General features: G+C 37.8%; 2 protein-coding genes and 1 pseudogene across 11 annotated transcripts; 1 reads left to right on the top strand and 2 right to left on the bottom strand.

Annotated features, from left to right (window-relative positions):
- Positions 1-36,486: 36,486 nt before the first annotated feature.
- On the top strand, positions 36,487-307,853 carry JMJD1C (jumonji domain containing 1C). Of its 8 annotated transcripts, none has more exons than XM_047826344.1 (26): positions 36,511-36,883; positions 107,901-108,065; positions 220,827-220,940; positions 261,946-262,051; positions 264,623-264,747; positions 266,619-266,762; positions 266,862-267,054; positions 267,170-268,857; positions 272,276-272,448; positions 272,728-274,937; positions 279,445-279,646; positions 281,723-281,874; positions 282,837-282,989; positions 284,966-285,055; positions 285,775-285,902; positions 286,092-286,305; positions 286,830-287,044; positions 287,732-288,010; positions 290,948-291,116; positions 291,674-291,764; positions 292,766-292,896; positions 293,279-293,401; positions 296,344-296,483; positions 298,227-298,403; positions 306,497-306,628; positions 306,932-307,853. In XM_047826344.1, exons 1-26 carry the CDS (start codon positions 36,710-36,712, stop codon positions 307,019-307,021), a joined length of 7,578 nt encoding a protein of 2,525 aa, XP_047682300.1. In that variant the 5' UTR covers positions 36,511-36,709; the 3' UTR covers positions 307,022-307,853. The 8 variants fall into 8 exon arrangements, with proteins under 8 accessions (XP_047682305.1, XP_047682304.1, XP_047682300.1 ...); XM_047826343.1 differs by having other exon boundaries at positions 281,723-281,937; positions 286,146-286,305; XM_047826342.1 differs by having other exon boundaries at positions 36,512-36,883; positions 281,723-281,937.
- LOC125148340 (dynein light chain 1, cytoplasmic-like) lies at positions 152,424-152,675 on the bottom strand (annotated as a pseudogene).
- A 14,412-nt stretch (positions 307,854-322,265) lies between the features above and the next one.
- On the bottom strand, positions 322,266-359,310 carry NRBF2 (nuclear receptor binding factor 2). 3 transcript variants are annotated; one of them, XM_047826255.1, is made up of 4 exons: positions 359,094-359,310; positions 340,805-340,889; positions 335,817-335,857; positions 322,266-323,781 (listed from the first exon to the last, which is right to left on the bottom strand). In XM_047826255.1, the coding sequence occupies exons 1-4, from the start codon at positions 359,121-359,123 to the stop codon at positions 323,071-323,073; spliced, it is 867 nt and encodes a 288-aa protein (XP_047682211.1). In that variant the 5' UTR covers positions 359,124-359,310; the 3' UTR covers positions 322,266-323,070. The 3 variants fall into 3 exon arrangements, with proteins under 3 accessions (XP_047682211.1, XP_047682213.1, XP_047682214.1); XM_047826257.1 differs by lacking the exon at positions 359,094-359,310 and adding an exon at positions 336,327-336,387 and having other exon boundaries at positions 340,805-340,886; XM_047826258.1 differs by lacking the exon at positions 340,805-340,889.
- Between the last annotated feature and the right edge of the window lie 105,431 nt (positions 359,311-464,741).

The following is a 464,741-nucleotide window of genomic DNA, read 5'->3' as shown; positions in this document are numbered from 1 at the left end:
TACTATTCTTTATAAAATGATTTTTTTTGCCTTGAAAATAATCTTATATTTAGTACCTTCTAAGAGTTAAGTATAGGGAGAAAGAGCTGGAAAATGTGTGACACAGTACTGTAATTTTTTTACTTTAAAATCAGGGGCGCCTGGGTGGCGCAGTCGGTTAAGCGTCCGACTTCAGCCAGGTCACGATCTCGTGGTCCGTGAGTTCGAGCCCCGCGTCTGGCTCGGAGCCTGGAGCCTGTTTCCGATTCTGTGTCTCCCTCTCTCTGCCCCTCCCCCGTTCATGCTCTGTCTCTCTCTGTCCCAAAAATAAATAAACGTTGAAAAAAAAATTTAAAAAAATAAAAAAATAAAAAAATAAAATCAAAGCACAATTACCATTAGTACCTTTGGTTCAGTCTTTTTCAGTGAGTCACTTCTTTGTCTTATGCAATACCTTTGTAGGTAGTGTAAAATTTACTGATAGTATACAGTTAAATTTCATGCCTCTCAGATTTTTATAACTAACGTGTTATAAACATTCATAACATCCAATAAAGTGGTATTGAAGTGAGCTGATAATACGGGCTCATGTGTCCTGATTAAGCTACAGTGTCCAGCAGGTCTAGGAGCCAAGACCTCAGTTCAGACTCTGACCCTACCTCTTATTGACAGAGAATCTTGGGCAAGTTACTTAGTTTTGTTAGTCTTTTCATCTTCATGCATAAGATGAGAATTAATGAAATCTATTTCATAGGAGTGTATTGATTCATATGTGCTATAAATTCTGAAGTGCCAGCTGAGGGGAAAAGTGTTGTTTATTTTTAATATACATTACGTTGGGGCGCCTGGGTGGCGCAGTCGGTTAAGCGTCCGACTTCAGCCAGGTCACGATCTCGTGGTCCGTGAGTTCGAGCCCTGCGTCAGGCTCTGGGCTGATGGCTCAGAGCCTGGAGCCTGTTTCCAATTCTGTGTCTCCCTCTCTCTCTGCCCGTCCCCCGTTCATGCTCTGTCTCTCTCTGTCCCAAAAATAAATAAACGTTAAAAAAAACAAATTTAAAAAAGATACATTACGTTAACCAGGTTGGTGGTTCTCTACCAAGCCACTTTTGATAGTTAAATATTCATTTGTTGTGGACAGTTCCAAAATAACACATGAAATATATGCCTGGCATTTCAGTGGGTTATTTTTTTTTTATCCCTAGTTAAACCTTAAAATATGACTAAGCCTACTCTACTTAATATGTTTAAATAGTCCAAGAAGAGGACTACTAAATGTTAACTAGTAGAGTTCAAAAGGATGATAGCATTGTAATAGGTAAAAGTGATTTGTAAATATCACGTGAAACAATTTAAAATACAGGGTAGAGTTTCACCTAAGACAAATGAGTCCACTTAATAGTTATTCTGAGGTATTTTAACATGTCTCCTTCTATCTTATTAATTTGCTCTTTAAATACTTTCATAAACTATATTTCAGAAGTTTGAATTTATAAATTTTTAGTGAACAGGGCTTGAGATTTTACCCTAAATTTTTTTTGAATGGATTTGATTTTTCCATTTTCTCTTTCTTTCTTTCTTTTTTTTTTTTTTTTAGTATTTGCATGTGTAACCTGCCTTTCAGCTCGCTGAAAGGATATCCTTTAGCATTTCTGAATTGCTGTTTTTCCATGATATATTTACTATAGAGACTATTCTAAATTTAGGTCTTTTTCAGTTGACATGAAGGCCAAAATTGACATTAGTACATTGGTGTTTAATCAGTCTTGCCTATAGATTTTACGTAAGTTTGTAAGTCCTCTTGTCTACTTTTTTATAGATTAAAAATTAAAAGTTAATAGCTTAAGACTTTTAACAAACTTGAATAATAATATATCTTTTTATCTGTTTCATGCAGGTGTCTCATAATAGCTGGGCATTGTTTTTCCCAGGCGTGTGTGTTTGTGTGTGTTTATCACTCTATTTCTTAATAGTTATCTGCACTTAATACTTTTTCTTTAAACTTAAAAAAAAAAACTTTCCTTTTTAGTGTTTGTTTACTTTTGAGTGAGAGAGAGAGAGAGGGAGAGAGAGAGAAACAGTGTGCCCACACAAGCGGGGGAGGGGCAGAGAGAGAGGGAGACACAGAATCCCAAGCAGGCTCCAGGCTCTGAGCTGTCAGCACAGAACTCAACATGGGGTCAAACTCACGGACTGTGAGATCATGACCTGAACAGAAGTCGGACGCTTAACTGACTGAGCCACCCAGGCACCCCTATACTTTTATCTTTTAAAAATGTAGTTCCTTTGCTTGAATTGAGATCAAAATGAGATCTGTAGTAGTCTGTCTCTTAAAGTTTTTTGATCTCTAAATTTTGCCTCCTCCTGCCCTCTTTCCCTTTTGCTTTTTGTTGAAGAAATTAGGTTATTTATTCTGTAGAGTTTCCCTCAGTCTTGGTTTTGTTGACTGTATATCCATGGTCATTTAACACGTTCCTTTCCTCTATAAATCGGTAGTAGATTTAGAGGCTTGATCAAATTCAGGTTTGACTATTTTGGCACAACTGTCTCAAAAGTTGTATTTTGTCTTTCCATTAAGAGTGTTTAATGTCTGGTAGCAACTATTGATGGTGATTACATAGATCTGTTAATTCACTAGATATTGTAAAATGATGATGTTCTTTTTTAAATCATTTCTAACTCACATTTAATAACTAAAATATTTTTAAATAAATTTTCCCTTTTCAACAATTTATTACCCTAAAGTAAAATTTAAATGTGAAGGATAATGCTTAAGTATTTCCCTTTATTTATCAATTTTCAAATGAATGAATTTGTTCCTTTGGATCCTCCAAATATGATAAATGAATTAACTTTAGATTAATATTAAATTTAATAAAAACATACATTAATATTAATACACAAATATTAACTTGTGGATTTAAAGATATTTAATGTTTCATTCCATTACTCCACTGGTGCTCAAATTGACCAGTGAAAGTTTTTTCAATTTGGCTATTATATCCTCTTGACATGACCCTAGTATACCTTGATTGCTTTCTTGATTTTGGTGTAAGATATCCCAGGATCATCTTGTAAATGTGTTGACCCAGACCAAGATTCAGGCATTTGCTTAAAGAACTTTGGTACGTAGAGAGACCACAGTCTGGGTGCTAGGGGTGCTCATTGCTATTTGGATTTTCGATGAACAGAATTTTTTGTTTGTTTTTTATTTTTTTAGAGAGAGAGACTGCAAGAGTGGGAAAGAGGGACGGAGGGAGGCGTAGGGAGAGAGAATCTCAAGCAGGCTCCAAGTTTAGTGTTGAGCCTGACAGTCCCTCAACCCTGAGATTGTGACCTTAGCTGAAATCAGGAGTTGGACGCTCAACTGACTGAGCTACCCAGGTGCCCCACTTTGTTTTTGTTTTTGTTTTTGTTTTTTTAATGCATAGGCACTGTGCTTGGTAATTGGACAAATAGATCTAAAGCATGATCCCTGTCTTTGTTAATAATTAAGTGAGGACGTTAAAAATGCTGAAATGTTTGGCTTTTGGTATGGAAGCGTTATAGGGAAAGGGGATGTCAAGGAAGGCTTCCTTAAGGCGATAGCACTTGATCTTAGCTTTGAGGAATATAGTGAAGCAGCGATAATTTCAAGGGTTGTTTATTTAGGTCATGTATTTGATGTGCCTTGTCTTCCCACCAGTGACCTGACCAGGATGAGGCTCAGTTTCCTCTGCTATAAATTTGACACTTATCAGCATATACTTTGTCTTTTTCCAAGTTTTCTCTGTCAGCAATAATACAGTAATACTGCAAGACACTGTGTGTCTACTCTTGTGCATTTGTCATGTATTTGATAGGACAAGATTCTTAGAAGGGAAGTTACAGAATCCAAGAGTATGTACATTTTAACCTTTGTTATAGATACTGTGAAATCACAAACAGAAAATTTTATAACAATTTACAGCTTTTACCAGCAGTATACTCGTGCCCATTTCTTCACACCTATGATGGTAAAATCTTAAAACTAAATTTTTTTCATTTATTCAGTATCAGTTGTTTTGAGTCCTTCCCAGAATATCAAAGGAAGTTCACTTAAATATGTTTCCTTATAATGGAGCTTTCTAATATTTTATTATGAATTAATAACTTTTTATATTTTGTAAAGTAACTCAAAGTTAAATACCCAGTAATCATATACCTTGTTTCCCACCAGCTGCAGGAAGAAAAGGCTTCCTGATTTCTCTCATTTTTTTCTTTTGTTTTGTATTTTGGAATATGATCTGGAGATCTGGATTGGAAAGAAAACATTCTTTTTCAGTTGATTGATTGATTGATTGATTGAGTGGGAGAGAGGCAGAGAGAGAAGCAGAGAGAGAATCCCCTGCAGGCCCTTCACTGTCAGTTTAGAGCTGGAAGCGGGGCTCGATCTCACTAACCATCAGATCATGACCTGAGCCAAAATCAAGAGTTGGACGCTTAACCACCTGAGCCACCCAGATGCCCTGGAAAGAAAACCATTCTTAAAGTAGTTTGGGAGCCTTCTGATTTTATCAGCCTCTTTCTCCCTTTATGTGACTTTATTAGCTCAGTTTGTGGTGGCCACTTTTGTGGTCTGTGAAAATGGCTAACCCATAAATTAATTTACGTGTGAAAATACAACATCGGTGCTCTTTTAGGTGCTGTTGAATTTATTATCTTAATCTTTATTAATAATGTATTAATAATACATTAATAATCAAAATGTATAATTTTGTTTGTGTACTTAAAAATAGACTGTGGTTCTTACATATGTGTCAATCCAGGTTTTAATAATATTTGTTTTAATTTTTCTGCTATAAATATATAATTCTGTCAGGTCTCTATACCCAGATAATTTTTTGGAATTATGAATGATACTGAAAAAAATGAAAGATCAAGGGAGAATAAACAAAAGAAGGCAAAGAAGTTGGAGAAAGAAATCCAGAAAATTTAAAATCTTTCCCCTTTAGTCAGAACCTCACAGCTCAAAGTGAATACTTTAGGATGGGTGTCATTCAGGCAGAATGGTGGTAGGTTATTTGTCTGGTTTTCAATTGCTTTGATTCTCCCTCCCCAACTTCATTTTGGATTTCCCACTTTGAGCTTGATATGTAAAAGTATAATTTGTTTTCTTTTTCTTACATTTTTAATGATTTGTTTTTATAAATTAGCTTTTTAAAAATGATCTTTTAAGTCTTTGTCATATATTAAAAGTTTTCCTTTTCATGTTTAATTTTATCAAACTTAATTCCTATTAGAAGGAACCTTTTTATTTCGAGATTCAGCTTACCTTTCAAAGAAAAAGTGATAATTCTATGTTTTTTAAAAAATAATTTCTCTATAAGGGCAAGGAATTTCTACTAGATTGAATGTTATTTTTCTTTTTTAACTGAGAAGAATTATCTTTTGTGGTGACAACTGTTTCTGAGGCTGGCAAGAAAGCTCCCTGTTGGGACTCACAGAAGTGTTGTGGCAGCTATCTGATCCAGCTGCTTAGAAAACGCTCTCAAGGTTGCCTTATTTGTCTGGAAAGAGTCTGGAGCTCAAACTTGCTTTTTCCCCTGAGGAGGATTGTAGCTCCACGCTGTTATGGGAACAACTATGAAAGATTCTGTGGTGACAGTATAAAATAGAGCAGAACCAAGGCATAAATTCAAATTTGTATTCCAAAGCAAATTTTCAGACACAGTAATGAAGGGGCTCTTTACAGGTTGACTTGCACAATATTTATATTCATGTTCACCTTCTTAGGAGAAAGGAAAAGAGAGGAAAGAAAAGGAAGCCTCTCCTTTTCTTATTCTTTCCTATTTATTCTAACAATCCACAACCAAGGTGATTGCAGTATGAGAGTCACTGTGTAAAAAACAGGAGAGTCAAGAGTATCGGTGCAGATTCCTCCTCCTCCTCCTCCTTCTTCTTCTTCTTCTTCTTCTTCTTCTTCTTCTTCTTCTTTTAATGTTTATTTTTGAGAGAGAGCTTGTGGGAGGAGCAGGGAAAGAGGGAGACAGAGGATCCAAAGCAGGCTCTGTCTATGATGACAGCAAAGAGCCCGAAGCAGGGCTTGAACTCACAAACCGTGAGATCATGACTTGAGCTGAAATCAAATGCTTAACTGACTGAGCCACCCAGGCGCCCCAGTGCATTTTCCTTCTTATTAAAAAATAAAATTGTAGATCTTTGTATAATACTTTAGTGAATATTAATTACCTTATGTTAAAATATTCTATATTAAAGTACATCATGAAATTATTTTGTATCAGATAAGTGGAACAGAGAAAAGGGTCCGTAATTAAAAATGATTGGGGATCAGGAGGAAAAGTATTGATGACAAAAGCTAGATGAGAAAGGCAAGAGAAAGAAGGAAGTAGAGGAGTAAAGGAGAAGAACAATTCCAGTTTTCTCCATCTAATGAGTCAATTCCTCTCTGCCAACTTTGGGGCTGTTCTGTGGAGAGGCCCACACACTAAGCTGTGTGACTTTGGGGCAAAGTAACTTAATAGCTCTGTGTCTCCGTTTTCTTATCTCTAAGGTTGCTAAACTAGTACTTCATCTGTAAATTGCTCAGTAAGAGTACCTGGCAGGTGATAAGTACTCACTGAATGTTAGCTAATATTATTACCATCACTATTGTCTGTTATCTGTACCTTCTGTATTCCTGTATTCAGCAAAAATATTTATGAAGCTACCTTATTGGAAGTTGGTGATTAAACAAGAGGAGGTTCCCTGCCCAAATGAAGCTTTCATTCTTGTTAATGAGACCAATGCAAACTAGTAAATAAGTAATTACAGGTTGTGCTAAGGGCACTGAAGGAAATAAGTAGAAGGGTGAGAAACGAAGTGTAACTGGGGAGGTCACTTTAGGTGAGGGTATCTGAGAAGGTCTTCTGGAAGAGGCCTGAAGATTGACAACGAGCCCATTAGGTCAAGAGCCTGGGAAAGTGCATTCCAGCAAAGGGAGCTGCACATGCAAGCTTGAGGTTTGGAGGCACCTCTGCACATCTGAGGGTAAATGAATAAGTAAACAAGTGTGCCTGGACCACAGAAAGCAGAGAAGGGGGTCTGAGAGGGCCCGGGGCCCCATCCTGCTGTTTTTCCTCAGCAGGCTCTTGCTCAGCTGTTCAGTGCCTCTTCCTGGTGAACTCTCAGTGCTCCCTGAGGCCTCGAGGGAAGGTCACCCCTGTGGATGCACTGGAGCTTGAGTTAGAGGACCTCCAAAGCCATCTCTTTCAGCCTGGTCGGGAAGCCAGTTATGTATTAAAAGCCCTAAAATTTCAGTTCTGAGCTTCCTTAAACTCAATCAATTATTACTGGTTGTTTCAGAAAAGACATTGTTTGGTTTTAGTTTTTTTTTATTTTAATTTTTGTTCTTTTTGGTTGTGCTGTCCGTGGCTTCTCATAATTACCGTGTTAAATTTATTAAGTTTTACAAGAGCTTTAACTTAAAGTTGTATTTTGTGAAAAGAAGACATGAATAGGTAAAAACTGAAAAATAGGAGAATAGAGTAGGAGGGAGTGAATGAGTGGGTGTGGTTTTAGTTGGGAAAGACATGAGCATTTCTAAATGCCCATAGTAAGGTCATTTGAGGGGGAAACATTAAAGTTATAAGAAGAAATAGAATAAGCTAACTTGCTGCAACAACCTCTTAATTATTCTCTATCCATCTTCCATGCTGCAGTGGATTAATCATTTTATTTTTATTTATTAAAAAAAAAAATTTTTAACGTTTTATTTATTTTTGAGACAGAGAGAGACAGAGCATGAACGGGGGAGGGACAGAGAGAGAGGAAGACACAGAATCTGAAACAGGCTCCAGTCTCTGAGCCATCAGCCCAGAGCCCGACACGGGGCTCGAACTCCCGGACCGCGAGATCGTGACCTGAGCCGAAGTCGGCCGCCCAACCGACTGAGCCCCCCAGGCGCCCCGGATTAATCATTTTAAACACAAATCTGATTCTTAGACTTCCCTGCTTCAAGTCCTTAAATACCTCCCCTTGCTATTAGTCTAAAACCCACACTTCATAACGGTGCTTTATACTAGGTCATGGCCACTTGGTCGCTTCCTACGGGTCCCCCCTCAGCTCTCGCTGCCTGGTTTCTCTCAGCTTATACTTCCTCTTGCCCCTAAACATCCACTACCCCAATCCCCTACCCCTACCCCTACCCCAGGCTTTTGTCATGTTGTACAGAATTTCCCTCAGTTCCTCAAATATGCCATGGTCTCAAGCTCTGTTTTTTACATTTTGCCTGAAACACTTTACTTTTCTCCTTCTTTGGCTGACTTTCATTTATTCCTCAGGCTTCATCAATCCTATCATTTCTTTCTGCTCACTGCTCTGACTCCAGGCCCGGATTAGTTGCTCATTCTGTGTGCCGCCATTCATGTATCCATTTAATATCTTCTCTTGGATTTCTCATACCTTAATACCAAATGGTAAAGGTCTTTTTACTTGTTTGTGTCTGCTACATACAGACAAACTCTGTGAAAGTAGAGAACATGTCTTTTCCTGTTCACTTTTGGATCCCCATGCTAGTCACCAGTGCCTGGCATATGGTAGGGCCTTGACAGATGTTGTTGAATAAATTAATAGATTTAATTTTTAGTTAAAATGAGAAAAAACTTTGATCCACTTATATAACACTTCTACTTAACAGTCTGTGCCAGGCATTGTGTTAAGTGTTATGGGGGATTCAAGGGTCCCAGTCATTGTTTTCAAAACACTCTGGTCCACTTTTAGAAGTAAAGTTAGTGCACAGTGATGCTTGTCCAAATACAGGTTCTTGTAATTTGGATTTTGAGAAGTTTGTATATATTTGTAATACCACTTTGTCAATTGTGATAATTTTTTTGTAGGATAAGATGTCACTTCTCATTATTCTACATTTAACTGTCACAGGATCAAAAAGGGAAAAACATTGGCCTTGAGAAGGGGAGAGCAAATACCTTCTTTTTTTTTTCCTGCTACTATTTTGTTCCGTTTGAATAAAGATTTGTGAGGTAAGATAAGGTTGTAAGAACAACTTGCATTATTTGAGGATAACCCAAAACAAGGGAATTTTAAAAGAACAAGTACAGAGAGGGGAGAGCACAGAGGTATTTCAGGAAGGACCTTGAGCACTAGGGCCTTTATACTAGGGGTGCCTGGGTACCTCAGTGGGTTAAGTGTCCAACTCTTGATTTCAGCTCAGGTCATGTTCTTGCAGTTCATGGATTCAAGCCCTGCATCAGGCTCTGTGTTGACAGTGTGGAGCCTGCTTGGGATTCTCTCTCTCTCCCTCTCTCTCTAACCCTCCCCTGCTTGCGTTCTCTCTCTCTTAAAATAAATAAGTAAACTTTAACAAAAAGGCTTTGTACTAACATTTCCTTTTAACAACAACAAAAGTTACAAATACATATCATTTACTGAGTATTTACTCTGTGCCTGGCCCTTTGTGAGTCATTTTACATGAATGATTTCACTTAATCCTCATGGGGCTAGTGTTTTTATTGTCCCTTTAGAGAATATACTTCTGTTCCTAGAGTTTTCTTAATTTGTACAAAGAAGAGATAATTCTGAGCAGTTTTTTTTTTTGAAAAACAAACCTATCATGTTAGATCTTAACTCATCTTCCAAAGAATGAGGGTAGAGGAGGGCAGCATGAACCCTAGCTTTACCTCCGGGCCTTGTAGCAGTGGGGCCAGGAAAACGGAGGAAAAGTCGTTTCCTTTTCTTTTCCTGTATTTTTACCACGAGTCTGGGTCTTGTAGGAAATGTGTCGTTATTATCTTCAAATCAAAGGTCAATACAAATTAAGTGTATGGGGCTTTTTAGATATATAAGTTGGAATGGGTATTTTCTTTATTCTTGCCATCATATATACATTATATATATCAACATAAGTTACAAATAAATATAAAAATAAGATTGTTGTTGCTTTCATTGTTTTGATCCAGATCTTATTATTACGTTTTTCAACACAAAATCTTAAGTTCTTCCACTACAAATTCTTCTATCAGAAAGGCCACTACTGAGGCTCAAATAAGTGTTGTGCTTGTTCTGAGGAGAGGGGACTAAATACTAGGGAAAAGGTATTGTTCGTTTAGAAAAGTTGGATGCACTAAAAGTTATATATTCAAAAATTGTTGAGTGAAGAAAAGCAGTACCATGTCGAAAGATAAGAATTGATTCAGTATTTTGAAGTGATGTTTCCAAGGGTCATTTATTCCAATGTAGAGAGTGTGAACTCTGGTTTGGGAGACTTGCGATCTCATCCTGATTATGTCACTTACTAGCAGTATGACTTAGGAATGTTGTTCTTTCTTAGCCTCAGTTTTCTCATCTTAAAAATTGGCGGTAATAATATTTCTAAAGAATATTGTTATGACTAAATGAAGTGATACATATTAAATGCTTATCACAGACTTAATAGATTTCACATGCTGATAAGTCTAAGCCATTCCTTTACTGAAGTATTGTGTTCATGATTGGCAACATAATGTGTCTGGTTTAAACGGAAGCTATAATTAAAATTTGCAATCCAAATGCCTAAGGGGAAAATTTTAAATGAATCATAGTTTTAAAAAATGTATTAAGAATTACATCTTTCTGGTTTCTGCAGAGAATCAAGTAAGTGTAAAATAGACACCAGCAGCAATCTTATTTGCAAGTATTATCAAGATACTAAAATGCATTGTGGGTAGATAATTCATCTTTTTTGTGAAGTTTTCAAGGAAATAGCCCCAAAAAGGGGGGGGGGGGAGGGGAGAGAAAACCTGGCTGTTATTATAACGTTAGAATTAAAAGAACTTCTCGCATAATCTAGAGCAACTAGGGGCAATTTTGCCCCTCAGGGGTCATTCGATAATGTCTTCAGACATTGTCACAAAGGGGTAGGGGGTTAAAGAGTTGAGAGGGGAAGGTGCTGCTCACATCTAGTAGGTCAAAGCTAGGGATGCTGCTGAAACATCCTGTGAATGCCCAGGACAGCGCCTCCTCCAAAGTAAAATTAGTTGTCTCAAAATGTTAGTAAAGGCTTAGACATCAGCTTACCTGGGAGCTAACATTAGGGTGTGTTTTGTGGTGAATATTTTGTAGAAAATACTGGATTGTTTTAATGTTTCACGCTTTCTCTGTAACTGAAAATAGTGGTTTATCCTCTTTACATAGTGTTAGTTTTTATGGGGGAATTAAACTAGTATATTTCTTTTTTTATTATTTTTTTATTTAAAGAAATTTTTTTAATGTTTGTTTATTTTTGAGAGAGACAGAGACAGAATGCGAGTGAATTGGGGGCAGAGGGAGTGGGAGACACAGAATCCGAAGCAGGCTCTAGGCTCCAAGCTGTCAGCACAGAGCCTGACACGGGGCTTGAACTCACGAGCTGTGAGATCATGACCTGAGCCAAAGTCTGTCGCTTAACCAACTGAGCCACCCAGGTGCCCCTAAACTAGTAAGTTTCTTAGGTAATCACTTCATTGTTTTCATGAGGAATAATAAACAACCCAGTTGACCCATTTTAAAGATGATTTTCGTTGACTTATAGTTCTTTTATATTAGATTTTATGATTACTGTAATTTGAGTTCCTTTATGAAAATAGTTATATGGACTAGAGATGTTAAGATTTTACAAAATGATCATAGTTGGATTAGAGCAACTGTGTATGGCAATTAGGAATTTAAAAAATTTTTTTAATTGGAAGCATTTCACTAATTTCAGAGAATAAACAAATGGGCAGTTACTGACCTTTCTTGGCAATAGCCAATACTTACTGAATTCTTCCTTTGTGTCACTCTGTTCTAAGCTTGTGACATGTATTCACTCATTGGATCTTCACAACCATTTCTTTATATGCAAACTATTATCATTTCCATTTACAGATGAGAAATTGGGGCACAGAGAGATCAAGTTACTTGTACAGGGTCATACAACTAGTAAATGGTGGAGCTGGGATTAGACTTTAGACAATTTAGTTTAAGGTTGCTCACTTAACCACTATGTTACATTACACTACTGTCAACAAAGAGTATTAAAATATTTTCCGATTAATTCCATCTCTCTAGATCAGTAGAGAGAACATACAGGGGTTAGGGACTCCCACCCCTGCACATTTGAAAATCTGCTCTATATAGAGAGAGCCTGGGTAGCTCAGTTTGTTAAGCCCCTAACTCTTGATCTTGGCTCTGGTCCTAATCTCAAATTGGTGAGATCAAGCCCCGCCTGCATTGGGCTCTGCACTGACAGCACAGAGCCTGCTTGAGATTCTCCCCCCTCCCTTCTCTGCCCCTTTCTTGCTCTTGCATGTACACACACTTTCTCTCAACATAGATAAACATTAAAAAAAAAAAAAAAAAAGAAAATCCACTATAATTTTTGATTCCCAAAAAACTTAAGTACTAATAGCTTACTCTTGATTGGAAGCCTTACTAATAACATGAATAGGCAATTACCACATATTTTGTATGTTATATGTATTATATACCATACTCTTACAGTAAAGTAAGCTAAGGAAAAGAAAATGTTTTAAAGAAAATCATAAGGAAGGCAAAATACATTTACAATACTATATTTATTGAAGAAAAAAAAAAATCCGTGTGGACCTGCACGGTTCAAACCTGCATTGTTCAAAGGTCAGTTGTATAGCCAAAACTAAATTGAAAGACATAATTTAAAAATGTACTTGTGGCATTGGAATGTACTGTATCAGTTTATATGTTCTAGATTAGGATGTGAAAGAATGGAAATTTGAAGTTTTTCATCTCCATGCAGTTTCTAGTGTCTTTAATCCAAAAGACACCTCAGATTCTTTCTCTGATTTCAGTTTTTCTTTTCCACATATGTCTTTCCAGTTCCTTTTTGTATCTTCCTCTCCTATGTTTTACTAGTTTTTTAGGTTTTGTTTGTCCACTGAATTTTATCTTTGTTCTATCCTTAAAATGGTTTGATAAACCAGAAGTTAGCTACCAGTGGGAGAGTCTGCATTATGCAGATGGAGGTCTTGGTTGTTTTATTACTTCATTTTTTTTTTATAATTTTATTTTTTTAAATTTACATCCAAATTAGTTAGCATATATATTACTTCATTTTTTTTTTTTGAGTTTTGTTTGTCCACTGATTTTTACTTTTGTTCTGTCCCTAAAGTGATCTTAATAAACTAGATATTAATTTATTCTTCTTTAAATCTTTTTTTTTAATGTTTATTTATTTTTTTTTATTTTTAAACAAATTTTTTTTTAATTTTTTTTTTATTTATTTTTGGGACAGAGAGAGACAGAGCATGAACGGGGGAGGGGCAGAGAGAGAGGGAGACACAGAATCGGAAACAGGCTCCAGGCTCTGAGCCATCAGCCCAGAGCCCGACGCGGGGCTCGAACTCACGGACCGCGAGATCGTGACCTGGCTGAAGTCGGATGCTTAACCGACTGCGCCACCCAGGCGCCCCGAATGTTTATTTATTTTTGAGACAATGCAAGAGACAGAGCACAAGCAGCAGAGGGGCAGACAGAGGGAGACACAGAATCTGAAGCAGGCTCCAGGCTCTGAGCTGTCAGCCCAGAGCCCAACGTGGGGCTCGAACTCACAAACCGTGAGATCATGACCTGAGCCGAAGTCAGATGCTCAACCGACTGAGCCACTCAGGCACCCCAAGATTAATTTATTTCTAAAAGAAGTATTTATGCTACTAAGTGAGCTCTAAAAGGTCTAAAAATGTACTGATTGGCAGGAGAAAACATCAGAAATAGAGAATTAATAAAACATGAATGGATGATCTGTAATTGGCTAGTTTATTTCAGAAATGTCTTAAGTGAAACTTCTAAGTGAGCTATCAAAGCCACAGAATTAAGGACTATTTGTTCAGTTTGAGTACTCATATTTTTATTTTTAATTTTAATTTAAATTTTTAAGTTTATTTTGAGAGACAGCACAAGCGGGAAAGAGGCAGAGAGACAGGGAGAGAGAATCCCAAGCAGGCTCCGTGTTGTCAGTGTACAGCCCGATCCAGGGCTCGATCCCACAAACAGTGAGATCATGACCTGAGCTGAAATCAGGAGTCAGGTGCTTAACCGTCCAACTTTGGCTCAGGTCATGATCTCACCTTTCATGAGTTCAAGCCCTGTGCTGGGCTCTGTGCTAACAGCTCAGAGCCTGGAGTCTGCTTCGGATTCTGTGTCTTCCTCTCTTTCTGCCCGTCCCCTGCTTGCATTCTTTGTCTTTCTCTTTCTTTCACAAACAAACATTAAAAAATTTTTTTTAATCTTAATTTTTTTTCAAATCCTAAAATACGAATTACCTAAAGTAACACTGAAAACTATTCTATTCTACAGCTTTTTTAAAAAAACATTTTTTTAAATGTCTATTTTTGACAGAGAGAGCATGAGCAGGGGAGGGGCAGAGAGAGAGCGAGACACAGAAACCGAGGCAGGCACCAGGCTCCGAGCTGTCAGCACAGAGCCCCATTCGGGGCTCAGACTCACAGACCGCAAGATCATGACCTGAGCCCAAAGTTGGACCTCAACCGACTGAGCCACTCAGCCCCCCCCCCACCTTTTTTTTTTTTTTTTTAACGTTCTTTATTTTACTTTTGAGAGAGACAGAGAGTGCGAGCTGGGGAGGGGCAGAGAGAGAGGGAGACACAGAATTTAAAGCAGGCTCCAGGCTCTGAGCTGTCCCCTACGTGGGGCTCGAACCCACAAACCATGAGATCATGACCTGAGCTGAAGTTGGCTGCTTAACCGACTGAGCCACCCAGGTACCCCTACAGCTATTTTTTAATGTGTCAGCATATGAATGGCATTTGTAAAATTTATAAATGTGAGCCTCTGTTGTTCTGATGAGTCTACAGTGTGGTCATAGTAAACATAATTTATCTAACATATAATATGAATTATGGGCTGGATGATGAAAATGCTTACCATTTCCACCCCTGAAAATTAATATCCTGTGATGTATAGAATGAAAGTAAGGAAAGGACTGTTGTTAAGGCTCACAAAAAGGGACTTTTGTGTGTGTGTGTGTGTGTGTGTGTATATATATGTGTGTGTGTATACATATACGCACACATACATTGGTGCCCATGGTGGTCCTGGGCTTTCTCATTTTCCATCTATCCATTTTTTATTGTGTGATACATCAGGAATCTAGGGCAAGAAACCCACTTTGAACCAGAAACATTATCTATCAGAAATGGTGCCTCTGCATATAGGCATTCAAACTATCTGTGAGCAGTAATTATTATTGTTAGGTAATAATATTTTTAAATTGTCAATAACTGCACTGAGGGAAGCTTGAGTGCATCCATTCCATAACTCTGTGTTCACGGCTCTCAGTGCTAGTGTACTAGGTTTTGAGTGGTCCTGGCTTATAAAACTACATGTTAGGCTGTTTCTGAAGGATTCATTATTGCCCACATTGAATATACCCAGTTAGGGGCTGATCTTGCTTCAGAAGATGGGCTCTGTGTGTCTTTTACATCTTTTTTTTTTTTAATTTTTTAAAAAAAATGTTTACTTATTTTTGAGAGAGAGATAGAGGCAGAACGGGAGCAGGGGAGGGGCAGAGAGAGAGGGAGACACAGAATCTGAAGCAGGCTCCAGGCTCTGAGCTGTCAGCACAGGGCCTGATACGGGGCTCGATCTCACAGACCATGAGATCATCACTCGAGCCAAAGTCAGATGCTTAACTGACCGGGCCACCCATGTGCCCTGTGTCTTTTACTTCTTGATTAAATTTGATTCCTTCCCAACTGGATCACAACTTGCATATTGGCCATAGAAAATTGCTGAATGTTTGGACAACCTCTAGAATAAAACTAAATACTGTAGTTTAAAAAATACTATTAAAAAAAATACTCTTTGTTGAGATGATTTTTTTACTTGTCAAAGAAACAGATATTCGTTCTTCCATAGTACTTTTCCACAGTCCTGTATTTGGAAGATCCAGAAAAGTAGGAAGAAGAACGACCACAAAATCTGGTAATCCTACTACTTGAAAGAAACCATGGATCCTGTTTAGGCCTTTTTTTTTTTTTTCTTTTCAAGTTTTTATTTAAATTCTAGTTAACATATATAGAAAAATTGGCTTCAGGTATAGAATTTAGTGATTCATCACTTATATATAACACCCAGTGCTCATCACAGTAAGTGCTCTTCTTAATCCCCATCACCTATGTTGCTCATTCCCTGACAACCTCCCCTCCAGCAACCCTCAGTTTGTTCTCTGTAGTTAAGAGTCTCTTATGGTTTGCTTCCCTCTCTTTTTTTTTTTTCTCCTATGTGTTCATCTGTTTTGTTTCTTAAATTCCACATGAGTGAAGTCCTACGGTATTTGTCTTTCACTGACTGACTTATTCCACTTAGCATAATACACTCTAGCCCTATCTACTTTGTTGCAAATGGCAAGATTTCATTCGATGGCTAATACTCCATTGTGTATACATACCACATCTTTTTAAAAAATTTTAAAGTTAAAAAAATTTTTTTAGTGTTTATTTTTGAGAGATAGAGACATCGAATACAAAGCAGACTCCGGGCACTGAGCTGTCAGCACAGAGCCCAACGTGGGGCTCAAACTGATGAACTGCAAGGTGTTGACCTGAGCTGAAGTCAGACGCTTAACTGACTGAGCCACCCAGGCGCCCTTTTTAAATTTTTTTTTTTTTTTTAATGTTTATTCATTTTTGAGAGACAGAGAACGCAAGTGGGGAAGTGACACAAAGAGAGGGAAACACAGAATTTGGAGGCTCCGGGCTCTGAGCTGACAGCACAGAGCCCAACGCTGGGCTTGAACTCACGAACCACAAGATCATGACCTGAGCCAAAGTCAGACATTTAACTGACTGAACCACCTACGTGCCCCTTTATGCGTTCATCAGTCTACGGACTGTTGGGCTTTCTGTATTTTTATAGTTGATAATCCTGCTATAAACATTGAGGTGCATGTGCCCCTTTGAATCAGTATTTTTGTATCCTTTGGGTAAATACTTAGTACTGCAATTGCTGGGTCATAGGGTAGTTCTATTTTTAACATTTTAAGGAACCTCCAAACTTTTCCAGAGTGGCTGCACCAGTTTGCATTCCCACCAATGGTGTAAAAGGGTAATATCCTCCGCATCCTCACCAACATCTATTGTTTCCTGTGTTGTTAATTTTTGCTATTCTGACAAGGGTGAGGTGGTATCTCCTTGTGGCTTTGATTTCTATTTCCCTGATGATGAGTGATGTTGAGCGTCTTTTCATGTGTTTTTTAGCCATCAGAATGTCTTCTTTGGAAAAGTGTCTGTTATGTTTTCTACCCATTTCTTCACTGTTTTGTTTTTTGGGTGTTGGTTTTATAGGTTCTTTATAGATTTTGGATATTAACCCTTATCAATACATCATTTGCAAATATCTTCTCCCATTCTATGGGCTGCCTTAATGTTTTGTTGCTTGTTTCCTTCGTTGTGCAGAAGCCTTTTATTTTGATGCAGTTCCAATAGTTCATTTTTGCTTTTGTTTCTCTTTGCCTTTGTTTCTCTTGCCTTTGGAGATGAAAAAAAAAAAAATCTCTTCTTTTTTTGTTACTGGAATCCTCTTTTTCTTAATACCCCAGAGTAGAAAACTGTGGTTCATCTTTGGTTGGTTACATTTAGTAAATCCTAGTAGCTCTGTTTCTGCTCTGGCTGTTAATTTGTTCAGCCCCTCAACTCCTGATTGACTCCTTTTCGCAGTCTTTGTCTTAGGCATTAAAAGCCTTCTCTATATAGTCATTCTGTTTCTATTATCTTTCCTCTTTTATTCTTCACATTATTTGGTTTATTTCTTTAAAAACCAAGTGTGATCATGCCAGTAGACTTAAAAATATACCGTGTCTCTAAATGCTTTAAAGAGAAAGTATGGATAACATATTATAGCATATATAATGTGCTAGAAGCATAGGAAACATAGTGGCTTCATTTATAGTGGCTTCTGACTAGGTACTTTGTACGCGACTTATACAAGTTGATTATCCCCTACATGCAACCCATATTTCCAAACACCAGTGTCATCTTTTGTGCTATTTCTTCTGCCTTGAAATCTTTTTTCTTTTTACTTTCCCCCAGAAATACTTCTTTCAGAACAACTTGAATGTCATCTTCCTTGGGAAGCATTCTTAAACTGTTCCAGATACAATTCCTTATGCAGGTGTTCCAGGAGGAACTAATTATACTGCTTTATAACACTTGCCATGTCCTCTTATACTTAGTTGTATATATCATGTACATTTCTGCTCTCTCAGGCACTTAAGGGAGGTATAGATACCCTGTGTTTTGGAATCACAAGATGCTTTTGACTTTTAGAAACTAATTCTGGGGAAGTAAATTTTGTTTCTCACCTATGACTTTCTCTATTGCTTGAGATATTTTATTATGTTGCCTTTACAGTTTATCTGCTATATGCCTGTAGTATTCTCATTGTTTTCCTATATACATCCATGCTTTATGCCAAAGATATCCAAAAGATTTGCAAGACATTTTTAGGGCAGGGGTGCCTGGGTGGCTCAGTGGGTTAAGAGTCTGACTTCGGCTCAGGTCATGATCTCATGGTTTGTAAGTTTGAGCCCTGCATCGGGCTCTCTGCTGTCAGTGAGGAGCCCCCTTAAGATCCTCTGTCTCCCTCTCTTTCTGCCCCTCCCCCCTCTCACATTCTCTTTCTCTCAGAAATAAATAAACATTAAAAAAGAAATTTTTTGGGCAGTGTTTTGAAATAAAAAAAAAAAAGTCCAGGACACAACCTCCAAATTGCTTTGATTTTCTTGATGCTACTAATTGTCAGTTTCTGAAAGAAGCCCTATTTTTGTTAAAATTACTTAGTACATCTTTTCAGTGTTAAAAGTTTGCAGTACTTCACATTAGCAGTCAGGAATCTGTCCGAAGAATTCTGAATAAATATATTTCCATATATTTAAACATAACTTCCATAGAAGTCTGTTTATTTCCATAGAAGTCTGCAAGATAATACAACTTAAATGTTAGTAAGAAGGACAAAAAGAAATTGATATTAATAAATAGGTATCATAGCTTTGGAAGGTGCTAGATCACCTGTTCATTATTTTGAGAATTTATAAATGGAAAGAGTCAATAATTCATACAGTCTTTCTTGTGTAAACTGTATTGCAGGGCAACCAAATAGTTAATTAGGGAAAGTCCTTTTTATTTTTTTTTTTCAACGTTTATTTATTTTTTTGGAGACAGAGACAGAGCATGAACGGGGGAGGGGCAGAGAGAGAGGGAGACAGAATCGGAAACAGGCTCCAGGCTCCGAGCCATCAGCCCAGAGCCTGACGCGGGGCTCGAACTCACGGACCGCGAGATCGTGACCTGGCTGAAGTCGGACACTTAACCGACTGCGCCACCCAGGCGCCCCGGGAAAGTCCTTTTTAGAAGAATTTCAGGTAATAAATGCAGATGGAATTATAGAATTAGCAAATCCCCTTCAGGCAACCCCTAAGTAAATAATGGAGAATGACCACTGAGTAAATAAGACTGGCAACATTTGAATACAATATCCAATATGAATATCACTTTAAGTAGGACAACCAGACATCTTATGAGTCTTAATGTGATGGATTGGGAACATAGATGTATCACCCATGGAGTATTCTGGGCAAAAGACATGAATCATGTCCCTAGATCTTACTAAGTTTACAGGAAATATGGGGAATGGAGGAATAAGTCAACACCAGGAGGAAACAGCTAAATTAGGATGTGATAAATTCTGCAGGACAAATGACTTGTTGTTACAGATTAAATGAGATTTAAAGAGATGTATTAATCAGATACAGTGTGTAGTTCTTGCTTTTGTTCTTGGTTTAGAAAAGCCAACAGTAGAAATTTCATTTTTGAGATGATTGAAATGTGGACTTAAAGTACATATTAAATGATTTTGAGGAATTATTGCTAATTTTGTCAGATGTGATAATGGCATTGTAGTGTCAAAGTAAAATCTTTAGAGTGGCTCAGTTGGTTGAGCATCTGACTCTTGATTTCAGCTCAGGTCATGATACCAGCATTGTGGGATTGAGCCCTGTGTCGGGCTCTGAGCTGAGCTTGGAACCTGCTTGGGATTCTTTCTTTCTCTCTGCCTGTCTCTAAAAAACAAACAAACAAACAAACAAAAAGGTCTTTAAATGATAGTGATACATTCTTTACTACATATGGGTGAAATGATATGATGTCTGGGATTTGCTGTAAAAATACTCCATTCCCTGCTCCCCAAAAGAGAGAAAAGTTGTAGGATGGGAGAACTGAGATAATGAGACATTTATGGGTTGCATGGGCATTTGTTCTACAGTTATCTCCTTATGTGAATGTTTGAAAATTTTTAGACCAAAAGTTGAAAAAATCAAAAATGTGTAGCATGGTTTCTAGCAGTCTACATAGGAAGAAAACTGGGTCAGTAACGTAGTGTCTATATGATGAAAACAAACACCTGCTGGGAAAAAGCATGACTCTTCCTATTAAGACCAAAAAAAAGTTTTCCTTGATAGTGTTCTTGAGGACACCATGTAATATATTGTTAAAAGCATTTTAAATTATATTCCTTCTATAAATTGAGTTTTTGTCGTTGTTGTTGTTTTTTGGGAGCATTCCAGAATGGCTAAATGGCTAGTGGAATACAATCCATGGTTAATTCCAGTGAAACCAGCTTTATGGCAAACCATTCTGATACATTCTAGAAACCTTACTTCAAGCTGTGTAGGGTTCCCCAAGGAGAATTCATTAGAGGTCTTATTCCTGTCTTTTCAAAGCTTAGAGAAACACAGGCACTTGGCTGGCTCAGTTGGTAGAGTGTGTGGCCCTTGATCTCCTGGTCATGAGTTTGAGCCCCATGTTAGGGGTAGAGCTTACTTTTAAAAATTAAAAATAGGGGTGCCTGGGTGGCTCAGTCGGTTAAGGGTTTGACTTTGGCTCAGGTCATGATCTCACAGTTTGTGAGTTCAAGCCCCACATAGGGTTTTGTGTTGACAGCTCAGAGCCTGGAGCCTGCTTCAGATTCTGTGTCTCCCTCTCTCTCTACCCCTCCCCCTCTCGCACTCTATTGCTCTCTCTTTCTCTCAAAAATATATAAACATAAATAAAAAATAAAAACTACAAAAATAAAATAAGAGCTTAGAGAAACATAAAAACTTCCTATCCCATCATCTCTCCTTCGTTCCATTTCTGTCATGACTTTTTTATGTAACCCACCGTTGCAAAATTAGTTAATATAATAGATAAAAGGGAATTTTCCTTATGCCTGTTTCTTTCTTTCTTTTTTTAATGTTTATTTTTGAGAGAGAGACACACACAGAGTGCGAGCAGGGGAGGGCAGGAAGGGGCAGAGAGAGAGAGAGGGAGAAACTGAATCTGAAGCAGGCTCCAGGCTCTGAGCTGTCAGCGCAGAGCCCGATGTGGGGCTCAAACTCACAAATGGTGAGATCATAACCTGAGCCGAAGCTGGACGCTTAAGTGACTGTGCCACCCAGGTGCCCCATTCTTATAGCTGTTTCTGTTGGCAAAGAAAATCTTACTGAATTTTGTTTTCTCTGGTTTGTCTCAAAAACAAGTCTTTTAAAGTAAAAGTGTTATGTTAAAATAGGCATTTAAAATACCATAGCCATTTACTCCCTTAGAGATTTTGATATTAAATTCTCCTCCAGCCTCTCAGAGAATCTGTGTTAAGAGTAACTAGATGGACTGTATAAAGTATCCTGCAGACAATTCTCTATAAACATTGTTTCACATGGAGCTTTTCCTGAGTATTGAGCAACAGTGAATTTGAGATTATATTTCCTGGCAAGTGTCTGAAATACAGATTTTCTGTGTTATTGATTAAATATGAACCATTATTCACTGAAGCTCTGTTAAAGTGCACATTCTTCTCTGAAAATAGGAATGACTAACAAGAACAGTACATTAACTCTAATATGACATGAGCCAAAGGAGTACCCAGGTAAAACCAAGATTCTCCAAAGAATAATTTTAATTACTGGATTTGTTTTTTAATGCTCTGTAACAGATTGTGACAGTTAGCAGTTTCAAACAACACAGATTTATTATCTCACAATTTCCATGGATCATGAATCTGGGCACAGTTTAAGCCGAGTCCTCTTCTTAGGGCCTCACAGGCTACAAATCAAAGTGTTGGCCAGGGCTGAAGTGTCATCCAGGCTCTGGATCTTCCGAGCTCACGTGGTTATTGGCTGAATTCATTTCCTTTTAGTGGTACAACTCAGGGCAGCTTGCTTTTCCAAGGCCACAGGAAAGTCTCTTATCTCTCGACTCTCTTTAAAGGACTCAGCTTTATTAGGTAGGCATGTCCAGGAAAATCTCCTCTGATTAATTTAATGCCAATTAGGGACCTTAATTGCATTTGCAAAATTTTTTCACCTTTGCCATTTAAAATAACATAATCATGGGAGTGATACCCATTTCCTTTGCTCTGTTCCATTGGTTAGAAACAAGTTATAAGCCCCACCCACACTCAAAGAGAGAGGATTATACTTTTTTTTTTCCAACATTTTTTTTTATCTATTTTTGGGACAGAGAGAGACAGAGCATGAACAGGGGAGGGGCAGAGAGAGAGGGAGACACAGAATCGGAAACAGGCTCCAGGCTCCGGGCCATCAGCCCAGAGCCTGACGCGGGGCTCAAACTCACCGACCGCGAGATCGTGACCTGGCTGAAGTCGGACGCTTAACCGACTGCACCACCCAGGCGCCCCGAGAGAGGATTATACTTGGGCATGGGGCCTTGGGGGTTGCATTTCAGTATCCTGTCTACCAAGATTACACTATTGCCTGTTAAAAAATATTTTAAGTATCTTATTTTGTTTGTTATTACACAGATGACATTATGAAACTTAAAGGAGAACAGAAAAAAGTCACCCCATAATCCTGCCAGCCAGTGTATCAAAATGTTTTCCTTTGGCTGTGTGCATGCATAATTTTTACAAAGTATTATGGAGCAGAGATACAGTTTTCCATTGCTTTTCACTTAGCAAAGGCATTTGTCTGGTTGCTCACATAATGTTTATATGTACCATATTTAAGGGATGGGATTGCTTCAGGTGAATATATCTAGATTATTGAAATTGCTGCTGGTGAATGAATCTGTATTAGGCTAGTAAAGGTATAAGTCACAAACAGTAGAAATCATTATTCTGTGAGCTTTGATAAACACACATATTTGTGTAACTCCCATCACAATCAAGATAAAGAATATTATTGGGATGCCTGGGTGGCTCCATCGGTTAAGCATCCATCCGACTTCAGCTCAGGTCATGATCTCACCATCTGTTGAGTTCAAGCCCCGCATCAGGCTCTGTGCTGACAGCTCAGAGCCTGGAGCCTGCCTCGGATTCTGTGTCTCCCTCTCTCTCTGACCCTCCTCTGTTCATGCTCTGTCTCTCTCTGTCTCAAAAATAAATAAACATTAAAAAAAAAATTAAAAAAAAAAAGATAAAGAATATTATCTTGTGCCCTTCGGGAGACAAGCCCTCCTCCCACAGTGCAGCCTTCAGTCAATGTATTCTTACTATTTCTTCAGTGTCATATGAGTGGAATCACACACCTTGTATACCTTTGGGTTTGGTTGCTTTCACTGAATATAATGTTGTGCAGTAAAGGCATAGCATTCCTGTGACACAATAAGAAATACATATTTGGTCTGTGTCCCTGGTTCCTGGTACAGAGCTCCTAAAATCCTTGCAATTTCCTGAAAGGAACATCTTTTGTTATTCATCACAAACCTTTATACCACGTGAGTTTATGCTAACAAAGTTACTTTTGATAGGCCCCTAGACAGCTTCAGGATGGTAGTTGGTTGTCACATGGTTACTAACCCTGTGATTAGAGGGTTGGCACTTGCAGCCCCACCCCTGAACCTTCATGGAGGGGAGAATGGTTGGAAATTGAGTTCAGTCACCAGCGGCCAATGATTTAATCAGCTGTGCCCACATAAAACCCTTGAAACAATGGGGTTTGGAGAGCTTTAGAGTTGCTGAACATATCCACTTGCTGGTAGGGTGGCATAGTCCAACTCTGTGAGAGAGAAGCTCCTGTTCCTAGGACCCATTTGGACCTTCCCTGTGTACCTTCTCATCTAGGTGTTCATTTGTCTTCTTTAGTAAACTGGTAATAGTGAATGAAGTGGTCTTTGGAATATGATGAGCTGTTCTAGCAAATAACTGAAATTGAAAGAGAGATATGGTTTTGGGAACCCACCACCTTGTAGCCAGGTCAAACAGAAGTATGTGGACCTGGAGATCCAATACTTAGGACTGACATCTGAAGTGAGGGCAGTCTTGTGGGGCGGAGCCCAAAAGCCCAAGGAGTCTGATGCTGACTGAGTAGTTATTATTAGAATTAAAATGAATTGTAAGATATCTGGTGGCATCTGTAGAGTTAGAGAATTTCTTGGTGTGAGGGAGAAAACTGACACATTTTATGTCACAGAAGTGTTGTTTTGAGTAAAAATACCTTAGTTACTCAAAGAATAGGCAACCGTGAGCTGCCTAAGGTTTGGCCCTTGCCATCTCCTGGAAGGTAACCTCTAAGCCCTTGGAATATCTTGCCTGAGAAGAGTGTCTTCGTTTACTTGAGGGCCTTTGGCCACGCCACGTTGCCTGTGCTGGCAATGTGGCTGACAGTGTGGTAGGAGGCTTTGTGTGGTGTGGTATCAGCTTGACTTCTGGAGGAGTTGCAAGCTAAGGTCACCTATGCAGATGGTCAGACCTGCCTGTGCATCAGACCCCTGACAAAAATGCTTGACACCAGGCCTCGGGGGGATTTCCCTGGTTGCCAGTACTCCATGTGTGCTGTCACATTTCTTGCTGGGAGAAATAAGTGCTGTCTCTACAACTCTACTGGGAGAGGACAAGTGAAAGTTTGGTGTCTCCTGGACCCAGCCCTATACCCCTCTTCCCTTTACTGATTTTAATCTTTTTTTTTTTTTTTGCTATAATAAACTGACCATGAATAAAATGGCCCTTTTGAATTTCATGAGTCCTTCTAGTGAATCATTAAACTTGAGGGTGGCTTTGGGTTTAATGATGCTGAACTGTAGAGTTTCATCCATATTACTGCAAGCATCAATACTTAGTTGTTTTTTTTTGTTGACTAGCATTCGAAGTTTGTTCATTCTCCATTTGCGCTGGTTGTTTCCATCTATTGGCAATTATAAATAAAACTGCTATAAACATTTCAGTACAGGTTTTAAAAAAAATGTTTGTAATGTTTATTTATTTATGAGAGAGAGAGAATGCATGAGCAGGGGAGGGGCAGGGACAGAGGGAGACAGAATTTGAAGCAGGCTCCAGGCTCCGAGCTGTCCACACAGAGCCTGACTCAGGGCTTGAACTCTTGAACTGTGAGATCATGACCAAAGTCGGATGCTTAACTGAGATACCCAGGCGCTCCCAAGTACAGATTTTTGTGTGAACATAGGTTTTTATTTCACTTGGATAAATAACTAATAGATTGCTTGGTTATATTAAGGGTGTCTAACTTTATTAGAAACTACTAAATTGGCTTGCAAAGTGGTTGTACCATTTGCACTCCTCCCAGCTACCACTGTGTGAGAATTCCAGCTTCTCTTCATACTCCTCAATAGTTGGTATTGCCAGTTTTATTTTTCTTTTAATTGTAGCCATCATGATGGATGTAACAGTATCTCACACAAATAGTTGTACTTTGCATTTCCCATAATGTTAAGTGTCTTTACATGTGTTTCTTATGCCATTCACATAGCTTATTTAATGAAGTGTCTGTCTAAATCTTTTGCCCGTTAAAATTTTTTTTTAAGGTTTATTCATTTTTCAGAGACAGAGAGAGAAAAAGCGTGACTGGGGGAGGGGCAGAGAGAGAGGGAGACAAGAATCCAAAGCAGGCTCTAGGCTCCGAGCCGTCAGCACAGAGCCCAACGCCGGGCTCGAGCTCACAGACCTTGAGATCATGACCTGAGCTGAAGTCGGACACTTAACTGACTGAGCCATCCAGGTGCCCCTAAAAATTTTTTTTTATTACAGAGTTTTGAGAGCTCTTTAAATATTCTGGATACCAATCTTTTATCAAATAAGTATTTTGCAAATATTTTCTCCCAATCTATAACCTTTGGAGAGGAGTTTTTAATTTTAATAATGTTTAATTTTTAATTTTATAAATTTGTGGATGTTTAAAAATCTTAAAAAATTTTTTTATGTTTTCATCTAAAACTTTTTTAGTTTTATATTTTACATTTAGGCCTTTCATTTTGAGTTAATTCAGTAAATGCAATTTGAGTTAATAATGGTGTGAGATATGGGTCAGGGTTCATTTTGGGGGACATGGATGTCTAATTGTTCTGAAACCACTTGCTGAAAAGGCTCTTCTTTCTCCACTGAATTACATTTTTACTTTTGTTAAAAATCAATTACCCATATATGTATGGGTCTATTTCTGGACTCTATTTTGTTCTATTTATCTATTTTTTGCTGATGTCATGCTGAGTTGATTAATGTATTTTTATAAATATAGTCCTCAGATAAGATAGTATGAGTCTTCTGATTTTTTTCAAAATTGTTTTTGGCTGTTCCAGTCCCTTTGACTCACTTTGCTGATTTTATAAAAAAAAAATTTTTTTTTCATTTATTTGAGAGACCGAGCACCAGTGGGAGAGGGGCAGAGAGAATGAGACACAGAATCTGAAGCAGGCTCCAGGCTCCGAGCTGTCAGCACACAGCCCGATGCGGGGCTCAAACTCACAAACTGTGAGATCATGACCTGAGCCAAAATCGGACACTTAACCGACTGAGCCACCCAGGTACCCTTTACTTTGCTGATTTTAGAATCAACTCATTGATGTCAATATAAAAAGCTTTTGCTTTTCTTTTGATTGAAATTGCTTTGAATTTTTTAAAAAATGTTTTTATTTATTCTTGAGGGAGAGAGAGAGACAGAGCATGTGCCTGGGAGAGGGACAGAGAAAGAGGGAGACACAGAATCTGAAGCAGGCTCCAGGTTCTGAGCTGTCAGCACAGAGCCTGATGTAGGGCTCGAACTCACGAGCCGTGAGATCATGACCTGAGCTGAAGTCATAACTCTTAACTGACTGAGCCACCCAGGCACCCCTGATTGAAATTACTTTGCATTTGTAGATCAATTTGGGGAGAACAAGTCTCCAATAAATGCTCATGATATATTGCTCTGCTTATTTAGGTCTTTATTCATCTGTACTTTGTAGTTTTTCAGCATAAATATCTTGCATAAATTTTATTACATTTATACATATTTTTATGTTTTTTGGCTCTTTTGTAAATGGTATTGTTTTTAAGTTTGGATTTTCAACTTCTGTTCCTAGTATATCGAGATATAATTATTGCTTGCTTAGTGATCTTATAGTTTGCAACCTTGCTAAACTCACTTATTAGTTCCAGGAGCTTTTTTTAAAGATTCTTTGTCATTTTCTACATCCAGTCATGCCATTTGCAATCTGTATGCCTTTTATTTCTTTTATTTCTTGTCTTACTGCACTTTCTAAATCTTGAGTGTGTTATTGAATAGGAGTGGTAACAGCTGATGTCCTGAATCTTTGGGGGAAAACATTTAGTCTTTTATTATTTGATAGGATGTTAGCAGTAAGTTTTTAGTAAATGCACGTGATCAGGTTGTATAAGTGCCCTTCTATTCCTAATGTGCTGAGAACTTTGCCATGAATAAAGGTTGGATTTTCGTAAATGCTTATTTTTTTTGCATTTGTTGATGCCATCATATTTTTCTTCTTTAGTTTGCTGACCTGGTGAATTACACTGATTTCATCTTTCAGTGTTGAATCAACTTGTATTCCTGGGATAAATCCTTATTGGTTTTGGTATTTTATCTTTCTCCTAAGTTACTGAATTTGAATTTGGTTTGCTAACATTTTGTTGAGGATTTTTGCATCTGTGAGGGATAATGATCTATAGTTGCTTTTTCTTGTGATTTCTTTGTCTCATTTTGTTGTCAGGGTAATGCTGGCCTCATAAAATGAGTTGGAAACTGTTCCCTTCTATACTGTTTACGTTGATTTTTTTCCCCCACTCTTTTTCCTGGTTAGTTTCAGCTTTATGATCTCTGTTGACCTACCTTAAAGTTAATTGATTCTTTCCTCAACTGTCAAGTCTGTTGCTGAACCTGTCAAAGGCTTTTAAAAATTTTGTTACTGCATTTCTCATAGTCTTTATCATTTCAAATTGTCTCTTAATAGGTTTTTCTGTTCAACTCTTATAGTTTCTATCTCTGATGTTTGCCACCTTGCTCATACCTATGGTTTACCTGTTCCATTTGATCCATTATTATTATTAATAGTTACTTTAATTAATTGGCTGGCTGAAAGTTCCAGCATTTCAGTTACGGCTTCGTCTGCTTCTTTTGACTGTTTTGTCACCTGACAATGATTTGTTTGCTCTTGAGATTTTGTGTAGCTTATAATTTGGACAGGGAGGGGATGTTACCAAATTACTTTCCTTGAAGGAATGATGCAACTGAAAGAACTTCAGATGTTTTCATACAACTTATAGAAAAGGTAATGGTAACCTCAACATGGTAACCTCAACTGCCTTCAAGACCACGGAAATCACCCCTATGGCCAAGCTTATACTTTTTGTTTGAATGCGAGATGTCATTTGCAGGATAGTAGAGACTGAAGTATATAGTATTTATGTTAAGAAATGGGTATGACTCTTGTTATATTGAGTTGTTCCTATGCAGGGTTGAATTAGTCTTACTTGATTAGGGTTTTGTTTGTTTGTTTGTTTGTTTGTTTTTTCCTGCTCTGGTTACATTCAGTGCATCATCAATTTTAAATACTTATGGCATCACTTTGTGCTTAAGGGTGGGGGATGATTTGTTGAAAAGTTTTTACCTTTGGTCTTAGGCAGGCTTTGTTTCCCTAATAATTTCCCTTTTCCTAATAGTCCCACTTTTTCCCCACTACCAGTAGACCTCTATTGTTTGGGGCCAGGATATTTCCTGTCCCTCCATCGAAGGTGGATATTATCATCTAATTTTGAAAGAATTATAAAAATTTGAATTATAAAACTACTAGAAGAAAATACAGAAGAATACCTACATATTTTCTTTTTTTTAATAATTCTTTTTTTTTCAATGTTTTATTTATTTTTAAGAGAGAGAGAGAGAGAGAGAGAGAGAGAGAGAGAGAATGAGCAGGGGAGAGACAGGGAGACACAGAACCTGAATCAGGCTACAGGCTCTGAGCTGTCAGCACAGAGCCCAATGCGGGGCTTAAACAGATGAACAGTGAGATCCTGACCTGAGCAGAAGTCGGACGCTTGACCAATTGAGCCACCCAGGCTCCCCTACTTACATATTTTCTAAGCATGACTTAAGGTTGAAATGTAAAGCTACTAGCATGTTTGTATAAAAAATTAAAACTTGTGAATATCAAAACCAAATTACCGGGGGGGGGGGGTGATAAACATTCATGCAAATGTAGATATAGAAGCAAATGAAACAGTTAATTTTTTTTTTTAGGTTTTAGAGAGAGAGAGAGAGGGAGAGAGGGAGAGAGAGAGAGCATGAGCGAGCTCATGTGCTTGCATGTGAGCAGGGGAGGGGCTGAGAAAAAGGCAGAGGGAGAGTCCCAAGCAGGCTTCATGCTGGCAGCCACACATGGGGCTGGAACCCATGAATTGCAAGATCATGACCTGAGCTGAAACCAAGAATTGAGCTTTCAACTGACCTAGCTACCCAAGCACCCCAAGAGTTGATTTTAAGATAATTTTCAGTCATAATAGTTGAAAAGAAGGACTTTTATGTATTATAAACAAAGAATATAAAGGCATACAAGGTAAAGGTTTCACATATAAAGGTTATTTGTAATACAGAGAATCTCAGGAATTCCTCCATTTGAAGTTAGTTCTGACAGATTATTTTAATGTGATAGCTTTAAGAGCAAATTTGGAGAGCAGACAGAAGAAAGCAATGCTACAGTGTTGTTTAAAATTGTTTCATTGGGAAGTCCTTTGGCCTTTACTCTTGGTATGTATGTATTAGTGTGTATATATATATGTATATACATATATATGTGTATATATATGTATATACATATATATGTGTATATATATATGTATATACATATATATGTGTATATATATATGTATATACATATATATGTGTATATATATATGTATATACATATATATGTGTGTATATATATGTATATACATATATATGTGTATATATATATATGTATACATATGTATTTATATATCTTCTGTGAGACATTTGAGAGAGAACCTTTCTGGCTAAACATGATTGTTTTCCTGATGCCAGATTACATTCATCTGTACTTTAATATTTTTCAGCTTTGAAACTACCATGTGACAGGAGAGGATATTTGCTATTTGATGAATTATTCAGAAGTCTTAGATGTAAGCTTTTAGGAACTTTCAAGATTATATCGGCCTCTATGTGCTATATATTATTTAAAAAATTGTTTTTAATGTTTATTTATTTTTGAGACAGAGAGAGACAGAGCATGAATGGAGGAGGGGCAGAGAGAGAGGGAGACATAGAATCCGAAGCAGGCTCCAGGCTCTGAGCTGTCAGAACAGAGCCCGACGTGGGGCTTGAACTCACGGACTGTGAGATCATGACCTGAGCCGAAGTCGGATGCTTAACTGACTGAGCCACCCAGGTGCCCCTATGTGCTGTATATTATTATTCCTAGAGCAGCAAAATGGTTTGCCCAAGGTTAGTGGTAGAAGTAACCTAGACTTGTTTGACTCCTGTTCTTTGATTATACTGTGGTGTGTGATTGCTGATTTCTAATTTGATACATTTGGGGTATACATTGTAAACATCCATTTGTAAATGGCTGTATGGAATGGGAATTGACCAGTTTTAACCTAAGTATTTGTGCACTTTGTGAATAGTGAAGCTGGTTAGCCTTTTGAGTATTTCTCTTGGCCATTTGATTTTAGGTAATATAAAAATGTGCCCTGGAGTAACAGAATGTTTGGGGGGATGTTGATTTCAATTTTAAGTTTGTAGTTAAGGTCTTTTTTTGAGGTCTGTTTTTCAGTTGTGATTTTTAAGGGAGAATTTTAAGGCCTCTTCTCCTGTGAGCTCCTGTGAACATAGGCCTTGGAATTGGAACACTATTTTATACACACTCTTTAATTGAATAAATAATTTGTAGTGGTGAAGCACATGTGGAGCCAGAAGACAATATTTTCCTTTATATGGAGTAATTTATTTTTACTGCATATTTATATTTTGTAGTATGTTATAAATCTTATTATATGTAACCATGTGGCCTTTTCTAGAATGTGCCAAAGAAAAGAATGACTAAAGATTCCCCATATTTTACTGCTAAGTCTTGTTTTGTTTGGTTTCTTTGAAGCCAGATGCCATTAATTTGAGAAATGTGCCTCCGAGCTGTGTGTTCTTGATCATAGAGTTCCTTCATTATGTAGAATCTAGTTGCATCTGTGGGGAAGAGCATCGATGGAGTATAGGTAGCATGCTGAGGTTTTGAGTATTACTTTTTAGCTTAGATTTTACTTTGAATTCCCCTCATTTATAGCTTTGAATGTATGTAGAGTAGCTCTTTAACTTAATTAATTTTCATGGACATGAACAGAAGCATTCTTTAGGACTTTTAGCTCTGCTACAACTAATGTGGCAATAATGAAATCTTGTGAGACTAATAGGAACATAACCCTTTAGGAACCTACCCTGTTTATACATAAGAGCACTAATATAACAGTTGAAGAGGAAAAATGCAGACTGCCATCTAGCATGTTTTAATAGTAGTTAATAGTTGAAACATTTATGAGAGGGATGATGAACAAACAGTTCTCTGGGACACCCTGGGAAAACCTTGCTGAATGCTCAGTGGCAGCTGTCTAGTTCCCTGTTGCTTGTAGTTCCTCATTCCGCAGATTAGGAAAATTCCAATGTTATGTGTATTCTAAGTTAAAAAAATTTTTATCATTAAAAATCAGATTTCAAGGTTCATTTTTAATAGAAAATGTTGAGAAGTGGCTAGGTCCCTGTGCAGCCAGAATATAAATTGGAAACTGGGTAACAAATGTGCAGAGCATACAGTTAAAAGGCTGAGGGGAGATTGCTCTTTTCCTCTTTCCTTCCTTTACTTCTGTCTTCCTTTCTTCTTTCTCTGTCCTCCTCAGTCCACATGGGATCAAGAGGACAGTGAGGAAATTATGTTTGTATGTAGCCTTCATCAAAGACATTATTTGAGATTGTTCTCTTTAGAATACTAAGAATAGACTGGTGTTTTGGATATGTACTCATAGGATCATTTTTGGGTTTGCATCAAATTGGTAGTTTGGTAACGAAATGAATGTTTTTCTTGTCAACTGTAACTCTTTCTTTGTATGTGTTCTTTAGGAATTATCCCCAGGAACAACCTTGCTTTTCTGGGAAGCTCAAGTTTTATGAAAGCTTTACATTGTACCTCTATAATGAAATGAAATAATGTGTATAAGCCATTATTTTAAAGGCAATGAATAACTGTAGAAAGAACGTAAAGTCATATTTATGACTCTTGATATAGAGATTTGAAGTTCTGCTTAACTTGGTTGGATTTAGAAAAAGGTACATTTTGATATATTCATTACTTGATTTGATAGCGTTTACTGAGTATCTACTCTGCACAAAGTTTAGTTGATACTGGGGGTATAGTTAGGAAAAAGATACATTGTGCTTGCCCTTATTGGAGCTTATATCCTATCAAGAGACACAGATATAAAACAATCAATTATACAATTAATGGTATAAGTGCAGTTGTGGAAAGTACTAAGACAAATAGGGAATGTTTTGAAAATCCATAGTTTGCGGGGGGGGGGGGGGGGGGCGGGGATTCGACCTAGTCTGGGAATCAGAGATGGCTTTCTTTAGGAAGTGACATTTGAGTTATATTTTCATTAACATAAATATGATCAAGGAATTCAGTTTAAGTGCTTAGGGAAATACTTAAATGGAAATTATTTAAGGTTTAATAATAACCACAGTAACATAAATTTATTTCCATTCTGTTCTTGGTCTTCCACTTGTGTAATTCAGTTGTAATTCTTGGATTCCTTCATTTTATTTTTTTATTCTTATTTTTTATTTTTAGATTTATTTATTTATTTATTCATTTATTAATTATGTAGAAGAAGTACTTTATTAAACACGTTACCCTGGCTTCCTTCATCGTAATAATTGACTTTCACAGTTCGTAGATGGGCTTGTGTATAAAGTCAGCGACCCCATAATTCAATCCAGTCTTTACATTTGACAATTAATAAAAGCCTCTAAGTTATAATAGATTTGAAAATTATTTGTTAAAATACACTAAACTTATCTTGTATGCCATTCTATTGATGCTTCCTTAAATAAACAAACTGAAGCATTTCTATTGTCTGTTTTTCCACATACACTATGAGCTTCTCAGGGACACAGGACCTATCTCCAAAACTTGCACGGTGTGAGACACATAACAAGTGCTAAGTAAGTAAATAAGTTATGAATAACTTGTGTTAATAAGGAGGTAGCAATTTGTTGACTGACCTTCATGTTTCTTTTAAGTGACAATTTAGCATAATGCAGGGTGCTTTGGAATCGTAAGGCCTAGTTTTGTAAGCATCCTTACGTGTATGCTTAGATGAGTAACTAAACTTCTCTAAACCTCATTTCCTTCATCTTTAAAATAAAGTATGATTATAGATGTAAAGTACTTAGCATAATGTCTGACACATAGTGTAAGTGTTCCATAAATAGTAAATATTATTATAAGATTCATGCACTCAATTTTTTCTCTCTGTGTTTTTTTTGTTGTCACTTATAGTGACACAGAATACTGGTATTTAGGAGAGCAGATAATTGGCCTTTTCTATAATTGCACCAAATCAAAAAGTGAAAAATGTATAGCTGGTAGGCTATTTGCTTACTGAAACTAAGCTTCATGAACTACTAATTATTGATAATTAAGTGGGTAATTATGACCCTTATCATTGCAATGAATATATTTCCTTCCTTTATAAGTCAGCTTTTAAAAAAATAAAAGAAATAGTTTTTATAAATAAATTTTTATGGTTTTTTAAAAAACAAAATAATCTTGGGGCACCTGGGTGGTTCAGGTGGTTAAGCATCTAACTCTTGATTTCAACTCAGGTCATGATCTCCCGTTTTGTGAGTTCGAGCCCCACGTAGGGCTCTGTGCTGACAGCGGGGAGTCTACTTGAGATTCTTTCTCTCTCCTCCTTTCTCTCTGCCCCCTCCCCTGTTTGCATGCTCTCTCTCTTTCTCTCTCTCTCTTTCTCTGAAAATGAATAAACTTTAAAACAAAACAAAAAAAGACCAAAGTAATTTTGCAATGTATCTTTTATATAAAAATATTTGATGTATGAGGTTTGCTTGAATTGAGGGGGGTGGGTTTATTTAATGTAAACATTACATGGGGGGATGGAAAAAGTAGAAGATCAAGTTTATATTTTTGATTTTTGAGCTTTTCTAAGTAAACCTAGTCATTTTAAACACTTCTGTGTCATTCTTTACCTATATAGTGAGAGGTACTATCACTTTAAGTAAAACTGACTAATGCATTTTTTCTGAGGATCTTTATAAAAGTAAAGTGTGTAAAGTAACAAAATTCTGAGGTTTCAAATCTGACTTTAAAATTTATTTTAATTCCATATTACTTACAGTTACAAGTTGCTTGCAAAACCGTATCAACACTACCTGAAACAAAGCAAAAAATGCCAGCAAGCAAACAAAAAATCCTTTAAGGCCTTTTTATTCTATGTTAAAAAATATATACACTTCAGTCTTCTCAAAAAGCAGAATATCCACAAATTCGTGATCTTTTTTCTTATAAACCATAGACACTGGCCAGAGTCAGGGACTTCATAGAATACTATTTGGAATGTAGTACTGGGAATATAAGACATTTGATTGAAAAGGTTATGAAACATAGGGCCTTCTGCACTTGAAATCCTTTGATTGATTTGGTGGATTTACATGTTTTTCAGAGTACTTAAAAGGATAGCACTCAATATGTAATGAGGGTTCTTAGGAGTCCATTTAGAAATTTGCCTATAAAAATGAAATCAGGTGGCAGTTTTATGTAAGGCAACCTGACAATCAGTACTCCAACTACATAATTTAGTGAGTGGGATTTATGTAATAAGAATGTTATTTTCATCTCTTAAGTGACTATTTATATTTTCTCACTTGCTCCTAGAAAGTGAGATTGGGAAGCAAGCAATTTCCATTGGAACAGTTGTGTGGTGCCCAAGATGCCAAAGCAGATCATTGATAATTTGGTATCTGAATGTGATCTTAACTCTTTTTTCCTGCCATGTTAGGTAATTTTCACCAGATTATTTTACAGGCTCCTTAATTCAAGTTGAGATTTTAGAAATCTTAGTCTGTAGTTCTCAAGATGTATGTCTGAAATCGAACTGCTCGCTGACATGTATAAGATACGTTTGATTTAGAAGAACTCGAGGATTGGATCAAAGAAGGAGTAATTATTCCAAGTTTGAGATCTTTGTGTGTATAGGTTACAAAGTCTTGTGATTGGACGGGAAGTAAACATAATATATTTTCCTGAATTGTGATTGGCTAAAAACCTTTTCTTTCCACAGTATTTTCTAATAACTGAATCCGGAGCCTTTCCCAGTTTTTATTGTATGACTAGTGAGTTTGAGGTATGTGCTGGTACTGAAAGGACTCAAATTGGCACAGAGACTGTAAATATTAGGGGCAGTGACAGAAGCCCTCCATGGGGCGTTTGGCATTCTTACAACAAAGCTGTAGCGAGGTGTAAATCTCTGAATAGTTCAAACATGTAATTAGTGTCGTTGCAGACGGGAAGGATGAAAGGATGACAGTGTTTTCTTAATTTTTTGTTTAGAATTGTGGACTGTTCTGCAGTGACTGTTTTCAGTGGAAAGTGTTGCTCTGCTTTGCCGCTGTCACTACCGGACTGCTGTTTCGGGCGAAATTCGAGCTAACTCAGGCAGCAGGCGGCATGCGTTCCGAAAAACAGCGCTCTGGCGATGCGGGCATTTAACCTGGGGTTTATTTTGTGACCCAGAGTGGAACCGGCACGCCTCACTTTTGGGTCACCTACCCCCTCCATTCTGCGGGAGCGGCTATTAGAGAGGTGAACCTCAAACGTTCTTCCTAGTGCCACGGAAGGGGAGCATTCTTTCTACCTCCGCTCTCTTCACTTCTCAGACTGGCTCGTCTCGCGGCCTCCGCGCGGCAGCGTCGTGGGGCACTACTTTCCGAGTGGGGTTGTTCCTCCGACCCTCTCCCGCGGCTCCCTGCCCGCGCCGGCGGAAGGAGACGCGGCGCTCGCAGCCTGCGAGTGGAGGGGGAGGCGGAGTAGTGCTGTCCACGACGAGGTGGCGGCAGTGACCGGGGCTTCCTGACGGCGGCTGGTGTGGGGATTTCTGTCAGTTTGTGTGTGCGTGTGTGTGCGCGCGCGCGTGTATGCGCGTGTGTGTGCGCGCGTGCGCGCGCGACTACAGTCAGAGGCTGCGAGTCGGGAGTCGGGAGTCCAGGGGAGTGTTGAGGACTGCCACAGACCGAGGTCGCTGTGCCCTTCTGGGCAGAGCGTCCGGTGCGCCCCCGAATCGACGCTCGCTTGCTCGCGGGGCTGCCGCGGTCCCCCAGTCCTCTCTCCTCCTCAGCATGGGCGGCCGGTAGGATCGGGGTTTCACCGATTACCTCGCAGTGGAGGAGGCAGCAGCCGCTTCGGCAGTGATGGCTATGGCGGTGGAGACGCGGCTGGAACTGGTGGGGAAGCGGTTCTTGTGCGTGGCGGTCGGCGAAGAGGCTCGGCCAGAGCACGGGGAGAGTGGACGCTGTTGGCGGGGCTGGCGAGCAGGGGTCATCCGAGCTGTGTCACACAGGGACAGCCGAAACCCGGACCTGGCGGTAAGAGAGCGAGTGTCCCTCAGCCTCCTCGTCCACGCCTGCACCACTGGTCCCTGGCGGCAGCAGCACCTTGTGGGGTTACCTCTCGTACCTTGCGCCTCCCAGCAGGCTGGCGGTCACGCCCCTCTTTGGAGCAGTCAGCCGCTTAGCCGTCATCCCCTGCCGGGGTCTCTCTTCGCAAGTGGCTCCCCCTTGGGAGTGGTGTGTTGTCCAGTGTCCGGAGCGGGAGACCCGGGCTCCTGCCCACGCCCCGCCGGGTCCCTTGGCTGCTGTCTGGGAGGGGGGCGGGGGGGGGGTCACGGCCCGCGGTGGCCGCCGGGGAGACCTTACCGAAGGCGGGGCTGTGAGCCGGAGCCGCCGGGGCAGGTGGGGGTGGCGGACAGAACACAAGACCACTCATGGCGGTAGGGGGCCATCTTCACCAGCATCTCTTTCCTTGCAAAAGTCTTAGTAGTGCAGAGGTTGGAGACTTAAAACTTAGGCAGTAAGGTTGCTGAAGGGGAGGGAGAAAAGGAGGAAGACAGATCTTTGGTTTTTCCGGCAGTCCTGGGATTGTGTATGTTTTTGAGGCAAACGCTGTGTAGTGGCGACGTCTTGATACAACCTCTTTATACAGATGCTTGGATTTCTAACTGGAAACGATGAAAATGAAAATTTTTGATTTGACGGGTTATAGAAATTAACCCACCCCTTGTTTTCATTTGTGTTTTTTTTTTTTTCCATAGTGTTGTGGTTTTTTAGAAAGTGAATAGTGCTTTAAAAGACATCCTGGGTTTTCTACGATTTTAAATAAAGGAATATTATAAATTAAAATGCTACTCCCTGCCGAACCTGAAGTGTCCTTTGCTTGGCTTTCTTTCTTTTCCTTTCAAATGATCCTGCCAATATTTTCTTTCAGTAGTGTAGGAATGTACACCGTTTCAAGACGGGATATGCTGTGTTAGTGTTCCAAGCACGTTTTCACTTGGGGACAGGTTGGAGGTAAGGGGCGGAGTAGAGGCTAGGCATTGACTGACTAGTCTTTGCGGGGTTGATTTACGACTGCATAATCCATGAAATTTATTGGTAGTGTCCTGCGGTATTTAATTTTTTATTGATAACTTCAAACGGTAATATTTTTCCATTTGTATATCTTCGAATTTACATTTCCAAATTCACTTTAATATCTCTCTATACATGTGCATACCTATTTTAATATTTACATTGGTCTGTGTTTTTGTAAACCACTGTTTAATGACTGTAGTCAATGGTTCGGTTTTATAGGGCATGTATTAATGTTGACTTGATTTTACAAAATAGGTTTGTTTTGCCAATAGGTGTTTCTAATAGGAAATAAGCAGGATAATGGTAATTTTGAAGATTTTGGTTATTCTCATTGGAAAGAAGAAAAAGAATCTTTAAAATTTCTGATCTTAGTGATTCTACAGATTGTGTCTATTCAGTAACTTTTGTGTGTGTAAAAGGCAGATGCTAAATTTATTTTTCCTCCTCTTAACTGTGATATGATTTGGTTTTTATGTGGAAGCTAGTTGGATTATGGTTTAGCATTTTAAAATTATTTCACAGCAAACCTGGAATAATATTTTGTTTTCCACAGTATTTTGTTTAAGTAGATGCATGAAAATTAGGAAATATAGTTTTAAATTATGAATATCATTCATGACAGTCAAGTCGTCAAAGTTAAATATACTAAAAACCTTCTTATATGGAAATTTAAATGTTACAAAGAATGGATTTACAAATAATCACGTTTGTAAAAGGCCAGGTATTAAGCTGGGTATTTAAAAATGAGAAATAGAGGCACCTGGGTGGCTCAGCTGGTTAAGCATCAGGCTCTTGGTTTCAGCTCAGGTCATGACCCCATAGTTCATGAATTTGAGCCCTACATTGGGCTCTGTGCTGACAGCACAGACCCTGCTTGGGATTCTCTCTCTCCCTCTCTCTGCCCCTCCCCTGCTCATGCTGTCTCTGTCTCTCTCAAAATAACTAAAGAAACTTAAAAAAATAAAAAAAAATGTATGAATGATGGGGATCAATTACCTATTACTATTTATTAATTTTGAGTGTCTCTTTTTTTGTTGTTGTTTTTGGATTTTTTTTTTTTGTTTGTTTTTGTTTTGTGACATTGTGTACCTTGGTGGTTATTTCTGCAATATCCATTATCTATTGTGTGGTTTGGCTAAACTATGGGCCGTGGTATTCCTTAGATAATCAGGCAGTTAAACTCCTCTGGCTACACTGATGGTTGCAGGCCTTAACTAATTAGGTCCAATCAGAATGAAATCAAGTATAGTGGTGTGTGGGTATGACGCTGAAATTGCTACAGCCATTTCCCTGCTTTAAGGTCAACCAGTTTGAGGGCAAAACTGACAAACAGATCAAATTGTTTTCTAAAGCCCAAATACTACTGTTGGATTTTTCATGTATGGGATTTTTCATTTTGGGAGAGTACATTTTATTTTGTCTCTTTCTGTTGTTTTTTTCTGTGGAACTAAAAGCATTTTAACTGATTGATATACATGGTAATATTCTATTCCATTTTTTTGGAAAGCACATATAAGAAGTATTTTCATGACATTCTTGCTTTGTTTGCTATTTGATATTGAGACATTCAGACTTTTGTCATACTTCAGTGATGATTTTCTGAAATGATGATACATTCTGCTTTGTGTCTTCATGTCTTCAAAGCTTTGAAAAATTGGTTTAAATGTATGTAAGCTACACAGATATCTAGGTTCCTAAATAATGAAAAATAAGAAATAACATTTGAATATTTATGTCAGGCAGTATGCTATAAACCCCTTGTAGTTACAAAGAAATTTCAGGAAGGAGGTATTATTAATATTTCAGAAATTAACAAGAAATTAACCTTTATTTTTTAGGCTATATACCATAAATGTGGTATGTTTCTTGTTGGCCAGATAAATACCTATAGGAACACTATTCTTTATCCACAGTTCTGAAATTCAAATACTGTAGTTTTGTACCAACAAAATTTTTGTAATGATTCATCAGGAAAACCTGACCAAATGAACTTTTTAAAAAGTAAAACCTAATATGAACTGAATATTCTTATTTTGTAAGAGAAATGTTAATGTGCTTAATTTTAGGATGCTTCTCTAAACTCAACAGGTTTATGTACAACATACATACTTTTACATGTAATGTACATATGACATATGGACGGCAGTGTGTCACTATTTAGCTATCACTATATATGCCCTAGTTAACTTTATAAAATTTTGAATTCTAAAATCCATCTAGTTGGAAGGGTTTGGGATAAAGGATTGTTATTTAAAAATTAATATTGATGTTTTTTAATGGTGATTTAGTGATAACAAACATTACTAGTTTCATTTGTTTCAATTTGACATGATTCTATTTCTGCCTGATGTTCAGGTAAACAGTTGTTTTCAGTGTAGATTTTTTTTTTTTGAGTTTATTTATTTATGCTCAGAAAGAGAGAGAGAGAGAGCAAGAGAGAGAGAGAGAGCGAGAGAGAGAGCAGGGGAGGGGCAGAGAGAGAATCCCAAGCAGGATCTGTACAATCAGAGCAGAGCCCAATGCAGGGCTTGAACCCACAAACTGTGAGATCATGACCTGAGCCAAAATCAAGAGCTGGATGCTAACAGACTGAGCCACACAGGTGTCTCTTCAGTGTAGATTTTTAACAAACTTACATTTTATTTGATAAAAAATTCTTAATCTGCTAAATCTTTAAGAATTACATAATTTGCCCTTTAAGATGCTTACTAAAATATTTAAAAGTTTCAAAATGTTGAAACATTCTTTGAAATTATTTAATTGGATGGAATCTTTTCATGTAGAAAATTTTATATTCTAGCTATTTTATAAAAGTATTCTAGTAAACCATTGATGAAAATCTTTATTTTATAATGTAGAACCTATTGATTTAATAATGGAATAAGTGATTAATAAGTAGAAAACAGCTTGTTATCCTTTCACTGTTGGACACAGGGCTTAAAATTCTGAGATATAACAGTCTAGTCCCCATTTCTCAACCATTTGGGACTGGGAGTCATGTAGGAATTCATTTATTGAAATTGAGCAGGGTAGATAAATGCTTAAACCTTTTAATAAAAAGTATGAATACAGTAGAATCTGACTTTCGGGATTGATTGGTGGCAGACCCCTTTAGAATTAATAAAAGTTTTGGATTACATATTTCTTAATACATTACAAATTTCGGGTACAGTATTTCATCTGTATTTGTTCAAAACAGCCCGACAAAATAGGTCTTAATAGAACATCTTTTGAAATTAGTTTGAAGAGATAGGAATTGCTTGTAAGTATGTATAAATAAATCCATGTAACTGAACATGTAGAAGATCTTAGGTTTCATTGAAATATTTCTCCAAAGTACTGGATGTATAGTTTATACGTTTCACTTGATTTACAGTTTGGTTGTCAGTTTTCTCATTTATCCAGTGAGTGAATGAAATTAGTCTAGGGGCTCCTGGGTGGCTCAGTCAGTTGAGCATCTGACTTCAGCTCAGGTCATGATCTCACAGTCTGTGGGTTCAAGCCCCACATCGGGCTCTGTGCTGACAGCTGGGAGCCTGGAGCCTGCTTACGATTCTGGGTCTCCCTCTCTGTCTCTGCCCCTCCCCTGCTCATGCTCCATCTCTCTCTCTCTCTCTCAAAAATAAATAAAAAACATTAAAAAAAATTTGTCTAGATTCAGAGTTTTTTCTATTCTGTAATTCCAGAATTATGATATTAATAGTTTTTACCTGGAATGTCCTGGAATAAAATGTTTATTAAGCAGAAATAAATTTCAGATTCCTCCCAAAAGCACTTAATTCTGAGTCAATGGAAGTTTTCATTATGATACACTTTTTGTGTTACATTACATGGACCACAAATCTTCTGTTATAAGATAGTGTGATTTTGTGTTAAAATAATGTGATTTCTGTTGAGGATTTTTTAAAGTTTATTTTGAGAGAGAGAGAGAGAGAGAGAATGCGCACATGCAAGCAGGGGAGGGAGTGGGGCAGAGGGTGGGGGGTGGGGTGGGATGCAGAATTCCAAATAGGCTCTGTGCTGTTGTGGGGCTTGAACTGTTGGGGGCTTGATCTCACAAACTGAGATCATGACCTGAGCCAAAATCAAGAGTCAGATGCTTAAGTGATTGACCCACCCAAGTGACCCTAGTATTTCTTTTGGATGGTCAAGATGAGTTTGTAAGATTTGAATTTTTATGATTGTAGAAATTGCAGTAGAATAAATATCCCAAAGTTACAATAATAATTGTATAATTGTTCAATAATTAATTCAATAATATTTTCAATAATATGGAAATAATTCAATAATATTTTCTCATACACTTGGAATGTTTTATCAGCTTATATTTGATTTTTTGATGAAAATAGTCTATAGTTCAAATTGATTAAAAGGAGTGAAAAATTACTTCTTTAAATGATTAGTAATTCACAGACTTTCAAAGTAAAAACAACAACAAAACACAGGCCTCTTCTATTGCTATGATAAATGTTTTTCCTGGGGTGCCTGGCTGGCTCTGTCGACGGTGCATGTGAGTCTTGATTTTGGGTTGTGGGTTTGAGCCCCTCTTTGGGTGTAGAGATTACTTAAAAATAAAATCTTAATAAGATCTCCCTGAACCTTTGCTCTTTTTTAATTTTTATAGCCCCATTATTCAAGTCCTTTTGGGACTTCCTCCTTTTTTGACTAGTTTCTTCCATCTTCTTAATATAGTAGTAGAGATTCAGTTCTTTGATTACTGTTTTCTTCTGTCTTGTTTTGTTTGTTAACTCGTGTTCTCTTTAGAGAACTTATTGCTACGTCTTTGCATCATGACTCACAGGTCTGCCTGCAGCTTAAGCATTGGAGTTCAATTTGAATCCACCATTTCTGCCTTCTTCTTTGATGTCTTTACATGAATGTCCCACCTTTGAGTATGATATAATGTCTAGTGTTCATTATCTTCATGTGGAACGAGTGCCCCTTTTGAGACTTACCTTAAAGTAGTCTCATACTGGCTTTAAAACTGTCATTTACTTTCACCTTTCCACTTAGAATGTAGGTATGAGTTCTGCAAATTTCTTCCTTCAAATTGCAATCTGTTCTCCCTACTTGTTCCCTCTGTTTTTTCAATCTGTACTGCCAAAGGCTACAACTTTCACTGCCTTATGCATATAGTAAGTGATCTTTTCACTTTCAAGTTTCTTCCTTTTCCAGTGTGTTCTACGCACTGTGGACAGATTATCAGACTGAGTTTCCCATTAGCTTACTTAAGTAGTTTTTCTTTTGCTCTTCCAATAAAGTCCAAACTCCATTACCCTAGTGTTTATACCTCCTCAGTCTTGTCCCCTATCTTTTGAAATTTAAAATTCTCTAATCCCTTATGCAAACTGTTGTGGTATTTAGTAAAAGTCTTTTATTGCAATTAAAAAATTTAATAACCAACTATTTATGAAATGATAAAATGTATTTCATGTTTACTTTCAAATTTCATTTGCTGGTAAAGATTCTCATGTCAAACTGATAGGCATATTCTTTTTTTATTAAAATTGGTATTACTTTGGTATTGCATGAGCTGAATCAAATGAGAAAATAGACTCCTAATCAAATTATACATAAAGTGTTACTAGTTATTCCATTTGTTTTTTAAAGAATCCAATTTGTTACACAGTATTCATGAACTTGGAAGTACTACTTTTCTTTTATTTTAAGATATACATTTTCCACATTTTAATGTTTTTGAAATTAAGGCACAGTTTGTAGTTCATGTCAAAAGTGACTTATCACTCGTCAGGAATATCAAATGAGATTCTGGTGACTCAGTCGGTTGACCGTCTGACTCTTGATTTCAGCTCAGGTCATGATCCCAGGGTTGTGGAACCGAACCCTACCTTGGGCTCCATGCTAAGCATGGAGCCTGCTTAAGATTCTCTCTCTTTCTCCCTTTGCCCCTCCCCCTCCCCCCCCCCCCCCGCCCCGCTCTCTTTCTCTCTCTTTAAAAGAAAAAGAAAAAAGAATATTAAGTGATGATATACTGGTAGTAGTCTAACTGCAAAGTGTGTGAACTTGTTGTAGAACTTTTCAGTCTTAGTATCCCTTTAAACTCTTAAAAATTATTAAGAATCCCATAGAGTTTTGGTTTTTGTGTGTTATATCTGTTGACATTTACTGTATTAAAAATTAAATTCAGAAGTTAGGACATAGAAATAGATATTCCATTACCTATCAGAACAGTGCTATTATGCTACATGTAGCCTGGAAAAAATTGCTTGTACACTGATGAGAGAATAAAAGTGGAAAAGGCAAATAATGTCTAAGTATTATTATGAAAAGTTTTAATTTTACTAACCCCTTGAATGGGTTTAATTATAACCCTTGAAAACTTGTAATGAAGATGCCTGTTCATCTAACTGTTTCCTTAGTTAGAATTATTTACATTGGTATAATGGCAGGTGCTTAAAAGTTTTAGTTGAATTTGGCTTCTTCATCATCATTTCAGATGTCTTCTAGTATTTGCTATGTTGCTATATTGCTGTGAACATTATGTATTTTAAATGTAGAAGATTTCCTGTCACATGCCAGAGAATATAAAAACAGTAGAACATGCAGTAGAAACTCACTATTCCTAGAATAGATTTTAGAATTTTTCAAAGCTAGAAGAGGTCTGTGTGACTAATTCATGTGTTGTGAAAGACTGTCACTTACGAGCTGAAACATCTGATCCATCTGTCAAAATTATGAGTTTAAGTATGATTCAGAAAACATCTTTAGGCTCAGAGGAATGTCAGAGAAAGAAGTAGTATGGCAATGTGTGGATAAAGTTATGCATTGCCATTTAATGTAAAATGAATTTATATATATTGAATATAGAATTTATTTCCTCCCTAAATTGTCATTGCTTAGATTGAATCTTTACATCAAGGCAATGTAAGTACTTGGTAAGATATTTAATTTCGAGACAATTTGAAGTTGATAAAGTGTTCCAATATGTTATATGGCACCACTATTAATTTAGTCTGTCTTTCTTTTTCAGAGTCACATTGATGAAAATTTGTAGATCATATTTTAAAATGTTTCCCTTTTTCCCTTAAATGTGTAATTGCCTTAACTTTCAAAATCTCTTATCATGTATTACTACAAAAGTGAATGTTTTAAGGGAAAACATTTTACATTGTTCATATGAATAAAGGAATAAATAATGAATATGAACATAGACTATGTGTGTCCCATCTTTCCATAATGGTTTTGAAATCTAGAAACACACATACATTTTTTTTTTTAATTTTTTTTTCAACGTTTATTTATTTTTGGGACAGAGAGAGACAGAGCATGAACGGGGGAGGGGCAGAGAGAGAGGGAGACACAGAATCGGAAACAGGCTCCAGGCTCTGAGCCATCAGCCCAGAGCCCGACGCGGGGCTCGAACTCACGGACCGCGAGATCGTGACCTGGCTGAAGTCGGAAGCTTAACCGACTGCGCCACCCAGGCGCCCCATAGAAACACACATACATTTTTATGGAAATAAGGATTAATTCCCCTTGAAATATAAAGTTAAAGCTGCAAAAAAGGAAAAAGGTATAGATTTGCTTATAAAGAGGGCTAACATAATATTGCATAAAGTTTGCTTCTGAATTTCTTAGCTTTCAGAGCCAAAATGAGAATTGATTTTCCTTGATAGCATTGGTTTTCAAAGCAATTTTCACTAAGCCTTGCTTACTGGCTTTTTGGATTGCTTTCTGCTGTCTGTTGGAAAAGTGAATGGCCAGATGGTGCAGGAGAAAAGGAGGAAACTGAAAGGTGCTGAATTTTGGTCCTCAAGCCTTTCAATTAGAACAGCTTTGATTTTATCATTTTTATTTAATAATGACTTTCAGGTCAAAAAAATTAGGTTATGCCGTTCTTTTACCAGGGAAAAGAAAGTATGCTATTTTTAAAGAGAAACTTTTCCTCACAAACAATTCTGAAACTGGTAACTTATACAGGAGAATTAAGTAGCATACAAGTTTTGTTAAAGACAATGAATATTATTATAGCAAATAAAGAGCTCTTTTTTTTAGTAATTAAGGATCAAAGGTATAATTATAAAGTGGCACTTGATGATGATATTTCTGCAAGAGATTAATGAGGTCCAGGTCTGTAATGTTTTAGTGATCAGGGGAACCTGGAGAAGAACCTAATATTTATTTAACTTAGTATAATGTTTTTAAGGTTCATCCCTGTTTTAGCAAGAATCATAACGTCATTCATTTTTATGACTGAATAATATTTTCTTGCATGTACATACTCCTTTTTCTTATCCACTTATCTATTGATGGACATTTAACAACTCAAGTTACACCTTTTGGCTATTGTGAAAAATGCTGCTCTGAACATTGGTGTATAGATACTTGTTCAAATCCATGCTTGTTCAATTCAGAAGAGGTGTTGCTGGATCATATGGTGATTCTATGTGTAGTGCTGTGAGGAACCACCATAGTATTTTCGTCAGCAGCTGCACCATTTTTACATTACCTCCAGCAATGCATGTGAATTCCAATTTCTCAGCATCCTAGTCAGCACTTGCTCTTTTCTGAGCTGTTTTGTGTGTATTTAAATAGCTATCCTAATGGGCATAAAGTGGTATATTATTATGGTTTTGATCGGCATTTCCTTAATGATTAGTGATGTTGAGCACCTTTTCAGGTGCTTATGGCTATTTGTATATCTTCTTTGGAGAATGTTCGATTTTTTGCTCATTTTTGGATTAGGTTATTTTGCTTTGTTGTGGAGCTCCTTATGTATTGTGGATATTAATGCTTTCTCAGAAAGATGATTTGCAATTATTTTCTCTCATTCTGTGGGTTTCTTTTTTGTAGTCTTACACAAAAGGTTTAAATTTTGATGTAGTCCAGTTTATCTTTTTTCTCTTGTTGTCTGATTCTGGCCTCATATCCAAGAAGTCACTGCCAGATCCTATGCTGTGAAACTTTTGTGTGTGGTTTTTCTTTCTTTCTTTCTTTTTTTTTAAGTGTATTGTAATTTATTTATTTATTTAGAGAGTCAACACACATAAGTGGGGGAAGGAGAGCAAGGGAGAGAGAAAGAATTCCAAGCAGACTCTGTAGTGTCAGCACTGAGCCTGACATGGGGTTTGAACTTACTAACCCATGAGATCACGACCTCACCTGAAATCAAGAGTTGGATGCTCAACCGACTGAGCCATCCAGGTGCCCTGTGCTAATGTTTTCTTTATAGTTTTTTTTTAATGTTTATTTATTTTTATTTTTTTAATGTTTATTTATTTTTGACACAGAGAGAGAGAGAGAGAGAGAGAGAGAGAGCGAGCATGAATGGGGGAGGGGCAGAGAGAGAGGGAGACACAGAATCTGAAATAGGCTCCAGGCTCCCAGCTGTCAGCACAGAGCCTGACACAGGGCTTGAACTCACCGACAGTGAGATCATGACCTGAGCTGAAGTCGGATGTTCAACCGACTGAGCCACCCAGGTGCCCCAAATGTTTATTTTTGAGAGAAAGGGAGTGAGCAGGGGAGGGGCAGAAAGAGATGGAGACACAGAACTCTCGAAGCAGGCCCCAGGGTTTGCATTGTCAGCACAGAGACCAACATAGGGCTCAAACTCAGGAACTGTGAGTGAGATCATGACCTGAGCCAAAGTTGGACACTTAACTGATTGAGCTACCCAGGGACCCCATCTATTATAGTTTTAATTCTTGTGTTTAGTTCTTTGAGATATATATATATATATATATATATATATATATATATATGTGTGTGTGTATATGTGTGTGTGTGTGTGTGTATATATATATATAGTATATATACTATATATATATATATATATATATATATATATATAGTGTAAGACAAGGATCCAACTTCATTCTTCTGAATGTGGTATGGTTTTCCCAGCACTATTTGTTGAAAAGACTGTTCTTTTTTCATTGAGTGGTCTTGACACTCTTGGCAAAAAATCACTTGACAGTATATGTGAGGGTTTATTTCCAGGTTCTCTATTCTATTCCATTGGTCTGTGTGTCTATATTCCAGTACCACACTGTTTTGATTCCTTTATATTTGTAGTAAGTTTAAAATCAGGAAGTATGAGACCTCCAACTTTTGTTCTTCTTACAAGATTCCTTTGGCTCATTGAGTCCTTGAGGTTCCATATGACTTTTAGGATTGATTTTTTTTGTTACTGAGAAAAATGGCATTGGGATTTTGATATTGTATCAAATCATAGATCCTTTTGGGTAGTGTCAATATCTTAAAAGTATTACATTTTCCAATCTGTGAACACAGAATGTCTTTCCATTATGTCTTTAATTTTTTTTTTCAGCAGTATTTTGTAGTTTTCAGCGTACAAGTCTTTTGCCTCTTTAGTTAATTCTTAGTATTTTATACTTTTTGATGCTATTGTAAATGGAATTGTTTTCTTAATTTCTCTTTTGTATTCCTCATTATTAATATATAGAAATGCAGCTGATTTTTATGTGCTGATTTTTTATCCTGCAACTTTTCTGAATTTTATTCTAACAGTTTTTTGTTTGTGTGAAATTCTTAGGAGTGTTCTACATATGTGATCATGTCATCTGTAAACAGATAATCTTCTTTCCACTTTGGAGGTCTTTTTTTTCTTGTCTAATTTTCCATCTACAACTCCAGTAACACACTCAATAGAAGTGGCAAAAAGTGAGCATCCTTGTCTTATTTTTAATCTTAGAGAAAAAACTTGCAGTCTTTACTGTTGAGTATGATGTTGTGGAATGTTCATTTATGGCCTTTATTATGTTGAGGTAGTTTTCTTCTTCCATTCCTAGTTTGTTGAGTGTTTTTGTCATGAAAGGGTATTTAACTTTGTCAGATGCTTTTTCTGTATCAATTGAAATGAGCTTGTGGTTTTTCCTTCCTTCCATTTTTTTTTTCTTTTTAACTATAGTATATATTACATTGATTTTTGTATTTCAAATCATCCTTGCATTCCAGGAGTAAAACCCACTTCGTTCTGTGTATGGTAGATTTTATTGTGTTTAATTTAAAAAAAAATTAAAAAAAAATTTTTAATGTTTATTTTTGAGAGAGAGAGACAGAGTGTGAGTGGGGGAGGGGCAGAGAGAGAGAGAGAGAGAGAGAGAGAGAGAGAGAGTCACAGAATCTGAAGCAGGCTCCCAGCTCTGAGCTGTCAGCACAGACTGCGAGATCATGACCTGAGCTGAAGTTGGACGCTTAACTGACTGAACCACCCAGGCACCCCTAATTTAAAATTTTTTAATGTTTATTTTTGAGAGAGAGCACGTGCTCATGAATTGAGTAGGGGAGGAGGATACCAGTCGGGCTTCGCAGTTGTGAGGACAGAGCGCAATGTGGGGCTCAAATCCACGAACCACGAGATCATGACCTGAACCCAAATCAAGAGTTGGACGCTTAACCCGTTGAACCACCCAGATGCCCCATTGTATTTAATTTAAAAATAGTTTTGTAATTGTCATTTTCCCCTTTCTCGCATAGATACTATGGTTTAATTTTGCTTGGAATTGTATACAATTTTATTATAGACAAATTTGGGAGGAATGAATACCTTTCCATTATTGAGTCTGTAGTTCAAATGACGTGGAATATCCCTCTCCCTATTCAGGTTTTCTTTTTTTTTTTTTTTTTAAGTTTTACAGATTTTCTTCATGTAGGTCTTGTGTTTGTGTAGGTTTATTCTTAGACACTATATATTCTGATTTTTAAATGTATGTGGATATGTCCTAAGTCATTAATACATACCTTTATAAGTCATTGATTTGATTCCCCATGCACAATTTTTGGACTACAAATAGTGTCCCCTCTCTATTCCTCTGTGTATATTTTTAGCTTATGTAGAGGTATTATGTAAGAAAATGTTTTAAAAAAAAAAGTTGACATAATAATATTACTAGCATCTTAAATCTTATCTTGCCTAAGGTTTGTAATAGACTGTTGAGGTTATTTCCTTTACAGTAGTTTCATTTTATAATTGTAATCAGTGGAAATGTATAGAGTTTTCCTTTTAGATTAAGTATATAGCAGTTTATCTTTGACTAAAATTGCATCACAATTTTCTGTATTCAAAAATGTAGAAAAAAAGTACAGATATTTTGATGGTGGTTATTTACTATACAAAAGAGGTACATATCAGAATAATTTAAATTTTAATTTTTAAACTGTATTTAAATTATTTCATGAGGTATCAATTCCTTGTAGACACTACTTTTTCAAAGTTTTATATTTATGACATAAAATTACAATCTGTTAAGGATGGCATGTATATGTGTAGACTTTTTATAGGGTTTTTTCTTTAATCTCCTCTGCAATTAGACTCTATTCTCAATTGATTTCTCATATATGTTTTAGAAAACTGTTCTGTTTTTATCTCTCAAGAAATCTTGTTTAAGGAAGGTTAAAACTTAGAGAATAAGGGGTGCACCTGGGTGGCTCAGTTGGTTCAGTGTTTTACTGATTTCCACTCGGGTCATGATCTTGTGGTTCATGGGGCCGAGCCCCTTATTGGGCTCTGTACTGACAATGTGGAGCCTTTTTGGGGTTCTCTCTCTCGCCCTCTCTGTCCTTCTCCTGCTTGCACACACTCTCTCTCTCAAAATAAATAAATAAATATAAACTTAAAAAAAAGCTTAGAGAATAAGGAAACTGACTGTATGTACCCTGTAATTTTATATTTTATTTTAATCTTTATTTATTTTTGAGAGTGAGAGAATGGGGGAGGAACAGAGAGAGAGGGAGACACAGAATCCAAGGCAGGCTCCAGCCACTGAGCTGTCAGCACAGAGCTGAATACGGGGCTTGAACTCACAAACTGTAAGATCATGACCTGAGCCAAACTTGGGCGCTTAACTGACTGAGCCACCCAGGTGCCCCCTGCCCTGTAATTTTTTAATATGTTTTGTTAAGTTTTAGTATTTTGAACTCTGACAGAGTTGAGGAAATAGTAAATCAAAATGTATTCATTTTGAACAAATGTCTATATTTTCTGGATTCTTGACTGAGACAATTACTTGTGAAGTTAAAAAAAAAAATTTTTTTTTTCAGTTTATTTACTTTGAGAGAGAGAGAGCAGGGTAGGGACAGAGGGGATAGAAAGAGAATCCCAAGCAGAGTCTACACTGTTAGCCCAGAGCCGGATGCAGGGCTTGAACTCACTAACCATGAGATTATGACCTGAGCCTAAATCAAGAGTTGGACGCTTAACTGACTGAGCCACCCCGGCGCCCCTTTTTATTACTTTTTTTTTTTTAAGTTTATTTATTTTGAGAGAGAGAGAGAGAGAGAGAGAGAAGGAGAGAGGAGATCCCAAGAAGGCTTCACACTCAGCACCGAGTCCGATGCAGGGCTTGATCTCATAACTGTGATGATATGACCTGGGCTGAAATCAAGAGTCAGATGCTTAACCGACTGAGCCACCCAGGCACCCCACTTGTGAAATTTTTATATGTATGAGGAAAATGTTTAGTTTTAATAAAATCAAAAAATGCTAAAATAGTGAAGGGATCATAAGGACATTAGATACTAACTTATTGTCTAGTCTTTATTTTTTTTTAATGTTTATTGACTTTTGAGAGAGAGAGAGAGAGAGAGAGAGCGCGCATGCGTGCAAGCAGGAGATGGGCAGAGAGAGAGACACACACACAGAATCCGAAGCAGGCTCCAGGCTCTGAGCTGTCAGTACAGAGCCTGCTCGAACCCACGAACTGCAAGATCATGACCTGAGCCCAAGTTGGATGTTTAACTGAGCCACCCAGGCATCCCTAGTCTATATTATTATAATTTTTTTTATATACAAAGGTCAAAAAAAAGAGAACCCAGCTTTTTACTGTTAGTCTTATAAAAATTAAAGTTATTTTACTAGCAAAAAATGGGTTACTCAGGAATGGCAGACAGTTGCAATTTGAAACATGCAAGTTGTGGAAAAGCCATAGTCAAGTCCAACAAATGTGAGAAAAGTTATTCTGTGTAAAAGGAGGAAATTGGGAGGGGTTGTTTTGAGCTAACGTCTGTTAGAACAAGATTTCAGGGTGATGACAGTTTCTCATTGGCTGAATTGCCAGGTAGTTGATTTCTTATAGGAGGTACAATGTACATCTTTCCCTGTTGGGGCCTGTAATCAATGATTGTTTCCTCTTCAGGATTCTTCTCTTGGGGTCTGTAATTGACCTCAAATGGTATGACTCCCACCTTCTATCCTTATACTCCACTTCAGTGAGATTTTTTTTTCTCTTATTTTGTTTTAGAAAATATGCCAAAACTTTTATTCAGATTTTGTTCAGGGAAGTTTTGTATTTCTTTTAATGTTTAATATTTTTGAAAGAGAGAGAGCAAGCAAGCAGTGAGGGGCAGAGGGAGAGGGAGACACAGAATCTGAAGCAGGCTCCAGGCTCTGAGCTGTCCACGCAGAGCCTGACACGGGGCTCAATGTCACTAACCATGAGATCATGACCTGAGCCGAAGTCGGACACTTAACTGACTGAGCCACCCAGGTGCCCCTTGCATTGTTTTTTTGTTGTTTTTTTTTTTTTAAAGCAGTTTTGATCTTGACAAAATTAACAATCAATGGACACTTTTAAAAACTCTTAAATTTTTTAAATGTTTTATTTATTTGAGATAGAAAGCGCACATGTGTGCAAGTTGGGGAGGGGCAGAGGAAGAGAGAGAATCCCAAGAAGGCTCCCTACTAACAGCACAGAGCCTGACGTGGGGCTCCATCCCATGAACTGTGAGATCATGATGTGAGCCAGAATCAAGAGTCAGACACTTAACTGATAGTCACCTAGGTGCCCCCAAAACCCGTAACTTTTCTTTTTAATGGTTATTTATTTTTGAGAGAGAGAGAGAGAGAGAGAAAGTATGAGTGGAGGAGGGGCAGAGAAAAAGGGAGACAGAATCTGAAGCAGATTCCAGGCTCTGAGCTGTCAGCACAGATCCCAACGTGGGACTCAAACCCATAAAGCATGAGATCATGACCTGAGCTGAAGTTGGATGCTCAACTCATTGAGCCACCCAGGTACCCCAAAAGCCCTTAATTCTTAATATCTTCCAGGTAAGCTTTTTTCTGTTGTAATAATACAATAAGCGTAGATTTTTTTTTTCTCTTGCACCTTATCCCATGTTGACATATTAGAATTAGATGGACAGTGCACTTATACAGGTGATTCTTTTTAGTTGCAGTATTAATGCCACAGAGACACAGAAAGATTTAATCTCTTCAAATTATAATCTATTACCTTTTTATTTCTGTCCTGTAAATTAATGTGTGATATTATCACTCAGGTTAGAGTGCCCTGAAGGTTAGAAGGAAAATGTACAGGCTGGGTAAAATTTGCTCACTTAGTGCTGCAAAAGGAAATGAAAGAGGCTGGAAATATGTTCACTTTGATTACAGGGAAAAAAAGGAGAAGGGTATCGACATCAATCTTGTACCCTTTAAAATTATGTATTTTTTCTTTTTCTGTTTTGAAGTCTCCTTTTTATTCTGGTGAAAAAGAGGAGGTTTCTGAGAAGCTTTGTAGATATAATGTGGGAATGTAGGGAAAAACTGAGTTGAGGTCAGGAAAGCTATAAACCTTTGAGTGCTTTTGTGATGTGCTGTGCTCTATGGGAGAATCTGTACAAGGTCAGGCTTAAGAAACTTGCTCGTTATGAATGTGACCATTAACACTTAGAGTACCCTATTAATGTTGAGTTTTGGGGAAGATTGATTTTTATTTAAAAGTTTATTGTGTCTTGTTTTTCTATTTAAAATGCTTATAAATATTTTGTCCCTAAAGTTCTACCAATCTCTTGCAAATAACCTGGAACATAAATGTGACGAAAACTGAGAAACTTGTGTTGCAAAGGAAAGAATTTTCTGGTTTGGAAGGAAATTGGAATCCCTACTTTGTGCAAAAAGTGGTCTTTACTGTATCCTTGGCCCCTTAACCATTAAAGGTATATGGTGTTATCCAAACTGTTCCCAGTTTCTTGACTCTCATTCCTTGAATGCCTTCTAGTAAGCTTTTGGCCCCTCCCCCATTAGTCCAGGAAAACTCCTGTGATCAAGGTCACAAATTACCTGCTAACTTTCTAAATCAGATGTCATTTCTCAGTCCTCTTCTTATTTGACCATATAATATGGTTAATCACCCTCTCTTCCTTCAATATTTTGTTTATTTTGCTTCTAGGACATTATGCTCATGTCATTTTTCTCCTACCTCTTTGCCTCTCTTTAGAAGTTTTCTTTGCTTTTTTCCTCATTTCTACACTCCATTAAGGGCTCAGTTCTTAGACCATTTTTCTTTTATCTGTACACTCTTGTCCCTGTTTATCACATCTGTTCCCGTCACCTTAAATACCATGTATAGCCTGGTGATTCCCACATTTATACCCTAGTTTGGACCTTTCCCCAGACTCACGTTGGAACAATTCATTCATTGTCTCCATTTGGATGTCTAAATGAGCATCTCAATCTTAACATGTCCACAACTGAGCTTCTGATACTAGTCCCCTAAACCTGCACTCTTCTGTGTTTTCACCATGCAATGAGTGACAGCTCCATCTTTCCATTTCTGGTACCCTGAAGTCCACCTTGACTTCTTTCTCTCACATCCCATATCCAAACTGTCAGCACAGTCTTTCTGATTGTACCTTCAAAATACATTCAGAATCACAACACATTTCACCTTGCATTACTACCCCTCTGATCTAAGCCATTGTCATCTTTTGCCCAAATTTTCCAGTTGTTTCTAACTAGTTCCTATATGCTGCTGATAAAAACCAGGTACTTAATCAGCCTCCTAGTTAGTTCTCCTTACCCATGAAATTGCCTATAGCAAACAGATTATGTCAGTCATATGATCAAATGCTTCCAAAGATACTTAACTTGATTCAGAGGACAAGCTGAAGGCCTTTTAGTGGCTTGAGAGGCTCTACATTATATTCTGCCCCCATCAGCCCACTTTGACTCTTCTTTCATTACTCTCTGATTTATGTATTCTTTTCCAGCCACAGTGGCCTCCTTGCTGCTTATTGAACATTCCAGGTATTGTCCTCCCTTATGGCCTTTACACTTGTTTCTCTTTTAGCTAGTACTGTTCAGATGTCAATATGCTTGCTTATTGGGCAGAGAGAATCTCAAGCAGGCTCTGTGCTGTCAGCACAGATCCTGACAATGTGGCTTAAACTCATGAACCGTGAGATTGTGACCTGAGCTGAAACCAAGATTCAGATGTTTAACCAACTGAGTCACCCAGGCACTCCTTGATTTCTAGATATGTCAAGTTTGAAGTGTTTATGGGACATTCAAGTGAGGTAGGCAATTGGTTAAATTATCGTGTCTCTTCGTTCAAGAGAGAGGTCTGACTGGAGGGTCTGCCTGGGAGTATTCAGTATATAAACAGTATTAAAAAGTATGAGTGTGGATGAGTTGATGCAGAGAGTGAATATAGATACAGACATTTAAGGATTGAGCCCTGGAGTAATGCTTAAAGGTTGGATAGATGAGAAATAAGGGCCAAGGAGGTAAGGAAAACCAAGAGAAAGTGATGTTTAGAAAGCCAGAAAGAAAAAAAAAAAATGTTTGAAAGTGGAGGGATTGATCTGTTGTGTCAAATGATACTTAATATTTCTCAGAGGGAAAATCTGATAATGAATTATTTTAGTTCATGCACATCTGTGAAAGTACTTTCCACCATTTAAACAGTTTATTTTATTTGTTTGTTTATTTATTTATTTTTAACATTTATTTATTTTTGAGACAGAGAGAGACAGAGCATGAACGGGGGAGGGGCAGAGAGAGAGGGAGACACAGAATTGGAAGCAGGCTCCAGGCTCTGAGCCATCAGCCCAGAGCCTGATGCGGGGCTCGAACTCACGGACCGCAAGATCGTGACCTGAGCCGAAGTCGGACGCTTAACCAACTGAGCCACCCAGGCGCCCCAACAGTTTATTTATTTTAAATAGCTTATTTTTACTGGAAATAGAATTCTAAGCTGACAGGTTTTTTAAAATTTTATTTTATTGCTTTGAAGATGTTGCTCTGTTGTCGTCTTATTTTCAGTGTTTCAGAAAACAAATTACATTCCTTTGTACATAACTTGTACATATAACATGTACATATTCTTTTTTGTCTAGCTACATTTAAGATTTTCTCTCATCTCATCAGAGATTTTAAGCAGTTTGGTTATATGATTGACCTTGGTGTTGATTTCTTCATGTTTCTTGATGCTGAGTTTAAACAGCTTTTTTTTTTTTTTTTTTTTTTTTAAATTTGAGAGAGCACATGCGAGCTGGGGAGCAGGACAGAGGGGGTAAGAGAGAGTATCTTAAGCAGGCTCCATGCTCACCATGGAGCCTGACTTTGGGATCAGTCCTACAACCCTGGGATCAATGACCTGAGCCAAAACCAAGAGTTAGATACTCACCTGACTGAGCCATCTGGGTGCCCCTAATTGAGCTGTTTTGATCTACAGGTTTAGTTTCCATCAAATTTGTAAAAGCATTCATCCTTAGTTTTCAAAATTGTTTTTCTCCCTTAGTTTTCTACTTCAGGGATTGCAATTATACATACATTATTCAGCTTTTAAGTTGTGTCACACACAACTCAGTGACACTCTTTTTTCCCCCAATCTTTTTGTGTTTAATTTCATATAGTTTCTGTTGCTTCTTGTCTTCAATTTCACTAATACTTTCTTTTGTAATATCTCATGTTCTTAGATATCACAGTTATCCTTGTCCTGTATTGGGGATGTATACATGTCCCCTATTCTTGGAGAGTGTTGAGGTAATTTTAGTTAGAAATTGAGTTTGGTTTCACTTAACCACAATTCCAGGTAAGAGTGGTTAGGTACTTCGTTGTCCCCGCCATAGGAAGAAGTCTAGAAGTAGACATTCCAGGGTTGATATGGTCACTTAATAAGGATGTTGCTTTTGAAGATAGGGCAGTTTTCTCAGTCTTTTTCTCAGGGTTACAACAGAGCTGATGCTGTTGCCTTGCTCATTGTAGCTCTAAACAAGAAGGAGGAGAAAGTGGAAAAGAGCAAAAAGGTTCACATCTGTGTTTGCTCTATTTAAGAATCTTTCTAAGAATTTTCATCTCAGGTCACCTCAAATCTTACACGCTTATATCTTATTTTCCTGAAATCTGTCACATTGCCATTTCCAAGGGGCTGGGAAATGTAGGATAGGCCTTTATTGCCCCTAACAAAAACTCATGTGCTTTTCTTAGGAAAGCAGGGGTGGATGGATATTGGGTATACTACTTGAAGTTTGTGCCTCAGAAATCATGGTACTTTGGTAAAAGGCTCTTACAGCTATAGGCTGGACCATCTTATTTCTCATAATGATGCACTTCTGAAACAATAAACTCAATATATCATTCTTCTTTTCCCCCATTTTTTAAAATTCTTTTAGCCTATTCTGTAATTAATTTGGTTTTTTAGAATACAATATAATGGTAAACACTTTTAAATGCTTTGTTGAAAGGTTGAGAAGTGATTGTTGTTTGCAAATCAATATGCAGTTAACCCTTGAACAACACAAGGTTTCAACTGTACGGGTCCATGTATACATGAATTTTTTTTTTTTTATAAATACAGAACAGTATGTAAATGTATTTTTTCTTCCTTTTGATTTTCTTAACTTTTTTTTCTTTCTAGCTTAATTTATTGTAGGAATATGGTATGTAATACATATAATGTACAAACTACGTGTTAATCAAATGTTTATGTTATTGGTAAGGCTTCTGATCAGTAGTAGACTATCAGTAGTTAAGTTTTTGAGGAGTCGAAAGTTATACATGGATTTTCAACTGTGTGGGGGTTGGCACCCTCACCCTTGTGTTTTTCAAGGGTCAACTGTACAATTTATTTGAACATAATCTTTTATCTGTCTGACTGGGCTACTCTTTTAGGGTTCCCAGACCCAATTCCATTGGGGGGGTGGGGGGCTCTGCTACACACAACACCTAGCACTTCTTGGTCACCAGTGGGGTGTCTGAGAATTCAATTCAGTTCTGACACTTCTCTACTTGAATAGCATCAGATTCCACAGGTTAAGGGTTCAGTCCTCAAGATTGCTGCTCCATCCCCCCATTTTGCATGCCAGTTGCAAACCCCAGGCTGTTACCTGTGCTTCTGACAGATCAACTACAGATTGGCAGTTCCAGCTACCTCCTCCTTAGGTTTGTTTAATTTGCTAGAGCAGCTCACAGAACTAAGGGAAACACTTAAACGTTTACCAGTTTATTAAAGGATATGATAAAGGATACGAATCAACAGCCAGATGGAATACACAGGGCAAGGTCCTAACAAAGGAACTTCTGTCCTTGTGGAGTTTGGGACCTGGCTCAGTGGTACATGAAAGTATTCTGGTTTCCCAAGTCTAAAAAAAAAAAAAACAAAAGAGATGTCCTCTTGGATTTTACTGTAGGTTTCATTACATAGTGATGATTGACTGAGTCATTGGTCATTGGCTCATTTAACTTTCTGCCCCTCTTCCCTCCGGGAGGTTTGGGGACTCAGACTGAAAGGTCAGACCTTCTAGTCACATTGTTGGTCCTCCTGGCAATCAGCTCCCACCCCTTGGTGGGATCCAAAAGTCAGACCTTTATTAGTGACACACCCATTTCATTTTTATGGCTCCAAATTGTTTTCAGGAATTGTGGATAGAGACCAAATATGTTTGAGAAATGACCAACTATATATTTCTTAGAAATCATTTCTCTGCAGCTACAAATTAGAGGTTCCCATGCCTTCTTCCCTCTTTTAGGTCAATTAATTTGCTAGAGCTGCTCACAGAACTCAGGGAAAATTTGCTTATCTTTCCAGCTAGATGAAGAGTTACATAAGGTGAAGTCTGCGAGGGTCCCAAGTACAGGAGCTTTCATCCCCCTGATTGAGGTTCATCTCCCTCCCACTGTGGATGTATTTGCTAACGTGGAAGTTCTCTGAACCCTGTACTATCGGGATTTTATGGAAGTTTCCTCATATAGTCATGATCAATCATTAATGCCAATTTTAGCTCCTCTTCCATCTCTGGAGGATGATGGATGGGACTGAATATTTCAAGCTTCTAATCATGGGTTGGTTTTTCTGGTTACCAGTCCCATCCATCTAGGAACCCACTCAGAGTCATCTTAATAAAACAAAAGATGCTCCTAGTGCACTTACCATTTAGGAATTTTTTAAATTTTATTTTTATTTTTATTTTTATTTATTAAGTAGGCTCCATGCCCAGTGCAGAGCCCAACACAGGGCTTGAACTCCTGACCCCAACATCAAGTCCTGAGCTGAGATGAAGAGTCAGACACTGAACTGACTGAGCCCCATCATTTAGGAATTTAAAAGGGTTCTGGGAGAACTGTGCTAGGGATAGAGTCAAAGACAAATATTAGAACAAGAGATTGTCCTTGGTTTTTTATCCCTCAGGAAATTACAAGGGTTTCAGGAGTTCTTTGCCAGGGATCAAGGTCAGAGACTAATAATATTTTCTGTTATCTCAGTCATTTAGAAAAATTTGAGCAAGCCTCTTTAAAATGATCCTAATCTTTATATATAAAAAATTATATGAGAAATGTTATTGTGTTCTTCATTTCAAAGGTATACATGATCATTTATCTGATAGTGATTTAGTATCCAAAATATATGAAGAATTTCTTTTTTTTTTTTTCTTTCAAATTTTTACTTAAATTCTAGTTAGTTAACATACAGTGTGACACTGGTTTCAGGAGTAGAATTCAGTGATTCATCACTTACATACAACACCCAGTCCTCATCACTACAAGTGTCCTCCTTAGTACTCATCACCCATCTAGGCCTTCCCACCTCCCTCCATCAACCCTCAGTTTGTTATCTGTTAGGAGTCTCTTATGGTTTGTTTCCCTCTTTCTCCCTTACCATATGTTCATGTGTTTTGTTTCTTAAATTCCACATATGAGTGAAATCATAGGATATTTGTCTTTCTCTGACTTACTTTGCTTAGCATAATACACTCTAACTCCATGAAAATATATGAAGAATTTCTAAAACCCAATAACAGAATGACAAATGACCCAATGTAAAAATGGGCTAAAAGACTTGAATAGACATTTCTCTAAAGAAGATGGTATAGTAATAGCCAATAAGCATGTGAAAAGTCCCAATATCTTTAGTTGTTAGAGAAATGTGAGTCAAAACCACCATGTATTACCACTTCACACTTAGTAGGATGGTTATAATAAAAACAAAAAACAAAAAACAAAACACCAAAAACCACACACGACCAAAACCCAGAAAATAACAAATATTGGCAAGGATGTGGAAAAATTGGAACTTTTATATATTGTTGGTAGGAATGTAAAAAATGGTGTGGCCAATATGGAAAATTGTTTGGTGGTTCCTCAAAAATTGCTAAAACAATTACCATATGACTCAACAATTCCACTCCTAGATATATCCCAAAGAATTGAATGCTCAGACTCGAACTGACACTTGTATGCCTGTGTTCATTGGAGCATTATTTATGATAGCTATAGAGTAGAAACAAGCTAAATATCCAGCAAAAGATAGATGGATAAATAAATTGTTGTATATAGATTCGGAAAGCCATGAAAAAGGAATGATACTCTGATATACTACAACATGAATGAACCTTAAAAATATGCTACATGAAATAAGCCATACACAAAGGGACAAATATTACATGATTTTACTTATATGAAATATTTAGAATAAACAAATTTGTAGAAACAGTATATCAGAGATTACCCCGGGCCAACAGGAGAGCAAAATGGGGAGTTACTGCCTATGAATAAAGAGTTTGTTGTGATAAAGAAGTCTTGAAAATAGATAGTAATGTTGGTTGCACAACAGAGTGAAAGTAATTGTCACTGAATTATACTTAAAAATGGCTAAAGTGACAAATTTTATATTGTCTATATCTCATCACAGTAGGAAAAAAAGGCATGAATACCTTTTCACTAAACTGTCCCACTGTAGTATGCAATAGCAAAATCTTATATTTTCTATGACTGTGATTTTAATTACACTCTCAAGTTTCACTGTTTCTTTTTGTGGTTTTCACATTCAGGGGGTCTGTCGTCCATCTGCTCTCTATTTATTGTGGGAGTTGGGTACAACATTTATTCTCATTTGGCTGGTTCATCTGGAGAAAAGTGCTTAGACTAAGTGGAAAATATTTCAGGTAGAGGGAATGCTGTAAGAAAAGTGTGAAAAGGGTAAAATAAATCTATCAGTGTGTTAGGCTGGGCAATTTGCAAGTGTTTCTTTTAAAATATTGTTACAGGGGCGCCTGGGTGGCGCAGTCGGTTAAGCGTCCGACTTCAGCCAGGTCACGATCTCGCGGTCCGGGAGTTCGAGCCCCGCGTCAGGCTCTGGGCTGATGGCTCAGAGCCTGGAGCCTGTTTCTGATTCTGTGTCTCCCTCTCTCTCTGCCCCTCCCCTGTTCATGCTCTGTCTCTCTCTGTCCCAAAAATAAATAAACGTTGAAAAAAAAATTTTAAATATTGTTACAATTAAAATTATTTTACAATAAATGGCTTCTCCCTGGCGTATGGTATCCAAAATTCTATTTCATTTTTAACACCTGTCACCTTCTATTTTTTTACCTTTCAAAATGTAAAACATAACTATATTGATCTGCTAGGGCTGCCATAACAAAATGCCATAGACTGGGTGGCTTAAACAACAGAAACTTACTTTCTTATAGTTCTGGAGGTGAAAAATCCAAAATCATGGTGTTGTTAAAATTAGTTTCTCGTGTGGGCTCTCTTCCTCGATTGCAGATGTGTACCTTCTTGCTGTGTCCTCACATTGCCTTTCCTCTGTGCTGATGGTGGGTGTGGAGGGGTCTCTTGTCTCTTCCTCTTTTTAAGGACACCAGAACTGATGGATTAGAGCCCCCCCCCCAATATGACCTCATTTAATTACCTCCTTAAATACCCTGTCTCTGAATATGGTCACATTGGGGGTTAGAGCTTCTTTTTTTTTTTTTTAATTAATTAATTAATTAATTAATTTTAATATATGAAATTTATTGTCAAATTGGTTTCCATACAACAGCCAGTGCTCCTCCCAAAAGATGCCCTCTTCAATACCCATCACCCATCCTCCCCTCCCTCCCATACCCCCCATCAACCCTCAGTTTGTTCTCAGTTTTTAAGAGTCTCTTATGGTTTGGCTCTCTCCCACTGGGGGTTAGAGCTTCAGCATCATGAATTTTGGAGGACACAGTCAATTCCTAACAATGACACATAGAGGAAAGTGTACAAAGTAGAGACTGTACGGTTTAATTATGTAAAGCAAATGCCTGTGTACCTACTCTTCAGATCAAGGAATAGAACACTGCCAGGACTTCAAAAACTTCACCAGTTTCACTAGTTATCTCCACTCTTCTTTTACTGAGAGATAACTGCCATCCTGGTTTTTATGGCAATAGATTTTTCTTGCTTTTCTCTATAGTTTTGCCATCTAAGTTTGCATTTCTAAGCAGTAAGGATTTGCCACTTTGATATCTTCTTTTTCATTCTTATTTGTGTCTGCCTTATTTTCCTTATCAGAGGCTTATCAGTTTTGCTAATCTTTTAAAAATGCATGTTTTGTTTTTGTTGATCTTTATTGGATTTTTTTTTGTACTTTATAAATTTCTTCTCTTAATTTTCCTTCCTTCCATTTTCATAGAATGTTTTGTAATTCTCTTTCTAATTTCTTTTATATATGAGTGTGTGTATTTTTTTGAGTCTAAGTTAACATATAGTGTAATAATGATTTCAGGAGTAGAAGTTAGTGATCCATCAGTTATATATAATACTCAGTGCTCATCCCAACAAATGCCCTCCCTAATGCCCATCACCCATTTAGCCAATCCCCTTCTTGAAATAGATTCTTAATCATTATTTCCCAGCCTTTCTTCTTTTTCAGTATATGTATTTAGGCCTTTAAATTTTCCTCTTAGCAGCTCACTAGCTGCATTCTACAAATTTTGATATGTGGTGCATTTATTGGCATTTGTTTTCACAAGAATACTTTAATTTTCATTGTTCATTGGTTCTGCTAGTTTTTCATGTTACCTTATCTTCTCATGTGCTTGGTTATGTGTAATTGCATGCTGAGTTCTTCATTTGAAGAGTTAGTTGTAGGAATAACTTTAATGCCAGAAGATACGGTCTTTTTCCATAGAGAATTTGTATTTGATTCACTCAAGTGCCTGGTGACAGGAATAATCCAGTAAAGTGTCTTATTCTAAGTTTCATTTGAGATTTTTTGACCCATCTTTATACTCAAAGATAGCCTCCAGACCATGCAAGAAGTGATTTAATTCTGAGTCATTCTTGTCCCCAGGATATAGACCTTCAGAGTTCTAATCCATTTAGGGGAGTTACCATGGTTCTTACCTTTGGTGGGTTCTAGATGGTGGACTTTGTTAGATGTGGCCTTAGGGAGACCACCAAGTTAAGTTTGCTACTTGTATTGCTTGGACTTTGAACCTCAGGGCAAAAGTTGCTGACAGTGCTTTATCTATGGAGGGTTTTAACCTCTTCAGGTTCTTAGTTCAATAATTCTATCTTGTTAGCATTAGCAGTTTGCTTTAAAAAACCCAGACTTGAAATATATTTTATGTAGCATTTTAATTAATACAGAGATGGTGATGGTGATATGAATTATACAGGAAGCAGAAACTACTACATGGTATTTTGATTATTTGTTTACATATATGTCCTTTAGTTAGAGGTAGCTTTTACTCTTTATAACTCTGCTCCTGGCTGTGCCTGATATATAAGTACTTGGAAAATATTGAGTGATTTTAGCATGGCTTTAAAAAATATTATGTAGACAGACTTTCCTTTTAGCCATCAAAGAAAAATGAGATTAACAGTTTAATGGCTTTATTTCTTGTAACACCTTCAGTGTTAATGAATGAACTAGTCTTAATGAATTTAGATGGTATGCTGTGTGGAGTGGGAAATCATGGAGAGATTTCTGAAAAAGTATTTAGTTCTTTTCAAGTGTTGTTAAAGAGAGATTAATTTGAAAACCATGTGCCAGAAAGATGAGATAGTTTATACGGATGCATGTTAACGGGTATCCTCCAGTATGGCAGTTTTCAAAGTGTAATCCTTAGATTAGTAATATCAGCATCACTTGGGAACTTATCTTTTTATGATGATAATATTGGAAAATATTTAGCATAGACCTAATATTAGTCTTTCTTTAGAATTAGATTATAATCCTATATAAAGTAATGAAGGTTATTAGAACAAAATTATAATATAAATAGTTGAGTTCATCAAAAAATAAAAACTCGTCTGTATTAGGAAAATGATGTAGTTCTAACTTGACAACACCTGTCTTTAGTCTTTTGTTGAGATGGGATTGTTTAGGGCTCAACTTTTCCTTAACAGTAGTCTCATTAGAAGTAAGTTACCTGTTTTTCATTTTTTGGAAGGAAATAATTTATATCTATAATATGATAGAAGTTCCCTAGCATGTGGCATAATCACAGGCAGGTTTTATGATTCATCTCTTTCCTAGTAGCTTTAACATATTTTTGAATGAGAAAAGATTCCTATGTTACATAAAAATATTAACATTAAGCTTCTGAAAAAAAAAAAACTTCAAATAGTCACTTGATCATTTAAGTTTTGCTCACTAATTTTCTGAGAGTCTTTTGGCAAAGTGTTTTAATCTAAGATTTAAGACTGTCCATTTGTAATTGGGTAGGCTTATATAAAGGAGCACGTTTTTATATTTAAAAATATATTTCATTTTATGGCTATTGTGTAAAACTTTGGCGGCAATTTGAGTGTTTAATGGAGTGCATGGTACTTTGAAGGGAAAAGTACTTCAACTTTTTTTTTTTTTTTTAAGTTTATTACTTTATTCTGAGAGAGAGCAAGTGAGTGTGAGCACAAGTTGGGGAGGGGCAGAGAGAGGGAGAGAGAGAATACCAAGCAGGCTCTGTGATGCCGATGCTGGGATTCAATCCCACAAACTGGGAGATCATGACCTGAGCCAAAATCAAGAGTCAGATGCTCAACCGACTGAGCCACCCAGGTGCCCGAGTACTGTAATTTTTATTTTAGCTTTAATATTTCTGTTCTTAAAAAATAGAAAATTCAGTAAAGTAGTACCTCACCTAAATATGTACATTGACAATGCTTCTTGTAATATTTAACTATAATTCTTCGGTAACCTATTGCATTTCATTACTTTCTTTATACAATTGATCAAGTTTCCAGAGTTGTAGAGTATGGAATGTGTTCAAGGTGATTCGTATCAAAAATTTTTTCAAAGTAACTGACACCAGTCTCGGTGATCATAGAAGAATCTGAATGTTCCTATGACAAATTTGGTTTTAACAATAAAACTTCTTGTAAACTCAGTCATCTTAATGTGAATTAGTTGCAAAATCAAACACCCACTGAAATAAGTGGCCTACTATTATAATTTTCATACTTGTAAAAAAAATACCTATAAATATTTATTGTTTAAATTATCCTTAAAATTTCATTTGGATATAGAGTGCTATTTCGGAGTATAAAATTAAAAAATTGATTATGTAGTTTTTTACCAAATGGCAGGTAGTTTTATAAGCATACTTCAAGAACATAAATAAAATGCAAATAGAATTTTATAACCATGTTTTAAATGTATGAATTCTGTTCGGAGAAGCAGATAGACTTTGCTACAATTTAATACGAAGCTAGGGTTATGTTTCATTACTTATGTAAAATAGTGTTCTTTGTTTAGCTTCCTTTAGTGCTTGGAGAATTGTGTAGTTCCATTGATTGCTTCCATGCAATAGAAATCTGACCTTTAGCAGATGTTTGAGAAATTGCCAGCACAGCATGATCAGCCGACTAGACAGTTTTCCCCCTTATTTGACAGACCGTTAGTGGTGTAGTAACACCAAAGACATTTTAAACATTTTTTTGTAATATCAAAAGTTTTCTAAAATCCTAAGAACATATTAAAATATTGACAAAACAAGATAGATTATTTTTCTCAAATCATGGATTACAGTTCAGGTAATTTTACATTTTCATTTCTAAAAAATACACTAAGAAAATACTGTTGAGTGAAAGATACTGTATTTTGTTATTTAAAATATTTTTGCTTATGACATTGTCATTAAGGGTTGAAGTATGTAATTTTTTTCCTTGATCATATTTTTTTGGTGCAGTTTAAACATAGCAGGTTTTTTCTTATTTTAGTGTTCTTATCTAGTTCTTATTTAATTGTAAGTATCTTTTAAAATATGGACTCTTTTAGAGAGGTTAAATGTATCATGGAGCAGTTATCCTCTCTGCAACTCCTAGCTAGAAGCAAGATGCTGCACTGTTGTGTGTTTAAAGCCTTGTCTCTGAAGGACATTATTTTGACAGGATGTACAAGGGTCAGCTGTGTAGTTGTGGGAGTTCAGCATGAACACTCTAAGCTCTGTTTTCTTGGTTTCATCAACTGAGTGTACAGGAAGGGGGAGAAGAAGTGCCTTGATGTGTGAGAATCAAGTAATGAATTGATAGTATCAACCATTGCTAGACTGGGTCTTTTCCTGCAGGTGCTGCTGTTCCATAGGGCATTGCAGTTGCTTTTTATTGTGTCACATGAGCAAAAAAAGATTTTATTTGAAGGAAAGTTAAAGTAATATAGTCTTACATAGTTCTGTTTTATGGTTTTGTAACAATTATGTATGCCTTAGGTTTTTAAACTGAATTAGTTTTTCTAAATAGAGGTTTATGATTTGTAGTTAAGTGTTGGTATGTGCTTATATGTCACCTTAAAAAGTAAATAGGTATTATTTTAAAGTTACAGATTCAATAGAGTCAGTATCAGGAATTCCAAAATAACTATGCTAAACCAAAACTTAAAAAAATCAAACATCTGGGACACCTGGGTGGCTCAGTCAGTTAAGTGTCCGACTTCGGCTCAGGTCATGATCTCATGGTTCATGGGTTCGAGCCCCGCATCGGGCTCTGTGCTGATAGCTCAGAGCCTGGAGCCTGCTTCAGATTCTGTGTCTCCCTCTCTCTCTGCCTCTCCCTTGCTCTCTCTCTAAAAAATAAACATTAAAAAATAATAAAATATATAGATAGTTTGGCCACTAAAGTTTGTAGGCAAAATTCTAATGAAGTCTATCTCATCTGTCTCTAATACTTGTGATATTACATACTAATATTAAAGTTTTAGTTAAGTCATTTTATGTGAAGAAAAAATAGGTTCTTAAGTGAGATTTGGTAGGTAACCATATTTTTACTTATACTGTAACATTTACTTATTTTCAAAACCAGTGTAAAAGAGTTGCATTTTAAGAGGAGATTAAGTTGTAGAGTTGGCAACAGCAGGGGAAAATGCATGTAATCAAATTTACTCTTAAAACCTTTTGGGGAAGACTAACTTGTCGTTTTACACCTCATCCGACACAGCTGGCTTTTTTGTTTCAGAATGGAAATTTTTATTTTTTGTACATTAGATAAAGTGATTTTCTTACACTTACATCTTTCTTGCATCTCTAAATTCTAGACTCATCTTTTGGGCAGGGTGCTCACGTTATGAGAGCCCAGAGAAAGCGGTGAGGAAAGGAGCTCTAGCATCGGAGATCTGGTTAGCCTTGAGATCTCCAAATAGAAACTTCTAAATCAGAAATTCAGAGACTCAGAGTATGCTTCGTTTTAATTTTTTTCTTTTTTTATGTTTGTTTATTTATTTTGAGAGAGAGGGAGAGAGAGCGAGCAAGCAGGGGAGGGGCAGAGAGAGAGGGAGACAGAGAATCCCAAGCAGGCTCCGCACTGTCAGCACAGAGCCCAATGAGGGACTCGAACTCACGACCATGAGATCATGATCATGACCTGAGCTAAAATCAACAGTCAGACTCTTAACCAACTGAGCATTAAGTGTTGAGGCGCCCCTCAAATATGCTTTTAAAAAAAATTTTTTTAATGTTTATTTAGTTTTGAGACAGAGAAAGACAGCATGAACGGGGGAGAGTCAGAGAGAGGGAGACACAGAATCTGAAGCAGGCTCCAGGCTCCGAGGTGTGAGCACAGAGCCCGACGCAGGGCTCGAACTCACGGACTGTGAGATCATGACCTGAGCCGAAGTTGGATGCTTAACCGACTGAGCCACCCAAGCGCCCCCTCAAATATGCTTTTTAAAGAGAGAGGAAAAAAAAAAACTTTCCTAGTGAAGATTTTCTATTAAGTAAAGTTTTTTAATTACTAATAGTTTTGGAAGAATATGTAGTATTCAGCTCACATTTTAAGAAATCCAGTTATCTTTGTTAAAGTATATACTTTTTAGTCTTTCAGTATTTATCATTCTTTTACTCTGGTTCTCTTTCAGATATGGATAGAATCAGTCAACCTGTTTTCTTCATTGATGTGGAATTTTCATTGTGTTTGTAATTTTGAAATCCTCTGATTGCATCACAAAAATTTGTGACTGTCTTCCGTTCAGCTTTTAATTTGACTTGAGGGAAAAAAGTTTTAATGCTTGCTAAAGTTAAAAGAATTGCTTTACTTAGATTTCTTTGCACATCTTTTCTCTCTCTCTCTCTCTCTCTCTATCCAGCACATGCACAGACTTGCAAAGATCCTCTGCCATTATCTCCTGGTATCATTTTTTGTCTCCTAGCAAAGCAGGAAAAAAGGTTCAGCTTAAGGCAGCTGTGAAGGAAGGACAAGTTTAGCCAACTATTTTACTAAGTAAATGTAAGATCTCCTCCTTGTCAATAGTTGCAACTGTTTACATAAAATTTTTCTACAGTACGAGATTGTGTCTCTATTTTGTAAGTCTCTGCTCAGGAAATTCATTATTAAAAATCTGCATCTTGAACTAGAACATGTCATTTAAAAATGTTATGTAACAGACATAAACTTATTTCATCACTAATAACATATATTTAAGATGACAAAGCACAAATCAAATAACCTGTTTTGGTATTCACCGAATGCTGTCAGATTAAAATATTGAAGAGTACTTGTCTTTTACCTTACTTTCCCGTTGATCTCTTTCAGATAAATACATAAACACGTATCTTGAAAGATGAGACTAAGTATTTGGAAATTATATATCTTTCAGTGTGCCTGATTACAATGGCTTAAGTCTTAAGTTAGCTTTGAACTACTAGTAAGTCTTCAATCACATTTATTTAGCAAGTTTTTTTTTGTGATTATTATGTAGATATATGTATCTCTGTGTTGTGGTCTTTTTCTTATTTTTTAAAATTATACAGAATATACACTATTCTTTAATTTAAAAATTAATTAATTTTATCTACTTATGTACCTACCACCCAGATCAAAATACAGAATGCTTCTAACACATCATCCTGTTACCCCTTCCCATTCTGTCTATACTGCTCATTTATTCCACTAATTCTGTCACCATAAATGAGATTTGCCTATTGTTGAACTTCAAATAAATGGAATCATGCAGTGGCTTTTTATTTACTTAATTTTATTTTTTATGCAGTAGCTTTTTAAACTCTACTTATAATCTGTGAAATTCCTGGTATTAGTTTTCAAGGGCTGCCATATAACATTACCGCAAACATGGTGGCCTAAAACAGTAGAAATTTATTTTCTTGATACTGGAGGCCAGTTTATGAAATCAAGGTGTTCAGGGCCACTCTCTCTATGAAGACTCTAAAGGACAAGAATTTTTCCTTGCCTTTGAAGGGAAGCAGGACTCTGAGGACACCTGATTTCATAGTTCTCATCTCCAGAAGTGTGAGAAAATAAATTTCTGTTGTTTTAAGCTACCAGGTACTTTTGTGTTCTGTTAATACAGCCCCAGAGAAATAATATATTCATCTGTATTACTAGATTTACCAGACTTTCATTCTTTTTATTGTCATGTAATTTCCTATTATATGAGTATATCACTCTTCAGCTGTCCTTCAAATGATAGGTTTGGGGTTGTTGCCAGGTTTTGGCTTTTGAATAAGTTGGATTCACCTGGAAATTTTAGCCATTCCCATGGGTGTCTAATAGGAGCTGTTGTAATTTTAATTTGCATTTCACTGATGAGTAATTTGCTTAGTACCTTTTCATATGTTTATTGATGAGGGTGTGCATTCTCTCTAATTAAGTCTCATGGCCATTTAAAAATTTGGTTTGTCCTTTTGTTTAGTAGGAGTACTTTATGTATTCCAGTTATAAATTATTGCTAGCAGGATTTGGGACTAGAGTGAGGCAAATGAAGCACCAAGGATGCAAATTTAAGGAGTCACCTACTCTTAGGGTTGAGTTTCCTGTGTTCCCAGATTGCATTTCCTCCAAAGCATTCCTGGTGTTCCCTCTCTAATTCAAGACACTGTTAAAATGTTGCCTCATTAGAAAGGTCATTATATCTAAATTAGCACCCCACTCTTCTGCCATTCTGTCATCCTGAACACTTTGTTTTTCTTCATAGCACTTACCACCAACTGACATATACTTATATATACTTATGTATACACTTTCTTATTTTTGGTTTATTGCCCTCCAAAAGAAAATATGCTCTGAAAATTGAGGGTTTTCTTTTTATCCCCTGCTGTTTACTGGTCACTGGAGCAGTGTGTGCATGTAATGAAGCCTTAACAAATACTTCGTAGATCTTAATAAAATAGGGAACTTGAGATGAGCAAGTATCCAAACAAAACAAAACAAAACATGAGTTCCATTTTAAGCATGCTAAATATACATTGGGGGATAATACAGTTAGATTGAAGTGGTCAGCGATTGGCAAATATTTTCTGTAAAGGTCCAAATAGTAAATGTTTTATGTTTTGTGGCCCTTAAAGACTATGTCACAACTGCTCGACTCTGATATCCATATGAAAAAACATCCATGGGCAATGCAGTTAATGAGAATAGCTATGTTTCAGTAAAAGTTTGTGTGTAAAAGCAGGTGGTTGGCTTATAGGCCATATTTTGCTGACCCCTGGACTAGGTAATGGAGAGCTATAAACGTGAGACTTGGAAGCTTGATCTTGATTCAGAAGGTAGTCATGATATGTTTTACGTTAATAAAGTGAAATGACCAAAGAAATTGCTCCAAGAAAATTAGTTTGGCAGCAGTAGGTAAGCTGGAAAAAAAAGCAATTAGAGGCAGAGAAAATAATTATGAAACATTTAAGCTTATATAATGCTTACTATATGTGAGGCACTTGTCCTGAATGTTTATATATGTTAATTTATTTAATCCTTACAAAACCATGTAAGGTAGATACTGCTATTAATTCCTTTGCACAGATAAGGAAAATACAACATGGAGAAGTTAAATAGTTTATCCAAGTTCACACAAGCGTTAAGTGATAGAGCAGTATTTGAACAAAGACTTCTCCTTATCAGTGTGCTGTTTTATTACCAACTTACAAAGTAGTTAAGAATTGAACTAGAATGTTGACAGTGAAAAGGGACAGGCCAATAATGATGAATGTGAATAAACTGTGGATTGATTGTGGAGACAAACTAAAATGTAAGTGAAGGAGAATGATTAGACAAAGAAGATTAGGGGGAAAAATTCCCATACATTGCACAAAGAAGACCAGAAATACTATTACTAGTACAAAAGGAATATGAGAAAGAGCACTTACTAGCAAAGGATGATGTGTTTTGTACCTTGTGTGAGATGGGAATGAAACACTATTGCATGGAGCTGTATCACTAAAAATAAACACCTGAATGTTGGATGAAAATATGTCTAGAGATGCAAATCTTGGAGTAGCATTATTTTAACATATTTTGAGTACCTGTTTTATTCAAGACTTTGAATGGGAGATGAAAGAATAAAGATAATAGTTTAAGCAATGTGAGAAGATGATTTCTCTGAAGGACTGGATAAAGAGAACTTAAAGGGCTTGAGTAGAAATACACCTTTATTGGGGCACCTGGTGGCTCAGCCGGTTGAGTGTCTGGCTTGCGGCTCAGGTCATGATCTCACAGCTCGTGAGTTCGAGCCCCGCATTGGGCTCTGTGCTGACAGCTCAGAGCCTGGAGCCTGCTTCGGATTCTGTGTCCCCCTCTCGCTGTGCCCCTCCCTCCCTCATGTTCTGTCTCTCTTTCTCTCAAGAATAAATAAAACATTTTAAAAAATTAAAAAAAAAAGAAATACACCTTTATTAGTAGAGAGATAGGAAGTGAGATAGATAATTAAGTAGGTGGGGGAACATGCTGAATCCAAAGTTATGAAAATCTAAAAGGGGATGATTTTTAAAAATTTTTCTTTTTTAAAAGCACGCATGTGAGAGGAGAGAGGGGTAGAGGAAGAGAGAGAATCCCAAGCAGGCTCCATGCTCAGTGCAGAGCCAGATATGGAGGTTTGATGCCACAACCCTGGGATCATGACCTGAGCTGAACTCAGGAGTTGGATGCTCAACTGAGTCAGCCAGTTGCCCCTAAAAGGGGGTATTTTTTAATTAGAAAATATTCGTTACAAATATTCCTTCCAGGATTTGAAATTTAAAATTTTTTTTAATTTAAGTTTCTTAAGGAATTAACTAGATAAATTTTAGTATACCCTTGCATTGGTATTAAAATGGTTAGTTGATATGATGAAGATACATTAACCACTGAATCATATAATCTAGTGGATTTACTCAGAGAAGAAGAAAGGAGAGCAATGAGAAATCTCTCAAATCCAAAAGTTAATGGAGAGATCCACATTTCAAGGTAAGAAACTAAAATGGGCCATGACTTTGAGCAGGCATTATGAAAAACAGACAATCCATTTTATCTTGATACTTGATACTTCTTTAAATGGTACATACAATTGATTAGTGACAGGATATACTTATCTTTATCCATTGGTTATACAGTGACCAATAGTTTTTATGTTGTGATCATTGAACTATCTAGCCTATCTGGCTGAAAGTTGACTATTTAAGGACCTGAAATGTTTGGCATTGTTTCATATTGGGAAAACATGGCTCATTCTGACTCACTTTTATCCAGTAGAACTCTAGTTCTCTTGGTTCTGAAAAGGAGGAGGTCTGATCAATATACTCTGAGGCAAATATTATAAAAATTTTTAATAACCAGTGTTCTGTAATAAGAAATAAAAATTATATATAATAAAAATCTATATAAAATTACCAGATTGATTCCAGTATATTCTTTAAAATTTTTTTCATCTTATTTTATTTAAAAAAAAAATTTTACTTCCAGTGTAGTTAACATATACAGTGTTATATTAGTTTCTTGTGTACAAAATAGTGATTCAACAATTCTATATATTACTCGGTGCTCATCAAGATATGTGGACTCTTTTTTTTTTTTAATTTTTTTTTTTTCAACGTTTATTTATTTTTGGGACAGAGAGAGACAGAGCATGAACGGGGGAGGGGCAGAGAGAGAGGGAGACACAGAATCGGAAACAGGCTCCAGGCTCCGAGCCATCAGCCCAGAGCCCGACGCGGGGCTCGAACTCACGGACCGCGAGACCGTGACCTGGCTGAAGTCGGACGCTTAACCGACTGCGCCACCCAGGCGCCCCGATATGTGAACTCTTAATCTCCTTACCTACTTCACCGATCCTCCCACCCACCTCCCTTCTGGTTACCATCTGTTCTCTGTATTAAGCATCTGTTCTTTGGTTTGTCTCTTTTTCTTGTGTTCATTTGTTTTATTTCTTAAATTACATGTATGAGTGAAATCATGGTAATTTTCTTTCTCTGGCTTTTATTTCGCTTAGCATTATGCTCTCTAGATCCATACATGTTGTTTTAGATGGCAAGATTTCATTATTTTTTATGGCTGAATAATATTCCATTGTGTGTGTTTGCCCACGCATGTGTGCGTGTATACCACATCTTTATCAATTCATCAATCGATAGACTGAGCTGCTTGGCTATTGTAAATAATGCTGCAATAAGCATAGAGGTGTGTATATCCTTTCAAATTAGCGTGTTTGTATTCTTTGGGTAAATAGCCAGTTGTAGATTATTGGATCATAGTGTGGGTAGTTATATTTTTAATTTTTTGAGGAACCTCCATATTGTCTTCCATAGTGGCTGCACCAGTTTTGTATTTCCACCAACATGAGGGATGCATGAGGGTTCCTTTTTCTCCACATCCTAACCAACACTCTTGTGTTTTTTATTTTAGCCATTCTAACCAGAGTGAGGTGATACCTCATTGTTTTGATTTGTATTTCCCTGATGGTGAGTGATGTTGAGTATCTTTTAATGTGTCTGTTGACCATCTGTGTGTCTTCTTTGGAGACATGTCTATTCGTGTCCTCTGCCCATTTTTTAAATTGGATTATTTGTATGTTCTTTATACATTTCGGATACTAACTTTTTATTGGATGTGTCATTTGCAAATACCTTCTCCCATTCAGTACGTTGTCTTTTAGTTTTGTTAGTTGTTTGCTGTGCAGCAGATTTTTCTTTTTTGTAGTCCCAATAGTTTATTTTTTTAGTAATCTCTACACCCAGCATGGGCTCAAACTCACAACACCGAGAGCAGGAGCCACATGCTTTTCCAACTGAGTCAGCCAGGTGCTCCCCAATAGTTTATTTTTGCTTTTATTTCCTTTGCCTCAGGAGACATTTCTAGAAAGATGTTGTTACAGCCAGTGTCAGAGAAATCACTGCCTGTGCTCTCTTCTGGGATTTTTATGGCTTCAGGTATCACATTGAAGTCCATAATCCATTTTGAGTTTGTTTTTGTGTATGGTGTAAGAAAGTGGTCCAGTTTCATTCTTTTGCATGAAGCTCTCCAATTTTTCCAATTCCATTTGTTGAGGAGACTGTCTTTTTCCCATTGCATATTCTTGTCTCCTTTGTCAAAGATTAATTGACCATTGTAAGTGTGGGTTTATTTCTGGGCTTTCTATTGTGTCCCATTGATCTCTGGGTCTGTTTTTGTGCTAGTACCATACTGTTTTGATTACTACAGCTTTGTAATAAAATGTGAAGCCTGGAATTGTGATACTTCCAGCTTTATTTTTCTTTTTCAGGATTGCTTTGGCTATTCAGAATCTTTTGTGGTTCCCTGCAAATTTTAGGATTGTTTGTTCTAGTTCCATAGTAAATGCTGTTGGTATTTTGATAGGGATTGCATTAAATCACTAGATTGCTTTGGGTAGTATGGACATTTTAACAGTTGTTCTTTCAATTGTTGAGCATGGAATGTCTTTCCAGAGTACATCCTTCACCTCTGTTGTTAAATTTTTTCCTAGGTGTTTTATTATTTTTGGTGCAATTGTAGATGGTATTGTTTTCTTAATTTCTCTTTCTGCTGCTTCATTATTAGTATACAGAGATTCTGTACATTGGTTTTGTATCCTGTGATATTACTGAATTCATTTATCATTTCTAGTAGTTTTTTTGGTGGAGTCTTTAGGATTTGCTATATAGTGTTATATCATCTGCAAATAGTGAAAGTTTGACTTCTTCCTTACCCATTTGGATGCCTATAAATCCTTTTTCTTGTCTGATCACTGTGGCTAGGACTTCCAGTAATGTGGTGAGAGTGGATATCCTTGTCTTATTCTTGACCTTAGGAGAAAAGCTCTCAATATTTCCCCATTGAGTATGATGTTAGTTGTGGGTTTTTCATATGTGGCCTTTCCTATGTTGAGATATGTTCCTTCTAAACCTACTTTGTTGAGGGTTTTTATCCGGAGTGGATTTGTACTCTGTCAGATACTTTTTTTGCATCTATCCTTTCTCTTGTTGATGTGTTGTATCATGTTGATTGACTTGTGAATACTGAACCAGTCTTGAATCTTGGGAATAAATCCAACTTAATTGTGGTGAATGATTTTCTTTTTCTTTTTCTTTTTCTTTTTTTAAAGATTTTATTTTTAACTGATCTCTACACCCAAACGTGGGCCCAGACCCACAACCCTGAGATCAAGAGTTGCATGCTCCACTGACTGAACCAGCCAGGTGTCCCTCTGAAAGATTTTCTTAGTGTGTTGTGAGATTTGGTTTGCTAATATTTTCGCATCTATGTTCATTAGATATACTGGCCTGTAGTTCACTTTTTTTTTGTGGTAACTTTATGTGGTTTTGGTATCAGGGTAATGCTAACCTCATAGGATGAATTTGGGAGTTTTCCTTCCTCTTCTATTTTTTGGGATAGTTTGAGGAGAATAGGTATTAACCCTTCTTTAAATGTTTGGTAGCATTCACCCGTGAAACCTTCTGGTCCTAGACTTTTGTTTGTTGGGAGTTTTTGATTACTGATTCAATTTTATTGCTGGTAATCAGTCTGTTTAAATTTTCTATCTCTTGCTTCAGTTTTGGTAGGTTACATGTTTCTAGGAATTTATCCATTTCTTGTAGGTTGTCCAATTTGTTGGCGTATAAGATTTCATAATATTCTCCTACAATCTTTTGTATTTTTGTGGTTTAAGTTGTTATTTCTCCTCTTTCATTTCTGATTTTGTTTTACTGAATTTTGTCTCCTTTTTTGTGATGAGTCTAGCTAGAGGTTTATCAGTTTTGTTGATCTTTTCAAAGAACTAGCTCCTTGTTTTATTGATCTGTTCCGTTGTTGTTGTTGTTGTTGTTGTTGTTGTTGTTGTTTTAGTTTCTGTATTATTTATTTGTGCCCTAGTCTTTATTATTTCCTTCCTTGTGCTGGGTGGTTTGTTTTGTTTTGTTTTGTTTTGTTTTGTTTTGTTTTGTTTTAGCTCCCTTACATGTAAGGTTAGATTTTTATTTGGGATTTTTCTTTCTTCTTGAGATAGGCCAGTGTTGCTACAAACTTCTCTCTTAGAACCACTTTTGCTGCATCCCAAAGATTTTGGACTGGTGTGTTTTCATTTTCATTTCTTTCCATGTAATTTTTGATTTCTTCTTTGATTTCTTGGTTGACCCATTCATTGTTTAGTGGCACATTATTTAACCTCGAAATATTTGTGTTCTTTTCGTGTGTGTGTGTGTGTGTGTGTGTGTGTGTGTGTGTGTGGGGGGTTGACTTCTAGTTTCATAGCATTGTGGTCAGAAAAGATGCATGGTATGACTTTGATCTTTTTGAATTTGTTCAGTCTTGTTTTGTGGCCTAATATGTGATCTGTTCTGGAGAGTATTCCATGTGCACTTGAGAAGAATGTGTATTCTGCTGTTTTCAGATGGAATGTTCAGAATATATCTGTTAAATTCATCTGGTTCAGCCACTGTTTACTTGTTGATTTTCTGTTTGGAGGGTGGCTGGCCAGGGAAGATTCACAAAGTGTGCATGGGCGGGTCACGCAGTTTTAACAAGGTACGCACAGGTCTTTTCTGGGAAGGGTCCTCCACCACCAGATTGAGATCTCATAAAACACAGGGCTCTGGAGATGTGTTGGTAAGGTTTGGGCTAGTCTTCCAGGTGAGGGACCTGCAGCTCTGGGACTGAGGCAAGTGTAACTGTAAAGAGCAGATCCATCAAAGTTTGGGGGGTGGGGCTTGGTTTCAGCAAGTTAAGTAATTGAATGTTGGTGTGCTGATTCCTGCAGGTGGCTGTGTGTTTAATGTTGGGGGGCAGGGGAGGGAAATGGCGCCTACCAGCTCCTTTGTTCCTTGAGGCATCTCCCACTGATTTCTGCCCCTTTGGGACAGGCTTTCAGGTTAGTAAATAACTTTCCCTCCCATATGCTCTAGGCATTTTTTCAAACTACTGCTTCTATGCTATATCTCTATGGGCTGTTGTACTCTCTTTAATGGTAGGTACTCAGCTTCCTGTTGCCTTAATTGCTTTTGTGTCTTTCAGTCCTTACGGAACATGTCTCCCATTTTTTATATGGCCCTTGGTATTTGCAGTGGTTCCCAAGTTCTCAAATACCATCAATTTCTTACCTCTTCACATACTCTTCTTACCTTTAGGAACATAGAACCTTTTTATTTTCTTGGTACATTATTACTTATACAAATGTTAGCTTATATTAGACTAAGTTGAGATTAATAAAAGATGTGTTGATATAGGAAAGATTCATAGTTGTGTTGAGCTGTGGATGCTTTTTTGTTCATTACCAAGTTCATTTAACAAGTAATTTCCTGGGTACCAGAGCCATGAAGTACATGTGATAAAATTTGTGCCTGGGTGAAAGCATGTTGTTTTTATGTCATAGACTTTTGGGGTCATTCATAAATGGTTAAAACATACTAAATCAAGAATAGTTAGGCCTATTGCTCCATTGATTTCTTTGGTAGATATTTGACAGTACTTCCAGGCATTCAGAAAGGGGGTTATGAGACTTTTTACTATTTCCAGAGGGTAAGATAGTTCCTTATGTGATTCCCCCCCCCACAACCCCTGTTATTCAGACAGTATTTATTAATGACATATTGTGTGCCAGGTACTATGTTCCTAAACATCCCAGCTACAGTTCTGTCAGGCTTAGAGCATTCTGTCTGTGGTATTTTCATATGTAAGAAGATTACAAGTTACAAGCGGTTTCTCGATGGCCATTCTTTTGAAATGCTAACAATACTTATTAAACTTTAGGAATTCCTGAAATTAACATGCATGAGAGGAAACATTTAAAAAAGAAGATATAAAAGTTGTTTCCATGGGGACCTGGGTGGTTCAGTGGGTGGTTGAGCATACAACTTTTGATTTCAGGCTCAGGTCATGATCTCACAGTTCTTGGGATCCAGCACCACATCTGCTGTCAGCACAGAGCCTGCTTGGGATTCATTCTCTCTCTCTCTCTCTCTCTCTCTCTCTCTCTCTCTCTCTCTGTCTCTCTCCCTCTCCCTTCCACCCTCCCCCCTCCCCCTCCCCCTCCCCTGCTCATGCTGGCTCTCTCTCAAAATAAACATTTTTAAAAAAATAAGTAAATGAAAATTGTTTTTCTAAAATATCAAGATTAGATAAAAAATGTAAAAACGAGATAAACCTGTATCCTACCATACTTATGATAAAATTATAATTTTGATTAGATGGATACCTGATATTTATATTATCATGATGTATAAACACTGTTTTTGGTTGCCTACTTACTATATATTGACTTAATCTGGGGGGAGATATTTTATATATTACATAGTAATGGTCCTGCATTTCCTTTATTTTGTTTCCAATGTACTTGTCACTAATTTAATTACAGAGTCCTCAAATTATGTGAAATATTTTTAGTACATTCAAGTATGTATATTAGGTATCCTATCCATTTTATCTTCTTTATGTAATCTTTTCTGGTGACTTTATGTGTGGACTCTCCAGACCTCTTGTAATCTTGTTTTGCCATCATACTGGTATTTCTTTTTTTTCTTTTTCTTTTTTTTTAAATTGGATTCTTATCCTGTATTCCATGTCTTGGTTTATTCTCTAATATTGGTGGAATATATCATTCATTAATCTCTTTAAAAAGTATTGCCTGCTGGGGCACCTGGCTAGCTTAGTTGGTAGAGTGCAGAGAATGCAACTCTTGGCCTCAGGGTCATGAGTTCAAGGCCCATGTTGGGTATGTAGCCTACTTAAAAAAAGAGAAAAAAAAAAAGATTGCCTGTCTGCACATTTTTTGGTGGCCTGTTCATTTGAAAGGATCTATATTTTTTTTTTTAAGATTTTATTTTTTCAAGTAATCTCTACATTCAACATCAGGCTTGAATTTACAACCCTGAGGTGAAGAGTCACATGCTGTACCGACTGAGCCAGCCACGCTCCCCGAAAGGATCTGTGTTTTAAGCTCAAACTTGACTCATATGTGAGTGGATATAGAATTCTAGATTAGAGATTGGAAGTGACTTTTCCTCAAAATTTTGAAAGCACTCATGTATTGTCTTCCAGATTCTGTTGTTGCTTTGAGAAGTCATGCAACTTTACTTTTTAATCTTTTATATGAAAGAAGTATGTGGGATCTTCTCTTTTAATTGTGCTTTGAAATTATACAATGACAATCCTAGATGTACATCTCTTCATCTGAATGCTTATTAGCTTTTTAGGAGTTAACTTTTTAGTTTGGGAACTTTGAGTTTCAGTTCTGGGAAATCTTGAATTGTTTCTTTTTGTTTTTTTTTCCTCTCTCTCTTTTTTCCAGAACTTTTGTTTGGGATATGGGACCCCATTGGTCCCCATTTTATCATATCTTTTCTCTCCTATATTGTATTTGTTCTGGTTAGTGGGGAAATTTTTACAAGTCTGTATTCTTTTTTTTAATGTTTTTTTTTTTTTTTTTTGAGAGAGAGAGAAAGAGACAGAATATGAGTGGGGGAGGGGTAGAGAGAGAGGGAGACACAGAATCCAAAGCAGGCTTCAGGCTCTGAGCTGTAAGTACAGAGCCTGACTTAGAGCTGGAACCCACAAACTGTGAGATCATGACCTGACACAAAGTCAGATGCTTAACCAACTGAGCTACCCAGGCGCCCCTACAACTTTATATTGTAAACCTTCTATTGAGTTTTTTTTCATTTCTTCCATCACAGTTTAATTTCCTAAAATGTTTTTGTTTTCCCGCAAAGTTATTTTTGATAACTTCCTATTTCTGTATTTTGATTGTTACATTTATCTTATTGAGAATATTAATATTAAGGTTTTGTTTTCTTCTCCCTTCAGAATCTTGTCGTCTTCCAGTTACTTTTTTCTCTATGTGTAATTTAGTTCCTGTGTTTTAAATTTGACATTTTCCTCACATGAAATATATGATGATTCTTTCTGACTACTCAGATTTAGTAGTTTAACACTTAAAAAGTACATTGGGAACTCTGGGCCACATGAGCAAGTTTTGGTGACTGTATTTTATAGTTTGGAGATTATGCTGCTTTTTTAGGAAACACCTAATGTCTGTGTATTTAACTATGTTGTCTGTTAAACTGCTCAAGTTTCCCAGAGGTATCTACCAATCTTTTCCTTCTCAAAGTTTGTACCTATTGAGGTAAACAAACAAAACTAGGTGTTGCAGGAGGGGTTTGGTTCTCAGCATATTTCAGAATGTAAACTTCCACTTGATTTTCCTGTCAGTAGTAATCTCTGCCTTCAATTTGCTTTAATATATGCTCCTCTATTCAGAGACCCTGTAATAAATAACCTTTTTCTAGGAGAAAAACCTCCCTTTTCTACAAAGAGAGAAAGGAGGCAGTTGCTAGCCATGAAGAGATCTGTGTGTCTAGCTGCTGCTTAAACAGACAGTTATCATTCTTGGTAGCCCTACTTTCCTGTCAACCAATATTGAGCCATTGTCGGTTTCTGTCTTATAAATTGGAGTGTTTATCAGCTTTCCCAAATTTTGACCTTAGCTTAGCCTTCCTTTATTTCATGAAGTTGACTATCACTACTATTGCTATTATTTTAATATTAGTTGATTCTGCTCATTTTTGAAGACATTCAATCAGTTTTACTTTAGTTCTTGGTTAATACTGTAAATTATGTTTTTTTAATCCAGCTATGAGTTTATATATTTTTTCTTTCATTCAAAAGTATATTCAGGATCTTTTTCTACAATATTATAATTTAAAAAATTTAGTGTATTAGTTACACTAGCCTCCCTAAAAAGAAGAACTTTTTCAATGAAGAAAAAACTTAGGATCACTGTAGTGAAATAAAATTTGCTCTTGGTGTGACCTTTTTCTTTTTTAGTGCTTATAATCCAACTTGTAAATAATAATTTTTGTACTTTGGATATAGATCAACATAAATGGATTGTCAAGAGCCTTTTCAACTCAAGGGTCTTTCTTTGATAAATAATTTTCTTAAAAAAAAAGTTTCTCCATTTCCCAAACCAGTGCATTTTAGAACTTATTTTCCTATGATGTTTTACATATTACACACATTAGAGTTGCATGTCTAATTCAGACCTGTAGACAGCAGTGTAGGCAAAAACTAATTTAAAAAGTTAGCTAGGTATTCTCTTACTGTCTTCTTTTCTCATTTCAACTTCATTTACTTTTTAACTATGTTTCTTCTACCTTTTCCAGTTTTCTACTCAATTCTCCTTGGTGGAGAAGATGGATGCAAAAGAGGAGGTGTGAGTAGTTCTTTATTCTCTCTGCATCTGTTAACATTACATCATCTTTCCCATGCAATATTCTTGTTTCTTCTTAGTTCGTCCTCTTACATTTATACAACCAGTAGGCTTGTTTGGTTTTCCTTTGTATTACTTATAAAATTTAGTCTATTCTGCAATATTATAAATAAGGTTTATGATATTAATTCATATATATTAGTTACATTTCCCTCCTTCCATTATTTATATATGTCCTTTTAAAATCAGAAAACTCTGTAATAGCCATATTGTTTCACTCACTCATCAACTTCATTTATTCAGTACACTGACATTTATTAAATTCCCCAGGTATTTTAGGTCCTGAGAAATAAGATATTGATATTACTTTTACTAATAGAATTCATACTTTCATAGGTAATATCTCCCATTTCTTACTAGAATTATCCATATTTATACAATTAAAAACTGTAACTTTGCTTTTTGGCCTCCCATCCACATTGTTGAATACTCTCTTCCTTTTGAGCAGTGTGTGATATTGCAAAAGTAGACTCAGGTTTGAGTTCTGGCTCTGCCAAATGTTAACTGTGTGATATTGGATAAATCACTCAGTCTTTCTGGGTTTTACCTCTCTCAACTATAAAATGTATGTAACATCTACTTTGTTGGGTGAATTGAGAGAATTTAGATGTAAAAATGAATTGAAAGAATGTATATACATATATTATGTAAAAATTGAATTTAAGGATCTGTACTGTGGTATTTTTATAAGGATTACTGTCTAGATATTTATTGCAGTGCTTTTGAAATATGATTGTAAGTCTCTTTGGAAATAAGAACTATATCATATTGATCCTGATCCATTGCAACTAATAAATAGCAATGACTCATACTTTTGGATTGAATTTCCTAAAAAACAGACCTAGAACAAGTGTTAATGTAGTTGCTGTTTCTTTTCATATCTACATACTGCCTCTTGGTCACAATTCTGATATAACAATGACAAATATGTGTGCACCTGACAGTATAACTTCAAAATACATGAAGCAAAATTTTACAGAAATATATAAATTACATATAGGCAACTTTACAGCCATAGTTGGAAATTTTAACACTCTTCCCATAAGCGTTGGTAGAACAACTACATAAAAAACCAGCAAAGACATTGAAGATTTGAAAAACATCATCATTCATCTTGATTTAATTGACATTTATATAGCACTACATTTCATGCTGTAATAATACATGTTATTTTCAAGTGCGCATGGTATATTCATCAAAAGAGACCATATGCTGGGTCATGAAACAATTCTAAATAAATTTAAAAGGAAATAATACAGGACTATTTTCTTGAACCATAGTGGAGTTAAATAAGAAATTAATAACAGTATGATGGCTAGGAGAAAAATTCAAATGTTTGGGTATTAAACAGTACACTTCTAGACAATTTGTGGGTCAAAGAAGAAAACAAGGGAAATTAAACATCATTTTGAACTGAATGATAATGAAAATGCAGTATATCAGAATGTGTAGGTGCATCTTCAGGGTTGAGAGAGAAATTTATATCTTTAAATGCTTCTATTAGAAAAGAAGGAACCTGGGGCGCCTGGGTGGCTCAGTTGGTTACGCGTCCGACTTCGGCTCAGGTCATGATCTCACGGTCTGTGAGTTCAAGCCCCACATCGGGCTCTGTGCTGACAGCTCAGAGCCTGGAGCCCATTTCAGATTCTGTGTCTCCCTCTCTCTCTGCCCCTCCCCTGTTCATACTCTGTCTCTCTCTGTCTCAAAAATAAATAAACGTTAAAAAAAAAAAAAAAGGAAAGAAGGAACCTAAAAATCAGTGACCCAAGGGTTTACCTTAAGAGAGAAAAAGAAATGCAAATAAAACCCAAACTAAGAACAAGGCAGGAAATAAAAATAAGATTAGATCAATGAAATAGCATATAAATGTGAATAAAACTGCCCTTAGGTGATAATCTTCATCAGTCAGATTCTTTCTCCCCTCTCCTTTTTTTTTTTTATATAAATTTTCTTAATATCTGTGTATTTTTGAGAGAGAGCGAGTGAGTGCACAAGCTGAGGAGGGGCAGGAGTGGGGGGAGGTAGGCAGAGGATCTGAAGCTGGCTCTGCTCTGACAGCCGTGAGTCTGATGGGCTCAGACCCACAAACCGTGAGATCATGACCTGAGCTGAAGTCAGACCCCCAACTGACTGGGCTACCCAGGTGCTCCTCCCTGCACCCCCCCTTCTTTCAAATCAGCAACAAATCCATTTGCTGAGACTGGAGGAATAGGCACTCTCTCACACATTGTCTATTGGAATACAAAATATTACAACCTTGTGTATTGGGAATTTGACAACATCTAGCTAAGTTAAATACTCATTTACTCTTTGATCTAGTAAATCTCCTAGGAATATATCTCAAACATAGATTGGCATAAATACAAAATGGCATGCACAAGGCTACATTCATTGTAGCACTGTCTAAATAGCAAAAGACTGAAAGGACACGGTATTCATCAGTAGGTTTCTGACTGAATAAAGTGTGGTTCATTTACCCAATAGAGTATTGTATGGGTGTAAAAGCAAATGGGGAGCATCTTCTATGCCATGATGGCCAATACATATTATGCAGCCAAAGGAATAAGATAAAGAAAAGTTCATAAAGAATGTTACTGTGTATCTAATTAAATATATTTGTGTGTGTGTACCTTTCTACTTTTATTTATGTTTTAAGAAGTTTTTAAAATTTTATTTTAAGTTTATTTATTTGGAGGGAGAGAGAGAACCCCAAGCAGGCTTCACACTGTCAGCACAGATCCCGATGCAGGGCTTGAACTCAAAAACCATGAGATCATGACCTGAGCCAAAACCAAGAGTTGTACACTTAACCGGCTGAGCCACCCAGCCACCCTGTCTACTTTTATTTTTTAAATTTAGGAATTAATAAAAAAAACTAACCCATTTTAGGGAACAAGGATAGAGGGAATAGCTAAAGTTCTATGAATATACAGTACCTTGTTTTCTAGGTATGATTTTGAAACTATGTAAATGTACATAATTCTAAAACAAGTTTTAATCATTAAAAAAAAAACAAAAAAAAAACTAGGGGTGCCTGGGTGGCTCAGTTGGTTGAGCATCCATCTCTTGATTTTAGCTCAGGTCGTGGTCTCATGGTTCAGGAGATAGAACCCTGCATTGGAATCTGTGGGGAGTGCAGACCCTGCCTGGGATTCTCTCTCTTCTCTCTCTCTGCCCCTTCCCCCGTTTGCTCGCTCTCTCTCAAAATAAATAAACTTAAAAAACTAAAAGTGAAAGCAAAATGAAACAAAGAAGCCTAAGTGGTATAATTATAGGAAGGAACTATTTTAAATGACTTTAAAACAAGTAATTTGATTATACATGCCTGGTGGATTATACCCTGAAGATATAAGAACAATATAAAAACCTTATATGGTTTTCATTAATCATAGTGTTGGTATTATTATTCCCAAACTGTTGTATGTATATTGTACAACAAGGCAAATGAATTTGTGTTGGTGGCATTGTATAACAAGAATTACAGTATGGGAGAAGAAAGAAATAGAAATATAAGAACAACACAATTTTAAAAAAATACTATAGAATTTTTTCAGTATCAAGTCATACTAACTCTTATCACTATATAAGGTCTAGATAGATAAAATGACAAACCCAGGAGTAATGAGTACTCCTTAGAATCCAGACTGTTGTCTCTGAGTAATGCTGATTCCCGTTGAAAAGTACAATGTTCCTTGGGTATGTGGTTGGTTTCAGGTTTGGGTCAGGAGATTGATAAGATGATCCTGGAATATTTTGTTATACCAGAAGCAAGAAAGCTGTTAAAGACTACTAAGTCCATGTCTAAAAGACTCAGAAACTAATTGAAGAGTCTCTCATTGGTCAAGATGGGAAAATTTGACACTAAAGAAATAACCAACTGCAGTTAATTTGAAGCATACTACATTTATTTAAATCCAAAAGTTTGTAATGATCCCTCCCCTAAAAAATGTGTTCTCATTGTTTACCATTCTGGGAGGTTAGGATACCAACTCATTTTTTTTCAAAAACTCTTAAAAAACAAGCATTTATTCTTCCTTTTCTAAACAAACTACCTTTTGGAAACCAAAGATTTGATGAGAATTTTCACTTAATAGGCACATTACAGATAGTAAATAATGAAGGAATGATAAAAGTAGAATGTCACTTTTTTGTAGCTCTCAATGAAATGTTGTATTTAGGCATTGTTCATCATTGGCTGTTATTATCACAGATACAAGGCAATATGTGTATGCCCCTTAATGAAAAACACAGTACCGTGTATGAGGTTGTCTTCTTTATCAATTCTGAATTTGATTAAGACTCTAACTTCGACAATTACAAAAAATAATGTGGACAGAGAAACATGTTTAAAAATGTCACAGGGGTATAGTCCACAAAATACAGATGCTTGAAGACTACATGGGACAAGCGACTTCATTTCTTTAACAAAGAAGTTTCAGGAGGAAAAGAGGTAAATGAAACCTTATAGATAAAAAGAAATGTAAATTTCATGTCAATGAGTTGGAATATGTGGTACTACTATGATCTTAATTTGAACAAATGGAAAAGGAAAAAAAGGCCCATGCTGGGAAACTTGAATGCTGACTGATGGATTAATAATTTTTTTTTTTTAGTTGAAACAAGATTGACCATGAGATAAACATTGTTGAAGCTGGGTAATGGGCACATGGGAATGCATTATGTTATTGTCTCTACAAAAAAATTAGATTTTTCAAAATAGCTTTTCATATATAAGCATACCTCTCAGATATTGTGGGTTCAGTTCTAGATCACTACAATAAAGTAGATACTGCAATAAAATGAATCCAATGAAGTTTTTGGTTTCCCAGTGCATATAAAAGTTATGTTTACTTTATAGTCTAGTAAGTGTGTAATAGCATCATGTCTTAAAAAAACAACAATGTGTTGCCTTAATTTTAAAACACTTTATTGCTAAAAAAATGCTTACCATCATGTGAGCTTTTAGGTAGTTATCTTTTTGCTGGTAGAGGGTCTTGCCTTGTTGATGGGTGGTGATTCCTGAAGGTTGGGTGACTGTGGCAATTTCTTAAGGTAATGAAATTTGCTGCATTTATTGACCCTTTCAGGAATGATTTTTCTAGCATGTGATATTGTTTGATAACAGTTTACTGATTGTAGAACTTCTTTCAGAATTGAAGTCCTCTCAAACCCTGCTGTTGTTTTCTTAACTAGGTTCATGAATACCCTAAATCCTTTGTTGTCATTTCAGTAATCTTCACAGCTTCTTCACCAGGAGTATATAACAACTCAAGAAACTACTTTGCTTATCCATAAAAAGCAACCCCTCATTCATTCAGTTTTATCAGGAGATTGCAGCAATTCAGTCCCATTTTCAGGTTTCCCTTGTAAGTTCTTTTTGTTTCTGCCACATCTGCAGTTAACTTCTTCAGGTGAAGTCTTGAGCCCCTCAAAGTCATCCATGAGGGTTGGAATCAACTTCTTCTAAACTCCTGTTAATGTTGATATTTTGACCTCTTTCCATAAATCACAGATGTATTTAATGGCATCTAGAATGGTGAATCCTTTCCAGAAGGTTTTCCGTTTACTTGTTTAGATTCATGAGAGCAATCATCATCTGTGGCAGCTATAGCCTTATGAAATGTATTTCTTAAATAGTAAGACTTGAAAGTCAAAACGACTCCTGGATTTTATGTTAACAAGTATGAAAACAACATTAATCTGGCGTTTCTCCATTAGAGCTCTTGGATGACCCGGTTCATTGTCAGTGGGCAGTAACATTTTGAAGGGAAATTTTTTTCTGAGCAGTAGGTCTCAACGAGTGGGCTTAAAATACAGTAAACCATGTTGTAAACAGATGTGCTATCATCCAGGCTGTTCCATTTATAGAGCACAGGCAAAGTAGATTTAGCATAATTTTTAAGGACCCTAAGACTTTCAGAATGGTAAATGAGCATTGGCTTCAATTTAGTCACTAGCTGCATTAGCCCCTAACACGAATCAGCCTGTTCTTGGAACCTTCTGTAGCTATGAAAGTCTTAGATGGCATCTTTACCAATAGAAGGCTGTTTTGCTTTCATTGAATATCTGTTGTTTAGTGTAGCCACCTTCCTTAATTATCTTAGCTAGATCATCTTTAAACTTGCCATATTCCTCTATATTAGTTCTTGCTGCTTCCTTTATCTTGTATTTTTTTGTTATGACTACTTAAACCTCACGAACCAACCTCTGCAAGCTTCAAACTTGTCTTCTGCAGTTTCCTCACTTCTCTCAGCCTTAATTAGAATTGAAGAGAGTTAGGGCCTTGCTCTGGATTAGGCTTTGGCTTAAGGGAATGTTGTAGCTGGTTTGATTTTCTGTTCAGACCACTAAAACTTTCTTCGTATCTGCAATTAAGGAAGTTTTGCTCTATTATTAATGTGTTCACTGGAGTGGCATTTTTATTAATTTCCTTCAGGAACTTTTCCTTCGCATTCACAACATGGCTGACTGGCACAGGAGGTCTAGCTTTTGGCCTGTGTTGGTTTTCGGCTTTCTAGCTAAGCTTAATCACTTCAGACTTTTGATTTAAAGTGAGAGGTGAGGGACGCCTGGGTAGCTCAGTCGGTTAAGTGTCCGACTTCTGCTCAGGTCATGATCTCACAGTTTGTGAGTTCGAGCCCCGCGTCAGGCTCTGTGCTGACAGCTCAGAGCCTGGAGCTTGTTTCAGATTCTGTGTCTCCCTTTCTCTCTGACCTTTCCCCATTCATGCTTTGTCTCTCTCTGTCTCAAAAATAAATAAACGTTAAAAAATAAAAATAAAGTGAGAGGTGAGTGACGTCTTTTCACTTGAACAGTTAGAGGCCATTGCAGGATTATTATTTGGCCTAATTTGAGTATTATTGTGTCTCAGGGAATAAGGGGACCTGAAGAGAGGGAGAGAGATAGGGAAATGGCTGGTTGGTGGAGCACTCAGAACCTACAAGACATTTATTATGTTTGCTGTTTTATATGGTGTGAGTTTGTGGTGCCCCAAAACTGTTAATGCTAGTGACATCAAAGGTCACTTACCACAGATCTCCATAACAAATACAATATTAATGAAAAAGTTAGAAATATTGAGACAGTTACCAAAATGTGACAGAGATGTGAAGTGAGCAAATGCTGTTGGAAAAATGACATCAGTAGACTTGTTCTTGCTCAGGGTTGCCACAAACCTTCACTTTTGCTTTACAAAAAAAAAAAAAAAAAAGGCAATATCTGTGAAGTACAATAAAGTGAAGTGTAATAAAATGAGGTATATGCCTATATGTATATAAAATTGGAGGCGTTAATCCAGCATACTAAATAATTGATGAATTGTTTATGAATTTATATTTGTAGATTTCACTCTATTGTGGTAAAGACCCATTGATTAAAAGGTGAGATCAGGGGCTTTTGGGTGGCTCAGTTGGTTAAGCTTCAACTTTGACTCAGGTCATGACCTCGTGGTTCCTGGGTTTGAGCTGACAGCTCAGAGCCTGGAGCCTGCTCTGTCTCCCTTTCTCTCCCCCTCCCCCACTCATGTTCTGTTTCTCAAAAATAAACATTAATAAAAATAAGTAAATGAAAGGTGAGATCAGTAAATAGTGGTGATTTTCATTTGAAGGACTTTGTGTTGTTTATTAAATTCATGAATTACAGTTGACCTAATAAGAATTAAGAGATCAGAGCAATTCCTGTTAATAAGGTTTGATAGAAGGAAACACTCATTCCATGAATTTGCTGAAAAAATGTGTACATTTAGATCCAGTTTTGTAAAGTCTTTCTTCAACTAAGAATAGAAATTTTATGAAATGGAGATATAGTATACATTCCAGCTGTCTCCTACCCCCTCCATAACCCCCCAATCCTAGGGTAAGTCCTGAGGTATATTAGAAGACATACTTAATACTTTGTGCTTCAGTGCCCCCTTGTGCCTATTATGAAAAGTCACCATTAATTTCTCATGGAAAAATTGATATACATTCTAAGAGCTCCCTGGAAATAGAACATTTGCAAGCTTAGAGATAGGGTTCCATATTCTAAACTTTCTGGGACCCAAGATTTATGTCCTGCTTCTCTGTTAATATATTCTCTTCCCACCAAAGCTGCTTCATTAACAATTATATGGCATTTAGGGAGTGAATAGTATATGTATATTTAATCTTAGTTTTCAGTGTTTTTATTTATTGTTCAGTGATTTTATATGTCTTTCCTCACCCTTACCTCTATTCCCACATTTTCCTTTTAAAAGCAAAAAGGAGGGAAAGCTGAAAGCGGATATGTCAGAGGACTCCCTAACTGGGGTTTTTCCTTCCTTTCTCTCAAGGAAAAAATCCTGGAATCAACCTGTGCCATGATAATGTGGTATAATTATAGAAATTTTTGCCCTACCAACATACTAGGAGGTGGCCTACATTTGAGATTGCTATTTCATTCTTCTATCTTTTACCCTAAAAAGCATATGAGACTTTATAGGGGCGCCTGGGTGGCTCAGTCAGTTAAGTGTCCACCTTCAGCTCAGGTCATGATCTTACAGTCGATGGGTTCGAGCTCCACATGGGGCTCTGTGCTGACAGCTCAGAATCTGCAGCCTGCTTTGGATTCTGTGTGTCCCTCCCTTTCTTTGCCCTTCCCTTGCTCATGCTGTCTCTCTCTCTCAAAAATAAATAAACATTAAAAATTAAAAAGAAAAGAAAGAAAAGGAAGAGAGAAGGAAAAGAAAGGGAAATAAAGAAGAAAAAAAAGGTTTGGGGTGCCTGGGTGGCTCAGTCAGTTAAGTGTCCAACTTCAGCTCAGGTCATGATCTTATAGTTTGTGAGTTCAAGCTCTGCATCAGGCTCTGTGCTGACAGCTCGGAGCCTGGAGCCTGCTTCGGATTCTGTGTCTCCCTCTCTCTCAGCCTCTCCCCTGCTTACATTCTGTTCTCTCTCTTTCTCAAAAATAAATAAACATTAAAAATTTTTTTTTAATGCTCCTAGGAATTGGAATTATATTTACATTATGGGAGCTTATGCATTTGACCTCTTTTCTGTAGAAACAATATATCCTTAGCATAATCTCTAATCAGGCCTCAAAAGATCAAAATCAGAATTTGAGATTTTTTCTAAATAAATTATGTTGGGGATTTATTAACAAGCATTTGTAATATTCAGGACTTTGCATTTAACTTGGATTTTTTTTCCTCAGATTGTTTTTTGGTTGCTGTCCCACTCCTTTAAACTCTTTTCGTTGCATCCTCATGCCTTCAGATTTGTAAACTAGTCCCCAGGTATCCCTTTTTTCTTATATAGAAAAGCTCTATTTATTGATTTTACTCCCGTGCTTTAAAAGCATTCTCAGAATTTGAGATTCTGGAAGGCTCTTTCCTTCTTGTTTGGTCAGGCTGCTTCACTCCTTCACTTTTTCAAATGTCTAGAAATTACTGTTTTGTCTGTCAAGCCACCTTATGCTAAGAAAGAACTGAACTTGATGGTTTTCCTCCTCCTGAGCCATTCAGCAGTTCTTAGTTTGTTAGGTGGTGCTACTGAAAAAAGAGAAGTCTAAACTTAGGTGTTTTCATGTGTATATCATTATTTACATAATTGCCCAAAAGCTGTTAAGTTGCTTAATTTCTCTATGCCTTAGTATTCCCTTCTGTAAAACCTTGCCTGACACATTGTAAGTACTCCCAATGACAGTTTATGCTGCCATTACTGTTGTTATGGACTCAGTATTTCGTATTACAAAATTCTAACCCCCATTGTGATGGTATCTGGGATGGGTGTTTGGGAGATAATTAGGGTTAGGAGGGAGGGCCTCTCATGATTGAATTAGTGCCTTAATAAGAGACAGCAGAGAGCTTCTCTCTCTCCCCACTTCCAAGAAGAAAAGGTTATGTGAGCACAAACTGAGAAGACAACTTGTCTGCAACCTAAGGAGAAAGTCCTCTCCATGAACCCACCACGCTGGCACCTTGAATTCAGACAGCTTCTGAAACTCTGAGAAAATAAATTTCTCTTGTTTAAGCCAACCCAATATATAATGTTTTGTTATGACTGCCCAAGCCGAATAAGACAATCATCATCATCAATGATATTACATTAAATACTATATATAATTTATTCAAAAGATAGCAGTGTGTATATATATATGGATATATATACACATACATATTCATATATATGTGTATATATATGGGTATATATATACACATATATATATCCATATATGTGTGTATATATATATATTGATTTTGTAATAAAATAGGAACTTTGGTGACAGGTCAGGAATATAATTCTTTTCATTAGATGTAAAGAAGGTAATTGAAACTTAAACATCTTTGAATAGTTTGTAATTCTTGATACATCTTATTGTTCACCAAGTAGTCTTGTAAAAAGTTATTAGGCAAGTGATTCATAGAAAGGAGTTCACATTATGGATATTGAAATCAAAATTTAGTCTCTCTTTTTAATTTTGCTGCTTATATCTTCATATGACCATCACTTCCCATTTTTGCCCTTACCCCCCCCCCCCCCCCCCCAAGAATCTAACTTACAGACTCAGTATGGAAAATCTCAGGGCCATTTTAAGTGTGTGGTCTTCGACCTTTAAGCCGAAAAGGAATCACCTATTCAAACTTTATATTCAGTAATTTATCATATGCTGTGTATATGCTTTGGGGACTATGCTGCTATGACTGTTAGGCCTCTTATGAGCTATTTCAGTGTTTTCATTGACTCCATCATTTATTAGTTGCTTGGCCTTGGGCAAGTAATTTCTATATTTTGGCTTCCACATTTTGAAAAGTTGTTAATAATACCTATTTACTGGGTATATGTAATGATCAAATAGCTTAATACATGTACCTGGCATATAGTAGGCACTACTCACATGTTAGCTGGGTTTTTTTCTTTTATTGTAGTCATTGGTATTATTTTTGTTACCATTATCAACAATACTAGTTATCTTATAGGTGGTTGTGTGATGATCAAATGATTGATTATATGTGCCTGGCAAAAATTAAACACTGTTGAAATGTTAGATGTTTTTGTTGTTACTGGTATTGCCTTAATTACCATTATCAATAATAAGTTTGAATGCCCCTTGGGAGATGAAAGATTATCCCTGTGATCTCCAGACTTTACAACTTTTAGAACCTAGACTTATATGCCGTCATATGTACTTTAATTTCACTTGTTATGATTATCATTCTAGTAATATATTGGTGTGAATACATACTGGATTCCTCTATAGAATTATACTTATATTTTTATTTCACCACGACAAATTTAATATAACTACATAAAATGCAAGATTTAGTTATTAAAAGGTTAAATTACACCTGCTAGGATGACTATAATAAAAAATAAAAAAAGAGAAAATAGCAAGTGTTGGCACGGATGTGGAGAGATTGGAACTCTCATAGATTGCTGATGGGAGTGCAAAGTAGTGCAGCTACTGTGTAGAATAGTTTATTGGTTCTTCAGAAAGTTAAACATAGAATTTACCATATGATTCAACAATTCCACGTTTAGATATATACCCCCAAATAGTTGAAAACAGGAAGTCAGGGAAATATGCCAGTTTTCACTGCTACATTATTCATAACGGCCAAAATGTAAAAACAACCCAAGTGTTTATCAGCAGATCAATGAATAAAATGTGGCATATACATGTAATAGAATATTATTCAGCCATAAAAAGGAATGAAGTTCTGATATATGTTATAACATGGATGAACCTTGAAAACATTCTGCTAAGTTAAATATTCCAGACACAAAGGGACAAACAGTGTATGTTTCCATTTATATGAAATATGCAGAATAGGCAAATTCGTATATCTGAAAGTAAGATTAGAGGTTACCAAAGGACTGGGGAAGAGGGTAAGGGGATTTATTGCTTAACAGATAAAAAGTTTCTCTTTGTGATGATAAAGTTTTGGGTCTAGATTGTAGTAGGTTCTATAACATTTTGAGTGTAATATCACTGAATTGTATGGTTAAAAAAATGCCTGAAATGGCAAGTTTTATGTTATATATATTTCATCACAATAAAAATATTACTTAGTTGAACTTTAGTTTTGTTTGGATAAGCATTTCTAATTAATGATGTGAATGGCAAATAAATGTCCTTTGTTAACATGTTTGAAAGACCTTTCCTCCTCTGTACTTGGGAGTCAGAGAAAGGATGGGTGCTGCTTACCTATTTAAAGATACATAATTCTTTTTTGTTGTTATTATTTTTAAAAATGTTTTAAATTTACATCCAAGTTAGTTAGCATATAGTGCAACAATGATTTCAGGGGTAGAATCCTTAATGGCCCTTACCCATTTTGCCCGTCCCCCACCTCCCACAACTCCTCTAGTAACCCTCTGTTTGTTCTCCATATTTAAGAGTCTCTTATGTTCTGTCCCCCTCCGTTTTTATATTGTTGCTTCCCTTCCTTTGTGTTCATCTGTTCTGTGTCTTAAAGTGCTCATATGAGTGAAGTCATATATTTGTCTTTCTGTGACTAATTTCGCTTAGCATAATACCCTCTACTTCCATCCATGTAGTTGCAAATGATAAGATATCATTCTTTTTGATTGCCGAGTAATACTCCATTGTGTGTGTGTGTGTGTGTGTGTGTATACACACACACACACACATACACACACACACACACACCACATAAATATACATAATTCTTATTGCCCTAAGGTCTCTAGAGAGAATTATGGGGAGCTATGGTTTCCAGAGAGTGTGTAGCTACCTTCCTTATATTTAATGGAAACAGCCAGTAGAACAAAAATCCAGCTTTTTATATCTAGTCCCTAACCTCCTTCCCTTGCCCCACATAAAGTAGAATGAGACCTAGGTCAAGGTAAATGCTTCTTAAGCCTCCAAAGGATGTCTGTCCTTTATTCTGTTTGCTTCTTTTCATCTTTTGAGGCTTTTTCTAGATTGCTGCTGCAAGGTTTGCAGCCTTGTGCCTATTAAAGGTTTTTCTCTTCACAGACATGGATGGGATTGGGATCTTCCACTCTAGTGTTTGGATCTTTGATGTTTACTATTTAGGACTATTCAGATATGTTTGTGCTTGCTTCTGAAGTTTTGGCTATGCAGCTGATAAGTAAGTAAGTGACCTCTGGATAAATGAAGAATATGGTCCGTGCATTCCTGAAACCAGATAACTGTGAAATATATGCCAATTTATAGTACCTACGCTGTGTAGGCCCCTTCTGTATTTTGGGGCTCTCCATGTACTCATAAAGTCAAATGGTGTTGATTTTTATAACTAAAGGAGACTCTAACACCTTCTGAAAATGTTAAGAAAATATAATTTTTTTTTAATCTTTCATAGAATTATATTTCTTTTTTTTTTTTAGAAATTTATTGACAAATTGGTTTCCATACAACACCCCGTGCTCATCCCAAAAGGTGCCCTCCTCAATACCCATCACCCACCCTCTCCTCCCTCCCACCCCCCATCAACCCTCAGTTTGTTCTCAGTTTTTAACAGTCTCTTATGCTTTGGCTCTCTCCCATTCTAACCTCTTTTTTTTTTTTTTTCCTTCCCCTCCCCCATGGGTTCCTGTTAAGTTTCTCAGGATCCACATAAGAGTGAAACCATATGGTATCTGTCTTTCTCTGTATGGCTTATTTCACTTAGCATCACACTCTCCAGTTCCATCCACGTTGCTACAAAAGGCCATATTTCATTTTTTCTCATTGCCACGTAGAATTCCATTGTGTATATAAACCACAATTTCTTTATCCATTCATCAGTTGATGGACATTTAGGCTCTTTCCATAATTTGGCTATTGTTGAGAGTGCTGCTATGAACATTGGGGTACAAGTGGCCCTATGCATCAGTACTCCTGTATCCCTTGGATAAATTCCTAGCAGTGCTATTGCTGGGTCATAGGGTAGGTCTATTTTTAATTTTCTGAGGAACCTCCACACTGCTTTCCAGAGCGGCTGCACCAATTTGCATTCCCACCAACAGTGCAAGAGGGTTCCCGTTTCTCCACATCCTCTCCAGCATCTATAGTCTCCTGATTTGTTCATTTTGGCCACTCTGACTGGCGTGAGGTGATACCTGAGTGTGGTTTTGATTTGTATTTCCCTGATAAGGAGCGACGCTGAACATCTTTTCATGTGCCTGTTGACCATCCGGATGTCTTCTTTAGAGAAGTGTCTATTCATGTTTTCTGCCCATTTCTTCACTGGGTTATTTGTTTTTCGGGTGTGGAGTTTGGTGAGCTCTTTATAGATTTTGGATACTAGCCCTTTGTCCGATATGTCATTTGAGAATATCTTTTCCCATTGCGTTGGTTGCCTTTTAGTTTTGTTGGTTGTTTCCTTTGCTGTGAAGAAGCTTTTTATCTTCATAAGGTCCCAGTAATTCACTTTTGCTTTTAATTCCCTTGCCTTTGGGGATGTGTCGAGTAAGAGATTGCTACGGCTGAGGTTAGAGAGGTCTTTTCCTGCTTTCTCCTCTAAGGTTTTGATGGTTTCCTGTCTCACATTTAGGTCCTTTATCAATTTTGAGTTTATTTTTGTGAATGGTGTGAGAAAGTGGTCTAGTTTCAACCTTCTGCATGTTGCTGTCCAGATCTCCCAGCACCATTTGTTAAAGAGGCTGTCTTTTTTCCTTTGGATGTTCTTTTCTGCTTTGTCAAAGATGAGTTGACCATATGTTTGTGGGTCTAGTTCTGGAGTTTCTATTCTATTCCATTGGTCTATGTGTCTGTTTTTGTGCCAATACCATGCTGTCTTGATGATTACAGCTTTGTAGTAGAGGCTAAAGTCTGGGGTTGTGATGCCTCCTGCTTTGGGCTTCTTCTTCAAAATTCCTTTGGCTATTTGGGGCCTTTTGTGGTTCCATATGAATTTTAGGATTGCTTGTTCTAGTTTCGAGAAGAATGCTGGTGCAATTTTGATTGGGATTGCATTGAATGTGTAGATAGCTTTGGGTAGTATTGACATTTTGACAATATTTATTTTTCCAATCCATGAGCAGGGAATGTCTTTCCATTTCTTTATATCTTCTTCAATTTCCTTCATAAGCTTTCTATAGTTTTCAGCATACAGATCCTTTACATCTTTGGTTAGATTTATTCCTAGGTATTTTATACTTCTTGGTGCAATTGTGAATGGGATCAGTTTCTTTATTTGTCTTTCTGTTGCTTCATTGTTAGTGTATAAGAATGCAACTGATTTCTGTACATTGATTTTGTATCCTGCAACTTTGCTGAATTCCTGTATCAGTTCTAGCAACTTTTGGTGGAGTCTATCGGATTTTCCATGTATAATATCATGTCATCTGCAAAAAGGGAAAGCTTGACTTCATCTTTGCCAATTTGGATGCCTTTGATTTCCTTTTGTTGTCTGATTGCTGATGCTAGAACTTCCAGCACTATGTTAAACAACAGCAATGAGAGTGGGCATCCCTGTCGTGTTCCTGATCTCAGGGAAAAAGCTCTCAGTTTTTCCCCGTTGAGGATGATGTTAGCTGTGGGCTTTTCATAAATGGCTTTTATGATCTTTAAGTATGTTCCTTCTATCACGACTTTCTCAAGGGTTTTTATTAAGAAAGGGTGCTGGATTTTGTCAAAGGCCTTTTCTGCATCGATTGACAGGATCATATGGTTCTTATCTTTTTTTTTGTTGATGTGATGTATCACGTTGATTCATTTGCGAATGTTGAACCAGCCCTGCATCCCAGGAATGAATCCCACTTGATCATGGTGAATAATTTTTTTTATATGCCGTTGAATTCGATTTGCTAGTATCTTATTGAGAATTTTTGCATCCATATTCATCAGGGATATTGGCCTGTAGTTCTCTTTTTTTACTGGGTCTCTGTCTGGTTTAGGAATCAAAGTAATACTGGCTTCATAGAATGAGTCTGGAAGTTTTCCTTCCCTTTCTATTTCTTGGAATAGCTTGAGAAGGATAGGTATTATCTCTGCTTTAAACGTCTGGTAGAACTCCCCTGGGAAGCCATCTGGTCCTGGACTCTTATTTGTTGGGAGATTTTTGATAACCGATTCAATTTCTTCACTGGTTATGGGTCTGTTCAAGCTTTCTGTTTCCTCCTGATTGAGTTTTGGAAGTGTGTGGGTGTTCAGGAATTTGTCCATTTCTTCCAGGTTGTCCAGTTTGTTGGCATATAATTTTTCATAGTATTCCCTGATAATTGTTTGTATCTCTGAGGGATTGGTTGTAATGATTCCATTTTCATTCATGATTTTATCTATTTGGGTCATCTCCCTTTTCTTTTTGAGAAGCCTGGCTAGAGGTTTGTCAATTTTGTTTATTTTTTCAAAAAACCAACTCTTGGTTTCGTTGATCTGCTCTACAGTTTTTTTAGATTCTATATTGTTTATTTCTGCTCTGATCTTTATTATTTCTCTTCTTCTGCTGGGTTTAGGCTGCCTTTGCTGTTCTGCTTCTAGTTCCTTTAGGTGTGCTGTTAGAGTTTGTATTTGGGATTTCTCTTGTTTCTTGAGATAGGCCTGGATTGCAATGTATTTTCCTCTCAGGACTGCCTTTGCTGCATCCCAAAGCGTTTGGATTGTTGTATTTTCATTTTCATTTGTTTCCATATATTTTTTAATTTCTTCTCTAATTGCCTGGTTGACCCACTCATTCGTTAGTAGGGTGTTCTTTAGCCTCCATGCTTTGGGAGGTTTTCCAGACTTTTTTCTGTGGTTGATTTCAAGCTGCATAGCATTGTGGTCTGAAAGTATGGATGGTATAATTTCAATTCTTGTAAACTTATGAAGGGCTGTTTTGTGACCCAGTATATGATCTATCTTGGAGAATGTTCCATGTGCACTCGAGAAGAAAGTATATTCTGTTGCTTTGGGATGCAGAGTTCTAAATATATCTGTCAAGTCCATCTGATCCAATGTCTCATTCAGGGCCCTTGTTTCTTTATTGACCGTGTGTCTATATGATCTATCCATTTCTGTAAGTGGAGTGTTAAAGTCCCCTGCAATTACCACATTCTTATCAATAAGGTTGCTTGTGTTTATGAGTAATTGTTTTATATATTTGGGGGCTCCAGTATTCGGCGCATAGAGATTTATAATTGTTAGCTCTTCCTGATGGATAGACCCTGTAACTATTATATAATGTCCTTCTTCATCTCTTGTTACAGCCTTTAATTTAAAGTCTAGTTTGTCTGATATAAGTATGGCTACTCCAGCTTTCTTTTGGCTTCCAGTCGCATGATAAATAGTTCTCCATCCCCTCACTCTCAATCTAAAGGTGTCCTCAGGTCTAAAATGAGTCTCTTGTAGACAGCAAATAGATGGGTCTTGTTTTTTTATCCATTCTGATACCCTATGTCTTTTGGTTGGCGCATTTAATCCATTTACATTCAGTGTTATTATAGAAAGATACGGGTTTAGAGTCATTGTGATGTCTGTATGTTTAATGCTTGTAGTGATGTCTCTGGGACTTTGTCTCACCGGGTCCCCCTTAGGATCTCTTGTAGGGCTGGCTTAGTGGTGACAAATTCCTTCAGTTTTTGTTTGTTTGGGAAGACCTTTATCTCTCCTTCTATTCTAAATGACAGACTTGCTGGATAAAGGATTCTCGGCTGCATATTTTTTCTGTCTAGCACCCTGAAAATCTCGTGCCAATTCTTTCTGGCCTGCCAAGTTTCAAAAGAGAGATCAGTCACGAGTCTTATAGGTCTCCCTTTATATGTGAGGGCACGTTTACCCCTTGGTGCTTTCAGAATTTTCTCTTTATCCTTGTATTCTGGCAGTTTCACTATGATATGTCGTGCAGAAGATCGATTCAAGTTACGTCTGAAGGGAGTTCTCTGTGCCTCTTGGATTTCAATGCCTTTTTCCTTCCCCCGTTCAGGGAAGTTCTCAGCTATTATTTCTTCAAGTACCCCTTCAGCACCTTTCCCTCTCTCTTCCTCCTCTGGGATACCAATTATGCGTATATTATTTCTTTTTAGTGTATCACTTAGTTCTCTAATTTTCCCCTCATACTCCTGGATTTTTTTATCTCTCTTTTTCTCAGCTTCCTCTTTTTCCATAACTTTATCTTCTAGTTCACCTATTCTCTCCTCTGCCCCTTCAATCCGAGCCATGGTGGTTTCCATTTTGTTTTGCATTTCATTTAAAGCGTTTTTCAGCTCCTCATGACTGTTCCTTAGTTCCTTGATCTCTGTAGCAAGAGATTCTCTGCTGTCCTCTATACTGTTTTCAAGCCCAGCAATTAATTTTATGACTATTATTCTAAATTCACTTTCTGTTATATTATTTAAATCCTTTTTGATCAGCTCATTAGCTGTTGTTATTTCCTGGAGATTCTTCTGAGGGGAATTCTTCCGCTTGGTCATTTTGGATAGTCCCTGGCGTGGTGAGGACCTGCAGGGCACTTCCCCTGTGCTGTGGTGTATAACTGGAGTTGGTGGGCAGGGCCGCAGTCAGACCTGATGTCTGCCCCCAGCCCACCGCTGGGGCCACAGTCAGACTGGTGTGTGCCTTCTCTTCCCCTCTCCTAGGGGCAGGATTCATTGTGGGGTGGCGTGGCCCATCTGGGCTACTTGCACACTGCCAGGCTTGTGATGCTGGGGATCTGGCGTATTAGCCGGGGTGGGTAGGCAAGGTGCACGGGGGCAGGAGGGGCAGGCTTAGCTCGCTTCTCCTTAGGTGATCCACTTCAGGAGGGGCCCTGTGGCAGCGGGAGGGAGTCAGATCTGCTGCCGGAGGTTTGGCTCCGCAGAAGCACAGAGTTGGGTGTTTGCGCACAGCGAGCAAGTTCCCTGGCTGGAACTGGTTCCTTTTAGGATTTTGGCTGGGGGATGGGCGGGGGAGTTGGCGCTGGCGAGCGCCTTTGTTCCCCGCCAAACTGAACTCTGTCGTCCGGGGGCTCAGCAGCTCTCCCTCCCTTTGTCCTCCAGCCTTCCCACTTTCCGAGCAGAGCTGCTAACTTATGTCCTCCCAGACGCTAGGTCGCGCTTGCTGTCGGAACACAGTCCGCCCGGCCCCTCCGCTTTTGCAAGCCAGACTCGGGGGCTCCGCTAGGCCGGCGAGCCGCCCCTCCGCCCCGGCTCCCTTCCACCAGTCCGTGGAGCGCGCATTACCTCGCCGCCCTTCCTACCCTCTTCCGTGGGCCTCTCGTCTGCGCTTGGCTCCCGCGACTCCATTCTGCTAATCCTCTGGTGGTTTTCTGGGTTATTTAGGCAGGTGTAGGTGGAATCTAAGTGATCAGCAGGACACGCAGTGAGCCCAGCGTCCTCCTACGCCGCCATCTTGACTCAAATTCCTCAAGAAAATATAATTTTAAATCTTAATCTTAGGGCAGAATCATTAATTCAGAAGCCACTTCTATTGTTTCAAATTGTTTATACCTTGGATTATACCAGAATGTTTCCCAGGTTTAATTTCAAACTTTTAGTTCATTATTTTTTAAGATCAACCAATTAAAAAAAAAAGAGCAACTAGTTTCTTTAGAATAATTCTTAGAGTTGTTGATTATTGCTCAATGCATTACTTCTGCTTAAGCTTGGGGTAGTTCATATGGGTGCCTTTTATCTTTTTTTTCTTTTTTAAGTTCATTTATTTATTTTGAGAGAGAGCCGGGGAGAGGGGCAGAGGGAGAGAGGGAGAGAGAGAATCTCAGGCAGGCTGTGCACTGTCAGCACACAGCCTGATGTGGGGCTCGAACTCATGAACCATGAGATCATGACCTGAGTTGAAACCAAGAGTTTAGGGGAGCCTGGGTGGCTCAGTCGGTTGAGCATCCGACTTCAGCTCAGGTCATGATCTCACAGTTCGTGAGTTCAAGCCCCGCATCGGGCTTTGTGCTGACAGCTCAGAGCCTGGAGCCTGCTTCGGATTCTGTGTCTCCCTCTCTCTCTGCCCCTAACCCACTCACATTCTGTCTCTGTCTCTCTCAAAAATAAATAAACATTAAAAAAAAATCCAAGATTTTGATGCTCAACCAACTGAGCCACCCAGGCACCCTTTGGTGCCTATTAATTTTGACCATTTTAATTTAACAAATGATTTTAATTTTATTTAGTTTTCAGAATCTTTTCCAAACCCTGTAAAACTTAAGTATGATTCTAAGCCATTCATAATAGCATTACTTAAAGTGTGTCAATTTATCATATTTTCTCTATTTGATTACTTTTATATAAAATATCCACTTGCAGTTTGTCTTTTATAATAAATATGCTTTATTTTTTAGAGCGGGAGTTAATTTAATCTATCATTTTTTTAATTTGGTTATCTGATTTTTAACATGTATGAACTTTAGGCCATGGTTAAATGTTTCTGGTTTTGTGAAAGCATAGGACAGTGTTTATGTTCTCCGTGAAAAAGTTTTGGAGTTTACTGTACTATATTCTAAACCCCATAAATTTTGTATCGTATTTTAAATTTTTGAGTATTTGGGCAGCAATGACCAGATTTTGGACATCTCCCCCTCCCCCCCCCCCAACATTTGTTATCCACCAAATTCTTTATATAGATTTGTAGATAGGTGAATTTTCTGGAAAAACTAGTCCATTTTTTCTTATATTGCTATTTTATAGAGCAATATTCTGTTAGGTATCTCATAATGAAGATTTTATGGACAAATAAATTGGGGGAAATTTCATGGTGTAAAACTCTTATCAATAATGCACAGGGAACATTGGCATCATTAAAAGCCTTGAGACGACCGACCCCTGATAAAGTGAGACATTTGTGACTTATTAGTTCGTGATTGTTCATAGCTTGTTTGGTTTCCCTAATGTTTATTTATATACAAACAAATGACATTTCTATATTGGGGTGCCTGAGTGGCTCAGTTGGTTAAGCATCCAACTCTTGATCTGGCTCAGTTGGTAAGATTGAGCCCTGCATTGGGTTCTGTACTAACAGTGCGGAGCCTGCGATTCTCTTCCTCTCTCTCTGCCCCTCTCACACTTGTGCGCACACACACACACACACTCTCTCTTCTCTCAAAATAAATAAACTTTAAAAAGAAAAAAATGAAATGACATTTCTATAATGTAGACTATAATTTGAGGAATGCTAATACATAGTTCAGTGCTTTTATTTTTAACACAAAAGATTCTTTAGAGTCTAGAGGTTTTAGCACATGGTTGGTTGTTGCTTTTGGCAGAACCAATCCTAGGAACTCTTCACAGTTCTCACATGACATCACGTAGGTCACGCTTATTTTTAGGTGCATAAGAAGGTGTGGCTCATCATGTACCACGTTGGTATGATAATATTGATACCAACCATTTTACCAAGGTAAAAATAACTAAATTTGCTTTTATTTGATTTAACAGTGACAATAGTGTAATTTTAAATTTCTTTATAAATATAAGTGAAAAGAGCATATTGTGAGAGGATACAAGCTTTCTTAGTCATTGGTCATTGTTTTACTTATAGTTCTAGAAAAATAAGGGATTCTCCTAGGAGCTTTCAAAAATTTTGTGATAATTATTGATAAATTTTAATTCCCAAAATGTTCCATCATACCAATCTGAATATTTTTTCAAATTGGTACATTAGTAGAGTTTTATATAGCAAATATCTTTACTATTCCTGCTTTATTTCCCAAATTAAGTGTGTAATTTTGCAGATAGATTTTGGCTTATTTGGAGGCCCTAAAATAAAGTGGCAGAGCTGAAAGTACAATTTAGACAAAAATAATAACTCTGAGCTTTAATATGCTATTATTTTGATATATGTAAGTTGAATATAGGTCTCCAGACCAAGGGACCATAATCTGTTTGCTACGTTCAAGCAATCAACCCATGCAGGAGAAAAGAGACATTCTTCATTTAGATGATACTTGTGTTTGAAAAGTTTAAAGGTTACGTTATTTTTAATGGGCCATATAGCAGAAACTGCATCGCATGACTACTGCTTATACTTTTTTCATCTTGCTAGTGATCCCTTTGACAGTCTGACTGCTTTTCTTCTGTTGCCTGTTACTGTGCACATATAAAACTGAGAATTTGTGTGTGTTGAGATCTGTTGTAGAAGACATGTATTAAAAGAGATATGTGACAGTCTTTTAATTATCTAGTGACCAGTTCTTAGAAATCACTGTTTTATATCTTGGGCTAAAAACTGCATTTATCACATATTTATTATGAAGTAATTATTTTTAATGACTATTTTGCTTAGCCTCTTTCTCACATCATATTCACTCATGGTAATTACCACAATGTCCACAGCTGTTAACTCTTGATGTATGTCTCTCATTTCTGAATTCTTCGTGTTCACAATGATAGGCTCTAATATGCAATCAGAAGTGTGTACTGAGTGAAATTTTCCTTTTCTTTTTCTTCATAATTATGGATGCAGCGATTAATTAGTAAATGAAGCAACTGTATTCATATTGCATGTAGGAACTTTCCTTCCTTCCTCCCCCGCCCCCCTTTTTGCAAATTAGCCATTTAATTGTACTCATGATATGTTTTACATGGTGCTGGGTAGTCAGAAACATTTACTGAGCACTTTAGTTTGTTAGGCACCATGCTAGGTACTAGAGATGCAAAAAAAAAGGCGAACTAATCCTTGCCCTCAGGGATCTTGTAGTTTTAGTTATTAAGACAGGAAAATAAGCAGACAGAAGGACCCAATAGAGGTGAATGAGGAGGGAGTCAATATAAAGTAACATATAAGTAGAGGTGCCTGGGTGGCTCAGTCAGCCAAGCCCCTGACTCTTGATTTCGACACAGGTCAGATCTCACAGTTTGTGAGTTCCAGCCCTGCGTTGAACTGTGCGTTCACTATGTGAAGCCTGCTTCGGATCCTATGTCCCTGTCTTTCTGGCCCTCTCCCGCTCACGCACACTCTCACTCTCTCTCCCTCTCTCTCAAAAGTACACATTAAAAACATATAACATATAATTAAACAACCAAGTATGTACAGTGTTTATATAGGTTAGGTTTGCAGATTGATGGAAAGAAACTGTCTCCCCAAACCTCACCCTACATACATACCAATACATCATGAGTCTAGATTACTTATTTGGTTAGCCAAGATACAAAATCGTATCTGCATTGGTTCAGAAAATCCAATATGGGCACTGATCATCCCTGCATGTTCTTGTGAGATATACCAAGAATGGAAAAACCTGACCACTCTTTACCAGGGCCATTTCTTAGAGTTGTGAGCAGCAATGAAGGGTGAGGTAATAACTTCAACAGCAGGCTTGCTTCTACTTATTATAAAAGCTGGGGTGGGGGAGTGCCTGGGTGGCTCAATCAGTCAAACCTCAGACTCTTGATCTCAGCTCAGAACTTGATCCCAGGGTTGTGAGTCCAAGCCATGCATTGGGCACTGCATTGGGCTCCATGCTGGGTGTGAAGCCTACTTAAAAAAACTTTTCTTCCTTAGGGATGCCTGGGTGGCTCAGTTGGTTAAGCGTCTGACTCTTCATTCCAGCTCATGATCTCATGGTTTGTAAGTTCGAGCCCCATGTTGGGCCCTGCACTGACAGCACAGAGCCTGCTTGAGATTCTCTCCCTCCCTCCATCCCTCTCTCCCTCCCTCCCTCCCTCCCTCTCTCTCCCCCCTCCCTCCTTCTCCCCCTCTCCCTCCCTCCCCCTCACTCCCTCTCCCTCTCTCTCTGCCCTCCCCCCTCACATATGCATGCAACACTCTCGTCTCTCAAAATGAAAATTAAAATATAAAAGGGGGAACTCCCCCCTCCCCACACACATACACACACTCACACGATCAGCATTCCTCTCCTATGGCACAACTCTCTGTGTGCACAGGTGTTCATCCTTTGGTGCTTGGCAACCTTTCCATGGGTCTTGGGAGGCATGAGGAGCCAGCACAAGCAGCACACTGGTATTTTGCTTTAAGTAATAAGTAGGTTTTGCTTTAAGTAATAAAGTCCTAGGGGTCTCATGTATTTTGCCAGAATCCATGTAACAATAATAGGCTAGCTTATTAGTGTCTATCTATGTATGTATTGACATTCAAACGCTTCACTGTCCTGATAATATGAAGGTAAGTTTGCTACACAGCAGAGGAAAAGAATTTCATTTCCTTTTGTCCCCAGGGTCCTAGCAGATTCCCAAAAGTCTGTGATACTGTCCATGCAAGATAAACTATGAGTTTAGAAAGTTCACTCCATGCTGAAAATTTTAATTTTATATCAAAGACTTTGCATCTGGAAGAATTTACATTGAATTTATGCCCTTTAGATATGGAAATGTTTAAAACCATGGCTCTTTAGGTTTTTGATGGAAATATTTTGTCAACAAGACCATATTATTGCCCATGTGGGAAAGCAAAGATACTACTCAGGTTTCCCTGAGCATTGTTTCTGCTTCAGTTTTCTGTAGTTTTTGGCAATGTTTTTTTAATGTTTATTTATTTGAGAGAGAGAGAACAAGAGGGGGAGGGGCAGAGAGAGAGAGAATCCCAAGCAGGCTCTGCATTGTCAGTATGGAGCACAGTGCAGGTCTCAATCCCATAACCTTGAGATCTCAACCTGAGCCAGTATCAAGAGTCAGATGCTTAACTGATTGAGCCACTCAGGCGCCCCAATTTTCTGTAGTTTCCAAGAACTCATTTATACCACAATTCAGTAATTAATTACAAGACTCTTGCAAGATTTCAGGTAATAGAGATATTGGTATATAGTTTAAAACTTCTGCATAGCACCAGGTGGACCTCAGCTCAACCCCTTAGGATGTGTTTTTAGAAGAAGCCACCAGTTTTGTTGGCTTCTTTCTTGTTGGGCTCCTGCTCTGACTTGGCATAGATAACTAGGAATAGATGTTAATTCCTTGAACAGTATTCCTTTTTCCCAGTTCTAACAGGTAAGCATGTCTAACTAGCTTCCTAATGAGCAGCAACACAAAGACCTCAAAATCAAACATACACCAGTTTGTGTCCATGTTTAAAAGTCAATGATTGCAAGAGTCAGGAGATATTTAATATTATTAAGTACTTCACATGTATGCAGCACTGTTCTGGGCACTGTAACAGCTGAACCCTCAGTGAGTTTGCACCCATAATATAATAATAATCTCATTTTATTTGAATATAGGGCAGAATTTGATTATACACTAATATAAACTATATGAAAAATAAGTGCTTGTAGGAGTTCAAAAGTAAGTTTGAGTCAAAGTGGGGGTTATAAACATTCCGGAAGAACTTGGGTGAGGTCTGAAGAACAAACAGGATTTAAACGAGGAGGAAGTGAAACACTTCACATATAAGGGAGCAGAAGATGGGTGGAAGAAGGGTAAGACCAAGAATGCCTCCAACAAAACTCATAATGTGGTAGAGAAGACAGCTCTATGAAGAGATCTTCTTAGGTAGTGAATGGAAAAAGGATGAAAATGGGAGAAGAAAGAGTTGAATGAATGAGTGTAAAGAGTCTGCTTTGGTTTTCCAAATACAAACATTCATGTTTCTATTTTAGAGGAAAACCTTTCAGGCTTTCACCATTCAGTATGCTGTTAGTTGTAGGTTTTTCAATATTACCATCATTGTGTTGGAGTAGTTTTTTTCTGTTCCTAGTTGGAGTATTTTTATTATGCAAGAGTATTAAGCTTGTCAAATGCTTTTTCTGTGTCAAGCAAGATGATCATGTAGTATTTTTCCTTCATTCTGATAATGTATAGTACACTGATAGATGTCGTATGTTGAGCCATCCTTGCCCTGCTGCTTGTCTTTTTAAGTAATGTTTTATTGGAACAAAGCCAAAGTCATTTGTTTACATATTATATATGGCTTCTTTTGTACTTATAAAATCAGAGGTAAGTAGGTGTGACAGAGACCAACCATATGATTTGCAAAGCCTAAAATATTTATTATTTCCCAACCTCTGCTTCTAGAATCGTCAGTATCCACAGTCTTTTCATATGTCTTTAGTAGATGCCAGTCTGGACTGATTAATATTGTGTAATTTGCTTTTCTTAATAAACTTCTTGATATACAATAAGTAGGGAGTTCTAATGAGGTTAATGAAAATTCGTTAAATAATGATTTTAAGAGAAATGTTAATTCAAATAATGAATGTGTTGATGTCTTTCTTAATTCAACTTCATGGCTTGTATTTTAAAATATCATACTCTGTATCCACAAACTTAGGGAGTTTTATGTTTTTTTTTCTATAGGTGTATGTGGAATTTGATGATCTTGAATGGGATAAACGAGAGTGGGTTAAAGTTTATGAAGATTTTTCAACTTTCTTGGTGGAATACCACTTAATCTGGGCCAGAAGGATCGACCCTAGCCAGACTCAGGGATCAAAGAGCAAACAAATTCAGTGGCCTGCATTGGTAAGATCTATTCCTGTTTCATTAAGCATTTTCAGTTGTTTGTTTTAAAAGAACAATTATTGAATATAATTTCAGATTTATCTTGGTGATTATAGATTATTGCTGAAGAAGCTCTGTAGTATCTGGCAGAAATATCCAAATACAGCTTTTATTTTGTTAAACAATTTTATATGTCTTTTTTGTTAGTACTCTTTTAGCATATTTAGTCTACCAATAGTTTGTTCCATCCAATTAGGAGAAATCTATAAATTGCATCAAAGGTTACTAACAAATAGTTGACTAGTTTGAGTGTCATGGGGAGCAGTTTTGCTGAATGACTGTGTATGTGGACGATAAGAGGATACTTTTTATAAAGCATTCAGTAGCATGTAATATTCCTTGGTTAAATTTAGTAAAAATTGAGTGAATTCTTTGTGGACGATAGCAGATATTTAATGTGAAATTATATGTTCATGTAATAGGTAAAATTCATATCAGGATGTGTTCTATTTAATAAATAATAGGTTTCACAATATTTTCAGCTAGAGTTTGAAGAGTTTTGTAAAAGAAGCATACTAAGGATACCTGGCTGGCTCAGTCAGAAGAGCAAGTGACTCTTGATCTTGGGGTCGTGAATTTGAGCCCCATGTTGGGCGTAGCGATTACTAAAAAATACATAAATAAACTTAAAAAACAACAACAAAAAAGAAAGATACTAACTAAATAAAGTAATTTTATTAAGAAAAAAAAACATATCATGTTTAACCATTTTGCTGTATATGTTCGAATGAAATAATGTTTTTACATTGATATTGAAGACATTTTTAAAGCCATTGAAATGTTATTCTAGGTATTTGGTATAACTACCATCAGGGCAGATACTTTCATATATTTTTTGACATAAATTAAATATTTACAAGAATGGATTTTCTTGTTAATAATTGTAGTGCCTATACATTTTCTCTTTTAGTTAGACCTTATAAGTCTGAAGAGATAAGTGGTTAAAAAGAAAATGTAGGGAGAGAAAGAGAATGAAGTGAGTTGTATAATATTTTTAAGAGAAAATACTTACAATATCGAAAGATGAAAAATGATATCCATGAACTATAGTTTTCCATGAACTATAGTTTTGGCCAGATACTTTGAATACTCTAGCAAAGAAGATAATTTTGTCTATGAAAGATTTTAAGAAATACTTTTTGCATGAGTATATTGAATTGTTAACATGAAGATTTTAAAGCCATGACTAACATGTTTATTATTTTATGAATTTTTTTTTAATGTTTATTTATTTTTGAGAGACAGAGGGAGACAGAGTGTGAGCAGGGGAGGGGCAGAGAGAGAGAGAGAGAGAGAGAGAGAGAGAGAGAGAGAGAGAAAGACACAGAATCTGAAGAGGCTCCAGGCTCTGAGCTGTCAGCACAGAGCCCGTCGCAGGGGTCAGACTCACAAGCCATGAGATCGTGACCTGAGCCGAAGTCGGACGCTTAACTGACTGAGCCACCCAGGCGCCCCTATGTTTATTTTATAAACTTTAACTCAAAAATTGGTTAAGGGAAGCCTGGGTGGCTCAGTTGGTTAAGTGTCCAACTCTCGATTTCAGCTCAAGTCATGATCTCACGGTTCCTGAGATTGAGCCCTGGGCTCTATGCTGACAGTAGGGACCTGTGTGGAATTCTCTCTCTCCATCTCTCTTTGCCCTTTCCCTGCTTGCACTCTCTGTCTCTGTAAATAAATAAATAAACCTAAAAAAAAAAATTGGTTAAAACTTGACATGTGAATTTTGTATGAAAAGTCTCAAAAGTAGGAAGCAGTAAAAATAATACTAAAAAGTATGCTTCAGTATCGTAAAGAATAAACAACTTTAGGGGCGCCTGGGTGGCGCAGTCGGTTAAGCGTCCGACTTCAGCCAGGTCATGATCTCGCGGTCCGTGAGTTCGAGCCCCGCGTCAGGCTCTGGGCTGATGGCTCAGAGCCTGGAGCCTGTTTCCGATTCTGTGTCTCCCTCTCTCTCTGCCCCTCCCCCGTTCATGCTCTGTCTCTCTCTGTCCCAAAAATAAATAAACGTTGAAACAAAAAAAAGAATAAACAACTTTAGAAAACCTTTGCCATGTCTTAGAGACAGTTATTAAAATCAAGGTGAATTCCTAATGTATATTCATAAATTACTGACTTTGGAGAAAATATATCTTAGGAAATATTGTTTAATGATAATTTTTGTCAGGGGCACCTGGCTGGCTTAGTCATTTAAGTGTCTCACTGTTGATTTCGGCTTAGGTCATGATCTTGTGGTTCATGAGATCAGGCCCCATATTGAGCTCCCTGCTTGGGATTCTCTGTCTGTCTCTCTCTGCCCCTCCCCTGTTCTCATGTGCGCATGCATGCTCGCTCTCTCTCTCTCTCTCTCTCTCAAAGTAAACTTTAAAAAAATAGTTTTTGTCACTATTTTAGAAATTTCTTTTGAAAACCTTTTATTTTCTATTCTTTTTTAGTGTTTATTTATTTTTGAGAGTTTGTGCACAAGTGGGGGAGGGGCAGAAAGAGCAGGACAGAGGATCCAAAGCCGGTTCTGCTCTGACAGCAGCCAGTCCAATGCAGGGCTCGGACCCAGGAACCATGAGATTATGACCTGAGCTGAAGTCAGACACAGCCGCAGAGCCACTCAGGTGCCTCTTTTGAAAACCTTTTAACCTCACATAAGTAATTAATCATGAGGCCTCTTTTTAAAATTCAGTTCATTTTTTCTTATACAAAAAACCCTGCACATTATTTTAAAATTTGGAAAATGCTAAATGGTATAAAATAGAAAATCATAATAATCATTCTGTTTTCATTACCAAATAATAGCCAGCTTACTTCTTTGACATATTTTCTTATAAAGTATTTCCCTGTTCTTTTTGCACCATAGAATTAATGAATTTTTTAAAATTGTGGTAAAATATGCTTAATGTAAAATTTTCCACCCTAATCATTTTTAAGTATAAAAGTTCAGTGGCATTGAATACATTCACCGTGTTGTATGTACAATCATCCATCTATAGAACTTATTCCATCTTACAGAACTGAAACTCTGTACCCATTAAACAGCAACTCCCCATTCCTCCTTCTTCCCAGCTCCGGCAACTATCATCTTCGTTTCAGTCTCTATGGTTTTGAGTACTCAAAGTACCTCAGTATAACCGGAATCATACAGTATTTGTCTTTTTGTGACTGACTTATTTCACTTAGCATGATGTTTGCATGGTTCATTTATGTTGTAGCCTTTTCAGAATTTCCTTCGTTTGTAAGGCTGAATAATATTTCATTGTATGTATGTACCACATTTTATTTATTCATTTGTCTGTTGAGGGACCCTTAGGTTCCTTCCATCTCTCAGCTATTGTGAATAATGGTGCTATGCATATGGGTGTACATATATCTCATTGAGACCATGCTTTCAATTCTTTTGGAATTGCTGAAGAAGTGGAATTGCTGGATCATATGGTAATTCTGTTTTTAAAATTTTTGAGGAACTGCCATACTGTTTTCCACAGCAGCTGTACTATTTTACATTCTTGGCAATACTTGCTGGTTTTAATTTTTGATAATACCCATCCTAATGGGTGGTACCTTCTTGGGGTTTTGATTTACATTTATCTAATGATTAATGATACTGAGCATCTTTTCTTGTGCTTATATGGTATTTGTTTATCTTCCTCGGAGAAATATCTATGTAAGTCTTGCCCATTTTTGAATCAGGTTGGTTTTATGTTTAGTTTTAGGAATTCTCTGTATGTTCTGAATATTAATCCCTTGTCAGATGGGATCTGCAAACAGTTTCTTCCATTTGTGGATTGGCCTTTTACTCTGTAGACATTGTCTTTTGATGCACAGTTTTTCTTAAATAGTCATAAGGTCCAGTCAGTTTGTCTTTTTTTTTTTTTGGTCACCTCTGTCTTGGTGTCATATCTAAGAAATCATTTCCAAATCCAACATTGTGAAGCTTTTGTTGTATGTTTTCTTCTAGGAGTTTCACTATTTTAGGTTTTACCTGTAGTCCTTTGATCCATTCGGAGCTAATTTTTACTTATGGTTTTAGGTGAGTGTTCAACTTCTTTCATTTGTTTGTTGATATCCAGTTTTCCTATTATTATTTATTGAAAAGGCTTTCCTTTTTCCTTCGAATAGTCTTGGCACCTTGTGCAAAAATTATTTGATCATATATGCAAGAGTTTATTTCTGGGCTCTCTGTTGTAGTCCCATCAGTCTGTATATCTGTCTTTATGCCAGTACCGTACTGTTTTGATTACTGTATAGCTTTGTAGTAAGTTTTGAAATCAGGAATTGTGAGTATTCCACCTTTGTTTTTTTTTTTTTTTTTCAAGACTATTTTGGCTACTTGGTTTTCCTTGAGATTCCATATGAGTTTCAGGATGGATGCTTCTTCAGCCAGAAACTTTGGAATTTTGATATAGATTGTGCTGAACTTATAGATTATTTTGGGTATTATTGACATCTTAACAGCAATAAGCCTTTCAATCCATGACCACAAGATGTGTTTTCTCTGTGTTTTCTTTAAATTCTTTTAGCAGTGTTTTATAGTTTTTACTGTACGAGTCTTTGACTTACGTGGTCAATTCCTAAGTAATTTACTCTTTTTGTGATGCTGTCATAAGTGGAGTCAATTTGATAATTTTGTTTTCACATAGTTCATTATTAGAGTATGGAAACAATTCTTTTTTATGTGCCGATTTTAAATCCTTCTACTTAGCGAGCATCATACTCAATTGTGAAAGACTGCAAGCTTTTCCTCTAAGATGGGGAATAAGACCAGGATGACACTTTTCTGTTCAACATAGCATTGGAAATTCTAGCCAGAGCAGGTAGACAAGACAAAGAACAAAAAGGCATCTAACTTGGAAAGGAAAAGTAATTTGTTTGCAGATGATGTGATCTCATATACAGAAAATCCTAAATAGTAAAGATGGTATGCGCCCTCCCGCATATTAAAACTAACAAACAGCAGGATATAAAATCTCTGCTTTCTAATCATAGTTTTAGCTAAGTATGTATTAAAATTGTAGATCCTGCTTTTTTTACTTGATATTTGATTCTATACATTTCTGTCACAGGTAGTAGTTGTAACAGTTTTTAATGGCTGCATAATATTTCATTCTAAAATGATCCATTTCCCTAATGTTTGGTATTGTTCCTAATCTTTTTGTAAGTAACTGATTATAAGTAACTGATAAATATTATTGTGATAAATATGTAAATCTTTGTTTGCTTCTCTGATTATTTTAAAAATTTAGATTCATAGCAGTAGAATTACTGGTCAGAGGGTATGAACTTGAAAAAAAGATACAGAAATCTCCTGATACTCTTCACAGATTGTTTAAAAGTTGCACTTACTGCCATAGTCCCCAATGTATGAGGGTTTCATCTCACCCCAATCCTGACCCCCCCAACTCACCCCTGCATCCACAAACACTGATTACTTGCTTCAGACCATCTTGTTTTAAAAACCCAAACATTTAAAAAAGGATTTTTACAACTTGAGTGCAGAATTGAATATTGTAATTTTTATATCTACTAATTTCATATTTTAAAATACTATTTTATTATTTTAATTTGCATTTCTTTAATGGATGAATACTTTTTCATATTTATTAGCAACTTGTATTTTTGTGATTGTGTTTTTCAAATATTATCAGGATTTTGTGTCTTTCTAATATTTGTTCTAAGCTTTCTTTATATTATTAGAGATACTATAACCCTTTTTGTATTTGTTTCATGGTTTGCTCGGCTAATTTTAGCAAGTCTTTTTGAATTGTATGTTTATATTTAAAGACAGTCTATAATGAGATATCTTCCTTAATTTAGATGGTCAGGATGTGTTTTCCTTCTTTTCTTCCTGTTTTCTTTCTTTATTTCAGGAGGTTGTCAAAATTTATAGAATAAGTCATTGAAATGAGAGTGCTTGGTATACTTTAGACAGTCATTTTAAGTTTCATAGCCTTCTGCAAACACTCCTTTATGTTTTAGTACATGTAACTGAGATTATTGTTTCTCTACTGTTCACTCAAATGAGGCTTATTTAAGGATATCTATAAGCAGCAGTTATGAATTTAGAGTTTTTAAATTCATTTGGTAGAATAAAATGCTATATCTACAAATTTGAGAAATTTGAGGGATACATATGAGATAGCAGTGGAATTAAACAGCCAGAATTGTCTTTAATTCTCTACAGATTTAATGTTTCTGATTCTGTGTACATGATATTTGATTTCATGTTCTTTTGTACTGAAACATATGTTTGTATTATCTTCTTTGTAGTTGTTTCACCCCTCGTGTGGTACCTGTTAAATATTATATATTGGTTATATTATCTTGCCTACTTACTCTAAGAAATCAGTAGAAACTAGCAATGTACCTGCTGGTTCTTGAAGTCATGACATGACACAAAAAAAAAAACCTGTTGTCTTATTAGCCTTTTCTAAAGTTTATTTTAAATTTTTAAAAATTAAAAAAAAGTAAAAATTTAAAAATTAAAATCAACAAAATATGGGATAGTATGATACCAATTCTCTGGAATTGTCTCTGCATCTTTCCTCTCAGTGTATCAATAGCAAAACATGTATTGGAGTACCCACCGCCTATAAACCTGCTGAAGTGGTGTCTTTTTTTGTTTTGTTTTGGCTTGGTCCTCTATGATCAGGGTACCACCTGAGGCTATTCTGATGATGAAAGCCAAAATATCTTACATTTTTATGTAAGTTACTTAATACATTGTTAAATTTCATTTTTAAAAATAAAGTAAGATATTCATGAAATCACATTTATCTGCACCAGGGAAAGAAAGTGTTGGCATTCATAATTGAAATCAGCGAATAACCTACCTAACTGGATTAGGGCCCTGGCTCCATCTCCTTTAGGAAAACCTTCTGTGGGGAGTGGGGCTTCGACCCTAACCCAGCTGGGCTGTAACACTGCTGCATTTTCTAAGGGGCAGAGTTTTCTACTACTTTTCTTCTGGCTCAGCCTTCCAGATCACCCCAACCAGAATTAATCTCACCATCCTGTGTTCCTGTAGAACTTTGTTTGTACCTCTGTTTTAACAGCTAGCACTTCTGCTTTGTATTACCTATTTGTTTGCATGTCTGTCTTTCCCTACTAGATTGTAAGTTCTTTGAGGACAGGAATCATGTCTTAGTCATCTGTGAATCATTCCTAGACATCTAGCACAGTGCCTTATCCATCTTAGTAAGTGCTCATTTTAAAGCGATGAACTTATTCTACCCCAGCTAGTGAAAAAGAATTTTACTGGGACTTATAGCAAGTTTTCTGGCTATTACTTTATACTCAGATAAAAATTGACAGGAAAGCATAATCAGCCAGTTGTGGCAAAAATATGCAACTAACCAATTTTAAACATGGCAAGTAATCAAAGACAAATAATAAAAATGTTTATAATAGATACCCTCATTCTAATCAAATACAAGCATGAGATTTTAAATTGTTATGGAGGAGAGGAGGTGATGTAAAATTACCCAAAATAGGTTATTTTCAAGATTTAGAGGGAAAGAACTTACGTTATTTGCTTGGTGAAAGTACTTTTCAGTTGTTTTCTGTTCTGAAAGAAACCCTCTCATCGTAGAACAGAATTAACTGCTCTTTGGGACAAAATATCATTATATCTGGCTGTTACATTGCCAAACTTGGTTTTTAGATTAGGACCTCAACCAAAGTTTACTGAAATGTGAAGCTATGCCATACTCCAACTATGAATTGAACTTTGAAATAAATTCATTTAAAGAATATTTGCATATTGATAATTGAGTTTCCAGATTTAGAATGAGTAGTTTTACAGTTCTTTGTGCTTTGGTAAATGATGAAATGGTAATAAAGACCTTATACCTTCACGATTATTATTTCTCTGCAAGGTAAAGCACTTTATGAGATCAAATTAAGTGTAGTAAAGTATCACATTTTATAAATGATAAAAGCTAATGCTGAGAAAGACTGCAGTGAATGAGCACGCTTACCTTTTCTTGTGGGTCACAAATGACATTATTTTGGGGAAGAGTATATTGTAAGAACCATAAGGAAGTTCATACTCTTTGATTCATTAATTCTACTCTCAGGAAATTATTCTAACAAAAAAAATTTTTTTAAGTAAAAATTATAGATGTGCTTGGGTGGCTCAGTCAGTTAAGTATCCAACTCTTGATTTTGGCTCAGGTCGTCATGATCTTCCAGTTCGTGAGATCAAGCTCCAGGTTGGGCTCTGCACTGACAGCATAGGACCTGCTTGGGATTTTCTCTCTCCCTCTGTCTACCTCTGCACCTTCCCTGCTTGTGCGTGTACACACACGTGCGCTCTCTCTCTCTCTCTCTCTCTCTCTCTCTCTCAAAAAGAAATAAACTTAAGTAAAAATTAGGGGCGCCTGGGTGGCGCAGTCGGTTAAGCGTCCGACTTCAGCCAGGTCACGATCTCGCGGTCCGTGAGTTTGAGCCCCGCGTCAGGCTCTGGGCTGATGGCTCGGAGCCTGGAGCCTGTTTCCGATTCTGTGTCTCCCTCTCTCTCTGCCCCTCCCCCTTCACGCTCTGTCTCTCTCTGTCCCAAAAATAAAACAAACAAACAAACAAAAAAAAATGTTGGAAAAAAGTAAAAATTATATTCAATTCAGTTAATGTTTACCACTTTATGTGAGCCAGATAGTGTGCTAGGCTTGCACATACAAAACTGAAAGCCAGAATGTTACATGCAGAAAGATGTTCATTGTAGTCCTATGAAAAAAGGAGACAACTTCAGTGCCCAAAAATTAGTGAATATTTTGAAATTAATCAAATATTATGCAGCTTTTAAAAATTAGAATTATGAATACTTCAGAGAAGTGTGGACAAATAACATTCAAGTAAAAAACATCTTGATTATAGCAGTGTCAAAATCACTTATAAAATAATATAAAGTATTTAAAATAATTGTTTGAAAGAGTGGGATTATGTCTGACCTAATTTGTCTTTTCAATAGAAACAGCTATTATTTCCCAAGAAATTAGAAATTTCATATAATGACTTTATCATATATGTTTTATTGTGGAAATGATTTTCTTCAAATGAAGTCTTTCAGTAGATTTGTTTTAGTCTTCTGTTAATATACTTTGACATTTGCTTTTTAAATTTTGTTAATATAGGAGTGCCTGGGTGGCTCAGTCAGTTGAGCGTCTGACTTCGGCTCAGGTCATGATCTTGCGGTCTGTGAATTTGAGCCCCGCGTTGGGCTCTGTGCTGACAGCTCAGAGCCTGGAGCCTGCTTTGGATTCTGTGTCTCCCTCTCTCTCTCTGCCCCTCCTGAACTCATGCTCGCTCGCTCTCTCTCTCTCTCTCTCTCTCTCTGTCAAAAATAAACATTAAAAAAATAAATAAATTTTGTTAATATAGCATTTTTAATATTTTTCCTTTATTAGTACAAAGAATTAAAACTTTCTAATAAAAATAACAGTTCAAACAATGACAGAATATAATGAAGCTTATTTAAGGTTTGTTTTTAACTCTGTCTGAATTACTGCTTACTCATAGATTTACATGGCTTGATGTAACTTTAGAGATCTTCTAGTCATAGATTTAGAGAATGTAGTTGCTGAAAAAGAGAACTTTAGCAGTCATCTTAGGAAGGCAGTGTAATATACTAAGAATGCAAGTCTTCATGTTGCATTTCCTCGTTCAAATTCCTACTGTGCCATTTGTGGTTAATAACAGGATGAATTTGGGCTCCTGGGTGGCTGAGTCAGTTAAGCGTCCAACCCTTGATATCAGCTCAGGTCATGATCTCACGATTTGTGGGTTTGAGCTCCATGTCGGGCTCTGCTAATGGTGTGGAGCCTGCTTGGGATTCTCTCTCTCTGTCTCTCTCTCTCTCTCTCTCTCTCTGTCTCTCTCTCTCTCTCTCTCTCTTCTCTCTGTCTCTCTTTCTCTGCCTTCCCCTGCTCATGTTCACTCTCTCAAAATAAATAAGTAAACATATATATACACACACACACACACACACACATATATACATACACATACGTATATACACACACACATATTTGTATATATCAGGATGATCTTGAGTTATTTATTCTGTCTTCACTGTATTCATAATAGCACCTACTATATAACGTTGTTGTGAAGGTTAAGCAACAAAATACATAAATAAAAGCCTTAGTATAGCACTACAGTGAGTTTTGTCAGCTGTACAGCTTTAGGGGAATCCCCAGAAAACCACCTTCTCTTACACCAATTGTAAGTGTGAGGGTTTCCCTGTCCCACTCTCAGGGTTGATAGTTCACTAGAAGGACTCCTAGAACTCAATGAAAACTGTGATACTAGTGCCTACAGTTTATTGCAGAGAAAGGATGAAGATTAAAACCCACCAGTAGAAGAGATGCATAGGCCACAGGGAATAGGAGGGGTTCACAACGGGGGGGTTATGAAATCACAGAGAGTATTATGTCCTTCCAGCCACGATGTGCAACAATATTCTGACTTTTGCCAACCAGAGAAGCCCACCCATGCTTTTGCTGTTCACAGTTTTTAATGGAGCTTAGTTTATATACTGTCTGCATACCTGAGCTTTAGTCTCTATTTTTTCCTGGACATCGGATTGATATCTATAGTCACAACTTCCTCTGGAAGTGGAGCTGATGATACTGAAATGCCCAAAGGGCCTATCAGAAATCACATTGTTAGACTGTTTAGTAGGCAAACCAAGACTCTTACCAAGCGGGACATTCCAGGTGGCTAGAGATCACCTCTCAGTAGCTGACATCTAGTCCAGATCTCTCTTTGGGAAGGGATGCTTCTTCACCGTATAGGCTAGTCTTTGGCCTGTGCTCTCTTACAGCAAAACAATCATATTTGTCTGGATATCTATACTTATAAATATACTTATAAATAGCATTTATGTGATGGTCATAGCACTAGCAACATTATGAATATGCTCAACATTTGGAGGAGCTAGTGTGGAGTAGGGATAGATAGAAATAAATAGTTGATCTGACTTATAAAGCCATTTCATACATTTTCATATTCTTGTACTAACTTACCCATTTACTTCTGTGATTTACTGCTGTTTGTAACTTACGATAAATTTATAACTTGATAAACTTATTTAGCATAGAAATTAGCTGATGGCCAGCTAGATGTAGTTTTTCCTCAGGCCATTCTTTTTCTATCAGCATTGTATCCTGAGAAGGCTTTTACTCAATCTCCTGATACATACGATTATCATCAGTATTATTTTTAGTTTCATTAGAGAATGATTTTCAGTTTCATTACAGAATAAATTGCAGAGAAATTTGTCTCAACAAAATTGACTCTTGCCCATATACCATTGTCTTAGTTACAGTTGGCCCTTATTCCATTATTTCTGGGTCCCAAGTCAGATTGGAACAAAGCCAGTTCACAAGCTTGTACTAAGACTGGTTTTGACTGTGTGTTGTATATAGTAGGGCCCACCTCTCTCATACGGGGAGGATTCAAGTAGTGTTCAGAATAATTCCTGCCCCTGTTAGGTTATACCGAAGGGTATGCCTTATTTTGGTCGGTCATGGGGGCAAGGGCAGTCATAGTACATTTATGTATATTACAAGTACCCCAGAAGAACTTCCATAGGTTTGGAGGTCCATAAGATCCTCTTAGGTGTGCCCTTTGAGCCTTAGCAGCTAAGATGGAGGGCCATTGTCCCATGGCTACTTTAGCCCGCATCTATATTAAATCATTCCAGGGGCCCTTTTAGGTCAGAGTACACAGTTCTTTCCCAATGTTCATTCCTAGCCTTATTTGCTGAGTCTGCCTGAACCATTTCACTACAACCGCATTATCTTCATAGACTGATTCTCCTCCCTTGCTTTCGTCTTAGAAGAGAACTCCTAATCTGCTTATTCTAGTTAGTAGGTCTTTATCTTCTGAGTGCCACTCCTCATTAAAAGCAAATTTATCTTGTCCTACAATGCCTAGATCAGTAGAATACCTTCTAAAGTCCTTTTCTGTTTTGTGTGCTGTGTTGTTTAATTTACCATGCATTTCATTACCAATGGAGTAGTTAGGATACATTTTTTTTTTACTCTAAAATGTTGAGTCCCCCATACTAGGATTAGATGAGTGGTAATCACACCTAGATGTAAATTAGAGTGTGCCATAAAGCCTCCCATAGGCCTTCTTTCTTCCTTGTCTCAGGATGGAGGTGTTTCCCAGGGGGTTTCAGACCCACCATGTGATGCTTATTGCTTTAATCTCATGAGAAACCCATTGTTGTTTGTTTGTTTGTTTTTTATTTTTTGTATTCCGTGTAATAGCTTTCCACCGACAAAAACGATATGTGTTTGTGCATAGTATACTGTAGCATGTTGGATATGCCACTGCTATGTTTTCTCTGTTATAAACAGAGAACTTCTTTAGCATTTAATCAAGTTATTTTGTGGTCAGTTTGTCAGACATTGTATACCACATAATCCAATAGCCCAATAGGACCAGTACCCAGAGATTCTATTCCAAATGGTATCCTTTATAATTGATGTAGCCTGAAAAATAAGAGCCAAATGATACTGGCACTTAAGAGTCCTGTTCACAGAGCTATTGTACAAAGAATTTGTCTAACTTCTTTTCTATACTGTTTGAAATTAACTTGTGTGGTTTAGAGCATTCTCATTGATTCACACTTAACCAACTGCCCTTAAAATGGCTTTATATGCCATCTGTTTTATAGTACTAAGTAGGAGAAACCTTCCCCAGACATAATAAATAATTTTTGTAATACTTTCAGGTAAAGGAGATGCAACCACTTTACGTAAAGTCTGTTCAGACACTCCAGTTTTCATCTAAACTTTTACCTTAATCCTATCAACCTTTATATTTCTGTATCCCCTTAATCTAAATGTAGCCTCCATTAGATTTATATCCTTAGTGCTTGGGGCTCCCATAGCAAGAAGTCCCAGAATCATCTTTTTTTGGTCTTATTTTACTTACTTAATGTGCCTCTGATCTTTGGATCCCAGCTGGGGCTTAGCCAGGGGTCTCAGGCATTCTTATCTCTAATCTTGATTAGATTGTAGAAACATCAGCTCAGGAAATTTGAAGTTAAGTTTCGTATAGTCATCTTCCCCCTTTCTGGTTTTTAAGATTTTTCCAAACTTAGAGTGAATCAAGTAGATCTGTTTAGCGCTTGTTAATGTTGGGGAGACTATCAGGGCCTCCTCCCCTAAACTCTGAGAGTGCTGCAAGAAGATCTTTGTTTTGACAGTCCTCAGTGTCTGCTTCAGTCATCTCATTTCTTTAAAATGATTTAAAGATTTTCACTCAGCCAGAATGAGTCTCTTGACTCTTCTCTTTCCCTGTTCTCCTACAAATCTTTATTATCTGTTATTTCAGCATAACTTTTCTCTGCAGAAATGGATCTGTGGCTAGTGGTTATAGCTGGATCTGGCCAAAACCCAGGCTTGGCTCAGCATCAGGATCTTCCCCAACACTCTCCCTTACTTTCTCTTTAGCTATTAAATATAGCAATAATTAAGAGATTGTATAGTTAGCTCATTTTTAAAATTTTGCATTTTTTTAATGTATCTAGTGAGCTAACTCCTTAGGAGTTAGATCCACCATCTCTAAATTCCGTTGGTAAATTTCACCTCTGGTAACTGATCACAGTAGAGTTGTAGTTTCATACCATGGATTGGCCCTGTGGCCACCCAGAAATAAAAGGTTTGTCATTTCCTACCTTCTCATTCTTTTTCTTCCCAAACCACACAGATCAGCAGGTTAGCATCTGTCTTGCTGATACCAACTGCAGTGAATTTAGCAATCTGTACAATTTGAGAAAACCACCTCCACAAGACTGCCTTCACTTCTGACACCATTGCAAGTTCAAGGGTTTCCCAAAACTACCTTCAGGTTTGATAATTTGCTAGAAAAACTCACAGAGCTGACTGAAAATTGCTATGCTCACACCCACAGTTTGTTACAGACAAGGAATACAAATTTAAATCTGTCAAGAGAAGAGTCCTAGGGTACAAAGTCCAGTAGGAGTTCAAACATAAAGCTCCGGGTTCATCTCCTATTGAGTCATCGACAGTATTCCCTTTTTTTAGCCACAGTGTGTGGCAGCATGCAGAATAATGCCAACCAGGAAGGCTCAAATCAAGCCTTTTGTGTTCATTGTTTTTATTGGGGCTTGATCACATACTGTCCACATGACTGACCTTTAGTCTTCAGCCCCTCCCGGGTCAGTCTAATACCTTTAGTTATCACTTCTCTGGAGGTCACAGCTGATACCGTGTATCCCAGAGCTCCCATCAGATATCAGATTGTTAGACTGTCCAGTGGCCAAAGCCTCTAGACAGATGGACATGCCTATTAAGCAAGACATTCCAGATGCATAGAGGTCCCCTCCCAGTAGCCCAGGGTAGAGGCCAGACTCCTCTTTCGATCAGGTTAATTCTTTACCATACAAGCATATATCATATGTAAAACAGTTTATAAAAGTCTCTTGTTATGGTGTTATCATTAGTCAGTTTAATGTCCTCTATTTCCCAGCAAGAAAAAAAAGTGGGGGGGGGGGGGTAGAGTAATTATGTTAGTTGATTTGTTTACATTTATTTTCAATTTAACTAGCACAATGGAAATGGAACCCCAAACTCCTATCTCCAAGATAATGCTTTTTTTGTGTGTGTAGTAGAACATACATCCTGCTAATTATTGAATCTTACTGAGGAAAATCATGGGAAGAGCATTTATATTTTTCAAAAATTAGGCTAATTTTGGGAAAACTCTCAGAAAGAAAACAACCTAATACTCGTACTTTATTTCTGATCACGTAATTTAAAGTTTTGCAGATATAACCAAGACTAAACTGAAAGAAAACTTTGGTCAGGAAGTCCAGAGAGTAAGGAGAGAGACAGACATGGGTAGAAAATGAACCAATCAGTGATACAATCAAAGTTTATAAAAAAATGGGAGAAGTGGGAAAGCTGTCTAGCTTGGCAAGGGAGCTAAGGAAAAGCTACACAGAGGAGAGTGATCCTTGATGTGACTATATGCTGAATTGATTATTTTCTGACTAGAAAAGGGTAGAAGCCGTTTTATGGGGAAACAGGTCCTGATTGAAAAATTCCAGGGATTTATGCCAATTTGGAACATAGATTATGAAGGAATGGCAGAAGATGAAGTAAAGAAGAACGAGCAGAGACTAGATCATAAATGGTCTTGCGTTACAATGAAGATTTTGGACATTTCCTGCTGTACAGAATGTACAGTCACCGAATCACAACATGTAGGTTAAACAGTCACTTTTGTATTTTAGATAGATTATTATAGCAAGAGAGTGAAGTGATGGGAAAGAGACTAGGACTTTGTCATTTATCCCTTTGTTTAAAAAATCTAAGTGAGACTTGGATAAATGTACCTGGTGGAATATATGTTTATCTTCATTCCTCCAAAATTTCACAAAAATAACAACAAAAAATAGAAGAGGACAAAGAGAACAGGAGACGACAGTAACAAGGTATTAATAACGTTTTAGAATATACAGTGGATGAGAAGCAGTGACCCACTTAGCAAGATTCAGGAGAACTGAAACATAAATGTCAGCAGAGAATGCTATCAGATCACAGAAAGTTTCAAAAATTGGAGCACCATATGCTTTGCACAGTAGAAGTAATGGATGGGGCTGAAAATGGAGGGATTAATTGAAAGGTGGTAAGAACAGAAGTAGCCTCTCTCAGGACCTTCCCCACACTCCCATCCAGGCAGCCAACCCTTCTCACTGTATGGGAAATGGGGGTGGGAGGGTACATTATCAAGAATCTGGCTTCAAGGACATTTGCATCAGTATTTCTGGTGTGACACGAGAGGACTACATTAAAATCCTTTTACTAAGTGGTGCATCTTTTCCTTCAGCCCTTTTTCCTACATTCTGCATTTTGAACATTGTTAGCCCCTAGGGAAATGAATAGAGGATTGACTTCTTAGGGAAAGTGAAGGTCCCCAGAGAAAAAAAGCGACAAATACTATTAAGGATCCTCCAACAGAATGGTCATATTTCCACCCATTCAGTCTATGGTGAGACACACCAGAAATCCCACTAAAATTGCAGCAAACCTGCAGTGATTCTCACTAACCCAAGGTCACTCACAAAGCCTTTTCTGTATGTTTTTAGTGCCTCATGTTTAAATGGATAGTCAAGGCTCACCTTGACCAAGGCTCACATCATAGTTTTAAAATAGTATATAAATAATAGATATTAACCTAATGAGATTTATAGTTAACTTTTTGCCTGAATGCGGGCAACATTTATGCACTTAAATGTATTCAGTACAGGCACAGGACCTGATACTGTTATTGAGTAACAATGAATGAATGAATGAATGAATGATACTTTAGTGTGGTTATGAATTGAAAGGATTTTCTTGTTTTAAATGTTAAACATGTTCTTTCAAACTAGTAATGTTAATATATCAGTATTTCTAAAATCACATGAAAAAAGAAGTGAACTTATTATTCCAAGTATCCTTAAATTTTTTTCCAGAATTGAGTACCTTTGACAGACCTAAAATTTTTTTTTAAGTTTATTTATTTTGAGAGAGACACAGAGTGAGTGGGGGAGGAGCAGAGAGCGAGGGAGACAGAAAATCCGAAGCAAGCTCCTTGCTGCCAGCGCAAAGCCCGATGCAAGGGCTCGAACTCCTGAAACTTTGAGATCAGGACCTGAGCTGAAACCAAGAGTCAGACGCTTAACCGACTGAGCCACCCAGTTACCCCAGATCTAAGTTTTTTCTAATCCACAATTTGGATTTTGCTTTCCATGTTTGTTGAGTGGGATCAAATTGAGGAGCAGGATATGTTTACTGAGTCATAAATATAAGACATGCCATAAATGAAATTAGGAAGGAGCCAGCAAAGCAATTATATATCAAACCCCAGAGGCATTTCTTCTTTTATCTGTTAATTTGTTGCTCCTAACTTCAGTATGCCAAGTTCTAAGTATACAAGTACCAAGTAATAATGTTTCTTTCTTGAGACATTAAAAAAACTTATTTAATATTAAAATCAGAAAGGTTACATAAAAAGAAACAAAAAATAATTATAATTTTAAGGCAGTAGCTACTGTTAATGTTTGAAACAGTTTAACATTTAAAATCATCAAAAGCAATTTAAAAGTATTTAAAAGAAATGATTTTTTTATACAGATGTGGATTTTTTCCATTTTAAAATCTTATTTTTATGGAGACTTAAATTGGGGGGAAGTTACATATTACTGAATTTGCACAGTTTTTTTCTTTCTGCTTTTTTCCTCCTTTTCTAACCCTAATCCATGATCTGTCTTACATTTTTTTCTGTGTTTTATTTATTTTTAATTGTTTTTAATGTTTATTTATTTACTTTGAGGGGGGAGGGCAGAGAGAGAGGGAGACAAAGAATCCCAAGCAAGATCTACACCCTCATGCAGTGCCAGTTGTGGGGCTTAAACTCACAAACTGAGATCATGACCTGAGCTGAGATAGAGAGTCAGATGCTTAACCAGTTGAGCCACCCAGGCACCCCTTTGTGTTTTAGATTGTTGTCACATTTTATTGTTTAAACCAAAAATGGCAGTTAGTTGCAATTAACTAGAAATTATTTTTCAGAATGGTTAATTTTTCTCAGTAAGGGTATTCATGATGTGGTAGGGCTTTTTGTTCTTGCCATTTTCTTAAGCCACAGTGAATTATTCTTCTCAGGATATAATTTGTGAAAAATATCTATACACTGAAATTATTTTGGAATCATTTACTTGATTATTTGACCTTTCCATTTCTTATACCTATTAATTATTTCTTATATCTGTTAATCTTTTTTGTTATACTTGTTATACTTGCTATGGATTTTCATTTTGTTGCTATTATAATTTGAAGCAGCCAAAAGCAGCTAGCCATGTAAAATAAAGATGGGAGAGTGTTGATTCCATTTCCTTCCTGTCTTTCAGAAATGTAGTTGTCATGTCTACCATTTGTTCTAATTTGAAAAAAAAAATTAGCTTTTAATTTTAATTTATAAATGGTTACAAATAACTTAAAATGCAGTAACATCATATATGTGTTGCATGATAATTTCATTCATTACATATTCTTTGCCATTTACTGTGTGCTAAGTAAGGATTATGTGAGTACTGTGATCCTTGGTTTGGACATGGTTATTTAACTGCACTTGTGAAAAGTTCTATGAAAATTAAATACAGATTGGGTCACCTGGTTGGCTTGGTCGGTGGAGCATGCAATTCTTGATCTTGGGGTTATGAGTTCGAGCTCCACAACTGGGCATAAATCTTACCTGAAAATAGATAGGTAAACATCTCTTCTGTTACTGTTTTGAAGTATTTATATTTACCTTCTGAAAACATTATTTGTATTGTTTTTATTATTTCATTACATATACTAGTACCAATAATATAACATTATTCAATTTTTGAAGTCTTAATTTCCAGGCAGTTTTTTCAGTGTTTTGTATCTTTTATTTGAGGTAGATACTTTTATTATCCTTGTTTTGCAGATGAGTAAACTGAGACATGTAGTTATGTAACTTACTGAGGACAGAAGCAACTATGTATTAGAAAGTGGGGGAAGGGAGAGAGAATCCCAAGCAGGTTCAGCACTGTCAGCACAGAGCCTGACACAGGGCTCAAACTCAAGAACCGTGAGATCCCTGAGCTGAAACCAAGAGTTGGACACTTAACCAACTAAGTCACCCAGGCGCCACTGGAAAGTTTAAATAATTGTGAGTTACATAAGGTTAAAAGTGATAATTTTCTCTTATTCTCATCTATGTGTTTCTCATAGATATCTGCCGTTAACCGGTTGTTACGTGTTCTTTTAGATTTTCCTACCCCGCTTTTCTTCCTCTTTTTTTGGTAAACATGTAAATTTTTTCAAAAAATCTTTTAAAACTAAATGGAAAACTTATTATTCATGTACTACTTTATGAATTAAATGTGATTTTGAATATCTTAAGGTGATAAAGTTGAAGTGGATGTATGAAGCATGAAAGAACCTGTCAAACCATTGTAATATCTTCTAAACTGGGTAAATTCAAAGATGATTGTGCTAATCTTGGGCTCAACTACAGATCTCTAGGAATGTAATTATTAGCAAGGTTTTTTCTGTTCTTCAGGGAAGGTTTAGAGGTAAAACATATCAAAGTAATTCACTTTCAGAGTGAAAAAGGAAGCTCTCACCTTTTCTGGTGAAGAAATAATTACAGATTTGGAAATATTTTTATCATTGGAAATGGTTCTGTCTCCCACTTTTTAGTGAGTAAAGCCAGTAAATCTCTGGTATTCTGACATATGTTGTGTTTGCAGACAAATGTTGTCTTCTGTTTTGTAATCTGTGAAGTGTAGTGGTAAGGAATATGTATGTAGTGGTGGTATGTGTGGGTTTGGATAAAATCTTCTGCAACCCTTTTGTTATGATATAGCACTGCTATGCACTATAATATAGATTGTGTAAATCTGATACTATTATAACTTTAAATGTGAGATAAATGGTTTTTAAGCTTAGTTTTTTTTTTCTTATTGAAGTGCAAGGGGTCCTCATTTAAATATAGTGTATTTAAAGAACATATGAGTAATTTTGGAGTACCAGATGAGTTTTATTTTAGAAAATAGTGATGCATGTAGCCTATTTCTGCTAAATTATGGTTTTATTGGGCTTTAAATGAGCTAGTCTTGAAACTTCATCATCGTGTGGTCCAAATAAAGCTGGGTCTGCTTGCCTCTTAATGTGGTACCCATATCATTATTTAAATATGAGCATACACTATCTTTTTTAAAGAAGTTACTGGAGAAGATAGGACAGAATGTGGGACAAAACTATCAGGTCTTTGCATATCTTTGTCTCCAACTGAGAGCTACTCTCACACAGCTGTTCCTCAAAAAATCGTTTTTGCCTTTTCTTACACCTTTGATCTTTTTTATCTTTTCCACAAAGTGCAGGAATCTTTCTTTTTGCCGAGTAGCTCTATACACTTTCTTATGTAAATCAATTTAAGCTTCATTTCAAGGTTTTTGTAAAAGGTATGAGGGCAATAGGGATTCTTATGGCAATGGAACAAATTCCACATCATGGTTGTGGTGGTGGTTACATGAATATACACTAAGGATACAGTTGAATAGATTGTGTGCACATGTGCACACACATATACACACAGCTATGAGTGCATGTAAAACTGGTGAAATGGGATTTGTAGTTTGTACCGCTATCAATTTCCTGGTTTTGACATTGTCCCATAGCTATACTAATGCAACTGTTAGGGGAAACTAAGTAATTATGTACTTTTTTTCCTTTTTGCAATTTCCTGTGAATCTATGATTATTTCAAAATAAAAGGAAAAAGTAAGTAGATCAACTGGATGACAACACGTGAGAAAAATCAAAGAAACACTTGCTTTTTAATTTGTTTTTTAAATAAGATCTGCACCCTCGACAAAGTATTGAAAGGCATTTACTTTTCATTAAAGTAGATTAAGCTTTAAAAAAATAAAGATTATTGATAAATACAAACAGCTAAAAGATATAGGAAGTGATAAAAATGATAGAATAAACTAAAAATTTAAATAGAAAATACTCTGAAAAAGAAATAAATGTAAAAGATAACTAAAATAGTGGTTGTTTTTAAAACTGGATGGAAAATGAGGGGCACCTGGCTGGCTTAGTCAGTGAAATGACCAACTTTGGCTCAGGTCATGATCTCACAGTTCATAAGTTTGAACCCCACACCAGGCTACTTGCTAACAGTGTGGAACCTGCCTGGCATTCTCTGTCTCTGTCTCTCCCTCTCAGAAATAAATAAACTTTAAATTAAAAGCTAGAGGAAAAGTGACATATACAAGTTTATGTAAAAGTCAGTGTTAAACATGCTCAATTATGGGGCACCTGGGTGGCTCATTCGGTTAAGCGGCCGACTTCGGCTCAGGTCATGATCTCATGGTCCGTGGGTTCGAGCCCCACGTCAGGCTCTGTGCTGACAGCTCAGAGCCTGGAGCCTGTTTCAGGTTCTGTGTCTCCCTCTCTCTGACCCTCCCCCGTTCATGCTCTCTCTCTGTCTCAAAAATAAATACATGGTAAAAAATAAATAAATAAATAAATAAATAAATAAATAAATAAATAAATAAAAACATGCTCAATTGTAATAAAATACAATTAAATTTAGAGATCTAAAAATACATAAAAATTTAAAAAATGGTTGAAATAAAGAAATGATTAATAAGAAAGATCCAGCTAGTTAAGCACAGTAAATAATAAAATTAAAAATTTTAAAGTTAAATGGAGAAAAGATGTCAAAACAATGAAAAACAGTTTCAAAGCAAGGAAATTAAAAAGTTAAAATTTCACTGGCATAAAAGAAAATGAAAACCTTGATCACCTTTCTCTCATCTCTCAGTGACATGAGGGAAGTCTTTAATCTTTAAGCCATTTGTTGCAGTTGTGGTTGTGCAACTGATTATATTATACTTTATATTAATTATATTTATGTTTATAGTTAAGTTCCTGATTACTATAAAATGTTAATGAGGTAATAGATTTAGCAATAATTCCCGAAGTTATTTGGTTCCCAAAAGACGAACAGTCAATTATTATGAATATTTTCCAAGTGAGAATCTAATTTTTCACCTCCTTTGCTTAAATTACTTTAGCATTTTCTCATTAATCTTAATAGGAAAAAGATCAAATTTCCCCATTTATAAGATTTTATATGATCTTGCTCTTCTAGCTTTATGAACTACCCAGGTACCCCTACCCCTTGCCCCATTTGTTCTTCATTGATCATCCCTATAATTTCAGGTTCTAGGAAAATAGCATATTTTCTCCTGCCTCATGCCTTTACCTATACTGTTCTCTATGCTTAGAACACTTTTACTACTTAACTCAATTCGTACCTTAAATATTACTTCATGTCTTCATGGAAGGGCTCTCTAAACCCAGGGTTTAAATTGAGGAAGGTACTGCAAGGGGCAAAAAAAATAAATAAACTGAGTAAAGTACTTAGTAAATTTTCCTAATTTGATTTTTCACAGTATAATTTTATATATTTTATGTGACAATTTGGTGAATGTCACCCTTTCTTACTGGAATCTATATCCAGTGAAGACAGGGTCATATTTGTTTACTATCAGAATTGTAAATTCTCTCAATTAATGGAATTCTGAATTAGACTTAATGTAGACTTCATCACACTTTCCTCTCCCTATCTATAATCTTTTTTCACAGTTTGTTGATGTTTCTCAGTATTGTATTTCTCTGATCTGACTTCTAGTCTACTTATTCTTTTCAGTGGTATTTAATAAGCTTTTTTTTTCATTTATTTATTTTTGAGAAACAGAGTGAGACAAAGCGTGAGCGGGGGAGGGGCAGAGAGAAAACGAAACACAGAATCTGAAGCAGGCTCCAGGCTCTGAGCAAAGGTCAGCACAGAGCCTGATGCTGGGCTCGAACCACGAACTGTGAGATATGACCTCAGCCGAAGTTGGGTGCTCAACCGACTGAGACTCCCAGGAGTCCCTATATTTAATAAGCTTTTATCCATCCATTGTGTTTTCAGAATCTTTCAATAAATCTGGCTTTTTTATATTTAGAAGTTTTATCTGGTTCTTTTCCAATTCTGCTTGCCTTTTTAAAAAAAATTTTTTTTAATGTTTTATTTATTTTTGAGACAGGGAGAGACAGAGCATGAACAGGGGAGGGTCAGAGAGAGGGAGACACAGAATCCGAAACAGGGTCCAGGCTCTGAGCTGTCAGCACAGAGCCTGACGTGGGGCTCGAACTCACGGACCGCGAGATCATGACCTGAGCTGAAGTCGGATGCTTAACCGACTGAGTCACCCAGGTGCCCTGAAAATTTTTATTTCACTTGGGCAAATACCTAAGAAGAAGATTGCTGGGTCATAGGGTAAGATGATGTTTAATTTCATAAATAACTGCCAAACTCTTGTCCAGAGCAGTTGTTCTATGTTGAATTCCTACGCCAAGTGTTTGAGAGTTCCAGTTGCTTTTTTCTTCACTACGTATTGTCAGAGTTGGGTTTTGGTGATTTTAGAAATCCTGTCCAGTGTACAGTGGTCTATCATTGTGGTTTAATTTGTTTTTACCTTATAGTAATAATGGGTGTTGAGCTCTATTAATTGGCTTATGTACTGTCTATTTTCTTTGGAGAAGTCTCTGTTCAAATCATTTGCCCATTAAAAAATTTTTATTTGGGGGGACACATGGGTGGCTCAGTCAGTTGAGCGTCCAGTTTCAGCTCAGGTCATGATCTCATGGTTTGTGGGTTCGAGCCCCACGTTGGGCTCTGCGCTAGCAACAAGGAGCCTGCTCCAGATTCTGGGTCTTCCTCTGTCTCTCTCTACTCCTCCCCCACTTGTGCTCTCTTTCAAATATAAATAAACTTTAAAATATTTTGAGAGTTGAGAGAGTTGTTTTCTTTTAAAACCTTTGGATGGAAGTCCCTTTTCAGATATGTGACTTACAAATATTTTCTCCTGGTTTGCAGCAACAGGTTTTAATTTTTGTGAAGTCCAGTTTACCAGATTTTTGTTTTTAATTGATCAGAAATTTGGTATCATATCTAAGAACTGTGCTTAACTCGTGTCATGAAGTTTTCTTCCTTTGTTTTCCTTTAAATATTTTATAGTTTTAGATTTTCCATTCAAGAGAGAGAGAATTGAGATACTGATCGAAGTACGGCAGAGATAAAAACTATACATATTGATAAAATACTTATGCTTAATATAGTATGTATGTATGTTTATCCTCTATTAATGACAGTAGAAAAACTAGTGAAATCACCAGCCAAACTCAGCGGTACATCATTAGCCCATATATTAAGTTAAAATTTGTAATTTGTAAATATATACTCTTTTTTTCCTGCTTCAACTCCAGTCATTAAATCAGCCTAGAATGTTATTTCTTAATTCTTCTATTATCTTCTCATCCTATGTATATGCAAGTTTTATTTCTTTTAATTTTTAGTTTACTTTTATTACTTTTTTATTGACCTATAGTTGACATACAATGTTAGGAGTTTCAGGTACACAACCTAGTGATCCAACAATTTTTCACGTTATGTAATGCTTACCACAGTAAGTGTAGTTACCTTCTGTTACCATAAAGTTACATTACAATTTTTATTGACTGTATTCCCTATGTGTACTTTTCATCCCCATGACTTAGTATTTTATAACTAGAAGTTTGTACTTCTTAATCCCCCTCACCTATTTTGTCCATTACCCCACCCCCTTCTCCTCTGGCAACCACCCATTTGTTCTCTGTATTTATGAGTCTGTTTTTGTTTGTTTTGTTTTTTAGATTCCACATATGAGTGAAATAATATGGTAGTTGTCTTTATGACTTATTTCACCTAGCATAAGATCCTCTAGGTCCATCCATGTTGTCAAGATTGGCAAGGTTTTTTTTTTTTTATGGCTTAATAATATGCCTGTGCGCGCGCGCGCGCGTGTGTGTATACCACGTTTTCTTCATTCTTATATCAGTGAAAATTACCACTTAGGTAATTTTCAAATCTTGGCTGTTGTAAATAATGCTGTAAGACATAGGGATGCATATATCTTTTTTTTTTTTTTAGTGTGCTTTTTTTTTTTTTGAGGTGGTCGAAATATCCAGCAGTGGAATTAATGGATTTTATAGTATTTCTGTTTTTAATTTTTTGAGGAACCTGCATCCTGTTTTTGTTGGTGGCTGCACCAGTTTACATTACCATGTTCATATGGTCAATTTATGACAAAAGAGACAAGAATATACAATGGACAGAGGATAAGTCTCATCAATAAATGGTGTTGGGAAAACTTGGCAGCTACATGAAAAGGATGAAACTGGACCACTTTCTTACATCATACACAAAAATAAACTCAATGTATTGAAGAGCTAAATGTAAGACCTTAAGCCATAAAACTCCTGAAAGGAAACATAGGTAGTAATCTCTTTGACATTGGCCGTAGTAACATTTTTTTTGGATAGTTCCCCTCAGGCAAGGGAAACAAAAGCAAAAATAAATTACTGGGATTACATCAAACTGCAAGTGGTTTTTTTTTTGTTTTGTTTTGTTTTTGTTTTTGTGGGTTTTTTTGAGAGAAAGAACATACATGGAACAGAGGTAGAGGGAGAGAGAGAGAGAATCCCACGCAGGCTCCATGCTGTCAGCACAGAACCCAATGCGAGGCTCAGTCCCACACACTGTGAGATCATGACCTAAGCTGAAACCAAGAGTTGGATGCTTAACTGATTGAGCCACCCTGCAAGTCTTATTTCCTAATAAGTTTAGTTGGGATTCTATTTTCTGATCACTCATATTTTTTTTAATCCTTTGTCTAAGAATGAGAAAGGGTTTAGAGAAAAATACAAGGATAAAGCTGGTATATAGTTGCTTGCAGTATGCAATTTCCTAAAGTATCTGTACTTGTTTTAGTGTAATTGGCCTGCTTCACCAAATATATATTAGAACAGAGGTTGGCAAACTTTTCTTTATAGGGCTAGACCATATTAAGACACTTTGATGTGGAATTAAGTTAACAGAAACTTTGCAGACTTAAGTGTGTATTGACTCAGTTCAATTCAAATATAGATAAGCCAAATGGATCTTTGAGGGATATCCAGTACAAATTTAAAGTCTCGGTGTCTTTAATTTTATTGCCAAATCTGACTCTTTCAGTCTTTTTCTTCCTATTCAGGAAAACACAATTACAGCAGGTGTTCGTAAGATCCAGTTAACACTAGACAGTTGTATTGCTGCATCTTGTTGTTCTAGGTTAATTATTAGGCCAGAATAAAAATGGATTGATTTTAGACATGGTAGTGACCTTAAATTTAAGGCAGTAGTAAAGTGTCTAGGGAGATCAGAAAATACTGTGTTCCTTGTTTGTTTTTTTAAGTTTTGTTTTTGTTTTTGTTGAGAGAGGGAAAGAGAGAGACAGAGACAGAGTGTGAGTGGGGGAGGGGCAGAGAGATTGGGAGAGGGAGACACAGAATCCAAAGCAGGCTCCAGGCTCTGAGCTGTCAACATGGAGCCCCACATGGGGCCTGAACTCAGAAACAGTGAGATCATAAGCTGAGCTAAAGTCAGACCCTTAACCAACTGAGCCACCCAGGTGCTCCACTTTGTTATTTTTGAAATAAACTTTTTATATTTTAGTAAGTTAAAGTGGTAGAGAAGTTGTAAGTTAGGAAAAATAATGTTCTTTTTTTATTTTATTAAAAATTTTTAAATATTTATTTATTTATTTATTTATTTATTTATTTATTTATTTGTTGAGAGAGTATGTGAGCGGGTAAGGGAAGAGAGAGAGGGGGAGACACAGAATCTGAAGCAGGCTTCAGGCTCTGAACTGTCAGCACAGAACCCAACGTGGGGTCTGAACTCAGAAGCCAAGCCATGAGATTATGACCTGAGCTGAAATGTGAATGCTTAACCCACTGAACCATCCAGGCACCCCAGGAAAAATAATTATACCTTATAACCCTCACTCAATTTCCCTCATTGTTAACATCTGACAATACCATGATATGTTTGTCAAAATTAAGAAATGACTTTGAGGGGCTCCTGGGTGGCTCATTCGGTTTAGCATGCGACTTCAGCTCAGGTTATGATCTCTCATGGTTTGTAAATTAGAGCCCCGCGTGGGGCTCTGTGCTGACAGCCCAGAGCCTGGAGCCTGCTTCGGATACTGTGTGCCCCTCTCTCTCCACACCACCCCTGCTTGTGCTCTGTCTCTCCCTGTCTTTAAAAAATGAATAAACATTAAAATAACAAATAAAGATGACATTGATACATTATTGCTAACTTGACTTTGTTTAGATTTCACCAGTTTTTACATTGATGTCCTATCTGTGTTTTAGTCCAGGATACTGCATTGCATTTAGTTGTCAAGTTTCCCCAGTCTCCTCTGGTTTTTGACAGTTTTTTTCAGAGTTATGGACTAAATGTGTATATCCCCCAAGATTCATATTTTGAAATCCTGACCTCTAGAGTGATGGTAGGAGGTGGAGCCTTTCAGAGGTAATTAGGTTTTAGGTTAGCCTCCATCCTATTGACTGGGGTTAATGCTCTTATAAAAACAGCCCTGAGAAGCTCCCTTCCCCCTTCACCACATAGTAAAAAGGCACCATCTTTGAACAGGAGTAGGCCTTCACACACTGAATCTGTCCACATCTTGATCTTGGACTCTTCAGCCTCCTGAGGAGTGAGAAGTAAATTTCTGTGACTTATTTATCAATTTATTTATTTATTTTAAAAAATTTCTTTAATGTTTCTTTAGAGAGAGAGAGAGAGAGAGAACGAACTAGCAGGGGAGGGGCAGAGAAGAGAGGGAGACACAGAATCTGAAACAGGCTCCAGGCTCTGAGCTGTCAGCACAGAGCCCAACGCGGGGCTTAAACTCACAAACCATGAGATCATGACCTGAACTGAAGTCAGTCGCCTGACCAACCAAGCCACCCAGGCACCCCAATTTATCAGTTTATTTAAACTAAAAGCAAAACCAAAAACAGTTCACCCATTTTTCCCACCCTTCACTCCTACATCTATCATTCACCAATCTTTTCATTGTGTATGTGGTCTTGTTGGATTTTTTTTAGATTCCATATAAGAGAATATACAAAATTTGTCTTTTTTCTTACTTACCATAATGACCTTGAGATCTGTCCAAGTTGTTGCAAATGGCAGGATTTTATTCTTCTTTATGGCCAAATAATATTCCATTGTGTGTGTGTTTGTGTATATACACGTATATACACTACAGTTTCTTTATTCATCCATCAGTGGACACAGGTTTTTTCTGTATCTTAGCTGTTGTAAATAATGCTGCCGTGAACAAGGGTTACATATATCTTCTCAAGCTAATATTTTTCTTCAGAAAAATAACCCAAAAGTCGAATTGCTGGATCATATGGTAGTTCTATTTTTAATGTTTTGAGGAACCTCCATACTGCTTTTCGTAGTGGCTACAGAAATTACATCCCCAGAGTTGCGGCAAGATGGCGGCTTAGGAGGACGCTGGGCTCACCGCACGTCCTGCTGATCACTTAGATTCCATCTACACCTGCCTAAATAACCCAGAAAACCGCCAGAGGATTAGCAGAACAGAGTCGCCGGAGCCAAACGCAGACCACGGAAGAGGGTAGGAAGGGCTGCGAGGCGGTGCGCGCTCCACGGACTGGCGGGAGGGAGCCGGGGCGGAGGGGCGGCTCGCCGGCCAAGCAGAGCCCCCGAGTCGGGCTTGCAAAAGCGGAGGGGCCGGGCGGACTGTGTTCCGACAGCAAGCGCGACTTAGCGTCTGGGAGGTCAGAAATTAACAGCTCTGCTCGGAAAGCGGGAAGGCTGGAGGACAAAGGGAGGGAGAGCTGCTGAGCCCCCTGACAACAGAGCTCAGTTTGGTGGGGAACAAAGGCGCTCGCCAGCGCCATTTCCCCCGCCCATCCCCCAGCCGAAATCCCAAAGGGAACCGGTTCCTGCCAGGGAACTTGCTCGCTCCGCGCAAACACCCAACTCTGCGCTTCTGCGGAGCCAAACCTCCGGCAGCGGATCTGACTCCCTCCCGCTGCCACAGGGCCCCTCCTGAAGTGGATCACCTAAGGAGAAGCGATCTAAGCCTGCCCCTCCTGCCCCCGAGCACCTTGCCTACCCAACCCAGCTAATACGCCAGATCCCCAGCATCACAAGCCTGGCAGGGTGCAAGTAGCCCAGACGAGCCACACCACCCCACAGTGAATCCCGCCCCTAGGAGAGGGGAAGAGAAGGCACACACCAGTCTGACTGTGGCCCCAGCGGTGGGCTGGGGGCAGACATCAGGTCTGACTGCGGCCCTGCCCACCAACTCCAGGTATACACCACAGCACAGGGGAAGTGCCCTGCAGGTCCTCACCATGCCAGGGACTATCCAAAATGACCCAGCGGAAGAACTCCCCTCAGAAGAATCTCCAGGAAATAACAACAGCTAATGAGCTGATCAAAAAGGATTTAAATAATATAACAGAAAGTGAATTTAGAATAATAGTCATAAAATTAATCGCTGGGCTTGAAAACAGTATACAGGACAGCGGAGAATCTCTTGCTACAGAGATCAAGGGACTAAGGAACAGTCACGAGGAGCTGAAAAACGCTTTAAACGAAATGCATAACAAAATGGAAACCACCACAGCTCGGCTTGAAGAGGCAGAGGAGAGAATAGGTGAACTAGAAGATAAAGTTATGGAAAAAGAGGAAGCTGAGAAAAAGAGAGATAAAAAAATCCAGGAGTATGAGGGGAAAATTAGAGAATTAAGTGATACACTAAAAAGAAATAATATACGCATAATTGGTATCCCAGAGGAGGAAGAGAGAGGGAAAGGTGCTGAAGGGGTACTTGAAGAAATCATAGCTGAGAACTTCCCTGAACTGGGGAAGGAAAAAGGCATTGAAATCCAAGAGGCACAGAGAACTCCCTTCAGACGTAACTTGAATCGATCTTCTGCACGACATATCATAGTGAAACTGGCAAAATACAAGGATAAAGAGAAAATTCTGAAAGCAGCAAGGGGTAAACGTGCCCTCACATATAAAGGGAGACCTATAAGACTCGTGACTGATCTCTCTTTTGAAACTTGGCAGGCCAGAAAGAATTGGCAAGAGATTTTCAGGGTGCTAGACAGAAAAAATATGCAGCCAAGAATCCTTTATCCAGCAAGTCTGTCATTTAGAATAGAAGGAGAGATAAAGGTCTTCCCAAACAAACAAAAACTGAAGGAATTTGTCACCACTAAACCAGCCCTACAAGAGATCCTAAGGGGGACCCTGTGAGACAAAGTCCCAGAGACATCACTATAAGCATAAAACATACAGACATCACAATGACTCTAAACCCGTATCTTTCTATAATAACACTGAATGTAAATGGATTAAATGCGCCAACCAAAAGACATAGGGTATCAGAATGGATAAAAAAACAAGACCCATCTATTTGCTGTCTACAAGAGACTCATTTTAGACCTGAGGACACCTTTAGATTGAGAGTGAGGGGATGGAGAACTATTTATCATGCGACTGGAAGCCAAAAGAAAGCTGGAGTAGCCATACTTATATCAGACAAACTAGACTTTAAATTAAAGGCTGTAACAAGAGATGAAGAAGGACATTATATAATAGTTACAGGGTCTATCCATCAGGAAGAGCTAACAATTATCAATGTCTATGCACCGAATACCGGAGCCCCCAAATATATAAAACAATTACTCATAAACATAAGCAACCTTATTGATAAGAATGTGGTAATTGCAGGGGACTTTAATACACCACTTACAGAAATGGATAGATCAACTAGACACACGGTCAATAAAGAAACAAGGGCCCTGAATGAGACATTGGATGAGATGGACTTGACAGATATATTTAGAACTCTGCATCCCAAAGCAACAGAATATACTTTCTTCTCGAGTGCACATGGAACATTCTCCAAGATAGATCATATACTGGGTCACAAAACAGCCCTTCATAAGTTTACCAGAATTGAAATTATACCATGCTTACTTTCAGACCACAATGCCATGAAGCTTGAAATCAACCACAGGAAAAAGTCTGGAAAACCTCCAAAAGCATGGAGGTTAAAGAACATCCTACTAACGAATGAGTGGGTCAACCAGGCAATTAGAGAAGAAATTAAAAAATATATGGAAACAAACGAAAATGAAAATACAACAATCCAAACGCTTTGGGACGCAGCAAAGGCAGTCCTGAGAGGAAAATACATTGCAATCCAGGCCTATCTCAAGAAACAAGAAAAATCCCAAATACAAAATCTAACAGCACACCTAAAGGAACTAGAAGCAGAACAGCAAAGGCAGCCTAAGCCCAGCAGAAGAAGAGAAATAATAAAGATCAGAGCAGAAATAAACAATATAGAAACTAAAAAAACTGTAGAGCAGATCAACGAAACCAAGAGTTGGTTTTTTGAAAAAATAAACAAAATTGACAAACCTCTAGCCAGGCTTCTCAAAAAGAAAAGGGAGATGACCCAAATAGATAAAATCATGAATGAAAATGGAACTATTACAACCAATCCCTCAGAGATACAAACAATTATCAGGGAATACTATGAAAACTTATATGCCAACAAATTGGACAACCTGGAAGAAATGGACGAATTCCTGAACACCCACACGCTTCCAAAACTCAATCAGGAGGAAATAGAAAGCTTGAACAGACCCATAACCAGCGAAGAAATTGAATCGGTTATCAAAAATCTCCCAACAAATAAGAGTCCAGGACCAGATGGCTTCCCAGGGGAGTTCTACCAGACGTTTAAAGCAGAGATAATACCTATCCTTCTCAAGCTATTCCAAGAAATAGAAAGGGAAGGAAAACTTCCAGACTCATTCTATGAAGCCAGTATTACTTTGATTCCTAAACCAGACAGAGACCCAGTAAAAAAAGAGAACTACAGGCCAATATCCCTGATGAATATGGATGCAAAAATTCTCAATAAGATACTAGCAAATCGAATTCAACGGCATATAAAAAGAATTATTCACCATGATCAAGTGGGATTCATTCCTGGGATGCAGGGCTGGTTCAACATTCGCAAATCAATCAACGTGATACATCACATCAACAAAAAAAGAGAGAAGAACCATATGATCCTGTCAATCGATGCAGAAAAGGCCTTCGACAAAATCCAGCACCCTTTCTTAATAAAAACCCTTGAGAAAGTCGGGATAGAAGGAACATACTTAAAGATCATAAAAGCCATTTATGAAAAGCCCACAGCTAACATCATCCTCAACGGGGAAAAACTGAAAGCTTTTTCCCTGAGATCAGGAACACGACAAGGATGCCCACTCTCACCGCTGCTGTTTAACATAGTGCTGGAAGTTCTAGCATCAGCAATCAGACAACAAAAGGAAATCAAAGGCATCAAAATTGGCAAAGATGAAGTCAAGCTTTCACTTTTTGCAGATGACATGATATTATACATGGAAAATCCGATAGACTCCACCAAAAGTCTGCTAGAACTGATACAGGAATTCAGCAAAGTTGCAGGCTACAAAATCAATGTACAGAAATCAGTTGCATTCTTATACACTAACAATGAAGCAACAGAAAGACAAATAAAGAAACTGATCCCATTCACAATTGCACCAAGAAGCATAAAATACCTAGGAATAAATCTAACCAAAGATGTAAAGGATCTGTATGCTGAAAACTATAGAAAGCTTCTGAAGGAAATTGAAGAAGATTTAAAGAAATGGAAAGACATTCCCTGCTCATGGATTGGAAAAATAAATATTGTCAAAATGTCAATACTACCCAAAGCTATCTACACATTCAATGCAATCCCAATCAAAATTGCACCAGCATTCTTCTCGAAACTAGAACAAGCAATCCTAAAATTCATATGGAACCACAAAAGGCCCCGAATAGCCAAAGGAATTTTGAAGAAGAAGCCCAAAGCAGGAGGCATCACAATCCCAGACTTTAGCCTCTACTACAAAGCTGTCATCATCAAGACAGCATGGTATTGGCACCAAAACAGACACATAGACCAATGGAATAGAATAGAAACCCCAGAACTAGACCCACAAAAGTATGGCCAACTCATCTTTGACAAAGCAGGAAAGAACATCCAATGGAAAAAAGACAGCCTCTTTAACAAATGGTGCTGGGAGAACTGGACAGCAACATGCAGAAGGTTGAAACTAGACCACTTTCTCACACCATTCACAAAAATAAACTCAAAATGGATAAAGGACCTAAATGTGAGACAGGAAACCATCAAAACCTTAGAGGAGAAAGCAGGAAAAGACCTCTCTGACCTCAGCCGTAGCAATCTCTTCCTCGACACATCCCCAAAGGCAAGGGAATTAAAAGCAAAAGTGAATTACTGGGACCTTATGAAGATAAAAAGCTTCTGCACAGGAAAGGAAACAACCAACAAAACTAAAAGGCAACCAACGGAATGGGAAAAGATATTTGCAAATGACATATCGGACAAAGGGCTAGTATCCAAAATCTATAAAGAGCTCACCAAACTCCACACCCGAAAAACAAATAACCCAGTGAAGAAATGGGCAGAAAACATGAATAGACACTTCTCTAAAGAAGACATCCGGATGGCCAACAGACACATGAAAAGATGTTCAGCGTCGCTCCTTATCAGGGAAATACAAATCAAAACCACACTCAGGTATCACCTCACGCCAGTCAGAGTGGCCAAAATGAACAAATCAGGAGACTATAGATGCTGGAGAGGATGTGGAGAAACGGGAACCCTCTTGCACTGTTGGTGGGAATGCAAATTGGTGCAGCCGCTCTGGAAAGCAGTGTGGAGGTTCCTCAGAAAATTAAAAATAGACCTACCCTATGACCCAGCAATAGCACTGCTAGGAATTTATCCAAGGGATACAGGAGCACTGATGCATAGGGCCACTTGTACCCCAATGTTCATAGCAGCACTCTCAACAATAGCCAAATTATGGAAAGAGCCTAAATGTCCATCAACTGATGAATGGATAAAGAAATTGTGGTTTATATACACAATGGAATATTACATGGCAATGAGAAAAAATGAAATATGGCCTTTTGTAGCAACGTGGATGGAACTGGAGAGTGTGATGCTAAGTGAAATAAGCCATACAGAGAAAGACAGATACCATATGGTCTCACTCTTATGTGGATCCTGAGAAACTTAACAGGAACCCATGGGGGAGGGGAAGGAAAAAAAAAAAAAAAAGAGGTTAGAATGGGAGAGAGCCAAAGCATAAGAGACTGTTAAAAACTGAGAACAAACTGAGGGTTGATGGGGGGTGGGAGGGAGGAGAGGGTGGGTGATGGGTATTGAGGAGGGCACCTTTTGGGATGAGCACTGGGTGTTGTATGGAAACCAATTTGTCAATAAATTTCAGAAAAAAAAAAAAAAAAAAAAAAAAAAGAAATTACATCCCCACAAATAGTATACAATTCATGCTTTTTCTCCACATCCTCACCAACGCTTGTTATTTCTAGTCTTTTTGATAATAATCATTCTCATAGGCATGAGGTAATATCTCACTGTGGTTTTGGTTTGTGCTTCCCTGTTAATGGTGTAGGGCATCTTTTTATGTACTTTTTGGCCATCTGTTTGTCTCCTTTAGAAAAATGTCTGTTCTGATCTTGATTGGGAGTTTTTTGTTTTTTAATGTATTGGGGTTTTTTTTTGTTTTGTTTTGGTGTTTTCCTATTGAATTGTATGGGTTTTGGCTATTAGCCCCATATCAGATATATGATTTGCAGATATTTTCTCCCACATAGTATGTTGTCTTTTCATTTTGGTAATGATTGTTTTTTGCTGAACAGAAGCTTTTTACATTTTTTTTTAGCTTTATTTATTTATTTTTGAGAGAGACAGAGACAGCATGAGTGGGGGAGGAGCAGAGAGAGAAGGGAGAGAGAGAGGATGCCAAACAAGTTCTGCACTGCCAGCTCAGAGCCTGACGTGGAGCTCAAACCCATGAAACCATGAGACCATGACCTGAGCCAAAACCAAGAGTCAGATGCTTAACCAACTGAGCCACCCAGGCGCCCCCAGAAGCTTTTTAGTTTTATATAGTACCACTTGTTTGTTTTTGCTTTTGTTGCTTTTGCTTTTGATATCACACTCAAAAAATCATCTCCAAGATCTGTGTCAGGGAGATTTTTGCCTATGTTAGAAGTTATGGTTTCAGGTCTTACATTCAAGTTTTTGATCCACTTTGAGTTATTTTTGTGTATGGTAGAAAGGCATGGTCCAGTTTCATTCTTTTGCATGTGACCAATTTTCCCAACACCATTTACTGCAGAGACTGTCCTTTCCTTGTTGTATATTTTTAGCTCTTTTGTCATAAATTAATTGGTCCATATATGCATGGGTTTATTTCTGTTGCTTTAAAGCTTACCAAGAGTACAGTATTTTTGTTATAGCAGCCCAATAAACAAACGGACACTTAGCCTTACCTCGTTTTTCATGACTTGACAGTTTTGAATTACTGATTTTGCATATTTTTGTTGTTGAGTTGTCTTAACTGAGTTTGAAAAGACCTGTTAGTATTCTATGTCTATTTTGATTTTTTTAAAATTATATCCTTTTCATTTTCTTAATTTTTTGCAGAGAGCAGATGTTTTATGTTAGATGAAGTCTAATTTATTTTTTCAGAGATTTTGTTTTTAAGTAATCTCAACACTCAGCATGGGGCTCAAACTCACAACCCTGAGAGCAAGAGTCACTCACTCTACTAACCGAGCCAACTAGGTGCCCCTAATTTTGTGTATGGTACAAGAGAAACGTAGACATTTTTTCTGTTCTTGGCATATGAATGTCTAATTGCTCCAGTACCATTTATTGAAAAGACCTATCATTTTTCCATTGAATTTCTTTGGAATATTTATTGAAAATCAGTTGATACATATGGCTTGCTCTATATTTGGATTCTCAATTCTGTTCCATTAACAATAAATGTCTTGGAGCAGCTGGGTGGCTTAGTCGATTAAGTGTCCAACTCTTGGTTTCACCTCAGGTCATGATCTCATGGTTGGTTAGATTGAGCTCTGAATCAGGCTCTGTGCTGAATTGTGTGGAGTCTGCTTGGGATTCTCCCTGTCTCTCTCTGCTCCTTCCTCATTCGCACATGCTCTCTTCTCTCTCTCTCTCTCTCTCTCTCTCTCTCTCAAACTCAATAAACATTTTTAAAAAATAATGTCTTGATTTGAAGACAATAGTATGAATTCTGTACTACTCAGTAATCTTATCCTGGCATACCATATCTCCTTTTTCTGTTATGTTGTTATTTTACTCACCTCATTTTTATTTTATGGTCTTTTTTTCCCCATATTACCTATGTTCTACATAATTGAGAGTTAAAAATAGTTTATGTTTACTTTAAAAACAATAACACTCTGGGGTGCCTGGGTGGCTTAGTCAGTTAAGCCTCTGACTCTTGATTTTGGCTCAGGTCATAATCTTCTCAGGCTCTGCACTGACAGCACAGAGTCTGCTTGGGAATCTCTCTCTCCCCTCTCTGCCCCTCCCCACTGATGCATGTGTGCACGCTCTCTCTCTCTCTCAAAACAAATAAACATTAAAAAAATTACTAAAAAATATATTTTTAAAAATAACACTCCAGGACCAATTATGTACCTTATGAAGTATAATGCTTATCAGTGCGAATATAGTTTCTCCAGTAGTAGCATGTTATATAGCTGTTGTAGTATAATATCACAGTCAGCAAATTGACATTGATACAGTTGCCAACTTTTTCAAATTTCATGTGTGTGTGTGTGTGTGTATGTGTGTTAGTGTTGTATGCAATTTCATCACTTGTGTAGATTCCTATGACTACCGCCACAGTCAAGATTCAGGGAAGTACCATTGCAAGGGTCCCACGTTCATGCTTTTATAGCCATGATGACCCCTCTCCCCAACCCCTGGACAACACTAATCTATTTTCCATCTTTTTTTATTTTATTATTTTTTTTAATGTTTATTTATTTTTGAGAGAGAGAGAGAGAGACAGAGCATGAGCATGGGAGGGGCAAAGAGAGAGGGAGACACAGGATCCAAAGTAGGCTTCAGGCCCTGAGCTGTTAGCACAGAACCTGGTGTGGGGCTTGAACTCACGAACAGTGAAATCATGACTTGAACTGAAGTCAGACGCTTAACTGACTGAGCCATCCAGGCGCCCCTCTTTTTTCCATTATTATAATTTTGTCTTTTAAGATTATTGTATAAATGGAGTGATACTGTATCTTTTTGAGAATGCCTTTTTCACTCAGCATAATTCCCTTAAGTTTCATTACAGTTGTGGGCCTCAATAATTTGTTCCAATTTATTGTTGAGTAATATTCCCATGGCATAGATGTACCCAGTTTATTTAATCATTCATCTGTTGAAGGACATTTGGATGGTGTCTGGTTATTTACTCTTAGGAGTAAAGCTGCTGTGAACATTCATGTACAGATTTTTGTGTTAATATAAGTTATCTTTTTGAGGTTATCAGTGCCTGAGAATGCAGTTGGGAGTCATATGGCAAGCATATGTTTAGTTTTGTAAGAAATTACCATATTCTTACCCTGAGTGGCTATACCATTTTTTATTATCAGTAATGTATGAGTGATTTAGTTTTTTTCATCCTTGCCAGTATTTGAAGTCATCAGTGTACTTTTATATTAGCCATTCTGGTGTGTATGAAGTATCTCACTCTGTTTTAGTTTGTATTTCTCTAATGGCTAATGATGTCGAACATCTTTTAATGTGCTTATTTGCCATCTTAATGTATCATCTTCAGTAAAATGTCCATATCTTTTGCCATTGCATTGTATGGGTTTTCTTTGTTTGTTTTGCTTTTTACTGATGTACACTTGTATTCATTGTTATGGAAGTGACTGCATCTGCTGTTAGGTACTACTAAAATTTCATTTTGGTTAATCACTTGTCTCAGCAAGATGGAGTCCATTCTTTTCCTGTCAATCTTGATGCCTGCTTTTGTCATTTGTATCCATATATGTTTGGCTTTATTTGGAGGCTTTTTCTTTTTTTCCTCTGTTAGTCCCCCATATTACTATTCTTATATCATACAAACTTCATTACTGTGGTTTTGCTTGGGGTTTGGGGATTTTTTTTTTTTGGAAGTTTATTTTTTGTTTTTTTTTTTTTTTTTTAGTTCTTTGAAGGCTTTTGGGTTTATTTTAAATTTTTTTCCTTCCTTTTGTGTCTTTTTTTCTCATACTGTTTTGTTACTATGGCTTTATCACATGACTTGGTATCTGGTGGGACAAAATATTGTGCTGCTTCTTGTCCTTTTGTTCTCACATATACATTTAGAATCTTGTCAAGTAGGGAAGGTATTTTGAATCAACTCTACTATTGAAAACAACTGTAAAAGATGAATCAAAATAAAAATAAAGAGCTTATCTTATAAGATATCACAGTCTCCAAGGCTGTGAAGAATTACAGAGCCAAAGCTCTGGGGTGAAAAGAAAACCAGTCCACTGAGAAGGACATTTGAGACCTTCTTTCCCCCTGATGGTGTACAGATTCCAGAAAAGGCCACTGAGAGGTTGAGAAGCTAAGCAGTTGTTTTGACATGCTTACTGGACTAGGGAGACAAAAGTTGGAGTTCAGGACCTCTAAGGACAGAGCTGTTTGCTAAACAAACCTCTCTGGTTTTATGCTAAAACCTCAAGGAGCTGTACTCTACATCAGGGTTTCTCAGTTTTTCTACTGTTGACAGTTTGAACCAGGTAATTCTTTGTAGTCAGGAATTGTCCTCTGAACTGAAGGATGTTTGGAAGCATCGCTGGCCTGTAGACTCAATAGATGCCAGGACCCACTGTGACAATCAAAATTAACTCCATATATTGCCAAATGTCCCCTGGTTAGCGAAAATCACCGCTATTTAGGGAAGATAGCCCTAAAAGTATACTTGAATAAACTAGGCCTTACAGGGATTAAAGCCCATTTTGAATTGAAGCACCTAGTGCTCATCACAAGTGCCCTCCTTAATGCCCATCACCTATCTAACCTATCCCCCGCCCACCTCCTTAACCACAGCTTACTCTCTGTGGTAAGTGTGTCTTGTGGTTTGTTTCCCTTTCTCCCCTCCCGCCCCCCACTTCCCATATGATCATCTTATTTGTTTCTTAAATTCCACATATAAGTAAAATCATATGGTGTTTGTCTTTCTTTGTTTGACTTACCTTGCTTAGCATCATACCTTCTAGTTCTATCCACGTCATTGCAAATGGCAAGATTTCATTCTTTTTGATGGTTGAGTAATATGCCATTGTATGTGTATACTACATCTTCCTTATTCATTTGTTGATGGATATTTGGGTTCTTTCCATAGTTTGTCTATTGTTGAAAATGCTATAAACATTGAGGTGCATGAACCCCTTCAAATCTGTATTTTTGTATCCTCTGGGTAAATAGCTAATAGTGTAGTTGCTGGATTGTAGGGCAGTTCTATTTTTAGTTTTTTGAGGAATTTCCATACTGTTCTCCAAAGTAGCTATACCAGTTGGCATTCCCACCAAAAGTGCAAGAGGGTTTCCCCTTCCTCCACATCCTCGCCAACACCTGTTGCTTCTTGTGTTGTTAATTTTAGCCGTTCTGATAGGTGTGAAGTGATATCTCATCACGGTTTTGATTTGTATTTCTCTGATGATGAGTGATGTTGAGCACCTTTTCATGAGTCTGTTAGCCATCTGGATGTCTTCCTTGAAAAAGTGTCTATTCATGTCTTCTGCCCATTTTTCAACTGGGTTATTTGGTTTTTTTGGGGAAGGGGGTTGTTGAGTTTGATAAGTCCTTTGTAGATTTCAGATACTAACCCTTTATCAGATATGTCATTGGCATTTATCTATCTTCTGCCATTCCATAGGCTGCCTTTTAGTTTGGTTGATTGTTCCCTTTGCTGTGCAGAAGCTTTTTATATTGATGATTTCTAGATATTTTAATAATGCTTCTTTAAAAAGTTTTACTTTAAAAATGATTCCAAAAACTAGAAGAGGAAGGAAAGCTTCCAAACTTACTGTGCAAAGCCAGCATTACCCTGGATACCAAAACTACAAAAAAAGAGAACTACAGGCCAGTAACTCTCATGAACAAACAGAGATGCAAAAATCCTCAACAAAACGTTAGCAAACTGAATCCAATAATACATTAAAAAAAAAATCATTCACTCTGATTAAGTGGGATTTATTCCTGATGCAAGGATGGTTCATTATTTGCAAATCAATCAACATGATACAGCACATCACCAAGAGAAAGGATAAAAACCATATGATCATTTCAATAGATGCAGTAAAAGCATATGACAGAGTACAATATCTACTCATGATAAAAAACCCTCAACAAAGTAGGTTTAGAGGGAACATACCTCAATATGATAAAAGCCATATATGAAATACCCACAGCTAAGTTCATATTCAATGGCGAAAAATTGAGCTTTTCCCCTAAGGTCAGGAACAAGACACAGATGTCTACTCTGACCAGTTTTATTCAATATGTTACTGGAAGTCCTGGCTACAGCAACCAGACAAGGAATACCTTCCATATTGGTAAGGAATAAGTCAAACTTTCAACTATTTGCAGATGATATGATAATATACATAGGAAACCCTAAAGACTTCACCGAAAAACTGCTAGAACTGAACAGTGAATTCAGTAAGGTCTCAGGGTACAAAATCAATGTACAGAAATGCATTGCATGTCTATACACTACTAAGGAGAGGGCAAAAAGAGAAATTAAGCAACAGTCCCATTTATAGTTGCACTAAAAATAATAAAATGTCTAGGAATAAACTTAACAAGGAGGTGAGAGACCTGTATTCTGAAAACCGTACAACACTGATAAAAGAAATTGAAGACCGGGATGTCTGAAGGGGCTCATTTGGTTAAGCATCTGACTTCAGCTCAGATCATGATCTAATGGTTTGTGAGTTCGAGTCCCTCATTGGGCTCTCTGCTGTCAGCCCAGAGCCTACTTTGGATCCTCTCTTTCCCTGTCTCTCTGCCCCTCCACTGCTCGTGCGCGCGCTCTCTCTCTCTCTCTCTCTCTCTCTCTCTCTCTCTCTCTCTCTCTCCCCCACCTCAAAATAAATGAATAAACTAAAGAAAGAAATTGAAGTCCACACAGATGGAAAGACATTCCTTATGCTCATGAGTTGAAAGAAAAAATATTGTTAAAATGTCCATGCTATCTAAAACAATCTATAGATTTAATGTAATCCCTATCAGTATACCAATAGCATTTTTCACAGAAGTAGAAAAAACTACCCTAAACTTTTTATGGAACCACAAAAGACCCTGAATAGCCAAAGCAGTCTTGAAAAAGAAAAACAAAACTGGAGGTATCACAATTCAAAACTTCACAGAGAGAAAGCACAAGTTAGGGAGGGGCAGAGTGGGAAAGAGAGAGGATCTCAAGCAGGCTCTGCACTGCCAGCACAGAGCCTGACACGAGGTTCAGCCCCATGAACTGTGAGATCATGACCTCAGCCAAAGTCAGATGCTTAACTGACTGAGCCACCCAGGCAACACTGAACTTCACATTTTAATTACAGATCTGTATTAATCAAAAGAGTATGGTGCTGGTACAGAAATAGACATAGCAATCAATGGGACAGAAATAGGAAGCCCAGAAATAAACCCACACTTATTACGTGGTCAATTAACCCTTAACAAAGTACGCAAGAATATGCAGTGGGAAAAAGTCTCTTCAACAAATGGTATTGGAAAACCTGGAGAGCTGCATGCAAAAGAATGAAACTTGACCACTTTCTCACACCATACACAAAAATAAATTCCAAATGCATTAAGGACCTAAATATGAGACCAGAAACCATAAAATCTAAAACACAGTAATGTCTCCGACACTGGCCATAACAACATTTTTCTAGATGTGTCACCTGAAGCAAGAGAAACAAAAGCAAAAACATATTATTGGGACTACATCCAATTAAAAAACTTCTGCACAGCAAAGGATATAACTAGCAAAACTAAAAAATGGGAGAAGATATTTGCAAATGACATATTTATAAAGGGTTAATATCCAAAATATGTAAGAAATTTATACAACTCAACACCCAAAACCATATAATCCAATTAAAAAAATGGGGAGAAGACATAAACAGAGATTTTTCCAAAGAAGACATCCAGATGGCCAATAGACACATGAAAAGATGCTCAGCATCACTCATCATCAGGGAAATGCAAATCGAAACAACCATGAGATATCACTTCACACTGGTAAGAATGGCTAAAATCAAAAACACAATAAACAAGTGTTGGTTATGATGTGGAGAAAAAGGAACCCTCTTGCCCTGTTGGGAATGCAAACTGGTATAGCCACTGTGTAAGACAGTATGGAGGTCCTTCAAAAAAGTAAAAATAGAATTACCGTATGATTCAGTAATTACACTACTGGGTATTTACCCAAAGAAAACAAAAAAGATAAATTGGAAAAAGTATAGACACTCTTGTGTTTACTGCAGCATTTTTTTACAGTAGCCAAATCAGGGAAGCAGCCCAAGTTGCACTGATGGATGAATGGATAAAGAAGTGATATATGTATACAATGGAATGTTGTTCAACCATAAAAAGAATGAAATCTTGCCATTTGCAACAATATGGATGGATTTAGAGTGTATAATGCTAATCACAATAAACCAGTCAGAGAAAGACACATTCCACGTGATTTCACTCATGTATGGAATTTAAGAAACAAAAGAAACAAAGGAAAAAGAAACCAAGAGACAAACTCTTAACTATAGTGAACAAATGCATGGTTACCAGAGGGGAGTCAGGTGGTGGGATGGGTGAACTAAGTGAATGGGATTAAGAGCACACTTACCTTGATCACTGAGTAATGTATAGAATTATTGAATTTCTGTATTGTACATCTGAAACTAGTATAACACTGTATGTTTATACTGGGATTAAAAAAAAAAAAAAAAAAAAAAAAAAACCTTGGGGCTCCTGGGTGGCTCAATCAGTTGAGCATCCGACTTCAGCTCAGGTCATGACTTTGTGGTTTGTGAGGTTAAGCCCTGCATTGGACTTGTCCGTGCAGAGCCGGCTTCGGATCCTCTGTACCCCTCTTTCTCTGCCTCTCCCCTGTTCATGTTCTCTCTCTCTCAAAAATGAATAAACATTTATTTAAAAAAAAAACTTTTAGGGGCGCCTGGGTGGCTTAGTCGGTTGAGCGGCTGACTTCGGCTCGGGTCATGATCTCGCGGTCCGTGAGTTCGAGCCCCGCGTCGGGCTCTGTGCTGACAGCTCAGAGCCTGGAGCCTGTTTCAGATTCTGTGTCTCCCTCTCTCTGACCCTCCCCTGTTCATGCTCTGTCTTTCTCTGTCTCAAAAATAAATAAACGTTAAAAAAAAATTTTTAAATAAAAAATAAAAAATAAATAAAAAAAACTTTTACTTTCTAATAGATGCAATTAATTAAATGAAATTAAATTTTTACTTCTGTATCTAACAACCTGACAAAATTTTCTTAACTTTCAACATGGAGGATATATCCATCTGCAAATAATGACAGTATTTCTTTTTTAGTCTCTTGTGTTATTAATATTTCTTTTTCTCTTTTTTCTTTCAATAATTTTGGACTACCATTTTATATTGAATAGATGTGATTGTGGGCTTCTTTATCATCATTAAAGTTGGTCTTTGGGGCGCCTGGGTGGCGCAGTCGGTTAAGCGTCCGACTTCAGCCAGGTCACGATCTCACGGTCCGTGAGTTTGAGCCCCGCGTCGGGCTCTGGGCTGATGGCTCAGAGCCTGGAGCCTGTTTCCGATTCTGTGTCTCCCTCTCTCTCTGCCCCTCCCCCGTTCATGCTCTCTCTCTCTCTGTCCCAAAAATAAATAAAAGTTGAAAAAAAAAAATAAAAAAAAAAAAAATAAAAAAAAATAAAGTTGGTCTTTGCTGTAGATGTTCTTTATCAAGTTAAGGAAATTCTCTTTTCGTTTTGCTTGATTCTTTTTATCATGAGTATGTGCTGAGTCGTATGGAATACTGCATCTGTTGACTGTATTTTTCCATGTATTAAAAAAAATTATATGTAATACTGTTTTCCTCCAACAAATTTATTAATTTTTTGAAAGGAATTTATTTTTAGAAGAAAAAACATAGGGCAGAGATGAATGGAATGGAAAATAAATACAAGATATTTTGCTAATATTTTAATAGCTACAACAAATTAGTACAGAGAATGCCCTGTACAAAACAACACAAAGTTGGGGCGCCTGGGTGGCGCAGTCGGTTAAGCGTCCGACTTCAGCCAGGTCACGATCTCGCGGTCCGTGAGTTCGAGCCCCGCGTCAGGCTCTGGGCTGACGGCTCGGAGCCTGGAGCCTGTTTCCGATTCTGTGTCTCCCTCTCTCTCTGCCCCTCTCCCGTTCATGCTCTGTCTCTCTCTGTCCCCCAAAAAATAAATAAACGTTGAAAAAAAAATTTAAAAAAAAAACAAAACAACACAAAGTTTCAAAGATTGAAGTGTTCCTTTAATCAAGGTTGAAGATTTCAGGAACTGGTGTTGGGAGTTTAGGCTGTGGTCCTTGTTTTTGGATGGATCACTGGGTCTAGAATAGTCTATGCTTTTTTGTTTTAATTTTTTTTTTAATGTTTATTTATTTTTGAGACAATGCCAGAGACAGAGTGCAAGCAGCGGAGGGGCAGACAGAGGGAGACACAGAATCTGAAACAGCCTCCAGGCTCTGAGCTGTCAGCCCAGAGCCCGACGCGGGGCTCGAACTCACGAACTATGAGATCATGACCTGAGCCGAAGTTGGACGCTTAACCGACTGAGCCACTCAGGTGCCCCTAGAATAGTCTATACTTTTAACCAGTTTTAAGAAAGACTATTTGGCCTTGATAGAAGTAGATGAAGTATTGGGTTTCATGGGTGAGGTAACTACCAAAGTTCCTCCCAACAATGTAGTGCCAGGTGGGGTTGAATTCTTATTACACTATTTCTTAATAGCCATATTTCTTAATATGGGCCACAATGCCCTTTTCTATATCCTATTTCTCCAGTGTCTCAGGAGCATACCTCACAGAGTCCTGTTTCATCTCCTCCAACATATTGGCTATTTTTAATCATGGTTTTTCATTATTATGGTAGAGCAAGGACTGGCATATGCCTACAGTCCCTTGGAAGAGGGCCTGACAATGCCCAGACCATGAGACCCACTGTTGCTGTTGAAGACGTGGTGCATCTCTCACTATTGTACTATATTGAGTGACATTTATAACATTTTCTAAGAGTACTACCCCTAGATTTCTTGGGTTAACCCAAATCAGTTCTAATGAATGATCTTTTTTCATATTGTTGGCCTTAGATTGCCATTAACTTTTTTCAGGAATTTTTGCATCTGTAATCCTGAGATTGGCCGATAATTTTTCTCTTATATATGTTGTTGGCTTGCTTTTTGTCTGAAGGTTATGCATACTCAAAAGATGAGCTGAGAAATACTCTCCCCTTTTATTCTGGAAGATGTTTTAAGGATTGGAATTAAGTTTCTTGAAAGCATGGTAGAACTTAACTGTAAAGCCCTTTCAGCATTCAGGCTGAAGGAAAATCATTCCAGATAAAGGCATGTAAGTGCAGGAAGGAATGAAGAGTGTCAGAGGAGTTATAGATAAATATAAAGATATTTTATAAAATATAAAATTGAGGTAAATATGAATATAAAATGTAGGTAAATTTTAAAGTATTACCTTTAAGAAACTATTTTCTGTGATCTATAGAGTTTAAATCATAAAAGTAAAACATATGACGATAATAGCACAGTGGGTGACAAGGAAGGTTAATAGGATTCAACTGCTATAAGTTGCATTATTTTTAAAATTATTAAACTGCTAATTATGGTAGGTAAAAATAATTCAGGAATTTTTTTCAATCTATTAGAGTAAACACCAAAATAGTTATTAAAATTGTATAACTTAAAAGTGAATAAAATAGGAAGTAAAATAGGAAAAAAAGTGGAACAATAAAACATCTGTTTAATCGAAAATGCATTTAAAAACAGGTAAACTGAGGGGCGCATGGGTGGCTGAGTTGGTTTAGTGTCCAACTTCTGCTCAGGTCATGATTTCATGTCTCATGAGTTTGAGTCCCACATTGGGTTCTCTACTGTCAGCCCAGAGCCCCCTTTAGATCCTCTGTCTTAATGCTCTCTCTGCCTTTGCATTGCTTGCTCGGTCTCTCTCTTTCTCTCTCTCTCTCTCTCAAAAATAAATAAACATTAAAAAACAAGTAAACAGAGCAGATTGGACAAATAGGTAACAAATAATCAGATGGTAGACCTTCACCCATTTATACTAGTCATTGTATTACATTGAAATGGATTAAGCAGTTCAGTTAAAATCCATCGATAGGCAGACAAAATAAAAAACAAAACCCAACTCTGTGCTGTTTATTAGAGCTATACTTAAAATATAAAAGAGATTGAAAATAATACAGTGGAAAAAGGTAAACTATTCCAAGGCATCATTAAAAGTTGATATAATTATAGAACTATTCTACAAATACTCAAAGTAAGAATTATTACTAGAGATTTAGAGAAACATTACAATGTTAAAATGGTCAATTCAATAAGAAGATATAAGAACTCTAAATCTATATGCTTTCATTAAGATTAGCTTCAAATTCGCTAATACAGAGACTGAAAAACTTAAAAGGATATAGATAAAAATCCATGGTCACTCACGGCTTGTGAGTTCAAGCTCCGCATTGGGCTCTGTGCTGTCAGCTCAGAGCCTGGGGCCTATTTCCTTCTCTCTCCCCTCCCCTGCTCATGCTCGCTCTCTCTCTCTCTCAAAAATAAACATTAAAAAAATTAAAACAAAAACAAAGATTACAAGCGTTTTTAAATTATAAAATTTACTTTAGTATGAAATGATTAAATGTAGAGCCGTACAGTATTTGTGTTAAAAGGAACCAGAAGAAGTTTAAATTCAACTGCCTCTTTAGACAGATGAAGAAACTATCCTGCTATTGTATTTCCTCTGTACTCCTCTGCATTATGATTTTTCTCATATGAGAAAGTTATCATAGGTGTAAGGTAATTATCATAGGTAAGGTAATATCATATGTGTAAGGTAATTATTCTTAGGGATTTTAGAAGAGACAGAGAGGGTGCCAAAGTCACATTAGTTAAATATGGCCAAAGGCACCTTTCTTTCAGGAACATTAGGGTGGCTGGTTCTCTTACTAGTTTCTCTTGCTTATTAATTTTAAGAACTGTTAAAGCTTTTGCACAAATTAGGACATACGCATTCTAGGTTTATATGACTTTTTCTTTCTGTTTTTCTTTTTTGGAGTTGTTTTGTTTTGTTTTGTTTTTTGATTAGAGGCTGAAGTGAGTTTCCACCAAGGTGTCTCCAGGAAGCAGAGAGGCTACCCTCCCTCTACCCTTCAAAATAAACCGGGATAGCAGAAGTGATGATACTTTGAATATAAAGAGCCTGAGGGAGAGCTGTAAAAATGAGTCACAGAGGAGTCCACAGCACCACTGTGCTTGGTGTACTGTTCAGACAGGCTTTAAAGCATACTTGGCCCAACTTCCAAGAGGAAGGAGTTAAGAATAGAAGCACTAGGGAGGTAGCAGAGGATAAGTACTAATTAGCTGCCCTTTCCCTTCATTCCATCTAGTTGCAGAAAAGACAAATCTTTCCATTTAACCTTTATATCTTGTATTTTTTACATTGTCTTGTAAACTGAGACAATGGTATCTTCCTTTGCTAAAGTAGAAAAATATAGTAGAGAATGTAGTTCATCTCCTTGAAATAAGAGAGAACTAGAAATATGGTAGATAAATTTTATAATATACATGTAGTTCATCTCCTTGAAATAAGAGGGAACTAGAAATATGGTAGATAAATTTTATAATATACTTACTTTAGTGGTTTTAAATAGCAAGTGGAACTTTAAAGCATCCAAAGTTAATTCTCCCCATTATACTAGTCACCTGTTCACTGTAGATCTTCTTACCAGTTCTTTGTTAAAGTAGTGAAACCAACTAAGACAATTTTAAGCAGAAAAAGGACTTCAGTAAAGAACTTTGGAACACAGGTTCCCGGCAAGATCTGAGACCATGCTTGCAGACTGTGCAGGAACCAATATAGACAGGAAATCAGATCACGAAAGTGGTTCTGTGCTGGACAGAGGCACTATAGCAATACCATTAATGCTTATATAGCCATACATCTTGGTTTTTCTTGGTAATAATTGATGGTTCATTTCACTCTCAGAAATGTCCCAGTTTGGACAATAAATTACATAGTCACTATTCTGATGTTGGAACATTATTGCCTCTGGAAAGCAGATGAAGATACTCCTACTTCTTGGGATACCTGGGTGGCTCAGTCAGTTGAGCACCCAACTTTGGCCCAGGTCATGATCTCACAGCTCGTGAGTTCGAGCCTGTGTTGGGCTCTGTTCTGACAGCTTGGATTCTGTGTCTACCTCTCTTTCTGCCCCTCCCCTGCTCTCGCTTTCTCTCTCTCTCTCTCTCTCTCTCTCTCTCTCTCTCTCTCTCTCTGTCTCTCTCTCTCTCCCCCCCAAAATAAACAAAACAACAAAAAAAGATACTTTTACTTCCAGTACCCTTGCCAGCATTGACTTTACTTGTCCTTTGCTTCTTGCTACAGGCTTTAGATTCAAATTCTGGGGCAGATTTGTCTGAACGATAGACTTAGTTGCTAAGGAGTCTGGAAATGTATTGGCATTTTCCAGTTTCTATAGGTGAGAGACTGCCTGAAAAGGTAGGGGTTTCTCCCAAAATAAGAGTTTCATAATCTAGACATTCAAAGAATGCAGATATTGAGTGTATTATGTTTCAGTGATTGTCCCATTTTACTTTGTCCCATTTTTTACATACCTTTCCTTTGGTATGTTCATTGCTGTCCTCTTCCTGTGGGGCTGTCTAGATCTGTTAAGCAGTTATCAAAGTGAGTTATGTATCTGTTCAAAGAGAATGTTACTGAAAGTATAAACTAGTTTTTTTGTTCTTAATTTTGTTTTTCCTATAAGCAAGGAGACTCCACTGGGATGAAGGAAATAATATTTGCCCATTCTCATGTCTTAATTATGTGAAAATATAACTGGTCCCACTATAAAAGATAGAGAATTTAGCTTAATAAAAAGCTAAAACATCAAAAGATTATTTCTTCAGATTTTTTAAGTTTATGGAGTTAGTGTAGCATATGTAGTCAACTCTTAAGCATCTCTAAAATTATGCCATTACATCTGGGTCTATCTTGGCAATACATACTTAAATTGTATCTGAATAACCTTTAGAAAAACTCTAGGGGCGCCTGGGTGGTGCAGTCGGTTAAGCGTCCGACTTCAGCCAGGTCACGATCTTGCGGTCCGTGAGTTCGAGCCCCGCGTCAGGCTCTGGGCTGATGGCTCAGAGCCTGGAGCCTGTTTCAGATTCTGTGTCTCCCTCTCTCTCTGCCCCTCCCCGTTCATGCTCTGTCTCTCTCTGTCCCAAAAATAAATAAACGTTGAAAAAAAAATTTAAAAAAAAAATTTAAAAAAAAAAAGAAAAACTCTAAACTCCCAATCATATTTATATCTGTTTTAAAGAGTTCCAAATAAGCTTTTTAGAAATAGTATTTCTGGGGGCGTGTGGGTGGCTCCATTGTGACTATTCATTTTGGCTCAGGTCACGATCTCAGAGTTTGTGAGTCTGAGCCCTGCATTGGGATCTATGCTGCCAATGTGGAGCCTGCTTGGGATTCTCCTTCTCCCTCCCCCTCTCCCTCCCCCTCTCCCTCCGCCTCCCCCTCCCGTACTTCCTGTCCCCCTCTCTCCCTTCCCCTCCCCTCCCCCCTCCCCCCTCTATCTCTTTGTCCCTTCCTGGCACTGTTCATTTCTTTTGGTTTAGAATTTTTGCCTGGATAGAAAGAACACTTGGGTTAGTTGTAAGGTAACATGTACTTTATAAACCTTATGAGTTTGTATATCTTTTAAACTCTATCAGTTTGTACCAGTTTCATTGGAAGTTGTTATGATTAAGTAAAATAATGAGTGTGTAGATTTGTTTTTTAGATTATCAAATACTTTTTAAATGGGAAGTATTTCCTTACTTAGTAATAAAACCTGCAGAATGTCACTAAGTATACTTTGTGTCTAGGAAGACAGGGCAGATGCCTCTGGCTCATCTGCTTTCTGTTCCTCCTGTAGCTAAATGAATGAACCAAAGCAGGAAAGAGACTTGAATAAAGGATGGCCCAGGGAACAGCTTTGCCACTGTAAGGGGAATACTATAAGAAAGAAGGTGGGGGCACCTGACTGGCTTAATAGGTAGAGCATGTAACTCTTGATTTCAGGTTGTGAATTCACAACCCCACGCTGGCCGTAGAACTTACTAAAAAAACCAAACAAACAAACAAAAAAAGATAGTGGATTTTCTACGACTTTACAAAGCATCTCAGAAGGATATGAAAACTAAGGGGTTAGGATCTAATGCAGTGGTCACTAATTAGGAATTAGCTTTTCTAAGGTCCTCTTAGCATTCTTCTGTTGTGGGGCTCTTCTTGTGTGAATTCTCAAGGCCTCCTAACAGAGGATTTGTGTAAAACCAAGGAATCATGGTAACATCTTGATGATCACATTAAAACACATTGTGCTGAGAACTTTTATGGTATTTGTCCTTTGTATTCTAACCATTATGATTCAAATTGAATTTTTCATTCTTTTCCTTTTCCTTTTTTTTTTGTTTTTTTTTTTTTTTTGTGCCCTAGATTTTATTAAATATCCCAGGAAGTAGCTCTAGGAATAAGATTCTTTCAGATTTCTTCCTCACATACATGCCTTCTACTTCCTTCCCCCCAGCAACACATAAAGTTGTTCTTTCCTCCATGTTTCTTTACTGGGAAGAGCAGTGATTCAGAACTTTTCAGTTCTAGATGAGGTTTGAAATATAAGCAAAGTAAACATTACTGAGGTTAAAAATTTTAGAGGCAGGGTGCCTGGATAGCTCAGTCGGTTAAGCACCTGACTCTTGGTTTCTGCTCAAGTCATGATCTCAGGGTTGGTGAGTTCAAGCCCCACATTGGGCTCTGCACTGACAGCATGGACCCTGCTTGGGATTCTCTCTTTGCCTGTCTCTCTCTGTTCCTTCTTGCCTTGTGCTCTCTCTCTCTCAAGAAAAAAAAAAAAAAAATTTTTTTCAAATTTAGAAGCATATGTGCAGTACCATAATATCTTACCTGATCTTAAAAATGAAGTTGAGGGGAGCCTGGGGGGCTCAGTCAGTTAAGCATTTGAGTTCAACTCAGGTCATGATCTCATGGTCGTGAGTTTGAGTCCTGCATTGAGTGAGCTTGAGCCCCATTTGCGTGAACCCCACCTCTCTCTCTCCCTCCTTGTCTCTCTCTCTCTCTGCCCTTCACTCACTTGTGCCTTCTCTCTTGAAAGAAAGAAAGAAAGAAAGAAAGAAAGAAAGAAAGAAAGAAATCTTTAAAGAAAATCAAGTTGAAAGGCATTATATAGTAGTAACTTGTAAACTTGGTAAGTACATAGTTACGTAAACCCAGATGCCTAGATTTGATTCTACTCTTATATGCTTACTAAAGACGTTAACATGGTTTAGATATTTCTATCCATTATTTTTCCAAACAATTATAATGGTTCAAATTGCATGTCACAATCAAAATGCCAGGTTTCAAGAGGAATTGTATTTAGAATTAAGTGTCCTTTTAACTGAATATTAAGTAGAATATTTGGTTTTATACAGTACTGTAAAGGCCTTTCTTGTATTTCATTGTTCTCACAACTAGATAATCATCATTTTTGGATAAGTATCCAGTTGGTTGTCTTATAAATTTTATTTTCAAGGTTGAAGCTACCTAGAACAGCAGTCTCTGATAGCAACATTTAGAGGCACTTTCTCAGACTGCTGTACTGACCTTATCCTCTGTGAGGTAGTGTCTCCATTTTTCTGGGTCAGTTCTTTTTGTGAAGGACTAGAACTCCTTAGCCTAGGGAACAAGACTTGAAAACAAAAGAAACCACAGTTTTAAAAAAAGATCCTGGATTGTATGCTTAGCATATATAATTATAGGTTATAGTAACCTGTGTTAATTACTATTTTTATGCAGGAAATAGAAAATTGATACAATTTGATTTATTAAAGTGGTGAAAGCTAAGTTAAATTTTTTTCCTTATTCTAAAAAGAGGAAAGTCTGTCTTTTTTTTAAAAAAAAAAACAAAACTTGTTTGAACACAAATTTATATTCAGAAGGAATAGCAAAGACCATGTTTCATTTCTCCTTTATTAAAACTTTTGATGCCAATAAATCAAATTTAATGGTACTGAAAAAGTGATATATGTTTAACAGTAATGGAATATATTTATTACCTTTTATTGGGTCAGCATCTAATGTATTCTGTGGCTATACTTTTACATCAGTATTGTCTGTGAAGGCTTTTTAAGGGTGCTGTGAATCACTGAAGTTCCTTCCTTTGCTTTTTATCAGTTACAAAATAGGCTCTCATTTTCATACATTTTTTAATTAAAAGAAATTTTTTTTTAACATTTATTTATTTTTGAGAGAGAGACAGCATGCAAGTGGGGGAGGGGCAGAGAGAGAGAGGGAGACACAGAATCTGAAGCAGGCTCCAGATTCTGAGCTGTCAGCGTAAGGCCGGATGTGGAGCTCAAACTCACAAGCTGTGAGACCCTGACTGGAGCTGAAGGTGGCTGCTTAATCGACTGAGCAACCCAGGTGCCCCTTAACACATTTTTTTAGTTGTCTTGAGGAATGGCTTTGTGAGTTCATTTTGGTATTTGACTTTAGAAAATTTTGTCTATCTTTATAAATTAATTTTGCTGAAAAAAGTTGTACTTAAATATCTAAAATTCAACTGAGAAAAGACATCAAGGTGAAGTGACCTTTATACTTCATTTGCAAGAATTGAAAAACTCTGAGACAAAATTGTGAGTGCTCAAATGAAAAGATTGTCAAGAAACATTTCCTCATTTTTAGAGCAGGGTAATTGTATTCTTAATACTCTTAAGTTTCTGCCTCCTAATTGTCTGGTGATACAACTAAGTGGGAAATTTTTGCAGGGCGGATGGTAGTTGCATTTTTATTCATTGAGATTTGTCCTTAGGAGAAATTTCTAATAGCAGTATTTTGCCTTTCACATATGCAGGAAAGGGAGTACAGATACTGTGTTTTAGCTTTAAAAACTGTATAATGTGAATCATTATTTCAAAAAAATTTGTCCTACCTTTTAAGGTCAGTAGTTTATCAGTTTCTGTATAGATGGTAAATGCTAAGTTTCCTAAACCTTGTGAAATGTAATTAAAATATGTGTTTCTACATATTGTCTGTTTTTTTTTGTTTGTTTTTTTTTTGTTTTTTTTTTTAATTTTTTTTTTCAACGTTTATTTATTTTTGGGACAGAGAGAGACAGAGCATGAACGGGGGAGGGGCAGAGAGAGAGGGAGACACAGAATCTGAAACAGGCTCCAGGCTCTGAGCCATCAGCCCAGAGCCCGACGCGGGGCTCGAACTCACCGACCGCGAGATCGTGACCTGGCCGAAGTCGGACGCTTAACTGACTGCGCCACCCAGGCGCCCCTACATATTGTCTGTTTAAATTTCTTAAATGTAACCAAAATCAGTGCCTCAAATTAATTAAATTAAAACAACCTCTTTTAGCAAAGTTAAAATGTACCAAAACTGGATTAAACATTTTGATATGATTCTATTGTTTAGCCATTTATTAGATTGTGTTTCATGGTAAGCACATGTTATGTATTTGGAATAGAAAGATGCAAAAGTATGCATCCATGCCCTCAGGAGATACACCGTTTAGAAGGGAAAACATTTAGTTTTAGGTGAAAATTATTCCTATATTTATGTACTTTTGTATATATGTGTGTGTTGACTTTCAATTTTGTAAAGAAAAAATTATATCTAATATGAAACAGCCATGACATTAAGCCTTTACCAATAAAAATATAGAAATAAAGCCAACACTTAATGTTATACCTTTCCACAAATATAATATTAAGTCATTTATGAAAATGTCCATATAGGTATTTGTAATAAATTTGGAGCAGAAACTTTTCTTTTCCTATAAGTATTTCATTTTATTTTTTATTATGAAAATTTTTGAATATACACAAAAGCAAAAGCTATCAGAGTACTTTTTCCTTAAGCTCCTCAAATCTGTTTGTTTATTGGTGTTTGCCTAGATATCTCAGCATTTTCATTACTTTCTTAAAAATTTCAGAATGCTTTAAAAAAAAACAACTTGGTTTAAAGATCATGGACAGCAAAATAAAAATTGGAAACCTGGAATCTCTAGTGGATCTTTCCTTAATTTTGTGATTAAGACCAAATCATTTATCTTTTGTAAGCTTTTTGAGCTGTGTGTGTGTGTGTGTGTGTGTGTGTGTGTGTGTGTGAGCTTCTTAGAATATATAGCTAGCCCAAAATTTATTCTTGTAAGGCACTAAAAGACTTTAGGTACCTGGGGGAAAAATATATACACACATACATGTAGACATATTTATATCTGTCTGTCTTCTGGCAATGAAGTAGCTTTCCATTTGTTCCACCCTTTTACAAATTAGGTTACAGTTGATGAAACTGTAGTTATATAGGCTTATGTAAATTGGTGAAACATGGTAGTGGCATGAAGATGAAGCATCTTTTTGTAGACATGTGTCTTGGCTCTAGATATTACTGTATTCTTCTAAAGTTTGTCCTTTTTCAGGTTGGATACTCCCTGGTTCTTTTAAGGAATCACTACATAAATTAGTACAGTGATTCCTAACCAATTGCTGTCGTGTTTAGGTTTTTTTTTCTAATTTTTTTTAACCTTTATTTTTGAGAGAGATAGAGAGCGAGAAAGAGAGGGAGTGTGAGGGAGTAGGGGCAGAGAGGGAGACATAGAATCCAAAGCGGGCTCCAGGCTCTGGGTTGTCAGCACAGAGCCCAATGCAAGGGCTCAAACTCAGGAACTATGAGATCGTGACCTGAGCTGAAGTTGGACGCTTAACTGACTGAGCCATCCAGGCACCCCAGTGTTTAATTCTCTTTAAACAGAACTTTCAATGGGTTGTTACACTTCTTTGAAACCTTCAGATTTCTACCTAGTGCCTTCTCTGTCAATTACAGACTTCTTTTCTTAGTTGTCATTCATTCGTGTTACCCGTTGTTCTCTTATATGATCATTCACTATATGAAATAATGTTGCTTTAGTTGCACCAGAATGTATAATACATCTTTTCCTTCTTATATATTGCTGTTATTATTGAAAATAATTTTTTGCAATTCAGTAAATAGCTATAGTGTAACTAACTTAGCAGTTAATATGTACAAGCTACATGGGATGAGCACACTTACAGTGTGTTAATGTACATCGAATACATACTGAAGTGATGGGGACAGCTGTAATATATGGCTCTAAAAACTTGGAAATATGATAGTTCTCTGAGATGTAAACTAATATAATTCATCCTAACAAGGATTATACTTAACGGTCTCTGGAATCAGCAAAATATTTTATGTAAATTAACTTATTTGTTATGTAAATGAACTGTCAAAAAAATACTCTGGGGATTTAGGAGATAGGCCTAAAATGAAATCAGAATTTACTAAGTAGATATGTTATCTAATCAGTTGTACTTGCTCCTATTTAGAGATTGGAAGAGAAAAAACTGTTCAGCTTAGGTTATAATAGAATCAGACAGGGGAAATACAAAGAGCCAAAGTTGACATTGCCCATCCAAGTACTGTCTGCCATAAATGATACCCTATGTTACTATTGTGGCTGATTATCCCCCTATTTTACATCATTCATGTTTATCAAGTAAAAAATTTTTATTATAATTTGCTTTCTTAAGTAGCTTTTCTTTTTTTTTTATGTTTATTTATTTTACTTTGAGAGAGATAATGAGAGAGGAAGGGAGAATCAGGGCTTAATTTCACAAGGCATAAGATAATGATCTGAGCCATGATCCATCACTTAACTGACTGAGCCACCCAAACACCCTAAGCTTTTCTTTTTTTAATGTTTATTTATTTTGAGAGAGAGAGAAAATCCCAAGCAGGCTCCATGCTCAGACTGGAGCCCAATGAGCCTGACTCGGGGCTGGATCTCATGACAGTGAGATCATGACCTGAGCTGAAATCAAGAGTCAGATACTTAACCAAGTGAGCCATTCAGGCACCCCTCTTAAGTAACTTTTCTAAGGAAGAGATCATACTATTGCTTATCCATGTATTCCATAGTAACTGAGAGCTAATGTTAATCATTTTTGAATAATAAATTTACATTGTTTTATATGTAACTGTTAACAAGCTTAATTAATGTCTGCCCCTAAGTAGTCTCAGTGTGCTTATAAGAACACATTTGAGTTTGTAACACTGAGAATTATACTCTGCATTTTGGTCAGTTTGCTGGGATAAAGACCTATGAAGGCTCAGGCAGATAGCCAGCTGGTGTTACATGGTAAAAATAAGTGTTTGGTTTGCAACCCTAAAATTTGTACAGAACCACAGAAGACCCCAAATAGCAAAAGCAATCTTGAAAAAGCAAAGCAAAGCTAGAGGCATCACAATTCTGGACTTCAGGTTACATTGCAAAGCTATAGTAATAAAAACAGTATAATCCTGACACAAAAATAGACCCATAGAACAGAATAGAAAACTGAGAAATAAACCCATAATTATATGGTCAGTTAATCCTCGACAAAGCAGGAAAGAATATCTGATGGAAAAAAAGACAACCTCTTCAACAAATGGTGCTGGGAAAACTGGACTATCTTCTTATACCACATGCAACAGTAAATCCAAAATGGATTAGAGGTGCCTGGGTAGCTTAGTTGGTTAAACATCTGAGTTCAGCTCAGGTCATGATCTCATGGTTTGTTGAGTGGGTTCAAGCCCCTCATGGGACTGTCTGCTCTCTGCACAGAGCCCACTTTGGATCCTCTATCCCCCCTCTCTCACTGCCTCTCCCCCACGCATGTGTGTGCACTGTCTCCCTCCATTTCCGCCCCCCCCCCCCAAATAACATAAACATTTGAAAAAGTGGAATAAACACCTAAATGTGAGAGGTGTCTGGCTGGCCTAGTTGGAAGAGCATGTGACTCTTGATCTCAGGGTTTGAATCCCACATTGTGTGTAGAGATTACTTAAAAAAATAAATAGATAAAAATTAAAAAATAAAAAGACCAACTAAATGTGAGACATGAAACCATAGAAATCCTAGAAGAGAATATAGGAAAACTTCTTTGGCATTGACCCTAGCAACTTTTTTCTAGATATGTCTCCTGAGGAAGGGAAACAAAAGTAAAAATAAACTATTGGGACTACATCAAAATAAAAAAATTCTGCACAGTGAAGGAAACAATCAGTAAAACTAAAAAGCAACCTACAGAATGGGAGAAGGTATTTGCCAATGACATAGCCAATAAAGGCTTAGTATCCAAAATAATAAAGAACTTAAAAATCTCAACAGAAAACAAAGAATCCAGTTAAAAATGAACAGAAGACTGACTTTGGCTCAGGTCATGATCTCGCAGTTCATGAGTTCAAGCCCTGCATCGGGCTTTGTGCTGACAGCTCAGAGCCTGAAGCCTGCCTCAGATTCAGTGTCTTCCTCTTTCTCATTTCCTCCCCTACTCACCCCTTGATTTTGGCTTAGGTCATGTTCTTGTGGTTTGTGAGTTCGAGCCCCATGTTAGGCTCTGCGCTAACATCACAGAGCCTGCCTTAGCTTCTCTCTACCCCACCTCATCCCCCACCCCTCAAAAATAAACTAAAAATATTAAAAAAAAAATTTTTAATGAATATACTAGATGGTGTTATTTGAGGACATACAAGATAGTTTATTTGAAAATTGAGTATGTATAACATGGTTCATCTTATGTAGTAAGCTTAATAAAATGCAGACGTTATTGTCTAGATGATAAAAGCATTTATTCATTCCTTTTGACTAATTTATATTATTGTTTATCAAAATTTTCAAAAAGGAAAAAGGCTATTATCTCATTTTATATAACATCTAAGTATGCCAAGATATACGAGAGGTTATTTTTATTTTTTTTTTGTTCCTAACCTTTTTATACTCAGTGTGATTTCTGTTTTATGAATGAATAATATTTTTTTCCAACTTGTGCTTCAGGACACACGAGTGCAATCTCTAGGCTTAGTTTGTGTGGCCAGCATGCTTCCCTGTGTTTGGCTCTGACACCTGTCCTTCATGAGTAGGAGTACAATTTTCTGATTACCCTTTCTTTTTACTCTCATCACAACCCTACTTAGGTCTTACCCAAGTAGCCATTTCTGTCCTGTTCTTCCATCAGTATTATCTAATTTTCATATCCATTAAATTTTCATGTATATAAAATATATTTTTCAAAACCCTTTTCTCCATTAGGAATATCATACCATTTTTTTTTGACTGGGTATGGAAACACCTCATATATTCTGTTCTGGACTGTGCTGTGACAAATATAGAAATTTTTAACAGTTTCAATAAATGTAAAGGTGAGGAAACACCTAAAGTAAAAAAAAAAAAAAAAAAAAAAGGAAAGAAAAATCACAAAAAACTAAAGTATCCTGACTTTAGGTTCTTGTAATTTGTAGTTTAGAATCTAGCAACTTAAAATTTTTTTTTAAACGTTTATTCATTTTTGTGAGACAGAGACCCAGCATGAGTGGGAGAGGGGCACAGAGAGAGGGAAACACAGAATCTGAAGCAGGCTGCAGGCTGTAAGCTGTCAGCACAGAGCCCAATGCAGGCCTTGAAGTCACAAGCCCTGAGATCATGACCTGAAGTCAGACACTTAACTGACTGAGCCACCCAGGTGCCCCGAGAATCTAGCAACTTTAAAATCTTCATACGAAGTAGTGGGAGTTCCTTCCCCTATGCTATTTTCTGTGGCTTCTTCCCGGAATACTGTCGACTTTGGTATATACCTCCTAAGCAAGAGATTGGAGGGAGGTTTCTTCTTACAGAAATTACAGTTTTTCAGAGAAGAAATACTCTGACCCTTAGGAGCCCTTCACTACAACAGTCAGCATTTACCTAGTCATTTTTGGTGAGGCTGACACCCACTCATTTTCCAGCCAGAGTTTTCATTTCTCTTTAATATAAATTAATAGTGAAGAGTGCTCGATACTTGAAAAGAGCTTCCCAACATGAGGGCATACAAACAAGGGGGAAAAAATGATACCCAAGAAATTGCAAGGAATAGTTATGAAAACTTAAGGGGAAAAAATCTAATATACTCAAGAGATGAGAAAATATTTTATCATTAAAAAGAATGTTCACATTCTTACAAAGATGTTCAAGTTGTGTGACTGTTGGCTCCCTTACCCAAGATCAGCTTCAGTAGTCTTATAAAGAAAACTAAAGGTTTAGAACATATAGCGAGAAGCTTCTAAGATGGGGGAAGAGTTTTGAGTGGGTGTATGGGATGGGAGTTTTGTTTGAGGGCTAGAAGCAACTTACTTTGGCTTTGCGAAGAAAAATTGAAAATGAACTATTGGAGTTCTGCTCTTGCTTCTCCCCATTAAACCCAAATTGCCAATCATTCCATATCTGCAGTGTCTCAGAACCCTTGTCCTTGTATCCTCAGGAAATGAAATCAGGATGGTGTACTTTGCCTCTTAGGGGATGAGAGAGAGGGATGGACTGTTGCTTCCTTACCTCATGCCCACCACATTCCTAGTACTGATAAATTATAGTCTGAAGAGAATCTCCCTTGCATGACATTTTTTCCTGTGAACAAAGAGTGTAGCTCCCTTCCTAAGGAATGGGTTTTTGTTTTTTGTTTTCTTTAGATTTTATTTTTTAAGTAGTCTCTATATCCAGCGTTCAACGTAACTTGAACTTACAAAGCCAGAATCAAGAGTCACATGCATGGGGCACCTGGGTGGCTCAGTTGGTTGGGCGTCCAACTTCAGCCTAGGTCATGATATCGTTGGAGTTCTGGCCCCACTGTGGGCTCTGTGCTGACAGCTTGGAGCCTGGAGCCTGTTTCGGATTCTGTGTCTCCCTCTCTCTTTCTGCTCCTCCCCCACTCACACTCTGTCTCTCTCTCTCTCAAAAATAAATAAACATTTAAAAAAAAAAAAAGTCACATGCTCTGCAGACCAAGCCAGCCAGGTGACCCGCAAGGAATTGTTTTTTGAAAAAAAGAGGAGAGATTAACTGTAGTTTTCTGCTGCCTAAAACTCTTTACCTTAGGTGTTTGCCACTTCAACATCCTGAGCTCACTGGGGCTGACAAGTGATCTGGCATTGTCCCATATGCATTGTTTGAGTGAGTTTTCTTAGAAGAAAATGAGCACATAGGCCAAAATAATAAGATATTTCAAAGAAAAGAAAAATAGTGTACTCAGTTACAGATTCAATTCATAGTAGAAATACAAAAATAGATTGAGAATATAAAACTATCCTAATACTTATGCTAAAAAAATTGGGGAAGAAAGATTAACAATATAAAATAAGAAAATATAAGGGAGGAAAAGTTATTCAATATAAGAAACATAATAGCTGACATGAATACAAACAATAGGATAAATAACATAAATCCTTTGAAGAGCAAAAGTATTAACATCCAGATGATAGGAATCTGAGGAGGGAGAAAAAAAGTGATCAGAAAATACGTGAAGGAATAAAGGGGATAGAGTTTCTAGAATTAGAGTGGCAGGGAAGGAAGGGATGAGTATTTTCAGGTAAAAAAAAGGCCCACAAAGAGTCAAGGGAGAGAGAAGGAAAATCCCACAATACACATTAAATGTAAAACTTCCAAAGGGAAAGAAAAATCTAAAGCCTTCCAGAGATGAGAAAGAAGTCACAAAGAAATGAAAAATTGATTTATGTCACATTTTCAAACAGCAACTATGAATGCAAGCAGAAAATGCATTGGTATTTTTAAAAATTTGAAGGAAAGAGCTTGGAATTTTTTTATACATCCCAACTGTCATTCAGATATAAAGACAAATGCTGAAAAAGATAGATGAAGTAAAGGTAATAAAACACGTTGGTAAAGTTTTGTTTTCTTCCTTAAAAAAAAAAAAAGTAGCTAATACCAAAGAATAGAGAGATATGTTCATACTAATCCTAAAATAAAAGCCTAGTTAGTTCTTTTTATTTTTATTTTTTTAACGTTTATTTTTAAGACCAAGAGAGAGCATGAACGGGGGACCGGCAGAGAGAGAGGGAGACACAGAATCTGAAACAGGCTCCAGGCTCTGAGCAGTCAGCACAGAGCCCGACGCGGGGCTCGAACTCATGGACCGCGAGATCATGACCCGAGCCGAAGCCGGACGGACGCTTAACCGACTGAGCCACCCAGGCATCCCTAGTTAGTTATTTTTAAACTACATTGAAGGAATATTTAAAAATTTATTTCAGTTTCACACCTAACTTTTATATATTATAAAAAATTATGTGTTGATGTCCCAACAATATCAAAGTGGTGTAAAAATTTTTAGATGTATATTCTTAGTTCCTGTAGTTTATGGACAAGTAACAGGCTATTCGAACAGGCAAACTGTCAGCAGAAACAGATGCAAGTAATGGCAGAAACGAAGGAAGTGGCAAACCAAGACAGTAAAACACTATTATAAATTTACTCAATATTTACAAGGATTTAAAGGAAAACATGAATATAGGAGAAATCCAAGATATATAAAAAAGAACCAGGTAAACTTTTATAGATAAAAAATACAGTAATTAAAAAAATTCTTTGAGGGGCGCCTGGGTGGCTCAGTCGGTTGAGCGGCTGACTTCAGCTCAGGTCATGATCTTGCGGTCCGTGAGTTCAAGCCCCGCGTCGGGCTCTGTGCTGACAGCTCAGAGCCTGGAGCCTGTTTCAGATTCTGTGTCTCCCTCTCTCTGACCCTCCCCCGTTCATGCTCTCTCTCTCTGTCTCAAAAATAAATAAACGTTAAAAAAAATTTAAAAAAATTCTTTGGATGGGCTTTACAGCATATTAAACATAGCAAAAGAAAAGATCAATGACCTTAATGTAACAACAGAAACTATTTCATAGTATATTTACAAGAACGTTTAATGTGATATCAGTTCTTCACCAAATTCGTTTAGAGATATAATGCAATTCTGATTAAAAAACCTAGTAGAATTTTTCTTGACAGTTGATAAAGAGACTTTAGGTTTTATTTGGAAAAATGAAGACTAAGAATAATCAAGATAATTTTTGGAAGAATATCCAGATGTGGACGGTCATTTTTCCTACCAAGTATCAGGACTGCTGTGAAGCTTGAGTTATTAAAACTGTGTGGCTTTTGTCACAGGAATAGACAGATTGACCAGTGCAGTAGACTAGATTTCCCCAAAACAAAATAGGGCGTGTTGTGGAATTTTGATTTCTGCAATGTTCACTAAAGTTTGATAAAGCTGACTTTTTCATGGTTAATTTTTCTTTATCTTAATGTGCCTTTAATTTCTAGAAATTAAGTAACATACAGACAGGAAAATGGGGTGAGAAAGAAGAAGGAGAATAAATGACTAGACATTTCACAAAAATACTGCATGGCTAATAATCACATTAAGAGGTATTCAGCATCATTATTGATCAGGAAAATGCACATTAAGTGATAACTATTTTACAGAAACATTTTTGACACAGATTTTAAAATGACAATACCAAGTGTTTGGGAGAATGTAAATCCTTGGGATCTCTTTTACTTTCCTGGTGGGAGTGTAAAATGATGGAATAATTTGATAAAATAGTTTGGTATTATCTTCTAAAATTGACTATTCACATAGCTTTTGTTTTGTGAATGGTTGTTATATTAAAAATAAAATAATAAGACTAAGAGCCAGGGATAAAGCACATTATCAGAAATTTGATTTTTATATTTTTATATTGTCAGACGGGCACATTTCCTAAAATCTAATCTCCCCCCCGCTCGTCACTCCATCCCTAAAAGAATTTTGTAGTCTTTTTTTCTTTCATTTCTATAACATTCTTAGGTTTCTTTTTTAAATGCAGGACATAGCTTTTCTCTTTATCATATACTCAGTAAGTGGCAAAACTACTATTCAAATACCTTGTCAGTTTAGCACCAGAAGTTTATTTGTACTCCTTGTGGCCAAACTGTTGTTAAGAGAATGCTTATGCTAGTAAGAAAAGCACTTAGAAAGCAGTCATCATTTTTATTATACTCATTTGAGGAGAAAATATTCTTGACTTTTCTTTTCTGCAATTTGAGTTTCTAGTTTTGCAATCTTGTAAGCTATTCTGAAATGCTGCAAGATTGAAAAGTTGGTGTGAAGAAAAATAAATTATTGTTTCAGATTTTAAGTAAGTGATTAATTAGCAGGAGAAGTAAGTATAAGAATGAGAAAAGAGAAAACTCAGGAATTAACAGTATTGCTAAATACTGTATAAGGCATTTAGAAAAGTCTTCCTGCAAAATCATTTACTTCACATTTCACTTCTTACAACCTTTTTTTTTTTTTTTTTTTTTTTTTCCATAGGCTCCATGCTTGGAGCCCAACATGAAGCTAGAACTCATGTCCCTGAGATCAAGCCCTGAGCTGGGATCAAGAGTCAGATGCTTAACCAACTGAGCCACCTGAGTGCCCCGACTTCTTACAACTTTTAAAATATATATCTCATATAACACAGGTTTTTCTTTTTAAAAGCTTGTACTTTGAGTATATTCAGTTCAGTTCTTTTAAGAAGATATTTTTATTTAATTTTTTTTTTTAACGTTTATTTATTTTGGGGACAGAGAGAGACAGAGCATGAACGGGGGAGGGGCAGAGAGAGAGGAAGACACAGAATCGGAAGCAGGCTCCAGGCTCTGAGCCATCAGCACAGAGCCCAACGCGGGGCTGGAACTCACGGACCGCGAGATCGTGACCTGAGCTGAAGTCGGACGCCTAACCGACTGAGCCACCCAGGCGCCCCAGAAGATATTTTTATTTAGATTTCTTTATAGAGTTAAAAAAATGTTTTAGCTCCGATTAGGTTAATTCTTTTCTTTTTTTTTTAGGGTTAAAAATTTTAGTACATTATAACTAGATTCCATAAAACACTGACACTAAGCTAATTACAATTATACACAAGTATACAAATAAGTTGTAAAAACAATATTTAACAAAAGTCGTCAGACAAAAAGAGTACCTGCTCCATGATTCAAACACAGGCAAATTTAATTTATAGAAGTCTCGAAAGTCAGTATAGTGCTTATCTTTGCAGAAAGAGGAAAGAGAGGTAAGAGAAGATAAAGAGACACTACTGGGTTCTTTAAGCTTCTAGTAGTTCTCTATTTTTGACTGAGATTTTTATTACCTAGATTTGTTTTGTGTTAATACATCAAGCTCTACAATTATTATGTGAAGTTCTCTGTATGTATATATTAACTCAGTAAAACTTTTAAAAGTTCTAAGTTCATCAAAAAGAAAATAAAGAAAAATAAACATAGAACAAGTGGGACAAATGGAAAATTCCAAGGAAAATTATAGGGAGATGTAAATATAATATAGTAGTAATTCCATTAAATGTAACTGTACTAAATTCATCAGTTAGAACCAAGCTTGTTACACTTTATTAAGTAGTAAAACATGTTTGTACAAGACACACATCTAAAATAGCTAAGGAAAAAATATAAGTGAAAGTAAAAGAATGGAAAAATAAGTCAAAAAGTAATTTAAAAAATCTAGGATATGTTAGATCTTAAGGCAGAAAGCATTATTAGAGTGATATATACTACAAAATTACAACATTCAGTTCATGAGAAAGAAATAAATATCCTGATAAGAGTAGATTATATTTAAAGCAAATACTGCGAAAACTACAAGGAGAAATAGAAGAATCCACAATTCTTTGAGTGACAAAAGATAAAGCAATAAAATAAAAACAATATAAACAACACAAGTGACAGGTCTAAAGTACTGGATATATGTTGACAGAGCATTACACCCAAGGATTGCAGAGTATATATTCATTTAAAGCATATATAGTACCTTTATAAAAATAATCCTCATGATATTATTCAGCACAAAGTTGGGAATGATAATGGATGACCACATAGGGTAACTTTTTTTTTAACAATGCTTTTTAGAAGCTATAGATGAAATGAATATTTGTATGTTAATTTCTAGTTTATAGGACATGGTAGATATTCAATAATTGTTGAATCATTTTTTTCTTTTAATGCTGCATTTATAAATGCCTATATTTGTGTTTTCTTCTGTGCTGACAATGAGATACGAATCTTGATGTGTAATCAGTAAAATTTTTAATCTATTCAACTTGAACTTCCACTGATTATTTTATGATCTTTATGGGTTGAAGTATGTATTCTCTTCTGGACCTCAAAATCAGATTTTATATGTCTTTTATTTATGTTCACATTGTTTCAGGGTTTTGACATTACAAGGTGCACAGGATAGGCTTAATGTTTAGATTTTCTGGGGTAAATTAGTGAGAGATTGGAAATAGTCCTTAAATTTTGTTTGCTTTTTATTTTGTTAAAGAATTAAACTTAACTGGTTTTTAATAGATATATGGTTTAATTCAGATTTTTTTCTTTTTTTTTTTTTAATTTTTTTTTTTTTTCAACGTTTTATTTATTTTTGGGACAGAGAGAGACAGAGCATGAACGGGGGAGGGGCAGAGAGAGAGAGGGAGACACAGATTCTGAAACAGGCTCCAGGCTCTGAGCCATCAGCCCAGAGCCCGACGCGGGGCTCGAACTCCCGGACCGCGAGATCGTGACCTGGCTGAAGTCGGACGCTCAACCGACTGCGCCACCCAGGCGCCCCAGATTTTTTTCAAATTGAAGGAAAAATGAGGTGGATTAAAAAAAGCCTACAGCAAATAAGAATAACGTAATATGCCACTGTGTTCATACAGGGCAGCTGCGTCATCTTAATGGTTTGCCACGTCTGCTCTAGATTTTTTATGACTGAAATAAAAGTGTTCTCAGATACTTCTCCTTAATTTATTTCTCCTTTCTTTGCAGGTAATCACTATCCAAATTTGTTGTTTCTTATTGTATGTGCTTATATCCTGTGACTACATACATAGACATTCATAATAATATGTGGTATTATTTTTGCATATTTTAAACTTGACATACTAGGGGCGCCTGGGTGGCTCAGTCGGTTAAGCGGCCGACTTCGGCTCAGGTCATGATCTCAAGGTTTGTGGGTTCGAGCCCTGCCTCGGGCTCTGTGCTGACAGCTCAGAGCCTGGAGCCTGTTTCAGATTCTGTATCTCCCTCTCTCTGACCCTCCCGCATTCATGCTCTGTCTCTCTCTGTCTCAAAAATAAATAAATGTTAAAAAGAAAAATTAAAATAAATAAATAGATAAACTTGACATACTATATGTCATTTTGTAATTTGCTTTTTTCATTTAACTTTGTTTAACTTACATATAGTATTCAGTTATATGATTCTTCAAATTTATTTATCCATACCCTGACAAATAACATTTAGGTTGTTTCTTACTTCTCTATAAGAAATAATGTTGTAGTGCACGTTTTTGTGCTTCTCTCCATGACGCACAGTAAGACCTTTTTGAGGGTATATTTCTGGAAGTGTAATTGTTGAGTTTAGGGCATACTTACCTCATTAGACATTGCCAAATGGCTCTCCAGAGGCAAAGTGCTCTCCATATATTTTCCCATCAGCTCTTATTGAGAGTTCCTATTTTTTTCACTTCTTTTTAACATTTAATGTCAGTCTTTGTAATTGCTGATGTCATAAAATACCATCTTAATGTTTTCATTTGTGCTTCTTTGATAACTAAGAAAGCTTAATATCTTTTCATACATTTGTTGACCCTGTAGGCTTCTTCTTTTTGCAGTAACTTGTCCAATATTTTCGTCCATTGTTCAGTAGGAGGATGTTGCTTTTAAAAGATTGATTTGTAGGATTTCTTTATATATTCTAGATACTAATCCTTTATTGATTCTACACTACATATGTCATCTCCCAGTAGCTCATTTTTTCATATGTGATTGTAAGGTTTAGTGAATAAAAGCTTCAGATTTTAGAGTAGTAAATTTTGTGTATTTTATTAGGCAAGTATCAAAATTTTTCCATGTAGTATATTAATTTTCTAAGCAACATTTTTTTTTTCAAAACAGTGTTTATTAAGTCATCCCTTTCTACAGATATTCAGTGCAGTCTCTTTTAAATACCAAGTTTTCTTAATAAGTCTCTTTCTGATTTCTCTAATCTGTGCAAATTGTATTTCTTGGACTTATAGAAAGCATGTGCTCATATTTTGTTGTCTTTAAGTTCTATCATGGCTATTCTTGGCAGTTTGCACGTTTAGCTTGATATGTAGAAAAAAGAATTCCTTTGACATTTTTTATTGGAATCATATTAAATGTGTATATTAATTGAGGGGAGTGTTTGTTTTACCATATTGAATCATTTCCTCCATGAATGGTGTATATGTCTGTTTATCTAGGATCTTGTCTTATGCTTTTAGATAGAGTTTATAGTTTTTTTCATAAAAGTCTTGATAATCTTTTGATAACTAATTCCTGTACTCTTCTAGTAGTTACTGCTATTGCAAGTAAAATCTTTTTATGCTGTACTTTATAATAGATGCTAATATATAGAAATATGATTTTTTTAAGTTTTTAAAATTTATTTTGAGAGAGAGAGAGAACATGGGGGAGGGGCAGAGAGGAAGTGGGGGGAAAGAGAGAATCCCAGGCAGGCTCCGTGCTGTCAGTGCAGAGCTTGATGCAGGGCCTGAGCTCACAACCTGCAAGATTGTAACCTGAGCGAAAATCAAGAGTCATATGCTTAACTGACTGAGCCACCCAGGCGCCCCAGAAATATGATTAAATTTTGTGTAACCAGGAGACTTTCTGAATTCTTTCAAGTGTTACAATGGTTTGACTATAAATTATGTTGGATTTTTTGCCTAGTGATCATTTTACTCTTCTTCTCCAAGGATTATACTTTTTTCAAAACTTATTTTTCTTGTCTGCTATGTTCACTAAAACCTACAGGTCAGTGTTGGATACAAACAGTCATCACAGGCATCTTTGTGCCATTTGTAGTAGGCATTATTATATCATTCCTTTTTTTTTAATGTTTATTTATTTATTTTGAGAGAAAGAGAGCATGTGTGAGTGAGGGAGGGACAGAGAAAGGGAAAGAGAGAATCCCTTCGCTGCACTGACAGCAAAGAGCCACATGTGGGGCTTGAACCCATGAACCGCATGATCATGACCTGAGCGAAAACCAAGAGTCAGGTGTTTAACTGACTAAGCCACCCAGGCTTCCCCATCATTATATCATTCTTGATGGTAAAAGGGAATACTAACTTCTATGATGAAATGGTTTGCAGTAGCTTTTAAAACTAAAATATAGGCTGGGCACCTGGGGTGGCTCAGTCGGTTAAGCCTCCAACTTCGGCTCAGGTCATGATCTCAACATTCACGAGTTTGAGCTTCGCGTTGGGCTGAGCTGTGCAGACAGCTCAGAGCCTGGATCCTGCTTCGGGTTCTGTGTCTCCCTCTGTCTCTGCCCCTCCCTACCAATGCTCTCTCTCTTTCTCTTTCTCTCTCAAAATTAAACATTAAAAAAAAATTTTTTTTTTAAATTTTTTTTTTCAACATTTATTTATTTTTGGGACAGAGAGAGACAGAGCATGAACGGGCGAGGGGCAGAGAGAGAGGGAGACACAGAATCGGAAACAGGCTCCAGGCTCTGAGTCATCAGCCCAGAGCCCCACACGGGGCTCGAACCCACGGACCGCAAGATCGTGACCTGGCTGAAGTCGGACGCTTAACCGACTGCGCCACCCAGGCGCCCCCCAAAATTTTTTTTAATAAATTAAAATATACTGTGTCAACATTGCTTTCTCAACCTTGTTCATGTCATGGCATACATAGAAAATGTCACATTTGTATATAACACATTAAAATAAGCTAAGGCAGCTTCTTGTAATTGGGGTTCGCATTGCCTTAGGCCTCATCCACCTGCCTCAAAGGCTAAATAGAGCAAAATCAGCGCTTCTACCCTGATAGGTATTGCAGGCATTGCAGTTGGAAATCTGTCCTCTAATCTTGTACCACTAAAGTGCTGTTAGCCCTAGATTTTACGTAGATTTATTTATTAGTGTAAAACTCCTTGTTTCTTTTATTGCTTAAAAGTTGTTTTTTGTTGTTCATAAATGATTATTAAGCTTCATCAAATGCTTTTTTTAATCTAATGAGATAGTTATATAGTTTTCTCTTTTGATATATATTTTTTGAGAGAGTGTATAAGTGTGCACACTTGTGCATACCATCAGGAGAGGGGCGGAGGAAGGAGAGAGAGAATGTTAATATCTTAATATGGTGAATTACATTCATAGAATAGCCTGCCTTCTTAGGAGAAGTCTGCCTTGAGCATTTCTAGATCAATTTAACAGAAAAGTTTTTATTTATGTGACTCATCTTGTTGCTAGCTCAGGAAAATAAACATTATTTTTTTAATTGTGAAATGCACTATAAAAATAAAAACATGTATAAACATTTTTACGTAATATTTTATTTACATAAATTTATGCAATTGAATGACCAACTCTTTAATTGCCACCGAGGTTAAAAAGTAGAGCATTACCAGTGCACCTCAGTTGCATTTCTTCCTCCTTCCTCACCTCAAAGGGGGTAACTAGTATCATGACTTCTGTGTTACCATTCCTTTCCTTTTATTTATAGCTTTATAACACAAATATGTATCTATAAACAGTTATTATTTAGTTTTCAAAAGTTGAGTAAGAACACAGATTTAACTCTGTATAGAGCATATTATTGCTACCATTGGCTAAAGGCTTTCAGAAGAAGATATAAGCAGAACAGTTTCTAGGTCATTGTGTGTCTTCACAGTCTCTTTTGGGGGAGATCCTAATGACTCACTCATAAAGTGAATAGTGTTGAGTGGTGAGTCCTCTTTACCACCATTGAGGCATCTGGTGGGCCCTTACTAATACAGATACTATATAGAGTGAAATCAGAGGGAATGGGCTACTATCTGCCTCATAATTCTAAACTCACTATGGTTTACCCCAAGTTCAGAGGAGTAAGTCAAAGCAGAAGAGTTTTTAGCATGAAATGCATGTTTTCCATTGATAATATATCCAGCACAACACGGAGGAGAGAGCATGAGCTTCATTACCACATGATCTAGACATGTCAAGTATATATTAGACTTAAAACCAGGAATTCTATCCTCAGACTACAGAAAGTTATTTAGGCAGAGAGGATCTCATTGATAATAGATCTCAACAATCTATTTCTTTCTCTTTTAATGTTTATTTTTGAGAGAAAGAGCGCCCATATGCGTACCTGCACACGAGTGAGGAAGGGGCAGAGATAGAGGTGGACAGAGGGACCGGAATGGGCTCTGTACTGACAGCAGAGAGCTCAATGCGGAGCTCAAACTCCCAAACCATGAGATCATGACCTGAGCTGAAGTCAGACACTTAACTGACTTAAGTCACAGTATGTTAATGTGGATTGCTTTCTGTGTTGTTGTGTTTTTTTTGTTTGTTAAAGATTTTTTTTTTTTTTTTTTTGAGGGGAGAGTGCCTGGGTGACTCAGTCGGTTGAGCCTTCAACTTCAGCTCAGGTCATGATCTCGCAGTTTCTGGGTTTGAGCACTGCATCAGGCTCTGTGCTGTTAGCTTGGAGCCTGGAGCCTGCTTCAGATCCTGTGTCTCCCTCTCTCTCTGCCCCTCCCTCCTCACACTCTGTCTCTCTCTCTCTTTCTCTCTCTCAAAAATAAGTAAATATAAAAAAAAAATGTTTAAGTAAATAAAGATTTTATTTTTAAGTAATCTCTATACCCAACATGGGGTTTGAATTTACAACCCCGAGATTAAGTGTCGCACTCTACCTACTGAGCCAGCCAGGTATCCCCTAGATTCTTGCTATCTTTGCTCATAAAGGTTGCCTTATTCTCCTTTGTGTGCTGGCTCACTTGTTTTCTTTATTCCTGTCTTCCTTTTTCTTCATTTATTTTGTCATTTTGGTGGACATACATCCTGAATAGCTTTTTGAGTTTGGATGCTTGAGAGAGATGTTTTTTGGTCTTTCTTTTTCTTTTTTTTTTTTCTTTCTGTTTGTTGTTGTTGTTGTTGTTTGTTTTTTAAGATTTTGTTTTTAAGTAATCTACACCCAGCATGGGGCTTGAACTCATGTCCCCAAGATCCAGTTGCATGCTCTACTGATTGAACCAGCCAGACCCCCCCTGGTCTTTCTTGATAATAGTTTGTCTAGGTATTTAATTCTAGCTTCAAAATAAGTTTTCTTTCACTATTTTGAAGATACACCATTTTATTTAAAAGCTTCCATGCCAGCTGCTGAGACTATGTCCCTTTTTTTTTTTTCTTAAAAACTTTTAATATTTATTTATTTTGAGAGAGTGGGGTGGGGGGGACAGACTATGAGTGCGGGAGGGGCAGAGAGGCTGAGCCCTCAGCACAGAGCCTGAAGCAGGGCTTGAACTCATGAACTGTGAAATCATGACCGGAGTTTAAGATGAACCCTTAACAGACTGAGCCACCCAGGAGTCACCTTTTTTTTTTCTTTCTGGAAGCTCGTAGAATTTTGTCTTCTCCCCAAAGTTTCTGAAGTTATACTGCGAGGTTTCTTTTTATCTGTTTATTTTCATCCATTGTGTTTAGGCCCTTTTAATCTGGTAGTTTACTTTCTCAAATCTGGGAGATTGTTTTTGGTTTGTTTTGTTCTACCCCCTTTGATTATAGCTTTCCCTTCTTTGTTTTTGTTCCCATCTAAAATGGACATTGGCCCTTCATTTTTCTTCTGGTTCTCTAATTTTCTCTCCTGTTTTTCATTTCTCTGTTTTTATTCTACTTTCAATTTCTAATTTCCTAAGAAGTAAATTTCCTCAACTTTCCTTTCATTATGTTGTTGTTTCTTTATTTTGAAAGAGAGAACCCATGAGTGGGGGAGGGGCACAGAGAGAGAGAAAGAAAGGGAGAAAGAGAATCCCAAGCAGGCGCCATGCTCAGTGTGGAGCCCAACTTGGCACTTGATCTCATGACTCAGATCATGACCCTAGCTGAAATCATGAGTCAGACACTTAACTGACTGAGCCACCTAGGCGCTCCTCAACTTTCCTTTTAAGATTCCAACTGATTTTCTTTTACAGCATCTTGTTTTTGTTTCGTGGACGAGATATCTTATTCTGAGAATATAAATTTTGGTTTTGTTCATGTTTTAGTCTCTGTTCCTAGCTTCTATTTCTTACATGTTATGCTTTCCCTTTCATCTATTTATTTATAGACTCTGTCTTTTAGAGGCTTTCCAAAGATAACCAAATATCACTGACTGGCTGCTCGTGATTGAGAAGGAAACCAAAATGCTGATTGGAAGTTTCAAGTGCATGGATAGGGTTTGTCTGTTTTAGGCTTTATTGGATGGTGATCTGGGAAGACTGTTTATGGGCCAAATTCGTGTGGTAGGATTTTGAGTTATCATTTCTCAGATTGGTTACTTTCCCCAGGGAAGAGTCACTCTTCTGCATGCATGGTAAAGATCTGAGTGTAAGGATTCTGGGTTCCAATTGGGGAAGAAGGCTGGATTCTCTGACTTTAGATATTAATATGTATAGTCACTTAATTTTCCTGTTTTGGTTTGGACAAGATGATGAAACCCTGAACTGAGTTTGTGTTCCTTATCCAGAGACCCTCTGTTTTAAACTTCTAAGAGAAAAAACCTTTCAAGACAGCATATCTCCCTAGTCATGGAGGGGATTGAGGGATCTGATTTTTTTTTCTTCTTAAATGGCTCTCACTGACATCCTTCTTGCTTTATTAGCCCTCTACTCCCTTTATCCTCAGTTCCATTGTTACCTGATACTGCCCATTCTTGAAAATTCTATGGTGTGAAATAGATTGGTTTTCACCTTCTTTCTATCTCAGCCTGGAACTTAGCTTTCTCTAGTCATTTACCATTGGTCCATTTCCATTCTAACTTTCAAAATGTCATTGATTTTTCTACCTCTTACCTACCCTTTTTTTCCTATCCTTCTAAAGTATATTTCCTTCTAAGGGAGTTCCCTGATGTAGTTTTTAGTGAAATTTCAGGAGGGACTGAAATTAAATTCATGTATATCATTCTCCATCTTAACCCGGAAACCTAAACCTACTTTTTAATTGTCCTACTTATTTTTAGTATGTACAGTATTTATGTTGAAGCATTGAAATATCCTGTAAAGGATAATATCTAGGTGTTCCATATATCAAAAAAAATAATAAAACATTAAGATATTCTTTTTGTGACTGTCAACATTCCTACTTCCCTTTTGGAATAGGAACTAGATAAAAAGAAAGGACAGATTAGGAAAAGTCAAATGAATCTGTCAAATTATTCAATGTGAATGCCAACCACTATAAAATATTGAAATAAAAATTACATATTTTATACTTTATTTTCAGATGCAACTACTAAGAGGTAATGTCAGAAAAATGTATTTTAATTAAATTACTTATGGTGCTGTAAACTTTGATTACAAGCATAGCAGTATGCCTTTGAGAAAGACCTTCTAGTAAATTAAATTCAGTTAATTCAGGGATACATAAGCCATGAAAAATGAAGAGCAAATGATTGACCAGACTGAATAATGATCTTTACGTATGTATTGGAAAGTACTCTTGTTTTACATGGTAGTAAAACTACCCACAAAATTTATCTTATTGTGGTGCTTACTTGAAAATTTGGAAAACAGAAAAATGTCTTTCTGTTAGCTTAGCAATGCATCTGGTGTTATTAATAGGTTATTGATATTTAAAATTCTTATACTTACTTCCTCTATAGGCTTAATGATGGGAACACTTAAAAGTCATTGCTCATGAGGGGTGTCTGGCTGGCTCAGCTGGTAGACCATGCGACTATTAATCTCGAGGTTGTGAGTTTGAGCCCTATGTTGGGTAGAGATTACTTAAAATCTTAAGGGGCGCCTAGGTGGCTCAGTTGGTTGAGTGTCTGACTTCGGCTCAGATCACAGTCTCCCAGTTCTCAGTTTGTGGGTTCAAGCCCTGCATTGGGCTCTGTGCTGACAGCTCAGAGCCTGGAGCCTGCTTCGGATTCTGTGTCTCCCTCTGTCTCTGCCCCTCCCCTGCTCATGCTCTGTCTCTCTCTCAAATAAATAAACGTTAAAAAAATTTTTTTTGTAAGTTAAATCTTACAAAAAAGGTCATTGTACTTGAATATATATTTTCAAAGTATTTTGGATGTCTTTAAGATTAAAAAGAAAACATGGAGTAAGTAAGTCAAGTTCTATAGTTTTTCAAAGAGTAGTCTTATGTCACATACAACTAACTAGTCCCTATGAAGTTTGGGGATCTAAACCATAGAAAAAGATCCAAAAAATTATGTCAAAGTCAAGGCAGAACTTAGTCATTAATGCATCATGTGTACTTTTAAAATTATTTATTTTACTATTTACTGTGAAGAGACACTTAACAGTTTTTATGTACCACTATATTTGTGTTGTTCTGTTCAATTAAACTTAGAACTTATACAGTATCCATTACTTAAAAACATGTTGCTCTGCATATCAGAGCTTGAGTACTAAGATAGTCTCAGTCTTCTTGAAGAATAAAAGGGAAGAAGGAGCAAATTGTTGTGTGACCAAGTCCTTTTTTTTTCTGACATAAAACATCCTACCCAAAAGCCCTGTTTCAGTGGAGGCTAGAATTGTTTAGTGTGAGTTTTACTCAGGATATAGTGACTCACTGTGAGATTTTGCTCAGAAGAAAGAACTCTGTGGTGATAGCATATACATTGCTCACTTTTTTTCCTGAGTTCCCTGTAGTTTCACTAGAACTTTATTTTGTGAAGTATGTTAAGTGATAAAACACCTGCTATATTAGTTTGGCAGGGCTTTCATAACATAATACCAGAGACTGGGTGGCTTAAACAACAGAAATCTATATTCTCAACAGTTCTTGTGACTAGAAGTCCAGGATCAGGGTGTCAGCAGAGTTGGTTCCTTCTGAGGGCTGTGAGGAAAGGATCTGTGCCAGGCATCTCTCTTTGACTTATAAGTGGCTATCTTTTTCCTTTGTCTTCACATCATCTGCCCTCTGGACCTGTGCCCAAATTTCTTCCTCTTAATGAGGACGCTAGCCTCACTGGACTATCTCCCACCCTGATGATCTCATTTTTAACTTAATTACCTCTGTAAAAAAAAAAAAAAAAAAAAAAAAAAAAAACCCTGTCTTCGAAATGTCATAGGAATTTAAAAAATGTTTTTTAATGTTTGTTTGCTTATTTATTTATTTATTAATTAAATATTTTTAAATGTTTATTCACTTTTTAAGAGAGAGAGACAGAGTGTGAGCAGGGCAGGGGCAGAGAGAGAAGGAGACACAGAATTCGAAACAGGCTCCAGGCTCCTAGCTGTCAGCACAGAGCCTGACGCGGGGATTGAACTCACAAGCCGTGAGATCATGACCTGAGCTGAAGTCGGATGCTTACCCGACTGAGCCACCCAGGTGCCCCAAATGTTTATTTATTTTTGAGAGAGAGACGAAACACAAGCAGGGGAGGGCAGGGAGAGAGGGAGACAGAATCCAAAGCAGGCTCTAGGCTCCAAACTGTCAGCACAGAGCCCAATATAGGGCTCAAACTCACAAACCATGAAATCATGACCTGAGCCAAAGTCGGATGCTTAACTGGCTAAACCACCCAGGCACCCCTAAACATATGAATTTTTTAGAGGGGATACAATTCAGTCCATAACACATGCTATTATAAAAATGTCTCTTCAAAATAGAGGATATATCTGAGAAGTGAAATAATTTATTAAAATGTACTTGGATATTATTATAATCAATGAGAGCTTAGTTTGCCTATTATCAGAAACCTGTTTTTTGTTTTTGTTTTTGTTTTTTTTGATAAAATCTATTCATTTATTTTGAGAGAGAGAATCCCAAGCAGGCTGACAGCATGGAGCCAGATGCAGGGCTCCCAACTCAAGAACTGAAGTGAACAACCATGAAACCACGACCTGAGCCAAAATCAAGAGTCAGGCGCTCAACCAACTAAGCCACGCAGAAGCCCCTACAAGCATGGTTTTGAAAGGGAAGCAGCAATGAAATCTCAGCACCAGTTCTGGGAAGAGCCAACTCCCCGTTAGATAGATCCTCTTAGAGGCAGCTTGATAATCACTTTTTTGTTACAGGAACTCAAGCCAAGTACTAGATTCACTCAATAATAGTCCCAATACTAAACACTTTACAAATGCTTAAATAGATGGTATTTTGCACTTATCTTTACCTAGATACCTTTCTTTATAGGATACTGAAATCTTTCTTGTTTTAAGATTTTATTTTTAAGTAATCTCTATACCCAGTGTGGGGCTCAAACCCACAACCCCGAGATCAAGAGTTCTATGCTCCACTGACTAAGTGGCGCCCCCCCTGCCCCCAGTCTTTCTTTAGTTAGGTATGCTGAGCTGCTAAGGTTAATTGTTAATTGGAGTATAAGAAAAGCTATTATTTGAGAATTTGAATAGATTTCTTACCATGTTTGAGTCCTAACTGTGGCTTAGCTTTCTGTGTAAATTTTTTTTAACATTTATTTATTTTTGACAGAGAACATGTGTGGGCACACAAGCGAGTGGGGGAGAGACAGAATCTACAACAGGCTGCATACTTTCAGCACAGAGCCCAATGTAGGGCTCAAATTCACGAACCTTGAGATCATGTCCTGAGCTGAAATCAAGAGTCAGATGCTTAACTGACTGAGCCACCCAGGCACCTCTTGATAGCATCTTTTTGAAAAAGGTGTGGTAAACGGCCACTCATTCATTGATGGAATAAGATATAGAGATACAGCTTTTATGGAGAACAGTTGTAGTTATATACTCAACTCATTTTTTTTCCCTAGGAATTTGTTCTACAGCATACATGGGTTTGTAGGAAATGACTTATGTGGGGGCTTCTTCTTGTGTTTATAATAGCAAGAGATTGGGAGCAGCCTAAATATCTATTAAATAAATTATGAGGAGTGCCTGGTTAATCAGTTGGCTCTTGACTTTGGCTCAGGTCATGATCTCATGGTTCATGAGTTTGAGCCCCATGTCAGGCTCTTTGCTGACAGTGCACAGCCTGCTTGGGATTCTCCCTCTCTCTCTGCCCTTCCCTCTCTGGCACTCTCTCTCTCTCTCTGTCTCTCTCTCTCTCTTTCTCTCTTTCTCTCTCTCGTTCAAAAAATAAATAAATAAACTTAAAAAAAATTATGATCCATCCATCTAGAGGAATGGAATGCAGCCAGCCATTAAAAAGAATGAAGTCGCTCGGTATATACCGATAGGGAACAGGATGACTTCCAGAACTTTTTAATTTTATTTCATTTTTTATTGTTTTTTATTTGAATTCCAGTATAGTTAACATACAGTGTTATAATGGTTTCAGGTATACAATATAGTGATTCAAGTATTCTGTATATTACTAGTGCTCATCATAAGTGTACTGAGAGTAGCTTTTTAAAAAATGCAGTACAAGGTATATAGAGTTTTTTAAACCATTTGTTTTATATATGGTCTCTATATTGTGTATACATGTATGCATGCCTGAATATACATACAGTATCTATGAAAGAATTTGTGATAAAACTTGTTGCATCTGAGCTAAAGAAATTGGATGTGCTTACCTGGACTGAAAGGGTAACTGGTGTTTCCCTGCATATTTTTTAATATTGTGTACCCTGTGTGTTTCTGAGAGATAGTGATTCTCAAGCATTTTCCTTTATTACTCTCCTATAAATTTATGCTTTAGTGGCTATTAAGGAAATTTGCTGAGGTCTTTAAATTGAATATGCAGCCCTTGTAGATGGTACTTTCTTAATGTTTTTTTTTCTTAGGTCTCAGTTTTCACCCTGAAAGCAGTGCTGTGCTGTTTAAATGATCTACCTTTAACATTTATTAAAGAAAATTAGTTGACCAAAGGTTTTGTGCATGTAAGAGGGATGGTTCTGTAAAATTCCCTTCCTGTGATGAAACATTTTCCTCTTTTCAAATTCTCCAAACTATTATCATTTCCTAAAGTAGTAAATTTAAAAGATGTACAAAGTTGTTTTATGTCTAGACAAAGAAGGATAGCCTCCCATTCCCTGTGGCACAAATATTTCATCAGTAATTTTGTTGTGCTTTTAATCACAGTGCTGACCTATTATTTTAGGAGGTAGTTTGTGGCTCTGAAACCAAACATCTATTTGAGATAGAGTCCCTAACCTTGGCCTCATTAGTAATATAATTACCATAGCTTTCCAACTATATTGAATTAGCATATTACCTTAGATATTTGATTGGATGTTATAGTCACTGAAGTGTGATAAGGCCTAGTAGAGTAGACATTTAAGAAATACATTTGTTTAATGTATACTTCTCTGTTTCTATAGACAATGCAGTTTATCAGCAATTCTAATAATACATACCCATTAATTCAGACATTCCACTTCTAGGAATTTATTGTACAGTCTACATGTATTTGTTAGAAATAAAGGATCATCATTGTTACTGTAAGTGACATAATTCAGAGGCTTAATCATCCACAGAAAACTGAAAATTCAAGAAGACTGGGTTCTTTGAGAGGCTTTCTCTGTGTTTCTTAGGGAGATGACTTTTGGGATGGTCTTGAAGTTTGACCACAAAGATAAGGGCATTCATGCAGAGCCTCTTGGAATTCATAGGAATTGACCTTATCTTGTTATCTGCAAATCATTTTATTTTTATATTTTTATAAAGATTGTAAATTAATATTTTATTTAAAAATTATGGGCAGCAGTAACAGAGTAGGTATGTATTTATAGGGTATTTGAAACAGGTGAGTTATTTATTTTAAAGCGGACTTACCAATATACTGTAATACAAAATCCAGTTTTAGTGTTTGAGGTACAATAATTGAAATATCTTAAGTTCTAAACTTTTTCCAAATTGCACATTTTCTAGAATGGTTCTTGACATTATAGGCTGTCTGTAATGTTTATTTAATCTGTAAATCATTGATTTATGATTTTGAAAGATTATAACAAATACAGCATTCTGTCTTTTTTTGTTATAATGTGTGGAGAGAACACTTCAAATATGTAAATATTTGGAAATAATATGTTTCAGGTGAAAATGTATTCACCAAAAGATATTTTGAAGCCCTAACCCCTGGTACTTACAAATGTGCCCTAGTTGAAAATTGAGTCTTTGCAGATGTAGTCAAGTTAAGGGGAGGTTATTAGGGTGGGCCTAAATCCTCTACAGCTAGCATTCCTTTAAGGGAGAAAGGGAGGCAGATACACAGACAGAGATTGGAGTGATGCAGCTGTATGGCAAACCACACAAAATTGCCAGCAAACCACCTACACAGAGAGAGACGAGGAAGAAACTCCCTCACAGGTTTCAGAGGGAGCAGTAACCCTGCAGACACCTTGCTTTCAGATGTCTTCCTTCCTTCTTTCTTTCTTTCTTTCTTTCTTTCTTTCTTTCTTTCTTTCTCTTTTCTTTTCTTTTCTTTTCTTTTCTTTTCTTTTCTTTCTTTTCTTTTCTTTCTTTCTTTCTTTTTTAATGTTTTTATTTTTGAGAGAGAGCGAGCGAGTACAAGCAGGGGAGGAGCAGAGAGAGGACACAGAGGATACTAAGCAGGCTCTGTGCTGACAGCAGAGACTGATGCGGGGGCTTGAGCTCATAAACCATGAGATCATGACCTGAGCCGAAAAGTCAGACACTTCTTACTTCTGACTTCTTACTTCTAGAACTATGAGCCAGTAAAGTTCTGTTGTTTTAAGCCACCCACAGTACTTGATTGCAGCAGTCCTAAGAAACGATAAAACACAAGTTTAAAATAATTTTGTTTTTCTACTTTATATCATATATTCTAATGTCTCATTTTTAACCTTTCCTTGTTTCTTGTTTTCTCACCTTGTCATATTTCCTTATTTCCTTTGCCTTTTTTGGTCATATACAGTTGACCCTTGAACAGTTTGAGAGTTGGGGCACTGACACCTTCCCGTGCACACAGTCAAAAATCTGCATGTAACCTTGGATTCCCCCAGAACCTGACTTCTAATAGCTGACTGTTGACCAGAAGCCTTAATAACATAAACAGTTGATTAATACATATTTTCTATGTTATATGATATAAACTGTATTTTTATGATAAAGTAGGCTAGAGAAAATACTATTTAAAAATTTAGAAAGGAAGAGAAAAATTTAGAAGGAAGAGAAAGTACATTTATAATACTGTACTGTATTTATTGAAAAAAATCCATGTATAAGTGGACTCATGCAGTTCAAACCCATGTTGTTCAAGGGTCAGGTATAATCTCATTCTCTTCTCTAGCTGAGGTTGTAATTGAAGTCCTTTTATCCAAGCTTATCTATCAGGGCTATAAATTGAACCTTTTTTTTCTTCAGACACTGAAGTCTGTAATACCTGGGCATGATGAAACCCTGAATCAGTCACCAAAGATATTGCAGAGTGTGCCTTTATGGTCTGGTCCCTAATGGTCTTAGTGAGAACCTTAGACTATGTAGTTGTAGAGCAGTATAATGGACTTTCAAAAGTCATCTTGTCCAACTTTTTCATTTTGTGAATAGGAGAAAATTTTAACTGTCTCATTTCTTTCTTTATTGTGCTCTCATTTTCTTTTTTTTTTTTTAATGTTTATTTATTTTTGAGAGAGAGAGGGGCACAGAGTGTGAGCAGGGGAGGGGCAGAGAGAAAGGGCGACACAGAATCTGAAGCAGGCTCCAGGCTCTGAGCACAGAACCCGACGCGGGGCTCGAACCCACGAGCTGTGAGATCATGACCTGAGCCGAAGTCAGACACCCAAACGCCCCAATTGTGCTGTCATTTTCTAAAATGGCCTGGCTAAATAAGTTCTTGGTGTTAATATAATTTTTCTTCTGGGCTTTTGAAAATCAAAATGTTAATGAAGAGACAGGTGTCTGTGAAGTTGATGCATTTAAAAGTTAACATTATTTGTTGTATGTAAAAGTGTACTTTGTACATAGTATACACAATTTGTTCAAAATTACTAATCTGGCTTTAATGTTTCTGTGAGGATAACTTTGTGCTCTATTTATAGCTGAAATACTAGCTCTAACCAACCAAACTTTTTTTTCCCCCACTAAACCCAGGAATGACTTAAACCCAGTAATAGTTGAATTTTTATACCAGAAGCATATTATTTCATAGGTGAGAAAATTAAATAAGCTTCATTTAGACGTGAGTTGTAGTGCTGTTGGCCTTGATTTCAATATCAGTGATTTATTAAGGTGTCTTGAAGCAGACAAACACATAAAAGAAGGTTGTGTATTGATAGGTTGATACAGATGTGACTCAGCGACTTGCAGGAAGCTACTCATACTTCTTCATTAGGAGCTGTGTGGCTCAATATTTGGTAATTCAGGGTTTATGGTAACTTTATAGAACATAACTACTACAACTATACTTATCAATTGTACTTATTGACTAAAATATTACAAAATTTGTCCTCTGACACTTGGAGCTAAATTGTAAATTTTTGCATGTAAGGAATCTTGGTCATAAAAGTTAACTCAGAATTAAGTTCCTATTTTCTTACAGCTGATCTTTTTTAATGTTTATTTATTTTGGAGTGCCTGGGTGGCTCAGTCAGTTAAGCATCCAACTTAGGCTCAGGTCATGATCTCATGGTTCATGACTTCAAGCCATGGTTCAAGTTGGGCTCTGTGCTGACAGCTTGGACCCTAGAGCTTGTTTCAGATTCAGTGTCTCCCTCTCTCTCTGCCCCTCCTCTGCTTATGCTCTGTTTCTCTCTGCCTCAAAAATAAACATTAAAAAATTTTTTTAAAATAAATGTTTATTTATTTTTGAGAGAGAGAGTGCATGCTCAAATGGGGGAGGGGGACAGAGGATCTGAAGCTGGTTCTGCTCTGACAGCAGAGTGGGGCTCGAACCCACAAACTGCAAGATCATGACCTGAGCCAAAGTCAGCTACTTAACCGACTGAACCACCAGGGCAACCCTAAAGCTCATTTTTTCTTGATCAACAGGCTAACTAGTGAGCCTGTATGCATTCAGAGCAAGAAAAGAATCTATGAAAAGACAGCTCATGAGCTTGAAACGGTTGATTTCTTTTTTTTTTTTAGTTTTTTTTTTAATGTTTATTTTTGAGAAAGAGAGACAGAGACAGAGACAGAGTGTGAACGGGGGATGGGCAGAGAGGGAGGGAGACAGAGAATCCAAAGCAGGCTCCAGGTTCTGAGATGTCAGCACAGAGCCCAACGTGAGGCTCAAACTCACTAACCACGAGATCATGACCTGAGTGGAAGTTGCCCTTAATTGACTAAGCCACCCAGGCAATGCTTAATTTCTTTTTTTTTTTAAGTTTATTTATTTTGAGAAAGAGAGGATGCGCTCAAGTGGGGGAAGGGGCAGAGAGAGAGACAGAGACAGAGACAGAATCCTAAGCAGGCCCTCTCTACACCACCAATACAGAGTCCAGTGCAGGGCTGGAACTCATGAACTGAGAGATCATGACCTGAGCCAAAGTCAGATGCTTAACTGACTGAGCTACCCAGGCGCCCTGAAACACTTAATTTCTTATTCAAGTTTTCATTTTATAGGGGCCCCTCAGTGGCTCAGTCGGTTAAGCATCCATCTCTTGATTTTGGCTCAGGTCATGGTCCCATGGTTCTTAAGATCAAGCCCCACATCAGGCTCTGTGCTGACAGTGTGGAGCCTGCTTGGGATTCTCTCTCTCCCTCTCTTTGTCTCTCTGCCTCTTCCCCACTCATGCTCTCTTTCTCTTTTTCTCAAAATAAGTAAGCTTAAAAAAATAAACAAGTTTTTATTTTATAATACTTATAGGTACCCTCAGAATTCTTCTAAATGCTAACCAACTAAATACTAACTAGTGTACTAACTTCATAAGATTTTTTTTTTTACTGTTTGAGGGAGAATTCCTTAACTGCTATTTCCCCTTTTTAATTTAGTGGTCTCAAGATGATTGTGACACTACTTTACATAGTAGGCTCATATAATAAAACAACATGCTGGCTATAACAGTTTAGATCTACATTTTCTTTTTCTTTCTTTTTTGATTTTAAGTTTATTTATTTTGAGAGATAGAGTGTGTGCGCAGTCAGGGATGGGCAGAGAGAGGGAGAGAGAGAATCCCAAGCAGGCTTCAGAGTCAAGGAAAGAATAAGTTTCTAAGAACATTAATGTGAAATGCTTATGAGTTAAGTAGAATTGAATACTGAAAAGAGACAGGGATTTGGCAATAAATGGGACATTACTTTGAGAGCAGTTTGAAGAGAATGCAGAAATAGAAAGGTAGATTATATTGGTTTATCAAACTAGCATAACTTGAAGATTTTATTTTGAGGCCCTATTTTAATGTCAAGGAGTGTGTTATGTAAAGTGTTTTCCATAAAGGATGACAAGTAAATGTTACATATTGCCAGCTATGTTGTAGCCCTGTGAGAGTGGTAGCAGTAACCATAAAAAAAAAAAAAAAAAAAAAAAAGACCTGAAAGAAACAGCAGAGGTCTTCACTTTGGAATATGGCTAGGAAAGTAGTGATTATTGTATATTCACCCCCACTTGGAATGAAAGCTCTGTGAGAGTTGGAGATGTTAGTTTGGTTCTACACAGTGCTTATCCCCTAGATATTTGTGGTCAAAAGATTTAAAAAAATGAAAGATTAAAAAAAAATTTTAAGTAACAATAGTGGAAATGATTATGGTTGGGGTTAGAATACATGATCCTGCTGGAAAAGAGAACTTGGCTAAGGGGCGCCTGGGTGGCTCAGTGGGTTAGGCATCAGGTCATGATCTTACGGTTTGTGAGTTTGAGCCCTGCATCAGACTCTGCACTGACAGTGCAGGGCCTGCTTGGGATTCTCTCTTTCCCCCTCTTGCGGTTCCTCCCCCACTTGTGCTGCCTCTCTCTCTCTCTCTCTCAAAATAAATAAATTAAAAAAAAATTTTTAATAAAATAAGACAATTTGACTAGGTTGGCGGTATGACTCTGCAGAAGAGAGTAAGAATGGTGGCTGATCTTATATTATCATGTTAATAATGAGGGACTATAAAGTGGATTTGGCATTAGAATGTAGGATATTAGTATGACATGATGATGTTTGTCCTGTCTTAATTACTCCCACAGATTTAAATAGATCCTAGGGTCATTCAGTCTGTGGGAATGACCAGTAAGATGACTTTTAAACAGTTTCTTAAAACAAGTTTGTAGGAGTCCTGGGGCACCTGGCTGGCTAAGTTGGAAGAACATGCGACTCTTAATCTAGGGGTTGTGAGTTCAAGCCCCACAATGAGTGTAGAGATTACTTAAATAAACTTAAAAAATAAAACAAGCTAGTAGGAGTGCAATTAAAATATAGAATGGAAATGTAAATATTTTATGTCTATACATATTTTCCCTTCGATTTCATCTTTTCCCCTCTCCCACAAAAAAAGAAAGAAAAGTAATGTTAAGTTAAAAGATTAGTCTTTAAAAGTAGGCTTTATTCTAAGAAAAGAGTAACATACAACATGCAAAAGTTGTAATTCTGATTTGGTTTTTCTTAATAAATAGCTACGAGTATTTGGAAAAGATCCTACAGATATATAACTGATATATTTAATACTCTTCTCAACACTGCCTCCAAAAAAAGCACACATTATACTGATTCTTCACCTTGTTAATATTCTTTTTATGAGTTCATCACATATATTTCTACAGGCATTCCTCATTTTTCATTTTTGTCTTTTTGTTGTAAAATGAATTCCAACCCTGAATATAAATGATTTTATATTAACATCAAAGTTGCAAGAATTTTGTAATAGTGTATATGTTAATCTTTTTCATAAATAAGTATCAGGGAAATCATGCACATTACAGATGTATTAAGTCATTTTGTTTGTGTCTTGCCAGTAGGATACAGTATTTCCCAGTAGTATAACCTCAGGAGCTTTTGTTCAGTTTTAAGTGTTTTCTGAAATTTCATAAATCTTCAGAGTTCCCTTAACATTCTAATTCATACCTGTATTCCTTCCTTTAAGGATATTTTGTCATTGTTGGCCTAAAAATGCTTGTATTACTTCCTAGAACATTTATATAATTTATGTAATTTTAGAGTATTATCCTGTTTGTCATCTCTTTGTTTGAAAAAGGCTATATTATATATGTTTGATTTTGTGCATCTACTGTTAATCTTCCTTCTAGATATTTTTCTGTGATTTTTATACTCATGTTTTTTATAATTTTTTAAAATTTTGTAAGTAACAAGGGCATGTGGGTGGCTCACTCACTTGAGCATCCAACTCTTGATTTGGGCTCAGGTCATGATCCCAGGGTCATGGGATTGAGCCCAGTGTCAGGCTCTGTGAAGAGCATTGAGCTAAGATTCTCTCTCTCCCCCCACCTCTGCTCCTCTCCCCTACTTGTTCACACTGTCTCTCCCTCTAAAATAAAATAATAAAATAAAATAAAAAATGTTATAAGTAACAGAGACAGTCATCTTAGAATTTTGCTCTGGGGGCACCTGGGTGGCTCAGTTGGCTGAGCAGCTAACTCTTGGTTTTGGCTCAGATCCCAGGGTCATGGGATCAAACTCTGCATTGGGTTCTTTGCTATGCATGGAGCCCACTCAGGATTCTCTCTCTTTCTCTCTCTCTGCCCCTCTGCCTCACTTGTGCTCTCTGTAATGTAAAAAAATGTTAAAGAAAAAAAGAATGCTCTGTAATCAGGTTCTTGAATAATAAATGACATTTTGAAAATGCCATAATTTTAAAATATTTGTGACATCTGATTTTATATTTAGGTAATATTATAGTAAGTCTTGCTATATTGAAAGCTATGTTAAATTTTTTTAAAGATTTTATTTCATTTTTTAATTTTTAATATGAAATTTATTGTCAGATTGGTTTCCATGCAACACCCAGTGCTCATCCCAACAGGTGCCCTCCTCAATAACCACCACCCACCCTACCCTCCCTTCTACCCCCCACCCTCCCCCCCACCCCCCCATCAACCCTCAGTTTGTTCTCAGTTTTTTTAAGTCTCTTATGTTATGCCTCCCTCCCTCTCTAACCTTTTTTTTTTTTTTCCTTCCCTTCCCCCATGATCTTCTGTTAAGTTTCTCAGGATCCACATAAAAGTGAAAATGTATGGTATCTGTCTTTCTCTGTATGACTTATTTCACTTAGCATAACACTGTCCAGCTCCACCCACGTCGCTACGAAAGGCCATATTTCATTCTTTCTCATTGCCAAGTAGTATTCCATTGTGTATATAAACCACAGTTTCTTTATCCATTCATCAGTTGGTGGATATTTAGGCTCTTTCCATAATTTGGCTATTGTTGAAAGTGCTGCTGCCATAAACATTGGGGTACAAGTGCCCCTATGCATCAGCACTCCTGTATCCCTTGGGTAGATTCCTAGCAGTGCTATTGCTGGGTCATACAGTAGATCTATTTTTAATTTTTTGAGGAACCACCACACTGTTTTCCAGAGCGGCTACACCAGTTTGCATTCCCACCAACAGTGCAAGAGGGTTCCCGTTTCTCCACATCTTCACGAGCATCTATAGTGTCCTGATTTGTTCATTTTAGCCACTCTGACTGGCGTGAGGTGATATCTCAGTGTGGTTTTGATTTGTATTTCCCTGATGAGGAGCTATGTTGAGCATCTTTTTATGTGCCTATTGGCCATCTGGATGTCTTCTTTAGAGAAGTGTCTATTCGTGTTTTCTGCCCATTTCTTCACTGGATTATTTGTTTTTCGGGTGTAGAGTTTGGTGAGTTCTTTATAGATTTTGGAAACTAGCCCTTTGTCTGATATGTCATTTGCAAATATCCTTTCCCATTCTGTTGGTTGCCTTTTAGTTTTGTTGATTGTTTCCTTTGCGGTACAGAAGCTTTTTATCTTCATGAGGTCCCAATAGTTCATTTTTGCTTTTAATTACCTTGCCTTTGGGGATGTGTCAAATAAGAAATTGCTGCGGCTGAGGTCAGAGAGGTTTTTTCCTGCTTTCTCCTCTAGGGCTTTGACGGTTTCCTGTCTCATATTCAGGTCCTTTATCCATTTTGAGTTTATCTTTGTGAATGGTGTAAGAAAGTGGTCTAGTTTCATCCTTCTGCATGTTGCTGTCCAGTTCTCCCAGCACCATTTGTTAAAGAGACTGTCTTTTTTCCATTGGATAGTCTTTGCTGCTTTGTCAAAGATTAGTTGGCCATGTGGGCCCAATTCTGGAGTCTCTATAATATTCCATTGGTGTATGTGTCTGTTTTTATGCCAATACTATGCTGTCTTGATGATTACAGCTTGGTAGTAGAGGCTAAAGTCTGGGGTTGTGATGCCTCCTGCTTTGGGCTTCTTCTTCAAAATTACTTTGGCTATTCAGGGCCTTTTGTGGTTCCATATGAATTTTAGGATTGCTTGTTCTAGTTTCGAGAAGAATGCTGGTGCGATTTTGATTGGGATTGCATTGAATGTGTAGATAGCTTTGGGTAGTATTGACATTTTGACAATATTTATTCTTCCAGTCCATGAGCATGGAATGTTTTTCCATTTCTTTATATCTTCTTCAATTTCCTTCATAAGCTTTCTATAGTTTTCAGCATACTGATCTTTTACATCTTTGGTTAGGTTTATTCCTAGGTATTTTATGCTTCTTGGTGCAATTGTGAATGGGATCAGTTTCTTTATTTGTCTTTCTGTTGTTTCATTATTAGTGTATAAGAATGCAACTGATTTCTGTACATTGATTTTGTATCCTGCGACTTTGCTGAATTCATGTGTCAGTTCTAGCAGACTTTTGGTGGAGTCTGTTGGGTTTTCCATGTATAATATCATGTCATCTGCAAAAAGGGAAAGCTTGACTTCATCTTTGCCAATTTTGATGCCTTTGATTTCCTTTTGTTGTCTGATTGCTGATTCTAGCACTTCCAACACTATGTTAAACAACAGCGGTGAGAGTGGACATCCCAATTGTGTTCCTGATCTCAGAGGGAAAGCTCTCAGTTTTTCCGCATTGAGGATGATATTAGCTGTGGACTTTTCGTAAATGGCTTTTATGATGTTTAAGTATGTTCCTTCTATCCTGACTTTCTTGAGGGTTTTTATTAAGAAAAGATGCACATTTATTTATTTTTGAGAGACAGATTGTGGGTGGGGAGGGGCAGAGAGAGGGAGACACAGAATCTGAAGCAGCCTTCAGGCTCTGAGCTGTCAGCACAGAGCCTGTTGTGAGGCTCGAACTCATGAAATGTAAGATCATGACCCGAGCCGAAGTCAGATGCTTAACCGACTGAGCCACCCAGGCGCCCTAAGATTTTATTTTTAAGTAGTATTCTACACCCAACATAGGGCTCGAACTCAGCAATCCTCAGATCAAGATTTGCATACTCTTCCAACAGAATGGGCCAGGCACCCCCTAAAAATTTTGTTTCTAAAAGATTCAGCCAGTAGCCTACGAACTTTAATATCAGCTGCAATAATATTTACTTTAGAATTAAGGAATTTGTACAGTCTCTTTATTATGACAAGATTTAATTTATAAATACATACATTTAAGCTATAAATAAATATGCAAATACCATCCATCAAGTAGCTTTAGTCATGAAAAGCAGGTCACTGCTCATTGTCTTAATTTATAAGCCAGAGCACTCCTGCTATTGCTACAAGAGAAAAGAAATGCTTATTTCTAAAAGTTGTTACTATCTATCAGTTGTTTTTTCTGTTTTAATTAACATTTCTAGCCATGAGTTTACATCCGTGGGTTTTGTTTCTTCAGGTCATAAATAATTTTTATCATGTGCCTACAAAATGGATATTAGAAAGTAAATTGTTCTCCAGGAGAACAAATAGTTTTCTCTTATGACATTCTTCCATGAATAAACCAAATGAAAGCCTTTTGACATGACTATCAAAAAAATGAACTGAGAAGAAGTACAGTGATTTAAACGTAAGTAATTGTGAAGTTTTGATAGGTGAGCTGAAGTTTACTAGTGTTGTATAAGAAATTACCCTGGTATAATGTACTTTTTATGCACACTAACTGGCAAAGTCTCTAAGAAGCTCTGCAACAAAAAGACCCACAGATCATATTAAGATACTGGAATTACAGAACTGTTAAATTAGTTTTAAAATATATAGCAACAAGTAAGGGGACTAAGAGAATGAGAAGACAGGCCACAGACTGGAAGAAAGTATTTTCAGAAGTACATGTCTGATTAAAGACTATCATCAAAGTCTATCAAAGTCATTAAAGACTATCATCAAAAATATACAAAGAGTTCTTTTTTTTAATGTTTATTTATTTTGGGGGGAGAGAGAGAGCGCGCTCTGGTGTGATCACGGGGGGGGGGGGGGGGGGGAGGCGGGAGGGGGCGGGGAGGGGGGGGGGGGAAGGACAGAGAGAGAGGAGAGGAGACACAGAATCCGAAGCAGGCTCCAGGCTCTGAGTTGTCAGCACAGAGTTCAATGTGGGGGCAGGCCCATGAACTGTGAGATCATGACCTGAGCCAAAGTCGGAAACTTAAAAGACTTAAGCCATCCAGGCACCCCTACAAAGTGCTCTTAAAACTCAACAATAAGAAAACAAACAGTTGATCAAAAAAATTGGCCTGAACAGAACCTTTCTCCAAAGAAGATTTATAAATGGCAAACATGCACGTGAAAAGATGTTCAACATCAGATTCACTGGAGAATTGCAAATTTAAATAAGGAAATACCACTACACACCTCCTAGAATGGGAAACACCGAAACTACTAACACCACCAAATGCTGACAAGGATATGGAGCAAAAGAAACTCTGATTCATTGCTGGTGGGAATGTACGGTGGGTATAGACACTTTGAGAGACAGTGTGGCAGTTTCGTACAAAATTTGAACATACTCTTACCATTTAATGCAGCAGTTGTGCTCCTTGGTATTTACTCACATGAGCTGAAAACTTATGTTCATACAAAAACCTGCGTGAGAAGTTTACAGCAGTTCTATTTACAGTTACCAAAACTTGGAAGCATTCAAGATGTCCTTCAGTTAGGTGAATGTATAAATAAACTGGGATACATCCAGATGATGGAATATTATTGAGCACTAGTAACAGATGAACTATGAAGCCATGAAAAGACATAAAGGAACCTTAAATGCATGTTACTAAATGAAAGAAGCCAATCTGAAAAGGCTATATACTATATGATTCTAGCTATGTAACTTTCTGGCATCAGCAAAAGTATGGAGACAGTAAGAAGATTGGGGGGAGGGGGGGAGAGATGAATAGGAGAACGCAAAGAATTTTTAGGGCGGTAAGACTATTCTGTGATACTCTAATATGATTATGAATCATACATTTGTCAAAACCCATACATTTTTAGAATATACCACACCAAGAGTGAACCCTAATATGCCGTGGACTTTGGGTGATAATGATGTGTCAATATAGGGTTCACTAGTTGTAATAATAAATTCACTCTGTTTCAGGATATTGATAATGGCGAAATTTGTACATGTGCAGCAGTAGGGGCTATATGGGAACTCTCTAGTTTTCTGCTCAGTTTTGCTATGAACCTAAAACTGCTCCTATAAATAAGATCTATTAAAATTTTTGAAAACAGGGGCACCTGGCTGGCTTAGTTGGTAGAGCATGCCACTCTTGACCTTGGGGTCATGAGTTCAGGCCCCCATGTTGGGTATAGAGTTTACTTAAAATATGTATGCATATGTATAAAATTTTGAAAAGAAAGAAGGAGAAAGATACGAGGTTGAGGAACACATTGAGAATAGGGTGCAGATGAGATGAAAGGATCATAATTCTGAGTCTTAACCAAGTGTTTTTGTCCTGTATATGCCACACAGCCTTCCCAGCTGATAACATAACTAAAGATCAGAGTTAGATATGAGCCTGGAACTCAGCCAAGGGAAGGGGCCTGGAATCAATACATGCTTATTTTTGCAGGAGTAAGTAAGCCTGGCTGCAAGTATTACTCACCAAAGCCTTGCTGAGCAGCCATTCCTTAAATCTTTTACATATTTGGCAGAAGACATGTAAGGCCATAATGAGAATTACCAATGAATGAGCATTTAGGGGTGACATAGCTATCATTATATAGGTGACATCTGAGTTTAATGATTAGAATTACTTGCTGTTTCTGTGTGTTCTCTTTCTGTCTGTTCTCTTTCTGTGTCTACTGTGCAACACAGAGTGCTTGCTGTCTATACCAACCACATCTTATGAGTTTCATCCTTCCCATTTTTATTGTTGTTAGCTAGATCAGAATTGGATTTTATCCCAAAAACACAACATATTTTTACAGCCATTTATTATATCATATACCTCCTACCCATAAATAAAATTTTTACATAATAATGATTTTAGCCTCTAAAATTCTTTTGATAAATGTTGAAAACTTATCATTTTCTTAAAGTATGTCTGCAATTTTTTATACCATGGTGTCCTATATAAACAAACACCTTCTGCATAAGTGCTTTCTTTTTGAGATATTACGGCTGTTATAAAGTAGCTCATTACTACTGGGCACCTAAAATTGTTATAAAGCTTTTTCTAACTTTTTTTTTCTTTTTTCTTTTGTTTTTTTTTTTGTTTTGTTTTGTTTTGTTTTGTTTTGTTTTGTTTTGTTGAGAGAAAGAAGAGAGACAGAGTGTGAGCATGGGAGGGGCAGAGAGAGAGGGAGACAGGATCTGAAGCAGGCTCCAGGCTCCAAGCTGTCAGCACAGAGCCTGACATGGGGCTCGAACTCATGAATTGTGAGATCATGACCTGAGCCAGAGTTGGACACCCAACTGACTGAGCCACCCAGACGCCCCAGCTTTTTCTAACATTGGACCAAAATCTGGTTATATGTTATATTTACATTTGTTGTATCTAGTTAACGTTGCCTCCATTAGTGGACCTCATTTATCTTTTTTTTTTTTTTTAATTTTTTTTTCAACGTTTATTTATTTTTTGGGACAGAGAGAGACAGAGCATGAACGGGGGAGGGGCAGAGAGAGGGAGACACAGAATGGGAAACAGGCTCCAGGCTCCGAGCCATCAACCCAGAGCCTGACGCGGGGCTCGAACTCACGGGCCGCGAGATCGTGACCTGGCTGAAGTCGGACGCTTAACCGACTGCGCCACCCAGGCGCCCCTCATTTATCTTATAGGCACCATTTCTTAGATCTGTTGGATCAGAGGCTCATTTGAAAACCTTACAGAAACTATCAACTAACCCTTTTTTCTAGGAAGAAAATGCTTATATGCATAAATTTTTATAAATAATTTCAAGGATTTTCTGGACTCCTTGAAGGTCTTTACTTGTCTTTCTTTTCCTTCTTTTCTTTCTTTCTCTTCTTTCTATGTTCTAAACCCAGGTTAAGATCCTCTACTCTAGAACAAGTTATGTTATGGGGCTGACTCAGTCAGTAGAGCATGCGACTCTTGATCTCAGGGTCGTGAGTTCAAACCCTGCATTGGGTGTGGAGCCTACTTAAAAAAAATCTTGGGGTGTCTGGGTGGCTTGGTCAATTAAGCGTCCTACTTCGCCTCAGATCATTATCTCATGGTTCGTGAGTTTGAGCCCCACATTGGACTCTCTGCTGTGAACACAGAGGCTGCTTTGGATCCTCTGTCCCCCTCTCTGTCCATCCCTCCCCCCACTTGCACTATTTCTCTCTCTCTCTCTCTCTCTCTCTCTCTCTCTCTCTCAAAAATAAACATTAAAAAAAAGTTTTTTTTAAAAAAAGAACAAGATATGTTAAGTTTTTCCTATATATTAAAGTATAGTAAAGACCTCAGGTTAAACATTCCCAGTTCCTTTAACCAGTATTAGTATGACTTGATTATAGACAGAGCTTCACTATGCAGATTTCCTGCTTTTGTTTATATTCTAATGTCAATGTTTTTCTGAATGGGATGCTTTTCATTTTCATGTGAAGTGATCTCAATATACTGGGACTGTTACTTAACATATTTGGAACACTCTATAACAGCATTTTTAGCATTCACACCACAGTACATTCTTGCCTCATAATGAGTTTCTGTTTAGCCTCATCTTTGCATCATCCAAAACCTGTGGGACAGTGCTTAACACATTGTAGATGTTCCCCTGAATATTTGTTGAATGAATAAAACTTCCTAATCCTTTTTTGCATCAAAAGCTGCCAAGCAGGTTTTACCACATATTATACTAATGTGTGCTTGTGAGGGATGGGGTGGGAGTATATGTTGCACCATACTTAAGTAGTAGCTTTTTGGAACCTAAACCTGGAGATTTAACATTTACTCTTATTAAACTTCATTGTGTAAGAGCAGTTCCTTTGTTATCTAGATAGATGCCAGGGAAAATAAAATATTGATAATTTTACTTCCCTGTGTATAATACCATGCTCTGTGGTATAGGTAGCACATTATAGGTGCTTCACAGACATTTGCTAACTAAATGAATAATGAATGGCCATGAACTTATAGTTATCAAAGCTTGTTACTTTGAGAGCTTGATTCACTAGTAGTAAATGTTTTATGCTTTTATATGTCAAAATGAACATTTTGAATGTGTTTTTTCACAGACGAGCATCTTAATTATAACTTCATGTATACTTTCTAGATGTCAGGGTAGGACACTTAACCTTAGTTTCCACCCTTACTCCATCCCCTAAAATAGCTACAATCATTATATGTGATAGAAAGTTTATGGTTCAATTTTGGTCCTTCAACTCCTTGGGCCACAGTCTTGAGCCAACTCATTCTGAGTTCATAGTTCATGTGACCTGGGAAATTTTTTTTGCTGCTTCACAGGCAGTTTTAATCAGCTTTGAAATCTTTTGTTGAATGATTAACCACACTTCTGGCTCTTCATATCTTCTCTGGAGGAACTTCCTCTTTGTTCCTCCTATGAGTAGAAAGTAGGGAACAATGATTGGAAACCTCATCTTTTTTAAGCATCAAGAAGAAACTACCTTTGTGGTTATATTGTTTACTATTTGGACAGTGTTTTCTCTTTCTGTGTAATCTAGGGAAGCAGCAGTGCCACTTTCTAAGCCTGCTGCTTTAACTGCTTGATATTTTTAGGAAGCGAAGACATCTTTAAATAGTTATCTCTCTGCATAAGAGGAATGAGCTTAGCCTCTGCTAGCCCTAGGTTATTTGATTTTGAAAACCTGATGAGTGAAATTGATCTCTACGTGGCTCAAATATCCCCACATTGAGAATGAACAGCTTTCCAATGTAAGCTATTTAAAGATCCTGTGCTTCCTGAGAAGGTAGGAGGTTAAGTTAGCAAAGTGACAAGGAAACTGATCTGTCAAGAGAATGTCTAAGACCTGACTGGGGCATTCTGTCCTGAGATATAGTCACAGTAGGCCAGGTGTTTTCAACCAAGATTCATGGCCTCCCAAAGCTGACTGAACCTCAGATAGCATTTTAAAACTAAGGATTCCTGGGCCTGTTCTGTGTTCTTTGTGATGTTCAGTCAGGTGCAGCCACAAGAGAAGACACAGGAGAGGCACAGGGAAACAAAGTTTATTACACTTATAGGTCATAGAGAAACAAAGTCACTGCATGCCAGAAGGGAGTAGGTTCAACCAAGTAGGTGTGGAGCCAAGAGGGAGTACAAAGATCTGTGGGTTAGTACCTTTGTTGGTGGTCTGCATGAATAAACAAAAAAGAGCAAGGGTATTTTATTGGTATATTTGAATGTTCTTACTAGGTCAGAGGCGAGGGCAACAAGGGGATCTTGTGGGCCAGGGGCACCTGGTCACCTGGGCAGGGTACTTAGAGCTTGTTTGTGGGAATGTTGAGGCAGCAGGGGAAAGATTTGAAAAATATTTTTAAAAGTATTTTAAAAGTATAGTACCCGGGGCGCCTGGGTGGCGCAGTCGGTTAAGCGTCCGACTTCAGCCAGGTCACGATCTCGCGGTCCGTGAGTTCGAGCCCCGCGTCAGGCTCTGGGTTGATGGCTCGGAGCCTGGAGCCTGTTTCCGATTCTGTGTCTCCCTCTCTCTCTGCCCCTCCCCCGTTCATGCTCTGTCTCTCTCTGTCCCAAAAATAAATAAACGTTGAAAAAAAAAAATTAAAAAGTATAGTACCCCATTTTCAGAGTTTTTGATTCAGTAGGTCATCAGGGTTAAAACTTAGGAATATATATTCTTAGGTTCCAGATGATCTTGGAAACCCCTGAAATTGTGATGCAAAATTAAGTATTTTCATGTTTCTGGGTAAACTGTAGCTTTCTTCAGACTCTTAAGAGTTCCTCAACTCCAGAAAGGTTAAGGACACATGCTTTAAGTCACTGGTTCTCAAATTACACAGTGCTTCAGAATTACTCAAAGACTTGTCACAACAGATTGCTAGACCCCACCCCTAGAATTTCTGGTTCAAGTAGTGTGGGTTGGAGCCTGATAATGTGCATTTTTAGCTAATTGTTTGTTATTGCTGATGCTGTTGGACAGGGAGCTACCCATTGAGAACCTCTATCCTAGAACTTGGCTGACACCACTCCGTGCCTTCAACATCAAGCTCTGGGAGGAAAGTGTACCTTTCAGAATTTCTCACCAATTAAAATAGTAACAAACATAATGAAGCATAAGAAAGCTCAATCCAGTTCACCACCATAAGAGAATAGTAAAGAAAACTCTTTCCTGGCAAAGGAAGCAGCAGTGGAAAGTACACAGGCATTTTTAGTTGACCTATTAATTGATAAACTGGTTTCATAAACAATTGCTTTACTTTTTTTCTTTTTTATTTTTTAATGTTTATTTTTGAGAGAGAGAGAGAGAGAGAGAGAGAGTGTGTGTGTGTGTGTGTGTGTGTGTGTGTGTGTGTGTGAAAGTAGGGGAGGAGCAGAGAGAGGAAGACCTAAGGTCTGAAGCAGGCTCTGTGCTGACAGCAGAGAGCCAGATGCAGGATTCCAACTCAGGAACCCTGAGGTATGGACCTGACCCAAGTTGGATGCTTAACCAACTGAGCCACCCAGGCACCCCAACAATTGCTTTTCTGTGTGGCATTTTTTCTACGAGAGTAGAAAACTGCATAGTTCCATGATCACTTAAAATATTTTTTTTCCTTTAAGTAATGTAGCTTTTAAAGTATGCTTATGTTCTCCAAGGCCAAGTAGAATAGAACTCAAAGTTAAAACATTAAAATATAAATTGACCTGTGATAGGAAGCAGGAAATATAATCCTAAGGATTCCTGAAAGTAGGAAAACTTGTTCTATTTTAAAAATCTCCTGTAGCAGGTGGTCCAAGTTGTCAATGTAGGGAAGCTTTCAAATCCCCAAGGAAAAAGCAACTGTTTGAAAAGCTATAAAGCACTATTAAATCCACAGGAGTCCAAAAGAAGTTTATTTGAGTAGACTGCTTCCAGGCTATCTGAAACTTTGAAGAAAACTAAGGCCCTGGAAGGAATCTTTATTATCCATGAAGAGTCTAATTTTGAAACTTTCCTCTCTCTACAGAGATAAACTTAAGCCAGGCTTCTGGGCATCATTAATGAGTCTCAACTTTTTCATTTCCCAGTTTTTCTTGGGATTTTTGTTGCCTCATCCTTTAGAGGGAAGGAAAGTCCTTAGTGAAACAGGAACTGACCTGAATTAAGAAAACTTAGAGCTTTAGAGGGGAGGGTCTTTGTTTAAAGGAAGTGTATAGAAATTACATTAGTAATTGACCTGAAATTACATTAGAAATTGACCTGATATTACATTATGGGTTTTCATTTTCTTTGTATTCATTTGCAATATAACTTTCATTCCAGTTTTAGTGTATGTGCTGTTAAAATGAGCACGCAATATAACTTTAAATTGTACTATAACACAACATAAAAGAAGAAAAGTTCATTTTAAAGTTTATTTTTATTTATTTTCAAAGAGAGATAGAAAGCAAGCCAGGGAGGGGCAGAGAGAGAGGGAGACAGAATCTCAAGCAGGCTCTGTGCTGTCGGCCCAGAGCCTGATGTGGGGCTCAAACACATGAACTGTGAGATCATGACCTGAGCCCAAGAGTCGGACACTTAACCAACTGAGCCACCAATGCACCCCAGAGTAAAAGTTCATTTTGTCTTATTTATTTTTATTTATTTTTTTAATGTTTATTTTTGAGACAGAGAGAGACAGAACATGAACAGGGGAGGGTCAGAGAGAGAGGGAGACACAGAATCCGAAGCAGGCTCCAGGCTCTGAGCTGTCAGCACAGAACTCAACATGGGGTTGAACTCACGGACCGTGAGATCATGACCTGAGCCAAAGTCGGACGCTCAACCAACTGAGCCACCCAGGCGCCCCTATTTTTATTTTTTTAATGTTTATTTATTTTGGAAAGGGAGGCAGAGCACAAGTGGGGGAGGGGAAGAAAGAGAGGGAGACACAGAATCTGAAGCAAGCTCCAGGCTCTGAGCTGTCTGCACAGAGCCCGATGCGGGGCTCCAACCCACCAACTATGAGATCATGACCTGAGACAAAGTCAGAAGCCCAACCAACTGAGCCACCCAGGTGCCCCAAGAAAAGTTCATTTTAAATGAATCATTAATTTGTTGGTAATTGAAAGAAACCACTTCAGTACAAAAGTCTTTATGTCAACTTTTCTCTTCCATTTTAGTTTTAAAAATTTTTTTAAATAGTATTTTTTTAAGTTTTTTAACATTTGTTTATTTTTGAGAGACAGAGTGAGACACAGCACGAGTGGGAGAAGGGCAGAGCGAAGGAGGCATATAGAATCCAAAGCAGGCTCCAGGCTTTGAGCTGTCAGCACAGAGCTCAGCGTGGGGCTTGAACTCACAGACCGTGAGATCATGACCTGGGCCGAAGTCGGACACTCAGCCAACTGAGCCACCCAGGTGCCCCTAGTTTTTCAAATTTACATAGCAGTATTTTGATATATTATGACGGTCTAAATGTTGGCATAAGTTATCAATAGTTAAAGAAACATGATTGAAACTTTGGTAATTTTTGTATTAACCATATTTTGAATCTAAATGGTACTTAGTATACATGATCATCACCACCTAAAATGCATTACTTTAAAAAAATTTTTTTTAATGTTAATTAATGTTTGAGAGACAGCGGGAGCAGGGGAGGGACACAGAGAAAAGGAGACACAGAATCTGAAGGAGGCTGCACGTTCTGAACTGTCAGCACAGAGCCCAACATGGGGCTTGAACTCATCAATGGCAAGATCATGACCTGAGGCAAAGTCTGACACTTCACCTACTGAGCCACCCAGGTGCCTCCTAAAATGCATTAATTTTTTAAATAAGTAAAATAATTACAATATCATACTTACTGGAAATTGTGAATCCCCCTTATTAGTTGAAAAATCCAGCTTCCAGATTGTTGCTGACATCATCAGATGATGTTTTTGACAAACAAGGAGGTAATGGGGAAATAATTGTAGAGCCTTGTTGACTTGTGCTGCACAAGAAACAGATGTTTGCCAGATGGAAATGAACAAAACTAGTAAAGAGATAGATATTCTATTCAAGTTTCCAAGAGTACAAACAGTGAAATGATTAAGAAAAATCGGAAAATACATTTTAAATTCGTTTTTGAACAAAAAATGGCCAGGTAATCAGACATATGCAAACATAAGTGCATATGTACTACTTTCTGAAGATGGTATGTATGACAGGACTGAAGACTATAAGTCATATTTTATTTTAACTTAACTTTTAATTTCTTCTGTGATTTTGTGATTATTAACCATTTTAACACATACTTTGCATTAATGGTTGGGTTGATTTAATTTTGTAATATTTTAATTCCCACAAAATTACATTTGCTTTTTTATCATAAGAGATAAAGGGTCTGTGGATTACAGAAATTCCATGTCACAGAAGTCTCCCATGGAGTTTTATATCTGCCCAGTGGTACAAACCTTGGTTATTAATTTATTCTGAAATAGCAGAAGTTACTATTTACTTTTAATTCTGCCACCTTTTCTGAATACATGAACATTCAGCAGTATTTGTTTTATGCTTTTATATATGCAAAAGTAGCAGTGTTTATGAAAAGTTTGACTTAATCTTACCTTCACTTTGCTCATAAACATGAAGTGGCTTAAATAACATAGTACTAGAATTTTAGAATTGGAGAGAATCTTTAGTGTTTTATAAATCACTCTTTGCCAAAGCCATAAAGCGGATCCTTCAGTGATAGACTTGTCAAGTGTTTGTCCCAGATTTTTCTTAACTGCTTCTAGTTTTTAGAAGCTTACTACTTCGTAAGTAAGTCTGTTTTGGTATGGTAATATTTATTTATTTATTTTTTTCAACGTTTACTTATTTTTGGGACAGAGAGAGACAGAGCATGAACGGGGGAGGGGCAGAGAGAGAGGGAGACACAGAATCGGAAACAGGCTCCAGGCTCTGAGCCATCAGCCCAGAGCCTGACGCGGGGCTCGAACTCACGGACCGCGAGATCGTGACCTGGCTGAAGTCGGACGCTTAACCGACTGCGCCACCCAGGCGCCCCGGTATGGTAATATTTAATTATTGGAAACTTTTTTATTCTTTGTGCTGAGCTAGCATTGGCTTTCAAAATTTTACTTATAAGGTCCTTCCTTTCCAGATTGCCTAGCCCTTTATTTTATTTTATTTTATTTTATTTTATTTTATTTTTATTTTTCAGTTATTTATTTATTTACAGAGAGACAGACAATGCAAGTGGGGGAGGGGGAAGAGAGAGGGAGAGAGAGAATCCCAAGCAGGCTCTGAGCTGCTGGTGGAAAGCTAGACTTGGGGCTCAAACCCATGAAACCATGAGATCATAACCTGAGCTGAAACCAAGAGTCAGACACTTAACCGACTGAGCCACCCAGGTGCTCCTAGCCCTTTAAATAATTGTAAATAATTATTATTTGTCCTTCTCCTTTTCTCCAAGCAAGACATTCTCCATTCCTTTCAATGATCCTAATAATCCATGATTTTTTTTATTTATTTAAAAAAAATTTTTTAAATATTTGTTTATTTTTGAGAGAGAGGCAGGGACAGAGTGTGAGCAGGGGAGGGGCAGAGAGAGAGAGGGAGACACAGAATCCGAAGCAGGCTCCAGGCTCTGACCTGTCAGCACACAGCCCGACTTGGGGCTCGAACTCATGGACCGCGAGATCATGACCTAAGCTGAGCTAAGACACTTAACCGTTACGACTGACCCACCCAGGCACCCCCTAATAATCCATGATTTTTAAATGTCTTTGACACATCTCAGTTTGTAATTGTTTCTCTTATATTGTGATGCCCAAACTGAACAAGATATTCAGAGATAGTATGACCAATGCAAGATTTAAGGGATTATTGTGTCTCTTTTTGAATCATTCTGTCATTTGTTAATTTGCTAATAAAGATAGTCAGCATGTGATAGTGTGCAACACAAAAGATGAAAGTTAGACAGAGTACAGGTACAGGTTAAACATTCAGGTTAGAAACAGTACTATTATTTAGTATTTCTTTAACCAGTTTCAGATGCATCAAAAACTGTCATCCAGCCCATATTTCATTGACTTTACCTTGATGAAAGTAGCCTTTGTTTTTATTAGAAGACAAATTATTCTCAGTGAGTATATTTGGCTTTTAGTAATCACTGTGTATTAGTTTTTTTCATGATTCTAATTTTCCATCTTGGAATTTTGCTGGAGTTGCTAGTATGTAGTTTGTTCCTGAATTGCCCCCTCTTTTATAAATATCAATAGATGCCTATGTCCATACTATCTTGATAATGCCTTGATTTATTTTCAGAGACTCCCAGTAACAGCTCTGAGTTTATATCCATCAAGTCAGTATGCTAACATGTAATTTATTTGAACCCATCTAAACTTGGATTGTTAATGAAAGCCCGATGATGTTTCTATTCTTTGTAATAATAGAAGAGTGAAAAAAAGGACTTAATATCCAACACTAAGAAAATGCATAATAAAATTAAATGTTCATTTACTTGATTAAGTTTTTATTAGGTAGCTATTTAAAATAATGTCAATGTAGTAAAATGAAAAGAGTTTCAAGATACAATTTATAAGCTGCTCCTTTTAAATTGTATCTTGGGGGTGCCTGGGTGGCTCAGTCGGTTAAGCATCCAACTTTGGCTCAGTTCATGATCTCACAGGTCATGGGTTCAAGCCCCATGTCAGGCTGTGCTGACAGCTCAGAGCCTGGAGCCTGCTTTGGATTCTGTGTCTCCCTCTCTCTCTGCCCCTCCCTCCCTTGCCCTCTCTCTCTGTCTCAAAAATAAATTAAAAAAATTTTTTAATTATATCTTAAAACTTGGTAACAAATATACTTGTGAAAAAAGGGCTGAAAGTGCAATTACTTTTGAACTGGCTGAGAAGAATTGTTAAAACCAGGGGATCCTTTTTACCCATTTATTTTGTTTTCCAAATTATCTCTAATGTAATTATGTGATTTACTAATTCAGTTTCTTTTTTTTTTTTTAATGGTTTTTTTTTTTTTTTTTTTTTGAGACAGAGAGAGACAGAGCACGAGCAGGGAAGGGGCAGAGAGAGAGGGAGACATAGAGTCGGAAGCAGGCTCCAGGCTCTGAGCCATCAGCACAGAGCCCGATGCGGGGCTTGAACTCACAGACTGTGAGATCATGACCTGAGCCGAAGTCGGACACTCAACCGACTGAGCCACCCAGGTGCCCCACCAAATCAGTTTCTTAAAAAGAATCCTCTACTATCCTTTATGGCTTAGTTTATTTTTAATCTCCAGTTTATACTTGACATATTGAAAATCATTTTCTTGACAGAAAGTAGAGTAACAAAATAGGAATTAAATTAAACTTTCCTTTTATTTTTAACCATTAATGGTTTATGATCTTCCCAAGTATTCTTTTTATTTATTTAAACCTCTTCATGTTGAGTTGCTTTTTTTTCTTAATCCTGCTTATTTCTCCTTTCTGAAAGGTGGCATATGTGTTATTAAGGCATATTAGAAATATGTAAATTCTTTTTTTTTTTTTTAATTTTTAAAAAATTTTTTTTAACGTTTATTTATTTTTTGAGACAGAGAGAGACAGAGCATGAACAGGGGAGGGGCAGAGAGAGAGGGAGACACAGAATCTGAAACAGGCTCCAGGCTCTGAGCTGTCAGCACAGAGCCCGACGCGGGGCTTGAACTCACGGACCGTGAGATCATGGCCTGGGCTGAAGTCGGACGCATAACCGACCAAGCCACCCAGGCGCCCCTGAAATATGTAAATTCTTAATGCTCTACCCTTGGGTGGCATATGATTTTGTAGTTTGTTATAGACTGGTTTCATTTTCCTCCATTTTATGTTCAAAGTTTAAAGTTTTATTAAGCAGATAGCAAAACACCTTCCTCTGTGCTGCTTCATGCCAACAAGCATGAAAACAGTACAGTTTTTACACCATCTTAGAAAGTAAAAATCATTCAGCTATGAATTAGGAAATCCACGTTCTAGTCCCAGGGCTTCTATAAACAAGGTTGGTTGGCTTTTTGTGAGAGAAAGAGTGCATGTGTATGTGCATGCAAGTGGGGGAGAGGGGCAGAGAGAGAGGTGAAAGAGAATCCCAAGCAGGCTCCATGCTGTCAGTGCAAAGCCCAGAGCCTGATGCAGGGCTTGATGTTAGGAGCCGTGAGGTCATGACCTGAGCCAAAACCAGAGTACAACACTTAACTGACTGAGCCACCCAGGTACTCCAGACACTTGAATGTCCATTTCTTCATCTGTAAAAATTAGATTATTACTCTCAGGGCACCTGGGTGGCTCAGTTGGTTAAGCATCCAACTCTTGATTTCGGCTCAGGTCATGATCTTACAGTTTTTGGGTTTAAGCCCCATGTCAGGCTCTGCACTGGTAGCAGAGAGCCTGCTCGGAATTCTCTTTCTCCTCTCTGCCCCTCCCCTATCATGTGGACATGCTCACTCCCTCTCTCTCAAATTAAACTTTCAAAAATTAGACTGTTATTCTCTCAAGTTCCATTTCCCTTTTTAAAAGCCCCCCCCAATTATTCAGTTTTCTAGTTCACTTTTTCTCCGCCTATGACGTGAAAATCCATCTTTATCTTACACAAAATTCTCCTACTTAACTGATCTTATTTAGGGATTTTCTAAACTATCCACTGATACTGTTTATTCATGCTCCAGTTTCACACTGTTGTATTAGAGCATTCAAATATGGTATGTTATTAGGGATAGTTCCCTGTCATTGATTTTTTTTTCTCTTCTTTCTCTCTTTTTACAACTTTTCTGATTATATTTCCTTTTCCAGAAAATTGATTTTTTAGTTCCAAATCTTATTGGTACTTTTATTGAGTTCATATTAAAGTTATAGAAGAATGTATAGAAAAATTACATTTTCGTTACAGAGTTTTAAAGGAAAATATCAGGTAGACAGAATAGTATATGAGCAAAGGAAACAAACTAAATTATCAAACAGGATCATTTTATTAATTAATTTTGAGGTATCGACATCTCAATTAAGTAGTGATAGTACTTACACTGGTTTGGAAAGAAGTATGAATAACTTAGGAATGGTTAAGCATTTATTTCTACTCATATTTGGCTTTATGTGGTGACAGGATATAAGTATGACAGTGTCCTAACAACAGTATGAAATACAAGTCTAAAAATACAGTCTGGAATTACTCACTTATTTGTAGAACGAAAAATTGATTGATTATCTTAATGGCACATACCTGCAAAGTTACAGAGACAGAAGAGGAAATGGAACCTCATAATACTGGGAGGAAAGAAGTCTGTCTAATCAGGGAGATTCTGAAAGAGAAAACCTAGAAATGACAAACTCAAAACTACTGTAGAGTGTATGGCTTATTAGTATTCAGAAAGCTTAGAAGGATAAAAACAAAACAAAGGAAACTGAATTCAGCCATATGCATATTGAAAAATATATAGACTATTTGTGTAGACTTTTTATGTTTTAGTATCCTCAACAGTGAGTTTTCTTTGTTCAACTATATGTGATTAAAATTTACCAAGGTTTAAAGAATGGACACATTTTAAAAAAATTTTTTTTAAATATTTTTATTTATTTTTGAAGGAGAGAGAGAGCCTGAGTGGGGGAGGAGCAGAGAGAGAGGGAGACATAGAATTTGAAGCAGGCTCTAGGCTCTGAGCTGTCAGCACAGAGCCCGACGCGGGGCTCGAACTCCCGAACTATGAGATCATGGTCTGAGCCGAAGTCGGGCGCTCAACCCACTGAGCCACCCAGGTGCCCCAAGAATGGACACATTTTGTTGCACTCCCCTCCTCTCATGACTGGGTCCATTATGAAAGATATGCTGAAGAAAGGAGGAAAAGTTGCACTAATTCTCCAATTATTAATTAAGTTCTTAACAAGGCTGTAATATTTTATTTCTATGATAATTATCTGTTTCCTACCAGAAGTGTGGAATATGGGGCGTCTGGGTGGCTCAGTTGGTTAAGCATTGGACTTAGGCTCATGTCATGATCTCACAGTTCCTGGGTTTGAGCCCTGCGCCAGGCTCTGTGCTGACCAGCTTGGAGCCTGGAGCCTGCCTCAGATTCTGTCTCTCTGCCCCTCCCCTGCACGTGCTTGGTGTCTGTCTCTCTTTCTCTCTTTCTCTCTCTCTCTCTCTCTCTCTCTCTCTCAAAAATAAATAATCATTAAAAAAATTTTTTTGAAAAAGTGTGAAATGTGCGCTAGGGTAGGAATTTGTTTGTCTTTTCCTCACCATTGTTTCCTTGGGGTCAAGCATAGTGCTTGGTAAGCAAAAGATACCCCATACCTGTTGGTTGAATGACTGCGCTGCATGATTGAAGGAGAGAAAAGAGTTTAAAAAATCAGCAAGAGTAGGCCAGTATCATCTGGAAATCGTTGTAGAACTCACAGTCTGTTGAAAGGAGGAAACAGTGCTACATAATCTTTGCAGTCCCAGGAAGTTCTGCATGGATTCATTTTTGTAAAGAAGTTAATCCTTTGAACATTACCACAATGCAGTAGTTATGTGTTTGATTATATATTTTCATATATTACAGGACAATAGGGCATATTGAAAGATATTTTCCTGAATCTAGTCAGCCTTCATGTAAGGCCATATCATGTTGAAATTCTCTGAACTACTATTATTCATCTTTCTTACCTTTATGTGTACAAAAATATTTACAATGCTAGGCTATTGAACTTAGAGGCTCTTGGTTTTTTTGAAAATCTATACTTAGAGAAATCCACTTGTTTCCTTAGACTTCTACATCTATAAAGATGAGGGATTTATTTCTTTCATGACCCAAGATAAATGGAACCAAAATGCTCATTTATTTTAACTCTTAATTGCACATGTAATTAAGGTTCTTACATTATTGGAAAGAACAGATTTTCTTTAGCTAGCCATACCGTGTTGCTTTCCTTTTAGCTTCTGTTTACTTTCTCACCTCTGTTGATTTATTCAGCTTGTAACCTAGAAACCAGCTAAAAAGGAAGGAAGTCAGACATGTGTATTTCTGGGCAGTAACTGGAGTAGTTTCCTCTTCCTCTAGCCTGGTTTAGCTGCCAGAGGAAACTTTTTGCCCCCCACCTTCACCCAACCAAAAAAAAAAAAAAGGCAGGTGGGGAGGGGGAGAAATGAAAGAAAAGAAAAATTAGCAATAACTATTCAGCTTACTACCTTAATCCATTAAGATATAACCCATAAGAACAACCAATCTAAAGGCCCAAAATGCTGCTCTCCTCAAAATGGTGCTTTTTGCTGTCTGAAAGGTGGCATCTACCATCCCTAAGGAATTCTAAGAACAAGAGAAAAATTAAGGAGATTTGATGTAAAAGCTGAGCAATTTATTATATGCTTGCTACCAAGTATGTTCTCTATATTGTTATTTCACTGTTTTTATTTGTGTTAGAAATACTAATGCTCTGTTACCAGAGTACCAGACCAAACTCACATTCATATGTTTTTAAAAATATTTAAAAACATTTTTTAAACTGTATGTCAAGCCCAATTTATTAAAAAGATATTTATGGCTTTCAACTAGTTGCATCTTTGTGCCCCACTCATTTGCATTGGAAGTTGACTTATAGTATTTCTTTATTCTAATGGAGAAGTATTTAATTCAGCCATGATATAGTATGAAATAAAAATGAATGGTTTTTCTTTACTAATGTTACTTATTTTTATTTTTAAAAAATTACTGCATTTGGGGCACCAGGGTGGCTCAGTTGGTTAAGCTTACGACTTCAGCTCAGGTCATGGATCTCACTGCTTGTGAGTTCAAGTCCCATGTCGGGCTCTGGGCTGACAGCTCAGAGCCTGGAGCTTACTTTGCATTCTGTGTCTCCCTCTCTTTCTGTCCCTCCGTTGCTTGCACTCTGACACTCTCTCTCTGTCTCTCAAAAATAAATAAACATTTAAAAAAATATTGCATTTTATGTCACTAGGAATATATAAATATCGTGGCAGGTGGATTGTTAGCTAACTGTAGTTCTATGTGCTGTTTGATTCTGTAGGGGGACGGATAGTACTTGAGGAGTAAAGACAGCTGTTTCTAAGTATACGTTATATATAGTCAAACCTGAATTTACGTGAGCTGGTAAGATGAATCCTATGAAGTATTAAACTCATTCTCTAATGAACAAGAAATTGTAGAAATGTAGTGTGAAATGTATTTAAAATGTGATGTTTTATAATATAATAGCCTGAATTAAACATTTGATGTTTCTGTGTTATTGGAGGGTCAGAATAAAACTGTCATATTTATCCAGTTGTTGTGGGCTTTTTTGTAAATGACATTGTGAATTCTTTTCATGTATGTTTTATATTCATGTGTGAAGTGATTATGAATGAATTATTGGAATGGTGTGTATGATGTAATATGCAGTTGATTTATTTAAAAAAAAAAAAACTGTTCTAGGGGCACCTGCATGGCTCAGTAGGTTAAGCATCTGACTTCAGCTCAGGTCATGATCTCACTGTTTGAGCCCTGCGTTGGGCTCTGTGCTGACAGCTCAGAGCCTGGAGCCTGCTTTGGATTCTGTGTCTCATTCTCTCTGCCCCTCCCCAACTTGCACTCTGTCTCTTAAAAATAAATAAATGTAAAAAACAAAACAAAACTTTGTTCTAAAGTTGTATTTTAGTACTATTAGTCTCTTAAAGTTGTATCTTACTAATATTTTTAGAATAATCATTATCCATCTCTTTTATCCTTAAAACAACAAAAAAAAGTTGAGAGTTTTGTAGGTACAGTCAGTCATATACCATATACTAAATTGAAAATATCTTTTCAGTAGTGAACCTGATGTTTTCTGTGAAATGAAACTGGTACATCTGGAATAGGTGTAGAGAGTCAGTAGAGAGTCAGGGCATTGGCTGGTGGTGGGAAGTTTTTCTTTCTCTCTCTCTCTCTCTCTCTCTCTCTCTCTCTTTAATTTATTTTGAGAGAGAGATAGTGCATGCCAACTCTCATCGGCTAGGAGTGGCAGAGAAAGAGGGGGAGAGAATTCCAAGTAGGTTTTGCACTGTCAGCATAGAGCCTGACTTCAGGCTCGAACCCAGGACCTGAGCCCAGATCAAGAGTTGGATGCTCAATCCAACTGACTGAGCCACCTAGGCGCCCTGGGAAGTTTTTCTCTTAATATGATTTGATGAACTGGTTGGATATGCTGTATGAAAAAAAAATGTCAATTTTTAGGTTTATTAAAATTGAGGGTGCCTGGCTGATTCACTCATTGTAGCATGTGGCTCTTGGTTGTTAAGTTCAAGCCCCATGTTGAGTGTGAAGATTACTTAAAAATAAAATTTTTTTAACTTCTTTTTTAAATGTTTATTTTTGAGAGAGAGAGAGAGCAGGGGAGGGGCAGAGAGGCAGGGAGGCAGTGGGGACGGAGGTTCAGAAGCAGGCTCTGTGCTGATAGCAGAGAGCCCTATGCGGGGTTTAAACTCACTAACTGAGATCCTGACCTAAGCTGAAGTTGGACGCTTAACCGACTGAGCCATACAGATGCCCCCAAAATAAAATCTTTAAATAAAATTGGGAGATATCTGTCTTTGATATCTACAAGATATCAAATTTATAATAAAAGAACATTCACATCATTTAAAAATAAGTGACTGTCTTCTTATACTTACAGATATTTAACTCTTTTTTCAAATTCAGTGTGTATATTATACCTACAGCACAATTCTGAATCTAGGCTTACCTCATTTCTGGTGCTGAGTAGCCATGTGTATCTAGTGGCCACCATATTGGACAATATAATTCGAGATTAGAAAGAAGTTAAAAGCATATGTTAGGTAACACATCAGAAAAATATATTTTATGCTTTCAACTTACAGACTTATAACTGTGAATTGTCTAGATTAAATTGTTTTTCTAAAGAAAAAAATGTTACAGGAGTATCTTTTTAAATCTGCTAAAATAAATATTACCAGTTTTTCTTTCAAGTGTTGTTGTCATTTGATTTCATTTAGACTGTTAATCCAAAAATGTTTATAACTCTTTTTCCTGAGAATTTTTTATGGCAGTATATATTTAAGGACAAATGATTAAACTAAAAATAGGTACTCTAAAACAAAGTATTTTCAGTGGTTTAATGTTATACTTCATTTTTGCCAACTTGAGAGGTGTTTACATATTATTTGTTTTCTGCACTTTCTCACCTTGGTAAATCTGGAAAGCAAAAACTTTGTATTTGCATTTGCTTTACTGAAAGAGACAGTAAACTTGAGGTCTCCGTCTCACCACTAGTCTGTCTTTGTCTGTTGTTAAAATTATGAGCCAGTCTCTATGGCCGCAGCCAAATGAGTAATCACCAGTAATGTGACTCGTGCTGGAAGTGACTCCATCAGCACCTGTGACGGGGGATTAGTTACAGTTTACAGAGCACCGCCCCTTCCCTTCTCTCAGTGTGCCCTAAGCCAAGTAGTCTTTCTCATTTGGGTGTCTGCACTGTTGGAAGCTACTGCAGTGTGTTTCCACGCAGACAGAGTACAGTGGGAAAGGCTTTCTCTAGCTGATGGATGGCTGTTCTCTCTATTTGGAGTATCTCACTGGTTATGTAAGCGACCTCGGGAGAAATTATCCTGACCCAGATCGGAGGATGCAGTAGTGCTTCAGCTGCAGGATTTCTTAGTCGTTAACACCACAGTGCTGATGACAAAGAGCGAGTTGTAATCCTCATCGCTGCCAGGGCTGAGCCAGAGCAGACAGAAAATCGTCATTTGCTCGTCGGAGACTTGTTAGGTTACAGCTCTGCTTCGTTCTGTGGTCTTGGCTTTTCTTCCTATACAATGACGACGCTGCAAGTGAGCTCAGAAATGCTTGGTTTGAGAGCCATTTGCCTGTGATTTTTGAAGACTAAAGAAGTATTTAGGCTAGATAAAAAATCCTGCTCAAGAGTGAAATGGAAATGTCAGCTACTTCTTGACCTTTAAAGGGGTGTCGTGGATTTCTGAGATTTAAAGATACTTAAAAATTTTAAAGAACAAAGTACGGTTTGTATTTTTCTGCTTCCTTTTTTCTTTTGTCTTAATTTACATTTGGTTTTACTTCTCAGCCTTAGGAATTAAGGTCACTGCCTTTTATTGATCGAGCCTTAGTGTTCTTAGTTTTAAGAAATTTTAACTATCTCGTTTGTTTAGAAGGAATTACTGTGTGTGTAGTAATTTCATAACACTGTAAAAAGATTAAAAACTAGAGTTTGTTTAAAGTATTAGAGCAGAAATGTTTCAGATTAGCATTTTTAGAATGTAGTGTTTTAAGGGAAGTGAGGGTGTTTGTTTTGTGAGGGTTTTTTGTGTGGTGTATTCCAGTCCCCACCCCCAACTTGTTTTCTAACAGTATCGTGTTTTTCAATAGACCTGCTTGGGTGGGAATTTGGACTTTGTTCTTTCAAGTCACTCCAGTCTTTGTGTGTGTGTGTGTGTGTGTGTGTGTGTGTGTGTGTAGTCTAAACCTTGACTTCTAAAATGTTGCTTAGTTTTCTGCTTCCTTATTTTCCCTTAGTAAAGCTTATATCAGATTTTTGTAGTTAATGAGCATGATTTTTTTTTTAACTTGGAAAAGGAATTGTTAAATGTTAACTGGAGGTTGTTAGAAACTCAGACTGCAGACATAAACTCCATGAATTTCTAGTTAAACGTTAAATGTGAGCTTTAACGTGGTTTGTTTGAGCAGCTGAGTTATGTTTCTGAGCTGTAGCTGATTTATTTTAAAAATGTTTTTTTGAGGAGGGCTCATCTGTTCTCCTCTTCCTCATGTGAATGGAATGTGGTGCAGCATGGAGCCCCAAACAGGATACAGTTGTTCTAAGCATTCTTCCTATAGCGTGGTGTAGGCCCTACTAGAAATGCAGGCTCTCAACTATTTATTTTAGCTTTAGACTATTTTTAAAGTATCGTTAACACAGACAAAGGGACCTTAAAGGAACTCTTAATCCATTAATAAAATTGCAAAAGTTTTTTTTAAATTATGATTATTCAATTTTAAATTAGTAATTTTTATTTAAATTTTGAAAGGCTTTTTTCAGCATTCGAATAATAGTCTTTTTGTGATTAGGGCCATATTCTGTGACTTTCATCAGATGGTAGCTCATTGCTTCCCCTTAGGCTGTGGAAGTTCCTCATAGAATGATATATCTTTAGAGTCTTGAATTAGTTATGTATGAGTTCTAGTTTCTTTACATTCCAGTACACCTAGACCCATGAAATATTTACTACAGAATCATCTTAAAAGCTGTAGGATCCATTCACTTTATTTAAATATTTTTTTATTTTTTAAACTAACATGTCTTTGAAATGTGTTTGACTTGGATACAAATACTAATAATGGTTACATCGTTGATTTCCACTTCAAAAAAATCAGTGTTTTTTAACTACTTAATTACATATGTCGTTTGTCTTTAATTTTTCCATAAAGTAGTAAAAATCACACATTTTCAGGGCTGTTTATTTAGTACATATTGGAACATTTCTTTCAAAGTACTGTAAAAGTGTTTATCAGCACTTGCTTGGAACATATTTGTAGCTTAAATATAATTTGTACATTTTAAAATTTGCAAGTTGTGGCCCTATTTAATACTATTTTAAGAAGCATGTATACTCTTGACCTCCATTTGTACATGATTATTATCAGAAATAGACCTTTATAAACTAATTTTTTTAACATTTCTGGTAGCTAAATTCTCCCAATGGCTTTCAATTAGTTACCTTAAGAGAATTTTATTTTAGCCTAGAAACTAAACTTAGTAATTTAAATCATGATTAGTTGGCCTGTTAAAATTTACCCTTAGCACTCTGACCTACCTTAAATAGCTGAGTTCTGAGAGATTTTCTTCACAAGAATGTTTTTCATATTATAAAATGACTAGGTCTCATAGGAAATGCAAACCACCTGTATTATTTGCGTAAGAAAGAGGCACTCAGACAGGAGTTTACTTCTTTTTCAAATCCTACTTAATTGAATTGTACCTTTAGCCACTTAGATAATAGCTTTTGTGGACCTTTTTGTTAACCTTCCCGAGTTGACCTGACATGGTACTGTTTGAAAAGAAATAGAGCATTTGAATAAAGTTCAAGGATTAAATCAAGTCTTGAAAAGGTGCCAATGTTTTCTAGTTTACTAAAAACTAAACCAAGATGTAATATGAAAAATATTACGTATTTCATGTCAATCACATAGTGGTAGGCATTTTAAAGTCTAAATAAGATAAATGCTCTTGGATTGCTTACAAAACTTTAGTCACTTGTTAGGTAAAATAATAGGATTTTATGAAATAATCTTAGGAATTTAGTCTTGGTAAATGGAAACTTGCTAGATGGCAACAGTAGCAGGAGATAGCTAAATAATGGGAGAATGTCTGTTTTGAAATGTAATTTCTCAACCCAGATAAGAATACTCCTGATACATATGTAGTACTTAAAAGGTTAGCCTTAGGACTGACTGGGGAGGAAAGAACTTATTACTGTGGTTCGATTTTCTAATTATAAATACTGAAAATAAGTGGGAATGTAAGAGGATTTTTTTCATGTTATTTTAATTTTGGAAGGAAGATATTATTTCTAAGTTCATGGTGTCGTGTAGAAATTAAGTTTTCTTTAAAATGCTTATTTTTCCCCCATGTGTTTAACAGTTACAGACTCCTCAATGAATCAAATCGAAAGCTTTAAAAGGAATTTCTTAAATACAGAAATTAACTCCTTAAGAGCCACTCTGAACTTGAAAACTTTTTCCCCAGAGTGCATATTAGTTGTGATTAGCAGGATGTTAGATTTCTTTAAGACCTAATAAGAGAAGGGGAAACACAATGGCTTTGAATCTCCTGGGCATTTTTACTGTCTGTGCCAAAAGCTTTGGTCTGCATCCAAACCAAAGTTGGCTTGTAACAAGAAAGATTTCTCCATGTTCTATAGGTAATTTATAAACTAAGTTGGTTAATTCCATTTTCCAAACTTTGATTCTTTTATAATAGTAAAGCCATTATATGTTAAGTTTTTAGAAAAGTACCGACGATATGACACTTGGGTTTTTATTCAAGCTGCTTCTGCTTGGAAAGTGTGACAGTAATTAAAAAAATGCATACATAGTGCGTTTGTTTCCTTCTTCCGCCTCCCTCACTCCCACCCTACCCCAAGATATAGGTAAAAACTCCTTTATGTAAAAGATGAGCCAGTGTTCTTTAAAATAATCAAATCACCATGGATCCTCTATTTTTGGTTTGTTTGTGCCTTCGTTTGATTTTTAAAGTAGTAGAGTCTGGACTGAGAGGTGGATTTTGTGTAATACTTCTTACCTCCCTCTTTTCCTGCTTCCCTTCCCCCACGCTGCTCTCACTGAAGCAGCTGGATTTTTATTTGTGCTTGGGGCAGGGGCAGGGGCGGGGGTGGGTAGTACACGGGGTGGAGTTAAAAGACCAGATGCATCCTGATCATTTAAAATCCTTGATGTGAATGAGCTAGGAAAAAAATAACTATAAACTATTCCTGCTCTGTTTTTATAAAGATTAATACTTAATACTTTTTTAAAAGAGAGTTGGAGTAGAATGCTCTCCTACCAAGTTTATTATTTCAGAAGCAATTTCTTTTTTTATCTTAGAAATTTTTATACACCATATATATTTGATTTTTAAAATAAACAGCCTCTACATCTACTTCATTCCTTTCAAATACAAAATATTGTATGGATAAAAGCATTTAGATTATAATATAAAAACTAATGTTAATTGGTATCCTAAAACCATTATAATAATGACATTTATACATTGTATTCATATATACCCTTCGTATTTGAATATAAAACCGAGAAAATAACCATTATAAATTTTTTTTCTTTTACCAGACTTTCAAACCCCTGGTTGAAAAAAGTATACCCAGTTCAATCACTGCGGTAGAATTCCTTGTAGATAAACAACTGGATTTTTTAACTGAAGATAGTGCCTTTCAACCCTACCAGGTAAGAAATTTTAGGTTGCTTTTAAAAGTTAGCTAATCTTTAAACTTAACTGGTAATGTAGATATTCTTTTAAATAGTTCGAACTAACATGTAGTGTGCAAGAAACCCAGTGCTTTCAATAAATTTTAATTATAGGATAAATGGTTAATTTATCCAGTCAACAGATTTATATACCGAGAACTTACTATGAGCCAGGCAGCATTCTGTCGCTGGGAATACACAAGTGAGCAAAATTAAGTCCCTACCATTATAAATAATGTTCATTGTTAGAAAATAACTGGTTAGATATTAGTATAAATTACCTTTTCTCCAAGCTCTAAAGATTAAGAATTGGGTCAATTAATGTAATTAAATGAGATTAATGTTTATGCATATAGTAATAGTAGTTCTTTTTCTTTTTAAGTGAGAAGTTTCCATTAGACTGTCATTAATTGTTCATTTTCTAAATTTTAGTTCCCAGTTACAGTCTGAATACAAATACATTTAATTGGAAAAATATTTTCTAGTAGACCTTAAGATAGAAATCATGTGAAGAAACTCCTATCAAAAATAGACTAAGTGAGTTTTAAAATTTCTAGTGAAGTTGTCGGTTAGTTTCTTAAGGTATAAGTAAAAATGAACAGAAGTTTGTTTTCTTTATATATTTGGATTTCAGATTGAATTAAATCTCTTTCATGCATTTTTTACTTAAGTGATTAAAATAATATAATTGCATTGAAAGAAAGGATGAGTGAACTAGCTTGACTTTTTTTTTAATGGAGCTGAAAGTCAGTACTCCTATTTCATTTCAGAATAGTTACTGTTTTCCGAAAATAAAATATAGAGGCATCGTTTCCATGGAAAGAACAAGAGCTGAGTTAACGAGCAGTGATTTGTTGTGTGTGGAGTTATAATACTTAGGGAATTAGAGTAGTTATATGCATCTTCTGTTAGATCTACCAGAATGGGATGATAGTTCCTGAGTTAGATGTTATTTTGAAGTCTACAAAGATATTCTTTGTCCTTTCACATTATTTTTCTTATTTCATTAAATGACATAGTTTTTGTACTGTTAGCTTTTTTGTTCTTTGTGTACAGTATTTATAGCTAAAAATTCACAGCAAGTTCCGGTATAATATTGGAGGTGTTGAGCTTTTCCCTTGGGTTTTATTTTGTTTTGTTTATAATTGTGAATGCCATTTAGCTTAACTCTAGGCCTTATTATAATTTCATTTCTAACAGTCTTTTAGTGGGAATTAGACTGGATGAGTCTAGTAAAATCAAAGGAACCTTCCAGCCCTTAATGTTTGAATTTTGTGGTTGCTGATTAGCAGCACTTTGGAAGTTTCAGCTTGGATTTGATTTAGAGAAGTGAAATCATTATGTAGAAATTACTTTTAAAAATAAACTCTTTTGCCAGGTGGCCTAAAACTCCACAACATGTTTATTAAAATTATAATCATTGAAAGAATGTGCTAACATTTTATAGGGGTTTTGGGGTGACTTTTTGTTTTTTACATGTTAAGCTTTCAGATTCTGATTAATTACATAATTTTATTTAAAAAACAAAGCACAAGAGTCTTATTTGATTTGGTGAACTGTATGATTGTCTTTGTTAGTAAGCTGTTTATATTGCTCTGCTGGTATAGGCCAGTTGATCTCTAACCTAGAAGAATACTGTGTCTTCTAAAGGTGAAGTGATTTCTCTTGACCTTTTAACCATTTGTCTTTCACAAATCTGAGTTCTCAGTTTTAAAAAATCAGAAGGAATTATACTAACAGCACTTGATTCAGGGATCCAGCATACCTTAATTTTAGAATTTCTTAGGAGTTTTAAACGTAATAGATGATCTATAATAGAGCTATTTTATGTGTATTTTAATAGATTTAGTGTCTTATTAAATCTGGTTAAAAAACATGTAAGGATATTTTCTCTAATATGTAAATGATAGACACCTATTGTAACATTTTGAATGAAAATGTACTCCACATACCTAAGATGGCTCAGTCTAGTTTTTCAAATTTATTTATTTAGATGAGTTTGTGAAATATAGCTAGCTACATTCACAATAAAGGAAACAATTTTAGAGTTCATGTAATTAGAGTGGCTTTATCCCAGAATGCTTTTCTCTAACCACTTGTCCAAACAGTACATTAAATTCCTTGGCATCTTAAACATGGCAGCTGTTACTGGCATAGATTTTGTAAATAGTGTCTTGACATATCTTAACTTTAGGGTAACCTTATATAAGTCAAAGGGAGTTTGGGGGAAAATTGAACATGTTTTTTAAATGTTCTCCTTATTTTTTTCTCATTTCTTTAAATTGCATGAGGCAATTTCTTCTGAATCTAGATGTTAATTACCCTTTATAGACTTCTTAAGTGTGATGGAGGAAAACCTTCCTTAGAAATGGCCTTTGTGTATGGAGTGATGAGTACACATAACTTTTGTTCTAAAAATTCTCACAAATGTTTTCATAGTGGGAATTCCCACCTACCATCTTTCTCCTTGCATTCTCAGCATTTTATTCTGTAGTAGTATGCTCCCTTTAATTTCCTGTATATAGTTGTACAGCCCTATTTTTTGATATATCAGGAAAGTAACATTGTTTAAGGTGTAGTGGTTAGGAAACCAAGATGAATATAGATCATTTCACTTTTAGGTCACTGGTTTGAATCCTACACTTAACCTCTGATTTCAGTGCATTGAGTATCACATGCCGCGTATTAAAGTTGATCTGGTCACTTTTTTAGGTGGCATGTAGTTGGGGAATTGGGGTACAATCACTGTTGTAGTTTTCACTCTTTTGGAAAGAAACTTGAATGAGGAGAAAAACCAAACCAATATCTTCTAAATAATATAATCTATGCATATTAATTAGGTCACTGTAGCAGCATGGTATTGTTAATTCTGTTTTTTTTCCTTCCTTATGCACACAAATGAGTTTCTGCTTCCTCCTTTCAGATTTCCTGATCATGCCTGGCTGCAGTTAACTTTCTTTGAAGTAGAGGGGGAAGGGAAAAGAGAGGAAGTAGGAGGGAACTCTGCACATTCTACTCTGTCTTTCAACTGGCTGGGAAGAAGGAGGAAAAAATCAAATTATTGATTCTGAAAGATGCCTTTCATAGTTTGGGGTTTTGTTTTTGTTTCGTTAATTGCTATTATTTTCGTGTGGTATGGTTGCTTTTCTTTGGAGGTTGATTACAGAAAATTTTAAAAAACATTAAAATTTGAAGTTTTTTATCAAGTTCATTGAAAAAAGTTTGATAATGAAATATGAACATTGAACTCTTAGCATGATTTTGAAATCATCTTGTTCAGAATTTTGGCTTCTGGCCATGCACACACCTGCAGTTTTCAGGTTGGTTGCTTCATAGAGGATATAGAAGAGATTATTTCTTACCTGAAAATTGTACATGACTCATCTCAACAAATCTGGGTTGGTCTGGCTTGTTAGTCCAGTATTTTCTAGGGATCTCAATTCTCTTTGTTTTTAAATGTAATAAAGGGGATAATACCAAGGGCACTGCTTTAAAACTATTAGAGATTTGAAGCAGAATGTGCTTGTTCAACTTTATACCCTATGTTTGTCTTCTTGTGTATTAAAATTCATTGTAGTAATGAGGTATTTTTCCTACTATAAGGTAGATTCATCACAGACCTGAAGGAAAGATCCTTTTTGAAGTTCTGGGTCATAATAAAGTGATAAAAGTTTAGGGATAGGACTATTAATGCTGCAGTTTCTGTCATCATAGAATGTGCACATTGAATTGCTTTACTAAATATTAGATATAGTACTATGTGCTGTGAATTACTGGTTGAAGAAAAAGGGAACAGGTGGAGCAAACCTCAGTATTTTCTTAGTACCTGGACTAAAAATTGCTTAAAGACTTGAACAGAGAAGAGTCTTAAAATACTTAGTTAACGAATGTGTCTGGACTGTGTCACATCTGTGTATCTGTCATTTCTGTATTGCTCAGTGAAAAGGTTGTTATCCCTGCTTGAGTCCATTTTGACCCATAAGTTTTACATCATTGATGATACAAATTTATTGGCTCTGGTTTCAGAATATCCCTAAGGTAGCTGTTGCCCAACACATCTGGTTTACTAAAAATAGCTCAAATGATTGCCTAGGATAAATTACCAGTAGTTTGAGAGTGGAATGTAGCAGAGACCTGTATTTTTTCCTTATAAACTTTTGTTATTGTCCTATGGACTTTGGAACTGCTTTACAACCAAGATGAGATATTAGTGAGGTAAAATTTAGTCCTCAGTCAGCTAAGGTGAACAATTAACTGCTGGTTTAGTTGTTACTAGCTAGGTGTTATATTTTGTTGAATTAAACACTTGACATAAATGAGCTACTGACAAAATTTTGAAAATCTTGTTGGTAGTAGTTCATTTCATGAGCAGATTTATTCCCCAGGGTACTGTGGTGGTACTAATAGTTTACAGAAGGAAGTAAACAGAACTTCATGTTAGTATTACTTTGGTGGGTAGAGAAAAAAAATATTTTTTAAACTTTTCTTTACCCTCACATCAATTTATAGTGTAGGTCTATCATTTTAAGACTAACATCCCTATAGAGGAAATGGGATTTTTGCCGGGTACAGGATTTATTAGCATAGTTATATAAATGTTTCTTTCCCAGAATTCCTCTCCGATTTGTTCTCTTCCTGGTATCAAATTACTGCTTCCCATTAATTTAATTAACTAAAAGAAAAAAAAATAAATGGACTTCCAGATACTGCCCAACAAACTGTTGTTGTTGTTGTTACTGTTTTAAAGAAAGAAATTAGGTTTTTTCATGATAACTGAACTTTCTATTAAGAGATATGTTTTATAGAAATTTATAAGAAACACTGGAAGCATGCCTTTTAGAATATGGGAGTGGAACACACACATACGCACCCGGCCCCCAAGAATGAGAGCATCTACAGTGTAGTTGAGAGAGGGAGAAACCAGCCCAGAGCAGAGAGAGAGGCTAAAACTCTTTATTTTGTGTTCCACTGACTATTGACTCACTTGATACTTCCCCAGAAAGGAGTCTTTAAATGGAAATTTTATGCTTAGACTCTACTTCCCTTTGACTTACCCTTAAAATTTTTTGATGTCTGATCTTGGAAACATCCCAGCTGACTTCATTCATTTAACAGTTATTTAAATTCTGTGGTTTCCCTGTGCACAGCATCCTGCTAGGTGCTTAATGGTTTAAAAAATTGATATACTAAGTCCTAGTACTTTTTTTCAAGGTGTTTATAATTCACAGCAAGAACTTATATTAAAAATAGACTGGATTTAAGGAGCCAAAAATACATAGTAAAGACTAGGAAAACAAAGAAAAGAGAAATCAGTAGAGCTTGAAATGGTTAAAGTCTCATGAAGGAAGTAGAATTTGAGTGGGATTCATTTGAAGGGAGATGGAAGTGAAAAATAAGGACAGTAAGGCCAGACATTTGGCAGGATGGATAGCATGATCCATCAGTAAGGAAAGGAGGTAGATGCAGAAGACTGTAGAGGATCAGTCCAGCTGGAGAAGAGCATTTGACTTTGAATAGTAGACCTCACACTACATTAATAAGTATTGTGGGGTCAGATAAAAGAGGAAAAGGGTTGTTAAGTACAGTTATTAGTGAATTTTATCTTGTAGGCCAAATGAGTCATTGGAAGCTTTGAAGCAAGAGAGTAACAAAATTTTCTACATTAACAGTGGCATCTGGTTATTATACACATCAGAAGCAGCTAATTGATTGGGTCTTCATTTAGAGTCTTTTGTCCTAGACAGTCAGTATAGCATAATGGTTAAGAAAGAGTTTTGAAGTCAGTTCATGCAGACATGGTTTCAAATCCTAGCTTTGCCATTTGCTAGCTATGTGACATTGGGAAAGTCTAAAGCATTCTAAATAAATGGTTTCTTCATGTATAAGATAAAGCTGTTCTCTACCTCAGAGTTGTTAGAAAGATTAAATGAAATGACATATTTAGGAGTTATTACTACATACAAATTGCTCAGGAGAAGGTACCTATTTAGACATGTTCTTTATTTCTCTTTATAGATGGTATCTAGATATTTGAAACTCCTTTCTCTTCCTATGATACATAACCATTGGATATTTGTCTTCCACCATCTGCACCTCTTTTAACAATCTGTCTTATTTGTTGTCTCTGGATCTCTTACCGTTTCTTTCTACATCTGATTGTAGATAAACTTGTTAGCTGTCTGTACAAGCCATGGTCAGCTTGTAACAACATATCTTTGTAGTAGTGTTTCTTCTCTATGCCCCCCCACACCTTTTAGATAAGATTCTATGGTGACTTCTTAAAGTATTATTTTAAGAAAATGGTTTTAGAAAAGATACAGAACCCTCGTGTGATACTACCCTCCAAAAAACTCTCTTACCTTTTTTTTTTTTTTTCCCACAGGGAAAGTCTTAAGCTCCATTTGCTGCTGATAGTTATTTTTATCTCAAAAAGCATAAGTGTTATTCAGGAAGTTACAGAATTGTTTTTCTTTATTTGGCTCTGGTGAGAAGCCATGTGGACACAGTACTATGTTTTGGGAGCCCTCTAAGCATTGAATAAGTTGTTGGACTATATGACCTTTGAAGTCCCTTCTCAACACTAACAGTTCTGTGAACTTGCTCAAGGTGAAAAAACAACCATTTCTGACCAATATTAACCTAAACAAGTTTATCGCTGACTCATTATTTTAGTTTCAGGGGTAGGAGACATTCGACTTAACTCCAGGTTTATCTCAAAAGAGAAAACTAATGAGTCAGACAGTGCCAGATGCAAATCAAAATTATACAGGATTAGAATAACAGAATTGTGTGTATTAATGGTACTTATTGAGAGAACTTTTAGCCTATATTTTTCTATATCTGTTTCTGATTTATATTTCGACAGAAAGAAGTTGAGCACATTCTCAATTAGTCCCTGAGTTTTTTTATGCATCTCCCTTTTCACTCCCTTTGCATTCATATTAACATTTCATTGAAATTTAGAGGTGCTTTGTTGCCATAAAGTCAGTGAAAACGAGAACTGTGAGATTGTGGAATATATATTCTGCCAAGAGTGTAAAAAAAAAAAAAATACAGGATCATAGCCCTAGCTGTGAACTGACTGTTGGTGGATTTTTGGCGTGGTAGGATCAGCATCTGTGGGCAGGCATTGGCCTGGGGGTGGTCTAGAAGACGAGGCCAAAGCAGGAAGCTGCTATTGTGTAGTACTTGGCTTTATTCCATTTCTAGGCAAAAGTGACAGCTTGCAATAGTGGAGCCAAGCTGAAGCCTAGAAAGTAGGATGGACTACAAGAAAAGGGGAACCAGTAGCTAAAACAGTCCACTGAACTTCCTCATTTAAGTAGGCTTTTTTAAAATTTAAAGTTGGTACATAATGTTTTAATATTCAGTAGTTTTTCACTACATTCTGTTTAAAAGTACTTTTATGTCCCACCTACCTGATTTTTATATCACCATAATTTCAAAAGTAGTTATAAAATATGCTTCTTAAAGTCCCACAAATCAGGTATGTTGACTTATCTAAATGCATTTCTGCTGCCATTAAAAAGGGAGTTCTTCATTTGTGAAAATTGGTTGCAAAACTTGGTGTGTTGAAAATGTATCCATGGAGTCCAGGAACATGTTATTTTGACTGAAATTTGGCACAAGTATGAGCTGTTCTGCAATATTCAGATTAAAAACATTTATAAGTCACAGTCTGCAATAGTTCTCTCTTAGTCCCAAATCTGCTATGATCATATGCTGAAAAATCTGCCAGTCTCTTTGTAATTTTTTTGTGACTGCTGTTATGAATTTAAAGTATGTAAAATTATGCTTCTAGACACCAGATTCAAAGGATCCTAAGCCGTCACTAGTTACCATTGAGAAAGATTTTCTAGTTTCTTTCTGCCAGTCAAAATAGGTTGATATTATTTATTCCTTTTACCCAGTTGCAAATTCTTACTAAGGCATAGCCATATTATTTTAAAATCTCAAAATTTTGGGGCGCCTGGGTGGCGCAGTCGTTAAGCGTCTGACTTCAGCCAGGTCACGATCTCGCGGTCCCTGAGTTCGAGCCCCGCGTCGGGCTCTGGGCTGATGGCTCAGAGCCTGGAGCCTGTTTCCGATTCTGTGTCTCCCTCTCTCTCTGCCCCTCCCCCATTCATGCTCTGTCTCTCTCTGTCCCAAAAATAAATAAACGTTGAAAAAAAAAAAAATTTTAAATCTCAAAATTTTATTTTAGTGTGTTAATATTTTACATTTGTAAAGTTCAAAAATTTGCAAAATGTTTCCATGTGCATTATTTTTGTAAGTCCTTATGTTATCTTTATGAGGAAAACATTGTATTATCTTAATTGTGTGTAATGTTTTCAGGGTACATATATTAATTTAATTCATAACAAGTCTATGAGAAGCCTAACTTACAAATGCATAGGTGGCAAAGTAGAATCCCACTTAAACTAGCTCAAATAAAAAGGGGGTGGGGGTGTTAAAAAGATACAACAGGCAGTGTCATGGATATCTGTAGCAGGAAAGTACAGCTGAACCTTATTTGGAATGGAATTAGGAACTAGAAAGTCAGGAACTCAAGTCACATATTCCTTCTTCCCCTCTTCCTCAGTGTCCTTTCTGCAGACAGGTTTCTTCTGCTTACTCATAGGTTTTGCTTCTCATAATAGTAGTTTCCATGTGACTTGTGTGTGTCATTGTCAATTTGCCCACCTGCCCCCCCACCCCCAAGACCTTTTAGAACTAATATTTGTGTTTCTTTGTAAAAGTAGAGATAGAGTGTAGGAGAATGAAAGTCTGAAAGGGGAAGGTGGAAGGATTATGAGAAAGGGAGAGAATATATGATAGCAATTTTTATAGGCAAAGAAAGTGAGGTTTAAGGAAGTTGTGACTTGGCATCTCAGTTCACCCAGTAGCTAGCATCATTGTCACTTTGTTATTTTTCTTAGAGTTGACATCCTTCCTAAATACAAGATTAAATTTTTTCTTAATTTTATTGTCTGCACAATTTCCCTAGACTTTTCAAACACTGGCATCTAGCTGTACTCCAGATCTGTGCATCATTTTCAGACTCGCTTCTTCCATAGATAGAGAATCCAAACAGCTATTCAAGATATTTTGCACTCTCCCTATTTTCTCAGCTGCTCAGTTTTCTCTCTTGTGCATAAAGGTGTCCTGAAGTCCTAGATTTACTCAAGATTAAAATTGGAAAGTAATGGAGTCCTTGGGGCACCTGCCTGGCTCAGTGATTACAGCATGTGACTCTTGATCTTGGGGTTGTGATTTTGAGCCCCATCTTTGGTGTAGAGATTACTTTTTATTTTTTTAATTTTTTAAAGTATATTTATTTATTTTGAGAGAGAGACGGAAACAGAGAATCCCAAGCAGGCTCTGCGCTAACAGTACCCTGATGTGGGACTCGAACTCCTGAACTGGGAGGTCATGACCTCAGCTGGAGTCAGATTCTTAAAGACTGAACCACCCACGTGGCCCTCTTAATAGCTATCCTAGTGGGTATGAAGTTCTTTGCCTATTTTTTGAATTGAGTTGTTGGTTTGTTGAGGCCAGGAGTTTTATCAGTCCCTTATCAGATATGGATTGTTTGCAAACATTTTCTCCCATTCTTGTGTTGTCTTTTCTCTCTCAAAAGTGTTTTTTGATGTACAAAGTTTTTAATTTTGATGAAGCCCAACTTGCCTATTTTTTTCCTGTTGCCTGTACTTTTACTATTCTATCCAAGAAATGTTTACCAACTCCAACATCATAACAAATTTCTCCTAAGAATTTTGAGGTTTTAGTTGTTACATTTAGGTCTTTGACTCCTTCTTAATTAATTTTTTATAGGACATAAGGTAAATGTCCAACTTAGTTCTTTTGCATGTGGATATCTAAGTTTCCCAGAACCATTTACTGAAAAGAATGGTCTTTTTCCCATTGGATGGTCTTGGCACCCTTGTTGAAAATCAGTTGACCATTGATTCTAAAATTTTATTTCTGGGCTCTCTGTTCTATTTCCTTAGTCTATATGTCTGTCCTTACACTGTTGATAACTTGAGGTACACACTGTTGATTACTTGAGGTACCACTTTTTTTCACTTTTCTACAACTGCTTAATTTGTCCAAGTGATTGTTTAACCCTAAAGATAAATTATAATTAAAGTATATTATTCTGCTGAACTGGTGAAATTTTCTGACACACCCTAATCAGTCTTAAGATATAGTCATTCATTTATTGCTGTTTGCCAGTCACTTGGCTAGTACTAGGAATTTAAGACAGATAAAATACTTTGTTCTCTTTCAAGTCAGGGGGAGAGACATAATTATAGCTACATGCTGAAGGTTCTAAAATTGAGGCATATTCATAGTGTCTGTGCTGTGGAATCAACTGATGCAGTAATACCAGAGTTTTGCCTGTTTCTTTTTCTTGGTTTTATTTTATTTATTTTTTTCAGAAGGCAAGGGTTTAGAAGATGGGAAAGAGATATGTAAAGCTAATAGTATTTCTCAATAGAGTACTGTATTAGGATTCTCTAGCAAAACAAAACCAATAGAGAGTGTGTGTGTGTGTGTGTGTGTGTGTGTGTGTGTGTGTGTGTACACGTACGTGCACACACCCCAAACATGTGTAGAGAGAAAGGAAGTAGAGGGAGGAGTTCTAAGGAATTGATTCATGTAATTGTGGGGGCTGGCAAGTCTGAAATCCACAGGGCAGGCCAGCAGTCTGGAAATTCTGGCAAGATTGATTTTGAATCTAAAGGCAGTATGGAGGCAGAATTCTTTCCTCTTTAAAAAACCTCCTTCTTGCTTTCTTATAAGGCTTTCAACTGATTGGATTGGGCCGACACATATTTTGGAGGGCAATATGCTTAACTCAAATTCTACTGATTGAAACGTTAATCACATTTGAAAAATACCTTCACAGCAACATGTAGACTGTGGCATCATAGCCTAGCCAAAGTAACACACAATATTAACTGTCACAGGTATTACTGATACTTGATTCTTTGCTTTGTAATGAATTGTAGGATGGTAGGCATCTTTGGCTTTGGTACAGTTAAGTGTCTTTAGCATCTCTGTTATGCTAATAGAAAAAAAAACTTCCTCACACATCCTTTCCTCTTTATTTCAAGCTATTAGGTTGTAGATTAAGAAAACTGGAAAGGTTAGAAACCTTCAAAACAGTCTTGTCAAATCAGCTTAGAAGTGGTCTGCAGACAGTGGCCTACCAGCCACTGCCAACACCCTAAAATGTGAGAAGAAAGTATCTGTCAGTCCTTTTTTTTTTTTTTAAGAGTATCCATTTTTTTTTAATGTTTATTTATTTTTGAAAGACAGAGCACGAGCAGGGGCGGGGTAGAGAGAAGGAAACACAATCTGAAGCGGGCCCTGGGCTCTGAGCTGTCAGCACAGAGCCTGACGTGGGGCTAAACTCACGAGCCGTGAGATCATGACCTGAGCTGAAGTCGGACGCTTAACCAACTGAGCCACCCTGGCACCCTCTGTCATTCCTTTCTGAATGTTACCATAGTTTTGCTTCTTGAGTCTCAACAGTGTGATGTTTTCTCATGGCTATCAGTGGTTCCCCTACCAACCCATTTTCATTCTAGATCAAATTCTTATATCACTCACATTCTCTTGAGATCTTTATACCTAGTCGTTTGATAGAGGTTATGAATCATAAATGGGTCCTGATTTTCCATCAGATTTGCACTTAAATAGGGATACCTATAGTAACAGATCTTAAAAATCCAATGTTTTCCTAGATGTTCTTTGCCTGTGTGTCAGGTACCCTACAAGGGAATAACATGATATTATTACCAATTAATAACTCCTCTCCCCACTGCCATTCATGGAATAGCCATGTCTGGAAATAGAAAAATTCTGTATAAAGGGGTGAATAAAAAATCTGAATAGGTAAAGCCTCCTCATGTATGTAATAGACCTCAAACTTACAGGTCTTTAAGGCATTATCCAGTATGTAGACTTTAAAACCACAATACCTAGAGCACCTTGGAAGGATAGTTTTTTAATCTTGTTTTTCCCACATCCACTTCTGTTTTCAAGGAATTAAGTTCTATCACATATTAATGATTCCTTCCAATACTTAACAAAGTTCATTGTTGAGAATTTTTCTTAATGTTTATTGCATACACATTGTGTCAGTCGAGCAAACTTGGCATTAGTTGGTATCATCTAAATAGCATGTTGTTTATGTTATGAAGGATTATGAGACTCTGCTCTGGCCAAGGGTGTAGTTAATTAATGATGTTCACTACCAGTGCTGTAAAGGAGTAGACAGTACTACTGGTTTGTTTTTATTGGTCTTGATCACTTCCTCTTTCCCATTCTGTCTTATTCAACACATAGGCATATGTATACATATTTGTACCAGAATTTTTTATGAATTCAATGTCGATCATGGTACAACTTGGGTAACTCTGCCTTTTGCCCCTAAACTCCATGGACATTACTGTATCTGATTTAGTGCCAATATATATATATTTTTTGAGAGAGAGACAGAGACAGAAGGGCAGAAGGAGAGAGACACAAGATTCCAAGTGGGCTCTGTGCTGATAGCAGAGAGCCCAATGCAGGACTTGAACTCATGAACTGTTAGATCATGCCCTGAGCTGAAGTCAGAGGCTTAACTGACTGAGCCACCCAGGCACTCCTAGTGCCAGTAATAGTTTACAGTGAATCAAATTTAAAAATAAAGAGGGGAAAATCAGCATACATCAATTAAATAATAAGCTGCCAAAGTTTTGAAATTTTGTTTTTAAGATTACAATGTAGTCGTTTGCATATATATACATATCTAAAATGTATCTTATTAGGGAATTTTGGCCCTTTGGTGTGGAAGAAAAAATTTACATCTATTAAAGTATCAGAATTTGGTAGTAGAACAACAGGCGAATTTGGACTCAGATCCCAACTCTGCTTCTAATTATGAAATGTTGGGCAAAGCATGCAGCCACTTAAGAATTTATTTTTCATATATGAAATTAGATATGTAATACCTGCCTCATGATAGTGTTGCCATTGTCTATGAGATAGTGTATATGGAAGTACATTATGCCCTATAGAATTGGGGATAAAGAGAATAAATATGCTAGAAGTTCAAAAATAAATAGGTCTGGTTGGGTAAATCTCAGTTCATGATATGTGTACTTTCAAGAGACTCATTAGAAGAAGTAACTTTTTGGGTCACCTCTGTGGCGGAGTTGGATAAGTGCCTACTTTGGCTCATGGCTCAGGTCATGATCTCGTGGTTTGTGAGTTCAAGTCCTGCATTGGGCTCTGTGCTGACAGCTCAGAACCTGGAGCCTGCTTCAGATTCTGTGTCTCCCTCTCTCTCTGCCCCTTCCCCTGCTCGCACTCTGTCTGTCTCCCTCTCTGACAAATAAATAAACTTTAAAAAAATTGGGGGGGAAGAAGTAGCAACTTCTTAAAACCCTAAGCAGACAAAATAAATCTCATTCACAGACTTTACAACTTTACCGGTGGGTCATATATTTGGAGAATTTCCTGTATTTTCCCAGTTTTCGTTTCTTTTCTTTTCTTTTTTTAATATCTAATTTATTTTGAGAGAGCACGAGCAGGGAAGGGGCAGAAAGAGAGGGAGAAGGAGAATCCCAGGTAGGCTCCAACACATGACTCGATCCCATGACTTTGGGATACCATGACCTGAACCGAAATCAAGAGTCCAACGCTTAACTAAGTCACCCAGCGCCCCTTCGAGTTTTCTTTTCATTTTTTTCCAGCCAAGATATTTCTGTGGTATATTATTTTACCCATTCTTACCAACACTTTAACTCCCTTATGCCTTTGTCTTTCTGCCACATCTGCCTTTTAATTTCTGATCCTAGAATAGTCCTCTACCATTTATTTTCTTCATTTTTACACCCTAAAAATGCACTACCCATTATTGATAGCCACTAGTCACATGTGACTATTTAAATTTAAATTAAGTAAAAGTAAACTTAAAATTTTGTCTGTTAGACCAGCCACTTTTCAAGTACTCAAATAGCCATATGTGGGACAATACAAATATATAACATTTCCATTATTACAGAAAATCCTGTTGGAAAGCCTTGCCCTAAATGCTTAAAAGCTTTAAGACTTAAGCAGGAGAAAAATACCCCCATGTATTTTGGTGTCATTATATTGTGTCTGATCTCAGCTGATCCTTTGGTACCAGTTGGCATCCTTTTCTATGTTCCTTGAGTTTGCATTTCCTAAAGTAGTTATTTTAAATTATCACTGTTCTACTTAGCTTCCTCCTTTTCTCTTAATAGAAGACCTTTCTCGTGCAGCACAGTGGAAATGTAGGTTACAAGCAGGAACCCCCTTAACTTCCTGCCCTCAAACCTGTTTTTGCACCTTGCCTTACCTCCGTTTTTCTCCTATCAGAAATGTGTTCCCCTTTTCTATAACTGATTCAGTTTTACAAATATTTATTGGGCACCTGCTGTGTCCCAGGCACTATTTCTGATAGTTAAAGTACAACCATGAGCAAAACAAAAAAATTTTCCTGCTTTCATATAGCTTACCTTGTAGTGAGAAGAAATAGCAAGCAAAGTAACTATTTTAGTGTATTAGAAGACTGTAAGTGCTATAGAGGAAAATAAAACCTGATAGGAAGTATTAGCTGGAACAGAAAAATAGAAGGATTCTAAAATGAAAGCATTCATAGAATAACAAGAAGACAACTATATAGAGATGAGTAGGAAATGAAATAAGAAAGATAGATTAGGGTTTTTTAGGCTATTATACTTTGGTTTTTGTTCTTATTAAAACTGAAGTGGAAGCTTTTGAAGGGTATTTAGCAGAAGTGTGAGATGATAAAACTTTTTTCTCAGATAATTTAAAACATACAGACATAGAAGAGTAAAATGAATTCCCATGTACCTGTCATCCACTTTTAACAATTACCAATAAATGGCCAAAATTGTTTCCTCTTACTGTTCCTCATGTATTTTTTTTTTAATTTTTTTTTAACGTTTTATTTATTTTTGAGACAGAGAGAGACAGAGCATGAACAGGGGAGGGACAGAGAAAGAGGGAGACACAGAATTGGAAACAGGCTCCAGGCCCTGAGCCATCAGCCCAGAGCCTGATGCGGAGCTCGAACTCACAGACCGCAAGATCATGACCTGAGCTGAAGTCGGACGCCTAACCGACTGAGCCACCCAGGCGCCCCGTTTTTGTTTTTTTTTTTTAATTTTTTTTTTTAACGTTTTATTTATTTTTGAGACAGAGAGAGACAGAGCATGAACGGGGGAGGGGCAGAGAGAGAGTATTTTTTTTTTTTTTTTTTAAGATTTTATTTTGGGGCATGCCTGAGTGCCTCAGTCTGTTAAGTGTCTGACTCTTGATTTCGGCTCAGGTCATGATCCCAGCCAGGCTCATGGGATCCAGCCCACATTTGGCTCCATGCTGAGTATGGAGCCTGTTTAAGATTCTCTCTTCCCTCCCTCCCTCTCTCACTCACGCAGTCATTAAATAAATGAATGAATGAATGAATGAATGAATAAGATTTTATTTCTTTAACTAATCTTTACATTCAACATGGGGCTCAAACTTAACAACCCTGAGATCAAGAGTCATGCCCTATTGACCGAGCAAGCCAGGCACCTCCTCATGTATTATTTTATTTGTTATTTTTTTCTTATGTATTATTTTAAAGAAAATTCCATATATCATATTATTTTCATCCCTAAATGCGTATACATATATAAACAAGAAAGTTTTATATATATAGTTGATTCTAATTCACAGTTGACATTCTAAATTGTTACAAGTTCTCAACATCAGGAATGATAGACTATCGTGATGCATATATATAAAATAATTTTTATTAAATCAATTGTATTTAATGTTAATATTAAAATAATTATTTATAAATAAGACTTATTTATAAATAAATAGTCGTCTCAGTAGATGTCATTGAGCAGGTAAAACCCATATATTCTACTCTCTGCTGTGCTAAGTTTCAGCACTCAGACTTTGTCATTCTTTCCAGTCCTTCTGTATCCTGGCTAAATGGCATGACATATCTACCCTGTTTTGTCACTCAAAAAGACACCTGGGAATGTTTTATGTTCTGCATTTGCCCTTATTTATTGGCCTTCAAATATTTTTGATTCTGCCGTAGCATCACTATGTCCATGCTATCCTCATCTTAATTGTCAGGCTTTCATTCTCATCTTGCTAGTCTATTACAGAGCTCTCCTACTCACCTAATCCTTAGTCTTCCTACTCACCTAATCCCTTGTCCTCACTCAGTTCATACCAGTGTACTTACACGTCTCCACATCGTCCATACTGTGTCATGTGTATGTGCCTGCACCTACATTTCCTTCTTTTTGAAAGTCTTTTTCTGATCTCCCAGAGCCTGGCAGGTATCCTTGAATTTTTAAAGTTCCAAAGTTCTAGGTGTCCATGCTTTTCTCAAGTCCCAACTCAAATATCTCCTCTTCTGTGATACCTTTCCCAATACACCTAGCTAGATTCTTCCCCACTATCTTTGTCTCTCCTCTGTAGCATATGTAAAATTCTGTTTAATCTGTATTGCAGTGAATTGTGTTAGTCCCTGTTCCTACAGACTTGTTAAAATCATCAAGGGCCTAAACTCTTATATGTGTTGCCAGTTTCTTCACATAGTAATTAATAGACACCTGGTGCTCAAAATCTTACCGAATGAAATCTATTCCTAAAAATTTTGCTCATAGGGAGCCTCTTAGTCCCACCATAATTCCAACAAGCTGTCTAATCTGATTTCCTCTACCACAGAACAGGAGAAGCCAAAAGGAGAATTTTTAACGTGGGATGATGGTAGTAGATTGGGAACCTGAGAGCACAAGAGGGTACAAAAGAAACTAAAAAATAGTTACAACTCAAATTTTGTTTTTTTGGAATGCTTTGATAGAGAGGGAACAACACTTTACATCAATTAAGAATTATGAGTGAGTCAGTCAGAATAATCAATGATGGTGATAACCATGAATACTGATGAAAAGCTTAAATTGTATTTAGTATGCTATTTGGTGAAGGAACTATAGAAATAACTTTCAGAATTAGTATTTTTGATAAATTTTCTTATTTCTGTCAGGTACCTTTTTAAAACTTCCCTTTTTGTAGACAAACCATATTGTTTAACACACTTTATGTTCTCATCCCTTTTTTCTTTTTTTTTTTTAATGTTTTTGTTTATTTTTGAAAGAAAGAGACACAGAGAGTGGGAGAGGGGCAGAGTCTGAAGCAGGCTCCAGGCTCTGAGCTGTCAGCACAGAGCCTGATGTGGGGCTCAAACTCACAAACTGAGATCATGACCTGAACCGCAGTCAGATATTCAACCGACTGAGTCACCCAGGTGCCCCCCTTGCCTTTTCTGATTAGATTTTTAGATGAGCTAAACTTCTCCTTTTAGGAATAGCAAAACAATGATTACTAATCATTGTGAAGTACATGGTGCCATACTGTCTTCCTTAGCAGTACTAGGTAATTAAGATGTTCTGTGTTATGATCCCTAAGAGTTGTAGTTTTAACTCCTTCCTTTTTTCTGAATAACTTAACACATTTCTCATATATTTGCATTTACTCTACCAGATCCTAATGAAGAGAACAGATAGATTTAAATAGGGGTCATATGATAAAAGATAAGTCACTTGGCAGATCTAAGTCTGTTAAGGTATAAGATTTGTTGATTTTACCAGTTTGCACTGGATTTCTGAGAAGTATAGTACACTAGTTCTCCAAAATCATACTTTTATCATCTCCATAGCTGGAAATGGTGGAAATTGGAAATAGTGAAAGTCAGCCCCAAGTAGTACGTGGTGTGATACTAATTTTGAAATTATACTTTCATTTTATACTTTTTAAATATTTAATTAAAGTTAATGTTCACCATGTACAATCAGGATAGTTATTGGCACAATTGTATATATACTCCAGCTCAGTATTGGTACCTAGGAATTATTTTTAGTAGAATACTACTTATTTAAAAATATTAAACCAGCATATAATTTTATGTCCTCCTTAGGTTGAACTCCCTCTCCTACCAGGAAGGGGGAATACAAGGTAGAGTGAGACTGCCATAGGGGAGTACTCATTCAGAGCAAGGAAGTTGGTGGTTTTTTGGTCTCATTTTTTTTTAAACAGGGGCTGTTCTGAACTAGCATTTTCAGTTGCTACTTTGGAAAACATTAAACAGTTCCTAGGCCTTACTGAGTTTGTTCAGTTGTAAGTTTGAGGAAGCTGCAGTTAGTAAATTGTGGTTGGCAGATGCTGTAAGCAGGTGACTCAGTAGGTTGAACTCATGATGACTCAACTGTGTTAAAACCATGCTGATAAATAGCTTGAAAGAAAAATCGCCTTCCAAACTTTTGAACTGCCATAAAAAGTTCAAAACTATTATTAAAGGTATCACAAAGAATATTAACATGTGGCTTTAGAAGGAAACACCTTTTCCTTCAAGTGGTTTTAAAAGTTTAATTGTTCTGATTTTTGCTCTGTAGTAATTCTGAGCAGACTTTACACCAGTGACACTTAGCAAGTTGTAGTTAAAAATGCAGAAGTATTCCAGGTATGCATAAAATTTAAGCAAGAGAATATTTCTTTGAAAGCTTGATTTCAGCTGGGAGATTAGCAGAGAAACCCAAATGGTGTTTATTTTTTTAGGTTTTAGGTTTAAGTAATCCACACCTAATGTGGGGCTTGAGACCATAACCCTGAGATCTAACGTCACATGCTCCACCGACTGAGCCAGCCAGGCACACCCTTTAATTAATATAATAAAAATAATTTAGTTAGCTTTTTATTTAACATTGATATAATTGAACAAAATGAGGCAAGATATGTAGTCATTTTCTTATGATTTGTTGTAATAGGACATGTATGTTAATATAGTATGTCCCATTCTAAAATCCTTTTTGATGGTTTAATAAATTAATTATATCTGATAAATCATATTCTATATTTTGCTGTTTATGATATCCATCCCAAATCTTACAATACCATATTCCTGTGAACTGATCCTTTTTTTTAAATTTTTTTAATATTTATTTTTATAAATATTTAATAATAAATATTTAATATTTATTTTTGAGACAGAGAGAGACAGAGTGTGAGCCGGGGAGGGGCAGAGAGAGAGAGGGAGACACAGAATCTGAAACAGGCTCCAGGCTCTGAGCAGTCAGCACAGACGCGGGGCTCGAACTCACAGACTGCGAGATCATGAGCTGAAGTCAGACGCTTACCCGACTGAGTCACCCAGGCGTCCCTATTTTTTTTTTTAATGTTTATTTATTTTTGAGAGACAGACAGACAGTGTGAGTGAGGGAGGGATGGAGAGAGGGAGAAATAAAACATGAAGCAGGCTCCAGACTCTGAGCTGTCAGTACAGAGCCCAGTGGTGTTCAAACCCACAAACCACGATATCATGACCTGAGCTGAAGTTATACGCTTAACCAACTAAGCCACCCAGGCACCCCTGAACTGATCTGTATTTAAAATAAATAATTTGGTTTGTTGTGGTTTCTTTCACTTTTTGTGAGTATATTACTAATAAATTTACTGGAAACCCAGCAGAGAGCATTCAAAATTTTGATTCTACAAGTAGATGGTTTAGGAAAAGTTTGAGCGGGAGGAGCTTTGACATTAGTCAGACCCTTGCAGAATTTGCCTTCAGCCATGTGATTAAGGGCAAATTACCTAGTCTTTGAGTATGTTTCCTCATCTGTAAAATGGAGAGCATGTCGGACTAGCAAAGGGTTTGTTACATTTAAATGAAATTAACATTTCTATCAGTTCTGTCAGTTACAAAATGTTTTTGTTGATTTTACTGATGAGTATAAATAAGCTTACACTTAAATAGTTATTTTTTAAAGGTTGAAAATAGATTTGTCCCATAAATCATACACAGTTAATTTGCATATAGTTAAGTTATATTGAACCTAAGGATGCTACTCAGCTAGGATGATTGAAGACTGGTAATGCCAACAGTCCACAGAGTCTTTAAATTTTGATTTTGTAATGTTTTGACAGGTAACAGTTGTGAGTGTCATACTGTCTTCATTTTGCTTAAATTTGAGTTAAGTTGCAAAACCTATCATTGGAGGTGCTTTTTTTCAGGAGTGGCCATATAGAGATAAACTTTGTATGGCCCAGGGTACATAAAATAAGTAATTTTTCTATGAATAATTGAGAACTGAAGAAATTTAGTTTTTTCTTCATTATATGGGTTTTCTTAAATTGATATGTTGTCTAAATACTTAAAATAGGCATTTAATTCTCTGGCACAGGATCTGAAATGCCACATCCAGTTTTTTACGATGAATATAAAATATTTTATTTTACATGGGTACTGTCTAAATTACCTTATTTAAAAAGTCATTTATTTGCATGTGTTCTTGTTTTTTCCCCCTGAACACTCACCAAATGCATTGTAAAGTGTTTCTTTTTGTACCACAGCCTCTCAATTATTGAGGGAAAAAAACTATTTACTCTAGCTTAGTGAAATTTAAATTTTATGACTTAATATTTATCAAAAATGTATTATAAAATTAAAGATTTTTATTTTTATAAATATCTTTTGTAAGACATTCAGATGAACCTATTTGGTATAATCAGTGACTTGTTAATAGAATTGCTTTTATTTTTTTTTTTTTATTTATTTTTTTTTTTTAATTTTTTTTTTCAACGTTTATTTATTTTTGGGACAGAGAGAGACAGAGCATGAACGGGGGAGGGGCAGAGAGAGAGGGAGACACAGAATCGGAAACAGGCTCCAGGCTCTGAGCCATCAGCCCAGAGCCTGACGCGGGGCTCGAACTCCCGGACCGCGAGATCGTGACCTGGCTGAAGTCGGACGCTTAACCGACTGCGCCACCCAGGCGCCCCAATAGAATTGCTTTTAAAATAACCCATTCTTTTTGTAGGCCTTTAACTATTTTTAGAAACAAATTATATTTTATTTTATTTTAAAATTTATTTATTTATTTTGAAAGGCAGTACAAGCAGGGGAGGGGCAGAGAGAGAGGGAGAGAGAGAATCCCAAGCAGGCTCCACACTGACAATGCAGAGCTGCACACGGGGCTTGAACCCACAAGCCATGAGATCATAACCTGAGCTGAAGTCAGATGCTCTATCAGCTGAGCCACCCAGGAGCCCCAGTAACAGATTTTAAATAGCAGTGTTTTTAAGTTTCTGATTTTAGTAATTTTAAAAAATTATCTAAGGAGTTTTATCTTAATCGGGAGATTAAGAGAATGCAAAGAGTATTTTCAAGTATATCAATATCAACAAAATGTCTGAGCTAGCTAAGTTTCTATGGAATGTACTCATTGTCCTTAACTATCAGATTGTATTGTATTTGTTATTGAAACTAAGTTTCTTCAGTTGGAACCTTAATGTATAACAAAGGAAATTATTAATATGAACAAATTGTTGACATTCTTCTGCATTTTAAAATTAATTTCTTTTATGATACATATATACTTATTTTATTTTTTATATGAAATTTGTCAATTGGTTTCCATATAACACCCAGTGCTCATCCCAACAGGTGTGTCCTCCTCAATGCCCATCACCCACTTTCCCCTCCTCCCCACCCCCCCATCAACCCTCAGTTTATTCTCATTGTTTAAGAGTCTCTTATGGTTTGCCTCCTTCCCCCTCTGTAACTTTTTTTTTTTTTCCTCCGTCTCCTCCCCCTTGGTCTTCTGTTGAGTTTCTCAGGATCCACATATGAGTGAAAATATATGGTATCTGTTTTTCTCTGCCTGACTTATTTCACTTAGCATAACACTCTCCAGTTCCACCCACGTTGCTACAAATGGCCAGATTTCATTCTTTCTGATTGCCAAGTAGTATTCCTTTGTGTATATAAACTACATTTTCTTTATTCATTTGTCAGCTGATGGACATTTAGGCTCTTTCCATCATTTGGCTATTGTTGAAAGTGCTGCTATAAACATTGGGGTACAAGTGCCCGTATGCATCAGCATTCCTGTATCCCTTGGGTAAATTCCTAGCAGTGCTATTGCTGGGTCATAGGGTAGATCTAGTTTTAATTTTTTGAGGAACCTCCACACTGTTTTCCAGAATGGCTGCACCAGTTTGCATTCCCACCAACAGTGCAAGAGGGTTCCTATTTCTCCACATCCTCTCCAGCATCTATATAGTCTGATTTATTCATTTTAGCCACTATGACCGGCGTGAGGTGGTATCTGAGTGCAGTTTTGATATGTATTTCCCTGATGAGGAGTGACGTTGAACATCTTTTCTCGTGCCTGTTGGCCATCTGCTTTTCTTTAGAAAAGTGTCTAATCATGTCTTCTGCCCATTTCTTCACTGGATTATTTGTTTTTCGGGTGTGGAGTTTGGTGAGTTCTTCATAGATTTTGGATACTAGCCCTTTGTCCGGTATGTCATTTGCAAATATCTTTTCCCATTCCGTTGGTTGCCTTTTAGTTTTGTTGATTGTTTCCTTTGCAGTGCAGAAGCTTTTTATCTTGATGAAGTCCAAATAGTTCGTTTTTACTTTTAATTCCCTTGCCTTTGGAGATGTGTCAAGTAAAAAATTGCTTCGGCTGAGGTCAGAGAGGTTTTTTCCTGTTTTCTCTTCTAGGGTTTTGATGGTTTCCTGTCTCACATTTAGGTCTTCCATCCATTTTGAGTTTATTTTTGTGTATGGTGTAAGAAGTGGTCTAATTTCATTCTTCTGCATGTTGCTGTCCAGTTCTCCCAGCACCATTTGTTAAAGAGACTGTCTTTTTTTCCATTGGATACTCTTTCCTGCTTTGTCAAAGATTAGTTGGCCATACTTTTGTGGGCCCAGTTCTGGAGTCTCTATTCTATTCCATTGGTCTATGTGTCTGTTTTTGTGCCAGTACATGCTGTCGTGATGATTACAGCTTGGTAGTAGAGGCTAAAGTCTGGGGTTGTGAAGCCTCCTGCTTTGGTCTTCTTCAAAATTACTTTGGCTATTCGGGGTCTTTTGTGGTTCCATACAAATTTTAGGATTGCTGGGGCACCTGGGTGGCTCAGTCGGTTGAGCGTCAGACTTTGGCTCAGGTCATGATCTCGGTGTCCGTGAGTTTGAGCTCCTCATCGGGCTCTGTGCTGACAGCTCAGAGCCTGGAGCCTGCTTCGGATTCTGTGTGTGTGTGTGTGTGTGTGTGTGTGTGTGTGTGTGTGTCTCTCTCTCTCTCTCTCTCTCTCAAAAATGAATAAACTTTAAAAATTAAAAACAAATTTTAGGATTGCTTGTTCTAGCTTTGAGAAGAATGCTGGTGCAATTTTGATTGGGATTGCATTGAATGTGTAGTTTGCTTTGGGTAGTATTGACATTTTAACAATACTTATTCTTCCAATCCATGAGCACGGAATGTTTTCCATTTCTCTGTATCTTCTTCAGTTTCCTTCATAAGCTTTCTGTAGTTTTCAGCATACAGATCTTTTACATCTTTGGATAGGTTTATTCCTAGGTATTATATTTGTTACTCAAAGTTTCTTCAGTTGGAACTTTAATGTATAACAAAGGGAGTTATTAATATGAGCAAATTGTTGACATTCTTTTGCATTTTAAAATTAATTTTATTTTTAATAAACAATTTAATAAATTAATTGTCTTTTTATTATACATACATTTTTTTTTAATTTTATTTTTAAGCACTCTCTATACCCAGTGTGGGGCTCGAACTCACAACCATGAAATCAAGAGTCTTATAATAGGGGCACCTGGGTCGCTCAGTCAGTTAAGCAATCTCTTGATTTTGGCTCAGGTCATAATCTCTCAGTTTGTGGGTTCAAGCCCCACATCAGGGTCTGCACTTACTGAACAGGACCTGCTTAGAATTCTGACTCCCTCTCTGTCTGCCCCTCCTCACTTGCTCTTTATCTCTCTCTCAAAATAAATTAAAAAAAAGAGTCTTATAATAGATTTTGATAGTAATGAAACATATGACACTAATTCTGTAATGTTTTATTTTTATACTTATATATATTATATATTTTATAATATATATTATATTTATATTTATTTTAAAACGTAGACTCTTCTTGTCCATGTGTTATTGTTATTTGTTCATTTATTTTCTTAGATTCCTCTAAAGTTAATTGTGTGGAAGAGTATGTATGAATGATCTCATGTTTTACAAAATCTCAAACTATAATGACAAGGATTGGGGGGAAATGGTGTTCACAGAATAGGTTGTTTAAACCTTATGCAGATGAGGACAAACCTAAGTAATAATCTTATAACATTTTATTTCTTTCTTTTTAAATGTTTATTTATTTATTTTGAGAGAGAAAGAGTGTGTGAGCGCCAGCAGGGAAGGGGCAGAGAGAGAGAATCCCAAGCAGGCTCCTCACTGTCAGCGCAGAGCCTGACAGGGCACTTGACCTCACAAACCATGAGATCATGACCTGAGCTGAAATCAGAGTTGGACACTTACCTGACTGAGCTATCCAGCAGTCTTGTAACAGTTTATTTCTAATAAAGTTAGTTAAATATAGTACTTTGCATTTAAGAAAAAGGGGAAAGTTGCTTGAAAAATAAGAATGTGTAAGGAAGAATTGAGATTGCTGAATTGAGGAATCAAAGCAAAAGAAGATTGGGGCAGTCTAATCAATATGAACTTACAAGTCAGCATGTGGTCACATTAGAAACTAAAAGAAGAAAGTGAAATGGATGAGTATTGTATCTAGTACGATGTTCAGCTTTATTCGTGTACGTAGCATTCAACTACTTCATAGTGGGTAGTGCAAAAAAAAAAAAAAAAAAGACATGTGAACAGCATTACTTCTATGTTATATACTAACATCATTCACCTATGTTTCCAAGTCCCTTCAAGCCTATTTGAGTTATAGAAAACAATATTGTTTCAGAATAGGATGTGTAGTCAAACTGCCTTTCAGAAAAGGCAGGTTTTTTTTCTCTTACGATTAGTGTTTATGTATGTCTTAATTTTGCTTTGTTAACCCCAGTGTCATAATTTTTTTTTAACTTTAACAATATGATCAACCAAAATATTAGAATATATTTAAATTTTGTGTTTCCTGAATAATAGTGAAATAGAACTTTTTTCAGAGTTTTTCTCATATATATATTTTTAAACAAATTTGTTAATGTTATTTTTGAGAAGGAGCAAGCAGGGGAGGGGCAGAGAGAGGGAGACACAGAATCTGAAGCAGGCTCCAGGCTCAGAGCTGTCAGCACAGAGCCCAATGTGAGACTCAAACCCATGAACCATGAGGTCGTGACCTTAGCTGAAGTCACATACTCAACCGACTGAGCCTCCTGGCAGGTGCCCCTCTGCAATTAATTAATCTTGAATAATTTAGGAAAGTAATGGTTCTTGAAGATGTTGTATTACTTCCTTTCTGGTTGGAAAAGTAGTGAGAAAAAAGAATGTTATTGTGATTGTATTTGTAATCTTTTAATCCAAGATACAATATTTTTAAAGCAGTATCCATTTACCTAAGTGAGTATTCTTTGGGGAAATATTTTAATTCCAAGTTATAAATTCAAACCAATAATGATAGAAAATTATATTAAAGTACTTATTTTCATGAATTTTGTTTCCCTGGTGTGTTTATTGTGATTTGAGATGTGTCTTTTGGTTAGACATGAAGTCTGAAGCTTGGTTCTATTTTATTTAGTCTGTTTTTATCAGTATTAATATTATAAGCAGTGTTTTTGTCAGGGAAAATGATTTTACTCTTTACCCAGAGAAATATATTTGATAAATAACATAAATTATCATTATGCCGTGAAGAGTTTGAAAACAGTAGTAATGCTCAGGGTACCTGGCTGGCTCAGTCAGTAAGGTATGGAACTCTTGATTTTGGGGTTGTGAGTTCGAACCCCATGTTGGGCATAGAGTTTAATAAAGAAAAAGTAAAATAAAAAAAAATTTTTTAAGAAAGAGAAACAGTAATGCTCAGTTCAGCATATTTTATTTATACAGATTAATTGGATACATTTTTAACTATAAAGAATTAACCAAAACTATGGCAACCTTTTCTGAATTGGGGTTCTGTTAAGTGTTCAGTTTAGGTTTTACTTTTTTTCTTTTGTATTGATAATTTTTGGTGAAAGCCTTCAGACCAAAGTCAGTTTTGCAAATCAGAATGTGTCAAAATTAGCTAATGAAGGGCATAATTTAAAATATTCAGTGGAACACTGAAGTTAGAACATTCACTGTAGTTAGAACATTTCTCACTTTAAATGATATTTATAGTAACATTTGAGTTCCCCAGAATTATGGATTGTCATATATTTGAACAGAGGTGATATTTTTTAAGTAAACAGTAAATGAACTTTGAAATTCATTCAGTGATGAAGATCTATATAATGAAAATAATATTAGAATGTTGTTTCACATTATCATATTTCAGTTGGTACAAAACTGGGAAGTCATTAAGACCACAGAAACATCATAGAACTATAACTATACATGAAATTAAAATGTCTTAAGACTTTTTTAAAATTTAGAATGTTTTCACTGCTTTATAGTTTCTGGCAATATATACTTCTCTTAAATTAATTTTAACCATTTCCTTTGTAGTTACTAATGAATTAAATAATGGTAAATAGTACCAAGTGGAAGGTTCAAGGGGAGATTCCTAAACTTTTGGATTGGTCTGTAATGACTCTGCTTACAGTGGCAGAAAGCTTCAAGGTAGATTTTTGAGGATGATTCTTCTCTCCCCTATCCCCCACCCTCTCTCAGTTAAAACTCAAAGATCAAGCTACATAAAGGTTGTTGTTTTTTTTTTTTCCCCAAGTGTAATTTGGGAGAGAGTAAGAGCAGTAGAGGGTTAGGGGTAAAGAGAGAGGGGGGAAGAGAGAATATCCCAAGCAGGTTCCATGCTGTGAATGTGGAATCCAACCTGGTTGCCAGTTCCACAATCTGTGAGATTAGGACCTGAGCCACCGAAACCAAGAGTTGGACACTTAACTGACTGAGCCACCCAGGTGCCCAGGGATTAGTTTGTTGTTGTTGTTGTTTTTAATGTTTATTTATTTATTTATTTTGAGAGAAAGTGAGAATGATGGGGGGAGGAGCAGAGAGAGAGGGAAAGAGAGAATCCCAATCAGGCTCGGTGCTGTCAGTGCAGATCCCTGCAGGCTGAGTCCCACGAATCCTGAGATCATTGACCTGAGCTGAAATCAAGAGTAGGAAGCTTAATCAACTGAGCCACCCAGGTGCCCCATACGGGTTTTATAGATAAAGGTAAATTATGTTATTGTTGCAGAAGTCCAAATATAGTTGTTGTATTTTTTTTTTTAACATTCATTCACTTCATAAAATTGCTTTTCTGAAACAAGGAGCCATGAGATGTGGTGAATACAGGCACACATCAGAGATATTGCAGGTTCAGTTCCAGACCACTGCAATAAACTGAATATTACAATAAAGCAAGTCAAGTGATTTTTATGGTTTCCCAGTGCATATAAAAGTTATGTTTACACTATACTGTAATCTGTTTAAAGTGTGTAATAGCATTATGTCTAAAAAAAGCCAACATACATAGCTTAATTAAAAAATATTTTGCTAAAAATTGCTAGCCATCATGTTCACTTCTGGCTGGTTGTCATCTTTTTGCTTGTGGAAGGTCTAGCCCCAGTTTTGTTGGCTGCTGACTGAGCACAGTGGTAGCTGTTGAAGGTTGGGGTGGCTGTGGCAATTTCTTTAAATAAGACAACAGTGACTTTTGCCATATTGATTGGCTGTGTTTTATCACTAATTTCTCTGTAGCATGTAATGCTATTGGATAGTATTTTACCCGACTGTGTTTTATCACTATTTTCTCCGTAGCATGTAATGCTGTTGGATAGTATTTTACCCACAGTAAAACTTCTTTCAAAATTGGAATCAGTCCTCTCAAACCCTGCAGCTGCTTTATCAATTAAGTTTATATAATATTCTGAATCCTTTTTTGTCATTTCAACAGTCGTCAGAGCTTCTTTACCAAAAGTAGATCCCTCTCAAGAAATCTCCTCATTCATTCAAGTTTTATCATGAAATCACAGTAATTCAGTCACATCTTCAAGTTTCACTTCTAATTCTAGTTTTCTTGGTATTTCTGCCACATCCGTAGTTACTTCTGTCACCGAAGTCTTGAACCCCTCAAATTTATCCATGAGAATTAGGATCAGCTTCTTTTGAATTTCTGTGGATGTTGATATTTTGACCTCTTGCCATAAATCACGAATGTTCTTCATGGCATCTAGAAAGGTGAATGCTTTCCAGAAGGTTTTCCATTTACTTTGTCTAGATTCACCAAAGCAATCACTACCTATGGCAGCTATAGCCTTACAAGATCTATTTCTCAAAGAATAAGATTTCAAAGCTGAAATGACTCCTTGATCTATGTGTTGCAGAATAGACGTTGTATTCGCAAGCATGAAAACAACATTAACGTATATCTCCATCAGATCTCTTGGGTAGCCAGGTGCATTATCAGGGAGCAGTAATATTTTGAAAGAAATCTTTTTTCTCAGCCATAGTTTTCAACAGTGCACTTAAAATAACAGTAGACCGTGTAAACCTGTGTGCTGTCATCCAGGCTTTGTCCCATTTATGGAACATAAGTATGGTAGATTTAATGTAATCCTTAAGGACCTAGAATTTTCAGAATGGTAAATGAGCATTGGCTTTAATTTAAAGTCATCAGCAAGCCGCCTGGGTGGCTCAGTTGGTTAAGTGTCTGACTTAGCTCAGGTCATGATCTTGAGGTTTGTGAGTTCAAGCCCTGTGTCGGGCTCTGTGCTGACAGCTTGGAACCTGGAAGCCTGCCTGCTTCAGATTCTGTCTCCCTCTCTCTCTGTACCTCCTCTGTTCTCTCTCTCTCTCTCTCTCTCTCTCTCTCTCTCTCTCAAGAATAAATAAATATTTATTTATTTATTTTTTCAACTTTTTTTAATTTATTTTTTGGGACAGAGAGAGACAGAGCATGAACGGGCAAGGGGCAGAGAGAGAGGGAGACACAGAATCGGAAACAGGCTCCAGGCTCTGAGCCATCAGCCCAGAGCCCGATGCGGGGCTCGAACTCACGGACCGCGAGATCGTGACCTGGCTGAAGTCGGATGCTTAACCGACTGCGCCACCCAGGCGCCCCATTACATATTTAAAATAAATACATAAAGTCACCAGCTGCATTAGCCCCTAACAAGAGTCAGCCCATTCTTGGAACATTTGAAGTCAGGCATTGACTTCTCTCTAGCTATGGAAGTTCTAGATGGGATCTCCAATAGAAGGCTGTTTCACCTACATTGAAAATCTGTTGTTTATTGTTTATTGTAGCACCTTCATTCATTATCTTTTAACAAATTCTTCTGGATAACTTGCTGCAGCTTCTACATCAGCACTTGTTGCTTCACCTTGCACGGTTATGTTATGGAGAGGGTTTCTCCCCTTAAAGCTCATGAACCATCCTCTGCTAGCTTTAAACTTTTATTCTGCAACTTCCTCACCTCTCTCAGCCTTCAGGGAATTGAAGAGAGTTAGGACCATGCCCTGGATTAGGTTTTAGTTGAAGAGAATGTTGTGGCTGGTTTGACCTTCTGTCCAAACTACTAAAACTTTTCCCATATCAGCAATAAGACTATTTTGCTGTCTTAATCATTCGTGTTTTCACTGGAGCAGCACTTTTTTTAAAAGTTTATTTATTTTGAGGAGGGGAGGGGGGAGCAGGGGAGGGGCAGAGGGAGAGAGAGAGAATCCCAAGCAGCCTCTGTGCTATGAGCACAGAGCCTGACACAGGGCTCAATTCCATGAACTGTGAGATCATGACCTGACCTGCAATCAAGAGTTGGACGCTTAATGGACTGAGCCACTGAGGCCCCCCTAGAGTAGCACTTTAAATTTCCTTCAGAATTTATCCTTTGCATTCACAACTTGGCTAATTGTTTGGCATAAGAGGCTACCTTTCAGCCTGTCTCAGTTTTCGTCATGCCTTCCTCACTAAGCTTAATCATTTCTGGCTTTTGATTTGAAGTGAGAGATGTGTGACCTCTTTTCACTTGAACCTTAGAGGCCATTGTAGGGTTATTAATTGGCCTGATTTCAATATCGTTGTGTCTTGGGGAATATGGAGGCCAGAGGAGAAGGAAAGAAAAAGGGAGTGGCTGGTTGGTGGAACAGTCAGAACACACGCATTTATCAATTGCATTCGCTGTCAAAATGGGCATGGTTCATGGTGCCATAAAAGTTACAATAGTAACATCAAAGATCACTGAACACAGATCACCATAACAAATATAATATTAATGAAAAATAAATATTCTGAGAATTACCAAAGTGTTTTGCAGAGACACGAGGTGAGCAAATGCTGTTGGAAAATTACATCAGTGTGGACTTAGTCAAGACAGGGCTATCACAGATCTTCAATTAAAAAAAAAAAAGCAGTATTCCTGAAGCACAATAAAATGAGGCATGCATGTAAAACAATCTAGAAAGATTAGTAGGTTATTTTAACCTGGACAATGTCAGAAAGGAGGTTTTCTAGAAGGGTGATACGTTTATTTTCATAGTAATATATTGACAAGATTGTTAAGACTATGGCAAAAAGACTTTAGAAGAAAGAAACAGTATAAACGTAAGCCCTTAAGATAAGTAGAAGAAAGGGTCTATTTTTTGTTTTATGTGCTTGTAATCATAACCTAAGCCCCACTTACGGATTCATTGCTGACCTCAGGTTTGCTCACTGATTTCTACAAGAAGTCAATGCCTTTGATTGTGTTTGGCAAGAATTTATTAAGGCCACCCAAGCTATTTGCAACAGGTCATTGCTTCTAATGCTTGCTTTTTTAGAAGTGAGGCTTAATTTTCATTGAAGTCTGTTTCCTAAAAAAAGAAATCACACAAATTAAGGATCAGTGTTCAGTGAATTATATATTTCTGATTCATGTACTAGCTTATTTCTAATTCATGTACATTGTGATCTTGCATAGTGTTTCTGTTATTTTGTTTTTGTTTTTTGTTTGTTTTTGGTTTTTTCGTGTTGATATATGTCTCCAACATTCTTGACTCTAAAATATTGATATTTTAGGGCACCTGGGTGGCCGAACATCCGACTCAGCTCAGGTCATGATCTCCTGGTTTGTGAGTTCAAGCCCCACATCAGGCTTACTGCTGTCAGTGCACAGAGACAGTTCAGATCCTCTGTCCCCTTCTCTCTGCCCCTCCCCCACTTGCACTCACTCTCAAAACTAAATATTTAAAATATTGATGTTTTATTTATATACAGGTAATCAGGTAGCTCCTAAATTATTATAATTTAAACTTCTGCCTAAAACTTATAATTTTAGTAATGATAATAAATCCCAAAGACTTAACGTCTTATCATATAATGTGTTGTAAAGAGTTTAGTCACCAAAATTGATTCACATTTATGTTTTGGAAACATTTTAGAAGTAACAGCATTATTTTTATTCAGCAGAAAATACCAGGTAAACTATTTGAAAGCAATTGATCATTTCTCTCAGAAGTATATGGAGACAATTTTGTGGCAAGATGAAGTAACATTTTCTTCCTCTTCAGCCCTAATGGTTTTCTTTTTCAGAGTATCCTATAGTTAGTGCTTGGAGGACATAAAAGAAACAAAGAATTTTTCTCCATATATGTATCCCTCTTTGGGTCCTCCCCTCCTCTGTGTTTAGTTTTGTTTTGTTTTGTTTTTCAGTGAGTATCTGTGTTCCTTATAAATAAGACCATATAAATAAGATTAAGTTAATCTCCCCATACAGAAACAGTTATATTACCTCCTCATTGAGAAAACACTCAGTTTTCAATGTTTATTTTTTTTTAACGTTTCCTCATTTTTGAGAAACAGAGACAGAGCGCAGTTGTTGGGGGGCAGTGCAGAGAGAGAGCGGGAGACACAGAATCCAAAGCAGGCTCCAGGTTCTGAGGTGTTAGCCCAAAGCCTGATGCAGGGCTCGAACCCAGAAACCGCGAGATCATGACCTGAGTCCAAGACAGATGCTTAACTGACTGAGCCACCCAGGCACCCTCAATCTTTTTTTTTTTTAATAAATATTTTTTCCTTTATTTTGAGAGAGACAGAGACAGCACGAGTGGGGGAGGGACAAAGAGGGAGGGAGAGAGAATCCCAAGCACACTCTGTGCTGTCAGCACAGAGCCTGACGTGGGACTTGAACTCAAAAAATTGTGAGATCATGACCTGAGCTGAAACCAAGAGTTGGATGCTTAACCAACTGAGCCACCAAAGTGCCCCCAATCTTTTCTCTTTTTTAATGCATATTTATTTTTGAAAGAGAGAGAGAACAGGGAATGTGTGCTGCACACACAAGCAGGGGAGAAGCAGAGAGAGAGGGAGACAGAGGATCTGAAGCAGGCTGTGTGCTACTAACCTGAGTTGGATGCTTAATCCAACTGAGCCACCCAGGCACATCTCAGTTTTCAATCTTAACTTCTAACCAGAGATTTAAAAAATGTATACCTCATACGTTTATAGTCCTGTAAACTACCATTGTGATTACAATTTCTTATTTTATGAAAAGGATGAAACATTTAGCTCTAGGATCCTATGCAGTTAGTAGAACCTTCTGGATATTAGATAATTTGTTATTCTCTTGTGATTAAGTGATGATGCTGTGAAATGGATGGAATTGAAAACATGAAAAATGTGGGGGAAACCACAGTGGTGTTTTCATTTTATGCCTGGACAAACTTAAAATGACTTCCTATTGACATGCTGGATATCGTCTTAAATGACTAGAAGGCATCACTTACCTTTAGGCCACAATGTCTGATGAAGATACTTATAGAAAAGTTAGTTTCGAGAAGAAACATAATACACCAAAATATTTCTAATTTTCTGTAAGTTGTTGACTGAAATTGGTTTGTTTGGATCAGTGTAGGGTGAAAGCCGTTCATCATTTTTTTTTTGTTTTTGTTTCTAAATAAAAATAAAACTAATGCTGAGAATATTGTTTAAAAAACATATATTTAAGGGCCGCCTGGGTGGCGCAGTTGGTTAAGCGTCCAACTTCAGCCAGGTCACGATCTCGCGGTCCGGGAGTTCGAGCCCCGCGTCAGGCTCTGGGCTGATGGCTCAGAGCCTGGAGCCTGTTTCCGATTCTGTGTCTCCCTCTGTCTCTCTCTGTCCCAAAAAAAAATAAATAAACGTTGAAAAAAAAAAAAAGTTAAAAAAAAAAACATATATTTAAAAGTTATCAAATATTGAAATGTTGGGGACTGCTGTTTGTCTTGATACAACAGAATCATTTATAACCAATAAAAATACACCTAAATGTCACTTAAACTTTCTGAACGTTACTCCCATTTGCAGAACTGTTTTCCCATTGGTGGTATTAATTGAAAATAGAATTTAGGAGTGCTTGGGTGGCTCAGTCAGTTAAGCATTAGACTTTGGCTGAGGTCATGATCTCCCAGTCAGTGGGTTTGAGGCCTGTGTCTGGCTCAGAGCCTAGAGCCTGCTTAAGATTCTGTGTCTCCCTCTCTGTCTGCCCTTCCCCCACTCATGCTCTGTATCTCTCTCTCAAAAATAAACATTTATTTTTAAATTAAAAAAGAAAAGGAACTAGAAGTTAATTGTAGTAACGGTTTACCTCATTTTTTTGAGAAATTAATAGAAATTAGATTTTTTAATTTCAGGACATAATTTAGAATGAACGTATCACATTATTTCCTTGATTATATGAGTGAAGAAAGAATTGTGTGGATAATAGAAAACATTAGTCCATTCTCTCTGTCATTTGAATCTTTATGATTTTAGTTTTTTTAATGTTTATTTATTTTTGAGAGAGCGTGTGCAAGCTCACAAGCGGGGGAGGGGCAGAGAGAGAGGAAAACACAGAATTGGAAGCCTGATGTGGGGCTTGAACCTTGAACTGTGAGATCATGACCTGAGCCAAAGTCAGACACTCAACCAACTGAGCCACCCCGGCTCCCCTATGATTTTGTTTTTGAAAGATAGATATTATGTTTATTTGATTTAAATCATAGTCTAGATTCTAGGCTTCTGAATTAACCAAAATCAACCAGGAATTATGAAAATATGTATACACAGGACTTAATTATCTATGGATTTTAATTATGTAAAACTTTTAAATCTGTATGTCTTAACATATATGTACAGAAATTTAAAAATCTCTGGTATTCTTAACAAATCAGACATGTGAAGCATAGGATTAATGTTGGAACACTATCTTTAGGAAAATTTTCTCTTTTCAATGCACATACCTGTTTTTACCCTCCTGTGAAATCCACAGATGTGGATGGTACCAATCTTTGTATTCAATGAGTATAATTCTCATTGTCCTAAAAGAATTAAACTTTATCTTTCAAAGTAGGTGATTTTTCTACTCTGAAACCAGATATGTTATTATATTTGGAACACTAAACATGGCACAGGAATATATCAGGGAAACTTCATTTATTTGTGAAAGCCTTAAAAAATGACTTACCTCAGTATATTTTTTCTTTAATTATTAATGAGAAGGATTTGGTCATTGAGTTATTTTCCTGTGCTCGTGTGTGTGTGTGTGTGTGTGTGTGTGTGTGTGTGTGTAAAATGCAGCCATTTATGGAAATAGAGTTTACAGTCAATTTACCATCAAATTGCATTGCCTTGATTAGAAGTTTCTAATCTTGCTTTGTACCAGTAATTTATTCTTATTTTAAATCCTGGGTAGGCAGACTACTACCACATGCCAAATCCATCCAGACACCTGTTTCTATAAGGCCTTTTCTTTCCTTTTCTTTTCTTTTCTTTTTTTGCTGGTAAAATATTTAGGTCTTTTACATTTTTAAACAGGAAACGAGTGAAAGGAAGAATAATATGTCATGGCACGTGAATGTTCTGTGACATTCAAGCTTCACAGAATGTCAGTAAATAAAGGTATTAGAAAACAGCCTTACTCTTTCATTTGTGTATTGTTTATGGTATTGTTTGGCTGTTTGTGGTGCTACAGTAGTAGAGTGGAGTCCTTGCATTGGAGATAGTATGACCCTCAAAGCCTAATCTACTTTTACTCTCTGGCCAAGTTAGGAAAAGTTTGCCAACCCTTGGTTTAAATCATGAAAATATGTGGAAGCTTTCATTGATAGATGTAGTTAAACTGCAGATGGTTTAGGCAACTCTGCTTTTTCTTTTTTAAGATTTTTGTAGTAGTTCTCAGACTAAGTAGATTTCCTGTTCCAGTAAATCCTTACTAACAAAGTGGATTCTTTTATAAGTTATACAAGAATTGTTGCGATAGCAGTGGATGTCACTCTTGACCTATGTGGACTTAACATTCATGTTTTTTAACTGTTGGCTAGCAACCCCAGGGATCTAAGGACTGGCAATTATTTGTAGTTTTGCTGAAGCATGAATTTAAATGATGACTGTGGGAAAATGGCGTGGCAATGAATGTTCAGTTACTTTACCTGACATTCAACATACAGGTAGTTGCTTTTATGAATAACTCTTATAAAATACAATCAAGTGTCATTTTTTTTTTTATGGGAAGTGTGTGTAATATGGGATTTAAGAGGTTACAAAGGTCAAGGATTTTATTGTAGGGGAAAAAATCATTCCATTACTAAGCCACATATCAGTATCAGTTTGAAAGCAGGTATTAGGTCATTCTGTAACAGAAATTGTCCAAAGGGAGAGAAACTTAGTTTCGTGATATTGTATTCTAAAATGAAAGTGCTATTCTAGACATCAGTTAGGACTTTAGAGCAAATCTGTTATAATTAAGCCAATCCGCTCAGTCACCTAGATAGAAACTAACAGCTGGTATATTCTCTGATTCAAGCCTCTGTTGGCTGTTCTGTCAGTAGTTCCATCCAGAGTGTATGTGACATAAAGAAAATATTTGTTGAATCAGTAAGGAGCACTGTGTTATGGTAAGATAAATCATTTCCTTATTATCTTAGAAAATTTGTTAACATATATTTTGAACACTGTCATAATATTCCTGTTCTTAAACCTAGTCAGGCATATCTGAATATCTTAGTCCTGTGATCTTATTTTTTATGCTATTATAATTATAATTATAACAATATAAATTAAATATAAATTATAATTTTTTTCCTTTGAACTGGAATGAAGTAGAGAATTGGTTCAAAAATAAGGGTAGTACAGTAGTCTTAATGTCAAAGTACAGATTCTAACCTGATTTTAAAATTTTTCATATTTTGAGGAATGCTTTTTTTAAAAAAAATATTCCATCATATTCTTCTCTACACAAGAAAAAAAAAATCTGTTTTTTTTTATTACCTCAAATAGTAATTTAGGGCAGTGTTTACCTAGAAATATACCATTTCAGAGTCTGTAGGTCATGATGAAGTCATATTGCCAAAATATTCTCTTTTATGCTTTCTGATTATAAGACTGCATCAGTTTGGGGCACCTGGGTGGCTCAGTCGGTTAAGCGTCCGACTTCAGCTCAGGTCATGATCTTACACTCCGTGAGTTCACACCCCGCATCGGGCTCTGTGCTGACAGCTCGGAGCCTGGAGCCTGCTTCGGATTCTGTGACTCCTTCTCTCTCTGCTCCTCCGCCTCTCACTCTCTGTCTCTCTCTCAAAAATAAATAAACATTAAAAAAAAAATTAAAAAAAAAAAAGACTACATCAGTTTAACATCCAAAGTCTCCCCTCTTAGATAAGTGTTAGACTGTTGCTACCTATGAATTTCACATAACTAATTTGAGGGGGGTTACAGAAAGATAACTTCCACCTGACTCTGTTTCTGACTTCATAAGATAAAGTTGCCTTTTACTTCTTACATATAATGTGAAGAAATATATCAAATTTTGAAACGCAGTTATAGTAAACAGTCTTATTCATTCCTTTTCATTGTACTAACTCAGGGGAGAAAGAGTAGGTGAAAAGAGCCTGAGCTCTCTAGAGTTACAGAAGTCGATTAAAATGCTATATCTCTCCATCATATCCTGATTATATGACCATGGATCTCTCTGGGTATATAACATGTAAATGGGCATAATAATTTAGACCTCAGAAAAGTGTTGTAAAAGTTGATTTGTATGGAAAGCACCTAGTATGGTAGCATGGTATCTGCCATGGTAAACATGCAATCATGTTAGCTGTTGTTATTTATAGTAAGGTACCCCACTGATGTTTAATTAGAGCAAGCTTCTGCTCTCTTTGCAAACAGAGGAACAGCACACAAATGAACCGTAAAGGTCCAGAACCTAATCACTTAAGGCATTGTTTAGAACTTTCCTATGTTTTCTATATAAGCTTCTAGTTAAAACAAATCTTGTTGACCTGGTTAAGTCATTTGCTGGAGGTTATAATTCGTAGAATAATATATTGGATAGAATTTATGGAGGAGAGGAGATTCACAGAGGGTGCTGTTGCTTCACTCTCTGGGTGATTTGTTTTGGGGAAATTAAAGAATACATATTATTTTAGTTAGTCAATATAAAAATTATGTGTATAGGTAACTTAATTACTAAAAAGTGAAGTACTGTGTAATTTTTTAAAATCTCATACCAACTCAGGGCACAGCTGAAGTTCTTTATTAATCAGTTGTATTCCAAAAGATTCTGAATAGTCATATTAATAATTAATACTAATTACAGATCCTTAGTTTCAGTTCTCTGCAAGTTTGCCTTATAGACTGTATCTGATTTTTAGCACTTTGACAAAATTGTTCAAGTCAATAAATGGAAAAAAAAAAAAACACCTTGTTTGACTACCTGGTAGTGGCTCTTGTAAGATTTGATTCTTTATCCTTTAAAACGGGAATGATGACTACAACAGAAATAGGTATTTCATGACCTACAATAGAAATAGGTAACTTAGCACAATTCAAAAAGGAGCACTCCAGCAACAATAGGACTGTCATAACTGGACAGTATGTTGGGATAATTTTCTTGGATTTTAACTAATTTAGTAATACATGTCATCCAATACCATGGATAATTAAGAATTAGATGTCTTAAGAAAGCTAATTGTAGTTATTTTTTAAAAAATCTTATTGTAAAAACACATTCATTAAGATGGAAGAGGCAGATATTAGTGACTGCTTTATAGATGAGGAAATTGGTCCATAGAAATTTGATCTATAAGGTCATTTCAGTAAATAGATTCAAGTTATCAGTTTTTAATGGTGTGTTTTTCTCACTAGAAATGGGTCATTGTTGAGATATTTGTATGTTTAATGATCCTGGAAATATAGCCTGTTATCTTAATGTTTTAAATAAAATATAAATAAATGTTGAGCAAATTATATATCCCAGTAGGTGTTTGTTTTTTGTTTTTTTTTTTTTTAAGTAAATGCTACACCTAATGTGGGGCTTGAACTCATGACCCCGAGATCAAGAGTCGCATGCTGTACTGACTGAGCCAGCCTGGCCCCCCTATGCCTAGTAGTTTTAAACTGTGAAGTTTCATGGGTTTCTTTCTTTTTTTTTTTTAAATGTTTCTTTATTTTTGAAAGAGAGAGAGAGAGAGACAGCATGAGCAGGGGAAGGAAGGACAGAGAGAGAGGGAGACACAGAATCAGAAGCGACACAGAATCAGAAGCAGGCTTGAGGCTCTGAGCTGTCAGCACAGAGCCTGACTGGGTGGGGTGAGGGGGCTCGAACTCACAAACTGCCAGATCATGACCTGAGCCAAAGTCAGATGCTCAACCGACTGAGCCACCCAGGCACCCCTCTTTTCTTTTTAAATGTTTATTTACTTATTTTTGAGAGAGAGAAAGAGAGGGAGACACAGAATCCTTAGTAGTCTTCAGGTTCTGAGCTGTCAGCACAGAGCCCAACACGGGGCTGAAACTCATGAACTGTGAGATCATCACCTAAGCCGAAGTCAGATGCTTAACTAAGCCACCCCAGCGCCCAAAACCGTGAAGTTTCAATACAGGAAACTGGTTTTTTAGACCACCCATGACTGTCTGTGAAGTATTGCCAGTGTTGCTTTAACAGCAGTTTATACCCCTTCTACCCCAAAGTATGAAAGATTGGAAGTAGTAGACCATAGTAAACTTAAAATAAGTCAGCAGTGGGGCATCTGAGTGGCTCAGTTGGTTACGCGTCTGACCGGCTCAGGTCAAGATCTTACGGTTCATGAGTTTAAGCCCCACGTCAGGCTCCGTGCTGACAGCTCAGAGCCTGGAGCCTCCTTCAGATTCTGTGTCTCCTTCTGTCTGAACCTCCCCTGCTTGCACTCTGTCTCTTGTTCTGTCTCAAAAATAAATAAACATTAAAAATTAAAAAAGAAGTCAGCAGTGACACCCAGGTGATTGTGTAGTGTTTTTCTAGACAAGTGCCCATCTTTTTTCCAATTAAATGTCTAGAATAAGGGAAGAGTGGTTATAATAAAGACAGGTGTTTAGAGAAGATTCATAGCTGTGGAAACAAAACCAGAATGCACATGTTTGAAGAACTATAAGGTAGGGAAGTGATTAGACTTGTTTGTTGACTTCGAAGACTTAGGCTTGGATCTGTGAGTGGAAGTTAAAGTAAGGAAGACTTTGAAAGAACTTGATAGTTGTCAGAGCTATCTGGAAATGGTAATGGTTTTCCTTGGGAGATAGAATGTTTCCTTTGTTTTGTTGTCATAGAATAGACTGTCACCTGGTGTGCATTAAGAGGTTTAGAGTCTGAACTTTTCCATGGTATTTTCTGTTCCTCAAATAAAGAGGGTAAGTAAGTGTTCAGTGTATTATTAAAGGAGTGTGGAAAAAAGGGATTGCTAGAAAGTTTCTTTACAAAAAAGACCTGTCATGGACATTCCACCCCCTCCCCCAAAATGACAGATTTTATCTACATTTTGTATGATACTTTTCCACTCTAGTATTTCCTTCTGTAAAGTAGCATTTCAGTTTATTTGTGAAGGAATATAGTTGATAACTTTGAAGGCCTGTATTTCTTCCTCTTGGTTGGTATTCACTAGGTATAAATGAAATATCAGAGTATTTGCCACACTATTATTGCAAAAATACATACATGATAGCCCCTTAAGGTCATGAGGAGATGAGAAGAAAAAGCTTTATTTAGATAAACTTTAGACTAGAAGGCTGAAGTATGACCTGCTTGATTAGGGGTCCTTCTTTGTACTCTTCAGCTACTTTTTGACTTTTCCAAATTGCCACATTATTTTTATTCACCAGATAGAATTCCCTTCACTCTGCTCCCTTCTGTTCACTGGTTTCCATGATCTGCCAGTCCACTTGTATAAGGGCCGCCAATTGACAGTGCTGCTTTGTTGTTCTTCCCAGCTCTACTCTAGGGCTCCTGCCGCTGACCTCAAATGCAGGAGCAGCAGAGGTGCTTTGAGAGAGAGAGAACAGAATGTCAAAGAGTCCAGCGGGGGACCAACAGATTGTGGGAAACCATGTGACTGTGTGATTCACATCTCCAAGGAGAGAGAACCGGTTGTTTCTGTGTCTAGATCCACCCTGTTATGAGGATAATACCATCAATAATGTAATTTTAATTGCCTGGATGCTTTGACACTGGGTTGAAAAAATAAAACTTTTAGCAGTGAAGTTACTGGTCAGATGAGTTTGAGTAGAACTGAATTTGATGGCATTTAAATCAAGAGAGTGGATAATGACTTTTGTAGTTTAAAACATTTTAGGCATTATGGGAAGAGGGTAATTCATCTATGTATATATGTATTGTCACTAAAATATTCAACTCGATTCTTTTGCTACCAGCCTTAGATGACCTGATGCTATTTGGTTTGTATATTGCTTCTCATCCTGAAACCCTTAAAAATGTGACTTATCTAAGGCCACACTTAAAGTTAGAAAACACATTAGTAAATTTCAAATTTTGTCTAGGATTGTTGTCAAGGATCAAATCTTACATAGGTTAATTTCTTATGCTCTGCTGTTAGTAATTGCTAATGAACTATAACTGATGAATTTGTGTTTTTACATACATTTAGATGAAGGAATTTTCTTCAATCCTTAGAAAATATAGGAGGGAGAGTTCATAATATTAACGTTAGGACAGCGTAACATGGACCTTTCTTTTAATCTGTAATTCTAGGACGACATAGACAGCCTAAACCCAGTTCTCAGGGACAACCCGCAACTTCAGGAAGAAGTGAAAGTCTGGGTAAAGGAACAAAAGGTTCAGGAGATTTTTATGCAAGGTAACTATTTTGAAGTTCTGCATTAATTTTTTTTGGAACTGGGCAGTTTTTCATGTTTGGTTTTGGTTGTTCAATTACATGCAATATAAATAGAAGACCCAGTTTAATATTTTGAGTTCTGTCCAGTCGAGGGAAAATAGCAAAATCATAATTTCAGTAGAAAGCTCATAACTTCACCAGCTTACTAGCTCATCTGAGTTAAATGACTGGCATGAAATTATAACCACACAGGTGTTTTGTTGATAGGAAAATTTCCATATTACAGAATACAGTTAGGTGTGTCCTTCCTGGAGAAGGAAGCATTGTTTGAGTAAAGGATTGCCCAAAGCCACAAATGATTTCCTTTGAAGAATGCTGTTAGTATCTGATAAAAGTGGCCTATTTCAGTTCACCTTCCTCAGCAATGACCATCATACTAGTTTTAGTTTTGTTTCTTTTTTTAGTAAGTTATAAATTTGTCTATAACATGTGACTTTCAAACCAGTGGGGTTTTATAATTCTTAGTGATTTGTTTTTCTATTTGTAAAATCATATAAGCTTTTTGTGACATTGAATTGAAACTAGGACAGTATGGCATGAAGTATTGATATTTTGTTGAATGGTTTTAAAAAGGAATTTTGTCTTTAAATACCCATATTTATCTCAACCCTCAACTTCCATGTCATTTAACTTCAGTTATAGTAGAGATCATCTCTAAGGTGTGGCTACTCTGCTTTGTATGGGTACTTATAGAGCAGATCATCTATGTATTAAATTCTTCTTAGGCTAAATATTCTTTAAAACTTACTATAGAGAATATGAAAAATGCATAGAAATAGTATATTTCAGCGAACTTCCATGTGCCTATCTTCCAGCCCTAACAGCTATAAAACCGGTTGGTCCTGCCCCATCCACGCTCCTGTTTCCTTCCATCAAATTCAGTCATCGCCGAATTTTTTAAACAAAGCCAGCATACCATTATTATGCCCCCCCCAAATTAATAGTTCTTTAATACTAAATACTAGATACTCAAGTTCAAATTTTCACTTATTTCGTAAATGTCTCAAATGACTTTTAACAGGTTTGATTGATTTTTATTGTTATTTTATTTATTTATGTATTTTAAATCAGGGGATTCAAAAAAATGTCCACAATTTAATGGGTTGATGTGTCCGATCTCTTTTCCTCTTTTCCTTGCAATTTATTGAAGATGCCAGGCTAATATATTTTAGCAACTTTTGTTTTCTTACCCTATTTATAGAGGTGAAAAATTGAGGCAGTATAGTCCCTGTTCAACCTAAGCAGAATTATTTGAGGCTGACTCTAAATTGTGTTTTGTGGTAGGAATAAGACAGTTAAAAATTGAAAATTGTGCTAATAGAAATTGAAAATTGATCATACTTATTCTGTAAGCTGTTGCTATATTACATTCTTAGAGTCTTATTCTTCCACAGTTAGAAAAGACTAGAGTTTGTATAATCGATTATCATGGCTCCGAATATATTTAATTTATAGGTCAAGTGGAACATTTTCTATACATTTGTTAATTGACTTATATTTCAGGCCAACAGCATAGTTTTGTTTTGAAACTGGCAAATAAATATTAAACCATTAATTGATATGTTAAATGGCTTATAACTGTATGCCCAGGAATTAAAAATCAATTCATTCCTAGATCTCTCACCTAAAAGTTTTATTTGACCTGTCAACTTCATATTCTTAATTTTTATAAGAGGCAAAATAATGAGAATTAAAGAAGATTAAGCACTTACACATTTTGAAAGCGTTTGTAAATTGTCCATGTATAATGCTGTCATCAAGGTGTTTCAGTTTCCATCCGATCCCTCACAGTTCTTGTTAAACTTTTAAATATTTGATACCATTTTAGTACCTGAATTGAAGAAATTTTTATCTCCCATTATTCTCTTCTGTGGACTGACTTTTGTTTTAATAGGTAAATGTGAATATATGCAGATATATATTATTATTATTTAATCCTTCCCTTTAAAAAGTGAGTTTAATCTAAAAGTACACCATAGTTCTTTATTTAGAATGCCTTTTAGTGCCATATTTATAATTCACTTAATAATCTCTGTATGTTGCAAGACTTTGGCAGCTTTTTCTAGCTGTCAACAGAAGAATTAAAATTTGTAGTTGTTATGTAGAGTTTTGGCAACTAGAAAACTCAAGATAATGGAATCCCAAATTACCTTTTCATTTCAGCCACGTAGTCCTGTACCCCACACCTATTAAGTAGCTTTGTAGCCTTATGACTTTCTAGTCGACTATAACTTTACATTTTATATTGTCCTTTTATTAACTCATGATGCCAAAATACTTTAAGTATTTTATTTCCATTGAGTTAGAACATATATGTGTAGCAGAGTGTGTTTAATGATAACTTCACAGTGATCTGGCGCTAAGGTATATGTAGTCACTTCTAATACATTTTTAAAAAAACCAATATTTGAAAATGATATTACTCATCCATCACAAAGCTCTTGTTTCTCCTAAAAGGTATTCTTCAATGAAAATGTCTCCATTTAAAATACCCCTATTTCTTGTGTGTGTGTGTGTGTGTGTGTTTTTAAGGTCCTTATTCCTTAAATGGATACAGAGTGAGAGTATATAGACAAGACTCTGCCACCCAGTGGTTTACTGGCATAATTACTCATCATGATCTCTTCACTCGCACCATGATCGTTATGAATGATCAGGTAACTAGTCCAGTTAATAATACTTTCGAAGAGAGCTACTTACAATTCAGATAGTCCATGCCTCCCAAAAAATGGTTCAATAAGTTTGCAGTAAATAATTTTCATCTCTTAAGTTTTTTCTGTAGTAATATACTTCTAATAAGTTTAAGTGTATCTGATGTTTATTAGAGGTCACTTTAGGTCATAGTGAGATAGTGATACCAAATTTATTTCAACACTGATCAAATAAGTCTCTGAAATAGAAGCATCAAACCCTTTTGAGTATTCTTTTTTTTTTTAATCCTTTCATCAGCTAATATTTTCTTAATTAAAATCTGTTTTTCTATCTCCAGTAATAAATGTATTTCCCAAATGATTGCTTTTCACTAATGAAAACTAATGCACACCATTGTAGTTCTTTTCAAGTCAAGTTTCATAGTTGGTATGCTCCCTTAAGTATTAAGGATATAAATTTCATATGAAGTTTTTAAAATTTTTTTATCTTATTATTTTTTTAATGTTTATTTATTTTTAAGAGAGAGAGAGAGGCAGTGCAAGCGGGAGATGGGCAGAGAGAGAGGGAGACATAGAAACAGAAGCAGGTTCCAGGCTCTGAGCTGTCAGCACGGAGCCTGACGCGGGACTCAAACCCACGGACCGCGAGATCATGACCTGAGCCAAAGTCGGACACTTAACCGACTGAGCCACCCAGGCACCCCTCATATGAAGTTTTAAAGAACAGTCTGAAAGTCTTGATTTCAAATCTTTCAAAGCTGTAGCTAAAAAAAAAAAAATATTTACACCTTGCAACCTGAGTGGATTGTGGAGGGTTTCTGAATAATTGAGTACCCCTTTAGAAACAGTTCAAATGCTTTGCTTAAAATTTTAGCCAAATTGCTGAATAAATTATATTGGTTAATTGTATTTATTTGTTTTTCCTAAAATGGTGGCTAACTTTCATTTCTTAATGGAACATAGAATTGCCTTTAGTTTTTAAAATAGTTACTTCAACATGTCTTTTTAAAAAATTATTACCATTTGTATTCATTTACACAATTTTTGTCATTTTCTTCTTAAGTTCTACTTTCCTAGTTTTATTTTATAGCTGCTTTTTGGAAATTCCTTTTTTTTTTTCATTAAAAAAATTTATTTTAATGTTTGTTTATTTTTGAGAGAGAGAGAGTGCGAGCAGGGGAGGGGCAGGGAGAAGGGGAGACACAGAATCTGAAGCAGGCTCTAGGCTCCTAGCTGTCAGTGCAGAGCCCGATGTGAGGCTCAAACTCACAGACTGAGATCATGACCTGAGCTGAAGTCAGACGCTTAACCGATTGAGCCACTCAGGTACCCCTTAACTTTTAAATTTTTTAAAAGTTTATTTATTTATTTTGAGAGCAACAGAGGGAGTGGGGGAGGGGTAGAGAAAGAGGGAGACAGAGAAATTCTAAGCAGGCTCCGCGCTGACAACACAGAGCCCAGTGCAGGGCTTGAACCCATAAAACCATGAGATGGTGACCTGAGATGAAACCAAGAGGCAGATGCCCAACCAACTGAGCTATCCAGGCGCCCCTAGAAATTCCTATTTTTAAAATACATTTTATGACTTGGCATTATACTCCTAATTGATTCTTAGCCTTGCTTTTTTAAAGATATACTTGCAATAAATATATTTGCTTTTAAATTTTTGGTTAGCAGAAGAAACAGTAGGTTTCAGAATGTTAAACAAGCTAATATGTTTGATGACTAAAACTGATTTATTGCAAGTCTGACAGTATCTTATGAATTAAGTATCCCAAACTGATTTTTAAACATTTTCTACTCAGTAGTTATACCTAATATTATATCGACTAGCTGATTGGATTTAATTTTTGTTCTTGTTTTGTGTTGTGGATTAGGTACTAGAACCACAGAATGTCGATCCTTCTATGGTTCAAATGACCTTTCTAGATGATGTTGTTCACTCTTTGTTAAAAGGTGAAAATATTGGCATCACATCACGGCGAAGGTCTCGCTGCAGTCAAAATAGCAACGCTGTTCACGTATGTATGTTGTTAATGATGTATTATTATATACATATTTTTCCTTAGATTACTTAGGATCAGGTAATAAATAATCATTGTTCAATCGGTTATTTTTAGGGTCATTATACACGTGCCCAAGCAAATAGTCCCAGACCAGCAATGAACTCCCAAGCTGCTGTACCAAAACAGAATACACACCAGCAACAGCAACAAAGAAATATTCGTCCAAGTAAGAGGAAGGGCTCAGATAGCAGTATACCAGATGAAGAGAAGATGAAGGAGGAAAAGTATGAGTATATAGCACGAGGAGGTAGGACTCAATTTTTTTAAGGGAATGAGAACAAATAAAACAAAAATACACTTAAAAGGTACTTATTTAATACTTTAGTTATGCAAAATAAAACTGTTCATTTTTTATCTTACAGAAAATGCTAAAGGGAAAAACAAACAGTTGATGAATAAAAGAAGGAAACCTGAGGAAGATGAAAAGAAACTAAATATGAAAAGACTACGAACCGACAATGTTTCAGACTTTTCTGAGAGCAGTGACTCAGAAAATTCAAATAAGAGAATAATAAATAATTCCTCAGAGCAGAAGCCAGAGAATGAGTTGAAAAATAAAAACACTTCAAAGGTAAATGGAGAAGAAGGAAAATCCCAGAATAATGAGAAGGTAGGAGAAGAGACACTAATAATAGACAGCCAGCCTCCCTGGGATCAAATACAGGAAGATAAAAAACATGAAGAAGCAGAGAAGCAGAAGTCTGTTGACACTCAGCTTCAAGACAAAATGATTATTCGTTCATCAGAGCAGGCCACACTTTCTGATCATAATCCTAACGATTTACTTCTTCAAGAATGCAATATGGAAAAAACACATACAGTGGAATCATTACCAAAGGAGAAATTTGTGTCCAGACCACCCACACCAAAATGTGTAATTGATATTACGAATGACACTAATTCAGAAAAGGTGGCTCAGGAAACCTCCAGTACCTTTGGCCTTCAAACACTTCAGAAAATGGATCCTAATGTTAGTGATTCAAAACATTCTATTGCAAATGCAAAATACTTGGAAACAGCAAAACAAGATTCCGACCAGAGCTGGGTCAGTGATGTAGTTAAAGTAGATTTAACCCAATCAAATGTTAGGAGTGCTTCCTCAGGAAATGATCACCTGAATATGGAAAAAGAGAAAAACCAGTATGTCTCTTATATGTCTTCTCTGAGTGCAGTTTCTGTCACAGAAGATAAGCTGCATAAGCGAAGCCCACCCCCAGAGACAGTAAAATCTAAACTTAATACTTCAGTAGATATTCACAAGACAAAGTCAAATCCCTCACCTGAAGTTCTTAAACCTAAAATTACCCATTCTCCTGATTCTGTAAAGTCTAAGGCCAATTATGTGAACAGCCAAGCTGCTGGTGAGAGAAGACTGGCAAACAAGATAGAACATGAGTTATCAAGATGCAATTTTCATTCAGTTCCTACTCGAGGCAGTACCTTAGAAGCTACAAAGAGCCCTCTTATCATTGATAAAAATGAGCATTTCACAGTTTACAGAGATCCTGCACTTGTTGGGTCAGAAACAGGAACTAATCACATTTCACCTTTCTTAAACCAGCATCCCTTTCCTCTTCATTCTTCATCCCATAGAACCTGTTTAAATCCAGGTACCCATCACCCTGCCTTAACTCCTGCACCTCACTTACTTGCAGGATCATCTAGTCAAACTCCAATACCTACCATTAACACTCACCCTCTGACTAGTGGTCCACACCATTCTGTTCATCACCCTCATTTACTTCCTACTGTGTTACCTGGAGTGCCTGCTGCCTCCTTACTTGGTGGCCACCCACGACTAGAGACTGCTCACGCCAGCAGCTTGAGCCACTTAGCATTAGCACACCAGCAACAGCAACAGTTATTACAGCATCAGTCCCCTCATCTTCTTGGACAAGCCCATCCTTCTGCTTCATATAATCAGCTTGGACTTTATCCAATTATTTGGCAATATCCAAATGGAACACATGCATACTCAGGACTTGGTCTACCTTCTTCTAAGTGGGTTCACCCAGAAAATGCAGTTAATGCTGAATCTTCTTTAAGGAGGGTAAGTTACATTGTGGTTTGGCACACATCAATGTATGTGTATTAATCAACATGTATACAGGTGCGTTTCCAATATCCCATTAATTTTTTGTCTTATTATAAAATATGTTAGAACCTTTCAAGCACTAATTTTTCCAATCATAGTGAAACTTTTGATACTTAGTAACTTTGGAACCATGGAAGCTGATATCTCAGAAAAGCCTACATACTTTTAAAAGCCAATTTAAAGAAGTAAAACTTCTAGATTGGTTCTGACATATCTATTATGAAGAATGAATGTCTTGATAACTTATTATGGTACACATCTATAATTATGCTCAGCTAAATTACAAGTACAATTTGTGGATTAAAATTTATGTAAAGTTATATATAAATATATATATATTTATATATATATATAATATAAATTGGATATATATCTTAAATTATTCTCAAGACAAATTTTTATGTTTCCCAGCTAGATATAATATTGATGGTATGTTACAGGCTGTGACTCTCTGAGGCTCTTATTCTCAGAAGGGTGCCTAAGTTGGAGACTTCTGGTATTTGGGAGTAAAGTTGGGACTGAAGTCCTGCCAACATCAAATGTGAGGAGTTTTGCTGAAGGTGGTGGTATAGAGAGCTCCTATTCCCTCATGGGCGAATGTGGTTTCTCTAGCCACATTTATTTTCATGCTAAGAAGTGATTGTTGAGGGCATTACCATCCACAGTATCAAAAAGAATGAGAATGGGTGTCTTAAACTCCACCAGACAACTTAGTCCTTGTCCTTGGTGCAGCTCAAGTTGCTCTTCAGCTGTCTCCCCAGAATATTTCTAAAACTTGATTGATTGATGGATTGATTGATTAAAATCAATTAACATTAAATTTACCATCCTAATCATTTTTAAGTGTACAGTTCAATGGTGTTAACTTTATTCACATTGTTGTGCAACAGATCTCTAGAACATTTTCATCTTGCAAAACTGAAACTTTATACCCATTAAACACTAATTCCCTTTCCTCTTCCCCCTATTCTTTGGCCAACCACCTTTCTACTTTGTTTCTATGATTCTGACTGCTTTAGATACTCCATTTGATGCAGTCATACAGTATTTGTCCTCTTGTGGCTTCTTTCATGTAGCATATCTTTGAAGTTCATCCATGTTGTAGCATGTAACATGATTTTCTTTTTTTATGCTGTGTAATATTCCATTATATGTATATTCCACATTTTCTCTATGCATTTGTCAGTGGACTTATGGGTAACTTCTACCCCTTGACTATAATGGATAGTGCTGCAATGAACGTCTGTATTTTTGACATCTTTCACAAGTTAGGCAAGAGGGGGTGACGATTTGGAAGGTAATGCTAGTGAGCTTCTCACTTAGGGATAATACTGCTTATGTAGAGCCTTGGTAATAAATGCAAGGGTGGTGGTCCTCATGCCAAGTCTGTCAGAGGAATTGTTACATTCTGGGTAGCAGTGGTGACATAGATTATGGTAGTAAGTCCTTCCTTGATTCCTAAGTTGTGATTGTTTACCTTGTTGGTAAAGGGACATCAGCTAGCAGTTAGAGTTCTGACAGTTTTAAAGGATGTTTCTTGTGGTTTAATCCCATAATAAATAATCAACTTCTTTGGACTCCATTTCTGTGTGAGTTTTGGTCTTCTTTAATGAAGTCACTAGTGAACTCCACAATTTATTCTGCACCAACATCCCCACATTTGATGTTGGCAGGATCTCAATTCTAGAAGAATTTTGCTTATGTTGATCTGATCCATAAGCTTCCCATTTCCATTCTTGATGGTGCTATTGAACTTGTGGCAGGTAGAATCTTACTGGAATGTATAAATTAAGTAGTTGAAGTCAATGAAGAATCACTAATTACTACAGTATCCTCTTTACCATTATTGAAAGCAGGCCTGGTGACCCTAGTGCCTAATGCACCCACATTTTACTCTGACCGTTCACTCTCTTGTGTCACAAATGTAGCTGCAGCTGATACTGGACAAAGACAGACTAGAACACATGGGAACTGAGAGCTGGCAAATCGTTTTGAGTCTTCCATAATTTCCCAACCCTGAAAAATCAGTCTAAGTAACTGTTAGAAGTGGCTTGGGTAGTATTTTTCTCTCAGTTGTGTCAATCTAGCCTCCATATATATATATATATATATATATATATATATATATATATAAAAGGGCATAAAATGTCTTCTTAACTGGTCACAAACTTGTTAAACTAAAAACAAGCATATCACATTTTCATTTGTTATGTAAAGTTATAAAGCAGTGAATTTAAGTAACATTTTGAACAAAAATGAAGATCTCTTAATCCTAATATTGTGAGTAGAAGTGAAGAAACAATTAGGAAATAATTTTTGTTGGTATTTTATAGTAAAAAATTTAACATTGCCATAAGTGATTGTAGCTTAAAATTTCTGGATAGTGTAAAACTGAGGCCTTTTAAACATATCTGCATGATCTTTATGCATATGTGCATGTGTGTCTAATGTGTATATATGTATTTTTTCTGTTATGTGAGGTTTATGCTTTATAATGTATATTTTTAATCCAAGTAATTTTACAGCAGCATGTTTTTGTTAAGATATCATACTGCTTTTGCATTATCACTTTGAGATGTAAAATATACTCTCTTTGTTAAAACCAAAGGGGATTTTCCCAATATCTCAGTGAGGTATAACTCCACAAAGTATGTTCTGGAAGAATGTCAGTGTGTATGTGTGTATGAATGTCAGTATAGAACGAATTCTTACCCATGTAATTAGAGAGTTTTAAGTATCAACATAGAGATCAGTATCACCAAATATTCAGTATGAGAAAGGCAGCATATTGATATATAAAAGATTAATTTTGTTGTACTTCCACACTTCCAAGTTTAATGGTCCAACAGTGCTTATAGCTTGTAGTGGAAACAAAGTACAAGTGGCTTTCAAAATGTAATATTCTGCCAATTCTAAGTAAATTGATGCATTGAAAAAGTTTGTTATTTTTGACAACAGAAATTCTATTTCTGGTGACATGTACTTCAGTAATAACAAATTCTGTTTTTTGTATTAGCAGTACATATTTTTATGGTATTAGAATGTTAGGAAATCTGATGAACTAGGTTCTGTACATTTAGAAGTTAAAAGACAATGCTTTCAAGATCTGCATTCAATATAAAAAAAATAACAAATGTTTGGAAATTACTATGATGATACTGGTTGATTTTCCTACATCACATGGAAAAATCCATATAATTATGTTATTTATTTGTCTGAATAGTTCTTGTAAGATATATTTAGAAAAGGTCATTTATGCTTCATAAATATACATTAAAGTCCTGCTGTGATAACTGTGTTTAGCTTTTTCTAGTAATTGAAGTCTGATATATATATATATATGTATATATGTATATATATTTTTTTTAAATAGAATTCTCCCAGTCCCTGGTTACATCAGCCCACCCCTGTGACCTCAGCAGATGGTGTTGGATTACTTAGTCACATTCCTGTCAGACCTTCCAGTGCAGAGCCTCATCGGTCTCTTAAAATTACAGCACATTCCAGTCCACCATTGACAAAAAGTTTAATAGATCACCATAAAGAGTAAGTTCACCAATGCTTAAAACTTACGAGTACCTCGTCTTTCATAGTTTTTCTTAATTTGATTTCTAACTAAACAGATAATTTTAAGTTAAGAAACATCTTAAAACTAGGCTTTGAGTAAGTACTATTGTTTCCATTTTTATATAATTTCTGATGTACTCTGTATTATTAAAGTACATGCAAAGTTATGTTTTCCTTTCATAATATTACACAGAAGCTATCTTCATATCATACCAGAAAAAGTTGTTACAGAAACCTTTATGTGTATTTTCTTTACAGAGAACTGGAGAGGAAAGCTTTCATTGAACCATTACGTTCTGTTGCATCCACATCAGCAAAAAATGACCTAGATCTGAATAGGTCACAGACTGGAAAAGATGGTCTATTGCATAGACATTTTGTGGATCCTGTATTGAATCAATTACAGAGACAACCCCAGGAGACTGGAGAGAGATTACACAAATATAAGGAGGAACACCGTCGAATCCTTCAAGAAAGTATTGATGTTGCTCCCTTTACAACTAAAATCAAGGGGCTTGAGGGTGAGAGAGATAGTTATTCCAGAGTAGCATTGTCATCTTCTAGCCCTAAAAGCCATGTCATTGTCAAACAAGACAAGGATGTAGAATGTTCAGTATCCGATCTTTATAAAATGAAGCACTCAGTGCCTCAGAGTTTGCCCCAAAGTAACTATTTCACTACATTGTCTAATAGTGTGGTCAATGAACCACCAAGGTCCTATCCATCCAAAGAGGTTTCACATATTTACACTGAAAAACAGAGTAATACCCTTGCTGCAACAGCTAATCCTCAAACTCTGACTTCATTTATATCCTCTCTTTCAAAGCCTCCACCCTTAATTAAACACCAACCAGAAAGTGAAGGTTTAGTAGGCAAGATACCAGAACATCTTCCCCATCAAATTGCTTCTCACTCGGTAACAACCTTCAGAAATGATTGTAGGAGTCCTACCCATTTGACAGTTTCTTCTACAAATGCACTCCGGAGCATGCCTGCTTTACATAGAGCACCAGTATTTCACCCACCAATCCATCACAGCCTGGAAAGAAAGGAAAGCAACTATAGTAGTCTTTCCCCTCCAACTTTAACCCCAGTGATGCCTGTAAATGCTGGTGGGAAAGTTCAAGAATCACAAAAGCCTCCAACTCTAATTCCAGAGCCAAAAGACTCTCAGGCCAATTTTAAGAGTTCTTCTGAACAGAGTTTGTCAGAAATGTGGAAATCTAATAATAACCTCAGCAAAGAGAAAGCTGAATGGCATGTGGAGAAAAGCAGTGGAAAGTCACAGGCTGCTATGGCATCTGTCATTGTTCGTCCACCATCTAGTACAAAACTTGAGAGTGTGCCAGCAATGCAGTTAGCTTCCAAAGATCGAGTTAGTGAAAGATCTTCAACTGGGGCAAATCAAACAGATTGTCTCAAACCAGCAGAAGCTGGGGAGACTGGAAGAATCATTCTGCCAAGTGTGAATTCAGACAGTGCTCACATAAAATCTGAAAAAAATGTCCAGGCTGTCTCACAGGGCAGTGTTCCCAGTTCAGTCATGTCTGCCGTAAATACAGTGTGTAATACCAAAACGGATGTATTCACATCTGCTGCCACTACCACCAGTGTTTCCAGCTGGGGGGGTTCAGAAATAATTTACTCTTTATCGAATACCATTTTGGCCTCTAAATCCTTAGAATGTACCTCTTCAAAAAGTGTCAGTCATTCAGTGGCTCAGATACAAGAATGCAGGGTCAGCACCACAGCTCCAGTTACACCAGCCAGTAGTAAGACAGGAAGTGCTGTTCAGCCCAGCTCTGGGTTCTCAGGCACAACTGATTTTATCCATTTAAAAAAGCACAAGGCAGCATTGGCTGCAGCTCAGTATAAAAGTAGTAATGTCAGTGAGACTGAGCCTAATGCTGTGAAAAATCAGACATCTTCAGCCTCCCTTCTCTCAGATAGCACTGTAGCCTGTAGTACAATAAACAAAGCAAACTCTGTAGGAAATGGGCAAGCATCCCAGACAAGTCAACCTAACTACCATACTAAACTGAAAAAGGCCTGGCTTACTAGACACTCAGAGGAAGACAAAAATACTAATAAAATGGAAAATTCAGGGAATTCTGTATCAGAAATTATCAAGCCATGTTCTGTCAATTTAATAGCCTCTACATCTAATGACATACAAAATAGTGTAGATAGTAAGATGATAGTTGATAAATACATAAAAGATGATAAAGTCACTAGGAGAAAAGCCAAAAGAACTTACGAATCTGGCTCTGAAAGTGGAGACTCAGATGAAAGTGAAAGCAAGTCAGAGCAAAGGACTAAGAGGCAACCTAAGCCAACTTACAAAAAGAAGCAAAATGACTTGCAGAAGAGAAAAGGTGAAATAGAAGAAGATTTAAAACCCAATGGGGTTCTCAGCAGGAGTGCCAAAGAAAAAAGTAAATTGAAATTGCAGAGCAACAGTAATAGTGGTAAGTTAATTACTTTTTTATCTCAGGCAAAATGGGCTGCATGTTCTTGCAATAATGGTGTAGGTTCTGTCAAGATGAGTGAGCACAGAGGCATCTTTTGACTTTTATTTGTCTGCCCTAGCATAATGTATGTGCTCGTAGACCTCATTTCTGCATTTCCCAAGTACCCTATAAAAGAAAATGAGAGAAGACCTATCTCTCCATTTTTAAAAGACTTGTAGAAATATGTTCTACCTAGCATTCTGACAAAAACCGATTTAGTAGTTACTCAGAATTTTGATCATTTCTAAGTACTGTCAAGTGGATTCCTAAAATTAGCTATTTACCTTTAACATGATGTAGTTGTGAAAAAAAAAATCTTAGTCACATGTACTTCCTTTAAGTCACATTTTTAGAAGAATACCACTTCAATTTGTGGATACGCCCTGTATCCCTTCTCTCATCTGGTAACAAAATTGAAAACTTTTTGAAATTACCTTCTATTTAACTAATATTGCCACTCATTCAAAAAGTTCTTTATTTGGGGTAAAAGTTAAATAAAAGGGGATTGTGGTTTTGTGTGCTCATTTCTACATTCAAGAAAAATTTCTGTAAGTAAAAGTTTCAAAACTGATTATATTTCATTTGTGGCCTTATTAGCAAGGCAAAATAAGTGTAATGTTCACTCTAAAGTGTTTCTGTAGGTTTTTAACTCTAGAAGTAGTTTTTCTCAGTTTGCTTATTTCTTTTTAGGTATGTTGCACAATGCAGAAAGCACTTAATAGTTTCACTATATCCATGTATTCATCCACATACAATATATGAAATATCTGACAGTGTGGACATTCAAGAAGTACTTTGGATGCTTGAAGGCTTGTATTTGGGCCTTTTCACTGAATGAGGTTTTTTCACATGCCTGTGTGGAAACCAGAGGCAAAGTGAAGGACAGAAAAACAGGAGGATGGAATCATAGAAAAGGACAGTCAGAAAGTGAAAGAACGAAGCTCTACTAGAGACAGAAAGGCTGACAGACTGAAATGCAAATATAGTCAGAAGAAAGAGAGGGAGATTGACATCGGAGGATACAATATACATGCCATTTATTTGAGTATTGGATTGTGTACTGTGTTGCCTTTTCTTATGTGTTTTGCTTCCCCAGTGAATTCTTAAGGAGGCATAGTGTGGTCAATAATTGTTTCTTTTCTGTTTCACATGACATTTCCTTTGGTATTGGGTATACAGATAGATACTTGAGTTAAATTTACAGAAAACAGAGATAGGAATCTTCCAACTTTTAACACTTAGAAAACTCTTGTGAAGTTAAGTTTATAAAATTAACTCTTAAGTACATATTCTAGTTCATGTTGACAGTGAATGTACAGGTTCCCAAGTAAGAGTTCAACGACAGACTGGAATCAGCATCCCACCCCCCTCCAAGTTGTGCTGCTTAGTCAAATCTCTTCTCCTTAGTAACTAACATTTAGCCTCAGAGAGGGTATTCTAAGCCCCATCTATTGTCAAGTCCAAAATAATATTGACTGTTCATTGCCATCTGTTAATTATGGGCAGAGTTGTTCTGCCTTTGTTCTGGCTGTCTAGAAAAGTTCTCTAAATTGGGAGTTCATAAATCTAACTTCCATATTTGAGTGGATCATCTACCTCGTGAATTAAATATGACCTTTATCTAATGGTCATTGGGGTTGTCATCAGTCATAGTCAAAAAGAGTGAGTTAAGTCAGTACTTAGAGAGTGTAATGTGATTATATACACTGTTACACATGTGTAAGTTATATACACATAACTCCTATAATAGTGTGTTTCTTAGTACCTTCTAAAGCCAGGTACAATAGATTTTATCTATTGCTTTGGAATGTCTTCGTATCTGCTGCCTTTCTATACTGCTAATTAAAAGTTGGTTGTTTTTCTGTGACTAAAATCTTATATAATTTTATGAACTGAAATTACCCATCAAATTTAAATATGTCCAAAGTCCTATGATACACAAAACCAGACTATATAATCAGAATTAATTGCTATATCTCAAAAAAAATTTTCTTTAAGTGATGGACTATCAAAGATTAAAGGTTAGCATGTATTTGTTCCTATTTTCTTCCTCCATAGTTTTCTGTTGGCTAGAGCAGCTGATTGAGTATTTGCTAGTAAATTGAGAACTAAGGATGAAAATGTTCTTATGGCATGAAAGAATACTAGGTATTTTTTGTTGATTTAAATGTGTTATTCTCAAAGTTTAGATTTTAGATATTGGCAATAAATTAGATGTATAGAGAAAGATAAAGTTATTTTATTATGTGAATACTTTTATAATAAAATTCATAAAAGGAGTTCGCTACCATTGTGTGTCGCCTAGTTTAGAAACAAAAATCACAATATCACAAACTGTCTCTATGACCTGGGACTTTGTGTCTTTGTAATTCATCCATTCATTTAAATTAAAAATAGTTTCAGATTGTCTATTTTGTGTCACAGAATTGAAATTTGCTTTGAAATGTCCAGTTCTATAAATACTGTTTAAATTGTTCATAGTGGTATGGTTATCCATACTCTCTGAACTGTTCCATTACCTGTAATGTAAAAGCATATTGGTTAATAGTTGTTTTCTAGTCAAAATAGAAATACATTGAATTTAGTTTATTCTAAGTGTAACAGAAAAAAAAAAAGTAAATAAATGATTGAAATCACGTGTGCCAAGTAAAAATCTATGAGCAGTGTACCATTCTTGTTCATTCTGACTTCTAAAAGCTCTGAATTTTTTTATACTGTCTATAGGGGAAATCTGCCTTATATGCAGTGGAGGAGATAGCAAACTCTTCATACGAGCCTTATGGAAACATTTTTATTCCATAAGTGGTGTGTGCATGTAATATGTCTTTCTTTAGTGGATTAAGCCAAATGGCTTGTCCTAAGTTAGAGACAGAAGAGGAGAGAGCAGGTAGTTTAAAGAACCAGGCAACAATCCTAGAAGTGCTTAATAACTGGAAGCAGATTTTAAATGAGCCATCCCAAAGCTTAAACTCTGTACTTCCTATGTTAAGATATGCTATCTTGCTGTCACTGTACTCCTTACACTGTCAACAGGTAAGTAATAGTGGGAGCTCAAGGCCAGAGATCTGCTACATATTTCTGCAAAAATTAGATCGTCTCCGGAGAATAGTTGTACTGCCTCTTTTCCACACATCAGAGTGATTAGAAAGCACAGGGTAGGAAATATCTTTGAACATGACAGAAAGAGCAAACTATGTAAATCTCATACCTGACATACAGATGTAAGTACACTTTTAAGAGTCTGATATTTGGGGGCACCTGGGTGGCTTAGTTAAGTGTCCGACTTCGGTTCAGGTCATGATCTCATGGTTTGTGAGTTCGAGCCCTGTGTCACGCTCTGTGCTCAGAGCTCAGAGCCTGGAGCCCACTTTAGATTCTGTGTCTCTGTTTCTCTGCTCTTCCCCAGCTCATGCTCTGTCTCTCTTTCTCTCCTTCAAAAATAAACATTCAAAAAAAATTTTTTTTTAAAAAGGAGTCTGATATTTGCTTCTCCCAACATAGGTTGTTTTTAAAAGAATATGCTTTAAATTCTTTTAATAGGCAAAATTTAATTTATGTATAATATTTTGAGTCCTGCTCTGTAGATGACAGATTATCTACTTGATACTTGAGCCAGTGTTATAACAATTAAGCTGAAGTTAGTAAACATGATGGTGCAGTGATGTAGAGCATAGTAAATAATTTCTTCAAATGTTAATCATTTGAGGTTTTTTTTTTTCCTTTAGATTTCTCTGATGCCTTTTCTACCATCAAAAAAGACCATCAAGTTAATACTGGCTTTTTTCTTTATTTTCTTCATCCCTTTTATTTTCTAAAAGATACTGCTTCCATCAGTATATTGAATCAAATGGAGGACATCATAATGAGGGAGAGATACTAAGAGACAGCTTATTAGCCCCTCTTCTCTCAAATAATGGTATTATAAAATTACCTCCTATCTTTAATGGACCACACTTACCTTGGAGAATCATATTAAATATTTCAAAACAATATAAGTATGTTGGAATTAGTCTGTAGTTTCTGAAAGTACTAACTTTTGGTCTTCACATTCTTCCTGAAATATCTTGATCTTGAAATAACTTTCTCCTACATATACCAAATCCCTGTGTCGAAGGGCTATATTTTTAGCTATAGATTCACATAGAAATGAATGATTCCTGTGTTTGCTATTGTACAAATATAAATATTTAATATATAAAGATTTCAATCAGCTGGAAGATTTGCTCAGCTCTGCATTTCCAGTATACTGACATAAGAATTCATTTGATTAATAGAATAGTAAGTAAATAGAAATGCTGCTGTGGACTTTTAGTTATTAATGAGGACCTAGAAGTATAATGTCTGCTTCTTTTTTACAGTCTTAATATGTTGTGACAGTTGTATACTTGTCTTGAACTTTATCTCAAGGAGTGTACTTTTTTTAAAAAGTTGTAATCTTGCTAATAATTTCCTACTGGTTTTACAGCTGGCATCCCTCGTTCGGTATTAAAAGATTGGCGTAAAGTCAAGAAGCTGAAGCAAACTGGGGAATCCTTTTTACAGGATGACTCCTGCTGTGAGATAGGGCCTAATTTGCAAAAGTGCCGAGAATGTAGACTTATTCGGAGTAAAAAAGGAGAAGAACCAACCCACTCCCCGGTGTTTTGTAGATTTTACTACTTTAGACGGTGAGTAGAAATATGTAATTGGGGAAAATATGTCTATTGGATATTGGAAATTATACTGCCATTCTGAGGGTCTCTTTTAGAGGTGGGAGTGAGTCTTTTGAGTTTGTTTCTGAAACATCAGAAAAGAGTATTAAACTTTTTTGTGATAAATTTAATAATATCTAACCATGTGACTAAATTCATATTCTCTTGTTACTTGTGTTCATATGGCCTTTCTCTTCTGAGATACTTATTTTTCCTTAATGTGAAAATAGTATTTTCTAGAAAATGATAGGAAGCAGCAATTTGTTTGGTTTAAGGAATTTTTAAATGGTTATATACTTTGACCATTTATATTAGTTAGCAATCACAAATCGTCTATAAATCTAGATAAACAATCTAGGTATCAAACCAAAGTCATTGCATTACATGGACTACCCACATGTTTTGTTAAACATGTAGCTATAAAAATATGAGTTACAAAATTAGAAAAAGGGTTTGTCAGTACCATATCATACTACCATATCACGTTTCACAGGTAGAATCAGTCATTCCTGAGATTCAGCTCTTTCTCTTGCTTCCTATATGACTTTATTAACTATAGTAGGATTATATAGCTCATCCTATCTCATATGCATAATGCTAATTATAGTGGTACCTACTTCAGAGAGATTTCATGATTAAATGAGATAAAGTACAAAAGGTCCTTAGTCGTACCAAGCACATATGAATGTGTATGAGTATAAGCTGCAAATATTTTCCTAATCATCAACTTCCTAAGAAGTTAGGAAACACTTTGCTCTGGCAAATACACCTCTGCTGGTGGCCCAGTGGAGACCCCAAGAGCATGTATTGTTAGGAACAGAACCAAGTTCTATTTCTTAATTTTACTTCATGGTTTTTCCAGCCAACAATCCCCAAAGGATCAACAACTTTAAAGAATAGTTGTAGAAAGTAGGGCACATGGAATTGCAGTAAAAAAGAAAAAGAAAACAGAAGGAAAGTAGATTTGAAGGAAAGAAATTTTCAGGTAGAGATAATAACACAAAGCTGAAATAATAGATTATAACAAAGGGAGAAATCTGGCTCAAAAAAGGATAATGGATTATAATGAAGGGAAAATTTGGTTTAAAAAAAAAAAGAAAGGTTTAGGTAATAAAAGAATGAGCAAAGGGCCTGGGAAAAGGAATGTTGGTGTTGTCCATTTGAAAAATAGAGAATGAATTGTAATGAATTTCTGATATCCCCCAGTTGAGAGTAAATAGAGTAAGTACTATGATACTGAAGAGTAACTACCAACCCGGAAGAAAATGGCAATTTTGCTTTCCATTTACCCTAAACTTTTCTGAATTGAGTAGTTAAGTAAATTGGATGGCAAGCTGAGAGGAACTAAGTATACTTAGTTGGGTTCCTAATAAACTTTTGAGAGTTTCATCCTTTCCTCTAAATCATAAATAAATAAAGTGTCATTTTAATTAATGAAAACTATGTATATATATACTTGGTATTTTTTAAATCCTCCCAGTGAAAGTCTTAAGGTGATTTAGGGCATTTTCAGTATTAGAGGTTCTTGATTTAGATTATGTATAAAATAAAAGTATTGCTCTAGGCAACATTTGGCCAACATTTTAACTCTTGTCCTCATCAAACACTCAGACACAATTTTCATTTGACTGAAATAAATAGTTAAGTATAATGATAGGAAAAATCTTATTTCTTGAAATAACCTAAAATTGGTGCTGTTTATCATTGCCATTTGTGTAACACTATGGGAGTCATTTAAGTTTGTTAAATTTAATTAATAATGAAAAGTGTGTGTGTATATGAAGGACTACCCTATTTTCTTGTTTTTTTTTAACAAATGTAATTTACATGTTTATAATACAAAAGTGTAAATTAATTATAAATTTACAACTTTATAAAACTGGACTGGTGTTGGGGTGCCTGGGTGACTCAATCTGTGCTGACAGCTCAGAGCCTGCTTGGGATCCTCTCTCTGCCTCTCCTGTACTCGCACTCTCTTTCTCAAAATAAATAAGTAAACATTAAAAAAAAACCTGGACTGGTGTCTAATCCTTTTATGTTTTAATATTTCAGATTGTCATTTAGTAAAAATGGAGTGGTTAGAATAGATGGTTTCTCTTCTCCTGACCAATATGACGATGAAGCTATGAGCCTATGGACACATGAAAATTATGAAGATGATGAACTAGACATAGAAACTTCAAAATACATCTTGGATATAATAGGTGATAAGTTCTGTCAGTTAGTAACATCTGAAAAAACAGCTTTGTCCTGGGTGAAAAAGGATGGTAAGGAAGTTAAATACTTAGAATATACAACTGTACAAATTTGATTTTAAGAATTTCTCTTTGAAGTATATTTAATAGGAGCAGTCCCTTATTTTGTCTAGTGTTACTGACATTTTAATTTGATAACATTTTTTTTATGTACAAAGGCACCTATGTGTACTTAAATCAACATCTTTTCTAACTGAATGTATTAACAATTCATGAAGTCACAATAGCACTATGCTGTTTCTGCCATTATGACATAAGTTAGCATGGTAAGGATACTTCAGATGTGGAATGGGGAAATTTCAGCCTTTGCCAGCATAAGACACAGTCCATACCATTTATTTTTAATCTGCTGTGGTTCATCACAGGTTTTAGAATCAGATGGATTTATATTTGAATCTCAACTTTATTCCCTGCTTTTATGACTGTAAGATGGGAGTAACTACCTCATAGCTTTGTTTAGAAAGTAATTATATTTACATATGTAAAGCACCTAATATATGAGTTACTCTAAATCTTCCTTTCTCCTAAATCAGTGGTTTGTCCCCCAAGAGATGTTTGGTAATGACTGGAGACATTTTTGGTTGCATGACTGAAAGGTCGGGAGTGGATGGTAGAGCACTAACATCTAATGTGTGGAGGTCATAGATGCTGCTGAACTTCCTACATTGCACAGAATAGTCCCTCATAACAGAGAATTATTCAGTCAAAAATCTTAAAAGTGCTAAGGTTGAGAAATTCCATTAGATGTAAGTCTTCTGAAGAGAATTACTGATTCAAGAAATCTTTTGATCTTTAGTTATATCCTTCAGAGTTCTTGGTTTGCCATAAAATTTTTGTGTTTGTGTATTTCAGCGAAAATTGTGTGGAAAGGAGCATACTTGCCTTTAAATTTTTATTTCTCTGTGTTTCAGCCAAAATCGCCTGGAAAAGAGCAGTGAGAGGAGTCCGGGAAATGTGTGATGCATGTGAAGCAACATTGTTTAACATTCATTGGGTCTGCCAGAAATGTGGATTTGTGGTTTGCTTAGATTGCTACAAGGCAAAGGAAAGGAAGAGTTCTAGAGGTTGGTTTATAACTTTCTGTAAATTGAAATTTTTATAATGTTCATTTTCTTTAGGATCATTCATCTGGAAATTATATGTGTGTGAGGTTTCCCCCCCGCTAATACATTAAAGAAGTTTGGTAAATTTATTAATGTCCAGATTTCCTAGAATAAAAACTGCATCTACATCTTTTTATCCTGATTAGTAGATCCACCCACTCCTTTCAGCAGGTAGTTTTTTAATGTAGCCCAATTTAGGACAGGCTTTCCTCCCTTCAGACTCCAGTGTGTAGGAGCCTGAAGCCTATTCTAAGACCTGTTAATTACATGGTCATGCACATAAGTCACAATTGAATATTTAACTCGTGTGAACTGATTTTTCTGAGTAATTGGTCCATAAAGTTCAGATCAAAATGTTCAAGAATATGCTTCCACTAGTATCAATTTGTCCCATAGTTCTTAGAGAATGAAGAAGTCTTTATTATATTTAACAGTAGTCTTTGAAGCTATTATTTTAGATGAAATGTCACTAAAACAGTGTTCTACATGTTGATACAGTTAAAGATAATATAAAATTTAAAAAAGAAGTAACTAAATTCACGTTTTCTCATGATAAAAGTGTTTTTAGAAAAAGCTTATCCAAGGCAGTTTTAGAAGTAGCTACCTCATGTTGGTAACCTGAAATTTTTAGTTATTTGTTTGGGATAAAGTCTTCATGAAATAAGAGGATTTGAATTGTGAAAGTATTAGAAGTAAAGTCATGTTTAGTGATAAAAAACTGTTTAATGTCTAAAAATGATATATGTCATTTTCATATCCAACAAACTCTTTCAGCATACTTAACTCGATAAACCATGATTTAGCTATCAGTATCTTTTCCACTGATAAGATTACTAGAGCCTTTTTCTTAGACACCCAACACATAAACAAAAAGACCCCTAGAGTGGAGACACATTTCCAAACATCACAGCTGGGTGTTTCTGTGACATGCAAAAGATACATAAATATAAGTAAAATGTGAGGCTATAATAAGGAATGCAGTCTGGGCAGTTACCTGTCTTCAAAACTATACAAATATATTTGGATATTTTTAGTTAAAAAATTAGCTCCACTATTATAAAACTTAATCACATGCATTTTATATTCTTTTTTCCTGTTTCCATATTACTTTTGTTTTCCCTTTGCCCAAGTAAAGAAATTAATTCATCATATTTTTCCCTACTGTTTGCATGTATATGAGCATGTATCATTTTTGGAATAAGATAGGGTATGTATAATAAACCTTAGTAGTTGCGTTGCTATTGATATTCACAGTCCTGTTAATTTTAAAAGTATAGTCATTGTATCTTTTTTTTAACCTCTATGCCTTCAGTTATATATTGTTATCTATATATTTCTATTTCACTGTCAAATATTGTGATAAACTCCTATTGGCTAGGTTATAGCTTTATATAACAGTAATTAGCATAATATTCAATACCTTGATCTCAAGGAAATCTTTTTCTATAAATTTGATGACATACACAGTTACTTATGATGTGTCTCTGTGAGCTTCAATATATATCATAAAGCTCATTAAAGTCAGCATAAAAAATCTAGAACTATTGTTTGATGAAGTTTCAGACTAAATAAAATTCAAATCCAGTCTAAAACTGGTTTTCTTTAAAAACTTTCCAACACTCCCCTCCAGAACCTACACAATAACTTGTAAATGCTTTCTAACAGCTTATATTTTAGACAAGGAAGATAGACGTAACTAATACGTTAATGACAATAAAGAATGGTAATTTCAGAAAAGGATAAATAACATTATATCAGTTTTGTATCTTGTTTTTATAAAATTCTCGGAATGGTGGAACTTAGTCTTTTAAAAACCAACCAAACCAATTTGAGGCCTGCTATTGGTATTTTATATAATTGTTAAGCTCTTTATATATGTTATCACTTTTATTATAAAACCATGATGGATATAAAGTATGTATGTTATAATCATACAGATAAAGAACTGTATGCTTGGATGAAGTGTGTGAAGGGACAGCCTCATGATCACAAACATTTAATGCCAACTCAAATTATACCCGGTACTGGTAAGTATAAATGTACATTATTTACTTAGTAGTGTAACAGCTCTTTCTTGGTCTAGATTGTTTAGGAGTGCGTAGAAATATAATAGAATGGAGAGGTAAGGTTTATCTAAACTTGAATTGTTTTTGTTCAGTTCTTAGAATCTGGTGTGTAATAAACCTAATAAGGCCAGCCCAGACCCAGTGACGAAGAAAGTCAGAGGAACCATTGTGGAGGGGGAAACTAGAGTGTGGCAGAAAAGCTTACTAGATTTATGATGAAAGGTTATTTTCCGGGGCGCCTGGGTGGCACAGTCGGTTAAGCGTCCAACTTCAGCCAGGTCACGATCTTGCGGTCCGTGAGTTCGAGCCCCACGTCGGGCTCTGGGCTGATGGCTCAGAGCCTGGAGCCTGTTTCCGTTTCTGTGTCTCCCTCTCTCTCTGCCCCTCGCCCATTCATGCTCTGTCTCTCTCTGTCCCAAAAATAAATAAACGTTGGGAAAAAAAAAAAAGGTTATTTTCCTTTTTTTTTTTTGAGCATACTGAGTTTTCAAGAATAGAGGTGAGAGAAAAGAATAGAGAACATGAATTTGGTTGAATAATCAAACCTGAAAGAGATGGAAGAATTGAAGGAAAAAATGGGAAGCAAAGTGAAAGGGCATAAGAAAACCTGCACAAGAAAAGACTGGAAAGAATTTTATTGTCTTAACTATCTTTTTATTAACCACTCTTATATTTTGTAGTTTTGACAGATCTTCTAGATGCGATGCACACTCTTAGAGAAAAATATGGTATTAAATCCCATTGTCATTGTATTAACAAACAGAATACACAGGTTGGAAATTTTCCTGCAGTGAATGGTGTATCTCAAGTAAGTAAAACTTTCTAATTATTCAAATGAAATGCATAGTTAAATTAATAATCTTTGCTATTTGAAATCAGTTTAGGACTTGTGTTTTGTAAATTATGTTTTTTATGTTACTGTATAAATATTACTACTTTTAACTCTGAATAATTGAAGAGGTAGTATTTTTAAAGTTTAATTGTTCTACCCTTATAGGTTTTACAGAATGTTCTTAATCACAGTAATAAAATTTCTCTGTGCATGCCTGAGTCTCAGCAGCAGAATAACCCTCAGAAGTCTGAGAGTAATGGCAACAGCAGCCCAGGGAGTGACGTAAGCACAGACAGCAAGTTAACTCCTCCAGAATCCCAGTCACCACTGCACTGGTTAGCAGATCTTGCAGAGCAAAAGTCCAGAGAGGAAAAAAAAGGTAAATGAAGTTATCTAAGTATATAATAGATGACTATAATATAACCAACAATGTACTATGATACATTATAATATTCACTTAGAACAGTTTACATTTGTGTTTTGCTTGCATTATGTATGGCTTGGATACAGTAAAACATTTGTTTTCTATTGTTAGGACCTCACCTCCCTGTGATTGTATCAAAAGTAGTTAGAATCATTTGTGGATGAGCATATCATTAAAGCCACCAGGGCAGTAGATTTGTAACTTAAACTATACTTTCTCCCTGTTTTAGCTATAGCATTTTTCATTTGTGACAGGTGCAAACTCAGCTACATGTCTAAGATATTGAGGAAGGCCTTTTCATATTCAAACTGTTTGACTCCATTTTGAAGGATCTAACCCATCCTCTGGTGTGTGTTCAGGTGAATAAATCACTAGTGCTACACTTTTTATCTCTCACTATCAAATGTAGGGTCCCAGTTTTGTCTGTACTTTAGCAGCATGATTAGTTTTATTTGAATTTTGTAAATGTTGTATTTCAGAAAACAAAGAATTTGCCCTTGAAAATCAAGTTAAAGAAGAGAGAGAACACGACAATCCTGACTCTCCAAATAGCAGAACATCACCTCCTGTGTCCCAGAATAATGAACAAGGCTCAACCTTACGAGATTTACTGACCACAACAGCTGGCAAGCTCCGTGTGGGTTCTACAGATGCTGGCATTGCCTTTGCCCCAGTGTATTCGATGGGAACCCCAGTGAGTGAGATGCCAGAGTTTTGGTTTTCATATGGACCTTAAATTTAGATGATTTGGGGATTTGGCTGTGAACTACACAATAAATAGATGCAAATGAAATAAAATACACCAATTACCAGACATATTCCCAATTGCATTATAAATCTCGTAGCTTAAAATCTGGAGATTTTAGGTTTTTTCCCATGTGAAAAAGGTTGAGGGAGGGGCATTTCATGCCAGAAGAGCCCTAAGATAACTCCTTCAGAATTTGAAAACCATGTATCTATCTAGTAGGGGAAATAAACCACATGGAAGTTAATGTTTTGTTACTTAAAATATTTAGTAATCCATTTTTGTTTTAATTATGCACCAGAAGAAAATAAAAACCAGTAATTGCATAGGTAGGCACAAATTTTTAGTGATCTTTAAAAGTATATGGGAAATTCCACCTATCTATCTTGTCTGCCCTAGTCCTAAAATAATGTAAAAGGCCACAGTTGCAGTTTTTGCAGACCTGGCAGATTCTCACATGGAAGACCACCAGACTTCTGGTTCGTGCCTGTTAGGAACAGCGTAGGGACTACAGATCCATATTTGCTGACATGATTAGATATTCTTGAAGGCAGATAAAATGTTAATGTTAGTAGTTAGTGAAAGTTTAAAAATGTATATATGTTTCCTCTCAAAATACAACTTTTCCCCTAATAGAGTGGTAAAAGTGGAAGAACTATGCCAAACATTCTTGATGACATAATTGCTTCAGTTGTTGAAAACAAAATTCCACCAAATAAAGCCTCTAAGATAAATATAAAACCAGAGCTGAAAGAAGAGCCTAAAGAGTGCAGAAATTCGTCCACCGAGGAAAACAGTATGTTGTACAATGACGTGCCACATTCTTGGATCTGCGAGAAGCATATTCTGTGGCTTCAGGATTATAAAAATAGTAATAATTGGAAGCTTTTCAGAGAGTGTTGGAAACATGGACAAGTGAGTATTTTAAGCTGATTAGTGAAACTGAAACTGGTTGGATAAGAAGAAAGGGAAAAAATAGTACTTACTGGATTTGGAAGTCAGATCTCGAAAACAAAAAGGTTACCAGAATTACTGGTTCTGAATTTATATTCTTTGGTCAAATTTATATGAATTAACAGGGAAGCACAGGTTGTTTGATGTTTCATTTTTTTAGCTATCAGTCAACAGATTTTTAATAAAGCCATATATTTACCAAATTTGGCAGTGCCTTTTTTTACATTTGTACTTTGGTCCAGTTAACAGATACGTATCTGTTATTAAAGTGTTAATACTAGAAGCACTTTCCTTGGACTAATGAAAAGTGTAGATGTTTGTGCCTTTAATGTTTATCCGTAGAGCATTTATTGATGTGTTAGTTCATCAGATCTTGAATGACAAACGCCATTATTTAATTCTGTTCAAATAAAAATGATTTTCCCTTTGACCAAAGTTTTGATAGAATATTTGGCACTCATGTCAGATGGCAGTTTATTACATTAATGCGAACAAAAATTGTGAACAAAATTGAGAATTTGCATGACTTACTATTGTCATGGTTTTTTTTTGCTTTCTGGAAAACATTCTTTGCTATTTTATTTTACTTTCTTCATTGAGCAGGTAGTTATTGAGCACCTAATAAAACCTGGTCTTTTTGCTGGCCATTAAAGATAGGTAAAATGAGTAAGTTATATAAAAATAAGTAGATGAGCAAACTATTTTAGTGCAAAGGTTCTTAATCTTTTTAAGTCACTAAACCTTTTCACATTGTGAAGAAAGCTTGTTTCCTTTCTCCCCAGAAAAAATCATACCCATTCATTGCACATACACAATATTTAGTTCCCCCTCCTTCCTTTCTTTTTTTTCTTTTTTTTCTGGTTGGCTCTCCTTGAAGCCCTGATGCCATTGGTGGGTCATAATTTAGACCTTTTGATTTTCTGTGTGCTTGAACAGTCAACGGAAATATTTTAATAAATACGTTAAATATGCTAAGGACCATTTTAAGGTACTCTAAAAAAACCAAAAGAGGGAATGACTAGGCTAGAGTACTAATTCCAAAGGGGTAGTCTGAATTGATGTCTCAGGGGTTAAGTGAAAATTTTCTGGATGTGAACAAGATACTGGAAATAATCAAAAGCATCAGGTGCTTGGGAAACCGTTAAGTAGTTTTGTTTGCCTGGAACACAGATAAGAGTTCTGTGGCATAATGGTGAGGAAATGGTAATTAGAGTTATGATTATGAAGGGCCTTAATCACACTAAGGAGTTTGAATTTTGTTCTGTAGCTGTTGGTTTTATTTGAGGAATCAAAGTAATCAGATTGACATTTTAAAATTAACTGACAGCAAAGCAGATTGGAAGTTGAATTAGGGGAAAATAAGACTAGAGACAAAGAGTCAAATTAGGTAGGTTTCCATTATTTCAGGAAAGTGATGATGATGGTACGTACCCTGGGAATCTGCTTCAGAAGATTCTAATACACTAGTTAATTTGCCTCTGTCATTTTTTTTTTTTTTTTAACAATATGGTTACCATTAGAAAGAGTGGCATTGGGCTGGTTAGGAGTATTCCTGGATAGCCATAATAGGGGCTGGGAATTAATACATAAATTGCCAATAATAGTTAATTATCTAATAGCTGATAAGATTTTTTTTTAAGTTCACTTATTTGAGAGAGACAGAGAGTGTTTTGTGCACGTACATGTGAGGAGAGGAGGGGCAGAGGGAGGGGGAGAGAATATCTAGCAGGCTCCATGCTGTCCATTGACAGCTGTCCATTGGAGCCCGGTATGGGGCTTGATCTCATGAACCATGAGATCATGACATGAGCCGAAACCAAGAGTCAGTTATTCAACCTACTGACCTATCTAGGCGCCCCTAACTGAACCTATTTTTAAATGTTGGATGTATATCATTACTCCCTTGAAAGGAGGTTTAATGGAATAGTCACCCAAGTAGTTAACTAGACTCAAGGATGGTTTTGTTGTTTTTCTTTTCTTTTCTGATAACCCTAGCCAAAGGTTATTATGCTCTATGGTTCCCCAAATTTTAATTGTCTTAATGAAGTTTAAGATTACTTACTATATATTATATTTTACAAGAGATTCTCAAATCACAACTTTCTTTGTTCTCCATATCCCAGATTTTTGCTTCTTTTATAATAAAGGAATTAAAAAAAAAAACACCTTAAGAACAGTACATCAGACTATCTTAAAGGTTTTTGTTTTGTTTTTTGTGTGTTTGTTTTTTGTTTTGTTTTTTACATCAGCATTGGAGTCTTAGAAGCTATAAATCTTCAGTTGTTAGTTTTAGGATTAAATAGCCTCGAGGGAATTCAAATTCATATGATTTCAAAGGCGAGACTTACTTTTAAGGAATCAGCCATTAAGCTTGAAATTTAATGTTATGCCTGGTTATTTAATGTTTTATTTATCATGATCCTTGTGGAGGTAAAAAACCTCCTGTGTGTTTTAAGTGATACAAGTTATGTTTTAATCTCAATGACTGTATGTATTTTATTGTAAAATCTTATTATGTATGTTAGATACATACAAATGTGTTCTATCTTCAAAAATTAGTCTATAGATAAAGCAACCAAAAATCCATATTTATACTGCCCAGAACAAAAATTTTTAGTATAGCTTTTTGGACTTCTTTCCTAAAAATTACTACACATTTTAATTTTCAAAAATGGCAGTGTACTTTATATGGCATTCTCCCGTTATCTTTTCTCTTTGACAGTATATTGTAAACATCTTTCCAGGTCAGGGACTATTTTTAATAGTCTCTTATTCTCACAGTTTGTCATTAGTCCTGAAACTTAAGCTGTTATCCATTTGTTGTATGTGCATATAAAATCAAATTTTGAGTGTCCTTATATACCTTTTAACTTATTTATTGATCTATCTATTTATAAGCCTGCAGTGGTTTCTGGTGTGCATAAGAAAATGAACATTAGCTTGTGGAAGGCGGAGTCAATTAGTCTTGATTTTGGAGACCACCAAGCTGATCTCTTGAACTGCAAAGACAGCATTATTTCAAATGCCAATGTTAAGGAATTCTGGGATGGTTTTGAAGAAGTTTCAAGTATGTTGTTTTTTGTTTGTTTTACTGTTTTCTGAAACATACTCCTCCAATAATGATAAATTGCAAATATGACTTAACAGATGTTTAATCTTTGAAACTTCTATATTACTTTGGCTGATAAAAAAAGAAACAAATACTTAGAAACAAGAGACTGAGTCTTATTACTGGCTCCACCCCTAATTTCCTTTGACCATACATAAGTTATTCATACCATGTTTCCTTATATGGCGAGTATTTTTGGCAACCCCATAAACCTTTGAGAGTTATGTATGTAAAACACTTAGAAATTAAAAGTAAAAATGTAAGACTGATTTCAATAACAATTGTAAAAATTTTTAAAGAATATTTTTGCACTATTATAAGTACCTATATACTTAAGGAATAAAATTCCTAAAACTATGTAAGTACGTAAGAAATTAAAGGCAATGAGCAAGCATTCATTAAATACCTACTGTACAATTGAATCATTCATTTTACATCTCTTCCTTCCTCTCCAAACATTAATAACAATGAAAAGGCAGAGATTATCTTTTAGTAATAAATTGCATTCTTTATAGAACGGCAAAAAATGAAAAGTGGAGAAACAGTTGTTTTAAAATTGAAAGATTGCCCTTCAGGAGAAGACTTCAAGACTATGATGCCAGCAAGGTATAGATTTTAAAACTTGTTTTTTTTAACACCTGGGTTTTTGAAATTGAGCTGAGATTATCCCCAGAAGTAGGATAAGGAACTGTATATTTGACCTGTAGGCATTTTCTTTGCCAATTAAAAGCAAAACCCAATCTCTGTAGCCTCAGCAGGATAAAGTCTTTATGTTAGAAAGTAAAGGAAAGAATGCTAATGTCAAAGGACATGGAATTCTTTTTGGGACCTCCATTCTGTCGGTGCTTTATGTATGTACGTATTTATCTGTCTGCCTATCCATCTATCTATCTACGTGTCTATTTTGAGAGACCAGCAAGAGCGGGAGAGGGGTACAGAGAGAGGGAGAGAGAGAATCCCAAGTAGGCTCATGCTGTCAGTGCAGAACACCATGCAGGGCCTGATCCCACAAACCACAAGATCATGACCTGAGCTGAAATCAAGAGTCTGACACTTAACTGATTAAGACACCCAGGCACCCATTCATGCTTTTAATTTTCTAAGACTAGAGAGGCAGAACTGCAATTTTAGTCATTGTCACTTCTGTTTGCTGCTTGCTTGCCCTTGTGTTACGCATTCATTTAAACTGAATGAGGTCAGGGGTGGCCTCTTTCTCAGATGTTTAAAAAAAATTTTAACTGAATGAGGTCAAGGAAAGTGTTACCTGTCAAAGTCCTTAGAGAAAGGTTGTATTAACTTTTGAACAACTTGAAAATTATGAAAGCACTGAAGAATGTAAATCTGTAGGGGCACCTGGGTTGCTCAGTTAGTTTGTCAACTTTGCTCAAGTTATGATCTCACGGTTTGTGAGGTTGAGCCCGTTGAGTCCCGCATTGTGCTCCGTGCTGATAGCTCAGAGCCTGGAGTCTGCTTCAGATTCTGTGTCTCCCTCTCTCTGCCCCTCTCCTATTTGCACTCTGTCTCTCTCTCTCTCAAAAAATGTAAACATTAGAAATTTTAAGAAAAGAATGTAAATCTGTGTTCAAGTCAGTGTTATTATTCTTCAGATATGAAGATCTTTTAAAAAGCCTGCCATTGCCAGAATATTGTAATCCAGAAGGAAAATTCAACTTGGCCTCTCATTTGCCAGGATTTTTTGTGCGCCCTGATCTAGGACCCAGGTTGTGCAGTGCCTATGGTAGGTATATATTTACATTTCCATGAATTTGGAATTATATGAAATTTTAACTTCTGTCCAAAGATAATTGTCAAATTATTTTTAGGTACTACTAAATCTGTTTTCTAGTAATCCATTGAAATCTTTTTTTCCTATCAAATAGTATATTGGAAATTAATAGCCAATATAGTTAAGTACTTATGAATTCCTTGCAAAATATTTACATTTTCTATTAATTTGATTTTTATGGGAATTTCTTGCATTGTGGCTTTGGGAAGCAGGTTTTGAAACAAGGAGACTATAGCTCAAATTACAATTAACAAATGTTCCTCATAGAGCCGATTTGGGGGAGAATATTTAGGATATGTGTTCGGTCAAGTAAAAGTTTTTTTTTTATACACAGGTGTGGCTGCTGCTAAAGATCATGACATAGGAACAACAAATCTCCATGTTGAAGTCTCTGATGTTGTAAACATTCTAGTCTATGTTGGCATAGCAAAAGGAAATGGCATTCTTTCAAAAGCAGGTAAAGAAACTTGAATAGTGGTCTTTGGGATGACAGTTAAATAACCACGCACACTAGGACTTACTGTCCAGAATGTCAGCCTCTCAGTAAACAGCAAAGATTGCAAAAAGAATTGCAGTAGATAGAGAGATATTCTGATCTTTATTACTTTAAGAGTGGTTGATTTGCCTGTCTTTTTTTGATATAATAGGAATTTTAGTTTTAAAAATGAGTATTATTATTTGACCTTTGCTATCTTTAAATGTTCTGTTTGTGAAAATAAACCATTAGGCTCACTTATAAACATTTATTGGATATTAGAAACTGGGCACTGGGTGTCTGAAGATGAATAAGATGTGGTTTGTGCCTCAAGCATTCTTCATTTTTTCCTGTCTACTATCAGGGAAGGAATCTTTTCTCCTAAGTAGAAATAAGCTCTCTACCCAGTGTATAGGTTTTAGGTTCCATCCTCTGGATTTCTTTCTGAAACCTTGTTCCACCTGCTGTCCTCTTCTTTATACTTTCCCTCTTGACTGGTTTATTTTCTTTGGAGTAGGAGTACACTCTAGACTATTTCTTCTTTATCAAAAGGAAACGTCCTTCAAATCTTGTCTTCCTCACTGCCATCCTGTCGCTCCTGCCCTCATAACAGATTCTTTGCTGTCCCTGTCAACTGCCATTCACATTTCAGCTCAGTGCGGGTTGGCCTTACACCTGCTGCCCTACTGAAATTACTATTGCTGCGGCCCTCACAACATTCACAGTTTAAGTGGTTTTAGTGGTTTCTTTCTGGTCTTAATACTTACCCTCTGTAATAAATGGCACTGTTAATCACTGCGTCTTCTTCAAATGCTGCCTTTGGCTTCTATAGTACTAGTCCCCTAGTTCTTAACACCTTATGGAATCACAGGCTTTTCTAGGGTCCGAGAATTTTATTTATTTATTTTTTTATCTTTCCTAGTTTGCATTTACTTCATGTGAAATTCTACACATTACCCACCTACCACATACTTCACCAGTTCTGTATCTGGAGCCAAGGATGTATCTAAACTTAGTGACTAGGTGCTGAAAACATGGGGGTTCATTTGTAGTATTCATTCTGTTTTTCTGTGTATTTGACAGCTTCCATAAAACACAACCTAAATTCCCCCAAAACTAGAAAATCCTTTTTACACTCTTTTTTAGCTTCTTAGATTGACCTTTGATTATAATAGATAAAAACTCTTTGCCCCCGAGCCCCCCTGCCACCCCCTCCAGGATTTGAGTTGGGCATACTTGGGTTATAGTCTTAGCTCTAATACAGAAATGTGTGACTTATGGTTCAGATTACTGTTCTTTTTAAAGCCTCTGATGCTACGTAGTTAATTAACTCTTCTGTACCTCATTGTACTTCATTCAAATCAACCCCTCTAGCATTTATTTTCCAATACAGAGGTTATACCTGCATTTCTCTTTAACTAGTCTTTCATGTCCTTAAATGCTGAGACTGTTATTTATCTTTATTCTTGCACAACTTCAATCCCTCATTTGTAGCATAGTATTTGGTCTTTTGAGAAAACATCCATTTTAATCCTTTGGCTGTCTTTATCTGAAGCTTTTGCCACTCTTTATAGATGATCCCAAAAAAAAGGAGTGTTTTTTTAAAAAGGAATGTTTAGGGTTAATGCTTAAAACACATCAAGAAATACTGACCTACTGAAAGCATATGCTTTTTCCTCCACCTGTAATGGCTCTCCTGCCTCCTGTCTCCTCCTGGGCATATTCCTTCATATAGTTGTCTCCCCCTAGAGGCCTTTATTAAAAAAGATAAGCTTTCTCTACCCCAATAATCCCCCTCCTCCTTTTTTTTTAATTCATAGAACAGTGAAGTTTAATGGGAAAAAATTGAGAAATCATTCTGAGGTTGCCAATTTATAATTTTGTTAATATACAACATTTGAGAACTGAACCAGTTTTGTGTACCTTTTATACTCCTGATTGCATTGACCTCAGTGTGGTGTTCTTGTTTATTCACCTACATTTATTAATCCCTTCTTTTACTCTGTGAGGTCTTGACTGGGTCTTTCTTTAATTCTCTTGTCCCAACATTCTAGGACAGTGCCTGGTACACATTCATGTCTAAGTAAAGAAATCCTTGCAACCAGTTTTTAAGCATAAAAAAGAATTTACTGTTACAAATTAGGAAATATCTGAGGTGTTCTTTGTAGCAAGCAATAAATTTCTTTTTCTCTCAAAAGAACATTTCTTTTAAATGTTCACTGTAGTTAAATCAGGAATTTGTAAAAGTATACGTTCCTATGCTTCACTCAGAGATAACCAGTTAGCTGCTCCTTTTTCTGTACATGCATATAGATGTTCAGTTTTTAGTTTGTCATCATTTTAGAAGAATGGCCTGATGTTGCCTCAAAACCACAGCACATGAAGCATTTGCATTTAATTACAGATATATACGTATGAGATCTCCCAGGAATTCTAAGACATTTTGCTTGGCCATTTAGTAGTCATGTCATGGTAATGAACAAACTCCCCCCCCCCCCCCCCAACTGAACCTATTTGCTCAAGCCTAAAATAGAGATTATGATCCTTGCCTACCTTACTAAGTAGTTAGCAGTGGTCATGAAAGTCTTCAGTCAGTTATGAAATGCTGTATGAGTACAAATCATTGTTAGGACCACCCCCTTAGGACAGGAAGAAAGTTGGTGAAGTTTGAGTTAGAAGCCCCTGAGTGTTTTATCCTTGTTCTTTGGTTTTCAGAAAACAAATGATCTGGGAAAGTTACTGTTACTCTCCCCCTCCTTAGGGTCAGTGTTTTCTGTTTTGTAACAGTATAACTGTGTGTGTACCTCCTCTCTTAAGAGTCCTATCTAGTCAGGCACTGTGCTGCTCTCATAGGTCAGTTCTAGGACACTTGGCTCCCTGGTGCTCTTTATTGACTAATTTGAAAATATTCTCCTATGTTTCAGGAGTACTCAAGAAATTTGAGGAAGAAGATTTGGATGATGTTTTAAGAAAACGATTGAAGGACTCAAGTGAGATACCTGGTGCTCTGTGGCATATTTATGCAGGGAAAGACATTGACAAGATAAGGGAATTTCTTCAAAAGGTATAATTTAGGTTACGAATAGTTTACTTCTTCACCTTGAGCAAGGACTTAGTAATTTTTTTTAAGTTTATTTATTTTTAAAGAGGAGAGAGAGAGAGAGCATGAGCATGAGTGTGAATGGGGGAGGGAGAATCCCAAGCAGGCTCCCTGCTGTCAGTGCGGAGCCCAACACGGGACTCGATCTCACAAACTGTGAGATCATGACATGAGCCAAAATCAAGAACTAGTCACTTAACTGACTGAGCCCCTCAGGTGCCCCAAGGACTTGTTAATTTTTTTTTTTTTTTTTTTTTTTTTTAGTGTTTACTTATTTATTTATTTTGAGAGAGAGAATCCCAAGCAGGTTCCACACTGTCAGCACAAAGCCCAGTGCAGGGCTTGAACTCCTGAACTGTGAGATCATGACCTGAACTGAAATCCAGAGTCGAACACTTAACCAACTGAGCCACCCAGGCGCCCGTAGAAATTTTTAACGTAACTTCATTTATCATTCAGCAACATAAGATCATTAAATAATTTTTGCTTCGAAAGAGGACAGGATTTCTTGTTGCTGTTGAAAGTCAGAAACTCCTTTCTCTTACTCCTTTTAAAGCCCATTTCATGTTGAGATATTTGAATGGCAAACTTCTCAGTTGCTAGTCCTCCCCTATCTCCTTTATAGTAAAGAACTAATCTGTTGATGAGTCAGATGTTTCTGTTGGTGAAAAGTAGTAAAAAGTACAGGATAGAAAAACTAATATGTCATAGAAACATCTAAAGAAGGTAGGATCTTTATTTTAGTAAAAGTGTCCCTTGAAATTGGTTTTTCAAAGATTAAAAGTTTAGTAAAGAAAGGTATTTACCTTTGTACGTATATATTTTTTAATGTTTTTAATTTATTTTTGAGAGACACAGACAAAGCATGAGTGGGGGAGGGGCAGAGAGAGAGGGAGACACAAAATCCAAAGCAGGCTCCAGGCTCTGAGCCATCAGCACAGAGCCTGACGTGGGCTGGAACCCACGAGCCATGAGATCATGACCTGAGCCGAAGTCAGATGCATAACTGACTGAGACACCCAGGCGCCCCTGTACTTACCTTTCTAAAAAGATCAGGATCAGGAAGTGTTTAAGAAGTCCATACATATGGATGGTTTGGCTCTTGGAAAAAAAGCTACTAAACTGAGCTTTCCCTAATCTCTGTGCTGTACTCTTGAAATAACAGTAAAGAAACCAAATGGATAGAATCTTCATGGGGCAAGGAGGAGCTGAGAAGGTGATAGTATAGGGGTACTTGGGTGGTTCGGCCAGTTAAGCATCTGAGTCTTGACACTTGATTTGTGCTCAGGTCATGATCTCATGGTTTGGGAGATCAAACCCCAAACCCCTCAGGGCTCTGTGCTGACCCTGTGGAGCCTGCTTGGGATTCTCTCCCTTTCTCTTTCTCTGCCCCTCCCCCACACTCACTCACTCTCTGTGTTTCTCAAAATAAACACTTTTTTTTTTTAAAGGTGGTAGTATGATTCGCTTTACTAACAGAACCTCTTTGTGCAATATTGTTGTAATGTCCTTTGGCTTTTCAAATTGTCGTAGAATATTATTACCTTAAGTGCACACATTCCATAAGATTTTAAGAACAAAAGATGGTTAAGATTATTAGAACAAGAGATGGTTATTGTAAAGAAAATTGAAATTTAACTGAACGGGATTTATCATTTCCCTTACTTAAAACTGAGGTATGTATTTTAATTTTAATCCATACTGCAGATTTCAAAAGAACAAGGCCTTGAAGTTCTACCAGAACATGATCCAATACGTGACCAAAGCTGGTATGTGAACAGAAAGCTCCGCCAAAGACTGCTTGAGGAATATGGAGTCAGAACTTGCACTCTCATTCAGTTCCTCGGTGATGCCATTGTCTTACCAGCAGGAGCACTTCATCAGGTGCGTACAAACTTATTTCTAACACGTCTATTTACTGAAAGAACCAATTTTGAAAAAGGAATTGTTCTGGTAAGTAAGAGAATGACCCGCACCGGTTTGTTTTCCTTAAGAAATTACCAAGATAGCTTTCCCGTGCTTGAAGAGATCTGACGTAGTTAAATGGTTTGAGAACTGAAATTATTTTAACATGAGCCAGATTTCCATTTTTGTATTGTTTCTGGTTTAGTGGATGTAAATCTAATTTTTAAGTCTTTTTAAGGGGAAAATGAGATACTATATATTCGGTTCCTGGTAGTGAGACTTAACACTTAAGTTATTAATAAGACTTAGGAGATCACACATTTTCTAAGGCACCAAATTGAGCAGAATGAAGTATTGACTAGACCATTCGAAAATTCAGGCTTTTGTGTAACTCCCCCCTTGTCAGGTTGCTAACACAGTGATAATTTTCCAAAGAAAGTATGTAATTTTCATAGCTACTGATCCACAAAATTTAGAAACTAAAACACCTTATCTTTGCTTCTGTGGCTTGACTATGTGGCACTTGGCAAAATGGCATAGTGGGCTTGGAGGATTGTATTGAAAGCATACAGTGGATTCCTATAGACTGGAGCTACTGTGGACCAGCTTAGCCTTCACAGTAACAAAGTGTGTAGGGGAAACCCAAGAACCCAAAAAGCTAGTTTGCCCCAGAGTGGGTTCGCCACCTTTCCCACCACCTGGTTATTGAGATATTATACATATCTCATATGTGTACTTTTACATAAGACATGGAAAATTTTCCACATTTTGTATAACCATATATATGCAATAACTGCCTGTGTAGTGTTGTGACATTGTTATATAATACCACAAATACTCCATAAATGGTAATAGTTACTTACTTAGTTTTTATTAATATGTCAAGCTCAGGGTTAGATTTATCATTCTTAAATATCAAATGGCATTTATAAACACAAACATAATAATACACCTGTTTCACTACAATAACTTCCTGGAGGAAAAAATATATTAAATGTGTTGATTAAATTAATACATTATTTATATTAAATTGTTTTATTGTCCCATGGTCAGTGATCAGAGTTGTTTCATTTTTGATTCAGCTTTATTTTTTCATTAATTTTTCTTAAGTTTTCTATTCATTTATTTGTTTTGAGAGAGAGAGTGTGAGTAGGGGAGGAGCAGAGAGAGAGAGGGAGAGAATCCCAAGCTCGAACCCACTAGCCGTGAGATCATGACCTGAGCGGAAACCAAGAGTCACTCAACCGACTGAGCCACCCAGGTGCCCCTATGGTTAAAGTTTAAATGGGATTCACCCCACATACCCCCCTTTTTTTTTTTTTGCCTTCTAGTCTCTTATCAGAAAAGAGCTAATTAGTAACAAAAAAGTAAAATATCCTCAATGAAGCAGTCTTTTTAGGAGAATAGTGCAGTGAATCTTTTTGTAAATAGAATTCTTTGATAATATGAAACAAGTTCCCCTGAAAATCCTTACATATTTAACTTTAGTATCTACTTTCTTCAAGTTAATAAAACTGGACAGTGTAGTTTTTTAAATCAAGGTATAATTTTATATATGTGCATTCTGTAAGTTTTGAGAACTATATAGTGAGGTAACAACACAACAAAATAGTGAACACTTCCATGACTCCTAAAAATTCCCTCCTGCCCCTTATTAGTCAACTTTTCCAACCTGACATTCCAGCAACCACTTGTTTCCTCCTATAGTTCTGCCTGTATTAGAATGTCCTATGACATGTCACCCTTAGAATCTGACTTTTCTTACTCAACATGTAATACATTTGATATTTATCCACGTTGTGTGTATCAGTATTTGGTTTCTTTTGATTGCTGGGTAGTTGTTCTGTGTATAAATATAATGGTTTTTTTTTTTTTAATCCACTTACCAATTAAAGAATATTTGGGTGGTTTCCATCTGGGGACAGTGATAAGTCAGTACTTATTGTCAGTTTTGTTTGCAAGCATTTGAATACATGTGCATTGGTATCTCGTACTTTTAATTTACATTTTCTTAATAACCAGGTATGTTTAGCATCTTTTCATGTGCTTATTTGCTATCATCTTTATATCCATTTTGGTAAATGTGTGTTCAAATATTTTGTACATTTTCGCAGTTGGGTTTTTTTTTCTTTTTTAAAAAATTTTTTAATGTTTATTTTTGAGAGAGATAGAGTGTGAGTGGGGAAGGGGCAGAGAGAGAGAGGGAGACACAGAATCTGAAACAGGCTCTAGGCTCTGAGCTGTCAGCAACCGAGTTTGACTCAGGGCTCGAACTCAGTAATGGCGAGATCATGACCTAGGCTGAAGTCAGATGCTTAACCTACTGATCCACCCAGGCACCCCCTTAATGGTGTCTTCTAAAGAGAAGTGTTTTAATTTTGATGAAGTTCAGGTGATCAGTTTTTTTCTTTTATGTATCATACTTTTATTATTGTAATTCCAAAATTTTTGTGTAGCCCAAGATCACAAATATGTTCTTACACGTTTTCTTCTATAAACTTTATTGTTGTTAGTCTTAAATTTAGGTCTGTGACTAGTTTTTAATTTTTGTACATAGTGCAAAGTATTGGACCGAGGTTTTTTGTTTTTTGTTTTTTGTTTGCATATGGACATATCAGTTCTATTATCTGTTGAAAGGACTATTTTCAAATAATTTTTATGTTGAAATGTAATACATTTATATGATTTTTAAGAATTCAAACAGTACAAAGGGTTCACAGTAAAAATTCAGTCTTTTTCTCACCTTTGCCCCCAGCTCCTCTCCTTCAAAGGTAACCAGTGTTACCACAGAGATTCTATGCCATGTACATGTCTCTCTGCTGCTGCTTTTTTGGGGGGAAAAACCATGTTTTCTCAAAATACTAGGCAGAGTGATACTGTTAAAAAGTTTTGTTCATATAACACTCCACTCAAAGCTTCCCCAGGCCATAAATGATCTTTATTTGTATCCTGTCCATGCTCTCATGTATACACACACGCGCACACACACACATACACAATTTCACTGCCTTCCTCCCCTACTTCTCTCCTCCTTACTTCTCTCTGACCACCCTGCCTGCCATTGCTACGGTTTTCACATACACCATACGTGTTTGTACCCCAGGGCCTTAGTACTTGCTAATCCTCTGGCCTGGAATTCTTTTTTCAGATATCTGTTGTAAGACTTCCTTCTTAACGTTCTTTACAGGCTTTATTTGCTCAAATGTCACCTTCCTCACCCTAGTTGGTTTTTTTTTAATTTTTAAAAAATGTTTATTACTTGAGAGAGACAGAGACAGAGAGCAAACAGGGGAGGGGCAGAGAGAGAGGGAGACACAGAATCCGAAGTAGGCTCCAGGCTCTAGACTCTGAACTGCCAGCAAAGAGCCCAACACAGGGCACGAACCCAGAGACCGCGAGAAAATGACCTGGGCTGAAGTCGGCCGCTTAACCAACTGAGCCACCCAGGCATCCCACTCACCCTAGTTTTAAACTGCAAATTGTGTCTCCCAGTTCCCTGTCATCTCCCCTGCTTTATTTTCCTCCATTTTGATCATCACCTTCTAATATTATTCATAATTTACTTAATTTGTTTATTGTCTTTTAATCCCCACTGGAATAGAAGGTTCTTGAGGACAGAGCTTTCTGTTTTTCATTGCTGTCTCCCATGTTTAGGATAATACATTTAAATATTTGTAAGTCCTGACAGCTTGAAAATATGTTCTCATATACAACATATTTTCACACAAGTACAGATGAAAACAAAGTTATGACTTTCCACAATTTATATATATTGTGCTCTTTGTACAAACGTGTCAATTTTAGCCTCATTCTGTATGTGTCTTCTCTGGCCACTTCAGAAAGTTTACTTAGGTTGGAATATAACTCCAATTATAACCGTACACATAAGTACATAGAAAAACATGCTCTCTTTTGAGCTAGGTAGAAATATCATTTAGATTCTAGAGAGCAAATTTCATTGTAGATTTCTAGAGTATAAAAGATATCCCACTCCGGTACACTGAAACTGCATGGACAACCTAGACTGGCAGATTCTATTCTGAGCTTCGCCGCTAGCTCGCTGAGTGCTCTAGGACAGCTCCGCGGCAGATTTTGGCATAGAATCGCCAGCTATAAGCACAACAATTTCTGTCTTCTTTTCCTTATGTGGTGTGATAATGACAGCATGGTTATTTGTACTCTGTTGAAAGGGTGCTGTCCATGACTCACAAGTGACGATAACGTGGTTTTGAGAGAAAATTAAAAGGAAAAAAAACCATTCACCATATTAACTTGGATTTGAGATGTATTACCATTTACAACTCATTTAGTCCTTAGAGGTCCTGAAAACTTTTCGTTGATGACTTCACTTCCAACAGACTACAGGTAGCCCTCAAAATAAACCCAAACTCTAATTAGTGGTTCTTGTGCTTTAAAAATACATCAGAATTTCCTCAAGGGCTTAATCAAACACAGATTGCTAGACCCCACCCCTAGAATTTCTGATTCAGTGGGTCCAAGGGGGGACCTGAAATTTTGCATTTCTAACGAGTTCCCAGGTGATGCTGATGGTACTCTCTGAGGACCACGCCTCGAAAACCAGGCAGATAAGAAGCCCTTGCAAATCCAGGGCATCTATCAAAACATGGCTTTGACCAAATGATCCATTGTATTCTTTGGTTTGTCATCAGTGAGCACTTTGAGAGGCCTAGCTGAGGGAAAGTATCATTGCCACAACTCTCCATATGTATTAACTACTCAGGGCACCTGGTGGCTCAGTAGGTTGAGCATCCGACTCCAGCTCAGGTCATGATCTCACAGTTTGTGGGTTCGAGCCCTGCATCAGGCTCTGTGCTGACCGCTTGCTCAGAGCCTGGAGCCTGTTTCAGATTCTGTGTCTCTTTCTCTCTCTGCCCCTCTCCTTCTCTCTCTGCCCCTCCCCTGCTCACACTTTGTCTCACTTTGTTTCTCAAAAATAAATAAATTTAAAAAAATTAAAAAAAAAAAAAAGAACTTCCCTCTTCAGTTAGTTGCCGGCTTATCTTCACTGGCAAACATGACTGAATCTGTGAAAGTCTGATATATCATTAGATGGGGCACGTGGACCTTCACCTCCAGGATTTCCTTGGTCTTAGCTCTAGTACCCTGATGTTCATCGTGGCCTTTATTTTAAAAGAAACCCCCTTTTTTTTTCCTTTTTTAAAGCCACAGGGGTGTTGGGTGGCTCAGTTGGTTAAGTATCTGACTCTTGATTTCGGTTCAGGTCATGATCTTACAGTTCTTGAGATCAAGCCCTATGTTGGGCTCTGTCTGCTTAGGATTCTCTCTCCCTTCTCTTTCTCCCTCTCTCTGCCCCTCTGCTGCTCATACATGTGCACTCACTTTCTCTCTCAAAATAAAAAAAAACTTTATTAAAAAAAGTCACAAAATCTTCAGTGATAAATTTGTCCTTAACTATTTATCTTCATTGATTGTGTTTGGCCATTTATAGTGAGTTTATAATATTGCTACTTGTGAATTCTCTGCATTCATAATGCTAAAAGGACTTTGGCAAAATCTTTCACTCTGAAGTTCTCACAAATCACTTGTGTATATGGCAGTCAGTGGCAAGATAATAACCTGTGAACACAAAGAGTTACACTTTTTTAACATTACCTGTTTATGATTATAATTGGTCCTGAAGGCAAGTATGAATAAGACAGTTTGTCAAGAAGGTGAGAAATTTGACTCAAAGATGGCCCAGAATTAATAAGTGGAACGAAGAGTTCAAATGTGTTCTTGACTCTTCACACTAACTGTAAGCCTTTATGTAAAATGTATCAGGTTGAGGTCATTAGAAAACATAACAGCATTTTTTTTTTAGTTTACTTTTTGAGAGAGTGAGTGAACACGAGTAGGGGAGGGGCAAAGAGAGGGAGACAGAATCCCAAGCAGGTTCTTTGCTATCACAGATGTGGGGCTCTAACTCACGAACTGTGAGATCATGACCCAAGCCGAAATCAGATCCTTAACCGACTGAGCCACCCAGGGGCCCAGAAAATAGAATAGTATTTATAAGCAATAATAAATGTCATGGTCCTAAAAATGATTTTAAAACAACCATAAACTGGTAAAACCAACAGAATCAACTTATTCAGAACTCTGGAATTTAATCCAAATTTACATCAACCAGGGGACTGCTCAGTAAAGAAAAGGACAGCTGATTTGGGGCATTTAGAAAATCTCTGGCAGGTCACTGCCTGACCACAGGTAATGGAACAGCGACTTCAGTGATCACAGCCAACAAGGAATAATACAGTCTTAACAGAAATAGTGTTGAAAAGTCACAAAAAATATAGATGACTCCAGCCTTCAGCAGTCAGCAGCAAACCCTAAGGCACAGGGAGAATCTGACTTCCAGTAACCACATTATAATGTTCAGGTGTCCATTTTTCAGGAAAAAGTTACAAGGCATAAACAGAAACCATAAAGTAATGCCTAATAATAGGGGAAGAACAATCGACATAAATTGTCCCTCCTCAAGGAAGCCCAGACATTGGACTTACTAGACATAGACTTTAAGTCATGTGTCATAAGTGTACTCAAAGAGCTAAAGGACTCTGGTAAAGAAAATCAGGAAGATGATGTATGAACAAAATTAGAATATCAGTGAAGAGAAAAATTATAAGTAGGTGCAGACATGCTAAAAGGTACACGGCAGAACTTTTGAAGGCTTAATCCCCACAGTACATTCAGATAAGTGAAAGGACATTTGGAGAGTGTATGCTGGACTGAGTTAATACAGGACCGAGTTAATATAGGACTATAAAGCATCTGTTAGACAAAATGTTACAGGAGCTGGGTTCCTGTTGGCTTGCCATTTGTTGGCTGATTTATCTTGGAACAGGCACTGAACTTCTTATCCATCATTTCCTGTTCTGTGAAATAGAGCATCTGTTCTAGAGACACATGGTGAAGATCCAGCGAGACTATATAGCAGTGCTGAAAATGTGAGGCATCACTGTGTTCGTCCTACAGAAGAACCAACAACCTAGTGACTAACGGAAGAGAATGTTTATATGTGCTACCAAGTTATCAGTAGAGGCACAGAGCTTGACTTAAAGAACTCTGCAGACTTGAGCAGGTGGACATTATTCCCAGAGGAGAAATTCCAGCACTTTTGGAATCCATCACTCTATCACATTTTTTCACAGTTCTCTATCCCCACTTACTATCTTACTTTTCACACCTCCCAATTAGACTTATTTTCATCTTTTAAAAATTAGAATTAGTTTAAATGTTTAGTTTTCAGTTATTTCTCCTTTCCCAGGAATTTTATGATGTCTTTAAATATCACTGTAAGACCTAGAACATCACAAAAATCTGGACTGGATCAGCTTTGTTCTCTCTCTCTGTCATTACACTAAGCATTAATAAAAAAAAAAAACAATTCCAAGAAATAGTGAAGTACCAAGTCAGTTTGTACATGGTGTATAAATAACATAAAATTGGCTTTTTGTGAAAACCATTTTAGTCAGGGGAGACATCAGTTGTAGTAATATCGCCACTAGAGACTGAATGTATCTTTAGTTGTTTAATTTGAAAGGCAAAAATAAAATCCTAGGATAATTCTAAAACTGTCATGAGCAATAGATCTGTCTAGAACTGGATTTCTTCCCAGTTTTTCACAAACTAAATTTCATTTCTTATGCTTTAACCCACTCTCTGGTTAAAAATTAACAGTGAAATGACCCAGATGCTGAAAGCCAGAGGAGCAACATCAGATTGTTTGCACCGAACAGGGAAGCAGATCCCATCAGCTGCGCTCTTTTTTTTTTTTTTTTTTTAAAGTAACACCAAGAAATCCACCATGACCAAATTGGTAATTTAGAATCTGATTATTAGCCTCTCTGAAGGATTTCTGGAAAAGTTCTTTTCATCATTTAAAAATACTACATTTACACAGTCCTTCCACATGAAAGCTTTTCAGTGATAGAACTCTCATAAAAGCATGGTGTTCTACTTTGAAATGCATTTGATGTTCAGGAGAAAATAAGTTCTCTGGTATTCCTGCCTCCTAAAATTTTTATTTTACTCTTTTGTTTCGGGGATAGGTACAGAATTTTCACAGCTGTATTCAGGTAACTGAAGACTTTGTGTCTCCAGAACATCTTGTACAGTCATTTCATTTAACACAGGAACTGAGACTTTTGAAGGAGGAAATCAATTACGATGATAAACTACAGGTAGGAGATGAATTTTCTAACTGACTCCTGTTCTTATGTGCCTTTTATATTCAGAAATACGATACGTGCATAACTGCTTAGGCAATCATTGTCCTTGTTTGTCACATTAGGATAACAACCACAGCTTAATAACAGTATGCATTTAACTGTATGATTTTCAGTGGCCCTTATTTTAACTTTCAGTTTAACATTTTTTTAACTTTGACATATATTTTATTTTGAGTGTATCTTTCCCTCATTAAGAAAAAAAAGCTTTAATTTATCTCCAGCTTAAGTGATTAGAAATATCAAAATCTCTTTCAGGTTAAAAATATATTGTATCATGCAGTTAAGGAAATGGTGAGAGCTTTGAAGATACATGAAGACGAAGTAGAGGATATGGAAGAAAATTAGGTGTGGTCCAGTTTGATACTTTTAGGCCATTGAACTGTAATTACTTTCGAACGATGATAAGTATGCACATTGACTTAAGCTTCATAAAACCATCAGTGCCAAGAAATTCTCTTTTGTAGCAATTACTTGTTACTGATACCGCAGCAGTATAGCATAAGTCACAGTTCCTGTGATGCAATGTTAGTTATGAAAACAAGCTAAATTTAAAAAGCAGCACTTCATAGCTGTTTTTGTATTATAGTGTATATGATGTTTGTGAAAATGCCAGATTTAAAATGATGTATTTATTTTTGACAAAAAGACCCACAAAATTCTACGCTATATTGTTGATCAAGTGTAAATGTGACCTTGTACAGTTTACTAAAATAACGGATATTTTTCACTACATTGAGACAGTTACTGTGAGAATAGGACACAAACACCAGCTATTGCCTGCATTTGGGAAATTGCTGAATCGCACAGCATTCATGTCATAATCAGAAATTACTGCCAAATAATTGTAAAATTTGTAAAATATGAAGTATATAAAGTAGATACTAAATACGGACACTTCAATATTTTGTTGAAGCTATTGACTGTACAATTTAACATTTTCAAAAGGTGTAATTTATTTAAAATTGTCTCATTTTGGTAAAATTTATGTGAACTTTTAAAGCTAAATATTAAACTTAATATGCTATGTAAATATATACATATATACATTTAATGATGTATTTTTTTAAAACATTGGCTTGCTTTTATTTGTTAAAAGTGCAAGTGTTACATATGGCTTTGTACATTAAAGTTGAAAGGGGTTTTACATTTTCCATTAAAAGGACTTTATCAAAAAATAGCGTGTCCCAGAGTTCTTCCTTTTATGATGTGCATACTACCAAGGATTCATCATCATGATGACTACTAAGCATTTTCTTACAATGTTCTCTTCTGGGACATTTTTCCTTTGTTTTATAAGTTTTGTGCTTTTCTTTAGACTTTATGGGCCATCACAAGTGCCTCAACTCATTTGTCCTATGGCACAACTGAAAAAAGGAATACCGGTAACTTCTATTTGTTATTTATGAACACATTTTCATTGAAAGAAGAATGCGTATGTGAATTTTTAAAGCCATGATTATGAGCGTATGTGATCAGTTTCAAGTAAATGTGTTTCACCACAGAGCTAGCTGATAAGATAGTTTTGGGGGTGGGAGGAAGACAGGGGACACAGTGGCCTAAAGTCAGCCAGTCTAGGTTGAATATGAGTTCTGCTACTTACTGTGTGACCCTGGTAAGTTGCTTTAATTCAGAGTCTTTGTTTTAATAGCTATCACCAGTTGGTTATTCTGAGGCTCACATAGACCTATCCATTTGAATGTTCCTGGAAATATGTCGTCCTCCACTGACACCTGCAGGATACTGAAGGGGACAGCCTTTTCTTCTCATTTGAAAGCACATAGTTAAAAGAAAAAAGTAGTAAGTAGCCCAAGTTGTGACCATGCAAGTTGCTTAGTTTTTTCCATTGTTTATATCTACCATCGTTAATTTTTTTTAATGTTAATTTTTATTTTTGAGAGAGGGTGTGCAAGTGGGGGAAGGACAGAGAAGACAGATCCAAAGCAGGCTCCAGGCTCTGAGCTATCAGCACAGAACCCAATGCGGGGCTCAAACTCCTGAACCGCAGGATCATGACTGAGCCACCCAGGTGCCCCTATGTGTACCATCTTTTAACTCCCTGTGGGCTATGATGTCACCTACTCCAGGCAATATTCAGCCAGGAGTATGAGGTTACGGGTCACATTAATGTCCCACGTGGCGCAGGGGTTAATGGGATGGGTGACGACTACTTGGCTAGAAACACTGGGCTGAGGAATCGTTCAGACGATAATGTGAATCTTCTAAGTTTTTGACCTTTTTAATACTATTTTTTTAAACATGTTTCAGTTCATTTAAATGGTATTTGCTGCTTAACACTTTCAAAAGTCCCATCTGATTTAATTTTGATGTGAAATTAATTTCAAGCCCAAGATATTAATTCTAGAGTAGACTGCCTGCTGCTCCCTAAAGTCTGCCAAGAACCTAAAGTCTTGTGACTTTTTTCCAAAAGGTTTCAAAAGGTTTTGCTGCTTTTGCTGTTGTTTGAGCCACCTTTTAACTGTACTACAACCCCTACAAGAGAGGCTGAAACTAAGGCAGATCAAGCCTGGCAGTGTGGCTTTTTTCAAAACAAACTCATCTGATACAGGTATTCTATCCATGGTCTGAATTCCATGCTAGTGACCTAATTCTTGGTAAGGCAGGGTGGAGAGAGTGGACTATAACGCTTTCATCATTAAAGACATGTGACTTTTTGGAATGCTGTGAGTTGTTTTACCGGTCACATCCCTGGTGGAGCGATTCCTCTGCCCATTTAGCTTGTTTCCTTCATCCTTTTGGTTAGCTCAGATGCTTCTCACATATGAAACCATCTGAGCATGTCCGTTTCCTCCAGACAGTGATCGAGTACATAATAAATGTGTAAAATAATCTTCAAAGAGACTATACAGGGAAACTTGTGCTGAATATTCAGATCCCTACCATTTTACTTTAATTTGGACTTGAATTTGAATTCTTTTTCCTGAGTAATGATTTACATAAGTCCAAACCCATTTCCCTTCTGCCCAGCACATTCTGGGATTGGAACACCCATAAAATGTGTCGTTCTTGATGCTTCCCTTTGATAGATGGAATATGGGTTTGGTGATATCTGTGTAAGATTAGTGAGCTTCAGAAGAAAAATGTGCTCTCATACCTTTGTTCTGTGTGTGTACATATACAGTGATGTAAATTTGGTATTTTCTTTCTTTTTTTTTTTTTTAACATTTATTGTTGAGAGAGCACAAGCAGGGGAGGGGCAGAGAGAGAGGAAGACACAGAATCCGAAGCAGGCTTCAGTCTCTGAGCTGTCAGCACAGAGCCCGACCCCGCGAACTGCAAGATCATGACCTGAGCCACCCAGGTGCTGCCCCTCCCCCATTTTTTTTTTTGTTTTGGTTTTTTGGGGGTTTGTTTTTGCTTTTGTTTTTTTGTTTGTTTGTTTTTTAGCATCTTCTATTCCTAATTGCCAACCTATCAAAGGTCATCTCCCAGATCAGATCAGGAATGCTGGCCATGGAAGAGGGGGAAAAAAAGAAAATTACTTAATTACCATTCTACAGCTATTCAGTATACCGTGCACTATGAATACTGGGATGTAGCAAGTGGCCAAGATTCAGACTCAAGTTATGACACACCTGGTTTCACAGTAATTAACCTTGATAGTGACACCTTCAAACCGAGTAGTATATAGTTTGGCTCTCACAGAAATCTGGTTCTTTTAATGAAAGCAAAGTTCCTTTCAAACAAAAATGAAATGTTGGCGAGCCCCAGGTCACTGGCTGCACACAAAGTGGGTTCCCTTTCCTGACTGGAGAGATTTTCACAGCTGACTTAAGCTGTTCACTCAGTTGTCTGTAAATGAGCCAACCAGCTGCCCTTAAGCCTGGAGGATTGCCTGTCTTTTCTGTCTTGTCTTATGAAAAAGACCTCAGCCCTGGGGTCAGTGGAGGGGCAAATCAAGAATGGTGTGTTGTATGTGTGGGTCACAGCTGGACTCCCATTTTGAGAGGAGGTACATTCCGAGGACAAATGAGCCCAACAATGCGCTCCTGTCCCCTGGTCTTTGACCCCAAGTTTGACAGATGATGAAAAGATTCGGGGGGCTGGGTCGGTGAACAAACCAAAATGAAGAAGCGCAAAACAAGGTGGAGAGCCAGCATGGTCCTCTGCCAACATAGGATGGTAACTGATTCAGAGGTCCTACCAAGCTAGTAAAGAATACAGGGGCGGCGGCGGGGAGTACAAGATCAATGCTGATGTTTTGTTAGCAAAGTTTTTTCCAGTCAGTTCCTAAAAATCCCTGCACTATGCTGGTGAAAACCACAGGACTTTTAAAGGAGGAAAAACAAGAATTTGGGCATAACATTGAAAAACTTATCAGTGACACATTTTAAAAAGTGAGGCGGGAGCACCTGGATGGCTCAGTCGGTTGGATGTCCGACTTCAACTCAGGTCATGACCTCATGGTTGGTGAGTTCAAGCCCCGCATTGGGCTCTGTGCTGACAGCTTGGAGCCTGGAGTCCCCCCACTCCACCCCCACCCCCCACACTCGCTCTCGTGCTCTCTCTTGTGTCTCAAAAATAAATACTAAAAAAAATTTTTTTAAAGTGAGGCAGCAGTGTCTTAACATGTTAAATATTTAAGAATAGGTTAATACTATAAAATAAACGGCACTTTACCCTAAAGAAGAAAGAGTAGAAGTTTGCATTGGAAATGGGCATTGCTGCTTGGTGAGAAATACTGTGCCGTGTTGGAAGAAGGGTTGTGTGGAATTAGAGGGGAAGGTGTAATACCAGGTGTAGATGGATGGAAAGGTGTGGCTCAGCACCAGCATGAAGGTTCAGATGATGCAGTTTTCTGCGTTCACTTAAGTTTTTCTTGCAGGCAAAATTGCCCCTTAAACACAAAGTTCACATCGTGCTCAAATTGTTCCCTATAAATTTATGTTGGGACAGATTTGCAAGCAGCAGACAGGGAAGAGTATGGAGCCTGAATAAAGGCTCGAGTTCACCCAAAGCAGGTACTATACCATTCTAACTTTTAAACTAAATATTTCTAGCAGTGTTGTAAACCCACAGATTCACCACCACATAACCACAAAAAGACAATGAAAAATAGCATTTAAAAATAGCCAAAGATGGGGGCACTTGGCTGGCTCAGTTGTTAGAACATGCAACTCTTTTTTTTTTTTTTTTTTTTTTAATTTTTTTTTTTTCAACTTTTTAAATTTATTTTTGGGACAGAGAGAGACAGAGCATGAACGGGGGAGGGGCAGAGAGAGACGGAGACACAGAATCGGAAACAGGCTCCAGGCTCTGAGCCATCAGCCCAGAGCCTGACGCGGGGCTCGAACTCACGGACCGCGAGATCGTGACCTGGCTGAAGTCGGACGCTTAACCAACTGCGCCACCCAGGTGCCCCGAACATGCAACTCTTAATCTCAGTGTCTTGAGTTTGAGCCCCACGTGGGGTTTTAGAGATTACTTTTATTTTTTTAATCTTAGAGAGAGCATACGTGAGCAGGGGAGAGGGACAAATGGGGAGAGAGAATCAAGCAGGTTCTGCACCCAGCACGGCAGCACAGAGGCCAACGCAGGTTTCAATCCCCTGGGATCGTGACCTCATCCAAAATCAAGAGTCGGATGCTCAACTGACTGAGCCACCCAGGCACTTCTAAAAAAATTTTTTTAAATAAATAATAGATTAAAAACAAATAGTCAAAGTCCAAGTCTCTCTGTCTTGAATTGTGAGCCTATTCATTCTGTCCCCAGTCTTCCAATAATAAGAGCCTCTTTTCAAAAATTCAACAAATACCTCAAGTATTCTATACAACTTTTTTAAAAAATTGTGAAATTCTAACTTCACTATAGTTAACATAGTGTTCTGTTAGTTTCAGGCGTACAGTAGAATGATTGGACAGTTCTATAATTCAGTTCTCATCACAATAAGTTTCACCCTCACCTGTTTCACCCATCCTCCCACCCACCTCCCCTCTGGTAACTGTCACTTCTCTATAGTCAAGAGTCTTTTTGGTTTGTCTCTTTTTTCTTTGTTGATTAATTCCACATGAGTGAAATCATGCTATTTTTCTTTGACTTATTTTACTTAGATTTATACTCCCTTGATTCATCTGTGTAGTCGCAAATGGCAAGATTTCATTCCTTTTTATGGCTGAGTAATAGTCCATTGTATACATACACCACATCTTTATCCATCATCTATCTATGCAACTTGGGCTGCTTCTGTAATTTGGCTATTGTAAATAATGCTGCAGTAAACATAGGGGCACATATATCTTTTCAAATTAGTGTTTTTGTACTTTGGAGGTAAATATCCAGTAGTGGAATTACTGGATCATATGGTAGTTCTATTTTTAATATTTTGAGGAACCTCTATACTGTTTTCCACAGTGGCCATATTAGTTTGCATTCCTACCAACAGTGCAAGAGGGTTCCTTTCTCTCCACATCCTTGCCAACTCTTGTTGTTTCTTGTGTTTTTTATTTTAGCCATTCTTTGCAATTTGATGGGAGGTGATATCTGACTATGGTTTTGATTTGCATTTCCCTGATGATGAATGATGTTGAGCATCTTTTCATGTTTCTGTTGTCCATCTTATGTTTTCGTTAGAGAAATGTCCGTTCAGGTCTTCTGCTCATTTTGTAATTGGATTATTTGCTTTTCTCATGTTGGGTTGTGTAAATTCTTTATATATTTTGGATACTAACCCTTTATTGAATATGTCATTTACAGTGTCTTTTCCCATTCAGTTAGCCTAGTTTTGTTGGTTGTTTCCTATACTGTGCAGAAGATTTTTATTTTGTTGTAGTCCCAATAGTTTGTTTGCTTTTGTTTCCCTTGCCTCAGGAGATCTATCTAGAAAAATGTGGTTATGGTTATAGGGGTACCTGGGTGGCTCAGTTGGTTGTGCATCTGACTTCGGCTCAGGTCATGATCTCACAGTTTGTGGGTTCGAGCCCCACATCAGGCTCTGTGCTGACCGCTTGCTCAGAGCCTGGAGCCTGCTTTGGATTCTGTGTCTCTTTCTCTCTCTGCCTGCCCCCCCCCCCCCCCCCCCCGCCCCGCCACTCACACTGTCTCACTCTGTTTCTCAAAAATAAATGTAAAAAAAAAATTTTTTTTAAGAAAAATGTGGTTACAGCCAGTGTCAGAGACATTACTGTCTGTGTTCTCTTCTAAGATTTTTATGGTTTCAGGTGTCACATTTAGGTCCTTAGTCCATTTTGAGTTTATTTTGTGTATGGTGTAAGAAAGTTTCATTCTTCTGCATCGAGCTGTCCAGTTTTCCCAACACCATTTGCTGAGGAGACTTTTTCTCATTGCATATTTTTGCCTCCTTTGTCAAAGATTAATTGACCATTTAATCCTGAGTTTATTTTTGGGCTCTCTATTCTGTCCCATTGATCTATGTGTCTATTGTGCCAGTACCATACTGATTACTACAGCTTTGTAGTATTTCTTGAAATCTGGATTGTGATACCTTCAGCTTTGTTCTTCTTTTTCAAGATTGCTTTGGCTCTTCGGGGTCTTTTGTGGTTCCCTGTAAGTTTTAGGATTTTTTGTTCTAGTTCTATGGAAAATGCTGTTGGTATTTTGATAAGGATTGCATTAAGTCTGTAGGTTACTTTGAGTAGTATGGACATTTTAACAATATTTGTTTTTCCAGTCCATGAGCATGGAATATCTTTCCATTTGTTTGAATCATCTTCAGTGTCTTTTATTAGGGTCTTATAGTTTTCACAGTACAGGTCTTTTACCTTTTTGGTTAAATATATTCTAGGTATTTTATTATTTTTGGTGATATTGTAAATGGGATTATTAATTTGTCTTTCTGCTACTTCATTATTAGGGTATAGAAATTTCTGTGTATTGATTTTTGTATCTTGTGACCTTATTGAATTCATTTATTAGGTTCTGGTACCTTTTTTGTTAGAGTTTTTAGGGTGTTCTATATGTAATATCATGTCATCTGCAAATAGTGAAACTTTTATTTCTTCCTTACCAATTTAGATGCATTTTATTCCTTTGTCTTGTCTGGTTACTGTGGCTAGGATTTCCAGTTCTATGATGAATAAAAGTTTAATGAGAGTGGACATCCTTGTCTTGTTCCTGACCTTAGGAGAAAAGCTCTCAGGTTTTCACCATTAAGGATGATGTTAGCTGTCGGTTTTTCATATATGGCCTTTATTATGTTGAGGTATGTTCCCTCTAAACCTACTTTGTTGAGGATTTTCATCATGAGTGGATGTTGTTCTCTGTCAAATACTTTTTCTGCATCAGTTGAAATGGTTATATGATTTTCATCCTTTCTCTTGTTGATGTTATTTACCACATTGATTTGTGAATATTTAACCACCCTTGCATCCTGGGAACAAATTCCACTTGATCGTGGTGAGTGATTTTTTTAATGTATTGTTGAATTTGGGTTGCTAAATTTTGTTGAGGACTTCTGCATCTGTGTTCATGAGACTGGCCTGTAGTTCTCTTTTTGTAGTGTTTTTATAGTATCAGGGTAATGTGGGCCTTGTAAAATGAATTTGGAAGATTTCGTTTTTCCTCTTCTATTTTTTGGAATAGTTTGAGAAGAATACATATTCACTCTTCATTAAATTTTTGGTAGAATTCACCTGTAAAGCCATCTGATTCAATTTCATTGTTGGTAATTGGTCTGTTCACTTTTTATTTCTTCCTGATTTAGTTTTGGGAAGTTATGTTATTTCTAGACATTTACCCATTTCTTCTAGGTTGTCCAATTTGTTGGCATATAATTTTTTGTACTCTTTTATAATCCTTTGTATTTCTGTAGTGTTACTTCTCCTCTTTCATTTCTTTTTTTTTTTTTTTTTCCAAGTGTTTATTTTGAGAGCATGCAAACGGGAGGGGCAAAGAGAAAGGGAGAGAGAGAGAATCCTAAGCAAGCTCTGTGCTGTCAGCACAGAGCCTGACATGGGGCTCGATCTCCAGATGGTGATATCTTGAGCCAAGCCCAAGAGTCACATGCTCAACCAACTGAACCACCTAGGTGCCCCTCTCCTCTTTCATTTCTGATTTTGAGTCTCTCCTCTCTCTCCTCTCTTTCTCTCTCTTTAGTGGTCTGGCTAAAGTTTTATCAATTTTGTTGATCTTTTGAAAGAACCAGATCCTGATTTTTTTGAGTTGTCTTTTTGGATTTCGTTTTTGGTTTTTTTTAGTTTCTATTTTGCTTATTCCTGCTGTCATCTTTATTATTTCCTTCCTGCTTTTGGGTTTTGTTTGTTCTTTTTCTAGCTCCTTTAGATGTAAGATTGGGTTGTTTGAGATTTTTCTTCTTGAGGCAGACCTGTATTTCTATAAACTTCCCACTTAGAACCACTTTTGCTACATCCCAAAGATGTTGGACTTTTGTATTTTGGTTTCCATTTTGTCTCCGTGTATTTTTTAATTTCCTCTTTGATTTCTTGGTTGACCCATTCATTGCTTAGTAGCATGTTATTTAACCTCTATGTATCTGTGTTCTCTCCAGAATTTTTCTTGTGGTTGATTTTTAGTTTCATAGTGTTATGGTTGGAAAAGATGCATGGTATGACTCTGATCTTTTTGAGTTTGCTGAGACTTGTTTTGTGGTCTAATAGGTGATGAGAATGTTCCATATGCATTTGAAAAGAATGTGTATTCTGCTGTTTTAGGATGGAATATTCTGAATGTATCTGTCAGATCCATCTGGTCCAATGTATCATTCAAAGCCACTATGTCCCTGTTGGTTTTCTGTTTGGATGATCTATCCATTGATTTAAGTGGGGTTTATTAAACCCCCTATTAATGTGTTATTATCAATTACCTCCTTTATTTTTATTATCTGCTTCATATGCTTGGCTGCCCTCATGTTAGGTGCATAAATATTTACAATTATTATATCTTCTTGTTGGATTGTTTCACTTATGTCCGTCTTTGTCTCTTCTTATAGTCTTTGTTTTAAAGTCTATTTTGTCTGATACAAGAATTGCTCCGTTGGCTTTTTTCTTCACTTCCATTGGCATAATAAATGCTTTTCCATCCCTTCACTTTCAATCTGCATGTGCCTTAAGTCTGAAATGAGTCTCTCATAGGCAACATATAAATAGATCTTGTTTTTTGTCCATTCCATCACGCTTTTGATTGGAGCATTTAGTGCATCTACATTCAAAGTAATTTTTGATAGGCATGAACTTATTGCCATTTTGTTACTTGTTTCATGGTTGTTTTTATAGTTCTTCTCTGTTCCTTTCTTCTCTTAATCTGTTCTAAATGTGCTGGCCTTTAGTGATACGCTTGGATTCCTTTTTATTTTTTGTATATCTGTTACTCGTTTTTAATTTGTGGCTTCCATTAGGTTCATATGTAACATCTTATGCATATAGCAGTCCATATTAAGTCGACAGTCACCTAAGTTTGAACCCATTCTTTACTCATACCACCCTCATGTTTCAAATGTTTGCTGTCATGCTTTACATCCTTTTATTTTGTGAATCCCTTAACTGATTTTTATAGATAAAATTTTACTGCTTTTATGCTACTTCCTCCTACCTATGGTCTTTCCTTTCTACCCAAAGAGTCCCCATTAACATTTCTTGTAGGGCTGGTTTAGTGGTCATTAATTCCTTTAACTTTTGTTAGTCTGGGGATCTCTATTCCTCCTTCTATTCTGAATGATAGCCTTGCTGGATAGAGAATTCTTGGCTGCATTTTTTTTCTTTCAACATTTTGAATGTATCATGCCACTCCCTCCTGGCCTGAAAAGTTTGTTGGAAAATCAGCAGACAAGCTTATGGGCTTGTATGTAACTGTTTTCTTTTGCTGCTTTTAAAGTTCTCCCCTTATCACTACTTTTTACTATTTTAATTACTATGTGTCTCAGTGTGGAGCTCCTTAGGTTGACAAGTGTGCTTAAAATCCTCCCATTCTGCTGTCTTCCCCAGAAGTGTCCATCAACTCTAAAGAATGGAACAAAGGTCCTTCTGGAATTTACATTACCCAAAAGTGTTGGTTTATTTTTTATTTTAGAGAGTGAGTATGTATACACCTGCACAAGTGAACGGGGGAGGGGCAGAGAGCGGGAGAGGGAGAATCTCAAGCAGGCTCTTCACAATCAGCACAGAGCCTGACATGGGGCTCAAATTTATGAAACAGGAGATCATGACCTGAGCCAAAATCAACAGATGCTTAACCAAGCTACCCAAATAAATGAAAACTACCTAAAGATGAAAATGGGTCTATGACCCTTGTCCCACTCAATTTCTGGCTGCATCCATATTTAGTTTTAACCCTGAAACTAAAGGGTTTGGGGGCAGAGGTTAACATCTGTTTCAAATAGGCCCCTCCCTGTGAGCAGCTATTTTCTCATAAGAACAGGGAATTATCTGATCTAAAGCCAACAAAAGGGGCGCCTGGGTGACTCAGTCGGTTAAGCATCCGACTTCAGCTAGGTTATGATCTCACAGTTTGTGAGTTCACGCCCCGCATTGGGCTCTGTGCTGACAGCTCTGAGCCTGGAGCCTGCTTTGGATTCTGTGTCTCTCTCTGCCCCTCCTCTGCTCACACACTCTCTTTCAAAAATGAATAAACATTAAAAAAAAATTTCGTAAGCCAACAAAAGATGTACGGTGGCAACAGAGAGGCTCTGGGTCTTTATAATAACCCTCAGCAGCAAAATTTTTCTCTGGGGAACCAACTTCAAGGGAGCATAGAGCTAAAAGTCTGGTTCCTCAAACCAAGAACCCCTTTTTCAGACTACAACCTTTCTTTCTAGAAAGTATCCTTTGCCTTTGGGAACCGCTTCTGAGACTTTAGTACTTCAATCCTACTCTGCTCCCTAATCATCTAACCTGTCTTACATCTTTTGTACATCTTGGACTGTTTGTTGATACTAAAGACATTCTCACTTGGGGGCACCTGAGTGGCTCAGTTGGTTAAGCATCTGACTTTGGCTCAAGTCACGATCTCACAGTTCATGAGTTGAAGCCCTGCATCAGGCTCTCTGCTGTCAGCACAGAGCCCCCTTCAGATCCTCTGCCCCCTCTCTCTCTGCCCCTCCCCTGCTTTCTCCCTCTCAAAAATAAACATTAATGGGGAAAAAAAAACCTATATTCTCATTTGTATCCTTGATTCCTTCACTTTTTGTCCTTATGTCACACCAAGAACCCAACCCTCTTTTCCCAGTTTAACATCTACAACGGAGAAGCAAGCTAAGAACCACAAAAATTGAGCCCAGCTTCTCTGAGATCCTTTTGACTCCTGAGCAATCCTAATCTTGGGAGCATATTCCAAATATTTTCCACTCCTCAAGACCAGGACCTGATCCCAGCCCCCTCACCATTAGGAAATGAGCGGACAATCTGTGTGAGCCTCCACCAGATTTCCTCACGTGTCTTGCCAGGATTTGACTGTGACCAAGCTTACAGTTCCTCTTTCCCATTTTGGACTCCATACTGTTCATGCTGTTCCCTACGGAGGAAGCCATTTCCCCATCCTCTCTCTGGTCACATTCCATCTTCCATGAAGGCTGCACCAGCTACCTTACAGGTTTAGTGGCAGAAGAGGGTGTTTGTTAAATATCTGATTTAAATTGAGGCTTTCTTTCCCTTTTTGCCTATGCATATCTACAAACGACTTGAATAAGAGAATATTTACTATTAGAAGAGTATTTAAGTATGAGGTATTTACTAGTGACCAATTACGGAGTTCCTAACTGCAGCCCACACTCCCCTTTTGACCCAACGAGAACCAGAAAAGTTCCTCACCGTCCACTAGATGGCACTGCTTGCTCAGCAGTGACTTTTCAAGGACACTGTTCCAACTGTGGCAAAATAGGCGAATCTTGAAGAGGCTCTCCTTTTTCAAACTATACCATTTGCTCCCGCAGAGGTCTCCAATTCAGCTATGCTGGGATTATGACAAAATATAGTAATGATCACTTTTGATCTTGACATTTATAGTCTACTGGTCTAGAATGATCCAACAATAAATAGCTACTGTTATTACAGTTCATGAAAGCCTGGACTCTTCACATATATTATAAACATCCTATGGCCAACTGCCTCACACTTGTATTCTTCACCGTCTAAAACACTTTAATCACAACCCTGCACGAATGAAAAGAGACACCACAGGAAATGGAGACAGGCTTTTCACAATGGAGTGTAAGGACCAACAACCTTCAGGTGGTCCCCAACTTGTCCTTGGGAAGCAGAGTACAGTGTGTACCTGAAGAGGAATGGGAACGTCCGGGTCACTAGCCACAGGAGAACTCATCCCCGTGTGGCCCCGTAACAACAGCCCAGGACTGTCAAACCACTTCACTCTTGGCTCTGTCTCCAAGCTGGTAGAAAACTGCAGGTAGGTCATGACCTTCTGGACCTCGATTTCATTATGAGGTAATAGGTCTTAAAGGCTTTAAAAATTGACATCCAAAATACATGAAAAGAAATAGTACCTACAAAGGGTTAAAAGCAGAAAGATAATGTACTTAACATTTTGAATGGATTTAGAGACAAAATATTTTCATTTCAATAACCTTGATAAAACATGAGGGATAAACAATGGCTTTGAAGAAACGATCTTGGAAATATTTTCTTCTCTTTTCTCTTACGCATGGTTTCCAGGAACTAGAGGTTACCTGTGGTTACCATGGCAGGACAGCTAAGACTTACCACATACCACTTAATTTCTGAAAGAAATGTTTATCGTTCTGCAAAAGCCAAACCTGAGCACCTTCCGGGCCTTCTAACATCCAGCTAGCCATCTGATTTCAATAGTGAGAGGCCACCAACTAAGTACAGGAGCCCACTCAGCTTCCCGTACAAGCATAATGCATTGCCATTTAGTGGAAACAGGCTATTCCTAAATCCCATGCGGTGCCCTAAGCAAACAGAAGACACGAGAACAGCTGGAAACCCCAGAGGAGATGGCCATGTGTTTTTATTTAGTCAGTGGAAGACACTGCTAGGATGCCCCAGAGGTGCCAAGTTGTGTTGGTCAAGAGACACCCGTGTTAAGATTCAAACACAAAATTTAACCAGATTGAAGAGTAAATTAACTGGTGTAGGAGCTTCAGAACAAGTGAAGAAGTCCATTAAGCGTGTACTTTTCAGAGATGGTTAGAATGGGGTTCTGATAAGCATGGGCCACACTGCTGGTGGAGAAAGAGGGAAGAGCAGGGCTTACAAAGGGCTCCTGTCAAAATCCAACCAGGCTCATTTTATTTATTTTGAGAGCACACAAGCAGGGGCGGGGCAGAGAGAGATTTGGGGGGAGGGGAGGAGGGGAGAGAGACTCCCAAGCAAGCTCTGCATTGCCAGTGCAGAGCCCAACGTGGGGTTCAAACTCACTAGCCACAAGATCATGACCTGAGCCAAAAGCAAGAATCCAACGCTTACCTGATTGAGCCAAAGAGGTGCCCTACCAACCTTGTTTTTCAGAGACAAATATCAAGACTCGTAAGTTTATCTGAGGCACAAACTTTTAAATCTGAAGTTTGATAAATCAGTCTGGGATATTCCAACACTGAGATGGACAAACTGACATAACATTTTACTATTGTATTTTGAGAGAGGACGCAAGTGAGCAAAGGGCAGAGAGGGGGTGGAGGGGGAGAGAGAATCCGACAAGGGACAGAGAGGGAGAGAGAGAGAAGCGGGGCTCACCCGATGTGGGGCTCTAACCCACGGTTTATGGGATCATGACCTGAGCCAAAGTCAGATGCCTAAGCGACAGCCACCCAGGCGCCCCCAAACTGACGTAACTTTTAACAGAGAATAGAAGTCTTACTCGTAAGAAGCTAGCTTATTTTTGGTTTCATCTGCAGCAAGATGAGACCTGAACAAATGGGGCCTTGGCACAGTCACCTGGACTCCTCCTACTTCTGCTAGTTTCATCACCCCGTGTGTGAGCCCTATCCCACCCTCAACCCGGCAATCCCTGATCCAGTCTCTAAGGCAGTGTGGCGCGCTGGTCCATCTGTCTGTCCCTCCCACAATCGCACACAATAAGCCAAGTCCATGCTTTAAACACCCCCATGGTCTGTACCCAGACGCTTCACTTTCACCCCACCCCCACTCCTGCTGCAGCGGTGGGACCGCGCCTGCGTGGTGCTCCCCAACCACCGTGCCCTGGCTGGTGGCAGGGGCCCCGGGGATAGCCACCTGCAACTGAGCACTGTCCAGGCGGCCAGGCACACACTTAAATCTCAGGACCCTCCTTATGCTCTTTCACCTCAGTCGTCGGGGAAACAGACTGCAACAACGGAGAACAACTTTAACATACCAGAGTCGTTTGTCATTGGCTGAATCTCTTCAAATTCATCTTCAGGATTTACAACAGAGAAACCATACAAAACGTGCCTTTAAACTACCAACACATTTGGGGCGACTGGGCGGTTCAGTCGGTTGAGCGTCTGGCTTCGGCTCAGGTCGTGATCTCGCAGTTCGTGGGTTCGAGCCCCACGTTGGGCTCTGTGCTGACAGCTCAGAGCCTGGAGCCTGCTTCGGATTCCGAATCTCCCTCTCTCTGCCCCTTCCCCGCTCATGCTGTCTCTGTCTCTCGAAAATGAATAAACATTAAAAAAAAAAATTTAAACTACCAACACAGTCAACAAAGGTATAAAACACAATTACTTTATTGATCTCTTACAATCAAACACTGTCAACTACCATTACTTCCACTCATGCATCAGTAAAGGATATTTCCTTAGTATTTTCAAATGATACATTTAAACAATAAACAAAAAAGTTAGAACTTAAAATGCACCCTGATTAATTATGTAAACCGGTAATTTTTAAAAAGCATAACTAACAATTTGGTTCCTTTCTTCATAAAATGGAAATTTAAATATTTCTCCTGATAGTCTTGAGGTTCTCATTATGTCGTGAGTAGTGCAAAGTGTGGCACAGTTTCATCTAGAAAGGTGTGTCTCACACGCCTTATTCAACAAACGAAATGTGCATAACAAAATGCATACAGTCAATGCATGATAGAAAGCATGTTTCAAACACAAGGTGGCCCCTCGGGCCACCATATTATTTAGGTTTTTGCATTATCATTTATGGCATTATAGATTAATCATACATAACATACTTTTATACATTTTAACCCTGAAGATAAGAAAAATAACTGTTGCTTGAAAAAGTTATTCCAGGTAGCCATTTGGTTTGTATCAGGAGAAAGTGAACCTCCGAGAGTCTAGTGTCTGCCAAGTCTGGAATCAGCTGGAGTCAGTCAATCGGACATGACATACTTCACAGTGACTGTTTCCCAAGTCCCGGCGACGCTTCTTCCCACAGTGCGCCAGACGACGAAGCATCTCTGGAATCACCCTTGCGTGTGGTTTTCCCTTTTTTTTTTCTGGATCAACTACTATTCTATTATTTTGTCCTTTCTTCTCAGCTCCTTTATGGCCTTTCATTTTAATTATTCATAAATCCTTTCAGAATATCCTCAGAGAGCTCCATAAGGGGAAGTTCTGGAGACGGAAAATCCAAGGGAGGAAGGTTGGGTATGGGGATATCCTTGGCTTTGCCGGTATTCGCTGAAAACTTCTGCCAGGTTGGAGAGGCTGTGGCAGTTTCCGAATGTGGTGGCAAGCTCCACAACTCTGACTTTTCTACAAAATCAGCATCCACATCCAGCTCCTTTTCTACTGGGCCTTTTAGAAGTCTGGCCTTTTCAGCCTTTAGTTGTTTGTTTTCTTTCCTTAACCTTTCGTTCTCAGCCACGAGGAATTCGACGTGCCTCTCCAAATCTGCGATCTTGGTAGCCTGCTCCTCTATGATTGTCTTGTCGTCCTTGGGGGCTTTGCTTCCAATGCACGGCTCTGCCGGCTCCCTCTTCTGCTGAAGTAAAAACAGCAGTGTGTCTGGATCCCTGTCAAAGACCCCCTGGATTTCAGGCAGATGTTTCTCCGTGGAAGGGCTGTATTTCTCAGAGAGAAGGGGGCTCTGGCCCTCTGCATCCTCAGAAGGGGGTTTGTGCAGGGCCTGGAGCTGGGCGGCTGCATCCTTGTCTGTGCTCTGCTGGGCTTTCAGTCTCTCTTCCCGCTTGGCCCTTTTCCACCTCTCCTGGATGAGGAGGAGCTGTTTCATGTGGCTGTCCCTTTGCAATTCCAGTGACAGATGAGCCTATCACACAGAAGGAAAGGTGTCATTTAACATTTAAGTCTCTTTAGTAATCTCCAATGAATATAATCCCAAGATCCTCCTTTCTAAATAACTTTCTAACACTTAAAATTTACATACTATGTTTGCAATTCAGTAGAACCCCTGATTTTGTTAAAGACAACTGGGTCTTTAAAGACAACAGTCATGGCCCCACCACAAAAAGGGTGCATGCGGGCCACACAGGCGACTAGGGGGGTCTGCGCTTCTGAGCCCGACATCTCCCATATGAGGCCACTCCTCCAAGACCAAGAAGTAGCTGAACTCCCTAATAAAGACAATCAGCCAAAATAAGAAGACCGAGGCACATGTTCTAAATGAAAGAACAAAAGACAAATCCTTAGAAAAACAACTCCATGAAACAAAGATAAGCAATCTACCCCATAAACAGTTCAAAGTAATAAAGATGCTCACCAAACCTAGGAGAAGAATCAGAGACAAAAAATATCTCCATAATATAAGAAATTATCAATCAGAACAGAAGAATACAATAAAAGAAATGAGAAATACATTATACAGAACAGAGTAGATGATACAGAAGAACAGATCAGCAATCTCCAGGACAGGGTAGCAGAAATCACCCAAAGTAAACACCAAAAGAAAAAAGTTGGGGGATGAGGATAGTTATTTAAGGGATCTCTACTAGGAAAATATCAAGACTAAGAAAATTCACATGAAGAAATAACAGCTGAAAACTTCCCTAACATGGGGAAGAAAACACACATCAGGTCCAGGAATCAAATAGAGCCCCAAACAAAATTAACCCAAAGAGATCCATACCAAGACACATTATAATTGTCAAAAATTAAAGACAAAATCTTAAAAGCAACAAGAGAAAAACAACTAGTTATGTATACGGGGATCCCCCAAAAGATTAACAGCTGTTATATATATGTGTGTATATATATACACACACACATATATATATATATATATATACATACATACATATACATATATCAATTTGGAAACAGCAAGATTCTATTCTGGGAAAATGAATTTTTGGTATTCTCCTTCCTCATCTTTGTAACAACATGTAATTTTGAGGGCTGTTCTTTGAATATCATTTCTTTCTTTCTAAATTTATTTTGAAAGAAAGATTGCAAGTGGGGGAGGGGCAGAAGAGACAGGGAGGGAGAGAGTCCCAAGCAGGCCCCACATTGTCAGTGCAAAGTCCATTGTGGGGCTGGAACTCACACACGAGATCATGACCTGAGTCGAAATCCAGAGTTGGACGTTTAACAGACAGGGTCATCCAGGCACCCCATGAATGTCATTTCTGTAGAGATCTTTGCAACTCTGGTTTCGACGAAACTTATATAACCTCAAGTATAAAATAACATATTGGGTTTTGTTATTATATAAATCAATAATTTTATTTTCACCATCAAAAGGATCATGTTCTGTCAACAGCAGTGTAAAATCTGCTATCTGTCTGGCCAACAAAAACATGAAGCCCCCATACGAACTGGGTGGCAAGGGAAAAGTACAACATGGGAAACGGCAATTTCAGAAACAAAAACACTTTTCCAACATACACACGTTCCAAAAAAAGGCCTCTGTAAAGTGTACAAATGGTAGAAGAAAATGTAACAAGTGGAGAGCCTGGGTGGTTCAGTCGGTTAAGTGTCCGACTTCGGCTCAGGTCATGATCTCACCTTTCCCAAGTTCAAGCCCTGCATCGGGCTCTGTGCTGACAGCTCAGATTCTGTGAGATTCCCTCTCTCTCTGCCCCTCCCCCTGCTCGCACTCTGTCTCGAAAGAAAAAGAAAAAGAAAAAGAAAAAGAAAAAGAAAAAGAAAAAGAAAAAGAGAAAGAGAAAGAGAAAGAGAAAAAGAAGAGAAAGAAAAAAGAGAAAGGGAAGGGAGGGAAAGAGGGAGGGAAAGAGGAAGGAAGGAAGGAGGAAGGAAGGAAGGAAGGAGGGAAGGAGGGAGGGAGGGAGAAAAGCAAGAAAAAATACAACAAGTACCACACACTGGTAAAGAACTGAACATATCTGCTGTTCTTTGACAACTAAGCCAAGTGCAACGGCTAGAAGAAAGCAATCACTGACAGGTTTTCACAATCTCACATTTAATTCTCCACTTTCCTGAGCAGCAGCACAGCCTGGAGAAGTGTCACTGAAGACGGAGACAGAAAAACACTGCAGGAGTTGACCACAAATCACATGGTACACACTTTAGGGAACTGCAAGAATCCTGTATAAAAGTGTGTGTTTCTGACCACCACAATGAAGATATCACAAACGTGGAATGATTTATTTTTTCCGAAGGTCTTAGGTCTTCTAACATCATGACCGTGCTGCACACTAAACAATACCAGAGTCGTAACAAATACCAACTATGCCAATTACAGAATTTGGAAGGAAATAGAGAACGTGTTCTATTTTTCAAGTGCTCTGTTTCAGACCAATTAAAGCCCCCGGTCACTGACACTGTCTTTTTTTTTTTTTTTTTTTTTTTTTTTTTCCAACGTTTATTTATTTTTGGGACAGAGAGAGACAGAGCATGAACGGGGGAGGGGCAGAGAGAGAGGGAGACACAGAATCGGAAACAGGCTCCAGCCTCTGAGCCATCAGCCCAGAGCCTGACGCAGGGCTCAAACTCACGGACCGCGAGATAGTGACCTGGCTGAAGTCGGACGCTTAACCGACTGCGCCACCCAGGCGCCCCGACACTCTTTCTTAAAAGCGTGAAGGGCTCTGGCCTTTTAAGATTAATGCTTCTGGCTGGTGCCTGTGTCTGTGTGAAGCAAGCCTCCAAGCTCCTGGATTCAGGGCTCCTGGTGACCCAGCGCCAGCGGTAGGAGCTCCTGGCAGGGAGAAGAGGGAAAGGGGTGGCTCTCTCCCAACCCTCCCACAGCAAGCAGGGTAGGAACCGCGGCGCCTGAGCAGGATGCCCGAGACCCCTGTGCAGCTGTGTGACCAGGCACCAGTGCTGGGGGCACACGCAGTCCACTGCATTCCTTGATTAGAAGACCCAGGATACTAAAGATGACAACTCTCCCCAAATCGATACACAGGCTTAATGCAATTCCAGCTACATCACAGAAAGATGCCAGTTACAGAAGGGGGAAAGGCTAGGCCTCTGGTGATAGTGTTACAGGAGGTAAATCCTCTGCCAACTATTGGCTGGTTTCTAAGCAAAAAGTCTGTAGGCCAAGAGTGGCACAAAATATTCAAAGTGCTGAAAGGAAAAAACTTACAACCAAACATATGTAGCAAGCTTACCATTCAGAATTGAAGGAGAGATCAAAGAGTTTCCCAGACAAACTAAAGCTAAAGGAGTTCATCACCGCTAAACCAGCTCTCCAAGAAGCATTAAAGGGAATTCTTTAAGCAGAAAATAAAAGGCCAAAACTAGAAACAAGAAAATACCTGAAAGAAAAATCTCTCATTAGTAAGGCAAAACATACAGAAAAGGAAGTAGATCGACCAGGACAAAGCTGGTATGAGGGTTAAAAGACATAAGTACTAAAATCAAAATCTCCAATAATTAGTTAAGGGTCTCATTAAATAAAAAGGCATAAAACAGATGTCAAAAACATAAAACGTGTGGGTGTGCGCACACGAAGGTGATAAGGTGACTAAAGATGTAGTGCCTGTAGAATGCATGCCTACTCAAATGACCACCAACTCAAAACAGACTGCAATATATGCATGTTATTATATATAAATCTCATGGCGACCACAAACCAAACCCTTACCACACAAATAGAAGTCCAAACATAACACTAAAGAAAATAACCAAATACAAGGGAAGAGAGTAATAGAAAAAAAGGGAACAGGAACTACAAAAACAAGAAAACAATTTTTAAAATGGCAATAAATACATACCTATCGATAATTACTTTAAATGTAAAGACTCCAATCAAAATGCTCCAATCAAAACAGGTAGGGTGGCTGAATAGATTAAAAAAAAAAAAAAGGCCTATGTAAATATTCCCTACAAGAGACTTACTTCCAATCTAAAGACACATACAGACTAAAAGTGGAGTAATGGTTGGGAATGCAAGCTGGTGCAGCCACTCTGGAAAAGTATGGAGCTTCCTCAAAAAACTAAAAATAGAACTACCCTACAACCCAGCAACTGCACTAGGCATTTATCCACGGGATACAGGTGTGCTGGTTTGAAGGGACACATGCACCCCCATGTTTATAGCAGCACTATCAACAATAGCCAAAGTATGGAAAGAGCCCAAATGTCCATCGACGGATGAATGGATAAAGAAGATGTGGTGTATATATGTACAATGGAGTATTACTCGGCAATCAAAAAGAATGAAATCTTGCCATTTGCAACTACGTAGATGGAACTGGAGGGTGTTATGCTAAGTGAAATTAGTCAGAGAAAGACAAAAATCATAGGACTTCACTCATATGAGGACTTTTAAGAGACAAAACAGATGAACATAAGGGAAGGCAAACAAAAATAATATAAAAACAAGGAGGGGGATAAAATAGAAGAGACTCATAAATATGGAGAACAAACTGAGGGTTTACTGGACGGGTTGTGGGAAGGGGGATGGGCTAAATGGGTAAAGGACATTAAGGAATCTCCTCCTGAAATCATTGTTGCACTGTATGCTAATTTGGATGTAAATTTTAAAAAATAAAAAATAAAATTAAAAAATAAATAAATGAAAGTGGAGCAATGGAAAAAGATATTCTATGCAAACAGAACAAAATAAAAGCTGGGGTAGCAACACCTATATCAGGGAACATACACTTTAAAACAAAAGCTGTAATAAGAGACAAAGAAGGACACTACACAATGTTAAAGGGATCACTCCAACAAGAAGAAAATATTTGGAAACATTTATGCAGCCAACAAAGGAGCACCTGAATATAAAAAGCAAATAGTAACAGATGCAAAGGAAGAAACTGACAATAATAAACAACGGGGAACTTTTAAGGCCCCACTTACACAACAGAGAGATCATCCACACATAATAGTAGTAAGGAAACACTGTCCTTAAAAGACACATTAGACCAGATGGACTTAACAGATATATATAGAACAATCCATCCAAATACAGAATACACATTCTTCTCAAGTGCACACAGGACTATCTCCAGGATAAATCACAGGACAAAGGCTCAATAAATTTAAGACTGAATTCATTTCAAGCACCTTGTCTAACCACCAGAAAATAAAACTAGAAATCAACTACAAGAAGAAAATGGAGAAAAAACAACCATGTGGAGGCTAAAACATGCTACTAACCAATCAGTGGGGTCAATAAAAAAAAATCAAAGAGGACTCCAACAAGACAATGAAAACACAGTAGTTCAAAGACTATGAGATACAGCAAAAGAGGCTTTCTAAGAGGTAAGTTAATAGTGATACTGACCCACATTACAAAAACAAGAAAACTCTCAATCTAACTTTTCATCTAAAAGAACAAGGACATGTGGGTGGCTCAGTCATTTAAAGGTCAGACTCTTGATTTCAGCTCAGGTCCATGGTTCATGAGATCAAGCCCCGCATCAGGCTCTGTGCTGACAGTGCAGAGCCTGCTTGGGATTCTGGATTCTCTCTCTCCCTCATTCTCTGCCCCTCCCGTGCTCATACTCCGTCTCTCCTTCCGAAATAAACATTAAAAAAAATTTTTTTTTTAATGTTTTTATTTATTTTTGAGACAGAGACAGAGCATGAGCAGGGGAGGGGCACAGAGAGGGAGACACAGAATCTGAAGCAGACTCCAGGATCTGAGCTGTCAGCACAGAGCTCAACGCGGGGCTCGAACTCATGGAGTGTGAGATTGTGACCTCAACTGAGTGAGCCACCCAGGTGCCTCTAAAAAAAATTTTTTTTTAAGTAAGAGACTACTACAAAAAATTGTATGCCAACATGTTGGACAACCTTGAAGAAAAGGAAAAATTCCTAAAAACATATAACCTCCCAAAACTGAAGCAGGAAGAAACAGAAAATTTAAATAGACTGATTACTAATAAGTGAACTGAATCTGTAATAAAAAATTCCTAACAAGCAAAAGTTTAGAACCAGATGACTTCACAGGTGAATTCTACCAAACATTTTAAGAAGAGTTAATACCTAGCCTTCTGGAATTATTACAAAAAATAGAAGAGGTAGGAAAGCTTCCAAATTCTGTGAGGCCAGCACTATCCTGATACCTAAACTAGCCAAGGGCACTACTACAGAAAAGAAAATTGCAAGCCAATATCAGAACACAGATGCAAAAATCTTCAGCAAAGTATCAGCAAACTGAATCAACAACATATTAAAAGGATTATCTACCACCATGATCTAGTGGAATTTATTTCAGGGATGCAAGGACGGTCAATTATCTGTAAATACATCAACCAGAGACACCATGTTAACAAAATGAAAGATAAAATTCATCAACAGATGCACAAAAAGCATTTGGCAAAATTCAACATCCATGCATGATAAAAAAAAAAAAATCTTGACAACATGGGTTTAGAGGGAGCATACCTCAACTTAATAAAGACCATATATGAAAACCCACAGCTGGGACACCTGGGTGGCTCAGTTGATTAAGCGTCCAACTTCGGCTCAGGTCATGATCTCGCGGTTTTGTGAGTTCAAACCCCGCAATGGGCTCTGTGCTGACAGCTCGGGAGCCTGGAGCCCACTTTGGATTCTGTGTCTCCCTCTCTCTCTGCCCCTCCCCTGCTTGTGCTCTGTCTCTCAAAAATAAATAAATGTTTAAAACCCACAGATAACATCATACTCAATGGTTAGAAGCTGAAAGTTTTCCCTCTAAGATCAGGAACAAGATAAGGACCATCAACTCTTGCCATTTATTCAATATAATACCAAAGTCATACCCAGTAATCAGATTAAAAAAAAAAAAAGAAAAGGTATTCAAATTGGTTAAGGAAGAAATAAAACTATCTGCCGATGACAGAATACTATATACAGACAACCCATAAGAAGCCGCCAAAAAACCACCAGAATAAATGATTTCAGTAAAGTTGCAGGATACAAAATATACAGTAATCCATCACATTTCTATACACTAATATCAAAATAGCATTAAGTGAAATTAAGACAACAATCGTATCTACAATTACCTCAAGAAAAATAAAATACCTAAAAATAAATTTATAACCAAAGTGGCCTATGGTCTGAAAACTAAGACACAGATGAAAAAAATAAAGATTACACAAATAAATGGAAAGACATACTACTGAAATGTCCATGTCACCCAAAGCAATCTACAGATTCAGTGCAATCCCTACTAAAATACCAATGACACTTTCCACTGAACTAGAACAAATAATCCCAAAATGTATATGGAAACACAAAAGTCCCAAATAACCAAAGCAATCTTGAGAAAGAACAAACCTGGAGGTACTATGCTCCCAGATTTTATTGCAAAATGAAAGTATATTATGTATGTATGTATGTATGTTATGTATGTGTATACACACACACACACACACACACACACACACACAAGTATATTACAAAAGCTATGTAATCAAAACAGTATGGCATGGCACAAAAACAGACATATACATCAATGGAACAGAGCAGAAGTCACAAAAATAAATGCACATAGAGTCAATCCATGACAAAGGAGAGAAGAATATACAATGGGGAAAGACAGTCTCTTCAATAAATGGTGTTGGTAAAACTGGTGTTTGCACTACATGCAAAAGAATTAAATTGGACCACTTTCTTACATCATACACAAAAATAAACTCAATGAATTGAAGACTTAACTGTGAGACCTGAAACTATAAAACTCCTGGAAGAAAACATAAGCAGTAACCTCTTTCACACTGGTCTTAGTGATTTTTTTTTTTTATCTTTCTCTTCAAGAACAAAAGTAAAAATAAATGGGACAGTATCAAAATATAAAGCTTTTGCAGTGAAGGAAACCATCAACGAAATGAAAAGGGAACCTACTTTTCATAAGGGACAACGTATTCACAAATGAAGTATCCACTAAGGGGTTATCATCCAAATTATATAAAGCACTCATAAAAGTCATTATAAGAAAAACAATCGGTTTTAAAAATGGGCACAGGACCTGAGTACACATTTTTCCAAACACATACAGATGGCCAACAGATACATGAAAAGATGTTCAACATCACTAACCATTAGGGAAATGCAAATAAAAAAACACAATGAAATATCTCACACCTGTCAGAATAGCTATGAAAAGTCAAGAAATAACAAATACTCGCAGGACGTGGTGAAAAAGGAACCCTCATGCACTGTTGGTGGGAATGTTAAGTTGGCGTTGCCACTACGGAAGCCAGTATGGTGGGTTCTCAAAAATTTAAAAATACAACAACCCTACAATCCAGTTATTCCACTACTAGGTATTTACCCAAAGAAACTAAATACACTAATTCGAAAAGATATCCACACCTCTGTGTTCACTGCAACATTTACAATAGCCAAGATACAGAAACAATCTGTATCTGTGGGTAGACGAATGGATTAAAAAAAGATGTGGTACGAGGGGCACCTGGGTGGGTCAGTAGGTTCAGCATCAGGTCATGATCTCAAAGTTCTTGGTTTTGAGCCCTGACGTCGGGCTCTATGCTGACAGTTCAGAACCTACTTCGGATTCTGTGTCTCCCTCTCTCTCTGACCCTCCCCCACCACTCATGCTGCCTCTGTCTCTCTCTCTCTCAAAAATAAACATTAAAAAAAAAAAAAAAAGATGAGGTATATATAAACAGTAGTGTATTATCCAGCCATAAGAATGAGACCTTACCACCTGTGACAACATGGATGGACCTAGAGGATCTTACACTAAGTAAAATAAGTCAGAGAAAGACAAATATCTTATGATTTTACTTGTATGTGAAATCTAAGAAACAAATGAACAAAACAGAAACAGACTCATAAATACTGAGACTTGGTGGCTGCCACGGGAGTGGGGGGAGGGGTGTGGACTGATGGATAAAACAGGTGAAAGGGATTAAGAGGTACAAATGTCCAGGTATAAAACAAGTAAGCCATGGAGATGAAAAGGACAGTAGAAGGAATATGGCTAATAATATTGTAAGAACACTGTACGGTGAGAGATTGGAACTATATTTATGGTCAGCACTGCATAATTTACAGAATCGTCAAATCACAATGTTGTGCACCTGAAATTAATGTAACACCGTATTATCAACTGAACTTAAAAATGACAGAATGAATGGCAGTTGAGGAACAGAGAGGCTCAGGAACTTGCCCAAAGTCACACAGCCAAAAGGCAAAGCAGAGGTGTGGACCAACCAGGGCAGTCCAGCCCCAGTGAGGTGGTTTTAAAACACGTCTGAAAAAAATAAAATAAAATAAAATAATAATTAAAAAAAAAAACATGTCTGTAACTTTTTGGACAGTCCTATCAAGAGATGGAGTCTAATTCCCCTCCCCTCGAACTGGGTGGCCTCTGTGGTCAATTCAAGGAACAAGGCAGACGGAGGGACAATGTTGTGGAACTTCCACTATCTGTTGGCTTCTCCTCAACCACCATGTGGGCAGATTAGAGAGAGACGAGAGAGGATGAGGAGAGATGCCGCGCTGCCTGAGGAGCCCTAGCAGTTTCAGACCCAGCATCAGAGCCCCCCCAGCCCAGCACCAGACAGAGAAGACACCTCTGAGATGACACCACCAGCTACCACCATTGACCGCATGACAGCCCTCGACCTTGGAGGACTGCCCAGCTGAGCCTGAGCCCCATCAACCTGATTTGTGAGCAAAAAAAAAAAAAAAAGACTTTATTATAACGTGACAACCTTGATGATCTCCTTCCACTTAATGAACAGTCAACCATCATCATGCCATACAGCTAGTAAACTTATCTATGTGTGCGTGTGGAATAGTAACTGTGCTGCAAGAACGTGGGAGATGTTTTTGGGCCACCACCATCACCGCCTAAGTACTCACCGTGTAGGATGTCACGTGCAAGGCTTGTGTGCAAACGAACAGTCTACCTTCACATGGGCGCCGTGATTAAGTTTTCTTACCATTTTACAAGTTTGCTTTCAGAGAATTACACTACCATAAGGTATGCCTCTCTCTCATAATTGGGAGAAACTGCATATTGGCCTATCATCACACATAAGTGAGTTTTTAAAAATGTTAATAATGTTTCCAATACTGTATTATGGATGACTGTAATACTGTAGACCATAAACCCTTTATAAGGACTCATACAGTGGTGTGGAGGTTAGGCTACTGTGAAACAAGAGTATGGATTACACCAGGCTGCCATGAAGCAATCACACTGCTACGACTTCATCAGTGCATGAACATAAACGAGTTTTTCACTTTCATTTTTGATGTCTAGTGTTAGTAATACGTATTAATTTCTACAGTTTTGTATTCTGTAAGACAGTACTGATATAGGTGGTAACAGACAATTCATCTCATAAACAGACCACATAAACTTCTTTCATCAACAAATACAGTATAGTACTTTAAATGTTTTCCTTGTGATTTTAGTATTTTCTTTTTTCTAGCTTACATTCATGCAAGAATACAGTATATAATCACCTAACATACAAAATATATGTAATCAACTGTTTATGTTATCATTAAGGCTTCTGCTCAACAGTAGGCTATTGTAGTTAAGTTTGGGAGAGGGGGTATAAAAATTACAGGCAGATTTTCAACTGTACAGGAGGCTTGCATCCCTAAGACCCAAGTTATTCAACAGTTGACTATTCAACATTTTCTAAGCTGAATGTGTTTTTTGTCAGTATTTGTGGAAACTTTGTTAACAATTTTCTACTTGAAAAGTAACATATTCACTATAGAGTATGTGAAACAAAGTTTAATATTTGGTTTAAAATATTGCCTGGCAATATGTGAACCATACTATGTACTTTTTAAATTTTTTATAATGTTTTCATTTATTTTTGAAAGTAGGGAGAGAGAGAGAGAGAGAGAGAGAGAGAGAGCGCGCGCAGAGGAGGAGCCGGGGACTGGGGAGGGGACAGGATTCAAAGCAGTCTCTATGCTGACAGCAGAAAGCCCAATGTGGGGCTCAAACTCACAAAACTGTGAGATCATGACTTGAGCCAAAGTCAGACGCTTAACCGACTAAGCCACCCAGGCACCCCCACACTGGGTACTTTAAAAATTTTCTAAATGAGAAAAACACTGGTCTAAAAAAAAAAAAAATGACAATGCAATTTAATAGAATTCTATCTGATACGATTTTTAAAAACTTAAATGCCATTTGTATTCAGCTTGAAATTAGAAAACTTTCTGCTTTAGGCATGTATACTACAACTAGCTAAAATCCCTTTTTATTAAGGGGCTCAGAAGGCTCAGTGCATGTATGTATTATGTGGCTAACATGAGCAGTTCTATACTGTCAAAAGGAAGTGCAGGAAATAAAACACAACTTTCAGATTTTCTTGGTTCAGTTTGAGGAAGTGGTATTTTCTCCCTGCCACTGACATCCCCTCACAGAAAAGATCTCCCTAATTCAACTAGACAAACATTTACTGAGTATCTCCTAAGTACCCTGCCGCTTGCATAATCAGAAAATCATCTTTGGATGAAGGCATTTTCAAAACCTAGGTATACCCTCCCCTAACACGGAAAACATTTAAAGCCATTGGTGAAACAAATATAAAGGTACCAGAACTGTTTAGGAATTCAGGAAAAGACAAATTCAGATTTAAATTATTTTTGGCAAGCAAAGGGAAGTCCAATTGGTCGACCCTTGGCCAGGCCTGCTTACTTTCTTTGAGCTAATACTCAAATGAGTTAATCATCAGGAAAGACCCTAGAAGTCTCTAAGGAAAACACTCGATCTGAGATCTAGAAGTAACTAATAGAAAACAGAAGTTTCTGCATGCCATCTCTGGGATGTCGACAGTAGTTCACTGAGTTTCAATTTCTGAAGTACTCCTATCTTCTCCATTTTATGTATTTTTGACTACAGTGTTTTGAGAAGGGCATAATACTTTATTTTACACACAATTCAAGTATTCACAAGAAAATCCTTCTAACGCTTATGCAAATATTAAGAAATTGTCTCACCTGCTCAGACTGTGTGAGCTTCATGGCTTCAGAAAGATATGCTGGTTAAAAAAAAAAGGCACATTAATGAGTGTCATAATTTTGTAATCAACAGGTCAAAGGAAGAATTTCAACACTCCTATGACAAAAAAGAACTGGTTTTAGAAGCAATTCCAAGCAATTCTGCTACATAACTATCTTGTTCCCAAAATCAAACAAGGTGGGGATTTTAAGAAGATAGGATTTTTTTTTCCTTAAGTTGTATTTATTTATTTTGAGAGAGACAGAGACAGTGCAACTGCGGAAAGAGCAGAGGGAGGGGGAGAGTGAGAGAATCCCAAGCAGGATCCACACTGCCAGCACAGAGCCTGACATGGGGCTTGAACCCACGAAGCTGCAGGAACATAACCTGAGCCAAAACCAAGAGTCGGATGCTTAACTGACTGAGCCACCCAAGCCTCCCAAGAAGACAGGACTCTTAACTTCTCCAAGAAGTCAGTGGTAATCAACTGTAGATATTCTCTACCCCACCTTGAAGGAGTCTGCTCTTCAAAATCCTTGTAGATTTCACAATTAAGAAAGTAAAGATGGCCTAATAAAAAAATAGGATTAGGGAGGATTAAAACTAAGCAAGAACCTTATCAAACCTTATTATTATGATCACAAAAATGTCAAGAGATTGATTATAGGTGTCTTTTTAACCACATGAATACTTGGACTATATCATTTTGGCCTCCTTCAAAACTACCTTTATTGAATTATTTCTGAGCTATCCCATCAACCTAACCTACCAGGTAGGTTAAAAGCCATTAAGAACTTGTTGACATTTATTGTAAGTTGTTGTCTTTTATTAAGACCCTAAATAGTCCTAATAAATAATAAACTTAAGCTTCTCTTTGACCTTAGGATCAGTTCCTGGGTGACTTAATTTACTTGAATTTAAACAGTCACTGTAAAAATACATTTTTCCTCTCTGCTAAAAAGCTTAAGGCCAAATTCTCCTTCTATCAAATAAGCAAGAACTCATGGTACACTTTGTGAACAATATTTCCAGGCACTCCTCATTTTATCTTTCTAAGGATTCCTCATCTGCTTATTTTTAATTACATTTTGTATTTTGTTGTATTCCTCTGGAAGACCTTTTATGTACTGCCTGGAACAAAAGAGAGTATAAACAAGTATCATAATAGATCATACACAATCTCCATTTCTTATTTCTTATTATCAACATCTCAGTATCTCTCATCCCTACATTAAGTTCCTTTTTGCCTTTTTGCAGATCTTACAGGGCAATGTTTCTGTCATCTTAAAGCCAAATATTTTAATGATTTTGAGTTCATGACTTAGAACTGTTGCCTGCTAGGTTATACCATAATCTTTAAGATATGGATTAACTGGATGGTCCTTCCCCAACAGTAAAACAGTTGGCTATATAGCCTTTGCTCTAGCCATACTTAAATTTTTTCCTCAACTTTCGTGTCTTTTATTCCTATAGTAAGTCTATATAACTGCATACAGGCTATTTCTTTGTCTTTTTCTTCATGTTTAAGGCTGTTGAGACACTCTTATCTATTGCAGCGATACAGTGTGGATGAACTTCCCTATTATTTCCACATACCATCGTCTCCCCATCTGAACTACAGTTTGCTGTAAATTCACTTTTTAAACAAAGGGAACAGTTTCATAAAACCAGGCTTAAACCAACTGGACTGCCTTTGTAGAACCTTGCAACTATAACACAATAGTAGAGAATACCCAAGGACATGAGTTTCCAAAGCCAAAAAAAAAAAAAAAAAAAAAAATCAAGAGTCACACTGCCACTTAAAGTATTTCCCATGTTTTAATTTACAATTTGGGTCTTAAGGGGGCATCTAGCTGGTTCACTTGGTAGAGTATGTGACTTTTGATCTTGGGGTTGTGAGTTCAAGCCTCACACTGGGTATAGAGATTACTTTAAAAAAAAAAAATAAATAAATAAATAAATAAGTAAAATTTGGGTCTTAATAAAAGAAAAAAATTTCATCTGATTACATAGTCATGAATTTGTTCCAGAGTCACAACTGAGTATCTCACACACAGAGCAAAATATTGCCTCTGAATGACAAAGACTGATCTGCTCAGAATCATTTTCATGCTGCCATAGCTTCATGGGAAGGTCCGGGTCAAGATAGGTTTCAACCAAGTATATGTAGCCACTGTGAACTCTGAGGTCTGCTCATCTTCTAAACTGCTGGAGTTCTAAGCACTGTAAATGGCTATTATCAACTTCGCATTTAATCTTTTGCTCTTTTTGCTGTTTGTCAAAGAAAAGAAACCCACTTAGGCAAGTGGACTGTGTAAGACTATGAGCAAGAATTCTATCCAGCTATAGCTGCTAATCAAGGTTTCTGAGCAACAGATTTTTCTGACAATCCTGGAGTCAAGCCCCATGTCAGGTGTAGAGCTTAAAAAAAAAAATCCATCAGAAGATCACAAAGTGTAGAGGCTATGAGTTTAGCTATGTAATCTCAGGGTAAATGTTTATGTCTCAGAATCTTCTCTGATCTTTCATGGTTGGATACGAGGCACCTCCTTTGCCCTTAAGTTCTCTATTTCAGGCTTTCCTTTTTATCAGTCATTCTCAGATGATGACCTTCCCTATATATTTTTTTAATGTTTATTTCTTTTTGAGAGAGCAAGCGAACAGGGGAGGGGCAAAGAGGGAAGGAGACACAGAATTGGAAGCAGGCTCCAGGCTCCCAGGTGTCAGAACAGAGCCCAACATGGGCTTGAACCCACAAACCATGAGATCATGACCCGAGCTGAAGTTGGACACTTAACCAACTTAGCCACCCAGGCGCCATTCCCTATCATATTTCTAAAATAAATCCCTTCAGAATATATTTACACCCATACCTCCCAAAGCACCTCTGCTATAAGCCCTAGATATAAGTCAATTTAGAAAATACTAAGCTTATTCCAACCACGTCAATTTTCAAATTAGCATTACATTCACAACTCCACTCTAAAAAACACAAGGCTATTTTTAACCCAGTCTAAACTCCAAATCAAATCAGCTCAGTGGGATTAACTGATCACACTTGAGTTCTATCTCCCTAATTAAAACTAATGGGATCCAAAAGGCTGCCTTTATCTTTTCTACTCCTGAGAATGTCACAGATTGTAGATACTGAGAAAGTGGGGAAAGGCGTGTAAAGCCCAACATCGGTTTTAATTCCTCAAAGACAGGGACACAGATTAGGAATGAAAGAAACGTTTCTCCCTTTTATATATTCAGAACCTCCTAACGCTCAATGCACAACATATACTGATCACTCCATTGTGATATATTTTATATACATGTAACCACAAAGACTCTGGGTTATTTAACCAGAGGTATTACTTCACTGGGGCATTCACCCACAACACTGTTGTTGTTGTTTTTTAAATAGTGTAATATATTGTCTTTTCTTTTCTTTTTTTTTAAGCTTGTTTATTTATTTTGAGAAAGACAACACGTGAGCAGAGGAGGGGCAGATAAAGAGAGAAAGTGAGAGAATCCCAAGCAGGCTCCACAGCACAGAGCCTGATGTGTGGCTTGAACTTACGAACTGTGAGATCATGACCTGAACAGAAATCAAGTGCCACTTAACTGACTGAGCCACTCAGGCAACCCAGTACACCGACTTTTCCAATTTCATTCATAACAAAATATGGTTTATGAAAGATTTAAAGAGTACTAGCTGCCAAGTTTAATGTTGCATAAAGGTCCCCATAAAACTCCCTATAAAAATTCACAAAGACTTATGGGGTACGTAGTATGCACTCAGCCCTACAGCTGAAGGAGTACACTTCAGTGGCAAAACTCATTCTTTAAAAATAAGACTTGAGGGGTGCATGGGTGGCTTAGTCAGTTAAACGTCTGACTTTGGCTCAGGTCATGATCTCGCAGTTCATGGGTTCCAGCCCTGTGTGAGGCTCTGTTCTGTGTCTCCCCCTCTCTCTCTGCCCCTCCCCCTCCTCGCTTGTGCTTTGTCTCAAAAATAAACATTAAAAAAAATTTTTTTTAAATAAGACTCAAATTTTTTTCTAAAAATCATGGACATGTAGGCAAAAATCACTAACAAAAAAGGACTTATTCAAACCAGGATCCACTGTGTGGTATTTCAGCAGTAAGGCAACACTGGTGGGGTATATTCTGCCAAGAAAGAACATGGCTTTAATCACTGCAGTGGCCTAGAAGAAAAAGAAAGTGTTTTCCTCTAACAGAAAGACTATAAGATTTGTTCTAAGAAAGGTGGCCTATTTTGAATGCAGCATAAGTAAAACACTCCCTCCTCAAAGCTTTTAGGTTAATTAGCCAACTGAAACCAGTCTGTACAAAACAGACCCCAAAAATCTATTTGAGTTCAGCATATGCTAGACTGTGGGACTGACTGGGATAAAATTAGATGTTTGATAAGTCATTAATTCTAAATTTCATACCTAAAAGCAAGCTATCATCAGCATGACACCATAGGCATGAATGTACAGATGAAATATTCAGAAGGAAACTAAGGAAGACCACAGAAGAGTATTATCAGCATCTTAGAAATTCAGTGAAAATTAAATGGTTAGAATTAAGTTAGTTATTACTTTCATAACCCAAAATGGCTAACTAACTGAAATCCATTTTCCATAGTAACTAAGATGTATATTGACAGATATCTTGCAATCACTTCTATCTTTAGGGTTCTCCAGGTTCAGAAAGCTGTGTCCAGGAGTCATTTTGCATATACAACCAGTATTGCATATAGAACCTTCATGGTTTAGAAAGACAAGGTTAGGAAGAACTGGGAAATCCAAGATACTCACTTGAAAAATAGTCCAAACTGACATTCTGGTAGGTCAATACTGTCAACCTTGTATATGCAGGCCAACAGCCCATCATTACTATTGTGACTTTCATTCTGAATAAACTGTTGAGAGATACTGGAGAAAAGAAACTGCCCTCCAGTTTAGACTTGGTATTTCTTTAAAAGAATACTCACCTGAAGCCTTTTTGTGACAAGAAATAGCCTCTTCGTATTTTCCTGCAGCTAATAAACGATCTGCTCGTCTGCTCTGTTGATGAGCCTAGAAGACAAACATTCCTAAGTTCCTCCAAATTATATAAAAAGACACGACTTAAAATTTTTTGACAAGATAAATAATGCCTTTTTTTTGCCACCCATCAAACCATTACAGCTGTATCTATGAGAAATCTAACAGGTAGCATCTGAGGACTGGCATCTTTTCTCAACTCTACCAATAAACTATCAAGTTTAACACCAGCGCTGAGCTCCTTCAATGAGTCACATTCTTCCATTCTTCAGAGATTAACCAAGAGTTACAATCACAGATTGTATATTTATTTACTTGACTTTTAACAACCTCCTTTCAAAACAAAAGCTATCTTGTAGATCCTTTCACTAGTTTGTATAGTTTAAAAACTACAATAAGGAAATTATAAAATAGTAAAATTCAAGCTTCTATTAACTCATTCTTTCCTTTCAACATTAAAGTTACTATTTAAGATAAAAATCTGTATACTGTACAGCTAAAGAATTATACCAATATTTAATATTACAGTGATTTTTTTTTCAGGTAACACTGACCAAAACAAAAAACTCAGATGTGAAAGCAAATGGCTCAAGTGCCCCCAAATGTAAAGGTAAATGGATTAATAAGTAGTCACTGGCCTCTTTACATGTGTGCTACACTTTAAGAATTACTACAACATGGGACACCTGGTGGCCAGTCGGTTAAGTATCCAACTTCGGCTCAGGGCATGATCTCATGGTTCATGAGTTCGAGTCCGCACCAGGCTCTGTGCTTACAGCTCAGAGCCTGGAGCCTGCTTTGGATTCTATGTCTCTCTCTCTCTCTCTCTCTCTCTCTCTCTGCCCCTCCCCTACTCATGCTCGCTTGCACTCTCTCAAAAACAGATAAACATTTAAAAAAATTAAAAAAGAAAAAAAGAATTACTACAACTTTATGAATGTGATTCCCTTTCTTACATGAGGATGTGCAGCAGACATATCTGACCTAAGGTTCCACAGTTAGCAGACAAGGAACAAGACAGAAATGATCAAAGTCAATTTTTCTAACTAGGTAGTTTTCCTCACTAACAAACTCACAGATGATTTAGAAACGCTGCTTTAAAAAAAGTAAAAAGCATTGTACACCCATCTTCATAGCAGCATCAATCACAACAGTCAAAAAAAGGTGGAAGCAACCCAAATGTCTCTATATATTTATATATGTATATACATACATATATAATAGAATTATTATTAAACCTTGAAAAAGAAGGAAATTCTGATGCATGCTACAACATGAACTCTGAGGACATTATGTTAACAATAAAATATAAAAGGGGCACCCGGGTGGCTCAGTCGGTTAAGCATCACTCTTGATTTTGGCTCAGGTCATGATCTCAGTTTAGGAGTACAAGCCCCGCATTGAACTTGTGCTGACAGAGTGGTGCCTTCTTGAGATTCTCTCTCCCTCTCTCTGCCCCTCCCCTGCTCACATTCTTCCACCCCCCACAAAATAAATTTTAAAAAATTAAAATAAATAAGCCAGTTACAAAAAGACAAATACTATATGATCTCACTTATATGGATATCTAAAGTAGTGAAACTCATAAAAACAGAAAGTGAAATGGTGGTTGCCAGGGGGTGGAGAGAAAAGTGAGTTAAGGTGGAGAGTTTCAGTTTTATAAGGTGAAAGGTTCTGGAGACCTGTTGCACAAATGAATATACTTGCTACTAAACTGTGTACTTAAAAATGAGAAAGGATAAATTTTATGCTATGTGTATTACCTCAATTTTTAAATCATTATTTATTGTTATTTTTTTTTTAGTAACCTTAACTTAAATGTGGGGCTTGAACTCGGGACCAGAGATCAAGAGCTGCATGCTCTTCCAACTGAGCCAGCCAGGCGCCCCTTTACCTCAATTTTTTAAGAAAGCAAAAAGCAAATCTGTTCTGTCAGGTGTAAAGTGATTTATCTTGAATGCTTTTCAAAAACTGTGCCACAGATGTCTCATAAAAATACTTCAGAGAATCACTTTTGCAACAGAGTAGAAATATTCTGGGCATGTTTGCAAATCGCACTCAATGTAAAACAGAGGTGAAGACATAAGTAGAAATCAGCAATGCATGCTTGTTTACATTTTCCCTTCTATTTATGTCAGAAGACACAACACTATTTAAAAGCAAGATCATCCATTTCAACTGTTTCAGAGGCTGTTTACTCTTCAAATAATAACTAAACAAGTTTTGTCCCTAAGTCTTAATTTATTCCTGAAAATAATGATGGGTAAAAGAAATGGCTAGGGGCTTAAAATACTTTTAACTGAGCATAAAATACGTCCTGAACACAGGAGTATCTTTTGGTACCTAGAAATGACACAGATCTTTTGGGAAGAGAATATACACGAAGAAAACTAAGTTAGAATCAACATGATTTCTCTATGTGTTCTGATAATATAGTTAAAGCAAGTGGCAATCAACAAGGTTCTAGGTGTGTGGGGGGGAACCCACAAAGGAAGGGGTGAATTTGCATGTGCCTTAACCTTTCTGAGCTTTGAAAGAAGCCCTACATAAGAGACAAACCTCTGAAATTCCAAAGTATCTCCTAACTGTGGACAGCAAAGTGCAGATCCAGCCCTATCCTGAAGCCAGGGCTCTGGGCACAAGTCTTGGCTCTGCCACTAACCAGCTAAATTATTTCATCCTTCAGGGTCTGTTTACAGGTGATGAACCTGTAAGATGATAGACATGGACTATATCGGTGCTACTCAAGTTTTAGTGGAATACAAATCACCTGGGGATCTGGTTAAAATGCAGACTGATTCAGTAGGTCTAGAACAGGGGGTCGAGATTCTACCCACATGTAGCTGAAGCTGCTGGCTCTGGGACACCCTTTGCAAAGCAGGAAGAGATGCTCTCTGAGGTTACCTCTGATGATATTAACCACTTTCTACGTTGTACTATGAAGTACAACTCCCTAAATAAACTTCAAGCTCCATAATAACAGAATAAATTATTAAATACCAAAGAAACACACAAAAAGTTCTCAAGTGGTGAGAATAGGATCTCATACCTGTCCTGACTTCCCTAAAACCTTCCCATGTAAAGTTCAAGCTCTGATCACTCTGCCAATTCAAGAGTTACATCTCATTTAAAAATACACACCTACTCTAGGTTATCTGGCACCACAGCAATCAAATTCCCTATTTAAAAAAAATGCAGGGGTGCCAGGGTGGCTCAGTCAGTTGTGCGGCAGGCAGGCTCTTAATTTCGCCTCAGGTCATGATCTCCCGGTTTGTGGGATCTGCACTGACAGCACAGAGAAGCCTACCTGGGATTCTCTCTCCCTCTCTCTCTGCCCCTCCCTGCCCTCCAAATAAATAAACTTCAAAAAAAAATAATAATAAAATACAGTTCCTACTAAGCTCCTGTTACACACCCAGCAAGCAGAGTCTCTGTACAGAGCTTGACTGCCTAGATTCAAATCTTAGCTTGAACACTTATTAGACACATGAAACTGGCTTTCTTAACTTTCTGCCTGAGTTTTCCCATCTCTAAAATGAGAGTACAGTGAAAATTAGTTAAAAGACAATAAAAGCCATGGCAATCCCTGACATTAAGTTCACAATATATAGTTGGGGAGACTAGACTAAATTGTTTTGTTTTTTTCCCCTAACTGAAGATACTATAGGAAAATTATCTTGGTAACATTTCTTATTTTTATGATTATTTTTAATACCTCTTATTTTTAAAACAAATTTTAAAGATCTCTAATTTAGGGGCACCTGGGTGGCTCAGTCGGTTAAGCGTCCAACTTCGGCTCAGGTCATGATCTCATGTTCATGAGTTCGAGCCACATGTTGGGCTCTGTGCTGGTAAGCTCAGAGCCTGGAGCCTGCTTCAGATTCTGTGTCTCTCTCCCTCAAAAATAAACAAACATTTAAAACAAATCTCTAGTTTAAAACTGATCTCTTTAAATACTGTCCTTGGTAGAATCACAGCCATTAAATGTTAAGTCCATAACTATGTTTCTTCAGTAACTCAAAACAGCAACAAAAAGCAACTGAAATGGAAAATGTTGGTGAGAGATTCTAAAAGCAGTTTGGGCACTCATATACATATACATATATATATATATATATATATATATATATATCTGTGTAGATCTCTCTCTCTCTCTATATATATATATATCTTTAATTTTTTTAAGGGGGGGGGAAGAGGGAGGGAGAGGGAGAGAGAGAAAATCTTACATGGGATCCACAGTGAGGGTGGGTCCCAACACGGGGCTCATCCCACCATGACTGTGGGATCATGACCCAAGCGGATATCAAGAGTCTAATGCTCAACTGACTGAGCCACCCAGGTGCCCCTGGGCACTGATATATTTTAATTCTGTTAACACGTTTTTCTTTTGCCAAGTATTTCAAGATGCAGTAAGATTTATGGAAAAGGCTTTATCTTAATATTTCATATTCATTCAGAAAGGATAAAAGACACTCCAGGTCTTTGAGTGGTTTCACTAACAATTCAATTTAATGTTTAAGAATGCATCTATTTTGAGTACTGACCAAATTAAGCTTTTTTTTTTTCCTTAAAGTATCAATATTGACCAGGAAACTGTTAGACAGAAAAGGCAATGTAACACTCTTCAAGAGCTTCAACTCCATTAACTCATTTTCATCTCCCTAGCTGGTAAATAAATGAGCTCAATTTTTTGTTTGTTTTAACCCTCTGGATTTCTTATAAAAATGTATAAATCTTTCATAAAAGTCAGTGTTTTCTAAACTAACAAACAAAACAGAAACAGACTCATAAATACAGGGAAGAGGGTGGGTTGACAGATGAAGTAAAGAGGACTAAGAAATAAAAACTTCCACTTATAAGTCACAGAGATGAAAAGTGCAGCATAGGGTATAAAGTCCATAATATTCTAATAACATTGTATGGTGACAGATGGTGACTAATTATGGTGAGCACTGAGTAATGTATACAACTGTCAAAACACTATGTTGTACACCTGATACTAATATATAACACTATGTCAACTATACTTAAAAATAAAAATAAAAAAATGGTGTTTTCTTTTCTGTCCTAATTATCTTTTATCATTCTAATAGGTCACAGTTAACTAATCATTAGTAGCTGTGTCCCATAGGATATATATTTTTTTTAACTCAGGTATAGTTGACATATAAAACATTTATTTAGTTTCAGGTGTACATGATTTGATATTTGTATATATTGCAAAACAATTACCACAGTAAGTCTTTTAACATCATACACCATACACTGTTACAAAAAATTTTTTTCTTCTGCTCAAGACTTTTAAGGTCTACAGTCTTAGCAACTTTCAAATATGTAATTCAGTATTATTAACTATAGTCACCATGTTATATATTGCATCCCAGGACTTATTCATAACTGCAAGTTTGTACCTTCTGGCCTCCTTCATCCATTTTAACCTTAGTCACCATGGCAACTACCAATCTATGAGTTTGGGTTTTTGTTTTGTTTTGACTTTTAAGTTCCATCTGTAAGTGAAATCACTTAAATTTGTCTTTCTCTGACTTTTTCAAATAGCATAATGCCCTCTATCTCCATTTATGTTTCATAAGTGGAAAGACTCTGGGTTTTTTTGTGGCTAAATAATATTCATTATATAAATACCACATTTTATCCATTCATCCATCAACGGGCACTTATTTTCATATCTTGGTTGTTACCAATAGTCTGTATATCTTTTCAAGTTAGTGTTTTTGTTTTCTTCAAATACCCAGAAATGGAACTGCTGGATCATATGGTATCTCTATTTTTCTTTTTTCTTTTTTTTTTTTTAATTTTTTACTGTTTACTCATTTTTGAGAGAGAGTGAGAGCACAAGCAGGGGAGGGGCAGAGAGAGGGAGACACAGAATCCAAAGCAGGCTCGAGACTCTGAACCATCAGCACAGAGCCTGACGTGGGGCTTGAACTCACAAACCACAAGATCATGACCTGAGCTGAAGCTGGACACTTAACTGACTGAGCCACCCAGGTGCCCCATGATGTCTCTATTTTTCATTTTTTGAGGAACCTCCATACTGTTTTTCATAGTGCCTGCACCAATTTGCATTCCCACCAATAGTGCACAAGGTTCTCTTTTCTCCACATCCCAGCCAACACTTGTTATTTCTAGTCTTCTTGATATTAGCCATTCTAACATGGGTGAGATGAGGGGTGCCTGGGTGGCTCAGTCAGTTAGGCATCCGACTTCGGCTCAGGTCATGATCTCACTGTTTGTGAGTTTGTGAGCCCACATCAGGCTCTGTGCTGACAGCTCAGAACCTGGAAGCCTGCTTTGGATTCTATGTCTCCCTCTCTCTCTGCCCCTCCTTCCCCTTTCAAAAATAAACACTAACATGGGTGAGAGATATCTCATGTGGCTTTGATATGCATTCCCCTGATGATCAGTGATTATTAAGGATCTTTTCACGTACCAGTTAGCCATGTGGATGTCTCCTTTGGAAAAATGTCTTTTCAGATTCTCTGTCCATTTTTTAATTGGACTGTTTGTTCTTTTTGCTACTGAGTTGTATGAATTCTTTATGTATTTTGTTGGACACTAACCCCTTATCAGATGCATGATTTGCAAATATTTTCTCCCATTCAGCAGGTTGCCTTTTCAATTTTCATTTTGTTAATGATTCCCTTTGCTGTGCAGCTTATCAGTTTGATGTTCCACAAAATTATATTTTCTTGATATTCTTTGTTGATTTTCTTATTTTCTTTACTTCTTTATCAACAACTGTTGGTAAGCAGTTATATCATAGCTATATCATAGCTCCCAATGACGCCTGCCTTCCGGTATTCATACCCGTATGTAATCTCTTCCCCTCTAATGTGCACTAAACCTAGTGACCTGCATCTAAGGAATAGAATACAGCAAAGGGGAGGGGATGTTGCTTCTCTGATTAGGTTACAAAAGACACTGGCTTCCATCTTGGTAGCATTCACTCCCCCCTTGCTCACTTTTTTAAAATGTTGATTTGGTAGAGAAAGAGACCTGGGGAGAGGTGGGAGGGGCAGAGAGAGAGAAAAAGAGAGGGAGGGAGGGAGGGAGGGAGGGAGGGAGGGAGGGAATCCCAAGCAGTCTCCACACCTGTCAGCACAGAGCTGACAAGGGGCTCAATCTCAGGAGGCTTAGGGTACTGAGCCACCCAGGTGCCCCTCCCTTACTCACTTTAATAAAGCCAAGGGTCATGTTGCAGGCTGCCCTACCAAAAAGCTCTCAGGGAAGGAACTGAGGGTAGTCTGCCAACAGCCAGCAAGGAACTGAATCCAAAAGCTGATTCAAAAGTCCTCAAGGAACTGAATTCTACCATCAGCCATGTGAGTGAGCTTGGAAGCAGCTCCTGCCCCAGTGGAGCCTTCAAATGGGACCACAGCCCCAGATGATACCTTGATGGCAGTCTTATGAGAAATCCTGAAGCAGGACCCAGCTAAGCCATATCGTTATTCCTGCCTCACAGAACCTATGAGAAAACAAATGTGTGCTGTTTTAAGCTCCTAAATTTTGGAATAAGTTGCTGTATAACTCATATCTCATATACTAATAGTATGGCATCTTTGTCTTTTATTGTAAGCTACCTCAAATTCTATTTAGAAATAAATCTTTTTTTTTTTTTTTAAAGTAAGCTCTATTCCCAACATAGGGCTTGAACTCACAATCCCAAGATCAAGAGTTGTGTGCTCTACTGACTGAGCCAGCCAGATGCCCCTAGAAATAGATAATGTTTAAATAGGGAAAGCAGTGACTGGCCAATCCTTGTAAGACTGTGATACCCTATCACCGAGTAAGTATTAGATTTCATGATACTATAATCTCATATTTAGGTACTTTCTGGCATTTAGAGTTTATTAATAAACTGATGTAATTTTGCTTTGAGAACCTCTTGAATTCTCATGGAGATGAGCAAGCTAAGCATTGTCTTACCCTCCAGCTGTAGACAATTACAAAGCTGGATACAATATATAAAAACAACATTTTACACTGAACAAAAAATAACAGAAGGCTACAACTTTAAGAAAAGGAAAAAGTGCAAGGTGAGGCTTTCTTTCTGAGAGCACTTTCCAAAATGCAGTGCAGAAAAACAAAACCCAAGCAGAAGGTGGTATCTACTTGGGGAAAAGAAATGAAGAGTAGAGCAAAAAGGTTGGAATTTGAGGAGGGTCCAGGATTGAAAAGAATTACACTGAAGACGACAACCTAAAAATATGCATACAAAAGTCCTTTCAGGTCTGTAGCCAACGTCTAAGCTGCACATGCACCAGGTTATAATTCCAGGAGGCCTAGCAGACACTCTAAGCAGACATTTCACAAGCTACACGATGTTGGGAAGACAGGCTATAGTTTAGACCTGAAGAGTATAGGGATGCTGGTGAACACCGGAGACTTTCAGTTGAGAACCCAGAAAGGTCAGCCCCAGGAGTAAGAATCACACTCTAGGCATTATGGGTAAAACTAAAATAGACCCACCCTAATAAAGCCTAAAACCAAGTTTAGATGGATCACGGTGATCTGCCAGTATTTTAACCGCCAACCAGAACAAAACACTCTTTAGAGGAAGATGCTAACTTCAGTCTCTACAACATATCATCCACAATGCATGAAATATTAAAATAACCTTACTAAGCATGTGAAGTAGGAAAAAGTGATTGATAATAAAGACAAAGACAATGAAAACAGATCCAGAGATAATCCATGTTGAAATTAACAGCATGGAACTCAAAGCAACTATGCTTAAGATGTTAAAGAAAATACAGAAAGAGGATACAATAGATGGAAAGAAAACTAGAGACATGGGATGAAAGTTCTGTAAGAATTGGGGACTTTGTCCTATTCACTGTTAAGTCCTTGAGGTCCAGAACAGTACCTGACAAGAAGGTAGTTACTCGTAATATTTGTTGGTTAGTTGGACGAGGGAATGAATGGTAAGTTGCAGGGAAGAATGGAAGAAGTCATGTTTACAGCTGGTAACAGGGGCACCTGAGTGGCTCAGACGGTTATGCATCTGATTCAGCTCAGGTCATGGTCTTATGGCTCATGAGTTTGAGCCCCGCGTCAGGCTCTGTGCTGACTGCTCAGAGCCTGGAGCCTGCTTTGGATTTTGTGTCTCCCTTTGTCTCTGCCCCTCCCTCACTCATACCCTGTCTCCGCCCCTCTCTCTCTTAAAAACAAACATTAAAAAAATAAAAAATCAAAATAAAAGTTGGTAACAAAACCAAAGACTGGAAAATGCTGACAGAACATTACTGTATTTCAGAAAAATATCAGAATCAAATTCTGCATCAAAATTTAAAATAACTATATATATGGATATACATATATACAGAAAAAGAGTTGGTCTTTGATGCATTTACTTCATTCACGATTTCATCCACCCAATCTCTAGGACATGTTAATCAGAATTTTCCTACTCCCTCTCAAGTAAAAATGAAAGCACAAGGGGCACCTGGGTGGTTCAGTCAGTTAAGCATTCGACTTAGTTTCGGCTCAGGTTATGATCTCACAGTCTGTGAATTGGAGCCCTGCATGGGGCTCTGAACTGACAGTGTGGAGCCTACTTGGGATACTCATACTCTCTCTCTCCCTCTCTCTATCTTTCTCTCAAATAAACTTAAATTTTTTTTTAAGTTTTAAAAAAAATGAAAGCACGCTACTACAAAATGTTCTAAAACCTTTATAAAAAGTAAAACAGTAACGTCTTACTGTGTGCCCTGTACAGATTCCTCCCTTGCTGAATCCTCCTCAGAAGAGCCAACCCTTTACACACATCCCACTGGTCTCTGTGAACTGCTCTTCTTCCAGGCAATCAATATGATTCTTGTGCAAACTGCCATATTCTTAATTACCTCATCCCCTGGACACTAAAGAATTCATTCCACTGCATTTTCAAACTTAGGGACAGAGACTATGTCAAGAAAGTTTTAAGTGGTTCTAACTACTGTGACATTCAGGAATTAACTAAGCCTGCAGAGACATAAAGCAGTCAAGCCTGAAGTGGCAGAGGGAGAATCTGATCATCTTTAAGCCTTGGGTCCCATACTTTCTTAGACCTACCTGCAATGTAGCCCTGCCCTTCCTGCACCTTTCTTTGGATTCCAATCAATTACCCTTTCAATAAATTATCCCTTTTGGCATAAACTAATCTGAAGTGGCTCTCATCACCTGCAACCAATGAAAATCCTAGCTAAAACTAGATCACTTAATGACTGCAGCCACCAAGAAGTACCTTCTACTTCCACATGCTAACTGTTTCAGAAATAGATTGGGGTGCCTGAGTGGCTCAGTCCATTAAGCGTCCGACTTCAGCTCAGGTCATGATCTCACGGTTCGTGAGCTCCAGCCCCATGAGTTGGAGCCCCATGAGTTGGAGCCCCATGAGTTGGAGCCCCATGAGTTCGAGTCCCGTCTGTGTCTGGCTCTGTGCTGACAGCTGGGAGCCTGGAGCTTCTGATTCTATGTATCCCTCTCTCTCTCTCTCTCTGCCCCTCTCCTGCTCACTCTCTCTCTCTCAAAAATGAATAAACTTCAAAAAAATTTTCTTTAAATACAGATTAAATATTGTCTTTTTTCCCCAAAGGAAAACAGTGTTACTTTCTATTACTTTCCATTTAATTATTTCCATGTCCCTGGGGAAAGCTGTGTATGTAAAGATGACAAGAAAAGGAACACCATACCAAACACAGTATCAAAAAGGCAGAGGAAAATATAATGTACTCTTGAACCTTGTGGTAGGGTCTTCAATAGAGAGCAACGGAGAAGTCGCATTCACTCTCCCTTCCACCATCAATTCACTGAAAGTCTCCTACAGGCAAGTAGTATCTCCTAAGAGTTAAGTACTGAATTGACCTCGGTCAAACTAATATAATGCAATCACACTTAAGATAACTGCTCAAGTGTTAGAGAAGGCCAAGACCTATTTTTGATTTTAAGTCTAAGGATCAACTTCTCCCACATGCAGCTCTGCTGCATCTTTTTTTCTACCTCATTTTCAGTTGCTTTTTTTCAGAACTGCCGCCATCTGCTGTGAAGGCAAATTACAGGATACAATCCACCAATGAGTTCTGAAATCAATTTAGTGAGTCAAAACCATCAAAATTTTTTTTTTTTTTTTAACATTTGTTTGTTTTTGAGAGACAGAGACAGAGCACAAGCAGGGGAGGGGCAGAGAGAGGAAGACACAGAATCCGAGGCAGGCTCCAGGCTCAGAGCTGTCAGCCCAAAGCCCGATGCAGGTCTGGAACTCAGGAACAGTGAGATCATGACCTGGGTCAAAGTCAGACACTTAACTGACTGAGCCACCCAGGCGTCCCAAAACCAGCATTTTAAAAAATCTTAGTAAATATTAGAGTGCATGATACACAGTATTATAAATATATATATATATATACACTCTATATATGTGCATATACACACAGACATACATTTATGGCATCATAATGTTTCAGTTTCAGCTTTTTTTGTTTTGGGTGAAATTTATGAGGGCCCTTGCATTTTACACAATCCCAAGAGACATGCATAATGTGACAGCTCTACGTAGTATATACATATGTATGTGTGTACTGATTATGTAAAAATCTCTAATTGTGGATCCCAGTCAAAAAACGTGGGCAAACACTGATCTAATAGTAAGACCAATATTTTAATGAGAACCTTGCGTTCAAATCCCTCTGTCACCACTTATTCTGCATGTCAATGTCTTCATCAGTAAAATGGGGAAATAACAGCTACTAAGAAGATAAATAACACAGGTGACCCTTGAACATGGATTTGAACTGCATGGTCCACTTATATATGGATTTTTTCAATAAGTACAGTGCAGTACTATAAAGTATTTTCCTTATGACTTTACTATTTTCTTTTCTCTAGTTTATTGTTTTTTTTTTTGTTTTTTTGTTTTTTTTTTATTTTTTTTTTTAAATTTTTTTTTTTCAACATTTATTTTTGGGACAGAGAGAGACAGAGCATGAACGGGGGAGGGGCAGAGAGAGAGGGAGACAGAATCGGAAACAGGCTCCAGGCTCTGAGCCATCAGCCCAGAGCCCGACGCGGGGCTCGAACTCACAGACCGCGAGATCGTGACCTGGCTGAAGTCGGACGCTTAACCGACTGCGCCACCCAGGTGCCCCTCTAGTTTATTGTTAATACAGTACATAATATGTATAACATATAAATACGTGTTACTGTTTATGTTATTGGTAAGACTTCCAGTCAACAGTAGACTATTAGTAAAGTCTTTGGGGAGCTGGGAAAACTGAACAACATGAGGAATGAAAGTGAACCACTTTCTTTCATCATACACAAAAATAAATTCAAAATGGATGAGGGATGGCTGGGTGGCTCAGCCAGTTAAGTGTCCAACTCTTTTTTTTAAATTTTCTTTTTAATGTTTATTTTTTTATGCTATATTTACTTTTATTTTTAAATTCCTACTGTTGGGTTTTTATTTATTTTTTTAAATTTACATCCAAATTAGCATATAATGCAACAATGATTTCAGGAGGAGATTCCTTAGTGCCCCTTACCCATTTAGCCCATTCCCCCTCCCACAACCCCTCCAGTTTGTTCTGTTTGTTCTCCATATTTATGAGTCTCTTCTGTTTTGTCCCCCTCCCTGTTTTTATATTATTTTTGTCTTCCTTCCCTTATGTTCATCTGTTTTGTCTCTTAAAGTCCTGATATGAGTGAAGTCATGTGATTTTTGTCTTTCTCTAATTTCACTTAGCATAATACCCTCCAGTTCCATCCATGTAGTTGCAAACGGCAAGATTTCATTCTTTTTGATTGCCAAGTAATACTCCATTGTATATATATACCACATCTTCTTTATCCATTCATCCATCAACGGACATTTGGGCTCTTTCCATACTTTGGCTATTGTTGATAGTGTGTGCGTGCATGCATGCACAATGGGGGGGGGGGAGGGGGAGGGGGGAGGGGGAGGGGGAGGGGGAGGGGGAGGGGGAGGGGGAGGGGGAGGGAATCTCTGTCAGTGCAAAGCACAACACAGGGCTCAAACTCAAACTGTGAGATCATGACCTGAGCTGAAGTCAGATGCTCAACTGACTGAGCCACCCAGGCTCCCCAAGTGTCCAACTCCTGATCTCAGCTCAGGTCTCGATCAGGGTCAGAATTCAGGCCCCACGTGGGACTTCGTGCTGGGCGTGGAGCCTACTTAAAAAAATAAAAAAATAATCAGGGCACCTGCATGGTTCAGTTGGTTAAGCATCCAACTTCAGCTCAGGTCATGATCTCGTGGTTCATGAGTTCAAGCCCCATGTCAGGCTCTGTACTGACAGCTCAGAGCCTGGAGCCTGCTTCAGATCTGTGTCTCCTTCTCTCTCCCCCCGCCCCCCCTGCGCGCTCGCTCTCTCTCTCTCTCTCTCTCTCTCTCTCACTCACTCGCTCAAAACTAAACATTAAAAGATTAAATTTAAAAATAAATAAAACCAAGATGGATGAAAGACCTAAATGTGAGACAAGAGATAGTGAAAATCCCAGAGAACACAGGCAAGAATCTCTTTGACATCTACCATAGCAACTTCTTACTAAACACATCTCCAGAAGCAAGAGAAAAGCAAAAATGAACTATTGTGACTTCAAGATAAAAAGCTTCTGCCCAGGGAAGGAAACAATCAACAAAACTAAAAGGCAACCTCTGCAATTGGAGAAGATATTTGCAAATGACGTATTCGATAAAGGGTTAATATCCAAAATATATAAAGAACTTATAAAACTCAATACCTAAAAAACAAATAATCCAGTTTTAAGAAATAGGCAGATGACATGAACAGACATTTTCCCAAAGACATACAGATGACTAACAGAAACATGAAAAGATGCTCAATATCAATAACCAGGAAAATACAAATCAAAACTATAATGAGTATCAGGCCACACCTGTCAGAATGACTAAAATTAACAACACAGGAAACAACAGATGTTTGTGAGGATGTGGAGAAAAGAGAACCCTCTTGCACTGGTGGTGGGAATGCAAACTGACAATAGCCAAATTATGGAAAGAACCCAAATATCCATCGACTGATGGGTAAAGAAGATGTGGTGTATATGTGTATGTATGTATACACACACACACACTGGAATATCGTGTATATATATTATCCAGCCATCAAAAGGAATGAAATCTCGTAGATGTGGAAGGAGCTAGAATGTATTATGCTAAGTGAAAGAAGCCAGAGAAAAGCAAATACCATATGGATTTCACTCATATGTGGAATTCAAGAAACAAAACACATGAACATAGGGGAAGGAAGGAAGGAAACCATAAAAGAGACTCTTAACTATAGAGAACAAATTGAGGGTTGCTGAAAGGGAGGTGGGAGGGGGATGGGCGAAATGGGTGCCAGGTATTACGGAAGGTACTTGTGATTGAGCGCTAGGTATTATATGTAAGTGATATCACTAAATTCTACTCCTGAAGCTATTATTATGTGATACTGGAATTTAAATAAAAATGTGAAACATTTAATAAATAAAGACTGTTAGGGTCATGGAAACAAATACTGGTAATACAATGGAGGCATATTTAAATTATGTTCTCATTTATGGTCATGATTTCGTGGTTCTTGAGTTCCGGCCCCACATTGGGCCCACTGCTGTCAGCCTGTCAGCACAGAGCTAGCTTCGAATCCTGTCCCCCTCTCCTGCCCCTCCCCCACTTGTGCTCTCTCAAAAATAAATATTTTTTAAAAACGGTCAAGTGTATACATAAAGTGCCTGATGCCAATCCCAGCACTTAGTAATTGCTGGGTAAGTCTTAGTGCTCTACCACCTTTCCCCAGTCCTTCCATTGAGCCCCACCTAACTTGTGACAGGATGAACTTTCCTTGAAATTTTTCAGGGCAACAAGGAAGTGGTTCAAAACAGCCTCATTTTTACCTTAAAGATTTTACCGCCAACATAATTAAGATATGATAATTACAAAGAATTCAGGTATGTAAAAGGCCATTCTGTGAAACATGATATTGGATTCCTTGTCTTAGATGAGAACTGACCACTCTAGAGAGAAGCTCAGTTACTCAACAAACATTCTCGGCACCCTTAATACGGCCAAAAACATACAACTGTGGCCACAGTCACATGGACCCTGTTCTCAGAGCCTGCAGAGTAGGTAAGCAAAGCATGAGCAACAGTCATGTGTAAATTAGTCTGACATCACTTCCCAAATAGGCAGTAAACAAATTAAAGAACTACAAATTATGTCACACAAGTTTTGACATTTGCTACCAGCACAGCACCCACTTTGCCAAAATTAAATGGAAAGAAAGGCCTAAATATACACCAAGTAACTTTACAAGTTACAATTTTTCCATATTAAAAATTCACAAAAAGAAATAAAAAACTGATGAAACAAAACTTATTCAGTCCAAAGACTAGCTATTCCCCCCAACGATGGAAATATGATTTAGTTTATTTTTCGTTTGTCCAATTTCAAAAACAAGAGAACTAGAATACAATGTCTGTATTACATATTAAAATGACTATTTTGGGGGCACCTGGGTGGCTTAGGTCATGATCTCACAGTTCATGAGTTTAAGCCCTGCAACTGGCTCTCTGCTGTCAGCACAGAGCCTGCTTCGGATCCTGTCTCTCTCTCTGCCCCTCGCCCCCCTCAAAAATAAACATTTAAAAAATAAATTTAAAAAATGACTAAGTTGAACCAGTCTTTTCTGTATCTTAAAAATCTACTACCAGCAGTTAAGCCTATATGGCCTTTACTCCAAACCTAACAGAAGAGAATCAACACTAAAGCAGAGACACTAAATGACACAGAATCCACAGTTCAATATAAGGAACATATTGAAATGAAAATGGTGAGTACTGTACATTAATTCAGAAGTACTGCTAGAAAAGGTCATGATACTAAAATAAGTTGTGACCCACTGATCTAAGTCATTACTTAATTTCTCTCAGTCTAGGCTTATTTCTCTGTAGAACTGCAAAGCAGTTCTTCCTAAATTCCAAGGATGCTCTGAGAACACATATTTATAAATCTAGGTACTGTAATAAGTCCTTATACAACAAATCTGGACTACACTATTATGTCATTAGAAAAAGCCTGTATAAACTACTGGGATTTTCAAAGGTACTCATTAAATCCTAGTATTGAGAACTATTTCTCAGGTCAGTCAACTTGATACTAAGTTGTTTAACTGACATAAAAAAAGTGATCACCTTCAAAAAACAAAAACCAACAAACAAAAACAGTCTTGTAAAACTGAGTGACAAATTCTGAGGCCTACCACTGGTACTTATTTACAAGTACAATTCCAATGATTCAAGTTAAATGTTAATCTCTGTTCAACTGTTCTCTTCTAAAGGCTCGGCTACAACTCAGATCTTTCAAATCTCAAATGGTTTCAGAGTTCAAGATGCCAAATTTCTGATACTTGTCCACATACATTTTATCCTAGCCTGCTTAATGAGGCTCTTTCCCAAATTCTCCTCTATAAAAATACTATTGTCACCATTTAACTAATTTTTCCTAAACTGGTGATTTTGCTGCCCCATCTACAACTGTCACCCAGCTGCCGTCTTCTCACAAGCTACCATACACTAGTGGGGCACTTGGCTCAGTATATACTGCAGCCTCTGGCCAAATAAAGTGAAGCTAACTGGAACTGAACCAATGGTCATTTTGCAAGGACACTTGAACTTTGAAGCACTCTGTAAACTGCTGGTTATTTCTGATAATATTCCTGTGAAGTTTCAGTATTGAGCCACCCATCCTATTTCACTGTAAACTATATGTGACCTTAAAAACAAGAAGTGCAAGATGTGTCCCTGGTTTTTAAAAACTCACAAATCTAGTCCAATTCTTTTTAAGTGTAAACAACTCTTACCATTGGGGGTGGGCTTAACTTAAAACTAGGAGGCGTTTCTCAGAGCAGCTAACCTGGCACCAGTCATTTGGGAAAAACAGCTTTAGGTCCTAGAATCTTAGGCTTTTCAAGCTCAGCAAATCCAAACCTCATTTTACAAATGAGATTTTAAATTAAGAGCTTATGGTCTGATTACTATAATAGCTAACTCTTACACTGTACTAGGGACAAGGTACTGTTTACACCTATTTACTCCTTTAATCCTCACAACAAACCAGGAAAGAGGGTGAGGTCAACAAATGTACCCAAGGTCACACAGCTATTAAGTGTCAAAGCCAGAACTGATACCGAAGCGGTAGAGCTCCAGAATCTATAGTCTTAAGCCACCGTGCTCCATTGCTTCTCTATAGAATGGTTTAAATGAAGCCGGGGGTCTTCCACGACACTAGGATTCAGAGTTCCAACCTGAGAAACGAATTCTCCACACACCCCTTTCCCCAATGCCAACATCGCCCACCAGCGCAAGTGAACGGCATGTAAACCTGTGCCTGTACAAGTTCCTCCTGTCTGGCTACAACCTTAAGGAATCTTAAGTAACCAAAATAGGTACCCTCTAGGAAACCAAAAGATGCAGTGGTCAGAAAAAAACTCGTGCTTCTCGTTTCTGTTTTAATGAGATCATCAGAAAAGCCTACAGTAATAAGTAAATGGCCTATGAGCGCTTTTTCTGAAGGGGCAAACATCTACCGTATTTTCACGATGCCTAAAGTGATGAAACGGAGCTAAAATCAGGGACGGCCCTGTTTTCTTCCAGCTGTCTCCAACTTATTCGAGAAGGGTGATCCTCAGTTTATGCATCTGAACGTAGGCGAGAAATGAATGGGTGGAGGAAGAGAAGGGGGTGAGAGGGGGTATTACTCCAACTCTCCACCGTAATGAAGCTGAGACTTCAGACCCTACGTATTAGAAGTTAAAACCAGTATTTCACACCACTGCTGCGCTGGCCGGCTTCAGTGCCCCTCCAGGCTGCAGAGAGGTGGTTACGTGGCGCGTGGAAGCATTTCCTCTAGCCTGAAGAGTAGGTGGCTTTCCCGGCTGGTGGAAGCCCCTCACTCACTGCACTGCAGCAGGGTACGCTTCGGGGAGCCGGGAAATGAGACGTGATAGCTTCCCGGGGATGCCAGAGGGAGCAACGTCTGGGGCGCCTTTCGCGTAGCCGATGTGGGACCACGCCTGCCCCCTCCTCCACCCCTCAGGACCACCCCCCGCCAAACCCGCCTCCGGGCCTCGAGGGTCAGCAGCACGCTGGAGGCGCGACAGGACTCCTGAAGCAAAGGCTCCCGAGGGCGGACACGACCCTCAGCGGACTACTCACCAGATTGAGGGGTCCTTCCATTACTTCCATAGACCCCGGGGTAAACGGCGGCCTGAGGAAGGGGAGCGACGGCGCCGGAGCACATGGAGGGAAACAGTAGTAAGCAGGGCGACGGAGCGGCGGCGGCGTCAGCTGCCCCTCTCCGCGCCCCGGGAGCCAGCAGTGGGCGCAGAGGGAGCAACAACCGCACCACTTCCTCCTCCGGTGGCGCGCCGCGGGCCCGCCCCCCGCGCCGCGTCCACGCATGCGTCATGGCGTCACACGTGGCTGGTCAAGGTGGGAGTGAGGACCGGGGAGTGGGTGGGGCTCAGGGAAGGCGGGGCCAGACTGGCGTACACTCGCTCGCGGGCTATCTTTCCTCTCGCGAGAGGCGTATCTTCAGCTGCTTGAAGTCTTCTCTGACGTCACGCGGGGATGGGCAGCCTTGTTGAAACTTGAGTAAAATGGCTGAGTTGTGCCCTTGGCCTCTCAGGTTTTCTTCCAGCATGATTTTTTTTCCCCCCAAATCCCTCAGATTGCTACGCCTTCTCTTGCTCTCCAGTCCTCACCTTTATTCGTGTACCTGATTGATTTTTTCAAAAATCAGATTTGAGAGGTGCCTGTGTGGCTCAGTGCGTTAAGCCTGCGGCTGCAGCTCAGGTTATGATCTCGCGGTCTGTGAGTCAGAGCCCCTCTTTGGGCTCTCTGCTGTCAGCACAGAGCCCGCTTTGTAGCCTCTGTACCCCTCTCGGTGCCCCTCCCTCACTTGCTCTCTCTCAAAAGTAAATAAATGTTAAAGAAAAAAAAAAGCAAAAGCAAAAATCAGATTTGAGCAACGCTAAGCCAGGCCCTGGACTAGGGAAACAAATAATTATGGGCTCAGCCCTCAAGGTGCTGGCAAACTAATAAAATAATATGGATTACAAATAGCCAAATATAATACTTGATTAAGTTAACAATTGTGCGCTAAACCACTGTGCTAGGTTCTTTCTGTCAAGGAATTCACTGACAAAAAAATTAGTTGTGATTTATGCTGTAAAGGGAACAGACAGGGAGCTGTGATAGAGGCACCATGAGTTGCACAGCTTCAAAAAAATAAATTTGATCAAGAGTCATGTGAGCTTGGAAGAGGACCCCAAGCTTCGGCTGAGACCACAGCCCTGGTGTACACCTTGATTGCAGCCTTGTGAGATCCTGGGCAGAGGACTCACTGAAGCCATGCCCAAACTCCTGACCCATGGAAATTGTGAGATAATGGATGAGTGTTGTTTTAAGCCAGTAAGTTTGAGATAATTTGTTATATGGCAAAGAATCCTATTACAGACTCCTTTGAGACAGTAAAATCCAGAGGCAGAACTTTTCTTGATAAACCATAAATGTGGGTAGTAAATTCATGTTACTGAACTAATAACTAGTGGATGTTTAGTGGACAGTTTTAATACCTCTAAAGGAAACTTCAGTGGCAGATGGACAAGGAAGGAAGGAGAGTATGATGTATTCAAGCACTCACCAGTGTTTGAGAGAAACTTCAGATCAGCAAAAGAGAGGACATGATGGATATACACAGCCAAGTGGTGAGACAGACATTGTATCCACCAGCCCTGTTCTCTGCCACTTGCTGTCATGCTGTTGACCTGACCAGTCATAGGCTATGAAGAGCATAGGGGACATGGCCATGTCATCAAAGGAAAAGGTCACAGGCCTGCAAAGACTTTAGAGCTATCCCAGCTGATTCCTTTGAAATTTGGGAAACAGCAGCTGCACTTGAAGCTTGCCAATGGCTGTTTTCACTACTTGGAGGTATGTATTCCTTCAGACACGTGGACAAATTCTTTGCCTATTGGGAAAAGCCATTTATCTCCTGAGACCATCAGTGGAGGGTTATAGAAATCCTCAGGCTCTTCTGGCTGGGAACATAGTGGACATGCCTATTACTGAGTCAGATGAGAAGAGCTCACACTAGGTCTCTGCTGCAACTCGCAAAATGGGGCCAGAGGCTTTTGGAAGAACATTTAAAAGCTGCAAAGCTTTCTGCTTTCTGTGGCTCACCTGGAAAATATATCTCATGTTAAAGAATCCATTCCTAAATGGCCCACCAGTGACAGACTTGCCACATTGGAGAGGTTCCAGAATTTACCACAAGACTCAATTTCAGATATTCCTTATATATTACCTGCTCTAATCTCATACCCATCTATAGCATCATGATAGTTCAGTCTCTTCTTGAATGCTTACTACTCCAATCAAAACAGATGGGTTTTTTAAAATCTTTTGTTTTAATGTTTATTTATTTTTAAGAGAGAGAGCATGCACACACATGAGTAGGGGGAGGAGAGAGAGGAGGACAGAGGATTTGAAGTGGGCTCTATGCTGACATCAGAAAGCCCAATGTGGGGCTCTAACTCACAAACTGAGATCATACCTGAGCTGAAGTCAGAAGCTTAACCAGCTGAGCCACCCAGGCACGCCTGTTGTGGTGTGTTTTTAATGATTAGAGAATTCTTCCTTTGTTTGAACTGTAATCTGTCTTCCTGTGACTGCCATGCCCTAAGTTTGTATAAATCACTATAACACCTATGTGTGGAACACATGCACAATCTGTTCCCTGCTATCAAAATGTAATATGTGCATACCCTTGATTCAGCAATTCCTATAGAAATACTAGCACAATTATAGAAAATAAAGGTATGTGAAGACGTTCACTGGGGCTTTGTAATAATGCTTTCCCTAGTTTGGGAACAGTTCAAGTAAATATAGAAGGATCATTTGACAGAGATTCTGTAGAGGGCATTCCTGCATCGAGTAGGAGCTTCGATTGATAACCTCAAAAGTTTGTGTAGTTATAAGCCTTTGGTGTGCTCATTTACAGGAGGAGAGGAGAGCAGACCCTTCTGGTCTCCTGCTCCATCTTCTCTACCTTTGTTGTTTCTGCTCAGCACAGGAACTCCATGGAAAATGGCATCAGGATAAGGTTAGTATCAGGAAGCTTCACATGGTCCTTGAGGTGCTGGGGCGGGGGGGGGGGGGGGGAGCCCTGATTGTACCGTGGAAAAGGGAGTCCAATATGCCTCCCACACCTGCTTCGTTTATAGACTGCCCAGTGAATCCACCCAAAGCACAGTCTCTTCTGTAGTCAGGAAACCTACAGGGCCACCAAAGGGGCAATAACAAGGGTAGCAGCAGGGGCAGCAGCAACAGTGCTGGGTGCAAGGCAGCAACCAAGTCTGCAGGCCGAGGACAGATCATCAACACAGCAATGTCAGGAGCAGCCAGCAAGGGCCCAGGAGGGTGAGGAGCCAGCATGGTTATGGCAGAACCACTGACATGCCCTCAATGGGTATTTAAGTGGTTGTGGCAGGTGCTTCTCACACGTCCTTGAAAGGTACTTCCAGACGTGATGGCAAGTCCCAACTAGATGGGGAATTGTTCTGTATCCAAGCAGGGCGGCAGGTAGATGGGTGCTTACTGTTGTAATTTCCCTATTTTCCTATGTCTGAGGACATATAAAGCGATCTTATAATCACTGACAGCCAGGTGGCAGTTGTGATGAAGTTGCATTGCCTTAGAAAACCTTTAACCAGAGGGGCACCTGGGTGGCTCAGTCGGTTGGGTGTCTGACTTCAGCTCAGGTCATTATCTCACAGTTCTGTGCTGACAGCTCAGAGAGTCTGCTTTGGATTTTGTGTGTCTCTCTCTTTGGATTCATTCTGTCTCTGCCCCTCCCTCACTTGTGCTCTGTCTCTCAAAAATAAATAAATGTAAAAAAAAAATGTTTTTAAAGAAAACCTTTAACCAGAGGCATGCCACTCTTGATCTTAGGGTCGTGAGTTCAAGCCCCACACTGGGCACGGAACCTACTTAAAAAAGAGGAGAAAAGAAAACTTTTAACCAAATTTCTTTCATTTATGTTTACCTTTTTATGTATGAACAAGAGTGATATGGGACAAAAATATGTCTTAGTCTGAAGAACCAACCTCTTTCACTATACATAAAATCAAAATTTAAATAATGAAAACAATGGCTAAATTTCAGAGAAAACCACTTGGCTGGAACAGTTAGCATGTAAGTGGATAACCCTCTTTCCTGTATTGCTTGGTATGAGGACTTACCTTCCTGCTTCGTCATTCCTTGATTTCAAAGGAGCCACCAAATTCTTCCCCTTTCCAGATTCATCATGAACAAAAGTAGGACTGCCTTCAACTTTAAATGAAAACTAACTATAGTTTTAGATGTGTTTTTAAGACTGAGCTTGATGTTGAACAGAGGGTAAACACTATCTTGCTTCAAGTTGATTCAAGTGCTTCTTGAAGATTTAAATTTCTTCTTTTTCCTGAAACTTTTTTATCCCCGTTTCTCAAAAGCAATGGGTTTAACTTTGTAGAACACTGTGCAGGGTTCCAAGCACTTACATGTACAGTTGCTCATTCAATTCCAACAGGCTCAAATTAGTGACTTGCCCAATGTCATAAAATTGCTAAGTAGCCAAACTAGGTCTGAAATCTGGGTCTGTCTGGCTTTAAGCCCAGTACTCTTTCCGCTACAAGCCGCTGAATATCTACTGGATTGACATTGAATGTTGGTAATAGCAGAAATAGACCGTTAGGGTAACCCACTGTAATTACACAGGTTATTTTGGGTTTTCCTAAATTCACGGTCCTGAGTACCCAGCCAGTCAAGCTAAAAAGGGAGTTTCTATTGTTAGTGGCTCTGTCCTCCTCCAGGGTATTTGCCAAGAACTATTCACAAACCAGACTGGGCAGGAACAGGCTCTGTGAGGGAGGGGGAGGGTAGCTGTGAAGTGGCAGGCTCTAACTCCTCGGACTCTGAGCCAAGCTGTCCAGTTGCTTCAGCATGAGCCAGGATGAAGAGAGCCAAGTTAGGCAGGAGTCAGGCATTCTATTCAACAAAGTTCAACAGAGGAGAGGCCAAGGAAAGTAGAATTTCAGGGCAGGTTTCTTACCCAGTAAGCTGACACCTGGGAAAAGTCAGTCAAATAAAGGCAGAAAGGCAATGATTCAACCAACTTTGTATTAGGTTAGTGTTTGTCAAACAAGGGAGCAGAAGAGAACTCTCCAGAATCCCAAAATGTCCTTGGACTATGTATCTGCTGGTGCACCAGCAGGGCCCCTTTGTTTCCATATAGAAAAAATAACTTCTGTGTTTATTTGTGGTGGCATGAAGGAAACCCTTTTCATATATATATATATATATGTATATATATGTATATATATGTGCATGTGTGTGTATGTATATGTGTGTGTGTGTGTATATACACACACGGTTTTTAATTTGTTTTTTTTTTTTAATTTTTTTTCAACGTTTTTATTTTATTTTTGGGACAGAGGGAGACAGAGCATGAACGGGGGAGGGGGAGAGAGAGAGGGAGACACAGAATCGGAAACAGGCTCCAGGCTCCGAGCCGTCAGCCCAGAGCCTGACGCGGGGCTCGAACTCACGGACCGCGAGATCGTGACCTGGCTGAAGTCGGACGCTTAACCGACTGCGCCACCCAGGCGCCCCTTTAATTTGTTTTTAATGTAGTCTCTACACCCAATGTTGGACTTGAACTTGCAACCTGGAGATTAAGATTTGCATGCTTTACAGACTGAGCCAGCTAGGCACTCCCCCCTATATATTTTTTATAAGCACTTCAGAACACTGAGACATGTATAATCAAATTCTCTTCAACCATTATAGTCACCACCCCCAATTACACCAACCTCAAACTTCCATTTCTACCTCTTGCTCTGACCCTTTGTGGCAAAGTGCTGATTCATGTGGACTTTGTTTCAAACGGAGGGGTCCCACATTGAGAAGGGATTAAGGGAATCATGAGATATTGGAAGATGATAAGGTTTGGTTACTCTTAAATAAATACAGATGAGGGGAGACTTAGAAACTGAATGGTAGAGAAGAAATGATTGAAGTCATAAGGCAGAATTTTCTTCCTTAAGTTTCTAGGAAAGATTTGCCTCCAGCTTCCTTTTAAAAAGTATTTTCCAAGGTTGTCAAAATTCTCAAGTCCATTGTTAACCTATTTAGTGCCTCTGTGTCCATGCTTCCTGCTGCCATTCTACCTAAGCAGCACTAGTACAGGAGACCTTTGATTGACAGTTCTGAGAAGACATGTAAGGGCTTCAGGGAAGGAAGGGGTCATAGCAAAGTGGTACAGACAAAATAAGAATTTTACCACTAATTGAATATTTTACCTCTCACTTTCACTGTACTCTTTACTTCTGAGATGGTCTTTCCACAAGTCATTGTACTTTCCCCACCCTTCAGGGAACTCGAAAACCCTCTTAGAATCCTGTAGCAAATGATTCTAAAACAAACAGTAAGAAGGCAGTGGAGATGGGGGGTGGAGAGAGGGAGAGGATGGGGGGGCGGGGGGAAGAGAAAGAGAAAAGAGGAGGAAGAAGAAGACAGAAGAAGACAGGAAGAAAGGGAAAGAAAGAAACGGAGAGAGAGAGAAGAGGGAGGGAGGAGGAGAAGGAGGAAGGGGGAGGGAGGAAAGTATGACAAATACATTGTACTTTCTATCCTGACATGTTTACATCATATGCTGTTGACATTCAGTCCAGAAGCAACTGTGGGGAGAATGGTAAACCTCAGATGTTAGGACCTTGGGACTACGGCCAGAGAATTTTCATAGCATACCTGGAGGCTGGCCAGTCTTCAGCCTTGACCAGACACTTAGGTTATTCCGTGCCGAATTCTCTCTCACCAGTTCTAAAACCTGAGGGACTCTGATTGACTTCCATGGCTTGACTGCCATGTTCATCACACTATTCTTTTCCAGTTTGGGTGTTGGGGGAAGGGAGAAAAATAATCGGGGAAATAAACCAATTGGAGAATTTTTGGTTACAGTGGTGAAATAATTTACAGAACTCTCTTAAATTCTTCAATTATGACAGAGTAAATATCCTACTCGATTAAATCGTAATTATTGTCTGTGTTTTATAGGAAGTATATTTTAGGAGATCCAGTGGCTCAATCAGCGCACAGCGCACGGTACTTACATAGGAAATACATTTTGTAATTGTATAAACAAAGCTTTTTTTGCATAGATGCACTTTTTGTATCACATATGAAAATTTTCAAATATAATAGTATCACGAACACCAGTATATACAAACTCTGTATTTGGTAGTTAACATTTTACCATATTTTCTCCATCTATTGTTAGCTAAAAATTTCTAAGTAAATTATAAATAATATTTTACTTTCCTCTAATTACTTTAGTATTCATCTCTAAAAAATAAGAGCATTTTCCCTACTTTATTCTATAATACTTTAGTTGTACATAACAAAATTAACATCAATTCCTTAACATCAACCTATACCATAGTCAGATTTCCCCAACTGCCCACAAAATGCCAGAATTATAGCAGGTCAAGATCCCATCAAAGTCCACATCTTGCATATAATAGTTATGTCTCTTAGTTCTCTTAATTTCCTTTTGATCTAGATAAATCCTGACTTTTTTTTTTTGTGACATTTACTTTTTGAGAGTCTTGGCCAGTTGTCCACTCTCCTACTCTATTTTTGTTTTTATTTTTTTTATTAAAAAAATTTTTTTTAGCATTTATTCATTTTTGAGAGACAGAGAGAGACAGAGTGTGAGTGGTGAAGGGGCAGAGAGAGAGGGAGACACAGGATCTGAAGCAGGCTCCAGGCTCTGAGATGTCAGCACAGAGCCTGACATTGGGCTCAAACCCATGGACTGTGAGATCATAACCTGAGCCAAAGCTGAATGCTTAACCAACTGAGCCACCCCGGCACCCCTATCTCCTACTCTGTTTTTAATCATTGATTACACTTTCTAAAATCATTGTGGGGGTGCCGGGGTGGCTCAGTTGGTTGTGCGACCGACTTTGGCTCAGGTCATGATCTCATGGTTTGTGAGTTCAAGCCCCGCTTTGGGCTCTATGCTGACAGCTCAGAGCCTGGAGCCTGCTTCTGATTGTGTCTCCCTCTCTCTCTCTGCCTCTCCCCCACTCATGCTCTGTCTCTCTGTCTCAGAAATAAACATAAAAAAATAAATAAAACCATTGTGTGTGTGTGTGTGTGTGTATGTGTGTGTGTGTGTATATATATATATATATATATTTTTTTTTTTTTTTTTTTTAATAGACTCCACATCCAACGTGGGGCTTGAACTCACAACCCTGAGATCAAGAGTTGCACACTACTGACTGAACCAGCCAGGCACCCCTAGATATGTATATTAAATGTACTTTCTTCATATATTCACTTATAAGAAGCCTTAAAGTAAGTAATATAAAGAACATCAAATTTTGATTTTATGACCATGAATCTTGTGCCACCTATTTTAATTGTTACTCTTTTTGTTGCAAATAGCAGAAACCAGCCTTGACTAGACCAAATCAAATGGAGAATTTAATAGAACTTATTAGTTATGAATTGCATTTCCCTGCATATAATACAAAGTCCCAGAATAAAAATGACTTAAGTAAGATAGAAGTCTGTAAAAGAACTCGAGAGAAGAGCAGCCTAGGCTTGGCATAGAAGATCTATAACAGGGGCCCAAGCTCTCTCTCCACTACACATGCAGTCACGTGGTTTTCATCTCAAGATTGACTCTCAACCTGTTACCTCTTCCTTTGCTTTTATCATCACATGTTTGGAAGGAGTAGTGCCTCCTCAGGGACCATTCTCATTAACAACTTACACCTCTCCCTTTCCTTGTGGACCTCAGTGAAGATTTGAATCAATTATAATCCTTAGTTCATGACCATACATCATTAGTAATCCATGCATGGCACTTTTTTATTTATTTGTAACTAATGTATTTGGAATATAATAAACACCCATGAACCCACCATTACTACAAAACAAAGCTAATATGAACATTCTTGTCTATATATTTTGGAGCACATATGCATGCATTTCTGCTGAGGATATACGTAGGGCTAGGATTGCTGGGTATGAAAGAGCAGACCTAGGCCGGCTGACTAGTGACTATGTCCCCAACATGGCCACAGAAAGAAGTTCCTGCTCAAACCTCAGACCACGCATCCTCCCCTTGAGTAACTTATGTTTTCTAAGAAAGCAGGCTACTGATTGATGCATTCTTCCTAAGTCTGAGGTGGGAGGAAGGGGAGTGTGAGAGGCATGGAAAGTGTGAGTAGAAGAAGGAGGGCTTCTCTCAGGTAGGGGCCAGAAGCAGGAGCCCTCAACCCTGTCCAGGCTTAGAATGACCTGGGAGCATTTTACCCCTACCCAAACCAATTAATCAGAGTCTCTGGGGATGGTGTTTGGTGCTAAGTATTTATATAGCACAGCAAAGCTGACAGCCAATGGTTAATAGGTGACCAGTGAGAAATGTTCTGTATACACCGAGGCCAAACATGTTAGAGATCCTCAGACACAGTGGTTCTTAAACTTCAGGTGCATCAGAATCTCCTGGAAGACTTGTTCAAACACGGATTGCTGAACCCTACCCCCAGAGTTTCTGATTCAGTAGGTCTGTGACCACCAGGCCCAACATTTGCATTTTTAACAAGTTCCAGGTGAAGCTGATAATTGCTGATCTGGGACCACACCTTGGCAGCCATTGTGCTATCCTTCCCCAGCCAATCGGCTGAGGCCAAGACCCTTCCCCAGCCAATCGGCTAAGGCCATGATCCCTATAAAACCTTTGTGCTTTTGAAACCCTCACCCCCTCACCCCTGTAATGCCCGAAGTTCCGAAACCTCCCACAAAAGTCCACCAGAGTCGTAAGTCAAAGCCAAGCGGCAAGGGTCGTTTATTGCAGGTTCGAACCTGGTCCCCCGTGCACTCGTCGCCAGTGACGCAAGAGGCCACGATCAGGGTTGGTACAGCGCTTTTATAGACAGAGACAAGTAGCACAGGGGAGGTTTTAAATTATGAGGTGCCTGATTGGTTGATTTTAAAGTAAGGACATTTGTTGTTCTCTGATTGGGCGTCCTTTGTCCTTTGGCGGGAAGGCTTTGTTACTTGTGGCGGGAGGAAAAAGGGGGAAGGGGAAAGGGGGTAGGGTAGGTGAGGAATGTGCTAAGCAAGCAGGTTTACAGAAGCGAGAAATGCTGGTTAGTTTATATGCAATTACTCATCTTATCACATATCAGATTACATTTAGGTAGGTTTGCAATCCATTCTATTACACAGCGGGTTACATTCAGGAAAGGTTTTACAATGCTCGTAGCAAACAGCAAACAAAACAGACTTCTCAGCAATTGTATTTCTTATCAAAGATCTATAATAAGCAGAAAAGACAACTTTTAGCTTTAAACTAAGGCAGGGCAGTTATTTGGACTTATTGTTCCTTTCAACCCCCTCACCCCCGCACCCCCGCACCCCCGCACCCCCACACCCCCACACCCCCACACCCCCACACCCCCACACCCCCACACCCCCACACTCACACACTCTCACACTCACACTCTCATCTCACCGCTGCGTCGGTGCAGGTAGGGGGTTGAGCTCGAGCTAGCTTGAATAAAGGCCCTTTGCTTTTGCATCAGACTCGGCTCCCTAGTGGTCTTTGGGGATCATGAATTCTGGGCATAACAGGTATGTGTATGTTCAGTTTTAGTAGATAAAGCCGGTTTTCCAAAATGCTTACGCCAATTTACACTAACACTGGCAGTGAGTGAAAATGCCATTTGCTTTATATTGCTGTCAATACGTTTTTTTTTGTCTTTATCATTTTAACCATCTGTTGATGTGTAGTTTTTCTTACTGTTTACCTCTTTCAAAGTTGATTTGTGCTCCCATTACTTTATCCTGGTAAGGGATATTCTCCTGACATCTCTGTTAATTTTTTGATCACCACATCTAATGACTTTTCTTCAATTTATGCCCCTTCACCTCTCAGTAACATTTGATATCACTAGCCACCACTTTCTTCTGGAAACTCTGTTTCATTGACTTCCATGACTTTGCATTACCCTGGAAAGTACACCTTTAGCCACAATTCCAAAATCCAGTTCTCCCTGAAAACAGAAAGTTTTTATATTAATTATTTGGTGGCAAAACCCATTCTGACCTATCATGAGCCTATTTAGTCCTTCTTTATCCCACTCATGTTTACATGATTCATTGAGGATTTGTTAATGCAAATATTTATTATGAGATACTGCCCCAGTCTCTGTAATATGCAGTATAAGCACCATATGAACTTTTGAAAATTCAGAAAATTCTGAATTCTGAAGTATATTTGACTCTTATTTTTCTATTTTTGATTTTAGAGAGAGCATGCATGTGATTGGGGGAGAAGGGCAGAGGGAGAGAGAGAATCTTAAGCAGGCTCCATGCTTAGTGCAGAGCCTGACTTGGGGCTTGATCCCAGGACCCTGGGATCATGAGACCTGAGCTGGAATCAAGAGTCAGATGCTCAATTGACTGAGCCACTCAGCCACCCTAGATCTTTGGGTAAAATTTTGTGGGCTATTGTAGAAAAAGCATAGCCCTTGGAGTCAGATAAACATGTGTTGATTCCACTTCATTCAACTTCTTAATTCAACCTCTTGAAATTCCAGTTTTGTTTTTTTTAATCTCATCTCTACACCAGGGGCTGAAATAACTAGCTGATAAGGCTGTGAACATCCTTACTTGTATGACTCCTACATCTAAAACTCAATATATTGAAGACTGAGCTCACCATCCTCCCTGCCCCTGACCACGTGTTTCTTTGTTCCTTATCTCAGGGCGTGGCACCAGCTTCCCACCCATTTGCCCAACTCAGAAACCCGGCACCATCCTCCATTTAGTCCTCCTTTCCCGGTCCATTAGCAAGTCCTGTCAATTCTACATCATGAGGGGTTCTCAATTCTGCATATTTCTCTCCATTCCCACTACCAGCTTGCCTATCTCATTATAAGAGACTTCTAGGTTGTCTTCCTGTCTCCAGTGCTGCCACTTTTCAGTTTACTGTCCATGCTAAAGCCAAAGCGATCAGTGCAAATTTGATTATGGCACTCTCCTGCTTATAGCTATTGCCTTCCTACTGCCCTAAGATAAAGCCCCAGTTCTATCATGATGTTCAAGGTCTTCCCAAGTTGTCTGCTTATCTCTCTCTAGATTAATGGGGAAACTACCTTTAGTTCCCTACCTTGCCATATCCTTTCTTGTGCCCTGATCTTCTTTTTTTTTAATTCTTCACAATGTTGCCAATTTAACTGCTTTTGTTTTAAAGATTTTTTTGTAATGTTTATTTATTTTTGAGAGGCAGAGATAGAGCATGAGCAGGGGAGAGGCAGAAAGAGAGAGGGGGAGACACAGAATCCGAAGCAGGCTCCAGGCTCTGAGCTGTCAGCACAGAGCCTGACGCAGGGCTCGAATCCACAAACCATGAGATCATGACCTGGGCCGAAGTCAGACGCCTAACTGGCTGAGCCAACCAGGCACCCCTAAATGCTTTTAAAAAAGATGTTTATTTATTTTGAGAGAAAGAGAGCATGAGTGAGCAGAGGAGGTGCAGAGAGAGGGAGATAGAATCCCAAGCAGGCTCCACGCTGTCAACCCAGAGCTCAGTGCAGGGCTTGAACCCACGAACTGTGAGATCATGACCCAAGTCGAAGTCAGACACTAACCGACTGAGCCACCAAAGCACCCCCCTTGCCCTGGTCTTTGACTATGCTTTATCTATAGTTTGAAGCATGCTTCTCCCACACTTTTACCTGGGATCATTTTCATGCAAAATTAAGATTTTACTTTGAATGAGATTTGCTTCAGAAAAATTAATCTGTTTTGGACTGAACTGTGTTTTTCCAAAATTAATATGTTGGAGCCCCAACCCTTGATGTAACTCTTTGTGGGAGAGGGTCATAAAGGAGGGAATGAAGGTTAAACGAGGTCATAAGAGTGGGATCCTAATCCTGTAAGACTAGGATCCTCCTAAGAAGAAGAGACACCAGGGAAAAGCCCATGTGAGGACACAGTGAGAAGGTAGCCATCTATAAGCCAAGGAGATAGAGACCTTAAGAGAGACCGATTCTGCCAAACTTGATCCTGGGCTTTTAGCCCCCAGAACTGAGAAAATAAATTTCTGTTGTATAAGCTACTTCGTCTGTGGTGTTTTGCTCTGACAGCCTTAGCAGACTAATACATAATCCTTCCTCTGTCTTCTCATGGATGCTATCATTCTTCCATCAGAATCTTCATCATGTGACATTGTAATTATCTTTGTTTTCCACATCTCTGTATCTCCTTTTAGACTGGAAGCTACCCGCTCCCCCCACCACCCCAGGGCAGGGATTTCTCTTTTATTGTTTGCCTTGTAGCCTAGCTCCTCACATAATAGCTAGCATATCATAGGCACATAATAAATATTTTTGAATGAATAAATTAATTAAGAGAATAACATGTAAATGTTTTTGTGTGGTTAATAATACGTATTAACACTCAGTGTTTGTTGCTTCTTTCTGTTTCTCCTGTTTCTAATTGCTTCTTCCTATCACAAGCTCCTTTACCCACCCAATAAATGTTACCCACCCAAACAGTTGGAGTCTACTGTTTGTTTATTTTTTAAATGTTTATTTATTTTTGAGAGAGAGTATGTGAGCAGGGGAGGGGCAGAGAGAGAAGGGAACAGAGGATCTGAAGCGGGCTCTGTGCTTGAGAACAGAGAGCCAGATGTGGGGCTCAAACTCACAAATCATGACCTGAGCCAAAGTCAGACACTTAACCAACTGAGCCACCCAGGTGCCCCAAGTCTACTATTTAAATTTAGACATGCCCACGCAAGTCTGAAGATCTTATAGGACAAACCCACCAGCTGTGTCTATGTATGAGATATTGTGTGTCTCCTGAGAATCCAGCATGACACATTTGACCTAGGAGTAACAAGCCTCTGTCTGTGGGGAGAAGTGACCCAAAGTGTAGTGTGACGTCTGTTAGTAGGGGAGCCTGCCAGCCTGGTTCCATTCTAATACAGGCCATCTCCGAAAGGGGGTGTACTATTTGGCTAGGGCTGACATAACAAAGTACCACAGACTTGGTGACTTAAACAACATAAATTTATTTTCTCTAACTTCTGGAGGCTATTCTTTGAGGGACACCTGTCATGTTGCATTGGGGTCCTCCTATATGACTTCATTCTATACCCTAATTATTTCTTTCAAGGCCATAATTCTAACTACAGTTGCATCCTGAAGTACTAAGGGCGACACAATTCAGTCCATAATAGGCAGTGAGGCATTCATGTCTACACTGCCATTGAATGTTGCAGTTTGAGTACCACACCAGGGACAGGAGCCAGAGAAATGGCATATTGCCTAGCAGAGGCGATAGGACCACCCACAGGAGAAGGAAGACACAGCGGTAGCCAGCAAAGAAGAACTAACCAGAAAAGGGGAAATGGAAGTTCTCAAGAACTCCAGAAACACTTGAGGGAAACTCTGAAGAGAGAGTTGTGTCCTATTCTAACAGGAAAAAGCTGCTGTGATACGTTACTTTGGCATTTTCCAAGACTGTGTTCTGAGCCCTCTACCCTAAACTCCCTTTAGACGGTGCACAATTTCATTTTTTTTAAAAAATTTTCTTAATGTTTCTTTATTTCTGAGGGAGGGAGAGAGAGCATGAGCAGGGGAGGAGCAGAGAGAGGGAGACACAGAATCCAAAGAAGGCTCCAGGCTCTGAGCTGTCAGTACAAAGCCAGATGCGGGGCTTGAACTCACAAACTGTGAGATCGTGACATGAGCTGAAGTCAGAGGCTTACCCAACTGAGCCACCTAGGCGCCCCTACACAGTGCACAGTTTCAAATTGTGATGATCACCTTTTCAAAGGTTCTAATGAAAAGTACTCCTTTATTATCCTCAAACTATTTCCTATACATGGATATTCTACTTCATTTCTAGCTTCTGGCTTTCCTGTTTTAGTCATAAGCCAAACATTCTTTCATCTTTGATCTTCTGGTTTTGTCACTTCCAAGATCCCAAAAGTTAATCATAAAGATTCTACCTCTCTAATTTTTCTGAAGGATGCTTTCTTTTATTCATGATTTCTCACTGGTTCTACTAAATAGCTTTCAAACTTTTCATATTAAATGGCTTCTAAATTTTCTTGGCATTCCAATCAATCCCTCATAAATTATGATGATAATGATGATGATGAGGCTTTGGCCACAATAAGCCTCACTCTTCTCAACTTTAGTCATAGCTAGACTTACAGCAGGACCTGAGAAAAATTGAGAAATATTGGAATAAGCAGGCAGTGAGGCACTATATAGCAATGAAAATGAATAGCAGCCTACACATTATCATGGATGACTTTCAACCAGGGTTGAGTAAAAGAAGTGAAACAAGAACATGTCTGATATAGTTCTACTTATTGATCAAGTCATAAACAAGAACAAACAATGTTGTTCCGGGTACATAATTTGGGAAAACTGGAGAGGAAACATGTTAAACTCAAAGTTTAGGAGAATGGCTGTCTCTAGGGTGGAAGGAGGGACATGTGGTGGGAAGTTTTATCTATATCGATATCTATATCCATATCTATCTTGACATATTGCCATGACAGTATGGGGAACTGATCTGTATCTCAACAGAGTGGTGGGTATGTGGGTGCTTACTGTTGTAACTTTTCCCACTTTACTATCTCTGAAATTAGGTGATCATACAATCACTGTCAGCCAGGTAGCAGTTCTGATGAAGGTGTATTGCCTTGCAAATACATTAATAGGTATGAAGACTCATCTTCCTGCTGCACCATTCCTTGTCCTGAAGGGGAATTCAAGTCTTTCCCCATTTTCAACTTCACACAATGAAGCTGAATGAAGTTTCATAGAATGATACTTCTTTAACTTTAAATGGAAAGGAACTATAGATTTGTTTAAGACTGAGCATGGTGTTATATGGGTGGTAAGCATCATCTTGATTCAAGTGCAAAATCCCTGACCCTAGAGTCAGTCTTAATTACCTCTATTATTCCCCCCTCCACCTATAGTGGCTCACCTAGTATTTTGTGTGTAGGATAGTAGGTGAAATTCTTAAATAAATAAATTTCAATACAGCTGAAACATGCTAAACAGTTAAATGAAAACTAAAATGTGCGTTTAGTGGTCTATACCTGCAGTTTCATGTCAAGACCTCTCAAATCAGAATATATCTGCTCCCAGAGGTGTCTTATGGTGTGTTCCAGAGATTCTCAGAGTAGAATACTTCATTCGTCATCCTGCATTGTCAATATTACTTGTGAATAAGTAATTGAAAAAATTATTTTATTTGTACTTCAGACTTTAAAAAACTAATTAACTTGTTCCAACTGATGCAGGCTGCTTGGGTCCAAGGACCCAGAGTGGGTCTTGCAGGACCAGACAAGAGGGTCCTTGGCTTTACGCAGGATGGAAATCAAACATGAGCCAAGAGGAAGTGAGAACAGAGTTTACTGAAGATACAGAAAGAGAGCAGGTACAAACAGAGTGTCTGGGAGACTCAGAAAGAAAAGGAGAAAGTCTTATCTTTTCTTGGGGTCTGGGGATTTTATCAAGGACTGTGGTCTAGTGCAGGTGTCTTCTCAGGCATCTGGGAACTGGTAGAACAAAGACAATTGCTCAGGTGTCCTCCATAAGTCACTTTTGCCCTGGAGCCAGAGTTCTTGGTGTCAAGGTGTATGGGGTCAGTGGTCTCAGAAGGCATTCATGAGGATCTCGCTCTGTCACTCCTATTATGCTGAAACACTCCAAAGAAATCATTAACTCCTTGACCTGTACAAGGAGGGCATACATTAAGGTATGTGTGAGGTGGTGATGTAGGTCCTAGCAAGAACAGAGGCTGGAAAAAAAAAAGTCTTTTATGGAGGTCCCTTCAGTTTCCCTGTCTCACAACCTCTTGTACACAAACCATAAGAAAATTAATAGGTAATAGCAAACTCCAAAATGCTCAGAAATAACTGAATGGATTTGGATTTGGTTTTGTAATTCTGGCAGAATGAGTAACTTTGGTTTTGTGCTATTTTATTTAGTTATTTTCCATTTTATAGTCATTAAAGGAGATATATTCTTTGCAATAAGCAATGACGAGGGCATCCCCAGAACAGGGCTACCCAGGGCTAGCATTCAAGGCTTGGAGTTGTTAAAAAACCGAAAACCAACACAGTATATTTGAATATGTAATTGGCTTTATTCGTTGATTCATGAAGTAAGCAGCATCCCATCTAGCAAGTAGAAAGAAGCTCTGAGGAACCATACAGAATGGAAGGTGTTTATAGGCAGAAGGGGGCAGGGACAAGAATGTCATAAAGAAAAGAAAGGATCATTTCAGGCAAGGTCACCTTCCTTGGGGAAAGGGTGGAGATATACTCTGCAGATTAACTCAGAAGTGTTGACCAGGAAATTCCAGACTGGTGTAAAATTCCATTCCTGGGAGAGACTAAAACTGCAATTAAGTTAGGTATTAAGTCTTGGTTTGCTGGTACCCAGCTCTGCAGAAGTGACTCCATTTTGGGCCTGCTGTTTCTTTTTTAACAGAATGTAGACTTTTACACTTGTCTCCAAATGAAATTACTCTTACCACCCCCAGAGATACAGAAAAGACTGAGAACAGAAGGCATTTATCACACAATTTGAAATGTGTATCCCTTCCTGGTTGCCATCCTTATAGTGCACTATGAATTAATATGTTTTATGAATCTTCCAATTATCTTTTGAATGACATTGTTCAGTTTGTTAGATGTGAATCTTTAAACTATGCCCCAATTTTATACCAGTTTTTAGCATGTCTTCATCATTCAATATGGTGAGGCTTGGACCTCTCTGTCTCTCACACACACACATACACACAAGGAGCCTATAGAACTACTGATTGTCTCATTTTGTTCACTATTGAATAAACACAACCTATGAAGCATTTTTCTGTCAGACTTACCTGGGATGTCTGTTCCCTATTTCTCACCAGCTTCTCCTTGAGTGAGAACTGGGGTCAAAAACAAAACAAAATAAAACAAAACAAAACAAAACAAAAAACAACCTTCCAAAGCAGCATTTCTCTAAACCCCATCTCTGAGGAAACTCAAATTCTTTCCAAATAGGTCTAGAAATCCCCAGTGCCTCAAGTGTGTAAGTGTGTCCCATGCACTGAGTTCTTTTGTCTTCTCTGCTTAGGCTAAGATACTAGAAAGCAAATAAAGGATGATGTGGATTCTATGGCAACTACTATTTATTGAATGTTTGCTATGTGTCAAGGCTACACAAGTCACAAGGAGAGGAGCAACCTGGAAATGGCAGCAGACATTCCCCTGTTCTTTGTAGAGACTCTGGGGAAGGAGAAGTCTTATTGCCCATTGACATCTGATTAAAACTTAGTCATAAGTGGGAGCCTGGGTGGCTCAGTCGGCTAAGTGTCTGACTCTTGATTTCAGCTCAGGTCATGATCTTGATGAGGGAGCATGTGAGGCGGGGTGAGGGGCAAAGCACAAGCTAGCACACCACTACCTCCCATCCCCCATCTCCCGTGGGATATGGTGATATTTTTTGCACACTCCCAGCTACCCCAAAACAGAAAAGGACAAAAACAAAAAGAAATGGTTAAACTGATAAGTCTCCACCAGTTTACCAGAAAAAGGCAATCTCTTTGTAGCCTAAAGTCCAGGAACTCCCTACTATCTTAATGTTACTGCTTTGCTAGAGGGAAAAACAACCTTAGCTTGGCAATAGCTAGGCCTCCAGTAAGTCTTTAGCATATGAAAGTCTCTTTGGAAACTCCCTCTTGACTTTATCTCCCCTGACCCAACAAAACAGTCACCCCCCCCAACAATCCCAGTGCAGCTTTTTCTGCCCACGGCCCTGTCCCTGTGCTTTAATAAAATCACTTTTTTGCACCAAAGACATCTTATAGAATTCTTTCTTGGCCATCAGCTCTGAACTCCACGAACCCCCATTACCCAAACTTTATCAATCTCATGGTCTGTGAGATTGAGCCCTGTGTTGGGCTCTGTGCTCACAGCACAAAGCCTGCTTGGGATTCTCTCTCTGCCCCTCCCTGGTTTGTATTCTGTATTTTCTCTCTCTCTCAAAATAAACATTAAAACAAAACAAAACAAACAAACAAACAAACAAAAAACCTTGGTCTTAAGATCCTTAAAACCTTGAGAAGACTGGAAACCAGAAAACATTGTAATTTCAAAGTTTTGGATGATTCTCCATGTTTGAAGTTGTAGAAACCTGAAGTCACTTTTGTGGCTAACTACCTCCTAATCTGGAAAAGTCTTCTAATAGGTGGTTAGTCCTAAAATGAGAAGTAAAAACCTTTGTTGACATAGTGACATTTTGAGGAACTTCACTTTGGGCAGCTGCACAGCTGCCTTGGGAGTGACCATGGTTTTAAAATGCTTTTTGTGGGGAAAGGTGGATTGCTTCTGGGAGATTAGTAACTTTTCAGGGGATTGCCTTTTAGCTGAGAGGCCAGGAGCACACCAGTCAAACACCTATATTGGTACTACCTTGCGTAGAACCTTCTCTTGTTACTCTCCAAAGTAATGGCTTCTCCCTTTCTCTCCTCTTCAGGCTTTCTGCATCCCTGGCACCCCCTCACTCTTAACTGATGACCTTGCTTCAAACTTTACCAGGAAAATTAATGAAAATAGAGTTAACCAGTTGTAAGTAATTCCTTTAAACCTCTTCCTTTAACCAAATCTGCTAATTTGCCTTCAGCTGTACCCTCTCTGTCTTCCTTCTCTGTGTCTACAGACCCTGAACTATCATATCACGATTCTCATCTAATCCTAATCAAAGCCCCACTGTGGCCCCTATGTAAAGTCCTGCCTCAAACAGACTCCAAAACTTCATAAATATTCTGAGTTTGCCCCGCCCCCCACTCTAAGACACTTAGACTATGCAGGTGGAGACTCCCTTAATTTGGTGAAGACAAACTTACCAACAGGCAGCACTTCCTCAAGAGAGCTGGATGGCTCGGCTCCCTCTCACCGCAGGCACTCGCCTTCTAGAATTAGCCTTTGTCTTTTGAATTATTATTCTCTTTCTCTCTACTGGATCAGTACCCAATCCCACCCATCCTTAAATGCCCATCTCTTCCCACTGTGCATCCTCTTGGCTTCCTGTACTTGGAGAGATATACATACCAAAGCATCTAGCAATAGTACCATACTGCACATACTGTTCTTTTCCTTTCACTGAACTACAGATCCTGGAAGGCTTGGAACTTTTGGAAGACTTTAGGAAGTCCTGAAAGACATCTTTTGTCTCACTTTTCTAACCTCCCATTCTCTCTTTAATCCATTCTAAGGTGGCTGCTGCCCCTTCCAGTGAAATGGCTACCTCAAAGTCACCAGAAATCTCCACTTACTAAATCTAAATGTTGCAGGGCCATCTGTAACCGGGGCACAGGGGTGCTAGAGCACCTGGCTCCAGGGGTCCCACACAGACCGGGTTCAGCCACCTGCCGCTTACAAAATCCAAAGGCAGAGAGATGAGTGGTGGGGAAACAAGAAAGGAATTTATTTCAGTGAGGCCCAGGAAGACAGCAGACTAGCATCTCAAAGACTGTCTCCAAAGTGCCCAAAATACTTCTAGGTTTATCTAAGGAAAATGTGGAACAAAGGTCAGGGAATACGTGCCGGTGGGCAGTGGAAGTCAGGCCGATCATTGACTTGGGGTCAATCACAGGTGGGCAGGAGCTCGCCGGTCAGGGTAGTCCCTGTTCTAGAAGCAGTAGATTCAGTTCCTGTCAGAGGATGCTGTGCCTGCAAGGTCTTTTATGTGAGTTAAGAGATAAGCTGGTAGGAAGAACTTATCCAATTAGAAGGTATAGACTGAAGTAAAAATGGAGGTAGTTGAAGTCCTCTTTCAAGTCCTCATCCTATTTCTTCTTGGCAGCGCTTGACACAGCAAACACTCTCTCTTACACTTTATCGCCTTGCAGAAAAGAATTTGCTGCACAGTGCATGAAGCATGGGCCACAAGGACCCTCACTGGCACCTGCTCCTCCCAAGGACCTCCAAGGAGTTCTGGCCAAGTGTTCACAGGATCAGGTAATTTTGTTCAATTTGCAAAATGCTTTCACTGCAATCAGTCAAGACCACTGTCTCTTTTCATTCTGATCTCCACTTCATCATATTTCTCCCTGCATTAAGGATCCAGCTCAGGGGATTTGAGTTGCGAACACATTTAGTTTGGGTTTAGTCACACCAGTGTAGTGGTACCAGTATGGCGGGACCTCTGGGAATATTCATTCAGCCCACTTTGCCAATCCCTCATCCAGAGTTGTGAAATGAAAATTCGGACCTGGGGTCTTATCATGGCATCAACATGTCCTATGGCACCTGCTCTGTAAGTACGTAGGATGTAGGGGATAATGTTTGAAACAGATTGAGCCGGAAGCTAATCTGTGAAAAAAAAACTTCCCATCTTCACACACATATATTTGTAAGCAAGGGAATTGGATTCTCTTTGACAGTTTATGCAATTAGAAGTCCTCTCCTATCAGGTATGCACTTCATCATACAGCACATGCATTAAAAACGCACTGTACTTTTACAAATGGCAATCATGCAGGGCACCTAGGTGGCTCAGTCAGTTAGGCATCCGACTTCAGCTCAGCTTACAATTTCGGTGAGTTTGAGCCCCACATAGGGCTCTGTGCTGACAGTTCAGACCCTGGAGCCTGCTTCGGATTCTGTGTCTCCCTCTCTCTGCCCCTCCCCCTCTTGCACTCTCTCTCTCAAAAATAAATAAACATTAAACAAATGGGAATCATGCAAAACAATTTATCAGAAGCAAACCATAGGGCAGGAACCTGAACAGCACTGCAGTGAGTATACACGTGTGTAAAGTTGAGTGTTTTATGCATCTTGTCATGTTGGATTACATTTTAATGTGCTTGCCACTTCTTGTCCTTCAAAATCGAGTGGTTCCAGATGAAATGGCCCCGAAATTGGCACCAAGAGATTGAAGTGGTTGGAAGAAACTCGTGTTTCAGACACAAAATTCCTATACGTTGTCATCTATAAGTATGTAGAATAAAAGAAATTTGATTTCACAATTGCATTGCTCTATGCAATGTCACAACAATTTACAATTTATTTGAATTGCTCTTGTGTATATGTTCATTTTAGATCTTTATTTTTTGGTATTAGCGATTATTTCACTATTCAACTATGATGAGGTGGTACTGAAAAAAAGAAAGGGAAGTTAGAAGGTTTAAAATGCCAAAAGAATATTTTTTTATTACATCACAACAGACACTAAAGGCCCTGGTATTCAGAATCATGAAGATTAGGGAAAGATTCATGATAGCCAACAGAAGGGATAAAAGCAATTATGATAATCAAGACACTTGAAACAAGAAACAGAAAACAGAGGATGAAAGTAATAGTAAAGGAAAAAAAACCGTGTACAGTCAATAGAATGCACAAAAACAGAAGCTTTGATGAATTTATTGATTTTGATAATTCCCATGATCTTTTTTAAAAGTTTATTTATTTATTTGAGAGAGATAGAGACATTGTGAGTGGGGGAGGGACAGAAAGAGAGGGACAGAGAGAGAATCGCAAGCAAGCTCCATGCTGACAGCACAGAGCCTGACACGGGGCTCAAACTCACAAAACTGTGAGATCATAACTTGAGCCGAAACCGAAAGTCAGACGCTTAACTGACTGAGCCATCCAGGTGTCCTGATAATTGCCATGATCTTTCATTGTGGTCTGTTATAAGGAGCAATGATTTCAGTCAACATTGAATAATGAAAGAGTTAAGTATTTCCAAATTTTGATCTAATAATATTCACCGAGAATTCAACAGAACAGATCATGGGAAAACATATACTTTTTAAAAAAACATATACTTCTCAAATGGATACAGTTTATTTATATTCAAAAACAGACAGTTATGAGAACCTGGCTAGCCTATTCTAAAACTAAAGGTTGCATTTATTATTTTGTTTATAAACTGTTTTCAATAAGACAGATTATATAAGATGGGTTTTTGGCCTGGATAAATGCACTAAGAAGTTTAAAAAGTCCAGAAAAACTGAGGGCTTTCCCCCTAAGGTCAGGAACAAGACAGGGATGTCCACTCTCACCACTGTTATTCAACATAGGATTGGAAGGCTTAGCCTCTGCAATCAGACAACACAAAGAAATAAAAGGCATCCAGATCAGCCAGGAGGGGTCAAACTTTCACTCTTCACAGATGACATGATACTCTATATAGAAAACCCAAAAGATTCCACCAAAAAAACTGCTAGAACTGATCCATGAATTCAGCAAAGTTGCAGGATATAAAATCAATGCACAGAAATTGGTTGCATTCCTATACACCAATAATGAAGCAACAGAGAAATCAAGGAATCTATCCCATTTACAATTGCACCAAAAACCATAAAATACCTAGGAATAAATCTAACCAAAGAGATGAAAAATCTTTACACTGAAAACTATAGAAAACTTATGAAAAAAATTGAAGAAGATACACAAAAAATGGAAAAATATGCCATGATCCTGGATAGGAAGAACAAATATTGTTAAAACGTCAATACTACCCAAAGCAGTCTACATTTTCAATGCAATACCTATCAAAATAACACCACAGAGCTAGAACAAACATTCCTAAAATTTGTATGGAACCAGAAAAGATCCTGAATAGCCAAAGCAATCTTGAAAAAGAAAACCAAAGCTGGAGGCATCACAATCCCAGACTTCAAGTTGTATTACAAAGCTATAATCATCAAGACGGTATGGTACTGGTCAATGGAACTCTGATCAATGGAATAAACAGAGAACCCAGAAATGGACCCACAAACGTATGACCAACTAATCTTTGACAAAGCAGGAAAGAATATCCCGTGGAATAAAGACAATTTTTTCAGCAAATGGTGCTGGGAAAACTGGACAGCAAGTTCATTGCAGAAAAATGAACTTGGACCACTTTCTTACACCATACACAAAAATAAACTCAAAACGGATGACCTAATTATAAGACAGGAAGCCATCAAAATCCTCAAGGAGAAAGCAGGCGAAAACCTCTTTGATCTTGGCCGCAGCAACTTCTTACTCAACACATCTCTGGAGGCAAGGGAAACAAAAGCAAAAAGGAACTATTGGGACCTCATCAAGATAAAAAGCTTCTGACAATGAAAGAAACAATCAGCAAAACTAAAAGACAACTGACAGAATGGGAGAAGATACTTGCAAACAACATAACAGATAAAGGGTTAGTATTCAAAATCTATAAAGAACTTATCAAACTCAACACCCAAAAAACAAATAATCCAGTGAAGAAATGGGCAAAAGACATGATTAGACACTTCTCCAAAGAAGACATCCAGATGGCCAACCAACACATGAAAAAATGCTCAACATCAATCATCATCAGGGAAATACAAATCAAAACCACAATGAGAGACCACCTTACACCTGTCAAAATGGCTAACATTAACAACTCAGGCAACAACAGATGTAGACAAGGATGCGGAGAAGGAAGATCTCTTTTGCATTGCTGCTGGGAATGCAAGCTGGTGCAGCCACTCTGGAAAACAGTATGGAGGTTCCTGAAAAAACTAAAAATAGAACTACCCTACAACCCAGCAATTGCACTACTAGGCATTTATCCACAGGATACAGGTGTGATGTTTTGAAGGGACACATCCACCCCCATGATTATAGCAGCACTATTAACAATAGCCAAAGTATGGAAAGAGCCCAAATGTCCATCAGTGGATGAATGGATACACACACACACACACACACATATACACACACACACACACACACACACACATATATATATATATATATATATATATATATATATACACACACACATATATATACAATGGAGTATTACTCGGCAATCAAAAAGAATGAAATCTTGCCATTTGCAACTATGTGGATGAAACTAGAGGCTATTATGCTAAGTGAAATTAGTCAGAAAAAGACAAAAATCATATGACTTCACTCATATGAGGACTTTAAGAGACAAAATAGATGAACATAAGGGAGGGGAAACAAAAATAATATAAAAACAGGGAGGGGGACAAAACATAAGAGACTCTTAAATATGAAGAACAAACAGACGGTTACTGGAGGGGTTGTGGGAGGTTATGGTCTAAACGGGTAAGGAGCATCAAGGAATCTCCTCCTGAAATCATTGTTGCACTATATGCTAACTAACTTGGATGTAAATTTGAAAATAAATTAAATTAAAATAAAAAATAAAAGAAGTTTAAAAAGTCCAGTGTATCCCACAGAGCATAAGAGCATAAGGACACCACGTTTACTTGAAATACCAGCTGACCCTTAAACAACACAGGTTTAAATTGCATAGGTCCAGTTATTCATGGAATTTTTTTTTTATAAATACAGCATTGTAAGTGTATTTTCTCTTCCTTATGAGTTTCTTAATAGCATTTTCTTTAGCTTATTGTAAAAATACAATATACATTACAGATACAAAATACGTGTTAATTGGCTATATGCTATTTGTAAGGCTTCTGGTCAATGTTAGGCTATCAGGAGTTAAGTTTTTCGGGAGACAAAAGTTATATGCAAATTTTTGTTTGCAACAAAAAGTTTTTCAAGGATCAACTGTATATGTAAGTCTAACAAAAATGTACTAAACCAGCTTCTTGAAAAATAAACAGGAAAAACATTCTGAAATATTTAGAATGCCATAACAGTAGCAGCAGTTATTACATTTTTTAAATAAAAATGGCTTCAGAGATCATAGTGAAAACATTGTTTTCTTCAAACAAAGTTAATTTCATGGGAATCACTGACCTAATTGCTGAATTCTATTTTTGCATAAGGACTTGGAAAAAAAATGTCAAAATAAAAGAACAAATGTGACTTATCTAAAACCTATTAAAGACTAATAATAATGTGTATTTAAAAAAGTGTATCGGGGCTCCTGGGTGTCTCAGTTGGTTAATTGTCCGACTTCGACTCAGGTATCTCAAGGTTTGTGAGTTTGAGCCCATGTTGGGCTCTGTGCTGACAGCTCAGAGCCTGGAGCCTGCTTCAGGTTCTGTGTCTCCCTCTCTCTCTGCCCCTCCCCAGCTTGTGCTCTCTCTCTCTCAAATAAATAAATGTTTAAAAACATTTTTTAAAAAAAGGTGTGTAGATTAATGAGTAAGTCAAATAAATAAACCAGATATCAAATACTACCCTATTATTTAAAGTTTATATATGAGAGAGGCCCTGGGGGTCCCTCAGTTGATTGAGCATTTGACTCTTGATTTCAGCTCAGGTCATGATCCCAGGGTTGTGGGACTGAGCTCCACGTTGGGCTCCGAGCTGAGCCCGAGCTGGCTTAAGATTCTCTCTCTTTTTCTGTGCTCCTCTCCCCTGATCGCGCCGTCTCAAAAATCCATCTATCCATCCATCCATCCATCCATCCATCCATCCATCCATCCATATGTATATACATAAGGGGCACTTGGGTGGCTCAGTCGGTTAAGCATCTGACTTCGACTCAGGTCATGATCTCACAGTTTGTGAGTTCCATCCCCACATTGGGCTCTGTGGGGATAGCAGAGAGAGCCTACTTCAGATCTCCCTCTCTCTCTGCCCCTCCCCCCTCTCAAAAATAAATAAACATTAAAAAATAAGTAAGTAAATAAAGTCTATATATGGGAGTGACAAATGCTTGCAGATGGTGATTGTTGTATTCTACATTCAAGTGTATTCTATCCTTAACAGACTGAGACACCCCCCCCCCCAGGTGCCTTGCAGATAGAAAATTTAATTAAATGAATTAATTTTGAGAGAAAGATGGTGCAAGTAAGTGAGGGGCTGAGAGAGGGAGGGAGAGAGAGAGAGAAGCAGGCTTACCCAAAGCAAGGCTCAAGCTCACAACCGTGAGATCATGACCTAAGCCAAAATCAGATGCCTAACCGAAGGAGCCACCCAGGCACCCTTTTTTTTTTTTTTTTTTTAAACAGAGCATTTTAAACAAATATGCCACCTCGGCTTTTTCTTTAAGAGATCTAAGTGTAATGAGATTATCTGCCATTATAAAGCTATTCTAAGCCTTGCAATATGGATATAACAATGTTTCAAGGATTCCAAAACATATTTTTCAAAGACCCAGAAGAGAAAGCTTAACACAACCAGATGCAAAAGGGTTTATTAAAAATGTTGATTAAATTAGGCGATGTTGTTTTAATTGCAATTTGGAAAAATGTTTTGGAATATTCCAGAAGCACAAGTGAGAAATTATAGACTTCTGATTTGGCCTTACATAAAGTATATTTCTTATGTCATTTTAAATTTATTGATATATGAAATAATGGAGAGAAAATTCAGAGGAAAAGGTGATGGAATGTGAAACAAAAGTGATAGATTAATTATCCTGATATTGAGAAGCAAATTGTAACAAAATGTTTGCAGATTAAAACCAAAGCCACAAAACATTAAGAGGAAAAGATACATTTTGAGTAGAAGTAATGAATAAATTTGTGGATTGTTTGGAAATCCCACTAATGAAGAGAAGTAAATCATATAAGCACATTGGGAAAAGACTTACATTTCTTGCTAATTTACATGGAAAACTGACATTGATGAAACTAATGTCAAACTTCTAATACGACACTATGAGAACATCAATGACAACTAGAGGAATAAAACTTACAGAAGAAAACTTAAAATGTGCCACTACCCCATAATTTGTGAAACAAACCTGACAGAGGCTTTCTAAACTTGATATCACTTCTAAAAATGTACATGGCATTACAAACTATGACTCGTGACGTTTTTTAATTTATAAAAATTAATAATAAAACAAATCCAATCAACAATGCTAGAGGAAAGGTTGAATTCTTTCTATTCAAACTACAGATAATTACATTATAAAGCCATAGTCCTATGAATAATCAGTATGAAGCCAAACTATGTAGGATAAAAAACTAGTATGAGATTTTTTTTTTCTCATTCTAAATAAGTATTCACCTACTACCCAATTTTGTTTTCATGATTTTGCTGCGTCAAACTTAAAGCAGATTCCTCTCCAGTACTAAAGTCTTCAGGCTCCACAAATGTGTTATCTGCCTGCATAGCTTTGGTTTCCATGATGCTACTGCCCTGGTTTCCTTCTAACTCCCCCAACCACCCCTACTCCTTTTTCTAAGAGGTGTTGTGCCCCAGGACTCTGGGATGTGACTTCCGCTTGCCCCTTGCACAGTTTCTCCAGTGGTGCTCACACTTGTAACCCAGCGTTTTCTATCCCCTGAACTCCACATGGACTATTTGCCTATGTGTCAATCTGGATGTCTAACAGGCATCTCAAACAGAACACATCCCAAACAGAACTCTCTCTCTCTTTTCTTTTAAATGTTTATTTATTTTTGGGAGAGAGAGAACAAGGGGGGGGGGGGACAGAGAGAGAGAGAGAGAGAGAGAGAGACAGACAGACAGACAGACAGAATCCCAAGCAGGCTCCAGGCTCTGAGCTATCAGCACAGAGCCCAGTGAGGGGCTCAAACTCACAAACTGTGAGATCATGACCTGAGCTGAAGTTGGATGCTTAACTGATGGAGCCATCTAGGCACACCCCCTGAAACAGAACTCTTGACACACACAATAGCAAATAAACAAAAACTATTCCTCCCTCAGATTTACCAACACTGGAAATGGCACTAACAACTACCCAATTGTTTATGTCAAAACCACCAGCTATTGGGGCACCTGGGTGGCTCAGTTGGTTAGGTGTCCAACTTCAGCTCTGGTCATGATCTCAAGGTTTGTGGGTTTGGGCCCCACGTTGGGCTCTGTGCTGACAGCTCAGAGCCTGGACGCTGCTTCAGATTCTGAGTCTCCCTCTGCTCTGTCCCTCCCCTGCTCATGCTCTGTCTCTCTCAAAAATAAATAAACATTAAAAAAAAAAAACCCACTAGCCATCATCCTTGATTACTCCTCTTTTACCCCTCGATTCCAGTCCATTAGCAAATCATGTTGACTCTTCTCCCAGGCCTGTCCTTGAGCCATCCATTTCTCTCTGTTTCTGAGGCTAACATCTTAGGCCAATCCCTCATCATCCTCTTCTTGTACACCTGGAAACAGACTCCCAACTGGTCTCCTTGCCTCTCCTTTCAAAGTCCATTTTCCCCAGCCACAGTGGCTAACCAAAGTTAAATAATGGCCTTCCCTTGCTCGACAACCCCCATGTTAATGCCTCTGTCACACTAATAATAAAGTCTGAGTCTTTACTTTGGCCAGAAGACCCTATGTGGTTTGACCTCTGTCCACCTTTCCAAAGCTATCTTTCACCACACTCCTCACTAAATGTATTCTAGTCCCAGCAGGCTTTCTGCTTCTTGAGCCCTCCACACTTGTTGCATCACTGTAGTGAATGTGGATCTGGGGTTCCTTCTGCTCAGAATGTTTCTCCCCCATGGCTCTGAAAGAGTAGCTTCTTAGCAAGCCCTTCCCTAATCACTCATTCCAGTGGTTCTCCATTCGGGTGGCACCAATCTTAGGAGGTGTTTAGGAAATGTGTGGGACATCTTTATTTGTCACAGTAATTGGGGGTGGGAGGGGATGCTGGGGATGCCAGATATATGGCAACGTAGAGTTGAGTCCTCTCAGCGAAGGACTGGCCTACGTTCTGCATGACTTGGAATATCCCACTTATCATGTAGGGGGGAAAACTGTTTATGAATATATGTACCAAGAACCCACTCCATAGTCCCAAAGATATCTAACGACTAAATATTTTTTGCCTAGTTATAACATCCACTAAAATATAAAATTTGTAGGGATACAATGAAATTAACCATGTAAAGTGATGAAAGATAATCTATTGTTTTGTTTGAGGCAATATCCAGAGTTGTTGCCTGTTTGGTAAATCATGTCACTAAGGAAAATGCTAGTGATATTTGGGTCACTCCTAATACTCTCATCATTATTGGGCATTTGTGGCTTTTGCATTCGTGGAGACTCAATGTATGAATGAAAATATGTGGCCACCTCATTATGTTTTCAGTTTTCAATAGTTTACGTATTGGAATCCATATTTTATTAAAAAATTATGTCCTCTTATTTTCTCCTCTTTATTAGAGCTAGACATATACACATATTTATTTATGTCAATATGTACAGATAAATTATGTGTAAAGTAGACTGTCTTACCTAAGAATTTTATTTCAGAATCATAAATGCTCTTATATTTGTTATGGATAGAGGATATTGGGTTTGATAGGATTGAAAAATATTGAATTAATCCAAACTAGTTCCCCAGTCTCTTCCTATCACATTAACTTGTTTTATTTCCAACATAGCAATTATCACTAGCTAATAGCTTCTTTTTTTTTTTTAATGTTTATTTTTGAGACAGAGAAAGACAACATGAGCAGGGGAAAGGCAGAGAGAGAGGGAAACACAGAATTCGAAGCAGGCTCCAGGCTCTGAACTGTCAGCACAGAGCCCTATGTGGGGCTCGAACCCACAGGCTGTGAGATTATGACCTGAGCCGAAGTCAGACGCTCAACCAACTGAGCCACCCAGCCCTGTTAGCTAATAGGTTCTTATTAATTAATTGATTGATTTGATTGTTATCTGCTCACCCATTCTAGAATGTAAGCTCTCTGAGAGTATCAATTTTATCTGTCTTATTAAATGTTTTATTCTTAGTGCCTAGAACAAGTGTCACAAACAAAGTTGCCTCAACCAATGTTATTCAAAGGATGGATGGATGGATGGATGGATGGATGGATGGATGGATGGATGGATAGGATGGCAATAGTGTCTGTTTCCTGTTCAGCCCCTGAAGTTGGATTTCAGTCTCTCTAGTTTAAGCAGTGATGATCAGAAACTGACAGGAAGGCTAAATGGGATTCTGAGTATGGGTTAAAAACATTTATGGAAGATTTTGGGAGATTCTGGATGCAGATAGAGCTGTTTCAGGGCTTAGGTGAGAAGATGTGGTACAGAACTGGGGAGAAAACTATTCTCCTTCCCTCTGCACTGCCCCTAGTGTTCCTATGGCCCTTGGAGGACTGGTAGCTTTCATGGCTTCCAAAAAGTGTTGGCAAGGTATCTGTGGTTTTAGGAGAGGCCAGTGATGTTGGCAAGTTGGGCTGGAGCGAGAGGTGATGGAACACCATTAAGTGTCTAGAACTACCATCTGGTTTGTAGGCACAAGTGGGGCTTCCCTTTGGGGAGTTCCAGAAATCACTTGTGTTGGGTGCAGATAAGTCCTGCCTGAGTAGGTAGGGATGGGGAGAGTATATTTAGAGTCATGGCCATCTGGGCACCAAAATTAACTTTGACCTCTTTTTGAGTTTATGGGCTAATGGCACACACAAGATAGAGATCACATATACATCACATTTTAAATTGTCTAGATCTTTGATATCATCTGCAAATGTAGTTATATAAGAGACACTATTGAGCTACATGCTCATTGTGTTCTCTCTTTCTCTTGTCCTTGATTTGGAACCACCATGTGCAGTTGTGAATGTCAAGGCCCCCCAGCTGAGTATCCTGTGGGAATTGAAATCCAGTCCTTGCTTCACTCACCAAACCTCATGCCCTAGCTCCCTTTGCCTAGAGGAGAAGTACTTTTTCTTAATTGACACACAAATACTATCTGCTTACCAGGCCTTGGGACTGTGGCCCACCTAAAAGGACATTTTTTATTTGCATGACATGTTTGCACCAACTGGGGAGTCCCTGCCTTAATTCTTCTGTCAGTTTGCTCCTTCTTACCTTGGAGTCTCTGCAGTGATGCCTTCCAGCACAGTGAAGGCCAAAGTGGTAACTGTGCCACCGGCACGTGCTAACAGAGGCCTGGTATATTGTGAGCTTCCTGCATAGGCTCCAGAGCCAGCTCTGCACTTACTAGCCATGTGACAGTGGATAAGTGCCTTAATTTTCCCAATTGAAAACAGGGATGATAATAATAACACTCCCCTATTAGAGCTGTGAGCCTTGAAATGAATTAACATATGTAAAGGGTGATGTCTGACCTCCAGTAACCCTGGAGGGGTTACTGCCTTAGCTGTTAAGGTCTTCCTTATTCTTCCTCTTCCTTTGAGATATTTACAAAAACGGGTGCTGCCCACATGACCCCTGTCACAGCAGCCAACCTTGGATATTGAGGCTGTGACGCACCATGCTCTTGCCTAGCAAGGCCTTGACTGTCAACACAGCTGACACCAGCCCGGAAAGGCTCAGCCACAGCTGGGGCCACTGAGGCCCATCTTTGGGCCATCTTTGGCAGGGTCTTCATCTCTGTTGCTGTAGTGTTCTCACACTCTGGGCTCTGTAGGAACAGACTCCAGGGAGATAGGTGATGGTAGGGGGAGGGTCAAAGAACAATTTTTTTTCCTTTCTTTTCTCTTCTCTCTCTCTCTCTCTCTCTCTTTTTTTAGGTAGGCTTCAGGCCCAACATGGGGCTCAAACTCACAACCCCAAGATCAAGAGTCACATGCTCTTCCAACTGAGCCAGTCAGGGGCCCCCCAAAAACAATTTTTTTAAGTGGGAGCTAGCTACCAGGGCGTCTGGGTGGCTCAGTCGGTTAAGTGTCCGACTTCGGCTCAGGTCATGATCCCATGGTTTGTGAGTTCGAGCCCTGCATGGGGCTCTGTGCTGTCAGCACAGAGCCCACTTAGGATCTGCTGTCCCCCTTACGCTGCCCCTCCCACATCTCTTTTTCAAAAATAAATAAACATTTTAAAAATATATTAAGAAAAAGAAGGGAGTTACTGGACTATGTTTGATGCTGGGGATGATTCAGTTGGGAGGGAGAGGATGAGGACATAGAAGACAAAGAGAATAATTCATGGAGGGGTTGGGATCTGACCACGCTGGGCCTCACAGAAGAGAAGAGGCCTTCTGACCCCCCGCCCCCCTTGTTGTAACAGGAAGGAAGAAGGCAAGGATGAATGCAGATACTGGAAGTTTCAGAGATTCAGTGATGGGAAGATGAGGGTCTGGTAACAACCCCTGATGTCCGATGGCTTCTATTTTGTCACTGAAGCAAGAGGGTATTTTCTTGGCTCAGCAGCCCCCCATCAGTCTGTGAGCAAGCCTTCACAGGAGCAGTGTGGCATGGTGGTCCCACAGGTAGGCCTTGCAGTCAGGCAGACCGGAATTTGTTCTTTTGTGCCTCAGGTGCACAGAATGGAATTCATCCTGATCCTAATGATATACTTTCACCTCTGGTCCAGGCTGGTGCTTCACCACTTGCTCCTCCGTGTGACCTTGGACAAGTAACTCGTTGCTCTGGGCCTTCATTTCCCCAAATGCAAATCTCACCAACTACTATTTAACAAAGAATTGAGAAGTCCCAGTCAATACGATTTAAAGAAAAATATTTTCCCATTGGATCACTGAGCAAAACCCAACTGCTGTATTAAGAGAGACAGCTTTCTTATTCCAGGACAGAGCAAATGAACAAAAAGCACAGTAAGAATACAGTAAACCTAGAAATCTTCCTTCCACTTTTCACGTCAAGGTGTGCATAGAATATAATAATTCTGTGTAAACTCTGGGGTAAAGTAATGATGCAGACCTGTCCAGGAGGACCTGTCTAGACCCTAGGCCCCAGACACTGCCGATTCTGAGAGCTGAAGGGGATCAACAGCATCATTTGCCTGTAACCCTTTTATGGCATACCTGTTGGGAAGCTCTTAGAAGAGAAGAGGTCAGTAAGGGCCAGACAACTGAGAAAGGTTTCATGGAAGAGGTGACGGTAGAACTTGGCTTTGAAAGGTGGTAGGTTGGAGGGACAGTACTGATGGGAAAAGACATTCCAGCAGAGGAAATGACATGAACCAGAGCGGAGCAGTGAGGGCGAATGCTGGATTTGTGGGCTCTGGAGAGGGGTGAAGGCAGTGACAGATGATAACAGTAGGGGGTCTAGGTTGAAATATAGTGGGGTTTTTTGTGGGTTAGACCCAGAATAGAGAAATCCTAGAAATGATCACATTCAGGCCCAGGGAAGAAGGAGGTGAATATTTTTAAAAAGTCTATGTGTCGTGGAGAGTGAGGAAACAGACACTTCTGTATAATGCTGGTGCAATGTAAATGGTATGACCTCTTTGGGGAAATGCTGGAAGAATCTATCCAAATTACAAATGTACATGTCCTTTGACCCAGAATTCCACTCCAAGGAATTTATTCTACACATAGAGGTATATATCTTGTATATCAGTATGTACAAGTTTATATACTGTCCCATTTTTGTAGTAGCAAAGGTTGAAAACAAGATTTGGAAACAATGTGAATATCCACTAACAGGGGGCTCATTGAATAAATTATAGGACATCTATACATCAGAATACTATATAGTTATAAAAAGAATAAGAGAGCTCTATGTACTTCATGTTTTCAAATATATATTAAATGGGGGCGCCTGGGTGGCTCAGTCGGTTGAGCGTCCGACTTGGGCTCAGGTCATGATCTTGCAGTCTGTGAGTTCAAGCCCCATGTCGCTCTGTGCTGACAGCTCAGAGCCTGGAGCCTGCTTCGGATTCTGTGTCTCCCTCACTCTCTGCCCCTCCCCCACTCATGCTCTGTTTCTCTCTGTCTCAAAAATAAACGTTAAAAATTTTTTTAAAAAAGTGCAAAAATCAAGGTACAGAATACAATGTTTAAAGTGCTGATGCAGGTGCAAAAAGCAAGGGAGAGAAAAGATTTGTGCACGGGTCTGTATGTGTGTGTGTGTATTTATGCATAAAATAAAGGATACATAAAAAATTAACATTCGCTGCTTCTGAGTCAGGAAACTGGTTGCTAAGGGACAAGAGTGGGAAGAAAACTTTTTATAGCATATCTTATTCTTCTTCCAAAAATTTGAACTCAAGTGGATTCTTTATATATTTAAAAATAAATTAAAATCAAGAAAATCCCTCAGACTACTTAAAAAAAAAAAAAAAACGGTATAGCATCCATGATCTTAGATGCTCTAAGCATGTAGGATACATCCTAAGAGAAAAAAAAGTTTTGATTAGTTTATTTCTTTTAAATCAAGCCTTTGTTTATTCTACTTTTATGAGTCTTCCGGATTCCTGTTTTCATATTAAATATTCCAGCAATGGCCACTTGGTTCCACTTTAATTCAAAATCTCTTAATATCATCTGCGTTTAATTAGTCATCCCAAAACATTTGTGCTTATTTTGTATATGGATTTAAAGAGATTGTATCATTCAAGCTTCAGACTGAATTACACTATGTGTGAACCTCAGAATTGTTCACATCGTTTGATTTTATCCTTTTCACATAAGTGCTCAATAAAGACTGAACGATAATGCTATCCCTGTGTGTATTAGCAAACACTCCTCTTGACCTTGATGGAACTAACAAGTCCATTCATTGTTTTCCTCCCTTGAAAAAGAAATTGAAAATTGCCAAATGCACATTTTCCCCAGTTCTAAGTCTATGTCTAACCACACCCTGTCTGGACATAAAAATGCAGCCTCATTCGAGTTTGTTATTGGTAAGTACTTCCAGACACTAGCGAGCAGCTTCTTCCTGTCCCCTGATCCCTATCCCCAAATTGAGAAGAAGAAACTTTGGTAGAAAGTTCAAGTATTCTTAATCAGTAATTGGGTCAACAAAGCAGATGTTCCTGAAGCAATACTCTTGATCTATATGTGGTCGAATCCCTTGGTAACAAAGGAAAAAGCAAATTTCTCATAAAATGGTGTGCTATCTCCATGGGAGGGCCCTGGCCAAATTCCATTATAAAGGAGTGCTAGACACAGCCTGCATTCTTGTTGTAATAAATATTGCTTGAAATATTTAAACTCTCTGGGCCATGGAATTTTGTGTTAAAAATAGTTGTTCTTGTTATAGTTGTGGCTGTGTTTTAACAGACTGGTACATTCACTGTAACTTCATGTCGCTGCCCACCCAGACTGTGTACAGGTTCCGAAAGCAGTAAAACATGGTCTCCACCAGTTTGCTACTAATTGAAAAGAATACTGGAGGTGGATGGGCCAAAGGGAAAAGATGGGTCATCTCTCCTTTCTACCAATGGGCAAACAAAGCTGGGGCTTTTTGTAAGCCAAGGGGAAGTTTTCAATGGCCTAAAAATAACCTTTCAAAGTTTACATAATCTACAGGTCCAAGTAGCATTATGCACTGGGAAAGCAAATAAGGTATCGGAACAAATGCTGCAAAAGCTTTTTGTCTCCTTGACCACTATCAACCACAATGTAGGTTTTCCATGATTTTCTTTTAGCCATTGACACTCATTCTCATTTATTTTAACAGGAATATCACAGAACATGCTCTCATCAAGCTAATGTAGGACATCAAGCATCATGAAAAATTACTCTGGCATGTGCAGAGGATCTAATATCCCAGTTTTCAGTACCAAAGCCAGGTGCGCAACACTGTTCCCTTCCTCCCACCAGGCATCCAGAATAAGTTTTACTTCTTAAACGCAGAGGCGGCAGTAAGAACCCTTGAGCGTTTGCGGTCGGTTCCCATGTAGTTTCCAAATATGTCCTCTAGGTGTCTCCAGTGACCAGTATTGGTGGAGATTTCCGCGTAAGGGGGCCAGCGGCGCCGGGACGATTTCAGCTTGCAGGAACAAGTTCTGCAATCGCTTCTTTAGAGCATTTTGATGGTCTCGAATGAAGTATTTTGGATTCCATGTTTGTTTTTCGTGCAATAAATACTTCTAAATATTGAAAAAACTTTGTGCATTCATCTTAGGTAAAGTACTGTTCTGTTTCTACACCGTGATTATTCAGGAAACTTTCTCCTAATGTAAGTGGTTTAAATTGTTAAAAAAAACAAAAACAAAACCAAAAAAACCTAAAAAACAAAAACAAAACAACTAAACAAACCCTAAGTGGCTAAAGCAAACACATTTCTTGGGGTGTAGTGGGGGGAGATTAGGAAATAAAATGTGTAATTATTGAAAATTGTGAATTTAGTCTACCTCATGCAAATTAGTTGGCACAAAAGATAGTCTGAGTAAACTCTGCAGCGGGCTTAGGTTGTCAGGCTGTGAGCTCCATCCAGCCTGTTCCTTTATTATTGTAAATTTGGGTTTGGAGAGAATTCTAAATATGTAAAGAGTAGGAAGATCATGTTGTTCTCTAAACCTAAGGGAAATAATTTGAGGAGGGGATTGTGATTTGGAATTTGACAGATAAATGTGGATAGGGTCAATGTATATTGAGCTAGGGAGTTTTTATTTGCAAGATCGCATGATCCTTAGTGTAAGATACTGATGACCCAGCAGAGGTTCGCAACATCTAAAAATGTCACTTTCAAATAAGTTTCCTTCAAATATTTTTCAAATGTTTTTACATTCAAAATAAGTAAGCAAGACAATTAATTTGCAATTATAATGAAAAGATCACACTAAAGCACCCCTTTTCATGAAATCATTTCCTTTTGTTCCTTTGTCCTTAGAGCTACAGAATATCAAAGCATTTCTTTTTTAAAGCTTTTTTATTTGGAAATAGTTTTCAAACTTACAAAAAAGTTTGCAAATGTAAAAAGAGTTGCAAGGAACACTCAGAACTTTTATTCAGATTCACTTATATTTAATGTTTATGCCATTTACTTAGTCATTTGTGCTCCTTTACTTCTCCCTCTCTCTGTATTTTTTTCTCGACCTTTTAAGGGTAAGTTACAAACATCATGGCCTTTTACGCCTAAATTCTTCAGTGGGTATTTCCTAAGCATGACTCCCATGCAGTCATTTACTTCTTAAAAATTTTTTTAAATTATGTTTATTTATTTTTGAGAGGCAGAGAGAGACAGAGCACGAACGGGGGAGGGGCAGAGAGAGAGGGAGACACAGAATCCGAAGCATGTTCCAGGCCCTGAGCCACAGAGCCCTATGTGGGGCTTGAACTCACTAATTGCAAGATCCTGACATAAGTCCAAGTCGGATGCTCAACTGACTGAGCCATGCAGGTACCCTACTTCTTAAATTTATATTGATACAAGGCTTTCCTTTCAGGTGCTATCCATGCTCCAGTTTTATCAGTAATCTAGTAATGTCCCTTTGTAGTATTTTTCTTCTTCAGTGGATCCAATCTAGGGTTAGGTATTGCATTTAGTTGTCAAGGGTTTCCAGCCTCCTCTCATCTGGAGCAAATCCCACTACCTTTCCTTGATCTCTTATGATATTGACAGTTTTTAAAGAGGGGCGCCTGGGTGGCCCAGTCAGTTGGGCATTGGGCTCTTGATCTTAGCTCAGGTCATGGTCTCACAGTTCATGAGATCAAGCCCTCCGTCAGGCTCTGTGCTGACAGTCTGGAGCCTGCTTGGGATTCTTTCTCTTCCTCTCTTTCTGCTCGTCCCCTGATCGTTCTCTGTCTCTCTAAATAAACAAACAAACAAACAAATAGTTTTGCAACAAAAAAAAAAAGAAAAAGACAGAATATAGTTGTTCCCCCCACTTTTAAAAATGAATATAACATTTCTCATTTTGTGTTTACCTGATGTTTCCTTGTGATTAGATTGAGATTGTGCATTCTCAACCAGATTACTGCCTAGGTGATGTATCCTGTCTGGATATTGCTTCTGGAAGCACATAGTGTCCATCTGTCTTGTGATACTAATTTTGATACCCTGGTCAAGATCTTGCCTGATTTTTGCATTATACAATTTGCTTTTTCTCTTTCTCTTGTAACTGACAGGATTATACAGATATCCCACATCTAACTAAAAATTTCCTCCAAGATGTAACATTCATTGACAATTCTTTCTTAGTTGGATTTTAACCATTAATAGTTGCAAAATGGTAATTTTCTTTTTAAAAATGTTTTCTTTATTTATTTTGGGGGGTGGCAGTGAAAGGGAGAGAGAGAATCACAAGCAGGCTCTGCACTGTCAGCGCAGAGCCCGACTTAGGGCTCAATTTCACGATCTGCAAGATCATGAACTCAGCCAAGATCAAGAGTCAGATGCTTAATTGACTGTGCCACCCAGGCACCCTGCAAAATGATAATTTTCTAACTCCAGTACCACCTCAGTATTTATTATTTGCTTCTCTGCATTCTACTGTAAACTAGAGACCCTGACTTTTATCGATCATCTATCATTATAATCATCATTCTTATCTATGTATTTTTGGAGTGGACAGATGAATTCTGATTTATTCAGTGGCTTAAAATTCATGATTGATGCTGAGACATTGATACTCAAATTGTTCCAGATTTGGCCAGGAGTAGTCCATTCAAGCCAGTCGTGGTATCCTTTTAACATGTTTTCATCTCTGTTTTGGGTACCTTCTTACTTTCTGGCACAGCAAGATACCCCAGAGTCTTTTGGATCTATCCTGTTTTGTCTCTGGAATCAGACATTTCTCTGAGAACTCCTAGATCCTCTTAGTGGGGAGTTGTATTAGGGACCAAAGTCTAGGTATGTTTGTTGCTACTTGGAGCATCTTTTCCTTTTGGACCTTTTAGTGTATAGAGCTAAGACATACATACATTTATACATGCATATGTATACACATATACATGTATATGTTTATAATATACACATACACACATATATATATGCATATAAACATACATATTTTAGAAATCATAGTTCATACTAGTTCCTCCAACTCCAGCACAGTTATACAGGATTCTTTCTGGCTTTCTGCCATTTCATATTTGTATGTTCCTTCTTCCACAATGAGAATATGGCTTTCAATAATATCAACCCATATACTCATTTTCAAAGCATTTTTTTCAACTTTTCATATATGGCTCCACACACAGACAAAAATTTTTTTGGTAGTTTCAAGTTTTTATTTAAATCCTAGTTAGTTAACATACAGTGTAATATTCGTTTCAGGTGTAGAGTTTAGTGATTCATCATCTACATACAACACTCAGTGCTCATCCCGATAAGTGCCCTCCTTAATACCCATCCCTGACCACCTCCCCTCCAGCAATCCTCGGTTTGTTCTCTATACTTAAAAGTCTGTTTTATGGTTTGCCTCTCTCTTTTGTTTCTCCCTATGATCATCTATTTTGTTTCTTAAATTCTACATAAGTGAAGTCATAGAGTATTTGTCTTTTTTACTGACTTATTTTGCTTGGCATAATACTCTGTAGCTCTATCCACGTCATTGCAAATGGCAAGATTTCATTCTTTTTGATGGCTGAGTAAAATTCCACTGTGTGTGTGTGTGTGTGTGTGTGTGTGTGTGTGTGTATACACTGTGTGTGTGTGTGTGTGTGTGTATATATATATATATCACATCTTTATCCATTCATCAGTTGATGGACACTTGGGTTCTTTCTATAATTTGGCTATTATAGATAATGCTGCTCTAAACATTGGGGTGCATTTGCCTCTTCAAATCAGAATTTTTGCATCCTTTGGGTAAATACCTAGTAGTGCTGGTATTGTAGGGTAGTTCTATTTTTTAACTTTGATTCTGTTTTTCAGAGTGGCTGCCCCAGTTTGCATTCCCATCAACAGTGTAAGAGTGTTCCCCATTCTCTGCATCCTCACCAACATCTGTTGTTTTCTGTGTTGTTCATTTTAGCCATTCTGAACAGGTGTGAGGTGATATCTCCTTGTGGTTTTGATTTGTATTTCCCTGATGATGAGCAATGTTAAGCATCTTTTCATGTACCTGCTAGCCATCTGAATGTCTTCTTGGAAAAATATCTATTCATATGTCTTCTGTCCATTTTTAAACCAGACTATTTGTTTTCTGGGTGTTGAGTTTTACAGTCCTTTATATATTTTGGATACTAACCCTTTATCAGATATGCCATTTGCAAATATCTTCTCCCATTCTGTCAGTTGCCTTTCAGTTTTGTTGATTGTTTCCTTTGCTGTGCAGAAGCTTTTTATTTTGATGAAGTCCCAATAGTTTATTTTTGCTTTTGTTTCCTTTGCTTCAGGATACGTATCTAGAAAGAAGTTGCTATGGCGATGTCAAAGAGGTTACTGCCTGTATTCTCCTCTTGGATTTTGATGGTTCCCTGTCTCACATTTAGATCTTCCATCTATTTGAATTTATTTCTGTGTATAGTAGAAGAAAATGGTCCAGTTTCATTGTGGTTTAAATTTGCAGAAGACCATTATTTTTCTAAAGCTCATTATGTATCCTATAAAGAATAATGCCAAGACAAATTTCTAACCATTGAACAAAACTGTAAAAAATAGAAAACTCTGAATTTTTTTTCTTTCCACATTAAGGACTTTGCAAATCTGCAGTACCAGTTCTCATATGATTTTTTAAATTGGAAGTAGGTTGAGTGGGACAAATACTTTGAGTTAGAGAGAAAGACAAACTAGCCAGCTGCCCTATACTAAATAGGACAGGACAGGTGGGATTTTAAGTTTCCTGTCCCATGTGACTCAGTGTCCTTTAATATGTTTTCTTTTATAATGTGGGGCATGAAGAAGACGAGAGGAGGCTGAGGCAAGAAGTAAGCCAGGGACCGTAGTGAGAGAGAACTGGTACTTGGCAGTGGTTACAAGAATGGAGCCCACTGGTTCTGGTTTCTGCAAATCAGTTTTAGAACTATACTTAGACAGGCCTGGCTCTCAGTCTAGCTGGCTTTTTGGTCTTGGGTCATAAAAGAACTTCCTGAAAAGAAAAGGCTGTATCATTGTTGAAAGTGACTTCCTCTTTGCATTAAAAAAATTTTTTTTAATGTTTATTTTTTTGAGAGACATAGAGAGAGCACAAGTTGGGGAGGGGCAGAGAGAGAAGGAGACACAGAATCTGAAGCAGACTCCAGGCTCTGAGCTGTCAGCACAGAGCCTGACTCAGGACTCGAACTCACAAACTGTGAGATCATGACCTGAGCTGAAGTCAGACGCTTAACCAACTGAGCCACCCAGGTGCCCCTCTCTTTGAAATTTTAAAATGAATATAGGCTGTTTTCAGTTTAGGATACTGTGGAAACAATCTCTCTGAAGGTTGATAGCTGGTTAAAAGTATCACCAATAGTCTTTCAGCCCTTAAGATTCTATCATCCTATGAATGAAGAGGTAACTGTACCACTTACTGGGTTAGTTTTGCTATTGTCTAATTAAAGTGCAGACATTCCTGGAATGATATTGCCTTCACAGAGCAGTCTCCTCCAGACTTTCATCTATAACTACTCAGGTCTTCTGACCTTTCTGTTCTTATAACCCTTCTGATTCCCTGGCTACTCTCCATGTTGCAGGGAGACACCAGGGAGGAGTCACTGCAATTCCAATTTGACCTATTCTAGAGTCAGTAAAAGGTAGGACCTACAAATTCTCTCTTCTTTTGATGGTCACTCCCTTTCTGTGCACACACCTCCTTTTCCCTTGATTCCAGAATTCTAGTCTTTCCTGCTTCTCTAATGCCTCTTCTTCCTCTCACTCCCCACATACCAACTTGCTTCTAAACTGTGACTGATGGACAGCATTCCCCAGTGTGGCATCTAATCTTTCTTAAATTTCACAAGACTTGAATTGATACTGAAGATCTCCATCCCCTACCCCTCAGAAAGAATGCTTTGTTTTAGATTCTTCAGGACAGGGCTCCATCTGCCTTCAAGAGAAACATAAAATACTCCATGAGTTTGAGATAAGGCAAGAGAGCTAAAGACAACCCCACCCAGCTTCCACCAAGTGGGGTTGTAGGAACAGTTTTCATTAATTAATTAATTAATTCATTCATTCATTTGTTATTTATTGAGCACAAACCATGTGCCAGGCAGGAGATGGACAATAAATAGTAGATAAGTACAAAAGTAAATGAATTAAAAACAAGGTAACAAAAGTCTGTGATAAATCTTATGGAGGAAATAAATAGAATGACGATATAAAATATAACTGGAGTAGAGGTTTCATTTCTTAGTCTTTACAAAAGGAAAAAAAAAACCCATAAAGATGGAGATTATAGACCAGAAAGGGGCCTCCTGTCACCTGATCCTTCTCTATTATTTCCATCAGTGCCTTCAATGCACTCTTTAATTTTTTTATTAAAAATTTTTTTTTCAATGTTTTAGTTTTGAGATGCAGAGAGAGACAGGGTGTGAGTAGGGAAGTGGCAGAGAGAGAGGGAGACACAGAATTCAAAGCAGGCTCCAGGCTCTGAGCTGTCAGCACAGAGCCCGACGCAGGGCTAAAACCCACCAACCATGAGATCATGACGTGGGCCAAAGTCGGACGCCCAACTGACTGAGCCACCCAGGCGCCCCTTCAATGCACTCTTTTAATCAGCCATGTCTCATTTTCCTGAGAAAGTCTGCCTTTACCTCTGTCCCTGTGCCATTGCACTTTTTGGATCTCTTATCCTTTCCTCTAATCCATGCTGTCATTCTAGATCTTATTCCTCCTTTTGTTCACTCATTCACTGACAAAGCCCTCCATGATTGTGCCAATTCTTTCTTCCTTCTCTTAGTTCTGTAGTACTTGAAAGTTTATCACACAATTTTAATTATATATTGTCTTAATGTATTTGACATTCTCATCTACTTCAGCTTTGTTTCTCTGATCTGTTAGGTCTTAAAGTCAGGGATGGTATCTCCTATTTGCTTGGGTGCTCAGCAACTATTGGGCATACAAAAAGTGTTAATACTTACAAGCCTTATACTTAGCCAATATTGATTGGCAGAAGAGAATATTAGGCTGTTGCAGGCTAGAGGAAGAGCTATTTTACGGCCAGCAGGGTCTTGTGGTACACCTCAAATTGTGCTACATAGCAGGTTGCCCTTCTTCCTACATTGGCTGGCATTGTACTGACTTACCCAGCTGCAAAAAAGCCTTCTTCCAAAATGCAGCACCTGCCAATGACTTCTCCACTCACTTCCTGGCAGGTTATAGACCAAAACCCCAGACAAACCACAATTTGTTTTATTTAATTGTATCACTAGTCTTCACTGTTTCTCTTATCCCCCTCCCCTCCCTCCTGCATAGATAATCCAGATCTCTAGAGCAAAATTGGCTTACATAAAAATGTAGTTATTACTCCTTGGGAAGTTGGAAGAGAAGGAGAATACTGTTTACTATCTCGTTTTACCATGATAAGAAGTAACGTTATCTGAAATAGGAGCCTCCACAGGCAAAGTTGTATTTTCCCATAGGTCGTAACATTTGGGTAATAGAGATATAGCTATCGTTGAGATGCAGACATCAGTTATTTGAAAGGCAGCATTTTAGGTAGCGTGGGATGATAACCATTTATCAAATCTAGGTACATTCTTTACTCACTGGAAGTATTATTTGCATTAGACTTTAAAGATAAGTTAGAGGAGTGCCTGGGTGGCTCAGTTGGTTAAGCATCCGACTTGGGCTCAGGAAATGATCTCAGGGTTTGTGAGTTTGAACCCCGCGTTGGGCTCTGTGCTGACAGCTCAGAGCCTGGAGCCTGCTAAGGATTCTGTGTCTCCCTCACTTTTTGCTCCCCCCCCCTCCCCGTGCTCTCTCTCTTTCTCTCTCTCAACAATAAATAAACATGAAAAAAAGACAAGTTAGAAAGTGATACCTATATAAGAATCGTATTATTTCAGCTTTTCCTTGTTCACTCATTCACCGACAAAGCATTTCATGGTTGCTCCAATTTCTTGTTCCTTCTGTGAATTCACTAGCACTTGAGATCTCTCCCAGTTTAAAAAATAGAGTCTTATTTCTTTGATATAGATTCTTAAATTTGGCATTCATAGTCTTAATTTATTGGATATTGCTTCATTGAATCCATTTATTTGTGGGATTTTACGTAATTTCATACTCTGTCCAAATGAGAATATTTCGTTTCTGTGCCTGAGCACAGCTGTGGTGGATAATAATGTAGAGCTTATTAAAGGGGAACACATGTCTTGCTCAAGTGAGTTCCTGCTCAGTTAAGTTTTCTTATAATAAATATTTGTATTTATGTATATATTTATATATTGAATCTGTGCTTACAATTGGAAACTTGGCTTTTTATCTCATTTCCCGGAAAACAAAACAAGGCAAGTTTAAGTGATTAAATGCTAGGGCATGAGAGGGGAAAGTTACAGATTGTCTGTGGTTACTATTGAAAACATTCTGAAATAGTGCCTGATGTATTAGAGGCTTGTTTGTTTCCTTCTTAAAAAGAGCTTGGATGTGAATGAACCCAATAGTGGAAGGGGCTCCTGCAAGACCAGCATTTCCAGCGTGGAATTTGTGAGTGGGTGGGAAATGCTTAATTGCTATTTACCTGCCTACCGCTGCCTTTGACATACATGATGAGCCAGCGTCATTTGACTGTCACCTCCTTAGGAGGCAGGATTCTTCAGCCCACACTCTGCTCAGCACTGACTTCATCTCTGTGCATGCTTTGTGTCTGTATTTTTTGCCCAGACTGTGCATTTTGAGGGAAGCACCAACCCAAGACAGGCTCTTCAGCTTTGTCATTGTAGGGAGACCAACAGAGCCTCCCACACAGCGACACCCTCAAAGGGAGGCAGGGGTGCCAGTTCCTTTGAAGAAGCATTTCTTAAACAAAAGGGATTCCCCTATGTGCTGGTATGCCTGACAGTTCTTCCTTTCTTCCTTTCCCACCACACTAGGCAGCACTCACAGATGGGTGGCTATTTGTACTTATTAGGCCATATGTTGCCAAATAAGTAAATAAATGAATAAATCAATAAATAAAAAAATAAATGCTGTAGACCTCTAGGCTCTGGCTTCAACTCCTTAAAAGTTCGAGTTGCAAGGGTGCAATTACAAATTTGTAAACAAGCCAAACGTGTTTTAGAAATAAAATAGATGGGTACCCAATATAACAGCTCTAGCTAGTGCCTGGGTTAGTATTAGTTAATTCACATATACCACAAGTCCAAGTGTATTCTCTAAAACATGATAGAGCCTCATAGTCAAAACAAGAGATCCCAGTTAGGAAGCCCGGACTCTTATCTTCTACATAGTGAGTATCTTCTGTAACTCTCAGCAGATTTGTGTTGCTGGAGAACTGCACCACCGAAGTCTTCTGTTAAGAATGGACCTGAACTACCAGATCAGTATCAAAATAAACTCATTCTCTGCAGGACTCCTGGGAAGGGAACAGCCCATGGCCAGCCCAGAACTCCAGGCACCTGTGTTCTAGATGAGACTACTCTGGCCCCACAACAGTTCTACAATCTGACCCACAACCCCAAGTCCAGGTGGGAGCTAACTCAGTCGTCGAGGGGGTGTGATGCCAAGGGGAGGCGTTCCTTGGTGTATCAGCCCACGTTCTGCTGGCTCCCTTCTCCTGACAGAAGCTTCGCTGGAGCACAAGGAAGACAATGGGAGCCCAACCCTTGCCCACAACAGTTCCCACCTGCCGCGCAAGGTGCTAGATGAGAGTCCCCCAGGGCTTGGGTGGAAGCTGGTGCTGCCTGGACAGGCCCAGACACTTAGCTTGGGAAAAGGTGTACTCATTCTGGGGGCTTTCCATTAGTTGTCTAAACTGTGCAGCTCTCCAACTGGATCTTCTCTATTTGTTTTTTCCCTCCCTTTGGGGCACATATTCTCCACCTTGATGGCCAACTCACCAGCAAATTCACAACGTCCTTACATAGTTCCCTTCACAAAAGCTTTAGATTCCCAAGCAGTGTAACAAATTAGTAGTGTGCTTCCCCCCACCCCCCCAACTTCTCAGAAAATCCCTTTGCAAACATTTCTGTAGTTACTGCTGTGTCCCTTACCTCCCCCCCCCCTTTTTTCCTGATGGACTTTCCTGGTCCACAGATGCTTTTTACACGTGATGGCAGATATTCAGCAGGTGTGTCATCCAAGTTGGGCAGGACACCTTTACCTCCTTTCCCACAGCCCACCCTGGGAGCCTAGGGAATTTGGCCAGTCTTCCATGCTCTGCTGGAAGATGAGAGGAAATCAGTGTTTTACTCCTATGATTCTGTTCCTCTTTCTCCAGTTTGGGCCCGGTTGCTGATTTAGGTGCACAGAAAGGATAATTTGTAGAATTGCTTTTGGTAGACCGGAAGAAAGGAGATAGAGCCAAGGCTCGGCCTGTGGTTACGTGACAATCCGCCGGCTGAGGGAGTCGGCAACATGCCCAGAGGTGGTGAGGAAACTGCAACTCCTTCCATGGAGATAAAAACCAGAATTCCCCTGGGTCAATCTCCAAGCAGAAGAATTGGGAAGAACCCGAGAAAAGCAAGATGGCGCCCTTGTCTAAATATAGTAGAGCGTGCAGCAGCGATCGTTAAAGCAGTCTTTGGAGTTATCAGGGGAAGCTATTCATGCATTTAGGTTTGCGCTGAGCACCTAAACACGTGGGAGGGAGTCTGGATCAGTTTGCCCATCTCTGCATTTTTACACCACCTTTCCACCAGAGAACCCAGGTGCTCAGACTGCACCCAGTTGGATGACTTTCCCCCTCCCAAAAACCTGGCAGGGGCCCAGGCTAAACATGATGGCAGTGTTTGAGCAAGAGACGCTCCACCCCTGCCCAGGTCCCGCCTTCACCCCTCCTTCCCCTCCCAGCTAAAAGCAGCTAGGCCCCTCATGGGATCAAGTGAACATTATCAGCTTCTGATAATGAGATCTTGGGCTCCAATAAGGAAAGAAGGAGATGGAGATTAGCTCTCGAACACTATTTGTAGCCCTGTCTGGCGGCCTCTGCGCTTTCATTGACTGCTTCCTGATGCTGGGAGGAAAACCCTGGGCAGGGACGGCTCGCCTACCTGGCACGGCAGTGTGGGGAAAGGCAGATGAGGGTGTGTTCCTTTCATCACACTGTCCAAAGGGTGGCGGGGAGCAGGAAGAGCTGGCCACCTGGCATGACTGGTACTAACCCTGCTTGGAGGTTCCCACCAAGTCTGGGGGCACAATCTGCCAGCATTTCCAAAGCTTCGCGATTTTTGTTCTATCAGGGCGCAAGTGGCCCTGTAGTGTACTTACCAGTTTCTAAAATCATCTGCCTAATTTTGAAACAAAAATGTCTCCTTTAGCCCGGTCCTAAGCAATGATATCCATGAAATCACCGATTTGATGTTTTCTAATATACTTTCAAGTAAATATGTAACTGCCAAAATAAAAAAGAAAATAAATACAAAGTTTAAAAATAAAATGAAAAGTGCTAATTTGTGAAGCACCTGAAAACTATTTGGAGTAACACATCTTAGGAAACTGAGCAGGATATGTTGGCTTTGGAGGATAGGATATACTCAGTAAGAATGTTGTGCTGTGTCAGTATGAGAAGATTGACACTGAGTTGATTCCATCCTCCTCTTCCTTTTTTTTTTTTAATGTTTATTTATTTATTTTGAGAAAAGGGTGGGGAGGGGCGGAGAGAGAGGAAGAGAGAGAGAATCCCAGGCAGGCTCAGCACTGTCAGCGCAGAGCTTGACCCAGGCTCGAACTCACAAACCATGAGATCATGACCTGAGCCAAAATCAAGAGCTGGATTTTCAACCATCTGAGCTACCCAGGCACTCCCTCCCCCCACCACATTTTTCTAACATGAGACTCAAGATTCCATTCTTCTTGTAAATGAGGAGGAGGAGGAGGGGAAAGAGGAGAAGGAGAAGACAGAAGGAAAAGGAGGAAAAATACACGTTTGGTAATTAGGAGGCTAAGTAGTTGTAAAACATGGATCTCAGTTGATGAGGCTAAGGTAAGAAAACATTTTGATAATCATACAGACCAATACTTTTTGCTCATAGCACTACTTATATTGCAATTCTGCAATGGTGTAGCAAGCAGGCTGGACAATCCTGAAGTAACCCAAGTCTTCAAAGTCCTGATGGCCTAGCACACACTAGTTTCCTTTTCCCTCACCCAAAGACTGCTGTAGGTTAAGCGGGTTCTCTGAGGCATCTCCCTTCCAAGGATGACTCACAGATCCAATCCTGTGGCTTTGCAATCTCAGCACGCGGTCACCAGAGTTGCCACAGAAGAGGAAAAGCACCTGGAGAGTCATCCAGGGACATTTCACTGCCCAAGCCCCAAAATGACCTGTGTGGGTCCCCTGGCCCTATGTAGCAACCAGAGAGGATGGGACATCTTTTCCTCTGGGAGTCTGGAAAAAGGAGAAGAACAGGCTATGGATGAATACTGGAAATCTCTACCATAAGTAAGAAGAATACAACTCTTGAAACCTGATAGTCTGTGTTACCACTCACCAGTTACGTGTTCCTTCATACATAACACTGACATGAGGATGGCCACTTTGTGGCTTTACTTGGAGGTTCGATAAGGTATCACATATTAAGTTCCCAGGGTTTTACTGCCTTTATCTGGTTAATCTGGACAAAAATGTGTGGTGTGATAGAGATATCAAGTTTGCTTCAGGGAGTTGGATGCTGAACTAGGACTGAATTCCAAGCCTTAGGGTGCGGCTGCTGCTGTGAGACATAGTGTGTCCCTTTGTGCATCCCTGCCACCCAGCAAACGATAGTTCTCATTTCCTCCCCTCCGTGACAAGACTGAAGGAGCCAGTATTAGGTTCTGAGTTCTATTTAGAGCAACAACAACTTTTTAAAACACTGTGGTAAAAAATACATAACATTAAATTTACCATCATAACCATTTTTAAGTGTAGAGTTCAACAGTGTTAAGTATATTCCCACTGTTGGGCAACAGCTCTCCAGAACTTTCTCATCTTGAAAAACTGAAGCTCTATACCCATTAAACAACAAGTTCCCACCTCCCCTCTCTCCCCAGCCCCCGGAAACCACCATTCCACTTTCCATGTCTATCAATTTGACTGCTTTGGATGCCTCATATAAGGGGAACAATAACAACAATTTTTAGTTAAAAACCGTGATTAGAAAACAACAGATCCCCATGGATAACAAACGTACCCCTCTTTCACTACAAATACAATTTTTGAAACTGAGAAAGGGAATAACAAGATCTGTGACACTGGTAGACTTGATGGATCTAATGTCTCCTCTGGTGGCTGTAAAGCAATTAACAAAACACAACTGTGGAAGTTAAAATCCTTATATTTCCTCATAAAATTCACTTCTTGTGCTTAATCTGTTACCCTCAGTAGTGAAGTTTGAGAGTCATCAATATGACAGTACAGCAATATTGCCTCATCAGTCATGATTTACTTAATGTTTTCTGAATTTAGTAATATTTGATTAAAATTTAATGTGAACATATCATATCATGCCATATATATTATTGCATCCATTAATCAGGTAACTATAGTAATGAAATGCCGGAAGGTTGGATGAAAAAGGAGCCAAAGTCTTGATATATGTTTGACATAATTCTGTGAGTGATTAACCAAAAAAGAAAAAAGTCAGTCATACAAAGCTTCATTAATATATATTACTTTTACAATCATCTATGTATCATCAGATATTTTTAACCTTTGTTAAGCTGGATTTTTAATTTACTTAAAGACACTGAATATTAATAACCATGAAAGATATACATTGTTCCATTGAAGCACAAGTTGACAGAATGATTCATAGCTTATTCTAGGTTTTTTTTTTTTTTTTTTGTATAACGATGTGTGTTAAAACATTATCTAAGTTATTTAATCAGTTTATCATGGGGAGAAATAGCACATATTTAGCATATGGCTGTGCAAAATGCTAATTTCAATATCATATCATATTGCTATCATCTTCAGCTTCCATGGTTATTGACCATAGCAGGTAATCAGTGTGATGATGCATAATTTATGTCTGACAAAGGCTGGTGTTTGTGTATAAAAGTTCTCTTTTTCCTATTAAAACATTGAAATTAGTCATAACTTGTTTCTTTTAATGCTTCTATTTTAATAAACTAATAAATGACCAACTGCTATGTCAACATCTAACTGCCCTGGTCTTCAAAATAGTTAAAGAAAGAATAGTTAAATAGTTAAGTGGAAGGATTTGCCCTTGGAGAAAACATGAATAGAATAGAAAGTTCTTTGCAAGATGGTTTAATTTTGACTTAGTGGAAGAATGATTATTTAAACACAGTTTTACTCTTAGTTGTTTCCTTTGTAAAATTCTGTCAAAGCACACTCTGTTCACTCATTCATTCATCATGTTTTTTTATCAAACACTTCTCTTGACAGGCATTGTGCTAGGCTCAGGGATACGACATGAAATGATACGGTCCCTGGTTCCCGGCAGCTCACCATCTAGGGATGAGCAGAAGCTCACACAAATGCAAGCAGAGATGAGCTCCAAGACGGAGCCTGAACAAAGTGATGTGGGACACAGAGAGGAGTGTTGGAGGTTAGCCTGGGGGTGTCTGGAAAGTTTCTCAGGGGCTACAGCTGCCTTGTGTGGAGGCTTGAGATGTAAATTAAGAGTTTTCCAAACAAACATCACAGCATTGCCTATGATGCACATCGTAATCTGTTTTAATGCTTATTCAATAATAAAATGGTTTTCTTTCTTTCTTTTCTTTTTTTTTTTTTTAAAGAGTTTTCCAAACAAACATATGGGGGTGGGACTGTGGGTGATGGGTGAGCATGGGCAGATTCTGGGAAGAACGGACAGCCATATGCAAAGGCTCAGAGGCACAGAAAGCATTTTCAGGAAGAAGCGAAATTCACAAACCTGCCTCTATCTAGTCAATGTATACTGAACAATCTGGTATGATAGAGATGTCAAGATGGACTCAGGGCGCTGCATGTGGAGCTATGACTTCTTTCAAAGCCCTAAAGACCTGCAGCTCATAAACTACTATCCAGGAAATGAACTTTAATTTTCCCCTTAAATGTTCAAACAAAGTAATTGTAGATGGAATCAGGGAGCCTCAGACCATGATATACATTGTAGCTAAATTCTACCTTACTAGGGAACCCATCCTAAGAAAGTAGAGGTTAAGAAGGGCTTTAAAAAGAATGGATATCTGGACTCCAGGGGTGTTGGAATCATTTCTAGGATAAGAGTGATTCAGAATAAGGAGGTAATAGAGTTAGGAAAGAAGGAAAGTGATATCCGGAAGGGAAGATCAAACCTGCCTGTTGTATGTATCCGAAATGCTTGACCCTGTCCTTGGGAGTGGGAAGTCGCTCCCAGTTGGAGATGAATGCTTTTCATGGTTGGATGGGTCTGGTCCATGGTGAGGTCAAACATCATTTTCAGTGACTTGTTGCAACATTCATGATTAATGTTGATTTATTACTCGATCACTGTGTTATGTAAATAGGCAGCAGTTTTTGTGCGTGTCTTGGTGTGATGCTGGTTTAATTGAGTTTGGAGCTGGAGGGTGGAGGAGGTGGGAGGTTCTAGGGTTAATACTGTTAGCTTCTTCCTCAGTAGCAAACTCTTCTCATGATGGATGAAATAGCCAAACTGTTAATGGAATTCCATATGGAAGAGAGGGGTTTTATTATGGCAATTTTCTGACAGTAACAGGCAAAGATCTATAAACTAAAGAAAGTTAGTTATAAATGTTACCATGAATCAAAAACTGCAACAAAGCATATGCTAATTATCTGACTCCTTAACCAAACTAAATTTTTTATTTTATTTTACTGAATAGTGAGCTTATTTAGTGAAACACAGACATACATGGATACACGGACACACACACAGGCATGCGTGCAGAGACAATTTATACTAGAAGCAGCAACCTTATATATTTTCCAAATGATTGAAGTTTATGCCAAATGAAAATGGAAAACCCCACATTTATTATACGATTTCTATAATGAAAATGGAATTATTGTATAATCAGAAAAAAAATAATTAAACCCAGATTGTACCAGTATTTGATCTAGAAGCTTCTGTTGGGAATGTGAAACTCAAAGTGAAGACAACTTTCATATCCATGAAAGAGACACTTATCTCTAGATTTTACTTGGTACCAAGAACTACAAGTGATGAGAAAAAGAATCTCTACCCTAAGATTTGGAGATTCTGAATCAATACCTGAGTTTCTGATGACCGAGGTATCTGTACTACCAATCTGCCTTGCCCCTGCAGAGCTGCCGATACAGAGTGTGGGAGGTGAGCGGGACAAAGACTCTTCAATTGTGATCAGATAGCTGTTCACAGAAAGGTCTTCCCAGAGTTTGCTGTATAGAAAGCACAACCCACACATCATCATTATTCATTCTTCCAGCTTAAGAGGCTTGTTTTTCTGCAGATGTACCCTTCCTGTTTGGCATTTGTAACTGTGGACTGTTGTTCAGTTGAGGAAAATGCGTCATCTAAATATGAACTGAGATTTCGAGCTGATTCATGAACACCTTTTGTTGAGTGAGACATAAAGAGGAGTATCGTTGCCCAGAGTGAGGTATGCAGCCTGGCAGAATTTTACTACGATGTGCCACACCAGGCATAAGGGAGTGGGGCTGGTGCGGTCAAGGCAGCCCCTCTCTCAGAAAAAGTAAAATATGAGTGATAAGAAAATTTTTAGGGAAAATAAAGAGACAACATGCTTTAGCTTCCATTTTGCTCTATCTTTCTTTGGAGGCTTTTCCCACAGAGAGAGTGTGTTATTTTTTAAAGCAACTCCCCGATTCATTCCTTGAAGCAAATTAGCCTTCCTCCTACACTTTGATTCAGACATTTGTTTTAGGGAATGTTGCATCTACTGAGGCAGTAGAGAGAGGGGAATGACAGACTCAGTCAAAATGACAGGAGGGGATCTTGTGATTACAGGGGACATATTCATTCATTCAACATTTATTGAGCGCCCATTGTTAGCTAGGCAGTGTGTGCAATAAATGTTTGTGGAATTGATTTCTTGCCATTTCCATGACACCTCAAACTTCCTGTGTCAGATGCTGAAGTATGACCCGAGCCAATTTGGTCTGGGGATTCGGAGTCCAGGACTTTGTGACCACTAGAAATCGTGGAGATAGTAACAGCACCTCGAGGAATACAATATTTTTATCAGGCTGTACATCTGCTCGAAGTTGGTCTGTTAGCTATTATCAGAGCAAATGAGATCATTCTAGTAGAGGACATACATATTTTCTATCTTAGGTCTTTTACTGTTTCCACAGTGGATCATTATCATCTAAGTTCACATCTGCATTTCACCAACTAGGAGGAAACAAATACCACCACCTTATTTCCTAACCAATGTATTATAGAAATGATCAAATTTGTTCAAAGTTCCGGGTCTAATTCCTAGCTACTTCTCAACTCTGTGACCTTGGATAAGTCACTCCTTTGAATCTCAGCTTCCTCAAATAAGCAATGAATAGAAATTAATGGACATGGAATGAGATAATGATCATAAAAATCATTTTAAACCTTTGGTGCCCTATGCAAAGGCACAGTACAGTACATTTAAAAAGGTTAGCTTAAAATCAATTAAGTCAAAGGCAGGGAACAAATTTGGGGTAGGTAAAATTTATTTTGTTGTATTGAACCCCTTAATCCTTTTCCACTTAATTAGAATGTCCTGGATGCTAAATTCCTAGATGAAATTAATTGCTAGTTAGTGCCCAAAATTCCACCTCAAAATGTGATTATCCCTGTTTTAATGTAAGTATACTTGAACTGTACATTGGTCATGTACACTTTAGTATAACTGAGAAGAGATTAAGAAGTTTATTTTAAGAAGGGAGGAAGGCTGAACACTCCTAATGGGAAGCTGAAGGGTTAGAAAAGATGTCCACATTCCCCTAAACTGTAATTCTGAAATTTTCAAACTACAGAACTTTTTGGTAACTCATTTAGCACCAAAACTTGCCCTGAATGGATATGAGACTATTTAGATTCTTTATTTTTCCCACTTAGTATGATTGGATGTTCAAATGCTTTGCTGTAGAATGTAAACGGATTTGACTAGAAAAGGGTTTTCCTGAGGCCCTGATGAGGATATAATGCAGCATATAGCATATTATACAAAATCTGAAAAAGTTTAAATTCCAAAAAACACTGGGGCCCAATGATTTCACTGAACCTATACAAATATTTTGTACTGCCCAGATTACTTCCATATTATTGTCTTTTTAAAAGACTGAGTCCTTTTAAAAACTTGCCTATTGGCAAGAGAAATAAGCCAAACTTCACGTAAAATTAATGACCTAATGGAGTTTAAAGAACATAGGATTAGCTTCAGAATTGCCCCATTTTACCTACTTACATCTATTTACTTCTATTGGCCTATTACATATCCTTAGTCTTCGGGCTTCTCTACTGTCTGTGTGTTCCAATTCACAGTTTTTGTTTTGTTTTGTTTGTTTTGTTTTTTACCCTTCTAAGATTTGGTTTTTTACATTCTAAACTTGTGTCATTGGGTCTGCCTGGATAGACAGCTTCATAATGACAATGTCACTGGACAGATCATGGGCCTCTAATTCTGATGTAGTGAACTAGGAAGTGACCCTCACTGGGAGCTGCCCGGCCCCACAGTTAGTTCCTAAACACCACTAATCGGCATTAAGGGCACTGGAAGAAGTGTTTAGTGCCTTACTGCCTTGCTTCCAAAGTGTGGTCCCTGGAACAGCATAGGCTTCACCTGGGAGTTTGTGAGAAATGCAGAGTCTCAAGCCTTACCCCAGACCTTCTGAACCAGAATCTGCATTTCAGTAAGATCTCAGGCTATGTTCATTCATATTAAAGTCAGAGAAATCCTGCTCTAGACCAGTGTCCCCACTAAGCCTAGCATGATTGCAAGCTGCTTGCTGTAGGGGTTAATTTCCACAAAGAAGGTTATAAATATTTGAAACTGGCAGCTTAAAGTAAAATACATTTCTATACTAATGTATTTTTATGAGAAATTTGCCTCAAAGTCTTTTTCTCAGGATAATCAGGCAAGTAAGACATTTAAGAAAATTCTTTTTTTTTAAAAGTTCTATTTTCAGGGGTTCCTTGGTGGTTCGGTTGGTTAAGTGTCCAACTTTGGCTCAGGTTATGATCTCGCGGCTCATGAGTTCAAGCCTCGCATAGGGCTCACTGCTGTCAGCAAGGAGCCTGCTTCAGATCTTCTGTCTCCCTCTCTCTCTCTGCTCTTCCCCTGCTCTCACTTTCTCTCTCTCTCTCTAAAATAAATAAACATTAAAAAAATTAAAGTTCTATTTTCAGTGTCAACTACTCTTCTGTTCATTTTTGAACAGTAGAATTCTGCTTCTCGTGACATCACACTTGCAGGTATTGAGGAAGATCAATGATTAGGTTTTACTTTTTAATACCCAATTCACCAAAACCTGCATGTATATATAACATCCTACATGTTCTTAAAAGGGTTTTCAGGAGGCATATAGTAGTCCTTCCCTCTCCTCTGCTTTGTAATTACAGTTTGCCCAGAGGTAATCATAAGGAATATTTTTAAATAATAGCTTATTTTAGAAAATTTACACTTCCCCTGATTTATAAAGCACATTGATAAAAAACATCTTAGTGTATCTCACAACTAGTATGTTTTAAAATCTCGAGATTAATATATATATTTTTCTCAACATTTACCATAGACACTTTAGCTAAATCATAGGTTACTGCTCAGGTGGTATATTTTGTAAGCAAGCCAGCAAACCCTAATTCATCAACTGTTTATTGTTATTTGCGGGTACAGTCTTGGGCTTTGTGACATGAGAACATAAAGGTCCAGAAGGTCTGGTGCATTTCCTCAGGGAACTTATGGTCTACAACATGAACCAAAATGACGGTGTCATGAAAAGAGTCTAATAGTTGTTATAAAAGCATAAACAGGCCACCGGGAGACTTTGGAGAAAAGAGAGAACACATCTGGTTTGGGGGTGGGGTGGAGGCACATCTAGAAAGTCTTTCATAAGCATGAACTTTGACCACACAAACTTATTTATTTATTTATTTATTTATTTAATTTTTGAGAGGGAGAGCACAAGAAGCGGAAGGGAAGAGAGAGGGGGAGATAGAGGATCCGAAGGGGGCTCCATGCTGACAGCCGAAAGCCCCATGTGGGGCTTGAAATCACAAGCTGTGAGATCATGACCTGAGCCTAAGTCAGATGCTTAACCAACTGAGCCACCCAGGTGCCCCAAATGCTTACTTTTTTTATGATTAAAAATAGAAGAAAATCCAGCCTTGTCTGCATGGTTGCTACTGTTTTCTTCGTTGTCTCCTACTTTGTCCTTATCCCTTCCCAGATGAGCACTGGAAAAGGGGAGGGAAGGCAAGACAGAGCACTGTTTCCTGGTGGCTTTTTCTCCATGACTCCAAAGACCCCAAATGCTGGTGTGCCTAATCGCTCTCCTGACTGGCCTGAGTGATTTGTGTACCATGGAGACACAGTCTTTGCCACCTGGTGGCTTTCTTCTGGCCTCTGCCGTGCTGGAAGTCGGAGGTTCCCTGTAGCACAGTGCCAGTGTTGGTCTTCAAAGATGGAAGTCTCAACTTTCAAGAAAGGAGATGAAAAGAAAGGAAGCGGGGGCGTGGGAGGACGCTGCAGACCCCCAGAAGAAGGTCAAAGGCCACCGACCTACGACAACTTCAAATGGGGCAGCTATGAAAATAAGACTTTTCATAGCCTCTCAGTTGCTGAAGACCTATGATATATATCCTATTTATCATATAGATCAACAGAATATCTTTGCTTGCCAGAATAGTGACTAAATTTAGTCTCCCTAGTATGGGTCAAGGAGTCAGGAAACCTGACTTCCGGCTTGATACAAGCCATTGCCCAGCTGACATTAATGTCTCTGTCCATCCCTCTGTTGATGGCTTTCACACGCAAATAATAACTCCTGAGGATAACACATCTAGAAGTTTTCTGAACTCTGGCCAAAGCTTTCTCGTTAAACCCAATGCAATAAGACTATGTCTGAGAGTGAAATATGAAAATCTGGTGATAGAAAGGAAGCAGAACTCCTCACCAGCGAGGCTGCTTCCAGTTTATCATGGAATTCTGGAATGGCTGGTATCTGTACAAGTGTTGTGTTTTTGTTAGTCATGGAGAAAAAGACCCATGAAAATATTTGTTGATGCCAATCTTAAAAGGCAGTTGTTTGTATGACTCAGGAAAGTAAATTTGCAAAACTGTTAAATAATATACTTAAATGATCCCATTTTTAAACATTTTAAATGAAAACAGATTTGGGAATGTAAGATTTATATTTTCACAACGGATTAGAAATCCAGTCTAAACTGTTTGACTAGAAATTGCCAGTTGCAATAAAACCAATTCTCACCAAAACCTGACCTATTGGGCTTTGGCTACGCAGTATAATTATATATTTATACACCCCAGAATCCTGCCTGACAATTGAACATTCAGAGTAGAAGCACAGAAATCAGATTGGAAGCTAATAGAGAGTTCCTTTCTCTTTGCAAAAGTTTGCTGGGTCAGGCAGTGTGGGAAATTCTACAAGGCTCACACTCTCTTCTTATTCCAAGGAGAAGTAAATGGCTTGAGAGCCCCTTGGGCATTCTTTGGAAGGAGTGTGGTCACAGACTTTCAAAAACTGGGCTTTTTTTCACCATGAACTTATTTGTTAGTCCTCTTCCAGTCTGTAAATACACCCCTCCCCCTGTTTCCTTGAATAAATCATGAGCTAAAAAGCTGTTTAAGGCAAGATACTTTACTCATATAAGATGAAAAAAAAAAAAAAAAGAAACTATGTGAGGCACTCAGTAAGCATAATGAGACAGTGGAGCTTCTAGACAAGTCACTAAGCCTTCCTATACCTCAATTTATCCATCTGTGAAATGGGATAATAATATACATTCTCCTACCTCACAAATAATTCCGTCAGGAGACTATTTTTGTGGGGGACCAAGAAATGAAGGCCCTTCCCAGATGAATGCCGTGTGTTCATCACACAAACACTGGATTGAAGGTCTTCACGGCAGGTGCTTGGACAGTTCTGGGGAAACAGCAGTGAGAAGATACCCTAAACTATCTGAGCAAAACAGAGGCAGGGCAGAATGTCCTTTGGCCAGGCTGTATGGATGTGTGCCTGATTCTTAGGGAGAGGGGCTGTGATTCAGAAGTAACTGTGATTGTCTGAAAATGATCCCCATGGTCCAGTGGCAGACCTGCTGTAGGGTTCATGGGGCAGGGTGTGACCCTGTGGGGCAGGTGACCCTGCCTATGGGGGCAGGCATTAGTGCCCCCACCCATAGCAGAGGCCACAGCTCTCACTTGGGCCTTTGAGACTTTCAGGAATATCCCCCATGGCCATAGGGAGCTGGAGTGGAGCATGTCTTAGTCCAGGATGCTGTAACAAATAGTAGAGACTGAAGAGCTTGAACAACATTTACTTCTCATGGTGTGGAAGCTGGAAGTCCAAGATCAAGGGGCTGGCAGATTTGGTTTCTGGTTTGGACCCTCTCCCTGCCTTGCAGACAACTCTCTCACTGTGTTGTCACATGGTGGGGACTGACAGAGTGAGATCTTGTCTCTTTCCCCCCTTCTTCTTCTTCTTCTTCTTTGGTGCAAAAAGGTGATTTTATTAAAGCGTGGGGATAGGACCCATGGGCAGAAAGAGCTGCTTCGTCTCTTTCTCTTCTTATAAGGGCACCAATTCCATTATGAGGACCCCTCCCTCATGGTATCATTTAAGCATAATTACCTCTTGAAGGCCTCATCTCCAAATCCCATCACACTGGGGATGAGAGCTTCAGCATATGAATTCTGGGGCGGGGGGGGGGGGGGGGGCATACACATTCAAGTCCATAACAGGAGGGAAATGGCGGGTGACCCTCAGAGCTAAGAGCTTGTGAGATTCTCTTGGGAGGTTCCTCTCATGAGAAGTCATTATGGGTGAACTTCCCAGGGAATGGTGATGGTGCCGAAAGAATGAATGAGCTAAGAGCTGGAGAAAGACTATGCTTAATGTTATGGTGGCTTGCTACTGTTACTACTGCTGTCATTACCACCACTGCCATTGCTGTGACCACGGCTTCTACTACTACTGCTTCTAATGCTACAGCCACTGCTACTGTTATTATTACAACCACTGCTATTGCTCCTTCTGCTGCTACTATTACTACTACAAATATGATGGTGACGATGACGGTGATGATGACGGTGATGGTGATGATGATGATGATGATGTTGGTGATGATGATGGTGATGGTGATGATGATGATGGTGATGATGATGTCGTCTCTTCAGGCACAAGGAAACACATTCTCTGTAGTCGTAGTTGTTGTAGTACTGAACTTGAACCACAGCTGTGAAAAATAGGAGAAACAAAAATCAAACCAACATGTAAGAACTTGACTTACAGAATTATATCAGATATCTTACTGGAAATGATATGTGAAGCTCAGTCAATACTTTCATGGTTGACACCCTTAATCGTGGCCTTTTTAAAATTAATTACTTTTAAAATATTCAAAATGGATTCTTGATTTTTCCTGATTATCCTTTTTTTTGTGTGGGTGGAATACCTACCTTTTTGTTGTATATTTACTGCAACATACGTTTTCATCTATGTGAGAATATTGTTTTGATTCGTTTTTTGGATTGTCTGAAATGGCTGACTGGGTTTACATACAATTGGAAGACTATGGTTGTTCTGATTTGACTCTGATTCCCTTGGCGGGTTGCAGTTGAGGAGTAACTAGAACTCATGCCTCGGCATACTGAGAAAGAGATATGCTATTCAGAGGTGAAGCCAGGTGAGCTAGAATGACAAACATCCAGAAGTATGGAAAATTTCATTAACAGTCTGATGCTCTGAATTCAGACATGAAAAAAAAAAAAGGAAAATTAGCATTAATTGTATAGACTCCAGATTACACTGATTCTCTGAAAACAATTTTAAATGTTTGTAGTTCCAATAGACCCATAGTGTTGTCTTCCATGTAGCCAGATGCCCTCCTAACTGATATTATCTGCAGGAAGACATGACCATATTCTCACAGTGCTGGCAAGGCACTTACCAAACCACATTGGAATCAGTCTTTTTTTTTTTTAATAATTTTTTAAATGTTTTATTTCTGAGAGACAGAGGGAGACAGAATGTGAGCTGGGGAGGGGCAGAGAGAGAGGGAGGCACAGAATCTGAACAAGGCTCCAAGCTCCAAGCTATCAGCACAGAGCCTGACACAGGGCTCAAACTCACGAACTGTGAGATCATGACCTGAGCCAAAGTCGGACACTTAACCGACTGAGCCACCCAGGCATCCCTGGAACCAGGGAATTTCTGTTTGTCTCTCCCATTGGCCAGGAATCTCCTTGGGTCCAAAGATGATCACCTCTGCATCTTTGGCATTGTAGCACCTCCAGGCAAAAAGCTAAGGTTCTATAAACATTGGGTGAATGAATGCTCACTTCTATACTCTATTATCGCCTATATTCTCTTGGGTCTCATTGCAATTAAGATGCTCTGAATGAGTAATATTTAGGACATTAAACAGACAGATTTGGTGATTCATTGGATGTGGGAAGAAAGAAAGAGAGAGAGCATGAGATCCATGAATCTAGGATGACTCCTAAGCGTCTGGACCAGACAATTAAAAGCAGTCTGAGTGACACTCATCTAAACAGGAAATAAGGTAAGTAGTATTTTGGGGAAAAAAACAATGAAGTTTATTATTTCCATTGGCAGATAAGAAAACTGAAGCTTAGAGAGTTAAATACCGTATCTGAAATCAAACAACCAACAAGTGGCAGAACAAAGATTCAAGCTTCGGCAGTTACACAACTGCCCTGACATCTATTATTAGAATGTTTCTTAATCTTGGGCCCTGCCTACCTGCCCACGGGGAGCCATGCATTTCAGCCAAAGCAGGATGAATGCAGAGACCAAAAATGTCTATCTCTCTAACACCGCGAGCATCTGTGAGCACAACCAGAAGCTGGACCAGCACACAGCAAGGCACACCAATATCATTAGTATTAGGTCTTTTAAAACATCATCATTTTTCTTCCAAGGAAAACATTTTGAGAAATTATTCCTAAATATCAAAGTGAGCAAAACCTTATGTAGTAAAGATATTTGTTAAAAGTATTAGTATTATATTAGTAAAGAAAATGGAAATATCCCATGTATGTATCTGTGTATGGGTGTATGTTTGTTGCTTACTTTCTAATTTTATCATCAAATTTTCTTAATTAATTTTATGCAGGAGAATTTCACATTATAAGGTAAGAATTTATAAGTACTTAAAAGACTTCCTGAACTAAAGGCAACCCAAAGAATTTGTACAGCAACAGCTGTCATTGTATTATTTTTATCTGTAAACTAACTATATTATTTAATGTTACTTAATTCAAAGGACTAAATGAGTTAATATATTCAAAATGCTCAGAACAATTTCTGACACACAGTAGAAATTTTATAAACATTAGCTATTACTATGGACAACAGTTTTGGTTTCCCTTCTTCACAACTATCTATTTGATACCTACTCTGTCCAAGCACATAGGGACTCAAAATCCTGCTGTGCTTAAAATAGCCTTTTCAGGAAAATAAAGATTCAAAAAAATGTATTCTTTAAATTTATGGTAAGAAAGGGGTTTTAAAAATTATTAACATTAGATGAAAAAATGCTTTTTTTTAAGGTAAAATTTCTTATGCGGCATAAGCCAATCACATATCATAACTGGATAAAATTCACTTCAAATTTATATGTAATAACATCTCTTTAACAGGCTGTGAATCACATATTTATTTAAACAATTGAAAACTCTACAAATCTTTGCATTTAAGATATTACTTTTTAATATCCTTGCATTAAAATGAAAATGATTACTTTTTAATATTACTGGAAACCACCCTATCCCCAATTGTAAAGATATATTTCTTGTGTGATTTTATTATATGCTTAATAATAGTACCTGAGAGCTCAGATTTCTTTTGAATAAAATTGATTGGAAACAATATCTACCCTAAAGCATCTTTAATGTCATTATAGATGGGTAGGAGTAAATTAAGCGGTATTTAGGCACCAAAGTCTTTAATTTCATTGCATTTGAGTAGGAGTAAGACATTATGAGGTCCAATTAAAAAAGTCGCTAATGTTTTTACATCTGAGTAGGAGTAAATTAAACAAAATCACTCCTGAGCTGCTAATATCATTTTAATTGAATGTCATTCAGTTTCTAACTGCTGTTACAACACTACGGATAATGAGGCTGTTTCTACAAAGCATCTGAGACTCTAGGGCTGTGGCTGCTGAAAATAAAGTTATAGGTTAGGAGATGACAAGGCAAACACTGGGATGTGGAAAAAGAAGGCAGCCAACACGTTGAGAGAGGTGACATCCTGTTTGATGAGATGACCTACATATATTTAAACTACTGGATCAAGGAGCCTGAAAACCTGCTGGTTGCAATTTGGATTGTTATTCTTGCAGAACTGGCATTGGAAAACTACATCTTCCCTGATGCTGCGATTTATAGATTCTGAAAGCTAGATGCACTAATCCCATTGATTTAGCCACTATGAATTATTCATAGAGTTCTATTCAATAGAAAATCTGAAGTTGAGACAATAGTTAAGAAAGGCATTGAAAATAATAGAGTGATAACTTTAAGGCAGTCTGAGTAATATAAACATTAAATAAAGTTTCTTCTGTACCTAAGGTTATTGTTTGAGACCTTGAAAGATTTTAATAGTTGGAGGAGGAAAAATCTTAAAAAGGAAATCCAAGTTTGGTATAGAAGCCAGATAGCATTATTACTATTATTATTATTTACAATAACGTTTACAAAGTGTTGATTGGGGAGCAGAAGATTTATTAATGAAAACTGCTATTAATCCTTTAAAAATTAAAAAAATTTTGTCAAAGAATGTTTGTATACATACTACATTTGTACATTTAAATATACATTTACAAGTCAAAGGTTTATAACATAAAACACCTGTTTCCTATCCCTCCCCATTCAAAATGATTTTCCATTGGCCAGCTGTTTCTTTTGCCATTTTCCCTCATATTTCTAAATATTAATCTTATATTGTTATTCTTTTTTATTTTTTATATTGTTATTTCTTGATTTTCAACTTCAGAAATTGCCATTGACTTTGAATTACGCAAGATGAGGAATCAGCACACTTTCACACACTCTTTCTCCCACACTCCTCCTAACATATGCACATCAGAGTTTCTGTTAAATCCATATCTGCTGTTTGATTTTTACAACCATGTAAATAAAACATGTAGCGTACTAATATTGCATTTTCTTAAAGTTTTTTAAAAAAGTATTCCTGGGAGAAGGATAGCCTTTAAAAAATCTATTTAGTTTTCTAAGAATCTGTCACTAAGACACTTCACTAGATCCAAGTACTTCTTGGTGGGGTCAAATGTGTATAATCTCTCAGTTTCACTTTTTTTCCCCTATGAAACTCTCTCTCCTGCGGGGCATCAGGGTGGCTCAGTTGGTTGAGTCAGCTGACTTCAGCTCAGGTCACGGTCTTGCAGTTCATGAGTTCAAGCTCTGCATTGGGCTTGCTGCTCTCAGCGCACAGCCCGCTTTGGCTTCTGCCCTCCACCTTCCCTCACTCTGTCCCAACCCTGCTCGTGCTCTCTCTCTCAAAAATAAATAAAACATTAAAAAATTAAAAACCAACAACAACCAAAACAGAAAGAAAAAACGATCTCCTCTAGACCCTTCTGCCATTTGCTCTCATCTGGCCTGGCTACCTAGGCCTATGCTCAGCTGTTACTTCAGAAATTGTCTTCACAACCCTGACATACCCTTTATTATGATGATTTTATTTTTATTTTTTATTTTATTATTTATTACTATTAATTTTTTTAACCTTTATTTTTGAGAGACACAGAGAGAGAGGGCGTGAGCAGGGGAGGGGCAGGGAGAGAGGGAGACACGGAATCTGAAACAGGCTCCGGGCTCTGAGCTGTCAGCACAGAGCCCCAGTGGGGCTCACAAACCACGAGATCATGACCTGAGCCCAAGCCGGACCTCAACTGACTGAGCCACCCAGGTGCCCCCCTGACATACTCATTTGCATGATGCAGTAGAGACCAGTAGTTGCCTTTAATTATCCATTTTCCCCCTCTTTCATAAAAGCAAAATTAGAATTTTTAGCTGGTAACATGGCTGCTGGTATTAGAAACGAACTCTCTATTTCCAGGCCTCTTTTATTCTAGGCAGGGCCATATGGCTGTATTCTGGCCAATGGGATGTAAGTGGGCATGTTATATATAACAAATTCTGGGAACTTGCCTTCAGAAACAATTTGTTTGTATTCTTTTCCCTTCTGTGAAACTTCTTCCATTTTGTTACTTAGTACAAGATGTTGCCTTGAACTAAAAGGATGAGTTCCTGCCAAGGGATATCAGAGTGGAGGGCCACTGAGGACAGTATAGTAAAACTCATACCTCAAGTTTTTTCAGTATGAGAAAAATTAATGTCTGTCTGGTTTAAATCTTCCCCTTTTTCTTCACAATTTTTTATTGAGATGGAATTCCCATAAAATTCACCCTTTTAAAATTAAATTCAGTCGTTTTTAGTGTGTTCACAAGATTGTAAAACTCACCACTATCTAATTCAGATCATTTGTACCATCCCAAAAAGAAATTCCATACCCATCAGCCACTCTCAAACCCCTCTCCCTTCCTCTCCAGCAAACACTATCCTTTCTGTCGCTATGGATATGTCCATTCTGGACAATTTCACATATATGGAATCATACAATATTTGTCATTTTGTGTCTGATTTCTTTTATGTAGCATAATATTTTCAAGGTTCATCCATGTTGAGCATGTATCAGTACTTTATCGCATTTTGTGGTTGAATAATATTCCATTATAATGGACATATAGAGTTTATACATCCATTCATCAGCAGATGGACATTGGTATTTTCTCCCTTTTGGGTATAATGAATTATATAGCTGTGAACATATTGGTATATATGTCTTTCTGTGAACACACGTTTCAGTTCTTTCAGGGATACACCGAGAGGTGAGATTGCTGGGTCATATGGTAAGTAACTCTATGTTTAACTTCTTGGGAAACTGTCAACCTGTTTTCCACACTGGCTGAATCACTGTACATTCCTACTGCAATGTTTGAGAGTTCTTCTAATGAATTTTTCATTTCAGTAATTGTGTGCTTTTCAACTCCAGGATTTCTATCTTTTAAAAATCATTTCTATCCTGTTATTAATATTCTCTATTTGATTCTTATTCTAAAGAATAAACTTTCCTTTAGTTCTTTAGACATGGTTTTCTTTAGCCCTTTGAATATATTAAAAAAACCTGATTAATGTCTTTGTCCAGTACGTCCAGTGCTTGGGTTTCTTCAGAATTAATTTCTACTGATTGCTTCTTTTTCTGTCTGTGGGTCATACTTTCTTATTTATTTGAATACCTCATGTTTTTGGTGAAAACTAGACATTTTGAATAATATAATGTGGCGACTTTGGAAATCAGATTCTATTTCCCTCTTAGGATTTGTTGTTGTTGTTGTGTCTAGTAGTTGTGGTTATTTGTTTGGTTAGTGACTTTACTCAACTATTTCTGTAAAGTCTGTATCCTTTTTCCTGTAAGGCCACTGTAATCTCTATTCTGTTAGTTCAGTGGTCAACTAAAAATTAGACAGTTTTTCTTAACGCCTAAAATTGAAAAACCTCCCAATTTTTGCAGAGGAGCTCAGTGTGTATGTTAGGACATGCCTTCAACACTCAGCCAGGCAGTTTGCAAAACTGCTTTAGCCTTTCCTTTCTGTTTGCACTAAACCATGAGTTCAGCCAGAGGTAAGAGCTTAAGATCTTCTTTGGTCTTTTCTGAGCATGCACATAGCCTTGGGTGTATACATAGCTTTCTAGATTTCCAGGAGTATATGGAAGCATGTCAAAGCCCATATGAAAATCTCATTCCCCAGTCTTTCCTCCTAATATTTTAGAATGGCCTCTTGTTTGCCTTGTTATCCTTTGCCTCAGGCAGTGGCAACTAAATCAGACCAGATACAGATTTTCCTTGACTTATGATGGGGTTGTGTCCAGATAAACCCATTGCAACTTGAAAATATTGTAGATTGAAAATGCATTTAAGTCACCTAACCTACCAAACATCCTAGCTTAGCCTGGCCTACCTTAAATGTGCTCAGAACACTTATATTAGGCTATAGTTGGGCAAAATCATCTAACACAGTTTTATGATATGTATTGAATAGCTCCTGTAATTTATTGGATACTGTACTTTTTCACTGAAAGTGAAAAACAGAATGGTCATAAGGGTACAGAATGATTGTGAGTGATTGGCTGTTTATCATCGTGATTGCATGATTGACTGGGAGCCCAGCATCACCAGAGTATTGCAGTGCATATTGTTAGCCCAGGAAAAGATCAAAATTCAGAATCTGAGGTATGTTTTTTTACTGAATGTGTGTCACTTTTGTACCATCATAAAGTCAAAACATTGTAAATCAAACCATCCTAAGTTGGGAACGATCTGTATAAAGAACAATCACAAATGTCCTTTGGTAGATCAGGTCATTGTTCCCGGTTCTTTAAATGCTTTCTATAGGAGGAGTACACATTATCCACTCTGCCATGAGACTTGGCAAAGCCTCCAAGTTAAATAGGTGGAGTAAACACCCTGGCCCTATTGATATTAGGATTGGTCACCTGACTTGATTTGGCCAATGGGAAGTTAGCAGGTCTGATGAAAACAAAGGCTTTAAATAAGTGTACATACTTTGGCGTGGCCTCTTGTACCTCTGCCATCTGTCTGGGACACAAGCATGTCCTGAGATGACGCTTGTCCCAGAATGAGAGGTGTGGAACAGACTGGTCCCATGTAAGCCCGACGTAGAGCTTCCCCTGATGATCTGCAGGCCCACACGGGAGAAATTGGGGCTTGTAGTTTAAACCACTAGGTTTTCTTTGATTGTTTGGAATGTTATGATATAAATACAGTCACCAATATAAGACTTGCACAAATAAGTCAAGGAAATTCTCAAAATCTCAATTGAAAATGAATGAAAAACCAAGAACAAACTAATCTCTCTCTTTCTCTCTCTCTCTAGCTCTATCTAGTTCTCTCTCTATTGCTCTTGCTTGCACTACATGGAAAAGTATTCAAGCTTAGTAATAAACACATTCAGATTAAAATATCAATGATATATTCCTCAACTTATCAACTTCCTAATGTAATACTCTAGCTGTAAAAATACTCTAGTAAAAAAAAACTACTCCATTCTTTTTTCTTGCAATAACCAATTACTTGGTCTTCCCTGGTCCATTCTGATTGTTCAATAATCTATTCTCCACATTGCAGCAAGAGGGTACTTTTCAGAATTCAATCTGAATTTTCAGAATTCAGATCATGTCACCTTCATGCTAACCCCCTGGTTATATCTTAATCTTATCTCAAATTACTCATAGTGTTCTATTCATTTCCTATATAGTGCATTTATCTGTAATTATGTTTCAATTTGCATAATTATTTGTTCAGTATCTATCTCTTATAACAAATCACACACTCCAAGAGATCAGAAACTAGGTTTGTTTTTGCTGTCAGTGCATACCTGGAGAGATATTTTGTCTAATTAATTAATGAACACTATTATTTTGCAATTGATTGAGACTGACTAAACAAGGTTAACACTTCGTGTTGGCAAAGCTACAATAAAGGGGAGCCAGGCTGGCTCAGTCAGTAGAGCATATGACTCTTAATCTTGGGGTTGTGAGTTTGAGCTGCTTGTTGGGGATAGAGATTACTTTATTTATTTATTTATTTATTTCATGTTTAGTTTGGAGAAAGAGAGTGTATATGCACACATGTGCACGTGAGTGGGGAGGGTCAGAGAGAAGGAGATAGAGAACCAGAAGCAGACTCCATGCTGTCAGTGCAAAGCCCCATGTGGGGCTCGAACCTAAGAACTTACCTGTGAGATCATCATCTGAGCTGAAATCTGAGCTGAAATCATCAGCTGAGCATCATCACCTGGAACTTAATCTGTTTTAATAATCAAAGAGGCACTCTGGAATTATGAATGCTGGAACAATGTATATTATAGCAAAAATTAAAGGAAAGCAAATGTCCATCAACAAATGTCTAAATAAGTTATGGTATGTGACAAGAGATTATGCAGCCATGGAAAACTGCTAATGATAATGTCCAGTGAAACATAAATAAATAAATAAATAAATAAAGCTTTTAAAAAAAGAATAAATTTATTTTATTTTATTTTTACTTTTTTATCAGTTTACTTTTTTTTTTTTTAAACAAAAGCATATAGTTTTATTCAGTTGTTAGCTTTTAAACCCTTTCAGGCAGTCTTTTTCATTATTTTGTTTAGTTTTTCTAGTTGTCCTCAAATGGAAAAGTGATCCGGATTACATCGTAGAAACCAAAGTTTGAAAATCATTTGTGTTTTCTAGATACACTATTTTTCCCCATGTAAAAACCCTACTACATTATAAATATCCAATTTTTAAAGTTTACTCTGTTCGGGACAACACTAATTATATTAGAAAGTTAATTACTGCAAGACCATTCACTAGATGACAGTTTTAGTTATCTCTGTCTTATGGATATATTTGGTCATCTTGATTGTCCTTACTCCTTTCGAAATTCTCCACCAGCCATATGTGTATACAAGTGAGACTCATGTTAAACGCTTTTATAGTGGCTAAGTCTATTTAGTTTTTAAAAACCTTTTAATGTTTATTTATTTTGGAGAGAGACAGAGACAGAGTGTGAGCAAAGAGGGGCAGAGAGAGGGAGACACAGAATCCGAAGCAGTCTCCGGGCTCTGAGTTGTCAGAACAGAGCCCAATGAGGGGCTTGCACTCACGAACCGTGAGATCATGACCTAAGCCAAAGACAGATGCTCAACCGACTGAGTCACCCAGGTGCCCCTATCCATTTTAACTAGTTAAAAAAATAGTTTTGCCATTAGATGAGATTTTATTTATAAATGTGTAATCATCCTGGGAATGCAAACTGGTGCAGCCACTCTGGAAAACATTATGGAGATTCCTCAAAAAACTAAAAATAGAAATACCCTACGACCCAGCAATTGCACTACTAGGCATTTATCTAAGGGATACAGGTGTGCTGTTTTGAGGGGACACATGCACTCCAATGTTTATAGCAGCACTATCAACAATAGCCAAAGTATGGAAAGAGCCCATACGTCCATCAATGGATGACTGGATAAAGAAGATGTGGTATATCTATACAATGGAGTATTACTCGGCAATCAAAAAGAATGAAATCTTGCCATTTGCAACTACGTGGATGGAACTGGAGGGTATTATGCTAGGTGAAATTAGTCAGAGAAAGACAAAAATCACATGACTTCACTCATATGAGGACTTTAAGAGACAAAATAGATGAACATAAGGGAAGGGAAGCAGAAATAATATAAAAACAGGGAGGGGGACAAAACAGAAGAGACTCATAAATATGGAGAACAAACTGGGGGTTACTGGAGGGGTTGTGGGATGGGGGGTGGTCTAAATAGGTAAGGGGCACTAAGGAATCTCCTCCTGAAATCATTGTTGCACTATATGCTAACTAATTTGGATGTAAATTAAAAAAAATAAAAAATAAAACAAGTTAAAAAAAATAAATGTGTAATCATCCTATTCATTAGCTACATTGTATGCATTTTAAAATAAAAGCTAAACTATAGGGGCACTTGGGTGGCTCAGTCAGTTGAGTGTCTGACTTCAGCTCAGGTCATGATCTCAAAGTCCGTGAGTTTGAGCCCCGCATTGGGCTCTGTGCTGACAGCTCAGAGCCTGGAGCCTGTTTCAGATTCTGTGTCTCCTTCTCTCTGCCCCTTCCCTGCTCATGCTCTGTCTCTCTCTGTCTCTCAAAAATGAATAAACATTAAAAAATTTTTTTTTAAAAGCTAAACTATAAAATCTGCTTTAAAGTGCATTAAATATGAAAGCAAAGCCACAATACACTTAATAAGCATTGGATAAGCACCTATACTACATGCCTGGCAGTGTTCTGAGAAGTGAACTTACAGCAGTGAAAAAAACAAAATAACAACTACAACAAAACCCAACATCAACAACCAAAAAACAAAGCAAACTCAAGCATCTTTGCAAAATAAAAGTTTTCCTTTAGGCTGAATTCAGCAATCCTTATTCTTCTTAATTTGTTGAGCTTTGTTTTTCTTTGTGTGTTTGTCACATCCTACAAGCTCATTCCCAATCTTAGATATGCATAGAATACTATGCACAAATGGGTCAAACACTGTGGACTACGCTTTTCTCCCAGCCTTGGACGAACTGTTAAGTAGATTCTATAACTTTTATCATCAATCTCAGAGAATAAAAGTCTTCTCAGAATCTTATCCCAAGAAGAGGCTCATTTCAGTCATTGATTCGTCCAGATGGTGTCATAATGAACATCTAGAGCCTCATTCAAAGTTGAATTGTGACCTTAGCCTCCTTCAGGTCAGCAAGCATGTGGCTGGAGGTGGAATTTGGTTGGATTCTTCATCTCTACATGTTCTCTTCCTGCTCTCCCCCTCACTGGATTGTTTCTGGCTCCTTCAGGGTTGAATAAGGAGCTCCAAAGAGAGGTGAGATGAAACATCTCCAATGACTTGGCACATACATAATTTAGTGATGGTGCCTACTGGGTATGAAATAGTCCCAGTGTAGGTTTCTTTCTTCCTTAGTTGATGCTCAAATGGGTTCCTTGCAAGATATGCATGTGTGGAACCCCTGTCTATACTTCCCATGGCATGAGAAAGTATTTTTCTGACTGGTCACTCAGAATTCTTTTCTCAACGCCTAGACTTCCTATGGTCCACCTCCCCAATTTGGTCACTTCACTCCTTGAGGAAGTCCTTTCAAGCACAGTTCAATCCAGCCATGTGCTCATGCATTTTTACTCTGCCATTAGTGTAGGTATAGTTTTCTTCCAATGCAATCACGCAGTCCATTTGCTCCCTAGTCTCCAGGAGACACATTGGGCTGGTTCTGTTGAATTTCCCCTTTCTCTTGGACTTGACTAAGCAGAAGGTCTTCCATCCCTCCCCTCATCAGTGGAGAACACCAACAAATCTCCAAATAAATCCTCCTCTTCCTTTATAACTTCAATCCTTTTATATCCTTAGGTAGGGGGAATTCCTTCCCCCACAAACTATTTTTAGCTACCCCTTTGGCCTTCCTAGAAGGTCCAACATTCAATTTGCAATGCCATGAGATTTAGCACTTACTGGCCATTAGGCCTTATCCAAAATTAAGGCAGAAATTGTCTTGTGTTAACATCCTGTTGCACTGACTAGAAAATGTTTGAATTCTAGCAGTGTGGAAAAAAACACTGCTAGGTCTAAAGACTAACTACATCAGATTCTTCTGCTTCTTTCTTCTTCTTTTTTTTAATCTTACAAGGGGAATGTCTTACTTCTTCTCAGAAAAGATAGATTTTTACTTAAAAAAAACCCTGATGGACATCTTTGATTTGAAAAGGTCATTCACATAGTTCTGCAAGGAGAAGGTGAAACAAAGGGTGTGTGATGTGTTGTGCTCAATAGGTGAGAGGAATCTTGAATTTCCCAGGAAAAGGGATGAAGGGGCCTGGAAAGAGGACTCAGTGGGGGAGGTGTGAAGTGGTTCGGTGAAGGAAGCCTATTGGGAGGTCATGGCTCAAGGAGAAAGGATGATTAATGACAGGGATGGTCAAGGGAATTTCAATACAAAGATGCTTACCATTAACTGCTGAAGTGTTTAGTGCCAGTCCTCTTTTGTAAGTAGGCTATAAGGAGGAACCTCATCTTAAGAGGTGGCTTTGGAAGTTAAAGCAAAAAAGATCTTGTGTAATGTTTGGGATGATGTGAAATACAGGAAACAAGACTCTCTAGTGAGACCAAGTGGGAGTAGGAAATTAAGTGGGAATTGACCAGGAGAGGTGAGCCTTGGGGAAGGCACTAATCTTCCCATAGTATGGGATGGAAGGACTGGGGTACTTAAACATTTTTTCCATTATAGGGGCACCGGGGTGTCTCAGTCAGTTAAGCCTCTGACTTTGGCTCAGGTCATGGTCTTACAGTTTGTGAATTTGAGCCCTACATCTGGTTCTCTGCTGTCAGTGCAGAGACTGCTTGCATCCTCTGTCCCCCTCTCTCTCTGCCCCTCCCCTGCTTGTGCTCTCTCTCTCTCTCTCTCAAAAATAAATAAACATTAACCATTTTTATCATTATAGAAACTTTGAAAAACACTTGGTTCCTGTCACTCAGTTTCAAAAGCCAAAGAGGCATTTTTTATTTTTAATATTTAAGAAAAATGTGAGTTCATTAAGGACATAGGACTTGGTGAAAAGCAGGGAGTCCTCGTCTGTGATAACCATTGCAAAATGGGTGATTGGGAGGCTTCTTATAATGTTCTAGGAATAGTGGTAGAGTCAGTCCATTCACATATCAGTGACTTTTCTTTTTTTAGGATTTTTAAAAAATTTTATTCATTTATTTTGAGAGAGAAAGGTTGCGAGCAGGGGTGGGGCAGAGAGAAAGGAAGAGAGAGAGAGAGAGAGAGAGAGAGAGAGAGAGAGTCCCAAGCAGGCTCCACACTGCCAGTGCAGAGCCCATCGTGGGGCTCAAACCCTGCGAACCACGAGATCATGACCTGAGCCAAAACCAAGAGTTGGATGTTTTAACCAACTGAGCTACCCAGGTGCCCCAATCAGTGACTTTTTAAACAGGAGATCTATCACACCTAAGAGACTTCTTCCAAGCAGAAGTAATTCCAACATCCTTTAATTTTCACTGAGTACTACAATTTATTTGAGAAAGATGTGTTTTCGTTCATTTTGTCAGATGTATTTGAGTTCTGTGGAAATGCTCATTTGGCAAGGCATTGTATAGAGTGCACAGTAGTCTTAGAAAGTTGCTCTATTTTCTCCAGGTGCATAGATTCCTGGAAAGTCACTGTAACAGGATGATGTCAGTATCCTAAAACTGGTTGAAACAAACAAAGAAAAAGTACATTTGTTATCTTGCATATCAGGAAGTCCAGGGGCAGAATAGTTCCAGGGTTAATTCAGTGGTTCTGAATGTTATCAAAGCTCCAGGCTCTTTTCATCTTTCCACTGTGCTATGGCCAGTGTTTTGATTTTCCTTATCTTCGCCCTTCAGGTTTACAGTATAACTGCTGCAGATCCAGACATTACATCCTCACATGGGAGCCCCCATAGGAAAGAGAGGAAGAATTTTTCCTTTCTAACGTCTTAGTGGAGAAGACAACCATGCATAGACATCCCCAGCAAATTTCCCCCGCAGCCAGTTGTCTGAGGTTGAGTCACATTTTCATGCCTTGCTGCAAAGAAGGCTGGGAAAGTCAAGTGTTTTAAAATGTATCTTAGGAAGTAGGCTCTGCGTAGGGAAAATGTAGGTTGGACGTGATTATTGGTAGGCAACCACTGGTGTCTGCCACCAATATTTAGGAAGTAAATATGATTAAATAGCGGTATTTATTTCTATTGCATGCTAATATTCTTAGCACCTATGGTGTGCAAGAAATGCCAACACGGTGCCCTTAAATCTACTGCAAGAGCAGCAAGTCCCCATTAATGCATGGTAGAGTGTTTTTTTTTAAGATTTAAAAAAGTATTTATTTTATTTTTTTTGAGAGAGAAAGCACAAGCAGGGGAAGGACAGAAAGAAGGAGAGAGAGAATCCCAAACAGGCTCCATGATGTCAGAGCAGAGACAAATGTGGGACTCGAGTCATGAACAGCAAGATCATGACCTAGGCTGAAATCAAGAGCTGGATGCTTAACCAACTGAGCCACCCAGGTGCCCCAAGTTTTTTTTTTTTTTTTTTTTTTAACGTTCGTTTATTTTTGGGAAAGGGACAGGGTGTGAACTGTAACAGAGGGAGAAGGTGTGAGCTGCAGAGGGGCAGAGAGAGAGGGAGACAGAGAATCCCAAGGAGACTCTGCGATGTTAGTGCAGAGCCCCACATGGGGCTCAATCACATGAACTGTGAGATCATGACCTGAGCCGAAATCCAGAGGCCTACACGTAACCGCCTGAGTCACACAGGTGCCCCTGCACGGTAGTTTTTATGACTGTATCAGGGAAGGTCAAGGTGTAGAGAAAAGAATCCAAGGCTAGAAGTCAAAGAAATGAGGATTTAGACCTGGCTTTGCCCCTTCCCAGCCTGACACCAGTGCAAGTAATCTTTCAAATTGTTGGTGTTCTTAATCTATAGTTACCTGTGGAATGGAGGTGTTTTGGTTGTCTTGAAGTGAATTCCCTTCATTTCAATAAGACCTCCTCAATTTTTTTTTTCATTGCTTGCCATCTTGGTAGGTCTGTGTCCCGCCCAGCTCTGGCCGAAAGGTGGGCAGAGGATCCCAGCTTGGCCGACTAAAACCTTCTCTTGATTCTGAATCTGTTTGCAGCTACTGCCTTCTTTCCTGGTTCCATTTTAGAGAGAAATGTCTCAGATATTTTTTTTTTCCTCTTCTCCCATTTTCTCTTGACCTTCTCCCATTGGTTTTTTGTTCCCACTACATTATCTGAACAGCACTTCATTGTTGCCAGCCCCTAACATGTTGCCAAATTCAATAGTTAATTCTGTCTTACTTGACCTGTCACCCTAATTTGGCACAGAGTCTCTTGAAACATTTTCCTTGCTTGGTTTTTAGGATACAAGTCCCTTCTGGTTTACTTCCTGTTCCCTTACCCTTCCTTTGCTGAATCTCCTTTACGTCTCTAACCTGTCAGTACTTATGCCTCTTCTTACTCCCTGGGTGAATTCATCCAGTCCTATGGGTTTAGATGCCACTTACAGAGGGACAATCCTCAAATCAATAGCTCCGGTTGGACCCTTCCCCTAAATTTTGGATTTATTTATTTATTAACAATTTTTTTTAATGTTTATTTATTTCTGAGACACAGCATGAGTGGGGGAGGGGCAGAGAGAGAGGGAGACACAGAATCAGAAGCAGGCTCCAGGCTCCAAGCTGTCAGCACAGAGCCTGATGCGGGGCTCGAACTCACGAACTGCAAGATCATGACCTGAGCCGAAGTTGGTCGCTCAGCTGACTGAGCCACCCAGGTGCCCCTAAATTCTTGATTTATATATCCAACTACTGCTCAAGATGCGCACTTGAATGTTTAATAGCCATCTCGAATTAATCTATCCCAAATAAAATTCCTAATTCCCATCCCAATTTCCATGTCCACCACCTGCCATATAACCTGTTCCACCTCATCATGATTAATAAAAATTCTGTCCTCCTTTATTGTCGTCTTGACATTATCTCATTATAAAGACAATCTCTTGTTGTCTTCTTGCATTTTTTTCCCTACTAGGTGGATCTTTAAAATTTAGAATAATTTGATTAGTTAAAAAAGCTCTTTGGAATTTTGATCAGAACTACATTGATTATATAATATAGTTTGAAGAAAATAAGCATTCTTACAATAATGAGTCTTCTCTATCCCATTCACAAACCCAACACAGCTTGCTGTTGGAAGGCATTTCATTTTGATGATCACATTATTTATCGAATAAATATTCCTTAATACAAATACTGGATTTTCCTATATTAGTGATTGAAATTTTGTTTGAATAGGGAATAGTATACCATTTGTCTTTTTAAAGAGCTTCTAAATGAAAATTACCATAATGGCTGTTACTGTACTTTTTAAACAAGCAAGCATGTCTTCAATGAGTGTATTTTACTTCCTTTATATTTAAATAATACTTCCTCATAATGTCAGTACTTTTTCATGCACCGTTGGCTCCTCTTTCTATTTTTTTTGCCTACCTCTAGTTAAATTCCATGTCTCAGGGAACCATTCTGGAATATTACTAAATCTTTCTTTCATTTCCATTTTTGGTGCTACTAACCTAACCCAAGCACTTGTTTTTTTTAAGCTTGGCTTAAACAATTATCATTATAGTTTTCTAGTTGGTCCCCCACTTTCTTTTTTTTCAGGCTGCTATCTTGTCCCCTCCACTTTCTTATAGTCTTTATTTGTCCTTAATACTACTGACATGTTGCTTTTTATTCTTTTTTTAGGTTTTTATTTAAGTTCCAGTTAGTTAACATACAGTGTAATATTAGTTTCAGGTGGATAATATAGTGATACCACACTTCTCACTTCTGTACAACACCTGGTGCTCACCACAAGTGCACTCCTTAATCCCTATCATTTACTTAACCCATCCTCCCACCCACCTCCTCTTTGATAACCATCAGTTTGTTCTCTATAGTTGAGTCTGTTTCTTGGTTTGCCTCTCTCCTCTTTTTCCCCCTTTGCTAGTTTGTCTTGTTTCTTAAATTCCAGGGGCACCTGGGTGGCGCAGTCGGTTAAGCGTCCGACTTCAGCCAGGTCATGATCTCGCGGTCTGTGAGTTCGAGCCCCGCGTCAGGCTCTGGGCTGATGGCTCAGAGCCTGGAGCCTGCTTCCGATTCTGTGTCTCCCTCTCTCTCTGCTCCTCCCCCGTTCATGCTCTGTCTCTCTCTGTCCCCAAAATAAATAAATGTTGAAAAAAATATCCACATATGAGTGAAATCATATATTTGTCTTTCACTGGCTTATTTTGCTTGGAATTATACACTCTAGCTCCATCCATGTCATTGCAAATGGCAAGATTTCATTCTTTTTGATGGCTAGGTAATATTCTTTTGTGTGTGTGTATGTGTGTGTGTACCACATCTTTAAATTTTTTTTAACGTTTATTTATTTTTGAGAGAGAGAGAGACAGAGAGAGAGAGACAGAGTGAGAGAGGGAGAGGGGCAGAGAGAGAGGGAGACACAGAATCCGAAGCAGGCTCCAGGCTCTGAGCTGTCAGCCCAGAGCCTGATGCAGGGCTTGAACTCACAGTCTGAGAGATCATGACCTGAGCCGAAGTCGGATGCTTAACTGACTGAGCCACCCAGGCACCCCTATATACCACATCTTTATTCATTCATCAGTCAATGGATATTTGGGCTGCTTCTATAATTTGGCTATTATAGATGATGTTGCTATAAACATCAGGATGCATGTATCCCTTTGAATTAGTATTTTTGTATTCTTTGAGTAAATACCTAATAGTGTGATTGCTGGATCATAGGGTAGTTCTATTTTTAACTTTCAAGGAAACTTCATTCTGTTTTCCAGAGTGGCTGCAACTAGTTTGCATTCCCACCGACAATGCAAGAGGGTTCCCCTTTCTCCTCATCTTCACCAACACCTGTTATTCCTTGTGTTGTTGATGTAGCCATTCTGACAGGTGTGAGGTGATATCTCATTGTGTTTTGATTTGTATTTTCCTGATGACGAGTGATGTTGCACATCTTTTCATGTGCCTGTTAGCCATCTGGATGTCTTCTTTGTAAAAATGTCTATTCATTTTGTCAAATGTCTTTGCCCATTTTAAATAGGATTATTCTTTTGGGGGGTGTTTGAGATTTAGAAGTTCTTTATATTTTTTGGATACTATTCTTTTATTAGGTATGCCATTTGCAAGTATTTTCTCCCATTCCGTAGGTTGCCTTTCAATTTTGTTGATTATTTCCTTCATTGTGCAGAAGCTTTTTTTTGATGAAGTCTCAATAGTTTATTTTTGTTTTTTGTTTCCCTTACCTCAGGAAACATATCTAGAAGAAACATATCTAGAAAGAAGTTGCTATGGCCCATGTCAAAGAGGTTACTGCCTGTGTCCTCCTCTAGGATTTTAATGGTTTCCTGTCTCACATTTAGGTCTTTAATGACATGCTGATTTTTAAATACTAATTTATATTGATGTGCCCCTTCTCACTAAGCTGTCAGTCATCCAACAGCATGGAACCCTAGCATCCATTTTCCACATCTAGAGTTAAACAAATACACCAAGATGACAATACTCCAAAGACGGAGCTGTAGAAAATGGAAAATGACTTGGGTGCTTGATGATATTGTTGAGCCCCGGTTCAGTTTAGCCAGAAACCTAGACTTCTTGCTATTCAAAACAACAATTTTCATTACCAAATGGAGCTGGAATTTACTGATATATGTTGCTAAAACCATCCTAAGTGATATAGGTCTCACACTGATACTGGTTGATGGCCAAGACTGCATGGAAAGAGCTTTCCTTGGTAGGTTCCTAGTGTGAATTAGGAGAACCTGGTAATCAACTCACGGTTCTCATGGGCAATAAGAAGATGAACAGTGGGGCTTAATAACTGTAGCAAGGAAACCTGTAGCCAGGAAGCCTCCAGGTCATACAAGCCAGGACTGGGTCATGGGTGTGAGAAACAGGATGATCATGATTGCAGTGGTGTTGGGCAGTCAACTCTAAGGGCCACAACATTTGTATATAATTGAACAGATAGTGATATGAATTGTTTTGTTGGATTTTTTATTTTAAGGCTCTTAAAATGTCTGATTCATAATAGGCTTTCAAACTGAAAACTCAGCGCAGTCGCTCCCCAGTATGGCGGTTCACTCATTGAAATCACCTGAAGAACTTAAAAAACAAACAACAACTGAGCAAACTCCCTTCCTCCCCAAAGATTCTGATTTATAGATCTGATATAGGGTCTAGGAATCTGTGTTTACAAAACATTTCTCAGGGCTTGGCAATTACTCCTATGAAGATTATCTAGTCCAGTCCTCTTTTTTGCATATTAGGAAAACTTTTAAACACAGGAGGTTCAAGTGACATGGGTGCTTTTCCTACTTTTCCAGCTTTTCCTAAGCAGGTACCAGTGAACATATCATCCAGCTACCAGCTATATCATCCAACTAAAACTTTCTCTGGTATCTGAGAGTCACCCTTAGAGAGCCTCAATAATGGATTCTATTCAGTTAAGAACAGCGCTTGCTTTTCTTATCTTTTGCCTCTTTCTCTTACAAAGAGGAGAGTAAACAATATCAGCTTAATTGCTTAATTAAGGGATCTGGTTAGACAGAATCTAGTGAAAGCAGGTTTCATTTCAATCAGAACAATAATGACTTAAGTTTTCTGCTGGAGGAAGACAGAGAGTGAGGAAATTGCTTTTATCTATACAAATTGAATTTATCTCAGCAGCTTCCTCTTAGTTCTTCAAGAAGGAAATACAAGATTTCGCTAACTTAAAAAGTCTCATAATTACTTATTTGGAACTAAGGTCATGTGGTTGTCATGCTTGATTGTGTAAATAGTGTGTCTTTTTTTTTTTAACCTCCCAAATCATTGGCAGCATTTAAGAAAAAGAATTCTATATACCTTCCTGTAATATTTATATTATTTTCCAATTTAAAAATTCCTTTTCCATCACAATAAAAGATTGTTTAAACTTATCAAAATCACTTTGATTTTACACCTACAATCAGGATCCTAACATCTCGATTTTCGACACTTATAAATGCTTTAATAGATACATGGACAGTAATTTAGTTTGACTTAAATGTAATAATCGAGCCCATTTATCTAGGCTGACAAGATTTCATTTCCTAATGATCTTTTATTGTAAATTTATTTGATTTCCTTTAATATATTATCTCATTTCTCATCGCCTTTCCCTTAGAAAAAATATGAATAATTTTGTATGGAATTATGAAGACTTGGCCTTGAGCTGACAGCAGCTCTGAGAAGCACTGAATATCTCCATCCTTAGAACAAATTACATAGTTTGATAACAAAGTCCTGAGAAGAAAGCAACATTAGTTTATCAAGAAGTTCTTCTAAAAGATGCCAAGAATTGTACTTCTAGGGGCTCTTGCTTTCCTTGCAAGAAGGGGAACCAAAATAATTAGGCCAAGCTAACTCCTTTTCTACATTTCCAACTGCCTATTTGAGCTCTGAGTATCCCACAAGCAACTCACATTCAACATTTGGTTTTAAAGCCAAACTTACCTTCTTTTCTCCAAAATGGCCTCTCCTTCTAAATTTGTATTCACATTACATTTACATTAATGATGTCACCATCCATTCAGTCAGTCAACCTGAAAGTTTCCAAGATATTTCAGAGACCTCTCACTCTCCAAAATAGTCATCTGGCACAATGCCTTGACTACCACAAATTCCAAATGGTTCTCAAAACTGTCCCTACTTCTCCATTCCTTCTGCTGTTGTCCTCTTGATTCTGGTATGGACAGTAACTACAACCTCCTCCTTGGTTTCTCTGCCTCCGACCTCACCTCACACCACCCATCACCTGTGCTAGTGCAACACTGATCCTGAGGGGAATACCAGTTGGACTTAGCTCCTTATCTGAATACTCTTTTTTTTTTAAGTTTATTTATTTTGAGAGAGAGGGAAAACACAAATGGGGAAGGGATAGAGAATGAGAGAGAGAGAGAGAGAGAGAGAAGAAGAAGAATCCCAAGCAGACTCCACACTGTCAGTGCAGAACCCAATGCGGGGCTTGAACTCATAAACTATGAGGCCATGACCTGAGCCGAAATCAAGAGTCAAACGCTTAACCGACTGAGCTTCCCAGGCATCCCTCTGAATAATCTTCACTGGCTCCCTATTGCCTGCAGGACTAACTTCACAGTCTCAGCAAGCCGTATGAACCCCTCCAAGGACCTCATTCAGCCTAGTTCTCTGGCTTCGTCTTGTGTCACTCTTTCCCTAGATCTGCTCTCCTACCTCAAACTCCTCTCCATCTTTAAAGAATAAACTCAGACACCCCCTCCTCTGATGATGCCCAGTACAGGTAGCCTTGGTTTCCACTGCACTTTTAAGTCCCATGCTTGCCTCTAAGGTACTGTTGACTCAATGCTGTGATCATTCACTTATGTCTCTCTCTCACCAGACTGTAAGATCCTCAAGAGGAAGTACTGTATTCCATTCATTTTCTCTCTTCCTAGATGTTTGGCATACCAATCACATAATGGATATTCATTGAATGAAGAGTTGAATGACTGAATAAGCTCCAAAGGGCTGTTTAAATTATTTTCTTTGGCTGGATGTCTTACTGTTGTCTCTGTGAAGCATAACTAGAATTTGGTATTTGTTACAATTATATTTGTTGAAATGGTATTTGATCTGTCACAACTCCATAGTAGAAAGACATGCCAAAATAAGATGGCAATTTACAAACTTGTAGTTGTAGTATAAACATAGGCTATTTGCAATTTTAATACTTTTTAAAAGATCTTATTGCAAAACTATATTTTCTTTCCCTTTCCTGCCTCACCCCTTTTGTAAACACCCTACACATGTTTGTTTGTTTATGTTGTATAGAAGCCTTCTGTATTGGTTTCCCCTCAGGTTTATTGAGATGTAATTGACAAATAACACTGTGTAAATTTAAGGTGTACAATGTGATGAGTTGATATGCATACATATTATGAAATGATTATCACAGTAAGGTTAGTTTATACATCCAGCGTCTCACATCTATGTGTGTGTGTGTGTGTGTGTGTGTGTGTAGAACATTTAAGATCTACTCTCTTAGCAAATTTTAAGTATTCAATATACGGTATTGTTAACAACCATATTGGGTTTTGCAACAACCCTTCCTTTCTGCAGAATTGGGCTGGTAAGCATCACATCCACTACGCCCAGGATGTGAAGCAACTTGAACAAACATATGCAATCAAAATGCTGTAGGTATTTTTGTGAACAGAAAGAGAGCACTACTAAAATCTGCTTCTTTGTTTATATCCCATCTTGTTTAAAACAGACTTAAAACAGTTGATTGTGTTTAATACAGTACACACTCTTACTAAAGGAGAAAATACCCTGGATTTATAAGTAATTTTTTTTTTTTACAATGTAGGGCAAACAGGAAAAAAGTCTAAAAACTACTTGCCCCTCATCAAGAAGCAACTTAATTTTATTTACAGTTATACTGTAACCTTTTCCAGATCCACTTGATATTCAGCTGAGTTTGGAGATTACATAATACACACTTAAGATTTGAGTAGGAAGCTTGAGAGATTTCCATTTATGGCAAATAAAATCCTTATTTTCTTTTGTTTTTCAACCTCTAGGGTTGTCTTAAGGAAACCTTAAATTTGATGGGGCGCCTGGGTGGCGCAGTCGGTTAAGCGTCCGACTTCAGCCAGGTCACGATCTCGCGGTCCGTGAGTTGGAGCCCCACATCGGGCTCTGGGCTGACGGCTCAGAGCCTGGACCCTGTTTCCAATTCTGTGTCTCCCTCTCTCTCTGCCCCTCCCCCGTTCATGCTCTGTCTCTCTCTGTCCCAAAAATAAATAAACGTTGAAAAAAAAAATTAAAAAAAAATTTGAAAAACCAAAAGCAAAATTAATTTAAGTGTTATATTATAAATTATAGAGCAAAATAATTATATACTTGAGAGATCCTAAAAGTTCAATATGGTTGTTTTGTATTTTTTAATTAAAATTTTTATTTTTTTCACTAGCAATTTAAATATAAGATTTAAATAATTTAAATAATCCATAGAAGGGCATTGCATATTACAAAAGCCTGGGGAATAACTAATATGGCAATAAAACTAATTTTTCTCCTTTTAAAAAAATCAGCTCTTGGTTTCAGAGGGAAGATGGATGATGATTTTATTAAAAATATTTTTATTATCTTGGTATTCAAGGCCCTCCACAGTGTAACCCTGAGCAAACCTTCTTTGCTGTCAGCACATCTGCTTTTGGAAGAACTCATCATTGCATTCTTGATGACTCCACAGGATCCTACCCACCCCTCCCTCAGAGCACTTCATCCCCTCAATTAGAGCTTTTTTTTTTTTTTAATTTTCTTCTTTAATATTTATGCAGTTTTGACAGAGTGCGAGTGGGGGAAGTGCAGAGAGAGAGGGAAGACACAGAATCTGATGCAGGCTCCAGGCTCTGAGCTGTCAGCACAGAGCCTGATGGGGGGCTCAAACTCATGAATCACGAGATCATGATCTGAGCCGAAGTCAGACACTTAACTGACTGAGCCACCCAGGCACCCCTAGAGTTTTTTTTTAACTTTACTTATTTATTTTGAGAGAGAGAGGGAGAGAGAGAGAGAGAGAATGAATGAGTGGGAGAGGGACAGAGAGAGAGAGGGAGACAGAGAATCCCAAGCAGGCTCCAAGCTATCAGCGCAGAGCCCCTCATGGGTCTCAACCCCCCCAAACTCTGAAATCATGACCTGAGCCAAAACCAAGAGTCAGACACTCAACTGACTCACCCACCCAGGTGTCCCTCAATTAGAGTTTTCTAAATGCCACTTGATTGTCCAGCTAAGCTGTAAGCTTCTTAAAATTCTTTTTTCCCTCTTTTTGTTGATATATACGTGAAATGTACTAATACAGTGAAACCTTGGTTTGCGAGCATAACTCACATGCTTGTAGTGCAAAGCACTCGCATATCAAAGTAAATTTCAAGAACCATTGGCTCAGTTGTGCTCATGTGACGATCAGCATCAGGTACTACTCAAATTGGAAGACATTGCTCATTGTTATCAACTTAAAATTTATTAGAAATGTTTGCTTATCTTGGAGAACACTGGCAGACCAAGTTACTCACAATCCAAGGTTTTACTGTATTTTGTGTGCAGCCTGATGGTTTTTTACATTTCCACCCAGATCAAGATACAGAGCATTTCTAGCATCCCAGGATGCACTTTTGAGCCCCTTCTTATTCAGTACCCCACCTCCACTCTTCTGACTTCCATCACAATGGATTTTTTTGGCTTGTGCTTGAACTTCATAAGAATGGAATAATATTGCGTGTACTCTTTTTTGTCTGATTTCTTTCTCTCAGCATTATACCTTTCAGATATATCCATGTAGTTGAATGAAGCAATAATTTATTCTTGCTATTGTTGTATAATATTCCATTATAGGAATGTTCTAAACATACTGCAATTTATTTATCTGTTCTACTGTTAATGGGTATTTTGGTTCTTTCTAAGTTATTGCTATTATGAGAAAGCTGCCACAGACATTTTTGTACATTTCTTTAGGTAGATATATGCTCTCATTTCTCTTAGGGACATATACCGAAGTGGCTGTGTTGGGTCATAGCATGGGCATTTATTTGGCTTTAGTAGTTTAGTAAATATTGAGAAATAACTTTCCAATTTGTACCAGGCTTTTGCAGGGCTAACAGTTTCTGTCATCTTTATATCCTCAGGGCCTAATATTTGGCACATAGTAGGTGTCCAGCAAACACTTATTGAATGACCAGATGCTGAGAGGTAGCAGTAGGCATTCTTTGGTTGTAAACAACAGAACTTCCACCCATGTTGTCCCAGATTACCTTCTCTTCTGTGTGAAGCCATCACCTTGCATAGCTCACAACTATCTTCAAAATCTCTTGCAGGTACATTTGCTTGGTCATATATGAACCCTATGTGCAAGGGAATCTGGGAAATATAGTTTCAATTTTCAGCCTCTATAATACAAGAAGTATGACGGAGGGCTTAGAGACAATATAGGATGAGCCATTATGCAGATTCTGATACAGAAATTAAAGGGTGGGCTGGAAAAAAAGTAAAAAAAGACAGAAGCTGGAGCAGCTTTGGGGGTCTAGATGACAGAAACCAACTGACATTTCTTTTAGGGATATTGTTCTTCCTTTTATGATAGAGATTCAGAGTCTTGGAAAGGAGTGTCCAGGCGGCAAAGATCAGGTCACATGCCCATTTCCTGGGTAGGAGAGGAATGGGCTGACAGTCCCACCAAAATAGCATATAATAGTGAAGCAGTTCTCCAAAAGAAATGGGATGCTATTGCCAAGAGGAAGGGAAACGTACTTTGGGGAAAAAACCCCACAGATTCCCACTACAGGTTAAAAAAAAAAGGAATTAGAGTTTGAATATCAAACTATGTTTCACCCGTTTTGCCTGAGAACCAATATCCCCATGAATTATAGTAGTTAGAGACAAAGGGGATTTAGAGAGGTCACTGTATGGGGTCAGGTATATTATGCGATAACTTACATACTAGAAACTTACCCTTTTTAGATGGAGAACACTGCAATCAAGATATGGAATATTTCCTTCACTCCAAAATTCCCCATGTCCCTTTGTGATCAATTCTCTCCCTCATCCCTAGTCCCAGCCTTTGGCAGCCACTGAGTTGATTTCTGCACCTATGGTTTTGCCTTGTCCAGAGTGTCCAAAAATGGAAATATATAGTTTTGAGTCTGACTTCTTTCACTTAACCAGAGATCGATTTGTTCAATGGTTTTCAATCTCTTTTCCCCTCTGCTAGGAACATTTTTTTAGCCCCTAAACAAACTTTTGTGCAGAAACTTAATATTTGAGACAGATAGAAATGGATTGCTTTCATGAATGATGGTGAGGAGCCCAAGTGCAATGTGTCTTTGGATGAAGTGAGGACCTTGTAATTTGCTCACAGAGTTTTATTTTCCCCTCATATTCCATAGTTACAATCCATTGAGAATGGCTGTGCTTTTTTCAAGGTAGGTTTCTTGTTGCAGAAATGTTTACAGACCAGTTTCCATGGAGGAAGACATAGCCTGGGAAAACTATCAGAAATGCTAAAAAATGTCTAGTCCTTAAACTTTTGTTAAAGTATGAATTCTTACTTAGTTGATTTTCTTGCGAAAAATGTCCAGTTCAGGTCCACTAGGTGTCAGTTACCATCTCTTCCATCTTTTTTAACCTGCTTCTTATTAATGCCACTGTTAACCATTAGAATGGCAAGTGTCCATGTATCACCCATCCAAACAAATGTGAAGGGAAGACTCTGCAAGATCCGGCTTCCAGACCCATGCTGTCCCAAGGGTCAGTCATTAGCCACACACAGCTACCGAGTATTTGAAAAGTAGCTAGTCCAAATTAAGACGTGTCATATGTGTAAAGTACACACTGGATTTGTAGACTTTGTAAAAAAAAGAATATAAAAATATCTTGTTAGTAATTTTTATATTGAATTTTGAAATGGTATCTTCAAGCTATTGGGTTAATGAACATTATTAAAATGAATTTTCCTTCTGTCTTGTTACTTTTTCCTTTTTTTAAAATTTAATTTGATTTAATTTTTTTTATTTTTATTTTTTTCTGAAATTTATTGACAAATTGGTTTCCATACGACACCCAGTGCTCATCCCAAAAGGTGCCCTCCTCAATACCCATCACCCACCCTCTCCTCCCTCCCACCCCCCATCAACCCTCAGTTTGTTCTCAGTTTTTAACAGTCTCTTATGCTTTGGCTCTCTCCCATTCTAACCTCTTTTTTTTTTTTTCCTTCCCCTCCCCCATGGGTTCCTGTTAAGTTTCTCAGGATCCACATAAGAGTGAAACCATATGGTATCTGTCTTTCTCTGTATGGCTTATTTCACTTAGCATCACACTCTCCAGTTCCATCCACGTTGCTACAAAAGGCCATATTTCATTTTTTCTCATTGCCACGTAATATTCCATTGTGTATATAAACCACAATTTCTTTATCCATTCATCAGTTGATGGACATTTAGGCTCTTTCCATAATTTGGCTATTGTTGAGAGTGCTGCTATGAACATTGGGGTACAAGTGGCCCTATGCATCAGCGCTCCTGTATCCCTTGGATAAATTCCTAGCAGTGCTATTGCTGGGTCATAGGGTAGGTCTATTTTTAATTTTCTGAGGAACCTCCACACTGTTTTCCAGAGCGGCTGCACCAATTTGCATTCCCACCAACAGTGCAAGAGGGTTCCCGTTTCTCCACATCCTCTCCAGCATCTATAGTCTCCTGATTTGTTCATTTTGGCCACTCTGACTGGCGTGAGGTGATACCTGAGTGTGGTTTTGATTTGTATTTCCCTGATAAGGAGCGACGCTGAACATCTTTTCATGTGCCTGTTGGCCATCCGGATGTCTTCTTTAGAGACGTGTCTATTCATGTTTTCTGCCCATTTCTTCACTGGGTTATTTGTTTTTCGGGTGTGGAGTTTGGTGAGCTCTTTATAGATTTTGGATACTAGCCCTTTGTCCGATATGTCATTTGCGAATATCTTTTCCCATTCCGTTGGTTGCCTTTTAGTTTTGTTGGTTGTTTCCTTTGCTGTGCAGAAGCTTTTTATCTTCATAAGGTCCCAGTAATTCACTTTTGCTTTTAATTCCCTTGCCTTTGGGGATGTGTCGAGTAAGAGATTGCTATGGCTGAGGTCAGAGAGGTCTTTTCCTGCTTTCTCCTCTAAGGTTTTGATGGTTTCCTGTCTCACATTTAGGTCCTTTATCCATTTTGAGTTTATTTTTGTGAATGGTGTGAGAAAGTGGTCTAGTTTCAACCTTCTGCATGTTGCTGTCCAGTTCTCCCAGCACCATTTGTTAAAGAGGCTGTCTTTTTTCCATTGGATGTTCTTTCCTGCTTTGTCAAAGATGAGTTGGCCATACGTTTGTGGGTCTAGTTCTGGGGTTTCTATTCTATTCCATTGGTCTATGTGTCTGTTTTGGTGCCAATACCATGCTGTCTTGATGATGACAGCTTTGTAGTAGAGGCTAAAGTCTGGGATTGTGATGCCTCCTGCTTTGGTCTTCTTCTTCAAAATTCCTTTGGCTATTCGGGGCCTTTTGTGGTTCCATATGAATTTTAGGATTGCTTGTTCTAGTTTCGAGAAGAATGCTGGTGCAATTTTTATTGGGATTGCATTGAATGTGTAGATAGCTTTGGGTAGTATTGACATTTTGACAATATTTATTTTTCCAATCCATGAGCAGGGAATGTCTTTCCATTTCTTTAAATCTTCTTCAATTTCCTTCATAAGCTTTCTATAATTTTCAGCATACAGATCCTTTACATCTTTGGTTAGATTTATTCCTAGGTATTTTATGCTTCTTGGTGCAATTGTGAATGGGATCAGTTTCTTTATTTGTCTTTCTGTTGCTTCATTGTTAGTGTATAAGAATGTAACTGATTTCTGTACATTGATTTTGTATCCTGCAACTTTGCTGAATTCCTGTATCAGTTCTAGCAGACTTTTGGTGGAGTCTATCGGATTTTCCATGTATAATATCATGTCATCTGCAAAAAGCGAAAGCTTGACTTCATCTTTGCCAATTTTGATGCCTTTGATTTCCTTTTGTTGTCTGATTGCTGATGCTAGAACTTCCAGCACTATGTTAAACAGCAGCGGTGAGAGTGGGCATCCTTGTCGTGTTCCTGATCTCAGGGAAAAAGCTTTCAGTTTTTCCCCGTGTCTTGTTACTTTTTAAGGTGTGACTACAAGGAAATTGAAAATTACTAGTGCAGCTCATGTTTGTGGCTTGCATTATATTTCTATGGCACAGCACTGACGTGACAGATTGCTGATTATACATTTTGCATAAAAGACCCTAAGAAAGACCCCAAATCTATACTTCTCCAGGCTGGATCTCAGAGATCAGGAGACACTCAGGCCACTTCCAGTTTTGTGAACTTCCTAGTCAGTTTAAAACTGGGAAATGTCAAAAGTGACATAAATGGTTTTATATTTTCATGGTGCAAAAAACATTTTTTAACGTTTATTCCTTTTTGAGAGACAGAGAGAGGGTATGAGTGGGGAAGGGGCAAAGAGAGGGAGACACAGAATCTGAAACAGGCTCCAGGCTCTGAGCTGTCAGCACAGAGCCCGACGCGGGGCTCGAACTCACAAACTGTGTGATCCTGACCTGAGCCGAAGTCGGGTGCTCAACCGACTGAGCCACCCAGGCGCCCCATGGTGCAAAATTTTATACTTAATAAATCAACACTTTTAATATAAAAATACATCACAATGTCACATAACTGTGCCAGCCCTAAGATAAATTTAGGATTTATAAGAAAGAGAGCAATGGAGGTAACATGGTCAACTGGACCACAATTTGGTCAATTGCAGCATAGTTTGAAAGCTAGTAAAGGAACTTCTTCCCACTTCTTGATTTCTGTAAGTTGCATGTATAATCTTCTTTGGAGATGACTTCAGAAGGCTAAATTGTGAATGTGAGGCCTGGGCCCAATGGTCTGCCTGCCACCATCCCACCCCACCCCAGTGGTGACAGGCCCTGTCGTCCGTCTTTCTCAGACATCTGCCACTTGTTCCTTCGATGTGCCAGGCTGTCCACCACACACTTTGCAATATTGATCTGAAGACTTGCAAAATCTGCAAAAAGCAAAAAAAGGTGTCATTGTTAGAAAGTAAAAGAACAACTACTAATTCTCCCCCAAACTCCTCTCAGCAGTGATGTCCTTGGAGGGAGTCGGGTGATAGAAATTTGGGGCAGAAAGGAAAATAAATGATAGAGGAAGGGAGTGACAAGAAATAAATCCCCTGTTGCTTGTCTACATACAGCTCAACTGTCCTCACCTGTATGGCATGCAGACTCATCCACAAAGCTCTTTTCCAGGAACTGATTGTTTGCCTCTGTGTATGCTAGACTGCCCCAAATTGGAGGCATTTAAAAAACTATCTGGAGGAGCAGGAGGAGAGCTATAGCTAGTACCTTCCATGAGAGCACCACCTCCCAGCTACAAATTACTCACTTTAAACCCTGCATTAGGCGGATGCTGCTTTGCCAACTGGGCTCTCAGGTTTTTATTCTTCTCCATGTATATTCCGTTTACGCCTGTAAAGTTGGGTTTTGTTTTGTGACTACGTGAATCGGAGCTAAGTGAGTTTCTTTTTTTCCTGTGACTGGAGCCACAGTGAAGCATTCCAGCACTTTATACACTTCTGTGCTGTGTGGGCAGAAAACAAGGCAGAGGGAGCTCTTGAATGCACTTTTCACCTGGTTTAAACAAGAGCTTTGACTTCTCCTTCCTCTTAATCATTATTGGGCTTGAAGTGAAAGCAGGATTCATGGAGTTGTTAAGAAAAACTGTTATAGGATCCTTGGCTTTTAACACTTCCGGTTATGGCTGAAACAATCACCCAGGACTCCTGGAATGTGGATGGTAGAAATACTGGTGGTCTTTCAGTGTAGGCAGGTTTTCTATTCTTTTCTGAAACATCTCTGTATGTTGGCTAATGATAAAAGCCAGTGAGGTATTTTCTTCACAAAAGCAGAGCTGGTTGGAAAAGCCTTCTCAGACATTTATTCACCCAACATTTCCTGATCTTCTACTGTGTGTTTGTGCACAGACAAAACAAGTGGGGAGGCATGAGAAAAAGGACAAATGTGACCCAGCTCCCAGGTGGCCCCCAGCTACACCTTGAAGGACAGGTAGCTGTTAGCCAGATGACAAAAGCAAGCAGGTAGGATTTTTAAAAATACACTTTATTTTTGATTTTATTGTTTTTAGTTTCAAGTTTTCATTTAAATTCCAGTTAGTTAACATACTATGTAATATTAGTTTCAGGTGTAGAATTTAGTGATTTATCACTTACAACACCCAGTGCTCATCACAAAAAGTGCCCTCCTTAATGCCCACCCCCCAAGTAGCCCACGCCCTGCCCACCTCCCCTTAAAATAGATTTTATTTTTTAGAGCAGTTTTTGGTTCACAGAAAAAGTGAACGTAAGGGAGAGAGATTTCCCATATGCCCCTTACCCTCCTTCCACACATAAACCTCCTCCATTATCAACATCTCCCACCAGAGTGGTGGATTTGTTACAACTGATGAACCTATATTTATACATCGTTATCATACAGAGCCCATGGTTTACGTTAGGGATCACTTTTGGTGTTGTACATTCTGTGGGTTTGGACAAATGTGTAATGCAATGTACTCATCATTACAGTGTCATAGAGTGGTCTTGTTGCTCTAAAATTCCTCTGTGCCCTCCTGTCTCCCTCTACATCCCTGCCCCTGGCAACCAGTGATTCCTTCACTGTCTCCACAGTTTTGCATTTTCCAGAATGTCATGTATAGTTGGGATCACACAGTATACAGCTTTTTCAGATTGGCTTCTTTCATGTAATAATACTCAGTTAAGGTTCCTCTGTGTCTTTTCATAGCTTGATAACCCATTTCCCTTTAGCACTGAATAGTATTCCATTGTCTGCATGGACCGCAGTTTATCCATTCACCTCCTGAAGGACCTCTTGGTTTCCTCCAAGTTTTGGCAAGGATAGGTATTTTAAGTAGAGTAGAACTTGTAAAGGCACATGGGAATGAGTGCAAGGCCCTTTGTGGCATACAGAGTGTGGGGAGATGTTGCATGGGCAATGACAGAGAAGGCTCATCCTTCATTTGGAGCATCATTCCAGAGCCACAATGTGGATCCTATTACACTGGTGGCATTTCCATCATTATAATATGTCATCTTGTAGATCTTGCCTGGAAACAGACATAGGAATGTCCAACTTACACATGATTCGCAAGTTTATTTGGTTAATATTATAATCTTTCCTAAAAAACAAAAAGCTTCTATGGGGTGATTTTAAGTTATGGGTTACGTTATGAAAGTGAAGTCAAGGGATATAGTAACTTGTGGGTTTGAGTACAGTTTGACCTTCTTATGACTCAAAAAGTCATGTGGTTTTGGTTTTTGGTGAGAGCTCCATTGCATATTTTGGGCAGGGACCTGAGTTTGTAGGTTGTTGTTGGTGGTGGTGGCAATCTAATGTAGCTGAATGCTGATGCATCTCTCTTCATTTAGACATAAACCAAGTAACAAATGAGTCACTCTAAAAACATAGTGTGCAGCCTCGTTAGCAGGAAAACAATTACTATTCCTGTTCAATACTTTATGAACTAAGTGGGGTTTACATGACAGATGTAATTATGCCAATAGCGTGCCGGTGAGCAATCCAATCAATACTTCACTTGAATAATCTAAAGGCACCTCTTTTCCCCCTGACAGACTTTATTTCATCTCTTAATGTAACAAACATTGGTTGATCTTGTAATATTCTCTCTTGAATACACTTCTGTCATTGATGAACTCCATCGGTATCTGTCCTTAAGAGACTCAAGTCTTCATAGCTTGGAGACATAACATTTTATTTCATTTGTGAAAGCACTTCCAAAAGTATAAAGTGTTACATTGATGCTAGATATCATTATTCTACTTTTTGTTCCCTCCCCTTTTTTTAGGATAATGAAGGAGCTTGATGTGGGGATCTGTCTTTTGCTATTGAACTATTAAGAAATCATGTTATAATGATATTCAATCCATTGACTCAAACTTAGAGATGAATTTTAAATAAATAATTCTGCAGAATTAAGAAGTGTCCTTGCCTCACTCCTTAGTCATTGTGGTGCTGTTTTCAACAGGAGAGGAAACTCAATTAAAATAAGCAATCAATGTGGAAATCTAACTATATAACATTATGGAAATTTACATTAAGAAAATATCTTATTGGCTTTAATAATCAGCCAATACACAGAGGTGCATTAGAAAATACATTTAAATATTTAACAAGATGGAAATGCTTTAGTAACCAACTGTATGAGGAAATATTATGCTAACATTAATATGATAGTTGGGGAGGTTGTTATAGAAAGATAGAAACATGCTTACAATAGAGCATGTGAAAAAGCAGAATGTGGATTGGCCCATGTACACACACACAAAAAAAATGAATGAGCCTGTGGAAACAAAACGATGGCATTAGAATTTGGAGATGGCAGGGGCGCCTGGGTGGCGTAGTGGGTTAAGTGTCCGACTTCAGCCAGGTCACGATCTCGCGGTCCGTGAGTTCGAGCCCCGCGTCAGGCTCTGGGCTGATGGCTCAGAGCCTGGAGCCTGCTTCCGATTCTGTGTCTCCCTCTCTCTCTGCCCCTCCCCCGTTCATGCTCTGTCTCTCTCTGTCCCAAAAATAAATAAACGTTGAAAAAAAAATTAAAAAAAAAAAAGAATTTGGAGATGGTTAGGGAGATGAAATTTATCATGCTATTCTTTTACTGAAACGTTTCTTTTTCTTTTCTTTTCTTTTTAAAATTGTGTCTGTGGGTTTTTAAAAATATTTTTAAGTTTATTTATTTATTTTGAGAGAAAGAGCAGGGGAGGTGCAGAGAGATAGAGAGAGAGGGAGAGAGAGAATCCCAAGCATGCTTTGTGTTGTCAGCACAGAGCCTGACATGGGGCTCGATCTCATGAACTGTGAGATTATGACCTGAGCAAAAACTAAGAGTTGGGACACTTAACCTACTGAGCCACTCAGGTGCCCCTGAAATGTTTCTTAATATTGATGTATGTGCTACCTTGTCAATGACTTTAAAATTAAAGCTTTGTGGTCCTTCAGTTCAAAGAGCGTCAGAAAATTTCATATTACGGCAAACCTGAAAAGAAATTATTTCTCATAGGACCACCAAAGGCATCATCACATTCAAAGTGTATTTGTTAGATATTCTTGGTTTGTGGCTAAGGGTTATTAATACTTGCCCTCTAGTGGCTTAAAGTTGGAAACAGACAATTTTGGTTTTGTTTTTGTTGCTATTGCTGATGTCGTTATTTTTGAAGATAATAATACATAAATTACATAAGGTAAAATACTTATAAAGTCACAGGGTGGAGTGTGCCCAAAGAGCATAATGTGGTCAGTCAGTCCTAAACCAGCCCTTTGTAGCTCACAGCTATTTGTAAGGTTCAGGAGGGCAGAGTAGCATGGGAGTTGCAAGTCTGGGCTTTGCAATGGAAAGAACTAGATAATCTGAGGTTCTGCCACACACCAGCTTGGGCATGTTCATTACTTTGTTTTCCTCATCTACTAAGTGGGGATAATAATACTGCTACTTCATAATGTTCTTTGGATGATGATGTGTAATGTGTAATGTAGCACAAGTGTATGACCTGTAAAGTACTATTATCATTACTATTTTCCAGGAATGATTCTGGTGCTATAGGTGTTGATCTTTGTGCTGAAGATGGAAAAAGAAATGCAAGAAAAATTGGCCTTTAAAGAGATTCCCAACTGCTTAGGAGACAAGATATATTTTCATGCAATAATTGTAAAAATACACAGTAAGCAAATGCTAAGGGGGTTAAAAACTATATATCATTGCTCCTACGACAGATTTATCATGTTTCATATCCATTTATTGGGATGCATCTAATAATTGATAGCAACTTATTTAATAATTGGTAGCATCTTTTCATTTTTTAGTGGTATATAAAATAATTGTGTATCTTGCAACTGATGGGGTCTCAGATTCAATGAAATATGGTAGCTGGTAGTAATATGTAACATTTAAAATATTTACCACAGGCTAGATAAAGAACGGAATGGGTAATAAACATCATCATAATACTTACATAATCTTAACATAATCCTTAGGAGAAGTTCTGTGAATTTGGAAAATGGGAAAATCACTGGAGAAATCAATGACTCTCAAGGCAGGGAATTTATAAAGGACTCCCAAGGCCAGACTTGAGGTAAGTTGCTAAATGAGGAGAGTTGATTTAAATCAACCCTAAGAAGAGGGGTAGGTATTCCAGGAACAGAGATGCTGCCCATGTGATATCCTGCTTGGAAAAGTTGTGGTAAAGCTACCTGTGTGGCCACTCTGGCTATTCACTTATTAAAACCTCTCCCATCTTTACTGTATTCCTTTAAAGGTAAAACCTGGCACAACTTTTCTTTAGTCTGATTTCTTTTATTTCTTTTTTATTTTTTGAGAGAGAGAGAGAGAGAGGGAGAGAGAGAGAGAAAGTGCAAGGGCATGAGCAGGGGAGGGGAAGAGAGAGAGGGAGAGAGAATCCCAAACAGACTCCAGCACAGAGCCTGACCCGGGGCTCGATCTCGCCAACCGTGAGATCATGACCTGAGTTGAAACCAAGATTCGGATGCTTACCCGACTGAGTCACCCAGGCATCCCTCTTTAGCCTGATTTCTTATCCATTTTGCTTTTGAATTTTAATTGCTTAAAGCAGAGTTTTCCAACCTTGGCACTATTGACATTTTGGGGGCAAGATAACTCTTTGTTGTGGGAGGTTTTGCTGTGCATTGTGGGAAATTTAGCATCATTCCTGGCCTCTACCCAGCAGACACTAGTAACACCTTCCTGTTGGGACAAACAAAAATGTCTCTTCTATCTTGCTCTGAAGTCTGGCTAGTAGACCATAATGATGCCATTGTGTGTAAGTCAAACAAGCACTGCTCACTTGCTGGTTTGCTACCAATTCTGAAGTGTGATGGGTGGACGGGGATTAGTGCCTGGGGAGCATATTTTTTTCTTTTTATTCTGAAATAATTTTATGTTCCTTTATATCTTCTCCCAATTTCCTCTAGTGCTGACATCTTACATAACTGTGATACATTTATCAAAACTAAGATCTTAGCAATGATTGATACAATATTATTAACTGAACTATGAACTTTATTTGGATTTGCTCAGTTTCCCCACAACCCTCCATTTTCTGAGCCAGGGTTTAATCCAGATCTCTCAATGCATTTAGAGAGAGCACAGGTTTTTTTTAAATGGAAAGGATAAAATATATTCCTGGAAAATTGCCGATTCTCAGATGATGACAGCGAGCAGAATTTTCTAAGCAGACCTATCCGCGTTAGCACCCACTGAGCTAAAAAATTCCCTTATTTCTGCTTCAAGTAGAAAGTGGAATCAATACTCGCCAAGGCAGAAACAGCTATGACAGTTCACATTTTCTAAATCTCTGAAAAAATAGCCTAAAGATGGCTTTCATCTTGACTCTCAGTCTAAACCTTCCTCATTTCACAGTTTTTCTATGAATGACAAATGCTAATGGGGTGAACCAAAAGTATAGTCCCAAATTGCTGTTTCATATTTAGGGCAAGCTGAATGGTTCTTTTCCAATTTTTCTCGACAAATACGACACGAACACAAAGTGACATGGAAAAGCTGTAATCTATTGAACTTGGTAAATGTGAGTTGTAAGTAATTGCGTTTCCTTCTTAGTCCCATTTGCTGTTCAACCATTTCTCATTATATGATCCCTTAAAGTCAACCTGATTCAGGAGCAGATCAATACTAGGGAAACCCTTTTGTCTTCTTTTAGGGCATAAAATTTAAAAGATGCTTAAGTCAATATTCCTTTTAATAATGTGTCTTACGGAAATGCCCGGGTTCCCTCTTCTTGTTATATAATTAATTGAGCTGCCTGCCACCCACAAGGTATAGTCATTCCCTCCCATAATTCTCCTTTGGCCTAATTGCCATTCTGTTTTCAGTTCTATTTGTCTTTAGATATTTCTTTTCTCCCCAACAGTGTTGGGCATGCTTTGTACTTAGTTTTATCTTTCTGTGCTTTTGCTTCTAAATGTCAGCATAATTTTTCTGCCTTATAATATTGGAGATGTCATAACCATCCATCAGCCCAATAGAAGAGCAGAAAAGATTAGATATCATTTATCTGTATTGGTTGTTCATTGTAATGACCCAGTGGACAACATGAACAGATAATCTGTTGCTTTGATGAAAACTAATTATTCTTAAGCATGACAGCATCGAAATAGCTTTTGTGACATTGTTTTTAAAAATGACGGTTACCTAGTCATTATTAGTGTAAGCAGACATTCAGTTGTGTTCTCTGATGATTTCCCTACTTAAGCAACACGACAGTTTGGACCTTTTACTACTGCTTTATGAGAAAAATTGAACTAAAATTTAAGAAATTTAGAATTTCAACTGACATTCAAATAGAGGGGCTATCCAATAAACATTTCTTAATGTGAGATAATTTACTATTTCCTACAGAAAAGTAAAAGTACAACTAGCAGATATTTTTTCTAGGAGGGGTTAATATAGCTTGATTTTTATTTTGCTGCTGGTGATTGTACTAACTATGGGATTTGGAAGATAAAGTTAAGATTCATTTCTGTTGGAGTTTCCTAAGTGAAAAGCATGGTTCTATGATTTACTCTTTAAATAATACAATTTATATGCACAAATAGGTGAAGAGGTTTTATTTTATGTGCACTTAGGTGTAAACTGAAAAAAACCCAGTATGTTGATGTATCTTTATGTTTTTACATTTTTTTAATGTTTACTTTTGAGAGAGAGAGCACAAGTGAGGGAGGGAAAGAGAGAGAGGGAGACAGAGAATCCCAAGCAAGCCCCATGCTGTGAGCGCAGAGCCCAATGCAGGGCTCAAATGGCAATCTGTGAGATCATGACCTGAGCCGAAGTCGGATGCTCAACCAACCGAGACACCTAGGTGCCCCGATGCATTTATATTTTTATATACTGTTCCTAAAATGCTTTTGAAACTTCATCAATATTATATTAGTACCACTAATAACCAAACCAAAATTTCTATATTATTGGTGGCCAGAGCAGAAAAGCACTTTCAGTACAGCATGCCTTAAGTTGAGAACAGAAGCAAACTTCATGTGCCAAATGTTGCCCTTCGTTGTAACAGCTTTGTTAAAGCTTTAAGCTTCGGGGATGACTGAGATGATGATAGAAACCATGGCTAATATATTGAAATACACTAAGTTATAATTGCACAAGTAACACTTACTGTAAAAAACTATTGCTGTAAAAACATTTGAACAATGCTAAAGTCGGTAGAATAAAAATACAAGTGTCCTCTTACCTTCTGCTTATTCTGGTTTCTTCAATTCCATTCTCTTCTTCAGAGGGTTGCTTAACACTTTGGTGCATATTGTTCCAGGCTCTTTTCCATGCATTTATGTACGAGTGCACACACACATATACACACATAAAGACACACACACACACACACACACACACACCTGTAAGACTGTGTTATGGATATTCTACAGACTTCTCTGCAATTTGTATTTTTCACCTAAAAATATGTGGCTGTTTTGTTTTGTTTTGTTTCAATTTTAGAGAGAAAGAGCACGAGCAGGGGGCGTGTGGGGCAGAGGGAGAGAGAGAGAGAGAGAGAGAGAGAGAGAAACTTAAGCAGGCTCCATTCTCAGTGTGGAACCCAGTGTGAGGCTCGATCCCACAACCCTGCGATCATGACCAGAACTGAAACGAAGAGTCGGACTGTCAACCAGCTGAGCCACCCAGGCACCCCTAAAAATATGTTTTAAGTATCCTTTCACATATGTATATATAGCTTTTAAAAAAAACTGGTCATACCTATTTTTAACTATTGTATCATTTTATGAAGTAATGTTTGCTCTTTCACATTATCCTCTGTTTTAGGAAGTCTCCTTCAGATGCAGATAAACTGGAGGAAAACCTCAATAGGAGCTTCAGCTAGTTAAATGGCTGACTTGGGTTGACCCCTTCTGGCTGTATCCAAAGAAGGAGCTCATTCCATGGTTAGGGAGGATGTGAGCCCCTGATTCGGCATAAGTACAGGTGGGAAATCTGGCTCTGACACATGAGCAAATCACCTTTCTAGGCTTAAATTTCCCCATTTGAAAAAAGGAGCTGGGGTGGAGGGCTGTGTGTGAAGGGAGAAGGCTGAGTGGGTGAGGTGAACAGGCCTGGAAAATGGAAGCTAAGGGACAAACCTAACTATGATCTCAAGACACGAAGGCAGAGATTACACACAAGTTTTTTGTTACATCCTCTATTTCTATCTTCTGAGTGAAAAGCTTCTTTTTACGGGGCGGGAGTAATTCTTCTGGGATTAGTTATAATTGTGGGCTCATGAGAGACATCTAAAATTTTAAGTATGGACACTCAGGTCTATTTTTACCGAATTGGGCATATGCCTTTGTCCTTGAAAACACTGCTTGGAATGGCCTTGGTCATCACCAAGGTATGATAATGCTAACCAACAGGGAGAGCAACAGACAGCCTGCTCCTCTTGTAGCCACCTAAGAAAGCTGTATTGGAAGACTTACTTGTTATTACAACTTGTTATCACAGCCCTTTAAAGATGATTCGAGATACACCCTCAACTATCATTTGAAACCTGTTAGTTGACTTTAGAATTTACCCTGGCCAGATGATGCTTATCAACAGGTGTTCTTTTACCACATTTACTTTAGAATGATGTGTTCAAACATCATAAAAACAATAATAATAATAGCAGCTAACATTAATGAGCACTTACTATGTGTTAGGCACTGTTTAAAGCACTTTCATAGTCACTCACAGCAACCCTATAAATAGTTTACAGATGGGAAGCAGAGGCTCAGAAAGGATAAGTAATCTGTCCAAAGGCATAGAGTTGCAACTTAGGGATGCTACTGGCATGCAAATTCTTTTTCAAGGGAAAAAAGTAAAGTCAGGAGTTAACTGACTAGCTACACAGTTATAAAACGACAAAAAATTTAACCTGAAGGGGGTGACAGATTTGGCCACATGCAGATGGTAAGTGCCTTTCCCTTATTACAACAACACCGTAAGCAAGGTTGACTTGCGAGTGGTCCGTTTCTCAGGCACACTCATGGTGCTGTCTATTGTAGTGGGTCCTTTAAAAAATATGTAAACAAAGCAGTTCCTTATATTCTTTCTGCTGCTATAGATCATTCACACTGACTTTTGCAAAGCTCTTGCTCTGGTAGACAGGCCCTGGTGTTGGAATCTGCAAAGTTGATGATTAGCCGAAACAGTCTGGACTGCAGCCACGGGACATCTTGTAGCACAATCAAGAGCCACTTCATCATGCCTGGTGACAGGAGTTTTCCCGTTCAGTTTCCATCAGGAGCAAGGAGCCAGGGCACAGCTCAGCAGCTAATTAGACAAGGCAACGTACAAGGCTAGTACATGCCAACCTCAATGGGCTGGAGTGGTGGATCTGTCAAACGAATCTGTCTTGGCCTCTGTGCTTTATATCCATTACTGTACCTGGTTGAACATTAACACTTGGAAATCTGCTGATTTTCTCCAATATCCTGGCCCATGCAGAGAAGGAGTTGAAAAGGAACTGTATGTCTTTAAGGTAGTTCCATGCTTCATTATCCTGAAAAGCATCAATCTTCAACTCATTGTTCAAGGAGCATCACAAGACGTGGAGATGTGGAGAGGATGGGTGGAAATGCAGTGTATGGACTTTTTAGTCTTTCTGCAATGATTTCCTCTCTTCCCTGTGATGTTTGTTTCGAAAAAAGTTAAAGACTTTTAAAAAAATGAAAAAAGTTTCCCAGTTGAGACAAAAGCCTCAAAAGTTGAGAAATTCCAAGTGTTTCCTTCTCTCTTGCTTCAGTATCTCTTAAAAGATTGAGGTAAAAAAAAATCTTAGGGGTGTGTGTGTGTGTGTGTGTGTGTATTTTTAATGAGTTATCAAAATATAAAGCCAGATACTCCCAAAACATTTGAAACAAATATGTGGACTATAAAGGTAATTTCAACAAATCTTTAAACATGCAGCAGCAGCAACAATAAAAAGCTAAGTATTTTATATCAGGTTGGGATATATATCACTTAACAGTTAACCCTACACAGTCTTACAGTAAGATGCCATTTATGTGTGTATATGTGTTTTCATCAGAAAACCTTGTCAGCCTCTACTCCCTGGGGCAGAAGCAGAAGACGTTGAAACTAGGAGACATGCGGAGTCAATTCTGTCACTTCACAGATGAGAAAACCACGGGGGACATATCCACGAGAATCCCAGCTTGGACATGCCCACTGCCACTGGTCTTTCCTGCTGGGGACCCACTGCTTTTTCTACAACACCATGCTGTCGTTCACTGGGAATTTAGGGGTAGGGCCCCTTTTCATAAGCTGAAATACTGAGGGTGAAATCGCCTCAGAATCTTGAGGGCTAGAAACAGGGACCACTCCACCTTTCCACTTTGTTTGCTTATAGAAAATATTTCATTGTGTATGTCTGAAAGTGAGGCACTGTCATCTTCTGACTAATTTCTGGGAAAAAATGTATTCAGAGGTAACTCGTGATGTGCTGTGTAAATTTGTATACTGCTCTTCTGTGTAGCACAGTGGACCTGTTAAATCACCGAATGAAGAACAATGTGGTTCAATAGGAGACCCTGATTTACTGCTAAGTAAATAATAATAATAATAATAATAATGACAACTATAATAATGTTGTTTGTTGTCTCTGTAGCTATGGAGCTATGTGATAATGCCATCCAAGGGTAGACCCCAAAACCTGTGAGTATGACTGAAAAGGATAGGCTTCTTTTTGCTTATATTCAACTTGGTGAAGAAATTCTCCAATCACATGAGAGTATTGTAGAATTGCTAATAGCTAAAAACACACACTGCATTGAATGGCAAAACTGGAGACTTTGGTCCTAGATCTAGCTTCCTGACCACGTAGCTAGGTTTCTAACCATCCCAAACATGGAATCTCTTTGAGTCTCAGTTCCTTCAGATGTAAAATGAGTGGATTAACATGAGTTTATGTCTAAGGGTATTTTGATGTCTAATGTTGAGTGATTGTCTGATTTTAACAGTTGCAGTGTTACTGCTATGAAATATTCTTTGCTCTCACTTTTTAGTTGATTTGTTCCTGCGTGTCAACGTGGGCCAATTGGCACTGCTTCATCTCATGTCCGCAGATGTGATTCCTCAAACGGGCAGAATTTTTTGAATAAAAAAGAGACTATATACATAGATAAGAGCTCATCAGTTGTCGTAACTGAGAAAAAAATGTCTTGAAAATGTCTCAATATATATATTAAGCATTAACTTCATGGAGGAAAGAAACTCTTCCTTTGCTGATCCCAAAGTTTTGTGTTGAATTTAGATTTAGCCCAAAGCGAGGGCTGGGAGTGAAGGGCTGTGTGTGAAGGAAGAGGGCTGAGTGGGTGAGGTGAACAGGCCTGGAAAACAGAAGCTAAGGGACAAATCTAACTATGATCTCAAGACCTGAAGGCAGAGGTTACACACAAGCTTTTTGTTTTATTTTTTTGCTTGCTTTTTGGCCTACGTGGTATTACTTGGAACAGTGTTTCTTTAAAAGACCAAAAAACAAACAACAACTACAAAAAACCAGACTCATTGCCAACAGGAAAAGTCCAGATTTCTGGCTTCTCTTGAAACATCAGTTTGGCAGCCTTGGGTCCTGAATCCCAGCCTGTCAGCGACTGGCTGGCTGTGTGCAGTGGCTACCACTCTTAGATGGGCTTACTGTGCTTGTGTTTTCCGCAGTCCCCACTGCTCCCCACTGCCATCACTGAGGCTTGGCATAGTTGCCATTTACCATTGCCCTTAGAGTGTTATTTTCATGTAGCAGAGTTAAGGTAAAAACAATCAATTTCTTATATCCGTCTCCATTAAAAGTGGGAAAAGAAAACTAGCTTGAGTGGGATGTGCGATTCTTATACCCAGTCTGCTTTCCATGTTGATGTTATCTGTCTTTCTCCTGCAAATAATTCAGTTTTCCAGCCCTGTCCTAACTTAAGCTCTGTTCTTGACTTAAACAGCAAAGAAAAAAAAAATCCGGCTAAACTGGAGAAGCACAAAGCATAAAAAATTAGCCAAATCCTCTCCCTACCCTATTAAATGTATAATTTGATTGTTATTCCTTAATGAGTTTGAAGCAATCAGGGCTAGAATTTTGAGGTTCTTCCTGATTTTGTAGCTGGGGTTAAGGACGAGAGTGTGGGATGACATGGGTAAGACACTGATGTGGGAGATTCTTCCTCTGGCCTCTCTTGCCCAGAAGCCAACTCACCAAGTATGCCAAGGAATGCCCTTGTGGTGAATTTGCCAGAGCAGCTACTGTCTATATAAGTCAACTTGCTCTAATTATTTGTGGTTCCCAGTTTAACCTGGAAATCTCTCCATAGAAATACTTGGGGTTTGAGGTTTGCTGTCTCAGATTCTGAGGGCACTGGGAAAACCTGGAACGATTGTTGCAACAATCTTCATCAGTTACTTTTTTAGGTTAGATTAATAGCTGGTCTGGAGTGATTGTTTCACTCCAGATGGAATACTCGAATGGTAACTCTAAATATTCAAGTCTTGAGCTATGCATGACTTTGTTCTTGCATGACTTTCTTAGTCTCACCTTTTATGTTTCTCAATTCTTTAATTAATGAGATTATGAAAATTTCAAAGGAACTACACAAGTGTGGCACCATCAAAATGCTAGTAGAGACATGAAATTGAATTATGAAATTAGGAATAAAGACAAGTCATAGCACTTAAATTCAAAGTGCAATTTTTATCTCTTTTATTTTCAGCTGCTCATTTATTCCCTCAAGAGAAAACAAAATCCAGAGATATCAGGGGTGAAATTGTTAGATGACTAGAAATTAGCTTGTTTTCTGGGACTCTTGTACAGACATGGAAACGGTCTTTGTGTGTGTATGTGTGTGTGTGCACGCACACACGCATGCTGGTGGGAACTTGATGGAGGATTTAGGTAGGAAAATATCAAGCCCAAGACTCAGATAAACATGCCGACATTTCAGTGCTCACCCAGTGCTTAGCCCTCTTTGGTTGGGAAACAACATGAGAACAGGCTTTGTTTTTATATTCCAGTTCATTACTGGTGGGACCTTAGCCAACAAGAAAACGCTGTCAGAACAGCTTCAGAATTCAGACAAAGAATCACGTCAGTTCTTATTTTAGACAAACTGGTTCGGCCATTCCTCCTTCAGAGAAGTAGGGTGGGTTTCCCCGGTGAGCCTAATTGAAGGGACTTGCTTCCACTTGAAAGATGTGGTAAACATCTGGCAAAGTAAGGGGAGTTTGGAACTATGTAGAAATCTTGGAAGAGACCGGGAGCCAGAGGCATAACTAACTAGATTCAGGGCCAGGGTCACCGGTTTCATGCCTGACTCCATTCATTTGACTTTGACCTTGGATGTAACTTGGTTATGTGTTTCCCCTCTGTTGAATGGGAATGATGAGATGATGAGTCACATTTACCACTGGGACAATTAATTGTGAACAACTAAAAAGCACAAATAAGGGCTTCCACAGGGGCCCAATTATGCTCAAATAGCCAGAAAAATTTTGGTGGTGTACAAATTTCTAGGCAGGAACAATAAACTCTAGATTTTGCTGCTTAAGAAAACACGCCCTTCCATAATTTCAGGACAGTTGCAAGCTTTTATTATCAAAGGACATTTCATAGAAGAATATGGAGTGTAGAAACAGTAGGTAAGACCAAAGATATTGAAAGGGACTTTCTTCCATTCATTAACTCAACACATATTTATTCAGCTTTTTCTATGATTTATGGACTGGGTTGGAAATAACAATTAAACACAGAAACTCTTGCCTTATGAAGCTCCCTGTCTAGTGGAGATGCAAAAAAGGAAAATGGTAGTAGTAAATTCTGGTCCTAGAGGTATGGGTAAGTAACCTCTGTGTCTTAATTTTTACATCTGAGAATTAGAGATCATACCCATCCCTAGCATTCACTCTAAGATTAAATGAGTATTTCATATAAACTAGTTAGCACAGTGTCTGAAAACAGTGAGTATTTATGGTAATATGGAATATCTTTATTGCAAATGTCTTTTTTAAAAATTAGATCTTTATATAATTAATCATTGGAGGAATTATTTTTAACTGTTGGAAGACTTCCATAGATAGAGGTGGGTTTGAAAAGAAAATGAAGAATTAGACATTTCAATAGCCTCACATACGATTATAACTTCATTCCCAATGACAAAGAAGCATCATGGTAGGATTTAAAAACACAAATAGGAGTGCTCAGCTGGCTCAGGCAGACAGGCGTCTGTCTTGGGCTCAGGTCATGATCTTGCAGTTTGTGGGTTCGAGCTCTTCAGGGGGGCTCTGCACTGACCGTGGAACCCTCTTGGGATTCTCTCTCTCTCTCTCTCTCTCTCTCTCTCTCTCTTTGCCCCCTCCCCACTTGTGCCCTCTCTCAAAATAAATACATAAACTTTAAAAAATTAAAATGATTAAAAAAACAAATAAACAAGAAATGGAAGAAAGGAGAACAGGATTCTAGAGTTGGCTATGCTGCAACTTTACTGTGAAATCTTGGAAAACTCAACTTTATGGGCTTCAGTTTCTTCATCTATAAAATGGGTTGGTAGTCATAATTGTGGTCTATTTCAATCCTAAATTTGATGACTCTATTTTTGAACGGTAGCAGTCAACAAAATGCAATGCCACTGCTAATTTCTTTTCAGTGGGGGCTAAGACATGAGCCTGTGCTAGTAAGCATTATTTGCATGCATAGGAGAAGAATAATAGTATAAATGAGGAAAAATGTTCTAGACTTAATCCTTAATAGAAGGATATATATATATATGTGTGTGTGTGTGTGTGTGTGTGTATATATATATATATTTAGTACATTTGTGCTTACTCCCACATATATATCACTGTTGCAGATTACCGTGGATAATGTTGCTTAAATTGGTAAGCAAATCAGACTAGTGATTAAGAGTATGCCTGAGCAAAGTGATAAGTAGGCATAGAAATCCTAAGTGGCTGAAAAATCAACCTTTTCTTTTTTTAAGTTATTTGGTTATTTTGAGAGAGAGAGGGCACAGATGAACATGAGTGGGGGAGGGCAGAAAGAGAGGAAGAGAGAGAATTCCAAGTAGGCTCCAAGCTGCCAGCTGTGGACCCAACGTGAGGCTCA

The sequence above is a fragment of the Prionailurus viverrinus genome, chromosome D2 (genome assembly GCF_022837055.1).
Source record: "Prionailurus viverrinus isolate Anna chromosome D2, UM_Priviv_1.0, whole genome shotgun sequence".
NCBI classification, from domain to species: domain Eukaryota; kingdom Metazoa; phylum Chordata; class Mammalia; order Carnivora; family Felidae; genus Prionailurus; species Prionailurus viverrinus.
The sequence above is the reverse complement of the archived record's forward strand: the minus strand, read 5'-3'. Positions and strand labels throughout refer to the sequence as shown.

Bases quoted from the DNA above. Each gene is read 5' to 3' on its own strand.
- NRBF2 (XM_047826255.1), bottom strand. From the start codon at position 359,123: ATGGAAGTAATGGAAGGACCCCTCAATCTG. The intron at 340,890-359,093 runs GTGAGTAGTCCG...TTTGTCTTCTAG, and splicing joins TGGAAGGACCCCTCAATCTG to GCTCATCAACAGAGCAGACG. The intron at 323,782-335,816 runs GTGAGACAATTT...TCTGTGTGATAG, and splicing joins AGCTCACACAGTCTGAGCAG to GCTCATCTGTCACTGGAATT.
- JMJD1C (XM_047826342.1), top strand. From the start codon at position 36,710: ATGGCTATGGCGGTGGAGACGCGGCTGGAACTGGTGGGGAAGCGGTTC. The intron at 262,052-264,622 runs GTAACTATTTTG...TGTGTTTTTAAG, and splicing joins TCAGGAGATTTTTATGCAAG to GTCCTTATTCCTTAAATGGA. The intron at 291,117-291,673 runs GTATGTTGTTTT...CATTCTTTATAG, and splicing joins TGGTTTTGAAGAAGTTTCAA to AACGGCAAAAAATGAAAAGT.